Source organism: Neofelis nebulosa, chromosome 3 (assembly GCF_028018385.1).
Source record: "Neofelis nebulosa isolate mNeoNeb1 chromosome 3, mNeoNeb1.pri, whole genome shotgun sequence".
NCBI lineage: Eukaryota > Metazoa > Chordata > Mammalia > Carnivora > Felidae > Neofelis > Neofelis nebulosa.
The window spans coordinates 36185708-36751644 of NC_080784.1; the positions used below are offsets into that span (position 1 = coordinate 36185708).

Below are 565937 nucleotides of genomic sequence, written 5' to 3' on the forward strand. Positions count from 1 at the left end.
CCTTCCCTCAACCCATCCACCTCCTTCTCCTTTGCTATTCACTGGAGAGCTCAGACCTCTCAGCCAAAAGACCAAAGCTCTAGCTTTGGCCCCAGCGTCGCCTTTCTCTCTGTGTTAACCATATCAGACCAAGAGATGTGAGATATGACCAAGTCAGTCTCATAACCTGGCCAGGCCTCTGTTCTCCCATCTGTAGAATGGGGTTAATACCCCTATTCTACATGGCTGTTGAGAGGTCTGCTGCAACGTAAAATTATGAAAGAGAGCTATCCTGTCCCAGAAGCCTGAAGAAGAGTGTTGAGGAACACTTTTCTCCTTCTACAGGTGAATATTCCAGGCAGATATTCTAGGCAGAGCTGGGAGCCAGGTCTAAACTAAAGTCACTCTTCTTACTAAGTCAGATGAGGAAACTATATAGGTTCAGATGGGTCAGAGGTGACAAGCCCAGAAATGATCCCTGCCGCACTGTTAGAAACCGTACCTTCTGGGTCTGAAATCTTCCTCCAATGAGAATGCATATCATCAAACAGCTGTACATCTCTGGGACTCCTATATGGTAATCCTGCACTGCACCAGGAGTACCATGGTGCATGGTACCATGGTACCAGTCCATGGCTCCTGATCTTGACTTTGATATTTGGACAAAGCTATATGATGTTTGCAAAGCCATAGTCCCCTTCTGGGTCTTAAAGTCCCCATCAGAAAAGTGAGTGGTGCTAGGGGCGAATCCATATGGCTCTTCAAGCTTGGATGGGACCTTGGGACCTGGGACCTTGGAGGTCCCAGGACCCTGTGCACACAAGACCCACCCCTCCACCTCATAGCTGGGGGATGAACCCCAGCCCAGCAGGGGCAGGACAAGGAAAAGGCCTCTGTTCTTGTCCTCCTGGGCCCAAACTTGATCCTACCTGCCACTGCTCAGAAGCTCTGACCTCTTTCCATCCCTACTGGCTTCCTGGCCTAAGCCAAATATGTATAAGATGCCATTTAGTGAGGTCCCCTGGTCTGGGACCTGTGGCCTGTGGTGCATGGATCAGCCCAGGGTCCATGGACTGGAAGGCGCCAGAGGGTGGCTGGCTCCTGAACAGAGCCACTGCCCTGGGGAGGGAACTGCGGGATTGTGGAGAACTCAGAGTTCTGCCTTTAGGCCTCCACCCTGGGAATTCTTACTTCTAGGCATCCTCTCTTTTGGGATATTAGCCCCCAAGAGCCTCTGCCTCTCCTACAGGGCCCTCATCTCAGGAGAGGCCTCCCAAGATGTCCTGAAACATCATTCATTCCTCCCATCCCCAAAATCCAAGCGCGCTTCCTCCCATCCTCCTCCCAAGCAGGCTGCCCGGAACCACCGGCCCCTCCCTGCCAGCTGCCTTCTCTCCTTTATCTTGAGCATCACCCATTTATTCCATCCCTCCCCGCATTGGAGCGTCTGCTGGGTTACCCAACCACCTCTAGGTCAAGCCTGTGTCGGATGGGTTGAGTCATTACCTCCATCTCCTCCCCAACCCTTCCAGGTCCCAGGGCTTGGTCTGGTTTAGCAAGCTGGGAGGGAAGGCTTCATCCCTTCCATGTGGGGAGCCTCCAAGGCCCCCACAGGCCTCTTGGGACCAGGATTTTCCTGGTATTTGGCCTGACTTTGTCTTCCCTGGAACAGTGCCTGGTGGGCACTCCTATGTCCTCAGCACTATAGTCCCCCCCATCACCAACTACACCACCCAACAGATGCCCTGAGTTTGCTTCCCGCCCATCTCTCCACCCCAGCTCCTTCTCTGGCTAGTCATGGAAACTTGGACTCCGCGACTAACCTCTCTGGGCCTCGGCTGACACTTCCATAAGATGGGAATAGTAACACTGCTCCCGCCTCAGACGGGACACCGGGCCAGCTGCCTTCCTGAGGCCTCCTTCCAGTTTTCTTAGGTCTGCTCACCCTCAGCTCTTTCTCGCCCTTGCTCTAGAACACCTCATCTGCCACCACATGGGATTCTTAGTTCACCATGCCCCTCTTCCCCGTGTACCAGCTGTCCTCGGCTCCTAACTCTCTCCCGTCCCCATCCTCCTACTTTCGGGCCTCTGCGGGCTGTCCTGTAAAGGTCTGCAAACAAGTCCAACAAAGCCCCTGAGAAAAAGCTCCTAGAGAGTCAGGTCACCGCTTCCCTCTGCACCCTTCCCACATTAACCAGGAAACCTAGAGGATACAGAGCGCAGCCCAGTTTCCCCCTGGGGACAGGAAGGCACAGCCTTCTGGTGCCAGTGGGGCCCTGGGCAGTCCCCTCTGGGTGCAGCCCAGCTTGCACAGCCCCCCATCTGTGTGTGTGCCCCCTACACAAACACACACAGCCCCCGCTCAATTCTCCCACAGCCCAGGCTCCCCAGCTTCCCCTCCCCCTCTCTGTTCTCTTTCTGTGCTATGCTCCTGGAACACACCCTCCCGGCCCACCAATCCTACACAAGCCACTGTGCCTTACAAGCCTCAGCTCCAGAATTTCCCAGCTCTCCACTTGCCCAGCCTGCCTTTGTGGGAAGGGTCTCTGTGGTCTGCTCCCTAAGCCTCTCACCCCTTTCCCCTCCCTAGGAGGAAAAGCAGCCCAGGCAGCCCCTTCCCAGCATCTGGTGAGGGGACAAGAAGGAGGAAGCACTGTCGGTTCTTTTCCCTGAGACTCCTAGATTTTGCACCAAAATGCAGGGTGTGCTCCTGTTTGCATTTTTTTTTTTGTTTCCTTTCTGAAAATAACCATGAAACTATCATTTCCTCCCACTGCCTTTTCCCTATCTTATTTGGATGAGCAGAGTTGCTGGGAGAGGTGGTTTGGAGCCACTGGCGGTCTCCTTCTCTGACCCGGGTCCGGAGAACTCACAGGTGGCTTTCAAGCAGGTGCTGCCAGAGGGGCGCCAGGTCCCACGGTGGGGAGGGCAGGAGCGCAGACACTGGGCACCGTGGATCCCTGTGAGTGTCTCAGGCAGAGACCTCCGGGACACCAGCTTTTTGCCCTGCCTGGTCCCGGAGTTGGCAAATACCAGGAACAACTCTGCCCTGGATTCCCCTCAGCTATAGCTTCTGGGTGTGGGGGAGGGACCAGCAGCTCAGCCCCCTCCCTTGGCTGACTGGAGGGGAAATCACAGTGGTTGCAGACTCTCAAAGTGGGGGAGGGGGGTCAACACAGGAGAATCTATCCTTAAACAAGAAGGAAAACGGTATGCACGGCTGGGGGTATATTTCTCTTTGTCCATTTTGTTTCCATCCAGCGCCTCCTCCCATTCAGCCATTCGAAGCGTTCAGGCTGAATGCCTCCAAGAAGCAAGCCTCTAAAGATGCCAGATCCAGGTTGGGGTGGTGGATCAGAGAGGCCCGCAAAGCAACCTGCCGCTCATTGCACCTGAGTGCCTTGAGGCCCAGCCCGCTCCCCATGGCTACCTCCCCCAGCCTGTGCTGTGGAGGCACGGGCCCCACAGGTCTCAAGCCTCCCTAACACCTCAGATATGTGGCAGTGGGGAGAGCAGTTAGAAATGAAGGGGCGAGAAGCCAGGGCTCCTTGCCCTGACTACTTTCGCAAGGCACCCCATCCCAAGGGCTCAGGGCCGCCCCGCCCCCCAGGGTTCCAGTCTCCAAAGTCCACTGCTGCTTGCCTTTGTTACTGCTTGAAGACTGCCCTGAGGGAAGGGCCCTGGGGTCCTGGGGGGTGGGGGTGGGGGTGGTTACAATGTCCTCCAAGGCAGGGGAAGAGGTTGGAAGAGGGGCTAATGCCTGGGCAGCACCGAGACCTTGGCCTGGCCAAGGCAGGGGGAGTCTGTGCCCCCCGAGCCCCCGCACGCTCCACACCCTCCCTTAGCCTCTCTTCCTGGGCACTGCGAGCCTTCTTTAAGAATTCTTTCCTGATCGGTCCAGAGATAGAGCAGGCTAGGACTGGAGGTACACTGGCCTGACTTCAGTGGCACCGCTGGTTCCTCTTGCAGGGCAATGAGACCCTTTCTACATGACCCTTCTTGCTGGGCACCACCTTCTCACTGCACATGTACCCTCTGAAAGGCTAGAGTAGTAGTGTCTGCCCCATCCACTGACCAGCTTCTCTGGGTTGGCCTGCTACAGTGAAGACCCCATCTCTTTCTTTGAGTGTCCTCGACTGCCCAAAAGGCAGAACCCCTGATGTGATGCCCTCTCTACCCCCATGGTCCTTCCAAACACATCCTCCCCATGCACCCCTTTGGTCCTGCCCGATCTTCTCCAGCAGGACCCTTCTCCTCCCCCCTCTTCACTCCCTGTGCCAGGCTGAGCTGCTGGGCTATTTGGGGCTTTGGCTGGCCCCGCAGTGTAATCAGTGCCCAGGGATAATTGCCACCTGCCCTGCCGGTGTCTGGGGGCTGTCTCGGCCACAGCAGCAGGGGGCGGACACTGGGCAGCCAGGCCTGGAGCAAGGTCAGGCTAGGGCAGTCCTCCCCACTCCCTAGATCTGCTCTCACCGCATGTGGGATCTGCAAGGATTCCCTAGGCAAGCCATGCTCTCCTGGGGGCTGTGCTCACCTGGAGCACCCTGTGGCTTTGGCCCAGGGTGGAGGGCTATCCCAGCCAGGGGACAAAAGTCCTAAGGCTACTGTATCACCCACAATCAGCTCAAAGCCTGTCTTCCCTGTACTGGTCTGATATCATTGGGCACCCCTTCTGGCTGCAAGCCGACCTCTGGGCGGTACCACAGCCGGAGTACGGGCTTTGCAGCAAGAAGGACTTCTGTTTGACCATCCCAGGCTCTCCTGTGACCAAGACCAACAAGTTCATTGTCCTTCTTTGGGGAGACAGCAAGGGTTAATGAGATGGTATGTGAGTGAGTCTCCTATAAATGCCAGCTCCCCCCACTGACCCCCCACTTTGCTACTTTCTTTTCTACTCCAAGGCAGTTTACATAACTTGATTTTTAAACACCTGTCATTGTCACTTGGCCAACTCTACGACCTTGGGCAATTCGTTCAGCCTTGGTTTCCTCATCTATAAAAAGGATCCTCAGAGGAGCTGCCTCATCAAGTTACTATGAAGAATACATTATCTTAGGGCGCCTGGCTAGCTCAGTCGGTAAAGCGTGGTGACTCTTGATCTTGGTGTTGTGAGTTTGAGACCCACATTGGGTATGGAGATTCTCTAAAATAAAATCTTAAAAAAAAAAAAAGAATATATTATTGAATACATGTCACATGCTTCACCCAGCACCAGTAACACTCCACAATGATGTGTTATTATTATGGAGAACTGCAAAGAGCAGAGAATGGGGGTGGGGAACATGAGGAAGCCAACTTTGCCACACTCGGAAAAGACATGCCAGGGCTGATGGGACAACTCACACAGCAATCCCAGTGCCTGGACATCCTCCACAGGAGTGAGAGGGACCTCCCTCGGGACTTCTCCTTCTTGCAACCCTGTCTGCTCTGAGGTGATGCCATATAAGCTCCTCGCGGTCATAGAACACCCAGCACCAGGGGACATTTTGGTTTTTCAAGAGAATCAGCAACAGCAAAATCAAGATGAAGTAGCTTTGATCTTGGGAAACGTAGAAATAAAATTGTTTCTTCTCCTTTACTAATATAATCCAAAGGTTATCTGTCCTCACCTTTGGGACTCTTTACATGGATATCCATGAGTGGCTGGCCAGTTGAAGGGCCATTCAGACAAATTCCTTCTTCCCAGGTGGGGAGAATGGGCCAAAGGGCTGAGCCAAAAGAACAGGATTCGCAGGGCCGTCCTGTCCCTCATACAGCCCAGCTTCAACACTCCCTGCCTTAGTGCCTTCCCCAGAGAGATGCAGAGCTCCCATCCCTGGCAGCCAGGACAACAGGACAGACTGGGAGAGCGCTTTGGCTCCTCTGCCCCATCGGCACCAAGGCAGGAGCAAAGAAGGCCATGCAAGGTGCCCGATACTGCCGCCTTGAGGATGGAGAGGAAGGGAGAATGCTGGAGTATGGGGCATGGAAAATGGGACTGTCCCCACCTGCAGGAACTGCTCAACCCCAGGCCGAGCTCTGAGGCCCCAGCCCTAGGCAGCAACTGTCTAGCCCCACCACAGCCTGGGCCCCAGCCCTGTGTCACAGCCATCGTGGGCTCCCTCATCCTCCTCAGCCACCAATGCCCCACCTCAGGGGCTATGTCTCCAGTGACTTCCCTCTGTCTTCCCCCTTCCAGGTGTACCCTGGACCCACCTGGAGGAACAGCCACCTGGAGCCAACTCAGACCCCGGGGAGCATGGGCTCAATGCTCCCCCTGCCAGTTCCTTCTAGTGGGTGCCTCCTACTACAGGTGAAGCCATCAGGGGGCTGCCCTGGGAATGATGCCTGGGACACGTGTTGTCCAGGGGCACTGTTTCCCCTGCTGGGTGCACTCTTTCTCACTCATGTCTCCTCCTTGGCTTCTGTGAGCTAATCAGGGAGAAGGAGGGGGAGGAGGGGGATGCTGCTCGCCTTCCCCGTTATCTGCAGCAATCCACGGTGACTAATGCTCCCAGTTGGTAAAAAGGCAGTGTAATCAAAACACTTTTTTTTTTAGTCCTTAAAGTTAGTCATTCTCCCAGAGTGGAGGAAAAAAAAAAGCCCACAGCAGGCACCATGAAATGCAAGCTGAGAGGCTCACGCTGCGGGTGGAACTAAAGCATTGGCCATGGGAGCTCCCTGTGGGTCTGAGGCTCGGGCTTTCTTCCTCCTGGCCCTTGGATAGCCTTCCTGCACACCCTCCTTTGTCCTTGCTTTCCTCGACATCTGGGCTGTCTGATCCCTGAAGGACTTCCGTGCCAAGTCAGGATCTGCCCTCTGCTCTCACTCACCCTGCCAGGTGCTGCCACCTGCTGGTCCTCAGCTTGCCAAGCTGGAGGAAGCATATAAAAGCGCCCAGGATGAGGCCGAGCACCAGTCCCTTGTTAGGTGCCTGGTCTCCTGCGAGCCTGCCCTCCAGCCCCAACCCCACCATTCCATTTGTGTTTCTCCTATCTGCAGGCGTCTGCTGCTCCCTCCCACTTGGCCTTGACAGAACTATAGGTTGTCAGAAGTGGTAGGAACTTGAGGAATCACCAGTGACAGGTGATGTACCACCGCGGGGAAGAGCATAAGGCTCAGGGCCAGGTTGCTCGGGTCAGAATTCCATTTCCCTACTTACCAGCTGTGCTCTGTGTTGATCACAGTAATAGTACCTACTTCATAGGGTTGTTGTAAACAACTAAAACAGAACCACTCACTCACATCGTGAGAGCTCAATTATTAGCTTATAATAAAAACAATAACAACAACAACAAAATAATAAAGTAGAATGCACCTCCTTAGTCACCCAAAGCAGACATTGCTAATCAATCACAGAACTTCCCCGCCAATGGCAGACTCCCCAGAAGCTTCAGTATGGCACTCCAGGCAGCCAGTAACCAGCAATTGGAGCTGGCAAGTGGGATGGCACCCATTTGCCATCCCAGATCTAACCTGGACTCTTTATATTACAGTCAAGAAAGATGAGATGCCCCCCCAAGGGGGGAAGAGACTCCCTCAAGCTACGTGGAGACAGAGCCAGGGTCAAGACAGTTATTCCTGGTCCTGACTGCTTAGCTAGCGCAGCCTCTGACTTGCCACTTTACCATGACCTTTGAGCCATTGAGGTGTGCTTCCCACCACTGGAAACTCTTACCCTCATAGCTTCCATCTATGGAACATCATATGTTTCCATCTATATGAAAACATATAGAAACCTGAGGGTCTCAGTCATTAATTTATGCTGCAGGAGCCTCCTGGGCACCGAAGACTTTGGGGCTGCAAGGGGGCTCAGCCCACCAATTTAGCCCCTTACCAGTCAGCCCCTTGAGTCTCAGCCCTTATGTTGTGATGAAACCCCTAACGGCCCGGCTCCAGTTCTGGAATCCTTGCTCTTAGCTAATTAGAGGCTGGCGTGGTGAGATAATCAGAGAGTCAGGCCTAGACCTCTGTGTGCGGAGGGCATATACGACAAGCCCAGAGAGGAGGGTCAGTGGGGGCGGGGGGGGGGGGGTGCTGCTTACCAATTTCTGAGTGAAATGCTCCAAGAAGTAAGGGGTGTGGTGGCACAGCTGGTTCTCTGGCTGCTTTCCCTCTGGTGCACAACTTTGTCTGCCCAGGCAGATCTTTGCCACCTGAATACTCTTTGAACTTCAGGCTCAGACTCTGGGGGAGGAAGCCGTGTTCACCAGGCTTGCAGCCAGAAGCATCCACTTCTACCCAAGATCCTCCACTCTCAGCTTCCACACAGACACTGAATTTGCTCCTTTTCCACCCCTCCCCTGAAGGGGCAGGATCAGCCTGCGTGGTGCCGCTCTTTGGTTCTGAAGAAGGACATAGCTCCCACCCTTGGGTCTGGAGACCCTGCAGCTGAGTTTTCTAGGGCAGTGGGAGGTGTTTGTGCTTCCTGCTGTTCAGCTGCCCAGGGATCAATGCCACATGGCAAGTCATGCTCATGGAGGGAAGCTTGTGGGTCCACAGGGCAGCAGGGGACCTGGCCATCCATCCTCAGCGTGGCACACCTCATTCAGGCTGAGCAAATGAGCCACAGATGAGAAGTCAGAGCAGGGGCACTTTCCAGACAGACTCCTAGGAGGCCAGCATCCTTTCCAGTACCCTCCGAGGTCCTGCAGGCCACATTAAATAGCAGGGATTGGAGGTAAGCAACCCTAGCTTGGCCACAAGCTGAATCCTTCCCTTCCAGAAGATTCATGTTTGGCTTCCTCCCAAGATGTCACTGATTCCTCAGAGCTGCTCACTTCTCTCAGCTTGCTTCTCTGTGCAGGCCCCACCCCACAGGCTTTCCCCATTTTCCTATTTCCTGAGGGCTTCTTCAGTCAACAAGACAGTCAACTTAAAACCTCAGAGTGTTGGCAACTTAGGTGATATCCAACCACTCATCTTCTAGACAAGGGGGTCAAGGCCCAGAGAGAGGATGTGATTTCCTGAGGTCAGTCCTAGTGTCAAAGACGGAACTAGAACCCAGGGCTCCTTCAGACTCTTAATCCAGAACTCATCATTCTTGTCCCATAGGATGTGTCTCCTACCCACAGCCTTGAAACAGACTTCCTTGGGACATGGTGGTTGCCTAGGCTAATACTTTTAGAAATTATTTAACACTCTGGGACAATAACTAAGGGATACAGAGTGTGGGGAAAGGAAGAAGCAGGTGGGAGAGCCATCTGCAGGTGTTAGAATGTCAGATGGTTCCTAAACCACAGCATCCACCACACCTTGTACACAGCAGCAGGGACTGTCCCTCCCCTTGCCCACTCTGTGCCCTGGCTGCCTTTTGGTGACTTCCCCTCATCTTTATTCTTCAAGCCTTCTCTATGCTCATTTTGGCCTGATTCCTGAGGAAGAACATGGTGATGAAGCCGATCTGTGTAACACACTTGGCTGGAAAACCTCTGTTGAGTCAAACTCTAGACCCTCAAAGATGGAAAGAGGAAACACAAATGAGAGACTGTCTCTTGTGGATGATCCTCTGAGCCCCCTACTCCTCCTGACCTGGGAAGTCAGGACAAGTAACACATGTCTTCTCTTCAATGACTTAGCTGCTCTCCAAATGACCCTAAAACACTTAAGATCCATTTGAAGGAAGAGAATTCTCAGAGAGAAGGCCCTTGTGGGCCCAGCAGTTAACCTGTACAGGCCTCACTGCCTGCTCCTCTCTTCTAACGCAGAGAGGTTCTTAGGGGTGAGGAGGCCAACATGGCCCTGGACCCCAGGCAGCTTCTGAGGCACTAAGGACCTGAATTCTGACTTTGGGAGACCCAAAGTGAGCCGTTTACCTGGAACTCAGTCCCCTTCTCAGCTAAGACGGGTTTGCTCTGCCTGGACCCTCTCCAGCCCTCATCTAGGATTAACCTACCTAGCCTGATTAGCCTTCAGGACTTGAATTACACATTGGTGTCTCCTAGAAGCCTTCACTAAAACCCATGGGCAGCTTGCAGGAGCCCCTTATAGGCAGCCACAGTGCCCTGTCCTTTTCCAACCTATGTTATTACTTAGTTGCCAGTTACTTCTCTCTCTAGGTAAGTAGCTCTGGGAGAGAATAAGGGCAGGATCCTTACTTCTTTTTCATGGTTGTATCTTTTAGGTTAACACAGTGCCTGGCACATTGCAGGAGCTCAGTGAATATTTGTTAAATGACCAAGTAAAAAGAATGGGACCATTCACATCATCTGGGTTCTGTAGAGGGGAGCAGAGGGAAAGACTGGGAGACATGGAGCAATCCTTACTCTTTTTTTCTCTTTTGTTGGTTAAAGCTACAGAACATTTCCAACCTGAAAAGCACCTGTTTATATTCAGAGCCCTATGCCATCTCACAGAAGGGAATAGATCCATTTGTTTCTTTGTTTGTAACAGGTAAGGCATGTGCAGGGTACAAAATTTCAAAGATATTAAAGACCATACAGTGAATGTAAGTCTCCCCAGACTTCAGATGACCCCATGGCTCCTTCTCCCATCAACAAATACTGCTACTGTCTCTGGATTAGAAATCTCTTTACAGACAGAAAAACTGAGGCAATAACAAGGTTAAGAGTCACGTGTAGTAAGCGAATGAGAATTTTACAAGCCAGTGTCTCAGGCAGAAAACGCACCCGGGGGTTCCCACGCCGCCGGCACAGGCTGAACCCCAAGCCCCATGAGGCAATACCCCAGATCGCGGGCCGGGGCAAGTGCGCGGGACGCCCGCCGCCGCGGAAGGGTTAACTCCCCGAGCCCCGCCCACCCCCGCCTCTTCCGGGCACAGTGGGCGGGGTTCACGTCACTTCCTGGAGACTGGCTGAATCCGGAAGTGATCCCTTAGGACCCTGTAGCGGCCGAGGACCCCGGCAGCAGGGCCAGGTTCAGGACCATGAGCTGGTGAGTGAGGCCGGGACAGCACAGCCGCTGGAGCCCCAGGCCCGCCGTGCGCCTTGCCCGCGCCCACCTGAGTCCCTTCGCCCCCGCTGCCTGCCTTGCCCACACGGACCCTCCACCCAGGGTCGTTCGAGGGCCCTTCCTCCGGTGCTTTCCCGGAGGCTCCGTCTGTCGGCAGGACTCACCGGGATATGGGGCGGGGGATCTCCCTGGCCTGGAATCCTGCGTCTGTTTCCTGACTCTTTCTCTTCCAAGCTCGTCCCGTCTTTTCCCAGCTGCTTGAAGTGAGGAACTTTCCTGTCTCCTCCTCTTGTAAATATCCGCTGAGGTGGAGTAAATGCCTTCTTTCTCCCTGTGGGCATCTTTTCACCGCTCCGCGGCCCCAGAGCTGTAGCCCTCACTGGCAGTCTGGGCCCAGTTCACTGATCAAAAAGCCACTCGCTTTCAGATGACTAGCCTTTGCACCACTTGACAGTCTTCAAAGGACAAAACTTGCTTCTCTTTTGGAAAGGTCCAGAATTGAACACCCACACCCACACTCCCAGTGTGGGATTGGACTAGTTTTAATCATTTCCAGGGCCATTACCCACTCACTGCTTTCTCTTGAAAATAGCGGTTGGTAAGCTTAAACATTATGGGGACTAGCAGGCCATGAGAAAAGACGCTAGGAGTCTCAGAGATGTAGAGTCACGACTCCAGAGTTGGAAGGTACGTTGCTATATGTGCTAGGTTCATGGTAGATACTTCATAATATTTAATGGTTGATTTATTTTGTAAGACTCAGTTTGCCCAAAGGGCCTTACCTTCAGGCCCAAGGACCTGCATATCCATAATGCGAAACCTCAGAGGATCCAGCCGTAGTAGTTTGCTTGTCTGAATACATTGACCCCACCCCCCCGGGGATGTACAAGATGAATCAAACCTTTTGGAATCCAAGATCCATTAGCATCGGGAACATGTTTGCCACTCTGTCCTCATAGTCTAGCTGTTTCTTTTCACAAAGTAAATGTGTGATAACTAGTCATGAATGAATGAAGATAGTAGAGTATCCTTCAGGAAGGCTCTTAACGGGCTCACATTTGACCATTAGTGGAGACTAAGCTCTGGCGACAAGCAGCTAATGTCAGTCAGTGTTCAGGACAATTCTGTAATACAAAATTTAAACCATTTCTGTCCCCTCCTCCCTCCTGTTTCTTAGACAAAGATTGACGGACAAACGTTAGACAGTTGGTGCCTGCACACGAGGGCAGCCTGGAGCAGTGCCCTAATAAGCCCCAGTAGGAACTGCTCCTTTTCCCTCCACCTCAGCTCCAGGAGGCCGATACGGGGCTAGAGCCTTGAAAGTTAGCTAACTTTCCCATCTTGTTATAACCTAGTTAACGATGAGCAAAGTGGCAATCCTTCAGTTCCCTTTCCTAGAGGAATTACTTCCTTAAAATGTCAGCCTGGGTCTCCCAGCCTGTGATACAGATGCCCTCTTGCCTGCTGCACCTTGAACCGTTGGAGTTCTCTTGCTTAATTTTTCAAGGTAAGAAAGCAGGAAGTTCAGATGTTTTATATTGCTTACATTGGCATTTACACATTTAAAAATAAATTGACCTTTTCTTCACAAATCAGGAGGAGAACAGAGCCCAGACCAGAGTAGAATATTCTCTTGGTGATCTGAGGCATGCTGTTCCCACCCATCTTGAAGAAGCTTTTTTCTGAAAAAGTGGTAGCCTATTTCCTGAGGTCTGTTAGGCTGCAGAGAATTGAAATTGACAACTAACTGTTCAGCAAAAGCTGCGATTTTTATCCTGTAGAATTAACTTATTAGTACATGTGCAGCTTGGCACCTCTTTGGACTGAGGGTCAGAACCAAAAGGGCGGCTTTGTCCCTCAAAGCTGAGATTCCTTTTTCTTCTTCTTTAGAGGGCGACTACGTCATCTCTTACGTGGACCCTGACCCTATCTCCCTGAGAGGGGAACAGCACCGGCGCCTGGGCACACAATCACACTCAGTTCCTGGCTCAATGGCTGGCAAAGGGACCAGGGCTGGGTCCTTCTGATTCACTCCTGGAGTGGTTTTCCTGCTCCCAGAATGAATCCATCCATTCATCCAAGACTGAATTCTCAGTGGGGGAAGAGACCAGAGTGACGTAGAGCCATCATGGGAGGCTGATGCCCAAGGTCGAGTTCACCAAGCACATGGGGTATGCCAAGCCATCATTGAATAAGGCCTAGGGGCACTCAGCCCCTGGTCCCCAGAGGGTAACCATTGTTCTGGGCTAGGCCAGGCTTTCAAAATGTCACAGTGAGAAATGTCCAATATTGATGCCCTTTGCACACTGTGGATTTTGCATGAAGAGTAAGAGGTCTTTGTTCCCCGCTTCCTCTGTGCATGCAGCCCGCCCACCCCGTTTGTTTTGTGGGTACCTGCTGCCTTCCTGTTCATCTACCCATGCATTCACCCACTGACCACCCACGTGTCTTTAAGCCAGGCTGTCCAGTGGTGTGCCCTGCGAGGAAGGAGGCATTTTATGTTCATATGTCAGATCACTGATTCACCATTTGGGCTTAAGTCAGGTGCTTCCCTCTCCTCTCCTTCTGCTGGTCTCCTCTCTCTTCTTATGTGTATGTGTCTTTATTATTGTATGGAGGGAGAATTCAACAGAATTAAGAAGAATCTGGCTTATTTACCTGGCTTCGCTGTCATCAGGGGTTATAGCCTTCCCTGGAACCACATGCCTTGATGCTCTTTGGGTTCAAGGTCAAGGAAAAAAGTAGTCCTGGAGGAAATCTTCCTATACTAGGGATCCAGAGGTTTGACTCAGAATGAAGGAAATTAGAGTCAGTGCAGATAAATGTGGCTGGGAGGTAGAGGGCTGAGTTCAGGTTCTGGTTCCCTCCTTCACAGTGTGGCCTGGTCAGGCATTTAACCTTCCTCGGTCTTGTTTTCTCCACCTCTGACATGGAATGGATAATCCAAGCTGACGCTGCCACCCAAGCCTGTTGTGAAAAAAATGGAGACTATGCAAATATGATTGTTTTCTGACTCTTCTGGGCTCTTCTACCTCTGTCTGCCCCTTAAATATTGGTATTCCTTGGGACCTGTCCCCCCCATGTTCTCACCCTATATGCCCTCCCCATCATCTTCAGGATAAAGGCCTGACTCTGGGCCGTAACTTATAAGGCCTTTCTGGATCTGGCTGTCCACGTTACTCCTGTGTCTCAGCTTTCCCCGGCCTCTCGTGCCTCTGCCCCTCTATATGCATTGTTCCTCTGCTGCAATGCCCTTTGCTCCCACCCCTCGCCGCCTCATCCACCAGGCCAAGGTGCACTCATTCTTCCAGAATAAGGGCAGGCTTTGCCTCTTCTGAGGGTCTCCCCTGAACAGCCCCCCACACCCCACTAAACTGAGCCGGGTCCCCTTGCTCTGACCCTCATTAGCATCTGGACTTGAATCGTTGGTTTACTTGTCAGTGACCCCCTAGTCTGCAAGTTACTGAGAAAGGGACTGTGGCTTGGTCATCACTATATCCCTAGTAGTATTCCCAGCAATCAGTGCATGTTTACTGAATGTATGAATGAGCACTTTTTTTTCCATTTCCTGGCTTGCCTCAGCTCAGGAAAAGTTTTCAGATAAAAATGTGCAGAACCTATAAGCCACTTCCTCAAATGAAGAGCCTCTAAGCGTGCTGTTGTTAAATCAAAGAGGGAAGAAGTGGCCTCAGCGCCTCCCTGAGGCTGTCTCTGATTGTTCTCTCCCCTCTCCTCTCCACCCCCTCCCCAAACTATCCACTTCCGAACTTGCATAGAACTCCTGTAGCACTTCCACATCCTTCCAGGGACCAAAAACATGTTCCTCTCCCACACAGACTCCATGGCGGCAGGATCTACAAGTTCTTCACGTTTGTGTATGCGCACTGTTTGCACATAGTAAGTACCTAGTCAGTAATTGTTAAATGAAGTTAATGGACTACAAAGGAAAGAAGGTAAACTGCTGGGTTAGTCTGAACCATCCATTCTGTTTCAAACATGTTCTCAGTGGAATCTCTTTTCCCTCTAGTATTACTCTTGCTATCATGCATTCGTATAGTGCTTTCACCTTTTCAAGTTACCTTCCCATCCATTATCTGATTTCGTCCCCACATCTACCCTTGGCAGTATGTAGTTCGGGTCTTATTATCTCCCTTTGACAAGTTATTAGAATTCACTCACGGAGTACCTGGGAGAGCTAGAACTAAAATCTGAGTATTCTCTGTGCTTGAAAAGTGGAAGACCATTCCCAAGCTGATTGGGTCCCAAAGGACGCTATTTTACTTTGCTGGTCTGTATGAACACTACCAGGTTGGTAGTGAATTACAGGAAGTTGTCAGTTTTCGCATGTAAAGTGAAGAGGAAGTCCTGTGTCCTGCAGACCTCCAGGTGTTCTGGACCATGTCAGCTTTGTGGTACTCTGAGGCCTCCCCGCCTTGGGTGGCCCTCCCACTCACTTCGGACAGGCCAGACTCCCCCCCAGGCTTTTTCTTCTATACAGAGCATGGTCATGCCCAGAAGGCAGGGACCCCCTGGAAGAGCCTGTGAGACCCTGTATTTGACGTTGCTTTGGGCACAAATGTAAAACATCTCACTCTTGTTCCAGCTGTTTGCAATGAGAGGGGAAGGGGCTCTTCCCAGATTTGGGAGTAGTTGGAAAGAGGCAAGTATCTTGAATCCCACAGCTTCTTCATCAAGGATGTTTTCTTCTGTGTTACACTCGACGTACATGTGTTGAAGTGGCTTTGGAGTTGGCAGTTAAGCTGTTGCTTCCCCAAACCCACTATTTTGGTAGCTAGTCCATTAAACAGGACCCAGTATAACATGTTGCACACAGATAATGCTCAATAAAATTTTTGTTGATTTAATGCTCATTGAACATTTATAATGTACTAGGGCCTGTGCTGATACTTAATACTGGTGGACAGTCAGAAGGCTGTAAGAATCGATACTTATCTTCAGCCAGTGTCTGGAAAGTGCCCGGGATTCATAGGAATGACAGCCAATAAATGTTGGTGTGGCATCGTCAAGAAAGATTTCAGAGGATGTGATTTGTTACAGTGGGGGGCGAGGGGTCCACATTAGAAGAATAGTGTGGAAAAGGTGTGTGGAGACGGAATGCATCAAGAGTATTTGGGGTGGATGGTCAGGAGACCAGCTTGGGTTTAGCAAGTAGTGATTTGGGTAGAGGCTTCGTTGATGGCAGTTGGGGCCCCACTGTCAGTACTCTGAGTGCCATGCTGAGGGACTGACATTGAGCTTAAGCTTTTGAAATTTGAAGGTTTTGAGCAAGGAAGTGGCATGGGGAAATCAGTGAGTTAATCAGATTAATTTGGCAACAGTCTGTACTTCAGGCCAGAGGAAGAATGGAGCCAGGGGGCTAACTTGGACAGTGGCTTCCAAAACTTTTTGACCACAACTTGCAGTTAGAAATACCTTTGAGGGGCTCCTGGGTGGCTCAGTCAGTTAAGCGTCAACTCTTGCTCAGGTCTTGATCTCAAGGTCGTGAATTCAAGCCCCTGTTAGGCTCTGCGCTGGGCATGAAGCCTTAAAAAAAAAAAAGGAGAAGAAAGGAAAGAAAAAAACCTTCATGATTGCAGCACACAAAAACATTTATACTTCAAATAAAAGTTTCACATGGTATATGTGTGATGCATTCCTATATTTTCTATTATGTTCTATTTCATTTTTAAAGAATGATGCATTTCAATTGATCCCATGTCTAATTTGGACCCGGTGTGTTGTGGGCAAACACACTGGAATAACATATAGCGGTTTACATGATTGATGAGTGATCCCATTTAGAAACACACTGATCTAGGTGTTTATTACAAATATTCAGGCTATAAGCTAATAGCTATGACTCCGTGTTATTGGTTTACTTAGTTGTTTTTCGTGGGTTATAATAAGAAATACGGAAGGGGCAACCATGAAGAGCACCAGCAATGTACTTTATAAGAACTTAATCCATAGATGTGAAAAACGTCATCGCTTTATAGAAAAGAAAACCCAAATGGACAAAAGCCTATACCAAGATGTTGGTTTCTTAGTAATCAGGGAAAAGCAGATTAAAGTAACAATGAGATGCCATTTCACAGCCATCTGGCTGGCAAAAATTTTAAAGTCTGGCAATGCCAAGTATCTAAGGATGAGAATCAGGGGGAGCTCCCATCCACTGACATCGGGTGCAGGGTGGCGTAGAGCGTGGAGGTAAAAATTGACACAATACAATCACTTTGGAGATTTCTACAGTCACCCAGAGAAACCTGAGCTCTCCTGCAGCAGGTGAGTGCAGGGGAGTATCAGTTGCTTCATTGTTTATAGATGTCCAGCCTATGTGTGCTGTCTTTACATAATGAAACACGTAGTCAAAATGAATGAAGTGCAGCTATATCTATCAACACGGACAAATCTCAGAAACAGAATGCTGGTCATAAAAAGTTAGTTTCAAAGTAATACATTCAATATTGTGCTATTTTTATAAAGTTCAGACCTATAAAACCATACTGTATTGTGCTCACGGATTTAAACAAATGTAGTGAAAGGGTGAGAATAATACATACTAAATTCAGGGTCGTGGTGACCGCTAAGGTCATGAGGAGAGACAAGGAAATGGAATCAGACTGTAACACTCAGGGAGCATCAACAGTATCTGAGCTGTTACGTTGCTTAAAGAATAAGATTTGAAGCAAGTGTGGCTCAGTATTGGAAACGCGGTAACAGTAGATAAATACAGGAGTATTTATTATGTATTCTAACTTTCTGAGTGTTGGCAATATTTTATAATACTCTCTGTTAACTTTTGTCATGCCTAGCCTGACTGCCATCACGACTAGAGCTGACCTCACCGCTCATAGCAAGGGAATTATTGCCTCCTACGGCCGGTAGGTGAGGATGTCCCAAGACAGTGGGCCTAGGAGCGAGTTTCCGAGTTTCCATCTCAGCCGCCCTCCTCCTCCTCCTCCTCCTCCTCCTCCTCCTCCTCCTCCTCCTCCGTTCTGCTTCCAAACCTTCAGCAGATAAGAGAAAAGGTAGACTGAAAGCTCTTTGTACAATCCTTCGTTGGTAAGAGACAGAAGTGAACATGAGATTAGAGCTCGTGCCTCAGAAGCTAAACAACTGGCCCGGCACTTCGCAGTCTGTGGGCATCTGAGCCACCGTGGCCCCATCAGCATGGAAAGCAGGCCCCTGAGGCTTGTCTCCGGCTTGTGGATTAAGCAGGAGAAGACTTTCACCTCGCAATGCCTTCTGTTTCCCTTTTATAACATGGGAGAACCCATTTTCTAAAGAGCTACAAAATAAACAAACAACCTCCCTCCCTGAATTGCCTTCTTTCCTCCCTTTTCTTGACCTTTAGATGCTCCATCAGCCTCCAGACTTCTGTCACAGATCCTTTTACTACTTGGGAGAAAGTCCCCATTCATTGTTGGCAAATGGATTCACTTGGGGGGCCTGGCAGTGGCTGATTGCCCCCCAAACAGAAAAGAATTGTTTCAGGTTTCCTAACCATACTTACCTCTGTGTAACTGAGTGTGAGCCACTCCCTCAGGCCTCAGTTTGATCTTCATCATCAAAATATCACCACCACTGCCTTTACTGCCAGTACTTACAGGCTGCTGACCTACGACAGGATCTGTTTTGAGCACTAAACTCATTTGGCCTTCACGGCGACCCCACATGATAGCTATGTTATTGTCCCAGTCTGTAGACAGGGAAACTGAGAGACAGAAAGTTTAGGTAACTTGTCCGAAGCCTCACAGCTGGCGGCTGGCAGAGCAAGGACTTAAAGCCAAGCAGTGTGGCTCCAGAGCGCGCCCCCCTATCCAGCGCACTGTCTCTTGTGAGGAGTACAGGAGTGGACCGCTTTAGATGAGCGAATGTTTCTGAAGTACCCAGCCCAAACCAGCAATAGTAGATGCTCCATAAATGGTCACTTTAATTGCGTGATTTCTGTGATCTCACGTTCTGTGAGATCACACTGACCATTCTGTGATTCATTCTGTCTAAACTTCTCAGAGGTCAGCGTGGGGAACAGTGGAGAAGAAGGGATCACAGCTGAGCTGGGGGACTGTTCTAGTCCAAGTGACAAGTCAGCCAAGTCACAGAGTCATGCCTTTTATTTTTAAACACACACATACCTCCTCGGACTGGTGGCGAGTAGGGTAGTGTGTGTGGCTCTGGTTTTAGATGTGGCTAATTTTGAGGAAGGACTGCGGTGGGGGGTGAGAGGGGGCGCTGTGGTCAGAGGTGCTGGAAATGGGTATTTTGCAGCTCAGTTCATTTCCCCTTGTGATGGGGTCTCTCACGTCCTTGCTCAGGCTGAACTTCGTGTGGCCGGTTGGCATCATGGCCAGCTGGCCCTGCAGAGGGGATGACACCCAGCAAGCAGCTGTTCTGCCGGAGCCGGCTGCCTCTCCAGAAGTCCTGTCCGGGCCCCCGGCTCTCTGTTCTCTCTCCCAGTGTCAAGGTGGCGATAGCCTTGGTGGGGCCTCAGACCAGGGAAGGCAGTGACCCAAGGACAGGGTAACAGAAGGGCCGGGACGGGGGAGGGGCTTGTCCTTCCAGCCTTCAGAAGCTGCTGCCTCTCGCCCACCTTCCTGCTCTTGCCGAGACAGTGACTCAGGCCCAGACCACTCCCCGGGGAGCCAGGATTTCAGCCACTATCAGCTGCCGCCTACTCTTTGCTCAGCCCTCCCTCCGTTCTCACCTCCCTCACCTCCTCCCTGCCCCCAAAACTGTGATCCATCAGAAAGTGTGGGGTGGCATAGACTGAATCGTTTCAGGGTTCTTGCCACCCCCAAGCCAGGCCGAGGCTTATTCACATTCAGCAGAAATGAATTCCAGAGGCCAAGGTGAAGACCAGGGAAGAATGTGTAGGTTTCAGCTTCTTTCCACTCATCTTTGTAATGGAAGCAGAGGACTCTCCAAAGAAGGCGGGGCTAAGGGATCTGCTGGGGTGACCAGGGGATCCCCACCCAACTGCCATCTGGGCCTGCCTCTTGTCTCAGCCTCTGCAGCAGAGGGGGTGGGGAAGCAAAAGATTGAGAAACCTAGCAAATTGAAAATGCAAAAGAGCTGTTTTTGTAAATAGACATTACACAAGAGCAGGAGCTTTTTTGGAAAGGTTTTACTGAGACAGACAGAATTAGCCAACTGGCATCGTGCTGCTAATAGAGATATTTACTGTTTGAAAAAGTGTATTTGTAGCTTTGGAGAACATCCTGTTGACTTTTCTTTATTGTGAAAGTAAATCTTTCCCCCTTTCCCTCTGTATACATAGAACTTTTTTTCTGTTTTGAGGTGGGGCATGTTGGAGGTTGGAGGAGAGTACGCTTGAGAGAACTGCTCTCTGCATTTTGTTGCTCAGACCAAAATTTCCCTGCTCCTGCCCTCCGGTGCTCATATTTACAGAATGGCAAGTAGAACCAAGTAAGGAATCCTACTCCAGAGGCCGGGAGCTCAGAGCCCTCTTGATTTCTTCCAGGGCAGAAACATCCTGTGGGGAGCAGGCCCTGTCTTCTCTCCGGACCTCTGCTTACCCACCCCATGCCAAGGGGAGAGCCTAAGGAAAGCTGTGAGGAGGAGGGGAACTGAGGTCCCGAGGCCCAGTGAGCCTTCCCGGGCCCTGGAGGACTGTCAGCCTCGATCCACCACCCCAGTTGGGCCGAGGAGCCACTGCGATGCTGTTGCTCTTGCCACACGCCTTCCAGAGCAGCTGTCTGTCCCGAAGAAGTCCCTAGAGCCACAGGGGGAGATCAGGGAGGCAGTGGCAAGAAGAGGCAGAAGAGCTGCTTGAAGGGTGGCTGTTTTGCTCTTTCTACTCGCTTTCCCGTCGCCACCTTTGACTGCTTCAGTGGTGGTGGGACACCTGCCCCAGTTTTCTGGCCCTTTCTCCGACAGAGGGGAGCATATCGACCATTTGGCAGCCTTGGAATAAGCCCAGGAGACTCTTCTCCCTTCATATTTCCTCTTAAGCTCTTTGAAATGTTGGTTTCCCTAAACCCACACTCTGATAACATCACCTGGCTTTACTGTGGACGCCAAAGGCCACCTCCGTTTCCTCGGTCTCCACGAGTACACTTTCCCCTTTCTAGCTTTTGTTTGAGTTGGATAAGGACTGGGAGACCCAAAGACAGTGATGTTACCTTTATTTGTTCTTTCTAAAGCCTTATCTGAGAGTAACTTTTTTCAGGAAACTTAAATTAGAGTATGGTATTATATGGGGCCCTTGGGGCCATGTACTTGTTTATTTGTTGAATCATTTATCCAGTGTTTACTGTGTGCGCAAAACTAGACCATGAGCTCCATGAGATCATAGAATGAGTTCATCTTGTTCATCCTGATATTGCTAGAACCTAGCAGAGTTCTAGGCATAAAGGAGGCCCTCGATAAATATTTACCGAACATCCATTCAACGAAAGGTTGAAAATAACACTTTACCTTGTACGGTACTTACGGGAGTTGCAAAGAACCGTAACATTCAGTCCCTGCACTTGAGGGGCTTATGTGGCATAATCAGAAAGCAAGATGCATACACAGCAAAGCTAGTTAACCTAACCCTTTACCAAGCAGAGTTTTCTTCAGTAAGGAAGCAGTGGCTCAGTCTTAGGAAATACATTCGCACAGTTCATCACAGTACTGGGTCAAAGAGAGCAAACTGGTCATCTAAATGTATGCTGAAAAAGGCACTGTGATATAATTTAAAAATCCAATCTTTGTGTCTTTTAGGAAACTAGGAACAAAAAGATATTTCCTTGCTATTAGAAGTCTTTCTGAATGGAACCAGTAGCCTTCTTCCTATTTAATAGTGAAAGATCAGATTCGAACCATTCTTACTAAAGTCAGAAACATTTTTCTCCAATTTCTGGCCAATGCTATAACACACAAGACAAGAAGTGGGTATGAAACATTGAGAAAGAAAAGGGAAATTTTATCATTATTTTCAAGTGATATGACTTGGCTATTTAGAAAATCTAATTCTGGGGGTTTTTTCCTACCTGAGTTTCTCAGGCTGTATAGCTTAAGTATATAGGTGTGATGAATGGTTTCAGGGTAAATATTTAATACCCAATGGCTTTCCTGTGTACCAGGACAATAAAATGAGAAAGAGAATTCCATTTGCAGTACAACCAAAAATTAAAAATCTCGTGGAATGTACCTAAGACCTGTGTAGGGCTAAAAATTTCACATGTAAGTGTTACTTTGGGATCTTGGTATTAAACAAAATAAAAGTAGAGAACCTATATGGAAAAACTCTTAAGACTAAAAGACCTAATAAAAAGACTTGAATAAATGGAAAGAAATGTTATGGCCCTGAATGAGCAAATGTAGTATTTGTAAATATGTAAGATCTTCAGAAGTTAATCTATAAATATAATGCATTTTCAGTAATAAGTATCTTGATTTTGGAGGGGGGAGCACCACCTATGATTTTGAGGTTCATCTTAAAAAGTAACACAGGGGAGGGGCGCCTGGATGGCTCTGTCGGTTGAGCTTCCGACTTCGGCTCAGGTCACGATCTCATGGTTTGTAAGTTTGAGCCCCGCGTCGGGCCCTGTGACAGCTCAGAGCCTGGAGCCTGCTTCGGATTCTGTGTCCCACTCTCTCTGCCCCTCCCCCACTTGTGTTCTGTTTCTCTCTGTCTCTCAAAAATAAATAAATAAATGTAAAAAAAAGTTAAAAAAAAAAAAAAAAAAGTAACACAGGGGCACCTGGGTGGCTCAGGAGGTTGAGCATCCAACTCTTGATTTTGGCTTAGGTCATGATCTTGCAGTTTATGAGATTGAGCCCCATGTCGGGCTCTGCACAGAGCCCTCTTGGGATTCTGTGTCTCCCTCTCTCTCCGCCCCTCCCCCCCAAATAAATAAACTTATAAATAAATATTAAGACAAATTAAAATAGCCAGTAAATTACCTGAAAATGAAATGTAATGAGAAGAGATCTGTTTGTCTAGAAATTAAGAGCTGTTATAACCCTAAATAATTAAATCTGTGTTACTGGCCAAAGAGTAGACAGGTCTGTGGTATGGAATAGAAGTATTTAACCCTAATAAAATGATTTTTCAAAGATAGTTTATTTTTTAGATTATGTTAAAATAACTAAACAACTGGCTGGCCAACATTCAAACTCTAAATGGAGTGATGATTTAAATATAAAAAATAAACCACTAAAATTCATATGAAAATGCAAGGGACACAGAGTAGCCAAAACAGTCTTGACCAAGTTGGAAAGCTCAATGCTTCTCAATCTTGAAACTTACAACAAAAGTCCAATAATTAGGACATTGTGGTACTAGCATAGACACGTAGATCAATGGCATAGAATTAAGAGTCCAGAAATAAACCTTTACATTTACGGTCAGTTGATTTTTTTTTTACAAAGATGCCAGGACAGTTCAATGGGGAAGGAATAGTCCTTTCGACAGCGTCAGGACAACTGGATATCCACATGCGAAAGAATAAAGCAGGACCCTTACTTCACACCAAATACAAAAATTAACTCAAAATTGATCAAAGACCCAAATGTAAAAGCTAAAACTATGAAATCATAAAAGGAAAACATAGGGATAAGTCTTCATGACCTTGAATTTGGCAGAGAATTCTTAGATGTAATACCAAAAGCACAAACAACAAAAAAATGGATTAGACTTCTTCAAAACCTAAAATGTTTGTGCTTCAAAGCATACCATTAAAAGAGTGAAAAAAAAAACCTCAAAAGTGAGAGAAAATATTTGCAAATCATATATCAGATTAGGCACTTGTACCCTAAATAAAGAACTCTTACAGCTCAACAATAAAAGAAGATGGGGCGCCTGGGTGGATTAGTCAGTTAAGTGTCCGACTTCGGCCCAGGTCAGGATCTAATGGTTCATGGGTTCAAGCCCCACATCAGGCTCTCTGCTGACAGCTCAGAGCCTGCAGCCTGCTTCAGATTCTTCCTCTCTCTCTCTGCCCCTCTCCCGCTCATGGTCTGTCTCTCAAAAATAAGCAAACATTAAAAAAATAATAATAATAAATTTTTAAAAAGACAACCCATTTTTAAAATAGGCAAAGGGTTTGAATAGATGTTTCTCCAAAGAAGACCTACAAATGACTGCTAAGCATATGAAAAGATGTTCAACATCATTAGTCGTTACAGAAATGCCAATCACACCACAGTGAAATAGCCCCCAGAGTGGCTAAGATAAAAAAGACAATGACAAGTGTTGGTGAGGATGTGGAGGAATTGGAAACTCCATACACTACTGTGGAAATGTAAAATGCGCAGCCACTTTGGAAAAGTCTGGCAGCTCCTCAGGAGGGTAAACGGGTAAACGTGGACTTACCATATGGCCCAGCAGTTTCACTCCGAGGTATATACCCAAGAACAATGAAAACATATGTCCACACAAAAATATGTACACAAATGTTCATAGCAGCAGCATTCATAATGGGCAAAAAGTAGAAACAACCCAAGTGACCACCGCTCAATGAACGGATAAATGGATAAGTGGATGTGTGGCTAAATGTCGTGTATCCCTGCAATGGACTATTATTCTGTGATAAAAGAGGGATGAAGGACTGATACATGCCCAAACATGGATCATCCTGGAAAACATTTTGCTGATTGAAAGAAGCCAACACAAAAAGCTACTTATTGTATAATTCCATTGATATGAAATGTCCAGAATAGGCAAATCCGTAGAGATAGTACATTACTGGTTTGCCTGTGGGCTGGAAGGAGAGGAGAAAACGGGGCATGATGCTAATAGATACAGGGTTTCTTTAGGGGTGATGAAAATGTCTTTGAAATTAGATCATGGTGATTGTTGCACAACTCTCTGAATATACCAAAAACAACCAAATTGTACACTTGATGAACGTTATGGTGTGTGGATTATACCTCAATAAAGCTCTTATTTAAAAATTAATAAACCAGCTTCGAAGCAAAGATGACAGATTGAATACGTACATGTAATTTATCTCCCTCACAAATCCCACAAAAAAAGCACAATAAAGTGATTTTTTTTTTTTTTTAAGGCATAGATCTACAAATTCAGGGAGGATAGAGACATCAACAACATTTGGGAATTGGAATGCAGTTGCATGCAGTAACTGACTTAGTTCCAGGAAAGCCAGATCCCAAACTGGCATTTAGGAAAACCACAAGCCATCATGACTTACATCACAGAATCCTCAAAGGGTCAGTAATCGGTGGCACTGGGTACTTCCAGAAGTGGGGTGAAGCCGAGCGCTCGGATCAGAAGAACTGGTTGACAGCTGTTTCTGAGTAAGTTTAGAGCCCTGCCATCTCCTCTCCAACTTCGGTGTCCCTGGGAGACTGTCCCTGCCTCACCCTAGCAAAAGAATGAAGGGGCCCCACCCCTTGGAGAGTATGAGACAGGGAGTTCCTATACTAGGCACACAAAGGTGGATTTACTGTGTAAAAACTATTTAATAAAATATAAGCTTCAGGGCCCCTTGCTGGCATGGACCTTGTCCAAGACCCAGAAGGAACCTTAGCTGTGTGTTCACATGATCCTGTGTTTTTGCAAACATCAACAATGTGTTTATACTGCATTCAGTTAAGAAAACGTCTGCCTTCACTTCCTCCTTTTGCTACTTGATACTACCCCTCATGTCAGGCAGCTTTGGAGTAGCCTAGGCCTTTTAGGATGCGACTGGAGGGTTGAATTGGAAATATGCTGTTTTAGCTGCAGTTTGTAGACATTTTTTGAAAACTTTGATAAAACCGTGAGAAATTTCAGGTTTCTGAATTGGAAATATACAGAGGGCACCTCTTTTGGTGATCTTTAAATGTATTTAAAAACTAAGGGAAAGGGGTGCCTGGCTGGTTCAGTCAGTAGAACATGCGACTTGATCTCGGGGTTATGAATTCAAATCCCACATTGGATGTAGAGCTTAATTAAAAAAAAAAAAAAAAAGTTGTATGTCTTTCACAGTGTTATATAGATCCATTGTATCTCAATAAAGCTGGGAAAGAAAATTTTAAAGAAGAAAAAAACTAAGGGAAAAGTTGGGTAAAAAATAACAACACAAAACAAAAGTGACACAGGTGAGCAGTTAAATCAGGAGATATTATTCTGAAATCAAAGTGCAACAAAACATTTTCAAATTATACTCAAACCTAGTCATTCATTAAGAGAATGAGATCAGGGGTTTGCCTGGGTGGCTCAGTCGGTTAAGCATCTGACTTCAGCTCAGGTCATGATCTCGCAGCCCGTGAATTCAAGCGCCGCATCAGGTTCTGTGCTAACAGCTCAGAGCCTGGAGCCTGCTTCGGATTCTGTGTCTCCCTCCCTCTCCGCCCCTCCCTCATTTGCACTCTGTCCCTCTTTGTCTCTCAAAAATAAATAAACGTTTAAAAAAAATTTTTTAAGAATATTTCTTAAAAAAGAATGAGATCAGTTTTAAAGAGGAGCGATGGTTTGATAATCTAGTTAATAAAGAGGCGCAAATCATTAGAACACATTGATAAAACAATTTAAAGTTCTTAACACGAAAGATAACGAAGATGACAAAACTCATGATGGGCCCTCCTCCAGCGACATCAGGAACAGAGAAGCTGGTTACCCCCATTAATTCAGAGAGTGGTTAAGAGTAGTCATTATACAAGAAACCTTGAAATGTGTCCTGAAATCTTATAGTTTATTTATGAAGGAAACGAGATTTTCCTAAGTTTTACAGCAACATTTTTATTATATTTATATATTACTGGTAAGCTGGAAAAAAAAGCTTTTCTGAACTGTCAATGATAGAAAACAAGTTTCAGTCAACCATACTAGAGGAAAGGCTGAATTACCTTTCTTTTCTCTACGAAAATGATGTTACCCACTCGGTGTCACATGAAGAGGCAATCATAGACTACACAGCCAAAAAATGCAGGGAAATGAATACAGAGGTGTGTCAGGCAGACGATTAATAAAAATTTTAGGTTATTCTTGATTTTTTGATTTCATGTTATTTGTCAGCTTTTATAACTTGTAATTTATTATGTTCTTTTCTCTGTCTAAATAAACACTTTCATGCCGATTTTAATATTTTTTAATGTTTTTAAAAGATTTTATTTTTAAGTAATCTCTACATACAGCCTGGGGCCCAAACTCACAACCCTGAGATCAGGAGTCCCACGCTCCACAAACTGAGCCATCTAGGGGCCCCATCCAATTTTGATATTTGTAAATTCATTTTCCTTTTCTTTAAAAGGCATACAAAATCATATAAGCTTCGGGCCCACAAAACACAGATCCACTGTAAGCCCAGCTGAGGGCAGGACTGCCATCCTGAAGGCAGGAGGGTGAAGTGAAGAAATGCGTGGGGAGTGCCGAGACAACCCTTCCCCTCCCCCATGGCACCTGCACGCATGGCATGTGCTCGAGTGACCTCTTCTACTCACTGAGCTCTCGGAACAACTCTGCTGGGCCTTTACTCCCATGGCGAGAGACTGAAAAATTCTCTAGGAAACCTTACCTGCCCGGGAGTACAGATACTGACATCAGGAGCTCCCCACAACACTGCTCAGCCAGGTCACTGCACACAGTACGCAGACAATATCTGAGCGCTCACAGCTTCTGATCAGCTGTCTTGTCTCCAGTCCCGTATGTGAGCAGACACCCAAGATTACCACACTCCCAAGGGGAGTGTTTAGTGTGAAAAATGGAGGCAAAAGCAGAAAACAACTTGAGGGGAAACTGAGACTGAAGGAAGGCAGAAGAAACTTTTTGTAAATCTGTCATTATTAAGATCATCGAGAGAGATGGGGCGCCTGAGTGGCTCAGTCGGTTGAGCGTCCGACTTTGGCTCAGGTCATGATCTCGCGGTCTGTGAGTTCGAACCCCGAGTCAGGCTCTGTGCTGACAGCTCAGAGCCTGGAGCCTGCTTTGGATTCTGTGTCTCCCTCGCTCTCTGCCCCTCCCCCGCTCATGCCCTGTGTCTCTCTGTCTCTCAAAAATAAACATTAAAAAAGAATTTTTTTAAAGATCATCAGAGAGAGAAGCCATCCATGAAATTAAACAAGATACCATAAAAAAAAGGACATCCTGAAAAGTAAAAAGACCTCTCAGAAATTAAAAATATGATAGCAGAAATGAAAAACTTTACAAGTATTAGAAGATACGAAATGTTGAAAAATAAAGAAACTGGAGAAGCAACCAAGGTGGGTCAGCACTGGAATTACAAGAATTTCAGAAATAAATGGGGCACCTGGGTGGCTCAGTTGGTTAAGCATCCAAGTTCGGCTCAGATCATGATCTCATTGTTCGTGGGTTCCAGCCCCGCACTGGGCTCTGTGCTGACAGCTCGGAGCCTGGAGCCTGCTTCAGATTCTGTTCCTCTCTCTCTCTCTCTCTGTTCCTCCCATGCTTGCTCTCTCTCTCTCTCCTTCAAAATAAATAAACTTTAAAAATTAAAAAAAAATGAATTTCAGAAATGAGAAACAGAGAAAATGGGGGAAGACATGAGCCACAACAAAGTTTTTTTAAGCCCAGAACGAAAGATTACAAATTGCCAAATTGAAAGAATTTGGTGCGTATCCCAGCACAGTGAGTGCAATTAGACCCACGAGGTACATCACTGTGAAAGTTTATACCACCAGGGACAAACATGATTCAAGAAGCTTGCCTGAAGAATGGGTAGGTTGCCTACAAAGGACAGAAATCGGAGTGCTTTAGACTTCACCACAATAGCACTGGGAAATGAGAAGCCAGGGAAGCAAAGTCTGTGAGATTCTGAAAGAAATGAAGTCCAACCTACATTCTATACCCAGTCAGACTAACTGGTGTGAGTCAGAGCAAAGAGGTTTTGGTTATGCAAAGTCTCAAAAGGTGATCTCACACACACTTTTACTCTGCCCAAACAAGGAGTAAACCAGCAAAGAGGAAGACCCGGATTCCAGGTGTCAGAATTCCTATAGGAGGCAGGAGAAGGGCGAGCCTGGGCCTCCGGCTCTACGCCAGGGGCCAAGGCGACCGGTCCTGACCGGAGCAGCTTGGAGGCTGCCTCGGACACCGCTTCAAGAAGTGAATACCTGACACGAGTGAATGTATTAAGAGTAAATTTAGACAGTAAATACATAGAAAATTCACGTGAAAGAAAAAATGACAATTTTGGGAGCAAAAGCATGCAGTGTTATTAGTTACGTATTGCTGTGTAACAAATTCCCCCACAACTTAGCGTCTCCAAACAACAGTACCAGTTTCTACAGGTCAGGAATTTGGGAGTGGCCTAGATGCGAGGCTTGGCTCAGAACTCTGCAGCTTCTGAAGGTTTGGCTGAGGCTGAAAAATCTGCTGGCTGCCACATGCAGGAAGGACAAGAAATCACATTATTCTCCCAACAGTTTACTTATTGATCTGACCAAATCACGTAACTGTATCCAGAAGAAGAGGAGATTCGGATGTGCCTTTGTGTAACGGGTAGAAGCCTGCAAGAGCTTGGTCAGTTGGTTGGTTTCGTTAAATCTTCCCCTTGCAAAAGAAAAAGTCAGCAGCTAGTGCCTAAAACCTAACCAGAGATAGAAATAGACGCATTTTTATTTAGAGATGCAAAGGTACGTGCCAAAACACCCAGCAGAGTCGAAAAGTGCTTGTCTTGGGCAAGTGAGATTAGGGCAGGGGGAGGGAGGGTAGGACCTCATGTTTCACTTAACAAACCTTGTTGTCCTATTAAACCATGCACACGTGTAACTTTGATAAAAGCAAACTCAGATTAATTGCACAAAAGGGAAAGGCAAACGCTAAGCCAGAAAAAAAATCCTGATAAACAGGCCAAAGGGCTAGTGGTAAAATGTAAACCATTTCAATCTTTTAAAAAATGTAAACTGTCTCAATCTGCCTCCAGGGCAATTTGGCAAATGTATCAAAGCCTTAGACATGTATATATCCTTTGACCCAGCAATTCCAATTCTAAGAACTTATCCTATGTGACTAATCCTTGATGTACACAAAGATTTAGCTATTAGTGTTTTTAATAATAGAAGAAAAATTGGAAACAGTTGAAATGATCATTAGTAAGTGATGTGGATCACAAAAATAAAATAGGGATATATAATGAAATACTAGGTAGCTCTTAACAGGGCAGGCTGATGACAACCACATCTTGGCATATAGAAGCCTTTATGATATGTTTAGGTTTTTTAAGTTATATAAATATGCATATGTACACATGTCCATGTATTTACACACAGATTCAGGGTGTTACTGTGTGTGTGTGTGTGTGTGTGTGTGTGTGTGTGTGTGTGTTTCCATGTTTTCCAAGTGTTTGACACTGATCAGGTGCTATTTTTGTAGTCAAGGAAAAAAACAAGGGATTTTTTTTTTAGTTTATTTGAAAAATATGGAAAGTGCAAAGAAGAAAACAGTAATCACACTCTTACCACCCAGAATTAACCACTATTAACATTTGGCATATTTGCTTCAGATTTTTTTCTTTCTGCAAACTTTTAAAATATAATTAACACCAAAACATTAGCCTTGGTTATCTTTAGATATGAGACCGTGTGCTGTTTTGGTTTTTTCCTTCTTCTCCTTCCCTTTCTCCCTCTCTCTTTCTCTCTCTCTCTGTCTCTGACTTTGCTGTATTTCCCAAGTTTTCTCTGATGAGTATGTTTTACTTTTTAAATGGGTAAACTTCAATTAATATAAAAGGTAGGCTATTTTTCAATGCCAAATGAAGTCTTAGACATTTAGAAGAAGGTAAGCAAGGTTTTGGACTTGAGAACAGCTTTGATCAAGCTGGGAGAAGGGAAGGCATTCCATGTGGGTGTAATGGCCATGTGTCCCAGTTGCCCTGGACAGTCCAGGTTCTTTACCTGTTGTCTCAAAGACATTATCAGTGACGTTTTGCACTCAGCCAACATGATACCTGGAACCTATCATTTGTTCAGACGGAGCCGGGTCAGCACAAGCCTCCTTCCTCCCGATAATGCTGCCCTCCTCATTCCTTGCATTTCCAGTCTTTTCAGGAATAGTGAGCCCCTTTGAAATTCCACAGTATCTTAAGGTTAGGTATTTTGATGAGATGATTTTCCTTAGTTCCTTCAAATAAACATAACAAATTCATGGCAAAGAATAGCAGAGAGAAAAGTGGATTGTTTACTCCTGGTTCAGTCGTGAACCAGCAGGATGACCCTGGGCTAGTCACTGGACCTTTCCAGATTGGTTTTCTCATCTACAAAATGAGAGGGTTGAACTGGAACAATTTCTATGGTAACTTGCAATTCTAAAAATACTGTGATTCCAAATTAAGATTTAGAGAGGCTGTGGCACCACAAATAATGGCATCTAAGTTCTTCATTTCTTTATAGCTAGTCTGTAGTACTAGACTCCAAGTTAGAATCATTGTGAAGACCACTCTGAGAATTCTGTAGAATTTCACCCTGCCCCGTGTTCCTGGAACAGAGATTCAGTTTAGAATTCAAGTTTCCATCTCCTCTGTTTTAGAGTTTAAGAAATAGCTCCAGGGGCGCCTGGGCGGCTCGGTCAGTTAAGTGCTGACTTTGGCTCAGGTCACGATCTCACAGTTCACGAGTTCAAGTCCCACGTCAGGCTCTGTGCTGACAGCTCAGAGCCTGGAGCCTGCTCGGGATTCTGTGTCTCCCTCTCTCTCTCTGCCCCTCCCTGCTCACGTTCGTCTCTCTCTCTCCCTCCCTCTCTCTCTCTCTCTCTCTCAAAAATAAACATTAAAAGAATTTAAAAAAGAAAGAAAGAAAGAAAAGAAAGAAGAAAGAAAGAAAGAAAGAAAGAAAGAAAGAAAGAAAGAAAGAAAGAAAGAAAGAAAGAAAGAAAGAAAGAAAAAGCTCCAGAGAGACCGTGATTTGTTCGCATCACAAAACTAGTCAAAGGCAGAGATCAGTTTTCTGATTCCTGGTCCAAAGCTTATTATCCCACAACATGCTTCGTGCAGGCTCAATCTTCTCTCAATGCCACCAGGACCTCATTTGCACTGTCACCAAAATAGTCCTTGAGGGCAGTTGTTCACTGTCCAAAACCATTGTGTCAGTCAACTCCAATCCCTGATTTGGGAAAAAGTAACTGGGGACACGAGGAGGGGACTATGGAGCTCAGCTCCCTTAACCTCTGTTCTTTAGATTTGAGGAGGGGAAAGAGCAATTTCTCCCTTTCTCTTCTTTTCAGTTTCAGAGCTTACCTTTCCCCTGGTAATTATATAGCCACTGATTATTTGTTTACAGAAGCCACGTGAATCAGCCAGCCCCCAAAGGGTTAATGCTCCCAAATTACCGGGCTGGGTTAACAATAAACAGGATGTCCTCCAGAAATTAAATTTAAACCACTGTGACTCAGGCTGGCCCATCCTCTCGACCGGATCGTTGTCTGGGGTTATTATCGGTGGTTAATTATACCATTGGGTTTAGCAACAGTGTTGGTCAGTTTGGGCCAAGAGAAAGCAGGCTTGGGCAGAAGGGGGTGCGGAGGGAAGGGGCGGGTGCAGCGGTGGAAGCTGGAAGCGGGAGGTTTGAAAGGGAGGGACTGCAGCGTCCTGAGCACTGAGAGAAGAGTGGGAGTGGAGTCGTGCCCTGGGGACTCTCCTGCTGACTCCCTGTGCCCTGAGCTGATCCCAGGGGTGCTTCACTCACTGCTACCTTGGGGGCTCTGGGGAGCCTCTGTGCTGTGCACAGAGTTGCACTGTGTGCAATGCACTGTGTTTGCTCCTAGCGGGACCACGCTTCTCAGAATTGTAGAATCAGAATGTTTCATGCCTCAAGGAAGCTTCTGAATTATCCAGTCTAACCCTGTCCTTTCACAGAGTGGGCAATGAATCCCAGGGCAGTCGTTACCTGCCAGGGGGCAGCCCGCTCCTCAGAGCGGGAGACGGTGGGGGGCAGTGGAGGGGGGGCCTAGATTTAGAGGCTAGATTCTTGACCCTCCTTCTGTTATGCCAAACTGCCTTTCATTTCTAAGTGGAGAACCTGAGGTGCAGAGGGCAGACCTGGGCTAGATTCAGGTCCCTCTTTGAGTTAGCCACGTTTCACGTTGTCAGTTCTCACCAGAAATAACCCAGCCTGGCTGGGCCTTAATGCCCTGTAGTGTATCCTCTGTCTCCAGCCACGTAACAAGTCCTCTATAGAGAAGTAGCGAAGCACCTAATACAGACGATAAGTGGTTCTCATGGTGTTTTTAAACGCTTGTTTTCAAGGATGATAGCTGCCCCAGCGAGCCTGTAATTCTGACTTTGCAGCTCCTCAGGGCACAGATTTACAATGACTATCTGTCGTGTGGTATCTCCCCTTCCCTGCCCTCACCTTTGCAACGTGTTTCAACACCTGGCTACTAGTAGGAAAGATGCTCTGGGGCAGAAGGTGGTGCCCAGGACCTCCATCCGACACTGTTCATGGGAAGGTCACCCTCCAGAGCCCAGCCTGGCTGCCAACGGCCCTAGATCCACAGGGCATGTGGTTCGAGTGCCAGGAGCAGACCACTGGCTCTCGTTACCCTTGAAGTCAAGTGGCCTTGACTTCATCAGTTCTTTTCAGCTACATCCTTCCCCGTTTCTCCTAAAATCCCTCTTTGTCTCTTTCTCTCCTAGGATTCCTTTCAAGATTGGGCAGCCTAAGAAACAGATTGTCCCTAAAACAGTGAGTAACCCGATTCTTTCATTCTGAGACTCCGTCTGTCTCACATGGTCTTTGCAGAGAACCAGAGGTTTGATTCAGCACATCGTGGGGCTGGGGAAGGCAGAACCCGGGCTGCCTCATTCCCAGCCGTGTCGCTCTGGAACCTCACTTAGACTGGGGCTTGCGGAGGCCTCCTGGCCTGGGACATCTTCCTTCTGCAAATCAGGCTGGCTCGTCCCCACCCTGGGGCAGGTGGAGGAGGTGGGTGACAGGTGGGTGACAGCCCATCTCTGCAGTCTGGCGTGGCACTCTGCACTCTCCTGAGTGGGCTCCTGAAACCTAGGCCCCTGCCAAGGACATGTCCCAGGCCTTTATCTCCAGCCATCTCAGGCTGTGTGAAGACCAGGAAGCTTCTCCAGGAGGCTCCAGGTCCCTTTCTCTCCACTGCCAAAGGAATTCTTAGCCAGGACCCAGAGTCAGGAGGGCATGATTGAATCCTACCTCCTTGAGAACCCACGATTTTTATCTCTATTTTATCTCCAGAATGGGAGAGGAATCACAGATTTTTAGAAAGTTTAGAGCTGGAAGCCCTTACAGATCATCTAGTCCAACCTGATTTTCCTTACGAGAAAACCAAGGCCCACGAAGCCACCATGACTTTCTAAGGTTGTAAAAAACCTAACACTAGGGCAGCTGGGTGGCTCAATCAGTTAAGCATCCAACTCTCAAGCAGAGCTGCTTGAGCTGCTCTCTCCCTCTTCCCCTCCCCCACTCATGAGTGCTCTTAAAACAAAACAAAAAAAATTTTTTTTTTTTTTTTTTAAAACCCTAATACTGACAGAGCCAAAATTGGAACCCAAGTCGGAGTCTCTGTTCAATGCACATTCCACTGCTCTATGCTGCTTCACTCAGGCTGTGAAGGTCTGCTGAGGTTTGGGAATTCTAGTAAAGAATGGCCTCTTGAACTCCCTCACCCCCAAATCTAATCAGGCTGTTGGTTTCACCGTGGGAACCCATAACTGTACAGTATCTCTCATTGTGACAGTTCCAGCAACTGTCAGCCTGCTGGAGCCCCTGACGGTTCTCCTTGTCTTAATAACCTCGGCCCTCCTTGGCTCAGAACTCAGGACTACAGGAAAGCTCCTGCTTCATTTTGGCAGGAAGGGAAGTTCAGCACACATCTGACCAATGGCTCAGTCTTTGGAAAATCCAAAGGCAGGCCACTTAAAAGGAAATGGGCTGCGTTTCTCTTTCAAGTGAAGGCAGGCCGAGGACAGACTGAGAGTTTACCTCCCATGCAGAGGCTGACCATCTGTGGAGGCTCTCAGCTGAAGCGCAAAGAATCTGGGCGTGCAAATGTTGGGCTCTAGCCGGCTACAGGAAGTGGGAAGGTGTGGCTTTGTGTCTCCAGAGTTTAATCCAGGGCAGATCTGAAAGGGAAGTGGTTTTGAGAAGGGTCTTTTATTCCCAGCGCTCACTACCAAAAAACAAACAGGCAAACAGAAAACCCTCCCAACACCCTTACCTCTATAGAGATAGCCGTTGTTCTCTACAGAAAAGTATAGGTTAGAATTCAGTTTCTAGCTTCTTTGCCAGTTTGTTGACGGAAAGATCTCTGGGTCTTTTAATCTGAGGAGTGGCAAGGACTCCCCAGAAGAGGGACAAATGGACAATCCCAGCACCTATGGACGGCCCTACAGACAAGCCCACAGATGGGCCCGTGGCTTCCCTCTTCCCCTCCTCATGTCAGTCTTGTTTGGGATGGAACTGTGGTCCTCTGACTTCTGGAATCTGCTCCCCCAGTCAGACTGGGCACCAAGTAGTGATTAAGAAGCCAGATGTGGTAGGTTTCCTGCCTGGATTCCCACTGGCTCCGCCACATGCTGTATGTGACCTTGAGCAAGGCCCTTTACTGTCTCTGAGCGTTGGTTTCCTCCTTCGTAAGTGAGGATCTTAGTACCTATGCCACTGATATAGTATGAGTCTTGCGTACATGAGGTTATGTGTATGAACCACTTAACACAGTGTCTAGCACATGATGAGCCCTCAATAAATATTAACTACCTTGTGGGAAGATAGTTGATTTGACTCTTTAGAAACCACCGAGGACTCAGCCTGTTCCAAGCAGCCGGATCCCCTACTACAAGGAAATGGTAGGCCGGGCCTTTGATCTCTCACAAGGAATCAAAGCCGACTTAGGCTTTGGAAGAGAGTTACTTGCTCCCTCAACTCCCCAGAGGCACCGAAGTATAGGGAGTGAGAGCCTGCCTCTTCAATCTCGTTCTCTGCCGCACAAGCCCCTCCAGGCCCCCATCATAGGCCGAGCCCGGGCAGCCGTCTCAGCGCCTCCGGCAGCTGCCCCCAGACAGTGGTGACGCGCTACCGTTCTTGCCCAGGCACCGTCAGAGGCGCAGATGTGGCTGCCTGCTGCCTGGAAGTCATGGCGCCCCCGTCATGGGAAGAAACGCTCACGTTATCTTCAGGGAGTTTCAGGAGGTTTTTGGCTCAAGGTACCCAACTGTCAGACACAAAGAAAGCATTGTGTGTTTGCTCTCACTGTTCTTCTGCACCCAGGTTATTAACACGAATTCCATTGTTGTCAAGGCTCTGGCGAGGGAATGGCATGTTCTCTGCAGGGGCTGGCCACTGGATGGAGGTGGAGGGACAAAAGCTTGCCCACCTCCCAGTCCGAACTCTCCGCACCCTCTGCTTACACCCCTCCTGCCCCACCACTCCCATAAGGTAGCCGGAGCATCTTGGCATGGCAAAAAGCAGCCGCTTCCCCGTCCGTAACCTTCGAGGAGGGAAGAGCTCTTGGAAGCAGGGGTCACCCTGGGTCTCGCACACGAAGGAAAGCACACTCTTAGACTCCGAGCTAGGCAGGCATGCCACAGCATCAGGGCAGGGGAGCATCCTGCCACACGGAGCCCCCACTTGAGGACAATCTCCACTTGCAAAGTGGAGAGCCTCTCAGCCTCACTTGATCATGTGGTAACACATGATCCACCAAAGGGAGGCTGCTTTCCGCCCCTAGCACCCCTCCAAGAGGGGGCTTCCGAGATCACCCAGTGTGCCCTCTGCCTCAGCCAGCTCTGATCCGACACGGCTTAGCTCCGGGGCTAGAGCCGGAGCCCTGCCTGCCGGTCTCCTTCTTCACTTCACCCCGAGTGTCCGTTTGGGTGAGACCTCAGCCCACTCATTCATTTAACGAATACGGACTCCTGCTCCATGCCAGCCTGACCCTAGGCGCGGGGGGTAGAGCGCTGAGCAGCACAGTCTCACCCCTCCACCTTGAGCCTTTGCAAATGCCCAGAGCAGCGGGCCGTCTGGTGCTCATTCCCCCTTCGCTAACCTCGCCGCCCGGCCCGGCCCGCCCTGACCCGCTGACAGCCGTGCACATGTGTTTGCACTTGCATTGTTGACTGGGGGCTAATCGCCTTTTTGGCAAAAGCATCAAGCATTCAGAGATGTTCAGATCTTCCGTGTTTGGCTGTTTCCCTCAGAATGGAGATACCTTGCACTAGGACTCCAGTGTGTCTCCTTATTCCCTTATCCATTATCCGAGGGGCCAGAATCCTGGTGGTGTTGCCTCGGATCTTTCCCCAAGGGAGGAGAGCGATCTTGAGAGCAACCCACACCTGGCTGCCAGAGGCAGAAGGGGGACACGTTCATGAACATCTCAGGCTCTCACGTGGCCGTGAGCAGCAGCAGAAGGATCGAGCTCCACCCCGACATACTTCTCAGCTGCCGGGGTAAGACCTCAAGCGGCTCCCCAACCAGAATGTTCCAGCCCAGTTGGAAACCCGCAGTCGCTCGCTCTCTGTGCAAGTCCAAGCATTCCCAGCCAGGGGGACCAGGTGCTCTCTGACATCCCACACACGCACCGGCACACTTGGGGATTGCAAAAGAGAGCGCCAGGAGCCAAGGCCGGAGCTCTCTGCGCCCGCCTCCCTCTGGGAGCACCCACTGCATGTTCTTCATCTTTAGAAAAGCTGGACTCTGACCAGGACATCCTTGACTTCGTCTTTTTGGAAAAGAATACTTTTAATATGTAAAGACTCTGCTTAGCCGTCACATCCTACAAAATAAGAGGGGTGATATGTCCAGTTAAGGGAGGCCCAGGTGTAACCCCCAGGCACAGGATCCTGGCTTAGCCCAATCAGCGTTCATCCCAGCTATCAACTGACCCCGTGCCTTGCCAAAGGGCCACAGACCAGTCTGCACCCCCAGACTTCTCTGGGCACCCCCAGCACCCCAGTGCATGGGAGAAGAACAAGGAAACCCTATCCACAGGCCAGGCACCGAGCTCTGTGCTCTACACAGACTGTTCGGTGATCCTCTAAACAAGCCAACAAGACGGACGCTGCTACCCCGTTTCCTTGGCAGCCATTGAAAATCTTCCCAGGGGAAGGCCGAATGGAGTTATCCCATTCTTCTAGAAAAGTACGTGAGACTCAAAATGTTAGGTAGTATTTTTAATACTGCACAGCTGGTATCAGAGTCCATCTGTCATCCGTCTCTGCTCATTCCTGTCCACCACCTTCCTCGATGGTGTTGGTGGAGAAAGGGCTGGACCGTCCCAGCGCGGGCTTGCTGGGCCCGGGCGAGGCCTCGCTACCCCAGAACAAATCTCCCGCCTGCATCGCACCAGACACTCTTCCGGCCTTTGGCTGAGACTTTGATTCCTGCCCAGCTACACATCCCCTGGGACAGGTAGCACTTTAAGCTTTTTTCAGGAACATACGCTTTAGTGGGAGCGAAGTTTGAGCTTCCTCTTAAGAGCAGCTTTTGATGGATCATAGGAAGGTGATGATGAAAACATTGCATTCCTGGATGGAAAAACAGGGGGTCTGTTGAAAAGAGGGCAAAGACTGTAGGGTGGGGGAAACCGATGGTGAATTTTACTTCACGACTTTGTGTCAGACCCCAGGTGCTGGGGTCAGAAAGTAAAAGGAAAGACCCTGTGTTCCTGCTTCTAAATTTTACATTTCAGTTGAGGAACCTGAGGTGTGTCCATGCAAGGGCGACATGTGGTTGTGCCCCGGGACCTTAGCTAAGTAGGTTCTCCATGCCATTCTCTAGCCCCCGTCCTCCACGGGGCTATCCATGGTTTAGGTTAGAGGTGTATTTGTTTTATCTCCCCTGCCAGGACCCACATCTGTTTATTCACCAGAGCATCTCTCTCACCTGACAGATTGCGTTGCACTTAATAGGTGCTCAATAAATGTTTGTGAGGTTATTAAATGTCATTTTAAAAAGGGAGCCGGTGCTGAACTAGGAGTCTGAATTCTAGCCTTGGTTTGCCTCTGACTAGCCCTGCGTCCTTATTAAATCACTCCCCGTCTCTGGGCTTCGTCCTCTGTGTTTGTAACATGAAATAGTCGGCCTGAATAATGTTTTGCTGTTCTGTGACTGTGTTGAGTTTACCTAAATGCACATGAGTGTGGGGTCCGTGGGCTTTCAGAATGCTCCTTCATGGGGCACTGTGACGGAAGGGTGCGCTGGCAAAGAACAATGGGGCCTTGACACTTTCCACAGCTTTGGGCTCTGTGACCTTCAGCCTGCTGTGAGAGTGAGGACCAGGGTTTAGGGCTCTCACTGAAAGGCATCTCGGGGAGCAGCCAAGAAGGCACCTTTCTTGGGTCGTGGCTTTAATTCATCAGCAAATACCTTTTCCCCTTTTTGGTAGAATGCTTGTTAAGAGCACAGGCCTTGGAGCCAGGCTGCCTATGTCCAGATCCTAGCCCTGCCACTCACTAGTCGTGTGAGCTAGTGCAGCATACATCCCCTCTGTCCTAGGGAGCTCCTTGGTGCAGTGAGGGCCACAAGTACACCTGCCTCTGCAGTTGTGGGGGAGAAGCCGTTCACAGAAGCATGCAGCAAGCACCCCGTGAATGTTAGCTGCTCTTAATTGAGCACCTCAGCCCAGAGGCTCAGCACGCTGGCCAGGGAGCTCTTGCTGCCTCTGCAGAAGGGAACTAGGACAGGCCTCGGTCCCCTCCTCTCGGCTCTCAGGTGTCATATCCCTCACAGGCCACTCTCCTGAGAGGCCATTGCCAGGGCCCTGTTTGACGGATGGAGAAATTCAGGCACTGGACGTGCAAGTGACTTTCTTGACTTCACCTGACATGCAGGTGGCAGAATTGGGATCAGGACTTACACCCATCTGATGTCAGTCTTGCTGGCATCGGGGAAATCTGGTTACTTATCAAGAATTTTAAGAGAGCCTTGCCGGTCAGTAGCAATAGTATTTGTGCTCGGTACATTCCAGCACACAGAGCGTGCAGACAGGACATTTCTTGGTCCACCCTGAACCTCACAGTTGGTAAGCCCTGTGAGGAAACCAGGGCCAGGAGTAGGAGGGGACCCGCCTGCTTCCCCCCCTGCGAGTCTCAGTCACATTCACATTCCAAGCACCTCACCTGCCTCGAGATGGGAGGGTGAGGAGAGAGGGAACGCAGCCCAGCGCCTGGCTCCCTGTGGTAGAGGAACAGAGCCACAATCCGCTGCTACTTGCCTGGCTGGCCCATCTGGGAGGGGAGTCTTGTGCCCTAAATCAAACACTTAATTAATTTGGGAACACAGGGATACTGTGTCGTTAACGATCTGCTGGAGCTTGTATGAACTGGACCGTGTTGTTTTCTGCAGCTGGGGGGAGGGTGGAGAGGGAGTTTCAGTAGGCTGGCAGATTTTTTCCAGCGTGTTGTCATTTCTCCGATGATTGAGTTGTCTCTTTGGTTACAGGTGGAGAGAGATTTTGAAAGGGAGTATGGAAAACTCCAGCAGTGAGTGTCAAAGCCCAGAAGGATGGAGGCTGGGGGGAGGGGGGGGGGGGCGAGGGGGGGAAGGGCAGGAGCCTTCCACCAGGTCTCAGTTCTCGCACTGCCCCTTCCGGCACCTCCATCAGTGGGCTGCTCAGCTGTCCCGTAAGTGCCGCGGGAGCAGAGGGCAGCTCAGTTCACAGCCTGCCAGAAATTCTCCCCCAGCTGATGGCTATGTGACAGTCGTTAACTCATAGCCTTTGGGTGCTTGGCCTCATGCAGAGCCAGTAGCAGCCCTTCAGTTGGTGGGAAAACTCCCCATGGAGCAGGGGCCCCCTCTCCTGGCAGGCCTTCCAGGGCATCAGGCTGGGCTTCACTCAGGTAGATGGGAAGGAAGGGGGCTGAAGCAAGCTGACGATGCCAGGTGCCTAAGCCTGTGCCCCTGCCTTGCAGGCTGGAGGAGCAGACCAGGAGGCTGCAGAAGGACATGAAGAAGGGCACCGATGCTGATCTGGGTAGGTGGCATAGCCCAGAGCTGGGCCGGGCCTGGCCGGGTCACGGGTGGACCTGTGCCCCTCCGTCACGTCAGGGCTGGCTCCTGTGGTCTGTGCACAGATGCTCATGTCACCGCTCATCCAGAGGACATGGGTGGGTCTGAACACGACTGTCCCTGGCATCTCCAGACTACGTGTGCAGCGAGCCAAGGGTCTGATTACGGAGCCCATCTGTTATTTGTTTTGTGGATAGTTCCAGGTTCCCTGGGTGGCATCTTTATCGTTCGCCACTGCCTTTCCAGTACAGGAGGAGCTGTGACCTATTGCTTCCTTTCTTTGGTACTTCTCCAGACAGACTGCACTGTCAGAGCACAGATGAAGGGAAGGTTGCGTTTTCAGAGTGGGCAGCTTTGGAAGCTGTGGAACGTCAGGGATCCATGAAGTGGAGAGCATGGTTTTCCCCACAAGAAATCAAAATAAATGGGGGACCCCTGGGGCCCAGGGTTCCTGGCCTCTTCCGCCCCCAGTCAGAACTAGAATCTGGGCAGAGAAAGCCCTCCTGAAGCAGTCACAGTCAGTGCATCAGGGTCACCGGAAGGCCCGCCACGAGGCAGATTGTCCAGCCCACCCCCAGGCAGTGCTGAGGCAGCTGGCCCGGGGACCTCATTTTGAGAACCACTGCCCCAGACAATTGAGGGAAATCAACTGCCTGGACAAGATCTAAAATCCCATTCTGTGTTCCCAAACAAGATCATCTGTGCACCGCCAGTCCCTGTTAGGTCTTTGTCAACCCTTATATTTTGAGGTGGCATCAGGGTTCCAGAGACCCACGTGGAGTTGGAGACCCACATTCTCTTTAAGGTTCAAAGACCACCAGCCTCCCAATTGGTGCTGGGCTGGCCACACCCTCCCAGTCCCTGAGAATGGAGGCTCTATGACCCTGCCCTGCGGCACTCACTCACTCACATAGGCCAGTGAGGACTCCCAGTGGGATTCCACACTGTTAATTGACTTCAGATGGTTCTAACAAAGACAGAGGCAGAGGCCTGAAGTGTGAGGCTTTAGGAAAGAAAAGGAAAATTGGGAAGGAAGTCTCCCCTGCCCTACCTTTTCAGGATTTTTTTCCTCAAATATTAAAAAGTAGTGGAAGAAATTTTTCAAAAACGTTTCCAGTTTTGTCCCAAGTTTCTATCCTTTAATTATACTGTGTGTGACCATTTCATGATCCAGTCCAGTTACACATGATGTTTGCTCCTAAGCCTACAAAGTCACTGCACAGATTTGAAAGAGAGTTCTTAGCTCCACTGCCTCAACATTTCTGGGAAGTATATATTTCCAGGCTTCTCCCATACGGTGCCTGTTTGCTGGGTGACTGCAGCAGGCTACCAGATTAGAGGGAGGCCCAGGACAGGGCGCTGTGTGAGCCAGTCATCCACTGTGGGCTTCTCTGCTGGCATGTGGAGGAGCCTGAGTGGAGAGGGACCCGCTAGGTTTCCATTTCTCCCACCGGAAACAGAGAAGTAGGCCCTTGGGGCCAAGGAGTAGGCACGTGGGGCCAACGCGCTCCTCACATGGCAAGGCAGGGGCACATCTCTGGTTAACTGGAGTGGACCTCATTTCATTGATTCAAAGACATTGTTTCGCTTTTAACGTCTCAGAAATCAACACACCGTAACATAATTCGCAGCATAGTTTTTCTTTCTCAATGGCTATACATTAATGGTGTGTTACCATCTTAAATTCAGTGGCATAAAGTAGTGAGGAATACATTCAAAAACGTTTCTCCTGAAACCCTTAAACTGGTACAGACACTATGGAGCAAGCATGCCCCTTCTCCAGTCTCTCTGCCTGCCCCTCTAGAATTTTTTTGTTGGTTTGTTTGCAAATAATGGAGACCCGAAAACTTGTATGGGACTGAGAACCCCAAAGCTGCCAATAGATCTCCATCCTGCCTTGGAGCTGCCCTCTGATTTCCAGGCTCCCCATATCCCCATATCCTCTGTCAAACATGGTGTAGAAACATGTGAACAAGACTACAGCAGGGCAGTGGCCTCCATCTGTGGGGAAATGGTACCACAGAAGACCTTTAACAACATAAGCAGATACCCCAGCAGAGCCTTGTGGGGCCTGCCCACAGCTGTCTCCAGGCGGATCACCAGGAGAGGAGTGGGCGGCGAGGCGGGTGCCCAGGGTCTAGTCCTGGCTCAGCACTTACGGGTGTTTGACCTTGAGGGAGTTATAACCTCTTTGGAGCCTCACCCTCCTCATCTGTAAAACGGAGCCAAAATACACTACCTGAAATGTCTCGTGCGTTGTATGAGCCCTGGATAAAATAGTGGGGGCACGGGAACCCTGCAGAGGCAGGATGGAAACCTGTTAGCAGCTTTGGAGTTTTTGGTCTAAAGTACAAGTCTCTCAGTCTCCATTACGTGCAAACAAAAGTCTACAGGGGCAGGAAGAGACTGGGAAGGGGCCGTGCTTGCTCGGTAGGGTCTGTACCAGCTCCAGAGGCTCAGGGGAAAACAAGTTTCTGAGTGTATGTCATTGAAACCAGGGGTTGCCTGGCCACACCAAATCTGGCCTCATTTTGTCAATAAAGGGGCATTGGAACAAAGCCACACCCATTCTTTAGGTACTGTCTGTGGCAGAGTTGAGTAGTTGCAGCAGAAACCATGCAGCCCACACAGCCTGCCATCTTGATTTCTAGCCTTTATGGTATGTTTGCCAGCCCCGGTGGGGCACACTCTTACTCTCGTCCGTGAGAGGTTCCCAAACCAAGCTTCATGCCCAAACCACCTGGAGAGTTTTTTTAAGATACATGTTTCTGGATTACAGACTTACTGAGATAGACTCTTTAGAGCTAGAAAATAGGTATTTTTTACAGCTTCCCGCCCAAAGGATTCTGTTAAAACCCAGAGTTTGGGAAATGAAGTCATTGCCAAAGGTAAAGGTGCTCCGAAGAACTACCCAGAGCAGTCTCAGATGGTCAGGAGCAAACACCATCCAGTAAGGACCGCTGACTTTCGGCTTGTGGTACTCTGTAGCTTTTCTGGCCTATGGCCGGGATGGCGGTCAGGGTATGGCCGCTGGACTGAAGAAGGACAGGGTCCTGAGGACAAGACCTTGAAGCCTGTCCCTTCATAGGTTCACCGAGCTTTGACTTCTTACAGCCTTATCCAAATCTGCTGTGAAGATATCCTTGGACTTGCTCTCCAATCCCCTCTGCGAGCAAGACCAGGACTTCCTGAACATGGTGACAGCCCTGGACACAGCCATGAAGCGGATGGACGCCTTCAACCAGGAGAAGGTAGCTGGGGTCTTGCTCTCCCCCTTCCCGTGGCTTCTGCCTGGGTGGAGCGCCCGTGCAGAGTCCTCCCAGGGCTCGGTCTTCCGACGCCCTCAGTGCTCTGACGCCCGTGTGTCACGAGCCCCGTGAGCTCGTTCCTGGACCTGCTTCAGCACCCTGTGCTGCCCGTGACTCCCACGAGCTCGTATCGCTCACTGTGAGACCCCGAGGGAGGCAGGGCAGCTCTGCTCACCCGGAGCCCCTCACACATTCTGTAGCTGCCCACCCAGCCTGCCCCCTGAGCATGGCTGTCAAAAGCCTGCAGACGGTGCTGGCGGGAGGAGAACAGACCTGGAACAAGAACAGTACTCCCTGGTGCCCTCGACGTCCTGGCCATCATCGTCCTCTCCGCCTCGCTCCAGCTGCGGAGTCAGGGGTGCCCCCCACCCCATCTCGACCCCACCCAGGGCTCTCAGGACAGCCCTGACTGTCCCCTTTCTCAGGAACGTAGATCCCCCCCTTTTAGGAAGAGTCCGGCTTCCCCTTGGTCTTGATTCACTGGGTCTTTCTTTCAACAGGTGAACCAGATCCAAAAGACCGTGATTGAACCCTTAAAAAAGTGAGTAGTGGTCATCTGGGGACCACGGGCCTGAGGGAACTAGGCTGGGGGCGCTTATTGGAAAGGCAGGTCAACTGGCCGACTGGGGACCGAATATCATTTCCAGCAGCCTAGAACCCCAGACTCCCAGGGAGCTGACTGGAAAGTCAACGGGGACGCTGGCGATGTGATCTGTGGCCCCAGAGCACCCGCCCTGCCCAGTGCACTCAGTGACTTGTGGTCTGCCCCAGCAGACAGCCTCTAGTCAGTGGTCACTTTGCCATCTTTCCCTCTGTTCCCGACTGAGAGCCAGAGGTCTCAGAGCTTGCTGAATGAAGCGAGCAGAGCGCTTGGCCAGCCCTCAGCGGGGATGAGCAAGGCCTTTCATCTCCCCGCCGCACCGGGAGAGCAGCTGCCTGCGGCGCCCGGCTTCGGAGATGTGGGGGTGGCTGCACATGGGGAAGGGCGCAGCAGCAGGGTCCTGCCTGGGAAGGTCCCCAAACTCGTGACCTGACAGGGTCAGAAATTCTTCTGCGAGGCTCATCTTCTCTCAGGCAGGCTCTGGGCAGCGATCAGACAGGCCTATCCCCCGGTCCCCTGAGGTGGTGGGCTGGTGGGGGGGGGGGGGGGCGGGGGGGGCGGGGACAGGCAGGAGCATTGCCTTGAAGCTCCAGATCACTTCTTCTGCCCCCCTAGCCTCTCCCAAACTGACTCTGACCTAGAAAGGCTCCCGCTCCAGCCCGGCAGCTGCACTTTATTACCTCTTCTGTGGTGGTCCCTGGCAGCTGCCTCACCAGGCCTGGGTAATGAGGCTCTGCTAATTACCATTAGGCCTGGATCGGGGCCCGGAGGGAGATGAAGAGAGCAGGTTTTGGTCCTCTAGCCCCTGGCTTTGAGGTTACTGAGCTCTTCACTCCCTGTTCAGGTCCAAGGGGTGGGGTTAGGGAAAGCTCTTTCTGAGCCAGGCTGTCTGGAGGCTCGGCCCACCCTCCTTCCCTGGGCCCCTTCCCCTACCCCCTGCTCAGGCCCAGGTTGCAGGGCCACGCGAGGAACTGGGTGCCGAGGAGGCTGGTGGCTCAGGAGGGAGGTGGCAGCAGGGGCTCCGTGGCTGGTGGCTTTCTGACCGGGTCCCCAGGACCGAGCGTTCGCAGTTGGGTGGGAAGGACCACGGGCAGAGCAGACCCTGCCCCTGGCGTTCCAGGAGCTGCCACAGAGACACCCATGGCTGGCAGAGCTAGGCAGGGGACACCAGCTCAGAGAGCTAGGGGACTGACTCCAACCTCGATTTCACAACCAAGGAGGCGGCCTTGAAATCTGATGCCTGGCTTCTAGAGCCAAATGGAGAGAAATCCCGGCTGCTTCCCACCGCCCCAGCAGCCCACCACCTGCCAGGAAGGTGGGTGAGTGGCACAGGAGGCGGGCACCATCTCCGCAGCAGATCCGCTGACCTCTGCCTGAGCCCCCCGGGCCTGCCTGCCTACCCGGCCGGCTTCTCCATCCCGTAACCGACATGCGATCTCCCCCAAACCACATAAAACCGGCACTGCCTGTTGCCGCCTCTTGCCAGGAGAGAAGCTCCCAGGGACCCCAGTACCGGAAACAGGAAACTGCAGCTTTCCTGTCCTCTGATGAAGAACATCACCACATGGCCACCCTGCCGCCCCCAGCCTCCCCCCAGGGGGCTCGGCCTCTAATCCCCCAGTCTCTGGGCTGTGTTCACATGGTCGGATGGGGATGCTTTCAATTTCCCTTTCCTGGTGGGTGGAAGATCCCGGCTGTGTGGGCACAGATTGAGGAATGGCAGGCATTCCCCACCAGGGCCGGCTGCTCCCAGCCTACCTCCCAGCCGGCCTCTTTCTCCCTCCCCCTTTCCCTCCTCCCTCTCACTGCCTCCTCACCCCACTGCTTACCCAGGGGAGGCAGTTTGGTTGAACCTTAGGACAGTCACCTGGGCAGAGCTTCAGCGAGGGTGTGGTGTAGGCCCAGCCCTGTTCTGCTTTCTCTGGAGGGCGGACACAACACAGATTTTAGGAGCTTGTGACCCAGTGTTGAAGCCATAATGGCGCTCTCAGGAAGAAAGACCAGGATGGTCCATAAATGCCGAGGGGGTGCTTTGCAGCGGAGTGGGCAAAGTGCTGGGCGGGCAGTCCCAGCTGGCCCCCAGCCAGCCCATGACCCTGGCCAGCGCCCTGCTCCTCCAAATCTGTTTCCCCATCTGTGGAAGGGGAGGCCTGAACCCAACCCCTGCAATGGCATTTAGTTGTCGTTTCTGTGCCTTTGATCCCAGCCCTGGGAATCAACCCCAGCTGACAACTGAGGGCGAGCAAAGAGACGAGTGCTCTGGGGTCAGAGGGCATCCGGAACTGCTCAGCCACCAGCATGGTGGTTGTCCCGCCTGGCACCCACAGAATGCATCCCTGGTGCTGCCCTCTTTCCTAATAGGAGAAAACCCTCCGCCTGTTGCTTCCTGCCCCATTCTTGTCCGTGCCCACTCCTCCCAGGCCGCCAGCAGCATGGACAGCAGAGGCCCAGGCACTGGGGCCACCTAAGCAGGCCACTTCTAATGAGAGAATGAGGGTGGCCACTTGTGGCCTCTAGTCTGGTTGGGGTCAAGAGGGTGGTGGTGGTGGTGGTGGTTTCTCAGGCTCTGTTGCACCTGCTTCCTTGAGTCACAGGCCTCTCAGCTGCTGGTCACACTCCTCCCAGGAGGGGAGAGGGGCTTGCCTAGCAACTGAGATCCCCTCAGAGCTGCCGCCTGAGGCACAAACAGTGAGGCTGGTCCCTGCCCCTGGTCTTATCTGTTCAGACCTACCCGGGATAGGGGGCCTTTGTCCTGAAGGTACTACTCCCCACACCCAGTTCACACAGCAGCAAGGAGGCTCCTCTGCTGGCAGATCAGTCATTCAAGTATCGATTTGATGACTGATTTGTCTAAGGGCATGTCTTACCCACTTCTAGCCTTTCCAGTTAGGTAGTGAGCCCATTAGGTCACCCAGTCAGTTAGAAGGACTCATTTTAGTGTCCTTTCTTAGGGATAAGGCTTTTGTTTGACCAGAACCTACTGCCTGTATCTATAGCCTTGGCTGGGGAATTCAGTGCTTTAGTCAAATTTATGCTCTCTGTTCTCTGGCAAAAATCTTCATTACTCTTATGTCACGGGCACTCGTGATTTGTTGGGGCTTTTAAAAACCAAATTCATGATCATGCTTCTTTGAGAGGCAGACTTGGAAAATTGTTCTTCCTGTGGCATGTGAACTGCCTGAAGATGGCCCAGGAGCTGACGGGCACCTCCGGCCCCAGCACTGTGGAAGGGGAGGTCCCCACAGCATGTTGTCCCGGCCGCTCCTAGAGAAACCCAGTCTTCTGGCCCCGAGTGCCCCCTCTGTGCCTCTCAACCCCGAATAACCACTGTGCCACCATTTTCCTCAGTTGCGGGGCCCGACCTGCAGGGTAGATGCCTCCTGCCGCCTCCTGCCCTGCAGGCTTTGCTCGCCCCATCTCTTCCCGTCCAGTTCCAGAAAACCTGCTTGCAGGCTTGCCTTGCCTTCTCCAACACTCTAATCAAGGGAAATACAGCGTCCCTGCCTGGGATGCAGTCCTGCCCGGTGTCTGTCTCAAGACCTCATTGCTCTTCCCAGTCAAAGATGATAGTCATCACAAAGATGATGCCCACAGGGGCCAGAAGTGTCCGCTGCCACTCTTTGTGAGTGGCCCACTCCTCAGCATTTCCCTGTGGTCCTTTTTAGTCCCGGTGGGGCAACAACATGTCCTTGAGTCATTTTCCACAAACATCTGGTTCAACGGTTCAGCCATTTCAGTGGCAGAACCAGAGGGTTCCTGCTTTTCTCACGGTCAGCTGATAGAAATAGGCCAAGGCTAGGTTTCGACTGCAGTTGTCACTGCTAGTGCCACCATGAGGTGGCAGGGAGGTGCCAGAGAACTGGGATGCTTGAGCTCTCTGCTGGACAGTCACTATCCTGGTTGTGACCCTGGACAAGTCATGTCATCTCTCTGGCCTCAATTTCATTGATTGTGTTAAAGGAAGATGTTGGACAGATTATTCCCAAGAGTCTTCAGCTCTCCCATGCTCTGTGACAGGTCTCTGTCATGTGCGGGGTCATATGAGATGGGTGGGGAAGGGGCAGTGGCCATGCCAGTGGCTTCCTTGCATTCCTGCCCCTGTGGCTCACTCTGATCAGTAGAGTGACCCTTAGTCCTACTTCCTTCCTGTGGCCTTACCCCGGACGGCATTCTCAGCAGTGGGTGCTCCCCAGGGGCCACGGCCTCATCTGTCTTACCCACGTGAAATCCCCAAGACCTAGAACAGGGTCTGGCACTTAGTAGGCACTCAGTATGTATTTTTGAATGGACGCCGAGCTGCTGGGCTGCGGCTCCAAGAACAGCCTGTATCCGACTGTGCGGCAGGTTTAGCAGTGTCTTCCCGAGCCTCAACATGGCGGTGAAGCGGCGGGAGCAGGCCTTGCAGGACTACAGAAGATTGCAGGCCAAGGTGGAGAAGTACGAGGAGAAGGAGAAGACGGGGCCAGTGCTGGCCAAACTCCACCAGGTACTAAGAAGGGAGAGGGGGGTGTGGACAACGGGCCCCGTGGGTGACGTGTGGCAAGTTCCTCCTTCACCTGGGGACCAGCTTTGGGGGCTAGGAGACCAAGACACCAGATGTGATCCCCACCCCACCCCCGCCCCCAACGTACACATCGTGCCCCCAGCACACACTCTGGATAAGCTGCCAAGAGCTGTGACACCCAGTGTCTTGTCCCTCAGGCCCGAGAAGAGCTTCGGCCTGTGCGGGACGACTTTGAGGCCAAGAACAAGCAGCTCCTGGATGAGATGCCGCGGTTCTACAACAGCCGCCTGGACTACTTCCAGCCCAGCTTCGAGTCCCTGATCCGAGCGCAGGTGAGGCGGCTCCCCACCGTGCCCCAAAGGACGGCAAATGCTTGCTCCCCTGGGAGATGGTCCTGGGCTCTGTAGACACCCTCGCGCCCGTGCCCGCTTCCCAACTGGGAGGGTGGCTTAGCCGTTCTCCGCCAAGTCAGCAGTGCTGCCACCCTGCCCCCGGCACTGCGTCTGCGTCTGACTCTGAGCATTTGCTGGACTTACCGCCTGGGCTCCTCCGTTGCTCTTTGGTGAATCACAGTCCCAGGATGAGACCCCTTTTTGTCGAATGGCTTTTCCCTCAAGTTCTCTCTCTCCTCTCATTGTACCACCAGTGGCAAGAAGAGAGCCACCCTCTCAACACCTCACTTTGACGGGCAGGTTCTTCTTGCCTGGTGTGCTCAGGTCCAGCACAGAGGCCTGCAGGGCAAAGGCCCACACCCCTGCTTCCCCGATCTAGTTGTTCCTCCTCGCTAGGCAGGAGACCACAGGCTCTCTTGACTTCTAGCAACCCTTGGAGGGTTCCCTACATCCTGGGGAGGGCCATGCTCAAGGCCTCTGCCTGGGTGCCAGGCCACAGGGCACCTTCCAGTGGAAAGGCAGGCCGGCCTGTGGCCAGGTGTGCATGGAGGTGCCCGGGGTAGCACCGGTGCCGGGCAACTGGAGGGTGGGAAGCAGGCTAAGGCCTCCCACCACTCGAGGGTTTGAGGACACAATGTCCAGCTGCGTGTAGCTCCTGCGTAGCAACCCCCCCGACCCCCAGCCCTGGCCATTCTTTAAACTGTTAGCCGGGATTGTTCTCCCCATTGTAAAAGAGAGGAGGTTAAGGTGCCAAACCAAGAGGTCTCTGCCATGTGGGGCCCCCGCATCAGCCTCCTGCAGGCACTCAGCATCCTACCACCTTTCCCACCGTTCCCCAGCCGGTGACAAAGCTAAAGGCACGGCCCCCTCCTGCCCACTTCGGTGCTTGGCCTGGGTGTCTGGCGCCCTCTAGTGGACACACTCATTCCTTGCAGTCAACAAGGTGACGAAGCTGAAAGGCCTCAGGGCACCCAAGGAAAAGCCCGATCCTTACCTGCCCAGCCTATCAGCCTTTGGAGAACACCAAAACCCATGAGGCTGCATACCTGTGCTCAGAACCCCGAGCAGGGTTGATGTTGGAGCTGGAACTCAGTGACCATGTTTTTGGCCGCTAGGGAGAAATGAGGCAGAGCACCAACATGCACAAGTGAAGGGGGACGGGGGGGGGGGGGGGGGGGGGGGGGGGGGTTCCACACCTGCCTCCAGAGCATTCTCCTGGAGACGAGGACTTCCTTCCAGAGGCTCAGCCTAGTCTGTGGAGGAATGTGTTTAAGGAGACCCGTGCTTTCCCTCCCTGTGCCACCACCACCCCTGCTCCCGGCCCCCTGCATGCTACCCTGCCCCCTCCATTCTGTCGCTCACGGGAGGAAGCTCCAGGGTGCCCAGACCTGAGGTTAGGGGCTAGGGATGCCCCGTAGCCGGGCAGCGGGGTGGATAGGGAAGGGACTGTTTACTGCCTCCTCAGCACCAGCCTCCCCCTCCCGAGGCTGTCGCTGCCATTAGTCACTGGAGAAGTGAGCATTCCTAGTGACTCAGCCTGCGCAGTGCGGCTCTGGGGCGGGGAGTGGGGGTAGGGCAGGCCATCCCCTGCCCTCTCCCGGCCCTGGTCTACGCGCTGTCCCCTCAGGGGACAGCAGCATTTGGAGACCCTCATTTAGCTCCCCTCAGCCCAGTGGAAATCTAGCTGTGGGGGTATGACAGACCCCTCCTCAGAAGCAGCTGAGCCATGGCCCTGCCACCAAACCTGCCACTCGGCCTGGCCTTCCCAGTGACAGCACTCCACTGTCTAGAGTGGAAGCAGTGTCTGAATAGAGTTTTGAGTAGTGTGGATCACTTTCACGGAAGTGTTTGCCTTTGGTCATGGAGGTGGAGACGAGGCAGTGGCCCCTGGTCTGAGCAGCCCTCAGCCATCGGAGAGTTGCTGAGGGGTCTCCCCTGTCCTCAGCACACCCCCACCCCACTGCCACAGGCCTCTCCCATCAGCCCCGGTGCCTACACACATAGGGACACGGAAACGAGCTGGTCTGCGAGCCCTGCTTTCCAGCCAAACAGCCGCAGCGTGCTTAATGGTGGGACAGGTTGGGAAGGAACACGCGGCTGGGGGGCAGGGGGGTCACCTTTCTCACCTTTACCTCTAAGACTCTCAGGGTTCTGGGGGCCAGCCACGCCCCTTCCCCATGGACAAAGGTCTAGCTTCTTGAAGCACCTGGGGTCAGTGCCTGACTCCCTGGCTTCCCTTAGGACTCGAGGAGGGTCCTGCCAGTGCCCTCAGCCAGCCTCAGGCTGCACTGTCCTATATCTCCCGGCACAGGCCCCAACGCCCCTCAGATGCCTGGAGGGCTCCAAAGTCAGAACCCCCGCCTCCATCCATCTCACCAAGGCCCCCTTGCCCCCCCCCTCCTCTGCCATCCTGGCAGCAGCAGTGGACGTTCCTGAAGGGCTGGGGTCTGTGGCTTCAGTTTCCCTACTTGCCCTGCAGTTTCAGGAGATGGGCTGAGAGGAAGGGCAGTGATGGAGGGAAGAGTGGAAGCCAGCCCCCTCCACCCAGCCTGAGCGCTCTGCTTAAGAGAACAAGCAGCATGTGGGCCTCTGGGACGCGCCCAGGGGGTGCAATGCTGAGGGGCCTTTGTACCCCAGGAGCCCAGCACCTGCCAACCTCCTTCTCCATCCCTGCCTCCAGGTTGGGTACTACTCTGAAATGCAGAAGATCTTCGGAGACCTGACCCAGCAGCTCGACCAGCCTGGCCACACTGATGAGCAGCGGGAGAGGGAGAATGAGGCCAGACTGAGTGAGCTCAGAGCCCTCTCCATTGTGGCTGATGACTGAGTCCCCGCCACCGTTTCAGACTCCTGGGATACAAGTCAACCTTTCTGGTCTTAGCCCTTGTTAAGCTTAGGCTCAGGCGACAGCCAGCAAAAGGCTCTCCCCCGAGAGAAGTATGGGGACAGCAGTGGCCCCTGTTCTACCTCACCAGACCTCTGCAGTGAGCCTGGCACCAGGAGCCCCAAGCAGGCTGCTGCCTCCCCACCCATAGCAAGAACCCAGACAGGTAAGCAGCACAGAAAAACTCCAAGGGCTTTGTTTCCAAAAGAACCGTCCAAAGGGCAGCCTGGCCTAGGACCTGAGCAAGCTTCCAGCCTTCAAAGGCACAGGCTCTGTCCGCTCACCTGAGGTCTTAGCCTTGCCTGCACGGTTGTGATCTCACCTACCTCCAAAGAAAGACCCATCCTTGGGAGTCCACCCACCCTCGTTGCCTTTCCCCTTCAGACTCTTCTTTTCTGGGAGAGGCCCAAGACACTGCCTCTCCTCTAGCCCAGACTCCCAGCATGATAAAACCTGGTTTCACCCACTTCTATCCCTTAGGTCAAGTGCAGAGAAGAACCCCAAGCCTTGTAGGTTCCCTAGGAAACCAGACTCAGCTCATGTAAATAGGCTGTCAACCAACAAAATGTCACAGCCTGATTCACAGGCCTCAAAGCAAGAACAGTGGGTTTGTCTCACCTGAATATTTGGAAATTTTATTTTTTCAAGTAAAGTTTTCAATAAAATTGCCAGCTGTTACTGTGCTGTAACTGAGGAGAGAAGAGAGCCACCCCAGGTTTGTGTCAGGGTGGTGCTGCCCTCTGCTGAGCTGACAGCACCCCTGTGGCATAGTGTCTCTTGACCAGCAGGGGGCAGGACCCAGAGCACCCTGGGGCTTGTCTTCCTGCCACCTGGCATCACCTTCTGGAGATGCTGCACCCCCCATCCAGCAGAGGCTAAGCTGAGGACTAGGAGGAAGGGGGCAGCACAGGGAGACCTAGAAGAGGAAGAAGGTAAGAGCTATGGAGGACACTTAGCTTGTTTTTGACTTTGGTTTATTTAAAAAACAAAAAGCCAAAAAAAAAAAAAAAAAAAAAACCAACTTTATATACAAAGTCAAACTGAAACCACGGATTATGGAAAGAGGCGAGACTTCTGGGGAACAGGGAAAAAGGCTGGGCCAGAGCCAATACCACATTCTGAACACGGGGAGGTGCTGGTTTCTTCTGGCAAGTCCAGGGTGGCTGGAGCACAGTGCTCTCTGGCAGACACAGCCCAACACCAAGAGTTCGCCAGCACAGACTCCCATTTCTGCGATGGCCAAGGAAGACCCTTCCCCTAGGAACCTGCTCCTGTACCTGGCAGGACTTGTGCCATCCAGAGGAAGGGCTCTTACCCCCTGCCAGAGTCCACGTCTGTTTCCTCAGTTTATTGGCATCAGACCTTATGACATACTCGAAAGCCTTTTCCTCCCCTGTCTTATTCTAAACTGGAAGAGGACAGGAGAAAAGTCAGCACAAGACTAAAGGGCCCCAGGAAAAATCCCAAGGTGGGGGGCAAAATGACATTCGAGGGGTGCAGAAGGTGTTGGATTTAGTTGTTAAGTGGAACCAGGGTTCCTCACGCATCCGTCCCACATAGCACAGACCCCACCCTGATGGCCTGAGCTCCTCTACGGAGGCTGAGCATAGGGGTCAGCCACCCCTGCCTGTGGCTCCCAGGTCCTGCTCCAGCTTCTTTCTGGAACCAAAAGGGCTCGAACGTCAGCAGGCTCCATCGCTGACCTCACGGGAGGACAGCTCCTGCACCAGGCCCCTCAGTTGTTAGGTGCCGGCTCCTCCTTCTCTACCCAGCTGTCCGCCTAGAACGAGAATCAGGACTCAGGACTCGAGAGGAAGGGCCAAGATGGGAGGACAGCAGCACTTCCTCCCGGGAGACCAGGCTGCAGCTGCTACCAACCGATTCCCCAAGAAACCAGTAGGTGGAGAAGGCAAGGCGAGGCAAAGCCCGGCAAGGGCAGGAGGACCAATGTGCGTGCTGGCTGGCTGTCACCTGTCACCCCAACCAAGCCTCCCGAATGACGAATGACCGTCGGCCGGCTCTGCCCTTAGAGGCTCACCTTTTCCACCATCCGCTGCATCTCCAGCTGCAGGGGGGTCAGGCGCCTCCGGAACTCCTGGAGCAGTCGCTGCAGCTGGTTCTTCTGCCGCTCGGCTGTCCGCGCCGTCTCCTCGGCCTCGGCCAGCCGGCTCCGCAGCTCCTGCATTTCCGCCGCCAGTGTCTTGTTGGTTACTTCAGTGGCTGAGAAGCGGTTATGGCTCTCCTCTGGGGGGGAAACGGCAGAAAGACCGCTGCTAAGCTAAGCACTGCCGCACAGGGCAACAGGCCCGAAGCGTAAGGAGGGACCCCTCTTAATCTCCACACCCACGGCTGCATGTCCTATGCGTGCCGGGTCCCTGCGACTTCGGGCCACTCACCCAGCTTCAGTTCCAGTGTGTGAATCTTGTTCTCCAGGTAGAGCCGTCCACTGTCCTGCTGCTCTGCGCGCTGCAACAGGTTCCCCACATTGATCAGGCTGCCGTTGTGGGACACCAGGCCTTTGTGTTCTGTGGGGGCGGCGCCCGGCTTTGCGCTTTTCCCAGAAGGAGGTAGCAGATCCAGGTTTCCTAGAAGGGGCCGAGAAAGAGATAGAAGGAAGAGTTCTCAGGAGAAAGCAGTGTGCCCCGCCCATCCTCCACAGAAGGCTACAGGCACCAGGACGCACCAAAGAGCACCTCCTCAGGAAGCCCACCGTCTGTGCCCTCCTGGCGGCTGTACTGAAGGCTCCGGTACTGGCAAATGTTCTGGGTCACCACCCTGCTGACCAGCTGTTTGGCCTGCAGAAAACATACGCCCCAGACACCCACTGATGAGAAGACGCGAGCCCTTGCCCCCGTTGTATGCAAGCGCCTAGAACTAGAGCTCTCTGAGCCACCCACAGGAGTCCAGTGTCTGCATGTAACGTTAGGGGAGGCCGTCTTGGAAAGGGCGGAGAGGATGTGAGAGAAGGCACCTGCTCTGCACTGAGCCGGAGCCCAAGGGTAAGCAGGATCCTCTCCAAGTCTCGCCGGTGCAAGTAGCCACACCAGTTGGCGTCAAAGAAGACAAAAGCAAGGAGACAGTCCAAAGGGAGCACGGCAGAGGGGTCCAGCTCCTTGGGCTGCAAGAGAAACGAGGATGGACAAGATTTACAAAGAGTTCTTTCAGTGGCTAAAGCACCTAGGACGTAGCTGACCTAATGACACCGGGGCACCCTTCCGCCTGGAGACAGGCCCCCAGGCTACTTTTACACACAGAGGAAGTGAGTGCGCTCCTAGATCAGATACCTCACTCAGATTCACCCAGATGGAGATACTGAAGTGCCCTCGATCCTATGAACACCCCACTCCATGAGCCAAGAACCACATTCTGGTTTTTGTCAACCGGAATCAAATGGTAAAAGTTTCCCTCTCCCAGGAGTGAGTCAGAGACCTCGCTAATAAGCCTCACGGACTCTTGGGGGATGGAAGAGAGGCCTCACCATGTCCTGAAGAGAAGAGAACTCCATCTCCGATTGGTTTGAGGCAACCGACCGGACCTCAGAATCCTCCAGCTTGGCTCCTGCTGCAGAAAGCCTGAGATAAGCTTGGAGCAGGGACCACACGGGCCCAAATCCCACAGCCGTAACAGGAAAGCAGTCCAGCCACAGAGCCAGGAGGCCACTGTGTGGTGCCCGCACGTACCAAACTCCTCCTCTCCGTCGTCCCTCAGGAGCAGTAGTTCCGGATCAAGCGCCATCTCACAGAGGTCCTCGGATGCCTCACCCCGGGGTTTCTCTTCTTCCTCTCCCCCAGAAGATGGAGGTTTGGGCAAAAGCCCATCTTCCTTCTAGAAACAGACCCGGACGAGAACAGTCATCTCTAACTGCTAACAATCAGAACAGCCAACATTTGAGCATCAACCGTGTTCAGGCACTGTGGCAAGGGGTTTGTACACACGCTCCCATTTACTGCACTTCATTACATGGGGTTCAGAGCACACCAGGGCGGCTCCAGGGCACCCGGAGTTTTCTTTGGGAGTCAGTCACGGTCTCGTAAGAAATTATATGTGTACTTGATGGCATCAGGCAAGAAACAGACCTATGTGCTTTAGAAAGGGCTAAGAAGATGCGGCGCTCTAGTTAACCATCAAGCAGCCCAAACACCCGTCCTCCCCACAGCATTAGTAACTGAGGCTTCTGTGCCACCCTGGCAGGTCAACCATGCCGCCAGGCCCGCCTCCCCTCTCCTCAGCACACCACCTCCTAGCTGCACAGCCAGGTGGGAGGGCGAGGTGCCCTGCTCCCAAGGACATGCCAGGTGGCAAGGCACACACGGGCAGCGAGAGGAGCGGTGAGAGGAGCCCCGTGAGGCCCCCCAGCAGCGCCTGGTATGGCGCAGCACTACTGTGTGCAGCCCCAGTGCCCGTGCAGGGCAGCAGAGGTACTCACCGGTGGGGCGTCTGACTCGGCAGCTGTGCCCTCACTCTGTACCTCATCCTTGGACTCCTTGGCAGCCTCTTCCTTGACTGCTTCTTCTTCCTTAGCTGCCTCCTCTTTCTCAGGTTCAGGTGGGGCCACAACCTTTTCAGGAAGGCTCAGCAGCATCTTATAAATCCTATAGCCAAAATCCCTCTGCAGCATCTCCAGAAACAGTTCAGCCAACACCATCACCTGGTAGGAGAGTCAGCAGAGGTCCACGAGCATCAGGAAAAGGGGAATGTTCAAGCCCTTGCCGTCCCAGATACCCTACTGCACGGCCCCCCCAGACTCCTACACTTACTTCAAAAGAGATCCTTTCTTTTGGCCTCCGGTCTTCCACAATACTGTGGAGGGACAGGTTTACACAGCCAGGGCGTGCCATGACAGCAGGTTCTAGGGGGGGTGGAGGGGCCTCTGGGAGATCGGTGTCCACTTCCTGCTGTGCGGTGGCCTCTGGGTTCTCTGCATTCTGTTTAGAGGCGTCTGCTGCTTGCTCTGATACATCAGCTGCCTGTTCCGTTGGCTCTGCTTCCTGTGACAAAAGCCAAGAGCGGTGACCACCTGGGCCCAGGGGTCAGGGCATCTACCCTGCCCCCTTATTTGTAAGGCTCAGTCTTACCACGGACACCTCTTGGGGTGGGGGAGCTGCCTCTGCAGCTTTCTGCTGGCACAGGGCCTCCCACTCTTCCAAAGTAGGCATGATGGTCCAGACGTCTGGCAGGTACACCACCACAGTCTGGAGCCGCCTCGGTGGGCCCGGCTGCAGGTACTGAAACTCAGCAAAGCGCCACCTGCTCACAGCAAAAGGAAGAAGGAAGAACTGACCCATGACCTTCACAAGCAAGTGCTTCAGTCAACACTTAATGAGCACATACTGCATACGAAGCTTTGAAAATACAAAAACAAAAGAGACCAAGTCCTCAAGAAATGGTTCATCAATGGAGAGACACAAATAAGGAGACAATTACTATCCAAGGTGCTACAAGCAACAAGGACCACTAATATGGCAGAGGGATCACATCTGACGAGCCTTGGAGGGTCAGCTGGCCCTCAACACACATACACATTCCTAGTCATGCTCATGACCAAGGTGACCGTCACTGAGGGCCAGAGGGAGGAATGAGGTAGGACTAGGACACAGAAGAGAGCTAACAAGTCAGAAAGGCACAGGAACTTGACCTCCTGAACAGTCTCCCCAATACAGAGGGCCAGCCACAGACAAGCCTGGGGCAGCCACTCACCACTTTGTGCAGGTGCTCAAGTCAATGCCGGTCTGGGCTTGCGCACAGCGGATAGCGGTGCGGACTAGCACCTGCGGGTCGCCCTTGGGGTCGAGGCCGTCCAGAGAGGGAGACCATTCACCCCCAACCAGCACCGCCTCTTCTTCTTTCCGGCCCAGCAAAAACTGCAAAAATGGATCCGAGATTAAAAACACAAAACAAAAACAAAAACCCAATTACCTGGATCTCCCGTGAGGCAGCCTACACCCCTGAGAGTGAAAGCAGCAGGATGTGGTGAAGAATCCCCCACACAGGGTGGGAAGCAGGGAGGGGTGGATCTCTCTACCCATGAACGTGAACCAGCCATGTAACTTTTTCTGACAAGAAGATCCTGAGCCATACGGTCCTGGTGAAGTGAGTGGTAGTGGTATTTCAGTTCTGAGACTGCTGGTTTCTACAAGTTCACGAAAAGGAGCCAAGCTGCCGAAAACCTGACAGGGCCTGGACATTATCAATGACTGCATCCTGCCTCATGGACACCAGCTCTTACCTTAATCTGCTTCAAAGGATGTTCTGGTGTCTCCCTTGGCTCAGCCATGTCATCCACAAAGAGCATGCAACAACGATACAATTCCTCCAGTCCCGGGGAAGAGAGCAGCAGTACCTGTGCAGGGGCGGCGTGAAGGACACACTCGAGAGCTTTCTCAGCCTCCGACAATGGGACAAAGCGGCAGGACCTCAGCCCACTTACCTTGGAACTATAAGCGGGATCGCTGTCTGCAGGGATGGGCTCAGCACCAGTGTCTGGAGCTGGCTCCTTCTCAGAAGATACCTGGATACGGCTTGGATGATGGAGGGAAAAGGGCTGGCTCAGAGGAAAGGCTGACAGCCAGCTCAGACACACAGCCAGAAAATCTGAGGGAACCAGGAGGCTGCGGTAGCGGCGCTGGAGTTCTAAGAAGTCACAGGTGGGGCTGCAGGAAGAAAGCAAAGATCCAGACTGGGCAAGGCTAAATTATTTTTAAAAATGGAACCATATCATGAGTTTAGGCCCCACGTCAGGCTCCATGCGGACAGTGTGGAGCCTGCTTAGGATTCTCTCTCTCCCTCTCTCTGCACCTCTCCTGCTCTCTTTCAGAATAAATAAATAAACCAAAAAAATAAAAAATAAAAAATAAAAAATGGAACTATAAAAGACTTGGAGGGGAAAGGGCAAAATATTTTCTAACCTGGGAAAGAAGACGTCTCTGAAAAGAAAAAGATGGAGATTTGACCACTAAAATGCTTCAACCTCTAATTACAAAAGAAAGTCGAACTGGAGAAGAAAAAACAGAAAAACATTTACAATCCATGACAGCTAAGGCTCAACTGTCTTGATATGAGGAGCCCACAAATGACTAACAGAAAGTTGACAAGTCTGAGAAAACTGACATCAACAGATACTTAACAAAAAAGAAAAGAGACTTAACAGCCTGTGAAACCATGCTCTATCTCACTTAAAATTAAAGAAATGCAAATCAGAGGATCACTTTTCACCTATGAGACTGACAAAGATCCAAACGTTTGACAAGGTACACCGGCTACAGCAGGAGGAAACAAGTACCTCATGCCCCGCTGGCGAGAACGTAGATCGACACAGCCTCTTGGACAGAACTGGCAATGTACGTCCAAGTTTAAAATCAGACCTTTGAGCCAGCTACTCCAGTTCTAGGAACTGATCTCAACAGAATACTTGTGCCTGTTCACACAGATGTTTGTAGAAGAATGTTTACTACAACAATTAAAAAGTGAAAATGGAGAACTGGCTAAAAAAAGTGTCTGTCCATTCAGTGGAGTATTGTGTAGTTGCTGAAAAGAATGCAACCCCAACCTAATAAATGTTAACATGGAAGAAATTCCAAGATGTATTAAGTGAAAAAGCAAAATACCAAACAGTACATACAAGAAGCTTCTATATACATTCAAAAAGACACATTGTGTGTGGCAAATTGTTCGCAGTCACATTTGGACTGATGTGAGGAGGCTCTACATGCAGCCCTGATGCAGGGCTGATGCAGGGACCGCACTGTCTTGTGAGGCAGGTGGCTCAGCATGGAGCACAGGAGAGGTCCTGCCTGGCCCCGTGGACAGGAAGCGGTGATGCCAGGTAGAGTGGGAACAGCCCTCTTTCCCTTCCACCTTGAGCAGTAGCCAGGAGGCCACCACCCCACCTCAGCTTGGGCTTAAGTGAACTTTGCCACTGGGGCAGTGGCTGGAGCCCTGCCTCTCCACCGCTGGATGGAATCTGGAATCGCTCATCTACCTCTGTCAGTGAGTTGCTAAGTGAGATAGGTAGGCTTGCAGGCCAGAGTCCTCATACACCGTACAGCACTTGAAAAAGGATTGAGAGGTTCCCTGGAAAACGAGTCCCAGGGCTCTTACGATCTGTAGTTTCTACTTGAATTAGAACTAGTATTGGGTACCCGAATTTGAATTGGTAAGCCTTAACGATAACCTGGCAGAAGTATTTCTGGTGATCAAATCACAGAAGTTCTATCAGGGAACCCATGTAAGTGGTGCTACGCTGGTCCAAATTTGAGACTTAGAAATTAAAAAACTGTCACATTAAAAAAACAAAAAGGTCCCAAGCACATGACCCCATATACACACAGTCTCTTGCATAGACTGTATTTCATTTACACAAGAAACTGTTACCAGCTGTGAGCCTCAGCCCCCACCCCAGCCTTGCCACTCACCTGTCCACAGTATAGGGAGTGAGATGGACCCGGTAAGGAGGCAGGTCATGCCGTGGTTTCTTAGCACCCCAAGGCTCTCCACCAGCCCGCTGTTTGCGTTTCTTGGAGTCATAGTCATCGCTGGAAGTTGGCCCGTCACCGGAAGGAAGAAACCACACTGTTACATTAAGATTCAATACACACTGGCCTGACAAGGAAACAGTCTGAATCCCCAACATCAAGGAAATGGATAAAGAAGCCATGCCAACAGCCTATGACACATAGCTATGAAGTTATTAAAATGAGTATTTAAATATTTCTAATAGCAGAAAACCACCCATGATAAGCAAAGACTAGTACACAGTAATATGTATACAGTAGTGCCTCAACTGTGCAAAATAACCTTTTAAAAACTGAAAAGAAATAAAGTGTTGGGGCACCTGGCTGGCTCAGTCCATGGAGCATATGACTCTTGATCTCAGTGTTGTAAGTTTGAGCCCCACATTGAATATAGAGATTACTTAAAAAGAAAAATCTTAAAAAAAAAAAAGTATTAACGATAAATGCCTCTGGTAAAACTTGTAATTTTATTTTTTATATTTTCTGAACTTTAAAAATTACAGTGAACATATAATTTTTTGAAACGAGCAAAGATTTTAACTGATTTCTAACATGAGACACATATATGCTACCATGCAAAGGGTTCTATAAAGCAAGTTTTATTAAGAGACCGTTCTTGTAACAAACCCTTAACAATACACGTTAAAGTCAGAAAAACACTCAAACCCTTTGGTCCAGTAATTCCACTCTTGAAAATTTATCCCAAGGAAGTTAATTCAAAAGAAAAAGAGGTTATAAACAGTGGAAAAAATTCAAACCAAGAGTAAGAAAACCATATTCACATCCAGCAACACCTGAACTTTTATAGTAAACAAATACAATAATCATACAGCCGTTAAAACAATCGTGAGGATTAAACTGCAATATGGAAAAAATGTTTAATCACCTTAATCATAATGTATAAAAATAATTTGGACTCTAGGGCACCTGGGTGGCTCAGTTGGTTAAGCATCTGACTCTTGATTTCGGCTCAGGTCATATCATGGTTGCAAGACCAAGACCTGAATGGGGCTCTGCACTGACAGCATGGAGCCTGCTTGGGATTCTCTCAATCTCTCTCTCTCTCTCTCTCTCTCTCTCTCTCTCTGTCTGTCTGCCCTGCCCCCACACTCACGCATGTGCATGTGTGCTTACTCGCGCTCTCAAAAAAAATACGTAAAAGATAGTAATGTGGGCTCTAAAATTAAAACTTTTTAATTTTTTAATTAGAGTCATAAAAAGTATGTTTCCCTATAAAGACCAGAAAAGGACATAGGGAAAAAAGCAGCCGTAAATAATTTCTCTTTTCAAAATTATTTTCTAAAGGTGTTTAAGAATGATTATTACCTTTAAAGGCAAAGAGGAAATGACTCATTTTTATACTATTTTGGCTTTATATAATAGCATGTACTACTTTATACACTTCTATGATATAATACTTATTATAGTATCACTATGTTATGGATTCAATAAATAAAAATAGAAGAGGGGTGCCTGGATGGTTCAGTTGGTTAAGCATCTGATTCTTGATTTTGGCTCAGGTAGTGATCTCATGGTTGTGAGATCTGGCTCCTGCTTAAGACTCTCTTTCCTCTGCCCCTCCCCACCTCTAAAAAAAAAATAGAAGAGAAAAACCTTTAGACCATTAAAAAAAATGCCAGTTTGATGAGGGGAAAACAAACTCCTGTGTTTCTAGAGAAGTAAAATCAACTCTCAGGTCTTCCTGCCCAGGTAACTGGGCTGCCTGCAGTCTATTTGCCAGAAGGCCTCTGCTCTTCCCCTCAGACCTGCCTGCATTGTTTCCCTTGTCATTATGGCCCTGAGCATCGAAGTTCATTACATTTAACACAGAGGGTTTTTTTCTTTTCTCTATCTGCCTGGCTCATTTCCCTGCTCATTAGCATCTCCATCCAAAAGCTGCCTTCTAATCTCGCCTTTACAGAATGTCAGCTTCCACATTTCTAACACAGTAATTCTGACAGCTCTCTCCAGCTCACCCACGACTGGAGTGAACTCTTTGGGAAATGCTGTCCACCCCTAGTGAAACCGGACATCCCACTGAATCCTGGAATCAATGGCCAGTTTTCTCTCCTTACTGTGAATCGTCAGGAACACATTGGAAAGCAGTACCAGTGAGAGACATCTCTGTAACCTCAGCAGGATACTGAGATGGCATATCCCGCTGGACACACCTGTCCAAAAAACCTCAGTAGTTCAGTACTGGCAGTCCAACGGAGACACTGTTACCTCCATCCCAGAACCTGAAATTTAAAATAAAACTTGGCTTCCAGCCAAAATGCTAACACAGCCTGACTCCTTTGTAAACTGCTGTTGTCCCAGAGTGACCGAACTCCTACTGCCCCCTTTCCTACTTTGCAAATTCTCTGCACTGACTAGTGGTGTTATCTCCCTGCCAGTGGTAATGTCTCCTTTCTCTAGAAACCATGACACAGAAGCATTATGGCAAAAGTAATACCAACAGGCCGTACACAGGGCTTAGCATGTCCAGGACAATCAAATGCATATGACTGTACAGAAAGACTGAATTTGAACCTAAAGCAAAAAGTCAATAGCAGCCATTGATTTCCACCCAAGCTACATTATCCCTGAGGGCACTTGCTGGGATTTGGTAATAAAGCCTTTAATAAACTCACAGAATGTGACAGGTAGAAACTCCTTGGAAACTGAAGACCAGGAAAATGCACAGGGACAAGGAAGGGGTGCAGGTGTATGCAAAATATATACCAGTCACTTGAGAACAGGACAAAGTGTTTCATGTAGTGGGGACATGGTAGAGAACCATCCTCCTAGTTACAAATCATAATGACCTAGCCCAAGGGAACCACCACTAGCTTCAGCAGACTACACCCTCTGCCTAAACTTTTTCCCTGAGTTATTCCATGCTCCTTTTAAGAGTTCACATTGGAGTTCATTCTCAGCCCTCATCATGTAATAAATAACCTACTGGCATCTGGAGATCTTCCTTATCAGTAGAGTTCTCATTTCAAAAAAGAACCTGAATATGAGAGACCTTTCTGGAGTGACAGAAATGTTTTATATCTTAACTGGGGTGAGGGTTACACGGGATTTCCCATTTGTCAAAACTGGTTGAGATTTGTGCATTTCAACCTATATAAAATTTGCCATAAAACATTTTTTTAATTAAAAAAAGGTATAAGGCAGGGAATAGATGGACGTACAGATGAAAAAGAATGGAAAATATTGATACTTGTTGAGGCTGGATGGTGGGTATATGAGGGTTCATCATCTTTTTGTTTGTTTTACCTATATTTACAATTTTCCATAATAAAAAATTAAAATGAGGACCAACAGGAGAACTAAAACCAGTCTTAAGCAAACCAGTCCAGAGCTTAAGGATAAAAGCGAAACCTTTTAGAGAGAGAGTAAGGCGGAATAAGGACACAGGAGCTAGAGGGAATAGGCAGCATGCTCTCGCAGTCCCTGTAGCTCACGGATGACAGAAGATGGCCTAGGACACCTCCAAAGTCCCAGAGTCACTATGCCGGCTGCAGAGGGGCCATGAATCTATCTGCATGTTCAAGGCACAGGCCTGGGCTTCAGGGCAGAGTGCAACATACACATTCTAACACTACACTGATGCGTAGCACATATAAACAAACACGCTTTATATCAGCAAATAAAACCTACGCCACGATGTTATGTTTTCTGGACAATTCTCATTTTCTTGATAGTTTTGATTTTTTGACACCTCAATCTTAAGGACTAAAAATAAAAGAAAATTATGTATTTTAAAAATTCAATATGGTATTTTGAAAGCTGAACTACATCAAATCCCTGCTTGCTGAACCAGTTTATATAGTTCTAATATTTGCAGATACATCTCAATGCATCAGCCTGTTTCAGGGTAAAGGGCCTCACTAGAAAGAGACATCTAGCTGCAGAAAGAAAATGTTAGCGTCAACAGGTGGCAAAGAAAGAGACACTGTTACTAGGGGCAAATAAAATATCTTCCCTGCTTAATCATTCTCTTACCTTCGGCCCTGATCCAATCGTCCATGAGGGCCCCGAGCAGGAAATCTGTTCAGGTGGCTCAGATGAAGTGTGTGGGATGTTTGGAAGAGACTCAGAGCTGCAGAGAAGAAATGGGTGGTGACTCAAAAACCCTAAATATCTGCCCAGCTTCCCTGTCCCTTTCTTCCAGTGACAGAAGTACCCACTTCCATTCTGAGAGCAAACCTGAGAGTTACAGGCCCATTCAACCAGAGTACCCTATAAAGCCAAATCCCAACATCCACACCACTGGTACTCACGCTTCTGAGGAAAGAGCGGGGGAATCCGGTGAGGCTGGAAGATCAGCTGGGGCTGAGCTCCCAGAATCCCTTGCTTCTGGCCCAGGGCTGCCACATGTAGAAGAGGAGGTGCCGGGGATTTCAGCAGGGGCTGCAGAACAATAACCAGGAAAGTCAGGGCATCCCATGGTTGATCTGCTCACCACCTCGGAAAGATGCAGCCCCACCTCTTGACAAAAGTAAGGTTCTCGCCCAGCTTTCAGGGCACAGGGGCTTCCCTCCCTCCCCTTTCCGACGCACATGCCGAGGAAAGATGGATACCTGGTTGGAGAGCGTTTGCACCTTGACAGCATTCCAGGGCACTGCCTGGCCTGGGTTGTATGCAGCCTTCACCAGCACCTTCTCACCCAGCTGGGGCAGCCGGCCCTTCACCACACTGCCAGCACACAAGCCAGGAGACCCAGTCAGGAGAGAGACCCTGGCCAAGCCACCTTGACTGCCCCTATGAGGCCCTTCCCATCAAGATTTCTCACACCTTGCATAAAAACAGCAAAGCAATGGCTTCAGAGGGGTCCCACCAGCATGGTGACAGAACTGAACTGAATAAGCATTTCCAGAAGGGGACTAACCTCAAGCCTACCTTAGCTGAAAAAAGACCTCTTCATCCACCACCCCAAAGTAGTCATGCAAGCTGGTAACAATGCCAGTGAAGACCCGCTGCTTCTCCCCACCCTGTAAGAGAATAGTGCAGTTTGAAAGTCACAGAGAGCATCTGTCCACACTCTGCCATTAGCATCTCCTCTCCAGCCAAACCGCACCGGGCTCAGCAGAGTATCGCATCAAGGTTCGCGTGAAGGAGGCACGCGTGCGCAATAGTTATAATCTACTGTGGAGGAACGGGGGGAGATCACGCTGATTCTAAGGTCACCAACTGCTTCTAGGATTTCCAGTTTTCTAATTCCCAGAAGCAGCCTAAAGATTTCCCTAGAGCCAGGACTTAGGACTCCCCAGTCAGAGGTGTCTAGTCACCTCCATCCTGGCTCAGGCCGGGAGTGTCAGGAAGGATGAACATAGCAATGCAAGAATGAAAGCACCAGGCACCCATGCATGCTGTGGTAGTCTTGAGTGTTGAAACTCACTAGAAAAAATGCCCAACCTACCTGAAGGTGCCTGGCATTTTGGGACAGGTCTGTGGCCACAGGAGGAGTGAGCAAACCAGGAGGAGGACCCAGAAGAGATGTTGAAGCTGCGCCTATGTGGACAGAGAAGCAACCTCCAGGAAGTGCGCCTACCATTTTGAGCACTGGAGTCAGCTCAAAGATACGGGAGGCCCAAAGAGCAAAGTGGCTCTAACCAACTCCTCCACAGGGCTTCACTGGCCACCACTGAGCTCATCTCCTAGTTTCCTATGAAACGCTGGCAACCAATCACACTCCACCAAGGAAACCCCAAAAGCCACATTTTAAAAGACTATCTCCAAAGCACGAACTACTACCCAGTTTGAAGCCGAGCAGGAATAAAGGTGATCACCTGAGAAGTTGCGTCCCCCTGGAAGCGGGTTGATCCGCTGGCGCTTAAACTGGGACATTGGGAATGCTGTCCTCTTTCAGAGTCTTAGAAAAAACCTTTAATTGAAAAAGCAGTGTTAACAGCTTAGAGGGAAATTTTCCACCGACCCCTCCTCCCGCCCCCCACAAAAGTAACTGAGATCTTAATAAAGGTGAGGTGGGTACTGAAAATGAATGGAGATGGAGAGAACATAAAGAGGGGCAGGAAATGAAAAAATTACATTGTTCCAGTTTGCCTTCACAATAACTTAGTGGTGGGTGATACTGTCAAGCTATCTGAAAGAAAAGGAAACTGAAGCTCAAAGAGATTAAGAGACTTGCCCAGGGCCACACAGAACCAGCTGGTGACAAAACTGAGACTCGCACCCAGGTCTCCAACAACTTAACGCTCCTCTCGCTATGCCACACCACCCGCAGATGCTTGGGGAGAGTGGGGGGATTGGAAAGAGCCCCAGGGGCATTCATTCATTCAAATACATCCGCCAAAACGCTCCACGCAAGGCCCGGAAAAATGGAGGAGGCTGGTGCTGGAGAGAAGGTGTGGGCCCTCTCCCCGGAAGCCCGGCCCGTTGTTCCCCGGACGGGCTGGTAGGAAGGTAGCCCTGTGGCTCGGCCGAACGCGAATCCGGCAGCGCGCCCGCCCGCGCTCCTGCTCCCGTGCTCCCTGGGCCTCCGCTCCCGCCTCAGCAGCCGCCGGCACCGGGCCTCCCGGGCCGGGCCGCGGCGGGGCCACCGTGGGAGGACGAAGGCGCGCGGTTTCTCCTCCTCCCGCCCGCCCCCAGGGCCGAGGCCGTTGCCAGGGAGACGGGACTTGCAGCCCGAAGGGGGGCTCGGCCCCTTCCGCGCCCCGTGCATCTTTGCTGCCCGGCCCTCGCAGCCCCTCGGCCGGGGGAGGGGCGAAGGGGCAGAGGGGCGGCGGGGGGCCCCCCAACCCACCTGCGGGCCAGGGCCGCGACACCGGGGGGACAAAGACACCCGGAACCACCACAGCCGCTGCTGCCGCCACCACCGGAAGCGCCTCTCCGGAAGCGCGACCACTGGTCGGAAGCTACCACTCTCCCGGATATGGTCCCTCCCTCCTCTCCACCGACTTCTCCCTTCCCCCACGCCGGCCTGCCATCCCGCTCCAACTGTGGAACGGAACTGCACCTTCCCCGATCGGATGCGCGTGAGGAAGCTGGGCCTCCGCGGTGTCCTCGCTTAAGTGTCCCATTAGAAAAGCAGGCTTTAGAGCATTGGTTCCTTGTCCAAAGACAGCAGGAGCTGGACCCCCAAGTGGAAGAGAGCACCTATCACCCCACATCTGGCCTCATTCTGGCAGACCCCAGGGCTGCAGCCGCAAGAGAACCAGCCCCTCCTGAGTAAAGGAGGAGACGCCAGGTTTAAGCCAGTGACCTTATCCCTAGCCCTGTCCTTCCATTGATCACACACACACACACACACACACACACACACACACACACACAGACACCCTCCTCTCCTGCCCTCTGAATATCTACAGGAGACTAAACTTTTGCTCTTTCTCAATTAGCAAACATATAGGAACCTGCCAGACTGTAGTAAAGAGACCACCACAACATTTTGGTAGACATTTATAATGTTCTCAGAAAGATTTCCTTTAGGAGTGCCTGAGTGTCTCAGTTAAGCATCCGACTCTTGATCAGGTCATGGTTTCATGGTTTGTGGGCTGGAGCCCCACGTCAGGCTCTGCTTGGGATTCTCTCTCTCCTCTCTCTCTTTCTCTGCCCCTCACCCTGCGTGCACGTGCACTCTTGCACTCTCTGAGAGTGTTTCTTTAAAAAAAAGGAAATATTTCCTTTAGTCCTCCCAGGGCTGGAAGATTAGGTCAGGAATTAGTGCCCTAATTCCCAGGAAACCTGAGACTTCAGTAAAGTGACCTGCTATAAGTCTTGCTGCTAATCACTGGCCGTTTTAGTCTCCATTAGCAACCCCAGTCCTCCCTTATCCTCTGGCCTTCCCATCATCCCTCCAGCTTGGCCTCCTTCCAACACCCATACCCTCCCCCTTCCTGTTCACAAAGCACTCTGAGACAGTTTCATCTCGTTTTATCTTCATTAATAAGACTGTGAGGTAGGTAGGGCAGGTATCATTAGACCATTTGGGAGATTAAGTAGGAAGCTATGAGTGTAGAGTCAAAAGCTAGAATGAGTCTCTGGTTTCAACTCTGATGTGTTAAGGTTATTAGGGACCAAAGCAGCTAAAGGCAGACCTTGAAGCTTACTCTGCTATTCTCCATGTTGTCCCTGACCTTTCTATTCCAGGTTCCGTCTTCAGGGGCTCTGCTCCACAGGCAAGACTCAATGCAGAGGAACCCAAGATAGCACCCTTCTCTGTCTTAGGGCTGCCCACGAGGGTGTGAGGAGGAAAGCAAGATTCCAAATCAGTAACTCTCCACTGAGGAATGAAGGTGGCCATCCTTTACCTCACCCAGACCAACCCTTTGAATGCATGATTCAGAAGACATGGTTGGATCCAGCCAGTTCACAACAGTGACAGACATGCAGAGATACACGTATCACTTTGCATAAATACACATCTGTGACATGCTAGGCCCCAGTAGATCACCAGGCCAAACATGCTCCATGGACTCCTGATAAATAAGTTAGTTCACATTGTCTAGGCCCAGGGATTTCTGGCAACCAGCAAGGCGCCCAGGGGCTGCCACACCCTGGGGCCACTCAGGGAACCAGGGCTCCTCTGCCAGGCTGCCCAGAGGAGAAAGGTCCAGCCTTCTCCTCAGAGAGAAGGGTGAGCATCAGCAGCTTTTCCTGGCAGTGCCCAGAAACAGTAACAGGGCAAAGGGCGAGGAAGATGACTGCACTGCACACCCCTCCACCCAAGGTCATGTCCCTGCGCCAGGAATTCTCAGCATACAGAAAGGTTTTTGGCTCGTTGCTTCTTAACCACAAATGATGGCATAAAGGTCTTCCGGAGGGGCTGGAATGGAGGTCTTTCAGGGACACCCCTTGACTCAATCCTGTGAAAAAGGAAAGGAAGCATTAGGCTAGGAGGAGGAAACAAGGTAACAATGGCCCCAGAGTTGATGGAGCATTGCTTATCTGCCGTGGGGAGCCTGGGGATGTTGACGTAGAGCTTCTTATCGCCACAGAATTATTCAGCATTATCCCCCATCATCTCCTGTGGGATCCTCTGTGTCCCAACCTTGCTCTCCCAGCAAATCCAGGAGGTGGCCTAAGGTTCAGCTGTGAGGGGTGAAGGCTTTTGCTGGGCTTGCGTGAGGGAGACTCCCCATATGCTGGTCCTGGCTCCTCACTGACTTGCATGCATGTAGATTCAGAAAGCGACTTCCTTCCCCAGCCCAGTCCCCATCCTCTTCATCTGTAAATGGGACACTTTAACTACTTTCTGTTTCTTCCACCACCCTCGCCAAGACTATCTACACCTCTCAGATTTCAAAGGGACAAAAAAAAAAAAAAAAAAAAAAAACCCACAATTGGCACTACAGTCTCAGCTTCTGGCTTCATCAGGTTCCTTCCTTTGCCCTAACCTGGGCTGGGCCGCAGGACTCACCTTGGGGCAGGGCCATCAGGAGGGGCAGGGGACTCAGAGTGTTTCGAGCTTCTCCAACGGATCCGGTTGAGCAGGACCTTGACCTTGTTCCAGTGGGAGAGATCCCGCTGAGCAGAGCGTGAGGGGATCACCACAGAGTTCCTCCCCACAACATACCCCTGCCTGAGCTCCCAGAGATAGCAGTCGCCACAGCCAGGACTGCTCCAATCAGGAATTCTGTCATTTTCCCAGAGTTTCTGGCTTTCAGGGTATCTACAAACCCAAACACCCCCTACCCCCGACTCCATCCTGTATCACCTCCTCCACACATACCCATCACCTACCTTGTGTCCCTGGGAGGATGGAAAGATATGAGCTGGCTCTGCTGAAGCCTCTAAAAGCCTGGGAGGGTTGGCACCAGGAACCCCTACCTTTAGGGGTGAAGCTGTGTTGGCCCCTTCAGAAAGAAAATCCCATTACCCAGGGCCAGAAACAAAAAGCCACCCATCAAAACCAGGACTGAGGAGGTCCGCCCGGGGTGGGGGGCCCTGGGTTGGCAAGACACACAGGGAAACACAATGGCACCTCACCTGTCTCCTGGGTCTGGCTGAGCAGTTCCTGTACCTCACTGCCTGGGGCACAAGAAGGTGGAGGCGAAGGGTCCCGGGCTGGTGGCGGTGGCGGTGGCCGCTGCTGCTGCTCCCCCCACTCCCCCTCCACCGCTTCAGGATCCTGTGCGCAGGAGAGACGGGTACTCAAGACCTGACTAGATGGCTGAGCCTGTTCTGAAGGCAGCCCTGCTTGCAGGGCTCCCAGCCCTCCTCTGCTTCCCCCACTCACCTGCCCGACCTGCAGCTCACTCGCCCCTGGGGGCCTCTGGGTCTGCAGCTGCAAGTAGAGCTGCTGGAGCCTTGCCATTTGCTCCAGCACTAGGCACAGGTGTTCCAGATAGCGGAGACCCTGCCCTGGGAGACAGGCCCAGGCCTTAGGCCCCAGGCCCCCCACCTGTGGGACAGAGTGAGGCAAGGAAGACTTCTGAACTCAACCAGACTCCCATCCTAGGCAGCCAGCAGATGGGAACAGAGGGGCCAGGGAGAGGAGGCACACACCCCTAGCTGGCTTCCCAGTGCCCGGCCAGGCAGGCTGCCAGGCAGGCTGCCAGGCCGTCCCCCATACTGCTCACCTCCACACAGCTGGGAGTGGGCTGAGGCAACAAGCTGAGACACAACCCATCAATTAGAGGCAAGGAATGCCCCACCCCAAGAGAGCTCCAAGGAGAAGAAGTCAGGGAGGACCCACCAGCCACCAACCCACCCCTCCATGTAAAAAGACCGTTTCCACCGCACTCTTCACCCAGCCTGAGAGTTGACACTCACCACCTCTGCTCCTTCCAGACCTGCCTCTAGGTCAGTTTCTGCCTCAGCGGCCTCCTGTTCCCCTGCTCCAAAAGGGGGCATTTCACATTCAGGCTTGATAGGTGGCTTCAGGGAGTAGTGGTGTTGTGACATGCCGACAGGGGAAGTCGGGAGCTGGAGGGACCGCTCCAGCACCTGCTCCAGCTTACGGTTGGCCAGGAGCCGGCTCAGGTGGGCAGGAGGCTCCATGGCAGCAAGGGCCCGGGGATCAGGGCTCCCTGCGGGCTCAAAGTCCAGAGAGTCCTGAGGAAGACCTGGTGAGGTGGCCAGGGGGCTGTCCCCAACCACCATCTCCACTCCAGAGTCCCGAGAAGCCAGTTTGAGAAGTGGCTCTTGCCTCCTGACACCTCTCAGCTGGCCATCCCCTTTCCAGGAGTCCAGGGAGCAACCTTGAACAGCGTCCGGGATCCTTCGGTAGGTGCTGCTGACTCCAGGTACTACACAGCTGCGTGCCAGGTCCTCGCCAACCCCATCTGCAAGGACAGTCAGTATCAGGCTGGGCAGGCTGCCCTGAACGCCCCCAGCATTCCTGGAAGCTGGCAAAATTCCCAGGGGAGGAGTGTCCTGGGCCAGAGGTGAAGGGAGGGGCCGGGACTGGACAGCCACGGCCCCGCCCAGATATCTCCCCATCCCTGGCTGGGAGAAGGTAGGACAAGATCCCTTCACAAATAGTCTTTGTTAAGGATCACAGACCCAGGATATGGGCAAAGCCTTGCAGGTCCTATTTATAAGCTCCTTATATGGCCACCCTCCTTTAAGGGAGTAGCTGCTTTCTTCTGGGGAGCCCTTGTGCTCTGGAGCCTAGGGTCAGCCTAAGACCTCCAGGTCATGAATGGGGAGCCCCAGTCTCTTCAACTGCTCCCCACCGGGCAGCATGGCTACGACCTCCACCCCCACCCTCCAGCTTTCAGAGAGCCGGGAAAGGGCACAAAGCAGGAAGCCTGGGGTCCAAACTAGCATCAGGATGCAAGATGAAGTCTCTCCTGGAGCTCCTGGGGGAGAGTAATAAAATAACAACAGCTACAACCATTGCGGGCTTCTGTTCTTTTAAATGGGAAATAGTGAAGATTTTGCGGAGAGTTGGGGGGGGGGGGAACACACCCAACTGGAATTAGGAGGGGGTAGGAGGAGAAGCAGCGGCAGGGGTTACCCACGCGCTGGGTCCCCAACTGTAATAATGATGCACAAACTACGGCTGGAGAGGATGGGGGGCCGCCCACGTCTCACCGCCGGCCACGCAGGAGACCTGGGTGCCAGGCCAGGCCCCTCTGGCCAAGGAGGTCAGCCAGGAAGTCTACCTCGGGAACGGGTCCGCCGCCGCCGCTGGGGGGGAGCTTTCGGACCTGCCGGCCGGGGCAAGGGCTGGGCCGAGAATGATCCAGATGGGGAATTAGAGGGAAGTGGAGCCCGAAGGGAGTGGGATGGAAGGTGGTGGCTGATTTAACGCCCAAACCCAGAGAGTCTCCAGAGTGCGAGGCGCCATCACTCAGCCCGTCCGAAGGGAGGCGGCGAGGACGGGCGCCTCCGGCGGGGTGTGCGGGCTGGGGCAGGGGACACAGACCCGGGCCCGGGTGCGGGAGTCGGCTCCAGGGCAGGAGGCCCGGGCCGGCCTGGGGGTGGGCGACTCACCCCGGCCGCCGAGCGGCTCCACGGCGAAGACGCGCCGCCGGCCCAGCATGGCCCAGTTCCCGGCCCCGACGCGGCGCCCCGGCCGCGGCCGCTGCAGCCGCCCCGCGATCCCGGCCCACGTCCCCCAGCCGCGGTCGGGCGGGCGGCTTAGCACGCGCGTCCGGCCCCGGCTGGGCGCGGCCCCCGGACACTCCTCGCGGGGGCGAGGGGAAGGGGCGGGCAGGGGGGAGGGGCGCGCAGGTGTGCGGGCGGCTGGGGGTGGGCGCGCCGAGTGGGGCCGTGGGGGGCAGGGGCGGGGGCTGGGAGCCGGGTAGCGCGGAGCGCGGGGGGGAGCCGGGAAAAGGCCTGGGTCCCCGGTCCTTCGGGCCCCGGGCAGTCCCACGCTCCCGCCCCGGCCGGGGAACGGAGGCCCCCGCCTGGGGACGCCGTCTGGCTCGAGGTGCGGGGTTACCGGGCACCCCCCACCCGCGGTTCACATGCTGGTCTGTCTTCCTGCCGCCGAAACGAAGCTGGGAATGGGGGTGGAGGGTCGGTAGGGACTGGACAGCCGCGCGGAAGGAAATGGAGTCCCACGTGCTGGCTGCACGCTTGTCCCTGCACTCCCTGCTGTGTGCCTGGGGCACGTCACTCGGCCACTCGGAAACCTGACGCGATAGAAGGGGGAAATGATTCCTGTCCACGTGGAAATCCTTTCCAACAACTGCAGAGCGCCTTGTTACTAGATCTGATCCCCTCCTCTTCCCGTACCTCTCCCGCACCCGAGCACCCTAAAGCTGGGGTCTGGTACGGGGGGGGGGGGGGGGGGGGGGAGGGGGGACTTCACGATCTAGGGAAGTGAGCCAGGCGAACAGGGAAGCAGCCTGGAGGCGGTGGAAGTGTGAATACTTCCCTGTCCCCCAACCCCAACCCTCTTTTGGCCCTTGGGATTCCACCAGCCCCCCACCCTTAAAGGCTCCCAGCCTGCTTTCAAGCTGGTAGCCTAGGGAGCTGCCGAAGGTGACACAGCCTGGTGACCAGAGTGCTGCTGGCCTCTAAGAAAACCTCATCCTCCTGAGGAAGGGGACAGGGCTGGAAAAATCCCAGCAGGACCCAAATCCCCTGGAGGCAGATAGAGACTGGTGGACGTGCAAACTTGCACCTGAGCCTCTGGAGGAGGGGCTGGAACCAGAGCCCTTGGGAGGAAGCAGCTGTTAACTGGGAGGGAGAAAACAGTCTGCCCACCCCTTCTGCTCCATGCTCCTTCATACCCTTCCTCAAATACCTTACACAGGAACCTTCTCCAGAGAGCCACAAACTGTAAGGTTCCGACTGTAGAAGATGGGGAAACTGAGGCCTATATAACCAGGTCTGAGAAAGAATGAGAGCCAAGTGCCTGAATTACCTGACATCTCTTAACACCTTGATTTTCAGGCCAAGCCCTTCTCTGCTAGCCACAGGTCGTCTGGGTGGCCTCCTCCTAACCCTGTCCTCCTAGACAGCACCCCCACCCCATTCCTCTTTCCCAGATACAGACAGGGAAATGAACGCAGGGCCTGGCAGGAACTGCTTCATGCAGGTCCCACAGGATGTGTGGCACCAAACCCGGCAGGCAGTGTCATACCCCACCCCAGCCCTCCCTGGGTCGGGGAGTTGGAGGGCTGGCCTATCAGGTGGCTTCCTTCCTCCAAAGTGAGAGGGTAGGGAGGGAACCTTTGTCGGATCTCGCCCTGAATTTGGAGAATGTGGGGCCAGATTCCAAGCGGTCTCCCTGGTGACTCTGGGGCAAGAATGCATCTGGAACAGGAAGCCCAGCCAGCAGGAATGTGGTGTCTCAGCACAAGGCTTTGTGTGGGCTCAAAAGAACCCCCACCCCCACAACACACACCCAAGCACACTCCCTTCCGGGTGGTGGGCTCCTGCACTGCCTGACCCCCATGTAGATGTGCCTGAGCCCTCATGTGATGGGGATCCCTTGCTGGGGGCCACACCCTTCCCTCCCATCTGCCTTCTGCGGCCCTGACTGGAGCAGCCGTGTGCCCAGAGCACAGCCACACCCTCGCTGCCCACCTGATGGGTGAGCAGCTGCCCTGAGTTCCTGAGATGCATGGTGGCTGAGCAGAGTCATTCCCTAGGCTGAGGCCAGGGATGCCCAGCTGCCCCTCCACCTCCATGGGGAAGTCCCAGCTTCAGGAAGCACATTTCCTGCAAGCTCAGCACTGAGCTATGCCCTGTGGGAGGAAGGGCAAAGCCAAGAAGGCAGAGGGCAGCTCCTGCCAGAGCAGAGATGGCTGGGAGCCATGGTGACCTCCCTGTGGCCTGGAAGGCAGCCTCTGGTGATGGAGAGGCAAGAGCCCCCACCCCACACCAGAAATTCAGAATTCAGACCCCAGGTTCCTTCCCCAGCATGCACACCCCCTTACCAAGTAGGAGTCCTCGGACCAGTCACTTTCCTCCCTGTCCGCAGTTTCTTCATTTACAGAACAAGGAATACCTACCTCTGTAGGTGGGTGATTAAAGCACTCAAAAAGTTTGTGCTGTTAGAATTATCTACCTTTGTGGGGCGCCTGGGTGTCTCAGTCAGTTAAGCATCCAACTTCAGCTCAGGTCATGATCTCACAGCTCGTGAGTTCGAGCCCTGAGTCGGGCTCTGTGCTGACAGCTGGGAGCCTGGAGCCTGCTTCGGATTCTGTGTCTCCCTCTCTCTCTGCCCCTCTCCCACTCATGCTCTCTCTCTCTCTCTTTCAAAAATAAATAAACATGAAAAAATTATTTTAAAAAAAGAATTATCTACCTTTGTAACTTAGGAACTGTCACCTTCCCATCTCTAACTGAAGGTGGCTATCTTAGATGCTCTCCCTGGGAAACTCTAACTTGAATCTGTTATCATTTCTGAGGTTATTCCCCAAAATGCCAAAAAAGTAGAGGGTACAGTACTGGATAAATTGCAGTCATATAATTAGGTGGTCTCTCAGGGAGCCCAGGGGGTTCAGTCAGTTGAGCATCCGACTTTAGTTCAGGTCATGATCTCACGGTTTGTGAGTTCCAGCCCTGCATCAGGCTCGCTGCTGTCAAGACAGAACCCACTCTGTCCCCCTCTCTCTGCCCTCCCCCACCTGCACTCTCTCTCTTTCTCTCTCAAAAATAAAGGTTAAAAAAATTAGGTGGTCTCTCCCCCCACCCTCACTGGGACACAGGGGGTGGGTGCTCACAGCTGGCTTGGGGTGGGGTTGAGGGCAGGGGTAAAAGATCAAAGACAGACCCCAAACTTCTTTGACAAATGGGTTTGACTAATAACTCCCATCTCCCAAAGAAGTTTGCCCCCAAGCTCGAGCTGGCTGTGTAGCCGCAAAGCACTCTGAAACCCTCCGGCCCCTGGGAGGAGAGCTGCCTGCCACAACTAAAGAGGTGGATTTCAGCCTGAACCCGTCCAGCCTTCGAAAGGCATTCAACAACTCCCAGGCATACCCATTTCACAAGGGTCTTCATTCCCTACTTCTTCTCCTCTACTCCTCAGAACACCGCTGGCCCACCATGTTCATATTCCAACCCACCCTTTCCAACCTGTCACTTCCCTGCTTAAAATTTTCAAAATGTTCCCTGAGCCTCAAGGTGAAGTCAAACCATTTCTTCTGGCATTCAAGTCTCCCATCTCCCTTTCCAGTCTTCTCTTGGTACCTCCTTCAGCCGCTGCCCTAAACTGAGCATTCCACCTGCACTCACCCCTGGCAGTGGATGTTTGTCTCCTCCACCTGCCCAAGTCCTGTTTGTCCTTATACACAGATGGTCTCTGCTCTGTACTCACAGGGCATAGGGCATGCCTGAATGTGCCACATCCGCTCTTAGCACTCATTGCCATGTAGTATTATTTAATTCATGCCAGCTCAGTGGCTGCCACTTGACTATTACCTTCAGGAGTAGATTTCTGTATTCTCACTGTGCCAGGACCCAACTGTTTACAGAGGGGTGAATTCCCCTTTTGCAGGCATTCTCCCCGGCCATGGGCTACATCTGACACTGGGTGGCGTCAAGGAGACTATCCCATTGCCGACCAAAGTTCTGGCCCCACCCACTCCTGAACCACAGAAAGCCTTGATCTTTTCTATGAAAATAAAGGCAGCCATCCAGGCAAAAGGTGAGACAGTTAAATCAAGGTGTAAATTATATCAACAGGTGCCTGAGGAGCCAACACCAACAGTCCACCGAGATTCCTTCCCAAAAGAACCAGACAGCACAAACACCCTCTGGAGCCCAGCTTTGATCTTTTCTGTGAAAATAAAGCTGAGGCTGTGGCCCATTCCTCAGGCTAACTGGGGAACGGGGTGGGTCTGGAGCACCCATGCACCTTTGTGAAATGTCTCTGAGATGGGGGTGGTGGGTGAATCAAGCCTAAAATCTGGTAGGGGACCACTGCCCCCTGTGTCAACTCAAACATACCTGAGGGCAGGCACACCTAACACTAGTCACCCATTATTTTTGTTTCTGGGTTTTTTGTTTGTTTGTTTGTTTGTTTGTTTTTCAAATCAACTACCACTGAAGCCAGCAGGGTCTCCCAGGGAAGGGACACACAGAGCAAGCCTGGCTTGGATGTGAGGACCTTTGGGGGGTAGGTCCTTCAGGGTGGGGCTCCTCTGGTGTATGCTTCCCAGGCAAGACTAACCTGCAGCCCAGTTCAAGGTTATTGCTGGTGATTATCTTTCTCAAGTGCATGCAGACAGCCTTGGGGGAGTGCAAAAGATACTCTACATGTTGCCCCCTCTCCTGCCCACCCGGCTCATCTGGGTAGGTCAGCTGGGCTGGCAGCATTCACCCCAAGTAGAGTGAGGGGCACCGAGTGCCAGCCCAGCCAGTGCTGGTGGAGCATGAGACTGTCACTGAGCCAGGCCTGGATAGCATGGACATCCGGGCCTGCCTCCTGTTTGCTGCCCGCCCTCCGGCATTCCTCCTCTTCTCCAGGCTCCGGATGAGAAATTCATTCCTCTAAAGTACCAGAGATTATCCCAGTAAAACTGGCATCTTTATAAAAGAGTCCAGGAGGGGCACCTGGCGAGCTCAGTTGATGGAGCACGCAACTCTTAATCGTGGGGTTGTAAGTTCAAGCCCCACACAGGGTGCAGAGATTACTTAAAAATAAAATCTTTAGGGGCGCCTGGGTGGCTCAGTTGGTTAAGCGTCCAGTTTTGGCTCAGGTCATGATCTCATGGTCCGTGGGTTCAAGCCCTGTGTCGGGCTCTGTGCTGACAGCTCAGAGCCTGGAGCCTGTTTCAGATTCTGTGTCTCCCTCTTTCTCTGACCCTCCCCTGTTCATGCTCTCTCTCTGTCTCAAAAATAAATAAATGTTAAAAAAAATTTTTAAAAATAAAAATAAATAAATAAATAAAATCTTTAGAGGCACCTGGGTGGCTCAGTTGGTTAAGCATCTGACTCTTGGTTTCGGCTCAGGTCATGATCTCACAGTTGGTGGGATCGAGTCCTGCATCGGGCTCTGCCAGTGCAGACCCTACTTGGGGATTCTCTGTCTCCCTCTCTCTGTCTGTCTGCGCCCTTTCCACTCATGCTGTCTCTGTCTCTGTCTCTTTTAAAATAAATAAACTTAGGGGCGCCTGGGTGGCGCAGTCGGTTAAGCGTCCGACTTCAGCCAGGTCACGATCTCGCGGTCCGTGAGTTTGAGCCCCGCGTCAGGCTCTGGGCTGATGGCTCGGAGCCTGGAGCCTGTTTCCGATTCTGTGTGTCTCCCTCTCTCTCTGCCCCTCCCCCGTTCATGCTCTGTCTCTCTCTGTCCCAAAAATAAATAAAAAATGTTTAAATAAATAAATAAGTAAATAAAATAAAATAAAATAAAATAAAATAAAATAAATAAACTTAGGGGCGCCTGGGTGGCTCAGTCGGTTGGGCGGCCGACTTCGGCTCAGGTCATGATCTCACAGCCCGTGAGTTCGAGCCCCGCGTCGGGCTCTGTGCTGACAGCTCAGAGCCTGGAGCCTGTTTCGGATTCTGTGTCTCCCTCCCTCTGACCCTCCCCCATTCATGCTCTGTCTCTCTCTGTCTCAAAAATAAATAAACGTTAAAAAAATTTTTTTTTAAATAAATAAAATAAAATAAATAAACTTAAATAAATAAATAAATGAATGAATAAATAAATAAATAAATAATGTAAGCCTCTTCATTAGAGGGTGTCATGTGGTGAAGCACCTGGTAAGGTTTGGTAAGGTTTGGGGATGTGGGGAATAAAGGGGAAAAATTGTGTCAATAAAAACTCTTTACCCAGTGGTAGACAGAGTTCATCCCCAGGGGCAGAGGCAGAGAAGAAGAGGAAAGAGCTACTTTGTTTCATCCATATATGTATATTTATAGAGTTCATATGCCGAAAACTTCACAGAGTGAATACCTTTAACCTCTGACCTATCCCTCTCTTTCTACATATTTATCTCTGTATCCCAACCTGCTTAATCCCTGTTGCACAAAGGTATCCAATGCAGTGCCCACCTCACACTCTGGTGCACAGCCTGTTCTACAGGAGGAAATGAGTGTCTAGCAGAGGCCTGGGATGGTGAGGCTGTCCTCATCCACAGCCCATCACAGGTCCCAGGCTCTAGCCTCACCCAGCCTGGAGGCAGGGGCCCCACCACCAACCACCACCCTTCCATGCCAACTTGCTGTTGGCATGGTCCTGGTGCACAGGTGCCTACGCGGTCTAGGGCAGGTTGAGAACCTAGCCGGGTACTCAGGCGTGGGAGCTGAGGGCGGGGGGCGAGGAGTAGCGCTGGCGGGCATGCTTCTCGCAGTACAGCTCGTCTCCGACCCAAAAGTGCCCACGCATCTTCAGGTTCAGCCCACAGTCCGCACAGGTGTAGCAGCCTGGGTGGCGGTACCGCCCCTCCTGGATGCGCACAGCCTGGTTCCTGCAGGGGCAATGCAGAAGGGAGAACCATTAGCCTGGGCGAGAGTGGGGGGTGGGGGAAGGCAGGGTGATAGCATGATGCTGCCATTCTCATTCCCGGGGAGCCTAGTTCCTGGCCACTTCCAGGCCCACAGTCAGGACCTGGAAAGATCCCCAAATCTCAGACCCTGGACTCCCCAAGCCTTCCTTCAGGAATCTCACTTCAATAACCCCCAACCACCACCTCCGGGACTTCTAATTTTTAAAAAAAGGGGGGCACCTGGGTGGCTCAGTTGGTTGGGCATCCCACTTTGGCTCAGGTCACGATCTTGTGGTTCATGAGTTTGAGCCCCATGTTGGGCTCTGTGCTGACAGCTCAGGGCCTGGAGCCTGCTTCAGATTCTGTGTCTCCCTCTCTCTCTGCCCCTCCCCCTCTAACCCTCTCTCTTTCTCTTCCTCTCTCTCTCAAAAATAAATAAACATTAAAAAATATTTTTTTAAAGCTGTTTCTCCTTTACACATAGGCAAATAAACTCGTCCTGAATTTTCTGGGTTGTTAATGGAGCAGTGGTCCTCTGGGTGTGGTCCCAGGTACCGGGACCATAGCACTACATCACCTGAGGACAAGTTGGAAATGCAAATGCTGGGGCCAGAGACCTCCTGAAGAGGGAACTCTGGGGTACAGGCCAGCAGTCCCTCTAACAAGTCCTCAGGGACTGTGCAGCTGCTCTTTGAGAACCACCACATACAACACTTCCCTTGTGTCTGCACGGCAGGCAAGCATAGTATCCCATTCTGGAGCTGAGACGGTAAAGCCTGCAGAGGCTAAGGGATTTACCTAAGGTGAGTCATCTGACCGTCATCATGGCATGTAAGAAATTTATGGCGGAGCGGGTGGACTTTCAGCACTTTTCCAGAGAATGTGGCTGCATTACAATGCCACCCTGTGAGGAAAAATGAACCTACCTCCGGAAAAGTCATCCCTTTCCAAAGGGGGTGAGGAAGGGGCAAGAGCAAAATTTTCCAGGAGGCGGCACTGCATCTAGAGGCAGATCTCCAGAGGCCTTGAGATTGTTGCAGAGAAATCAGAAGCATCATTTCTTACTCCTCCCAGGAGGGAGGAAGAAATCAGGGAGAAGGGGATGCGGCAGGAAGAAGCCAGCAAGACATTTTAAGAAGGCTTAAAATAACCAACATAGCCCATCACAGGTCTGCTGTGGAAACACCCCTCCAGGGTCCCTGACTGGTGTTGACTGCTCCGGGGGGCATCCCGTGCCCTGCCCCGCCCCACACCTCCCTGTCAGGGTGTGCCTGCCTCCCAGGCTGTAGACACTCACACAATGCTGGTGCTGCACTTCTCACACGTGTGGAGCTTGGGCGGGGTGGCCAGGGCCCTGGAGGTGGGCAGGGAGGACTGGGGGCTCAGCGAGCTGGGCAGGAAGGCAGGTGTGCCACCTGGGAGGGGTGGGGGCAGACACATCAGAGCTCATCCACCGGTCGCGGCACCCGGGCTGTGTTTACCCACTCACACTCCGCTAGCACGGTTCCCAGGAGACTCCTAAAAGGTGCGCTTCTATGCAGACCCCTGAAGTAACACTGGGTGTGAAGGTGAGTGGGTAATGGAGGAAGGGAGTGATCATGGCAGTTCCCTGGCTGAGGCTGAGTTGGCCCAAAAGCTAGGGCAACCTGAGGAGTGTCTGCGCGGTGCCTCCCACGTCCTGCCAAGCAGGCACGGTGATATTGATTAAAAGATGCTGATGATAGATAGTAACAGCGCCACAACACCGTTATAAAGTTTTCAAAGGGTTCTTATGGGCACAGTTGCATGTGAGCCTTGGAACAACATGAAGATGAAGCACAGATGTTACTGGGCGGGTACGTTGCCTGTTTGCAGCCAAGGGCTCCGGGACTCCAGCGGCGAAGCCACTGACCGTCTGCACTCCCCTCACCCCGGGGCCTCTCCCGGGGCCTGCCAAGGCCTCCGGGTCATGATGCACAAGGTCTGCTCCAAACCGCTTCACCCTGACCCCAGTGAACACCCCCGGAGCTAAGTGTCAGAGTTGGAGCCAGCCACCAGATACTGTGCTGGTGAGGCTGCTGATCCCGTAGTCCTGAACGTACCATCCTCTGCCTTCCGGAAGCCACTGCCCAGGCCAGGCTTTCTCCTCTCTCCCCTGGACTAGGCCGGTGCCCCCACCCCCCCAACACACACAGTACAACTGCAGCACTGACCACACCTCAGGCGCTGGGCGGGCCTGCCTGTCTGCCCTCAGCCTCCACACCCTGCACATCACTGGCCCATCAGACAGGCACAGTGGATGTCTGTCGAGCAAACAACTGAATGGCTGGCAAGAGCCCATATCTCTTGTGCACTTCAGCATCTGATGCACTGCCTGGCGTCATTTAACCAGCCCTTCTAGGTGAGGGCACTCCTCAGCCTGGCACGCGAGGCCAGGACTTAACCTCTGAGACCACCCTCCATGCTGCCAGGCCCCCCTGTTCTCTCTCGCTCCCACACCAAAGCCCTCCAGCTGCCAACCACTGCATGCCACGGTGCTCTCTGCCACCATCTTGAGGCCCTTTGTTAAAATCTTGATCTTTCTTCAAGGGTCAAGTCAAATCCATCTTCCTCTACGAAGCCCACCCTGGAGACCCAGCCCCCACAGAGCCCACCACCCCCCTTTCCCATTCCCCCTTGGCACTTTCCTGACCCCAGCCAGCACCTCTGGGTCCACCCCTACAACCCCCACCAGACTGAAAGCTCCTTTAGTGCAGGGACTCCCTTGGAGCCTATTCCTATGATGAGCACTTAGGAAATATTTGTTCTGTATCATGTCCAGTCAGGGTCCAGGGGTATCCTGCAGGAATCTCCTTCCTGCACCCAAGCCCCCAAGGGGCTCACCTCTCTCTTCAGCCTCCAGAGCCTCCTGCAAGAGCCGAAAGGAGCTGGACTGTCGGGGGGCCACCCGCCCCTCACGATTTTCCTGCAGCATCTTGTAGACTTCTGAATCCTCCTCCAGAAGGCGGCTTCCCCCCTCTGAGTCCACACTGCAGGGACAGGAGCAGCCAGGAGTGAGGGTTCCTTCCCGGGTATGAGGACCAGCAAGAAGGCAGGGAAAGAGTGTCCGGGGGAAGGCATTCTGAGGGAATTCAGAGGATTCAGAGGAAAGCCAAATGGGCTTAAAGTGGCCGGGGACCTCCCCCTGCCCAAATCCCTCTCTGGAAAGCCAATCTGTCTCCTGCCCCTCCCAGGCCCTCCAGGATTCCACCCCACCCTCCGGAATCCACCGGGTACCTGAGTCTGGAACTGGAGGAGTGGGGACCCGGGGAAGGCGGCAGCACCAGCACAGCCGAGTCACCAGCCGCGGCGCGGGTGAGGCTGGCCTGTGGGACAGAGAGGCACCAGGGGAGGAGTCAGTGGCTGGAGCCTTTGGCCCGCACACCCGTCTGGGCTGCCGAGCCAAGCCCGGCTGTTCCCCAGGCCCGACACCAGAGGGCCCCCAGCTCTTGCTGACCAACAGGCCCTCAGGCGGCAAGGGCCCAATACACCAAATCCTACCCTCGGGGCACTAGGGAGTGTTCTGCTCATTCCCAGAAGGGGAGAGAGGCCAGCACCCAACTATGGAGGTGTGAAGTTTCTGCAAGCAGATTGGGCAAGGGGCAGAACAAGCAGAGAGGAAGAAAGCAGATGCTTTTGCAGTGAGAAGAAAACACAAAGGGATGGAGTGAAGAGCCCGAGGACCCGTCTTGGAGTCAGGGATGGGGCAGCACAAGGGACTTCTCTCCTACGCACACTTCCTCCCCTAAGAGGACCCCAGGGTCTGGGCTGACCAACCTCTTCTGGCTGCCCTGGGAGGTCTAATTCTGCCCCGTGGAGCCTTAGGGGCCAGGCCCATTCTGGATCCACACCCCAGCAGCAGCTCCCCCTCCCCAGGTGTGTGCTATCCATCTTGGGCTCTTTTCACTTGCCATCTACCTGGAAATCTTGCCTTCAACCTCATTGTTGCTCTGCTTTCTGGCATGTACCTCTGCACCCTCCCCTACTACCCTGCCCCCTCTCCACGGCCATCCCCCACAGAAAGGGGAACCCCAGAGACAAAAAGACAGGCCACCGTGCACTAGCTGAGGGCACATTTCCCTGGAAAGCCTACTTTCTTCCATTTTAAAATTCAAAATCAAGGACAAGTTATGGGGTCAAATGACAAAACTGCATGGATTTTAAAGCTAAAAACAGAAACTGCAGAGTTTTGAGAAGAAAGCCCCAGACCCTCACTCCCCCAGCCGTCTTCCCCGAGTCTACATTCCTCCTACACTTGGTGGCCTGCGGTCAACTGACAGACGGTAAGATAATTTCCTCAGGAAGGACAGTCAGCACCAGTTACTTAAGAACGACATCCCATCTCGCTGTCCTGAGCCAGCATGTGCCCTGCACAGGGGCAGCAGCTCGCAGGGAGAAATCTGCCCAGGCTCCCTTTGTAAGCCCAGTTCTCATGCCAGCCAGAGGGGTGCTGTCTTCACATCTGCTCAGCAAGGCATGTACCTACCCAGAGGTGGCAACTTCCAGTTTCCAGAAGGGTACTATGGAGGCTGGTGGTGTCCTGTGCCTTGGACTGAGCGCAGCCTCAGCCAACTCGAAAGCCAGCAGCAAAATCATGGCCACAGCAGACACCTCATCTATAGTCACCTCTAACCCCCTTCTTCCTTCCAGACCACTGTGCCCTGAGAGAGAGGAGCCCAACTCCCTTACTGGAGAAAGTTCTTCCCTCCCTCCCTCCTAGTCAGCCAGGGATACCTGCCTTCACAAAAGGAACCTTTCATCTCCAAGTCCAGAAATGCTGTCCACCTGCCCAACAAGAGCTCATCTGTGGCCAACACCCCTCAACATGTGTTCTGGGGAACACAGGATGTTAATAAGTGAGTGGCAGGTTGGGGCGGGGGGATTCCAGGAGAAATTCTATAGTTAAACAAGTTTAGACAACTAATAAAATTAAATCTATTTATCACGGGACTTCTTAGAATCTTTAAAGGTGCTAAAAGTACACAGTGACTCCCAAGAGGGAAGTGTGGGACCCCGACACTCCCACACCATCTGACCACAGCCTGACTGACAGACCAGAATGCAAACTTCATTGGATTAGGAATATCTGTTTATCCACCAACGCATCCCCAGAGCCTGGGAAGGGTGCCTGACACAAAGCAACTGCTCAATAAAAATTTGTTGAAGGAATGATCATGGTCCTTGGGGCCAAAGAAGGGAACCTGGTGCATGGGGACTGCTTATCCAAGGTTAGTTAGATGGTAGAGGTGGGACTAACCCAAGTCTCCCTGCCACGCGGCCCAGGGCTCCTGTTTACACCACATGGGTGGTCCTCAAATCTTTGGATGCATCAGATCCCTGAAGGCTCCTTAAAACACAGACTGGTCCCCCTGTCCACACTCTCACCCCTGCATCTGATTCAGTAAGTCCAGGCTGAGGCCTGGAAATTTGCATTTCTAACAGGTTCCAAGGTGTTGCTGCTGCTTTGGGACACACTCCCTGTACCACCAGCATCTCCCCTTTGCCCAAGTTTGGGACACCACAAGGAAGAAGGCCAAGATGGATGGGCCCTCTCCAGCCACGCCCTGGGCCAAGCACATTCCCAACTGGTCTCAGCCCAAAGATCTCCCAGAGAAGCCCCCCCCTCACCGGGCCCAAACACGCCAGGTCTTGCTTACAAACTGCTTTCCCGTCTCCCTGGCTTATCATTCTCTAATCTAAACCCTACCCGGTCCTACCTCTGACGTCCAGCAAAATTCCTGACAAAGCCTTCTCAGGCCACCCAGCCCACATTCATCTCTCCCCTCCCAGAATGCCTCCTGCTTTTATAATTAAGACCACACTGTTTAGTACTTAATTGTTCCAAAGCTGCTTTACATGTTTGTCTTATCTCCCCAACTACATTTTAAATTCTTTAAAGACAGGGATCTTATTGAATGCATTTCTATGCCCACATTGCCTGGCAGGCCACCTGGTGGGCCCATAGCAGGCCACTGGAGAGCCCCTACTGTGCAGCCCCCAGTGAAGCCCACTCCTTCCTTCTCCAGAGCCCCCAGTTTCTAATTCCCTCCCCCAGCCATCTCCAAAGACTCTGCTTTCTGGAATGCAGAATCAACCGGAGGTAGGATTCCAGCAGCTGGGCCTCATCCCTTTCACCCCAAAGGCTGGACATGCCCCCCACCAACTCTGCCCCCAGCAGCTGTGGCCCAGGACTGTTGGCCGACTCAGTCCCTCACTTCCTCACCACCCCTGCCCTTAGAGAGGAGAAATGCTAAGGGAGGTGGGGGGGGGGGGAAGGCTGTCACTAGTGCACAGTGGGATCTGGCAGGGGGGCATCCAGGGTAGAAGAGCAGGGAGAGGGGCAGACAGAGAGTAAGCCAAGTGCTACATGAAGCAGAACCACAGTCCCATTGGTGGTTCTCTGGCCTGAGTCAGACAAGGAGGAAGGGGGATGGGGTGATGGGAGTTGGGGGCAGGCATGGGGCTTGGAATGGGGAGGAATGTGTTCAAGAGATGCAGCCAGAGCCAGAGGGAACCATCCCAACAACAGCAGCAAAACTATTTCAGCCCTGGCCCAAGAGAAACACTCAGGAAGGGAGGAAGCTAGCAGAAGGGGGGAGGCGGCAAATGGGAGTACAAGAGGTAGAAGGCCACCTGGGACTGGCAAGGCAGGGCCCCAGGCACAGGAAGTGTGGCCTACCACCAGACACAGTGGCCTTCTGGCTCAGGAGAGGGGCATGCTTGTTGCTAAGAGATGAGGCGCTGGTTGCCCAGGTGGGACCTGCCATCTGCAGCCCAATGTGTGCCACTGGCAACCAGCCAGGACGGGAGGATCTATCCTCCCCACTAGGTATTCTTACCGGTCGACTTCTGGGGCGGCCCCCGTAGGAAAAGCGGTCAGCAGCAGCCAATCCCGGGGAATGTGCCAGGCTCTGGAAACTGAAATGGGGGAAATGGATGGTGTGCGCGCTGGGCATCCCACCCAGCCTGCCTCAGGGAAGAGGAGGGTGCCCTCAAACTCCCCTAAACCCAGTTACTCAGCCTGAGAGGCCTGGTCCAGACCCTGTGGCCACGGTGCTCACCCCCTGGGCTCACCTGCGGCTGACAACAGTCTCTCCAGGGAGGGCCTGCGGGCTGGTGGGGGGCAGGGCAGAGAACGGGCTGCCGGGCTGGGGGCTGGAAAAGACTGGGCTGGAGCAGGAAGACCTCAGGGAGGACTGGCTGTCAGTGTGCGTCCTCACGGAGCCCTGTGGAAAGAAGGACTGAGAAGGGGGTACCCGTCCCCTACCAGCCCTGCCCCTCAGGTCTCCCCTCATTTTGGGGTGCTGGAGTTCCCCGCAGAAGGCACCATCCTACCTGGAAGCGAGTCGCCAGCCCTTCCACAGAGCTTTCCCCATTGGTCTGCTGGGGGGAAGCAGCCCGAGACCTGAGGAGAGGGTAGGGGGGGAGGCAAGTCACAGGGGTCCTGGCACCCCACTAACGGGATAAGGGCCACAGATTGCAGCTGTTCCCACAAGATTCTCAAGACTAGTACAAGGTTCAAAACATTTGGACATCAGGCTGTCAAATTTCAACTTTGCCAAATTGAAAACAAACAACTATTGTTAACAACTACCATCATTTCTCAAAGGAATGGAAGGTTTAGCATCAGTATGTAGAATTTCAGCGAAAAGTTCAATAAATTCAATTTTAGTAAAAACTCCTCCTATTATCTCTTGTCTTTTTTTTCTTTTCTGTTTTTTAGAGTTTACTTATTTATTTATTTTGAGAGGGAGGGTGCAGGCAGGGGAGGGGCAGAGAGAGGCGGGAGAGTCCCAAGCAGGATCCATAGGCACTATCAGCTTGGAGCCTGAAGTGAGGCCCCATTCTGGGCCTTCACACGGGGCTCAGACTCATGAACTGTGAGATCCTGACCTGAGCCAAAATCAAGAATCAGACACGTAACTGACTGAGCCACCCCGGTGCCCTTTTTTTTTTTTTTTTTTGAAGTAATCTCTGTGCCCAATGTAGGGTGGGGCTCAAACTTACAACCCTGAGATGAAAAGTCACATGCTCCACTGACCGAGCCAGCCCAGAGGCCTTTTTCTTTTCCTTCCTTCCTTCCTTCCTTCCTTCCTTCCTTCCTTCCTTCCTTCCTTCCTTCCTTCCTTCCTTCCTTCCTTCTTTTCTTTCTTTCTTTCTTTCTTTCTTTCTTTCTTTCTTTCTTTCCTTTTTTTTTTTTTTAATTTCATACAGACTTTGTCACTGGTCAGCATCAGCTTGTAGATCAACTTTGGGGAAGATTGCTGATTTCACATAAATAATTCTTTATCTTTCACCCATAGAAAAACTGAAGCCTAGAGAAGGAAAGTGAGTTTCCTAAAGCCCAACAATGGCTGGGCCAGCTGCTCACTCTCCTCTACCCAGCCAGAGGCTATTCCCCACCAGCTTTGCTGCTGATGGCTGGAATATCTTGGGGAGGATCAGTCCTGGTCCCTTCTTCTTCTTCTTTTTTTTTTTTTAATTAATTTATTCTTGAGTGAGAGAGAGAGAGAGAGAGAGAGAGAGAGAGAGAGAGGGAGGGAGCATGTGTGCTGCATGAGGGAGGTCAAAGAGAGAGGAAGAGAGAGAGAATCCCAAGCAGGCTCCACACTGTCAGTAGAGAGCCTGATGTAGGGCTTGAACTCACCAACTGTGACATCATGATCTGAACCAAAATCAAGAGTCAGATGCTTAACCAACTGAGGCACCCAGGTGCTCCATGGTCCCTTCTAAACATTTCTCCGTGAAACAAAGGGTGGAGCCAGCCCCCCTTCCTGCAGGACCTGGAGAGCCAGGGCAACAAGTAGGCCCAGCTTTCCACCAATCACCAAGGCAGCCAGCAAGAGAAGAACCCCAGGAGACCCCCTCCAAAGCCCTTCCCACTGGAGCCTTGAACAGGAGAACATTGGAGGGCTGGTACCAGCTGAGGGTGGAGAAAGAGCCTGCCCTGTCCCAATCCCACTATACCGTTCCTGGTTGTCTGGCCACTTCTAGAGAGGTCAACAAGAACCTCAGTCACCACACACACCAGCCTCAGCCTCCCCAGGGAGGGGTGTGGGATCAGAGTGAAGAGAGCTTGGGCCTTGGCTCCAGTCCAGAGCACTGCTTCCTGCCACAGAGCTCTGGGTGCTCAAGAGGCTTCCTGAGGTGGGGAAGACTAGGAGGGTTTAGGAGCAGGCCGGGCAAGGGAAAGAAGAGGCAGAGAGTCTTGACCTGCCCAACATGGAGCTGGAGGCTTGGAGGGACTCAGCCAGGCCCACTCCCTGATGGGACTGGATCCCTCTAAGAGGGACCTGAGAGGAAATGGTGGTGTCAGCAGCTCCCTGTCCCTCCCCCACCCGACTCTGCAGTCTCTTGTAGATTTTGGTCCCCTTCCCAGCTGCCATGAGGTACTACTCTCCACCCTCCTCGTCTGGGTCCCACTCCTGCAAACACTCATGAGTCTGAGTGGCATGAGGGAGTCACTAAAGGGGCCGGGACATCATGGGAGCCAGCTTCTACAGCACTGTGGGATGGTAGAGGTGAAGAGAGGGCATGGAGCCAGGGCCCAGAGAGAGCCCAGTGGGGAAGGGGGGGGGGGAGCAGAGAGGCAGGAGGTATCTGACTCAAGTTCAAGGCCCGCCCAGAGGGTTCTCCTGGCTGGGGGATCTTCCAGCATTCCTTCCCTGTGACTCACTATGATGCCCCACCCCAGGGAGCCACCTGTTCCCCTCCCCAACCCAGGCTTCTGGACTGAAAACCCAAGCCCAGGAATCTGCCTTCACCAACACAGCCTGGAGAGGCAAAGGGGAAGGACAGAGGGGTTCTTTGGGGAATGAGCCTCCAAACTCCTCAACCTACTCCCCAGGACATGAACAAAGGCCATCCCCTCTTGGAGGCAGGGGCCCAGGAGACCCAGCCTAAGGCACACCTTTCCCCTCTTCAACCCACTTCATGCCCACACCCTGTGCCCTGCACACTTGGGAACCAGTCAAACCCGGGCATCCAGGTGGCTGATGCCAGCCTGCCCTGCCCATGGCTACATGCCCAGCTAGGTACAGGGACACCCCTCAGCCCACTCTGCTGCAGGTCCAGAGCCCGGACCGTCTAAAGATGAGCCAAAAGGGCCCAGGAAGGCCGGGCTGGGGCTAAGAACAGGGGGTGAGGGCAGCCACTGTGCAGCGGGCTGGCCGAGGGGAGGAGAATGCTGGCAGGCCCAGCAGAGGTGGAGGGCCTACCGGTCTAGCTGCAGCCTCAGGGGTGAGGGGCTCTGGCGGATCTTGCTCTGGGCCTCAGCATGAAGCATACCCTCAGCACTCTCCCCGTTGATGGCCACAATAATGTCTCCAGGCCGGAGGTCAGCAGCCTCAGCCTTGCTCCTCTCAGTTACCTGGAGGGGATGAGAAGCAAGTGGTCTGAGGCACCCCTGCTCAGACAGTGATGACATTCATGTAGGGATGGAGGAGAGGGGATTTCTCTCTGTCCTGCCCAAGAAACACAGAACCTGGTTTGAACCAGACTGGCCTGTGTCCCCCTTTGTCTCTCTGCACAGCAGTGTCTGCCCAGCTTATCAGCTAATCCCCTCCAAAAGCTGGAGTGGAACCCCACCCCCCACCCCAGCACTGACACTCTAACAGGGGCCTCCAGAAGAAATGGCAGAGTTTCAGGGACTGTGCTTGGAAATACTTTTGGATAGAGAGCCCTGCCCGTGCAAATCACACCATGCAGGTGGCTGCCTGCACACAGGCCTTCTGCATGAATGCTCCCTGGCCTGGGCCTGGGTCAAGAGGAAACTGCCAAGAACTTGGGGCTCCTGTTCTCATAACCTCCCAAAATGGCTGCCAGCAGGTATGGGGTTGGTGAGCAAGGAGAAAAGAGCAGGCCCTGTACTTGGACCAGCTCCCTTTCACTCCCTAGTAGTCTGCTCCTGAAGTGGTCACCACATCCCCACGGCAACAGGGCCCAGGAGCCTGGTCCTCCCCAGGCTAACACTCCCAGAAGCAGGCCTTCTGGCTCCAGAATTAAAAAAGAAAGGTGCCTGTGGGGACCAGGTAGACAGGGTAGACCCTAACTTTGGGGGTACCACCTTAGCTCCTGGAATTAGCCCTTACCTTGGTCACCATGATAGGCGTGTGGAAATCCCTGCCCCCAGTGATCCGGAAGCCCCAGGGCCCTGGCCCCACCACATCCACTGTTAGGGCCATATCTGAGGAAGAAGGGATGGAGACACTGTAAGGTGATGGAAGAGGTAAAAGAGAGGGGATGACAGGTCCAGGGAGCAGCCAGTCAGGGGCTGGGCGGGTGAAGGGGAGGGTAGAGGAAGTGACTAACTCCCTCCCCCTCCCCCAGTTTCACTTCCCCCGCCCTGGGAAGCCGTGACTCTGAGTTCCCCCTTCACCGCCACCATCTTCAGCAAAGCAACTCCCTAAAGGCAGGCTGTTAGGGTGCCTCACAGGGGCTTTTGCCGGAGAACAGGCGGCAGGGGCTAGCAGGTGGTAGGAGATGTCATGGTTTCCTGCCTCTCCCTCTCCCCCTCCCCCACCACAAGGTTAAGTCCCACCAGTGCTGGCTTCCGGTCCCCAAAACTGACTGCACAAGGTACTTCCTCCCCACTCTGGGGGAGGGCAGCACTCTGGGAACAGGAGTGATAGCGAACAAGGGGGTGATGCCACCACAGACTCTTCAAGTAGTTGGCTGGATGGGGACTGGCCCAAGGTCTTCAGGGGGGCCTCCTGGCTGCCTGCCTGGCCCCTGGCGATGTGGTCCAGATAGGCAAGACTGGGCTTCCCACCTCCTCCAGGGGCCTGCTGCCCTCTGAACAGCCCCGGCCAGGAGGACGGGCTCATCTGCCAAGTTGGGCACACCCACCCCCTGGCAATGGCCAGCAGGTTGAGCTGATTGATGCTGCCTGCTAGCTGGGGCCACAGGCCTCCCATCCACTGCCCCCTCCGCTGGGCAGGGGAGTGTCCTTGCACACCAAGCCCTTGTAGGATTTCCTGAGCCTCTAGTTATGGAGCTGGGAGCCAACCCAGGCAGGAAGCTGCAATGCCAGCCTGAGCCACCACCCTGCCCAGCACCCACCCTGGGGCTGCCCCTGGGGAGGCCCAGTGACTGCAAGTGCTGCCAATCAACATCAAAGACACTAGGGCCACTTCCCGTGTTTAGGAACCTGGGCAGAGGACGCCCAAGCAAGAGGAGCTGTCTGCCCTCTCCCCGGTCCTTGGCTTCCCCTTTTGCTCCGGACTAGCCCCTGTCCCTGCCTAGGTACCCAGGTTGGCGCTGGCGGTTCATAGACGCTTTGGAGTCTCAGACCTTTGAGCCTGCCTGTGGACTCCGCGCCCGGGGCCCCGGGGAGGTGCCCAGCCCGTCGGCCCGGCTCTCCCAGTTCTGGCACCTTCTGTGCTCCGAGGCCAAAGTACCCACGGGCCGGGGGCTGGAGGAGGAGCGCCCGGGACCAGGAAAGCCCAGCACGCGGGGCGCACCAGCCTCTAGGGAGGCTGCAGGCCGTGGGCGGAGGAAAGAGCCGAGGCGCTGAGAGCTGCGCAGAGGGGACGCGGCGCGCAGAGCTGCGAGGTCCCCGGAGCCGGGAAGCTCGTCGGCCGTGCGGACGGTGCGCAGGTGGGCGCGCTCACCTGGCTCCCGCTCACCTGGCTCGCTCTCACTCGTCGGGCTGGGAGGCCAGGCCCGGTAGGGAAGGGAGGGGAAGGAGGGAAGGTGTGGAGACACCGCCGCTCCCGCTGCCGCCGCTGCCGCCGTCTGCCCGACTCTGGGGAGAGCCCGCCCGGGGCTCCAGGACCTGCCTCCGCCCATGTGATCCCGGAGCCGCCCCTGCCGCCGCCCCTGGCCGGGGAGGACGCCTCCTCCGCGCAGCCCAGCCCCGGCGCTGCCACCTGGCCCGCGCCCCGCGGGGGGGGGGGGGGGGGTGCGGGTGGGGGGAGGGTCTCTCCCTAGAGGCCCCTGAAGGCTGCGGTCGTCGTCCCCGAGGTGCCCTTCTCCTCCCGACTGCCCCCTGAGGGTGCCGCGGAGGCGTTCCGGTGACGGGTCGCGAGCCCCACTTCACAAACAGCTGGGACTGGCGCCCCTCCCGAAACTCCCCCAGGCCGGTCGCGCCCACCCGCCTTCGAAGGGCCCCTCGAGCACCCCCACACCCGGGGCGGGGGCGGGGCTGGGCCGGCTGGGTCTGTCTGCGGTCCGTCTGGCATCGCCGCCCACTCCGGGCTCCGACACAGGCGCGGGTGCAGCCCCGACACCCACAGATCCCCAGCCGCGGCCGCCCCTCCGACCTCTTCAACTCCGTTCCCCAACGGCCGGCGCCCCGGCTAGTCGGTGGCGCAGACTGCTGGGGTTTTCGGGCTGCTCGGAGCTTCCCTGTATGAGATACTTCTCAAGCCTGCTCCGCTCAGGGAGACCTTCCAGGCCCAAGAGATGGAGAGGCTGCTGGCTGGAGGGCGCTGGGCACTCTCCCGGGCTGATGCTCTTTCCGTTCCTAGCTGCCCTCCCCTCACGCTCTCTGCTGCCCCGCCTGGGGTGGGCCAGCCCCAACAGTCACCACTGGCCCTCGCTGCCCATGTGGCCAGCCCTCTGCCAACCACCTGGAACCCAGGCTCTAGGGCTCTGGAGAGGACAGCCGAAGAAAGGCCCCAGGCACCAGCTCAGTACCATCTGGCAAATGGTTCCCCAGAGCCATACCTGGCAACCCTCACCCTGGAGACCTCGGGGCCCACCAGAGCTGGCTCTGGCATCTCCCACCGGCCTCCGGTCTGCACTGTCTCTGCCAGGCTGGTTTGTTTTCAGGGAAGCACACCTGTGGGCACAGCTGTAACTTGCCTGCTTCAGGTATGAGTCATTCCCTCCAGGTTCCCTCTGCAAGGAGTGCCCTCACCATCCCTCTCGCCAACCTATGCCCTGTGTCTCGTCCTCCTTGCACTCACAAACCCGGAGACTCTGGGTCTCCCTCCCACAGCCTCTGTCCTCTGTGTGCTTAAGCCACTCTCCCACCAACCAGTCCTGGGCCTCCTGGAATGGCCACTTTGCCTGGTACATCCGCTCTACCTCCCCGACTAAGCTGGAAGCCCTTGAGGGAGCAGGAAGCTGCAGGACAGGCAAGCACAGCCTTGGGGTCACACAGACCTAGCCTCAAATGCATGATCTGCTTCTTATTGTGGGACTTTGGGTAATTTCCTCAGTTTCCCCACAGGTAAAGTGAGCATAATGCATACTTTAGCCTCCTGTTGCGTAGACTGTCCTCTCATATAAAGCTGCTGGCGTGCAGATTCCTCTTAGGGCAGGGTGGGGGGATTGGTTCACTGCTCCATTCCCAGAGCCTAGTACAGTGCCTGGCACACAGTAGGCACTCAATAAATGTTGAATGAATATTGTTTGAAATGATTGAATGGATTAATTTCCCTTCCTTCACCCCCAATTTGTGGCAGGGCCTCTGTTTTACACTTCTTTGTGCTCCTGACTTTGCACAGGTCTCTAGAAACATCTACAGGTTAATCTACAGGATTTCTGCTCTGTGGGCCATGCAGTCACAAAACTCATGACAAAGACAAAGTCGTCCAACCCAGGGACAAGATCCTGTGGAACAGAAGGGAGTACTGTCCTGCTCTAAGCAACTCTGTGGCCCTGGGCAAATCTATCAGCTCACCTCTCTAATGGCATGAGCATCCCCAGTGGCCTACAGCCCTTTCTGACTCTGACCCCACAGGTCCCCCTCACCCCTCAGGCCTGTGATCCTCCAGTGACCTCCTGCCTCACACCAGGTCAAGGCACAGAAGTAGTCATTGTACAGGCAGGTCTGTCGTGGCAGGCAGCCCAGGGGCGTAGGGTTGGCTTGCTGGGGAGGTTTCAGGGATCTATCAAAGAGGGTGTAGATTTGGTTTCTGCCCCAGGGAAAGGAAGTCACAACCCTGCTATCTTTGATGAGGGCATCAGGGAATGTGGAGAAGCTGGGACAGGGGATGAGGAACGGGCCAGTGGGTTCCTGGAGAATAATCATTTGCACAAGATGGGCTGGACCTACCAACTTAGAAGCAGATCACGGTGAGGACCAGGGTGGACAGAACAGATGGTGTGCACGTAGGTCTTGTTCTTCCAGCTGCTGTTTAACCAGTATTGGGGCCCAGGCCACACCCAGGCTATGGCCCTGTCATTCACAGGTCTCCCCCACCCCCATCCCGGCAGAGCAAGGCACCAGCACCTCTTCCCACCCACAGGCCTGGAAGACAGGATTGCCAGGAAGTATATAAAGGAGGCCCAACCTGGGGCGGCCCCAGGGAAGTCCTTGGCCTCCTGCATGACCTTTCTTCTCTGGGACAAGGACTGCCTGGGCATTTGATACACTTTGTGCAGACAGGTGGCAAGAGTCATTGGACCTGACTTCACATTCGTGTGGCCCAGACAACTTAACTTCTCAGCCTCGCTCTCTCGTCCTATAAAACAGAATCATATACCTATCATTGAGACGCTTATGTCAGAGAACACACGTGTAGCACCTCATGCCCTGCTCAACTCCCAGCAGCTGCCAAGGACTGGAGTTTTCTTTCTTGGCAGAGCAGCCGGCCCAGACGGTGCCACTGCTGTCGCCTAGCAGGATCCACCAGACCCCAGGACTCTGAAACCTTGGGCGAGAAGAGTTGCTTCGGGTAAGCTGTGCCCCACCACTCCCAGCTTCCCGCAATTGATTGCTCAAAAACCCAAGCTCAAAGAAGAAAGTAAACAAACACACGAGAGCTTTGGTGTGGAACTGGAGCACACAGAAGGAAAACATTAGGAGCAGAAGAACTAGAAATGTCATCTAGTCCAGCAACCCCATGGCCACTCCGGAATCAAAACAGCCTGCACACAAGGCCACATTCAGCTCCCATCTCTGGTTTCTCCCCACAATCAGGCCTTGCCCTGGGCCCTGTGACGTGAGTTCTCTCTCAGCATTGCTTGTCAGACTGCTGTCTGGTCCTGGGGGCTGCCCCATTCTGCCTGAGACCCCGGGGGCTGAGATCTTTAGAGACAATGATGGTGCTTTTCCAGCCTCCCCTTTCACACACACACTCAACATCCCACCTGGTTCCCAGCACAGCTGACAGCAGAGAGAATTCCCACAACGCTAAGCAGGAGGAGCCCTCTCCTGCCCAGAAGGAAAAGGACTGGCAAGGTCCCTGGTATCCAGATTTATTTGACATTCTCTTTCAGAGGGGACTTGGGGGTTGGAGGAGCTGGGGAGGCTGGAGGGCAGCACACATCAGTCTTCTGGGAAAACACCTGGAATAGGCCAGTCCTCTGAGGCCCAGCCCTTCCTGGGCACTACAGCAGCAGGATGGCCCACACAGCCCAAGCCCAGGGCTTGGCAGCCTTTGGGAAGAGGGTGCCTTCAGGCAAGACCTCTTACCAGGCCTTGGGCACTAAGGAGGTGCTGTGTCCCTCTCCCACCTCACTCCCAATCCCAGCTGGAGGCAGGAAGGCAAAGGGGGCAGCAGGTAAGCTGGACTGAAAGAGGAGGAATCTCCTCCAGGCAGAGGCGGCCTTTGGTCTCTGTTAGGTTAGGAAGCTGGTCCTTGTTAGAAGAACCCCATGGGGGTGAAGCTGGGAGCTGGTCCCTGTTAGAGGAAATGCCATAGCAGGGCGGGGTGGGGGGCTCCAGGGTCTGGTCTCAATAAGGCCTGGAAACAGTCTCCACTTCAAAGCAGACCTCTATATTTGGGGAGTGTGGTAGGGGAGGAAATAAAAAGGCTGTTGGAGGAATGTTTGTGAGTTGTGGGTGGGAAGCAGTCCAGGGGGCTTCGAGGGGGCTCCAAAGAATGGCTGCTGGAGTTGTCTGCAGATGCCAGCAGCTCAGGTCTTGGGGAAGGGAGGGAGGGGGGATCTTTTCTCCCTCCTGTAAGTGCTACCGCTCCCCACCCCATCCTGGCTTGGCTCTGAGTTGCCACGGAGACCACCACTCAAACCGGAGCTACATAATTTCCAGGGAATGTCCCAAATTTCTGGGTCCTCCGGGAGACACCTGAAAGAGAAAAAGAGAAAAGGCATTCCCTAAACTTCTTTATTTAGTAGGAATGTGGGGGTGTGGGACCTTCTCCCTACTGGCAGCCCGCGGAACTGCATGTGGAGTCCCTGTCCCAGGGACGAAGGATTTGCTTTCCTCATTTCTGCCCCCTAGCGGGCAGTTGGGCAAAGCTACACTTCCTAAATTCAATGACTCGGAGTTTGAGTACTCTACAGTGTATAACTTTGCACACAGCACTGAATTACCCAGCCTTCCTCAGGAAAGTAAGCAGGAGGATGAATTCAGACCTTAAATCTGAGGTTTAGCAGACCTTAAATATGGAGGAAACTCACTGTTCTCACCTTTATTTTTAAAAACAATTTTAAAAAGTTTTTTAATGTTTATTTTTTGAGAGAGAGAGAGAGAGAGAGAGAGAGAGAGAGAGAGAGTGCAAGCGGGGTAAGGACAGTGAGAGAGTGAGACACAGAATCGAAACCAGGCTCCAGGCTCTGATATGTCAACACAGAGCCTGATGCGGGGCTCGAACTCAAAGACCACGAGATCATGACCTGAGCCGAAGTCAGACGCTTAACCGATTGAGCCACCCAGGTGCCCCTAAAAACAAACTTTTTAATGTTTCTTTATTTTTGAGAGAGAGAGAGAGAGAGAGAGAGAGAGAGAGTGACAGAGAGACAAAGTGTGAGTGGGGAGGGGCAGAGAAAGAGGGAGACACAGAATCAGAGGCAGGCTCCAGGCTCCGAGCTGTCAGCACAGAGCCTGATGCGGGGCTGGAACCCACAAACCATGAGATCATGACCTGAGCCTAAGCTGGATGCTTAACCAACCGAGCCATTCAGATGCCCCACCTTCAATTTATTTTTTTAAATGTTTATTTATTTATTTATTTTGGGAGAGACAGAACCCCAAGCAGCCTCCACACCCAGTGTAGAGCTGGACGTGGGCCTCCATGTCACCACCATCAATGACCTGAGCCAGAATTGAGTCAGACACTTAACCCATCGAGCCACCTAGGCGTCCTTCACCTTCACCTTACAGATGGGACAGACAGGCAAGGCCTAAAGAGAAGGCCGAGTGAATTCCCCAAAAGCACTTAGGGGTAGAGGTGGGAGTAAAATCCAGGCCTTGGGTCTGCTACAACCCCAAAGAAACCCATGTTCTGGGGGTGGAAAAGGGGGAATGCTAGAAGACACAGGAATATAAAATGAAAATAAAGTCCTGAACCTTCCCCTGCTAGCAGGCTGGCATCTTGACTTCCTTATGAGCAGCCTATGCTCACCCTGTCCCCAGGCCTTGCCGATACTGTTCCCCTACCTGGGATGCCTCCCCTAATCCTTCCCCTGCCCTTCAAGGCCTAGCTCCCCAACTTCCTCCAGGAAGCCTTCCCTGTCCAAAATGATAACCACTAGCCACATGTAGCTACCGAGCTCTTGGACTGTACTAGCGTGACTAAGATACTGAACTTTCCAAGTCTTTCCTCTAAAAGCACTGTGGCTTATACCACAAAAGTGGTGCTTTTTCTTCTTGTGTACATTTGCAAAGCTTTATTAGTAGTAAAGAAAAATAATTCAAAAGCAGGGGCACCTGGGTGGCTCAGTCGGTTAAGCATCCAACTCTTGATTTCAGCTCAGGTCATGATCTCACAGTTTGTGAGTTCAAGCCCCGCATCGGGCTCTGTGCTGTCAGTGTGGAGCCTGCTTGGGATTCTCTCTCTCCCACTCTCTCTGCCCCTCCCCTGCGCTCTCTGACTGTCTCAAAATAAATAAATAAACTAAGTAAGTAAATCCAGCAAAAGCAGAAGTGTACAGAGGAAAATGAGGATGTGCCCCCCAAGCCCACCCCTCTGAGGCAAGCACTGTTAACACGTTAGTGCTCCGTGATCGCTGGTGTGTCAGAAACTTGGTCAGCAATGAGGTGCTAGGATTCAAATGAGAAACGGTGGGTTGCCAGGTCAAGAGACTGCCCCTGGGGCCACCAAGCAGTCTTGCCACCCTTTAGGCTCGGCAGCCTGCTGTGGGAGGGGGCTCTGGCTGCTCGCTACTCTCTGAAAACGGCCCCTTCCTCTGAAGCTGAGGCCTGTATGGCCCTGCCCACTTGGAGGAAACAGGCTGTGTGAAGCCTGCTGGGTTGGTCACCTTGAACCAGGCCAAGGCCAACTTGAGGCTTCCTGCTTTAGTCCTTTGCCTGAGCTGCCCTAGGACCAGCCCTAAGGGCCGGGATCTTTCTCTACTCCCTCTTGTGGGCAGGGGAGCCAGCTGCTAACTGGGGGTGGGGGTGGGTATATTTGGATGTGAGACTTGGTCCTTTCCATCAGAGACAGGTGTGTGGTGGGAAGGACCAGGGCTGTGAGGGTCAGGAACGCTGCTGTCTTGAGTCCATGCTGACTTCATCAGTGACCCTAGGCTTGTCGGTCAGACTGCAAATCTTTGCTGAATCGACACTGGCAGGCCGACAGCCCACTAAATCTTCCCAGGGACCCCAAGATACCCACTCTGACCTGTCCCTTGGGTCATCCCCCAGTACCCTGAGATATTCCCCAGCTATCCTGCCCAGAACTCACAGATATCCCCTTCTGGTCTGCCCCTTAGCCCATCTCCCTGGGACCCTGAAATACCCCTTCCAACCTGCCACCCCCCAGCCCACCTGCCAGGCCCACATACCCACAAACCAGCCATCATCACACTGCTGCATGACGTCCACCCGATCCCCCTCCCGCAGCTCCAGCTCATCCTCATTCTGGGGCCGGTACTGGTACATCGCCCGATACCTGTGGGAGACAGCATCATGGCAACAACTAGAGTCTGGCTCCTGCCTCAGATCAGGCCCAGAGAGTCTAACTCAAGTGTTGCCATGTCCTCTGAGTTTTCCAGACAATCCCATTGGCCCCTGGCCCAGCTTCTAGAATGGCAACTCTGTCTGGCTTCAGTGCATCCTTTCCCAGGCCTGCACCCTGTGCTCCAAGCCCTAACTACCCCAACCCCTCCTCCTCCGAGCTCCCAGTGCCTTCAGGTCTGTTCTACCAGTTCCCACACTTCACACATACACGCACTGACCTCAGGGCTGGAAACACAGTAAGGAGACTGAGGCCAAGGGGCAGAGTGTGGGAAACTTGCTTTAAGGACAAAGGGCTAGCAGAGACAGGTCAGGACCACCACAGACAAGTGGCCCCCCCAGCAAATCATCCATCGGTGCCAAAGGCAGGAGTTTACCAAATCTATCTTAGTGGGAAAAGGGCAAGCTATGGTGTGGGGGGGGGGGTCACTGTGCTCAGCACTGCCTGCAAGCAACACTCCACCCCTGACCAAGCACCCCCAGATGGTACTCACGGGGTCCAGTGTATCTGAGTGGTGTTGGGGGAGGTCCCCAGGTCCACGGGATGGCTGGAGCCTCCAGGATGGGACAGAGCTGACCCAGGGGTGCCTAAACCCTGGGGATCCACAGGAGGAAAGGCAGGTACATGCAGGCATGAGGGAGGGGAAGTGCAGCAGGCCCTCCCACTTTACCTCCTGCCCCCATCTCATCCTCTGAACCCCCACGGCAGAGAGGTCTGTCTGAGCATTGCACTTCACAGGGGCTGGGAAGCTGAGGCCCAGCTAGGGTAGGTGGCCGATTCTAAACACCAGCACAAAGCCAGGCATGGGACGTGCCTCATGCTCACATAGGTTTCCTGAGTGAATGGATGAGCACAGGAGTGAGCGTACCTGTTTGTGGACTATGTCAGTGTAAGAACCAATGATAACTTTTCCCCATCAGCTACTATAAGCTTTTAGTTCAAACCGACCCGAGTACCCTCTCCAGTGGGAATTATTATCCCCATTCCACAGCGGAGAAAACCTAAATCCAGAGACTGTATGTCATCTGCCTAAGGTCAGACGCAAGGGAATGGCAGACCTCTGACTCCCACATGACCCTGTCCTAGAAACTGATACAGGCCAATCACAAGAGTGGAGTCTATATGGTCAGGAGGTCGGGGCTGGCTTTGGGGTCACACCTAAAACTAGCTGGCTGCCCCATGCCTTCCTGGGCTGCAGCGCAAGAGCCAGAACCAACTTGAGAGGTCTGTGGTCTACAAGGCCAGGGTGGCTCTGCCGTGCAAGGTTCTGCCCAGCTATTCCACTGATCTGTCCTGGGGCAGACTAGGAAGGAATCCAAAGGATTCTGTCAAAGGAATGGAGGAAATAGTGTGGGAAGCAGGGATCAGCTCTCTAAGCTGAGGCAGGTCACCTTACCTGGCCCTGGGCTCTGGGCTCCTGGGTGGGGAAGGAGAAGCCAGTACGGCGGGGGGAGGTCTGGCTCCCCCAGTCAGGATCGACTGGGCTGTGTGGTGCTAATGGGGAGCTGGAGTGCCGGGCCAGACGGGCAGTGGTCAGACGGGGAGATGCAGGGAGCTGGGGGCCATCGTCACAGATCCGGACCCGGGGATCACGGCACACCTGCACGTAGCTGGCAGGGAAGATGCCCTGGCGCGCTGTGCCGGAGATGCGCCCCTCGTACCAGTTCTCATTAACCTTGCGGATCAGGCAGATGCGCTCCCCCTGGGGGTGCAGAAAAGCATCAGCATCTGCAAGGCCCTCCTGGGCACCATGCCCCTGCGGGTGCCCACGGGGGCTGTCTCATTTAAACCTAATGCCTTGCACAGAGCAAGTTCAGAGCAGGTCAGCAGGTTGTGCAGTCACGTCACTAGAAGGTGGTGGAATCAGGAGCCAAGCCCCGGCTGCCTGGGCTCTTCCCACAACATGCCGCACTGGGCACGGATCAAGTCCTGCCTCTTTGGGAAGCCTATGTGACATGTACCCCTCTGACTCCAAAGCACCCTCTCCCCGGAATTCCAGTCACAGGGGAACCTGGTGGCTCTGCCAATTTCAAGTTGTGTGGCCTCGGACAAGTTACTGTGCCTCTCTGAGCCTAGTTTCCTCACATGTTAAGTGGGGATAGCAATCGTGTTGCTGTGAGGAGCAAGAGAGATCAGTGGCCGACCGGTAAGAAGCACTGGACAGCCATCAGTCGCCACTGCCGTGACACGGTCCTGTCCCTGCCTCTTCACTGGGTGATCTATCATCAGTGCATCAAAAAACAAACTCCCAGGGACAGCCAGTGTGTCCTCAAGCCCACATGCTGACTGACATTAGGCAGGGCTGCCCTGGGGAGGATGGTCTCCAGCCCTCTCCCGCCCCCCACCTCTCACTACCCAGCCAGCTCCTTCCCTCTCTCTCCCTGGGGCTAGCTCTTCTGGAGGACCTTCACTAGGGGCATTCACGGTCTCTGCCCCCAAAATCAACCAAAGCGAGACCAGCTCCCCGCTTTCTAGGACTTTTTCAAACTTCCTTATGATCTATAGTAAAAATTAACATTCTAATAACAACCCAGTACGCACACACCCACATAAGTACATATGTAAGTGCCTAAAACTTTGATAAAATACCCTTTCTACATGCAAGGCATTATAAGATTTCCATTCTGTTCTTATAAAAATGCTGATTATGATCCTCACAGCCTACCAACCTGCAACTGAAAAAAGCACAACTACTCTAGAAGTTTCAAACTTTTAAACAATGGGCTAAATTAGGGGGAAAATATGCAAAGAGATTAGGAAAATTTTTAAATACTGGGAGAAGATGGGTACATTTGACTCCTTAAAAAAATGTTTTAACTACACATATTTACCCATGTCCTCACCGGCCCCTGACCGCCCCCCCCCCCTTCCTGCCTGGCCGCACCTTGCGGAAGGACAGCTCCACCTCCAGATCCCCCTTGAAAGTGTACTGGGCCACTGCTTCTCCATACTCCAGCACCTGGTAGGTTGGAGGCTTGATGGGCTTAGGGATCTCATCTGCAGGCAGCACCTAGAGGAAGAAAGGTTAAGCCTGGGCAACAACTGGGCAGACCTGAGGCTCCCGGGAGGGTGAGGTAACAAAGAGAAGATGGTATCGGTGAGATGTGCCCCAGAAGCCAGCAAGGATACAGACAGCAGACACAAGCTTTGGGGTGGCCAGGGTGAGCACAGCCAAGGGGTGGTTAGTCCCAGAAGGCTACTGGAGGAAGAATTTCCCCTGTGGTATGTGGAGTAGGCAGTGGAAGAACAAAGATGGAAGTCAGTCCTAAGAGACAGTTTAAATTAGAGTACAGAAGTAAATGAAGAGTTCTAAAAAGCAGGGAACATCTTGCAACCTGATCTAAAAGTGAGGATCTAACACCACTGCCGATACCAAGTATCCTTCTTCCCTGTCCCTTCTACCCCACCAGGTGCCTAGAATCCCCACATTCCCTTTGCTTCACCCTATTCATAAAAAAAATCAAGAAGCTAGTAAACTATTTCATACTAATATGTAAATGACTAATAACACGGGATACTGCGTATATTTGGTGGAGTTTCAGAATCACAGAGACTGTTCTGAAAGTAAGGGAGGCCTACTGATTCTTATCAAATCAAGAGCCCAAATTAAACAATAACCCAATCCATGGGTCAAAGAGGAAGTCACAAAGGAAATGAGAAAATACTTTGAGTTGAATTAAAAAAAAGCAAAACATCAAAACCTGTGGAGCATAGTTAAATCAGTGCTTACAGAGAAATTTATATCATTAAATACTCAAGGAAAATAAAGTTTTATTTATTCAAGTAAATTCTACTCCCAATGTGAAGCTCAAACTCACAACCCCAAGATCAAGAGTCGCATGCTCTACCCACTGAGCCAGTCAGGCACCTCTGGATCTTGTACTTAACCACTTGTCTCTGAACCTTACAAGCGCATCTGTAAAGTGGGGATGACTGATCTCTTCTCAGGTTAATGAGAGAACAAGGAAGGTACTACAGATGAAGAAAGTGATGCATGTATATGTGATGTGATTAGAAAGCTGTCACACACTACATGCCCTTGCCAGTTGCCCTCGGGATCCTTCCCAAAGACAGCTTGAGAGAGCTGCTGAATGGTGAAAGTCTGGGCACAAGAATGGGGTCACTTGGTTCTCCTCCATGGGCTGCGCTCTACCTTTAGTCCTCATTTAAGAAACATGTCCTGAGTACAGGCAAAGTACTGGGTGCGGCCCTGGGGGGGCCAAGGGCATGAATGAGGCTGACCAGGCCCCTGCCCCTGGAGTTCACAGTTTTACCTATCAGGAAGCCTGTGAGATGTGTGGGAAGCAGTCAGCTCCAGAGAAGGGCTGTGGAGGGGTCAGTGCGTCTGCACTCTAAGTCTCTGCAACCCATCCGCCCTCCAGGCCGCACTCCTGCTTGCTCTCCTGCTTACGTCCACATAATTGGCAGGGAAGATGCCCAGTCTACCATGGTGCTCCCCTTCCAGCCAGTTCTTGTCCACCTCCTTGTGGATGTAGACAATGTCACCCTTCTTCAGAGTCAGCTCCCTGCAGGCCAGAGTAAGGACATCCAGCAAAGTGAGGCCCTCCCAATCCTCCTTCCCTTCAGACCCTGTCTAATGCACCCAGAGTCTCACCCACCTCTGGGGAGGCCCCGGCAGCCCTGTCCTCCCCTCCTCCCATAGGGTGCAGAGACAGTCCCGGGGGTGGGGAGGAGAGAGAAGGGCACTTACTTGGGGGACTGTGCCTGGAAGTCAAACTTGAGTCTGGCGGCCTTCCTCTGGGCAGGAGGAGAGGACAGAGGGAGTCACCTCAGTCAAGCAGGCGGCGGGTCTGAAACAGCCATCACGGGGACCCACCCCAGACCCCCTCGCACCCTGACCCTAGTGCTTTCACCCCTCCTTACCTTCTTCTCTTCCTTCCTGGCTGGGCTGCCCCCTCGTTCAGAGGCACTAGGGTCTGTGGAGAAGCGCTACCTCAGCTTGGGAACGCCACGTCTGGGGGGGCGGAGTTGGGATGGTGTTCCGCTCCCCCACCCCATGACAGGGACCAGTGGAAGCAGGGGGCTCTATGAACGTCCTGCCTCCCCACCCAACCCCCCCACCCCCCCACCCCCCCACCGCCCCTCACCCCCAGCCCAGGCACCAGCATAACTGGTGCGTGGTGGCCGGCGTCTGGGTGAGAAAAAGAGCTGGTCCTTACCCCGGGCCGAGGTAGGGTAGACAAAGTCCCTGCGACCTAGGAAGGGGCTTGTTCCATCCGCCATTCTGTGGTGGCTCAGGGGCCGGGAGGAACCCTGGTAAAGTGCATTCGGGTAACTGGAGCTCCAGGCGGAGGCCGGGCTGCGCGGGACACAGCGAGTGAGCCACCTGTCCGGGGCCTCACACCCTACGCCGCTCACCCCTGCCCTCCCAAATGTCTCCCCGCATCTCCCGCCGCCTCCTCCCAAGGCGTCTCCCACGTCCCGGGCTCTGAACAGGATGTCCTACTTCCCCAGCGGTCGCGGCCGGGAAAGGGTGCGGCCTGGGGCCGCAGGAGGGCGCGTGGGAAGCGCGAGGCTCCCTCGGCCTCGCTCCGCCGCTGGCCGCGGCCACCCAGTCCTCGGACGGGGACAGGTTTCCCTCCGCGGCCACTGGCCAACCTCCCAGGCCCCTCCTCCCGCGCCCTCCGCGGGGCTCGCCCCCCTTCCCAGCGCGGCCGCCCCCTCCCCGCGCCACGTCCCCGGCGCCCCGCCGGGCCACTCACCGCGCTGGAGGCCGCGGCTCCCGGCACCGTCGGGGCACTTGGGAACTCTGTGCGGGGAGACCGGGCGCGGTCAGGGCCCGGGACGCCGGGGCCCCGCGGCAGCCGAGGCCGCCGCCTCCGGAAAAGTTTGCGGCTCGGAAGGGCGGGAGGGGTGGGAAGGGGCAGGAGGGACGCGGGGTCCTAGAGTCGCCCGCGCAGGCGGGAGGGCCGGGAACCCGGGAGGAGCCGACGAGCCGGGGGAGGAACCGTGGGGTGGCGGAAGAGGGGAGGCCGGCCCAGGAAACTGGGGCCGGGTAAGGGTTGGGGTCCCTGCGGGCCGAGGTCCTGGGGGGTGGGGGGGTGCGGGGCGGGGCGAGGCCGGGGCGGGGAGCCCCCGGCACTAGGACGTCAGGCTGACGTGGAGTCGGCCTGGAAGGGTTCTTAGGGGTCATTTGGAAAAGTCAACGCCCTGCATTTTATAAAGGAGAGAGCAGACAGGGATGAAGTCCGTCCAAGGTCGCGCTGGAGGCAACACCTCTGGTCTGCCTGCCCCTCCCACCCACGCTCAGCTGCTGCGGGCTCAGGGTCCCAGGAGGGGACTGGGAGGCCGGTACCTTGGGGGATGGCTGCCGGGTCTCAATTGACCGAAGGTCCTTGTCCAGCTCCGCGCTCAGCTTGGCCAGCTCTCTCTCCAGCAGGACCTGGGGGCGGGTTATGGGGAGAGACTTGGGCAGTAACGGGGGTGGGGAGAGGGAGGAAGGGGCGGGAGCGCGGGGTGGTGGAGGACACAGTGCGGGAGCGCTGATCGAAGGTCAGATGTGAGAAACCCAATGGGCAGCTGGACAAAGCACGCAGTGCTTGGGTAAAGGGCAGGCTCCTTGCCTGTGGGCCTGCCCAGAGCTGTCTCAGGGTATCAGGATGGCCTTTCCACAGCTTCTCACTGGCCCCTCCCATCTGACCGGGCTCGCCCATCCCTACTCCCATGATAGTACCTTAGTACTTCCTGATAGTGTCTGTTGTCTTGTTACTTCCCTGCTCCAGAGCCTATAAGGCTCCCTATTTCCTCTCTGATCAAGTCTTCTGTGCTTTCCACAGCCTGTACTCCACCTGCTCTCCCTCCTGCTGCCCCTCCAGCCTTTGCCTCTGTGTCTCCCCACACTGAGTGCTCTCTCTCTGGCTCAACAAGCTCTCCCAAATCTTGAGAGCCCAGCTCCACCTCCAAGAACACTTCCTGACAAGTCCACACTGACCACTCCCTTCTCTGGTCCTGCTTTGGTCAATAGACATTTATTCAACACATATTTGAGTGTATACTGTATGCCAGGTACTGTCCCAGGTGCTGGGCGTACAGAGGTCAACTCTATGGGACTGGAGAGGGTCAGAGCTTTGGGTCTCTGGCCTTTGCCCACGGTCACTGGGGCCAATACCACCCAGGAGTCTCCCTCATTTATCCCCCAACATAGCTGTCACTCTCCTTCACCAGCCTATCCTGCAGCACTCACCTCAATGGGCTGGGAGGGCTTCTCAACAGGGTCATCCACTAGCGGTTTCTTGGGCTAAGGGTGGGAAAGGTAAGTCAGAGGGGGTGAATCCCCTTTCCAAAATGCACTAGCTAAGGAGTATGACCACTCTCAGAGGGCCAGGAGGACACTCACCTTCTGCCCACTCTCTAGTTCTTGCAGAAATTGGTTCCAAGAATCTTCCGTCCAGACATTTTCCACTTTCTCTTGGCGTCTGAGCACCTGCATGGAAGTTGGTGGGCATGTGCCAGGAGACTGTCCAGGCTCAAAAAGTAGGCTTGTAGGCCACTGCCTCACCCCTGTGCCTGCCAGTGCCCTCCTAAGGATTCTGGGCTTTCATGGCTGCACAGGACAGGCCCCAAACTGAAAGGGCATTATCTATACTCTTTCGGCAGAGGGGACTGGCCAAAGGGCACAGCATTGGGGGTAGTGTGGGGAGGATGCTGGGAAGGCTACCTGATGTGGGGTCTGGTGTAGGGAGGATGCTCCAGGATTACAGTTGAAGGTGCTTCTAGAAGACTCTTCAAAGGGGTCCCAACTTCTTCTAAAGACAGGGGAGGACATCTCTTCAGTTTCCTTTTAGGGAGACTGAGGCATACGTGAAAACACAGCCCTGCACATACACACATCACCCCTCACTACTGGCTCCAGCCTGCGAAAGCAGTGTTACATAGTGGAAAGTTACGAGCTCTGAGTTCAAATGCCAGCTCTACCACTTAGCTGTGACCTTTTGGCAAGTTACAGGGCTCTCAGAGCCTCAGATGCGATACCTATGAGTAGGATTCCCACCTTCATGAGGGTGTGGTGAAGCTATGGCTAGACCTTTCCTACTGACCTTGGTGAAATACTCTACATTCGTGTTCAGTCTGGCCCCATGGCTGTGGCTATGTATGTCTGTGCAGCTTTGATGAGGCTGGTCTTTCTGGCTGTCACAGCTGAGCGGTCTTACACACATGCCTGAGTGTGGGACCATATCCTAGTCCAAGGAAAACCCAGGGCAGGGGAAAGAGCCTGTGGCCCTGACTCAGGAGCCTGGGTAAGCTATTTCTCTTCCCTCAGCCTCAGTCCCTTAAGGGTTCTGGATTCAGTGATGTCATCTGTGAAAACACTCCAGCCACCAAAGCTCCACACGGTCACATTTGCCCTAGTTCCCCTCCAGGGCTCCTTTCTTGGCTGGCTTAAATGTTCCAGCCTCTGTTGAGTTTGAATGTTTCCACCAAGTGGATTCACTGTACCAAGCTTATCAAATGATGGAATGTCTGACCGGAAGGTGAGGATTTATTGGCTGTATGACTCTATTCTCTATTTTAGAAATAATGATATTAGTAATAACAGTGGTAATGAGAATAGAATACACCATTCCTAATTTAAGGGAGCTCTAGTCATATTTAATCCTGTATATTAGTGATATTTGTGGAGACTTGCTATGTGCCTTTATACTCACAACCACCTTGTGGTCCCCACTCAACAGATGGCTGAGATTGGTTAAGGTGCCCAAGGTCACATGGCTAGTGGCAGCACAGCAGCTTGAATCCAAACTCTGGGTTCAAATCTTGAGCTCTTAGCCTCTATCTTACTGATGACACCAAGAGCCACAGGCCAGTTATGGCCACGCTAATGAGGGTAATCCCTTCCTATAAAGGAATAAGAAACCCATTGATTTCACTGTGAGCAGAGCTCCTGATTCTCAAGGTCTGGCTGAGCCCCTCCAGGACCCTGGCAGCCTGGGCTGGGCTTGTGTGGTTTGTGCAGAACAAAGGAACTACATCCTTCACTTGTGTGGAAGGGTACCTCTCTCATCCTCATCTCCCCCGACTTGGGAGGAAACTTGGGATCCTCTGCGCCCCTTGTTTTCTCTAAGGCTGTGGAGTGAATGGCCACAGGTCCACACCCAGCCTGTGGGCCACTCCACTCTCCACCCCATGTGACCGGTGGATCTTTGGTGTGATGAGTTCCTGCTACCAACCACAAAAGAATCACAGGCATTCCTGACCAGGAGTGGGTGCAGAGTCCACCCCTGCCCGCCATTCCCCTTTGGCCCTGGCTGCGAGGAGGGTATCTGGAGTGGTAGGGACCCTAAGGAGGAGCAGAGCTGTGGGGTAGGGCGGAGGGAGGGGGGCACAGAGAGGCTGCACCGGCCATGGCCACCAGGGGGTGCCAGTCCCCACAAGGAAGCTAGCACCCCTCTGCAGCACTTGGGCCCCTTTCCTAGGATGGCTCACCCACTCAGAGAAGAGGCCTGGCCTGGCCTGGCAGCCGGTCTTTGCTGGGGCGCTGGATGCCTTGAGTCTGCAGAGGCCGCACAGGAGGAAGCCACTGAGGGTGGGAGAAGACAGGCCAGGGGAAGTGAGAGCTGAGCTTGAGGATACCTGGGTGACCACTGAAGGCTCTGGCACCCACGCTCACACATGCTGGTGGGTGGCTTGTGGGAACAGGGTTGGGCTTTGCACCAAGGGCTTCACACTCTTTACTAAATCTCCACAACTCTGGGGTAGGCAGTGTCCCCATTTTACAGATGATGAGAGAGAAGCCCAGAGAAATCAGAGCCAGGGCTAAGATGTCGACTGGACAGCGAAGCTGAGGTTTTTCATCGCCACCTACCAGGGGATTTGGAGCTCACTGAAAAAGGGCTATAGGAACTTCTCAAGTTGAAGGAAGCCAACGGGGGAGCCTCAAAGCCAGGCACGGCTTACGAGATGGGCAAATGCAGGCACTGAGTTGGGGCGGGCCACCCGCATCCCCTCACCTTTGGGTGATTCCTCAAAGGTCCAGTCCAGCTGCAGGTCTGCAGGAGCAGAAAGGACCAGATCAGGGATGGGGCCGCAAGTGAGGACACCGAGCCCTGTGAGGCTCCCTCAGCTGCTCCCAGCCATCCTCCTGCTAGAGCAGGGGACAAGAGGCTGAGTCAGGGCCTGAAGAATGTCCCGAGGGAGGGAAGGAATTAGGAGGGCAGTTCTCTGGAGGGCTTGAAATGCCTCTGGCAGACATCGGGCCTGAGTGAGCCAACCCAGGCAGCGGACTTGCCCAAACCCTCCTGTTCCTCCCTCCCCACGTTCCCACACACACCCTTTCCCTGACCTTTGTAAACCTGCCCTCACCATGTCAGGTTGGGGAAATTCCACCTCCCCTTCTCCCTCTTTCCCTTTCTGCACCCCCTTCTGGATGCCTGTCCTTCCCCCTTTGCCCAGACCTACTCCTCATGGAGCTCATGACTTTCCGGGGCCTCCTAGGAAAAGCTGCTGACCAGCCAACCCACTTGATCCCTTTGGCATGTAGACGTGCCACAACAGCACTTGTCTTAAATGCAAACCAAAGTGCCTCTCCCCAGATCCCATACGTCCTCCAGCTCCTAGACTGTTTGGCTTTCCTTTGCAAGAAACAGCTGTGCCATCACTAACTCACTGTCTCCAATGCCCCTTTTTGGTAAGCAGATTTCAGCTCCAACAGATTGCCCCCAACTGCTCTTATGAAAGACCCCAGTGACCTCCATGTTAACCAAATCAAAATGGTCAGTGTGCCTGGGTGGCTCAGTCAGTTAAGCCTCCAACTCTTGTTTTCTTTCAGCTCAGGTCACGATCTCACAGTTGGTGAGTTCCAGCCCGCATCAGGCTCCACTCTGACAGCGTGGAGCCTGCTTGGGATTCTTTCTCTCCTTCTCCGTCTCTGCCCCTCCCCTGCTCGCTCTCTCTCTCTCAAAAACAAACTTTAAAAATATTTTTTAAAATGGTCAATCTGTCACAGTGGATCATTCCTCCTGGAAAGTTCTTTTTCACTTGGGCTTCCCTGCTGTACCTTCTTTGTCTGCTTGTCTGATTCCCGCTCATCTCTCAAATCTCTGAACATCCAAGTGCCTGGGGACTCAGTCCTTGGGCCTCTGTCTATCTCCCCAGGTGATCCTGTCTAGTCTTCTGGCTTAAAAAAAAAAAAAAAAATACTGTCTATTGCAGGAATTCACATTGGAATTAGTTGGGGGGCTTTAAATCAAAATATCTTTGAGTGAATCCCAGGTATTTCCATCTGTAGCTTAGGCCTCACCCCTGAACTGCCGACTTGCATATCAACTGCCTGCTTGACACCCCCAAGCAGATGGACCTCATCTAAAACTGAACACCCCTTAGACTGTACCTGTCTCACTTCCCTGTACTTATAAGAGGGGCGCTCTTTGACTTGCTCAGGTTTCAAGTCATCCGTGACGTCTCTCCTTCATGCCACATCCAATCCATCAGCAAATCCCCATGACTCTGTCTCCACAATCCCACAAGTCCCACTGCTACTGCCCTGGTCTGAGACACTGTCCGTCTCTAACCTGGATTAAAGCCAGGCCCCCTAAGTGGTTCACCGCATCCTGCATCCTCGTCTCCTCCCCACCTGGCAGCCGGGCCTCCAGAGTCTCCTCCGCACCCGGCAGCCGGGGCCAGCCTCCAGAGCAGGTCACTCTTCTGCTCAGAACCTCCCAGCGGCTCCTCAGCTCTTACGGAGTAAAAGCCAAAGTCTGATAATGGCCCTAAAGGCCCACTGTGACCAGATCCCATCACTCTGCCTCTGTCTCCCACCAGTGCCCCTCTCACCCCAGCCCAGCCTCTCCTTGCTGCTCCAGAAAGGCCCGCTTCTGCCTCTGGGTCTCTGCCACTCCCCCTGCTGCCAGGCTCCTCTCCTGGATCTGCAGGGCTGACTCCTTTCCTCCCTCAGCTCTGCTCAGATGCCACCACCTATCAGGGCCTTCCCTGACCAGCCCGCACTGGGCACTGACCTCTTTTTTTCTCCCTCGCCCTTACCACAATCTGCCATATTAAATATTTATCTGTTCATTCTGTGTCTCCCTCTGTCTTCAGCTTCACTGCAGCAGCGACATTCTTTTTTATTCCCTGTTTTATCTTCAGCACCCAGAATAGTGCTCAGCACACAGTAAGTGCTCAATAGGTGACCGGGGGGCCGATGTGACAAATGAGTGACTGCATGGCTTCCTAGAACTCTCAGAGGATACCAGGGACAGTGTCTGGACATTGTCCCCCCTCCCCGCCCAAGGACAGAGAAGACTTTGGAGGCTCCAAACCCTTTGGCCTGTTTTAGGGACCGCTCACCACAGAGCCTGGGGTGGTGGAGACCTCCCTGAGGAGGTACGTTCCCTTTTCTGCCCATCCCTCCCCCTGCCTCAGGGGTGGAGCCCAATCAGGCAGAGAGAGGGCCCTAGAAGCGTGTCTCACCTGGCATTTTCCGGTGAATCTGCTGGAACATTCTTCGGTACCAGTCCCTGGGGCTGTCAACACTCTGGGGTCAGAAAAGACAAAGTCAGACCACCCTCTTGATATGAAGCCACAGGAGTTTTTCCACACTGGTCATTTCTCTGGCCACCCTTGAAGCCCCAGTGGGGGGGCTGTTGTGATATGTCTAATAACAGTAACTTCATGTAGCACATTACATATGAACAAGGTATAGGGAAGGATCTCCCTCAGTGATGGTCCCGAGGCTGTGAGATTTGGGGTGGTTTCTGTTTTCCCTCTTTGCTTTTCTATATTTCTGGTATTTCTACAACAAACATATATTTGCACACAATGAAAAATAAATGCAATAACACAGGGGTGGATTGTCATTTCATGGCCCCTGCCTCACCGGAGGCTGAAAACAGCTGTGGGAGGCATGTTACCAACTTCAGTTCCGGGTGGAGAACTGAAGGCAGGTGGCCGGCTCAAGACAGGCATGCAGTGGAAGAAAGGCAGGCTCCTCAGAGCCTGGGCCCTGGATCCTTCCATGCCTGCCACCGTGTGAGGCCTTCTCACTCAGAGGACTCTCGCTAGCTCATTCAGCCCAGTCCTTCACTCCTCGGCTGTGCTAGGCCCCGTGGCTATGAACAGAGGGGATCCCTGCCTCGCTCAGCCCTTACAGCAGGAACTCTGCTCCTCTGAGAACCTGGGGGCATTCTGGATCCCATTTCCCCCCACAGACCACTTGTGCAACTCAGACACACAAGAGCACCTGTAATTTTATGTGGCTTATGACCCCCCAAAACCCATCATGGCTGAGCCCTGCTTTAGTCTGAATTGGTTTGGGTGCATTCTTTGTGGCTCCCACTTTAATTCACAGAAGTGGAGATCAGCGCGGGTCCCTAGGCCCCATCTGTCAGCGGCCTCCAGCCCTGGACTCACAGATCGGGGGGCAATAGGCATGCCGCTCTCATCCACAGGCCCGATTCCTTCATACTTGATCCAGCGCTTGTCCCGACGCTTGTTGTCCTTGGTCCATGTGGCTGACCAGTTGTGGGGGTGCTGGGAGGCAGGGGTCTTCTGGCTCCCAGGGGGCTGGCTCCCAGGACCTGGCCAGGTCTGATACCAGGCAGGGTCTGTGGGAGTGTGCAGTAGAGCATTAGCAAAGGGCAGGGGCCCCACCTGGACTTGTTTGTCCCTTTGCTCTTCAGAACACTGATCCTGTGGGTGCAAAAAATTTAAACATCTCCTTGTTTGTTTGGACTGATGGCTTGGACCCTACAAACTTCCCCATCCCCAGCAAGACCACAGGCCTTTGTTTATTTTTTAAGTTCGAGTGAATGAAAGTGGATTTTTCCCGAGAAATCTGTGCCCAAGTCCACCCTATCCTTTCCTCGGGCTGCCCTAAAAGTCTTCAGAATGAGGGCTGCGAACCATTACTGGCAGAGAATGCTGGGGACGGTCCCAGCTGGGAAGGCAGCAGGGTGCGGCAGAAAAGGGGTGGAGGGGACAAAGAATTCAGATGCCAGCTTGCCACCTACTGGCTGTGTGACCTGGGGCACAGCAAGCAACCTCTCAGTGACTCAGTTTCCACTTCTGTAAAACAAGGGTAATCATGGCAAAAATCCAGGGAGACCCAGTGTGTGTGACCGTGCCGAGCACAGTGCCTGACACACACTCACAAGCCTCTTTTTTTCTTTTAATGTTTGTTTTTATTTTCGAGAGAGACACAGAATGCGAGTGGGGCAGGGGCAGAGAGAGAGGGAGACACAGAATCCGAAGCGGGCTCCGGGCTCCAAGCTGTCAGCACAAAGCCCGACGCGGGGCTCGAACTCATGAGCTGCGAGATCATGACCTGAGCCAAAATCGGACGCCTAACCGACTGAGCCACCCAGGCGCCCCTCAAGGCTCTTGATAAGGGACAGAAACTCATTCGCCAGATGTGGCTACGACTCAACAGTGGCTACCATCCTCAACTTCCCCGGAACCTCAGCCCCCACGTCACCAGTGTAGCAGCAGAAGGTCTTCAGGCCTGGAAGGACCAGGGTTTGAATCTCGGTTCGGCCTCTGCAACTGAACATCCCTGAGACTCAGGTTCTTATTAGGAAGATGCCGATAATTGTAGCTTACCTTCCCAGGACTTCAAGGGATTAAATGAAATAAGGCTTGTGAATGTGTCTTTTCAGTGTCCTATAAGCTCTAAGTGTTCAACAATTATTTGTCAAATGAATAAACTACTTAACACAGAGCCTGCCTCAAGAGGATGCTCAATGAAGGAGGTCTCCCTCCTCAGGGGCCTTCAGGGTAGACCTGCACCCAGAAGGTCCCAGGATCTTCTGGACCCCATGGCCCAGACTCTGGTGACTGGTAGGAGCCTAGGAGCTGACGGGCTCTCAGAGCTGCGTCTCCAAACTTCCGTTTGGCTGGTGAGTACAGACTGGAGCAGCCCCTAGGCTCTGCTGTGGGGTTTGGCCCCCACACCTTCGGCAGACAACATATGCTCATGTTCCTCCACACTTCCATCCCAAATCCAAGCTATTCCATTGTCTGCTAGAGCTCCCCCAGCCTCCCAAGACTGTGTCCCCTGCATACTTCCTTCCCCTGGCACTGGGGTACAGGATGAGGGGAAGAGATGCGTCGGTCTGCTCTCCCACAGCACATTTTACACTCACAGGACACCAGTGCTCACACAGAGAAGGGCAGCTAGCTGAGCTTGGAGGCCCAGGACCTTGAGAGTCCTGCCATTGCCCTCCTGACCCTCCTGCCCATCACAGGGTGGTACCAGGTCAAAGGCCCGCGAAGCTCTGATCCCCCCACCCCCAACATGGGGATCTTGGAGCAGACCCACCTGGGTGCCGGGAAGCATCTCTCCTGGAAGGTGAGTACCCATTGCACACGGTCCTGGGAGCAGGGTCATGAAACTGGAAATTAAGGGTGTTGGAGCCACCATTCCGGATCACAGGCACCTGTGGGGAGGGGCCAGGAGCAGCAGCTCAGGCCCAAAGTTTCCGCAGAAGGGCGGGAACCATGGACAAGGTTTACCCCATGGTGAGCGCTGGAGGGTCAGCCTAACCCCTTTGTAGGTAGCCAGCAAAGCTCTCTAGAGCTATCTTCTGCCCCTTCCTTCCCTTTAATCCTCCTGCTCCCCCACCTGTCCTTTGAAGTCCCCATCAACTCTGGGCCCACAGTAACCCTCTCTTCACTGTCACTCACCCATACCCCCTGAGAGGATGACCCTATGTGAGCCCGGAGATTGCCAGGGATGAAGTCGTCCAGGCTGAGCCCAGCGGGGAGGCTGCAGGGTGGAGCCTGCATGCTTGGATCAAGGTTGGAGGGCTCCTGGTGTGCCAGCTGCTCCTCTGTGTGCCCTCTGTGGGGAAGGAAGGAGGAAGGGAAAGCCCTGCTGGGCTTGGGCTGCCCATGCCCTCTGGGCTCAACCTTGGGGTGGGGGGTTGGAGGGGACAGCTGTGGGAGGGGGTCAGGCCAGCTGGGTGGGAGTTGAGGACCCAGGAAACAGGCCTCTGCGGGCGATCGCCTGCAGGCTGCCCGTGCCTGCTCTCAGAGGCACAATGGGCTGCTTGTTAGGCCCGGGGCAGGAGCTCCGGGTGGGAGTGGGGGAGGGGGAAGTCAGGCAGGGAGGAGGGGAGGTTGGCCAGGAGCAGACCCGCTGGACAAAGCCTTGGGCACACGGGCCTGCTGGCCAGCCCCTCTGGGGCTCTCACTGCACAGTGCAGCCCGCTCCCCCAGAGGGAAGGATGAGGGAACTGGGGCAGCTGGCAGAGGAGGGCCTGGGCACTCAGGACTTTGTTTCAGTTCCCTCTGTCTCCTCCAGTCCCTCTGTGAGCATCGACTTGCCAGCAGGCACAACAGGTTACTTGGGCTGTGGGAGAGGCCCTGAACAACAGCAAGGCCACCGGCCCACTGCCCAACGGGGCCAAGGTTATGGGAGGGGGAGAGTGTGGGGGCCTTTCCAGGCAGCAGGAACCACTCCTTCTAGACTCAAAGGACTATCCGCTCCCTTCTTTGGCCTTCTTCCCTGGAACTGAAGCCTCAGAGGGCTCAGGGTGCTGGTGAGGGGTGGGATGGAAAGCAAAGCCGTGGATAAGAACAAAGTGGGGGGTGCTTATGATGGAGAGGTGGTGTTGAGTTCCCCCCACCCCCATACACCATTTTCTTTTACATCTCCAGGCTGCTTTTTTTTTTTTTTAAGATTTTATTTTATTTTTTTTAAAGTAATCTCTACATCCAACATGGGGTTTAAAATCACAGCCCCAAGATCAAGAGTCGCATGCTCTACCAGCTAAACCAGCCAGGTGCCCCTATCCTCTAGGCTGTTTTGTTTTAACATTTATTCATTTTGAGAGACAGAGCATGAGCAGGGGAGGGGCAGAGAGAGAGGGAGACACGACACGGGATCTGAAGCAGGCTCCAGCTGTCAGCACAGAGCCCAACGCGGGACACGAACTCACGAACCGCGAGATCATGACCTGAGCTGAAGCTGGAGTCTTAACCGATTGAGCCATCCAGGTGCCCCTATGCTGTTTTTTGAACAAGTCAAGGAACCTTGACTGATTCCTCCTTTTCTGTCCACATTTAGGGACACGAATCCCTCCTAGGAAAAGTGGAAGATTAAGTAAGGGTGGGGGGAAGTAGCAAAGTCCAAAGATTTAGCCAAGAAACAGGTACCTGATTTCTCGACTCTTCCCTCCACCCTCAGTTCTGCTTGCTGCTGGCTCAACCCCACAGACAGCTGGCATGCTTTAGGGAGAGGCTGAGGATACAGAGAGCTGGGCACACCTGACTGGCCAGCCTAGTTCTTCTGCCTCATGCAAAGGCTTGGCCAGGAGAAGGGGACTCCAGGCACCCAGGAGATGAAGGTGGTCAGGCTGCCCAACAGGGCTGTCCCTCCTCACATGTGCTGTTGGACTGGACCAGAGCTGGGCCAACCTCCACTGCCGGGGCTGGACCCATTCTGGCCTGTGTGTTCGAGTTAGGCCTGTGTGTGCCTGTGGAGCTTGGGAGCTCATGAGAAGGGCCAGGGGGCCTTGTGAGGTGCTGTGTTTGTGTGTGGTGGAATGTAAGTGCAGAGCTGTGATTGTGAAGTGTGGGAGGTACCGTGGGGGTGGGACACATGTGAGCATGGGGGGGTGGGGTGGGTACAGAAGGATGTAAGCTGAAGGGTAGCTGTGGGGGGGTGAGCAGCGGGGGTTCATAGGGGTAGCACAAGGTCTACAGAGACTAGAGGGGATGAAGATACAATAGGGGGCTGTGATTACATCCTGTGCCCTGTTCCTGCTCGGGCCACAGGGGCTGGAGGGTACCGACAAGGCTGGTGGCAGGTCCCTGTCTCTGTTCTGAGTGGGGATTTCTTCTAGCATTTGAAAGACCTACTGGGGACAGTGCTCTTCCTTGCCCATCCCTGGCTGTGGGGGGAGTGAGGGCTGAGGCTGGAGGAGGGGCAGCTCCCCAGCTGGATCCAATTAGGACTCCTACCAAAAGCAAAACATGCAGACACACCCCAGCTCCCGCTGTTCTCCCTCCCCTTGAGGGGGAAATTGAGGCAGGGGAGAGTAGGAGATCCAGAGGCCTGGGGCAGGCTGGGTCCTAGCAGCAGCCCCTCCCTTCCCAGCTGACTGCTTGAAACCAAGATGCGAGGTCAGCATCTGCAGTCCCAGCCATCAGCTGACCCAGGCCTCCTTCCCCCTCCTGCCGTCCCACCCTGCTGTGCTCAAAGAGAACTGCCCTCTGGTAGGATGGGGAGGACAGGAGGTCGCCCCTTCCCTGCACCCAGTTTTTCAGGGGTTGCTGATCCTTGGTGGTGTAGCAAGCCACTTCCCAACACTGTTGCCTGTGGCAGGTATCCTCTAGAGATAGGCAGCTGTGGGTGGGGAAGAGTGGGCTGAGTTTTTTCTCTCAGTGGCTGTGCCAGCAGAAACTAAGAGCGACCTCTCATATGGAGATGGGGGCACGGAGGCACTGGTCCTGCACCTGGCAGAGGACAGAGAGGGTGCCAGGAAACCTCTGGGGTCCTCCCAGAATTCTGGCAGTCCTTCACCCCAAGGGCTGCAAGAGGTGAAGTAGCTCCCTGTTTGTAGTTGACAGACTCCTTTGCACCTCCAAGTACGGACCTGACCTTGGGGGCTTGGCCCTAGGCGTTTTTCCAGGTATTTCCCAGATACAAGTCCACGTGGACAAGGGCAAGTTTTCTCGAATTTCGCCTTTTCTACATTGAGGAGGGACTTCTTCACCTCTGTCCACCCCAGAGTTGGGGACGAGACTCTAGGGGGAGGGGGACGCTGCCTTGCCTTCGGGTTGGGCACGGGTCCCTCCCCGCCTGCGGGGCCCCCGCCTCCTCGGCGCCCCCTCCCCTTAGCAGCACCTACCTTTCCCAGCAAGCAGGTGGCGCGGACCGAGGAAGCCCGGGAGGGCAGGAGCATCTCTGCCCGGCTCCTGCCTGGTGCGGCCGCGGCGGGCTCTCGAGGAGGGAGGGCAGGGAGAAGTCCGGGCTGTGCCACCCGCCCTCGTGACCGGGTCAGGACCGGCTCCGCGAGGCAGGGCGCGGGAGGAGGAAGAGGGGGATCGACCGGGCCGAGGGCACGCGCAGGGAGGGAGGACCGCGACAAGCGCGCGGGCGGGCGGCGCGGTCTGTCTCCCTCCAATCTGGGCCTCTCCAGCCTGCGGGGCGGGGGCTCCGGCCGGCCGGGGCGTGCGAGTGCCCTCCGTCGGGGCGCGCCGCGGGGACGCTGTGGCCCCCTGCCGAGGGGGCCGGGCCGGCCGCGGGCGGCGCCGGGAGGGGCCGCTGAGGGTCCCTGGGGAGCCCGCTCTGGTTTCCCAGCTGCCTTCCTCGGCCCCCACCGCAGGGCTGGCATCGGGCCGGGGGGGCGGGGGTGGGTGGGGGTTGGCGAGCGCCACTCAGAGTTTCCAGCGACATTTCCAGCGTGTGGGAAGGCAGCCCTGAACGGCGGAGCCAGGACAGAGGGCAGGAATGATTAAAGGTCCCGGGTCAAGCCAGCAACTGATACCGAGCCAGCAGCCCCGGAGACAGGACCGAGATGCAGACAGGCTGGGGCCGAGATAAGGGCACCCCAACAAGTGGAGTAGCTCAGCGGACCGAGTTACGGTCCCGCCGCCTCCCTCCCTACTTGGGGAGACAGACTTTGTGATTTCGTAAGCGCGTGTCCGGGCGTGTGCAAACAAACACACGCACACAGGCGCGCGTGCACCAGCAAATGGGCGGATGCTCACACACGTGCAAGCACCGCCGAGGGCGGTGGCGGGAGGAAATCGGCCTTAGGGAGCGGCCCCCTGTGCGCGCCGCGCCCCTGAAGAGGATGAGGGCGGGGTCCCTTTGGCGGGGATGGGGTTACCAGGGTCTTGGTGTTCCCATACACCGTATTTGTTTTGATTTTGCTGCTTTTCCGCTGTTCCCGAGGCTCTGACACCAGTCCCAAGAGCCCGCGCCCATTGGCTCCCAACCCCTCTGGCCATCCCTTCTTTCCCCTCTCCCACAAGCCTCTGTGTCCCCACAGAGGGCGTAGATTTTACTGCTAATGGAAAGACTGGAGTACTTCTTAGCCCTTAGCTTGTCTCTAGGACCCCAAGCCCCAAAAACAACCAAACAGCAAGTAGTTATTGGGCAATTTCAGATCCATTTTGGGAGTAATCAGTGATAAATTATAAAAATAAGAAAATATTTATGTGTACCTATGGGTGTAAGATTGGTGCCCTGGGGCCACCATGCACTTTAGAGTGTTTTCCAAGCACATCGTTCCACTCCAATTTGAGAAGGGAGAGAGAATGGAGAAAGATGAAAAAAAAAAATTTAGTCCCACCATTATTGATGCTATTAGCTTTATCTTTTCTCAATTCAGTTAAAAGCGCTATCCCAGTGTGATGAACCAGCTTGAAACAATATTGCATGTGAAAGAGGAAGGAGGGATGTTTAGGTTGTGGAGAAGCTTGAGAGACAGGCATGCTGCTAGTTTCCAGTGTTTGCCGGACTGCTGTGGGGAAACAGACGGGCTGCACTAGCAGAAGTGAGACCCTTGGGTGCATACCTGGAAGCACGCCCAAGGTTTCCAAAGAACTTTTAGAATGATTACAGGGGTTCCAAGCCTACTTATTATGGGGCATCTTTATAAAAGCAATTGCTGCACCCAGCAGGGAGCTGAACGGGGTCACCTTTAAGGCCCCTTCCAACAATCCAAGGTTCTCCAGGAAAGCTGAGGGGAGGGAGGGGATGGATAGCCCCGCCCACAGAAGACAGCTGCAGAAAGGAGCATAGGCCTTCTGGGACTTCGTGAGGACAAGCAGCAGGGCATTTTCCTGCCCCTAAAGCCTGGATACTTGCTTACCCACCCTGGGCAGCATCCTCTTGTCTCCCTCAGGGATAAAATATGTGCCCATTTCCCTTGTCACCAGTCTTTTCCCACCTGTCAGAATCCTTGCGACTAAGAAGGGCCACATCTCATTCATGTTCTTCCTTGTTCTCCAAAGATGGTGAAGCTGAAGATCTTCCAATTCCAGGAATCCTGGCCATACCCTCTCTCACCAGCAGCGAGCGTCTCTTATTCTCTAGGGCTCTGACCTGGACTCCAAGATAAATATTTAATGTAGACGGTGCAGCTGAGCTGACAAAGAAAGGTCCTCACTTCCTGTTTCTCACAAAGGGAGGTAGCCGCCAGGGGCAAGGAGCTGGGGACTGGCTACCAGTTTCATCTCTATGGGAATAGGGAGTCCAGTAAACAGCTTTGTAGGAGGAGGCCGGGTAGGTCCCACTGGAGACCTGAGCCTTTCTCCCCAGTTGCTCTGACTTCTACCTGTCTACTTAGGCCCAGACTCTACTGGGCTTATCACCTCTCTCAGATCAGAACCTGCTCTGCCCTTGATCCAGTAGAAATTTCTCTCCTTCTGAGCCTTAGGCCATGTGCCTAGACCAAGGAGGAGCTAGAATAGGATCCCTGCAGGTTCCCTGGTGGCCATCCAGCCTCATGGCAAGGAGGATGAGAGATTGGTGGGGGCACAGAGCATAAGGAACCTTGACTGATTCCTCCTTTCCTGCCCACATTTAGGGACAAGAATCCCTCCTAGAAAAAGTGGAAGATTAAGGGTTGGGGGGGGGGGGAGCAGGAAGTAGCAAAGTCCAAAGATTTAGCCAAGAAACAGGTATCTGATTTCTCGACTCTTCCCTCCACCCTCAGTTCTACTTGCTGCTGGCCCAACCCCACAGACAGCTGGCATGCTTTAGGGAGAGGCTAAGGATGGAGAAGGCTGTCCCAGGTGACAGGCTGTTGTCAACAACGAAAAAATTCTTTTCATCCCAATACACTGTCTCCTCTGGTGACTCCCTTATCTAACAGGGACCTCCCTCCCTGTGACTCTTCCCAGTCTCTGGCACTGCCTTCTGTCAGGGGGCTGCCTCTGCCTTCTCAGAGTCACCTGAGCCATAGTAAACACAGTTACATAACTACTCTGTTTTTCCTAGCTATCTGATCCTGGTCGGGAGTATGCCCCACCCCCACCTGATCCTCCAGCCTGCCACCTTTTGTTCTGTGAATTATCCCATGACACTCATGTCAACAGAGATCTGTCCATGCCCACCACCCTGATTAGCCAAGAGACTCCCAATAGATCTGGCTCTTCACATGCAGCCTCAGGAGAAGAAGGTGGCTCTTCATACAGGAATATGGGTCACTCTGAAAACCAACCTGTGTCACCAAGAGGAAGGATGAGTGGAAAGAGCCCTTAAGTAGCTTTTTATTGTAAGTAAGTGAGCAGAGAGTTCAGTTTTAGTTCTCAAGTGAGGAAAAAGAAGCCAGGGATCCCAGAAGACATACACCTGAAATCCCGTTTCTTGAGGAGTTTTCTTATCTAGTACTGGGACTCTGGCATTTGAATGTGGCACTCAGATCCACCCTTCAGCAGCTAAGTGGCTTCCTGGCCCGGTGCCTCAGTCCTTCCACATTAGGCAAAGGAAGGGCATCTGCTATTCCTTCTCTTCTCCTCCACACGGATAAACTCTAGTATATTCTTTGGTTAGGCTTTGAGCAAATTTATTTGTACTCTCAGAAGAGTGTTCTCTTCCTGCCAGGGGAACAAAGCCAGCAGAGCAGAGCGGAGTGAAAAAATACCCACCACGGGTCAAATATGATCAGTGCTGGGGTCCGGCGGCTGGGGCAAGTGAGTGGACCTTCACGGGGATGGAGGAGGTGGCTTCCAGGCCTGCCTTGCACAGATCTCCCCCTAGCACACACAGGATGGAACAGGTGACACCTATTCAGGGTCCTCTGAGTCAGTCCCATTTCAGCCCGAAGGCTGTGAGAGAACTCAGCCCTTTGTCCAACTGTCTAGTCTATATTCAAGGAAGCCTTTACACTGACATCACATCAGAGACTGTTCTCTCTCCCTCCTTTTATAGATGAGTGAACAAGTGTCACGTGCAGATGTGGTGCCTTTGAGAAGAGCTGAGCTGGAGGGACCTCTTTTAGTTCTCAGGAAAGAAAGAGCAAGCAAATGGCTGTCAGCTCTTTAGAAAGCAGGTTTTATAAGGGATGGATAAATAAATGATGACCTCAGAGGGAAAACCCAGCCAAGTTAACTCAGCCACAAAGAAGGGCACACAGACCAGGAGCTGGAAAAGTAGGTCTGCATCAACCTTCTCTCCTAGTGCAGGTAAACTGAGATGAGGAAGACAAGACAGTTGATATGTTGATCAGAGCACAACTTTATGGTGTCCACTGGCCTTCAAAGTAGGACTTTGTCTTCCCACTCCTTGATTCTATGATGAACCTTCCCCTGAACTGCACCAACATTAAAAAGCCCAATTTCCCACTGTTATGAATCTACTAGATCAACATTAGTTTCTTCCTAAAACCTGCAAGTCACAATAGAAAAACCAGAAAGACCATGTAATTACATAAAGCAGGCAGTCAAGTAGGGGTTGAGTCTCCATGTAGTGGGAGGTAAACATGAGTTTGCATTTTAGCTCTTAATTTCCAGTATTTTAAATAATTTTTTTCACAACTCTGGAAATAAGGGCAAACACTGCCTCATTTTACTCAATGTTTAGCTGCGGTATAAGGACATTGCTAAGTCAGGATGCTATTGGGGAATAACGAAGATCCCAAAATGCATACCCAGCTTATTAGAAATCTGGGCTTGTTTTTAGGCCTGTAAACTGCACTGTGGCCCCTGATGTGGCCGTACTTTTGGTAAAACTGCGTTACTTAGGCCTGGCAGGGCCTCGATTTAGACTTTCTGCCTCTACTGCCAGAACTGATAAAATTCCTTCAGATAACGTTTTCCTCTGCAAGGGCCCTGGGTGCTTGCCCTACCCTCAATCCTCCATTTATTTTCCCTTCTGAGTCCATAGCACCTCAGGGTAGTTCTACTTTCAAAGGAATCAAAAGGCTGGTCTTACACTTCCTTTTCTTGTTAGTTCAGCTCCACATTCAACGCCTCTCTGGCTCCTTTGACTTTTCCCGAGATGGAACTCATGCCTGTTATTATTAGGATCATATGCAGAGTTATTAAATTGCTACAATAAAAAGTATTTTTAATATCTTTTTAAAGACTATACATTTTCTGGGATGTCTTTCTTCCTTTTCTACAAGTAGTGGCCTCTGCCAGAGAAGCAGCAGAAGGAGCTGGAACTTGAGTTAGTGGTGGGCAGAGTGCTGGGAAGGAGGCTGGGGCAAGGCAGTGGATTCTGAGTGGGAGAGCACCCTGCAGCCACCAAAGCCTGTCTAAAACTAAAGGAAGGGCTGAAGAGGGTGAAGGAAAGAGGTCTTTTTTTATTGTGATGAGATTCCTTTATCAGAGACCAGACCAGACATCAAACACCAGGCCTTCCCTTGACTTCTGGAATTATTAGGCTTTGAGCAAATGGATAAGAGCCAAATATAAGTGCCTCTAACAGGAAATAAAGGAAATAAAGACACAGGAAGCCAATAAAGTTATCATTTAATTTTAACAGTGCTTTTTTTTTTTTAAAGATGACTTCCAATTTACAATAAAATTTGAACAAATTAATTTCTTGATCACAAAAAAGACTTGTTCACTTCTGCCAATAAATAACATTTTCACCATTTTCTTAAACATAACTGAAAGCAAGAAAAAGCAAGTAATCTCTCAGCACAAGCACATAATCTATCATTCAGAAGAGCCTTTAAAAAAATGACCATCACCAGCTACTCTTATGTCTGACCACCTCAGGAAGCGAAACCAGGATCCTTTCTTAGAAAATGCCTGCTGGGGCGCCTGGGTGGCGCAGTCGGTTAAGCGTCCGGCTTCAGCCAGGTCACGATCTCGCGGTCCGTGAGTTCGAGCCCCGCGTCAGGCTCTGGGCCGATGGCTCGGAGCCTGGAGCCTGTTTCCGATTCTGTGTCTCCCTCTCTCTCTGCCCCTCCCCCGTTCATGCTCTGTCTCTCTCTGTCCCAAAAATAAATAAAAAATGTTGAAAAAAAAAAATTAAAAAAAAAAAAAAAAAAAAAAAAAAGAAAATGCCTGCTGACATTTCTATTAGGAAAAAACAATATTGGTCACAGTGCACTGAGAAAGGAAAAGGTGCTCATGATGGCATCTTCAAAAAGGTTCTCTGACAGACCAAAAAAATGTGTCTTTACTGCTGCAAATCAAAATCTGTGGTAGGCCTCCTTATTACATGCACTTCCACTTTAACATGCAAAACAAAACACAACAAGTTATTTGGAGATAGCTACGTCAAGGAAGTGAAGGGAATCTGGGCAAGAACTTACAGGAAGGCAATGTGCATGGCCCTACTTTAGAGCTGCTCAGAGGGACAGTCCACATCCATGTCCTTGCTTCTTGATCTTAAGCCACCTTGACTTGTCATGAGGGTGTAGAAGAGGAGAACATGCATAACCCTGTCTCAGACAAAGGTGTTATTTAGCCAGTCTGGCCAAGGTTGCTGGGGCATGAGGCCAAGGCCTCCCAGGAGGGAATATCCTCTCCAGTGTAACCTTTACCTTTGTGACTGCATAGATGAAGGCAGCTAACCCTGGCCCCATTCACTCTGGCTGGCTAGACATAGGCAGGGCAGGTCACAAGTCTCAGAGTAACACAGGTTACCTCTTTCACACCCTGTCAATGGCACAAAGCTTTACTGTTAACGCAATTCTCTGTACAACTCAAGAATAACAACCCTGTTTTTCGACTACACAGCTTTCTTCCCCTACATACACATCTGCTCTCTCTTCAGGCTTTCCTATGAGCATTTGATCACAGCAGTGCCGAAGAGGGGCTGTGGCAACACTGCTTTGGAACTACCCTCCAGGTCATCCAGACCCTCCTCCAGCTCCAAGGCCTCCAGCTCTTGTTGGGGGCCCCCAGGCTGCCCTTTACTCCCTCTTATAGCAGACTTCAGGAAAGCTGTGGACCAGGTGCCAGACAAGGTGGTATCTATCCATCATTATAACCACAAATGATTTAGGAAATTGGAGCCTCATGCCCACAACTGGGGCTTTGGGTTCACCTTTCCCCTGAAATCATTTCTGCCTACATATGAAAAACTGAATAATGCTCTGAAAAAAAACTTGGGTTCCACTGTTACTATAACAACTATAATAAATAGTGGGGATTCTAGAATGATATCTTAACAAGTCTTTATGGGTTCAGGAATACTTTTCAATAGAAAAACTGGAGGAAAAAAACTGGTAATACAAAGAAAAACTATAAATTAGTCAACCTGGGGCAAGCTCTTCCTAATTATTTTAACTTAAACGGTTAATTCTCAAGAACTTCAATTTTATATTTATAGATAAAGTATGGTCAAAAATTCTGGAGATCAGCTACAATATGTACATAAAACAAAGGAGGGTGGAGGGAAGTGATTTTAGCCTTGCTCCTTCAGAGAGGCTGGAGAAGACCCACGAGTAACGACCATGAGCAGTAAGCCCAGCTGTGTGCCATGTAAGCATGGTTTGTAATGTTCTTACAAAGGGCAGTTGCTTCAAACTTTGTTTTAAAATTACTTAGAAGAGGATCTGTGAGACAATGACAAGGCTGAAAGGGTCCCAAAGTTACCTAATTTTAAAAACTCCCACCCTTGCTCCTTAATAATATTAAATAATAATATTCTGTTGACAAAACAAATAAAAGGATTTTTCTTTTCCTATTTTGAACAGTATCAGGAAGTCATACCTAAGTTATTAGGATAAGAAATCAACTCTTTGTTATTGACAGGAACTTGTTTCATTGAACCGCAACTATTGTGTAGAAACAGAAAAGGCAATATAAATGTAGATAAAATTTACCAATGTTCCTGGAAGGCCTGATTTTCTATCTCTAGGCAAGAAGCCAGATCAAGCCCATCAGAGAGTGACAAGCAATTTTCACTCTGCTGGGCAATATCTAGTCACAAAAGGCCAGCAGACCAGCAATGTCAGACCCATAACCACGTGTTTGCCTTGAGGTTTTAAAAGAAACTGAGGCGGCGTTTGTTTTAGTATTCCATTAAACACACACACCCCTTGGCTTATGGGGGGGGGGGTTGCTCTTAAATATTCAGAACACAGAGATTTAAAAAGGATGTATGTTCTAAACTTGTGTTAGATGAGTTTTTAAATTTTTATTTAAAAAAAAGGTCACCTGATCGATTTGAAATTTCATATGATGCAGACGTAAACACAAATGGAAAAACTGGTCCTTGGGAAGTGTCATTTTAAAAATGATATTTCAGTAAAGTATATAAAAGAGTCCTCCAACATGCCTAGGGAACTGATGTAAGAAGTGTTGTTTTTTTTCCCCAGATAAAAGAAGTTGAAGAAAATAAGGTCCCTAAGGACCTTAAAGTAAAAGAGAACAAGAGAAAAGTATTTTTAGTATCTTTAGAACCCGCAGGGGTATGATTTACTATAATAGAAGAGGCTTTGAAAATGGGAATACTGCAGAGCTCTGACAGCAGTGAAAATGTTTGTTTGAAATGATGGCCTTAAGGCAAACCCAGAATAGGCAGCCAGCCATCTTGGGAGCTACTGTTTAGATGAAAACATTCGAAAATATGTTAAAACCCTCCAATGAAGTCTAAAGTGAAGAACAAGTCCTGTTACCACAATATATATATCCATATATATATACTTCCCCAAGGCACATGCCTTCTAAACCATCTTGAGTCACAGGTGTAAATACATATAAAGTATAGACTGACAGTCTCACTTTCAGAAGCTGTGTGTATTACACAGAGACACGTTTACCACACAACTTTCTCCATTGCTGAAACACACACCCCAGCTTTCTACAGAACATAAGAAATACCTTTATCTTTAGAATTCAACAAAATTTGAATTTTCAAACCTAACTTCCTTGTTGCTTTATTTTCAACTCACTCTGATTTTCCTGAATCATGACTTCTTACCCCTCTGGCTGATCCCTCAACAGCTCCCAGGGTACCTGTAAAATACATCCTCCCCCCCGCCCCCCATCTTTTTTTTTTTTTTTTTTTTTTAAGTATAGTCGATACACGTTACATCTCAGGTGTACAACTCAGTGATTTGTCAAGTTGATACATTATGCTATGTTTACCACAACTGTAGCTACCATGTGTCCTGTTACATCGTTATTATAGTATCCCTGATGGTATTCTTTATGCTGTGCCTTCTATTCTCATGATTTACTCATTCTATAACTGGAGGCCTGTATCTCCCCCTCACCCATTTTGCACCCCCTCACCCGCCGTGCCCTCTGGCAACCCTCAATTTGTTCTCTGTATGTATAGGTCTTTTGCCATCCTCTATCAAGGAAACTTGCTTTACTGTAAACCTTGTTTTTGAGAAGATAATGAAGACATTTCTAAATAATCATCCTTTTTACTAGTACAGTATCTTTTGCTTGTAAGGATTTGTAGTAACTATTTCACTACTTACTTGCTGACTGAAGCCCTTAAGAGTGGTTTCTACCTGTGGATTATATATGTATAACAATAGCCTCAGCTAGAAGAAAAGGAGAAAGGGGTAAGGGATTCCCTCCCATCCATCAACTGTCATGTGGAGTGACCTTCTTATTAGGTGAGATTTCCAAAACAGTGTCCCTTCTAGAGTGGGACTGGGGTGGGGGGGGGAGGAGTACGAGGCTATGCAGATGATGAATTCCCTCTTTGAATATAAAGAAATGACCATCGGTAAAGGAAACTATTCAAGACTTTGTCTCCCTCCTTTCACAGGTTTTACTCACAACCTAGTAAGAGGTCTTTTATCTCCTTCCCCCATATCCTTCCTATCTTTTTTTTATTAACAGAGTAATCCATGCCACCAGATCCCAAGCCTCAACATGCTTTCTCTCTCATAAATTGGGAACTGTTATTAGCAAAAGGTATAGGGAAACATAGATAGATGGGCTAAATCCTCATTCTTCTAGTGAAATTGTGGGTTTTTCTTTGAAAAAGGTTTCTGGTGTCCTTTAAGCTTACAACATCAAGTACTACTGTCTGAGATGCTTGCTTCAATGCTGGACTCCTACATGCCAAATGATATTAAGAACTGTGTAAATATGCACTTTGGTGTAGTATTGCCCAGACATGGACATTCACTGCAAAGCTGACAAATGAGCATTACGACATGGTACCTGTCACCAGGCTAAACCAAAAATGGGAGCCCAAGGATAACCAAAATTTCTTTCACTCAATGGTTGTTGAGAAGACTATTCAAACACTGTATCTGAACACTTGTTTTTGTTGATGGAGATTGACATACAGTTCAACCTAATGTGTGTGTAAGGTGGAGAAACATCCCAGTAACTGATACAGAAAATAGGAAATCCTCACTTGTCCAGTGTCCTTTAGCAAGACTCCCAATTCATAAGGGGATCATTCTACCCTAGTCAGTTTCCTTTACCCCAGTTGGTTTTTAAAATGCTGACACAGGAATATAAGGACAATGGGGAGAACACACGCAATAGCTGATACAATCGCACAGAAGGACACAAATACCTCTTATTTTTGAAAGTTCTACGGAGGACATTTATAAAATATTTAGAAACGTAGCTTCCTTTGCAGTTGGGTAAATTACCTGGGCTTCAAAAATGAAAGCAAAAGGATTTGGGATAAGAAACCTCCAAAATTCTAAGGGAAGTTTAAACCAACCATGCCCATGGTTGGAAGAACAGGTTTTGAATAATTCTAAGAAAATCTCTCATTGCTTTTTATTTTGTCTTACTAGAACATATTAAAAGGAATTGAGAGTCCAGAAGAAAGTAGGTTATATGGAAAACATTCTCCTTGGCCCTCAAAATCACTGGGTTTGGGTTATTCACTGAGAAGTTTGCCTATAATCAAGTTTTCCATAAGAAGAGTAGTTTTAGCCAGTGAAATCCAGGCCATCTTCTTCAACAGTACCCTGTAGAAAGGGAAAAGAAAAAACCCTCTTATGTTTGAAAAACTATTATTAGTCTGAAATGAAAGCTATCACCTTCCAAAAGAACAGGAGAAAAGCCTGGCTAGTTCAAGTCAGAAGCCCAGTGTGGAGGTTTCCAAGGCCCTTTTATTAGGGGAAGGTCCCCTGTGTAGCACAAGACTTCACATATGTATCAGACAATCAGATCAGTTCCTAAAAATTAGGAAGAAAAGGGAAAAACAAAACAGATGCACTTTTTATATATATTAAACATAAATTAAAAACAATTTATAAAATGGTCACCTTTCTTACAGCATAAATGCAAAGTGTATATGAATGCACCTCCAGGTTTAAGTTGTTAAAGTTGTTTTTGTTTTGTTTTCCAATAATAAATAAATAAAATTTGTTCTTAAGTTTTCGATCCACCTGTGCCACAGCAGGGCTCTGTGTCATTGTTGGCTCTTCTCCCCCTGTCGCTCCTGTGTGCAGCGCTGGGCTGTGCCGGCAGTCTCACTGGCCCGTCAGGGTACTGGCTGTCTTTTCGGGGTGGCATCCGTTCGTTAATTCGGTCCAGTCCTCGGGCTTCTTCAAAACTCCGGATCCTGTGCTGAAGCGAAAACCCTCTGATGGCTACAGGAAAACAGGAAAGGGAGGAGCTCAGTTAGACAGCAAAGCAACAAGCTTAAAGCATGCTAGCACACAGCAACCTCCATAGAGAGTACCATACAGGGTTGGAGCAGACGTCTGGTGAAGGTAAACAGGCAATATTTGATCTGAATCAGACTTGTCTGAAGCTACTGCTTCCTTAAGGCTCAGAGGGCAGCTGACACTGTGGAAGTACTTTTCACAGAAGCTCTCTGTAATTAATCATGGCAGAAGCACGCCTGACAAATGGCTAAGAGGTTCATTCCCAACCGTAACACATTTGAGAGTTTCTTATGGGCCTAAAACATGCTGAGTGTCAGAAAAAAAGGCAATGCTAGAATAACAGAACACGTTAAACAGAGTAGTTAACTTTAGCACAAACACCATATTGGCCACAAAAAAAGTACCAATAAGAGCTCATCTTTCTGTTTAGAAGGACAGCTTTTTGTCTTGCACAACCAGGAGCTGAATGTAAGTTAAAAGCCATCTGAAAAAGAGCTTCTGGAGATCTTTCTAATTGAATTTTTGTATCACCAAGGGAAGGCCTTCCCATTTTCAATCACCTTACTTAACAGAACAATTAAATTTATAACACATGTTTATCAATTCCAATGATTTTCACCATCAGATTCATAGATGATTTGTTACTTGAAACTTGTTTTCTTAGAAACAAAGATAATTTAGCCTGACTGCCTTAGTGCAACCTCAGAAATGAATTAAACTAAATCCCTGTCTACTTTTGACTCTGTTCTTGATGTCCTTTAGAATCATTAGAAAAAGAAGCTGACCTGTTTGAGTCTCTAGTAATCAAATAGAAATCACTTCCACATGGAGGGGCTACTGGATTAAACCACTTGATCCCTCATGACCACTTGCTTAAGCTTCAGCCATTGCATTAAAATTGATGGAGCCCAAGGGCACCTGGGTGGCTCAGTTGGTTAAGTGTCTGATTCTTGATTTCAGCTCAGGTCGTGATCTCAAGGTTCATGAGATCGAGCCCTGTATCAGGCTCTGTGCTGTCCGTGCAGAGCTTACTTGGAATTCTCTCTCTCCTCTTTCTCTGCCCCTCCCCACCTCTCTCAAAAATAAACATTTTACAAAAATAAAAAACAAAAACTGATAGAGCCCAGAGAGGACTTCAGCTGTGGAGAAAGTCATTTAAATGAACACCAATACAGGACACTGAGGAAACACTTTATGAGCATGCCTAGAAATACTTAATTCTTTTCTCACTGTTACAGTTCTGGCGATGCAATAATTGAAGATTTCAAATGTTGACACAGCTCTTTAAAACTAGTAGACAGACACATGATCACATCTAACACAGGAATATGGCCATACCTTCCCGGGCCTCTACCGCTTCTACTGTGGCTGTAAGAGGCAGGAGCAGTGGCATGCAAAAATGAAGACAGAAAAAGAGTGAGTAAACCAACAGCATTGCTGCCAGCACAGACATCCCAGGCTCCCACCTCAGCCTATTCCCATTCATAACAAAAGTCAACTAGAGAAGCGAGGATTGCTGCGAGAAACTAAATTGCGGGGAAATGTGAGGCGGGGAGAGGGTCTATTATTTTTAACATTTCAGGTGGCATGGGAACCTTTTAAACTAATGGCATCCATAGCTAAGACAATGGGTCAGTCAAGCTGACTACAAACAACCAAGAGTTATGTTGCTTTACTTATTTTAAATAGCCAACTGCTAATTTACGTCTTGACATTCACGTATCAAAATAGCTTGAGTCAAATAATTTAACATTACAACTGTTCTTTAGTTTCTAACAGCTCAGATGGTATTAAATGAGCTGTTGCTGGGACCTATTCAAAACAGTTATTTAAAACTACTTCCTGCTCTTTAGCAATTTATGTGGGGTCCAACTGTCCTTTTTAATTACTTAATAAAAAAATGAATGGCCTTTGAATAACAGACTAGCATTTGGAAGGGAAAGGAACGTGGGTTATAAGTGAGCGATTATTTCTTGTCCCAGGGGTGGAGTACTAAGCTGGCAAAGGGATAAAACTACTCAATCCTGGATACAAATTCACCTGCCATCTGGGATTAGAGATACAGCAGAAGCTGACATTTCCAACCCATACGGCTTCCATTTACTGTGCTTCTATTTGCTGTGCAGGAGGGCAGGCCAATTACTAAGGCCTTCTCCTTCGGTGATGGAAAAGGAAGCAATTTAAAAATTAGTGCCAACAGGTAAGTTTCCTAGTATCATCTTTTTAAAACAGTAAAAACTCGAATATATGAAAAGGTCACAGGTTGTAGCAAGAAAGATCCTACTAGAAGAACCCTCTCAGTTCCTCCAGTACCAATTTTTAAAAAGAAGTCAGGAAAGAATAATGAACAGTAACAGTTTGCTGTCCTGAAGTTTTACGTGTCAATAAGAGAGGAGAAACTGGAAGAACTGACAGTTAACTTCCTATCACAATGTGAAAAATGGAAACTTGGAATCAATTTATCAAGTGCTTAAATATGTCAACCATTTGTAGGCCTGTGGTAAAGCAATGTCACACCCTCCCTAATCTCCTCAAATAGAATAAACTTTCACAAGAAAACGATAGTGCCTTCAAACAGTATATCACTGGTGTTATTACAAAGCTGACGAACAAAGTGCAGCCTGAAACTGTATACAGATTGTTGTTCTAATTGGAGTTTAAAAGCTATGTGGTAAAATATGTACTAGTGTTGCACTGTTTTGGGTCCTCCTAGAACTGCTTTTTGCATTGGGTATTTAGATACCAGCCTGCATTAAAGGACATTATAAGAATAGTCCCATAAAACTGAGAAACTGGTTTATTTTATTTATTTATATTTATATATATTTTTCTTATTTTATTATATTTATTGAAATTTTCTTTGTTTAAATATCTTTCTTTACTGAAATATAATTCATACACCATAAAATTCACTTGCTTAAAGTGTACAATTTGATATAGAGTTGTACAACCAACAGGACAGTCTGTGGTCAGAACATTTTCATCACCCCAAAAAGAAACCTATTTACCTCCCGCCTCCCTTCCCCTGATCCTAGAGTCAACCAATAATCTACTTTCTGCCTCTACAGATTTGCCTGTTCTGGACATTTCATATAAATGGAATCACACAATATGTGACTTTAGTGACTGGCTTCTTTCATTCAGTCTAATATTTTTAAGGTTTATTTATGTTGAAACCTGCACCAGTATTTCATTCCTTTTTATGACTGAATAGTATTCTATTCTGTGGCTATCCACCTCATCAGGTGATGGGCATCTGGGCTGTTTCCACTTATTGGCTCTAATGAAAAATGCTGCTTTGGGGCACCTGGGCGGCTCAGTCAATTGAGCATCTGACTTTGGCTCAGGTCACGATCTCATGGTTCATGAGTTCAAGCCCCACATAGGGCTCACTGCTGTCAGTGCGGAGCCTGCTTTGGATTCTGTGTCCCCCTCTCTCTGCCTTTCCCCCACTTGTACTCTCTCCCAAAAATAAATAAAACATTTTAAAATTAAAAAAAAAGAAAAGAAAAATGCTGCTATGAACATTTGTGTACAAGTCTTTGTGTGAATATGTTTTGATTTCTCTGAGGTATTTAACTACAAGTGAAACAGATGCTCATAAGGTCAACTGTATGTTTAATCATCCAAAGAACTCCCAGATTGGTTTCCAAAGTACCACATCATTTCACATTTCCACCAGCAGCATATAAGGGTCCCAATTTCTCCACATCCTCACCAACACTTGTTATTATTCTAGTGGGTGTAGTGGCATCTAATTGTGGTTTTGATCTGTATTTCCTTAATGTCTAATGATGTTGAACAACTTTTCACATGCTTATTGGCCATTTGTATGTCTTTGGAAAAATGTCTACTCAACTTTTTTACCCATTTTTTAATTAAGTTGTCTTTTTTTTTTTTTAGGGTTAATCCTCTCTTTTTTAAAATTTTATTGTTTTAAATTTACATCCAAATTAGCATATAGTGCAACGATTTCAGGAGTAGATTCCTTAATGCCCCTTACCCATTTAGCCCACCCCCCACCACAACCCCCCCAGTAACCCTCTGTTTGTTCTCCATATTTATGAATCTCTTCTGTTTTGTCCCCCTCCCTGTTTTTATATTATTTTTGTTTCCCTTCCCTTATGTTCATCTGTTTCGTCTCTTAAAGTCCTCATATGAATGAAGTCATACGATATTTGTCTTTCTCTGACTAATTTCGCTTAGCATAATACCCTCCAGTTCCATCCACATAGTTGCAAATGGCAAGATTTCTTTCTTTTTGATTGCCGAGTAATACTCCATTGTATATATACACCACATCTTCTTTATCCATTCATCCATCGATGGACATTGGGCTTTTTCTATACTTTGGCTATTGTTGATAGTGCTGGTATAAACATGGGGGTGCATGTTGAAACAGCACGCCTGTATCCCTTGGATAAATACCTAGTAGTGAATTGTTGGGTCATAGGGTAGTTCTATTTTTAGTTTTTTGAGGAACTTCCATACTGTTTTCCAGAATGGCTGCACCAGCTTGCATTCCCACCAACAATGCCAAAGAGATCCTCTTTCTCTGAATCCTCGCCAACATCTGTTGTTGCCTGAGTTGTCTTTTTATTTTTCAATTATAAGAGTTCTTTAAATTCTTTAGATACCAGTCCCTTATCAAATGCATGATTGTTAATATTGTCACTCATTCTATGGCTTGTCTTTTTACTTTCTTGATGATGGCTCAGTTTGCTGCACAAATGTTAATTCTGATGCAGTCCAATTTATACCTAATCTGTTTTTTTTATTTTATGGTCTTTGTGAATCTGTTCAGTTCTTGGCACTCCTCTTTATTTTGGTATTAGGAAGCTTGTAGTAAAAGTTGTGGCTATTGGCTTATTTTGTTTTGTTTTCCTTTGTGCTCCAAATTCCCAGCTTCTTTACTTTACTTTACTTCCCTGTATTATGTGTGTATTGTAACTTACTCAAATCCCTCGTGGAACAAGGTAAGATGTAAGTGAATGCGTGCTATAAGGCCATATGGGATATTGTTGGTTGAAAGGTCTCCAAGTAAAGTTACAGGAACAATAGGGTAGAGGAGAGCGGAGAATGGGTGATGGGCACTGAGGAGGGCACTTGTTGGGATGAGCACTGAGTGTTGGATGCAAGCGATGAATCATGGGAATCTACCCTTCAAACCAGGAGCACACTGTACACACTGCATGTTAGCCAACTTGACAATAAATTATATTAAAAAATAAAACAAAATCATGTAAATAATTTTTTAAAAAGTTACAAGAACAATAAAAGGTCTTTTTTAGCTAATGTTCCAGTTTGCCAATGAACCTACAGAACTGAGACTCTGATGGGAAAATGACAAAATAAGCTCAGTTCCTGTCAATCAGTGAGAGAGATAAGGAAGTCTAAAAAGCTGGCTCCACCTTCAGTTCTGTTCTTATACATTCCTGAAGATGTCTATCAATGAAAAACCTTATGTGATTAAAACACTAATATTCCAATTAGGAATGAAGAAAACAATATACTTGGGACTGAGAACAGAAGGCAGATCAAAGATTATAAACAAACAAATCTCCAAACAACACATCTATAAAATTCTCTTCATTATTCATCTTTGATTTTCTCTTTCAAGGTCCAGATTAAAACAACAACTTTGTGGATCAGCAAGTTTCCAAAACTTTTCAAGAAAGGCTGTAGAAGACACTCCCTTCTTCTTCACCCATGGTGTTTCCAACTAATTCCAACCTACCAAAACTGCTCTCAGAGTAGCTCACATGACTAATTACCAAAGTAACAGTGGGAAGTATTTCCTCACAAGAAACTGCACATTTATTTGAGAGAAAAAATTCAATCTAAAATAGTTTACTGATCCTTTTTATGAAACTAAACAAATTAAGAAAATTAGTTATATACTTCCAAGGAGAAAATGTTTATTTCCTCCTTCTAAATAGCTGAACTCTAACATTCCAGTATTTAATTTGAAAGAGAAGGAGAAAATCAATCCTATAAAAAGAAAGGGGAAAAAAGGGCTTGTTCCTAGTAATCAACATCAGTGGACTTTCCACAAAATGGAAAGGATTCCTGTAAGTAATGGGATGACAAGAAAAAAAAACTCAAATAGAAACAATTCAACAAAATAAGGGGGCAAAAAGCAGTGAAACTCTAAGTTGCTAATGCTTCGACTCCAGTTTTTGTGCCTAGAATTAATTGTCTTGCTTGACCAGATCTATGTCTATTCTGACAAATATCGATCTTTTCATTCCAGGGTTCCATAAAGCCCTCTCCTTACAAGCCAGCACCCACACAATTTTTAGAACAGACACTCTGTTTGGATAGGTGACATGGCAGTGGAGTAGAATATGGCTTGTAGGCAGAGGCAAACTCCCTCTCTGAGACATTCTAACACCCAAAATTAAGGTATAAAATATACATTAGGTGAGGCATATCACGTGCACGAATCTGAAGTGAACAGCTCTATACGTTTTTATGTATGAATACACTTGTGTAACTACTACCCAGAGAGTGATACAGAATACCCCCACTACTCCAGAAGTCCCTTCTGCTCCTTCGGGGTCAATTAGTCTCCCACCAGAGGAAGTGCCATTCTATTCCGACTTCTATTACCATTTGGCTAGTTTGCCTATTCTTGAACATTCTGTAAACCAGACAGTCTGTGCCATTTTGTGCCTAGCTTTTTGAGTTTACCATAATGTCTGTGAGGTTCAACCCTGTTTTTGCATGTATTCGTAATGTGATTTTTCATTGCTATGTAGTATTCCATTGTATAAATAGAACACATTTATCTATTCTACTATTGCTGAACATTTGGGTTGTTTCCCGTTTGGGGCTATTATGAATAAAGCCACAGTGAACATTCTTATGCCTATCCTTTGGAGGACATACGCACTGATTCTCTTCAATATATACCAGGTCTTATTGCTGGGTTGCAGGGTAAGACATATGTTTTTGCTTTACTGCCCAACAGTTTTCCAAAGTGGCTGAACCAATTTCCAAGTACACCAACAATGTATCTAGTTCTCTTGTCCATAAATTCACCAATACTTGGTGTTATTAGACTTTTAATTTTAGCCATTCTGGTGAATATGTAGTGGCATCTCACTGCGATTTTAATATCTATTTCCCAGATAACTTTATTAAGCATCTTTTCATATGCTCATTGGCCATTTTGATACCCTCTTTTGTGAAGTGCCTGTTAATATCTTTTGACATTAAAAACATTAGTTGTGTGGGGCGCCTGGGTGGCTCAGTCAGTTAAGCGTCTGACTTCGGCTCAGGTCATGATCTCACGGTTTGTGAGTTCAAGCCTGGAGCCTGCTTTGAATTCTGTGTTTCCCTCTCTCTCTGCCCGTCCCCCGCTTGCACTCTGCCTCTGTTGTTCTCTCTCAAAAATAAACATTAAAAAAAATTACAGGGGCGTCTGGTGGGTCAGTCAGTTAAGCAGCCGACTTCAGCTCAGGTCATGATCTCGCGGTCTGTGAGTTCGAGCCCCGCGTCGGGCTCTGTGCTGACAGCTCAGAGCCTGGAGCCTGTCTCAGATTCTGTGTCTCCCTCTCTCTGACCCTCCCCCGTTCATGCTCTGTCTCTCTGTGTCTCAAAAATAAATAAACATTTAAAAAAAAATTTTTTTTTTAATTAAAAAAAATTACAAAACAAAACATTAGTTGTGTTTTTCTTATTGAGTTTGTAGTTCTTTATATATTCTGAATTCAAGCCCTTTGTCAGACATACACATTGCAAAAAATCTTTTCTCAGTTAATGGCTTGCCTTTTCCCTTTCTTAATCATATATTTCTGTAAATAGAAATTCTTAAGTTTTTTTTTTTTTTTTTTAGAAATTCTTAGTTTTATGGAATTTAGTTGATTTTTTTTCTTTTAAGGTTAGCACTTTTTGTGTCCTATATAAGGACTTTTTATCTACCCCAATACTCTCTGTCCTTTCTTCCGGGAGTTTTATTGTTTTTATTTTTTATATTTAAGTTATAATTCATTTTGAATTAATTTTCATATGTAAAGAAAAGAGTCAAGATTCACTTTTCCCCCAAATGGATGTCCAATTGCTCCAGTATCATTTCTTCAAAGAAGCCCTAATTTTAGATTTTATGTTGACTGCTGGGTAATGGGAGCACATCTTCCATGAAAGCAGTATTTCTCAGACTCACCTGTCTCAATAGTCTGCTTTCCTCCTGAGAGGACACCTAGAGGGAGTGTCCCTGTAGGCGTCAGGCCCTTGAGAGTCAGCACACTCTCACTCTCTTCCCTGCAAAGGAAGGTGAAAATCCTGCATTAATGCCAGGGTGTCCACCACTCAGCAGTTCAAAGATACTAGAAGGAAGTTAAGAAAGGATGCACAGAGATGGAGGACAGGTTCTCCTTCTTCCTACCCCTTCCCTGACCCAAAGAAACCGATGTTTTATGAAAATATTCCAATTTTAAACCACCAGCCAGTTCTTGCTTCTCAATTAGAGGTAGTTAATAGGCAGCTGCTGTTCTATTGTTTCCCATATATCATACCATTTAATCCTCCTAATAACTGTATAAGGCAGGTCTTGTTATTGTCACTCTATTATAGACAAGGAAACTGAGGCTCCAAACCATTCAGCTAAGAAGAGGTAGAGCCAGGATGTGAACAAGCAATCTGGATCCAAGAATTCACACTAAATCACTCCATTCACTATACCTAAGCTTGTACCAAATGAATGTTTGTCAAAACATTTCTGGTCACTTTAGTAGATAGGTCAGATTCAATCTGCACTCCACTTTGAAGACCTATCCAATCGTACTACACTTTAATTCTAAAAAAAACTGTTCTGAAATCAACTTCTAATTGTCTCTCAAAATACTTTTATCCCATACTGTAATGACAGATTTATCCTCACCGCAGAATTGAAAAGACCCGTGCCATCTTCCCAATGGCTCTGATTTTATTCTTGATGATCTCCTTTCGAACTGTAGTGCCTCCTTAAAGAATACAAAGAATAAGTAAGTTAAAAGAATGTGTTAACAAGGTTAGTTTTAAAATATGCAGGATGAAGTATCTTTCTAACTTAAAGAAATTATTGTTTTAAAAAAAGAAATCAAGGCCTAAGTTTGTTTAAACAAACAAAAATCCCAGGAAGTTCTAAGGAGCAAGAGAGAAAACAACCCAGAAGAAGGGGGAAAAAGATGGAAGTAAAAATGGAGGGGTCACAACAAAGACAGACTGGATGGATCTATGAAAGGTAGGAACTTATTTGTGGTTCTGAAATGTAGAACACAGCAAAGAATGAAATATACACATAGACAAAGACAGTTGCTACAGCAAAGATCTCTTTTGCAAATGCTGTGGGCCACCTTAGGATGCAGGGTTTGGCCTGCCAAATGGCAAGTGATGATTCAAGCAGTTGTCTTCTGCATATATACAGCTAGCTCTCCTGAACTTAGTGAGGGCTACTTTCATTCTATAATCCTCACTTACTCACAGACTGGTGAGTTATTGCCTACCATAGACAACTGTGTGGTACAAATCATGATGATGGGTAAGGTCTTTATAAAGCAACATCAAAAAAAGTTACCACGACATTTTATGGCCTTTTCCCATCTATGATTCAGGAAACAGCTCACGTATGAGAAGCCAAAGTCCAGGCATGCACCAGGTGACCACATTCAAAAGTCAGAAAGAGAAACATGGTCTCTCCTTCCTCACCCCTCCAGCTCTCAATATCCTGCAGAATTATATGGCAGGTCCAGAGAAAACACTCACATTAAAACAGAAAGGGAGGATGGAGAGCCTGTCTGAAATTACTCAACTACAACTAAAAAGATCCAATAAAATTAATAGACTGTATGTGACAGACAGCGAGTAGTAAGCTCTTAGCACATTTTAGTCGGATACCTTTCCGATAGCTTGAAATGTAGTGATCTTCAGGGAGAAGAGACACCAAGAAACAAGGAGATGAAGATAGAAATATGAGAAGAGAAATTTAAGTTTACATGGAAGAGAGAAAAAAAATCAAAGTGAAATGCAATGAGAGAAGCAGGCTACTATCTTTATCAGCTCAGAAGAGACATCCTTGGTATCATGATAGAACATTAAATTACAAACTTCTTGTCAGCAGTTTTCCATTTCTTAAAGTTTATAGTTTTACATTATTTCACATCTGTTTTTATCTAACATATCCCATCCCCACAAATCATGAAAATAAAATTAGACAAAGAAAAAGATATTACTTAGGAAACAAAACGATGCTGAAAACAAGGAACAAAAAACAAAGGACAGAATGAACAGCCTACAAATCTCGTAATAAGAGCAAGATGTTTTTGTTTAACGGATTCACTATCTTCCTATACCTTTTTGGAGATATTACAGGTTTTCCTTTTTTAAGTTTTATATTTTCTTGAGAATCTCAAGCTCATTCACATTGTTTTTTGCTGTCTGTATTGTTGTTTGACTGACTCCAAGACTTTCCTGAGGTGGATGGTAATCCTTGGTGTCGGCTCCTGATTAGGAATGAGGGCCTAAAAGGCTCTCAGAGTTGCCAGGTAGACTGCAGACTTGGAGCTTTACAGGTTGTGATCAGGGTGAACTTTTGTTAGGGAATTCTCTTTATCAGTATGGAGGATGCACATGGCTGCTTAATTCACTGGTTTGGGGCCAGGTAATGATGCCCTCAGCTGTATTCCTAGCCCAGAAATTCTTTGGTTACACTTTTTTTAGAGATTAGCCTCCAGACCTGGAGGAGAGGCAACTGCCCAGTGGCAATTAAGATTTTAACTGCCTTTGAAACAGCTTCTACCCAGTCTTTTTTTTTTTTTTTTTTAGCTCAGTGCCCATCCCCTTACTCCCCCTAACCCAGTCCCCAATTCTAGAAACTGGTACTACCAATTCCTTTGCTTTTTGAGGATTCTGTGCTATAATTCAGCATTCCACATTACTTTAGCTTTCTTGAATTAGCTAAGTGAGGAACACAAATTATTCGTGTTTCCCAGCTTCTAAAAATTCCTATAAAAATCTCCACATTTTTCTAGGTTTATCACTTTTTTATTGTGAGGTATGATAAACATACAGAAAAGTGCACAAAACAAATGTAAAATGTCTCTCTCTTCCCAAAGAAAATCACTCTCTTGACCTTTATTGAAATCACTTTCATGCTGTTCTTTATAGTTTTACCATGTAAGCGTGTGGGTATCCACAAACACTATGGTTTTCATTGTGTTTTAACTTTGTGTATTTGGAACAATCAAATATGTATTTCTGTGTCTGGCTTCTTTTGCTCAACATTATGTTTGTAAGACTGATCCATGGTTTGCCCATTGTAGTTCATGGTCATTATTGTATACAATTCCACCATATGAATATGCCACAATTTTCCTTTTTACTATCAGTGGTTATTTGGTCTAATTCCAATTTTTGGCTATTGTGAATTCAACTGCTATGAATATTCCTATGCGTTTCTCTTTACTGCTATTTCTGTTAAGTACATTCCTAGAATTAGAACGATCAGTTACAGGGTATGTATATGTTCAACTTTGGATAAGTTAGATATTATCTACTAAAGTGGACGTACGAAGTTATATTTCAGTGTATGAGCATTCCTGCTGCTACACGTCCAGGCCAGCACTTGGTGTCATCTTTAATTCATCTTTAATTTTAGCCAATCTGGTGGGTGTATAGAATCAGCCAGTGTGGTTTTAATTTGCATTTTCACAATCACTAATGTGGATGAATATCTTTTTATATCTTCACAGACCATTTTGATATTCTCTTTTGTGAAGTACTTATTCAAGTCTCATCTAACTGACCTGGAGTTCTTCATATATTCTTCAAGTGAGCTCTTTGTTGATTGTGTTGCAAATACCCTCTCCCACTTTGTACCTTGACTTTTCACACTCTTAAAAGGGTCTTTTGATAAATATAAATTCTTACTTTTAATGTAGTCCAACTTATCAATAGTTTCCATATGGTAAGTGTTTTCTGTGACCTGTATTTAAGAAATTGTCCTCTTCCCGCAAGGTCATGAAGATATTTTGTATTATAAATACTAGAGGCTTTATTTTTTTGCCTTTCATATATGAATTATTAAAAAAAATTTTTTTATGTTCATTTATTTTTGACAGAGAGACAGAGCATGAGTGGGGGAGAGGTAGAGAGAGAGGGAGATACAGAATCTGAAACAGGCTCCAGGCTCTGGGCTGTCAGCACAGAGCCCGATGCGGGGCTCGAACTCACAGACTGCGAGATCATGACCTGCACTGAAGTCGGACGCTCAACCGACTGAGCCACCCAGGTGCCCCTCATATATGAGTGTATTAATCTGTCTGGGATTTATTTTGTGTTTGAAATATGATATGGGTCAGGTTTAATTTTTTTCTCAGATATCCCCAAAACACTTATTAAAAATACCATCATTTCCCCACTACTCTGCAGGACCACCTCTGGTGTAAATCAAGTGTCCACAAATGCTGTGATGTTTCTGGATTCTCTATTCTGTTTCAGTGCCCATCTGTCCTTGCACTAATAATCCTAAATGCTCTAGCTTTGCAGTAAACCTTGATCTTCTTCAAGACTTAAACTATTTCCACACTAATTTTAGAACCTATCCTCAGCATTTTCATACAAATTTTAGAATCTATCCTCAGTATTTCCATATAAATTTTACAGTCAAATGGTCTGTTAATAGTTGACTTTGTACTGAATCCACAGATCAATTTGGGAATAACATATCTTTACAATATTGAGTTTTCCAAAACTCAATGTACATTTTATTTCTTTCCATTTATTTAGATCTCCTTTAATTTCTCTAATAATGTTTTATAGTTTGTTGCTTAGAGGTATCACACACCACTTGTCAGATTTATTGTTAGGGAGGATATTGTAAATGGCACCTTTAAAATTTCATTTTGCTTGTTGCTGGTAATGGAAACACAAATGATTTTTGCTTATTAACTTTGTATCCAGCAGCTACATGCCCTTGTTGATTTTAACAATCTATAAATTCCTTTGAATTTTCTCTATACACAGTCAAATCACCTATAAATAATGATAGCTTTGTTTCTCTCTTTCTAATCTTTATACCCTATGTTGCTTTTTCTTGCCTTATTATACTGGGTATAACTTCTTTTTCTTTTTTTTTTTAAACGTTTATTTATTTTTGAGATAGAGAGAGACAGAGCATGAATGGGGGAGGGTCAGAGATAGAGGGAGACACAGAATCTGAAACAGGCTCCAGGCTCTGAGCTGTCAGCACAGAGCCTGACACGGGGCTCGAACTCGCGGACCGCGAGATAATGACCTGAGCTGAAGTCGGACGCTCAACCGACTGAGCCACCCAGGCGCCCCTACTGGGTATAACTTCTAATGCGGTATTATATGGAGGTATTAATAACTGACATCCTTACCTGTTCCCAATCACCAAGAAGAACTTTCAACATCTTGCCATATGATGTTTGCAATAGGCTTTTATAAATATGTTAAAGAATTCCTCTCCAAGCCTAGATTAATGGATCTATTGCAAAAGAAGGATGAATCTTACCTAAAGCTATCTCTACATCTATGGTTTTTAATGCAGTGAATTATACTGATTTTTTAAATAAAATTTTTATTTTAGAATAGTTTTAGACATTCAGCAAAGTAGTGAAGACTCTATGGAGTTCACATACACCCCTCTCGCAATTTCCACTAGTATTAAGATTTTACATTAGTAATACTGATTAAATTTTTAATGTTAAATCTTCCAACTTGGTTGGGAGGCAGAATTCTTTTATGTATATTGCTAGTTTCAATTTGATGATGTTTTGTTTAGGATTAATGTCCTTTCACATTTTAGGATCACAGTTATACTAACCTCACTAAATTATAGGGGAGCATTTCTTCTTTTTATTCTCAGGAAGAATTTGTTTAAGATTAATGTTGTTTCTTTCTTAAATGTTTGGTAAATCTGTTGGTGAAGTTATCTTCACCTGGAATTTTCTTCATAAAATTTTTTTTAAATTACAGATCCTGTTTCTTGGTAGGACTGTAATTATTAAGATTTTCTATATGGTGTCAGTTTGGGTAAGTTACGTTTTTCAGGAATCCGTCCATTTCATCTAAGTTTTAAAATTCACTGGTATAAATTTATTCTCATTATTTTTTTTTAAATGTTTATTTATTTTTGATGGGGGTATGGCACAGAGAGAGAGGGAGACACAGAATCTAAAACAGGCTCTAGGCTCTGAGCTGTCAGCGCAGACCCTGACAAGGAGCTCGAACCTATGAACTGGGAGATCATGACCTGAGCCGAAGTCAGATGCCTAACCCACTGAGCCATCCAGGCACCCCTATTCTCATTATTTTCTTAATGTCTATAGGGTCCGATGTCTCCATTTTGTTTACTTGGTAAGTCTTACCAGGGATTTATCAATTTTATTAAGTCTCTTTTAAGAGCACAATTTGGTTATTACTGCTTTTCTGTATCTTTTTTCCTATTTTGTAACAATATTCTTTTTATTTCATGACATCTATTTTCTTTAGGCGTAAAGTGCTATCTACCCTTTGTCAACTTGTTGAGATAGATGCTGATTTTCTGCCTTTCTCCTTTTCCAAATATGTATTTAAAGCTATAAATTTTCCTCTAAGCATGGCTTTAGATACATCCAATTTTTGTTTCCCCCCCCCAAGTTTAAATTGGTTTGAGTTTAAGCACTGATTTTATACTACAAATGTAGTATAAGATGAACTAAATTTACAACTTAATTTGTTCATGGAAGATGCCTTAAAAAAACATTGCAACTAAGACGTATGCAAGATTTTATATGCATTTTGGAAGAACTCACACAGAAGCAGCTGATTAGTCATTAAGCTTGACCACTTTTGCATCTTTTGGTCAGTTCACCACAGTCATGACAGAGGAGAGTCACTCGGACCTTGCTGTACACACTGAACCATTCTGGGTGATGATTCATCTTCTCTGCTTCAAGGGCAACTCAGGACATGAAGCCAAATGCCTGATTAAAATTTTTGAAGGAGGGGCACCTGGGTGGCTCAGTCAGTTAAGCGTCCAACTCTTGATTTTGGCTCAGGTCATGATTCCACGGTTCTTGAATTTGAGCCCCGTGTGGGGCTCTCTCTGTTAGAGGTGTGGAGCCTACTTGGGATTCTCTGTCTTCCTCTCTCTGCTCCTCCCCCTCACACATGCTCTCTTTAAACAAACAAACAAACAAACAAACAAACAAACAAACAAACTTAAAAATAAAAATTTTAAAGAATTCTTTGTAGATGGCATCTCTTTCACTTAATTCTGACCATCCTGTTAACTTTAAGGTCAAGTATAACTTACTTCCTCTCTTCTGCTGTCAACCAGTTAGCATCTGCTGACATGGCCACAAGGTTTAGGCTCCAGTCCCAAACCCAGGCCTGCCTGGTGTGCTGCCTGTCCTCAAGTTTTAATATGTACTACTTTTCATAGTCATTCAGCTCAAAATACTTTCAAATTTTCAACGTCATCTGCTATTTGATTCATTGGTTATCAAGTGTGTTTGTGTGTGTGTGTGTGTGTGTGTGTGTGTGTGTGTGTATACTTAAAAAAATTTTTTTCCCAATGTTTATTTATTTTTGAGAGACAGAGAGAGACAGAGCACAAGCAGGGGAGGGGGAGACAGAGAGGGAGACATAGAATCCAAAGCAGGTTCCAGACTCCGCACTGTCACCACAGAGCCCAACATGGGGCTCGAACTCACAAGCCATGTGATCAAGACCTGAGCCAAACTTGGACGCTTAACTGACTGAGCCACCCAGGCGCCCTGTATACATTTTTTTTTTTTTTTAAGTAAGCTCTAGGCCCAACATGAGGCTTGAACTCATGATGCTGAGATCAAGAGCCGCATGTTCTGTCAACTGAGCCAGCCAGGAGCCCCTATCATGTATATTCTTTTTTTTTTTTTAATTTTTTTTTCAACGTTTTTTTATTTATTTTTGGGACAGAGAGAGACAGAGCATGAACGGGGGAGGGGCAGAGAGAGAGGGAGACACAGAATCGGAAACAGGCTCCAGGCTCCGAGCCATCAGCCCAGAGCCTGACGCGGGGCTCGAACTCACAGACCGCAAGATCGTGACCTGGCTGAAGTCGGACGCCTAACCGACTGCGCCACCCAGGCGCCCCTATCATGTATATTCTTAAATCTCCCAATATTATGAGGGTGCTCTAGATTGTCTTTTTGTTACTGATTTATATATTAACTGCATGTGGTCAAAGAACATAGTCATTATGATTTTAATCCTTTGATGTCTGAAACTTGCTTTTAGCTCTGTAAATTTTTGTAAATGTTATGTGTATTTGAAAAGAAGGTGTATTCAGCACCTGTTGGATGCAGTGTTCTTTATGTCGGTCAAGTTCATTAATTACATTGTTCTAATTTTCTACGATCTTCCTAATTTTGTCTGTCTGCTTATTCCATCAATTACTGAGAGGTATGTGTTAAATTCTCCTACTACCCACTGTGAATATTTTTATTTCTCATTATACTTCTGTTATTTTTCATTTTATATATTATGAAGCCGTATTATTTAATTGTATATACATTTAAAATTGTTACATCTTATTTTTTAGATTCTACTTCATGTAATATTACCTCTATCTGTAACAACTTTTCTTTGGTTAGTACTTGCATGATATTATTTATTCTTCTCCTTTTACTTATAAACTTTCTGTATCCTTATGCTGTGAACTTGTCTCTTATAAAACATAAAGTCTGGGGTGTGGCTCAGTCAGTTAAGTGTCCAACTCGTGATTTCAGCTCAGGTCATGATTTCATGGTCATGGGATCAAGCCCCTCAGTGGGATTCTCCTGGGATTCTCTCTCTCCCTTCTCTCTCTGTCCCTCCCCTGCTCGAGCACATGCCCTCTCTCTCAAAATAAATAAATAAAGTTAAAAAACAAACATAAAATTTAAAAAATCCTACTTGATAATTTGTCTTTTATCCATTTACATTTAATAAAATTTCTGAAACATTTACCATGATAATTTATTCTATTTATCTTACTGTTATATGTACCTTTCCTCCCTTCTTGCATTCTTCTGGATTATTTTTCTATTGTTCCACTTTTTCTAAAACTTGAAAGTTACATACTTTTTTTTTCTAATGTTTATTTTTGAGAAAAAGAGAGAAAGTGGGGGAGGGGCAGAGAGAGAGGGAGGCAGACAATCTGAAGCAGGCTCCAGGCTCTGAGCTGTCAGCACAGAGACTGACGTGGGACTTGAACTCACGAACTGCAAGATCATGACCTGAGCTTAAGTCAGATGCTTAACCAGCTGAGCCACCCAGGTGCCCCTTGAAAGTTACATACTTAAAAAAACTCTCTTTTCTTGAAAGTTACTCTAAATTGTAACACCCATTTCTTACCAAAGTATGACATGTTTTGTTTTGTTTTGTTTTAGAAGTTTATTTATTTATTTACTTGGTAATCTCTACACCGAACTTGGGGCTTGAATTTACAACCCCAAGTTTTTTTGTCATCCAAAGTACTTTTACTATGATGCGTTTAAGATGTTATTGTTATTTTTTAAATTCATTCTGCTTTGGTTTACAGAGCTTCTTCGACCTATAGCTTAATGTCTTGACAAATTTAGAAAATTTTTATCCATTCTCTCTTCAAATAGTGATTCTGTCCCTGACTCTATCTCTTCTTTGGGACTCTAAACACACAGATGATATGCCTGTTCACTGTATCCTCTGTCTCTTAGGCTTTCTTTTTGGTATTTTATTTTTTCTTTTCATGATTCATTCATTCTAGATTGTTTTTTTCTGACTTCTTACCTAGTTCATTTATTCTCAGTTTAAGCTTTATTGAATCTGTTAATTCATCTGTCCAGAGTTTTAAATTTTATTTTACTTTTCCTTCCTAGCATTTTCTTTTGGTACTTGATCAACTCTGCTACATCTCCTTTTATAATTCACAATTCTTTGCCAAAATTTTCAACCTAGTTTTTTTTTTTTAAGTTTATTTACTTATTTTGAGAGAGAAAGAAAGCACAGGTTGAGGAGGGGGAGAGGAAGAGAGAGAGAGAGAGAGAGAGAGAGAGAGAGAGAGAGAGAGAGAGAGAGAATGAGAATATCCCAACTAAGCTCTGCACTGTCAGTGCAGAGCCTGATGCAGGGGTCAAAATCACAAACTGTGAGATTGTGACCTGAGCTGAAGTCTGATGCTTGACCAGGTGCCCCTTCAACCTAGTTTTTTATGATCTTGAATACAGTAATCATTGTTTTGGTTTTGTTTTTAGCACAGTTACTTTATTTTAAATGTTTTTTATTTTATTTACTTTTGAGAGAGAGAGAGCGAGCAAGCAGGAGAGGTGCAGGGAGTTTGGGGACAGAGGATCCAAAGCAGGCTTCTCACTGACAGCAGACAGCCCAATGTGGGACTTGAACCCAAGAACCATGAGATCATGACCTGAGCCTAAGTCGGACACTCAACCGACAGAGCCACCCAGGAGCCCCTAGCATAGCTATTTTAAAGTTCAGTCTGATAAAGCCAATGTCTGGAGAATCTGGCATCTGTTTTTATTTTTTGCTGTTTCTGCTGGTTCTCATTCATGTTGTTCTATCTCCTCATATGCTTAGTTATTTTGGTTGTGAGCCACGTATTATATTTGAAAGGCTATTTGTAGGAATTTAAGGCCCTACATGATGTTATCTTAGCCTAGAGAGGTTTGCTTTTGCCAGGTGCCTGCAGCTACTTTATTTAAATTTCATGGATTGAAATGATTTGAAGGTAAACTGTAGTCCCTTTGAGGGCTGTTCTATTTCCAGTTCACCCTTACCTTTACTTACATGGATGCGACCTTCTGGGATCCCAAACCAATGAGGAGAAACTTACCAGCACTCACATCATCCTTAGCAAGCCATGAGCCCTAACTTTTTAGCTTCTATCAAGAGGGCTGCTCAACCTCTTACCCTCTCTTTTGAAATTCATTATCTCCAGGAGACAAATAGTCCCAAATGTTGGTTTTACCTCTCTGGATTTATGCCTTTTTCCAGATCTCAACTTGGTAATTATTTTACTTTGTTAGCTTTCTGAATGCCTTTAAAGCAAATTTTACAATCCTGTGTGTAGCTTTTGCAGTGATCTTAAGTCAGGGTTGATTTACACTATCTAGACTGATATTACTAAAGTGGAAATCCTTAATTTATATCACTTAAATAAAACCAAAATTGTATTGTGGTTTTAGTGTGGTTTCAGGAAGGAGTGGAATTAGAGGTGTGTTCAATTCACCATTATAACCTAGATGGTTATTCTTTGTTTCCTTTTAGAAAAAAAATTAAAAAGCATGTATCAGCTGATATCTTTACACCCTGTAAAAAATGAGAATGACAGGATTCTATTCATTCACTTTTGCACTTAACAGAATATCTAATAAATTTTCCATATTAGCACTGATAGCCTTACTCCATTCTTTTTTTAATAGTTGCCCTTCATATCACTGAATCTAACTCAACAAATATTTACTTTACCATGCTCACTGCACTACACTTGGCTTAGGGCTATACTGGTAAGCCCTAAAACCAAAAACCAATTGTGTCCCAGCATTCAGGGAATTGACAGTTGAGTGGGAGTAAAATATATTAATCTTACAATAATATAAATAAACGCAAAATTACAACTCTATCAAATGCTAAGGAGAGGTACAGGTTGATATGAGACAGCATGACAGGGGTATTGGATCTAGTCAGGGAGGTCAGAAATGTCTTCCATGAGGATGTTACAATAAGCTGAATAAGAGCTGACTAGAAGAGAATGGGACAAAGGAGGTTTGCATGAAGAAAATAATATTCTATGTAGAGAATCAATCATATGGATATATCATAATTGAATTACCCACCTCTCCACTGAGGGACATTTAGATTGCTTTGAATCTGTTGCTATTATAACAATTCTTTAATATATATATTTGCAATTTTGTAATATATATATATTTGCAATCCTTTTATATATATATATATATATATATATATATATATATATATGCAATTTTTGGCATAATTTTATAAGCATACCTTTATGATCATCAAGAATCCTTTCTTAATACATATAATAGAGTTCACAATAACTTCCATGTCCACTTAAATTTGAGTATAAATTCTACTAGATCTATTTCTTCCTCTTCCTCCAACTTAAATTCTTTATTTCGTTTTAATTTTCCTTGTCTGTACTCTTCCCTCACAAAGAATTGGTTCCTTCTAGTGATCTCTTATCTTACATAAAGTTACTCACAAGCTATGCTCCATCTGCTCCTCACCTTCACTGTGGAATCTAAAACATAAATATGTTTAAGACTCTATCTGCCCAAAGTAGGCTAGGCTTTCCCCGACGTAGATAATTTATCCTAACAGTTGAGTGAATCACTTTAGCACACAGCTTGGAAAACGAGACAGCCAGAGTTTTGAACTCAGGTACCACCATCTTTCCAAAATCTTCTGCATTCTCAGATAAGTTGGGACCTAACTTTAAAATCAACCCTCGGGGCGCCTGCGTGGCTCAGTCAGTTAAGCGTCCGGGTTGAGCGTCCAACTTCGGCTCAGGTCATGATCTCGCGGTTTGTGAGTTCGAGCCCCACGATGGGCTCTGTGCTGACAGCTCAGAGCCTGGAGCCTGCTTTAGATTCTGTGTCTCCCTCTCTCTGCCCCTACCCTGCTCACATTCTGTCTCTGTCTCTCTCAAAATAAATAAACATTAACAAATATATATTTAAAATCAAACCCCCCACAACACCCTAGGAAAAAAATACGTGGCTACAGATATAACAAAATGTTACTACATAAAGATCCCTCACACCCACAGGCCAATAAGAAAAGCAAAAAACAAAAAATGTGCACATAACCCAGTAGGAAAATGGGCAAAAGGTATGCATTGACAAATTCACAAAAGAAAAACATATATGGTCAACAAATACAACAAAAAATGTTCATTAGTCATCATAAAAATACAAATTAAAATATAAAAAGCACCAGATTATAAAAACTATAATTGGAGAGAGCACTATGAACTATGCATCACACACAAAAAATATAACCTAGTACAACCTTTCTAGAGGTTATCTGTATCTGATTTAAATTATGATTTCTAGAAATTTATCCTATGAAAATAATCAAGAAAATGTTATTCTCAACATCCTAATATTGCTTCCTTTCTTTCATACCATATATCAACATCTGACTTGCACTTATCTATTGTTTCTCTTTCTTCCACTAGAATATAAGTTTATTGTATGCAAGGACCCAAACAGTACTTGCCATATATTAGGCATGTGATGAATAGTGGTTGTTGACAGAATGTATAAAGATTTATCTTTGAGAATTTTCCAAACTGTGGGGTTTTAAAACAAAAATGTTGGAAAAATCCAACATCCAACAGCAGGGGACTGATTAAAACAAAAATTTATCAACAAGGACAACTATATAACTGTTAAAAATTAGTCTACAAAAAAACTATAGGGGCACCTGGGTGGCTCAGTTGGTTATGCATCTTGACTCTTGATTTTAGCTCGGGTCATGATCTCATGGTTTGTGAGTTCAAGCCCCACATTGGGCTCTCTGAATGTCCAATGCAAAGCCTGCTTAGGATTCTCTCTCTCCCCTCTTTCTGTCCCTCCCCTGCTTGCACTGTCTCTCTCTCTCTCTCAAAATAAATAACTATAAATGTTTGTGATACGATTATATGACCTCATTTTTGTTAAAAAGAAAAAATGGGAAAATATATGCAAAGATAAAAGACAGGTAACACAATATCACATCAAGATGTGAACAGTGGATATCTATGAGATGGCAGGATTATAGGTAACTTTTTTGTTCTTACTTACGGTTTCCTGTATTTTTCAAATTTAATTTTTCTGGAACGAACATAATTCTTTTTTAATAAGTCAAAAAAATTATTCAAAACGAACTAAAACCAAAACCAAACTTCTTCATTTCTAGTTCAAATGAGAAAAAGGCAAGTTTACCTTCAATTTCATCTTCGGAAATCAATTCATCATCAGAGCATATGTTGAGAACGTTAACCAGCATCTCTGTGACTATACAATAAGACAAAATAACCCAAAATTTATACAATTATTAAGGTACTTTCTCTATAATGATGTGGCTGTCTAAACATACATGTTAAATAAACATAGACAAAAATGATTTGTCATTATGCTACTAAGAGTATTCATAAAGAGTAGCATTAAATCTAGACCTTCGGGTTTATATAGAATTTGGGGAAATTACTTGCTTTGATGAAAGTTCGGTCTTGATGATTCTATTGCATTAATTACTTGATTTCATGAGACTGCTGTCCAGAACCTCTTCCTCACTGATATGTACATGAAAAGATTTCTTCCCATTTTACAAAGAAGTTAAGCCACCATGTCTATGTCCAACAGACTTATTTTATATTTGCATAGCTTATTTGTATAGGTGCACAAATGAAATTCTAAGGACAGTATTTTCTTTTTAAATATCTTTACCACTGAAGAAATCCCTGAAGGAATGGTGTAGTGACTTATGCTATTTTAACATCTTGATCACAGTAGGATAGCTATTTTAAGTTGATATTTACAATAAGAAGAATAAAGTCGACTAGAACTTTAACTTAAAAACCAAGTACCATTTAAAAACCTTTGTAGAGAACAAAGAAAATTCGAAAATACTTCTTATAACTTTAAGAAAAACATTTCTGAACCATCAGGAGACTCATGCAAATATAAAAGTGTACTCCATCACTAATTAAGACAACTGATAGCCCAGATGCTTTAGTTCCTTACCTTTTTCCCCAACAAAAGGCAAAGACCACGTGAAAACATCCATAAAGTTTGGAAGCCAGTAGGGGTGTGGAGAACAGTTAAACTGCCTGATATTCATGACATTGTTTTCATATTTTAACACAGCAGCTAAAAAGGAAAAAGCAAGAGAATCTGGCACAGAGGAACATGACACAGCAACTGGCATGCTTCATACAGCTGCATACCTACTAAACAGAATTCAGGAACTTACTCTCCATTTGTAAATTCAGGCCTCGGTATTTAAGAGCAGATGGAAAATCTTAAAGCATTTTATACACCTCATTCTTTTAAGAATTACCCCAAGGAACAAAGTTATCTGAAGATCCCATATAATAAAAGTACAAAAGAAACTGAGCTCTGAAACTTCAAAGGGCCACTGCACAGTAACCATGTATAGAAATCTCAGGTTCCACATTAGAAAAATGTTGTCATAATTTCCATTTATAGGCCAAATGGTTACAATTACAGCTCTCTTTTGAAGGCAAACATTTTTCATTAAATGAACACAGCCTATTTTGCTAGTCATTATCCAGAGCCAAAGATTTTATAAACTCTGGGAGTTTATAGCATAGCAATTATCAATTCACAGTGGGGGATACAGATGGTAAACTTAGAGCAATTTACAAGGCTCAAAAGTAGATTAAATAATCTACATATATAAAGAGGATTAAAACAGCCATCTCCCCTGTACACAGCCAGTATATTGCTAGCACTGTATAAATGTTTAAATTAACCAGTTTATTTATTTGTACACATACTTTGGTACCAAACTAATTTTCTTTATATTTTAAAAGTTTTGAAATCCAATTTCTTGGACTTCACCATGAGCAAAAGCACTGTGATGTTGTTTGCATTATTCTCTTTACTCTTATTGTGATCATAAATAGAATCGGGTATGAAGTACTCCAGAAATGAGATACAGGTCATTCCCTGGTTCCCATTTCTTTGCTTCTTAAATGATTGCCTAGTGTGCTACAAATGTAAGTTACTGGCTGTCTAAAATGTACATCATGAAGAAAATACATGAAAGTAAGATTGCCTGCTCTTAAAAACCTGCCACTAGATACAATGTTTTCATGTATATGTATTTTATTATGCACATATTTTACTCAATAATTCCCTCAATCTACACAGGAAAAAAGAGGTGAAAGGTGGGTCTTTACAGTGGATAATTATAAATGAAAGGATAAAAAAAATTGTTTTTGTGTACGTTTCCAGTGGAAACAAAAAAATAGGAATAGAAATCTTCAAAAATTATGACTTAAGGATCTTTCACATAATCATTGGAACTAAGAATTACTTGTTGGTACCAATATGCAAGAAAGAAAAGCAACAGAAGAAGAGAGAGAAAAAGAAAAGGGGAAGTGAATTGTCTTGCAAGACAAGTGGTCTTGTCTTTCAAGAAAAGAAGTTACTTCTGTGGAGAGTAATTGAGTACAAGCAGACATTGGTTCAGATGCCACATTTTCTTTTTCCTAAAAAAAAAATTTGAGAAAAAGCAAGGAAAATAAGAATGTTTCAAGATAAAGTTACCAGTTATATCAAAGTCAACAGAAAATTCCAGTAAACTGGACTGTGACTTTAAAAGTTTGCTAAAGGAATAATCAAGATCAATACCAGGTTAGAATGGGCCAAAAATGAGCTGGTGTTCAGTGAGTCAATAAAATGACTGCTGTTTGGGGTGGCACGTTTTAGTTGAGCACACCAATAAATCCACCGTGCAGTCAAGAGACACACTTACCAGCTGAGGTCTAAAAAGGGAGAAGGGACAGTCTTCATCACAAATATGAGGACTATAGCCACTAAGTGTCCTTGAAGAAGTTACCAACACAAGCAACACACACCATTCACAATGGAAGAAACAAGAAAAAAACTGAGTCTCTAATATATTGGGCATATTAGGAAGAAGGAAATAAGAAACAATGGAGTTAGGGAGAAGCTGAGTGTTGTGGCTAGGTAGCTAAGACTCAGAAAAGAATGACGGGATGTAAAGAACTATATGGCTGGGGGAGAACTTAAGCCAAAGAAGTGTTTTTAAAAATGAATAGGAAGCCACTGAAGGACACACTGAGATGACTGATTCAAATCAGATTGAAATGAGATGTGCCATTCCATAGTTTCCCTTTACACAGGCTCAGGTTATGTAGTGAGTATACTGTGGACTGCTTTTAAACTTGACTCCCCACCTGCATATACAAGGTATGACTATAAAGTAATGAGACTTAAGAAACCACCAACTACAAACACACCAGACCTTATATATGAGATGAGTGTGGTCCTTTGACATAGTCATACGAGGCACAACTGTAAAATGTTATAGTATTACAGCAATGTAGAGTTTCATGGATGCTTTTTAATATTTATTTTTATTATTCCAACTTATCTTCAACAACCCTATATGGCAGGTATTTTAAAGATACACTGAGGCTCAGAGAAGTTAAATATCTTATTAATGTGAAATTAAGTGTCATGTTTACTGTGGACTGAAAAGTGAAGCAGGGCTAGACTAGATCTTCTGACTCAGCTTATTAGTGCTCTTTTCAATACACCTTGCTGCCTTACCATATATTTAATCCAAAGATGCTGCCATTACTCAAAACATTTTTGGAACTCCTCTTGTGGAATTGCCTCCAGACCCATTTTATAAGCAACACAAGAAAAACCAGTCTCATTACCCTATAATCATACCTTGTTTCTGACCCCAAATGGTACCATCTAGCTTGATCACTCACCTTATTCACCAGTCTTGACTCCGAATAACTTTTGGCTGTTCCAAAAATCAAATCCACCCTCAAAGGACGAAGGTTTCCCATCACTGAGGATAACAAAAGAATGTGTCGCAGATTCTGAAGGCAATGCCAAAAGAGGAGTTCCAAAAACGTTTTGAACAATGGCAGCATTGTTGGAATAAGCGTGTAGCTTCCCAAGGTAACTACTGTGAAGGGACAATACTCACTTGGATATATACGTTCTGGCATGTTTGTATTAAAGTTCTATTATTTTATAGTCATACTTTATAAACAACAAAATAGTTACAGAGGATGTTACAGAGGATATTACAGAGGAAGTCTGCCCTGCTACAAAACTTACAAACTATGAATCTTAAAAAATTAAAAAAAAAAAAAAAAAAAAAAGAAAGAAAGAAAAAGAAGATTTCAGGGCACCTGGCTGGCTCAGTCAATAGAGCATGTGACTCTCAATCTCAAGGTCATGAGTTCAAGGCCCACATTGGGCATACTTAAAAAGAAAAAATTTCAATAGGATAAAGTCTTAGAATGAGAACTTCTGGATTGAAGGCATATTTACATTTAATCCTCTTTTTTAATATGGGAAATTGAGGTTTAGAAAAATTACATGACAGACCTAAAGTTACTACTAGTTTCTGGCAGGGATTGGACTAAAATGATTTTTCTTAATTTTTTATGGTATTCACTCTGCCTGTACCATTCCTCAAGAAAACCAAAAACAGCTTAATAATGTACAAACATTAAAACACCAAACAGTGACATTTTATTGAGGTACTGTTACAAATAAATTCACCAAAACTAGTAATTTATGGTGACTATTCTAACTTGAACCTGAAGTAATTTATTTGTCTTATATTTTGATTCAGGAGTACAAATCAAACCTATTATTTATTTACAGAGCCCAATACTCCTTAGGAAATGAAAACCAAGCAGTAGCCTAAATTCTAAGTTTCTTGGCCTTTGTTTCAACTAAGACCTCTTTTCTTTTTATTTAAAATTTACATATGTTTTAAAACCACACACACATATGTTAAACTAGAGCTCACATTTACTCACAAATTCAAACTCAAATATCGCTGGACTCTTTTACCTTTATTGTTATAGACATCTAGGTAATTGGGGGCAGAGAAAATTGTAATGAGTGATGGAAAGCCTGTTGTTTGGCTCTTCCTGTACATTCGATACCTGGAAGAGAAATAACAGTCCGTCTGTCTTAATAATAAAGGCAAAAACTCCACAGTGATATCTGGTACAGTATAAATCTAACTTACCCAGCATCTTGGGCTTCATGGGCTCTTATTATTGATAACAAATTATTGTTCTGCAAAAATTCACAAACTGCAGGGTAACTGGAATAGAAAATTAGAAAATATAAATCCAGAACTAAAACAACTGTTTTTTAATAGGAGGAAGGGGAAAAGTCAAGATGACATTAGTTGAATTTGTTTCAAAAAGGCAGGTTTTTGACATACCACTGGACTTTTATTGTTTGTCTGATTGTTCGTTTATTTGAGAGACAGAGAGAGAGAGCAAGCAGGGGAGGGGCAGAGAGAGAGGGAGACAGAATCTGAAGCAGGTTCCAAGCTCTGAGCTGTCAGCACAGAGCCTGGCGCAGGGCTCAAACCCACAAACCTCAAGATTATGACCTGAACTGAAGTTGGATGCTTAACCGACTGAGCCACCCAGGCACCCCACCACTGAACCTTTATTTATGGCTTAGCAATCATCACTGTTTTTCTACTTCATGAATATAACTCATTCCAGATCAAATATACAGGTAACAGATAACCTTATGACAGAAAAAAAGCTCCCTTACTTTTAACTGTTTTTGTCTTAATCCATAATAATACAAAACCAAAACTTTTCTTTGTGTCTTGATATAAAAAAAAGTACCAGGGAGAGAGGAGAGAGAGAGAGAGAGAGAGAGAGAGAGAGAGAGAGAGAGAGAGAGAATGTGTGGTGTGAGAGAAAGAGAGACAGAGAAAGATTATTAGTTGCTAAAAATTGAATATACAATTTTCAAACTGTCAAATGGTTTGAAAAGTTAAAGAATCTACTAACGGCTTCACAGGTAATATCTATGCCAAATTAATATTATACAGGAATATTTTAGGAGTAAATACAAATATTACACCCAACCGTATTCTAATGAAAGGTCTGATATTTACATCTGCTCCTAACATTCTCTTTCAGTAATATTATCTTTCTACATTTAGAAATACCTGATAGGAAGAACTGGAAAATACCAAATTATCCTGGAATTATCCAAGTGTTAATTATTTACCTTATCATTATTTATTTTGAGAGAGAGAGAGAGAGAGAGAGAGAGAGCGCGCACTAGCATGGGAAGGGCAGAGAGAGAGGAGGAGAGACAGAATCCCAAGCAGGCTCAGCATTGGCAGTACAGAACCTAGTGCAAGGCCTGAACCCACAAACTGTGAGATCATGACCAAGAATCATGAGCTGAGACCAAGAGTTGGATGCTTAACCCACTGAGCCACTCAGGTGCCCCAATTATTTACTTTATGTTGAAATCTTTGTTTCTTATCATGCTCATTAGAAAATATTAACTTTTAAAATAGATTGTACATTCATTTGGTATAAAATTGAAAGATACAAATGATTATACAATGAAATACCTCCCTTCTCTCGTTTTTTTAAAATTTATTTATTTATTTTTAGTAATCTCTACACCCAACATGTGGCTCAAACTCTCAACCCCAAGATCAACTGAGCCAGCTAGGCACCCCAAATGCCTTCCTTCTTCCTACATCTAGCTTCCAGCTACCCTAGAAACAACCAATGTTCCTAGTTTCTTTGAGTACTCTTTAAAAGATGTTCTACAGGCATGCCTTGGAGATATAGTTGGTTCTGTTCCATACCACCACAACAAAGCAAATATCAAAATAAAGTGAGTCAAATGAATTTTTTTGTTTCCCAGTGCATGAAAAAGTTACGTTTACACTATATTGTAGTCTATTGAGTGTGCAATAACATTATGTCTAAAAAACAATGTACATATCTTAATTTAAAAATATTGCCAAAAAATACTAACCATAATCTGAGATTTCAGTGGTTTTAATCACTGATCACAGATCACCATAACAAATATAATAACAATTTAAAAAGTTTGAAATATAGGGAGAATTACCAAAATGTACACAGGGACATGACATGAGCAAATGCTTTTGGAAAAATAACACCAAGAGACCTGCTCAACACAGGATTGCCCCAACCTTCAATGTGTAAAAAAACTCAGTATCTATGAAGTACAATATAGCAAAGTGCAATAAAACGAAGTATGCCAGGATTTTATATCAGTGTACAAAGGTTTTTTTTTTTTTTTTTCTTTTTTTAAAAATAGCTTCACTGTATAGTCTGGCACATTCCATTGTCTGAATGTACCACAAGGTATTTAACTAGTCTTCTATTGAACATCTAGATTGTTTTAAATCTTTTATCATAAATAATACAGCAGTGAGGGGCGCCTGGGTGGCTCAGTTGGTTAAGTGTCTGGCTTAAGTGTCAAAATTAACAGCATGGAGCTTGCCTGGGATTCTCTCTCTCTGTCCCTCCTCTACTCATGCTCTTTCAAAATAAATAAACATTTAAAAAGATAATAATACAGCAATGAATAACCTTGAACCATTGACCCCTGAATAATGTAGGGAGTGCTAACTCCCTGCACAGTCAAAAATCTGTGTAACTTTTTATAACTGTGTAACCGTATAACCTTTTTTCACATGTATTACTCTTTTGAAGTAGGCGCCATGCCCAATGTGGGGCCTGAACTCACAACCCTGAGATCAAGAGTTGCAGGCTTACTGAGCCAGCAAGGCACCCCTCATGTATATAAGTTTTGACTCCGCCAAAATTTAATTACTGGCCTGCTGACCAGAAGTATTACCCGTAACATTCAACTGACAGATATTCTGTATGTTTTATGTATCATATACTGTATTCTTATACTAAAATAAGCTGGAGAAAATAAAATGTTCTTAAGAAAATCATAAGGAAGGGGGTGCCTGGGTGCCTCCGCCAGTTGAATATTTGACTTTGGCTCAAGTCATGATCTCATGGTCCATGAGTTCGAGCCCCATGTCAGGCTCTGTGCTGACAGCTCAGAGCCTGAAGCCTGCTTCAGATTCTGTGTCTCCCTCTCTCTCTGCCCCTCCCCCACTCACACTGTCTCTGTCTCTCAAAAAATGAATAAACATTAAAAAAAAATTTTTTTAAATCATAAAGGAGAAAAAATACTTTTATAGTGCTGTATTATATTTATATAAAGAATCCATGTTGGGGCGCCTGGGTGGCTCAGTTGGTTAAGCATCTGACTCTTGATTTCAGCTCAGGTCATAATCTCATGGCTCTCACGATCTCTGTGATGACAGTGTAGAACCTGCTTGGGATTCTCTCTCTCTCCCTTTCTCTCTGCCTCTCACCCACCCTCTCTCTCTTAAAATAAATAACTAAACTTAAAAAAAAATCCATGTATAAGTGGACCTGCATAGTTTAAATGCATCGTGTTCAAGGGTCAGCTGTACATACATTTTACACATTTGCACATTTATGTAGTTGATTCTTGTTATTTGCAGTAGCTATGTTCTATAAAGTTGTTGCAAAAACGGAATTAGTCAAAACTGAACCACTGCTCCTAGAGAAAATACACAGTTAGGGTCCTGGAGCCTCTGGTCACATTTTCATTAATCAATCAATACATAACCTTGTTTTATGTGTGTTTCTGTTTAAGGACATCTTATTTAATACATACTGTTGATTCATTAACATGGAACTCATGGACAACAATGTCACAAATCATTCCTGAATTAGGTTTATATAACATACACGTATTTTCTCTGCAAGGCACATCACAGCCTTCTTACACATAGAAATACCAGATAGCACTTAAGCACTATGCTTGGGGGCCATTTTACACAGCAAAATTGCCAACAAAAAATGTGAAAAATGTTGCACTAAATGGATCACAGAAAGAATGGTATAATGATAGTCTTGTAGTATGAAAGCTGGAAAAAGAAGGCAGAGCAGCTCCTTGTTAGCCTCAGTTAGGAACACACATGGGGTGACTCGAATTTTGCATTACTCTGCATGTGTGCATGTCTGTGAATGACCACGAAAGTGTTTAAGTGGTGACCTTGCAGTTACAAGTAATTCTTAGCAAGTAGGCAAATTTACAGCTCAGAATTCATAAATAACGAGGATTGACTTATGGCTATAGGATTACATTTTAGAAGGAGAACTCCTGGTTCAAAGGCCCTGGGTGGACATTTATAATTGAGAGATATTATCAAGCTGATCTCCAAGGAGACTGTACCAGTTTATACTGTACAAACAATAACAATAAAAAAATAAATGATGCTCTTTATTTTAAGCAATGTAAAGAGAAGTAAAAAAAAATTTTTTTAATGTTTATATTTGAGAGAGAGACAGAGACAGAGACAGAGAGACAGAGCACGAGTTGTGGAGGGGCAGAGAGAGACGGAGATACAGAATCTGAAGCAGGCTCCAGGCTCTGAGCTGGGAGCACAGAGCCCGATGTGGGGCTCAAACTCATGAACCACGAGATCATGACCTGAGCTGAAGTTGGACACTTAACCAACTGAGCCACCCACGTGCCCCAAGAGAAGTAAAACTTAAACGATTCAAAAAGGAATAAAACAAGGTTGCTTAGAAAAATGTTAAAACTATGGCAATTTTGAAGTTCTTTACTTTTTGTATGTGGATTTCACTTCATGAATATATTATCTTAGGCAATTAACAGATTTTTTAGGGGACTACATTTATGCATCACTTGTCACAGTAAAATATTGGAACTAAAAATATTTAGACTTCAAACCTCCCTCTACCTCCCTATTTTTGAACGGCAGAACACAATAAAAGCTCATGTGAGATTTAAGACAACAGCCAACTTCCAGGAAATGTCCTGGGCTTAGTTCACAATGTCCTGTTCTTTTTATATCTTTGCCTATAGCAGTGGTTCCAAAAGTTGGAGACCTTTTAAAAAATAACAGGATTTTCCTGTCTCAGACCTACTCAATCAGAATCTCTGGGGGAAGAGTCAACAAACCCTTATTTTTAAAAAAGCTTATCAATGATGTTTGGGAACAAATAATCAAGATTATCTAGAGTCTGAAAATAACATTTAAGCACTGCAAGATACTCTGTTCAATCATGTTCAGTATATTATACTTAAGTATCATGAGGGTATTCATATATGAGGGCATAATGCCAATTAAGATATAAAACACAAAACAAACAAGAGTTTTCTGCCTTCTGTTAATTAAAAAATTAAACAGAAGGTCCGATACTATACAAATTAAAGATATAAAATACTTAAAAATAATTTGATGAAACATATTGCAATTGCCTTTCTTAATTTTATAACTTTGAGGATTAGCTTACCTGTAAAAATAAGAGCACCCTCGGACAGTGTTGTGGGTATAGTGCTCCAAGGTCTTTTCACTGCCATAATCCTCTGAGGGATCAGACCAAAGCAGGTCACACACTGGCCCAAAGGCTGGAGGTTCTTTAAACCTGTCTAACTAGAAGACACACAAGAGCCAAAAGAAGAAAAATCATGAAAGCAAAAGACCTTTTGGAAACTGGTATGCATCAAAAACCCAAAAGCCAAAAACCTCCCACCCACAAGAATGTATTAGGGGAAAAAGCAGCAAGCACCTTAAAGAACCGTTCCTTTAGGAAGAATACAAACACTTAACAAATTTGGATATACAATTTTTATTATTTTCTTGAAATAAATTTTTATAAATATCTCTGTCATCTAAGAAAAGGACTGCTTTACATCCTAATATTAAAAGCAGTAGTCATTTAATTCGAATGTGAAATCAACCACTATAGAGATATACTATTATTGAGAAAGGCTATGGAAAGTCTTCATTTCAACTGCCTAGGTAAGCTAAGGTTATCATCAGAGGAGCAAAGGTTTTACAATGGTTCTGTTCATTTTTTACCTCATCCTAATGGAGATTTCTAGTTTTATTTTGTAAAGGACTTTCATCCTTTCCATTCTATGCAGTGGAGGCATTTCAATGCAAGTTATCAATTTAAAGCCTTTAGTCACTGCTGCTTTGGTTAGCAGCATAAAAACCAAGACAGAATGAGTAACTAAAATAGCTGAGGACTTCTACTAAGTGAAAGGAGAGTGTTTTTTTTAATACAGTTGGTTCAGAATTGCGAAACTCAAGACTTACAATGTAAAAGAGAAATTCTGGTTATTTTAAAGATGATAAGGCAGCAGAGATGTAGGCACACACTCTTACCCTGAGTAAAGTGACTTTAATTCAGAGAAAAGTTTTATAAACAGAAAAATCTTTACTTTCAGTACTTACATAGACAGGTAAAAGAATACAAAGGTAGAGAAAAGAAGATGGTAATGTAGAACAACAGAAGTGAAAAAAGATTGATCATCTTTTTTTGAAGTCCTGAAAATAATAATCACCAACTCACGCAAGTATAGCAACTTAAACTCTATCATTTAAAATGTCAATGTCGACAAATTTCAGAGCTGGAAGTCCTCAGACCATCCATTCTAACTTCCTTATTTCCCAGAGAAGAAAATGTGACTAAGACTTAAGGGATTTGGTCAAGATTGCACAATTGACTACAGGACAGGGATTAGAATCCTGATTTCCTTCCTTTCGTATTGCTACACAATTTATTTAAAGTCTCAGGACTGTACCCAAAATATGTTATGTTTCTACTTGGTAAAAGTACAGATTCATTAAAATTTACAGAAATTTTCTGGGATAGCAAAATATTATCAGTAGTTATCTCCCAATAATGAGATTGTAGGTGATTTCCAGTTTCTTACTTTTGATTATCAGTATTTAAAAATTTTCAGACGGAGGCATATTAGCTGACTGCAAAAAAACAAAAAACCAAAAAAACTGAACTAAAGATATATATACTCCATGAGACTAATGAAAGATTACTTACTTTCCTAATGTCATCTAAACTAGTAATTTCAGGTGACATCCCTCCATGTACACACAGAAACTGCTGGTTTAAGAGGGCAGCAAGAGGAAGACAGTCAAATGTCTCCATACACGCATCATACACCTGTTCAGAATATTTGATTCGACCTATCAAAAAAGGAAAAACAGTCAAAGGAAGAAAAGCTAAAATTTACCATTATAGGACAGAAAATTATGAAGCTACTTCAAAGCCATTTATTTCAGGCAAATTTGAAATCACAGTCATCTTTATAAAAATACTCTTGAGAAGTTGTGGATAAAAGGTAAAAAAAATCTCCTTAAAGACAAGTGTGACCTTGGATTAACTTTCTATCTCTTTTGCCCTGGAAACCTGATAAGGTGAATGTCAGGTGTGTTACTAGGCAACATTGCTTACGGTAAAAATCACTCAATTACCTGGTGGGAAGCTATAGCTTTGAACTTCTGAGTGGGATGACTCAAGGTATGTCCCTAGGGGACCCTGGAATCTATACCAATAAAGCTTCTATGGGAGATATTAGCAGTTGTACTATATGAGGCTTCTAACCCATGGTGGCTCCCTGATCTGCACAATGTGGATGTTGTTTTCCTGCACCTGAGCTGTGACTTGGAGGGGGATGGGGAAGGAAGAAGTGAAAGGCAGAAAACCTTTGGACTGCTATACCCACTCCTATGAGGACTACTCCACTGAAAAGGGATGCCTAGCCCTGCCCCTTCCTGGACTGTATCCTCCTAAGTAGATGAATGCCAGTATGGCCCCTGGCAGTCCTGTAAGCCTGAATATTTTGTTGGGTCTAAAAAGACTCCTTGGGGGTACTGAAGACATGCAAGTGGAAACTGATGTTTTAAGAGTAATCAATAACAGGGGAGCCTGGGTGGCTCAGTTGATTGGGTGTCTGCGACACTGGCCTAGGTCATGATCTCGCCATTCCCAAGTTCGAGCCCAGCATCGGGTTCTGTGCTGACAGCTCAGAGCCTGGAGCCTGCTTTGGATTCTGTGTCTCCATTCTCTTTCTGCCCCTCTCCCACTCATGTTCTGTCTCTTTCTCTCTCAAAAATAAACATTAAATTAAAAAAAAAAGAGTAATCAATAAAATATCAATAATCTTTGCTCATGATTTTTAAAGTCTTTAAGTAAATTTTGTCCTGATTCTATTTTATGTAAAAATGCTCATCTTAATGAATTGTATTTTGATGTGGTTGTCATGTTGGGGCTAAAGAACAAGGAAATAATCCAGTGAGCAGAGGGTACGGTCTCCACAATTATCCAGAAAGAATCCATCATGAACTAACAGGTGAGAAACTGAAAGATGGCTTTAGTTTAAAAAGAAAGGGAGTATTTTCTTCTTCTTTGGCCTTGGATTTCAGAGTCAAGTCATGCTTGGAAGGGCATGTTGGTAAAGAAGGCCAAAGATCATGCAGGCAGGCAGCCCTACAGAACTGAGCTCCTTCTCTTCCAAGATTCTGTGAAGATGAAACAGAGCCTACAGGACCTAGAGCTACAAAGCTACAGCAAGCGAGTTAAGATTATGCAGTTGATAATTATTTGTGTATTTCCTTCTTGTATTTAAGTATCAGCGCCTGGTTGTGGCAAGCCATGGGAGAATAAAGTGAAGGGTAATGGTCTAAATTTGGGCCAGAGTACAATGCATGGTTGACAGACATGTCTGGAGAGACATTCTTAAAGGGAAGGTATAAACCAAGAGACCATATCTGAGGTTATAAAGCTTTCTATCCTTGAATGTGAAGATTTTCTCTTTATTGTCAAGATTTGAGGGAGTTTGTGGGTTCCTTTAAAAACTTTCAGAGCATTCTCTATTACCATGACAGCAGTTCAGATCATCTATTTCACAACATATGCTAACTCTATTATGACAACCAAGTTAATAGGAGCCAGATCTTAGGCATCTTTACATCTCCTTATAATTACATCCTTATATTCTTTTTATTTGAACACTATTAAATTTTGGCTATTATGAAAGTAGATTCATATTGGCCATAAAGTCTACGTAAGAAAAAAAATCAAACAAAAAATCCTTTCATTTGTGGCCAGTGATTGACTTTTTCTCCTGAAAATCCTTGTAGCCAGAGTTCCCTCTGTTGTCAATGTCAATAAGAAATTCCCTTGTAAGGGGGAGCCTGCGTGGCTCAGTCAGTTGAGTGACTGACTCTTGATTTCAGCTCCGGTCATGATCTCGCAGTTTGTGGGATCAAGCCCCGCACTGGCCTCTGCGGTGACAGCACGGAGCCTGCTTGAGCTTCTCCCTCTCTTCTCTCTGACCCTCCCCTTACTCCTGCGAGCACGTGTGCTCTCTCTCTCTCAAAATAAATAAACTTAAAAAAAAAGAAAAGAAAAGAAAAGAAATTCCTCTGTAAGAGTCTTAAGCTTGCATATAGGCAGGGATTTTTTTAAATTGAAGTACAGCTGACATGCAATGTCATATTAGTTTCCGATGTACAACAGGGTGATTCAACAATTCTACACATTATGCAATGTTCACCATGATAAGAGTAGTTGTCATCTTCATCATATAGTTATTACAATATTATTGACTATATGCTCTATGCTATACTTTTCATCCTTGTGACTTATTTATTTCCTAACTGGAAGTTTGTATCTCTTAATCACCTTAACCCATTTGGTCCATTCTCCCATTTGTTTCCCCTCTGGCTACAGATTTGTTCTATGTAATGAGTCTGTTTGTTTCTGTTTTGTTTTTCAGATTCCACATATAAGTGAAATCATGGTATTTGTCTTTCTCTGTCTGATTCTCTGATTCATTTCACTTAATATAATATCCTCTAAGTCCATCTATGTTGTAACAAATGGCAAGATTTCATTCTTTTTTTTACGGCTGAGTAATATTCCTGTGTGTGTGTGTGTGTGTGTGTGTGTGTCTGTCTGTCTGTCTGTCTGTCTTCTTTATATATTTATCTATCAAGGGACACTTGTGTTGCTTCCATATCTTGACTACTGTAAATAATGCTACAATAAACATAGGGGTGCATTTATCTTTCTTTTTTGTTTTTTTTAATTTTTTTTTAACGTTTATTTTTATTTTTGAGACAGAGAGACAGAGCGTGAAGAGGGGAGGGGCAGAGAGAGAGGGAGACACAGAATCTGAAACAGGCTCCAGGCTCTTAGCTGTCAGCACAGAGCCCGACGCGGGGCTCGAACTCACAGACCGTGAGATCATGACCTGAGCCGAAGTCGGACGCTTAACTGACCGAGCCACCCAGGCGCCCCTGCATTTATCTTTCAAATTAGTGTTTGTGTTTTCCTTGGGTAAGTATCTAAGTGATAGAATTATTGGATCGTATGATACTTTTATTTTTAATTTTTTAAGGAAACTCCATAGTGTTTTCCATACTGGCTGCACCGATTTACACTCCCATCAACAGAATCCAAGGGTTCCCTTATCTCCCCACCTTTGCCAACACGTGCTATTTCTTGTCTTTTTGATACTAGCCATTCTGACTAGTGTGAGGTGATATAGCTCATTGTGGTTTTGATTTGCATTTCCCTGATGATTAGCGATATTGAGCATCTTTCATGTGTCTGTTGGCTGTATGTAGGTCTTCTTTGGAGAAACCTCTATGAATGCCTCAAAAGAATTCCTTAGCTTACTTCCAAAAGAATACCAAATCTAGAGAAAGATGGCAAGCAATACAGTATCTTAACTCCATTTTGTACATTAAAACAGGAGGTTACACAAGAAACAAGTGTTGGTGAGGATGTGAAGAAAAAGTAACCTTTGTGCACTGGTGGTGGAAATGCAAACTGGTGCAGCCACTGTGGAACACAATATGGAGGGTCTTCAAAAAATTAAAAATTGAACTACTCCATGATCCAGTTTTCGCACCACTGGGTATTTACCCAAAGAATACAGAAACACTAATTTGAAAGGATATATTCACTCTTACATTTACTGCAGCATTATTTACAATAGCCAAACTATGGAAGCAGCCCAAGTGTCCATTAACAGATGGATAAAGATGTAATACACACACACACACACACACACACACACACACACACACACACACACAGAGGAATATTATTCAGCCATAAAAATAAGGAAATCTTGCCATTTGCAATGACATGGATGGAGCTAGAGAGTATAATGCTAAGTAAAATAAGTCAGTCAGAGAAAGAAATATATGATTTCATTTATATGGAATTTAAGAAAAAAAAGAAAAAAGAGAGAGAGACAGAGAGAAAAACAAACCAAGAAACTGACTCTTAACTATAAAGAACAAACTGACGGTTTCCAGAGGGGAGGTAGATAGGGGGATGGGTGAAACAGATAAAGGGATTATGACTTATCAGGACTCCTGGTGGCTCAGTTGGTTGGATGTCTGACTTCTGCTCAGGTTATGATCTCATGGCAAATAGGTTTAAACCCCACGTAGGGCTGTGTGTTGATAGCTCAGAGCCTGGAGCCTGCTTCAGATTCTGTGTCTCCCTGTGTCTCTGCCCCTCCCCGACTCGGGCTCTGTCTCTCTCTCCCTCTCTCAAAAATAAACAAACATTAAAAAAATTTTAAAAAAGAGTACACTTATGATGAGTACTGAGTAATGTATAGAATTGTTGAATCACTATATTGTACACATGAAACTAAGATAATGCTACATGTTAACTATACTGAAATTAAAATTAAAAAATTTGATAAAATTTTTTCAAAAACCCAGGAGATGATGAATCAAATTAAGCAAAAAGGAGTTAATGCTGTATTAACACATGACCAAAATAGTTTACAAGATGCTATTTTCTTTAAAAAAACTTTTTTTAAGTTTATTCATTTTTTTTTCTGAGAGCGTGCACACAAGCAGCAGGGAAGGGCAGAGAGAAGGGGAGACACAGAATCTGAAGCAGGCTCTAGGCTGTCAGCACAGAGCCCAATGCGGGGCTCAAACACACAAACCCACGAGATCATGATTTGAGCCAAAGTCAGACTGAGCCACCCAAGTGCCCCAAAATGTTATTTTCTTAAAGTATATGAATAGGTATATAAATACCAACATATTTGTTTTCTGAGGGGTTAGACTGAAGATGATATCTATATATTTTGTTTACTTCGTTTATCTGTATTTTCTCCAATGAATATACAACTTTCATAGTAACATTTATTATTACATTACCTTTATTATTGAAATTTGTTGAAGGCTCACAATTCATCTGTGCCATCAGGGAGCTATGTGTTCTACACAGCATGGTGGTCAAGAAAATGGAGTTTGGAACCTGACTGCCCTGATCTGAACCTTGGCTTACTAGCTGTGGTACTCAGCACAAATTACTTCATGCCTTGTGCTTTGATTTCCTCATCTATAAATGGGCATAATAACAATACATATCTATGTTACAAGACTGCTGTGAAGATTAAATGAATTCATATATGTAAAATGCTTTGATAATGTCTGGCACACAGCAGATACTATGTAAGTGTTAACTAATAAAATTATTTTATCTTCACAGAAACCCTATGAAACGAGTGCTATTAGTATCGTCCTTAAAAAACTGAAGGAACTGGGCCTACTTGCCCAAAGTTGCAAGCTAGTAAGTGGCAGGACTGGAAATTGAACCTACTTATGCTCTTAATACCATGTGATACTCCTCCCAATCATTATCTGAAATGAAATATCTACTAGGAGAATTTAAATAGCCAAATACGTAATTCCCAAACATTAAATTAGTTGACTCAGTGTTTTATTTTCATGACAAATTTTAAGCTACATCTCATAAAACAATCATTTCTATAATAAAGGAAAAATGCACCTCAGTCACAGGGATCACACAGATGATACAAGTTCTAACTAGTATCAATAATATAACATTCACAAAACAAAATTTCAACAATATTCTCTAAAGTGATTTTGAGGGGCTCCTGGCTGGCTCAGTTGGTGGAGCATGTGACTCTTTATCTCAGGGTTGTGAGTTCGAGCCCCACTTAAAAAAATAAAATCTTAAAAAAATTTAAAAAGAAGTAATTTTGAGAGTCAGCACTATTTGTAAGAAACCATGACCTGGTCTAGCCACTGATTATACACTTGTCTTCATTTTCATTTGCTTTCATTATTTAAAAAAAAAAATTACATTTACATGGTTCAAAAGCAAAAGTCACAAAAGATTATATGGTGTCTCATACTCCTACTCCTCCTACCCACTCCCTGAAGGCAACTAGTGTTACTAGTTTTCTGGGTGTCTTTACAAAGATACTGTATGCAAACACACAAGATGTGTACATTTACTCTCTTTTCAACATCCTTTTGCTTTTTACATAAATGGAAGCATATGTACACTGCTTTGCACTCACTTTTTGTACTTAAAATATTTTGGAGAACATCTTTATACGGAGAGCTTTGTAATTATTTCTTTTATATCTACAGAGAATTTCACTTTAAGGATATACCACAATCTAACCACACCTATCTCTTACTACTATAAATAATACTGTAATTAACGACAAACAATATTTGTTTATTAAAAAAGAAAAAACTTGTCCAAAATATAAACTGTCATAACAATACGGTTTTCTTTTTAATGTTTATTTAATTTTTGAGGGACAGCACAAGTGGGAGAGGGGAAGAGAGAGAGGTAGAGAGAGTCCCAAGCAGGCTCACACTGTCAGCGCAGAGCCTAATGCTGTGCTTGAACTCACTAACCCCAAGGTCATGACTTGAGCCAAAATCAAGAGTCAGACACTTAACTGACTAAGCCACCAAGGCACCCCTATTTTTTGTAAATATTTATTTATTTTAAGAGAGAGCACAAGTGGGAGAAGGGCAGGGAGAGAGAAAAGAATCCCAAGCAAGCTCCACGCTGCCAGCACATAGCCCCATGTGGGGCTCGATCCCAGGAACTGAGGTAAAATCAAAAGTCAGTCACCCAACTGACTGAGCCACCCAGGTACCCTGAGAGGAATATTTAAAGACCCCTGCAATATAAAGCAATTCAAAAATTGATGTAAGAGTGGCACCTGGGAGGCTCAGTCGGTTAAGCATTCGACTACAGCTCAGGTCATGATCTCGTGGTTCGTGAGTTCAAGCCCCATGTTGGGCTCTGTGCTGAAAGCTTGGAGCCTGGAGCCTGCTTCGGATTCTGTGTCTCCCTTTCTCTCTGCCCCTCTCCCACTTGCACTCTGTCTCTCTCTCTCAAAAATAAATAAACAAAAAAAAATTTTTTTTAAAGAATTGATGTAAGGAAAAAACAACTCCTCCCTTACAAAATATTCTAACTCCCTTAGAAATACTCTCACGACTATAGCTGCACAATCTGGAACTAAGCATCACTTAGCAGTAATTATAAGGTGCTAATTCTAAAAGCCATGGTGGCCCTTTACGAGAGATCAGCTTATCACTGAAAATATCCATGCAAAGCAGTACACATGCTCCTTGCTTATAAGAACAAAATTTGAAATTATATTCGTGTATTTGTTCCAAGATTTATTCACATTTCAGATGTAGCATTAGAATGAAACAGGAGTATGTCTGTAGATAAGAGAAGAAAAGAAACCTGGTTTAAAGCATGTGAAAAGCAAATAAAAACCGAAGATAAGAAATTCTGTAAAAAATGAGAACACTTAAAATGTTTCCCAAACCTATTGTTCCAGCTTCTAAAAATAGTCTGAACCAATTTATACTAGTCAAAAAAAGAATTCTGATAAAACAGAGGAAGAACTGGATAAAATGTTGCCTAAAAAACCCTAAACCTTAATTCAGAACAGAGGCATCCTGAGGGAGCTTTCTTATTACTTATCTATTGCTAAATACTAATCATTCTAGGGCCTTTGTCAACTGCTTGATATGCATTATTTAATTTTCCCAGGTAAAGAAAGAGAAGTGTAATGAGTAATATCCCCATATTTGGCTTAGAAAAATAATACAAAATAGTTGCAATTTTTCAACTATTTGGTGAAGTGGTTCTCAAATGAAAAATAGTAGATATTTTCCAAACCTCTGGAGCAGGTGTGCTAAACTGCTGCATGCAGGACAATTATCTGGGGTCTTTAAAAAGCCTCTTAAATGCTTGGCACCCATCCAGGTGGATTTTAAGTTACCAGTTTAAAAGTTTATTACAGTAGTAGTACATGGTGGTGATGAAGCACAACTCCAGCAGCACCACAGGAAGATACAAAATCAAAAATACAAGTCCTGCTGACTCAACTCCCCACAGATAATCACTGCTATCAATTTCTTCTGCTCTCTCTATATATATATATTCCTCGTGTGTGTGTGTGTGTGTTTGTGTGTGTGTGTGTGTGTGTGTCTGTGTGTGTATGCCCCTACACATTATGTATTTTTAATTTACAAAGGAGCACATCTAGGCCCATGGTGATCTTTCAATAGCTGCCTAGTATTCCATTTTTTAAAACATATTATCACTTATTTAAGCAGTCCCTTACTGATATTCAAATTCTCTCTCTCTCAAGGGCGCCTGGGTGGCTCAGTTGGCTAAGCGTCCAACTCTTGGTTTCCGCTCAGGTCATGATCTCACAGTCAGTGAGATCAAGCCCACATCTGGCTCTGTGCTGACAGTACCAAGCCTGCTTAGGATTCTCTGTCTCCCTCTCTCTCTGTCCCTCCCCCACTCACATGCATATGTGTGTATGCATGCGCGCTCTCTCTCTCTCTCTCTCAAAATAAATATTTAAAAATAAATAAGCTTGGGGCGCCTGGGTGGCTCAGTCGGTTAAGCGTCCGACTTAGGCTCAGGTCATGATCTCACGGTCCGTGAGTTCGAGCCCCGCGTCGGGCTCTGGGCTGATGGCTCAGAGCCTGGAGCCTGCTTCCGATTCTGTGTGTCCCTCTCTCTCTGCCCCTCCCCCGTTCATGCTCTGTCTCTCTCTGTCTCAAAAATAAATAAACGTTAAAAAAAAAAAAAAATTAAAAATAAATAAGCCTGGGGCGCCTGGGTGGCTCAGTCGGTTAAGCATCTGACTTTTGGCTGTGGCTCAGGTCATGATCTCACAGTTTAAGGTTCAAGCCCCACATCAGGCCCTGCACTGACAGTGTGGAGCCTGCTTGGGATATTCTCTCTCTCTCTCTCTCTCTCTCTCTCTCTCTCTCCCTCTCTCTGCTCCTCCCCCATGCTCTCTCTCTCAAAATAAACTTTAAAAATAAATAAACAGCTAAATTTGTGGTAATTTGTTATATAGCATTAAAAAACCTATACAATCCAAAAAAAACCAAAACCAAAAACAAAACACCTATATAATCTGCATGATAAATTCCTAGAAGCCAAATTGCTGGGTCAAAAATTTTTACAGAAACTCCAAAACTGCTGTTCAAATACTTTATAGCAATTTAAACATTCACCAAGAGATCTAACTTTAAAAAAAAATTTCCTGGTTATTACCTACTGATTTGAACTGTTTATTCTAATAAGTCCCAAGGGCTGGAATGATCTGTAGGGCAAAAGCCCACTTGTAGCTGACTGTTCTGTCAGAGGAATTTTTTTTTTTAAGTGTTCATTCTCTAAACTTTTTTGTAATAAGAATGACCTTTCCTTTCAGGATCTACTAGGAGAAAGGCCATCATTACAACTGTCAACTTCAGTGTAGGAAGCTATGGTAACAAGAGTTAATATGAGCATATGAAACACTACCAAGTTGTATTAATTAAAGGGATTTTGGGGCCAAGGATTGGATAAACTCTTGAGTCTCAGAAAACAAATTTAAAAGTTTTTTTTTTTTAAGTTTATTTATTTATTTTGAGAGAGAGAGAGAGAGAGTACACAGGAGGGGCAGAGAGGGAGAGAGAAAGAGAATGCCAAGCAGACTCTGCACAGCGACTGAGTGGAGTCTGATGTGGGGCTCAAACGCATGAACTATGAGATCATGACCTGAGCTGAAATCAAGAGTCGCTCATTTAACCGAGTGAGTCACCCAGGATCAGTTTTTTTCAACTTTGAATATTTTGGGGGGAATAAAACTTTAAATATTTTATAATAGATTCCTCCAAGATAATCATTGGAATAGGACACAAAGTGAAATCTGATCAAACCATCAGTTACATGACATTAAAACATTTGTATATATTTATTATTATTTGAGGAAAGAAGCAGATTTTAGAGCCAGACAATATCCAAGAATTTAGTTCAGCTTCCTTATTTTATACAGAATATACTAAATTTTAGGAATGAGAAAAGGTAAAATTTTGTGGTTTTTATTTCAGTATTTTCTTTTCACCTTATATAAAAATATAAAACTTCATTAAAATATAAACTGATATATAATCTTTTTGGAGGGCTATTTAGAGTATGTATCAAAAAGTCTTTTAAAATGTTCATGCTCTCTGACTTAGTAATTCTCTTCTGAGAATTTGTGCTAAGATACAAATCCTAGATGATCATTCATTTAACAAATTAATTCAACCACTATTTTTATTTTTATTTATTTATTTTTTTAACGTTTTTTTATTTATTTTTGAGACAGAGAGAGACAGAGCATGAACGGGGGAGGGGCAGAGAGAGAGGGAGACACAGAATCGGAAGCAGGCTCCAGGCTCTGAGCCATCAGCCCAGAGCCCGATGCGGGGCTCAAACTCACGGACCGCGAGATCGTAACCTGAGCCGAAGTCGGACGCCAACCAACTGAGCCACCCAGGCGCCCCACAACCACTATTTTTAAACATCTCCAATGAGTTATTAGATACTATTCTGGAAAAATAACAGTGGATAAAACATGTCATCATGGAATTTAACTTACGGCAGGATAGAAAAACAACAAACAAATAAATATATTTTTTAAATATAAATTTAATTTTTTTAAAGAATACTAAATAAAAAAGTTTTAAATGATTATTCATTTTTGAGAGAGAGAGAGAGACAGAGAGAGAGAGAGAGACAGAGAGACAGAGTGCAAGAGAGGGAGGGATAGAGAGAGAGGGAGACACAGAATCCGAAGCAGGCTCCAGGCTCTGAGCTGTCAGCACCTAGCTCAACGTAGGGCTCGAACTCGTGAACCACAAGATCATGACCTGAGCTGAAGTCAGACACTTAACCAACTAAGCCACCGAGATGCCCCTTGAATATAAATTTTATATAAAAATATATATATATAAATTTCAGGCGTTGATGGATACCATTAAAAAAAAGACAAGGTATGAGAGTAAAATGATGAGATCTTTAACTTAGAAAAAGGAACCAGGGAAGAAAGTCTCTGAGGAGATGACAAGAATGAAGTAAGGATGTAGGTCTTATATATAAACAGATAGCTATCTGGGAAGACAAGAAACAATAAGCACAAATGCCCTGGGGCAAGTTCTCTCAAGCCCAATTTAGTTACCATCACACTGAATGTTAAGAGTCAACTGTGAGTGCTGGTCAAAGAAATGTGCCAGTTTTTTTGTTTTTTTTTTTTTCAAATGGTTTAGCAATGGTTTGCCTTTCAAAAAAATTCTACCTTAATAATAAGCTTTTTTTACTAGTACAGTATGATTTATAGTTGGAAACAACAGAAATGTCATACAGCTGTTACTAAATTGGCTACATATATGATAGTGCATTAATAAGATGAAATACTTTAAAAATATTATAATAACATTTTAAAATCATGTTCAAAGATATTTAATGGTACTTAATGATTTAATTAGAAAAAGTTATTATAGGGGCGCCTGGGTGGCTCAGTCAGTTAAGCGTCCGACTTCAGCTCAGGTCACGATCTCACGGTCCGTGGGTTCGAGCCCCGCGTCGGGCTCTGGGCTGATGGCTCAGAGCCTGGAGCCTGCTTCCGATTCTGTGTCTCCCTCTCTCTCTGCCCCTCCCCCGTTCATGCTCTGTCTCTCTCTGTCTCAAAAATAAATAAACTTAAAAAAAAAAAAAATTTAGAAAAAGTTATTATATAAAATGTAAAGAACAATTTATTAAACAGTACATTTAATAGTCTAATTTTTTTGAAAATATGTATAGATACATATGTATTTCAACTATTTCATGATAGGTTTTTATATATGCAGAAAAGAAGACTATATCTCAAATAGTGAGATAATAGTTATTATTTTTAAGTGGCGTGACTGTGGACAACTTTTATCTTCTTTGGACTTTTCTATGTTTTCCAAATATCCCAAATGTATTACATTACATAATAGGGAGAAACCACAAAAGATATTTTCAAAATACATGTCTTAAAAGGTAGAATCTTGGTTCTTATCAGAAAATAAACAACAGAAACCATTTGGGTTCCATTAGTTTCTTTATTTGGTTTCTGTGCGATTCATTTTGGGACTGACAAAAGGGTAACTAAAAATGTTATGGGGCGCCTGGCTAGCTCAGTCGGTAGAACATGGGATTTTCGATCTCACAGTTGTGAGTTCAAGCCTGTGAGGGGTAGAGTTTACTTAAAACAAACAAACAAAAAGGTTCTGGAAAAGTGATCATACTTACATTCCTGTTTGAAGGTGAAATATTCTGTAAGATGCCTGCACTCATGATTTCCTCGAAGCAGAAACACTGTTTTGGGATGATTAATCTTTAAACTCCACAAAAACAGCACACACTATAAAAAGACAAACATAAGGATAAATTTTTATTTGTGACCATGACAACGCACAAAGACAATTTACGTGAATTCAAATGACTTAAATGACTTGTTGTAATGGCATATCTAATTGTCATTCCCAAACTGAAACATGAAACCTTCCAGCTTTTTGAAAGGAACAAGCTGTTGCCCTAGACTCCAACAGAGCATAGAGTAGACTTCATAGACACCTTTCCTTAATTTCTATTTCCACGGTTTTTCCAAGTATCTAGAGCTGTGTGACAAATCCACCCCCATATAAATAAATAAATATATATATATATCCCCATATATAAATATATATATACATATATCTTAAAATCTGTATTTTATTTAATGAGGAAACGCCAGAGAAATTTCCACTAAATAAGGAACTAGACAAGGATATCCACTATCTCTGCTACTATTCAACACTATATTAGAGGTATTGGCTAATTGAATTAGACAAGAGAAATCAATTAAAAGCTTAAGAATGGGTAAAGAAAAAAATAAAACAACTCTATTTGAAGATGATATTATAGTATACCTGAAAAACTCCAGAAAAATCAATGATTAAACTAATTCAAAAAATAAAAGAATTCAGTAATAAGGCAGGATATAAAATTAATATCCACAAACAATAAATGGGACACATGGTGGAGAAAACTCCATTTGCAATACCAGCAAAAAAGACTAAACACACAGGAATAAATTTAGTAAGAAATGTGCAAAACTAATACCAAGAAAAATTTAAAAATCTCCTGGAAGACACAAAAGTAGGCAAGAACAAATGAAAAAACATTCCTTGTTGGATAGGATGATTCAGCATCAGTTCTTCCTAATTTATAAAACCACTGCAATTCCAATACCAACAAGTTATTTTATGGAGTTAGATAAGTTGATAATAAAATTTCTGTGGAAAAATAAACATGCACGAACAGCCAGGAAAAAACAAAAAACAAAAACAAAAAACACTGAAAAAGAGAAATATAATGGGGAGAGGGGCCTAGCCCTACTGGATATTAAAAGATACTGTAAAGCTTCTATAATTGGGAGCACCTGCGTGGCTCAGTTGGTTGAGCATCTGATTTCGGCTCAGGTCATGATCTCGAGGTTCAGTTCCTGAGTTTGGGCCCCAGCATCTGGCTCTCTATTGTCATTATGGACCGGACTTCAGATCTTCCCTCCCTCTTTCTCTCTGCCCCTCCCCCTCTCCTGCTTGTTTCTCTCTCTCAAAACTAAAGATTTAAAAAAAATTTTTTTCATTTTATTTATTTGAGAGAGAGAGAGAGAGAGAGAGAGAGAACACGAGTTGGGGAGAGGGGCTGAGGGAGAGAGAGAAAATCCCAAGCAGGCTCCATGCTCAGCACAGAGCCCACAGCAGAGCTCGATCCCACGACCCTAGTATCTTGACCTGAGCCGAAATCAAGAGTCAGACGCTCAACCAAGTGAGCCACCCCCGTGCCCCTAAAATAAATAAACATTTTTTTTAAATCTTAAAAAAACAAAACAAAACAAAACAGTAGTACTGGCACATATAGAAATAAATATACCAGTGGAATAAAACAGTCCAGAAATTAATCCAAGTACATACAATATTGGTATATAATAAAAGTAGCATCCTAAGTCACAGGGGGTAATGATGGACTTCTCAAAAAATGCCTCTGGGACAACTGGTGGCATTTAAAAAAAAAAATAGATCTATATTTCTCACATAATACATAATGAATGACAAATGGATAAGGGAGATAAATGTATCAAAAAACAAATATATCAAAATGAAGTCATACAAGCTCTGGAAGAAAAAGTGCTGAGTTCTTTATCCTTTAGTGTAGGGGAAAACTTTATCACTAATGACAAAAAACCAAATGCTTCTCGGCCTTTTGGCTAAGAGAAAGTGTACTAATGACGAAAAACCAGAGGCAAAAAACGGATAAATTTGACTATCTACAAATAAAAATAATTTGCACAGTAAAAAAAAATATGGCGAAAACTGATAAAACAACATATTCATTTAACTTTTGACCACTTCTAGAAGCATACCCTAAAGATACACTTCCAACAATAAGAAAATACATATGCACAAAGTTGCAGTGTTGCTTATAATAGCAAAATTTTAGAAACAAACTAAATAACTATACATAGGATGTAAGGCTGAGCAAACACAATAAAGTACCATGAAGCTGAAAGAAAGAAAGAAAGAAAGAAAGAAAGAAAGAAAGAAAGAAAGAAAGAGAGAGAGAGAGAGAGAGAGAGAAAGAAAGAAAGAAAGAAAGAAAGAAAGAAAGAAAGAAAGAGAAAGAAAGAAAAGAAAGAAAGAAAGAAAGAAAGAAAGAAAGAAAGAAAGAAAGAAAGAAAGAAAGAAAGAGAGAAAAAAGAAAGAAAAGAAAGAGAGAGAGATCTCTATAAATAGATTTGGAGCAATTTCCAAAATATACTGTGAAGTGAAAAAAAGCAAAGTACAAAAAAGTATGCTACTGTTTCTGTAATAAAGAAAGGATATAAGAGATCCACATGTATTTACTCATTTGTGCAGAAGAAATACAGGAAGTATAAATCAGAAACTAGAGATATCAGTTACCTACAAAGGGCACAGAGGAAAGGGGTGGAAAGAAGGGAGCACTGAGAACACTTTAAGGGGGATGAGCAGGGTACAACACTTCTCAAAGCATACCTTTTTGGATAGCTTTGATTTTCTACAACAACAGTAATGTTCTACATGTGCCTCCGCAAAACAGGTAATCAACCAGCATGTGAAAGAAACCCAAAATAGAATGCAAACAAGTAATAAACCTATTGTATTATAAACAAAAAACAAAGCAACAAAGGAGGGTATGGGGAAAAAAGAACCCAAGTAACTTTGGAAAACAGCATTTTGACTGCATACTGCAAGGTAAAGACACAAAGAAACATACACAAATACTGTATCTCTAGTTAGTGAATCTGTTTTCAAAGCATGATTTGGCTGCTATATACCTACTTTGTGAGTATACTAGAATTGAACAGACAAGTGAATATATTATAAATCATGAGAGTAGGAAAGAGGTAAGGTTAGGCTGAATCTTGTGAATTTGAACTGAAATCAAAACTCACTTTTCTAAGGGTATATACAGATAGATAAAGAAACAGATAAAAATGTGGGTATATGTGCAGCTTAGTATGCTTATATGTATTTCCTAGCTCCTGATGAAAGGGACTAGAACCTCAAAATCACTATATGTATTGATTTGGGGACTACAAATAAATTTTAGCAGGGAGGCATGTATGCAAAAACGGAATCTGCAAATAATGAAGAGCAATCATATATACTAATAATGAAGTATACATATTGATGAAGTTTTGGGGTGATGGTGGGGTGGTCTGGAGCCAACAGCCAAGAAATTCTTGAGGACGTCTTTGGTGCAAAAAGGTGATTTTATTAAAGCATGGGGACAGGACCCATGGGGCAGAAGAGCTGCACTGTGGTTGTGATGGGTTACTGATTATATGATTATATACCCTCAAGTTGGGAGGGGGTCAGGTATAGAGTAAGTACCTAAGGTATTGTGGAAGCAAGGTTTCCAGGACCTTGAGAGGCCAGCTGTTGCTAGGGAAATGCCATTTATTACCGTTTAGTAAAACCGTAGTCATGAGACCTTTCAGATGTATGGGGGGTGGGCATTAAGCTTGGAGTATGATGGCCAGCATATATCTTGGGGCACTTGAGATAAAGGAAGTAGATTTACAGGATCCTGGAGGTTGAGATAAGGTTAAACTAAGATTCTCTTTTGCCCCTAGCAAAAATGTCATCCTTGAGGCAGCTGGGATCCTAGAGGGAGGTCACTCTGCTGGTTTCAAGGACTTGTCAATGGGCTGCAGGCAGCATGGAATTTAATTTTTCATTTGCCTTTGCTTCCCACATTACCATGGCAAGCCCTTTAACCCCTTTCCTTTGTTCTTGGGTAGCCAGGAGTGTCCACAGAATATCACGCCTACTCCACCTGAGGTGGGAGAGGGGGTGCTTTAGCCTGCATTTTGCCCTCAGCTTGCCACACACTCCCTCATTACATATCTCAGTCTCAAAACACACGCAACACGGGGCGCCTGGGTGGCGCAGTCGGTTAAGCCTCCGACTTCAGCCAGGTCACGATCTCGCGGTCCGTGAGTTCGAGCCCCGCGTCAGGCTCTGGGCTGATGGCTCGGAGCCTGGAGCCTGTTTCCGATTCTGTGTCTCCCTCTCTCTCTGCCCCTCCCCCGTTCATGCTCTGTCTCTCTCTGTCCCAAAAATAAATAAAAAAAAAAAAAAAAAAAAAAAAAAACACACGCAACAACTGACAGGACTATGGTAAGAATCAGTAATAACTGCAGTTGGCTCTTCTGAAACACCCAAAAAGTAACTCCTAGTTCAAGCAGACAAAAGTAATGAACGTCACAGGGAACAATTCAACAGAGAATGCATTAAGTTTCAAGTATACACAAGACAGTCATAAAGGGGTGGTTGGCTAGCATAGTTGGTAAAGCATGTAACTCTTGATCTTGGGGTCATGAGTTCAAGCCCCATTTGGGTGCAGAGATACTTAAAAAAAAAAAAAAAAAAGATAGTCACAAAAATCTACTAGGTATCTCATCACAAATAGAGTCCCCATAAATTCCAAAGAATGAATATGTCCAGGTTATGTTCTCTAAATAATTACACTAATAAAATCAATAACAAAATGTTAACTTTATGAAAAAAATCTTGCATGACTAGAAACAAAAAACATACTACTTCATTGTGTTAAGGTTAAAGAGAATCTTAAAATATAAACTACTGAATGATAATAGAAACAATACGGGTCAAAATCTGAAGGACCCAGATAGAGCAGCACTTAAAGGGCAAATGTACACTGATAAGTACATTTATTTTTTAAAAATAGATATGGAAATATGCTGGTAAATGCTTAACCTATATCTTAAAGGTCATATAAGAAACTCTTAACAGTGATTATAAGAGTGGAATGGCTAACATGTAAGGAGATGCTTAATTTCATCAGTAATTGGAAAAATATTACTTGAAACATAAAATACTATTTTATACCCATCATTTTTGTAAATATAGAAAATGAGATAAAACCAAATTCTGGAAAGAGGGCTATAAGGAAGTATGAACTCTTAGCTGCTACAGGCAGGCGTATAGATTAGTACAGCTATTCTGAAGAGGAATCTGTGATGGTCAGTTCAAGTATGGAAGGTATATACCCTTTTCTCTGTCAATCCCACTCTTGTACATAAGCCACAGAGAAACTAAAACATGGTACCATCAGTAGATTTATATTTTTATGAATATTCATAACAGTAATGTTCATAGAAAAAAGAAACTGGAGGCAACCTAGGTGTCCACCATTGAGAATAAAGAACTAAAATGTCATAGATGTATACTATGGAATACTCTACAGCAAGCAGAAAGCAACGACTGAGAGACAGCAACTTGGATAGATCTTAAAAACATCATGATAGATAAAAACTCAAATCAACAGAAACAGGGCCATAGCGTGGTCACATTCATCTCAAGTGTAGTGCATTAGCATCACATGGGAACTTGTTAGAGACAGAGATTTTCAGACTCCAGGAATTCTGGGGTGGGGCCCAGCAATCTGTTTTTGAACAGGTGCTCGAGGAAATTATGATGTATGCTTGAGTTTGAGGACACTGAACACTACCATATTTATGTAAAATTAAAATACTTTTATCCACCAAAACCTTACATATTATAAAATTAGCGTAATGTATTGTATGTCTTCTGAGGCATATACCAAATATAACAGAAACATATATAATGGCAAGAGGGGGAAAATATTGATAGAGATCATAGATAAGAAAAAAACAAAACAGAGAGGGACTTTGCAATGACTAGTAATAAATGTGTCATGATCTGAACAGCTTGATGAATTTAACTGAGATTTTCCCACCTCCCCAAAAAAAGGTTTCAAAATTCTAAATCCAGATGCTTCCCAAAATGCTTAATTTAAATCACCAATGTCTCTTGCCCATGCTTACAGGATTAGATTCCTAACTGGCCTCCCTGTACCCACTCTTAGGCTTCCACAGTTTACCACAAACCAGCCAGAGTGACTGTTTCAAAACATACATGTGAATATGTCACTCCCACCTCAAAACAATCTCCAATGGCTTCCTTTCGCATTCAGGATAAAACCCAAACTCCTTACTATGGTTTCCAAGGCCTGATATCATCTAACCCTTGCCTATCCCTCTGACACATCTCCCCCCCTACTCATTTTTCCATCTAGCCAAACTGGCCTTGTTACTATTCCTGGACTGCATTAGGCGTGCTCCAGCCTCAGAGCTTTAATACTTGATGTGTCCTCTGCTGGAATGTACTCACCCCTCCCCCACCTCCCATCAGGTAAGCAGGGCTCACTCCCTCAGGTCATTCAAGTTTCTCTTCAGATGTTACCTCCTCAGATAAGCCTTCCCTAATCTCCATCTAAATTAGCTATCCTTGTGGGCTCTTTTAGTCCCTTACCCTGATTTGATTTTCATAACACTAAACAAATACACAATGCTGCCCCTTTCACTAGAAAACACAGTAAAAGACTTGGCTTTGTTTGTTCACACCCATCCCCAAAATTTAACAGTGTTTCCCAACAGAGGTAATACTGACTATGTGAAAAGCATGATCCTTTGTTGTTTAGGAGTTTCTGCATATTGCAGGATGTTTGTTTCCCTGGACCCAGCCCATTAAATGCCAGTAGGACCAGGACATCTCAGTGAATCAAGACAGTTGATTATCCAATTCTTGATTTCGGCTCAGGTCAAGATCTCATGGTTCATGAAATCAACCCCCACGTTGGGCTCTGCACTTAGCATGGAGCCTGCTTAAGATTCTCCCTCTGCCTCTCTCTCTCTCTCTCTCTCTCTCTCTCTCTCTCTCTCTCTCTCTCTCAAAAAAAAAAAAAAATCTCCTTTAGCCCTTTCTCTTATTGAAGAATCAATTAAAAGAAACTAAAATTTAGCTTGCCCTACCTCAGAGTAAGTAGTTTATAATAGGTACAAATGAAGAAGGGATGTCAAAAAGCTCAGAAGTAAGTGAAACTTTACTATTTTGTTTTGTCAATGAGATTTGGATCAGTCCCTAAATGCCAAAACTCCTTAGTATTTGTACTAATCAAAGCCTGCATTGATTCAGGAAAGACATATGCTTGCTCTGGGCATGAAAAAAATCATCTTGCCTTGATTATTTCACACAGGCTCAAGGAAAACAATTATTAAGTATAGAAAGAAAATATAAATACAGTGAATAAAGTTCTGTGAAAACAATGAGGCAATATGTATCAAAAGTCTTTAAAATGTTCATAGTCTGGGGCACCTCAGTGGTTCAGTCCATTAAGTGTCTGACTCTCAGCTCTGGCTCATGATCTGTCATGGGATACAGCCTCATGTCCGGCTCTGCCCTGACAGCGAGGAGCCTGCCTGGGATTCTCTCTCTCCTTTTCTATCCCTCCCCCACTTGCTTGTGCACTCGCGTGCTCTCTTCCTCTCTCTCACAAAATAAATAAACTTAAAAAAAATAGGATGTTCATAGTCTTTCATCCACTTCTTTTACTTATAAGAATCTAACCTAAGTAAATATCAGAAATGTTATTAATTCAGAAAGGTATTAACTGTAGCAATATGCAGAAGTAACTAGAAAACATCCACTTACAGTACAAGTGATAAATATCCAATTAACAATTGTTTAAGCCATAAAGACATTAAGTATCTCATGAAACAAGAAATCTGGAGGTAAGATGTCCAGATTTAGTGTACCAGCTTAATGCTGTCACCAAGAAACCATGTCCTCTTTCCCTCTATGATCTGTAATTCACAGGTCTGCTTTTCATCCTTAGCACCTCCTCATGATCACAAAATGGCTGCCATAGTGTACCCACCCACATTTGATATGATGTAGTTAAACAGGGGTTCAGAAACTTTCACCTTGCTCGTCTTTTCATCTGGAAACGAAGTGTTTCAAAGTGTGTGTCAGCACGCATGCGCACGCGCGCACACACTCACACACCTAAAAAGCACCCAGCAGAGTTCCCTTTATATATTACCGGGCAAAACAGAATCCCATGTTTATCCCTAGACCAATCACTGGTGACAAGGAATGGGTTTATATGACTAGCTCAGACCAACCAATTCATTCCCTGGGGCTGGGTTAAGGGCTTCCCCAAAGTGAAATCAAAGGTTTTCTCTGAAACCCCAATCTCACTTATCTGAAAAAAAATAGAATTTTGATAGTAAGGAAGGAGAGAAAAGATAGGCAGCAAGCAGTATCAACAAACCAAACATCCAAAAATAAAGAATAGTGAAGTAAATTCTGATATTTTTACCATTAACCACAGAGAAAAGTGTTTTCAATACAATGCTGAGTGGGGGAAAAAAAGACTACAAAAGGAAAAGTCCAAAATGATTTCAATTTTCTTTAAAAAAGGATAAATACAAATGTAAAAGAAGAAAAAGGACTGCAAGAAAATACAAGATGTTGGGGCACCTAGCTGCCTGAGTCAGTGGAGCATGCAACTCTTGGTCCAGCGGTTGGGAGTTACAGCCCCACATTGGGTGTAGAGATTACTTTTAAAAAATAATTTAAAATCTTAAAGAAAAAAAAAAAAGAAACTATAAGATATTAACAGTGATTATATGTGATTTATACAAGTTTTTGTTTTCTTAGAGTCTACATTTCCCAATTTTTCTACAAAAATGAACTATTTACAACAACAAAAATGTAATAAGGACTCCATTGCCTTATTTTCATCCATTTGACAAAAACAACATACTTGTGCTTATCAAGGACACTGATAAAAAAAAAAAACAAAACTGTGATCAAGTATATACCTATATCATGCTGGACTAAGCTGTAGCCTACAGAAGTTTATAACCTTGGTAGTTTATAAGTAGGTGACTTCCAACTAACACTATATACACCCTGAATTTTAGTTTTAAAACTGGTATAAAATAGCATTGTCACTTTAATGTTTTGATCCATTTACCTCTTAAGCTATTCCAGAAAAATCCTTTAAGTTAGTCAAAAGTCAAATAACAGGATAAAGCCAAATACAAACTATGATTTATTAACATTCATTCATTGAGCAAATATTGATTGAGTGCCAATTATGTGTCAGGTACCATGCTAGTATGCTAGGTCTTAATATGAAGAATATTGCAGAAAATTAAACAAGCACTTTTATACAGTATTGAAAAATCTAGTTACAAGTGCATCTTTTCTAACAGACTGTCAGCTCCTATAGAAAGCATTAATCTTAAAAACAAACAAATAAAAATAGAAAGCATAAATCTTATTCATTATTTTATCCTCAGAGCCTGCCATAAAGTTGGCAATCAGGAAACATTTGTTGATGAATGAGGAAAAAATATGTAACAGAAAATATTCTGAATATAGTATGTGTGTACAAAAATCATTATGGAGTTTTTCAGTGTGTGCTTTATACTGAATGTATTAATGCATTGAAACTATTTGTAAATATGTCAGTTAACAACAACGAGAAGATGATTTGGCATAATATTATCTTTTTAAGAAGTTGTTTCATTAAATATAATGACTAATTAAAAATTCAGTAAGTTCTGTATTCTTCTCTTCAGCCTCTAAAACCTCTTCATGCTGGGGCGCCTGGTGACTCCATCAGTTAAGCATCCAACTTTGGCTCAGGTCCATGATCTCACGGTTTGTGAGTTCCAGCCGTGGAACTCTGGGTGAGCTTGAGCCCAGCTCTGGGCTCCGTACTCTCTCTCCCTCTCTCTCTGCAACTCGTGGAATTCTCTCTGCCCCTCGCTCACTGGCTCTCTCTTCTCTCAAAAATAGATACATAGATAGATAGATAAAACCTCTTCATGCTAATCAATACCCAAAGAAGTAAACATTCGATGTGTCTTTCAAACATCCACATTTTTGATTGTCTCTTGAAACATGATGTGAATAGGAATTAGAAAGCTTTTCCTTTTTAGACTATGTTTGCTTCCCTTTTTATTTTATTTATTTATTGAACTACAGTTGACATACAATATTAGCTTTTGGTGTACAACATAGTGATTCAACAATCCTATATATTATGCAATGCTCACCACAATAAGGATAGTTATCACCTGTCACCATATGAAGTTATTACAGTATTTTGACTATATTCCCTGTGATGTACATTTCATCCACGACTTATTTATTTTATAACTGGAAGTCTGTACCTCTTAATCCCCTCTACCTATATCCTGACTTCCTACTCCCCTCTCCTCTGGCAACCACCAGTTTGTTCTTGGTGTTTATAAATAAGTCTGCTTCTGTTTTGTGTGTTCACTTGTTTTGTTTTATAGATTCCTTACCTGAGTGAAATCATAAGTATCTGTCTTTCTTGGACTTATTTCTCTTAGCATAATATCCTCTAGGTCCATCCATGTTGTTGCAAATGGCAACATTTCATTCTCTTTTATGTCTGAGTAATTTTCTATTATATTATATCCATTATATATATTTATTACATCTTATTTATTCATCTATCAATGGACAATTTTTTAATTAAAAAATTTTTTAATGTTTATTTTTGAGAGAGAGAGAGACAGAGCATGAGCAGGGGAGAGGCAGAGAGGGAGACACAGAATCCAAAGCAGGCTCCAGGCTGTTGGCACAGAGCCTGACTCAGGGCTCAAACTCATGAACCGTGAGGTCATGACCTGAGCTGAAGTCAGACAATTAACTGAGCGACCCAGGTGTCCCTACCAATGGACACTTAGGATACTTGGAATAGAGAAGCATTTCAATGATACAGTCTGCAGGTATCATCTCCACTCATCCCAGGTACCTACTTGGAGACCTTGGGAATTTACTGAGCAGCGGGGCAAGAAGATAATTTTCTTAGCTTCTACCATTAACCTTTGTCCTCACAGATGACACTAAATTAATTTGGGGCACTGGCACATAACTCTGAACTTCTCTGATTCATCAATTTAGACACATCTATTTAACTAAAGAGTTTCTGCCAGCTTTAGAATAACCACTGCTTCTTTAAGCACTAGGTGAGAGAGTTGACTTGGATTTAGGAGTGATGCTGCACAAATAAACTTTTAACCACTAGAAACACACTAAATACACTGAGACCGTCACAATATGAGGGAGAGGCAGGACTAAAGACTACAAGAACAGCAAGCGGACTCAATTTCTCATCTCATGCTTATTCTTGGGCACATTATAAATTCAATTACCTGTACTATTTCAAAAGTTACTTGCCTTTTATTTGCCAAGCATGTACAGCTAAATCAATTGATATTAAATATGAATATGGTTCCACTGTACTCAAGTCTTTGCATGATGTTCTAAAATAGTTTTATTTTTTATACACAACAGCTTATACTTTAATTCCAATCATTTTTTCTCTTCATTCAGTTTTCAAAATACATGAAAGTAAATTTTGAGTTTCCATTAACTTCATTAATTTTAATCATTTTTTTTATTCAATGAACATTTATTAAGTGCTTACTATGCATAACAGTATCAAAAATTATTCCTACAGTAAACTAAGTGCCTGGTGGTTTAGCATTGGAAGTTAATCTAAGAGTAAATTACAGCCCACCAGCTTGTGGTTTTAGAATTAGTGTCTGGTAATCCAAACCCTGTTTAGGGTGAATAGCAATTTATGCCATTTATATACAGCCTGTACACTATCTTCAAAGAGGAAAGGTTGGTAAACATTTGACTTACCTGCAAAGCTGGGTTTAATATAGCCCCTTCTATATGTCTACCACATATAGAAGCTACAAGAAGGAATAGAACTTTCTTACACCAATGAAAACATTTTTCTAACACCTTAATTACTAAAAGTAACAAGGTTTATAAGTTCTGCCAGTGTTCTCATTTTAATTTCTTCTACCGAAGAACAGGAAGCAAAGTTCTAAAAAAAGGTAATGAAAGTTCCCACGTATCCAATTTAATTTTTACCTCTATACTGAAATAGCCTCTGTCCACATAGTCACCCAGAAAGAGGTAGCGTGTGTTAGTAGGTGATCCTCCAACTTCGAACAACTTCATCAAGTCAAAGAATTGTCCATGAATGTCACCACACACTAGGAAAAAAAAGGGCATAAGGTGAGGTGAAAAATGATGTCTTAGAAGAGAAAGGGCAGTACATCAATAAGATCACAGTTTAACTTTTAACTGAAATCACTTTAGCTTTTGACTGGACTGTTCTATAATTGTAGTCAATCTATCAATACTGAATAGTCCCATAGGAAATATGAGATATTTTAAGTTGTATTTCTTCAATAAACAACAAACAATCCTAAGACTACCTCATAATTCCTAGAAAAATTATCACACATTTTAGTTGGTTATTTGTAATAATTTTTCAAATAAGCTCAAATCTAAGTGCCACCCAAATATTTCTCATACCTGTGATTGGAGAATCTAGTTCTATCATAGTCTTCTCTTGTCTCAGGATAGCAGCCCCATCATTGATTATCTTTAAGGCTACTTCCTCTTCCAGTCGCCCTTCCTTCACCAAATGGTTTCTTAAGACATCAATTTTAGGTTTCCCATTCTCAAATACTTCCTTCAAAGTAAGCCGTTGGGTTGGAGGAAAGGGGACAGCTAGAAAGAGAGAAAAAGTAATTCAAAATACTTAAATGCATAGAGAACTGTGAACCCATTTTTTTTAATGTAACAAATTAAACCTAATACATCACATGATTTCAAATCCACAGCAACAGAACCATGTGGGGGAAAAAAATCTAAGATACTATATGTTACAGAAGATCGATTCTAATTTTTAAAAAGGCCACAAAGTCAAAGTCAGTGTGTGGATGTATGAATTATACTGTTTTACATATAAACGTCAAAGACTTGAAGCCGATTCAGAAAATAAACTAAAAAATAGGGGCGCCTGGGTGGCTCAGTCGGTTAAGCATCCGACTTCAGCTTAGGTCACGATCTCACGGTCTGTGAGTTCGAGCCCCGCATCGGGCTCTGGGCTAATGGCTCAGAGCCTGGAGCCTGCTTCCCATTCTGTGTCTCCCTCTCTCTCTGCCCCTCCCCCATTCATGCTCTGTCTCTCTCTGTCTCAAAAATAAATAAATGTTACAAAAAAAATTTTTTTAAAAAACAAAATAAACTAAAAAATAAAGTACTAGATGATATGAGTTATCTTTTACTTATAGAAAAAGTATTAAAACTGAAACTGTGGTTAAAGAAAATGAAAGGAAAGAAATTTCAACACTAAAGGGTATTCATTTTTCCAAAGAACTGGCCTAATGGAATTGTGTTTTAAAAGTCTGACTTCAGCTCCTGATCGGGGCAATCATAGATGTATACTTTATTATTAAAAGGTAGCTGCTTAATGGGAATGCAAGCTGGTGCAGCCATTCTGGAAAACAGTACAGAGGTTCCTCAAAAAAACTAAAAATAGAACTACCCTATGACCCAGCAATTGAACTACTAGGCATTTATCCAAAGGATACAGGGTGCTGTTTCAAAGGGACACATGCACCCCCATGTTTATAGCAGCACCATCAACAATAGCCTAAGTATGGAAAGAGCCCAAATGTCCATCGATGGATGAATGGATAAAGAAGAAGTGATATATATATACACAATGGAGTATTACTCGGCAATCAAAAAGAATGAAATCTTGCAATTTGCAACTACATGGATGGAACTGGAGGGTATTCTGCTAAGCAAAATTAGTCAGTCAGAGAAAGACAAATATCATATGACTTCACTCATGTGAGGAATTTAAGATACAAAACAGATGAACATAAGGGAAGGGAAGCAAAAATAATATAAAAACAGGGAGGGGGACAAAACAGAAGAGACTCATAAATATGGAGAACAAACTGAGGGTTACTGGAGGGATTGTGAGAGGGGGGATGGGCTAAATGGGTAAGGGGCACTAAGGAATCTATTCCTGAAATCATTGTTGCACTATATGCTAATTTGATGTAAATTTTAAAAAATAAAATCAAAAATAAATAAATAAATATTAACATATTTTTTTAAAAAGGTAGTTGCTTAAAATATTACTGATAATAAGCAAACACTAACTGGATGGAGCTATTTCTGAGAATTACTTGCTATAGTAACACAGCATAAACTTGAGAAGAATAGATAAAGAAGGTCTAGTTGTGTTTTCTAATCTGAAAATGCTAAAAACTAATTTCAGTTTATGCTGGGTATAAAGTTAATCTAATATGGTGAATTACCAACTTTAACAGAAAAAACCTTTGACATTTTAAACTTGACCATCATTTCATTTACCTACTCTACTGTATAATGTATTCTAATTCTCTATGATCTAATATCCACAAGCCTATAAATCATACATTTAAACAAGGGGTTCATTTTAATTTGTGATTTATGCCTGATGGTTCCACTTCTACTTTTATGAAAGTGTTATTAAGAACCAAGTTAAGGGAAGCAAAAATAATATAAAAACAGAGAGGGGGACAAAACATAAGAGACTCTTAAATATAGAGAACAAACAGAGGGTTGCTGGATGGGTTGTGGGAGGCGGGATGGGCTAAATGGGTAAGGGGCATTAAGGAATCTACTCCTGAAATCATTATTGCACCATATGCTAACTTAGATGTAAATTATTAAAAATAAATTATAGAAAGAAAAAAACATTAAAAAAAGAAGATACATGAACAGTCAATAAGTCAATAAAAGAGCTTTAACATCCCTAATCATCAGGGAAATGCAGATTAAAACCACAATGAGATACCATTTCATACCAAGTAGAATGATTATAAGAAAAACACAAAAACAGAACAGAAAATAAAAAGTATTGGAAAGGATGTGAATAAATTGGAAACAAACAAAAACAAAAAAAACCCAAGTTGGGGCACTTGGGTGGCTCAGTCAGTTAAAGCGTTCAACTTTGGCTCAGGTCATGATCTCACAGTTCCTGAGTCCAAGCCCACCTACATTGGGCTCTGTGCTGACAGGGCAGAGAGAGCCTACTTGAGATCTTCTTCTGTCTCCCTCTCTCTCTCTCTGCCCCTCCCTCACATGCATATTCTCTCTCTCTCTCTCTCTCTCTCTCTTTCTCTCTCTCTCTCAAAAATGAACATTTAAAAAAACCTAGAAAAAAAAAAAAAGAACCAAGTTGAGGGGTGCCTGGGTGGCTCAGTCAGTTAAGCAACTGACTCTTAATCTCAGCTCAGGTCATGATCTCACAGTTCATGAGTTTGAGCCCACATTGGGATCTGCGCTGATGGGGCAGAGCCTGCTTGGGATTCTGTCTCTCCCTCTCTCTGACCCTTCCCTGTTTGTGCTTTCTCTCTCTCTTTCAAAAGAAATAAATAAACTTGAAAAAAAAAAAAAAAGAACCAAGTTGAGGGCACCTGGCTGGCCGAGTCTGTGGAGTGTGTGGTTCTTGATCTCAGGGTTTTGAGTTGAAGCCCCACGCTGGGTGTAGAGGTTACTTAAAAATAAAATCTCTAGGGGTGCCTAGGTGGCTCAGTTGGTTAAGTGTCTGACTTTGGCTCAGGGCATGATCTCACAGCTCATGGGTTCAAGCCTGAAGCCTATTTAGGATTCTGTGTCTGCCTCTCTCTCTCAAAAATAAGTATTAAGCCATCCATTGATGAATGGATAAAGAAATTGTGGTTTATATACACAACGGAATACTACGTGGCAATGAGAAAGAATGAAATATGGCCTTTTGTAGCAACGTGGATGAAACTGGAGAGTGTTACGCTAAGTGAAATAAGTCATACAGAGAAAGACAGATACCAAGTGTTTTCACTCTTATTTGGATCCTGAGAAACTTAACAGAAGACCATGGGGGAGGGGAAGGAAAAAAAAAAGTTAGGGCGAGAGCCAAACCATAAGAGACTCTTAAAAAAACTGAGAACAAACTGAGGGTTGATGCAGGGTGGGAGGAAGGGGAGGGTGGGTGATGGGTACTGAGGAGGGCACCTGTTGGGATGAGCACTGGGTGTGGTATGGAAACCAATTTGACAATAAATTTCATATTAAAAAATCACAATCAATCAATCAAATAAGTTCAAATTAAAAAAAAATAAACATTAAGAAAAAAATGTTTAATAAAAATTAAAAAATAAAACCTCTCAAAAAAAAGAGAGAGAACTAACTTGAGGGGTGCCTGGCTGGCTCAGTCACAGGAGCATGCAACTCTTGATTTTAGGGTTGTGAGTTTGAACCCCACATTGAGATTACTTAAATAATAAAAAACTTAAAAAGAAAAAAAAAACAAGTTGAAATCTACAGGCACTATAAAAATTTTAGACTTGAGGAGCGCCTGGGAGACTCAGTCGGTTGAGCATCCGACTTCTGTTCAGGTCATGATCTCACGGTCTGTGAGTTTGAGCCCCATGTCGGGCTCTGTGCTGACAGATGAGAGCCTGGAGCCTGCTTCGGATTCTGTGTCTCCCTCTCTCTCTGCCCCTCCCCTGCTCATGCTCTGTCTCTGTCTGTCTCAAAAATAAATAAAAACATTTAAAAAAATTTTTTTTAATTTTTAGACTTGAAAATTCAATGTAAGTTTCATCATGCTCCTAGCTACAACTTGACTAATTTAGGCAATTCAAAACTTATTGAAAAAATGTAGCTATCCAAACAGCAAATATTACTTTGAAAGAGAGGACCACATATATCCCAGTTTAATCAGGACAGTCCTAGATTTCCACTGCTGTCCTAGCATAACTGTTAATAGCACCCCCTTTTACTCTCACAAGTATTCCAATCTGAAAGATAAATCAGTTTAATTTGTGTTAATTTGTATAAGATATTATGATGAATCTTTTATTTATTTATCTGGTGAGTCTTTAAGACAGAGTGAAAGGTTAAGTCCTAAACAAACTTACTTAAATTTTTACTAAAATGTAATGGCAATATGGTTGTGTTTAACAACAAAAATCCTTTATAGTTTAGAGATTCTTACTGAAATATTTTCAGATGAAATTATATGCTATTTGGAATCTGCTTCACAACAGTGGGAGGACAGGGAATAAGCAGGGGTACAGATGAAAAAAAAAACTGGTAAGGAGTCAATAATAACTAGTGAGGCTGGATGATGTTTACTTAGAAGTTCATAATACTATTCACTCTACTGTTCTAATATGGTTGAAATACTTATCATAAAGGTGGAAAAGTTGCCCAAACTAAGAGTAAATCTTTTTTTTTAAGTGTATTTATTTTCAGGGAGAGCAAAAGAGAATTCGTATATGCATGCAGGCATGAGCGGGAGAAGGGCAAAGAGAAAGGGAGAGACAGAATCCATAGTCAGCATAAGGCCCGACTCTGAGCTTGATCCCATGAGCCATGGGATCATGATTTGAGCCTAAATCAAGAGTCAGACACTTAACTGACTGAGCCATCCACGTGCCCCTAAGAGTGGAAGTCTTAGAGAAACTTTCTTTAGAGAAACTTACATGAGGTTCAGTCAAGAGATATACTTAATCGCTTGTTTGTGACTTCAGAGAACCCTCAGTCCTATGAAATCTTGATCCAGAAAAACAAATGGAAGATACCACATTTAATCATTCCCCTTTTCATACCTAGTTTACCTCTTTTTCAGTTTTCAAACTCTTACTCTCAATTTCTAGCTAGCCAATCTGCCCTTCCCCATTTTGAAATGAACCCCATAAGAAGCCAGCTTGTTTTTAATCCCCACTTTGTAAATAATTGAAATTGGTTAACAAACTAAAAATAAAATGAAATAATACAAAATCAAATATATTGGAATTGACAAAAAAGGTATTATTATATATAGAGGTAGTTCCAGAGACAAGAGATCCACAAAATATTACTTGACTTCTACCAGTAGTATTATACCTACTAATAAAAATAATTTTCCTCCATTATTGTTGCAATCAGGTAACAGTTTACAAAATAGGAAACCATTTTTCTTATGTATCATATAAGTTATGAAAGAGATAAGCAACCTAAAGAACTTCCGAGAAAAAAAGTTAGAAAGATATTTTTTCTTTCTTTCAAAGTCTCTAGTTGCAATTTACTTAAAACAAGTAAACAAGTCACCTAATTAAATGAAAGCAAAAGCAAGGTTGAAAGGGATCAAGGGGATTATGCCCAGCTAAGAGAAATGGGACACACCTGATCCAGGAACACTAAGAGGAATTAAGATTGGCTTGAGACAACATACATAACAGAAAGTTCCAGAAGAATCCTAAGTTTTTAGGTAAGGGCAAATAAATTCAATTTCCTTCAAATCAAAAGAAAAGAATCTTCAACTTTAAAGGAGTGGGTCCTATCCCCTCTCAAGTTACTCCTAGCTATGTTTAGAAGCCCTAAATTACAACTTCCTTCCTTTATTAGATAGTTGTATACACAATATAGTTGAGGTTGATTCATAGAAGAATGGGAACAGCCACCATCCTGAGAAGACTAAAGGGAATCTAGCTAAGTTTGGTCATGATAGGAAATAGCAGGAATTTCCAATTAAATTTTAAAACCCCATTTTTAAGGGCTTCTGGCTGGCTCAGTCGGTTAAGCGTCTGACTCTTGATCTCGGCTCAGGTCATGATCTCATGCATGGTTCATGAGACTGAGTTGGGCTCCTAGTGACAGTGCAGAATCTGCTTGGGATTCTCCCTCTCCCTCTGCCCCTCCTCCACTCATGCTCACTCTCTCTCTCTCTCTCAAAGTAAATAAACTTAAAAATAAAATTAGTTCTCGAGTGAAATTTTAAAACTCTATTTTTATTTTTTTTTAATGTTTATTTATTTTTGAGAGAGAGAGACAGAGAGAGGGAGAGACAGAGTGCGAGTGGGGAGAGGGGCAGAGAGAGAGGGAGACACAGAATCCAAAGCAGGCTTCAGGCTCTGAGCTGTTAGCACAGAGCCTGACTCAGGTCTCGAACTTACAAACTGAAATCAGAAGCTTAACCAACTGAGCCACCCAGGCACCCCTGAAGTAAGCGTTTTTAAATGAAAGAACCAAAATGTCACTAGTGTCAGCGCTCAAGTTACTTACTGCTTTACTGGTTATATCATATCCTAATTTGGGGGGGGAGAGCAGTCCCTTCATCTTTAATATAGGTCTGTTGTTTTATAAACTACAACCCTTACCAATGAGAAAGGAGACTTAACAGAGGGTTGAAGGGTCTCAAAACACCACTACACAGTTAAAAAAAAAAATGTGAACCGAAACATCACTTATCCAGAAATGTAATAATTCATGGGTAATAAAACTACAGTATTTTTCTTTTTTTTGAAGAGTAGAGGAGGTACTTGTTATTCAAAGATGACTGGTATTAAGAAAGGCCACTTAAAGTGTATCCACATAAAATAAACATACACAGTAAACTGTGGGGGAAAACAATTTGGCATTTTATCTTTAAATATGAAACTAAGAATTATGAAAATGTTTCATTTCATAATACAATTTACAGCATGATCATAGAGTTGTTTTTACAAATACAACCAAGGATTTCATCATAAAACTTCTAAAAAATGATTAGCCTAAATTCTCCTTTGACTCTTAAATCCAACAGCCTATTTAATATCTGCTTGGAGGTTTAATAAGCATTTAAAATTTAACATGTCATGGAAACAACATAAAAGTGGACTGATGGATGAATGATAAAGAACTTGTGATACACACACACACACACACACACACACACCCGAATATTATTCAGCCATAAAATATGAGGAAGTCCTACTATTTGTGACAACATGTACGGACCTTGAAGGATTTTGCTAAGTGAAATAAATCAGACAGAGAAAGACAAATACTGTATGATCTCACTTATATGTGGATTCAAATCAAAACAAAACTCACAGAAAAAAAGAACATACTTGTGGTTGCCAGAGGTAGTGGTTGGGGCAAGGGAGGTGAAAATGGAGGACTATAATCAAAAGATAAAAAACTTCCTGTATAAGGTAAAAAAGTACTAGGGATATAATGTACAACATGATAACCACAGCTAATACTGCTATATGATAGAACAGTTGTTGAGTAAATCCTAAGAGTTCTAATCACAAGGAGAATTTTTTTTCCTTTTTTTTCTTTTTATTGTATGTATATGAAAAGATGGGTGTTAGCCAAACTTACTGTGGTAATCATTTCAAAATACAGTGAAAACTTGGTTTATGAGCATAATTTGTTTCAAAAACATGCTTGTAATCCAAAGCACTCGTATATCAAAGCAAATTTCAAAAACCATTGGCCCAGTTGTGATCATGTGATATTGAGTGTCACGTACTACTCATTATGCAAGACACTGCTACTTTATCAAGTTAAAATTTATTAGAAATGTTTACTCGCTTTGTAGAACACTCACAGAACAAGTTACTCAAAATCCAATGTTTTACTGTATATCTAAATCAAACCATCATGCTATATGCTTTAAAGTTATACACTGATGTATGCCAATTATTTTTCAATAAAACTAGAAAAAAATAATATGTCTAAAATTAAACTTATTATTTCCCAGACTGCCTCTAATCTTTTCCATCTAAATATATGGAAACATCGCTAAACCCAGGTGCTTAGGCCAAAAACCTGTGGGATCTTCCCTTAATCCTGACTTCCCCAGTTCTCCCCAAATTCCAATTTATCAGCAAGACTAGCTCTTTTTTTTTTTTTAATGTTTATTTTTGGAAGAGCACAAGCAGGGGAGGGGCTGTGAGAGGGGGGACAGAGGATCCGAAGTAGGCTCTGGAATGACAGCAGTGAGCCCAATGTGGGGCTTGAACTCTCAAACCGTTAAGATCATGACCTGGGCTGAAGTCAGACACAACCAACTGAGCCACCCAGGTGCCTCTCTTTTTTTTCCTTTTTTAAAGTAAGCTCTGTGCCCAACATGCAGTTTGAACTCATTACCCTGAGATCAAGAGTCACATGCCACACCGGGGTGGCTCAGTCAGTTAAGCACCCGACTTAGGCTCAGGTCATGATCTAGTGGTTTGTGGGTTCAAATCCCTCATGGGGCTCTGTGCTGACAGCTCGGAGCCTGGAGCCTGCTTCAGATTCTGTGTCTGTGTTGCCCTCTCTCTCTGCCCCTCCCATCTTGTTTGCTCTCTCTCTCTCTCAAAAATAAATAAATGTTTAAAAACAATTTTTAAAAAGTCACATGCCCTACCTGATCTCTACCAACTGAGCCAGCCAGGCACCCCTAGCTGATTCTACCTTTAAAATATACTTTAAATTCAAAAAGTCTCCAGCTAGCCCTCATTTATGTTGGGAGTACAGTGTAGGCAGGAGTTCCAAGCAGATGCAGTCACACTGAGTTTCTGTCTTTTGAAAGTGGGGGGAGGTTTTCCAAGGTGTATATTTTTTTGAGGCAGCAGTTTTAATTGCTTTGAATAAATATTCCCTAATAAAATAAACTCTGGATTCAATAATTTTTAACACATCCATCACTACTACCTTAGTCTAGCTATGACTGTGTCTTCCAGATTACTGCAACAGTTTCTAACTCGTCTCTTTTTCCACTCCTCTATTCTTGGCCTTTTACAGCAACTGAAATGACCTTTCTCCCCCAGCTTCGTTGACACAATTAACATGTAACAATGTGTAAGTTTAAGATATACAGCCTGTTGATTTGTGGTAAGAATGTTTAAGGGGCGCCTGGGTGGCTCAGTCTGTTAAGCGTCTGACTCTTGCTTTTGGCCCAGGTCATGATCTTGTGGTTTATGGGATCAAGCCCCACATCGGGCTCTCTGCTGACAGCTCAGAGCCTTCCTGGGATTCTCTCTCTCTCAAAAAAATAAACATAAAAAATAATTTTTAAAAATTCATCCAGTGGCATGTTTAAAAAATAAGAAGAGGGGCGGCACCTAGGTGGCTCAGTTGGTTAAGCATCCAACTTTGGCTTAGATCACAATCTCACAGTTCATGAGTTTGAGCCCTACTTGTGCTCTCTCTCTTGCTCTCTCTCAAAAATAAATGAACATTAAAAAATTTTTTTAATAATAATAAGAAAAAAAATAAATGGCTGTCCTATATTTTCCAAGCTATTACCAAATGAGAATATTTATTCACTTATTACAGGGAAAACATTAAAGTAGATATATTCCTAAATGTTTCAAAATAATTTAGGGTGCTATATTAGAAGTTGCATAAACTAAATATTTTCTGATTAGCCAGTTGTTAAAAAATAATCAAGATTTTTTCCTTCTAAATAAACAGAAGGGATAAAAATGCAAAAATAAACTATCCATGTAAAGTATACATTTTTTAAATACTTGATTCAAAATAAAATGGCAAGTTCCCAGTTTAAAATGAAGCTATCATGGTACTAAAGATTTTCAAGTCTAGCTTTTATCTACTTTGAACCCTAGACTCAGAAGTCCAGGTTGATTTCAAGATTATGCAACTCTGAGATCAAACTTCTCCTCGTGTGCACAACAACTTCCATTTCAGTTCCTTCCCAGTCCCAGAAAGGTGTTTCTGGAATGATTTTTTTCATCCCATTGTTAAAACAGAAACTCTCTTGACATGGTTGATGACCACATCCAAATTACATTTTGGACACTCTGCAAGGAAAATTACATAACAAAATATCTGTCTTTCCCTCCCCTCTCTCCTCAAAAGCAGAAGCACAGTAAGTAATAAACTATTTTCACTGCCAAGTAACTCAAGTAATGATTTTCCGTATTATTTAAAAACTCACATAGCAAGACGGGAGCCTGGGTGGCTCAGTTGGTTGAGCCTCTAGCTCTTGGTTTCGCCTCAGGTCATGATCACATGGCTGGTGACTGCAATGACAGTGTGGAGCCTGCTTGGGATTCTCTCTCTCCCTCTGTTTCTGCCCTCCCCCTGCTTGTTCTCTCTGTCTTAAATAAGTAAGTAAGTAAGTAAGTAAGTAAGTAAGTAAGTAAGTAAGTAAATAATCACATAGCCAAGAGAGCCCAGTCTAGGGGCACCTGGGTAGCTAAGTCAGTTGAGTATTGGACTCTTGATTTTGGCTCAGGTCACGATCCCAGGAACATGAGATCAAACCTGAGTTGGGCTCTATGTAAAGCCTGCTTAAGATTCTCTCTCTCCCTCTGCCCCGGCTTGCAGGTGCTCACTCTCTCTCTAAAAGAAAAAAAAAAAAAAAAAGCCCAGTCTGTCAGTGTTTCAGCGAAAGACACTGCACTGAGAACTGATATCAGTCAGTACCTTCAGCTGAGACATTCTGGCATGATAGTCAGTATAAGAAACCAGGAGAAGAGGTGAGAGGGGGCACATAGTGCTCTGTTTTACTAAGTCTGGAATGTTCTTTTGAGAAATTTTTTCAAAGCGTTTTTTTCTCCTAAACTGCTGCCCCCACAGGGATGCCAGAACCAGGGGAATCTTGTCCCAAGGAGCAAGAGGGAAGAGCCAATGGAAACACTGATGTCCCTGGCCCATTGATAATAATAATAAACAAGGTACAGTGAAAACTCAGCTGTCAGGGACCCTTAGGGAGTGAATCAATTTGAGCAATGGAGTTTTTTGTGTGTTCTTTTACTATTTCATTAAATACTGAATTATGAACCTATATCAATACAAATATATACAACAAATATATACAACTACAAGCATATATAAAATTTTAAAAATAAAAAACACATTTATGAATCTAAAACAAACTTATACAGAATTAATGAAGTTATTTTAATGGTTAGGACAAAAAAAAAATGACCAGGCAGTAAGTAATATGTCAAATGCCTCTTATTTAAAATCTACAAGTGTTCCAGTGTTAGTTAACTCTATTTAAAAATAAATCCATACAGGGGAGCCTGGGTGGCTCTGTTAAGTGTCTGACTCAATTCCAGCTCAGCTCATGATTTCATAGTGCATGAGAAATAAAAACATTTTTAAAAATTAAAAAAAAAAAATCCATACAATAGGATCTAATCTGTGACCAAGGAATGCATTAGAACAGGCACTAAGGAAATACACCCAAGTATTAGTGCTGGGTAACAAGATTCTAAATTATTTTATTTTTCTTATTACTTTCTTATTTTTTTTAACTTTCTCCAATGACTGACTTTTATTTTTTTTAATGTTTATTTATTTATTTTGAGAGAGAGAGTACACACCCAGGGGAGGGGCAGAGAGGGAGAGAGAGAATCCCATGCAGAGCCTGACCTGGGACTTGATCCCATGAGCCATGAGATCATGACCTGAGCCAAAATCAAGAGCTGGATGCTTAACTGACTGAGCCACCCAGACGCCCCTGTATTACTTTTATAATCAGAAAAAAACATATACTTAGGAAGTCAGTATATGTAATTATTTCATATATACATGATTATAATAATATTCTTTTAATTGAACAACAAAAACTGGAAGAAAATGATAAAACTATAAGGAAGAGTGTTTGGACTACAGGTGATTTTTGTTATTTTTCTATCTGCTTTGCCCTACATTCGAGTTTTTCCAAGTTTTTATAAACTTTATTGAAAGAAAAGTAATAGACACTAAGGGGGAAAAAAAGCAATCCCATTGGCAATAACTTTCCTTCTGTTATTCAGTTTTACGAATAAGACTTTTCTCATATCAGCAGAGCTGTATCCCAAGCTGACTCTTACCAGTAAAATTCAAAAATTCAACCTCAAATTTAAGTTACACCTATAAACCACCAAGAGTTACTAAAATGACCCAGAGGCTTATGCTTAAAATGTTAAAAAGACATTATGGTAGGCTGGAGGTAGGCTCCCCAAGATTCATGGCCCATGATATACACACATCGCATCCCAGTTATTCCAGCAAACAGTGATGTAGGTACTGCTGTGAAGGAAGTCTACACACATAATTTAAGTCCCAGGGGTGCCTGGGGGGGCTCAGTTGGTTAAGCGACCGATTTTTGGCATCAGCTTGGGTCATGATTTCACCGTTCATGAGATTAAGCCCTGCATCGGGTTCTGTGCTGGCAATGCAGAGCCTGCTTGGGATTCTCTCTCTCCTCACTTCTCTCTGCGCTCCCCCCCCATTCTCTTTCTCTCTCTCAAAATAAATAAACATTTTTTTTAAAAGTCCCAAATCAGGGGCCCCTGGGTGGCTCAGTCGGTTAAGCGTCCGACTTGGTCTCGCAGTTCTTGAGTTTGAGCTCCCTGTTGGGCTCTGTGCTGATGGCTCAGAGCCTGGAGCCTGCTTCAGATTATGTGTCTCTCTCTCTCTCTGCCCCTCCCCCACTCATGCTCTGTCCCTCTCTCTCTCTCTCTCAAAAATAAATAAACATTAAAAAACAAAATTTAAAAGTTCCAAATCAGCTGACCTTTAAATGAGGTTATCTAGATGGGCCTGGCCTAATCATATGAGACCTTTAAATCTGGATCTAGAGGTCAGATATGTAGGATTTCAGAGATTTGAAGCACAAGAGGGATTTCATGTGCACGTTCTGCATTGTTGGCTTTAATAGAGAGGGCCATTTAGCAAGGAATGCAGGTGGTCTCTGGGAGTTGGGAGTGACCCCTAGTTGACAGACAGCAAAATTAGGGACTTCATTCCTACCACCACAAGAATTGCCAACGACCTCAATGAGCTTAAAAGCAGATTCTTCCCCAGAAGCTCCACATGAAAACTCAGCCTGGCGGGCACTTTGACTTCAGCCTTTGAGACCCTGAGCAGAGAAATCCATGTCATGATTGGACTCTGACCCACAGAACTTTGAGCTAAAAATTGGCCATTGAGTCTGTGGTAATTTGTTACACAACAATAGAAAACTAATGCAGAGGCACCTGGGTGGCTTAGCTGGTTAAGCATCTGACTTCAGCTCAGGTCATGATCTCCCAGCGTGGGTTCAAGTCCCGCATCAGGTTCTGTGCTGATAGCTTGGAGCCTGGATCCTGCTTGAGATTCTGTCTCCCTCTCTTTCTGCCCCTCTCCCACTTTCTCTTTCTCTCTCTCAAAAATAAATAAATATTAAAAAATAAAAAAGAAAGAAAACTAATGCAGAATTCTTTCAAAATTATTTTCTATGTCCCTTCAACAATTATAAACACAGTTTTAAATACACAAGAAACTAACATGGGCTGTCTCTTAGAACTGAAAACAGAAGCCACACCTTATAACTGTACTGTGACTCATAAAACAGATAAACTGAACAGAACTAAACCACAACATGCAACACAGACTATCTATGCTCAAACTTTTTATTTTTCCATTTTTCTCCTTATCTATTTCATCCATTCCCCCTACCTATCTCCTCTCTGGCAACCACCAGTTTGTTCTCTGTATTTGAGTCTGTTTTTTTGTTTGTTCATTTGTTATATTTTTTGAACTTCACATACAAGTAAAATCACATGGTATTTGTCTTTCACTGTCCAACTTACTTCACTTAGCCTAACACCCTCTACGTCCATCCATATTGCCTCAAATGGCAAGGTCTCTTTTCTTTTTTATGGCCAAGTAATATTCCACTCTATGTACATATATATATGTATATAGACATACACACACACATATACACACACCCCACATCTTCTTTATCCATTCATCTATTGAGGGACACCCAGGCTTAGACTGCTTACATATCCTAACTAATGTAAATAATGCCGCAATAAACATAGGGACGGGTATATCTTTCTGAATTGTTTTCACTTTTTGGGGTAAATGCCCAGTAGTGGAATTATTGGACCACGTGGTATTTCTATTTTTAACTTTTTGAGGAACCTCTGTACTGTCTTCCATAGTGGTTATATCAATTTATATTCCCACCAACAGCGCACAGGGTTCTCTTTTCTCCACATCCTCACCAACACTTGTTATTTCCTATGTTTTTGATTTTAGCCATTCTGACAGGTGTAAGGTAATACCTCATTGTGGTTTTGATTTGCATTTCCCGGATGATCAGTGATGTTGAGCATTTTTTCATGTGTCTGTTGGCCATCTATATGTCTACTTTGGGAAAATGTCTATTCAAGTCTTCTCCACTTTTCTTAATCAGATTTTCTTTTTTTGTATTGAGTTCAAACTCCTTTTAACACCAGATCCTTCAAATCCATATGTTCCAAGATAAGACCTCACACAAACTAATTTAATAGTAACTGCACAACACTACATCTGATCTTACACTAGAACTTCACAAGTTCTACCAACTCATCTATTACACAAATTCTATCTAATCCTTGCTCAGATTACAAACTTCCACCCTAAAATCTAACAACAGTCCCTAATCTAACAACAGTCTCAATGAGCAGCCTTTCTTAACTGTCCTCCCATTTTGAGAAGATCCCAAGTTCCTCCAGTTCTCTCTGCTTGTTGCAGCAGGTTAAATAAACCTAACTTTTTTTTTCTTAACTACAAATAAATCCTGGATGATCTTTGGTAGGTGGTTTATGGGTGTCCTACTATTTAACAATTGGCATTTCCAAGATTCAGCCGACCTCCTTTTCCTGGGGAGATGTATGACTCTCTGCCACAGTGTGCACCTATGTGACCACTGATTTCTACCTGCTCAAGGCCATCCTGCCTGTGACAGTGAGGTATCTGAGCCTCAGTAATTTTGTTGAGCACTTCAGGATTGAGGTGATAGTTGGGTCCTCTGACTTTAAGTCTTATCGATTATACTGTTCATGAGTGAAGTTTGGCTTCTACCTAATTAACAGCATTCCTATCATCTGCCTACTTGCTCAGTATCTTTTTTTAAGTAGGTTCTATGCCCAACATGGGACTTAAACTCACAACCCCAATATCAAGAGTCACATATTCTACTGCCTGAGCCAGGCAGGCACCCCTTTTTCAGTATCTTGAGTGTCATGCATCTGTAAGACGAACTCCACAGCATAGGACAGACATAGGCCTAATATGTATATCTTCCAGCCAGCTCCAAAAGCTGACAAGTCCAGGAGGTCTTATCAGACCAGTGTCTTTACATAAACTTTGTACTGGGTCACATTTCCTAAAACTTCTTAAGGACTTCCTTAGTCCTTATAATCTTGAGATATGTTTTGCTTAGTTCTGTCTGCCTGGAGCTGAGGTTCTGCTAAGTCCTCAAATGATGACAGCCAATCTTTGGTTCATGTCTTCTGGAGACAGGTGGTTGCAAAAGCCCCATCCTCACCAATTACCATAGGTCACATAAGAATCTTCTCAGTCTAAATCCACGCCTACTCTGTGCTTTCTCTATCTACTTCTTTCCTGTTTTCAGATTATGAATATAACTCAACAATAATTTCACGAAGGAAAAATTCTGAATTACAAATGTCTTCTTGGGGAAATTTTGACATGAACAAGATTGTTTGAGAGGCACCTCGAAAGAAAAAAGGAACCAGAACTCTGATATCCAACGGTTTGCATTCTTTAAATGCAATTCAAATTCTAAAACTGCCTCCCTGAAAGAATTCCCAAACCCCAGGGTAAAAAGCAGAAAGTTTACTGAAAAAAAAATCAGCCTTGCGTAGGCCTCCCAAATCAATTAGTCCATACTTTGATGTGCCTACAAGATGCAAAACCTGGAAAAGGCTAGTTGGCATCACCCTAGAAAGAATTTCAAGATTAATCCTTAAGAAACAATTAAAAGCCCTTAAAAAATTTAACTCTCTGGGAAGCTATGAGATTACTCAGTGAGAGCAATTCCTAACAACTCCAGAGTTTCCTTCTCACTTTAATATTGTCTTGCAGTTACAGTGATTTTGGAGGAATAAAAAAAAATGTGTGTGAAGACAAGGGAATATGAATGCATAGTATCAGAAATGCTTTTGTTTATCTAGAAATAAAAAGGATAACTTTGTCTTAAATAAGTAACGTATGATTTACCACAAAAAAGAAATGGTAGTTATGTGGTGTTATATGTCATTAGCTAATCCTATGGTGGTAATCATTTTCCAAAATATATAGCTGTATCAAATCGACACATTGCATACCTTAAAATTATGCATGTTATATGTCAATTGTATCTCCATAAAGCTGGAAAAAAAGAGAAATTTCTGGTTGTACCAAGATGTGAAAGAATCTAGTGAGAAACAAATTTGACAATACACTGTAAGGGAAGAAGGTCTAAGAATAAGTACACTTTATTTGTCTGGGTTTGTAATAGTTACAAAAAAAAGAATTTGAAGGAAGAAATATATTAAAATTTTTGACAAAATTGGTCAAATATGAGAGGTTTATCATAAAAAAATAAAACCTGGGGCGCCTGGGTGGCGCAGTCGGTTAAGCGGCCGACTTCAGCCAGGTCACGATCTCGCGGTCTGTGAGTTCGAGCCCCGCGTCGGGCTCTGTGCTGACAGCTCAGAGCCTGGAGCCTGTTTCCAAATCTGTGTCTCCCTTTCTCTCTGCCCCTCCCCCGTTCATGCTCTGTGTCTCTCTGTCCCAAAAATAAATAAAAAACGTTGAAAAAAAAAATTAAAAAAAAATAAATAAATAAAACCTTATAAATACTTTTAATGTAGCTTCTTCATGAATAATAGACTAAATCTAGAATTTAATTTTCATTTTGTTAAAAAAGAAAAATTAGGGGTTCCTGGGTGGCTCAGTCAGTTAAGGGTCCAACTCTTGGGTTTCAGCTCAGGTCACGATCCCACAGTTCATGCGTTACAGCAATGTTCAGCTCTGTGCTGATGGCAAAGAGCCTGCTTGAGATTCTCTCCCTCGCGCTGTCTCTGCCCCTTCCTCTCCTCTCCCAAAAATAAATGAATAAACATTAAAAAATATAATAAATAAATAGCTTTGCTTTGTTAAAAAAAAAAAAAAAAGCAAATGTTTTGTGCCCAGATAAAACATCCCTTACATCATCAAAATATTCTGTTAACTCTCTCTGCTTTTTGAAATAGTCTAGTCATAAATCTTTTTTTTTTTTAAGTTCCTTACTTTTAGGGAAAAGTTAACTGTCATTTATCGCTGTTTTTGAAGATACTGCCTGGGGGCACCTGGTTGGCTCAGTCGGTAGAGCAGGAGACTTGATCCTGGGGGCTTGAGTTTGAGCCCCACATCAGAGGTAGAGATTACTTTTAAAAAATTAAAAAATAAAATAAATTAAAAAACTGCCTATAACTGTTTCTTTGGATAGTCATGACTTACATTTTGTCAAATGAAAATTCTCTTTGATTTTCTTCTTCTCCAAATTCAGAATAATAAAACTGTTAAGATGCTTCTGACACCTATGACATCTTTGGGTTTATGCTAAATGATCATTAGGCAACATAAAGATTTGGTCCTTCATCTTATTAAAAATGTTTTTAAAGGATTACAGAAATTATTAGCTTTGTTTGGCATTCTCCAATTTTTAATTAACTCAAAACTATTATGAGAGCTTTTTTGCTTTATTAAAATTGGGTTAAAAGAAAAAAAACACCTGATAAAGAGTTCAACCTTCCTAAGTTAATCATGTGTGAGTAAAATATGCTTCAATGTTTGTGTATCTTTCAGGTTAAAGGAAACAAACCTTCATATACAAAGACTGACACAACAGCTGTCTACACAGATTGTATCTCTAGGCTTAAATAAGTTTGTACTGGTGAAATTCATGATACATTTTATAGGGTAAATAAAAGGCCTGGAGATTTGGCATAGCACATTCTTACTTTCAGGATAATCAGTGACTAACTCCTTATAAAACTGATTATGGGGGCACCCAGGTGGCTCAGTTAGTTAAGTGTCTAACTCTTGGTTTCAGCTCAGGTCATGATCTCATAGTTGGTGAGATCGAGCCCTATGTCAGGCTCTATGCTGACACTGTGGAGCCTGCTTGGGATTCCCTCTCTCCCTCTCCCTCTCTGTCTCTGCCCCTCTCCTGCTTATGCACTTGCTCTCTCTTTCTCTCTCTCAAAATAAATAAACATTAAAAAAAAAAAAACCTGATTACATACATCAGTATAAGATTCTGGTTAACAATGCTGGTTAATATAATAAGTTAACTAAAGCCTATAGCTCAATATCCACAAGTGGTTTCTGCTTTTTCCTTACATTCACCTAAAGTTGCCATCTATAATCTAAGATCAAGTATTGAACTGTGTGGAGATATATCGAAAGAACTTCTATAAAGGTATGCATCATGCACTTACAACTATTGATGCTGCAGAGAATGAATTACATGTACTGCTGACATCATTGCTACAGACAGACCTTGTGGCTGAATCTGGGTTTTCAGAACTGTTTTGATCCAAAAGAAGACAACAATGTGAATAGACCACCTATTTCCAAGATCATCAGAACACAACCTCTCAGATGCCCAGAAGCCACTGATTACCATGTACTTTGCATGATTTTGTCCTTTATCCTCATGGCTATTTTCTTCTCTGCCGGTTCAAGATTACAGACTGTCAGGCACCTGGGTGGCTCAGTAGGTTAAGCGTCCAGCTTTGGCTCAAGTCATGATCTTGCAGTTCATGAGTTCAAGCCCTGCATCGGGCTCTCTGCTATCAGCACAGAGCCCACTTCAGATCCTCTGTCTTCCTCCCTCTCTGCACCCCGCCCCCCCGCTTGCTCTCTCTCTCAAAAAAATAAAATATTAAAAAAAAAAAAAAAAAAGAGGGCCGCTTGGGTGGCTCAGTCGGTTGGGCGTCTGACTTAGGCTTGGGTCATGATCTGACAGTTCGTGGGTTTGAGCACTGCATTGGACTCTGCACTGACAGCTCAGAGCCTGGAGCCTGCTTCAGATTCTGTGTCTCCCCTCTCTGTCTGCCCCTCCCCTGCTCACAATCTCTCTGTCTCTCAAAACTGAATAAACATTTTTTAAAAAGAAAGAAAAAGAAAAGATTCCAGACTGTCAACAAACACCCTGTCCTTTATTCTTAGTACTACCAACACCTTTATCCTTGACAATCACTTTCACATAAAGGATGAATTCTTCAGACACTGGTAAGGCAAATAATCCACATTCAAAATTAAAGGAGAAAAATTTACTTGGTTACTAAAGGAAGATCCAAATAGATAATGGTACATATAGGACATTATTTCAAACTTTAATAGTAACTCGTTTGAGGTTTTGTTTGTTGCAGAAACCATGTATGTGTGATTTCCAGGGTCTTAAATGCTACAGTCAGATATTATCATGCCAGATGATTTAATACATGATCATCTAAGAAACAGAACAGGGTTGTGGTGTTTACAGAGGTCAAAATTCCTACCATCAAAAGCTTGATAAACATTCACAACCTACCTAACAATGATATAGATCTTGACTGATCACTTCCCCTAAAGGTTAAATCCTCCAGCTTAGAAAAAAATGATCAAAAGCAGAGACTAAGAATTGAAAGAGAAACCACAAAGTGCTCACAAACACTCTGAAAAACACCATGACTTATAAAACAGATAAACTGAACCAAACCAAACCACAATGTGCATCACATACTATCCAAGCTCAGATTTCTTTAAACATTAGCTCATTATGTTCCAATACCATAGTCAAAGTGATCTAGCTATAACTTCTCAGGGACTCTTGTGTACTAAAGATAAAACCATTGCCTATCCCAGCAACTCACCTAAATTACAGATTTTAGCCAATCCCTGCTGAAACTAATTTCCACCCTAAAATCACTTTATAACTAACCTCAGCTCCTAAGACCCTGTGTATCTTCTTTGCTAACTGCCTCCTTCTGAGATGCCCCACAGTTATTCTGGTGTGTGTCATTCCTTGCTGTAGCAAACTAAATACATGTGAACTTATTTTTTTTTTTTTAATTTTTTTTTTCAACGTTTTTTATTTATTTTTGGGACAGAGAGAGACAGAGCATGAACGGGGGAGGGGCAGAGAGAGAGAGGGAGACACAGAATCGGAAACAGGCTCCAGGCTCCGAGCCATCAGCCCAGAGCCTGACGCGGGGCTCGAACTCACGGACCGCGAGATCGTGACCTGGCTGAAGTCGGACGCTTAACCGACTGCGCCACCCAGGCGCCAATGTGAACTTATTTTTGATTACAGATATGTTCCTGGTGGTCGTTGGCCGTGGGCTTTAACATTCCCAAGGCAGGCAACTGGTGGCCCAGAATTGGGAATAGGAAGAAGACTTTTTGCTGTATACCTTTTTATTATTATTATTATTATTATTTTTTTTTTTTTTTTTTTTTTTTTGAGAGAGAGAGCAAGAGACAGAACAAGAGACAGGGCCTCCAAAGCAGGCTCCAGAATCTGAGCTGTCCACATACAGCCTGACCCAGGGCTTGAACTCACAAACCATGAACTCATGACCTGAGCCAAAGTTGGACACTTAACTGACTGAACCACCCAGGCGCCCTTGCTATATACCTTTAAAATTTTTTATACCATGTTATTATATTATTTATTTAAAAGAATAAAATGAGAATCTACAAATATATATAACTCTTATCATAAATGAGTCAACCAACAGTTACACTACCAATATACAATCAGTAACAACTCATCCAGGAATCATAGTATTGCTGGCTGTCAGCAGACAGGAAAACTCACTACCTGTTTCTATAAGGCTAAGAGGGATTACAGAACATTAACAGATCATCAATATATCATCAATAGATCTTTATGTCAAAATTCAAAATCTCAGGGCACCTAGGTGGGTCAGTAGGTTGAGCGACTGACTCTTTTTTTAAAAAAATTTTTTAATGTTTATTTATTATTGACAGACAGAGAGCAGACGAAGGGTAGAGAGAGGGGGGAGACACAGAATCTGAAGTAGGCTCCAGGCTCTGAGCTGTCAGCACAGAGCCTGACGTGGGGCTCGAACTCACAGACTGTGAGATCGTGCCCTGAGCCGAAGTCGGTCGCCTAACCAACTGAGCCATCCAGGCACCCCGAGCGACTGACCCTTGATTTCACCTTAGGTCATGATTTCGGGGTTTGTGAGATCAAGCCCAGCCTGGTCAGGCTCTACTCTGTCAGCACAGAGCTTGTTTGGGATTCTCTCTCTCCCTCTCTCTCTGCCCCTCCCCCACTCTCTATTGCACTCTCACTCTCTCAAAATAAATAAAATTTATTTTTTATTAAAGATTTTAAGTTTATTTACTTATTTTGAGAGAGTGAGAAAATGTGAGAGAGAGCAAACAGGGGAGGGGCAGAGAGGGAGGGAGGGAGGGAGACAGAGAATCCCAAGCAGGCTCCATAGAGTCAGTGCAGAGCCTGACTTGGGGCTTGGCTTGACACAGGGCTCAATCCCTTGGACCAGAAGATCATGACCTGAGCCAAAACCAAGAGTCAGACACTTAACTGACTGAGACACTCAGGTGTCCCAGCAAATTTTTCTTATAAAATGTTCAACAGCATAATGAATACCCATGTAGTATCAATTATCAACCTTCAAACTACTCTTTGAAGATTTCTTTAAATCAAAGATACTACATTATAACTCAATGCAAAAGAATTTTTTAAGACTAAAGAGCACAAAAAACAGTAACTACCACAAGACAAAAACAAATCTCTTAGAATGTCAAAGATAACCATTTAAAATTTTGGTATATATCTTAACATTTTAAATATTTAAATATATTGTTTCATAAACAGTTACACTATACAATCTTATTATAATCTGTCTTTTGTTAAATTTTGTAGTAAACTACTAAAATCTTCTCATAACAACAAATGTTCTTCTATAATTTTCAGACTGTATCATGGAGATAACATAATTCACCTAACTAATCTGCTTTATTAAACATTGCAGATTTTTTTTTATTTTCTTTGCTCTTATGAATAATGTAGCAACAAGTATCTTTGTTCATACATTATAAGCTCACGTGTTTATCAGCCATTTAAATGTACTCATTTATAAATTATCTATAAACATTGTATCCTTTGCTCATTTTTCTTTTTCTCTTTTTGTGATTTGCAGGGAAGTATAAAAGATCACTAAAAACACACCCACATATTAAAGCTAGCAATAAAGGGCAGATATTTTTTTCCCTATTTAAAAGGCATTTCAACTCTAAGCAATGTTTATTTTTTAAGTAATCTTTGAACCCAATGGGGGACTTGAACTCACGACTCCAAGATTGAGAGCTGCATTGTTTTTCCAAATGAGCTGGCCAGATGCCTCAATTCCGGGCAAATTTTTATTTTACTTATGTTTTTAACATTTTATTTGCAGGCAATCTTTACACCCCATGTGGGTTCTGTGCTGAGAGGAGAGAACCTGACGTGGGGCTCGAACTCATAAGTCACAAATCATGACCCGAGTCAAAAATCGGGCATTTAACCAACTGAGCTACCCAGATGCCCCTACACTGAATGATTTTCAAACCAATTTTGCATTTCTGGGATATACCCTACTTGCTAATGATGTGTTACTCTTATAATTCATACATTCAATTTGCTTAAAAAAAAAAAAAGTACATTCAATTTGCTAAAAAATATCCGATGCTAAATTATTTATATTGTGCTAAACTGCTAAAACTATAGTATCCACAAAGCCTTTTCAATATAGGTTTTAGATTTCAATTTTCTTAACTGGATTTGCAATAATAATAATGACCATGATGTTTACTGTTTGTGTGCTAACTACACAACAGGCATTATGCTATGTGCTTTATATATACTCTCATTTAACCTAATAACACTCTATGAAGTATTATTTTCTCTTTTTGACAGGTGTGGCAACCAAGGCTTAGGAAGTTAGAAAATTTGTCTAAGACCTCACAACTAGCAACTAGAGGAGGTGGACCTTGATCCCATGTCAGCGGAGTCCAGAGCCTAAGTAAGCTCTTCTCCCTCTTTCGCTACACTGCTTTACCAAATAATCTCTAATACTTTTTCTTAATGTACAAATCAACATGATATAACATGGGAAGGAATGAAAATAAGCCAAGTGGCCACTAAAGTGTAAGTCCAAATGAGAACTATGTAGGCATAACACACAACAAATACACAAAACATACTCTCATGGAAAAAAAAGATTTTACACAATTCTAGATAAATTAGCTACAACTGCCTCTTTTATATTAAAAAAAAAAATCCCACACAACAAAGTGAGTGACAGTAAAGTGATTATTAGTGGTCATCTTGAATCCACCCTAATTCTCAGACAAATATACAAAATCATTCAAAAACTTCAGAACTTCCAATGTTGTTAGTAACAACTTCACACCAGAATTGCATAAGGAGTACTAAGAATCTGTGGCTCTATTATAAAAGAGGAGATTTAAAAAAAAATTACTAAATTTACCTTTCTAGTGTCAACTTCAATATGTGAAGTCTACACATGCTAAGATTGCACTGTTCTTCATAATAATGAAGCATTTTATACTCTTATCATTCTACCTACTATTGCTATTTGTTTTTAAAGTAGCTAACTTAGAAGAATTCACTATCTCTCTTCCTAATAATTGGAGCTAGGAAAGATTGGATACAATCACCAAATCTTTCCTGTTTCTTTATGAAACTCTGGCATTTTACCTTCATCTGCAATTTACAATTCAAGTCTAATTATCCAGTGTCATCCTTATAAAAGCTGAAAGACTGTATGATAGTAAAAAACAAAACATTCAATAACTGAATAGATCTAAGTTTCTATAGCTAGCCTTCCTGGAAGTGGATAATAATATCTGCTAAAGTCTAAAGTTCTGAAATCTATAGGATACAGAGAGCTGGAAGGATTCATTAATTAAAATTCAAAAATACTAGGGAAGTAGTTATATTCTGAGTTAAATAATTCAATATTTATCTGGCACCTATTACATGCTCACATTGTGTAAGTCATTTATAGATTACACAGTTTTAACACATAGCAGCACTTTATGGTCTACTTTTTTTCTTTTTTTAAGATTTTATTTTTGGGGCACCTGGGTGGCTCAGTCAGTTAAGCATCTGACTTCAGCTCAGGTCATGATCTTACAGTTTGTGGGTCCGAGCCCCACATCAGGCTCTGTGCTGACAGCTCAGAGCATGGAACCTACTTTGGATTCTGTGTGTGTGTGTGTGTGTGTGTGTGTGTGTGTGTGTGTGTGTCTGCCCCTTCCCCACTAGCTCTCTCTCTCTCTCTCTCAAAAATAAATAAACATTAAAAATTTTTTTAAAAGATTTTATTTTTAAGTAATCTCTGCACTTTTAAGTGATTATTTTTAAGTAATCAACGTGGGGCTTGAACTCACAACTCTGAGATCAGGAGTAGCCTGCTGCACCGACTGAGCCAGTCAGGTGTCCCATGTTCTATTTAAGTAGGCAAAAGAGTTCACATAAAACAAGATTTAATATGAACACAAAACAGTTAAACAATACATTGTATGGTACAGGCTCTTAGCATGGAAGAATATAAAGAGATGTCAGCTGTAGCTACAGAAATCAAGGAAGGACATCAGAAACTTGAGACTTGAGCTGGATCTTCTCAAAGTTCCAAAGCCACTTCCACACTTTTTAGGTATTTGTTATAGCAGCACTTGACTCTTGGCACCAAAATAAAAGGTATACTAAAAGAGAGAAAGGAAGAAATGACGACATACATCTAATATACTGCATGTATGGATTTTTAAAAATCTTTTTAAGTGTATTTATTTATTTTGAGAGAGAGAGAGGGAGAGAGTGTGCGTGAGCAGGAGCAGAGAGAGACAGAATCCCAAGCAGGATCTATACTATCAGTGCATAGTTCAATGTGGGGCTTGAACTCACAAACTGTGAGACCATGACCTGAGTAGAAATCAAGAGTCAGATGCTTAACCCACTCAGGCACTGAGGTGCCCCTGTATGGATATTTTTAATGAAATATTTCAAAAATAATTTTACATAAAATGGTATAGGAAATAATAATTCAAATGTTGCTACCTACCCATATACCTAACATGTAGATTTAAAGTATTAAGTTTGCCATATCTGTTTCAAATATTTTTAAGAGCTAAAATGTTGCTTGGGGCGCCTGGGTACCTCAGTCAGTTAAGTGTCCGACTTCGGCTCAGGTCATGATCTCACGGTTTGTGGGGTCAAGCCTCACGTCAGCCTCTGTGCTGACGGCTCAGAGCCTGGAGCCTGCTTCAGATTCTGTGTCTCCCTTTCTCTCTGCCCCTCCCCTGCTCACCCTCTGTATCTCTCTCTCTCTCTCTCTCTCTCTCAAAAATAAACATTAAAAAAATTTCTTTTAAAAAAAGAACTAATAAAATGTTGCAGATATAACTGAGCAACCTTCATCCGATTCCTTCCTCTCCAGAGGTTATTACTACATTTAAGTAGTTGTATATCCTTCCCACATGTATATAATTTGTTATATCTATACACAACACAGTATATTTTAAATTTTATATAAACGGTATCATACTGTACATCCTTTTGTAACTCACATTTTTTTTTTTTTTGGAACTTACATTTTTATACTCGACACTGCTTTCTAGACTTATCTAGAATGGGGCCACAGAAGCCATTTTTCTGCATTTTTTTAAAGCTCCAGAGCTGATTCTGATTAGTTGAGGACCATCATTCTAAGCCTATATATATTCATCCAAGAAATTTTTAGTGCTCTCAAATTGCTAACATATTATTTTTTTTTAAGTAAGCTCTATGCCCAACATGGTGCTTGAACTCAAGATCCTGAGATCAAGAGTCAAATGCTCTGGGGAACCAGGCTGGCTCAGTCAGTAGAGCATGTGACTCTTGATCTCAGGGATATAGGTTTCAGTCCCATGTTGGGTGTAGAGATTACTTAAAAATAAAATCTTAAAGAAAAAAAAAGTCACATGCTCTACTGACAGCCAGCCAGGTATCCCTGCTGATACATTTTAACCTAGCTTTTTACCATGATTCAGTTGTTGTTAGATTACCTGTATTTCAATAAAATTTTTTTTACAGTGCTTCCAACTCAGAATCAAAAACCCTAATCCAACCAAGCGTACACATGATTTAAAACAAACAAGGGTGCTTGGCTGGCTCAGTCAGAAGAGCATGTGACTCTTGATCTTGAGGTTGTGAGTTTGAGTCCCATGTTGGGTGCACAAATTTCTTAAAATAAACGAAATTTTTATTTTTTTATTTTTTATTTTTTTTTCAACGTTTTTTATTTATTTTTGGGACAGAGAGAGACAGAGCATGAACGGGGGAGGGGCAGAGAGAGAGGGAGACACAGAATCGGAAACAGGCTCCAGGCTCCGAGCCATCAGCCCAGAGCCTGACGCGGGGCTCGAACTCACGGACCGCGAGATCGTGACCTGGCTGAAGTCGGACGCTTAACCGACTGCGCCACCCAGGCGCCCCCGAAATTTTTATTTTTTAATTTGTATTTATCTATGTATTTATTTTTGAGAGTGTGAGCAGGGGAGGGGCACAAAGAAAAGGAAAGAGAAAATCCCAAGCAGGTTCCATGTTGTCAGCGCAGAGCCCCACAGGGAGCTCAATCCCAAAAACCATAAGATTACGACCTGAGCCAAGATCAGGCTGGACACTTAACCTATTTAATTGGACACTTAACCTACTGAGCCACCCAGGTGCCCCATAAATAAAACTTTTAAAGAACATAATAAACAAACAATATTGAGTTTCTTGAAGAGGATGAGTGTGGCTACAAAGAGGCAGTAACACAGGAGTCTTGTGGTGAGTTACACTGATCATGGTGGTAGTTATGCAAGTCTACGCAAGTAAAATTGCATACAGCTACACATACATGCATGCGTGCACAGGTACATGCATAACTGGTGAAACCTGAATAAACTCTATGAATTGTGCCAATGTCAATTTCTCGGTTTGGTACAGTGCTGTGGTAGTGTGGGATGTTGACACTGTGGAGGACAGAGACCTACAGGAGGATGCGTAGGACCTCTCTCTGTACATTCTCTGCAACATCCTATGAATCTATAATCTAAAAACAAAAACCTCACAAAATTTTTAAACTAAGTTTCTAAAGCACACTGAAGAAATTCTGCAGCCTCTTCACAGGCAAAATCAGTTCAATATCCTGCTACAATATAGATCTACTACATAAATGATATTTTTAGGTAAATATACCTAATATCAGGTGCAGAGCTGCATACAAGAGAAAGAAAACATTGATGATGACCACTTTAATCCAGCAGCAACTATAAAATATAAACCTTAAAAGCTATTGGCCTATAAGCTTTATTTTTTTTTTTTCAACGTTTTTTATTTATTTTTGGGACAGAGAGAGACAAAGCATGAACGGGGGAGGGGCAGAGAGAGAGGGAGACACAGAATCCGAAACAGGCTCCAGGCTCCGAGCTGTCAGCACAGAGCCCGACGCGGGGCTCGAACTCACGGACCGCGAGATCGTGACCTGGCTGAAGTCGGCCGCTTAACCGACTGCGCCACCCAGGCGCCCCTATAAGCTTTATTTTTAGATTATTGTGTGGTCTTAACCCCCATGGGACACCAGGATTTACCCAAATAGCTATCTCTGTTCACTACAAATAACCCTGCTTTCATTCCTATTTTAAGCCAGCAAACCTGCCCTACTTTTGCAGATTTAGTTCCTAATCTACTCACCTGCTTTTCCAATCATGAAACAGTTAAACACCACTGAAAAGGTTATGTTAAGTATTATTACCGAAAGTCATATGTAGCTTTCAGATCCTTTCATTACCTACTAGAACAAGTAGTTTTATTTCAATGATCTGACATAGCTCTTTGAGATCATTCCCTCTATTCTCTGATAGTCCCAGAGCACACTTTCAAAATATTAGGAACTAGCCCTCCCAGAACCAATTAAGTAATAATCACTATCAATGATAATCTGATAGAAACAGTAAGGTTATAGTGACATTCATAGTTTTTAATAAAACAGCATGCAATAGTCAAAAATAACTAGCTTCCTTTTATGGATAAATCTACCAATTACCTTTATTACTCTGTCCATTCACTGAAACTCTTATTTTATTTATGGTTTTTTCTTTTAATGTTATTTAGTTTTTTGTTTTATCCTATGTTATTTTTAAACCTCCACAAACCCTTAGGTCACAAGAACACAACGTACCTATGGATACACACAAAAAACCACAAATTGAGTCTTACTTCTTTAGGCTACTGATCAATGTCCAAAGTTTAAACTTGAAAGGATTGTCAATTTGTAGAGTGAGGAAGCAAAGATTTCATATCAGATATAGTCTACCATTTATTTAAAAAAAAAATTTTTTTTTCAACATCTTTTATTTATTTTTGGGACAGAGAGAGACAGAGCATGAACGGGGGAGGGGCAGAGAGAGAGGGAGACACAGAATCAGAAACAGGCTCCAGGCTCCGAGCCATCGGCCCAGAGCCCGACGCGGGGCTCAAACTCACGGACCGCGAGATCGTGACCTGGCTGAAGTCGGACGCTTAACCGACTGCGCCACTCAGGCGCCCCTATAGTCTACCATTTAGATGTCTGCTCTCCATGGTGGTATTAGTCCTAGGAAGCTCCATACTTCTAACCTCTGTCACGCTTTTGGGAAGCTATTATATGCTGAGTGTTTTTCAAGACTGTATTTAAGCTTAAGAGAGAAATGTGTTTCTTGTGGTAGGAATTCATCAAATATGTTTATAAATTTATGATTTATGAAATTCTACCTATACTATAGAAGGAAATTTCCTTATTTTTTTTTACTATATGTTTATTTTTGAGAGGCGGGGAGAGAGCACAAGCAAGGGAGGGGCAGAGAGAGAAGGGGACAGAGGATCCGAAGCAGGATCTGCACTGAAAGCCTGATGCGGGGCTAGAACTCATGAACCCTGAGATTATGATCCAAGACAAAGGCACAAGCTTAATTACTGAGCCACCCAGATGCCCCAAAGGAAATTTCCTTATCAAGCATTTTAGGTTTAAATCCTTTCAAAAGTCCTAAGGAGACTACAGTTGGAAAACATAAAATACAACACTCTTAAATATTCATTTCACATATGCCACTTAAAGTCAAACAGATCTGCTATCAAATCTCACTAAGATTCAAGATTAACTCCTTTAATAAAGAACAGCTAACATTTATTAAGCACCCACTAGAGGTACTATGCTTTACATACAATAGGGGAGGGGCAGAGAGGGAGACACAGAATCAATCCAAAGCAAGCTCCAGGCTCTGAGCGGTCAGCACAGAGCCCGACGTGGGGCTCAAACTCAAGAACTGCGAGATCATGACCTGAGTCAAAGTCACTCAACTGACTGAGCCACCCAAGCGCCCCCTGTTATCACTCATTTTAAACTCAAAGCAAGGAAGGGCACCTGGGTGGCTCAGTCAGCTAGGCATCTGACTCTTGATTTTGGTTCAGGTCATGATCTCAAGGTTCATGAGTTTGAGTCCCACATCGGGGCTCCACTCTAACACTGCAGAGAATGCTGGGGATTCTCTCTCTCTCTTTCTCTCCCTGCCCCTTCCTCTGCTCGCTCTGCCTCTCAAAATAAATAAACTTAAAAAAAAATAGTAATAGAGGCACCTGGGTGGCCCAGTCAGTTAAGCGTCAGACTTCAGCTCAGGTCATGATCTCACAGTTCATGGGTTCGAGCCCCGCGTTGGGCTCTGTACTGACAGTTCAGAGCCTGGAGCCTGCTTCAGATTCTGTGTCTCCCTCTCTCTCTGCCCCTCCCCTGCTCATTCTGTCTCTCTCTCTCTCTCTCTCTCTCTCTCAAAAATAAATAAACATTTTAAAAATTCTTTTTAAAAATAATAAACTTCAAGCAAGGAAAATAAATAAAAAAGTATCAGAGCTAGTAATTAGCAGAGACTGTGCCCTTTTCTACACTATCTTCCATAAAATAAGCTTCTTAAGCTTTCACTTACTTAAACATTTACTAAGCATTGACGTGCTAGGCACTGTATCCAGCATTAATAATGCACAGTTCTTGCCCTTGAAGAGAATAGTTTAATGTAAATAAATAACAAAAATATTTAGAGAAATTTGAAAAGCAATGAGACTGTTCATAGGAGCAATATCTAACCCTTCATATATATATATTTATATATATATATTTATATATATATTTATATATATATATTTATATATATATTTATATATATATATTTATATATATATAAATATATATATATTTATATATATATTTATATATATATATTTATATATATATAAATATATATATATTTATATATATATTTATATATATATATTTATATATACATATATGTACACATACATATATGAACCCAAAGCAGGGCTCAAACTCAATAACTTGCGAGATCATGACCTGAGCCAAAATCAAGAGTCAGACGCAGGGCACCTGGGTGGCTCAGTTGGTTGAGTGACCCACTTCCACTCAGGTCATGATCTCCTGGTTCATGAGTTCCAGCATCACATTGGGCTTGCTGCTGTCAGGCTGTCAGCGCAGAGCCTGCTTCAGATCCTCTGTCCCCCTCTCTCTGTCCCTCCCCTGCTTGCGCTCTCCCCAGAAATAAATAAATATTAAAAAAAAAAAAAAGAGTCAGATACTTAACAAACTGAGCCACCCAGGGGCCCCAGTATCTAATCCTTCTAATGATGATGATAGCAGTTAACATACATTGAGCACTTACTAGGCTCCTATCACTGTTTGTGGAGTTTATTTAATCCTTACAACTATCCTGTAAAGTGGGTTATATTATCCCTTTTCTTCAAATAGAGAAACTGAGGAAAAACAAGATTAAGTGACTGGTCCAAGGTCATACTGCTACTAAAAGACGCAGCATTTGAATCCAAGTATGTCTGACTTCCAAGCCCGTGTTCTAAAAACCATTATTCTAGACAGCCTCTTAGTAAAAGAGAAAACGCTTCTCAGATGTCCTCTTAGCTAAATCTTGAAAGAGAAATAGGAGCTGGTCAAGTTGGGGCACAAGAGTCTATATAAAAATAATACAAAGAACCCATTCACAGATATAAAATTTCATGGCATTCTAGGGACCACAAGCAGTAGTAAAGTTTGGGAACAGGGGTATGAAATGAGAGGAGAAAGTAACACACAGTTTAGCAAGAGGGGAACTATAGATCAACAGAGTTTAGAGTTCATTCTGTGGGCAGAACAGGCTCATGAAGGATTTCAAGCATAAGAATAATCCTTTACATTATCTACAGATCATGATGGCAATATAGACATTAGATTAATTAGCCCTAGCACAAGGCTACTGCAATGGTATAAACAAGAAGTCAGAGAGGGAGATGAAGTAGAAGGCTATGTGCAAACCAAAAGTCCATAGAACTGAGTCTGGAAGAACTGGATGTGAAGTGCAAGGGACAGGACAGGGTCTGGCCTGACTCCCAGGCTTGTCATCTGAGCCAGTGACTAAATGGGTAAGTGGTGTGATTAACAGGGATGGGGAAATACACTTAGAAAATCCTTTCTATCTCCTCTGCTTATTAGTGCTTTTGAATATTTGTTTTATCCCTATGCCACCTTTTCCCACTTTTTTCATAATCTCTTCAATAAAATTAAAACAGGTCTCACTTTCCGCAATTTCTATTTGTACAATGTTTCAATTGTCTATAATTCTTTTAATTTTTTTAATGCTTTATTTACTTTTGAGAGAGAGACAGAGTACAAGTGGGAAAGGGACAGAGAGAGAGGGGGACACACAGAATCCGAAGCAGGCTCCAGGCTCTGAGCTGTCAGCACAGAGCCCAGCCCAGGGCTCGAACTCACAAACCGTGAGATCATGACCTGAGCCGAAGTCGGGCACTCAACTGACTGAGCCCCCAGGTGCCCCTCAATTACCTATAATTCTGAGTTACATTTATAAGCCAATTAAGCTTTGGGTTTTTAAAAACATATAGCCATCAAAATAATCTTGCTATTCCCTTAATAGAATCACCATCAATTGCCCTAGCAGTTTTCAGCTATCTCTCTTCCTCTTTTTTGTTTTACCTCTTTCAATTCTTTGAGGTTTCTAGTTTTACCCACCCTGTCTACTCCTTAATCAAATACACTTTGTTTTTCTCCATCCTCATTTCTGCGTGTTTTTCCAAACCCTATGTAACTGCAACAACCTCTTGTTCTGCTAAAGAAGTTACCTCTACTTCACATCAGGTATAATATACTTTAAAATTTTCTTCTTTTAAGCTTTCCCTAAGACACTACTGAATCCTTAAATATGATGGTAGCCTTTCCGAAGCCTTTCTCTCCCCAACTTTGTATTTTGAAAAACTGAAATCCTATAAGAAAGTAAAAGATTAGGGGTACCTGGCTGGCTCAGTGGGTGGAGTGTGCAACTCTTGATTTTTTGTGAGTTGTGAGTTCAAGGCCACGCTGGATGTAGAGATTACTTAAAAATAAAATCTTGGGGCGCCTGGATGGCGTTTGAGACCCATGTCGGGCTCTGCGCTGGGGGCACAGAACCTGCTTGGGATTCTTTGTCTGCTTGGGACTTTCAGTCTCCCTCTCCCTCTGCCCCACCCCCTGTTCAAACTCAGGCTTTCTCCCTCTCTCTCAAAACAAATAAGTAAAAGCTTTTTAAAAATTTAATTAACACCTTTAAAAAAAAAGTAAAAGAATAGTTAAATGAATACACATTTGCTCCTTACCTTTTCAACATGGTAAACATTTTGCTACTTTTACTCTCTCTCAACAAATACATAATTTTTTTTCTGAACCATTTGAAAGCAAATTGCTGACATCATGACATTTCAACATAAATACTACATCAGGTATTGGCTAAGAATAAGAACATTCTCCTTTATAAGCACAATAGCATTATCATCAGATCCAGACATTTAACACTGACATGTTATTATCTATTATATACTCCATATTCAAATTTCCTCAGTTGTCTCCAAAATGGCCTGTACAGCTTTTTATTTTCCCAATCCAGGCTTGGCAATATACCTGTCATTTCTCTTTCATTTTCTTTCATCTATAATAGTCTCTCTGCCTTTTATATTTTTTATCACCTTGTCATTTTCGAAGAGTTCAGACCAGTTGTTTTAGAGAAATCCCACAAACTGGATTTGTCTGATTGTTTATTATAACTTGATCCAGATTAAACATTTTTAGCAAGGATTATATAGGTAATTGTTGAATAAATTCTTGAATTGTCTCCCAGTATTTATTTCATTTGTTTCAGTCTGTTGGGCTAACACTGTCTAGACTGCACAAAATCTCATGAATTGTTCACATTCAATAAATCTAATAATGATCATAGAAAATGCACATTGCCTTGGCCAGCTTATACAGCGTATCTTTCTGTCACCAGGCTAGAGATCTAGTTACCAAGTTGTACGTTTTTCTAATAATAAAGACTCAAGAAACAAATTTCTTGATAAAAATCTAGTTTGTATCAAATAAATAAAACTAAAAGTACTCTGTGCATGTATCTGAATAATTAGGTAGATTATAAAAATACCTAAGTCAGATACCACCAAGGATGAGCTGAAATTTTTACATCTCAGTTTTGCAATTTAAAATGCGGCTAAGGGGCACCTGAGTGGCTCAGTAGGCTAAGTGTCTGACTTTGGCTCAGGTCATGATCTCGCTGTATGTGAATTTGAGCCCCACATCAGGCTCTGCACTGGTAATGCAGAGCCTGCTTGGGATTCTCTCTCCCTCTTTCTCTCTGCCCCTTCCCCACATGTGCTTGCTCTCTCTCTCAAAATAAACTTAAAAAAAATAATAAAATGCAGCTAAAATTTAACATGAAAACTTTAAAACAGAGTATAATAGTCTATTAATGATTGCACCAAAGGATGATAATGATTACCAGACACCCCTTTATTTCCATTAGTCCTTCCAATTAAGTAGCAGCAAAGCTCCAAAATGACAACAAATACCAAGAATTAGCTGAACAATTTTGTCTCTCATAGATATGTCTAAAAATTATTTTTTTCCCCAAAATGTTACTTTAATGGTAAGGTATTTTATTACCAAATACCACTTCAGAAAGGTTTTCAATTAATTCTTTAATTCATCTTAACTACTGAATCCTTAGCATTTTTCACTCAAATGATCCAAAAACTTTATTTATTTATTTATTTATTTATTTATTTATTTATTTATTTGAGAGAAAGACAGAGCGGGAGCAGAGGAGGGGCAGAGAGAGAAGGAGACAGAATCCAAAGCAGGCTCCAAGCTCCGAGCTGTCAGCACAGTCCAACGCAGGGCTCAAACTCACAAACCACAAGATAATGACCTGAGCTGAAGTCGGATGCTTAACCAACTGAGCCACCCAGATGCCCCAATGTTTATTTTTGAGAGAGAGCGCACACAGGCACGAACAGGGGAGGGGCAGAGAGAGGGGGTGGACAGAGAATCCAAAGCAGGTTCCATGCTGACAGCAGGGAGCCCGATGCAGGGCTTGAACTCATGAACCACGAGATCACAACCTGAGCTGACGTCCAACGCTTAACCAACTGAGATAACCAGGTGCCCCCCAAAACATTAAAGTTTTATTTTTTTATTTTGAGAGTGGGAAAGGAGCAGAGAAAGAGGAAGAGAGAGAATGCCAAGGAGAGAGAGAGGGAGAGAGAGAATCCCAGGTGTCCCCAAAAACATTTTTTTAACTTTACTAAAAGTGGTAATATGTTGCTTTATAGAAGAAAGCTTTATTACCACATGTGTTATAAATAAAGCTTTAATCACAACCATTAACATACAGGTAAGAAAGAACACCTTATTCCTGCTCAAAAAAGATTTAAGTGTTTACATTAAGATGTCCTTTCCAAGGTTTGAGACTTCCACTGAGAGGTATGAAACTCAAATAGCATAGATTTCCAGTGTTTAAATGTTGTGGTGGCTTGTTAATTACAATGGTAAACTAAGTATAACTTAAATGGTGTTGACAAATTCAACAGATATGTACTATATGACTTGACCACATTAAATATTTATACTTAAAAATGTTTCTTCTAGGTTGGCACTGTATCAAATGATTGAAAATACAAAGGACCAAAATATGAATACAAGCACTTTCAAACCGTTTTCATATTGGTTGAGATCATCATGAGTATTTAGGTAAAATTATAATATTTGTGTTAAAATAATATGAAACATTTGCCAAGTACAAGCTTTAATATATGTGATCCATTCTTCTTTGAATTCAAAATACATTAGCAGATAGAAATACATGAAAAGTATTAAGAGAACTTGTTTCTGCAGGGAAGGAATATGACACCTTTGTTTTCTTCCCTTTCTGCCTTTCAAATGTTATAATAAGCAGGATTGAGCTTACATTGAAAAGAAAAAAACTTGGCGGGCGCCTGGGTGACTCAGTTAAGCATCCGACTCTTGATTCTGGCTCAGGGCATGATTTCACAGTTCAGAGATCAAGCCTCTTGTCGGGCTCTGTGCTGACAGTATGGAGCCTGCTTAGGATTCTGTCTCCCTCTCTGCCCCTCCCCTGCTCACCCATGTGCACATGATCTCTGTCTTTCAAAATAAGTAAATAAACTTAAAAAGAAAAACAAAAACAAAAAAACCTTAGTAAATCCATTCTCCTAATAAAAAAAAAAAAAAAAAAAAAAAAAAAGGCAAGAGAAGACAAAGAGATGTGGAAATAAATGAGGAATAGGTACCAGAAACTGAAACAGGGTTCAGGGTATACCTGAGAAAACAGCAATTTCTGTCCATACTATTCTTAAAATCCTGTAAGAAAACCATAGCCACACTATTCCAATTGGCAGGATATTAAAGAACCAGTAGCCTCCAGTGTGTGCTACCAAGGACATAATTCTTTCTGTGAATATACAATATACTTGAATTCCAAATGAATGGGAGCAATATATCAGCATCTTATTGAAAATAAGTCAGACTTTTCTGTAAAACACCATTTGGCCACCAACAATGGATTCTCCACATCTGTCATGTAATTCCTGGTGAAATTTCCTTGCTGCTTCTGAAAAGATTCAGCCCAGGGGAAAAAACTGTTTTTATAACAATCACTGTCAAAGAAAAAAATTCCCTCAAACAGAAAAGAAACTTGGAAACCAGAAGGAAAAAAAAAATCAAGCTGAAAGATTTTCACAATTCAGTCATTTGAGTTTCTGAGGTTTTCTGCTCTCGATACCAGTCACCAAGAGTGATACCCCAATGCATATGGACTATTCTAAAGACACTCAGAACTGTTACTTTAAAAATTAAAAAAAAGGGGTGCCTGGGTGGCTCAGTTGGTTAGGCGTCCAACTTTGGCTCAGGTCACGATCTCACGGTTTGTGGGTTCGGGTCCCACGTCAGACTCTGTGCTAACAGTTCAGAGCCTGAGCCTCCTTTGGATTCTGCATCTCCCTCTCTCTCTGCTCCTCCCCAACTCACGCTCTTTGCCTCTCTCTCAAAAATGAATAAACATTGGGGCACCTGGGTGGCTCAGTCGGTTGAGCGTCCGACTCTGGCTCAGGTCATGACCTCACAGTTCATGAGTTCGAGCCCCGCATTGGGCTCTATGCTGACAGCTCAGAGCCTGGAGTCTGCTTCAGATTCTGTGTCTCCCTCTCTCGCTGTGCCCTTCCCTCATTCATGCTCTGTCTCTCTTTCTCTCAAGAGTAAATAAAACATTAAAAAAAATTTAGATCCAGACACCTTCAACTGCTAGGGAAGAAATCAGCTGCCAAGAAAGTACTAGGCAGAACTGTACTGGTCTCTCTTCACTTTCTTTCACATGGGACTCCACCCAGACAGATACCCTCTAAACTGTAAGAGAGAATGGGGCACCTGCCTGGCTCAGTCAGTACAGCATGGGACTTTTGATCACGGTGTTGCAAGTTTGAGCCCCACATTGGGTATAGAGATTATTTGAAAATAAAACCTTAAAAAAATAAAATAAAGTAATAAATTATAGAAGAGATATTTTCAGTTTTCTAACTTATAATTTCATGTACTTTCTAATTCTGGTGTTTTTCAAATGTTAACGATTTCTCTACCTACCACTTCTGTAGAAACTGATTTATTATCAAACTACTATCATGTTTCATAACACTACCTTGTCTTTATTTATTTATTTTGAGAGAGCGAGAGAGCGTGCAAGCGAGCAGAGGAAGGGCAGAGAGAGAGAGGGCAGAGAGAATCCCAAGCAGGCTCCACTCAATCAGCGCAGAGCCTGACACGGGGCTTGAACTGGCAGTCTGTGAGATCACGACCTGCAGCGAAACCAAGAGTCAGACGCTTAAGCTACTGAGCCACCCAGGGGACCCCATAATACTACCTTGTCTTAAGCTTTTCATGTCAGTTATATCATTTGCATGGCTCAGATGCCTGACGAAGAAGGTATCATTAACCCTACTATGCAGATCAGATTGTAGAAAAAAGAGAGAGAGAGAAAGTTTCAAGGTTACAAGTAAGTTCCAGAGACAGTAAAATCTAGGTTTTTCTGATGATCAGCCTAGTCCTTCATTTTAGGAAAGTTGCTTTTCAAAGGACACTTAAAATACTAATCACTCCCTCCTACCTACCCACTCTTCTCCAAGATTTGTTCAAACAAAACAATTAAGTAGACTTTTAAGTTAACAGGAAATGACAGAACCAAAAATAACTCTGGTGTGGTCTCACCTCTGAAAAAGATTTCCAGCTGTGAATAACTGCAGACAACTCTGGCCAGGCAGGATAACATCCTATCAGGATTTAGTACCCAGTACAATGGATCTTAGCTATATTATACATACAGTGACACCTTACTTTCTTAGAACAAACCTCAACTATTTCAAACTCTGGAAAACCCAGAAAAAAAGCAACATAAGTCACGGAGAAGCCAAAATTGCTGTGGTCAAGTTCTTACACTAAAGTGTTTGGTTGTTGTTTTTTTTTAATGTTTATTTATTTATTTTGAGAGAGAGAGAGAGAGAGAGAGAGAGCGAGCCAGGAAGTGTCACAGAGAGAAGGAGAGAGACAGAATCCCAAGCAGAGCTCCAAGCTCACCTCGGAGTGCTACAAGGGGCTCGATCTCACCACCTCAGAAGAGTCAGCTGCTTAAAGACTGAGCCACCCAGGTGCCCCACACTAAAGTTTTTATATACAAGATAAATCCATACATTTCTAAGGCGTTGAAATCACTATATTTCATTTATTTAAGACTAATCTTATAAGTATACAACATGCATTAATTTATAAGTTCGCCAAAAACCAAACTTAAATGATACAGACTATGAGGGTGTTTTCTTAACTATGAGCATGCCTAGCACTAAGACAGCACCTGCCTTTTAACTATGTTTTATTTTACTTTACTTTTATATTTTAAGGGTCTAAGAGGGTTATTTTAGCATCTCTTTTATATCTTATGATGGCCATTACATGCAACAATGGCGATCAGAATTTGATAATACCTGAAGGTTTGAGGACTGCCACTAAGCTTCGCTCAGATCCTATTTATTCTGACTTGACACACAATTCTGGTTTATCTGGTTTCCCTGCCTACTTCAGCTTAGAAACAGCAGATTAGAAGGGCATATTTTGACAGATAGAAAACAGTCTTGGAGGAGATAAACTAAAAACAGACAAAAGCATTAAATGGTATAGCAGTAAGGAGTCATTTTGGTACAGGAAGAAACTGCCAACACCCTTATACGGCAGAATGCACCAGCCATGTTAAAAGCACAGGACAGAAATTAATGTACACAACTGACCTTGATTCATCAAAAAAGGTTATGTTTAGTATATTCTTTATCTTAAGAGAAGATTTATACTTTTTATGGGTTATATGCTATATAAACTGACATTAAAATGGTCAAAATATTTAACAGTTAAAGGGCTGTCAGTTATATGAACAATTCACTTAGATCCTTAATAAAACCAAACAAACTGACAAATCTCAAAAACCCATTACCTTTACTAAACATTATGTAGTGTATGTTTATGATCATCACTTATGCTCCTGGCTTTTTAGAGGGGAAAAAACTAAGTTACACACTAGAATTATGTAGTGTAGAAAATCAACATTTATGATGATTCATGTGTTGGGGGGGGGGGGAATCTAAGTTAAACGCTAAAATTCTCCCCCTTCACTGAACATTCAAGAGACTTTTCCACTTAAAAAATATATGCATTCTTGTCACCAATCTTAGTTTCCTTTCTCCTTCTAATTATCAAAATGAAAAAATAAGCGCATTTTAATAGTTTTCCCCTCTTACAGCTAACCCCTTTATCCAGAAGCCACTAACAGGGCTTGTCGAGGTATACGCCCTTCTTATAAAATCGTGCTATCAAACCGATTGTTAAAACTCGGGCGAGAAGAGTTGTAGTTAAGTGTTAACGCTAAACAAAAGTGCATAAATTAGTGGTTATGTTTAAACCAGTATTCTTAGTTTAAGAATAGAAACAACAATGTAAAATCGCACAAGTATTAGTAAGGAACAGTTTAGTTTTGGTTAGACCTCTGAATCAGAGAACATCCTTCTCCAAGTCTTTGGCCAAAAAATAAAACACCAACATCATGTCAAGAGATCTGTGAATCCCTTTCACACATTCCCAAATGGATTTATTTGTATTTATTTCACCACACTGTTTCTTTTAGTAACAACAGTGACTTGTGATGATCTCTAGAAAGTGGGCCAAAAGGTACGCGTAAATGTCCTTTAAAAAAGGTGGGGGAGGGGCGAGATAATCAGATCCTAAAGACGGGGAGCGGAGCGGCAGAAGATCTGACTTGGAAGAATCTGCTAAAGTCCCTGCCCACGCCACTCTAGATGGCTTCACCAGATAGAAGACGAGAAAAAAGGATTTGTTTCTTTTTTAAAAAGATGGGGATCCTGGCCCTTTGGGGTGGTGGCAGAAGAAATCCCCACCCCACCTGCAAGTCCAGCTCGACCGGAGATAAATCAGAAATCTCCAGCAAACTACGGATCAAGGCGCAACAGAAAATGCCCGGGGCCCCGCGGGGAGGGGATCCCCCTCCTCTGTCCCATAGCCCCTCCAGGTCCTCCTCCTCCCGTACGGAAGCAGCCTGGGTCGCCGCCGCCCTCCCTCCTCGGCTCTCCCCCTCCGTTCTCCCGCCACCGCCCGGCCGAGGGCCGTTTCCCGCGGGTGGACGAGGAGGGCCCAGCCCGCCCAGCACCTTTGATGACGCGTTCGGTGGTGGAGAGGTGGAAGTTCCTCCCAGACATGGTCCCCTCAGCCTCCTCCCGGCGCCAGGCGACCGCCGGACGTGCACCTCCGCCTTCGGGTCCAGCAGTCTCAGCTCCCCGGGACCAGTCAGCCCGCCGTGACCCGGCCCCGGCCCCTCCGGGAGGCTCAGGCACCAGAAAGAGGTGGCCGCGGCAGCCTGGCCTCAGAACCCCACCGACAAGATGCTAGCCCACTGGCCGCTCCCTCCTGAGGCGCCGAATCCCGAGCACACCGGGCTAAGGGAGGCAACCGGGGCGGCCGCGGCTGCTCGCAGCCCGGGCCCGCGTGCGCGCGCGCGCCGCCGCCGCACGCCGCGCTCCCAACTTCCCGGCGGCCCGTGCGCGCGCGCCGCCGCTTTGCCGAAGCCCAACGCGTGGTCCCGCTGCCCTGGCCGAGGCGGCCACCTGACTTCCCGACCCCCCCCCCCCTCCCCGGTCGTTGCCGACCCCACTCCTGAGGCCCGAGGGCTCCGCGGGCGCTCTCCGCGCTCGCGTGCTTCCTTTCTCCCCTCCTGCTTCCAACGGTCCGTCTTCCCTTCTCCTCAGCCTGCCCTCCCCGCAGCTGGCTCCATCTGGGCTGCCTGCCGCTGCCCGGACCTGCAGCACCTAACACCAGCCCCCGGGTCCTGCACGGAAAGCCGCAGCGAAGCAGCAGCCATCTTGTGCCCCGGCCGCAGCTACCCAGCAGCAGCTCGGTGGAGGTGCGAACCTCACCCTGGGCCCACCTTGCCGAGAGCCCTTGTCTTCCCAGACCTTCCCCACGGGAGGCCTCCCTCTTTTTCTTCTGGTCTTCCGCCCACTCTGTGGGAGTCCCTAACAATTTGACCACGCTCCTTCCCATAGGTTATCCTCCCCCGATTCATCAAACCCATTTAAGACCTGATTTCAGTTTTCACATTTGTTGAGTGCAGTTAGTATTGTAAGAAGTACGTTCGTGTCCATGGCAGTTCCAGTCCAGGACGGGGGGGGGGGGAGAGACACTCAGATTCCAAGTGGCCTAAGACCCTACGAGGCTCGGTGGCCTCCTCACTTCCTTGCCACCTTCTAACAGAAGGGAGGGCAGCCGCTCCAGGGAGCCCCTGAGCCAGACCTCCACCGTGCAAGGAACTGACCTTATAATTATGCTCTGCGTGTCCCCTACTCTGCTAGAAGCAACACCTCTTCCCCTTTGACACAGTGACACAGTACCTGTTTGCCCCGCTCATGCTTACTGTGGAACACGATGGGCAAGTCTCTAGAGTCTTAATAATCTAGCGCATCTCTGGGTTAAAAACCGACCTTTTCTTTCCTTACATTGTAAGTCTAGAGTAGAAACTATGACTGCCTTCCCTCACTGAGTATAGCTTCCAGCAAAGTCAAAAATATTTTGAGTTTAGCAATGATAATGCGATATTGAAACCGAGATACAAGAAACAGAGTCAAACCGTCTTAACAGTTATAATGGTGGCCAATAAGTCATTTGTGGTTATACACATTTAAGTTAAATAGAATTAAAAATTTGAATATTCAGTTCCTCAAGTGCATTTCAAGCGCTCAATAACTCTGTGGCTAGTGGCTACCCTATTGGACATGGTAGCATAGTACATTTCCATCATAGCACAAAGTCTTTCTGGACGGCCTCTAACTAAAAGATTATAAGGGTTAAAGCCTAAATCTCCATTAATATAGATTTATGTATTGGGAGGAGATCTGGGGGTATACATTGGAGGCATCCCTTGAATTATGCCTGGCAGTTTTGACCTAAGGCCATTCATAGCAACCCCAACAAGGTAGGAGCACTTTGGAAGCTGGATTTAATTTAGTACTGTTTTCTTGGGTCTTGACTTAAGGCTTTCACCCAAGAGAATTGTTCAGATACCCTGAGGAAGTTCTTCATTTAAGAAGTAATGAGTGGGGCCCCTTGGTGGCTCAGGTAGTTAGGCGTCCAACTCTTGGTTTCAGCTCAGATCATTTTTTTTTAATTTTTATTTTTTTAAAGCTATCTTTTTAATTGTTAAAAAATGTTTATTTTTTAGAGAGAGAGAGAGAGCACAAGCAGGGAAGGGGCAGAGAGAGAATACTAAACAGCTCTGTCCTGTTAGTGCAGAGCCTGATTTGGGGCTCAAACTCACCAACACTGAGATCATGTCCTGAACCAAAATCAAAAATTGGATACTTAACCAACTGAGCCACCCAGGCACTCCTCCACTCAGGTTATGATCTCATGGTTCATGGGTTCAAGCCCTGTGTCGGGCTCTATACTGACAGCAATGGAGCCTGCTTGTGATTCTCTCTCCCTCTCTCTCTGCCCCTTCACCGCACACTCTCTCTCTCTCTCAAAATAAATAAACAAAAACCTTAAGAAAAAAAAAAGTTGGAGCGCCTGAGTGGCTCAGTCGGTTAAGTGTGTGACTTAGCTCAGGTCATGATCTCATGGTTTGTGGGTTTGAGCCCTCCATCAGGCTCCATGCTGATGGTGTGGAGCCTGCTTGGGATTCTCTCTCTCTCCCCCCCCTCTGTCCACCCCTCCCCTACTTGTGCTTTCTCTTTCTCTCAAAATAAATAAACTTTTAAAAAATCATTTAAAAAAAAGTCATGAGAACACCACACTTCTATCAAACAGAGCAAATCTTTAAAGTTCAAAACTAAAGTGGTGCCTGCAGCATAGTAGAGGCTAAAATTCATCTGAAGAACATAGCTAAAAAACAAAAAATGGTAAGAAAACATTGCAAACCAATGTGAAGAGATGGATTTTTCAATAATAATAATAGTAGTAGTGGAAAAGTTACCATTTGGATCTCAAGTTGGAGCCACTCCATAATATTAAAATAAAGTGAATCTTGTTTAAAGAGTTACGTCGAAGGGCACCTGAACGGCTCAGTTGGCTAACTCTTGGTTTATGGCTCAGGTCCTGATCTCACAGCCCCATGCGGGACTCTGCACTAAGGTGGAGCCAGCTTGGGATTCTCTCTCTCTGCCCTCTCCCCCTGCTTGTGCGCTCTCTCTCTCTACCTCTCTCTCTCAAAAACAGATAAACATTTTTTAAAAAGAAAGAATCTTAAAAAAAAAAAGTTACATGCAAAAGTAAAAGAAAAAAACCTGGAAGAAAATGAAGTTATCCTACTTGGTTGATTGGCGTAACTCCAGAGCTAATAGATGTCAACAGATGCTGATGCTCCCTCCCCCCATTTATCAGATCAAAAACAACTTAGTTAATTCAGATAAGGACTTTCTAAGCTCAAAAGTACTGAAAGGAATCACAAAGGAATATTACGTTTGACTACTTGAAAAAGATAAACACAATTAAAAGGCACAAAAGCAGGAAGATATTTGCATCTCGGAAGTCAAGATAAAGAACTTTCACTATTCAAAAGAAGAACTCTACAAGTATGGGTAAAGGCCATAAGCAAAGAGTTTATAAAAGAATAAACATTAAAAATGTTCAACTTCAGAAGAAATTAAAAAAATCAATTTAAAACAAGATGCCATTTTTCACATAGCAAATAGGAAAACATTTTGAAAAGGTGATACTGTTAGCAGAATTACAGATTAGCACAACTTCTCTAGAAAGGGATTTGTCAGTATCAATAAAGAAGAGATTACATATGGTCAATGAAAAGATTCTGTCAACATCATTTGTCATCAAAAAAATGTAAACTAGGCCATATTGAGATACCACTTCACTAGCCTACTAGAGTAATTGAAACTAAAGATTCTCAATACTGGGGTGTCTGGCTGGCTCAGTCGGTAGACCATGTGACTTTTGATCTCAAGGTCATGAATTAAAGCCCTTTAAAAATAAACAAATAAAATACAGCAGTTTTTTTTTTTTTTTAAACTTTTTATTTAAGTAATCTCTACACCCGGCATGGTGCTTGAACTCATGACCCCAAGATCAAGCATCGCATACTTTTCAGACTGAGCCAGCCAGGTGCCCCACCAAAAAAAGATTCTCAGTGCCAAGTGTTGGGCAAGGGTGAGAGCAACTGCAACTTTCCCACGTTACTGATGGGAAAGTAAAATGCTATACCTACTTTGGAAAACCGTTGGAAAGTTTCTTATAAAGTTAAATATACACCTACTCTATGACTCAGTAATTCTGTTCTTAGGTGTTTTACCTGACAGCAGTGATTATTCAAACAATGAAATACTACTCAGCTAATAAAATAAAGAATTACTGGTACATACAACAATATGGATGAATCTCAAAAACATTGTGGGGAACAAAAGAAGCGAGATACAAAATAAGACATACTATATTATTTCATTTGCATAGGAAAATGGTTAAACGAAATATGATATCGGATGGAACATTATGTTTTAAGAAAAACCAACATATTTAAAAAATTTGGGGGGAGTGCCTGGGTGGCTCAGTCGGTGACTTCGGCTCAGGTCATGATCTGGCGGTTCATGAGTTCAAGCCCCGCATTGGCCTCTGTGCTGATAGCTCGGAGCCTGGAGCCTGTTTCAGATCTTGTGTCTCCCTCTCTCTCTGAGCCTCCTCCACTCACTCTCTCTCTCAAAAATAAACATTAAAAAAAATGAAAAAAAAATTTTTTTTGTTATCTGTACATTGCATGTGGGACTCGTACTCACAACCCCAGGATCAAGAATGGCATGCTCCTCTGACGGAGCCAGCCAGGCACCCCCAAAAAACAGCGTATTTTAGACTACAAAGATATTTGATATGAGAAAGGCCTCAGGAAATAATAGAATATAATAATGTACAGTATGGACCCCCTTTGTGAACAAACAAGCAAATGTATGCATAAAAAGGCTAGAAGGAAATATTTGTTCGTTCAATAAACATTAATCAAATGCCAACTATGCCTGCTGGCCCTATGCCTGGCGGTAGGATACAGTGATGAACTAAAATTGACACAGTTCAAACCCTCACGGAGCATTATCTGTTGTGGAAAAGAATGTTAATAGTAGCCATCTCTGGGTAGTGTGACTTAGGAGAAGGGTGGCTTAGGAAAAACAAATGGACAATAATTTCTGTATTTTACAAATTGTCGGGGCGCCTGGGTGGCTCAGTTGGTTAAACATTCGACTTCAGCTCAGGTCACGATCTCACGGTCCGTGAGTTCGAGCCCCGCGTCGGGCTCTGGGCTGATGGCTCAGAGCCTGGAGCCTGCTTCTGATTCTGTGCCTCCCTCTCTCTCTGACCCTCCCCCCCGTTCATGCTCTGTCTCTCTCTGTCTCAAAAATAAATGTTAAAAAAAAATTAAAAAAAAACAAATTGTCTATGCTGAGGAAGTATTACTTTATAACTAGGTGAAAATAAAGAGCTCTTTTCTTTCAAAGACCTATTGTCCTGGCCTATTTCCAGTAGTGTTACATACTCATTTGGGGGATTTTCTGACAGATTTCTCTGATCAGAGCCACTCAATGAAAATATGAAAAGAAAACTCTAAGCTCCTTCCCAAATAATTTTTTTAAATAAATGAGATTCAAACTTATTGGTAGTGGTGATGCTTTTTTTTAGTCATGACATTAAGAGTTTCCAGCAACAATCGAATGTTCTATTTCATTCAGTTTGTACACCCATTCACCTGGCCAGGGTATGTGGTGTTTTTATCTAACTAGCAAGTCTGGTTCTCTTTCTTTTTGCTTTCTGCATTGGTTATGATTGACTATTAGAAATCACCAAGACCCAGGGCCCCTGGGTGGGTGGCTCAGTTGGTTAAGCATCTAACTTCAGCCCAGGTCATGATCTCACAGTTTGTGGGTTTGAGCCCCACATCCAGCTCTGTGCTGACAGCTCAGAGCCTGGAGCCTGCCTCGAATTCTGTGTCTCCCTCTCTCTCTGTTCATCATCTGTTCATGCTCTGTTTCTCTCTCTCTCCTTCAAAAATAAAAACATTAAAAAAATTTTTTTTAGAAATCACCAAGATCCATGTGTAATTGGCATTTCTACTAATCTCTTCAAATCTAGGTTTCCATTTTACAGAGCTTGCGAGATTTGGTGTATTTCCTTATGAAACTCCCAAGGCACTTCATAAATCTTAATTAATGACCAGCCCTTCTGAGAAATAATTATTAATTAATGCTTTCAATTTAACAAATGTACAGGGAATCCTAGTTTCCATTGTTGTATAAAAGTAACCTGGTTTCAGTTTTGATTTATATGAAGCCATTAAATATTAAACTTCTGTGTTAAATGCAGGTAAGAGAACTATAGAATTTTTTTTAAATTAGAGTAAAATGAAGGTTTCTAAAATGGCTACACAGGGGTGCCTAAGTGGCTCCGTCAGTTGAGTGTCCAAATTCAGCTCAGGTCATGATCTCTTAGTTCATGGTTTCGGGCCCTGCATGAGGCTCTGTGCTGACAGCTCGGAGCCTGGAGCCTGCTTCAGATTCTCTACCTCTCTCTCTGCCCCTCCTCCACTCATGCTCTGTCTCTCTCTTTCTCTCAAAAATAAATAAACATTAAAAAATATTTTAAAATGTCTACACAGAAAAGGTCTTTTATGGTGTATACTTCCTAAATTTATATGAAAAGCACTGCATAATTTTTTTAAAGCAGTCTCTATGCCCAATGGGGGCTCAACCTGAGATCAAAAATTGCATGCTCTACCTACTGAGCCAGCCAGGCACCCCAGTTAGTAATACATATGGTATAGACATCATATACTGTATTATATTTAATTCATATCTTCCTGAGTATGCTTAGTTTCGATTAAATTACCTTGGTGTGGAAACTCCACAGTCTTGATGTCTAAAAAAATTAGTGAATCAAAAAATATATATATTTATATATTTTGTAATGGAAAAAACACAGTCCAAAGCAACATCCTACTAATTATGATAGCCTGATATCAAATTAGGAACCCCTCTAGACAGTTGTAAGTAAAATCTCATGAAAGTTCTGCTGACTGTGTAATGTGTAATATGTATTCACAGGTTGATATTCAGCCCATTTTGGGGGGCAGTATGCAAACATCTTAGCAGTGGTCTTCCTGGACCAAGGTCTCCCTTCCTGGACCAAGGTCTCCCTTCCTGGACCAAGGTCTCCCTTGGTCTTCTTGGGAGACTCCAACACTGTGAGAACTGTGATGTGACAAGGAGCCCCAAAGCTGCCATCATTCCCTATTACTTTTGTTTACATCATTACAAAGCAGGAGATAATGGTGATAGTCATTATTGGCTACATAATACAATCGTCTAGGAGAGCAGAATTTAATACCTCTCTCACATCTGGGCCCCACAAGGGAAATGGCACTGACATTCATCAAGTCACTTGTGCCAGAAATGTAGAATGGGCGGGCTGTTGGAGGAGGAGGCAAGATCCCTCACAGGACATATCCTGTCAACTGATGCCCTCTACAGTCCATTTTGCCACACAACAAATCTTCCCAAACTGAAAACATAAATCTGATTTATGTCATTCCTCTGCCTGAAACCCTCAAGTGCCTCTTCCTTTCTCCAAAGTGGCCTGTCTCTTTGAACTCAGCTCCAACCTCATTCCCTATGGCTGCTGAAGTTCAAACATGGTGGCCTTGTTTATACTGTATATACTAGATTTATACAAACTGGCCTCACACAGACCAAGCTCCTTTCTGTCCCAGAGCTGTTGCATTTGCCATCTCTTTTGCTTAGAACATTCTCACAAAGCTGCCTCTTCATTGTTTATGGCCAGCTCAAATGTCTCCTCTGATTATGGCTAGCTCTAATGCCCCTCCTCTGATCACTGTGCTAACTAAAGCTAGGGCACCCCCACCACTCTCTTACCTCATTACCCCAATTTACCTGTAGCACTTGTTTCTTTGGGTCTACCCTCACTCCTTAAGGGAAGCGCCTTCTTCTGTCTGTTCACTGGCACTGCCATTGTCATTGCTGTGTCTGGCATGAAGTTGGAGCTCAGTAATTTGTTGAATGGGCGGATATCTTACTCTTGTCTGGAGCAGAAGTTCTTTTTTATTTTTTTAAGCTTATTTATTTTGAGGGAGAGAGACACAGAGCAAGCGGGGGAGGAGCAGAGAGAGGGAGAGACAGAATCCCAAGCAGGTTCTGTGCTGTCAGCATAAAACCTGATGTAGGGCTTGAACTCACAAACTGTGAGATCATGACCTGAGCCAAGATCAAGAGTCAGACGCTTAACCGACTGAGCCGCTCAGGCACCCCTGTAGCAGAAGGTCTTAACCTGTGGTGCAAGGCTTTCAAATCATTCCTTCCCAACTGTAAATGAAATTAAGGGTTTGAGTACATTTGCAAGTGCTTTTGGGAGTGTGTGAGAGAAATGTTGGAAAACCTTTATTTTTCAGATTCTCAGAGGAATCCAAACAGCAAAATGTTAATTACCACTGGTATAGAGTTATAATTTATAAAGCACTTTCTCATACGTTTAGTTCTCATTCCATCTATGGAGATAGATAGGATAGAAATGGTAGTTTCTACTTGACAGATAAAGGCATTGAGGTGCAGTTCACATAGCTGGTCAATAACAGAATGACAAATCCATTTTTTTGGCCTAAACATCTTGTGCTCTTTCACATGAAGACAAAGACAGAATCCAGAATCCTGGGCTAGTAGTTTTGCATTCATTCTTGCTCATCTTCATTGGCTTTAAAAAGCACCAAACCTAACACACTTTTTTAAACACTTCCTTATTTAAACTAGCATATGAGGCTGCATTAAAATTTTCAATGAAAAATTATTACCATCAGCTAGCTCAAGGCAGTTTTCAGGGAAAATTTTAATGTATGAACCAAGGAATGCAAAATAGTTTTCTGCTAGGCTAAGTAGAGCATAATTAGGAAAATCAGTTTGCAAGAATAAATACAACAACCCTTAAAATCAAATGAAAACAATGTTGAGATCTCTAATGTTTCAATTTTATCTACTCTTTTAGTTATGATACACAATTGAACCATCTATCTTGAAAAATCAGTTTAATCTAATTTTTTTTAAATCAGTTATTCCAGGGGCACCTGGCTGGCTCTATCCATAGAGCATGTGACTCTAATCTCAGGGTTGTGAGTTCAAGCCCCATTTTGGGTGTGGAGCCTACTGGAAAAAAAAAATCAGTTTTTCTAGAAAAAAGGCAAACCTGAGTTAAAAATTTTTTCAACGTTAATTCATTTTTGAGAGACAGAGAGACAGAACACAAGCCGGGGAGGGGCAGAGAGAGAGGGAGACACAGAATCTGAAGCAGGCTCCAGGCTCCGAGCTGTCAGCACAGAGCTTGATGCAGGGCTCGAACCCACAAACTGTGAGATCACGACCTGAGCCGAAGTCAGACACTCAACCAACTGAGCCGCCCAGGTGCCCCAGGAAAATCTGAATTTAATCTCTTTTCTGCTCACACAATTTTCAAGAGAAGGGGTGGGGATGTGGAAACTACATTATTTGGAGAATTAATACAAAATGTTTATGTGAATTTAGCAGCCTGAGAGAGTTCTTCTCAGGGGCCACATCTCTACGATACAACCAGCCACTGGCTTCAAAAGAGCTTGTTTTATTAACCTCAAGAAGTTATAGAAAAACATGCCACTTGAAAGAATTTCCTATTCTGGGAAGATACACTAGATCAAAGAGACTTTTTTCCCTCCTCTCTAGCATCTGTAATTAAAGACCTAAACCTTTATTTTAAGCAACAATAACAAGAAGTCTTTATTGAATTAGTTGTTTCCCTTAAAACCCACAGGGTTAACATCATGTTTGGCAGGAATTTTCATTTAACCGGCTTGGGTGTCATTCTTAGGTTTTGTTGCATTTTAAACTGTTAGTCAAGCAGAACACATGTTCTTCCCCTGGGCCCTGCCCCGCTCTGTGTCCAGTCTCTGCTTTCCGGGCAGCCTGAGCACAGCCAGGACTCAAGCAGGACACCCCCATCTTCCATGTTGGCAGCCATGGAAGGGAGAAGACCAAATCTGCCAGCTAGCAGCAGCAGCAGCATCGTGGTAGCAGACAACCACCACCAAAGTATCCAGATTTTCTCTGGTGAAGGCCAGTTCTGGGAAGATGTGCTCTGGGATTTGAGAGCATCACCTGGGCAGCTTCAGTGCCTTCTAGCTGTGGCAGTGGACACCAAGGGAGATGGTAGTGTGGCTGTGACAACCACTGGGGCAGCGTCTTCGTTTAAGACAAAGATCAGAGCTGGCTCACAGGCCCCCCGGAGTGGCCACCGCATTGTGGCCGACAAGTTCTGTCTTTACCTCCCAGCCCAATGGCACTTTGTAGGGCCCCATCTTGTAAACAGGAATGCAGTTGTAGTGAAGCATTTCCAGTCATTCAGTGGGGGTGTACAGTGCCAGTGGAGAGTTCCTTTTCAAGTTTGGCTCCCGTGGGAGTAGCTGTGGACCCCAGAGGGATTGTGGCTGATCCAAGTATTCGACAGCTCCTTCCGCTCCTAGATCAACAAGACTGCGGAACCAGTGCAGGGGCCATCGGGATAGGCACTGGCCACATGGTGGTGGCTTTGGCTGATAATCACTGATTTAAGACCTAGTAGCTACATCGGGGTCCTGCCTGGTTCCAAGGGATAGAGGTAGGGGGGTCAGTCAAGAGGGTCTGGCCAGGAGGTGGGCCAGACCCGGCAGCACTGAATGTGGGCTGCACCATGTGTCCGGTGCCTTCCCTTTCCCGCCTCCCAACACCAGGGTTGCACTGTTGTATTCTATTCTTGCTTCGGTGACAGAGTGGGCCTGGACTGTGGTCCAAGGATGTGTGCAGAGCTTTACCACCCTACCCACCCCGTCCCCTCAATCCGCATCCTTTTCCCCAGCCTGGGGCCAGAACAGCCTCTTACTCTCTGGTTGTCTCCCTACCACCCTATACACACTGACAGAGGCAGCAGTACCCCACTTCTCATATTAAATGTGCACACACAGAAAACCAAATGCAGGGCAATATGTATTTTAAGAGCACACCTCACAGTTAGAATTACTTCATCAAAAGAGGTCTTGTCAGGGGCTCCAAAAGGAATTGCCTGATGGCTTTCTAGGATGTGTATAGTATTTGTAAAAACCCTTATGGATTATTGCCTGAGTTTATTCTTAGTGTTCCAAAACAACTATAAACAAACCACAGAGAAAAAAATCCAGAGCCCAGTGGAAGAAAGAACTACTTCTTGGCTTGTGATTGCCAGAGTCAGAACACTTTTGGGTTATTCCTTAACTGTAATTGATGCTACCATCACGGAATCCCACCTACTGCCAGGGTCAAGGATTGCTGTTATACAGGGCGGATAGTCTCTGTTAACTTCCTTCCTCCATTTAAAACAAACCGTGAGTGGGGGCACCTGGGTGGCTTATTTGCTAAGCATCCAACTCTTGATTTCTGCTTAGGTCATGATCTCACAGTTAGTTCATGAGATCAAGCCCCACGTCAAGCTCTATGCTGACAGGGCAGAGCCTGCTTGGGATTCTTTCTCTCCTCCCTCTCAAAAATTATTTAAATAAACATTACAAAAATTCTAGGTTGAAAATAAATAAAAATAAACCATGATGGGTTCCTGGCTGGGCCCGGTCAGTAGAGAATGAAACTCCTGATCTTGAGGATGTGAGTTCAAGTTCCACGTTGGGTGTGGAGCTTACTCAAACAATTACAAAACAAAAAAACAACCACGAATGGGCATATGACAAGAAGGGGCTGTAGTGTTGGTAAGAAAAATGATTTTTTTTGACCAGCAGTTCTAAACATACTTAGCCAAAGGCCGATAAGGACCTATGAATCTTTTCCAACCACTAATATTTTTTGCTGTAAATGGAATGTTAATCCATTTTATTCCCGAAGGATGAAAGGGATTCACTTCTGCTGGTATTTGAACCTATCATTCGTCATAAGTTTAGGTATTTCACACTAAAGCATTAAGAATAAAAAAAAAAAAATCTTAAAAAAAAAGAATAAAAAATCTTTAAAACAGATGAGCACTGGGGGATCTGGCTGGCTGGAGCATATGACTCTTGATCTCGGGATTGTAGGCTTGAGCCCCATGTTGGGTGTAAAGATTACTTAAAAACGCTTTGTCCACATTTGGTGTCTCTATTATTTCTTAAAGGGGGCTTTGCTCAGATCACATCTCGGCATCACTGCATGATAAAGAGTGTGCTTCTAGAAGCAAGGCAATAGAAAAGCATTTACCTCCCACCAAAAATGTCCCAAATGGCCTAGCTGGTTAAGAACATTACAAAGAATGGTCTAATATCTAACTTTTAACCTCCTGAAGGACTTGTTTACTCTGCTTAGCTCTGTTCCACCTGGGTCACAAATTCATCTCTCAAACTTGTTTCTAAATGAAGGAGGACCAAGGGTACCTGGTTGGCTCAGTTGTTACAGCAACTCTTGATCTTGGGGTCATGAGTTTGAGCCCCACATTGGGCATGGATATTACTTTTAAAAGTAAAAGCTCAAAAATGTTAAGGAAAAAAAAGGAGGGGGAACCTGGGTGGCTCAGCCAGTTAAGCATCTGACTCAGGCTCAGAGTAGGCTCAGGTCCTAATCTCAGTTCACGAGTTCGAGCCCTACATAGGACTCTGTGCTGATAGCTCAGAGCCTGGAGCCTGCTTCTGATTCTGTGTCTCCCTCTTTCTCTACCCCTCTCCTGCTTGTGTGGTCTGTCTCTCTCAAAAATAAATTAAAGCATTAAAAAAAATTAAGAAAAAAAAATGAGTAATAAGAAGACATAAGCAAAACCAACACCAAAGACAGAAAAACACCAATGGAATAGCTGCTGGTGGAAAAAGATTGTTTTCACAGACCTTTGAGACATTTCATTTTTTTTCCCCATTCATTCCTCCTATGTGGCAGGTGCTGAAATCACAAGAAACCAGATATAGCCTCCACCCAGTAGGAACTTGGTGTCTGAAGACAGATTACAGCACAAGCCCACTGACTGGGATATGTACAAGGAGGCACCAATACCAACCCAGGAAAGCTTTCCACAGGAGGCATACAAGCTGAAGAGTGGAGTGAATGTCATTTTGAAGAACTCTGGCAGATGGCAGCCCCATAGAGTAGCTGGTTAATGCAACTTAGAAGACCAGTATGAGCTACATAATTTTTGAGTTTTAAATAATGGAAGGGTTGAGCAATAGGCATTTGGGATTTTCTAGTGTGGTAATAAGGTCACATCAATTCTTATACCTTACTGCTCATTTTTGTTGTGGAAGAAAAACAACAGCCCTGCCCCTATGACTAAACTGGAGTGAGAACAGGTTTAAACTTTTAGGTCCCATGACAGGATTTTTCCCTGTTAAGACGTATAGGAGGTGTGGTCTAAATGAACCAAGCATACTCTATGAGTTTCAAATCGTAGAATTACACATGGGGAAACAGCATTGACAGAAAGTTCTTCTTAGGAAACACAACAGTTCTTCTATCATGCAACAGCAGTCAAGTCATAGGCTCCATAGAAGATAAATTAAAAATTATTTTTTAAGATTTTAAGTAATCTCTACATCCAACATGGGGCTCAGACCTACAACCCCAGATCAAGAGTTGCATACTCTATTGACTGAGCCAGCCAGGTACCCCCGCTAAATCATTTTAAAGTGAGCAGGTTATATCTAAGCTTCCTCCTTAAAATCTCCCCTCCAAATGTAAGGCGGGGCAGTAAAACAAAGCTTTAGAAATCAGTGAGACACCATTGCCACCTTGTGTCCCTCAGCCTCCATTACACCCACATTCCTTTAAAAAATCACACTTGGGATTCAGCAGTATAGAATATAGCTTTATTTATAGAATCTTACAAATAAAACATTTACAGTCCACATAAGTTATTTTCTTTTCTAATTTATCTCATAACACCTGAGTTACTTAAAAAAATACTGTGATGGAACTGCAGAACTGTAAAAGGAAATATGAATAAAAACCTCACCTCTCTTTTGCAAAAATCAGACAGTTTTTAGTCTTTTAAGCAGATTTCCACAATACTACCATCTCTTTGGAAGAGGACTTACCAAAAACAAGTCTTAGGATACCCAAACAGAGATGCATTCTCTTTTAAACCCAGGTGAAGGACCAAACGAGGGAAAGCCCCAAGCTGACACTAGACACAAAAGACACTGAACACCTCAGGGGGCAAGGACAGAAGGCAACCCGCACTCCAGGGCAAGAGTAAGAAGCAGCACAACCCTGCTCCTGGGTCACTGCTCCCGCATGGGACATGTGCTTTCCTTGCTGATGTTAGGAGCTGGTCATCTGGGGAAAGACGCTGAAGAGGACAATGCTGGGGGCAAACAAGACCTCACAACTTGCTACTCCTCAGACTTCTAATATGTACAAATGCTTAAAACAGCAAATCTAGCACTTAAAAGTCAAAAAGGAATCGCCACAAACTTCTACGCCTGAGGCAACTCTGCTGCCAATGGCAACATTTGCTCGCTTGTACTAGCTTGTACTATCCAAGCGCCTCCACCCCTGAGTTCCAGCCAGCACTGGCCTCTGGGCCAACTATAGTTTAAAGAGAATTTCCCTTTGAGGCAGCGGTCTATAAAAGGAAAGTTCTTAAGTTAATATGGATGTGCACGAAAAGGGAAAGCACCCTACTACTTCGTGTTTTATTTTTTAATTTGTTAAAGATTACATTTTCAAGCTCTTCTCCTAAAACTAGAAACCCACTAACTCTAACTTAGTATTTTACTCCAAGAATAACGGTATTTGTAAGGAATGGCAGATCTACAGGGAATGCTAAAATTATACATTTCATCTATCAATGTGAATCAGGGAAAGAAAAATCTTGTAAAGTCTTAAAGTTTGAGTGTTATTTGCTACTAGCTCCTGAAAGCAATGTCAGACACTGAGGAAAATAAAACAGAAGACAAAGAACCGTTTTAAAACAGTAACAACAATAATAAAAATAATGATAATATAAAAGTTAGATTCCAACATTCAAGGAATTGGTTCTTTGGTAAAATTGGACCATTAATCCTATCAGGAGTCAGTCCTGATATTTACTCTAGAATCTTGAGAACTCAAGTTTTCCTTCTTATTCTTCAGCCCATTCTCAAATCTATCAAAGTCAACAGCAAGAGAAGGAGACAAACTTATAAAGCATCACCAGCAATTTTCCCACGCATACTCTTTTTCAAGACTATTCCTGGTTTGAGGGCCATTTCCCAAGAAGAAAAAAAAAAACAAAATAGATGCTGCTTTTAATTACTGTATAGTGGAAAGTCTTCCTGTGTAAGAACAGAAAAACTCACAGGTGTTGGCCACGACCAGCACTCGTCGGTCATGCACACAAATCAGTCAGTGAACAAACACAGCCCCTGGGCTGCAACTGTGGGCACCACTAAGAAAGGCTTCTGGAGAGACTGGCTCCCCAAAGTGGCTAAAGAATCTCACATTATCAATATGATAATAATAAATCAATTCACCTAGTGAACCTGGAGATGAGCTCCCCTTGAAGCCAGAGTTTTGAGGAGAGGGCTCCACAGTGCTTGAGGCTGGCCTACAGTCTCTCGGACAAGTCTAAAAATCCATCTTCTGAAGAGGGTTAGAGCAATTAATATTCAGTTCGGTACAGGACCCGCCCTTTCTTGTTCGGGTTGAGGAAGGAAGGGGAACCCAGGCCATGCCGCTAACACGTACTCTCAGCGTCATCAGGAAGCCCCTATTCTGCAAGCATCTGCAGTGCCCCACCCAAGTTCTGGACCTTCCATCTCAGAATTCTATTGCTCATACTTTTATTTATGTAATTAGCAGATCCTAAATTGTGCCCACACCGATTCCATTGCTGATCACCTTTGTCTAAGAAGCCAATAAGCTGCACTCCGTAAGTGCACAAGTAAACTTGCCACTTTGCAGCGGAAGTGTTGACCAGGGGAGGGAAATTTGTGCAGTCTCCCCTCTAATACAAGATTGTAAATGTGCTCCAAATGTGCTTCTAGGGAGGCAGCTAAAGTCTCTCAGAAGATGGGAGAGGGGAAGGGGAGGTGGAAATGACAGTGAAACCAATGGATTTCTTGCAGGTCTCCATTCTCCACCTTCCATTCTGTCAGTGTCATTGTGAAAGAAGGGGACGTCCAGGCAATAGAACCCGCACAGCAGCTCACCAGCAGCGAGCCCTAGCTCACCCATACAGCTGTGAAGCGCCAGCTGCAGCCACAAAATCAACATCGCAACCCAGTGGGAACAAGTGACTGCCACAATAGGACACACACTGTCAGTTCTCCTCGTCCCCCCCCCCCCCGCCCCCCCTCGACTTCCGGATGATCCTTGCCTCCTCTTGCCCTACACATGTGTTCTAACTTTCAGGTCTTTTTGAGAAAACAGGCAACTGAACAGACCTTGAAAAAATAGGAGGGATTCTTGTCTCCTATACCTTTTCTGTAAAAACAGGTGAATTTATTCCAAAATGGGACATCTTGAGGTCTAGGACACACATTTAGATTCACAGGCCCTTAAACTACAGATTCACCTCCTGGTATTTCTAACCAAGTCATGAGCACTGGCTATATTTTTGCATTGTAGGGCAAGGATTAAAAAATTTCTCAGTGCTGGTTCAAAGAGAAAGAGGCCAGGGTAACCAGGGAAAAAAGTTAGGCTTGTCTGCTAAGTAAGCTGCATTCAGGTTCCAGGGTCACTCTGAGAAAGGGGGAGGAAAGGCAGAGAGGCACTATCTAGAGACTGGTTACCAGGGCAGCTTATTCCTAGGATTGAGCATGTTTAAAAACAGCTGACATCTGAATGCGGGAATACAGTCCGTGTCACAGTTTTTAATACAATTGCCTCTTCTGAGGTGCGTCGTGGTTGCCGAGTCCTTGGGCCAGGGATTGGGCAGCCAAGGGCCAACTTCCAATCCCAGAGGCTCCTGGCAGGGCCCTACCCAATCTGGATCTGCCCTGAATACATAGTGAGGACCAGCATGATGGTGAAACCAGTCAGGAGGCCCAGGTTCTGGATGACAAAGGGGATCAAGATGCTGCCATTTCTTTCATCCTCCTGGCAGACCTCATTCATCTCAGGGAACTGAGAAAGAGGAGAAAAACAAGAGAGCTGCAGTTTTTCTCAACCTGGTACGTCCAGGACGACTCAGCAAGAGATAGTATACCGAATCATCGTTATGATACGTATCCTAAAAATATTTGTTAGAATATTAACACAACAATTGCCATATGATTATAACTTAATATATGTTATCTACCATTATATAATATACAATTATTACATAGAGACTATGTAGTTAAGATATATGACTATTAGCAGCAATAGCCTTCACAGCGTTTGCCCACGGTGGCTACCACTACTTTTCAACTATTGAGGTAAAACAGTATTATACATGCATGTAGCCCTGGAAAGGTTTAGATGCTGGCTAAAAAATTACTGCTTTGATAAAAATAAATTTTTTTGCTGTGGACTTTAAAAACATTTGAGAAGATCTTTTTGTTACCAAAATGCTGCCGCCACCTCTTTGGGAAATTGAGCACCTGTGGAAGGAACCAGAGCTTGGGGCTGTAACACTCCTAGGACTCAAGGGCCCCGCTGCTGGCCAGTAAGGCAGGGGACAGAGAGCGGACCTTCTCATTCAAGCAATCCAGAAAAATGTCTTAACCGTGGGGGGGTGGGGAGCTCACCACAAGAGAGGAGAGAATCTAAAATGCTTCCAGGGAGTGAGAATGGGTCATGGTGGTCAGCACTCTTATCACTGCAACAAAAGTAGTATTTTCGAGGGACATGGAAAATAATTCATGCAAAATATGACCTCAAAGAACAGGTCATGCCAACAAACAAGAAATCAACCTTGTTATGCAAAATATAATGAATAATGAAATACCAATCAGGTATTTCATTAGCCAACTCAAAGCCACTTAAAGGGGCTACACCAAACATCAGCGGGTACCATTATAATGCATGCTTTCAGGCACCGCTGACACTGGCAACACTCATTAAGAAGTGTTGAGTTGGGTTCAAGCATCTTCTTTAATAACATATGCTGGTAAGTTTTTTTGTCCTTTAAAAGCTAATGTCCTCCAAATGAGTGTGCTTCAATCCTGAGGCAAAGTAATGACATGTTTTTCATCTTATCAAGAAAATAATGGACTATTTTAAGTTTTTATTCTACTCTTATATGCTGGACCACATTTATACACAGCATGAGGTAAGTCAGGTTCTTTACAAATGGTATTTTGATAGATACTGTATTATGTCTGTGACATATGTGTGCCCACTCTTTTAAGGACAATGTTATATTATATTCATTTGGATAAAATGTGATTTGACAACTGATTTAAATAAAATACTTGCTTCACTTAAAAAAATAAGTAAAATCTAATGTCCTCTTAAAAAGCATTGAACTGGGGCGCCTGGGTGGCTCAGTCGGTTAAGCGGCCGACTTCGGCTCAGGTCATGATCTCGCGGTCCGTGAGTTCGAGCCCCGCGTCGGGCTCTGTGCTGACAGCTCAGAGCCTGGAGCCTGTTTCAGACTTCTGTGTCTCCCTCTCTCTGACCTTCCCCCGTTCATGCTCTGTCTCTCTCTGTTTCAAAAATAAATAAACGTTTAAAAAAATTTAAAAAAAAAAAAAAAAAAAAAAAAAGCTTTGAACTATATGCCTTAAATAGGTGACCTGTGTGGTATATGAATGATTCCTCAATTAAGCTATTATGAACAAACTAATTCATGTCCTCTTAGCTGCCTCCCCTCCAAAGAATAACCTAGTGCAATTCTGCCTACATGGCATGAACTATGGAAGACTTACCATATCAGCCAGAGCAATATACAAAAACATTCCTCCAGCCAGTGCAAAGATCCAGTTGGCAGAGAAGTGGCTGCCAGCCAGGATGCCAAAGGCCAGACCCACGTAACAGCAGCAGGCAGAAAGGAAGTTGAAGAAGAGAGCCTGCTGGATACTCATCCCAGCATTCAGCAGGATGACAAAGTCTCCTAAGGAGGGATAACAAGAGGGAACGTGTGTGGAAGAGTTACACCAGGTCACGGACAGAGAGCACAGTGAGGACAGACTGCTTGAACTATACATAACATCTGGGTGAAAATCAAGACGGCCTCAGACCTGAGAGCGCAGGGACAAGTCTAAGGCACCCCTCCTCTTCACCTCTTCACATCTAGGAGTGGTCTCCATTTGCAAAACTTAGCCGCATACTTTCAGCCTAGAGGCTGAAAATAATGCACAGGATTTTCAACATAGCCAACCAACTAGCAGTTGCTAGCAATTGCTCTTTTGCTTGATGGTGAAGTAGAAGTTTTTTCCTCACAACTATACTGAATGATGTTTTTAGGAAACAAAATGGAGACTGAGAGAAGTTAAGTAATTTGCCCAACGTTACAAGCCAGTAAATTGGCAAAGGTAGAACTTGACCTTGAGTCCCTGAGCCTCCAAAGTCTAGGTCTTTTATACTCTTGCTCTGCTAAAACTAACCCCCTAACTCCAGGTTCATCTACTTCTTCCACCCACCAGACCTCTAACAGACATCTCAGCCTCTGGGAGACTAATAGGATGAGGGGTGCCTGGGTGGCTCAGTCAGTTAAGCGCCCCTCTTCGGCTCAGGTCATGATCTCATGGTTCATGAGTTCAAGCCCCACGTCAGGCTCTGTGCTGACAGCTCAGACCCTGGAGCCTGCTTTGAATTCTGTGTCTCTCTCTCTGCCCCTTCTTCGCTCACGCTCTGTCTCTCTCAAAAATAAATGAAAAATCTATGAGATAAGTATTATTATTAACCCCATTATAGAGGTGAGGAAATAGCACAGGATATGGACTGGGAAGGGAAACAAACATCCCAGTAAAAATCTTCATCATTTTCAATGATCAATTTTCAATTATGAATTCAACTGGTAAGAATTGGTGGTTAGATTTTACATAGCACAGAGAATGTGTTAAGCAGTTACAACAAGCATTCTGAAGTTGGGGGCGGGGGCAGTGGGACACATGAAGGGTGCTGCAGGGGACGCCAGCAGTGCAGGCACACTCACCTAGCTCGTGTGGGAACTCCTCGCACAGGATGGCCACCGAGGTACTGATGCCTTGGAAAACAGACACGGTGAAGGAGGCACCAATAGCCAGGCCATCGATGAAATTGTGGAGGCCGTCGCTCAGGGTGATCATCCAGGCCAGAGTGCCAATATCAGAGTAGCGGACACCTTTCAGCCAGTAACAGGCACTCTGGGAAGCCTGCAGGTCCTACAATAAAGCCCATCCCCACGGCCCCAGGTCAAAGGATGAATGATGGACCTTCAAGGTAGGCCCGAATCATCAAGGCCATTACTGGTTAAAGGCCAACAGCAGATGGCCCACTGACCTGGACAGAGAGTGAGCCCACGATGACCTTCTCGTCCATCATGGGGGCCTTCCCATCCAGCTCACTGCTGCAGTGCTGAGGAATCATATGGTCCAGATCCCCGTTCTGCAGCTTCTCGGTCACCCCCTCCTCCTGGTCCTTCTTGGAAGGAAGCGTCTCAGAGGCATAATGGCTATGTCCATGATGATGCTGGAGGAACCATGGGGAAGGGTCAGCACGACACTCACCAAAACCACAAAGCTTCTTGAGCACTGGTAGGTGCTCCCAGCACTGGGAAGACCTCATTCCCACCATCAGAGAAAACATAAGCAGGCAATGCACACAGAAACCAAGGGAAAGCTGTTATAGAAAGCTGAACTAAGGTGAATGTAAGGGCTTAGTGTAGGGCAGAAATCAAAACAGTGACCTCATGGCCATCACTTGGTCCAACGAGGTGGTATTGCTAGTGAGGTTTAGAGCTCCTCCGTAGCACTGGATAATGTTATTCCATTCGGCAACTGATCACTGTGTGCCAGGCACCAAAGATACCTTTTTGGAACTATACCGCAACAATCATTCCTCTGTTCTCTGTGGTGGTACTTTCTATGTAATGACTATGTACCGAGCCCCTCCTTCACCTCCTAGAGTACAAAAGGTATATTAAAAAAACAACAATCTAGAATAAAATGAGGGGATACACCACTGCCTAGCAAAAGGCACGCAGGGCCAGATCTGGCTTCTGGTCTGTCCTCAGCCTTTGCTAATATCCTCGTGAGGGGAGATGGGAGATCTATTCCTGAAATCTGTCGGTTATAATCCACTCTTGGGGGAAGAGGGGGGACAGCAGGTAAGCTCACTGCATTGGTGACACCACTACCAAGACATACAGACATTTCTCAGATGGATGCTTTCCCTACAAGCACTTTTCCCTTTACTAACAATTAGGCCTCACCTCATTTTTCTGCTTAAGAAGCATCTTCAAGATCTTCTCTGTGAAAAAGAAAAGATAAAAGCCCCCAAACACCACCGCAGACTTGGAGACATAATAATCTTCCAGAGGGTTGAAACCAAAAGCCTGTGGACCCAGGAAAACAAAATGAGTTTAAGAAAATAAAAAAATCTCCACGGGTCCCCTCTCATCTCTTAACCACTTCCTTGATTCTAGGAAAGGAAAGAGACGTACTCTTTGTGATAGCTCTGCCGCCTTACCCCTTCCTGCCCTTCCAGCAAAATCGAGCCCTTGACTTTCCTTCATGCCATATCACCAGGGCCTGTTAGGGTCTCTCTAGCTCATTTTCTGATGCAAAAGATCAGTCCCCTTTAGAATTATACTCCCAAGAACAGCCTTGGATATGGTTTTCTACTTTTAATTAGGACTCTGTCTTCATTTTTCCTTTGCTACAAGGGCAGAACCTGCCTGCAAATTCCATACTTAAGGAGACACTTATGTTTATTTCCATTCCTTATCTAATGTTCCCAGTTGATCTGCCTGTAAACACAAAGAGAAATGGTGTAATTATACTTTCTAAAATGGGAAATCCATTCCCCAGTTAAATAGTAAGAATTGTGGCATCTTCTTGACCGCAGACCTTCCAGTGACCACAAAGCCAAAAAAGCAGACTGTGTCACTGCACATGTCAATTTTGGGGTTTTTGTTTTGGGTTATTTCTGGAAACTTCAGTTATCAAGGGGGGCAAAAAAGAATCCATTGGGAAAACCACTGGAGTAGGAATCAGGAGAATCCCACTCTCAGTGATATTCCTGACTTGTGGTGGGGCCTTGGGTAACTGTCCGGTGACTTGCTCCTTCCATTTTCTGACAGGAAGCAAGCCTCTCAAATAAACCAGCCTTCTCATGAATAGGTCAAAGATAAAAGTGACCATAAGCACCGGGAACGCTGGGCTGCTTAAAAGATGTTCCTCCTTTCTGTTTTAAAGGGACAAAATCCATCTCTACTCACTTGTGTAGTTTTCTAAGAGACATAAAGGTCAAGTTCTAGTATGTCAAGAAACAACACACACAGGCCCAATTTCCAGGAGAGGCAAATCATCTTAAGGAAGAGTGGAGTGAAAACTGTCCATTGACAGTTCTCTGCAGGAAGCCATGAAGAATGGCAGAGTACAAAAGCATGGCTTTAGCAGTTCTAACACCTGGCCTCTAGGATACGTTTTCTTGTTCTCTATTAAATGGGTGAAACCCTACTTCTCTAGACATCAGCTGATCTAAGAAGTCAACTAGGAAAACACAAACCCACATCATGGAAAACATAAGGTACTATCAGAATGTGGCATCGTCTCTGTGCTTCAACTCTGGCTCGGCCCAGGCCTGTCAGACCACCTACAAGGAGACACCTCCTGCATATACTCATTAGCGGGTCTACTGCAGAGATTACACCAAATCAGATGAAGCTTCTCCAAGGCTGCCTGCCAAACATTACAAAGACTAAGCTCCTCCTGTTCTGTGGAGATTTTCCCACTAACCTTGGCAAAGGGGCAAAGGTGCCATCAATGTATGTGAAACCAGGCCATTTTATTTAGATTAACTTTGTCCCAAAACAACCTACTGCGGAGAACGCATCGTTTTATTGAGATCTAGGGATCCTGTCGGTTTTTCTGTGTGTGTGCCTGCAGCCTCAAATCGGGAGCCATCAAGTGATCTAACTGCACTACACCTTTTCACCCAGCAGTCAGAGAGCATGAACCAGGCACCAGGCACCAGGCACTTTACAAATACTAACTCATGTAGCCCTCACAATGCCAACGTGGGATCAGTCCTATCATTTCCCCCATTTTGCATATGAGGAAACAGAAGCACAGAGAAGTTCAATGACTTGCCCAAGGTCACAGAACTTGTAGAAGGGTAGAGCTGGGATTCCTACCCAGCTCCCAAACCTATGCTATGCTGCCTCCTAACTCATGAGTCCATCTCAACTTCACTTTCCACAAGGAAGGGACCTCCTTCCTGTGCCTTGTATAGAAGTGGAGGGTGCTCCCGCTGTGCCCCGCGGTCCCCCCCAGAGACTGGCATGCTCCTGTGTGAGAAAGCCCTGGCTTGCCATACCTCGGGGATGAGCTGGAAGAGGGCGTTGGAGTAGAGGGTTCCAATCGCCAGAGCTATGAAGTAGAGCAGCAGCCTCTTGTAAAAAGTCTTCTTCATGAAGGGCACCACGCTGGCCCCCATGAGGGAGCAGAGGGAGATGACGGTCACACAGAGGAGACCGTATCCCCACACTGCCGTTGGGGGAGAGCCAGCCCCACCCAGGACAGGGAGAAGGGCAAACGCCCCATTTCACAGCGACCACCATTTAGGGAAAACATGGGGTGGAAAGGACGGGGAGGCAACAAGGAAGGTTTTGGTGGATATTAACAAGGAAACAAAAAAGGAAAAATCAGAGAGACAAGTAGGGAGGGAGAGAGAAATAGAAAATTTGTTAGTGATTCAAGTCTGATGAAATTTCCTTCAATCAGTTCAGAAGAAATGAAGAGGAATTCAAGGTGGCCTTGGAACCCGTGGCTCCCACCCCAGCTGCTGCCTTTGGTGGCCCAAGTGACACCTGGAGGTGCACCTGCCAGCTGGTGTGGCTGCAGGGCGGGGCACTGCCTCCTCACACAGCTGAGGTGTGCTCAGGCCTATCCACAGGCTGCCCATGGCAGACTTTGGACTCAGAGGGCTCTCTTCAATAGGAAACAAGATCAAGGAGACAAAGAGATCTCATTGTGCTGGCTGCCATGTTTGCTTTTCACATGTGGCTTATACCATATAGGCACACGCACTTCCACCTGGACTTGGTCTGGTTTTGCAAGATAAAACAAAGTCAGACGTGCAGGGCAGATGGATGGAGAACCAGTAAAACCCAATGCCCGTATAACTTAGTTTCTTAACTTCTCAGGTTTGTTTGTCTCAAGTCTGTTTCCATTTGCTCTGAGAGAACTCCAGCATGGAGGACAGAGTTCCAAGATCACCTTGTCACAAAAAATATCTCCTCTATCATTTCCCAGTGTCACACACTCCAGGTAGGACAAAACTGAGCCAGGATGAGGCACTCCCCTGGGAGCCCCAGGGGCGGAGCATGTACAATTATTGTTTTCCATTTAATAAGCAACAAGGCATTTCATTTTGAATCTTTAAAAAATTAATAAATTCAGTTTCTGGAGCTGAAAAAAAATAAAATAAAAGCCCAAGATGAGGTCTCCCCTTGAAGCACTTGTTAGATTCATGTGGAGTTTTGAGATAACATGGAGATGGTTACTCTTAAACCAGATTTCTTCTCTCACTTAGAAGGAACAGGCAAGGCCTGGGCTTTGCGTTTGGCATCTATTCTGGTGAGAGTCTTTTGATTGGCAAAGGCTGGGCAGCCAGTGACATGGGCTCTTTATGAAAGGCAGCTGCCACCAATCCCCAAGGGGGTCCCCACACAATCACCCCTACTGCATGTGCACAGCCCTGCCTGAGCTGACAGAGTGGGCAGACTATCAACTTGGGTTTTTTTGTTTTTTTTTTTTTTAGCTCCTCAGTGGTCACAATTAAAAAGCAAAATTAACAAATATTTCAAACAGTCAAGTAAGGGCACCAGGAAGTCAGTCCTATCCCAGGAAAAAGTCAAGATGCAAGGTATGAAGGCCTGAGTGCCCCTTTCGTTTATCTTGGAATTTTAATTTGTTTTCGTTAAATAGTTTTTGTTCTGTTTGGCTCTCTATGCTACGAATTATGGCCTACTTGGGGTGGGGCGGAAGGATCCCTCACTTTTTAGGCCAATTCTATTGACCAGTTGGTAACCTCTTTTCCTTCCACCTCATTCCAGATGGGTGATCCCTTGGTGGCCACACCTGAACACTGTCAGGGCCTCTACTTAAGGCACGTACAGAGTACCAGGACTTGGACAGTGACCACCAGCTGCAGTGTTCCTCCTGAGCCCTGCAAACGGGGCAGTGGAGACGCAGGGACTGGGAAAGGGAGGCTGAGAGATCTCCAACAGGGAGGGCACATGCGGAGAGCCTTGCATCTGACATCACCTGAAGAGGCCACAGGCCAACCTGGGTGCCCCAGGAGGGAGAGAAGTCCCTTGAGATCCAGAGTCAGAAGTCATTTGTGTTCCCTGATATGAGGGAGAAGTGAATGTTCCAGGTGGCAGTTGTCAGGAGCCTCGGGACACAGGGTGGGGGCAGGGCCATTAGGTAGGGGCTCAGCTGCAGGGCCCCCAGGGAAAGAGGACGCGCAAGTTTCTGTTCTACTGCACCTCTGGGATGAGCTGGAAGAGCGCGTTAGAGAGCAGCGTTCCAATGGACAGGGCGATGAAGTAAGTGAGCACACGGCTGAAAAATGCTTTCTCCGTGCACGGCAGGACGAGGACTCCCAGCAGAGAGGCCAGGTTAATCAGTGAAACACTGAGGAAGCCAAAGCCCCACACTGTGGAGGAACAAGAACAGACGAGGGCCTCCATTACTGAGGGTGGGGGTGCTCTTGCTGCCTGGGGTGGCCCATTCTCAATCCAGCTACCATCAGGGCAGACAGAGAGCACCAACCCGTCAGTACATTAACGGTTGAGTCCATCTCTTGCTGGGTGCTGTGGAGAAGCCTGAAAACAACCCAGCAAAGTCGCTATCCAAAGAAGCTTACCTTTTAGATGGAGAAGCAAGTGAAAACAGTGAAGTCCAAAAAACCATAGGAGTGAAATGATGATAGCAGGAAACAACAAAGGCAGCATATGCTAGGTACCAAGGGGTGGGCAGCGCACATCAGTGCGACAGGATTTCAGAAGGGCAACCCAGGCCCGCGGGAGTCACAGACACTCACAGACCATGGTGAGTCCACTGTGGCTGGAGCAGAGGTACTGGGCAGGGTGGGGGAAAGGATAAAGTGGGCTGGGGGCAGCTAAACTGGAAACAAAACAAAACAAAAACAAACAACAACAAAAAAACCCCCAGGCCATTAGTCCCTTGTAGTTTAATAAAAACAAAAATGAAAAAAATAGCCAAAAAAACCCCACCAGGCTGGTCCAAAATCCCAACACTGAACATTGAGCAGCCGGTCTGACAACATGCTGGAGCAGTCTGGGGAATGCAGAAGGTATCAGTGTAATCATTACTCTGATTCACTTCCCTCGTGGTGATGAGCTGCTCACTTGTGAGACCTTCCGTGAGTGGCACCATCTATTAGCCCAGGGATCCACGTGACATGAGCACGGCCCCAGGCCCCTGCCTTCCTGTCCCAGCTCACCTTCAATTGCGCTTGGCTTCCCCTCTTCTGTCTGCTCATCCTCCTCGTTCTCCTGGTTCTCAGAGGAGCAGGCTCGGGAATCCAGCTGCTGGAGGATGGTAGGGCAGAACTCCTGGAACTCCCTCCTTCCAATCCGTGACTGGTTGCTGAAGTTGTGGGCAGCAAAGAGGTCTCCAGAACTAAAACACTGAGACAAAGTGGGAGGGGCAGGGAGCCTCTCAGAACCCAAAGTCACGCCTCACCCCTTGTAGCAACCGACAGCCTTCCACAAGGAGAAAATGGAGATGGAACCCTTCCAGATCTTGGGGAATCTGTAGACTAATCTCTAGGAACGAGAGCAAGGTAGTCCCTAAACTTGAAAACCTGACAGGTAATCTCAGAGATCAGCCATGCAGTGAAAGTCACACACTTTACACACACCCATTCATACAGGGCTGCCCAGAAGGTCTGGGAACAACTGAATTCCAATCTTTGTGACCAGGGTGTGGTTTGTGGAAAACATGATCTATTTGGTATTCATTCAGATACCAAATCTGGCTGCACATCACAATAGCCTGAGGAGCTGTTATATTAAAATGCAGATTCCAGATACTTCTCCAGAGCTGTTATTGAGCACTGGCATCTAAAGAAGAACATCAGTCCCCAAGACCCTATACGTGGTGTCCCCAGTCTGAAGAACGTGTTGACAGAGATTAGTGGAGGAAGGAAGGAAAATCTAAAGATGCAGTGTACCTTGGAGCAAGTATGGGCTGGCCAGAGGACATGAACGCTCAGTCCCCTTGGGAGGTGTTAGGTTAGTACTCTCACATACCGTTCCTGTGAAACACTGCAGTTTTACTTCTAATTATACTTTATATACTTACACATCAGTCTTTATCTGAGGCGGTTTTACATGGATCCGTCCTAACAGCCCTCTGGGTGTGGTGACAAGTGAGAGCTTCTGGGCCTACAAAGCTGAGGGCTGGACTCTGGTGACCCCAAGCTACTGCTGCCGTGCCAAGGGGCCCTCTGGGGTCAGTCTGCAAGAGCCTGTCAGGGCAGCCTTCTCCCCAGCTCAGACATTACCGCGTGCCTGTGGTTCTGCAACCAGGCTGCCTGGCCCCCTGGCTACGTGGCCTCTCCAAACTGTTCTCCTTCAGGCTGAAGACCCCGGATGCCTAACCCACGAACCTCCCTCGGTTCCTCTAGCATACACTCCCCTCCCTCTCTCCTTTCTCAACTCTATGAAGACTATCCAGCCCACAGAATTTAACACTTCATGTTATTATCAGATGACTCTGTTCTCAGTTGGTTAAGCTCCCCATCGTGACAGCAAACTCTTCAACATGACTCATTTTTCTCTTTCTCACAGTCCTCAGCACAGGGAACAAAGCAGATATATAAAGACACTGCTGGCTGACTTACATTTGGCTGCCACAAATAGCCTCAGACTAGGATTAGCAAAGATGATATGGAAGAAAGAACAAAGAACCTGGGTCCCAGTCCTGAGCTCTCCAGGAGTCACCGTGAGACCCTCAGTATTGCTTTTTAAACAATGAAGACTTTCCACCTGCACCTGAGGTAGTGTGAGGTTCACCTGGGATTGCAGGCAAAGGGCCTTGTAAACTGAAGGCCCTATGAGAAATGCTACCTGTCAGGGAGCTCCGGCTTGCCAGCGGTTCCAGGTGATCCCAGTGCAGCTGCAAGGAAGTTTGTGGAAGGCCGAGATCCCCCACTGACAGCTCCCTCCGGTAAGGGCTTCAAAACAGCCATTTGGGAGGGCAGGAGGTGCTGCTGGGGACTCAGACTCACTGACCCAGACAACGGGAGGAAGAAGAGTTGGCCCCTCTGCTCTGCCATCAAGGCTCACCTGCTCCAAGCTGCTTGGGCTCCCCATGCCTAACCAGACTGTGACCCTAGGAGGGCAGACAGTGCTCAGCAACACTTGGAGCCTTACCGTCGAGAGGTTCCTCTGTCCCTGCAAAGGTTGGGTGACATTGTCCCGGCCCACTCCCACATCCAGGTGGTTGAGCAGGGCCTTCAGCTCCTGCAGGGTAAGGCTGTTCCCCTCCCCATATCGATGCAGGAGGTCCTGTAGGAAAGAGGCTGCGCTGATGGCTGGTGTCCCCGTGGACATAGCATGAGCTTCAGGAACAGCAGCACTCCATAAGCTGAGCAGGATCAGCAGGAAGCAGTCAGGGAAGGCTGGGTGTAGCAGCTTCATGGTGGCAAATAAGCCTGTAAGAAGGAAAAGCAGGTGAGTGAGAGGCTCCAGAAACCGACACTCTCCTCTGGCTTCCCCACCAGACATGGCAGCCTCACTCCAGACAGCCTTCCCTTCCCCTCTAACTCTTTACCCTTCCCTAATACCTCTACCAAGCTTTTGAGAAAAACACTTCTCTTCAAAGCATGGAATAAAAAAATAATAAAAGGACAAATTCAACAGGTTTGACTAAACTTAAAAATACACAGTAAAAAAACTACTTGATTATGCTTAAAAAGTTTTTATCTTCTAGAGATTCAGAAATAATCGTGGATTAAAGGATATCTTACCTGGAACTTGCTTCAAAATAACAAAGGAGGGAGTATTTGCATTGGGAACATAGATGAGACACAATCAGGCATCAGGCATGAGTTAATAACTCATGAAACTGCTCAATTAGGTGAATGGGAATTTATTATACTATTCTACTTTTTTTTTTTTTTTAAGTAGGCTCTATGCCCAATGTGGGGCTTGAACTCACAACCCTGAGATCAAGAGTTGCATGCTCTACCAACTGAGCCAGTCAGGAGCCCCTATACTATTCTACTTTTGTACATTGGAAATTTCTCCAAAATAAAAAGTTAAATTATAAATAAATAAATAAATAAATAAATAAATAAATAAATAAATAACAGGGCGCCTGGGTGGCTCAGTCAGCTAAGCGTGCAACTTTGGCTCGGGTCATGATCTCAAGGTTCATGAGTCCGAGCCCTGCATGGATCTCTCTGCTGTCAGCACTGAGCTCACTTAGGATCCTCTCTCTCCCCCTCTGCCTGTCCCTAACTTGTTCTCTCTCTTTCTCAACAACAAACAAACAAACAAAACCTACAACTAAAAGAGGGGGGAAAAATAGGCCAGGGGAATAAATACACCATCAAACATGACAAAGGTTTACCTATACTGCCTAAATTAGAGAACATGAAAAAATACTGAGATTCTCTCGTTTGTTAAGAATAGAAACTTAAGGGGGTAGAGGGATGGGCAAAACAGGTGAAAGGGATGAAGAGGTACAAACTTCCAGCTATAAAATAAATAAGACACAGGGATGAAAGGTACAGCTTGAGGAACATAGTCAATAATTCTGTAATAAATTGGTATAGTAACAGATGGTGACTACACTTACCTTGGTGAGCAATGTGTAACGCATATACATATTGAGTCAATATGTTCCATACCCAAAACCAATATATTGTATGTCAACAACAGTTCAATAAAAAAAGAACACAAGTTTAAAAGATGGACAGTGCTATATTGCTGCTTATTAAAATAGCAAAACAGATTTACAAAAGACACACCTGAATGTTAGTGGGGTTAAACAATAGAGTAAGATATGGCTGGTGGCTATATAAATCATGAGACTCGAAAAGTTATATGATAATAAAAGCATTTCAATCCTTTGAATTATTAAGTCTACCTTTGGAATTTATACTAATAGAAGCAATCCAAAAATACAAAGGCTGTAGGCAGAAAATTATGATCAAGCAAATTATATCCATTTCATTGAATAGTATGCAGCTATAAAAACGAAACCATGAGTTTCATGTAAAGCAAACAAGTAGAACAATTATGTAACAAAAGTAGGAAGTGAGAAGGAACAGGGAAACGTATGCCTAAAGTAGCAGGGCTGATGATTTTCTTTCATTAATCACTTCCTCAGTATAGTTATAATTTAATTAGTGAAATAAACAAATACCAGGTAGGGAAAATGAGCCTCCTATTTAATCCAGACCCGGGAACCCCATCACTACAGGTGTTTCCATACCTCCCAGGCTCCCAGGGCCCTGGCACTCTTCTCACTGGATCACTCCACCTCAGGGCCTTTGCTTGTGGCAGAGGAGCTAGAGCAGAGTGGTTAAGAGTAGGCTTGTTTGGTTTGCATCCTGGTTCTGCCACTTGTTTACAAAGTGTGCGATCTTGGGCAAGATATTTAAACATTCTAGAGTCACTTGCAGTAGTGATGCAGGGGTGCCTACCTGGCCCAGTCAGTGGTGTGTATGACTCTTGATCTTGGGGTTGTGAGCTCGAGCCCACATTGAGTGTAGAGATTACTTAAATAAAACTTAAAAAGAGGAGTGATGCAGCTTACCCTGGCCTTTTGTGTCAGAAAGACCTGGCTTGAATTTCTGCTGGCCAGATTAGTGACCTTGGGCAAGTTACTTAGGTTCTACCTGTTTTCTCATCTATAAAATGGGTACGTACCTCACTGGGTTACTGTGAAAATTTAATGACATGAGCTATAGCAAGTCACCAAGTGCCTGACCTACATACAAAAAGCACTCAATCAAATGTTGTGATTTGATTATAATTAATCCACTTTGACTCCCTCCCAGCCCAGATACTGAGCTGCTAATGGAACTACTGGGAATATCCCTATGGCTAACTTTATTCCAGGCCTGTAGCACACACACCCCACGGGTCTCCCCATCAAATATACCAGGGGACATTCCAGGCTTTAGCTGCCACACATGGGGCATGCACAGCATCTGGAGACAGAAAAATATCTCTCTTCAAAGGAATGTACTTTGAGTCACACAAAGGGATGGATTAGCCACCAGCAAAAATAGGAGTAAAGTGTTACTTTGAGACTAACAACTCTCAAATCTACACTGAGAACCAGAGGTTAAGTTACAGTCAGCAGGAGGGATCTTAGGCTGAAATGGCTAAAATCCACTGTACAAAGAAAACCGTCCTCTACCTGGCCACACTATAATCTGAGGCATGTGTTGTACTATCAGAGCGATGGAGAGGAGGGCCACGTGGATTTATTTGTCAAAGGAGGGCAAAGAGATGATGAGGTCAGCAGCTGGTGTCACCAGCACCAACGCCGCTAAGCCCGTGACAGTTATGGATTCCTTGAAGAGAAGCTGGGATACTTATCTTCCCCTAATAGATGAGGAAACCTGGTTTCAGAGATTAGGAAACATGATCCATAGGCAACAAGTCAAGCAGATTAAATTTTTCATGAACTGAAGCCAGTCTGAATGATGGGAAAGTCAGCGTACTCTGAACCACTTCACCACTGTATGGAGACATAAAATACGCACCCTGGGTCCCCAAGGAGGTCCGCAAAATCCTGCAGGTCTCTAGGCAGCTCTTCCCAATTTTATTTGTTTACTTATTTAAGTAAATTAAGTAATCTCTGCATCCAACGTGGAGCTCGACCTTACAACCCAGAGATCAAGAGTCGCATGCGCTACTGACTGAGCCAGCCAGACACCCTAGCTCTTCCCAATTTCTATCAGTGCCAACAAGCACCCCAAGTCCAGGCATAGCATGCGCTGAAGACCTGTGCAAGGGACCCCACAGGTACATGTTAGAGGCTAGCCTGTGTTACAGGGTGCCTTCTTTCTGTACAATCACTTCAACAAAACAACGGTCCCCACTTGAGCTATATTTCTCAAATTTATCTGCAGCAACTCCAAAACATCCAGAACAAACAAACAAAATCACTTCAAGTGTGAGACAGCCCACATAACTTGAAAAGCTTTGCCTGTCTGGGCATTCATGTCAAAGTAAGCATTTACAAAGAGTATCTGTTCTCCGTTAACTCCGCGGCCCCTTGGCCCCTCGGTGTGGCTGGGAGAGCCTCCTGAAATGTACAGGCAGAACCTCCTGCCTGACCCAACACTCAAGACATGACCCACTCCCCTAAGAGTCTAAAAACAACTAGGAGGGCAGTTCAGAAGTCCTGGTCCAGGGATCCTGGCATTGCTAAAGACACTTCAAATTCAAGTGACCCTGGCCTTTTGGCAGACACAAAAGGGGAGCTTTCTGTTCCAATGGAGATTTTTTTCGTTAGCTGATAGTTATTCTTAGGGGAAAAAAAGAATTTATAGAAGATTGTCTGGAGGAAAAAAAGGAGAGAGGAAGAGAACACATACAGCTCTTGATGCAGCTGTAGGGTGAAGCTAGGCAGGGGTCCTCACCACATGGGCCCAGCTGTGGGAGGAAGCCCGGGTCTATTAAGGCTGTGGAAATGGGCAGGCCCCTGGGTGGACTCCCCCCAGTCCCAGGGAGCCAAGCCAGCTGCCCTCAAGGACACCTTCCAGGAGTAGTAAGAAGAGTGAACAGGGCAGGGCATGAAAACAAGCTGGAAAGAGACAAAGGCTCGAATGTGCTCTTGGCTCAGAGGACCAGGCCCTCCCACTAAAGACAAGTTGGAGTCTCTCCACTCCTTTGTTCACCTGGCTTGGGTTCAAAGAAGTAAATTATTTTAGTGCCTTTAGGTCTGCCTCCAAGGCGCCAGAGCCAATCCTCCTAGGGGGAAATAAAAATCCTAAAAGAAAGTCAGCAAGAGATGCTTGCTCTCAGACCTTCTGTGAAACTTTAGGTTTCCTCACCATCTTGGAGGCTCCTGAATTAGGATTCCACTTGCCTGCCATCCCTTCACTGGATCCAGAAGTATCTCATCCTAAAAATGGCACTTCTGTCCCGTGGACATAGTTTAACTATCGTACTTAACAGGCTGCTGGTTATCTATGCCCATTTACTAGGAGCAAAAACATTTACTTCTAGCTAGAGTGTCAAAGCAGCGACTGATTATGACGCTTGGTGCAGAGGTTGGACATTGGGACCCAACAGGCCTGGGAGTGCCAGATCTTCAAACATCCACTCCCTTCCCCGACTACCAGCTGGCCAAAGAGACCACCATTCTCACTCACTCTTGGAGCCTTCTGGGTTGAGGAATGAAACACGAAGACTGAATGCTCCAGAGACAAACATGGGCAAGGAACAACTGTTTCCAAGGGCACTGGTAAGCCACAGGAAATGGGTGAACAATGTTGTCTGTAAACCCACCTACTTGTGCCTATTCTGTGCCCCTCAAGGCATGGGCTATGTGGGAGCACAACAAATTATAAAGCTAGAACTCTTAAGCTGAGGTCTTACCTGCAGGTCGAAGGGTAGCAATCAGAGGAAGGGCAGCCTCAACTAGGTTTTTACAAAAAGCACTTTACTTAAAATTGAGAAAAGGTTGATTGTCTATACAAAAGAAAGACAGAAAGACACTGACCATGGGGGTTGAAGGGGTGGAAGAGGAGGTGTGGGTGGAGGGAAGGGGAAACTATAACCCTGGCCTTAATGAATCACCTTAAGCTTTCCCCTCAATTGTTTTCTCCCCCACCTAAAATCCAAAGGATGTCAAAAGAGGTGTCTAGTTCTCTTATGTTCCTCTTGGGAACAGACAGCAAGGACACTAAGGTACCTATGACCTCAGTACACATTCAGGGCTCCAGGCCTGTGACTAGCTACAAGGCCCCAACTAGCTACAAGGCCATTCCCCACCCCTCGAGGGTTCTTTCCTGGTCGACAAGTTCACTTCTGTAGAACACCTTCAAATAGATTGGTCTTTCTCCAGTCTCTACCCCCACCCCATTCTAAGGCTGTGACCTGTCAGCCCAGTAGGAATGTCTCCCCAGGAGACACTCCCCACTAATGGTTAACTATTGCAGATGGGTCCAGGTGACCCAAGGGGGCAACATTCCTGAGCCTCCGTTAGGAGACGTGCAAAACCCTGAAACTTGCAGACAAAAGACAAAGCCAGGGGGAGGGGAAGAGGAGGGGGAGGTCTTGAGGAATCAAATCCTCCCTCCCTCCCCGGCGTTCAGTCTTAGTGGGTCCAAGTACCAAAGAAGTGTACTTCTAGCTTTGGCAACAGAAGGACCACTGGACCTGGTATGAGAAGGCCAGTTTGCAGCAACTCCAAGCAACGCACTGAGCTCACTAGATCTGTTTCCTTAGTTCAGAAAGAGGAAAATAAACATGCAGAGTTTTGAGTATTAATATAAAGTATGTTGAAACATTATATGAAAATAAAGACTTCTGAGTTAAGATGGAGAAATGAAATTGGCATCACAATTTTCCTTCCCCTGATCATTGATATTTGAGTACCAAGGGGCACCTGGGTAGCTCAGTCAGTTAAGCATATTCTTGATTTAGGCTCAAGTCACGATCCCAGGGTCATGGGATGGAGCCCCATTGTCGGGCACCATGCTGAGTGTGGAGTCTGCTTGAGATTCTCTCTCTAGCCCTTTGCATGCTCTTTTTCTCTAAAATTTAAAAAAGAGGGGTGTCTGGGTGGCTCAGTCGGTTAAGCGGCCAACTTCGGCTCAGGTCATGATCTTGCGGTCCATGAGTTCGAGCCCTGTGTCGGGCTCTGTGCTGACAGCTCAGAGCCTGGAGCCTGGAGCCTGTTTCAGATTCTGTGTCTCCCTCTCTCTCTCTGACACTCCCCCGTTCATGCTCTGTCTCTTCCTGTCTCAAAAATAAATAAGCGTTAAAAAATAAATAAATAAATAAACTTTGAAAAAAAAATTTTTTTTAAATAAATAAAATTTAAAAAAGAAAATTTTTTTGAGTAAAAAATCAGAAAAAAAAAAAAAAAGACACCAACAGCAACCAAACACAGAGATGGGCATAATCTGATCAGTAACTTCAAAACCAGAGGCAAGTTAAGAAATGCAGGAGGGGGGCGCCTGGGTGGCTCAGTCGGTTAAGCATCCGACTTCAGCTCAGGTCACCATCTCGCGGTCCATGAGTTCGAGCCCCGCGTCGGGCTCTGGGCTGATGGCTCAGAGCCTGGAGCCTGCTTTCGATTCTGTGTCTCCCTCTCTCTCTGCCCCTCCACCGTTCATGCTCTGTCTCTCTCTGTCTCAAAAATAAATAAACGTTAAAAAAAAAATTAAAAAAAAAAAGAAATGCAGGAGGCACCATCCATGGCTTCTCTCCTAGGCCTGGCCCAGCCCTCACAGCCACAGCAAGGACAGAGGAGCCAGAATTCTCACTGACCTCTCCCAAATCTGCAGGCAAACAGCTGCCAAATCTTTTTTCTCTTCAATTAAGGAGTAGTGGGAAAAGTTGCTGGGAAACAAACAGGTGACACTGGAACAAGAACAATGAGCGACTCTCCTGGAGGGAAATCAGGGCCCCAAGGCCACATACTGAACTGGGGAAGTGATCCAATTCCCAGTGAGTATTCCTCCCCTTCCAACAGACCTGAACGCACCTCCTATATACGTGGCCGCCCACGCCATGGGGGCTGCTACCAAAACCCAGAATCTGGGGCAGATCCAGCTCCCCCACCGCAGCTCCTCTCCACTCGCTACAGGCCACAGAAAACAGGTCATGAATACCCGGCCCTCAACCCTGCTGTCGTTGTGGTGGAGGGGCAAGTCAGCCTCAACGTAGTGGGAAGAAAGTCTTGTTTTAGAACCGACAGAACCCAACAGCACTAGCATGAACACGATGAGAATAGCAGGCGAACCATGCAAAAGACAAAGATGTCGACCCAAAGTAAAACATTAACTCCAGAGAAAGCAATTCCTCACAACTGCTTCACACTGCAGAATAAGTTAATTAGAACATTAATGCAATAAAACCAGAGCTCAAAGGTGAAATTAGGGGCGCCTGGGTGGCTCAGTCGCTTAAGCCTCCGACTTCGGCTCAGGTCATGATCTCAGTTTGTGAGTTCGAGCCCTGCATCGGGCTCTGTGCTGACAGCTCAGAGCCTGGAGCCTGCTTCGGATTCTGTGTCTCCCTCTCTCTCTTCCCGTCCCCTGCTCACACTGTCTCTCTCTGTCTTTCAAAAAAGGAATAAATGTTAAAAAAAAAAAAAATTTTAAAAGATGAAATTATAAAACAAAGTGACATCAAAGGGGATGCAGGCTTACTAAAAAAAAAAAGAACAAAACATCACTAAAGAGCCAATAAATAAATTATCATGAACAGAGATGTTCAAATAGAAATACTGACAAAAGAAGGTCTGAAATAACCACAGTGAATGTAGAAGGAAAAGACAGATTAAAACATGTAATGAGGGTGGTTCAGTTGATTGAGCGCCCAACTCTTGATTTTGGCTCAGGTCATGATTTCACAGTTCGTGGGATCAAGCCCCATGTCGGGCTCTTCGCTGACAGTGTGAGGCCTGCTTAGGATTCTCTCTCTCCCTCTCTCTCTACCCCTATCCTCCACTTTCATTCTTCCTCTTAAAAAAAAAAAGTTGGGGCGCCTGGGTGGCTCAGTCTGTTAAGCATCCAACTTCGGCTCTGGTCATGATCTCACAGTCTTCGAGTTTGAGCCCACATCAGGCTCTGTGTTGACAGCTCAGAGCCTGGAGTCTGCTTTGGATTCTGTGTCTCCCTCTTCCTCTGCCCCTTCCCTGCTTGCACTCTTCTCTCAAAAGAAAAAAAGAAAAAAGAAAAAAGCAATGAGGAGCACCTGTCTGGCTCAGTTGGTAGAGCACATTGACTCTTGGTTTCAGGATGTGAGTTCAAGCCCCACAACTTAAAAATCTGACGCAGAATGCTGAACTTAAAAAAGACATTTTTGGGGAAGCTGGGTGGCTCGGTCCGTTAAGCATCTGACTCTTGGTTTTGGCTCAGCTCGTGATTTCATGGTTTGTGAGTTTGAGTCCCATGTCAGGTTCTGCACTGACAGCATGGAGAATGCTTGGGGATCCTCTCTCTCCCACTCTCTCTGCCCCTTCTGTGCACTCGTTCTCAAAATAAATAAACAAACTTTAAAAAAAAAAGACATTTTCAGGCATCTCAAAGAAAAATTTCCCCCAAAATATTTTACTACAAAAATTGATACATATTAAAACTTCTCTTAAGTGGCAGAAAATTCAGACAGCCTTCATCTTCACCAGAGCAACCTTCAGTATCAGAAGAAAAGGCAACAATGTTTACATCATTGAGAGACACTGTGAAGGAGAAACCCACATACATTGTTCCCAGCCAAGATGTCACACAAATCTATAAGGACAACAGGCAGAAATTTTCAAGCACGAAAGATGTCAGAGGCTATAGTCTCCTTCCCAGAGTGAAAAAACAGGAGAATGAAATTAGCTAATAAAAATAAAGGTCACAGGAATGCAGAAACCATGATAATGCACTGATGGTAAACATTAAAGCCCTTCAAAAAAAGAAATGAAGATTTGAGTGTCTGACTCTTGACTTTGGCTCAGGTCATGATCTCACGGTTCATCATATCGGCCCCAAGTCAGGCTCTGTGCTGACGACTCAAAGCCTGCTTGGGATTCTCTCTCCCTCTCTCTCTGCCCCTCCCCTGCTCAAAATATTCTCCCCTAAAAACAAACAAACACACACACACACACACACACACACACACACACACACACACAAACACACACACACGGGATTATGGCTACAGGACAGAATCTAAATGCTACAGAAATGGACAAATTCACTAATAACAATACAATCAAAAGATGAGGGGCACCTGTGTGGCTCAGTCGGCTAAGCATCTGGCTCTTAGGCTCAGGTCATGATCTCACAGTTCGTGAGTTCAAGCCCTGCATAGGGCTCTCTGCTGTTAGAGTGGAGCCTACGGTGGATCCTCTGTCCCCACCCTGTCTCTGCCCCTCCCCCATTTGCACTCTGTCTCTCAAAAATAAATAAAACATTAAAAAAAAAAAAAGATGAGAGGGGTACTGGGTGGCTCAGTTGGGTAAGCAACCAACTCTTTTTTTTTTTTTTTAAAGTTTATTTATTTACTAGTGAGACAGCGCAAGTAGAGGAGGGGCAGAGAGAGAGAATCCTGCTTGGGATTCTCTCTCTCTCCTTCTCTCTCTGTCCCTGCCCCACTCTTGTTCTCTCTCAAAATAAATAAACTTAAAAAAAAAGTGCAAATGCTAATGTCCTCATCTTTCATAGCAGAGTCAATAAATACTATCTAAAATGGGTAGTTAGAGGGGAGCTTGACTTTGGCTTGGGTCATGATCTCATGGTCTGTGAGTTCCAGCCCTGCTGTCACCACAGAGCCTGCTTTGGATCTTCTGTCTCCCTCTCTCTCTGCCCCTCCCCTGCTCATGCACTCTCAAAAATAAATAAAACATTAAAAAATATAAAAATAAAATGGGTAATTATAGATATGACTCACAAAGTTTTTTAAAACCTCTTTCATGAAATAATCTCTTGGCAAAAAACATTTCTTTAAAGCTTAATAATTCCTTTAATTTTGCTAGTTTCCTTTTCTTCTGTTATATTCAGGGAAACTTTAAATACTTTTTTACAGGATTATTTATTTCTATATGCATGTATCCATGAGTATGCCTGGAGGGTTATCCAGAATAGTATTCATTTAATAGTAGTGATGACTATTTGAATGGTGGGATTTGGAGTATTTGCCTTTTTTTTTTTTTTTTTTACTTCAACTCATTGATGGGAGGTGGGGGTATGGCAATACAAGAAAACATGGGTGGTTATTTTTATAGTCATGGGGTTAGGGAGAACTTTGTAAGTATGGCACAAAACATACAACTTGTAAAAGCAATGATCAATACATCAGACTACAAACACTGCCCAGTGTTCTATAAATAATGAGCATACTCCCAGTGTTCATGGTCAAACTAATAACGATACACTGGTCTGTTTAAGTACCAACAGACCCACTTAGAAAACCAGTCGTCTCACAGAGTGGTCCTCAGGTAAATACCACCCTACTGGCTCTCTGGAGTTCAAAGAATTTTGAGAAAAACTACCCAGTCTGCGGCCCTCCCCACCCACCAGATGAACACCATCCAAGAAGCCACTCTCCTCCAGGGCAAGCTGAAGCCCCTTCCCAAGTACAGGGCAAACATTGTAGCCAGCAGGCGGCCTCACCCAAGAGGCCCAGGACTCAAAGGGCCCGTTCTTCTGCCCAGTTCGGCCTTCTGCTTTTTTAGCTCTCTTACAAACCCTAAAAGGACGTCTTCTCTTCTCTCAGCTCCCACTACCAGATCCTTAGCCTCAAGCTTTGGCTCAACCAAGGCCACCCAGCATGGGAGATTTCCAAAAACAATGCAGAAGGTCTGGGGGCAAGGAGGAGGGTGGTGTTACCAGGAGGCAGTGCCTTTTTACTTAACCCAGGAAACCCCATCACTGGGAGGGGCAGGATGAGAAAACACGCACAAAAAAGTGGGGACACAGAAGCAGGGAACAAAATTAGAACCAGCAGCTTGCTGCTCCCTGTCGGGTAATATTTACTGAGCCCCCACTGTGTGTGTCATTGCCTGTGGGAGGGAGACTGGGAAGGGCAGAGCCTGGTGTCGGGCCCAGTACAGACAGCTGGAGGTGGGGGAAAGGGGTGGGGGTGGGGTGGCTGGCGGCTGATTTAGCCACCTGCTGAGCCCTGAGTGAAGGAAATGACTGCCAGGTCCAGACGGCTGGACTAGTAGGGGAGAGAGGGAGTGCATTTGCCAGGCTCCACCGTTCAGCAGAGAAGTCTTCCAAAACTAACTAACTGAGTCACACAGCCTGGGGAATAGTGGCCAGCTGGGGCTTCCCCACCAGAGGCCAGGGCAAGAGTCACCGCTGTTCTGATCATTCATCCATCACCACTTCCCAGACACTCAGTTGCAAAATTCTGACCTGTTGTCCCTTAAGTCCACTCCTGTTTGTCAGGCCATGTGGCTCAGGAAACATGGTGCTCACGTCCACCACTTACGTCACCTGCTTGAAGCAAAACTCTCTGACTTGTTATTTGAGGTCAAATAAATAAGAAAAATATATCATCTAGTGGCCAAATCATCAGACAACATGACAAGTTGGGCAGAACTGGGTTCAAATTTGGGGCCTGCCACAGGGACACTTACCGTGTGTCCCCAGCACAATTAAGCTATGAAATGTCCCACCTCGCAGGGCACTTTGGTAAATGAGAGAGCTTAAGGGTCACAGCTTTAGGTCTGTTCCTTCTGTTCCGTCCCCGGAGCTCTCAGGCCAATCCCTTCACCCAGAGCTGACTCCTGCCTATTCTCAGAAGGCAGCTCAATTATCTCTTCTTCCAGGAAGCCGTCTTGGACCAGACTTTGGGGACTCTTTTCCAACTACTCTGGACTCCCCATTATCTGGTCTCCCAGGGATCCTTCCCAACAGATTTTTGTTCCTTGAAGGCAAGGAGGGCCCTCCCTTTAGCCCTCCCCAGAACACAGTGCCTAGACCAGTGCTGGGCAAACAAGGAAGAAGCAGAGGATTTCTGCTAGAAGGCATGAAGTCATCACTCCTACACCCAGATAGGAACAGTGAACTCAGTGCTTCCTTCCAGAGACATCCTGTCGCCCCCACCTGGGGCCTACAGACACTATCTGAAGTCAGTGGCCAACACCACTCACTCTCTTCCAGACTAAACAATCCCCATTCCTTCAATTTCAGTTATATTCATTGAACTAAAAGCTACCTACACCCATCAGACTCAAAAACTGAGTGCAAGAGTTAACTTATTCAAGACATATTCATTGCATGCTGGCTTCATACGAGGAATAACGCTCAGTACTGGGGATGCCTAGTACCTGTCTTCACAGAGCAGGGAAAGCAAACAATTCAACTTGTAAGAACAATGATGAAAAGGTTTACCTGTTGTTCAGGGTTCAGTTAGGCTAATTAAGCAGAAAGGGATTTTGTGTACCATATTAAATGGCTTAGAGAATCATGGGAAGAGCTGGAGAAACACTGCCGATGGAGGAGCTCCTCCCCCAATCGCAGTACAGAGATGGCTGCTGCCATCGTGTAGCTAAGGCATCAAGAAGCTGCCTGCTCCAGAATTATGTCACCCCTGCCACCGTCTAACACCCACAAAATGGACATCCTGGGGTCCATCCTGAGGAAGAGGAAAGCCATACACGTAAGACTGGAGTGCAGCTAACCGGCAAGTCCAAGTCACAATGGCAATTTTAGTGCGAGGATGCCTGGCAAGTTTTTGATTCTCCACTTTCAGTGGGTTGGACCATAATTTATTATCCAAAGTAGTGGGCTTGATAGTGAAAGGAGGCGCCATTAATAAACACATGGGGAGAACAGAAATAAACCGCAGACCACGGATGTCTGGTGAAGAAGCCAGTGCACACTACCTCATCATGGATCATGACAAGGAGGGGTACAGGAGGCTGTGGAGAACACAGCAGGACAGTCAAACCTAGTGTCAGAGATCGGAGGAAGCCTGCAAAGACATATTACTGTAGCAGAGACATGAAGGACATGTAAAAGCAGGTCAGGTAAAAGTAAAGGGAATGGGGGTGAGGTGGAATGTTCCAGAATGTAGCTGAGTTTGGAAAGACTCAGTTAACATAGTGCATGTAAGGACTTCAGAGTCCCGTGGGGCCAAGGCAGGGGCAGGCCATAGGCCACGTTAAGGTGTCTGGACCTCATTTTCAGTAGAGACGTGATCAGATTTGTGGCTTTAGTTTATCAGCCTGGTTGCAGTGTGGAGAAGGGGCTTGAGGTGGTTAAGAACCGAAGTTCGGGGACCAGGAGGTTCTCTGGTGGCCAGCTGAGAGAACACAGCACTCAGTTTGGTCTAAAGAGCCAGGCTTCTTTCTCCCTGTTTCAACACAGCCTGGGGTGCTTCCTCTGCCACTGCAGCCACTGGCCTCAGTTTTCCATTAAAGAAGTGAATAGGCTCCTCTCTAGCCGCTACTAGGGGAGGAATAAGCCACAACATTGTCCTCATAACCAAAGTATCAGAGTGAGTTCGAGAAGACCAACCCACCTACCGCCATCATTTCCTAAATCACGCTGAGACAAGTCTGCTTAACTGTCCTGCTGTCATATGAGGGCCCTTTGTAAATGCTAACTCCAAACTCCCTGGCAGCAATGCTGTGGGCAGAACTGGCCACCAACGGCTCTGACAAGAAGTCTCTTATGCTGTCTTCTTCCCGAAATGGGTTAGGAATTATCCTCTGAGCCTCAGGCTCCCTCTGGTAGGTGAGGTGGGCTCTTCTCAGACAGTGAGCCTTTATAAGACCCTGAGCTACAGCCAGCAGAGGCATGCTGGGTTTCCCTGGCGCAGTGAAGCTCTCTCTATAGAAGCCAGGCCCTGGGCAGCTCCACAGCTCGGTCTGCAGGAGCCTATCTTTGCCCTGAGGCCAGCTGCTCCACCCACCCCTCCCCTCCAATGTCCTGCTGCACCACTACTTCCCCCTTCACAACCCTTCCATCCTCAAGCCCGCTCAAGCCCCCCACTCCTCCTCAAAGACTCTGGACCTTGCCAATCTCTACAGCTCAGATGCTGAACTGTGTGTGATTTTTCCAGAAAAGTGGCTCTCAAAGTGTAGTCTCTGGACCAGCAGCATCACCATTAGCTGGGGAAATGTGTTGGAAATGTAAATTCTTAGCCTCACCCAAACTTGCTAAATCAGAAACCCTGGGGTGGGGCCCAGCAATCTAGTTTAAGAAACTCTTCAGGTGATCTCGATGCATCCTAACATCTGAGGACCACTGCTCTCAGAGCAAGATCTAGAGCTTTCGTTAGAGTTCCAGAGTTCTTCACCAAAGAGGGCAACCCCTTCCTGCCCAGCTACTGCTCCTGCACATGACCAGAGGCCCCAATAGACAGGCATAGGCTCCATCTGGGGCCTTAGATTTCTCAGTGACCATCAAAGTAATTCGTTCTCAGCAGAGTAATAAATGAGCCTTATTCTCATGAGAAAGGGGAAAAGAAAGAAAAAGCCCATATTTCCAAATCGGGGAAAGTGGCAGGAAAGGGAAGGGCACTGAGTAATTACATTCCTGAATCGTAATTCCTCCATTTTCCCTCCCACTGTCCAAACTGACCACATGGCTCATCACTGGCCCAAGGTTACTGGCAGTCACCATCTGATTACTGAAGCAAAAGGCTTTACCACATCCTCTGCTTCCTCACTGTGGGCCTCGCCATGTGACCAGAATGTCCCTCTTTCTACCATTCCTGAAGAGAAACCAGTGCCACCCACAGCTTCATGCTATCTGCTTACACACTCCGTCCCTCCCCCCCCTCCCCTCCCCAGCCCCATGCCACCTTACCTGCTGCTATAATGCTAACTTTGGGCACTCTCCTCTACCCTACAGCAAACTCGGAGCTCAGTCCCTCCACCTGTAGTTAAGGCTCCGTGCAACTAGGCTCTATCTTTTCACCATAACCTGCCTCTACTCTCTGGCCTGGACCCTGGGTTCCACCCGGAATCTTGCCTCTGCCCCACTTTACCCCAGCACCTCCTGTCTCTACAACCCACAGGCTAGGAAGTCTGATTAACTTGTTAGAAATGCCTGTCAGAAAGTCTGCATGTGTTTCCAGCACTTTCTCCACAAGGTTATGAGGGCCTGGATGTGTTTTGTTTGTTTGTTTGTTTGTTTGTTTTTTTAAAAAAAGAAGGCTGACCTGCAGGCCAAAGCTCCTTCCCTGACCCCAAACCCTCCCCAGCACAGGCCCTACCACCCCAGTAAACACCCTTGCCTTCCTCTGGCTCCCAACAACCCCGTCTTGATGGTATCCTCTCCTAGAAGGGCCAGGCTGGTTTTAATGTTTTAGGCTAACTTCCTAGGTCTTTCATAACAGTCCTGGGTTGCTAGGACCTAGAGAAGTACTTGCTGCATGAATATGTAAATATTCATTTGAACTTGCATATGGTATGCAGATATACCCCCACCTTTTCTAGAGATTACAGAATGGCTGGGATAGACTTCACTGCCCGCTTACAGCCAAGGAGACAAGGGCAGGAGTAGACGACTATCTTCCCAAAGCCCCCTCTGTAAAGAAGCAAAGGAGAGCATGAGGATCTGACCCTTTTCCCTCCAGATGGTCCCTTCTCCGCCAGAGCTCTAGAGAGGCTGTCAAGAGCACAAACAGATGGATTCCAGAGCAAAGGCAACCAGGTTTCTGGCTCCTATCACACTCAGATACAGACCAGGGCCAACAAAAGACCCAAAGGGTACAGCTCCCCTTCCCCAGGTTAAAATATCCTCAAGGCTGTGGGTATGGCAGCAGTCTGGGCATTGTGGTACAGAAGTGACTTCCTATTTCCACTTGCCCTTCCACTCCCCTACCTCCTATAACTGCTTGCCTATTAAAAAGGGATCAACATTCTGACCAGACTTAAAGGCTTACTCCTCTCTCGCCAACCCCAACCCCAACCCCAACCCCAATGCCAAGGGGCAATCAGACTGCCTCCTGGAAAGGGTTTCTGATTTTAGCTTGCAATTCAGACATGCTGTAGTTTGGGTAACTTTCCACCCCAAACAGAGAGAAAAAAGAGAGTAATTCTTAGGGCTGTATTGTTCACAATAACAAAAGCCTTGGAGGCAACCCCAAAAGCCTATCAGCAGGAGTGGATGAATAAACTAACCAATTCTCACAATGGAAGAATAGTAAACAAAAGTGAGTCAGCTACTGCTACATTAACACTGAGTGTACATTACAAGATGTTAATAACAACTGCCTTGTGAATACCACTCATTCTTCAAGATCTCTCCCCTCCAGGAAGATTTGGAAGGACTGTCTGAAACTGAAGACACTACACTGTAAACTCCCTGAGGACAAGAGCCCATTCCAGTTTTCCTTGTAAAGCCGATGGGGCACAGGGAATTTGAGTGGAGGAAATGTTGAAAGGCTGGTTGAAATGAAACCTCTTAGCCAGCCTTCCAGATTCCACTGAGCACCTACCCCCATGCTGTCAGTCCTTTCTTTTTTAAGTACACACATGTAAAGTGCCCAAATCTTAAGTGGATAGCTCAATGAAAGAAGTCATCCTTTTAAAGTAAAAATCTGATCACAGCACTTTCTTTGCTTTAAACCCTCTGATGGCTCTCCAGTACAAATGGAATAAAACCTAAACTGTCCTCTGGCCCTTGCCAACCCCACTGACATTTTTGAGGCCTCTCATTCACTAGGATCCAGCCACCCCAGCCTTCTTTCTGTCCCTTTAACGTAGCATATGCATTCTGAGCTCAGGGCCTTTGCACTTGCTGTTTCCTCTGCTTAGAGTGCTTTCCCCCTAGATTTTCATAGGCCTCAGTTCAAATGTCACCTCTACAAAGTGGATGGCAAGGTGACTCAAAAGGAAAAAAAGTCCACTTTCAGTCATTCAGAATCCCAACACACATTTTCAGTTTCTTCCTAGCGTATGTCACTATCTATAAAATAGTCTTCTTTCTCTGGTTTTGATTACATATTTATTTTCTGTCTCTTACTACTACAGTGTAAGCTCTACAGTGGTGCAGATTCCAGGTCTATGACCCTCCCAGAGGGTGGAGGAATGAGTGGCTGGCACTAAGTCAGCCCCCAAAAAATACCTGCTGAATGAAAGTGTTAATTTCCCAGCTGCCAACAGTTTAGAATCGTATTTGGTCTCTATCCACAGTTGAACTATTAACAACCTTAGGGACTGGGCCCCTTCTCCTGTTGCTTAAGTAGAGATGAAGACCCCTAGAGAGCCAGAGAAGTTTGTCTGGAGCTGGAATAAAAAACATAAGGCAGAGAAACTGAAGAGAAACATCAACTGTAGTGGGGGACCCAAGAGGAAGGTGGTGGGGGAGAAACAGGCACAGGCAGGCAGCCACCCTTCCCTCCAACTCCGTAGACAAACGTGCGACGATGGGCAACCATCTGATAATCCTGCCGAAAATAACATGATAACTTTTCCCCCATGGCAGGGGAAGAAAAGGACCTAAGGAAACTCCACAAGTACAGGCTGTTTCTAGAATTTCTCAGCTGCTGATGGAAACTGTGAGTCTCAACCTAGTTGCACATAACCTCTAAATGTGCCAACTGCACACATCCTGAAATGCAGGGGGAGGGGCTCATGAGTGGCTGCCAAGAGGGAGTGGTGTGAGAATAGTCAAGGTCACAAGCATAATCTGGCCGGCAGGGCTGTGCACACACCACAGTTTGGCCGTGGTCAAGGCCTCAGCCATGGGAGGCATCCCCACAGTGTCTGCAAGATGTGGGGGTGGCTGAAGAGAGAGGTGCAGGGCCTGGGACACAATCTCTGTTCCTAGGGCTGGTCAGGTTACTCCAGAAGCCACTTTGGCTAGTGGCCCAAGTCTGGAGGAGTGGGTGACTTTGTACTTTTTGCACCTTTCTGGGAAAGGTGATGACAACAGTCGTGGCTTGCTGCCCCTGGAAACTAACCAGGGGCCTAGTATCCTGAGAACTTGCCTGGCCTCTCATATGGAACATCTCCAACATTGGAGAAAAATGGTCAGCACTGAAACATATACTTGCCAATCAATGTCACCTGGGCCTGGGATGGCAGAGCACAGACACATGCCATTGTGAGCAGGGGGAAAGAAAGAGGCAGCAAAGGATTTCAGGGCCTAACGCCTCTGGCTCATCCCCTGGAAGAAAAGCAGAGCCAGCTTCCCCAGGCCAACATGGTTCCACCTCGCCCCAGGCCTCACGTTCTCTGTGCTCTAAGAAAACTGGAGTCCACAGGGCTGGCTGGGAGCCGTCTAGTTTCCAGGAAAGGATGAGAGTGCCCTGCCCCCCATGATTTACAGGGCTTTCTTGACTAGCAGGACACAAACATACCCCAACCCCTTTCCTCACAAACCAACCTTTCAGGCTTCCGATAAAAAAGAGAAAAAAACAGCTGTTGGGTCTGTCTTCCCCTTCCTCCCTTTGGGAGGACAGCTCAGTAATCCTGGGGCAGGGGAGGTGGTGGTGGAGAAAGGCCTTCAGGTAAGCTAACTGCCTCCTCCCTCAACCTCCATCTGGCAGCAGGGCACACGGGAGAGGCCCTAAGATGTAAAGAGGGTCTTCGCAGAAGGAAAGTAATCAGTGAGATCCAGGAGCAAGTTGTTCCCCAGAGTGGCAGTCAGCAAATATTTATTAAGAACTTACTACGTAACATGCTAAACCACCCTTCTGAAGGTTTAACTAATTTAATACTTCCAATATCTGTGTACAAGAATGCCTATTTCCTAAGATACTCACCAATATTGACTATTAAAATAGTATTCTAGGGGCACCTGGGTGGCTCAGTCGGCTAAGCGTCCAACTTAGGCTCAGGTCATGATCTCGTGGTTTGTGGGTTTGAGCCCCACATCGGGCTCTGTGCTGACAGCTTGGAGCCTGGGACCTGCTTCAGATTCTGTGTCTCCCTCTCTCTCTGCACCCCCCTGCTCATGCTCTGTCTCTCTCTCAAAAATAAATAAAACATTTTAAAAATTTTTAAAAGATAGAGTCAAAGTAAATATATCACACATATCCTTTAAGGTTTCTGCTTTAGGTAGTATGCTTGGAAAAATCCTTCCCCGCTCTGAAATTATAGAAATATATACCTGTATTTTCCTGATTTATTATTATTATATTTTTTATGTTTATTTTTATTTTTGACAGAGTTCAAGCAGGGAAGAGGCAGACAGAGGGGGACAGAGGATCTGAAGCAGGCTCCGCCCTGACAGCAGTGCAGTAATGTGGGGCTCGAACTCAGGAACCATGAGATCATGACCTGAGGTGAAGCCAGACGCTCAACCAGGTACCCCATGTATTTTCTTGCAGTTAAAAAATTTCAATCTGTCCTCTAGAATTTGATTTGTCACGTGTAAGAAAGAAAATTTAACTTAAAATACCCAATTATCCAATATAACAGTCTATTCTGTTTATAAACCTCAACCATAGAGTCTATAAAAGATAAAAGAACAGCAATAAAGTCAAATACAGGTGGCTGTTGTAGCTAATAAAACATGGGTGCCATCTCCTTCCCTTCCTCCTTCCTGCTCAAGGGGACAGGCTGGCAAGCGAAAACAAGAACAAAGTCCTACCTGCAAAAGGATGGCGAGCAGAAATATACACAGAGGAGAGCCTGGGACTCCCAGGCAGCACCAAGCAGGAACATGGACCTCCCACAGATAATTGCCAGATGCTTTATATGTTATCTGCTAAACCAGCATGGATTGGACTCTGTCATTTGCATCTAAACACCCCTGTAACTTACCCACAATCCTTTCTTCCTTAATTTTACAGTAAGAATTGCTAAGATTTATTGTTGTCTACTAGGCACCATGGCTAAGCAATTTGTTCTCATGCTCATTTAATCTTCTCAACAAACTTAGTTACGATAGAGCCTACAGGACTTCCCTAACTATAAAAGGACCAAGGGCAGCTTTTCAGAGTAGGAAAAGACACTGCATGAAACTCCCTATTTTGGAAACATAGAATATTTGCTCAAAATCAGACTGCAACTAGTAAGAAACAATGTCATTATTTGCTAAATTCCTACACGTATTGAGGTCTGGTTTTGGATGTTTCTATTTTGTTCCATTTACCTATCCTGTCCCAATGTCACCAAAAAAACTTTTTTTCTGGTAAAGCAAGTCTAACTCCACTACTTTCTTCATTTTTTATTTCTTAAAAGATTTTATTTTATTTTGAGAGGGGGTAGGGGAAAGGGAGAGAATAAGAGGGAGAAAGGGAGGGGTGCCTGGGTGGCTCACTCGGTTAAAGGTCCGACTTTGGCTCAGGTCACGATCTTGTGCTTTGTGAGTTCGAGCCCTGCGTTGGGCTCTGTGCTGACAGCTCAGAGCCTGGAGCCTGCTTCAGATTCTGTGTCTCCTCCTCTCTCTGCCTCTCACATGATCATGCTCTGTTTCTCTCTGTTTCTCAATAATAAATGTTTTTAAAAAAATTTTTTTTTTTTTTAAAAAGAGGGAGAAAGTGAGAGAAGGAGCCTAGCATAGAGCTTTGATGCAGGGGTCCATCTCACTACTGTGAGATCATGACTTGAGCTGATATCAAGAGTTGGACACTCAACTGACTGAGCCACCCAGTGCCCCTAAAGATTTTATTTTTAAGTAATCTCTACACCCAATGTGGGTCTCGAACTTATAGCCCCAAGATCAAGAGTTGCAGTCAGCCAGGTGCCCCACTATTTTCTTTCAGTTGTTTTTGGCTATTCTCATACATTCATTCTTTCAGAAAAAAACTTTTAAGTCATCTTGTCTAGTCCCAATACTTCCCTTTGGGAATTCGTCCTATGGAAATCATTTTGAAAGGGGGTACTAGGCTTTAAGGACTGTCTACCTTCGGTTCAGGTCATGATCCCGTGGCTCAGCTTGTAAACTTGAGACCCGCATCAGCATCAGGCTGTCTGCTGACCCTGCAGAGCTCACTTCAGATCTTCTGTCCACCCCACCCCTTACCCCTCCACTGCTTGCGTTCTCTCTCTCTCTCAAAAATTACTTAATCATTTTTTAAAAATAAAATAAATAAGTACACGATAGAAGGGGACTACTAGAGTAAGGTACCGCAATCCATATAACAAAATGTTTATAGTTTGAGCACAGAGGTTAGGAGTTTCAGTTCTGGGTGAGACAGACTTCAGTGTCAATCTTGAATCTGCTTTTACTGGCTTCAGGGCTTGGGTCAAGTCAGAAATTCAAGACTTATTTTCCTTATACAGAAAAACAAAGCCTACTGACAGTCCCTCCTGAGAAGCAGGTAAGAGAAGTAAATGAGGGGCACCTGGGTGGCTCACTAGGCTAAGTGAGTCTTGATTTCAGCTCAGGTCATGGTCTCATGGTTCTTGAGTTTGAGCCCTGCATCGGGTTCTGCCCTGACAGTGGAACCTGCTTGGGATTCTCCGATTCCCTCTCTCTCTGCCCCTCCCCACTCATGCTCTCTCTCAAAATAAACATTAAAAAAAAAAAAAAAAGAAAGAAAGTAAATGAGACACTGAATATAAATACATTGCCCAATCCACAGTAACTGTTCGATAAATGCTAGCTATTTGGGGAAAGATTAACATGGAAAGATGTTCATGATATGTTAAGTGGAAAAAAATAAACAGAGCCTATAAAACTATAGGCACAGACATTCCTTAAAATGTATACATTCACAGAAAAAAACTAAAAATGCATAATTGTTATCTCTTGATGGTGGCTTTAATGGTAACTTCTGTTACCTTTTTATTCATCTGCATTTTCTACAGTGAACATGTATTACTTTAACAAGAAAGTTAACTTTAAGAGTCCAGTTAGGAAATGGGAAAGGCTTAATGATGACCAGGTGGGAAGGTTTTTCCCTCCCCTTTTTAAAGATCTTCACTTAAGAGTGTGGAGATAGATTGCAGTCCTCCTCTGCCCTGGGCTGGACTACATCTGTGCCTGGTTCCCTAACCTGGCAGCCCCAGTGAGCAGGGCTTCAACCTCAGTTCTCTGGGATCAGAACTTCTTGGGTGAGATCCAGGTACCTGTACATCTAGTTCTGAGAGATCATTTCAGGACTGCCGGACTAGACGCAGACTAGTTTTAACATTCTGTGATTTATCTCAACTCTTTGAAGTCAGACCCCCTCCTCTGCCAAATGGGTCCCACAATCTCTGCCTTGTCTATCCTACAGGGAAACTAGCACTCAGTGAGAGCTCCTTGCAAAGGCAAGTTGTTGGGATTGCAAAGTGTCTGGATTCCAAGCATGAAAAGCCTCTTAGGGCAGCTTTATAACTTATACTTGGTGGGGTGCCTGGGTGGCTCAGTTGGTTGAGTGTCTGACTTTGGCTCGGGTCATGATCTTGAGGTCCATGAGTTCATGCCCCATGTGGGGTTCTGTGCTGACAGCTCAGAGCCTAGAACCTGCTTCAGATTCTGTGTCCCCCTCTCTGCCCCTCCCCTCCTCACACTCTGTCTCCCTCTCAAAAAAAAAAAAAAATTTTTTTTTTAAATTTATATAATTTACACTTGGTTTCCAGATCTGTGTCAATATGATGGGAGCAGGCAGGCTGAGGCCAGGCCCTTGCCTCAGTATCAAGGCCTGCTTTCTGTCTTGATTTTAAAAAGAAACCTCCCTTTTCTTTTGCAGCTCTGTGAATGACAGTCTACAAAGGACATTTCCCCCCATTGTGAGTGTAGTGGGTTGAATACTATCCCCCAAAATCCTTATCTACCCAAAACTTCAGAATGTGACTTTATTTGGAAATAGGGTCTTTGCAGATATAATTAGTTAAGGATCTTGAGATTAAATCATCCTGTATTTAGGGTGGGCTCTAAATCCAATGACTGGTATCTTTACAAGATAAAAGAGGGAGATTTGGACAGAGGGACACAGTGGAAGGAGATCTGAAGATGAAGGCAGAGACTGGAGTGAGCCAAGGAACAGCTGGAGCCAACAAAAGCTGGAAGAGGCGAGGAAAGATGGCCCCCCAAGCCTCTGGGGGAAGTGTGGTACTGCTGACACCTTGATTTCAAACTTCTGGCCTCCAGAACTGGGAGAGGGTACATTTCTGTTGTTTCAAGCCACCCAGCTTGTGATAATTTGCTAGAGCAGCCATTGGAGACTAATATTTTGGTGCTAGAATTAAGGCCTCATCACTTTTATCTGGGGTTCTCTTGGGCTGGCAGACAGAATTCTAAGATGACCCCCAGGAACCCTCACCCTTGGTGTGCGGGCACAACCTACAAACAGGAGATACCACTCCCGTTATTATGTTACATAATCTGGCGAAAGGGATTTTGCTGGTGTCAGCTAACCAAATTCATTGATCTGAAGACAGAGAAATTGTCGGGGCACCTGGGTGGCTCAGTTGGTTAAGCATCCAATTTTGACTCCAGTCATGAGTTGCGATTCATGAGTTTGAGCCCCTCATAGGGCTCTCTCCTCTCAACACAGAACCCACTTTGGATCCTCTGTCTCCCTCTCTCTGCCCCTCCCCCACTCATGCTCAAAATAAAATAAAATAAACAAACATTAAGAGAAACTAAAGAAAAAAAAAAAACACAGAAATTACCTTATATGACCAGAACTAATTAGGTGAGCCCTTGAAGGAGATAGGCTCATCCTGGCAAAAGGGATTTGAGGCATAAGGAGTCACCTTGGGAGAAAGTAATCTTGCCAGTGCAGAAGTCTAGCAGACACCAGTTTCACCAAGTGATCCAGGAAAACATCACCAGTAATAAGACATACTGGCATCATGAATGCTTTGATAGGATGCTCTGAAAAGGATGCAACATCATTTTTGTGATGTTCTTGCCCCAAATGCACAACCCCATTCTAAGAAGAAAAGACACAGGAACTGTTACACACTAGAGGAGATTAAGGAGAAGTAACAACTAAATGCAACGTGGGATCCTGGAACAAAAAAAGGGCATTAGTGAAAATACTGGTAAAATTCAAATAAGGCCTGCAGGTTAGTTAATAAGATTTGCCAATGTTAAAAACTTTTTTTTTTTTTTTTGCCAATGTTGATTTCCTGTTCTTGATAAAAGCACTATAGGATGAGGGATAGAAGGAACTGTTACATTTTTTGCTACTTTAAATCTAAAATTAATTCAAAATAAAAAGTTTAAGAGGAAATGGTCACCTAGGTTATTATAGAGCCATAATGCAGACCCAATGCTTAAGGAGAAATTTTGATGCTAAGGTTAGGATCCCTGCAATTGTATCATGAAAAAACAATTATAAGGAAATGTGCAATACGTTAACAAAGGTTGTCTCAGGGTGGCAGGATTACAATTCTTTTTCTCCAATACTTCTTTATACTAAGCATGCATTACTTTTTTTATTTTTTTTAATGTTTTATTTATTATAAGAGAGCACAAGCAGGGGAGGGGCAGAGAGAGGGGGGCGACAGAGGATCCAAAGCAGGCTCTGCGTTGATAGCTGGGAGCCCAATGTGGGGCTTGAATTCACTAACTGTGGGATCCTGACCTGAGCCAAAGTTGGACGCTCAACCGAATGAGCCACCCAGGTGCCCCAAGCATGCATTACTTTTGATAATCAGAAAAAAATAAAATTTTCTTTCTTTTTTTTTAATGTTTGTTTTTGAGAGAGAGGGTGCCAGCAGGGGAGGGGCAGAGAGAGGGGCAGGGCAGAGGATACAAAGCAGGCACTGACAGCAGTGAGCCGAATGCGGGGCTCAACCTCAAACCAAGAACCGCAAGATCGTGACCTGAGTCGAAGTCAGACGCTCAACCCACTGGGCCACCCAGCCGCCCCCAAAATAAAATTTTAAAAAATACCAAACAGTTGCTTGGGGATGCTGTGGTAGAGGCTTTTAAGGTAGAGAGGGCTGTGTTAAGATGGGATAAAAAGGTGTTCCCTGCCTCTGGAGGGCTAGAAGGAGGCAGGAGGTAGCAGTGGACTGGTGCAAAGGATATAGATTTGGGGCCACAGAGTTGTTCTAGGTAAGTGCAGTCTGAACCCCAAGAGAGAGGGCGGGCTGCTGAAACAGAGCAGTAAGTCTTTGACATGGTAACAGCTAAGTGTTCTGGGAGAGTATCAGTACCTTAGAGCCCAGAGCCCTCTAAAACCCCTGTATCCAACCTAAATTTCCAGCCATGCCTGTCACCTGCTCTTCCCTCTATCAGCCCCTGCCCTAAAATGATCACCCCCTGCCTCAGGATAATACATCTTTCTGCCATTATTCACACAGCCCTTCTCTCTAGGACTCCTCTTCCTGTTCTCCTTTCTCCATAACTTTCAAAACGTGGCTTAATTCCACCTCCAGGAAGCCTTCCCAGACCACTCCTGCCCTAATCACTTCACCTTCTCCCAGCCTGCTTAAGTAGCTCACCTGTTCCACTCAAGGTCGCTTAACAAACCCACAAGATATCACATAAACTTCCACATGTTCTTGGAGCATCTCCACATGGGTTTACAAGCATCTTCAGAACAGAGACAGTGTTTTGCCTGTCTTCCCCGAGTGGAAGCTCTTGGCTGAGCTCCACTGGCTTGTCCCCCTCCCCCACCCATCCTTCAGCTAACTGCCCCTCTGCTGCCACCAGTCACAGTCACATTTACCAAGTCAGCTGTGCCTATGCCCAAGCCTCTTCATGCTGGTTCCATTTGTTTTTGTGGTTATAACTGAACTGAACAGCAACTGAAATGTAAGTGCAGAAAGGAAAAGGTTTGATTTCTATGAAAATTAAGTGATCTAGAACAGCAATTCTGAAATTCTGGTCTTTGAGGACAACCTGGGGTCCCTGAGACCGTTTCAGGAGGGCTGTCAGGTAAAAACTATTTTTATTATAATAATATTAAAATGTTGAAAGCCTTTTCATGCTCATGTTTCAGAGGCTAAATGAAGTGTGGTGAATATAGTGGTCTTGAGTTTTGTAGAGATTTCCAAGGTAAAAGTTTAGGGTATAAACATGTGTGTTTTCAGAGATTAACTCAGTTTGTTCTCAGGACTTCAACTGAATATTTACCAGCAAACTTACATTAGACTTATTATAATCTATCTCATCATGTAATAAATCACTATTTTGAAATCCTGCAGATCAGCAAAAAATGTAAAAGCAATGCCATTCTGTTCTCTCCTTTTTTAATGTTGGAGAACATTTTCATTAAAATATGCTTTTAATGTTAACATGTAATGACCTTATATTATTTTAAATGAAAACTTTATTTTTTTTAAATGAAAAATTTTTTAATTTGCTTTAATTTTTAAAACAGTAAATATCAATAGATTTGGCACATACACAAAAGACAATAATATTAAAGAATCCTAGATCAAAAAGTCTGAGAACTGCTCATCTAGAAAGACAGGTTACAAATGAGGGGAAAAAAGACTAAGTTAGGTGAGTGTATTCAAAAAGTAGATTTCTGCATGTGGAGTGATATGTAACATCTTTTCACTTCTTTAAGAAAAACTAATAAACGGATATATATATCCAGCAACCTCGCTTCTGAGAATTTCTTCTAGTCATAATTACACTTGTAGGAAATGCCATTTGAACAAAGTTATTCACTGCAGCCTCGGACATAACAGCAAAATAGACAAAATAATGGAAACAACCCAACCCAAGTTCTGGGCTGGGGAGAGAGAGAGAAAGGTGACTCACGTATCTTGGTTAAAAAATTATCTCACTTCCATATCCTGAATATTGTGCAGGTGTAATAAAAGAATGACCCAAGGGTTCTATGTGCCCATATGGAAAGATCCTATACAGTTGCTAGGTGAAACAAGCAAGGTGCTAAACAACATGTCTAAAGTTCTAACTTGAACCAACTGTAAGAAAAAGGGGGCAGGGGTACAATGTTTCACTGCCTGCCCGGTATGTTGTGTGTACATGTATTGTTGGTTTTTTAACCTTTTGATTTTTGAACTATGTGAACATATAGACTAGTGAAAAAAATTTAATAAAAGGAAACGTGAAACTGCAGGTGATATGTGTAGGTGTGATTTTTATATACAATTTGCAAGTTTAATTAGAGTACCTAGAAACCCAAAGAAAAGGCCTCTCAGCCCTAAATCAGTTTTGGCGAATAAAGAAAAATAGATGCATATGTTTTTAAAGTAAAATGAATTGTTTAAAACATGGATTGTTTTGGGGCGCCTGGGTGGCTTGGTCGGTTAAGTGTCCGACTTCGGCTCAGGTCATGATCTCACGGTCCGTGAGTTCGAGCCCCACATCGGGCTCTGTGCTGACAGCTCAGAGCCTGGAGCCTGTTTCAGATTCTGTGTCTCCCTCTCTCTCTGCCCCTCCCCTGTGCATGCTCTGTCTCTCTCTGTCTCAAAAATAAATAAACGTTAAAAATAAATAAATAAATAAATAAATAAAACATGGATTGTTTTAAAACTCCCTACTTTAAGCTGACTTTTTAAAACTACTGAGTGCCTTGACTAAGAGCCCCTAGGGACCCAATGGTAACAAATTCAAGACTGTCACCTTGTTCCATCAAACCCCAGCACTCTCCTGGAGGAAGGTAGTTAGGAGGCCTGAGAACACAGTCAGATCTGGACTTTCCAAGGCAGGGAATGTGGTTTCCCACAGCTGGGCATGCCAAGCTCTCTCCAGGCTGATTCTGTGGCCACTCTCCCTCCTACCCTTGTGGGGGTCCCAGAGAACCCACAGGGAGTTCTGTCTCTGGATGTCAGCTGGGCCCAGTAAGGGGATGTCTCTGGGAGCCTTGGTGACCACAGTAAGGGTAGGTGTCAGAGACCCTGCGGTGAGGCTGCCCTGCTGGCTCCCCTGGAGTGCACAAGGCCCCTGGCTGGCAGCAGACTCTGGACTCCTTATCTGCTGGCGTGCCGCCAATCTGCCAGCCTCGAGGTCAGAAAAGTCCCACTGTAGACATCTAGTGAGTCCTGACTGGGGCCACAGTGGCATGACCCTTCCACACCCCATCCTCGCATGTCTCAAGGCATTCTGGAAAGAGAAGCAGGACTCCTCCAGAAGAAGATGACTGTGCTGTGATTTCTATCTACAAAAGCAAAGGACCTTCCTTCCCCCTAAATAAGCACCAGAGATAACTGGCTCCTTTCCTCTTCATGTTTTTAAGGAAAAGACTAGAATCATCAGCAATTTCATCATTACACTTAGGAATAAAAACAGAACCTGTCTTTGGTCTTCTCCATCAAGCTTCTTGGTCACTAGCAAGCAATGTGACTTGGGAATACCAATTAACCTCTCTAGACCTAGTTTCTTTAGTTGTAAAACAAAGAGACTAGACTGGAAGATTCCCAAAGTCCCTGCAGTTCAACATCCTATTGTCTGTAGTTCTGCAAAATGCCTAAGCATTACTTTCTTCAGGCATCCACTGCAAATAGTTTGCATTATTTTAGCACAGTAGGGAGAAGGAAGTCCCAATTCCCAGACATATACAATCTATTCACAGCACTACCATTTAGATCCCAAGATCCTGTGAATATTGTACACGGATTCAGGTTCCTCTGGAATAAAGTGGGTTTGAGCAGGTAGGGAAAAAGGAAGACTGAGCAGGGTTTGAAAAGAGAACGAGCCCAGTGACTGATATATACCCAGTACCCAGACCCCCAACTCAATGTTAGTCCTTCCAGCCTATTATCAGCGCAGAAAAGGAATACTTCTATTACCTGAAGAAATCAGAGTAGCTCCCAAAACTAAAGGTGGAAAAAAAAAATCTCTTTTCCTTTTGCCCAGTGATTCTGTGGGACAATCTCCGGCAGGGCACAGAAAAGTGGCCTACTCAGAAAGGCAGGGAAATTGCATCCATGTTCCTAAGGAGGAGATGAATCAACACTAAGTCTGAGCTCATACCACTCCTACAACCCAACCTACCTAAAAGCTTCTGGGACCCTAAATAATCCACCCCATCCCACACAGATGATGATAATGATGACTGTGATGATGACAAACCTCTACCATGTCCCAGGCACAATCACAACATGCTTCACGGCAGGGAGAACAGGCTCACAGAGGTTAGGAAACCTGCTGGAGAGTGACAGAGCCAGGATTTGAACAGATTCATCTAGCTCAAAAGTCCAGAATTTTCCTACCACCTCCTACCATCTTTAGCAGAGTGCTGTCTTCTCTGAACTTAACGGGAACACAACAGCGTGGCCTCTCTTGCGTTGCTACCTTATTCTTCGTGTCTGGATGTTCTCTCTCCCCATCAAGAGTCTACAGGAGCCAGGCCTCATCCCCTCTTTGCACTTGGCAGTGGCTACTCCAAGGGCTGAGCACAGACCAGGCCCTGTGTACTGGCTAACCAGAGGGGTGAGGATGCATCTGAGAGTCATAGAACCTGCAGTTCTTATTCTTCTTGCCTAAATGACAAAGCCAATAATTCCGGTTGGTGCCCTTTAGTCATACTTAGGGACCAATGGAAGAAGGAGTACCACTAGTCTATCTCCTAGCTATCACATGATATATGAAAATTCACCTCTGAGCCTCCAACAAGAAATGGAATATTAGTTTTTAATTCCACCCTATAAAAGTCACAATTCTGGACATTCTTTCTCTTGCTTCATCATCAAGATCCTCTCAGTTTCTCTAGCTCTTGTTTAAGACTTAAGGATTAATCACAGATGTTTTGGATAAAAGATCTATTCTGACCTTAGCACTTACCCCTTCCCAAGGTCATAGGGCAAGTTAGAGGCAGAGCTAGGACAGAGACCAGGGTAGCCAGGCCAGTCTCCAGTACGTACTACCACCACCACTTCCCAGCAGCCTACCCACGTGGCCTGGGGTTTCCAGGGAAAAATGACTCTAAAGACAAATCCAAACCCAGGGTAAGTCCAGGAAGAAAAGTCGGGTGCAAAGTTGCTCCTGCCCCTATGTTCCTTATGCCCCAGGTGAGCACTCTGCCCTCATCAAATCATGCGTCCTATTGGACACCCAGGCCCTGGCAGACACTAGAGCCTCAAAACCGAAGCCACAGCCCCGAGCTGGGAAATTTTTCTTTTACTTTAACTGAACTTCAGAATCATATCCTGAAACTGCTTGGATGGCTATTTTGTCCCATTGCCCTAACCCACCAAGAGAGGGCAGCCTGAACCATAGCTCCCAACTTGGTCGGTAGGACCAAAAATAGATTTAAAAAAAAAAAACAAAACCGTGCCCATGGCTAAAGCCAGCTCAGGGTTTATCAGAGTGGCTCCAGTGCCATTCTCCAGCTCCTGCTACTAGTCGGCCGGAAAATCCGCGGCATTTTTTTTTCTCCAGCTGGTAGGTGATCTGGCCAGGGTAGGAACACAGTTCCCAGAAAGCAAAGTCCGGAGGCCAGTGTCCCATCGGAGCTGCCCCAAGAACTGCCCACCAGATTTGCCCATCTACTCCCTCTGCTTTTTCTGTCCTCCTATCTGCGGGTTTCAGGAAGCCTCTCGGCTTTTTAGTGCGGCTGTCTACGTGCCGAACACCGTTCTCTATCTAGCTCCCACATCCCGCGATCTCCAGTCGAAAGAAGTGCAGCTGCGAACCCCCTCCCCTCACCACAAAGTATCCCCCATCGGGGCACCCCAGCCAGGTGTCGCCTCCATCCAGCGTCCGGGCCCATGTGCTGATCCTCCCGGGCGCCTCCCTGCTCTAACCCGAGGCTTCGGAATCCGGAGACGGGCTCTCGGTCCTCGGCGCCGCCAGGCCCCCACTCCCACCCCCACCCCCACCCGGTGACCCCAAGCGCTGGAGGCGCGCCGCTTGTCGGCGCGATGCCGCACTGTTGGGCACTGCGCGGTCCCGCCGGTACGCACGCTCTCCGCCCTCACCTGAAGCTCAGGCTGACGCCACCGGGGCCCCGCGCAACCTCACAAGCCTGGCCCTCCGGCGGCCCGCAGCGGCAACGGCAGCGGCAGCGGCAGCGGCAGCTCTGTCGGTGCGTCCGCGCGGGTAGCCCGCGTGCCCTCGCCCCCCTGCCTGCGTCCGTCCCCGCCACGACGCGCATGCCCCGCTATATAGCCTGCGCGTCAGCGACAGGGCCCACCCCCGTCCCTGGGCCCCGCCCCACCCTCGCCCCACCCTGCTCTCCCCAGGGCCTGCCACGTGGGGCCCCGGCCCACGATAGGGCGACGTGCGCGAGCTGTCAGCCCGCCGCCCGCTCCACTCGGCCCAGCGCCGGCACCTCGCCGGCCCAGGCGGAGACCTAGCTCTCCGGGATCCTAGTCGGACCAGCTTCATCTTGTAACCGTTCTGCGAATTCCATTCTTCATTCACTTAAGCCCACAGACTGACTCCTCCTTCCTCTGGAAACTCCCATTTAGACCTTTCCCTCTCCACGTGGGAACCTCTTACAACCTGGCCTCCATCCCTTAGCAGTAAGACTGCTACTCACCTAATATGTATGTCTATATTTTAACACTTTTGATTAATGTAAAAAGCTTCTCAACCTCCAACTCAATTCTGAAATGTGCCCTAAAAGGGGACGCCCCATAGACGATGTTTCTTCTCCATATTTCAACCAGCCAAAAGAACAAAAATTAAAATAATTTCCTGTTCAAGTTCCAAGTAAACCACACTATACTCACTTTCCAATTAAATGTCGCACAACACCCCCCCCCCCCAATAATCAGGCTCTTTAAGGGAACCACATTTCTGAATCCCAGTCAGGGAGAAATGTTAATTTGGGGGTGAGGCGTGTCCTAGGAGTCTCCTCCGTTGTGGGATAGTCCTATTGAGATGGATATCAAGCCTCGGAAATGGAAATTTCTTGAGAAAATAAGCCACCCATTAAACGCCCATTGTTCTATTCTGGTGGACATCACGATTATTTCCTCTACAGCTAAGCCAGCTGCCACCTGGGTCTAGGGGACCCACAGGAAAGGTCTTCTAGCAGAACTGTAGCCAGTTGGTATCCAGGTACCAGTTGTAGCTCAATGTCTGGTGCCTAGCTGGCACTTAGTGTCTCTGTAAATTTGCACAGGGAAGGGGCCCCGTATCCCATGCTGCAAATTCTGGAGAGAAGAACCCTCAGGCTGGCAGTGCAGACAATCCCTGGAGCATGTAGCAGGGAGAATCCAGAGTTCAGTGGCAGCTTGTTCCTAAGGACTGGGTAGAGAGGGAAAAAGAAAGCCTTGAAACAAAGCCAGAGGAGGCCAGATTGTTTATGCCACTCGTGAAGAGACTAGCCCGGCCCTGGTTGTTCTAAAATTGAATTATTCTCATCCTGCAATTACAGTCAGTGCTCCAGTTGGGTAAGGGGTGGGGTGATAGTCCTCTCATTTTCCAAGTGATTTCAAAGTAATGGTATCTCTTGCAGAATTTCCCTCAGAGCCCCTTCATCTTTGTAATAACCCTTTATACTTGTCCTTCTTGGTTAAACTCAGAGTATTTTTCAGACATTATGTCATCCATTGGGACTTAATCCCATCTCCAATGGGCTGTCAGAAATGGTCCAGTCTATACCATTCCTTCCTTTTCTTAAAGTACTGGAAAGGGAATGAGCAGCTGATCCAGAGATTAAATCAAACAAGAATGCTTCTAACACATACAGCTCTGAAAAGTTTTTAAGGCTATAAATGCATATTACACAGGGGTGTTAATCTTTTCTTAAACCTGAGGTCCAAAAATAATCCCATGGCTTTTCCAGGCAAGGTGTCAGCACTACACACAGGGAAACAAGGCAAGAAGCCTCCTGTCAGACAGGACAAGACACCCCACCACAGGGCCTACGACAGCATTTCACTTGTTTGCAACCAGACTGAAGGGTAGAGTTGCCAAAGTCCACCAAAACTGATAAGCTATCAGTAATCCATTAGGGGAATACAATTAATTATTAACATAGCTTAAAATCAAAAGGTTTTAACTCTTCACATCCAGCCCCACACAAAATTCTTCAGGTGAACCGTAAGTCTCTCCTTGTTGCTGAGTACTACTCAATTTTTTATGCCTGGTGCCATGCTTGGGCCCACAATTCTATATTTCTCTCTGCATAATATGCCTTTTTCCTCTCATAAGCCACATTTCCACTCATTAAAATTCTAACTTTTCAAAGCTACTTCCCTTCAGAAAGCTTCTTGATTCTTCTGTGGCACATTTTACCTATCCTTTCAAACTCTTTTGACTGTAACCCACACTAAAAAATATTTTACACGGCAACTCCAGTATAAATAACATTATAGCAAACAAATGTTTTCCAGAATTTCCCTAATACAATAATACCTTGGTTTGTGAGCATAATTAGCTCACAAATTCCGGAAACATGCTTGTAATCCAAAGCACTTGTATATCAAAGTGAATTTCCACACAAGAAATAATGGAAACTCAGATGATTTGTTCCACAACCCAAAAATATTCACGTAAAAATGATTACAATAATATAATACAAAATAATAAAGAAAATACAAAATATAAAGAAAAATAAACAAATTAACCCACACTTACCTTGAAAACCTTTGCGGCTGATGTGAGGGTTATTGTGTAGGACAACTTTCTCTATCACTAACTGAATCACTGCTATCTATTGGCTCAATGGAATCTTCTTTTCAAGCAACTTTAACAAGGCACTTATCCAATGACACTTGCTTTTGCCTCCTTTTGAGGATTTCGTGGAAATGTGACATTGCATTGTCGTTAAACAGTTTCATCACTCACACTGCTACAGACTTATTCAGGTGGTGTTTTTCTACAAAATTTTGCAGTTTCCCACATTTTACACACCTCCCTAATATCATTTGAAGTGAGTGATTCATCCACCTTTTCCCCCTCCTCCTCTGAAGAAGAAATGCCGATGTAGACTTACAAAATCTTGCAATTTTGGCCACTCACAAACTTCCTTCGTACTTCTCAGTGATTTCCTACTTCCACCATAATCATCTCCTTCCTCTTACTGCCTTTCTTTTCAACATTTTTCTGCACGGGGGCCATTGTATACCCTTGCACGGATGTTGACTACAGTACAGTATTAATAAACTCTTGTCATATCCTATATTTAATATAACTGGCAATAAGGCAGCAGAGGAAAGGGTCTATATCTGCAGGCAGCCTGACCTAGAATGAAGCCAAGCATTCTTAAGCTTACTCTTGTATGGAAAAGCAAAGGACTGTCCATAGGTGCTCTGAAGTGACAAAGATACACTAGTGCCAGTTGTGGGCACCTTCCAATGTTCTGAAAACTCACTGATTTCTGCCAAACACTGCGGCCTGAGACAGCATCAGAGTATGGAAGACAATCACCCACAATTCCGCAGCGAGAGACAGAGAAGAACCATTTTCTCAGTTTTGATCATGTGACATTTGGCATCACATACTGCTCATATTGCAAGACATTACTTTTTATCAAGTTAAAATTTATTAGAAATGTTTGCTCATCTTGCAGAACACTCACAGAATTACCTGCAATCTAAGGTTTCACTGTACATGCAATGTACTGATATTTTATATTTTACTTCAATTTCAAGTTTATTTAGAGAGAGAGAGAGCGAGAGTGTGTGTGCACATGTGTGTGTGCAAGCAGAGGAGGGGCAGAGAGAGAGGGAGAGAGAGGGAGAGAGAGAGAATCCCAAGCAGGCTCCACACTGTCAGCGAAGAGCCAGACTCAGGGCTTGAACCCATGAACCCTGAGACCATGACCTGAGCTGAAATCAAGAGTTAGACATTTAACCAACTGAGCAGGTGCCCTTGCCTCAATTTTTTTTTAAAGTGATAACAAGCCCACTAAATTGATTTCAGGACCCAATATTGGGTTATGATGCATAGAATTAAAATATTTTATATGGTTCAGGCCTGGCTGGCTCAGTCTGTAGAACATGCAACTTCTTAATCTCAGGGTTGTGAGTTTAAGCCTCATATTGGGTATGGAGCCTATTTTTAAAAAACAAAAAAACCCACCACATTTTATGGTTTATGGTACTTGCATTTCCCCCTTATTTCAGTTTTATTTCTAACTTAATTTGACCTTAAACTGTCTGGATTATCAAAGATTTCTGCATCTCCTAACATAACATCTTGCATGTAAGAAATTCTCAGCATTTGATGGATGAATGAATAGGCCAGCTCACTAAAAGTTTGAAGTTGGATGATATTTAAGGGAACTAAGCACAAAAACCTGACATTTTCTTGACTATTTCCCTTTTGACAAGGTACCACAGCTACCAGCCAAAAGATATGCAGATTACCCATAGCTGAAGCCAATGAAACAGCCTTGGGGAAGAAGCCAGAGAAATAAAACCCCAGCTATGAGTGTGTATAAAATGGGATGGGGACTCAGAAAACAAAAATTCGCTCTGTGGTTTCTGTTGACAAGGTAGGCAACTTGATCAGCAGGGTGGGCCAAAGATCCCCTTTCTACTCCTCAGCTCTCAGAACAGTTGAAAGAGACTGGAGAGAGAAACCAATGACCAGGTAAGACAGTTTCAAGGGGAAAAATGAGTTTTCCATGTTAATTAAAAAAAAAATTTTTTTTTAATGTTTATTTACTTTTGAGGGAAGGAGAGAGAGAGGAGGGGGGAAAGAGACAGAGAGGGAGAGAACAAGTGGAGGTGGGGCAGAGGCAGATGGAGACACAGAAACCAAAGCAGGTTGCAGGCTCTGAGCTGTCAGCACAGAGTCCCACGCGGGGCTTCAACTCACAGGGCTCCAACTCATGGGGCGTGAGATCGTGACCTGAGCTGAAGCTGGACATTCAACTGACTGAGCCACTCAGGCGTTCCAAGTTTTTCATGTTTTTGAATGTTTTAATGAATTTAAGAGGATCAGAGGAAATGTAAGTTTCTGGTTTACCCAAAATCATGTCAGAGCACCAGCACTCCACACTCTGTCAGCCAAAAGAGCTAGAATCCTTTCAGCCTCAGTCATTTCTGTTCTCATCTAATGCTTTCAGCAGACAAAAAAAAAAAAAAAAAAAAAAAGCCAAATGGTAAAAATAACACTTGATTAAGTAACAACTATAGGAATTTTCCCATTTCGTCTAAAATAACTTAGTTTGTTGGCATACAATTGTTCATAGTATTCCCTTATAATCCTTTTTATTTCTGTCAGGTCAGTAATCCCCTATCTTTCATTCCTGATTTTAGTAATTTGAGTCTTTTCTTTCTTTGCCAAACTAGCTAGAGGTTTGCCCGCTTTTTAAATATTTTCAAAATTGATTTTGTTGATTTTCTCTCGTTTTTCTATTCTTTCATTAATTTCTGCTCTGATCTTTATTAGAAAATATCATTGTTTTTGCCCTGTCCCTTGCATCAATGTTTAGCTGGGAAAAGAATTCTAAGTTGATGCTGCATTTTTATTATTCCTTTTGTGTTAAGCATCTATTGTTGAATGATGACAGTCTGCTGCTAGTTTGATGAACTTCATGAGCAATGTCTTTCACCTCTTAACTGTTGCTAAGATTCTGTCTTTAGGGTTCTATAGTTTCACTACAGTACATCTAGAAGTGAATGTGCTTTTCTTTATCCTCAGTTTCTCCAAGTAGAGGATTGATATTTGTCTTGAATTCTGGAAAATCCTACCTTTTCATATTGTGTCACTCATTCTCCAAGCTGCAAGAGCTCCTATCAGACAAACATCAACTTTCTCATTTTCTTTTTTTCCTCCTCCGGTCACTTTTCTTGCATAGTTCCCATTTATACCTCTTTGGGCTGCAATTCAATTGACTTTGCACTTGTTTCTGCAGGGCTCAGCGTCTCTCACCAGTCTGAGCCAATCTTCGTGGTAATTTTTCAGCTTGTGATCCTTCCACATGCTCCTAATATAAATTCAGCCTGCACATACCTACATGTGGCCCAAGCTTTGAGATCTCTCACGAATGCCTTTTTACCCTGGAGTTCCTTGCTGCTGATGGTTGGCAGGGACCCTTGACTCCCCTTCTAGATTCCAGCTCTCTTCATCCAAGAGATTTCAGTCCTGCGATCCTGTACCTCATACGGTGTGAGACCGTATCTTCTATCCTTAACTGGAACAAGAATCCTGGGGGCTCCTGCTCCTGCATTTTTGTCTGTATCCCTGGGAGCTGTGTTGGAATCAGCTATTACCATTCTGGCTTCCCTTTCTTTCTTGTACCTTGATATTTTCTTTCCTTTTTCCTTTCCCATTCCCCATTCCATTTCCCCCCAAATTCAGCTACCTAACCGAAGGAAAAAATCTTTTTTTCTATTTTGGCCAACATTTGTCAGTATGGTCAGTTCAGTCTGCCATGTTGCCAGAGGTCTCCCTAGTTCACTCACATAAAAAAAATATTTTATTTTTTAGAGCAATTTAAGGTTCACACAAACTGAGTGGAAAGTAGAGATTTCCCATGTACACACAGCTTCCCCCACTACCAATATCCCCTACCAGAATGACCCATGTGTCACAACTGATGAACCTACATTGACACATCATAATCATCCAAAGTCCATAATTTATATCAGGGTTGATGCTTAATGTTTCACATTCTACAGGTTGGATGAATATATAATGACATCTATCCATCATTACAATATCATACAGAAATGTCCTTGCCCTAAAAACCTTCTGAGCTCTGCCTGTTCATCCCTCTCTCTCCCCAACCCTGATCTTTTCACTGTCTCCATGGTTTTTCCCTTCACCAGAATATTTGAAATCACACAGTATATACCTTTTCAGATTGGCTTTTCAGTTAGTAATAAACATTTAGGTTTCTTCCATGTCTTTTTGTGGCATGATTTTTTTTTTCTGCTGAATAATATTCCATTATCTGGATGTACCACATTTTATTTATCCTTTCACCCACTGAAGGACATCTTGGTTGCTTCCAAGTTTTGGCAGTTAACAGACAGAGCTGCTATAAACATCTGCATGCAGGTTTTTGTGTGGACATAAGTTTTCAACACATTTGAGCAAATAGCAAATACCAAGGAGTGTGACTGACTGCCAGAGAATATGGTAAGAGTAGGTTTAGTTTTTGAGGAGTCTGGCTAAAGGGTTATCAATTTTGTCTTTTCAGAGAAAGATCCTGAATTCATTGATTTTTTTTTTTTTTTTTTAGTTTCTATTTCATTTATTTTTGCTCTAATCTTTATTATTTCCTTCCTTCTACTGGTTTTCGGTTTTGTTTTCTAGTCCTTTAGGTGTGAAGTTCGGTCGTTAATTTGAATTTTTGTTTCTTGAGGTTGGCCTATATTGCTATAATCTTCTCTTAGAACACCTTTTGCTGCATCCCAAAGATTTTGTGTTGCTGTGTTTTCATTTGTCTCTCCGTGCATTTTTTAATTTTCTCATTGATTTCTTCTTTGACCAATTCATTGTTTAGTAGCATGTTATTTACCTCCATGTATTTGTGTCTTTTCCAGATTTTTTTCTTGTGGTTGATTGCTAATTTCAGACCATGGTCAGAAAAGATGCACGGCAGGACTTCATCTTCTCGAATTTGTTAAGATTTGTTTTGTGGCCTACCATGTAATCTGTTCTGGATAATGTTCCATGTGCACTTGAAAAGAATGTGTTATTCTGCTGGAATGTTCTGAATATAGCTGTTAGGTCCACCTGGTCCAATGTGTCATTCAAAGCCACCGTTCCCTTCTTGATTTTATGTTTGGGTGATCTATCCATTGATCTAAGTGGGGTATTAAAGTCCCCTGCTACCATTATATTACTATCAATTACTTTCTTTATGTTAGTTATTAGTTACTTTATGTATTTGGGTGCTCCCACCTTGGGTGTATATTTACAATTTTTATATCTTCATGATGGATTGTTCCCTTTATGATCATATAGTGTCCATTTATTTTTTAGTTTTTTTAACATTTATTTTTGATAGAAAGAGACAGAATGAGCAGGGGAGGGACAGAGAAAGAGGGAGACACAGAATCCGAAGCAGGCTCCAGGCTGTGAGCTGTCAGCACAGAGCCTCACGTGGGGCTTGAACCCACGAACCCTGAGATCATAACCTGAGCTGAAGTTAGTTGCTCAACTGACTGAGCCACCCAGGCGCCCCATATCGTGTCCATTTTTGTTTAAAAACATTTTTTAACTGGAACAAAGCACACATAACCTTTGCTACTTTAACCATTTTATTATTTTAAGTAATCTCTACCCCCAATGTGGAGCTCGAACTCACAAGATCAAGAGCATGCTCCACCAACTGAGTCAACCAGGCAGCCCCTTGACTTTTATTAGTCTTTCTTTTAAAGTCTATTTTGTTTGATGACAAGTAGTGTTATGCCAGCTTTCTTTTCACTTCCATTTGCATGATAAATGCTTCTCCATCTCTTCACTTTCAGCCTGCAGGTGTCTTTAGGTCTGAAGTTAAGTCTCTTCTAGGCAGCATATACACGGATCTTGCTTTTTTATACATTCATTCAGCGTTACCTCTTTTGGAGTGTATATAAAAAAACTGCCAAACTGTCTTCCTAAGTGGTTGTACCATTTTGCATTCCTACCAGCAATGAACAGAAGTTCCATATCCTTGTCAACATTTGATTTTGTCAGTGTTCTGGATTTTGGCCATTCTACTGGGTGTGTATCTTGTTTTAATTTGTAATTCTGTACTGACATGTGATGCTCAGCATCTTTTCATATACTTATTTGCCAAGTGTGTATCTTTTTTTTTTTTTTTTAAGTTTTTAATGTTTATTTTTGAGAGAGAGACAAAGTATGAGTGGGGGAGGGGCAGAGAGGGAGACACAGAATCGGAAGAAGGCTCCAGACTCTGAGTTGTCAGCACAGAGCCTGACGACGGGCTCGAACCCATGAACTGTGAGATCATGACCCGAGCCGAAGTCAGATTCTAAACCAACTGGGCCACCTAGGCGCCCCTACCAAGTATATATCTTTTTTTTTTTTCCTTTTTTTCCTTTTTATTTATTTATTTATTTATTTATTTATTTATTGGGGGACAGAGAGAGACAGAGCATGAACGGGGGAGGGGCAGAGAGAGAGGGAGACACAGAATCGGAAACAGGCTCCAGGCTCCGAGCCATCAGCCCAGAGCCTGATGCAGGGCTTGAACTCACGGACCGCCAGATCGTGACCTGGCTGAAGTCGGACGCTTAACCGACTGCGCCACCCAGGCGCCCCCCAAGTATATATCTTTAATGAGAAGTCTGATCATGTCTTTTGCCCAATTTTTAATCTGGCTGTTTGTTTTCTTCCTATTAAGAGTTCTTTGTATATTTTGGATAAGTCTTTTACCAATATTTTTGGCAAATACTTTCTCCTAGTCTATGGGTCATTTTCTCATTCTCTTGATTTTCCTCATTTTTTATTTTTTTTTTTTATTTTTTTTTTTCAACGTTTTTTATTTATTTTTGGGACAGAGAGAGACAGAGCATGAACGGGGGAGGGGCAGAGAGAGAGGGAGACACAGAATCGGAAACAGGCTCCAGGCTCCGAGCCATCAGCCCAGAGCCTGACGCGGGGCTCGAACTCACGGACCGCGAGATCGTGACCTGGCTGAAGTCGGACGCTTAACCGACTGCGCCACCCAGGCGCCCCTTCCTCATTTTTTAAAGAAACAAAATAAATCCAGACAGGAAAACTAAGAAACTCAGATAAAGCTAGGTATGGAGCCACAAAGTGAAAGTAGGGTCTTCTCCAATAATCTCAAATCACTGAGAAATTTCAGGCACAAATTTTGTTTTCAATGTAGAAAGACATTTAAAAAACTTCTTCCTTTTTCACATCATTCAACAAAATGTTGCCCAATGAAAAGGGCCCTATAACATTGTACAGAAATTAGGTTCTGTCTAGGGGTGGCTAGATGGTTCAGTCCGTAGAGCATGTGACTCTTGATCTGGGGTCATGAGTTCAAGTCCTATGTTGGGCAAAGAGCCTACTTTTTAAAAAATTGGTTCTCTTGAGAATAAGTTCAAGAAGCACTGCACCATTTCAGAATGGAGTTTCTAAATAAACTGAAAGAGATGTAGTAGTGAAGCAAGCAACCAGTGTGCTTTGGGAAGGTATTTTTAAGGGGGTACAGACACACTGTAAAGTATATGGAAAGAAGGGCAAGCATTAGAATAAGGGGAGAGAAGAGGCCACTCTTGGAGCTTTCACATAGGCTAACAGAAACTGTCTGATGGGAAAACAGATTTGAAAAACAACACATACACACACACCCCTCAATTGTCCCAGAAGTAAGACTATTAGTCTTATTTTCCAAGAAATCTTACTACCAGATCACAGTGAAATTACCTAATATTACTGAAGCTGCACCTTGCTTGCTGAGTAATAAATCAGTAATTCTAACAAATGCTATACAGCTCTACAAAGGAAAAGAACTATATCAATATATCAACAGCACTATTTCAAACACAACTACATGTTTATACAAATTTGTTTTTATTTATTTCCCACCCCACAGCCCAATCATTGCACATTAAGACTGAAAAAAATGGCAAGAGAACAGAAATAAAAAGTGAAGAAATTTTGTATTATATTCAAGCATTTGTCTTTTCTGATTATGTAAGAGAAAATGAGTATTAGGAAATCCAACTTCAAAAGAGAAATTCAAAATGCTTCCACAGAGAATCAGAAAGCTGATCTGTTGAGACGGAGACCAGTGGTCCAATTTGTTTGATTCAGTGGGTTTTAAATTCCAGGCTTTAGCCTTGCCCTATGTCCCACACTCTAAATGAAACTAGGAGTGCACTAGCAACACTCATTCAAAGTTCCTCAACCTCTGTGGGGCACTGCAACAAACTGAAAACTTGCTTGCTTTTATTCTTCTAAGGAGTTTTAAGCTGAAGTTTCTCTTCTCAGACACTATTATATAAAATGGGAGTTTCTGCTTTGTCCCCTCCCTGCCATCACACCAAAAAATAAATAAATAAATACAAATTTGAAATGGGTAAATAAAATTGGCGTTTAAAACCAGTTAAAGCAAGTTAAAACTGAATTAACCCTGAAGGGGTCAGAGGATTTTAAAACAGGGAAAAATAAACACAAAAAAACCCCACAGGCATATGACAATTTTCTAAGCTGAAATGTCTGGACTCTGGCAGGAGTGTCATGTTTTCCAAAGCTGACTTTTGGAAATCTTAAGCTGGATTCAGAAAAATTCCTAACAATATGAGCCAACAGCCAGGAATAGGTTATTGAGCAAGGAAAATGAGTGATTCCATTTACAAACACATCAACGAAAAGAAGGCCACACATCCAGGAAAAAGGTTTAAGAAAGACTCACTCCATCATGAATCTTCCTAGCTGTTGAATTTCACCGTGTTCTGATTCTTAATTTAAAAGCTGAAACTTTATTAAAGATCAATAACAAAGAGCCAATGTGTGTGGGGGGTGGGCGGGGGAGGTGGTGTAGGAAGAAATCAACATGGTACACTGTAAAGCAACTAAAATATACAGAAAAAAACTTCATCTGGCCTTTCTCAGGAGGCCAAGGAATGGCTAAATGCCCCTTTCAAAGCTTCAAAGCCAACTCAAGACACAGGTGTCATAAACTCAATTCCCAGACAAGATTAGGTCAGTAGGACTTGACTACGCCACCAGCTGGTTTTACTACGTGCGTTTCACACTTACCAGCAATCACAATATCTAGAAAAACTTTGCCTCACAGGTGTTTTTACTACCTTTCTCAGTTGCCCAAATAAAGTAACTCTCTACTTCAAGAAACTCGGAATGACTTCATTCATTATCACCTCTGGCACAGAAATAGGAAGTGCTTAGTAAGCATAACTTACAAGGTGTAACTGCTGTTTCTGCAGGTTTCCACAGCTCATGTTGGCTATGGGGGCTTTTAGAGGTTCCCTTGTATTCACCCCCTCCATATATACAGGACGTGTACTGCCACCACTTGCTCTACAAAGGCAACAAGGAAATTTCCAGCTGATATTTAGAAATGGAACTTACTTCTTGGTGATATCAGGTATAAAAGGGAAAAAAAAGAAAAAAGAAATCTTATTCTACCAGGTTGGTTAAAAAAAAAAAAAAAAACCCCACAACAACCCACCACCAACACAAAAACCCCTTGGGTCCCTCTTGATCCTGCCTGAGTTGCAGCTGAGTTCAGAAGTCTAATCTCCCTAAGCACCCATATCCTGGCTGCCCAGTCACAGGAAGAACAGGTTTTCGCACAGCTGGATGGCTGGTTCATGATGCAAGATCTGTCCTGACAGAAAAGCTAGCTTGTGGGCATACTTGCAGGGAGCTGGGACTCTGATGGTGCCAGGCCAGTTCCAGTACATGTGGCACAGCTTGAAAGTCAACCTGTAGGCCAAGAAGAAAATAGGATCCAAATCACTCTCCACCTTTAATTTTGGGACATGATTAAGTACTAATGGGTGTATGACACACACCATGCTTTCCAGAAAACTGGGGAACTAAGAAATACATGATGCAACTTTTGAGAATCATTACTTTTAAGTGGAATTATTTAATTTCATTTCTATTTGTAAGTAAGAGGACATGGATAAATTCCCTCACTTTAGGTACCCTCATTTTTAGACTGAAACAAGGAAAACAACAGTTTTGTGGGTTTTTTTGTTTTTTTTTGTTTTTTGCCTCAAGAATAGGCTGAAGAATGCGTTAAGTACCCCAGCAAAGTACTGAAATAATCTGAGCCCGATGACATTGGGTCTCAAAACTGGCTGTGTGTTGTAATTATCCAGAGTAGTTTTTTTTCTTAAAAGAATTATTTTTTAAAAAAATGTTTGGAGCACTTGGGTGGCTCAGTTGGTTGAGCTTCTGACTTCGATTCATGGGTTTGAGCCCCATGTCAGGCTCTGCTCTGACAGTGCAAGCCTGCTTGGGATGCTCTCTCTCCTCTCTCTGCCTCTCCCCAACTCATACTTTCTCTTTCTTAAAAATAAATAAATAAGGGGCCCCTGGATGGCTCAGTCAGTGGAGCATCTGACTTCAGCTCAGGCCATGATCTACAACTCGTGGGTTTGAGCTCCACATTGAGCTCTGTGCTGACAGCTCAGGGTCTACAGCCTGCTTTGGATTCTGTGTCTCCCTCTCTCTCTCTTCCTCCCCCCGCCCCTACACTCTGTCTCTCTCTCTCTCTCTCTTAAAAATAAATAAACATTAGAAAATTGAAAAATTGTTTTAAGTAAAATAAAATTTTAAAAATGTTTATCTATTTTGAGAGAGAGAGAAAGAGTGTGTGCAAGCACATGCAAGCGAGCAGAGGAGGGCCAAAGAGAGAGAATCCCAAGCAGCCTCCCTGGTGTCAGCACAGAGCGGATGTGGGGCTTGATTTCATGAACTATGAGATCATGACCTAAGCAGAAATCAAAATTCAGACTCTTAACCAGCTGAGCCACCCAAGCACCCCCAGAGCAGTTCTTTTTTTTTTAATTTTTTTTAACGTTTATTTATTTTTGAGACCGAGAGAGACAGAGCATGAACGGGGGAGGGTCAGAGAGAGGGAGACACAGAATCTGAAACAGGCTCCAGGCTCTGAGCTGTCAGCACAGAGCCCGACGTGGGGCTCGAACTCACAGACCGCGAGATCATGACCTGAGCCAAAGTTGGCCGCTTAACCGACTGAGCCACCCAGGCGCCCCCAGAGCAGTTCTTAAAATACGAATGCCTAAGAATGCTTGGGGTAAAGCCTGGGCATCAGCTTTACCAATGTTTTGTTTTAAGCTCTTCAAGTAATTTTAAAGTGCACAGGAATTACCAATCACTCTTCAAAAAAAATACCATTATGAAAGACATGAAAAAAATTAAAGGGTAAATATTCCAGTCAGGTGGCGTGGCAGTGACCCCATCTTAGCTAGTTGGCCATGATTAATTATGAGAAAGAGTAAGTTATTGGTCAGCTCACCTCTGCATGTGATCAGGACTCAGGTTTGCAGTGTTGAGAACACAGACATAATGGGTAGGAATGCCACAACCCTGCCGTACGTGATGGGCAAGAAGGTAGAAGTCCACCCTAGGAAGGAAAAAGTACAAAGGAATGATACGGTCAGATTTGGCCAAAGAGAGCTGAAAAAGATCTTGGTGATCATTTTGCCTCCTTCACCTAAGGCTCAGAGAGGTCAAATGACTGGATCAAGGATACACACAGACCAAACCATATTACAGCTCAGGAGTGTGTGACTCTTCATCTCAGAGTTGTAAGTTTGAGTCCCACGTTGAGTGTAAAATTACTTAAAATTGTTAAAAAAAAAAAAAAAAAAAAAGGGAATGGTAGCAGAAACTACCAAATCTGTGTGCAGGAAGTTAAAAGTATACATAATCTTAGGAAAAGAATGTGCGTTCAATATTTTATACTTAAGAGGTAAAAGATTTATTGTTGGTTTGTTCTTCAGTTGTTTTGAAAATATTTTATGACCATAAAATCTCTGGGGATTCCATTCCATATCTCTCTAGTCAACCTCCCCATTCCAATACCCAAGGAACAAATAACCCCTCCAACCTATTCTTGCTGAAATATAATGTTTTCCCCACTTACCACTCACAGCTTGTTATGGTATGATCTACCACAGTCCCAGGGGAGGGAGTCACAAAGTGCTCGGTAGCAGCCAGGTACAAATTGGTACTGATTTTCTTCTGAACTACAAATACTACCATCTTGGGCTGATAATTCTCAAAAGCTTCAAAACACTTCTGTAGCTGAGGAATCTCATAGTTGGCAACTGTCTTTAGTTGGCCATCAGACACTCCGTCACGGTATACCACAATCTTCTCTGGGAGACAGTGGTTCACCTGAAACGACACCCTCCTGAGGTGAACTATGGAGTCTGGGGTTGATGACCGCAGGCAGTATGAAGCTCACTCAGCACACAGCTTGGCAATCTGGCAGTAGGTCCCTCTGACAGCTGGGCCCAAAGCCACCATGTCAGAAGGGAAGGGAGGAAAAGCTTCTAGTCATTTCTAGACTTCCTCAGGGTAGTAAAACAGACCTGGTACAGCAAAAGTGTTATAAACTATGAAAGTAAAATAAGCCAGTGATGAGTCACATGTAAGGCCCATACTCAAAAAATATGAACAAAGTTGAAAGAAATGGTAGGAAAATTATGGGATGAATCAACCTTCCTTTGACTTGTATTTCACATGAATTACCATTTAGGCAAAGAACAAGGTAAGTGTTAGAGAAATTCTAACATAGGACTGCACAACCCACAGATCCATCTTCTTCACATTTTTATGTACAAGCAACATCTAAAGTTGCTAACAAGTGAAAGGATCCCTTACAAAATTTTATCCTACAATCAGGTATAATGTGAAACATTTTTACTAAATAATTAAAATTAGCATACAGTTATGGTAAATTATCCATGGATCCAAATCAAATTTGGATGCTGGATATTCAATCAGTTTGAAGAATAATGCTTTTCCCATTTAGAGAATATAATTATGTTCTAGCTGTGTTTGATTTCAATAGTTCAAGAGAATAAGCTGTTCTTTTTTTTTTCGGGAGAGAGAGAGAGAGAGGGAGAGAGAGCGAGAGAGAAAGAGAGAGAGAATGCTCATGTACACAGGCAGGGGAAGTGCAGAGGGAGAAGGGGAGAGAGAATCTTAAGTAGGCTCCACACCCAGCCCTGAGCCTGACACATGATTCTATTTCACAACCATGAAATCATGATCTGAGCTGAAATCAAGAGTCAGATGGTTAACCAACTGAACCACCTAGGTGCCCCTAAGCTGTTCTAACTTTAAACTAGAAGTTCCCTGAAAAGTGCTTTAGTTTAGTCCACAGTCCGTAAGTGGTAGTTTGATTCTAATCAAGTCGTATAGGTTATTCACAATTCCCCTCAGAAACCTAAATTATTACTGAATTAAATATATATACACTATACATTCTTTATACATTTATTCTTTTTAAGTTTCAATTCAAAGAATCCTATTTTTTTAAAATGTTCTATTTATTTTTGAGAGACAGAGAGAGAGAGAGGAAGAAAGAGTGTTGAGTGGGAGAGGGGCAAAGAAAGAGGGGGACAAAGGATCCAAAGTGGACTCTGTGTTGACAGCAGAAAGCCTGACGTAGGGCTCAAACTCACAAACCATGAGATCATGACCGAGCCAAAGTTGGATGCTTAACCTACTGAAACACCCAGGCGCCCCAAGCATCCTTTTTTTTAAAAAAAAAAATGGTTACTTGGGGCGCCTGGGTGGCTCGGTTGTTAAGTGTCCAACTTTGGTTCAGGTCATGATCTCACAGCTAGTAGGTTCCAGCCCCGTGTCAGGCTCTGTGCTGACAGCTTCAGATTTTGTGTCTCCATCTCCCTCTGGCCCTCCCCTGCTCACACTCTGTCTCTCAAAAATAAATAAACATTAAACAAAAATTTTTTAAATGTTTATTTTTGAGAGAGAGAAAAAGTGGGGAAGAGTCAGGAAAAGGGAGAAAGAGTATCCCAAAAATCTGCGCTTACAGCGCAGAGCTGGACACAGGGCTTGATCTCACAACCATAAGATCATGACCTGAACTGAAATCAAGAGTCAGACACTTAATTGACTGAGCCACCCAGGTGCCCCCAAAGAACCCTTTTTAAAAAAATGTTTATTTTAGTACGTATTTTGAGAGAAAGAAAGAGAGAGAGAAAGAGCGTGCACATGCAAGTGGCAAAGGGGCAGAGAGAAGGAGAGAGAGAATTCCAAGCAGGCTCTAGGCTGTCAGCACGGAGCCCAATGCAGGGCTCGATCCCATGAACCATGAGATCATGACCTGAGCTGAAATCAAGAGTCAGAACCTCAAACGACTTGAGCCAACTAGATGCCCCTCAAAGAATCCTTTTTAAAAATAATCCCCTAGAATCTTGCTTAAGTTAAAGCTCAGAATTTCAAATATTTTTATAAATGTGCCTTTTTTTGAGACACCTCAAGTATTACATTTACAAATGTGTAATTCACCTCACAGTCCCAAACTGTAATTATTGCTCTTGTTTGTATGACTTTTCTGTTTTTGTGTTGTCTTTGGCTGTCCAGAATCTATTCTATCATTTTTGGTAAGAACGTTTAGTTTCCTTCTCCCCTCAACAGGATAAGTCTGCTGGAACTATTAATTGAGGTGCCTTCCCCTAATCCAGGATATCTCAACACTCATGATCTATGGAGCTAGATTATTCTGTTTTGGGGGGCTGACAATGTTTAGAAGTATTCCTGGCCTCTACCCACTAGATGCCAGTAGCAATCGCCCCCCACTAAAAATGCCTCTGGACATTGCCCACTGGGAGGACATAACTGCCACCAGCTGAGGACCACTGCACTAATCAAAGGACATAAAGATGACCCAAGTTATGCCAACATAATGCACCTCCTTGCTTTCAATCTTGAGCAGATAATGAAAATCACTTGGAGTATGGTCCCTCTGTGGTGGTGTCTCTTTAGGTCCCTGCTTCTGGAACTCCAGGAGCTACCCTGACTCCTGTCCATTTCCCAGTTTGATGTTAAGCCTTCTCACCAATCATCTGAGACTCTCCATGATTTTACCAATTAATTCTCACTTTGCTAAAGCTAACACATTTCTATGACTTCTCAAAGACCCCTTACTGATACACTATGTTAAAAGGTAGACACCAGGGGTACTTAGATCAGGAAGAAACCGTCATTTCAGAGAAGGAAACAGAGTGGCAGTCCAATGGATCTGGGGTCAGGAGACCTGGGACTGAGTATGATTCTGCTGTTCCTTGGCTATGATCTCAGAACACTGTTTCCTCAGTTGAAAAATGGAGATAAACCACCACCTTGCCTTCTTGTCAGAGTTGTTAAGGGGGATAAAGTAAAAAATATACACAGTTGACTCTTGAACAACATGAGTTTAAACTGTGTGGGTCCACTTATATGTGAATTTTTTCAATATAGTACATTACTGTAAATGCATTTTCTCTTTTGTATGATTTTCTTAATATTTTTTTCTCTTATTTTATTGTAAGAATGCAGCATATAATGCCTTTAGCATACAAAATATGTGTTTCATCTACTGTTTATGTTATTGGTAAGGCTTCTGGTCAACAGCAGGCTATTAGTAGTTACGTTTTTGAGAAGTCAAAAGGTATACAGTTTTTTGACTGCATGGGGGGTAAGGACTCCTAGTCCTTGCATTGTTCAACAGCCAACTGCCTATATTTTTAAAAGTTGTTCAGAATGCACTAGATTAAGGAAATACAGATATTCCAAAGCATCGAGAAGTAACATAACGAGATAAATGGAGTGAAAAATAGAATCAAATTCATCTGAAGTATTCACTGACATCACCTCTTTCTTTAAAATTTGCTAAGCAACCACTCAGTGTGAGATACTATACTTGGCCCTATAATATAAGCTGCCAGTAGAAGTGAAAGATGATTCCTGTTATTAAGGAGCTTAAAAATCTAGTAATAGTCAACAATGGTAACTCTTCTAGGTCATCTAATCCATACTCTTTTATTTCATAAATGGTTAAGATTAGGGTCTAGACAAGGGTCAGGATATAAGACAAATCACAATATTGAAACATAAATGTTAACTGTGTATTATTAAACCACTTCAGTACAAGAGTAATAAATTAATAATAAATTAATGAGTACCTTGAAAGCAGGACTGTGCCTGTTTGACTTGTATTGCTAGCACTGAGTACGATGGCAAGGATCAAGTAGAAAATAAATATCTGCTGAAAGTTTGAGATGTTCTTTTAGGCATGGCTCCATTCGTTCATAAAATAAACACTTAATGCCACTACATACAAGCAATTGTGTTAGTCTCACAAAATTAAAAAATTACTTTGATACAATCCAAATGTTCATGGAACTCAAATTAGAACTGGAGAGACAGACACATAAAGTAAATGTTTGCAATAAATTACAAATAACATAATAAAGATAACATTTGTTGTCTGCAGGGAAAAGTCAACATTATGCCTCAGGAAAAGGTGTAATGAAAGAATCAGCAGATAATTCAGGTAGCAAAGAAGGGTAAAAGGTTTCCAGGCATAACACAAGCAAAGGCCTAGATTGTGGCTGGACAAGGGGTAAGAAAACAACTAGAGACCACTATATTATCAGTCATACATTTGAAAACTACTCTGGCGACCATCTACAAAACAGATCAAAGATGATTAAGAATGAGTATTAGGACCAGATCACTTCCAGTTGAGGATGTCAAATGAGAACACTGAAACCCTTCACTCTTATGGTAACACCACAAAAATCAAAATAATATAAAAATCACACTTACATATGGGACTATCAAAGACCAGTGGAAGCAAGAAAGCCTCGATGAACTTGAACAGAGAGGAGCCTTCAAAAAGGAGCAGTGAATTTCTGAAGCATCCATGAGACAAATGACAAGAGTGAATGTGGGTAGCAGGAAGAGGCGGCCTGAGGTTGCAGAAATTTTACCAAGAACAGACAAGACTGACAGGATTCTGGGGAGATGGCAGAGGAGGAAGAAAAGGACATTCTCTCCCCACCTAGATAACAAATGTACTAGCAGCATCTGTCTGATGTGAATAATTTTGGAACTCTGGAGTTTGTTGAAGGCTTGCAATTTCCCAGGGAAGATGTGGACAGTGAACTGCGGTTAATTTCCACTCTTGGTACAAAAGCTGTCCTATACCTATGCTCACCCACACTGCAGGGTCCTGTCCTACAAACACTGGGATCTGTTCTCTGAGTGCTGCTTCTGATCACAGAAGTGCAGACAAAGAGGCTGGCAGCCATTCTTGTTGCATCTAACTCTCTAGCTGAAGTGACTTGCAGGGTATTTAATGGGCAAGTGCCATCCTCCCCTGACCCTTCATTTTTCTCTTTATCCTTTTTTGGAAGTCAGACATTAAAGACTGGAACACTCAAAAACAACTGCATAAATGTCAAAAATCAGAAAGTGACAATGCATGCTCAGATAAAAGCTCAATACACTGAAAGACCTTAAGTTCCAGCACAATCATAACCTACACCAGTCAAGAAATAAAAAGTAACAAACAGAGCAAAGGCCTGAAGAAGGCGGCCAATCTGATTTCCAAAGTTACCACATTATTAGATTCAAATGTCGTTTGCAACAAAAGTCATAGGGCAAAGAAAGAAACAGGGAAGTATGGACCAAAGGAAAACATTAAATCAATAGAAATGTCAGTGACGAAAACCTCATGGCAGTTACACTGACCAAAGACCTTAAAACAATGGTCTTAAAGGGGTGCCTAGGTGGCTCAGTCAATTAAGTGCCTGACTTTGGCTCAGGTCATGATCTCATGATTTGTGAGTTCGAGACCTGCATTGGGCTCTGTGCTGACAGCTCAAAGCCTGGAGCCTGCTTTGAATTCTGTGTCTCCCTCTCTCTCTGCTCCTCCCCTGCTCACACACTGTCTCTATCTCTCTCAAAAATAAACATTAAAATCGTAAAAACAAAACTAAAAAACTATGGTCTTAAAGATGCTCAAAGAACCAAAGGGGGTGTGGACAAAATAAACAATGTTTGGAAAAAGTGAAGTATTAATAAAGAGAAAACCTAAAAAGTAAACAAAAATAACTACCAGAGCTGAAAAGTACCATAACTGCAACTTCACTGGATGGATTCAAATACAGATCTGAGCAGGTAGAAGAACGAACCAGCAAACTGAAGATTGTATAATGGAAATTATTGTTCACAAATAAAAAAGACTGAAGAAAAGAGAACAGTGCCTAAAGGACTTGGAGGACACAATCTAGCAGACCAATATTTGCATCTTGGGACTCCCATGAAGAAAAGAGAAAAGGGGTAGAGAGAATATCTGAAGAAATAATGGCTGAAAACTTCCTAAATCTGATCAAACACATGAATATAAACAGTCAAGCTCAATGAACTGCAAGTGATATGAATTCAAAGAGAACCACACTGATACACACAATTAAATTTTCAAAAGCAGAAGATAAAAGGAATCATGAAAACAAGATAGAAGAAAATCATTGCACGCAGAAAAGATTATCAGCAGACTGCCCATCAGAAACTCTAGAGACCAGAATGTAGTGGGTTGATATATTCAAAGTGCTAAAAGAGAAAAACTGCCACTCAAAACTTATACCAGCAAATTATTTCTTTGTCAAAAATAAGAAAGAAATTAAGACATTCCCAGATAAAAGCTCAGAGAGTTTCTTGCCAAGAGACATACCATGCAAGAAATGGTCAAGGGAGTCCTGTAGGATGAAATAAAAGATGAGTCGACAGTAATGTGTAGCCATAGAGAGAAATAAAGATTTCAATAAAGGTGACATATCATTGTATTATCGTAACAGTGGTTTGTACTACATTTAAAAATTTTCTACATGATTTATGACTCAAGTAAATTTAAAGAAAAAAAAAGCATTAGTCTAAGACCGAATATTATTTAACTTTGGTTTATAACTCCAAATCTTGTCTTTTTTACAAAATTTAAAGACAAATGTATTTAAAAGGATTATCAGTCTATATATGAAGGCACAAAATATATAAAGGTATATAATTTTATGACATCAACATCTAAAGAGGTAGAGATAGACCTGTAAAGGAGCAATGTTTCTATATGTTACTGAAGTTAAACTACTATACATTCAAATCAGAGTGTTTTAACTTCAGGATATTAAATGTAATCCTCACAGTAACCTCATACAAAATAGCTATTGAACACACACAAAAGGAAATGAGAGTCCCCAACAAAATTAACCCAAGGAGGTCCACACCAAGACACATAATAATTGAAATGGCAAAAAGCAGTGGTAAAGAGAATTTTATTTTATTAAAAGAAATTTTTTTAATGTTTTATTTTTGAGAGAGACAGATAGAGGATGAGTGGGGAGGGGCAGAGAGAGAGGGAGACACAGAATCTGAAGCAGGCTCCAGGCTCCGAGCTGTCAGCACAGAGCCTGATGCAGGGCTCGAACCCACAAACTGTGAGATCATGACCTGAGCCGAAGTCGGACACTCAACCAACCGAGCCACCCAGGTGTCCCTAAAGAGAGAATTTTAAAAGCAACAAGAAGGACGCCTGGGTGGCTCAATTGGTTGAGTGTTCAATTCTTGATTTCAGCTTAGGTCACGATCCCAGGGACGTGAGGTTAAGCCTCACGTCAGGCTCCACGCTGACAGTGGAGCCCAGTTAAGATTCTCTCACTCTCCCTCTGCTCCTTTTCCCCACTCATGTGCTCTCTAAAACAAAACAAAACAAAACAAAACAAAACAAAACAAAACAAAACAAGACAAAATAAAATAAAATAAAATAAAATAAAATAAAATAAAATAAAATAAAAGAAAGTAAAAGAAAAAAAAGAAGCAAGAGAAAACAGTTACATATAAGGGGAACCTCAAAAGCCTATCAGCTGATTTTTCAGCAGAAACTTTGGAAGGCAGAAAGGAATGGCATGATATATTCAAAGTAATGAAAGTACAAAATCTGCATCTACGAATACTCTACCTAGCAAGGTTATTAATTCAGAATAGAAGGAGAGATAAAGAGTATTCCAAACAAAACTTAAAGAAGTTCATCACCATTAAATCAGCCTTACAAGAACATTACAGGAAATTATTTGAGTGAAAAAAGGCCATTATAGAAGAAAATTAGGATCACAAAAGCAGTAAAATAAATTCTATCTATAAAAATCAGTCAAGGGAATCACAAAATAAAAGGATATAAAGTAGAACATCATATACATACACCATGGGGTGGGGAAATAAAAATTTAGTGCTTTTAGAATGGGTTCAAACTTAAGTGACCCATAAGATGGTATATATGAACCTAAGGGTAACCACACATCAAAAACCTGTAACAGATACACAAAAAATAAAGGAAATGGAATACAGGCCATCAAACCACAAGGCAAAAGAGCAAGAGAAGAAAGGAATAGAGAAGAACTATAAAAACAACCATAAAACAACAAATGTTAATAAATATATACCTGTCAATAATTAATTTAAATTTAAATGGACTAAATGCTCTAATAAAAAGACATAGGGTTATTGAATGGATAAAAAAGCAAGATCCATCTATAGGTTGCCTACAAGAGAAATCACTTCAGATATAAAGACACAAAGATTGAAAATGAAGGGATGGAGGGGTGCATGGGTGGCTCAGTCAGTTAAGTGTCCAACACTTGGTTTCAGCTCAGGTCATGGATCTCATGCTTTATGGGACTGAGCCCCATGTCGGCCTCCATGCTGACAGCACAGAGCCTGCTTGGGATTCTCTCTCTCTCTCTCTCTCTCTCTCTCTCTGCCCCTCCCCTCCTTGCATTCTCTCTCTCTCAAAATAAATAAACGTTACAAAATAACCCCCACAAATGGATGGAGAAACATTTATCATGAAATAGAAGTGAAAAAAAAGCCAGGGAAGTAATATCTGTATTAGACAAAATAGACAAAGGAGGACACTACATAATGATAAAGGCAACAATCCAACAAGAGGACATAACAATTATAAATATTTATCCACCCAACAAAAAAGCACCTAAATATATAAAGTAACTATTAACAGACAAGGAAAAAAATTGACAGTAATACAGTAATAGAAGGGAACTGGAAAGACATTCCATGTTTATGGATTAGAAGAACAAATATTGTTAAAATGTCTGTATTACCCAAAGCAATCTACACATTGAACGCAATTGCTATGAAAATACCAGCAGCATTTTTCACAGAGCTGGAGCAAACAATCCTAAAATTTGTACGGAACCACAGAAGACCCTGAACAACCAAAGCAACCTTGAAAAAGAAAAGCAAGCTGGAGGCAACACAATTCTGGACTTCAAGTTCTATTACAAAGCAGTAATCAAAACAGTATAGTACTAGCACAGATGTAAGACACATATATCAATAGAACATAATAGAAAACCCAGAAATAAACCCATAACTATATGACCAATTAATCTTCAACAAAGCAGGAAAGGAAAAGGACAGTCTCTTTAACAAATGGTGTTGGGAAAACTGGACAGCAACATACAAAAGAAAGATACTAGACCTGTCTTAATCATACATAAAAATAAATTTGGAACGGATTAAAGACCTCAATGTGAGACCTGAAAACTTCAAAGTCCTTGGAAAAGAGAGAGCAAAGGCAGTAATGTCTCTGACATCAGCCATAGCAACATTCTTCTCGATATGTCTCCTGAGGCAAGGGAAACAAAAGCAAAAATAAAGCATTGGAACTAATCAAAATAAAAAACAAAAAGTAAGAAGAGGCCAGGCAAGCTACTGGCAACTGTGGGTTCAGGAAGGACAGGCTGACATCTGGAAGACCCCTCTAAACAATAATCACTTGCTCGAGTTAGCACTCTGCCCCAATCTCTTCCCAATTCTGCTAAGAAAAGAGAAGTGAAGGTGGAACTGAAAAGCAGAAAGAACCCATACCACATATTCTACAGCTGCCTGCAACTTTTCATTCCAATGGCAATACGTTGGCTCTTCCCCCTCTAAGGTCAAATACTAGTCAAGAACACTCTAGCCCTACGTAGTCCTAGCCACAGCCAGAATCACATCAGCAGCAACAAGGGTTGATCAGAGCGGAGTTCCAGCTTCTTAAGCTCAGGCAAAGTAACTGATGAACTGAATATCTGCTGATTACTCATCACGAGTGATAAAGCTGAGGTGGCTTGGTTTTGATTTTCACACTTGAGCAGAAGTAAACACTGGCATTCAGACTCACATACTAGGTTTCAATGACCCCTGAGACACTGAACTAGAGAGGCCAAGTAGGTAGTTGGAGGTAAGAGTAGGAGTTCAGATGAACAGTATAGGCTAGTGTGTTCTCTGGGGTCCCATCTTTCTCTACTCAGAAGTCCTTGAAACATTCTAGGGAGTCCATAAAGTCAAAAATATGTTGCTGCTGCTGCTGCTACTACTACTACATTATCTGCCATTTTCTCTGTAATTCTCTCATAAATATATACTAGAATTTTCCAGAGAGTAAATGATATGTGACATCACAACAGATTAAATGTAGATTATTTACTTGTGGGGTGCCTGGGTGGCTCAGTTGGTTGACTGTTCCACTTCAGGTCAGGTAATGATTTTCTGTCTGTGAATTCAAGCCCCACATTGGGCTCGCTGCTGTCAGCACAGAGCCTAATTCTGGTCTTCTGTCCCCCTCTCTGTGCCCTTCCCCTGTGCTCTCTCAAAAACAAACATAAAAAAAAAAAAAAGAGTATTTACTTGCATTTTGTTAACCCAAATATTAAAGGCTTTTGCAAAAATGCAAAGCAATGGCTCTCTTCTCACTAAACATTTTGGAAATAGTTATCTTTAATTAAAAATGTTATATTATTGGGGCGCCTGGGTCACTCAGTCGGTCGAGCCTCCAACTTCGGCTCAGGTCATGATATCATGGTTCATGAGTTGGAGCCCCACATCAGGCTCGCAGCTGTCTGTGTGGAGCTCACTTTGGATCCTCTGTTCCCCTCTCTCTTTGCCCCTCCCCTGCTCATTCTCTCTCAAAAATGAATAAACATTTAAAAAATGTTATATTATTGGGGCACCTGTATGGCACAGTCAGTAGAGTATACAACTCTTGAACTCAGGGTTATGGTTCTAGCCCCATGTTGGGCATAATGCTTACTTAAAAAATATGTAAAATAAAAACAAAAATACACTGAGTTTACAGTTTTTCTTATTTTTATGATATAATTGATACAGAACATTCATTTCAGGTGTACAACATAATTATTTCATATTTATATATACTGCAACATCATCACTAAAATCAATCTACTTAACATTCATCACCACATAAAACAATTTTTTTTCTTGTGATGAGAACTTTTAAGATCTAGTCTGTTAGCAACTTTCAAATATACAACATGTGATATTTATTAACTATAGTCATAATGCTGTTCTTTACATCTCTTTGACTTTTATCATTTTATAACTTCTACCTTTCAACTTTTTCCAACCGTTTTGTCCACTCTCCTTGCTCCCCACCTCTGCAACTACCAATCTGCTCTCTATGAACTTAGGTATTTTATTTTTTTGTTTTTTAAGATGACACACATAAATAAAGTCATATGGTATTTTTCTTCCTCGGACTTATTTCACTTAGCATAATGCCCTGAAGGTCTATCCATGCTGTTGCAAATGGCAAGATTTCATTCTTTAAAAAAAAAATTTTTTTTAACGTTTATTATTGAGCGAGAGAGAGAGACAGACAGACAGACAGAGCATGAGCAGGGGAGGGGCAGAGAGGGGGAGACACAGAATCCGAAGAAGGCTGCAGGCTCTGAGGTGTCAGCAGAGGGCTCAAACTCACAAACTATGAGACCAAGACCTGAGCTGAAGTCAGTTGCTCGACCGAGCCACCCAGGCGCCCCTAAAAAAAAATTTTTTTAATCTTTATTTACTTTTGAGAGACAGAGCCTGAGTGGGGGAGGGGTGGGAGGGGGAACGACAAGAATCTGAAGCAGGCTCCAGGCTCTGAGCTATCAGTACAGAGCCTGACACGGGACTCGAACTCATGAACCATGAGATCGGTACCTGAGCCGAAGTCGGACACTCAACCAATTGAGCTACCCAGCTGCCCCAAGATTTCATTCTTTTTTAATGGCTAAGTAATATTCCATGGTGACATATATACCACAATTTCTTTATTCATCCACTAATGGATAATGACGTTGTTTCCATATCTTGGCTACTGCAAATGATGCTGCATATACCACTTTAAGTTAGTGTTTTCATTTTCTTCAGATAAATACCCAGAAGGGGAATTGCTGAATCATATGGTAGTCCTATTTTTAATTTTTTTGAGGAACCTCCATACTGTTTTCCATAGAGACTGCATCAATTTACATTCCCACTAACAGTGCACAAGTGTTCCCTTTTCTCCACAACCTTGCCAGTATTTCTTATTGGTTTTTAAGCTTATGTATTTATTTTGAGGAGGAGAGGGGCAATGAGAAAGGGAGAGAGAATCCCAAGCAGTCTCTGTGCTGACAGTGATATAATTAACATAGTGCTCTAAATTAAATAATGAGTCACTTAACCGACTGAGCCACCCAGGTGCCTTCAATGTTTTATATTTTTAAATTTAATTTAAAATAACAGTAAGAGGGGCATCTTGGTGGCTCAGTCAGTTAAGTGTCTGACTCTTGACTTCAGCTCAGGTCATGATCACATGGTTCACGAGATCAAGGCCCATGTGGGGCTCTGCGCTGAGCATGTAGCCTGTTGGGATTCTCTGTCTCCCTCTCTCTCAAAAATAAAATAAACTTAAAAAATAGTTAAAAAAAATAAAAGTTCCTCAGTTTTCACTCTGAAGAAGGTAATTATTGATAGACATATACCATATAAACAAAAACTCATGAATTTTGAAGAATGTAAAAGGTTCCTTAGACAAAAAATTTGAGAATGGCTGGATCAGAAATATAAATCTAAATATAGATATTAAATAAAGCCATGATAAGTTTAAAGCTTGCCTGCAATGCTTCAGGTGGTGGACCAGGAATACTGAGGAAACCTTACAACTGAAAAGCTGGACCAAGTATATAAACATTCAGGGGAAGGCCTTAGATCCAGGTAGCATCAGTGAGAGAATGGGGGCCTAAGGAAATAAACCAGGCTTCTGTATCTGTTCTTCCCCTGGCAACAGTTGCTGGTTTTATGATTCCACAAAAGTGCCTAAAAGTGGCTAGAAGGTTTGGAGGTGTTTTCTTTTTTTGAACAGCTTTATTTCGTTCTAATTTGCTATACCATAAGCTCACCCCTTTTAAGGTATAAAATTCAAAGGATTTTATGTTTATAGAATTTTGCAATCTTCACCACTAATTTTAGAACACATTGATGCCTCAACAGGTAATCTCACACATATTAACAGTCACTCCACATTGCCCCCCACCCCTCTTGGAACACATCAGTGTACTTTTTTTTTTTTTTTTTTTTTTGGATTGGCCTATTCTGGACAGAATCATAGAACATGTGGTCTTTTGTAACTAAATAATTTCACTTAGCATGTTTTCACAGTTCATCCATACTGTAGTATATATCTGTCCTTAACTTCTTTGTGTTGCTAAATAAATTCCATTGTGGGATAGACCAGATTTTGTTTGCCAGTTCATCTGTTCATGGACAGTTTGGATTATTTCCATTTGCAGCTATTATGAATAGTACTATATGAACATTTGTGTACAGGTGTTTATGTGGACATATGTTTTCAATTCTCTGAGGTATATACCTAGGAGAATTGCTGAGTCATACAGTAACTCTATGTTTACCATCCCGAAGAACTGCCAAACTGTTTTCCAAAGTAGCTCCACCCATCAGCAATGTATGAGGATTCTAATACCTCCAAATCCTCAACAACACAGTATCTTTTAAAACTGTAGCCACTGTAGTGTGAGGTGGTATCTCACTGTACGTTGAGATTATTTTTAGACCACTTTTGAGTTCACACAAAAATTGAGGTGACGATACAGAATTCCACATACTCCCTCCCCTACCTACAGTTTTCCCCCACTACCATATTACGTTAAGATGGTATCTTTGTTACAATTAATGAGCAAATATTGACACATTGTTATTAAGTCAAGTCCATAATTTATATTAGGGTTCATTTTTTGTGTTGTATGTTCTTTAGGCTTCAACAAATGCATAATGCCATGTGTCCATCATTGCAGTATCATATATAATAGTTTCACAGCCCTGCATATTCCTTGTGTTCCCCCTATTTATGCTTCCCTTCCTTATACTCCTATACCTCTGGCAACCATTGATCTTTACTATCTCCATTGTTTTGTCTTTTCCAGAATGTGCTAGAGTTGGAATCATGCAGTATGTAGTCTTTACAGGTTGGCTTTTTTTCACTTTGTAATATGCATTTCAAGTTCTACCACATCTCATAATGAATTGATAGCTCACTTCTTTTTATTGCTGAGTAACATTTCATTGTCTGGTGGTACTGCAGTTTATTTTTCCATTTACCTGAGGGACATCTTGGTTGCTTCTAAGCTTCAGCAATTATGGATAATACTGCAATGAATACCTTTGTGAAAGTTTTTGCACTGACATAAATTTTCAACTCATTTGGGTAAATACTAAGAAGTGCTACTGCTGGATCTTACAGTAAGAGGTATCTTTTTGTTAAGTAGGTTCCACTCCCAACATGGGGCTTGAACTCACAACCATGATATCAAGGAGTTGCATGTTCTACCAAGTGAGCCAGCAAGGCACTTCAGGAGTATTTTTAATAGAGTTTTGAAATAAAACTGCCAAATTGTCTTCCACTGTATCTATACCATTTTGCATTCCTACCAGCAATAATGAATGAGAGTTCTTGTTTCTTCACATCCTCATTGACATTTGGCATTGTCAGTGTTTTGGATTTTGGCCATTCTAATGGGAGTGTAGTGTAGTGTTATCTCATTGTTTTAATTTACAATTCCCAATGTTATATTGAGTATTATATTGAGTGTGTGTGTGTGTGTGTATGTGTGTGTATATATATGTCTGTGTGTGTGTGTGTGTGTGTATATATATATATATATATATATACACACACATACACTTATTTGACATTTTTATAACTTTTTTGGTGAGGTATGTGTTCAAGTCTTTTGCCCATCTTTTTTTCCCTAATGTCTGTTTTGAGAGAGACAGAACAAGTGGGTGACAAGCAGAAAGAGAGGGGGAGGGAGAAGGAGAGGGACAGGGAGGGGGAGGGGGGAGAGGGAGAGAGACAGAAAGGGGGGGGGAGGGGAAGGGAGAGAGGGAATCTTAAGCAGACTCCACACTATCAACACAGAGCCCAATGCAGGGCTCGAACTCACAAGGTGCAAGATCATGACCTGAGCCAAAACCAAGAGTCAGATGCTTAACCAGCAGAGCCACCCAGCTGCCCCCAAGTGTTTTGGCCATCTTTTAATTAGACTGTCCTAAGTTTTAGGAGTTCTTTATATTTTAGATAATAATCCTTTATCAGATAGGTGGGTTTTTTGCAAATAGTTTCTCCCAGTCTATAGCTTCTATTTTCTTAGTGTCTTTCACAGAAAAGCTTTTATTCTTTTTTTTTTTTTAGTTATTTATTTTGAGAGAAAGAGCAAAATCAGGGAAGGGGTACAGAGAGAGAGAGAGAGAGAGAGAGAGAGAGAGAGAGAGAATATCCCAAGCAGGCTCTGCACTGTCAGTGCAGAGCTGTATGCAGGGCTTGAACTCACAAATTGAGAGATCATGACCTGAGCTGGCATCAAGTCAGACAACCGACTGAGCCACTCAGCCACCCCTAATCTTTTAAAAAAGTTTTGTTTATTTAAGTGATCTCTAGACCCAACATGGGGGACGGGGCTTAAACTCATGACCCTGAGATCAAGAGTCACATGCTTTTCTGAGCCAGCCAGGCACCCCGGGGAAGTTTTTAATCGTAATTAAGTCCAATTTATCCTTTCTTTTATGGATTGTACTTTTGTATCTAAAAAAGTCATCACCAAAACCCAAGGTCGCCTAGATTTTTTTCCCTATGGTAACCTGCTATATCTCCAGTTGGTTGTTGTTGTTGTTGTTTTTTTTTAAGATTTTATTTTTAGTAATCTCTACGTCCAGCATGGGGCTTGAACTTACAAGCCTGAGATCAAGAGTTGCATTCCGTATTGACTGAGCCAGCCAGGCACTTCTCCTATGTCACCTTTTAGAAGTTTTAACATTTTGCATTTTAAATGTAAGTTTGTGGTACATTTTAAGTTAATTTTGGTAAAAGGTATGCATTTAGGTTTTGTGTGTGTGTTTTGTAGGCAGACAGTTGTTCCAGCATCATTTTTTGAAAAGACTATCATTTTGGGGTGCCTGGCTGGCTCAATTGGTGGGGTATGTGACTGTTAAATCTCAGGATGGTGAGTTCGAGCCCCATGTTGGGTATAGAGATTACTTAAAAATAAAATCTTAAAAAAAAAATGTTTTTTAAAAGCAAAGACCAGGGCTGCCTGGGTGGCTTAGGTCAGGATCTCACAGTTCATGAGTTCCAGCCCTGTGTCAAGCTCTGTGCTGACCGCTCAGAGCCTGGAGCCTGCGTTGGATCCTGTGTCTCCCCCTCTCTCTGCCCCTCCCAGCTCATACTCTGTCTCTCTCAAAAAGAAAATAAACATAAAATAAAATAAAAAAAGACCACACTTTTTCCATTAGTGTCTATGCTCCTTTATCAAAGATCACTGGACTCTATTTGTAGAAGTCTATTTCTGGGCTCTCTATTCTGTTTCATTGACATCTATTTTTCTGGTCAAGACCACACCACCTGGATTACTATAGCTTTATAGTAACTCTTTAAGTTGAGCAATGTCAGTCCTCCAACTTTGTTCTTCAGTATTGTGCTGGCTATCCTGTGTCCTCTGCCTTTACGTGTAAACTGTATACTTTGTAGATAACCACAAAATAACTTGCTGAGATTTTTACTGGAATTGCATTGGCTCTACAGATCAAGTTGGGAAGAACTGACATATTAATGGTAGTCTTCTTATCAATGAACATGAAATATCTCTCCATTTATTCTTTTTTTATCACAGTTTTATAGATTTTATCATGTAGATCTTATACCAACTTTGTTAGATTTATACTTTAATTATTTAATTTTTTGGTGCCAATAAAAATAGCATTTTTAAAATTCAAATTCCGGGGCGCCTGGGTGGCGCAGTCGGTTAAGTGTCCAACTTCAGCCAGGTCACGATCTCGCGGTCCGTGAGTTCGAGCCCCGCGTCGGGCTCTGGGCTGATGGCTCGGAGCCTGGAGCCTGTTTCCGATTCTGTGTCTCCCTCTCTCTCTGCCCCTCCCCCGTTCATGCTCTCTCTCTGTCCCAAAAATAAATAAAAAACGTTGAAAAAAAAAATTAAAAAAAAACAATTCAAATTCCAGTTGCTCACTACTGGTAAATAGGAAAAAAACTGACTTTTATATATTAGCCTGGTATCCTGCAACCTTATAATTCTTGTTCATTCCAGGTTTTTTAGTTGTTAATTCTGTGAGGTTTTCTACATAGACAGTCTATCTGCAGTTTTCTTTCTTCCTTCACAATATTTATATATTTTATTTCCTTTTCTTGTATTTTTGCATTAGTTAGAACTTCTAGTATGATGTGAATAGGAAAGGTGAGAGGGGAAATACATGTTCCCAATCTTAGGGGAAAGTATATACTGTTTCATAATTAATAATAATATTAGCAGTAGGGTTTCTGCAGATGTTCTATATTAAGTTTATGAAGTCCTCCTATTGCTAGTTTTCTGGGAGTTTTTTTGTTGTTGTAATTTTTTTTTTAAACATTCTTAAGGTTTTTTTTTTGTGTTTTTTTTTTTTTTTGAGAGAGAGAGAGAGAGAGAGAGAAAGTGGGGGAGGACAGAGAGGGAGACAGAATCGAGAGAGAGAGACAGACAGACGGAGAGGGAGACAGCATCCCAAGCGGGCTCTGCACTCCACACTGCCAGCACAGAGCCTGATGTGGGTCTCAACCCCATGAAATCACGAGATCATGACCCGAGCCAAAGTCAAAGGGTTGGACGCTTAACCGACTGAATCACCCAGGCATCCCTGTTGTTGTTTTAATGTTTATTTTTAAATATTTTTGAGAGTGTACATGAGCAGAAGAGGGGTAGAGAGAGAAAGAGGTCTTCCTCACAGATTTACTATTATAAAACATACTTCCGTGTCTTTATTAACAATTGTTATCTTAAAGTCTATTCTGTCTGGTGTTAGTACAGCCACTCCATCTCTCTTTTGGTTATTATTTGTATGGTATATATTCTTGTTCTATCCTTTACTTTCAATCCACTGTGTCTTTGAAACTAAAATATGTCTCTTGCAGAAAGCATAACCATGTATTTTTCACTTAATCCATTTTCTAATTTTTTTCTTCTAATTTCTATCTTTTGAATGGAATGTTTAGTCCATTTACAATTAGGGTAATTACTAATAGGGGAAGATTTACATGTGCCATTTCACTGTTTTCCACATGCTTTGTAACTTTTTTGTCCCTCTGTTCTTCAACAACTGCCTTATATTTTCTATTAAACAGACACTTTCTAGTTACCATTTTAACTCCCTTTTTTTATATTTTTCAGAGTGCTTTTCATAGAGTTTTCCCTGGAGATTACAATTAACATATTCACTTGGAACAGTATCATCTAGTTGACTAATATAAAATTAATTCCAGCAATATTAAAAACTTTGCTTGAAAAAATAAAAATAAAAAAAACCTCTTGCTTGTATGACTCCATTCCCTCCTCTCTCCTTTGTGCCTTTATTGTCAGACAAATTGCATCTTAATACACTGTATGCACATCCACTCACATTTATTGCTTTATGCAGTTGTCTCTCAAAAATGGAGTAGAAAAAAAGTGACAAAAATACATTTTTGCTCTCTTTTATATTTATCTGTATGGTTATCATATCTGGTGCTACTGAGTTTTTCATGTGGACACAAGTTACTGTCTAGTGTTATTTCCACATGAAGGACTCCTTTTAGTATTTCTTGTAGGACAGGTCTACCCGTGCCAAATTCTCCCAGTTTTTATCTGGAAATGTCTTTATCTAAAAAAAAACTGACATAAATCACATACCATGAAATTCCCCATTTCAAAGTGTATAACTCAGTGGTTTTTAATATGCTCACCAAGCTATGCAGTTACCAACATTAATCCCACATTTTCATCACTCCCCACCCCCCAAAACCCTGTACTCATTAGTAATTACTCCCCACTCTCACCCACATCCTCATTCTCTGGAAACCAGTCATCTCTTTTTCTGTCTCTATGGATTTGCCTATTCTGGACAGTTCATTGAAATGGAAGAATATAAAATGCAGCTTTTTTACATCAAGCTTCTTTCACTGAGCTTAATATTGTCAGGGTATCTCTCATTTTTAAACAGTTTTTCCTGGATATAGAATTCTTATTCAACCTTTTTCTTTCATTATTTTGAATATGTCATCTCACTTCCTCTTGATCTCCATGATTTCTGATGAAAGATCAGGTCTTAATCTTACTGAAGATGCCTTGAATATAGTAAGTGGCTTTCTCTTGGTGCTTTCACGATTCATGCTCTTTCAGCAATTTTAGTGTGATGTGTCAAGGTGTGGATATCTTTGAGTTTTTACTACTTAGTATTCATTGGGCTTCTTGGATAAGTTTGCTACTGGTTTTCATCAAATGTGAGAATTTGGGGCTATTATTCTTTCCAATATTCTTTCTTCTCCATTCTCTCTGTTCTCCTTCTGAGAATCACATTATGTTTATGCTGGTATGATTAGTGGTGTCCCAAGAGATCTCTGAGTCATTTTCTTCATTCTTTTTTTCTTCATTTTCCCCACACTGGATAATCTCAATTGACCTGTCTTCAAGATTGTTGGTTATTTCTTCTGCCTAGTCAAATCTGATATTAAACTCCTCCAGTGAAATTTTCATTTATTGTATTTTACAACTCCAGAATTTCTGTATGGTTTTGAAAAATTTTTTAAACATCTTTTTATTCAGATATAATTCACATACCATACACCCCACCAATTTAATGTGTAAAATTTACTGACTTTTAGTATATTCATAGATATGTACAATATTACATCAGAAACATTACCACCCTAACCACCGTTTCATCCTCTCTCCCCACCTCAGGCCTAAGCAACCACTGGTATACCTTTTGTCTCTGGTATCTCTCTCTCCTGAACATTTAAAAAAAATTTTTTTTAAGTTTATTTATTTATTTGGAGAGAGACAGCATGAGTGGGGAGGGGCAGACAGGGAGACAGAGAATCCCAAGCAGGCTCCATACTGCCAGCACAGAACCCGATGTGGGGCTTGATCTCACGAACCATGACATGATGACCTGAGCTGAAACCAAGAGTTTCAGTTTGGAAGTTTCAGCTTGGAAGCTTAACCAACTGAACCCCCCAGGTACCCCCTGAACACCTGAATAAATGGAATCTGTGGTCTTCTGTTCACTGAAATGACTGGCTTCTTTAATGTGGTATAACATTTTCAAGATTCAAGAAATGCATGCTATTTGGCTCACCTGTTCCACATTTTCCCTCTCTTCCTTTTTTTAAGTTTTTAAAAAATTATTATGCTTTCTCTTATTTTGATATTTATATACTTTTATTATACTTTTCGTGGCTAACCTGGAAATCACAACATAGATCCTTAATGAATCTAGTGTAATATAAATTAGTATATTAAACAATTCAAGCAACTAAAAGCAACGGAATTTCATTTACTTCCTCCTGATGTATGCACTATTGTCATTAATTTGAAATTTTTTTTTTTTAACGTTTATTTATTTTTGAGACAGAGACAGACAGAGCATGAACAGGGGAGGGGCAGAGAGAGAGGGAGACACAGAATCTGAAACAGGCTCCAGGCTCTGCGCTGTCAGCACAGAGCCCGACGCGGGGCTCGAACTCACGGATCATGAGATCATAACCTGAGCCGAAGTCGGCTGCTTAACCGACTGAGCGACCCAGGCGCCCCTAATTTGAAATTTAAACACACACATGAATATATATCAGGATATATATTATCAGGATAGTATATTATCTTAGATGGTATGTATTCATTCAAATTTATCCCATTTTTACCACTTTTATTCTTAAAACCATTTCTAAGCTGCTCTCTAGGATAATTTTCCTTCCAGGTAAAGAATGCCATTTAGTATCTTCCTTCAATACAAGCTTGCCAGTGACAAAAAGTCTCAATTTTTTTATTTGTCATGGAATGTCTTTATTTCACTTTATTAAAAATTAGTTTTAGTGAATACTAGATTCTATGATAGCAATTTTTTTTTTAAGATTTTATTCTTTTTTCAATAATGTCTATATCCATTATGGGTCCTGAACTCACGACCCCAAGATCAGAGTTGCATGCTCTACTGACTGAACCAGCCAGGCACCCCTGGCAGTTATTTTCTTTAAGCACTGTATAGCTATTAATTTTATTATCTTGTGGCTTACACTTTTCCTTTTGACAAGTTAGCTTTTAGTCCATTTGTTGCTCTTTTAAAGTAATCTTTCTTTTATTTTCCTTTCACTGTTCTTAACACACGTGTGTGTGTGTGTGTGTGTGTGTGTGTTTGTCTTTCAAGACTTTTATTACAATGTGCCTAGTATAATTTTGTTTTTATACATCCTACTTGGGATTTTGTGGGTATCTTGTATCTGTGCTTTGTTATTTTCTATCATACTCTTGGAATATTCTTTATCATTGTCTTTTCAGGTATTTCTTCTGTTGTATACCCTCTTTAACTTCCCTCTGGGCCACTTATGCATATATTATATTTTAACCCTTTATCTCCCATCCCTTTGTATCTCAATGTTTCAGTTTGATATTTTTCTTATCTTTCAGTTGACTTTTTTTTTTTTTTTTTGGTTTATTTTTGAAAGAGAGAGAGACAGAGACAGAAGAGAGAGAGTTCATGTGCATGTGCGCACAAACCGCTAAGGGGCAGAGAGAGAGGGAGACAGAGGATCTGAAGCGGGCATTGCACTGACAGCAGAGAGCCTGATATGGGGCCTGAACTCAGCAACCGTGAGATCATGACCTGAGCCAAAGTCAGACGCTTAACCAACTGAGCCACCCAGGCACCCCATCTTTCAGTTGACTTTTTACTGCCTCGATTAAGTCTAAACTACTGTCACCCATTTTTATACAAGGAACAGACTCTAATCAAATATGACTAGTAGTGCTTTTATAAGAATATATTAGGGGGGGTGCCTGGGTGGCTCAGTTGATTAAGCATCTGACTCTTTTTTTTTTTTTTTTTTTTTTTTTTTTTTTTTTTTTTTAAGCATCTGACTCTTGATTTCAGCTCATGCCATGATCTCATGGTTTGTGGGACTGATCCTTGCATCGGGCTCATGCTGACAGTGCAGAGCCTGCTTGGGATTCTCTCCCTCTCTCTTAGTGCCTCTCCCACTTGTGCACACATGTGCTCTCTCTCTCTCTCTCTCAAAATAAATAAATAAACTAAAAAAAAAAAGGAAGATATCAGGACACAGATCCTGATATACACAGGATGAAGACAGTCATCTATAAGACAAAAAGAGAAACCTCAGAAGAATCCAGCCCTTCCAAGAAACAGTAAAATATGGCCCATTCACATGAAAAAAAAAGTAGTCAATAGAAACTGCCTGGGATAAATCCAGATGGCTTTACTGGACAAGGGCAAGGACTTAAACCAGTATTTTATTTTATTTATTTATTTTTTACAATGTATTATTCTTTTTAATGTTTATTTTTGAGAGAGAGAGAGAGACAGAGAGCGAATGGGGGAGGGGCAGAGAGAGAGGGAGACACAGAATCTGAAGCAGGCTCCAGGCTCTGAGCTGTCAGCACAGAGCCCGATGCAGGGCTCGAACTCATGATCTGCAAGATGATGACTGAGCCGGAGTCAGACGCTTAAATGACTGAGCCACCCAGGCGTCCCCAAACCAGTATTTTAAATACTGTCCAGGGGTGCCTGGGTAGCTCAACTGACTGGGTGGCTCAGTCACTTAAGCATATGGTTAAGCATGTGACTTGGGCTCAAGTCATGATTTCACAGTTTGTGGATTCGAGCCTGGCGTCAGGCTCTGTGCTGACAGCTCAGAGCCTGGAGCCTGCTTCAGATTCTGTGTCTCCCTCACTCTCTGCCCCTCCCCCATTCGCACTGTCTCTGTCTCTCAAAAATGAATAAATGTTAAAAAATTTTTTTTTAAATACTGTTCAAAGAACTAAAGGAAACCAGATCTAAAATCTTTAAAGAAAGTATAGGAAGTGTCTCACCAAAAAGATCACCAATGAAGAGAAAGAAGTTACAAGCAAGAACCAAATAGAAATTCTGGAGTTAAATGGGGCACCTGGGTGGCTCAGTCAAGTGAGTTAAGTATCTGACTTCAGCTCAGGTCACGGTCTCATGGCTCATGAGTTCAAGCCCTGCGATGGGCTCTGTGATGACAGCCTGGAGCCTGCTTCAGATTCTCTGTCTCCCTCTCTCTCTGCCTCCCACCCCTGGTTTGTAATCTGTCTGTCTCTCTCTCTCTCAAAAATAAACATTAAAAAAATTTTAAAAAAAATCTGGAGGTAAAAAGTGTAATAACTGAAAGGGAAAATTCCACCAGAGGGGCTTGACAGCAATTTGACTAGGCATAAGAAATAACCACTGAAGCAGGAGATAGGTCAATTGAGATTATCCAGTATGATAAAGAAGAAGGGAAAAGAAGAAAAATGCACACAGCCTCTGAAACAATGTGATGTCATCAAATATACCAAATACAAATAACTGTAGTCTCAGTAGGAGAGGTGAGAGAGAAAGGGTCAAAAAGGATATCTGAAGAAACAGTGGACCCGAAATTACCAAACTTGATGAAAAATTTAACTGAACATCCAAGAAGCCTACAGAATACAAATTAGGATAAACTCAAATTTGATCTTCAACATCAGCTATTCTCTAGGTCTCCAGCCTGCTGACCCACTCTGAAGTTTTTGGACTTGCCAGCCTCCATAAATTATGTAAGCCTTAACGTAAACAAATCTCCTATACACACACACACACATACACACACACTACTGATTCTGTTTCTCTGGAGAACCATAATATAGAATTAGCACACAAAAACAGGAGAAGAATAGAATCACATAAGAACAAAGTTTTTATGTACTACCGAAATCAATTTGGTATTAATCTGAACAAGATTGTTAAAAATTAATATGCAAAAAAAGCATCTGATAAAACCCAACATGCTTTCAACATAAAAATGCTCATCAAATTATGAACAAAAGGAAACTTCCTTAACATGATAAAACAAGTTTACGGAAAACTCGCAGTTAACATATACTTAATACTGAAACACTTAAAATTATTCCCTAGTAAGTTCAAATTTATAGATTCAAAGCAATCTATAAATTCAGTGCAATCCTTATCAAAATTCCAATGGCTTTTTTTTTTCAGAGATGGAAATTTCATATGAAATTCTAAGGGGCACTGAACAGCTAAAACAATATTGAAAAAAGAAAACCTGGAAGACTCACACTTTCCAATTTCAAAACTACCTAAAAAATAAAAAACAGGGGTGCCTGGGTGGCTCATTCAGTTGAATGAGCTCAAGTCATGATTTTGAGGTTTGTGAGTTTGAGCCCACATCAGGCTCTGTGCTGACAGTTCAGAGCCTGGAGCCTGCTTTGGATTCTGTGTCTCCCCCCCTCTCTCTCTCTGCCTCTCCACTGCTTGGACTCTTTCTCTCTCAAAAATAAAAATAAACATTAAAAAAATAAGATCTATCAACATTATAAAAAATAATAAATAAAAATAAAAAAACAGTAATCAAAACAGTCTTGTACTGACAAGAATGATATTTAGACCAACAGAATTTAGAGTTCAGAGATAAACTCTATGAAATGAACATCTATGCCCAAATGATTTTTTAAAAATGTTTATTTTGAGAGAGAGTGAGAGCATGCACACACACAAGCAGGGGAGGCACAGGCAGAGAGCGGGAGAGAGAGAATCCCAAGCAAGCTATGTCAGTGCAGAGCCTGACAAGGGGCTTGATCGTACAAACTGCATGATCATAACCTAAGCCAAAATCAAGAGTCTGACACTGAACTGAGCCACCCAGGCACCCCTATGCCCAGCTGATTTTTTAAATTTTTTAAAAAGTTTATTTAAAAATTTTTTAAATTTATTTATTTTGAGAGAGAGTGAGCAGGCCAACAGGCAGATCCAGAGGGAGAGAATCCCAAGCAGGCCCCACGCTGTCAGCACAGAGCCCAACACAGGGCTTGATCTCATGAGCCATGAGATCATGACCTGAGCCAAAATGAAGTTGGACACTGAACCAACTGAGCCACCCAGATGCCCCCCAACCGAACAAGGATGCCAAAACCATTTAAACAAGGATGCCAAAACCATCTATGGAGAAGGAATACAGACTCTTCAACAAGTGGTGCTGGGATAAGCGGATAACCACATGTCAAAGAATAAAGATGGATCCCTACCTCACTCCATATACAAAATATAACTCAAAATGGATCAATGACCTAAATACAGGAGGTAATACTCAAAATTGTTACATGAAAACATAGGGATAAATGTTCATGACCTCAGATTTGGCAACAGATTCTTAGATTTGACACCAAAAGCAAAAAAAGAAAAAGAAAAATACAAAAATTAGACTTTATAAAGACTAAAAATTTTTATGCATCAAATTAACATTATCAAGAAAGTGAAGACATCCTATAGGATGGGACAAAATATTTGCAAATCACTTATCAAATAAGCATTCTGTATCCAAAATATGTAAAAAAAAAAAACTCTTTACAAGTCAACAACAAAAAGACAAATAGCTCAATTAAAAAATGGGGAAAAGATCTGAAAAGACTTCTTCAAAGAAGATATACAAATGGACAATAAGCACATGAAACGATGTTCAACATCACTGGTTATTAAGGAAATGCAAGTTAAAACCACAGTGAGATACCACTTCACAATGGTTATAGTTAAAAATGGAAAACAAAGTATTGGCAAGGATGCAGAGAAATTGAGACCCCTATACATTGCTGGTAGGAAAGAAAATGCTGTAACCACTGCAGAAAAGTTTGCTGGTTCCTCAAAAAGTTGAATACAGAATTACCTTATGGCCCATCAATTTTACTCCTAGGTATCTACCCAAAAGAAATGCAAATATGTACTCAAGCAAATACATAATCAAGCATGTTACAGCAGTATTCTAAATAGTCAAAAAGGTGAGAACAAGTCCAAATGTCCATCAATAATGAATAAACCAACTGTGGAATAAATATGCAATGGAATATTATTCATCCATACAAAAAAACAAAACTTGCATGAGCTACAACTACATGAGCTACAACTTGCATGAGCCTTAAAAACACACTGAAGCAATAAGACAGACACAAAATGCCATGCATTTTACAATTACTTCTATATAACCCAAAATCAATAAATGAGAGACAGAAAAGGACAGTAGACATAATCAGTAAGTAGGGGGGAGAGTAAATGGGGAATCATTATCTTGAGGATCAAAAAGAGGTTGGAACTAACAAGCAGTTATTTTGGTGTGCTTGTTTGTCTGAGGTGACACCTGGATCCATGAAATGACATTGGGGGCTACGGCAATGCAGAAATGGGTTGAATCTCGATATTTCTCTTACACCCTCAGAAGTGCAAAATGCCAACAGGAATTCTTCTGACAAGAGGAGATACAGAGAATGCAGATGGTTCTGGGGTAGATTCCCTGAGCGGAAGGCCTTGCACATAGTTGGCAAGTTACACGGACCCTGGTAGCTCCAGGAGGCAACAAACAGTTCTTGACATAAACAGACATCTATTGCTGACTGGGCTATGCATACCTGCTGGTAGATATAAATGTTCAAAATACTAAACAAAAGGACTGAAACAGAAGATACTGCACCAATTTGGACTGCCAACTCACATTTCCTCAGACCAAGGAACATATTTTCACCCTCAGAGTAACAGTTTGGTAGAGAATAGAATGGACAATTGAAACGTTTTTTGTCTAACACCAAAGGGATAAAGTCGAGAAAGGCTGATTTGCATACTTTCAAGAGTGTGTACTAACATTCAACATGAACAGGGCCCAGAAAATGTCCCTCCCCTTCCCTGGGGGATCTAGAGAAGAGGGAGTGGAGAAGAATGCTAGTATAACAATATTTTGTTTTCCCCATAAGATCTCAATATTCTTTTTTCCTACTGGTTCTCAGACCAGAGCTGAAACTGCAGGTGTTAGAACTGGGATGAACTGTGTATTCGTTCACTAGGTCTACCATAACAAAGTACCACACTAACTGAGTGGCTTCAACAACACAAATGCATTGTTTCACAGGGCTAGAGGACAGGAGTCTAACATCAGGGTGCTGGCAGGGTTGACTCCTTCTGAGGGCTATAAGGGACAATCTGTTCTACGACCTCCCTCCTAGCCTCTGGTGGCCTTAAGTGTTCCTTGGCTTGTAGATGGTGATCTTTGTCTTCACATTGTCTTTTGTCTACATGTATCCACCCCTGTGTTCAAATCTCCTTTCATTAAGACCACAGTCATATTGGATTGGGGCCCACTCTAATGACCTCATCTTAACTCCATCTCATCTGCAAAGGTCCTATTTCCAAACACATTCACTAGTACTGGGTGGTGGTTAGAACTTCAGTATCTTTGTTGTGGGTAGGAGGAGATACAATTCAGCCTATAACAATCCCTAAGCAAAAAACTATAATCAGGGATGCCTGGGTGGCTCAGTCGGTTGGGCAGGCTATTTCAGCTCAGGTCATAATCTCATTGTTTGTGGGTTCGAGCCCCGTGTCAAGTTCTGTGCTGACAGCTCAGAGCCTAGAGCCTGCTTCGGATCCTGTGTCTCCCTTACTCTCTTTGTGCCCCTCCCCAGCTTGTGCTCTGTCTCTCTGTCTGAAAAATGAATAAATGTTAAAGAAAAAAAACTGTAGTCGTATATATTTTTTATAACTATATTTTTAAACCTTTATGATAAAATTCCTAAGGGCCTCATGAGATGGACTGTGCTTTGATCCCCTCTAGCAAAATGGAGGTTCACAGGAAATACAGCTAAACTGCATTTAGCTAGGGGCGCTTAGGTGGCTCAGTCAGTTGGGAGCCTGACTCAGTTCAGGTCAAGATCTCACTGTCCATGAGTCCGATCTCCGCATCAGGCTCTGTGCTGATGGCCTAGAGCCTGTTTTGGATTGTGTGTCTCCCTCTCTCTGCCCTTCCCCCACTCACAGTCTGTCTCTCTCAAAAGTAAATAAACATTAAAAAGAAAACCTTTATAAACTGTATTTAGCTAGAGGTCAGAGAGTTCACTAATTCTGAACCTGTGTAACCCTTCCCTATTAATGAGAATGGATTGAGGGGGAAGCACCTGCCATGCTAGCACTGCTGTCAGCAATCTACACCAGCACAGTGGCCAAACCTAACACTGGTTCCAAAGGCAGAAATGTTAGGGTAGAACTGGAAAGATGAAAGAATGGGAGCTGAGGATAAAAGAATAAATCAATCGTTATGCAATATTGTATTTGTATCTCAAATAGGCTTAGAGTAACAGATGATCCTATTGTGTGTTAGCTCAAGTATACCAGCAACCTGAAAGGGTGAAGCCATGTTGCTGAGACTACTTTTGCTTTTATAACCTGACAATGTCAAATGGAAGTCTGGAAATGTAACTGGCATAGTTCTGGGAGACATTTTGGTCATGTAATATGATGAAAAACTAGACTAATTATTCATGCCTGAGTGGGACTCTAGCAACATGCCACTATCTTTTGACTCATATTTCAGATTATATTTACTACCATATCACAATGTGATGTGACACTAACCTCACTGGTAAGATTCAGTTATATTACTTAAACAAATCTTATGATAATCCTGATATTGATAATCAAATATATTGGGAAATTGGGTTAATGCTTCTTCAGGATATAAAACTGATGGAACAAATGGCCTGAGAAAGAACTAGATTGGTTAACAAACCACCAGCTACTTTCTATGGCAAAGAGTTCTGTACAAATTTATTGTGTACAAACAGTGGCAAATCGGGGGGGGGGGGGAAGGCAATTAAATTAGAACAAAAATATGAAAATGTATGTAACAACTTTAAAAAGAGCAGATTAGTTGTTTCTTTAAATCTATCCTTACTCCACACTGGCTCCTCCAATTATAAGGCATATTCATAATGATATACTGGACAAATGGAATGCAGTGAACGTGATACTGCATAACTTTCAAGGCTAAGGTATAAAAGCAACATGACTTCCACGTGACTCTCAGTTTCTTGGAAAGCGTACATCTTGAACCCTGCCACCACAATGTGAGGAAGCCCAAACTAGCTCATGTGGAAAGACCACATGAAGAGGCACCAGAGCCCACTGCATCCTGTCCAACTTCTTGACTTAAACGTTATAAATGCCCACTGCATGCTACTAAGTTTTATGGTAAATCTGTTACACAGCCATCAATAACCAAGCAGTGCTCAAGTAATTTACAACCCGGAGAAATAAGGATGCAAATAACTAATATAAGGCAGGATATAACATCACTACACAGAATATAAACAAAGGGCCTTGGAAGAGGAAGGAACATAAAGAAATAAGTCTCTTTACGGGAAAGAGCAGTGGGGAGAAATGGAAAAGCCTTCACAGAAGTAATCTTTGAGCTAGGCCTTAACAGACAGAACTTGAAGGAAAACCATAGCATCAACAACAAGGAAAAGGAAGGTGTGGGGAGGGAGTTAAGATGGCAGAGAAATAGGGGAACCAGGATTTTCCTTGTCCCTCAAACACAGCTGTATTGAGGTCATTATCACTTGGAACACCCAGGAAATTGATCTGTGGAGTGGCAGAAGGATCTCCACAGTTGGAGGGAGACAGCTTGGCAGGATCAAGGCTTCCCCTCACCTTTCCTTTTGTTTCCCAGGGTTACTTCAACAAACGAATCAAAGCATACCTGGTTGAAGGTCTAAACACCCCACTACTACAATCAAGGAAGAGCTCTACAGAGGACTGACTAGTGGGATAAAGCAGCCAAACCACAACAGAGTGCATGCAACACACGCCTAAAACACTTGCTGAAGTGCCAGGCTTTAGACAGTGTTATGATTCCTTCTTAATATAATACTCTCAGGTGCAGGACACATAACAAGCTTTTAAAACATGCAAAAGACAGAAACTTAGCCAAAATGATAAAACAGAGGAATTTTCCCCAAAAGAATGTTCAACAAGAAATCACAGCCAGAGAATTGCCAAAACAGATATAAACAATATATGTGAACAAGAATTTAGAGTAATGGTCATAAGACTAATACTTGGGCTTTAAAAAAGCACAGAAGACACCAGAGAAACTCTTGCCTGCAGAGATCAAAGACCTAAGAACTAGTCAGGATGAATTTAAAAATGCTATCACTGAGATGCAAAGTAAACTAGTAAACTAGTTACAGTGACTAGGCAAGGATGGAAGAAGCAGAGGAGAGAATTGGTGAAACAGAAGATAAAATTATGGAAAATAATGAATCTGAAAAAAAGAGAGAGAGGAAAGTACTAGATCATGAACTACGTGATTCCATGAAATTAAACAAAATCTGTATCATAGGAGTAATAGAAGAGGAAAAGCAAAAGAAAGGAGAAGATTTATTTGAACAAATTATAGCTGAGAATTTCCTTAATCTGGGGAAGGAAACAGGCATCCAAGTCCAAGAGGCAAAGATAACTCCCTTCAAAACCAACAAAACAGGTCAGTACCATGACATATCATAATGAAACTGGCAAAATACAAAGATAAAAAGAGAATTCTGAAAGCAGCTAGGGACAAAAGGTCCTTAGCCTACAAGGGTAGACACATAAGGTTAGTAGCAGAACTGTCCACTGAAACTTGGCAGGCCAGAAGAGAGTGGCAGGAAATATTCAGTGTGTTGAATAAGAAAAATATGCAGCCAAGAATCCTTTATCCACCAAAGCTGTCATTCAGAATAGAAGGAGAGAGAAAGACTTTCCCAGACAAACAAAAACTAAAGGAGTTTGTGACCACTAAACCAGCCCTGCAAAAGATCCTACGGAGACTATGTGAGTGGAAAGACCATCAAAGCAAACATGAAACCTACAGATAACAGAATGGTACTAAATTAATATCTTTAAATTATGATTCTGAATGCAAATGGACTAAATAAAAAGGCACAGGGTATCAGACTGGATAAAAAGACAAGATCCATGCTGTCTACAAGAGACTCATTTTATTTAATATTTAGTTTTGAGAGAGAGAGCTACAGAGCACACGCATGCATGCTGGGGAGGGGCAGAGAGAGGGAGACACAGAATTGGAAGCAGGCTTCAAACTCTGGAGCTGTCAGCACACAGTCTAATGCATGGCCTGAACTCACAGACTGCAAGATCATGACCTGAGCCAAAGTTGGACACTTAACTGACTGAACCACCCAGGCACCCCTAAGAGACTCATTTAAAAAAAAATTTTTTTTTTTTACATTTTATTTATTTTTGATAGAGACAGAGCACAAGCAGGGGAGGGGCAGAGAGAGACGGAGACACAGAATCTGAAGCAGACTCCAGGCTCCAAGCTGTCAGCACCGAGCCCGACGCGGGGCTCAAACCCACAAACTGCAAGATCATGACCTGAGCCGAAGTTGGACACTCAACCGACCGAGCCACCCAGGCACCCCTCTGAGAGACTCATTTTAGACCTGAGGACACCTGCAGACTGAAAGTGAGGGGATAGAAAACCATCTATCATGCTAATGGACATCAAAAGAAAGCTGAAGTGGCCATACTTGTATCAGACAAACTAGATTTTAAAGACTGTAACAAGAAATGAAGAAGGGCATTATATCATAATTAAGGGATCTATCCATCAAGAGGAGCTAACAATTGTAAATATTTATGCCCCCGACATGAAAGCACCCAAATATATAAATCAATTAATCACAAAGAAACTTATTGATAATAATACCATAATTGTAGCAGACTTTAATCTTTATTTTTTTGAGAGACAGACAGAGTGTGAGCAGGGGAGGAGCAGAGAGAGAGGAAGACACAGAATCCGAAGCAGGCTCCAGGCTCTGAGCTGTCAGCACAGAGCCCAACGCGGGGCTCGAAACTCACGGACTGCAAGATCATGACCTGAGCTGAAGTCAGATGCTCAACCGATTGAGCCACCCAGGCGCCCCTAGCAGACTTTAATACTTCATTTACAACAATGGACAGATCATCTAGGCAGAAAATCAATAAGGAACCAAGAGCTCTGAATGACACACTAGACCAGATAGACTTAACAGATATATTCAGAACACTTTACCCTAAAGCAGCAGAATACACATTCTTCTTTAGTGTGCACATGGAACATTCTCCAAATAGATGATATTTTGGGTCATGACACAGCCCTCAACAGGTACAAAAAGACTGAGATCATACCATGAGTATTTTCAGATCATATTATGAAATTTGAAATCAACCACAAGAAAAAATTTGGAAAGCCCCCGAAATACATGGAGGTTAAAGAACATCCTACTAAACAATGAATGGGTTAACCAGGAACTTAAAGAAGACATAAAAAAAAAAAAAAAAAATACATGGAAGCAAGTGAAAATGAAAACATGACAGTCCAAACCCTGTGGGATGTAGCAAAGGCAGCCCTAATAGGAAAACAATGCAATTTAGGCCTATCTTAAGAAAGGTCCCAAATACACAACCTAACCTTACACCTAAAGAAGCCAGAAAAGGAGCAGCAAATAAAGCCCAAATCCAGCAGAAAAGGGGAAATAATAGAAATTAGAGCAGAAATAAATGTTACAGAATCCAAAAAAATAAAAAAAACAGAAACAGTAGAACAGATCAATGTTCTTAGTTATCAAACTAAGAACTGGCTTTTGGAAAAAATAAACAAAATTGATAACCCCTAGCCATACTTCTCAAAAAGAAAGGACCCAAACAGATAAAATCACAAATGAAAGACGAGAGATCACAACGAACATCACAGAAATACAAACAATTATAAGAGAACTATAAAAATCATATGCCAACAAACTGGACAATCTGGAAGAAATGGACAAATTCCCAGACACACACACACACACACACACACACACACACACACACACAACCAAAACTCAAACGGGAAGAAATAGAAAATCTGAACAGACCCATAGCCAGCAAAGAATTTGAATCGTTTATCAAAAAAAATCTCCCAAGAAATAAGAGTCTTGGGCCAGATGGCTTCCCAGGGGAATTCTACCAGACATTTAAAGCAGAGTTAATACCTATTCTTCTCAAACTATTCCAAAAAATAGAAATGGAAGGAAAGCTTCCAAACTCATTCTATGAAACCAGCACTACCTTGATTTCAAAACCAGAGACCCCACTAAAAAGGAGAATTACATGCCAATATCCCTGATGAACCTTGATTCAAAAAAACTCAACAAGATACTACCAAATCGAATTCAACAGTATATTAAAAGAATTATTCACCACGATCAAGTGGGATTCATTCCTGGGCACAAGACTGGTTCAATATTCGCAAATCAATCAACATGATACAGCACATTAGAAGAAAGGATAGGAACCATATGATCCTGTCAGTAGATGCAGAAAAAGCATTTGACAAAGTACAGCATCCTTTCTTGATAAAAACCCTCAAGAAAGTCGGGATAGAAGGAACATACCTTAACATCATAAAAGCCATATATGAAGGCCCACAGCTAATATCCTCAATGGGGAAAAACTGAGAGCTTTCCCCCTCAGGTCAGGAACACAATAGGGATGTCCACTCTCACCATTGTTGTTTTACATAGTGTTGGAAGTCCTAGCCTCAGCAATCAGACAACAAAACGAAATAAAAGGCATCCAAATTGGCAAAGAAGTCAAACTTTCACTCTTCGCAGATGACATGACACTACATGGAAAAACCTGAAGGATTCCACCAAAAACTACTAGAGCTGATGCATGAATTCAGCAAAGTCGTGGGATATAAAATCAATATACAGAAATCAGTTGCATTTCTATACATCAATAATGAAGCAACAGAAAGAGGTATCAAGGAATCAGTCCCATTTACAATTGCACCCAAAACCATAAAACACCTATGAATAAACCTAAGCAAAGAGGTAAATGATCTGTACACTGAAAACTATAGAAAGCTTATGAAAGAAAATGAAGAAGACAAAGAAATGGTAAAATATTTCATGTTCATGGATTGGAAGAACAAATACAGTTAAAATGTCAATACTACCCAAAGCAACCTACATATTCAGTGCAATCCTTATCAAAATAACATAAGCATTCTTCACAAAACTAGAACAAAGAATCCTAAAATTTGTATGGAACCACGAAAGACCCCAAAGAGCCAAAGTAATGCTGAAAAAGAAAACCAAAGCTGGAGGCATCACAATCCTGGACTTTAACCCATAAAAACAAACACATAGACCAATGGACTAGAATAGAGAACCCAGAAATGGACAAATAAATGGCCAACTAATCCTTGACAAAGCAGGAAAGAATATTCAATGGAAAAAAGACAGTCTCTTTAGCAAATGGTGCTGGGAGAACTGGACAGCAACATGCCGAAGAATGAAACTGGACCACTTTCTTACACCATACACAAAAATAAATTCAAAATGGATGAAAGACCTAAATGTAAGACAGGAAACCATCAAAATCCTACAGGAGAACGCAGGCAGCAACCTCTTTGACCTAGGCCACAGCAACTTCTTACTCAACATGTCTCTGGAGGCAAGGGAAATAAAAGCAAAAATGAACTATTCAGAACTCATCAAGATAAAAAGCTTCTGCACAGCAAAGGAAACAATCAACAAAACTAAAAGGCAACCAACAGAATGGGAGAAGATATTTGCAAATGACATATTAGATAAAGGGTTAATAGCCAAAGTCTATAAAGAATTTACCCAACTCAACGCCCAAAAAAACAAACAATCCAGTAAAGAAATGGGGAGAAGACATGAAGAGGCGCTTTTCCAAAAAAGACATCCAGATGGCAGACACATGAAAAGATGCTCACCATCACTCATCATCAGGGAAATACAAGTCAAAACCACAATAAGATATACCACCTCACACCTGTCAGGAGGGCTAAAATTAACAACTCAGGAAACAACAGATGTTGGCAAGAATGTAGAGAAAGAAGAACCCTTTTGCACTCTGGTGGGAATGCAAACTGGTACAGCTACTCTGAAAACAGTATGGAGGTTCCTCAAAAAATTAAAAATAGAACTACCCTACGACTCCGCAATTGCACTACTAGGCATTTATCCAAAGTATACAGGAGTGCTGATTCAAAGGGACACATGCACCCCAATGTTTATAGCAGTGCTATTAACAATAGTCAAATTATGGAAAGAACACAAATATCTGTCAATTGATGAATGGATTAAGAAAATGTGGTGTATATATACAGTGGAATATTACCCAGAGATTAAAAAGGCTGAATTCTTGCCATCTGCAACAATGTGGCTAGCACTGGAGGGTATTATGGGCTAAGTGAAATAAGTCAGTCAGAGAAAGACAGATATCATGATTTCACTCATATGTGGAATTTGAAAAACTCAACACATGAACATAGGGAAAGTGAAGAAAAAATAAGATAAAAACAGAGGAGACAAACCATAAGAGACTCTTAAGTACACAGAACAAACTGAGGGTTGCTGGTGGCGATGGAGTAGAGGTTAAATGGGTGACAAGCATTAAGGAGGGCACTTTTCAGGATGAGCACTGGGTGTCCTTATGTAAGAGATGAAATCACTGGGTTCTACTCCTGAAGCCAAGACTACACTGTATGTTAACTAACTTGAATATAAATTTTAAAAAAAAGGAAAAGGAAAAAAAAAATGAAGGTGTTAGAACTTGGTGACAAAGTAGTGTATCTATCATACAGGTCTCCTTAGAGACAGAATTCAACTTTTTTTTTTTTTCCTTATCTCTAACACTGAAAAACATCAAACTGTTTGAAGGACAGTGTAGGGAACATTAATCTAAAAGGAAACAAGGTGGAGTTCTAGTGACTGACTGTAATCATATGAAATTATTAAATTTCTTGCTGTTAATCTCCATGCAAAGGGCTAACTCTGACCCTAAGAAATGAAAGCCACTTATCAACGCTTCCTTTGATGTACTGGCCAAGGCAAAACCCAGTATTTTGCTTGCTCATTGTGCCAGACCCAATATCAGTTTAATGACAGCAATTCTCTATGGTTAGCATTCCTGGGAGTTCTAGGGGTGATTATAGGGAGGCATTTGTCTTGAACCAAAATGAAAAGTGCCTAATAATAGTCATAAAAAGCTGAGTAAATTCAAAAGCTTTAATTGCTGAAATTTACCCTCACTTCCCTGATAAGGGCATGAGATTATATCTATAGGCATCAGGCTTATTACAATCTGGGGAAATAATCATTACTTACCCAGCAAAATCAAAGCATTTATCTCTTTATGCTGCTCTGTACAAGTAGAAGCCTGAAACCAGTCCCTTTGAGCTGCCTGTTCAGCAATGACTAACTTTTCAGTCTGTTTAGGAGATTCACCTCCAATATGGGATCCCTCCCACTAAATCAGACTTCCTCTTAAAGTGGTCAGATAGGTAGTCCTTAAAAACAACTCTAGAATTTCTGTTCCCCTTACCTCATAAAACTTTTTTAAGGAGCCCACCAGGCATAGCTTCAGGCTATCCACAATCTCCTGATGAGGCATCTGGAACACCACTCGTGAATACCATTTTGTGAGTGTGCTGTGGAGGAGGTAGTAAAGAGAGACAGAGAGATGAACACACACTCACAGAGGAAGGCTCACAGTCTGAATGTCAGCACAGAGGCGCCTCTATGCACCGATACGGTATCTAGTAAATGCATTTATGTTACAGATAAAAACATACGTTAATATGAGAAAAGATATATATGTAAGTCATACACAGAATGTAAAAATATAGGCATAATTGTGGTATTTGATACAAAACTGCTTCCAACTGAAAAAATTTCAGATATCCACCAACAGAGGACTAGTTAAATAGTGTTCTGGCATACAATAAATTCCATGCAGCACTTAAAAAGAATTGGTTGAGATTCTTTGTATTGATATGTGAAAATATCTGCAATATACAATTTAAGTACATAAAACAATAGCATACATAGCAATATGCCATTTTGTAAACATACGTGCACCACCTACACATGTTACTATGCACATAAGTGAGAATTTGAAAAGTATATATACTTCAAACCTTTGGTGGTGGTCAATAAAAGATGGTCCACGAGGAACCTTCACTTTCTAAATTTCTGCAGGTATCTGCATGAACAGGTCTTGTTTTTAATCAGAACAAACAAAAAAATCCCTCATTCCTAGGGGGAAAAAACACCAAGACAGAGCCCCCATTCTGAAGAAGACCAGACCACATTTGAGGCAACAAACTTACAGACCTGACAAGCTTGCTAAACAGGCTGCATAAACTAATAGAAAGATAAAGGAGAAAATAAAGTATTCTTTTCTAAAGTATACTTTTACTACAATACAAAATATTCAAAAAGTATTTGCTAGATTTACAATAAGATTAGGCATCAAAATGAGGTAACCAAACAAAATGGAACTGAGTAGACTTACAGATTGATGCTTGCAACAAAGCCAACCACGGAGCGCATGCCTCGGTTGGGGTCATGGTAAACATCCATCCCAATCACCATTAATTGTTTCTGGGTTAGAAAACAAAAAACAAACCAGAAAAACCAAGCAATCCATCACCCCATCTTCAGTTATTATCTGAACCCCAAAAGCAACATATGAAAATGAATTCTGGAGGAAGAAAGAGACTGTAATCAACTTGACATTTTTTTAAACACTATGAATAAGTCAGAGATGTAGAACAAGGATCAGCATGCTTTTCCTGTAAAGGACCGTACAGTAAATAACACTGGGCTTTGTGAGCCACAGTCTCTGTAGGAACTGCTCAATTTTGTCTGTCATTACAACAGAAGAGCAGCCACAGTTAGTCTGTAAAGAAGTATAGCTATATTCCAATAAAACTGCATTTAAGGACAATGAAAATGGAATGTCATATAATTTTCATGTGTCAGAAAATATCAGTCTTATTTTTATTGGTTTCAACTAAGGTTATAGAAACCATTCTCAGGACGTGGGCTACACAAAAGCAGGCCATGAACCATTTAGACCACTAAGCATGGAGAATAAGGATAACTCTATGAGGAAAACTAGGAAAATAGCTAGGTAGGAGTCTCTGGAGAGCTAAATTGAATGAAGAAAACATCTCAGCATCACTCACCAGAGGAATATCCACTCCCCAGAGCTCACCACCCAATTTACAATTAATCTGAAGTAAAATTTTCTGGGCCACACTCCGAAGCCTGGTTGGCTGACCAATGGTTCGAACATTGATGACCTATAATAAAGGGGTGTGGAGAAAGGGGACACTATAAGCCTGTCAGACGATATAAACAAGCCTGAAGTAAACACCACATTTGTTTAAGAAACCCCAGTTAGCAGGCAATACACTATGCATGACTAGCTCTAATTCTAGGATCTCTATGTAGGCATGCACGCGCACACACAACACACATCAAAACAAAAAGACAACCAAAACCCAAAAACTTTCAAAAGGATCTCACACAGAATAAATTAAACAAACAAACAAACAAACCTACTTAGGATTAACAGCTTTCCCCTTTCAGAGTGAAGCCTATACTCTCAGAACCCAGTCATGTGAAACCACCCAGCAGCTCACTCTCTGAACCAGCAAGAGTACTCATTTGTGGATATGAAGGCAGTATTTATTTACAAAGAGCCTCTGCTTTTCACCAGGTTACTCTAATAAGGGGAACTTTCCACCAGAAAGGTTACACATGATGGCTTCTAATAGTAACTTCAGTTTTTGAACATCTGTACCCCTCTTTTCAAAACCTCAAGGGAGGTTATAGAGTTTCCATGTATGCCTCCTGCCTAGCTCTCCACTCACCTGTGAGGGCACAGGAGCCTGCACACAGCACAGCTTTTTAATAGCCCCATAGAGGTCGTCACGTGTTCCCATGATGATGCAAACAACCATCTGTATCTTCCTCTTGAAGAGATAAAGTACATATAAGTCAGGCTTTGGAAGTCGCAGGGGACCTTGATGGGACTCCAGCTGTGGGCAGTCTAAGAGCCTGTGAAGTCATAGGACCTTTAAGGCAAAAGGGACTGAAACAAAGAGGGTAGACACTCCAACCCCGAACAGGTCCTTGAACCTTTGCTGGATTCAGGGCTTCTTTGCAGAAATACGGGATAGAATACCATAAATTATCTAGAGGTGGCCCTGACTACCTGAGTTCTTCCTTAGGAAAATTAAGATGCCTGAACAAGGCAGGCTTGAAAGTTTGCAAAGATTACTTTTTAGTTGCTGCTTTCAATTCCCTAGAATGCTTTTACCACTCTCTTCAGTAAACCAAGCACCTTATTACATTCATACCACAAAACTGAGCAAACATGGAATGCAATACCACAAGAAAAGATTCAGAGCCAAGCACAAAGAAATGAAGCTATTGCCAAATCTGTAAGTGGCTTTTCCTAACTTCCTGGTTAGGAGAGAGAATGATATTGCCAGCAGCATATCTCATATAAACATCTGTGATCCCTCACCATTTAAGAGATCCAACACTGGAAACAGAGGATCTTTCAGCATAAATAAAGAAAAGTAGCACGGAAGGGAAATGAAAGTGCCAATCCTTTATGCCAGAAACAGCTATTAATGGTAAATCAATAATATATTATTCCAAATCAAGATTAGTGTTAGATTAAGACTTCTCAGAGAACACACGCTCCAGCAATCACATCAAAGAACTTCTGAAGTCACGTAGAACACAGGCTGCACACTGGGAGCCTATGGGTTGGATCTATCAAACACATGTAGCTTTTTAGTCCCTGCAATGAGTTACATGTTGTTTTTTTTTAATTAACATTTAAACATATGGAGGGGCACACACATACAAATCCAGATTTTTTGCTTCTACTGAAAAACAAATAAATAAAAAATTAATTTGATAATGCTGGGCTTTTATCTGCAGTCATGGGGTTGATTACTCTCTTAAGTTCACTATAGTCCCCTCCTAGCCCACTACACTTGTGTTTCTCATCTGGCTCCTGCAGACATGTGTGGGATAATAAATAAATAATAATAATAAATTAATGAGTAAATAATAATAAAAAATAATAAAACAGCATGCCCTAAAGATGACAAAGAGACAGTAAGACCAAGATGAGTTAAGTTTGGTAAACATGAATGAAACTTCTATCCATGCTGCATGAAAACTGTTGGCAGTACACTCTTCTAAAGAGGACATGAACAAGTCTGAGATGGGGGAGTTGATGCACTACACTGGGCAATTCTGCTGAAAGCAGAGCAGAATTATCAATGATCAGGCTCAGGGGGTAGCCATGGCAGAGTACAACTAGCATGGGGAACCAGAAGGAAATTACAAAGACAGAATATGAGGGTGCTGCTCTGGGTGATAACCCAGAGTTGGGGATCAGAGAGATCCCAGAAAAATCTAACTCCAGTACTGATCTCACAACAATGGACTCTTCAAGTCAAAGACTAATTACTTCCCAAAACATTTGCTCTGCTTTTGTTCCTTAAGCTTCTTCCTCCGTTTTGTGTGCAAACAGGTAAGAACCGCAGGCTTGAACTACTGAGTTATGAGTGCTATGACCTGCTCAGCTGCAGCGCTCACAATCAGCTATCAGGACCGAGCTGATGGCCCAGGTGCCAGGTTCATCACCAGAGCAATTCAAATCTTAAGCCAGACCAGACCATGACAGTGCAGTACTGAATTGTGCAAAATGGCACTGGGCCCAAAAAGTTGCTTTCTGAGCACAACATGTTCTATACAGATAACGAACTAAAGTTAAGTCAGCTATTCTCTCCGTCAATTACGTGAAAAAAGAACACCAGAGTGAGAGAGACTACTGCCAACATAGAATGAGAGAATCAATTAACCAAAGGGCATGAAGACTACTTGGTATAGTATTTCATGTGTACATGAGTAAGACACAGATTTCTGGGCATCATAAACAGCAGACTGATAAGCAAGATAATTTAAAATCAAGTATGCAATGATTTTAAAACAAGCATTCTACTCATATACTCAAATTAGTTTATTACCTCAACTCCTAGCATGGATTGAATGGTTCTGACATAGGTCTCAATTCGATCATCCTTTAGTTCAACCCAGGCTGGTGGGCTGAGGCGCATACCAATGGGGCCAGCTATCTTTTCCAACATATTAACCAGTTCTCGGGCCTGATCCATTGCTCTCTTTGGGTAAAACAGTGCCCAGAAATGCATGGGGACCTAGGAATAACCACAAGCTATTTTTAGCACTTCCCACAACTTAAACACTCCAAACTCACACCCAGGAGATATTAGTCTAGAGAAGAAACTGCTTTTAATTCTCTTTTGCTTGAGTCCTTTTTGATCTAATTCCTATAACTAACATAGTTGTGGGTGATAAGTAAACTGTGGCATACTCCCACAGTGGAACACTGTACACTTGTAAGTACACTTTTCCTTTAAATATATTTCAATAAAAAGTTTTAGAAACAGATGTACTTTATGCATGGCCAAAGAGACCACATTAGGCAAAAACATTTAAAAATACTGATACACAATTTTGTTCTTCAGTTCTCTTGGTGGGAGACTGTTTTAATTACTTCTTTCATGGATAAAAAACATCTTCAAGGAACTCCCAGGGAAAATCCAGGAAGATAAAGGAAAATAAATGGAAGACTGGGTACTAGGCCTGCACTATATGAATTACCATAGCAATCTATTTCCTTTTCCTAACTCTATGGCCAACCAAAGTGCTTCCCTCTAACAACTCATCAATTTGCTCTATTTGAAGGACCCCTGTTTAGCAGATAATTCAGGATGGGAATTCAGTTGGTACTCTCCCTCAAAAAGAAGACACTGAATCATTCCTGCTTTCTAATTTCCGTATTTTTAGTAATACTGGTCCTCTCTTCACCACCTTAAAAGTCACTTACAGTCAAGATGGAAAGGTCTCTGGTTACTTCCTTAATCCAGTTTAGTTCCTGAGATGTGATAAATGAAGTATTTCTTAAGTTAATTCTTTCCATTGGCAGAACACGTCCTTCAATCTATAACAGAAAACAAAGTACACATGACATGAGTCATTTGCAAACACTAATTTAGGAAAAAACACTGACGCTGTTCTCTCTTGGGCCTTGTCAACTCCACTGTATAGACCTGTTCCTGGTATAACGCCTGAGAATGGCACAAAAATGAAACTGCTAGCAATGAGTCCAGGTCAATAAAACCCTGGACAAATACAGGTAAAATTTTTATAGGCAAGGCTTTTTAATTATTGAAGTTTCCAACATGGTCTCCCAAAACAAGGATTAGAAAGCATTATCTCTTTAGAAATAGACAATGCATATAAAACAACTATAATTTCAAGATAAATAGGAATATAATCTTTAAAAATATTTTAAGGGACAAATTGCAAGTAGAAAATTAAAAGTAAAATTTCTTTTTTTAAAAAGAGTTCTTTTAAAGTTTATTTTGAGAGAGAGAGAGAGAGAGAGAGCACGCGCACATATGTGCAGGGCAGAAAGAGAGGGAGACAGAATCCCATGCAGGCTCCACACTGTCAGCGCAGAGCCTGATGTGGGGCTTGAACTCACAAACTATGAGATCATGACTTGAGCCAAAACTAGACACTTAACCAACTGAGCCATCCAGGTGCCGAAAAGTAAAATTTCTCAATAAGGCTGAACATAAACTATACCTACTATTATACTCTAAAAAGAAAAGCAGGCAGGAAAAGACATAAATATAATGAAAGAACAAATTAAAGTTAGGAATAAGTCAATCAGATCTAAATATCCAAACACAGGAAAATAATTTAGTTGATATAACAGCATAATGAACTATTTTGCAAACACTGAAATCACTTTTCTATAATTTATTTTTTATAATCTACATCCAAGTTAGTTAGCACATGGTGCAACAATGATTACAGGAGTAGATTCCTTAACTCCCTTACCCATTTAGCCCATCCCTCCTCCCAAAACCCCTCCAGCAACCCTCTGTTTGTTCTCTATATTTAAGAGTCTCTTCTGTTTTGTCCCCCTCCCTGTTTTTATATTATTTTTGCTTCCCTTCCCTTATGTTCATCTGTTCTGTGTCTTAAAGTCCTCACATGAGTGAAATCATGTATTTGTCTATGACTAACCTTGCTTAGCATAATACCCTGTAGTTCCATCCACGTAGCTGCAAATGGCAAGATTTCATTCTTTTTGATTGCCAAGTAATACTCCATTGTGTGTGTGTGTGTGTGTGTGTGTGTATATGTATATACATATATATATGTACACCATTGTGTATACAATGTGTGTGTGTGTGTGTATATATATATATATACCACATCTTCTTTATCCATTCATCCATCGATGGACATTTGGGCTCTTTCCATACTTTGGCTGTTGCTGATAGTGCTGCTATAAACATTGGGGTGCATGTGTCCCTTCGAAACAGCATACCTGTATCCCTTGGATAAATACCTAGTAGGGCAATTGCTGAGTAGTAGGGTAGTTCTATTTTTAATTTTTTGAGGAACCTTCATACTGTTTTCCAGACTGGCGGCACCAGTCTGCAGCCCCTTTGTAACAACATGTAATATGATCCTGTTTTTACAAAAAAATAAATAGTAATGTATGCATCATAAAAATTGAGTCTGGGGCGCCCACATGGCTCAGTCAGTTAAGCATCTGACTTTGGCTCAGGTCATGATCTCAAGGTTCATAAGTTCAAGCCCTGCATTGGGCTCTGTACTGGCAGTGCAGAGCCTACTTAGGATTCTCTCTCTCCCTCTCTCTGCTGCACCCCCACTGCTTGCGCTCTCTCTCAAACTAAAAAAAAAAAAAAAAATCAAATGCATCTACACTTAGTGGTGATTATCTCTGGGGATGTATAATTACAGAGGATTTTTACTTTCTATGATCTCTACCATTTGCTTATTAAAAAATAACAGAGGCAGGGCTCCTGAGTGGCTCAATCGGTTGAGCATCTGACTTTGGCACAGGATCTCACAATCCGTGGGTTTGAGCCCTACATTGGGCTCAGAGCCTGGAGCCTGCTTCGGATTCTGTCTCTCCATCTCTCTCTGTCTCTCCCCTGCTTGCACTCTGTCTCTCTCTCCCAAAAATAAATAAACATTTAAAAAATTTTAATACAAAAACGTAATAACAGGGGCGCCTGGGTGGCTCAGTCAGTTAAGCATCTGACTCCGGCTCAGGTCATGGTCTCACAGTTCGTGAGTTCAAGCCCCGCATCAGGCTCTGTGCTGATAGCTCAGAGCGGAGCCAGCCTCAGATTCTGTGTCTCCCTCTCTCTATGCCCCTCCCCTGCTTACACTCTCTCTCTCTCTCCCAAAAATAAAAAACATAAAAAATTTAAAAAATATATATCTACTTATTCCATCTATAATCAAAAGAAATTTCAATGATTTAATTACCATTATCAAAATCTAACATAAATAACAATGCCCATATTAGTAAGAGTGTAAGGAATCAAACTCATGATATGAAAGTAAAAACTTGAACCTTAAACCTTGAAACTTGAGCCTAGAAGGCAACTGGCAATATACAACAAAAGCACTAAAAACATAAGTGTCCCCTGACCTAATAATTCCACTTCCATAAATTTGACTATGAAAATAAACATGTAAAAAGATTCAGTTACAAGGCTCTTCATTGAATAACTATTTCTAACAGAAAAATACTAAATTCAATTTGAATGTAAAAGAAAAGGAAATTGTTAATAAACTATCTGGCAGCCATTAAAATGTTCAGAAAAATATTAAATGACATGGAAAAACTGAGGGGAAAAAAGGAAACTATATGAATACATGCTATGTGTGAGTGTGCGTAAGCATGTAAGCATGCACAGACACACACACAAATCCAAAGAAGGTCATGTACCAAAATGTTAAGAGCAGTTACCCTGATACAGCAAGATGAACTTTTTTCTTCTTTGGTTTATGTTTTCTAGGTCTTCAAATTGACACTTAATAACATGAAAACATGTTCAGGATATGATATTAAATGAAAAAGAAGATGTAAAACCATACACAATATAATCACAACTTTGTAAGAAAAACATTTATTCTTACAGAAAAATGTGTAGGGAAAGGAAATACACCAAAGTATATTTTATGTTATTTTGTTATGTTATGTTATGTTATGTTATGTTATGTTATGTTATGTTATGTTATTTATTTATTTATTTATTTTTTGAGAGAGAACATGTGTGAACAGAGGAGGGGCAGAGAGAGAGAGAGAGGGAGAGAAAGAGAATCTTAAGTAGGATCCACGCTCAGCTCAGTACAGGGCCCGACACAAGGCTTGATGATCCCACAACTTCGAGATCATGACCTGAGCCGAAATAAAGAGCTGGACACTTAACCAACTGAGCTACCCAGGTGCCCCTGAAGTTATCTTTTATAAATATCTAAAATAAGTCACCGAGATATCATCTTTGGATGATGAAATTACTTATGTTTTTATTTCTCTATGTTTTCTAAAATTTCAAATTTTCCTTATTCACTATCCATTACTTTTATTAAAACAGAGAAAAAGAAATTAAAAAAAAATTTTTTTAACATTTCTTTATTTTTGAGAGAGAGAAGAGTGTGAGCAGAGGAGGGGCAGAGAGAAAGGGAGACACAGAATCTGAAGCAGGCTCCATCCAGGCTCCAAGCTGTTAGCACAGAGCCCGATGTGGGGCTCGAACTGTGAGATCATGACCTGAGCTGAAGTTGGACGCTTAACTGATTAAGCCACCCAGGCACCCCGAGAAAAAGAAATTTTTAACAAGGAGCCAATTCAAAATGCAAAAGAATTACAGAAAAGACAGAATTAATTATTTTGGTATAATCTCAAAAGCAGGTGAAAAATAATAACAGCTAATGTTTACTGAGCACCTGCTATGTGTCACATATTATACGAAAGATGGTATCATTTAAATTTTTATAATTCAATCATTATCGTCATTTTATAAAGAAACTACAATATGCTATGCAACTTGTTCAAAGTAATTAAGATGGCAAGTGGTAGAGCTGAGATTCAAAGCCAAATAAAATTTTTTTTTAATGTTTATTTTTGACAGAGAGAGAGAGACAGAGGGGGGAGCTGCAGAGAGAGAGGGAGACACAGAAGCCAAAGCAGGCTCCAGGCTCTGAGCTGTCAGCACAGAGCCTGACGTGGGACTTGAACCCACGAACCCTGAGATCATGACCCGAGACAAAGTTGGATGCCCAACCGACTGAGCCACCCAGGCGCCCCCAGATTCAAAGACAAATAAGCAGATACTGAAGGCCAAGGACTCTACCATCTCATGCTGCCTCTGTCCTACGGATCACACTGCATAAAATACAACATAGCAGATTCCAGCAAACCGCAGGTAGAAAGGGCTGTAAGAAAATTCGATTGTGTAAGACTAAGACTCTCTATGCCTACAGAAAGCATGACAATAGTATATTCAAAGAATCACAAGTTACTTCTTGGAGAAGAAAAAAAAAAAAAAAAAAAAGGACATACAGAACGTTAAGAATTATTTGGGTTAGGGGCGCCTGGGTGGCGCAGTCGGTTAAGCGTCCGACTTCAGCCAGGTCACGATCTCGCGGTCCGTGAGTTCGAGCCCCGCGTCAGGCTCTGGGCTGACGGCTCGGAGCCTGGAGCCTGTTTCCGATTCTGTGTCTCCCTCTCTCTCTGCCCCTCCCCCGTTCATGCTCTGTCTCTCTCTGTCCCAAAAATAAATAAAAAATGTTGAAAAAAAAAAAAAAAAAAAAAAAAAAAAAAAAAAAAAAGAATTATTTGGGTTGGAAACCTGAAAATGAGGTAAATTCTAAGTCAATATTCCTTGTGCCATCTGCCTGACTAAAAATTAACACCTCGGAGCCCTGGGAAATATAGAAGAAAAATTCTGTAAGAGCTAGTAGCAAATTAAGATAAGGAAATTCAAATATTATGACTAGGACCCAAAAAAAGTATAATAATAAAGCAAAACTCCAAAATAAAGATAAGGTAGGGAGCTATCAGCCAGTTTCATTCATTAAGCTCTTAAAATTGCTGGTCAATGCTGGTTCCTACTCCACTACATCTTCCAGTTCACCTTATGTACATCCTTCTGGAGACAGAGTCCCCAGCGTGCCAATTCATTGCTAGCTGTCTCATTCTTCGAAATTCTCTGCAGCAAGCATTCCAAAGCATTATGGTGCTGTTTGGGGCTCAGGTTGATCTGCTGGGTTAAATCCTAAATAGAATTAAGACAGAGATAATGTTATAAGTATTACTTTCTCCAACATGAAGTTAAACCCCAATGTGTCTAAAACATTTCCAAAAGAAAACCTCTTTCCCATTGAAATCTGTAGAATTTTCAAATACCTCCAAGGATTTTAATAAACATCTGTCAGAAATGTGAATGAGGTCTACAGTTAAAACTTTAACCATAAAAGAATTTGAAATGTTATTGTTTCTTTCTCCCATATGACCTTATCTCTTTCTCAAAGCCAGGTTCTGAATTTAAAATTCCTAAGAAAGTCTATGAAACAGGAGCAAAGGGGGCTTGATTATACCTATTTAATATTTCGGAAAAATATGGGGGAAAGCGTTCTGTACCCAGCACAGAGTCAAACATAACAGAATGGAAAATCACATCCAGTCTTAATCTTCATGTCATACTACAGAGCACTATATTTAACGTCACCATAAGACACTTTTTGTCCAATGTTTCAACAATAGGTGCTTTCTAAATGTTATTGTTGAATAAATATCTATCTAGAAGGTGTATATGAAGACTATCACATAAGTGAATTCTTTATTTTTCTGAGACCAAAGAACAGTACAGTTGTTCCCTGCGAGGCAGTCATTAGCACCAGTCAACGTGGCTACACAGATAGCTCTGTGATCATAAAATCATTAGGTGACTGAGCCTTGTAAGGAAGGAGCCTTGACCTATGTAAGAAACAGAGAAGGAACAAAAGTAAACATGAAAGAAATCTCTTACAAGAATGTTAAGCTTCACTTCAGGCTCTTGACGATGTTACTGAAAATAGTCTGTGGCATTGGAGACAGGAATGGATCCAAGGGTAACACAGACAAGGGCTGAAAAAGTGAGGCAGCACAGTAGTTCAAGTGTGGAAAGTCCCAAGCGCTGCAGACAGAGTGGAGGCAAAGCACTCTGACTCTGGATTCATGCTGCTGCGCACGTCTCTGCTTCTCAGCTATTTCCTACGGGGGCTGAGCCTGACACCTCCTGGACACTCCAAGACCCAAAGATAAACTTTTATCCTTTCACGTCAGCCTCTGACTTGTGGATTGCCTTTTGCTACATTATCTCCTCCACTCCTTCAAATAGACCGAAGGCTTGTAGCAATGCTAGAAAAACTCAGTGCTCTCAAAAAACCTTATGATCATATGACTAGCTTACAGTCATCTATTTGATTGGTTAGGGTTAAAACAGAGATACTTGTTTCCTTTTACCTTATAATCCAATCATTCCATTGTTCTAACACTCTTCAAAAGGGAAATCTGATCAGCTTTTTCAAAGCGTGTGGGAAGGGACATTGGATCATGTTTTATAGAAAGGAGAACTGGAGGCTGGAAGAACAGACCTACCCAGGTGATGCCACAAACCTGCCCAGGTCTAGCTCAAGCTGCTATCAAAAAGGACTTCCATTCAACATGGGCAGTTCTCACCTTCATGGCTCTGAAGTCCTTCTTCATCTTCTCAGGGATTCCAGTCATGAATGAAAGCTCGGGCAGCAGCAGGATTTCGCCTTTCAGCAGCTTTGAAGAGAGAATGGAAAGCAAAAATAAGGAAGTAGAAGATTGTCTTGTTCCTGTGACCTGACAGACATGCCATGCTCATGGCTGGGCCTGCAGGGACATAACTGGCACACTAGGGAACATAAAACCCCAAAGAAGAGGGCAATGAAACACTGCAAGTATTTTACCCTTTTCCCTTCAGTCACAATACTTTGAGCCTGTTGTATTAGGTAAAGGGGAAAAAAAATATTTTTTAATGTTTGTTTATTTTTGATACAGAGAGAGACAGAGTACAACCAAGGGAGGGGCAGAGAGAGAGGGAGACATAGAATCCGAAGCAGGTTCCAGGCTCCAAGCTGTCAGCACAGAGCCCCATGCTTGAACCCAAGCTTGAACCCATGAACCATGAGATCATGACTTGAGCCAAAGTCAGAACCCTAACCAACTGAGCCACCCAGGCACCCTGGTAAAGGGGAAAATACTGATATGGTAAAAAAGAAAGGAAGAACTAGAAGAAAACAATCTGTCCCTCTTGGGCCTCCATACAAGCTAAGGTGATACCTCCATCTCATCTAACCCATTGATCTTCAGCTTTCTCACCTAAGACCGAGGAATCAGTATCAAGGCACTTTCCCCTGGCCCCTAGCCCTGTTTGTTAAATGTCTACAACTTCCCTAATGGATGCAGTGCTCTAATCTTTAGCAGCAAATTCTTTCTTCCTTAACCTAACTTGCTCATATGGATACTTAGCTCCTCACTACGGGGACTTCAAAAGCAAGTCCTAGCCGTGCACAGCATTCCCCAACCACATTGTAACTCTGCTCCAGGGTCCCCAGCACCATGGATGAAGATGAAGAACTTAAGCTGGAAGTACAAATCTGACACTCCCCACTCACCATCCCTTGGTTATTCTGTCTCTCACTGGGCCTGTGGATCAGCAGTGGCTGGTCCTCTTCCTTAATTGTGATCCCATAGTTTTTGCTAGAGCAGGGCAGAGGCAGGAAAACATTTCAGAAACAGCATCACTACTCTTTTTTTCAACGTTTTTTTTTTTTTTTTTTTTTTTTTTTTTATTTTTGGGACAGAGAGAGACAGAGCATGAACGGGGGAGGGGCAGAGAGAGAGGGAGACACAGAATCGGAAACAGGCTCCAGGCTCTGAGCCATCAGCCCAGAGCCCGACGCGGGGCCCGAACTCACGGACCGCGAGATCGTGACCTGGCTGAAGTCGGACGCTCAACCGACTGCGCCACCCAGGCGCCCCATCACTACTCTTAACAGCAACACAGTCTGACTCTCCTAACTAGCACTGAGGCACACAATTTGCATAATACCCTTGTCAAGAATCCACTAGAAACTCATCATAGCGTATTTATAGCTGGAAAAGGCAGGCTCAAGTTAACACTGCAATTAAATGGAGGAGAAATTGTCTAATAGCCCAGGGAAAAATTTGCTTAAAACTGTATCAGGTTGAAGGCTTGGGCAACTGGAAAGGCAAAATGATAGTCAAATGATTAATGACTCGAATTTCATCTCTCCAACCAGACTTCTAAACCAGCAAAAGAAATATAATTCAAAGCCCTGGCATTAATTTATAAAGTAACTTCCAAATGCACTAAAAGAAATGAAATTGTAAGGGTAGCATATTCAAATCAAATCCCACAAACAAACTCATTCAACCTTAGGTGTATTACCAATCCAATTATTTTAAAAGTGTCCTGCTGTTTGCTACTATGGAACTCAATATCCTGCAATAGAATGGTAGATTACATTCCACACCCTCCCAAAGGCACAAGCCCAGTCAGTCTCTTCTTTCCACCTGTAGTATTCCAAGAATGTGATCTCCTTCCCATCAGACATTGTGAAGCTATCTTTTGGTGTCTTATTCCAATCCACATCATCAATGCGATAGGTACGATTGTTGTATCGGGTTATAACAATATTGCCAACCAGAAGCTTAGTGCACTCATCCTGGAAGTTTTCTTTGTTCTGCTGATACATGGCATGCCTTTGGAAAGAGACAAAAGACTGGTCATCATATTTGTACATGCAGAGCACAATGAAAAGGATAGGGGATGCAAGTAAGTACCTCAGGGATATGATCACAGCTATATAGCAACTGGAGCCGGAAGGCTCCAGTTGTCTCTTTAAAGAGATAGGACTCTCTCTCTTGGGGCGCCTGGGTGGCGCAGTCGGTTGAGCGTCCGACTTCAGCCAGGTCACGATCTCGCGGTCCGTGAGTTCGAGCCCCGCGTCGGGCTCTGAGCTGATGGCTCAGAGCCTGGAGCCTGTTTCCGATTCTGTGTCTCCCTCTCTCTCTCTGCCCCTCCCCCGTTCATGCTCTGTCTCTCTCTGTCCCAAAAATAAATAAAAAACGTTGAAAAAAAATTTTAAAAAAAAAGAGATAGGACTCTCATCTCTTTTCTTTTTAACATTACCAAAAAAATCAAAATCAATAAAAAATAGTGAAAAGGTAAAAGTCAAAAACAGCAACTACAAATTAGTAAAATTCATAGTTTGCCTTCAAAAAGGGTATTTATTCAAACAAATCAAACAAAATAATTATTTTGTATCATCATTATTAGGATAGTCTACAGTGGAACAACAAAACATTCTTTCAACTATGTTTGCCCTTTTGAGCTAATGGAAAGGATTACAAATACCTATCATTATACAGCACTGGTGAAGATGCTGAAGATGCAGATGAGCAGACTCACCATAGGCAAATGTACCCTCAAGGTAACCTCTAAACAATGCCGTGAACAAGCCAACACAGGTAACTCGCAGGAAGCATGTGTGAATATGCCCAGGGAGTCCAGGAAAGTTTACAGAGGCAGCTGATACTTGAAGAAGCAATCTGCCAAGCAGAAATGCCAGGGGGCAGAGGAACGAGTGACACTCCAGGCAGAGGCAGCAGTATGCAGGGGACAAGCAGGGATCTGGGGATGGTGAGGACAAGGAGGTGGAACAGGGACAGAAGATGGTAAGCACAGGCTGAAGATAGGCAGGGACCAGATGTGAATGTCCTTGTAAGTCAAGGATCGGAGCTTGGACTTTGTTCTGTGGGTCAGTGTCACCCAGGGTATATTCTTCAGAAACACGGATCCCTTGAGAAGTTGTGAGAAGTGTGGAAAAGGTTGTACAATCAAAAAAGTTGAGTCCATTCTGCATATTATAAGCCCTGCTTAGAGATTCACTGCATAGATTAGCATATCAGGCTACTAAAGAAACGTACTTAGCTTGATTTACCTCCAATGTATTTAACCAGATTCCTCCCACCTTTTTCCTTTTTACCTCACAGAATGAACATTCAGTTCATTACCACTCTGGATAATTAGTGTCCTGCAGAACTCTCCCTAAGAAAGACTATAGTAAGTGATGAAAATCAGACACCTGAAGCAGTTCAACATTGATGACAGACCCAGGGCCAAAATGCCTGGGTTCAAATCTTGTGTCTTACACTTACTAGCCTATGAAACTTTTGAGCGAGTTACTGCTCTTTGTGCCTTGGTTTCCTCATGTGAAAGTGGGTCAGTGAAAGAACCTAACTCATAGTGTTGTTGAGAGAACACAATGACTTTATATAAATGAAGCGTTGAGAATAGTGCCTAGCACAGATAATAGAACTGTGTTAAGTGCTTGCAAATATCATCTCCATCATTGCCATTAGTGCTTGATACATGCCGGATGCAGTGTGTGTGTGTGTGTGTGTGTGTGTGTGTGTGTGTGTGGCCTTATTCTGTATGCTAGGTTAAATACAGAGGAGAGATGGCTACAAACACAGTTCGCTATACATATGTAGCTGTGGAAATCAAAAGTAACCACTAGTATAGAATCTATATTCAAACACTTTTTAAGCTGTAATTTATTTTCAAAATCTTCCATGACAGTTTTTAGTATTCTCTCACCAAAGCCCATTCCCCTAATCATTGTCTTTGCATTAGAAAAGGTACGTGGAAGATGTGGAAGAGGGAGGCCCAATCAAGAAAAAGCTAAAAATGGACTGAGGAAGGCAGGAGATAAAGAATATAGACCTATATCTTGTTACTCCAATATTCAACATTGAAAAGTAGATAAAAATCAATGATTTTTAACTGTACTATTTTACTCTGACTTCTCTACTGAGATTAAAATAAAAAATAAAAAATCATGCTGAAAAGAAAGCAGACCAAATAACAAAAAAAACAAAAAATGAGTCTATGCCATATAATTCTACTTACAATTTCTAGAAAATTCTAGAAAATGCAAACTTATCTCTAGTGGCAGAAACCAGATCAGTGCTTGCTGCCCATGGTGGGTAGAGAGAGGTCTGAAACAGACATGAGTAAATTTTGAGTGGGAAATGGATATGTTCATGATCTTCACTGCGATGTTTCATAGGTATATAAGTATAGTAAAACTCATCAAATTGTATACTTTAAATGTATAAGGTTGATTGTGTCCACTGTGCCCTACTAAATCTGAAAAAAGAAAAAACAGAATAGAATAAGATCCAAATGAGACTGGAATATACATTAGGATTGAGTGTCCAGTGATCACTAGTGGCATTTCAAGTTAGTGAGGGGAAATATATCATTAAAAAATGGATAAGAACACTTGCTAATCATTTACAAAATAAATTCTTATTAAGTTAATGTTAATGTGTAAGAAATTAAGTAATAAAAGTAGATGATAACATAAACATTCATATCCTCCTGGAAATTAAAAAGAAATCATCACAAACTTTGGAAAAGATAATTTTGTAGCCACAGTAACCAGTAGCCATAAAATCCAGTTTAAAAAAATTTTTTTTAAGTTTTATTTATTTTGGGATAGATAGAGAGAGAGAGAGTGGCAGAGGGGGAGAGAGAGAGGGAGAAAAAGAAAATCCCAAGCAGGCTCCGCACTGTCAAAGCAGAGCCTGACGTGGGGCTTGAACTCAAGAACCCTGAGATCATGACCTGAGCAGAAGTCGGATGCTTAACGTATTGAGTCACCCAGGTGCCCCTAAAAACACTTTTTTAAATGTTTATTTATTTTGGGGGGGGGGGGTAAATAGGGGAGGGGCAGAGAGAGAGAATCCCAAGCAGGCTCTGCACTATCAGCACGAACATGAACCGTGAGATCACGACCTGAGCTTAAGTCAGACAGATGCTCCACCGACTGAGCTATCCAGGCACCCCCATAAGATCCAGTTTTAATACATCTGTATCAAGTCACCTCTTGCAAGCTATCTAACCAATGTCAACCCCTTGTTTCTATACATTGAGGAACGCCTTAATCCAATAAGCATCCCACAGAGTACTAATCAATCAACAATAGACTGCCTGAGCAACCACTTTCTACTGCTTGCCCCTCTGCAAGACTGCCGTCCTGAACTCCATACCTCTCCAATACTCTATGTAAGGTCAGCAGTCTTTTACTGCAATAAGCAGGAACTCAGCCTTTTCTTTATTTCAGATAAAACAGAAGTCTCATCATTCTTTGGCAATTCTGAAGGTTTCACAAAGGTAACTATGGAAGCTCTTCCTCAGCAACACTCCAGGAGTTTCAGACCAACAGATGCACTCACTGGGCCTTTTGTGCTTAACTCTATTTGTCCACCAGATCTGCTGCAGTGAGTCAATCCCAACAACAAGCTGAGCTCTGACTAGTTTCATTAGGCTTTGGTTGCCTAATGACCTTTCAAGGTTAGAAGTCATTGTTTGGCAATCCCTATCAAAATAATGCCAGCATTCTTCACAGAACTAGAACAAACAATCCTAAAATTTGTATGGAATCAGAAAAGCCCATGAATAGCCAAAATAATCCTGAAAAAGAAAACCAAGCCTGGAGGCATCACAATTCCGGACTTTAACCTATATTACAAAGTTATAATCATCAAGATAGTATGGTATTGGTACAAAAACAGACACGTAGACCAATGGAAAAGAATAAAGAACCCAGAAATGGACCCACAAATATACGGCCAACTAATCCTTGACAAAGCAAGAAAGAATATCCAGTGGAATAAAGACAGCCTCTTCAGCAAATTGTGCTGGGAAAACTGGACAGCGACATGCAAAAGAATGAACCTCGACCACTTTCTTGCACCACACACACACACACACAAAACTCAAAATGTAGGAAAGACCTAACTATAAGACAGGAAGCCATCAAAATCCTAGAGAAGAAAGCAGACAAAACCTCTTTGACCTAGGCCACAGCAACTCCTTACTCAACATGTCTCTGGAGGCAAGGGAAACAAAAGCAAAAGTGAACTACTGGGACTGCATCAAAATAAAAAGCTTTCGCACTGCAAAGGAAACAATCAGCAAAACTAAAAGGCAACTGATGGAATGAGAGAAGATATTTGCAAATGACATACATGATAAAAGGTTAGTATCCTCTAAAAAGAATTTATCAAACTCAACACCCAAAAAACAAGTAATCCAGTGAAGAAATGGGCAAAAGACATGAAAGACACTTTTCCAAAGAAGACATCCAGATGGCCAATTGACACATGAAAAAATGCTCAACATCACTCATCATCAGGGAAATGCAAATCAAAACCACAATGAGATACCACCTCACACCAGTCAGAATGGCTAAAATTAACAACTCGGGCGACAACAGATGTTGGCAAAGATGCGGGGAAAGAGGAACCCTTTTGCACTCTAGTGGGAATGCAAACTGTTACAGCCACTCTGGAAAACAGTATGGAGGTTCCTCAAAAGATTAAAAATAAAACTACCCTATGACCAGCAATTGCACTACTAGGTATTTCTCCAAAGGATACAAGTGTGCTGTTTTGAAGGGGTACGTGCACTGTTTATAGCAGCGCTATTGACAATAATCAAAGTATGGAAAAAGCCCAAATGTCTATCAACTAATGAATGGATAAAGAAGATTGTGATACACACACACACACGCGCACATACATACAATGGAGTACTATTCAGCAATCAAAAAGAATGAAGTCTTGCCATTTGCCAATAATGTGGAGGGAACTGGAGTGTATTATGCTAAGCGAAATTAGTCAGAGAAAGACAAATATCATATGACTTAACTCATGTGGAATTTAAAATAATGAACATAAAGGAAAGGAAGCAAAAATAATATAAAAATAGGAAGGCGGGTGCCTGGGTGGCTCAGTTGGTTAAGCGTCAGACTTCAGGTCAGGTAATGATCTTCCAGTCTGTGTGTTGGAGCCCCGCGTCAGGCTCTGTGCTGACACACAGCTCAGAACCTGGAGCCTGCTTTGGATTCTGTCTCTCCTTCTCTCTCTGCCCCTCCCCCGCTCGCATTCTGTCTCTCAAAAATAAATATTTAAAAAAAAAACACAGAAGGGGACAAAACATAAGAGACTCTTAAATACAGAGAACAAACTAAGGGTTGTTGGGGGGGGTGGTTCTGGGTGGGGGGGATGGGCTAAATGGACAAGGAGTATTAAGGAGGACACTTGCTGGGATGAGCAATGAGTATTTTACGTAGGAGATGAATCACTGGATTCTACTCCTGAAATCATTATTGCACTATATGCTAACTAACTTGGATGCAAATTAAAAAAGAAAAAAAAAGTCATTGTTTGGACCCAAGTCTTTGTTTTGAAAATTATTTTTGCCATTAACTCGATTATTCTCCATTTGCTTACTTTGCTTTTGCTGTTATTTGTCTAGATGCATAAAGTCTTCTTTCATATGTTTTTGTTTTGCCCTAGATTTCCTTGTCTCTGTTAAATGTATGAGGGTGTTCTATAAAGAATGCATGGAGGCATAAACCAGATAAAGCCTGGTTCAGAGACACTTCAGAGACATCATACTTGAAGGTCCATTAATCCAGCAACCAATTTGTAAAAAAGCAAGTGGTCAAACGTTAGTTAGGAAGGCACTTCTTGTCTTGGCAATTTGTGAAAGAAGCTCACTGTGTTTATTTAGTTCAAATTCCAGGGTCAATGATAGTTGGATCACTGATCTCATGGCCCTTTCTATCTGTGCTTGGAACCTGAAATATGGTTCACAAACACACATCCTTAGACAACTTTAGTGCTTCTCTTTCTTGTTTGTCATTAAGTTTGCCTATGTCAAAGGTCTCAAACTCTGCCTGGAAGAATTTCTCCTTCCAATATAAAGGTATACCATAGTTGTTCTGATTCTGGCACTTTCCTTGATAAATGTAAAAAAAATTTTGAGTTAAAATTACAATGTCAAAAGCGCACACAGAACATTCTCCAATATATACCATATGCTAGATCATAGAACAACTTCAATAAATATAAAAGGATAGAAATACAATTCTGTTGTCTGACCACAACAGAATGAAATTAGAAATCAAAAACAGAAGAAATTCAGAAAACTCACATATATATGGAAATTAAACAACACACTCCCCTAAATAATCAATGGATCAAACAAGAAATCATAAAGGAAATTAGAAAATATTTTGAACTAGATATAAACGAAGACACAACATACCAAAATGTACAGGATACAGCTAAAGCATTACTTAGAGGGAAATTTATAGCTGTAAAAGCCTATATTAAAAAGAAAAAATATCCCAAATAAACTAACCTTCCACCTCAAGACACTGGAAAGAGAAGAGCAAACTACACCTTAAGTATGCAAAAGGAAGGAAATAAGAGTGGGAGTTAATGAAATAGAGAACAGAAAATAAAGAAAATCAACAAAACCAAATACTGGTTTTCTGAAAAGGTCAACAACATTGACAAACTTTTAGGTAGACTACCTGTGAAAAAAGGAGACTTGGATTTCTAAAACCTGGAATTCAAGAGCGGACATCACAACTGGCTCATAGAAATAAAAAGAATTGTAAGGGAACACTTTGAACAGCAACATGCTAACAAATTAGATCACCTAAATAAAATGAACAAACTCCTAGAAAGACACAAATTACCAAAACTGAGCCAAAAATAAACAGAAAATCTGATAAATATCTAACATGTACAGAAATTGAATTAGTAATTTAAAAACTGCACACAAAGAAAAACCAAAGCCCAGATGGCTTCTCTGTTGACTTTCTACCAAGCATTCAAAAGAAAATGAATTCTAATCCTTCACAAACTCTTTCAAAAAACAGAAGAGGAAGGGACTACTTCCCAACTCTTCCTATAAGGCCGGTATTACCGAGATATCAAAATCAGACAAAGGCCTCACAAGAAAGATACAGATATTGTTTAGGAATACAGACAAAAATCCTCAACGAAATACAAGCAAACTAAATCTAGCAACATATAGAAAAAAATCATATACCATGAGCAAGTAAGATGTATCCCATGAATGCAAGGTTGATTTAATATCCAAAGATCAATTAAAAAAGGATTTTTTAAATAAAATTTATTTATTCTGAGCAAGAGAGCAAGCAGGGGAGAGGCAGAGAAAGGGGAAAGGAAGGAGAGGGAGAGAGAGAAAGAGTGAGAGAGAGAAGTCCAAGCAGGTTCTGCACTGTCAACACAGAGCCTGACGTGGGACTTGAACCCACGAACTGTGAGGTCATGACCTAAGCCGAAATCTAGAGTTGGACATTTAACCGACTGAGCCACCCAGGCGCCCTAAAAACAGGATGTTTTTTAAAAAACAATCATCTCGGGGTGCCTGGGTGGCTCAGTCGGTTGAGCGTCTGACTTTGGCTCAGGTCATGATCTTGCGGTGAGTTCGAGCCCCGCATTGGGCTCTGTGCTGACAGCGCAGAGCCTGGAGCCTGCTTCTGATTCTGTGTCTCCCTCTCTCTCTGTCCCCTCCCCTGCGCATGCTCCGTCTCTCTCTCTCTCTCTGTATCAAAAATAAATAAACATTAAAAAAAAAATTAAAAAAAAATGATCATCTCAATAGAAAAAGCAATTGACAAAACCCAAGAGCCTTTCATGATAAAAACACTTCATAAACTAGGAATAAAATGGAACTTCCTCAATCTGAAAAAGGGCTTCTAAAAAAGCTCACAGAGGGGTGCCTGGGTGGCTCAGTCGGTTAAGAGTCCAACTTCGGCTCAGGTCATGATCTCACAGTTTACGGGTTCGAGCCCCGCATCAGCTCGGAGCCTGGAGCCTGCTTTGGATTCTGTGTCTCCCTCCCTCTCTCTGCCCCTCCCCTGCTCACTCTCCCTCCGTCTCTCAGAATAAATGAACACTGAAGGAAAAAAAACAACCTCACAGATAACATACTTAATGGTGAAAGAGTAGAAAAGAAACTGACTGAGCACTACTTTCAAAATATATTCAGGGTGCACCTGGGTGGCTCAGTTAGTTAAGCTTCCAACTTTGGCTCCAGTCATGATCTCCCAGTTCATGGGTTCAAGCCCTGCATGGGGCTCTCCACTGGCAGTGTGGAGTCTGTTTGTAATTCTCTCCCTCCCTCTCTCTCTCTCTCTCTCCCCCCTCCCTCCCTCTCCCCCACTCACACTCTTGCTCTCAAAAATAAATAAACTTAAGTTTTAACACACACACGAAACCAGGAGCCAACCACTTCTCACCACCTCCACTGCTGCCATCTTCATGTCGCCACTGAGACTCCTGATTGGCCACCCCACTTCTATCCCTACCCTTTTAAAAGTCTCTCCTCCACGCAGCAATGGGAGGGATCGTTTTACAACTCAAGCCATATCATGTCACTCCAGCCACAAGTCCTGCACTTCACTCAAAGTAAAAGATAAAATCCTTACAGTAGTCTTTAAAGCCCTATACTGTCATTTCCTCCATCTTCTCCTTCCTCCCATCACTTTTTTACTTGCTCTGCTCTAGCCACCCTGGGTTTCCTGCCACTCTCTGAATGAGCCAGGCATATTTCTGTCTTTTAAAGGCCTTTATCCTAGCTGTCTCTCTGACAACAAGTCCTTTTGACCATATATTCACCTGGCTAAATCCCTCATCTCCTGCAAGTATTGGCACAAAGAAACTTGACCACTCTATTTAAAATTACAGCTCTCCAACCTACCCCATCCCACCCCTGGTACTCCCATCTCTCCTACCCTGTGTTCTTTTTCTTCCTTCCAAAGCTCTCAACACTTCCAGTACGCTATACAATTCACTTACCTGACTACAATGTAAACTCCATGAGAAGAGGGATCTTTGTTATGTTAACTGATATATCTCAAGGCTCTGGTATGTAATTGGAGCTCAAATGCATATTGAATGAATCAATCAATTTATCAGATAAGCAAAGATTTATAAGCCTGATAACACCCAGTAGTTGTACACAGATGGTGAAAAAAATGAACTAACGTCTTCTAGAGGGTAATTTGTCAACGTACATTTAAGTATTTTTATTATAGAAATATTTATCAAGTTTCTATAATGTTCAGCCCTTTCATTAAGTGACTCCACTTCTAAGTACATAGCCTTAAAGACTCCGCGATGAACGCAGATTTAATCTATAAGATGAGATTTCGTGAAGCCATTACAAATTGTACGCATCTATATTTACTATAGTAAATGATTCACTACAGCAGCACATTTAAACAAAATCCAGGGTGTCAGTGTTTTTTTTTTTTTAACTTTTTCTTAACGTTTATTTTTGAGAGAGGGAGAGAAAGAGAGCGCGCATGCACACACGAGTGGGGAATGGGCAGAGACAGTGAGCGATACAGAATACAAAGCAGGCTCCAGGCTCTGAGCTTTCAGCACAGAGCTGGAAGCAGAGCTTGAACTCGTGAGCCATGAGATCACGACCTGAGCCAAAGTCACATGCTTAACGCTTAACCGACTGAGCCACCCAGGTACCTCAGGGTGTGAATGTTTTAAACCAAGCCTTCTTAACCAGAGCATTAAATACAATTCCTCCTCAAAGTACAGCAAGTAATACCTACCTCAGTAAGACTTATCAATAGAGCACATATATTCAGTACCCTTAATCAGTTCTACAATTTAAAACCCAAAGAGAACAATGGCCAATCTGTATTTGTTACCAGCTATTATTAAACTTTTCAGAAAATTATTAGCTTGTTAAAAGTTGATCCCAACATTCACTCACATGACATCCAGCACTGAATCATTCCGAATGACCTTATGGGAGACATCAGCTAGCAGAAAAAGACCTCCATCTGTTCTTCGGATACTAGCTGCATAGCCTGGCCAGATCTGCAACCTGAAGGGACAGATGAGTTTTATCTTAGGGTTCTAAAAGGGCCACAGATACTTCCCTGCCCCACTTGAAACAAGTGAGTAAATACCATCCGCCTCCCTAATAACAATGGAAAAAGCACCACGAATCAAATTAAATCAACATCATTGTGAACTTACTAAAAAAACTAAATTGTGGAACAGATTTAACTGATAAATTGTATTCACAATCATAAAATAGAGATTTCTGTACTAAATATGGTAATCACAATGAAAAATTTCTTTCCAGAACATTCAAAAGTAAGGAAGAGAAAGAAAAACACCACTGACCTGTGCTGCTGTAGAACCATAGCACTTGTAGGGTCATAAAAGTTTCTCCCTACAAGCTTCATATCTAGAAGTTTCATTACCCTGAAATAAAGAGGAAAAATGGGTCTTCCAGAGAAGAATGAAAAAAAATTAAGCTCTATTACTCTTAGTTATATTTTCCTTTTGAAGCCTGAAATGCCAAAAACGTTGGTGTCCTTTGCACAATATAGCTTTTATGCTGAGAACACCCTTGCCAAACGAAAAAGAAAAATTATCAAAGCATTTATCCTGGAGTACATACAACTGACAACAGCTTGTCTTAGTTACTAGGTAACCAAAAACTGAGTTGATTTCCCAAGTTCCATTTACATTATTTTTCACAATTAACTAAAAAGAATGCAAGAGAGTCAATTTCTGTTTGTAAAGATCACTCTGGCATAGGAAGTTATGTTTGTCCTGGTAGTTCAGCTTATTAGTTAGAAATCAGGTTCTGTGTTTCATTTAAAAAGAGGTGGTGCAGGAATAAGTTTTATGAAAATTTGGATCTTATAAAAAGTTAAAAACATGAACTGTATCCAAAAATTCAAGGGACCTAGAAAAAATTCTTCCAGCAAAAATTTTTGTGCACTACCACTTTGAATAGCCCTGTCAGTAACACCATTAAATTACGCAATATAAACATCTACTTTTAAAGTTCCTGAATGATTCCAAGGAACCCATCCTGCTACTGACCTTCATTATACCCAAAAATGGCTAATCACTTGACATAATTTTTGAGTAAGTTAGCCTCAGTACCATCCATTTATTTATTAAATGTTTCCAAACTCATCCCTATAGGAACTGTGGTATATAATACCATCCAAGCTTCTTGAAGAGCACTGTTACAAACACAAGACTGTGATTAAAGAAAATAAGCTGTTTTCTCACCGACGGAAAACAACATTGTAGAAGGGAATGCACAAGTCAGAACAGGGCTCCAGGATCTTTGTCAATTGAATCTTAATGCTGATCTCTGCATCATCAGTTTTCCTTTGACTTTTTAACTCAAGGACCTAACAAATAAATATATGCAAGTAAAAAAAAAAAAAAAATGACAAAAATACCAAGCCCTAATCTAATCAAATGTGTTCTAGAAAACACTAAAATATCTTAACTATATTTTCCACTTTCCCCTCACCTTGCTGTCCACACTGAACAAAATCATAGCATGACAACAAAGATTTAAGAAAGGATTTGGTAAGAGAAATGTAATGGAGAACTGACTAGCAATAGATCCCTTTCCATCTGAAATCTTAAACCATTTCCTATCACTGAGTTCACAGGCTTCAAACCACTCCTCTTATTTAAGAAGGGACTTCTTGGAGAACTCAGATGAAAAAGTGGCTTAGTTTGACATTTCGTTGTTATGGAGAAGTCTGTCTTCCCTCTAAGAATAGGAAAGAACAACTCAAACGTCAGGATGTCTATGACTTCCTACCACTCAAAACACCAGAACTCTCTTAGGTTTCATTCCAAAATACATTTCCTATTTGGTCTCACTTGTTTCTGAAGTTTAATAGGCAGATAGAGAATGGATCCATCAAAAGCAGTAACGTTGCCGGTGACAGCTTGATGGTCCTTCAGCATGCCAAACCTCATGCTTTTGCACTCCACATTGGGGCTAGAAAACAAAAAGGATTTTACTTCAATTTGCTCAAATGGCAGCCTTTACTAAATAGGTTTGTTAAGAACCAGTCACTTGTAACTACTGCTCCATCTAGTGGTCGTATGAAAAATTCAAATACAGTTTACCTGACTACAAAAGGAACTTCAACCCAAGAATACCTGCCCACAGAAAAAACAACCCACTACCCAAAGACAACTGCCTTAGCATGTCAGCATATGTTCTTCCAGATTTTAGACAAGACAGAAAACTTTTTCATTAAAGGACCTGATAGCAAATATTTTAGGTTTTACCGGCCACATGGTCTCTGGTATAGCTGCTCAACTTGACCAACACGTACCCAAACACCACAAATGGTATGTACACCAATGAGCCTGATTATGTTCCAGTAAAACTTTATTATAAAATAGATGGTGGGGCGGCGCCTGGGTGGCTTGGTCGGTTAAGCGTCTGACTTCGGCTCAGGTCATCATCTCACAGTCCGTGAGTTCGAGCCCCGCATCGGGCTCTGTGCTGACAGCTCAGAGCCTGGAGCCTGTTTCAGATTCTGTGTCTCCCTCTCTCTCTGCCCCTCCCCTGTTCATGCTGTCTCTCTCTGTCTCAAAAATAAATAAACGTTAAAAAAAATTAAAAAAAAAAAAAAAAAAAAACAGATGGTGGGCCAGATTTGCCCTGCAGGCCAGTCATAGTTTGCCAATCCCTGCTCTAGAACCTACAGAGATACACACTTTAAAAAGAACTTTTTAAAAACATGATTTTATGGGGTGCCTGGGTGGCTCAGTCAGTTGAGCACGTGACTCCTGATTTCCGCTCAGGTCATGAACCTGGGGTCATGGGATCCAGCCCCAAGTCTGGCTCCGCACTGAGCGTGAAACCTGCCTGGGATTCTCTCTCTCTTTCTGCCCCTCTCCCCCACTTGCACTCCAAAATTAACAAAAATAAATAAATAATAAAAAGATTTTACTCTTTTTTTTCACTTGTGGCAATTTCTACACTTTATTGATTCATTGTCACAAATCTTACAGCTTTGAAAAGCTCCAGTAGCTACTTTGGTACAATGACTGTCCCATTTCATCTCAGTAACACACCATCTCTTCTCTAACTGCAAAATTTAAACAAATCTAAGGCTTAAAAGGGTGAAGTATGTTCAAGTACATGATGAAAGACTAAAAAATTGGGGGCTCCTGGATGGCTCAGTCAGTTAAACGTCCAACTTCGGCTCAGGTCATGATCTCACAATTCGTGAGTTCAAGACCTGCACTGGGCTCTGTGTTGACAGCTTGGTGCCTGGAGCCTGCTTCAGATTCTGTGTCTCCCTCCCTCTCTGCCCTTCTGCTGCTTGTGCTCTTTCTCTGTCTCTCAAAAAGAAATAAATGTTAAGGGGCGCCTGGGTGGCTCAGTAGGTTGAGCGACCGACTTCAGCTTAGGTCATGATCTCACAGCTCATGAGTTCGAGCCCTGCGTCGGGCTCTGTGCTGTGCTGACAGCTAAGAGCCTGGAGCCTGGAGCCTGCTTCGGATTCTGTGTCTCCCTCTCTCTCTGCCCCTAACCCACTCGTATTCTGTCTCTGTCTCTCTCAAAAAGAAAATAAACATTAAGAAAAAATTTCAAGAAAAAAAAAGAAACGTTAAGTTTTTTAAATAAAAATAAAAACGTCAAGTGGTAATCGAACATAGCTGTCCCCAAAACTAAACACGCACATGCTAACATCACATTTCAAAAAGCTTCTCTAAAAAAAATTCATATACATGAAAGGCACTATGTCCTGAACACAGCACTTAAAATTGTCTTTCTGGACTCCCTTCACGTAATACAAGGAAGCCACAGGATGACCACTCCACTATAATACATCTTCTGAGTATCCTCTTCATGGCCTGGCATCCTCTTCATATTGCAGCTTCAAAGGTCCAGATCTACAATCTTAAAATTTATAAAATCCATGTCTTTTTCACTGTCAGTCAATGCAGAGACCTGTGAGGACTCATACTCCTTTCTGCATCATGAACATTTGTCAATCCATTTCCACAGAAAGGGTTCTTTCCTCTTGTTAATGCTCATTCCTTTCCCTTACATTCCAGAGCAGGGACTACCCTCCCTTCTCAGGGGTTCAATTTTACCCTCTTTTTTTAGTTCCTTCTCTTCATCTGTAACATGCTCAGCTTTAAAGCAATCATCCTGGTACTCTCTTTAATTATCATTCCATTTCTCATTCCTCTTACATACTTTTTAAATAAATGGCCAATTTAGTGGCTGTTTCCCATGGCCTATGCTCTCCTTGTTTTTTTTGTTTTTTTTTTAAGTTTTATTTAGTTTGTTTAGAGAGAGAAAGAGAACAAGTTGGGGAAGGGCAGAGAGAGAAGGACAGAAGATTTGAAGCAGGCTCTGTGCTAAAAGCAAAGAGCCCGACTGGGGGCTTGAACTCACAAACTGTGAGATCATGACCTGAGCTGAAGTCGGATGCTTAACCAACTGAGCCACCCAGGTGCCCCTCCTTGGTTCTTTTAGTCTAGTTTTTTCTCCATAACTCTAACAAAGCTACTAGGAAATCAACAAGGGTGCTCTTGAAAGTAAATTCAGTTAACTTTTTTTCCTGTGGCCAAAGTCAACCACCTACTCCTCATTCAAAGGAGCCCTTCCTTGGGGCACCTGGGTGGCTCAGTCGGTTAAGCGGCTGACTTCAGCTCGGGTCATGATCTCGCGGTCCGTGAGTTCGAGCCCCGCGTCGGGTTCTGTGCTGATAGCTCAGAGCCTGGAGCCTGCTTCGGATTCTGTGCCTCCCTCTCTCTGACCCTCCCCCATTCATGCTCTCAGTCTCAAAAATAAACGTTAAAAAAAAAAAAAAATTTCAAAGGAGCCCGTCCTTTGGTCTTTATAATCTATCTTCAGGGTATTTCCTCCTAACTGTTCCTTTCTTCTCTCTTACACTCCACGTATTCCTCTTGTACCAATTAGCAGCTGTGCTTCAAAAATTCAGTCTTCCGTTTTCCTATTTTCTCCCCAAAGATACTCCAAAACACTCATTTTCACAATTCCAGCAATAACCTCCAGCTAATAAGTTTCCTGAGATTTTAAAAGAGAACACAAACTAAAATGAATTCTTAATTTTTAAGAATGAGAAACCCTGAAGTTACGGACATAATATTAAAGTTATTCTCTCTGATTTTCTCACTTTTAGATTTAAATGTCTATTCATTTTTGAGAGAGAGAGTGTAAGTGGGGGAGGGGCAGAGAGAAAGGGGACAGAGGATCTGAAGCGGGCTCTGCGCTGACAGCAGCAAGCCCCATATGGGACTTAAACCCACGAACAGTGAGATTATAACCTGAGCCAAAGTCGGACACTCAAGTGACTGAGCCACCCAGGCACCCCTCACTCTCAGATTTTGTCGTAGACTGTCACTGGAGAGCCATCATGGTAGGAGACTTATTGCAAGGAGGATCTGCGTTTTGTGAGATGTGGGTCTCACGCCACTGGGGGAGAGGGGTCTCTCCTTAAGACAAGGAATACAAAATAATAGATACAAAATAAGTTAAAAGATTATGGAAGGGGTCTATGCAAGTAAAAGGCCCTGCACTTAAGCTTCATTAACTTCACAGAAAATCCACCTTACAGGCGCATAAAATGGTAAAACAAAAATAATAAAATCTGAAGTGGTAACATAGCTGAATATAAATAATGTTAACCTTAAATTTAATGCAAAGACCAGAGTTTGTGCATTATTGTAGGCAGAAGTTCATTATGAAATACGCAGAAAAATACTCAGTTTTTCCAGGAAAACTATTTCATTAATGCTAAGAAGTGAATACAGAGAAAAAAAGCTGTGAATACCTGAAAGTCACATGATATTGATAGACTGCTTCATTATGACACTGTATTTTGATAAGATTCAATCCCAAAGATTGAGGTGTACCTTTTGATCCTTGCTTCACAAAAAGCTCTCTGAAAAATAAACAAAAGCATGCATATATACCCAAAACAAAAGTGCAAACCCATACCACAAGAAAATAAATAAAAAGAAATAAAAAAACATTGAGGGAAGTAATATTTTACACTTAGCTTCCACAAGACACACAAAAGCAAGCTTTGAAGGCTAGAAGCTAAATTCTTAGCAATCTCTAATTAGAGAGGCAGGTTCACCTTCTTTGCTCCAGTAATATAAATGGAATAATCTAGGCCAGATAACTAAGAACACAAAAATTAGTTCCACTAAGATAAACTGCTGCAATATCTTTCCTAGATGACTTCCTTATCTTCAATGTGACAAAGAACTGCTGTGTCTGAATTGAGAAGAGAATGAAAAATCACTTGAATCACTCTCTGGTACATGCTATCTATACCATCAACCCATTTTACTTCGTTAGGAATTGTCCCACCTCTTGTCATTCCCCCCACTGGCAAAAAAAAAAAAAACAAGAAACACAACAAACAACCCTCCAGTAGCTACCACCCACAAAGGAGCTTAGATACAACAGAAAACAGTGTTTACAATATTATGAGAAGGCCTCTCCCCACATCAATGCCAAGCAGAGAAGGCAGTGCTCCGGACTTACTTTCCCTTGTGTTCTACAGTCCCAAGTAGAGGGTGACCCAGAGAGTGTGGTGAGGATGGGGGCAGAGGTGGTGATGACGACAGCTGGGCAGGATCCCGAGAAGTCAAGCTGAGAGTAGCAGGAGCCTTGTATACTCCTCTGCCTATACCACCAGCTGCTCTTCCCAAAGGGAATAAAGACATATCCGAATTCCCTCTTCCAAGCATTCTGAAACATTGAAAAGAGAACAAATCAGGATTTTCTGGACCGTCTAAAACCCATCTAAATGATTCCTCCAAGTCTACATTCTTTTCCTGGAGGAGTCAGCAACAGGGACCCAACCTTGGGATTCTCTCCAGATCCAATACACCTACATGACTCATTTCGCTAATTTCTATTAATACTGACTCTCAGGGCCAACTTTCATGGCACAACTAAGGTGGAAGTTAGAATCAGCCAGGTTAAAGAACCACACAATCAGGTTAACTTAACAGAGCAAATGGAGTTGTAAACTGCTCAGTGGAGAACTACTTTTTACCCTTTTCTAATGACTGATTACATCAGTGGCTCCTAATTATTCTTGCAAAATATCCATTCTTTAATATAAAACCATGCATTGTTTATAAGATAATACAACCCTTTTCAGAGTTTCTCTCTGGATTTACAGAGCTATTTCATCTGAATTTGACACTTACCTGAGAAGGCAACTTTACCTACCTATTCCAACCAACACAGGCCTCTGCCATCTTGTTATCCCCAGCTGCCAGCACTGAAGGATCCGGAAAAGTGGGATGGGGTTCTTCTTTGTCCTTGCGTACCATACTGGTAGACAAGCCTCGACCTAAAATGCCTCTACCTGAATGGAAGGGCCAAAACCCAACTATAACTGTGAGCTGACGATGTTTTAAAGTACAATTATTTTCCTGAAGATAAACTGTATGAATTTAAGAACAAAGCAACCATACAAACATACCACCACATTTTTTTTCAAATTAGTTTTTCACATACCTAATGGAGGCATTTCCCGTTTCAGAGGGGTCCGAGACACTGTTTCAAGGCCCAGTCCTCGGAACATGGAGACCAAATCCACACATTCCTATGAAAAGAGTAGAGTTATTCTAAGATATATTTCAAAAGTTATTCTAAGATGCAGAATGTATTTCATTTCTAAAATGAAATAACAGTGTTATTTCAATGACTGGAAGTGATGCACATTCTGTAATGCACATAGTGAAGTGTTTAAGAAGATGTAATAAAAATCATCTTTGAATTCTATACATGTTACAACCATAAAGGAAAAAATGCTTTATAAAAAAATTATAGGTATATTTAATAAACCCTTTAAAAAATAAAACAGTTATTTATTTATTTTGCAGGAGAGTGAACACGCATGGTGGGGGGAGGGGAGGGATGGGAGTGGGAGAGAGAATCCCAAGCAGACTCCATGCTCAGTATGGAGGCCAATTCAGGGTTGATCCAATGACTTTGAGATCATGACTTGAGCCAAAAATCCAGAGTCAGATGCTTAAGGGACTGAGCCACCCAGGCACCCCAATAAACACTTTTAATAAACACTTATAACTACATGTGACTATATATGACATTTATAACTATGTCATATTAGACTGTCAAGTATATATACAGCTATAGCCCATGATTTGATGTATAGAGTAACAGAGTGCAATTCTTCTAGTTTATTTCCTATACACCCAAGGTAAGAGAAAACACATATACTAGTTAATATATTTTCAGAAAAACTGGATCACTTAAAAGTATCTGAAGTTTGTGGGTTTTTTTTTAACAACCTCTAACAAAACTTGCTGTTTTCTTGCGGCAGTTTTGAAAGTTTACTGCTGTTACACCTGTTAGAGCTGCCACTTATAGACTCAAGCAAGTCATCTGAGTAAAAATACAACATAACGTCATCAATTTTTCTTCCTACAGAATATTACATTTGACACTGTCAACTCTTAAAATTGTCATAACTGTTTATTAGCTTCTTCCTATATGTGCTAACTCCTTATTCTTTGAGATTTTTAAAATACAAATACCACTCTTAAAATTACTGTATAATTAAAAGATTAAGAATGCATATACATGCAAGAGTACACACATTAAAAGCAATGGCTGAAGATCTTTTTATTTAAGATTTGGGCAAGGAGCCTTCTGGAAAAACTTTCTTAACAATTATTACCTCAGAAGCAGGAGTGTCTGCTCATATCACAGAGCCCAACCCAGCATGAAAATCTAAACACTTAGAAAAGAACAACAAGCTATCATCTTTAAACTTGTCATTTGTGTGTATGCATTTATATGTAGAGATGCTAGGGAACTAAAGCATTTACCCAACTCTATTTAGCATTCTTTATGAGGCACTTTTTCTAAACTCTTGCAACTTTAGGATTTGAAACAGATGCCCGGCATGCAATTACTTGTTAAAGAAAAACCAACCCAACCCAACCAATCAACCAAAAAACCCCAACCATTTTTTTTTCATACAGGGCTTCAGTTTTCTAAGCACTCTGAAATCTCTTATTTCTTCTGATGATAAGCTGTATGCTGCTACCTCTGCATCCAGACACGGTCTTACCCTTTGTGCTGGCCCACTCCGTGGGCTTGGTTCCCCTGGCTTCCCAAATACATGGCCTCTGCCTGTAGATCCTGCCCTGCCCAGCGCTGAGTCCAAAGGTTTAGGAGCTTGTGGCCAAGAGCCAGGCATCCGTACACACTGAGATGGGTTCACAGAAGAGCCCCTGAAGGGTGGTTGGACAGGATCCATTGAACGGCTGCAGAGGACACTGGTGTCGATCCTATTCTGATAAATTACCTGCCAATATTTCATTTTATAAAGATTAAAGATTCCCAATTGTTTTCCTTTCCCTTCAAGACAAATTCACAAAGCATTAAAAACATAGTTGGGTTTTTTTTGTTTTAGAGAGAGAGTGCATGCACACAAAAGCCAGGGGTGGGGGAGGAAAGAGGGAGAATTTTAAGCAGGCTCCACGCTCAGTGAGGAGCCCAACGCAGCTCAATCCCACGATGCTGGGATCATGACCAGAGCTGAAATCAAGAGTCAAACTCTCAACTGACGGAGCCACCTAGATGCCCCCGAAATATAGTTTCTTTAGGTCAGACCAGTAATACAACCAGCCTCCTTCCTATATCATGTTCACTTCAAAAGTTCTATTTAGCCCAGAATATTTTGAATATTCTCCATCAGCAAGCCCTTAAAAGCCAAGCTCTCCTCAAAGGTACTTGTATTTTCTACCCAAACAGCCTCTCAGAGAACCCAGTCCTGCGAGTTAACTACCTATTGCACAAGGAAGCACTTTTTATGTATGGACAGGATTTTGGTTTATGAGCAAATTCACAGTTAACATAATCATACCACAAAATTATTCTGTCAGTAAATATTTACGGGTTTTGCTTTGTTTTTGGCCTCTCTTTTCTCTACTAGACTCGTAATTTTTTTCCCAGTCTACTTTCACATAAACTATTCCATCTCCCCCTTGATCTCCATAGTTGCTTCTCTGAATCTTTATCCAATTCTTCTCTATAAAACTCTTCTTTCAAACTCTACCAGAACTGAAGTCTCTAGGATGCGGACTCTTCTGCTTTGAGCTTGCAATATCTGTTGAGTCTCACGGGTGACATTTAACACTCTTTTCTCACCCAGGTAACCAGGGATAAGACTCTTCCTGGCTCCTCAAATCTCAGGACCATCAGGCCTCTTCAAAATCACTTTGTAACCTATAGAAGTCAGGACTCCTTCTTTAAAGAGCTTCCTTCATTGCCCTGACTCACCGCTGATCCCTTAACTGACAAGGAAACCTCTTAACTTTTGCAAACTTGCCTTAAGTATTAGCTACAAAAAATCAGGCCATCCGCATACAGAAAAGACTGACAGAATTCCTAAGTCAATACTACAGATGGTTATAGTTCAGGATCTGGGAAGAAACAAACAAACAAAAACCACAAAACAAAAAAACAAACTTTTAATTTTTAAACTATAAATGTAAAACTAAAATGGCAGGATATGCCTCCCTTCCTTAAAGGCTACAATAGTACTCCCCTTTAATTGTTTAAACTCCTTTTCAGTTGCCCTGGCCTCCTTGCTCACATCTTCCCAACAGCACCCAAAGAATCAGTTGTCTAACCAGCACACACTGAGAGGCGCTATAATACCTACCAATTACAGGATTTCTGGAATCCTCCTCTTTCTCAGCCCTTCCCTCATCTCCATCATCACTTCTAGGGATTCAGGCTCCTCCTACAGTATGCCCTCCCTCAGTATGGACTTTTCTCCTTTGATTAGTGAGCAGAGAGCCGGTTGGTTAGAAGGCGCGATAGGGACGGGCCCCAGGTCAGGCCTACCTTCCCGACCTCTCCAGGTGGGAGCTCTGGGCTGGGGAACTATGACTTGGGGCCTAACCAGAAGGGAGGCCTGTGAAGGCGAATCCTACTCTCCCACCCCAGAACAAAGTCCTATTCCCAAAACCAATAGCTCTGTCGGGGTTCCCACTCTCCGTTTCCGTCTAAGTAACTTTCACGCTCTCCTCTGGCCACAAGCTTCCCACCTTTTCCAGTCCTGCGTTCCTCCTATACACCCAGCCTCAAATAACGACTTCCCGCCCCCGCCCTGGCCCCGGCCCAGGCCCCACCGGGGACCCACAGCCCCTCCCGCCTGGGGTTGGGGGGTGGAGGGCGGAGAGTCCGCAGTCGGCCGAAAGGAACCCTCCCCGCCCCCACTCGCCACCTGGAGCTTGAGCGAAAGCCCACCTGGCCTGCATCGGGAGCAGCTGCGCCTCCCTGGCCTTCCAAACCTGCGTCCCGTCCGCTCACCAATCTCCAGCCGTCGCCCCGCTCTGCTGGCCTCCAGGAGAACCCGGTGCTCAACGCCCCCGACACGCCGAAAGGCCCACATGCTCCAGACCAATTTCTGATCTTCTCGCGAGGCCTCAAGGGCTGAACCCATTGGCCAAACGACGTGCCACTCACATGATGCAGTCTTCTCATTGGCTCGTCTCAGAAAAGAACCTCTCCCTTTCTAGCAGCTTCGTTCTACAGAAGGTTCATCCCCAAAGAAGCGCTAGAAATGGGGGTCCGGAAGTTAGGGGTAAACCTAATTAAATGTGTTTTTTCTAAGCTCTAGACTCCGTTCTGTGGGCAACTCCTGTTAAAAAAATTTGTCCATAATGTAAGTGACTTGTCCCATCCTTCTCAGTTAGAGGATATAGGAATATAGGTGGTGAATAAAGGGTAAACTTGAGTTTACATTCAAACTCAAGGTCACCTGATTATGTGATCTCTGTGCCTCGCTTTCTTTATATATAAGATAGAAATAAAAACATCCATTCACAGGGTTGTATGGAAATACATCATTAATGAGATGATGTATATAAATTACTTACCACAAGATTGCCTGCAATAAATGTTGCTTACTATTATTATTTATGGATGTTTGAATCTGTTAGCCAAGAAAAGCTTTCTCCAAAGTATATAAAAGTATTGGTGGTTAATTTTGCAATTACAGAATATTTTCACCCAAAAAAATAAAGATTTCTCCCCCACTCCAAATACTTTGGCAAATAACTACCCTTACCTAAACCCAGCTTTTCCAAGGTGGATGGGTTTAAGCTTCAAGAAACCTTGGCTGATGCTGCTGAGACATGCAAATACTCTGCATGAAATAGCACTAGAGAAGGCTTTTCCAAACCTCAGATATTTCATACCTTGTTTTAATCCACACATTCAAGGAATCTCCTCTTTTTCTCAAATCAGAATAGAGTTTGAAAATTATTGGAGCAGGAGGATGTACAAAGCAGGGATCTATCTGCAAGATACCCCTTTACTGTTTGTAGATATTATTTGTTTAACGTTGTAACGTTGTAAGTTCTTCTACCCTACTACCTTCCTGCCTTGCAATGTTAAAATGTTATGTTCTAATAACATATATAGTAGGCAGAATTTTGTTGCCCATGCAAACATTTAGTAGCAAGTGCACTCAAAAACAGTAATAAAAACTGTTTTGTAACCTTGGTAAAGTCCCAACTACCTGTCCTTCTGGGTACTTTCATCAAACTTCGCATGGAAGATTTATTCCATACCCAGGAAACAATATTTTAGGGGAAGGATTCAGCAGATCTTCACAACAACAATTCTCAGGTAATGTTCTGAAGCTGTCAGTTTGGGAACCTAAACCAAGAGCACCATTACTAAGGGTAATGGTAATATGTATTACAAAGGGCATATTTAGGGTTCCTTGTCATGCAAGAGTAGGTGGCCTCTGTACAGTGTTTCTAGCCAATCCATACATTATGAATACTACTTATTTCACCAAAGAAAAATCCATATAGTCTCAGTGTTGAGTGGACATAAAGATGGTTGAAGCTCTCTAAAGTGTGGACATCTGCTTAGAATCTTTCAAAAGCTAATCAACCTTTCCTGGAGTTTATACTCCCCATCAGGGTACTTCACTTGTTAATTAACCATACGTAGGATATCAATTAAAAATAGCACGCATACATCATACTGTCTTAAGTATTTAAAATTAAATTATCAATGATATTTTCATAAAACCAAATTCCATCTACTTAGCCCTGCCAGGCTCTAAAGCTCAGGATGAAGATGACCCTATAACTACCTGCAATCTGATTTTCCCAGGCAATCATGACTTCAAATACTCTGGCCTTTTGTCCTCATAACTACTTCCATTCTGACCACATTTCCAGAGCATTTTTGTTCACAAAATATAGTCACCACAGCCACAGCATTGTCAAGGGCAGAAAATTACATTGCCTGTTGGGCCTAGAAACTACAGGGAGGATTTACTTGGAAGTAGACCTATGTCTGTAGTACCTCTGGGTTTCAGGTATAAGTAAATACAGATCCTCCCAGGAGAAATACAGCTTCATCCTGGCCTCAAATGTCCCATTAAAAAAGTGTCAGTAAATATGAACTCACAAGAAAAATAGATACATACAAAACACATTTAGGGTCAATAAAATGAGTGAACAGTTCTTTTGTTATTTGCAATTTAAATCTAAAACACATATAAACACACACACACACACACACACACACACGGCTCAATAAGAAGACAAAACAATCCAATAAAAAAGCAGGGGTCAAGTGATTTCAACTGATCTTTCACCAAAGATGATATACAAATGGCTAGTAAGCACATGCAAAATATGCTCAATATCATTAGTCACTAGGGAACTGCAAACAAAAACCACAATGAGATATCATTTCACACCCACCAGAATGCTTATAATAAATAAGACAGATAATACCTGTGATGCTTAATTTTATTAATCAGTTTGACTAGGCCATCTCTGGGTTGCCTAAAGATTTGGTCAAACATTTTGTGTTTTGGATGGGATTAACATTGGAACTGAGAGACTGAATAAAGCAGACTGCCCTCTCTAGTGTAAGTGGGCCTCATCCAATCAGGAGAAGGCCTAATTAGGACAAGAAGTCTGACCCTTTCTGGAAGAAAAGAATTCCTCCTACCTCACTGCTTTTGAACTGGGACATCCGCTTTTTCCTGCCTTCAGACTCAGACTAAAACACTGACTGTTTCTGGGTCTTGAGCCTGTCAGCTCTCAGACTGAAACAGCACCGTATATGTACCCTAATGGTTCTGTTTTTCTGGAGAGCCCTGACTAATAATAGATTTTGGAACCATGAAGTGGGGTGCTGTTGTGACAAATACATAAAAGTTTGTAAGTGTTTTTGGAACTGGGTGGTTAGTATAGACGGGAAGAGTTTTGAGGTGCATGCTAGAAAAAGCCTAGATTGCCCTGAAGAAAGCGTTGGTAGAAGCACGGATGTTAATGGTGCTTCTGGTGAGATCTGGGACTGAAATGAGGACCATGTTATTGGAAACTGGAGGAAAGGTAATCCTTGTTATAAAGTGGCAAAGAACTGGGCTGAATTGTGCTCTAGTGTTTTGTAGAAGGTGGAACTCATAAGCAATGAACTTGGATATTTTGCTAAGGAGATTTCTAAACAAAATGTTGAAAGTGAGACCTGGCTTCTCCTTCCTGTTTCTAGTAAAATGTGAGAGGAGAGAGAGAAATTGAAGGAAAGATTGGGGCACCTGGGTGGCTCAGTCAGTTGGGTGTCTGATTTCAGTTCAGGTCATAATCTCACTGCTTGTGAGTTCAAGCCCCAAGTAGGTCTCTGAGCTGACAGCTCAGAGCCTGGAGCTTGCTTTGCATTCTGTGTTCCTCTCTTGCTTTGCCCCTTCCCTGCTCATTCTCTCTCTCTTTCTCTCTCTCTCTCTCTTTCTCAAGAGTAAATATACATTAAAAAAATTTTTTTAATTGAATGAAAGATTAAGCAAAAAGGAACTAGAACTTGATGATTTGGAAAGTTCTCAGCCTACCCATATTGCAAAAATGGGAAAGCTTGCTCTGGAGAGAACACCAAGGGTGTGGCTAGACAATCCAGTCCATTAGGAGATTATCTAAGATTAACTATAGAGTTAATCAGCTATCTCAGCAGAAACTGGGAGTAAAGATGGGATTATAACCAGCAGAGACACTGCCAGTTTGAACCAAAAGGAACAGAGCCTGGATGAAAGAAAGGAAGGCTTTTGGACTTCTGGGACTCTAGAAGACAGGACAATACAGCTATTCAGTCTGCTTTATCCTTTAAGGCGAGGAAAGAATAACCCCAAAGGTGACTCAGAGATGTCAGGGCTGGGACTCACCCCAATCTGGGAGGGAAAACTGTTTCTTCTTTACAGGTTCACAGCTGGAGAGGACAATTACCTCAGGATGAATCAAACTTGATTTAGATGATATCCAGATGAGACTTTGGACTGGGAGTTAACACTGGAATGGGTTAAAAGTTTAGGGGATGGGGTGCATACTGGGATGGGATGAATGTGTTTTGCATGTGATAACGACATGCATTTTGGGAAACCATAGGGCAGGAAGTCATGGACTGAATCTTGTCATCCCTAAATTCATACGTTGAAGCCTGACCTCCACTGTCACTGCATTTAGAGACAGGGCCTCTACGAAGATAATTAAGGTTAAATGAAGTCATGAGGGTAGGGGTCCTGCTCTGATAGGATTAAGAAGAGGAAGGGACACCAGAGATCTCTGTTTCTCTCCATGTGAGCAAAGAGGAAAGGCCCTGTGAGGACACAGCAAGAAGGTGGCTGTCTACAAGCCAGGAAGAGGGCTCTCGCCGCAAACCAAATTTGCCAGCACCTTGATCATGGACTTCTAAGCCTCCAGAATTGTAAGAAATAAATGTCTGTTGTTTAAGCACCACCGTCACCACCCTCATATTCTGTGGCATTTTGTTATGGCAGCTGTAGCTGACTAATACAGTAATAAATATCAACAAGAATGTGCAAGTGTATGTGCCTGACATTAAGCTTTTGATTGCTGAGGTGCGCATTTCAAAGACCTCCATCTCAAATACACGTGTTGCCAGCTAAACAACTAGATAAGGAGCCAGGCTGCCTTTATCCATGAAGTTCTTTAGAAAGTCTTCTGGAAGTCTGACTTATTGAGGGCCCCTATTTTTCCCTCCCCACATCCTGATTCCTGCTCTTATGTTTTAAATTCACCAGATAAAGAGTAAACCCACACAATGCCAGCACCCCACCTTTGATCCTAATAAAGGTGGAAGTTCAGGTCCCCCCCCACCCCATACACACACACCTTGTCTCTCTCCTTTCTTTCTCTCCCCTTGACCTTGCTATGTGGCCCTCAGGCATTTTGTATACCCTCCAGGACTTGTGAGTAATAAACAATAAACTTTGTGTTTTGTTTTGTTTTGTTTCAAAGTTCCCTGATGGTTGTTGCTGAGATGGGTCTTATAATGATAAGAACCACAAGGGTGGGTCCAGCCACAACATCAGCTCCAGTCAGGGAAATGTCTGTGGGGGCCTGCCACAAGTAGAACAGTGAATGCCAGGTGAGTACCCCCCCGCATTCCTAGCTGACAGCATCACTATCAAGAGGCTCATGTAGCAAAACCAGAATCCTCATACATGGCTGCTGGGAATGTAAATTGGTGCAACCACTTTGGAAAACATTTGGCAGTTTCTCAGAAAGTTAAACAAAAAATTTCACTTGAACCAAAAATGTCACTTGTTGGTAACTACCTAAGAGAAATGAAAACATATGTCCACCCAATGCATGCACGAGAGTGTTCATAGCAGCATTACTGATTAAAGCCAGAGCATAAAAACAACCTATCATCAACTGGCGAATGGACAAAATGTGGTACATCAAAACAATGAATAAATGTAGCAATAAAAAGGAACAAACTATGCCAGATGCCATGGATAAACCTCAAAAACGTTATGTTTAGTGAATTAAGCCAGACACAAGAGACCACATATTGTATGATTCCATTTACATTAAAAGTTTAAAAAAGACAAATGTGTAGAGACAGAATGTCGTCTAGCAGCTGCCCGAGGCTGGGAGCAGGAATGAGGAGGAGTTATTAATGGACCTAAAGGATCTTACTAAGATGATGAAAATGCTCTAAAATTGATTTATGGTGATGTCTTTACTACTCAATAAATTTACCAAAAATTATTGAATTTCATACTTGACTAGGGTAAATTTTTGATATGTAACATAGACCTTAATAAAGCTTTTTAAAAAAACACACATTAAGAAGTAAGCAGAAACTACAATGAACAGACTAAGACCCACAAATATCTCAAAATAAGAATCACTAGACACAATATAAATAAATCTGTAAGATGTTTCAAGAAATGAAAGTGGCAATTAAAATCACGAGTCAAGAGCAAAGTCTATCAAAGTTGACTAAGCAGACTTGAAAAATAACCAAAATGGAACTTCTAAAGATGAAGACTATAAAAGTTGAAATTAAATATTTAGGAGAAAAATTACACAAGGGGGTAGACATGGCTGAGGGGGGCCATCATGAATTATAAGAATAATCTGCAGTAATTACCCAAAATGTGGCACTGATGGAAAAGCTGAAAGAGATGTTGAGATACATGGAGAACAAAGTTAGAACAGAGTTTGAGAAGGAGATAATAAGGAGAAAAGAGGAAAAACAATATTTAAAGAGTTAACGGCTGAGAATTCTTCAGAATTGATGAAAGATGTAAATCTTAAATTTTTTTTAAGTTTATTTATTTATTTTTGAGAGTGAGTGAGAGAGCAAGCGAGAGAGAGCACAAGGTGGGAAAGGCAGAGAGAGGGAGACACCGAATCTGAAGCAGGCTTCAGGTTCTGTGCTGACACCTCAGAGCTTGACACGGGGCTCGAACCCACAAACCTGAAGACCATGACCTGAGCTGAAGTCAGACGCTTAACTGACTGAGCCACCCAGGCACCTCTGAAGATACAAATCTTAAGAATCAGAAAGCCCAGTGAATCTCAAAAGAAAAGTAAGAAGAAATCTACACTTAGCACATCATACTACACACATACGTCACATTGTGTGGCAGAATATCAAAACCAAAGAAAAGATCTAAGAAAAAACACATTCCCTACAAATGAAAGAAAATGGGCTCAACAGAAAAAGCCTGGAAGACAGTGGTATAATATATCCACAGGCCTGAAAAGTTAAGAGGGGAAAAAAAACATGACAAAACACTGTCAACCTAGAAATTGCATATCTAATGAAATTTTCTTTCCAGAACAAGAGTGTAATAAAACATTCTGAGACAAACACGAAGAGAGATTTACTTCCAACAAACCCTCTCTAACAAATTCTAAACACTAAAATGAAGAAAAATGAACCCAAAAGAAAAATCTGAGATGAAAAAAGGAGTCATAAGGAAAGCAGTTGTCTGAATCAAGTAATAATAATAATGTCTGATAGGTGGGTAGCTTAACAGGAATTCCTCAGAAGGCAGAGCCTGAGATAAAAGTTTAAGTGCAAGGATTTTATTGGTGTATGTGATCCTAGGGAACAAGAATAAGGGACAGAGGAAATTGTAGGGCAGAAGAGTTCATTCAAGGATACATGATTAATTTGGCCACTGCTACAACGGTCTGGTTGCTCCATCCCTCGGGACCATTTAAGAAACTATATGAAGTACCTATCAAGACTACCCATCTTGGGGTGCCTTGGAGGCTCAGTCAGTTAAGCATCCAACTCTTGATTTGGGCTCAGATCATGATCTCCGGGTCGTGGGATTGAGCCTCACGCCGGGCTCTGCACTGAGCATGGAGCCTGCTTAAGATTCTCTCTCTCTCTCTCTCTCTCTGGGGCGCTTGGGTGGCTCAGTCAGTTGAGCGACCGACTTCAGCTCAGGTCATGATCTCACAGTTGTGAGTTCGAGCCCCACGTCGGGCTCTGTGCTGACAGTTCAGAGCCTGGAGCCTGCTTCTGATTCTGTGTCTCCCTCTCTCTCTGCCCCTCCTCCACTCATGCTCTGTCTCTCTCTGTCTCAGAAATAAACATTAAAAAGATTCTCTCTCTCTTTCAGGAAGGGATTGATAGGTGTGGCCAACTGAGGTGCCTGGGTGGCTCAGTCGGTTAAGCATCTGACTCTTGATTTCCATTCAGGTCATGATCTCACATTTTGTGGGTTCAAGTCCCTCGTTGGGCTGTGCACTGACAGTGCAGAGCCTGCTTGGGATTCTCTCCCTCTCTGCCCTTCCCCCACTCATGTGCACTGTCTGTCTCTCAAAATAAACTTAAAAAAATAGGTGTGGCAAAGGAAATATTCAAATTAGTGAAAGTGTTTTGTAGAAGAGTGTAGTATTAGATACATAATATTATTCATTTGTTAAACTCATGGAACTGTACAACACCGAGAGTGATGCTGATGTAAACTATGGCTCGGTTAATGATAATGTACCAATATTAATTCATCAATTGTATGGAACTGGAGAGTGTTATGCTAAGTGAAATAAGCCATACAGAGAAAGACAGATACCATATGGTTTCACTGTTATGTGGATCCTGAGAAACTTAACAGAAACCCATGGGGGAGGGGAAGGAAGGAAAAAAAAAAGAGGTTAGAGTGGAAGAGAGCCAAAGCATAAGAGACTCTTTTTTTTTTTTTTTTTTTTAAATTTTTTTAACGTTTATTTATTTTTGAGACAGAGACAAAGCATGAATGGGGGGAGGGTCAGAGACAGAGGGAGACACAGAATCTGAAGCAGGCTCCAGGCTCTGAGCTGTCAGCACAGAGCCCGACACGGGGCTCGAACTCACGAACCGTGAGATCATGACCTGAGCCAGAGTCAGACGCTTAACTGACTGAGCCACCCAGGTGCCCCAGCATAAGAGACTCTTAAAAACTGAGAACAAACTGAGGGTTGATGGGGGGTGGGGGGCGGGTGGGTGATGGGTATTGAGGAGGGCACCTTTTGGGATGAGCACTGGGTGTTGTATGGAAACCAATTTGACAATAAACTTCATATATTGAAAAAAAATTCATCAATTGTAATAAATGTACTGCACTAATGCACAATGATGCTAATAGGGGAAGTGAGGGGGGAGTTGAGGAGGATAGGTTATGTAAAAAATCTTTATACTTCCTGCTTAATTCTTTTGTAAAACTAAAAAAACTCTAAAAATAAAAAAAAATTTTTTTTAATTTAAAAAAGATTCTCTCTCTCTCTCCCAGGGGTGCCTGGGAGGCTTAGTCAGTTGAGTGTCCGACTTTGCCTCAGGTTATGGTCTCCTGGTTCATGAGTTCAAGCCCCACATTGGGCTTGCTGCTGTCAGCCTGTCAGTGCAGAGCCCACTTGGGAATCCTCTGTTCCCCTCTCTCTGCTCCTCCTCCACTTGTGCTCTCTCAAAAATAAATAAACATTAAAAAAAAAAAAAAGATTCTCTCTATCTCAGGGTGCCTAGGTGGCTCAGTCAGTTAAGCACTGACTCTTGATTTCAGCTCAGGTCATGATCTCACAGTTTGTGAGTTTGAGCCCCCCATCGGGCTGTCCCCTTCACTCTGCCCCTCACCCACTTGTATTCTCTTTTTCTCAAAATAAACATTTTTAAAAAATGCCCCCCATCTCTCTCTCTCCCACTCTCTCTCTTCCTCTGCCCCTCCTGGGATTCTCTCTGTCTCTCTGCCCCTTGCTCACTTTCGCCCCCTACCCTCAAAAAAAAAAAAAAAAAAAAAGACTATTCATCCTGGGGGGAGGGGACGCTACCTAGGAGAGTAAGGGGGATGCATGTATCCATTGATTCTCTCCTTTCCCTTGGTCAAAGGCTCACCTCAAGGAGCGTTAACCCCTCATACCTTCTAGGTGCACCATGCCAGGTGAGAGAGAGCATGTCCCTATGCTCTTCCATGCTTTGGCATCATCCCCTTCTCAGGGGAGAAGGCAGGGGATGGACAGGGCAAGCTTGAGGCTAGGCATTATCAGATTGTAATTGTGTAGACCTGGTGAGTGCCCACAGAGAACTGTTCACTACAGAGCTGGCTGTATAAGGAGAAGTAAGGCCAAGAGGATTTGTAATGAGACATAAGAGGTGTCCAATACAGTGAAGTTAAAAAAAAAAAAAAAAGGGAGAGCCAGGAGGTTGAGAAAAATAATAGGTAAGAGGGAGGTAACTAGAATTAAAGCATTATGAAGTTCTGGAGGAGAGTATAATAATTAACTTTACACTCTATAAGTATGCATATTAAAACTTTAAAAAAATATTGTTTATTGAAGTATAATTAACATACAATTTAAAATTTTTAATTAAAAATTGAGGTGTAATTGACATAAAACATTATATTAGTTTCAGGTGCACAGTATAATGATTTGATATTTGTACACATTGTGAAATGATCACACAATAAGTCTAGTTAACATTCGTTACCTTACGTAATCACAAAAAATCATTTATTTTCTTGTGATGAGAACTTTTAAGGTTTACTTTTAGCAACTTTCTTTCTTTGTTTTGAGAGAGAGAGAGAGAGTACATGCAAGCAGAGGAGGGACAGCTGGAGAGGGAGAGAGAGAATCTCAAGCAGGCTGCACACCCAGCGTAGAGCCTGATGCTGGGCTTGATCTCATAACCGTGAGATCATGATCTGAGCTGAAGAAATCGAGAGTCCCACACTTAACCAACTGAGCCACCCAGGCACCTCCCCTACTTTTTTAAGTAGGCTTCACACCCAGCATGGAGCCCAAGTCAGGGCTTGAACTCACGATTGTGAGATCAAGACCTGGGCTGAGATCAAGAGTTGGATGTTTAACCAACTGAACCACCCAGGTGGCTTCCTCTCTTAACGACTTTCAAATATGCAGTACATATTATTAACTATAGTCAGCATGCTATGCATTACATCCCATGACTTATTTATTTTATAATTGGAAATTTGTACATTTTAACACCCGTCATCCTTCTCTCCCACCCCCCCACCCCCATCGCCACCTTTGGCAATCACCAGTCTGTTCTCTGTATCTATCAGCCTGTTTGTATTTTAGATTCCACATATAAGTGAGATCATATGGTATTTGTCTTTCTCTGACTTATTTCACTTAGCATAATACCCTCCAATTCCATCCATGTCATCATAAATGGCAGGATTTCCTTCTTTTTTACAGCTGAATTATATATATATGTATATATACAGAAATTCCAAATATATATATATATATATATATATATATATATATATATATATATATACACACACACACACACATATATTTGGAATTTGGAATTTCTGGATCACATGGATCATGTGGTAGTCCTATTTTAAGAATTGTTGAAACAAGTAAAATGCATATATTTCCAATCAGTAGGAGGAAAAATGAGAAAAAACTCAATCCAAACAAAAAGGCAAGAAAGAAAAATAAATCATAGAAAAAATCTGGACAAAGAGAAAGCACAAATTAAATGGTAGAAATAAATCCAACAGTGTTAGTAATTACAATACAAATGGACTGAACTTTCCAAGTAAAAGACAAAGATTATTGGGCTAGATTTAAAAAACAAAATCCAGGGGCCGCCTGGCTGGCTCGGTCAGTTAAGCATCCAACTTTGGCTCAGATCATGATCTTGCAGTTCATGAGTTTGAGTCCCACGTTGGGCTCTGTGCTGACAGCTCAGTAAACATAAAATAAAAAACAAAATCCAAAAAATAAAAAATAAAAAACAAGGTCCAATGATATGGTGTTTAATAAATATTAAGTAGAGATAGACATAAAATATAATAATAGAGGAAGGCTGAAAGTCAAATGCTTTAAAAAAAGAAAAGAAAAAAAAGAAGCTGATGCTACTGTATCAATTTCAGACAAAATAACCTTAAAGCAAAAGTATTATTAGACAAAAAGTGGGTCAATTAATGTCAGAGGATTCAAGGACAATTCCAAATTTCTATGCATCTAATAACATAGCATCAAAATATGTAAAACGAAAACTGATGAAAACAAAGAGAAATAGAAAAACCCGCCAACAAACTGGAAGTTGACAACATGCATCTCAGTAATTGACTGATCAAGTAAACCAAAAAAACCAGTAAGGTTAGAGAAGACTTGAATAGCACAGATCACAGGCTTTATTGGTTTTGTTTATGTGCTTGTTGTTTAACAAATATTCATATGGAGTTTATTATGTAGCAAGTGCTATTCTATTTCTGTTCTAATGTTTATTTATTTTGGGGGCACCTGGGTGGCTCAGTTGGTTGGGTGTCTGACTTTGGCTCAGGTCATGATCTCCTGGTCCGTGGGTTCGAGCCCCACATCAGGCTCTACGCTGACAGCTCAGAGCCTGGAGCCTGCTTCAGATTTTCTGTGTGTCCTTCTCTCTCTGTCCCTCCCCCACTTGCACTCTGTCTCTCTGTCTCAAAAATAAACAAACATTAAAATTTTTTTTTAAATGTTTATTTTTGAGAAAGTCAGTAAGAGAAAGGGGTAAGGGCAAAGAGAGGGGATACAGAGAGGGGATACAGAGATACAGAGATCTCACAAACTGTGAGATCATGACCTGAGCTGAAGTCGGACACTTAACCAACTGAGCCACCCAGGTGCCCTGCAAGTGCTAGTCTAAAGAAGTTTTGTCAAGAATTGGAAAGAAAGGGCTCTGGTCTGAGTACCTTCCAGAGTCAAGGTGGTGTCATTAATCACATCAGCTAAATTCAAGGACAAATTTTATAGCATTTTTTCTAATAGGACAACTCCCATCATGAAGATAACTCCCCACGTAGTGCCACACAAATAACAAGCTAATTATCTCCCAGTAATAAAAGACAGGCTCATTTTGAAGAGGTCTCTACAGTTGTCTAAAAGCCACATGATCTACTAGTCATGTTCTCATGGTCTCTTATTACTCACCCCAAAGTACATACAAGTCACTATGATTTGGGGATACAGGCAAGTTAATGCCTGGCTTCCATGTATCAAAAGTATTCATGGTGCTTCTGGAAAAAAAAAAAAGCATGGTTTATAATTGTTGGGTCCCCCTAGTAGGACCCTACATCAGTCAGGGGTACAGGCTGACAGTATCTCCAATGTGACCTCCCAGCAGGATTGTAATCCTTAGGGTTCATAGTGTTGTTCAAAGAATTGAGTCTAATCCTTGTTTTTGGAGGGACTGCTAGAAGGCAGTCAGTTCACCCTCCTCTACCTGTCCACACCACCAGCCAAGTGGCATTCATCAATCCATCCAATGGAATGACTGATCAATGGCTGCAGGAATGATGGTGAAATCCAGAGGTGCTGATGGGTGTTTCATGTGGAAGGGGAAGAAGCTAGGACCGGTGCCTGCTCTTTCCCATAGACCCTAGCTAAGATTAAAGAGAAAGGTGATCAAATGGAGGTCAGAGCTATCTTGCAGAGGAAGGCCGACTCAGCAGTCAGTTCAATGTCAAGGGCTTGTGACAGGTGGAGAGAAGCAAGGTGCTTTCCTTTGCGGGGAAGTTCCAGAGGCAGTTCTGACAGACAAAGATCATTAAGGTCTCACCCTCTCCCATGCCTTCTCAGGGACTGAAGTGGTCTTTCCCTGGCAAGTAATTCATTATTCTCTCTCCACTGTTTCCCATTCCAGTAACTGTAAACTTACTATTTGTCACACCAAGACCATTTGTCCAGAACGATCAGGTACAAGAGGGACAAGGGTAATTTTATAAAATTTAATTGGTTGTGTTCCTAGTGCTGGGTAATTTATTTCACAGCAACTCAGGACAAAAGAAACACCTAACAATCCCATTATTAGCTTGTGAGGTCCCAGTATCTTAACACATATTTATGTTGTCATAGCTTGTAACCATTTGAAAAAATAATACATGTAAATTGGAAGAAAAATAATACTTTAATTCTATTTTTAAGTAACCATAATTATTTGCTAATGGGATGTTCTGAGTGCTGTACAAGTTCTCAGACCTTGGAGTCAGATTGGACACCACCATATCCATTGCTTGTTCCACACTGATATTCACACAGTACCTGCTTTTTAATCACAGCAACAGCAGGAAACCCAACTTTGCAAAGATATGACATTATTAAAAGGATAATACTCTAATGCTGGAGCCATGATCTACCTTGTACTAGCAGTTCACAGTCTCCTACAGATGTCGAGGGTGCTTCTCTTGAACATTTAAAATAGTCTGTGGTGTCCCATGGGCTTACTGCTGCAGCACCCTGGAGAGCCTCCTGATACAGTTTGGGAACTGTGGGTCTAACACAAAATCACTTACTTTTAGGCACAAAATTCTTGGGGGAGGGATTCAGATTGTCACATTTAATATTCCTTACTAGTTAACAAACTAGTTAATGTTAACAAACCGTATAACAAGTTAATATTTTAAAAACTTAATCAGCATTAAATTTGAATCCCCAAGGCCCCCTTTTAGCTGGGCAGCCACCAGAGGGTGAAGCTACCAGGTCTTCCAGGGTTGCCTTCAAGAGGAAGAAACATCACATGCATAAGAGAATCTCAAATTCTCAAAGTAGACCTATGTAACACCCCACCAGTGGTTAAGAAGAAACGATTGCTTTCTAAAACAGTCAAATTTAGTGACCACACTGCCTAACTAACATGCCTGAATCAGGAGGGGGTGATGGAGGTAGGGTCAGAAATCGTTTTGAGTTGATTTTTGAAGAATCCACTCCAATGCTCAACAATCGCAGATGCCTGTGGATGGTGGATGGTACAGAAGGCCCATCAATAAATACCTTGAGTGGCTTGAGCGCTCGCTGCGATCAAAGGTACATCATGGTCAGACTGCAAATGTCTGGAAAGCCAGAAATATAACAAATACCAATTTCAAGTGTTACAATGGTCTAGCCAGAGTCAACTGATTGGACTCAGCACTGCAGCAACATTGCAACCTAAAAAAATTACCAACAGTGGTAAGCTACCACCGGTAGCCCCAGGAAGGGGGTCAAGTGTTCGATGGTCTCAACTGTCTCACCCTGTGCAATGGGCGTTCCTCACGGAGAGACAAACAGTTCAACTTTTATTATGAGTCACAGGCCTGGCATACAGTAATAGCTGGTGCATCTGAGTCCTTTACTCAGTGCCCAGTTTACGCTGGTGGGTATGCTGTGTGTCTGATTTAATGATGGGTCTACACAGCAAAGGTGACTGGGTGGTGCAGGCTCAACCTGCAGCTTGACTCCAGTCGGTCTCAAAGAATGGACCCTCACCATGGGCACTTACATGAATGATCCAAAAATTTCCATCATCAGCCGTGATTTATTTCCATGGTTCATGGCCCCAAAGAGGGAAGTCTTTAATCTGCCAGTCTGTAGTTTTCCAAGTGGCAGACCAAACAGGTAGGCCAGTGTTAACAGCCCAAGAGTCGGTAAAAATGTAACAATGTTCATCAAGGAGTACTGGCTGGAGTTGTGAGGACAGCTTTGATTTCTGCCCTCTGAGAGGAGTGACCACATCTGTTTTCCATTCCACGTAGCTGGCACCGGTGCCGACCAGCCACAGCAGTCCAGTGGACATCATGGGTTTCAGCATAGCCAAACCATCAGTGAACCACGCCCAGGCATTTAGGGGAGCCTCTGTGGATTGAGAGCCCCACTGAGCAAATGGCTTTGCTTTAGCTATGGAGTGGAAGATAACATTTCCCCCAAAGGGATAGATGCCTTTTCTTCATGTAAAGCTGAAAATGCCATTGAGGCCAGGCAGCTGCAGACTTAAATACACCATTTCCATCACAACAGTGAGACTTGTCGGGCCCTTTCCCAAGTTATTAGTTGTCACAAGGCCGCCATCGGTGTGTGTTCTAGCACCTTCAGGTGCTCAGCTTTGACAAGAACTGCTTTTCAAAAGAGGTATACATCTTAGCCACATTAGGGAGGAAACCCCTCACCTCCACCCCCAACAAGGGGTGCCTCATGGTGAAGGCAGCCTCCTTGGAAAATGATCAATCAGGAAAATGATCATTTAGAGAGATTTTTAGCTCAAAGGGGCCTTAAGGTTATGATGTCCCGCCAAATACTAGCAGTTCCCTGATTCAGCATTCCGGACTGGTCTAATCCCTTTGGGGCACTTATGCGCATTCACAGTACATTCATGGAAAACACCAGTGCCAGTTACACACTCAGCAGTGAAAGCCATGAGAACAGTACACGGAACTGGTCCAAAGCCCTGCCTACAAGGTCAATGAGATCCTTTCTTCTCTCTGGAAAAGTGAGGAACATTCTTCCCTTGGGAGGAAGAAAGGAAACTTGAAAAGTCCTTTTTTGCACTTGCTCAGGAATATGGTTATCAATTCTTTAGCACACACTTACAACCTACATAATGATAGTCATCCCTTCATTGTTTCAACAAACATTCATTTGGTGCCTATTATGTGCAAGGAACTATTTCAAGTTCTGGGGATACACTAATGAACAAAACAGTCTCTACTGTCACATAGCTTATGTTCTAGAGGGAATATCAAACAAACAAAAAAATAATATGTCAGATGGCGGTAAATGTTATGGAAAAAAGAAAAGCAGGAAAAGGGGCATAAGGAGTATCTGAGATGGGACTTCACTAATTTATGCAGCACAACCAGGTTATGTTGCCTCAAAGACCGGAAGGAATGAGAAAACAAGATGTGAAGATGTCCAGGAAAGTGGGTTCTAGGTGGGGTTGGGGGGGGGGGGGTGGGTGGTAATAATGCAAAGACCCTAAAGCTGGAGCCTGCCTGCTCTGTTTCAAAAGTGGCAAGGCCTGTGCGGCTGGAGTTGAGTGACCCAGGAGGGTAGGACACGAGGTCATGAAGGACATGTGAGGGTCCCTTGAGGTCTTGGTAGATTGAACAGACTTGGCTTTTACTCTGAATGAGGTGGAAAGTGGCAGGATATGGCACATTTTACCAGGATCTCTCTGGCTGTGTGTTGAGAACAGACTGGGGCAGGGGGGCAGTATAGAGGCAGGAGGATTGTTTAGGAGGCAATCATGAAATCCCAGAAGAGAGGATGCTAGATTGGAAGTGTGGTGAGAAGTGGTAACATTCTGGAGAAATTCTTTTTAATTATGATTTTGAAAAATATAACCACAACACTATTATCACGGCTTAAAAAATAACAACTATTGATATTATCAAGTATCTAGTTGACATATAGACATACCAGATTACCTCATGAATTATTTTTACATGTGTGAGAAATGTCAGTGATAAAGCTGGATATTAGTTAAAGCAGTGAAAACACAGTTATTCAGTAACTACTGACAACAGGGAAAAGAGCTGAGCTCCATTCTGATTTATGAAGAGGCAACTTGGCATTTTAAAGGGAGAATGAAGGCAAAGGGGCAAAACAGGGCCTCATGCTGAAAATTACAAAGGGTTGGTCACTGTCAATGTGATTAGGCCAGCAGTATCTGTTAGCTGGCAATTATGGAAGTTAGGAATCTATCCTCCCAGAGACTGGGAGACAGAAGCCCTCTTCTTCCTGATTATATTTCAAAGGAAGGCCTTCAGGTCCTTGGGACAGAGTTGGGAGTTAGAGAAGATATACATACATCTCAAAGGGACAGAGGAAGAATTCACAGTTGTAAGCCCTTTTTAGTGAGTGCTCTAAAAAGAGATGGGGCTGACGTCAGGTGTTAGCTGGAGCAAACAGCAGTTTTTGTTGTTGTTGTTTTTTGTTTTGACAGCGCTGAGCTTTTCCAAACAGGAACTCAAAAGGCGCTGGGTTGTCTCAGGGATGAGGCCTTGAGATGTTACATGCCAAGTTAAAATTTGGTCAAGACTCTTAGGGCAGGGGTTTGAAGGGAGTGTTCATGCTGAGAGTCTTCTGCAGTTCTCAGAATCCGTATCAGTTAAGGATTGTAACTGATTGACAGTTGTCTTAAATTTCTTTTAATCTATAGGGTCCTCCTTCATTTCTCTCTTTTTTCCCTTACAGTTTGTTGAAGAAATGGAGTCCTGTAGACACAATCAAGATTTTGCAGACTGGACTCTCTTGGGTGATTTTAATGTTTTTTGGGTCCCTGTATTTCCCCAAATTTGGTAGTTAGGGTTGAGTTGCCTAGTAGACATTCAAGAAGAAATGGGAGAGTGGCCAGTTGGATATAGGGCCGGGGGACAGGAGAGATCCAACTGGTGATAATAATTAAAAGTCCTAGACATAGTTCAAACCATGATCCTGGCTGTGATTGCTGAGGGGATGAGAGGACAGGAGAAACCCTCTAAGGCCTGAACCCTGGGCACTCCCATGTTTAGAGGTGGGGAGATGGTGAGGAGGGACTAGGAAGGGTGAGGAGCACATGCAACATGAGACAAGAAGGAACAGTTAGGGCAGTGACTCCAAAGCCAAGAAAAGAAGGTACATAAAGAAGGAAGGAGTGCTCAACTGTGTTAAATGTGGTAACAGATTCAGTCAAGTAAGGATTGCAAATTTACTATAAAGTTTGGTAAAGACGTCACTGGTGACTTTGAGAAGAGCTGATTGTTATGGGTTCAAGAGGGAATGGATGAGAGCAAGTGGAGACAAGTAAAGACAACTCTTTCAAGAAGTTTTACTGAAAAGGAAAGCAGAGGAAAAAGGTTAACTGGAGGCCAACACAACCTTGAAGGAAAATTTGTTGTTTTCAAGATGGATCCGTAAGAGCCTATTTGTATCCTGTGAAACTGGTCTCTGTTTTTTTTAAAATTTTTTTAATGCTTATTTATTTTTGAGAGAGACAGAGTATGAGCGGGAAAGGGGCAGTGAGAGGGAGACACAGAATCTAAAGCAGGCTCCAGGCTCTGAGCTGTCAGCACAGAGCCAGACATGGGGCTCGAACTCACGAACCACGAGATCATGACCTGAGCTGAAGTCAGACGCTTAACCAACTGAGCCACCCAGGTGCCCCGAAACTGATCTAATAGAAGAGGAAATTGGGGTATTGTGTAGGGGGGGTTGCTGGAGCAATACCCTTGGAATAGGCACGAGGAGACGGAATTGAGTGCCCCAGTGAAGGGTATGGTCTCAGGGAGGAGCAAGACAGTTCATCCATAGTAACAGGAGGTGAGGCTGTAGACCCCGACACAGATGCAAACAGATCCATAGATGCTGTAGAGGGAACACGTGTTCTGAGTGCTTCTATTTTTTTAGTGCAGTAAGAGGCAGGGTCATCAGCTAAGAGTGAGAAGGGGAGAGGTACTGGAGGTTTGAGGACACAGGAATAGGGATTCACTGGTCCTCTCTGGGGAGTGAGGAAAGTTAAGTGGACAAGGAAAGTTGGTCTAAAAGTGAGATCATCAGCTTGGCTGGGTGTTTCTCCAGCCAAGTTTCAGCCCTCAGGGGAAATGCAGAGTAGGTAGAGCTTTCCATTTACCTAAAAGTGGGATTTTGTCCAATGAATAAGACAGGAGAGAGGGGCAAGGGCACTGAGAGTGTATGCAAGGAAGTGGTTATAACAACCACGCATGATATCTACACAGACAATTGAGGGTTTGCTTATGCAAGTGATGTGCCTTCGCAGTTCTTCTCTGTCACAATTGGGACCAGCAGTTGTTCAGTTATTCTTAAAGTAAGTTAAATAGATGTGACAGAGGCTGTTTGTCTTTCCTCAATATCCTGTTTCTTTCATGATCATGAACCTTAACTTTTAGGAGTGTATATGCTCATTCAAGACAAAGACCACATTTCTCAGCCTCCTTCAAGGCCAGGGGTGACTATGTCTCTACTTTCTGGACAAAGGTATATCATCATCAATATCATGACACAGCTCCCAGGAACCTCCCTAAAAGAACTGATACACACCCTGTCATCTGGCAAGGGGTGGGGGGTATGAACTTTTCATTCGTCTGGCTGCCTAGAATGGGGATGCAATGGCTAGAGCTCTGGTCTTCACCTGAGAACATGAGGATGAGGTCCACACCCTAGACACCATAGGGAGATAAGCTGGAGGAACCCTAGGCCGTTGGGACTTTGTGGAGCTGAGCTGCCATACCAGCTCAGACTGTGCATCTTTACAGTTTTATAAGTGAGAAATATAATTTTGTTTAAACTACTGTTTTGGGGGGGCTCTGTTTCTCATAGCTGATCTAATCTTAACTGATATTTTGGGCAACATTTTTAATGAAAGAAGCATAGCTATTTTAAATATTTTAACATGACACTTATACATCTATCTTGCCTACGCTTAATTCAACAGCACTTTTTATGGACTCACCTTTATTAAGTCTTCCCACAGCAGTTACCTTAGTTTAGAAATAAGAATTTTGTGTTAATGCTTATATTTCATCAGTTTATGTAAAACTTACACATTTACCTTATTTTCATCAGAAACACTTTCTCTTAGCCCTCATACTTTATTAGTTTATACAACATTTAACTGAATTACGTAATTACAACAGTGAACACAGCTGGCAAAAATGAGCTGAGTAAAACATGACTTTGGGGAGCATATAATCAATTGTGGGAGCAGTGTATTCTTCCCACATTAACCCTCTCTGATGTTTGATGGAGGGAGAGAAAGAACATTAGTTATCTATCCAGACAGCCAGTTGACTACAGGTCAGATCTGCTACTTGGCATCTTTTAACATTTATATAGTTGTTTTTTTTTTTTTTTTTTTTTTTTTAAGTAGGCTTCATGCCCAGCATGGAGCCCAACACAGGGCTTGAACTCACAACCCTGAGATCAAGACCTGAGCTGAGATCAAGAGTCAGATGCCCAACCAACTGAGCCACCCAGGCACCTCCTACATTTATACAGTTTAACACAGAATCTTGACTATGCATTCAACTTTACAAGTGTGCGACCTCCTCTTATACACTGCTAATGGGCATGTGAATGGATAGGAGTACTCTGGAGGTATTGATCAAAGCCTTAAAAATGTTATAGAATTGGCTCAGCAAAGCCATTTTTAATAAAGGATCCTAAGAAAATAATTGAGGCATTTGCAAAAGAATTCCTGTGGTTATCTTGCCCTGTGGAAAGGTTTAAGAGCCATGCTCAGTACAGCTGAGTTTTAAGTACTAAATTTAAGTATAAATAATTTAGTAAATTTAAGTATAAAACTAGTACAGCTAGTTTTAAGTACTAACTGCGTTTTCATTTGGAATATACTGTGTTAAAGGAATGAATCAGTGAGAACTTTAACTTTGGATGGCAGCATGACATGGTCACAGAAAGCTTTTATTAAAATTTTGGGTCCTTGGGGCACCTGGGTTACTCAGTCAGTTAGGCATCCGACTTTGGCTCAGGTCATGAGCTCGTGGTTCATGGGTTTGAGCCCCGCACTGGGCTCTGTGCTGGCAGCTCAAGAGACCTGCGGTCTCTTTCTCTATATTTATTTATTTAAATATAAATTTAAAAACTTAAATAAATTTTTTTTTTAATTTTGGATCCTGAAGCCAACTGTGGTAAATGCAGCTTACCAGCACTCAAGTGCCACCTGATTATCCGGGGTTAGAAAGGGAATACCACATTTCCCCAAATCTCTTGTGCTGGGGTTCTGGATGTGAATTAGATTCTACCAATTGAGATGTTAAAGGGGGAAGTGAAAGCCATCTTCACACTGCTTTGGCTGTTTTCTGATGCCAAAGCTGTGGAGTCTGATTCTTCTGTTTCTTTCACACCTAACATCTACTCTATCAGCAGACTAAGCTGGCTCTACCTTTGAAAGAACTATCTACAGTCCAAGTATTTACAGGCACATCCGCTATTCCCACCTTGGTCCACACCACAACCATCTGCTGCCTGGATGACTGGAGCAGTCTATGAATTGGTGTCACTGCTTCTACCTTTGCCTCAACACAGCAGCTGAAGTGAGCCTTTTAAAACTTAGACAACACTTGCCACAGTGAACCATTTCACTTACAATAAAACCAAACTCCTTACAGTGGCCTAAAGCCCTGGCTGACCTAGACTGCACACCCCACAACTCCTCTTCCACTGGTCTCCCGTGGTTTCAGCTCTAGCCAGCCTCCTTTACTGTTGCTGATTCTAGCTGTCCTCACTCCCTGATCCTGTCAGTTCACATCCTCAAACGACACTTTCTCAACTTCCTATAACGTGTTGAGCTGCCACCTGTAGATTCCCCTTACCATTTAAAAAAAATTTCTAAGCACTTGTCACCTTCCAAATACCATGCAACATACTTACTTATGCTTGTTGTCTGTCTCCCTCACCAAAATGAAAGTTCCAGCAGGACAGAGTTCTTTCTGTTTCACACTGATGTATCCTAAGCTACAACTGTATCTAGCACCCCAGAGGCACTCCATCTGTGTGGGTTTTTTTCTGCAGGTGTTTCAGGGTCCAGTCTTTCTCTCTGTGGCTCTTCAGAGGTGATTGAGACTGGGGATTTCGTGATCACTGGAATGTAGCATGCAGTGTGTTCTGTAACTCAACTGCTCTATGGCCAGATTCTCCACCCTCCTGACTATGGTGGAGGCTGTAGCTCCTCTGGTGGTCCCTTCTCTGGCGTTCTGATTCCTAGAGGCCCAACCTATTACTCCTCCAGCTTTCCAATGAGTCTATAAACACTTATTTTCCTGTATTAAACTTTTCTGCTTAGAATAATTGGAATGGTTTATACAATAAATTCAAAATGGGCAAAAGACCTAAATCTGAGACAGGAAACCATCAAAATCCTAGAGAAGAACACAGGCAGCAACCTCTTTGACCTTGGCTGAAGCAATTTCTTACTGGACACATCACCAGAGGCAAGGGAAACAAAAGCAAAAATGAACTGTTGGGACTTCATCAAAAGAAAAAGCTTCTGCACAGCAAAGGAAACAATCAACAAAACTAAAAGGTAGGCTACAGAATGGGAGAAGATATTTGCAAATGACATATCTGATAAAGGGTTAGTATCCAAAATCTATAAAGAACTTAGCAAACTCAACACCCAAAAAACAAATAATCCAGTTAAGAAATGGGCAGAACACATGAACAGACACTCTTCCAAAGAAGACATCCGGATGGCCAACAGACACACGAAAAGATGTTCAACATCACTCATCATCAGGAAAATACAAATCAAAACCAAGATGAGATACCATCTCACACTGGTCAGAATGGCTAAAATTAACAACAAAAGAAACAACAGGTGTTGGTGAGGATACAGAAAAAGGAGAATTCTCTTACACTGTTGGTGGGAATGTAAATTGGTGCAGCCACTCTGAATAACAGTATGGAGGTTCCTCATAAAGTTAAAAATAGAACTACTCTACAATCCAGCAATTGCACTACTACTAGATATTCACCCAAAGGATACAAAAATACAGAGGGGTACATGCACCCTGATGTTTATCTACAGCATTATCTACAATAGCCAAAAGAGAGCCCAAATATCCATCGACTGATGAATGGATAAAGAAAACGTGGTGTAAATATGCAATGGAATGTTACTCAGCCATCAAAAAGAATGAAAACTTGTCATCTGCAATGGCATAGATGGAGCTAGAGTACATTATGCTAAGTGAAATAAATCAGAGAAAGACAAATACCATATGATTTCACTCACACGTGGAATCTAAGAAAGAAAACAGATGAACATAAGGGCGGAGGGGGGGAAGAAAGAGGGAAACAAACCACAAGACTCCTACAGATAGAGAACAAACCAAGAGTTGATAGAGGGAAGTGGGTAGAGGATGAACTAGATGGGTGATGGGTATTAAAGAGGGCACTTGTTATGATGAGCACTGGGTGTTGTATGGAAGTGATGAATCACTGAATCCTACTCTTGAAACTAATATTGTATTGGAGGTTAACCAAAAATTGGAAAAAAAGAATAATTGGAATGGTTTTTATTTTTCCACTGAACCCTGAAAAACACACAAGATACAGTTGTCAGACCAATGATGATCAGGACTACATTTTTTTCTGACTAGATCTTAGATGTAAATGAGACAAATAGAAGAAAGCCCAACCCCTGCTTCAGTTCGTGTGGAGCTGGACCCATGACTGCTCTAATACAAAGGAAAGAAATGCTTCAGAAAAGTGAAGTCATTAAGTTGGCCACACAGGGAGTTACTAGAGTTGGCATTCTCTCTCCATTTTTTCTGAGGATAACCCTGAGACCCAGCTGCACTCCAGTCCCTATCCTCTATTGGAGAACTTTGGCAGCTGAACCATGTCCAAGAGGAGCTGTTAATACCACATCTGTCATTAGCTACAGCCATCTGAAGAGGGCAAAAGCCCAAACCATGACTGTCTTGCACTAGGATGGCGGTGGAAGCACTGGATGAACAGGCAATTGTGCATAATACCTTAGAATTAAGGCTCTTTTCCTTTGAAGAGCCAAGTGTTAAGTGATCAGTTCAACTGGACCATAGGGGTAGTCTAGGATTAAAAGATCCTGTCTTTAATTCGTTCAGCTAGCTCAGGCATATCTTTTTTTTTTTTAATGTTTATTTATTTTTGAGAGAGAGAGAGAAAGCACGAGCAGGGGAGGGGCAGAGAAAGAGGGGACACAGGATCTGAAGTGGGTTCCACGCTGACAGCAGAGAACCATGAACTCACAAACCATGAGACCATGATCTGAGCGAAGTCGGACACTTAACTGACGGAGCCTCCCAGGCTCCCCTACCTCAGACGTATCTTAAGTAAAAGATGTTCATTAACGAAGAACTATATATACTTTCAAGCAAGATAATGCACATAAGACAGTATAATGTTTATATCATCATCCAGAATATACACAATTTTAGAGTCTGAAAGAGCGTGTACTAAAATGTTAAGTGGTTTATTTAGAAGAAAAGGTAATTAAACATTTAAAAAATTCTACCTAGATATACTTCAACTCTATCATTGCTGCTTTTTCCCTACTAACAAAACTCTGTCTCAGGTAACAGGATGCCAAAGGCCAGGAGACAAACTGATCTACCCATCCCTCTTGGTCAGTGCCCCATCCTAGGGTAGTTATGTGGCCCAGCTGTCAGAGACACAGGGGCAAGTCTCTTTGGGCCTCTGAAGGAACTTCCTCCCTAAGAGCACAATGAGGAGAAAGTTCCTTTACTGCTGTTTACTTTGCTTCTTGCTGTGTCTTTGGACAGTTATTTGAAGAAATGACATTGTGTAGCAGCCACTTTGCAGTACTGAGGCTAGCAAAACCAAAGGATCTGAGAAAAATCTTGATAACGTTTTGGCTGCCACCCAAGTCTGGAGCCATTTATCTCTAGACTTCTCCTTCCAGGTGATAACATCCTTATTGCTTATGTCACTGTCCGCCCAGTTTCCTGTCACACTTGTGCCAATCTCATTCTGCAAGAAACACTTTTCTGTCTGGCAACAAATAAATGCTTTATGGTGCTCGCTTCAGCAGCACATATACAAATAAACGCTTTATGTTCACTCTAATTGAAAAACAACCCTATTAAAAGTCTACTATGACCTCATTTTTATAGAAAGCGAGTAAAACTGAACTTAGGAAGGGTAACCAATTTTCCCCAAAGTTACTGGTGGAATTGAATTAAAACCCAACCCTGACTCTAAAGCCTACCCTGTGTCACTTACAGTTAAAAAATGAAAAAGTCTATAGCTCTCTCTTTTAGAATCGTAACAAAATGCCTACACGCAGATGCAGATAGTAATAAATTTGCATGCATTTGCACTCACACCTATGAACTTGACTCTAGGCTTTTTACTCTCCTTATTTGCATGTATTTGTTGTTAGAAATGTATACTTCAAAGGCTTGGTCAAGAAAGTAGACTTGGGGGGGCGCCTGGGTGGCTTAGTCGGTTAAATGTCTGACTTTGGCTCAGGTCATGACCTCACAGTTCATGGGTTCAAGCCCCATGTTGGGCTTTGTGCTGACAGCTCAGAGCCTGGAGCCTGCTTGGGATTTTGTGTCTCCCTCTCTCTCCTTCCCCGGCTAGCGCTCTCTCAAAAATAAATAAACATTAAAAAAAATTTTTTTTAAAAGAAAGTAGACCTGGCGTGCCTGGGTGGCTCAGTTGGTTGAGCATCCCACTCTTGATTTCGGCTCAGGTCATGATCCCAGGGTCATGGGATTGGGCCTGTGTCGGGCTCTGCACTGAGTGTGGAGTCTGCTTGGGATTCTCCCTCTCTCCCTGCCCCTCTCCTTCACTTGCACATGCTCTCTAAAATTAAAAAAACAGACTTGCTTCACCTTTTTCCACACTTTCACTGATGACCTCCAATCTGTACACCAGGGATATAGAGACAGGTCACGGGGACTCTGATGCAGGATCATAATATTCAATCCCTAAGATACTTGAAATGAATAATGCGAGAGTGGTACACACTCTTCCTCAAGCTTTCTTAGAAGTCAAAGAGCTAAAGACTGCAAGATACCAAACAGCTAAGGAGGCAGGGCCTTTGAGTTAGCCCAAAAAAGCAGAAGATTTTTTGAACCAAAGAAACAGAAGAGAAACAGAATTACAAGAGGCCCACTGGCAGTGCATTAGCTATCTAAAAGACAGCACTGAAGCCCAGAGAACAAAAACTCAGCGTTAGACAAAACAGAACTTTCATGGTATATGCCTCCACAGAAGACTTCTGTCCCTTATAATGAAGACACCAGAGCAACACTACCAACAGAGCTCATGTGACCTCTTAGCTACAGAAGGGGCAATGTTCAATCACCCCTCATACCTGCTGGCTAGGCAGTTTGAGGGGCTCAGGACAGGAAAACCCCAGCTGTCATGAATAAAAAACAGACTTGAGGGACAGAAAGGTGAGACCAAAGGAAGGTATATCCATCCAAAACCTCTGGGACCACCTAAAAGTCAGGAGGAGGCACTCTTATGAGCCTGTGTGGTCCATCGCTGTTCCAGAGGTGGTTGGCTAAGCTCCCAACTTGGGACCATGATGTCACCCAAGGGTAACTGTAGGGTGCTGGAAGGAGTCTCTGACTTTACCTCTGGTATAGCCTATAGCTAGCACCTCACTACAGTGAACAGGGAGCTGTGACATCAGCATCTAACAACCACAGACACTGCTGCGAGCAGCCTTCCCTAATCCCAAAGATGTCTCCTACCACTGAACCAGGGAAAAAACCCAGCCTGTGGACAAGGGAAGAGAAGCTGCTCCTCCAGAAACTACACACTGGAAGGATCAAGAGTGTAATGACCTGGTACAAGAAACAAGATCACAGACCCATGAACTCAAAGGCCATTGTGGCCAGCTGGGATTGAGATGCAGATCTGGTGACGGTAGGACAGGAGGTAGAAGGGGGCCTCTCAAATTCAAAGCTTTGAAGTGGGAGGTCATCTGTCAAGTGTCAAAGAGGCGGCTCTTCAATAAATCCTAATTTCTGTCTTATCAGAGGTTGTTCTTCAGCAGTATTTGAGTGTGGTTATAATTCTGAGTGGTCACAGGATTCTGTTGGGAAATATTTAAATGGAAGTCAAAAGAGTACTGCTACTTATTGGAGGAGTTGGGGGGGATAGGGGAGAGGAGTTGAGGGATAGAAGGAAGGAGTCCCGGGACCATGATGTCACCCAAAGGCAAGTGTAGAGAGCTGGGAGGAGTCTCCGACTTCACCTCTGGTAGAACCTTTGGCTTGCAACTCACCACAGTGAACAGGCAGCACTTAACTGCTCAGGAGAAAATGAGCAGAGAAGGGCCTCAACCTATACCGTGAGAGCCTCAGGGCCCAGGGGGGGATGGAAGGTGCAGCAAGAAGGCAGAGATACAGCAGCTCTATTCACTTCTCTCAAGAGATTCTTGAAACCTCTATTTTGTTTGAAAACAGACTCAGGCAAAGGGAAGGAAACTAACATTTATTGAGTGCCTACTGTGTATATCTGGCCTTGTGCAAGGAATTTTCATTTACAACATTCCATTTAATCCTCACACCAACCCTGTGAGGTAGGTATTATCCTCATTTTTGTCCTATGAGGAGTATGAGGCTCAGAAAGGTTAGGTAGTTTGTCCAAGGTCACACAGCTAGTAACTGATGGAACTGGGACTGCACACTGAGTCCCAGACTCAAAAATTCCCTGCTCTCTCTCCAACACTGTTTCTTGGGAAGGAGGAGGGAGCAAAAGCAGCAGCAGTCTTTACGCTTCCTACCCTGAGAACAAGACAGTCAGCAAGAGAAGGAGACTGGGCTTTCCCACAGACCCTCCCCTCTCTACCAGGGGAGGGTGCAGTCATTTGAAGAGATAAGACATAAATACAAAAATAAATAGAAGGGACAAGCCCCCCAGCAGCGAGGATGTGCAGGATCCATGCTGTGGGAAGGCCACTGTGCCATTCACAGCTGCTGTGGGAGGGAGCCACGTGGGCCCTATGGGGAAAACTGGGACAATGGCCGCCAAAGGCTGGAGTGGGTGGGCTAAACAGGCCCCTTCTGGGTCGCACAGATTTGAGAACAAAACGTCTGGAGCAGGCAGCAGCCGTGGGCACAGTCACCATCATCCTCCATCTGCTCATTTTACCGGTGTTTGTGATCCAAGAGGGACTCAAAATCGGGGGAACATACAAGTTTGTGCTTTATGTGTCCCAGGACTGTCATCTCACCCGTCCTACTGTCTCCAAGGCCCACGGACACCAGCTCCTGCCAACCAACAGAGACAGTGAGGAGAAACAAACCAAACAGCTCATTACTCAGTCCTATGATTCTCATGTGATAATCCCCAACCCCTACAGGCTCTCACCTGCAGAAAGGAGCAGGTGGTTCCCATCGTTACATCTAGAGTCACCTTGCCCAGGAGGAGCTGCACCTTCCCTGACTTGCGGATGAGCAGCTTGCCAACCTGACCCTCTGTCAGGTCAGCCAGGGTACAAGCATTCTCTGCCAGCCTGGCTTCCTGTGGAGAGAATCAGGAGATGGACACTGGGTAAGGAGCCGCTTCCTCCATCCTTCATGGATGAAACCTTTTCTTTTTTTTTTTTTTTTTATTTAAAAAAAAAAAATTTTTTTTAACGTTTATTTATTTTTGAGACAGAGAGAGACAGAGCACGAACGGGGGAGGAGCAGAGAGAGAGGGAGACACAGAATCAGAAGCAGGCTCCAGGCTCTGAGCCATCAGCCCAGAGCCCGACGCGGGGCTCGAACTCACGGACTGTGAGATCATGACCTGAGCTGAAGTCGGACGCTTAACCAACTGAGCCACCCAGGCGCCCCTGGATGAAACCTTTTCTAAAGGAAGGCAGCAGCAGCAAAGGTTAGAATGAGCTCCTCAAGAAGGCCTTTTCCCAAGGCTGCCTGTTGTTGGCTGAACGACAAAACTCAAAGCAAACAGATGAACGAATGGACAAAATATTCATAATTGCTGACATTTTCTCATTCGTACATGTTTAAAATATTTCATTGTAAAAAGTAAACACGTGTAATTGGGGTTGAAGTACAAAGCCCCAAGCCCCTCATGGGTAGAAAGAACAAATGTGTATTATTTTGGCATTTCAGCTTGGGTGGCACACTTTTGCTTCCCCAACAGGTTGCTGTTTCCCTTCCTGGTCCCCCCGCATTTTCACAGAACTCACTCCTGAGCATACCCGGTCTTTCTCCTGCTTTATAACCACCATCTGTCCATCCTCGCTCTGCACTTCGGTCTTGATAGGCTTGATGTCCTGGGTAGGCGGCTGACCAGGGAGTGTGTCTGGCAGCTGAAGAAACAGCAGCTCTTCATCCTGGGTGAGGCTCAGCTCCCTGAGCAGCTCTGCCACAGATACGTCCTTTGGAAGGCTCGGGGTCTTTCTGGCTGTTCTGGGAGGAACCTTCATCTTGGCCTCCTCCTCCTCATCCCGGGGCTCCTCTTTCACTGCCCAAGATAACAAATGGAAGAGCTATCAAGTGGCCACTCTCTACGTCCTCTCATTGTACCCATCCCTTCATCCTCATCTGCTTCACTGTCACTCAACTAGGAAGCTGGAGGGTTATGGTTATGAAGAAGGACCCAGGAGTTGTAGGACTTACCTAAAAAGGATTATCTGAGGCTGACCCACAGATCCATGGCAGCATGAACCCTCTGCGAGTGAGAACCCTCTCTGTAAGGTCATGTATTTTACAGCTAGAACGTGGGGGAGGGGGATCTGCTTATTAGTCTGGGAGGTTCATTCCTAAGGAGGATTCAGGTGAGGGGGGGCATCCACAGGAAAGGAGATGAGACGTTAATGGACACAGAGTACCTCTCACAGCAGGTACATCCACCTCCATGTCCTCTTCCTTGGGGCCACCCAGCCAAGGCTTAACATCTGGTTCTTCATTCTCTTCCTTGAAAAGCCATCCTGAGTGAGCCAGCGGCAGCTGAACAGGCATGTTTCGAGTGTCATTCCTCAGCCCAGGGTCATCGATGAACTACCAGAGAAGAGACAGGGGGTCACGTGGTCTGGCTAGCATACACACAGGTGGACTGCAGCCCACCTCAGCCTTTTCTAACTGAAGATTCCTCCTGCTCACAGGCTTCCAGGACATCAGAGAGTTCTGCCACCAAGCTCGGCCCCCCAGAAGCCCATTCCTCCCAGTCTGCCGGTACCTACATCATCCTTCTCCAGCATGCGCAGGATCTGTTTCGTTTCTTCATCTGTCTCCCTCTTCTCTTTTTTGATGTTGATGATATGAGAGGGCCCCATGTCTGACACATCCACTGTCTTATCCCAGTTCCCTGCAGGAAATCACTCAGTTCACCAAGGGTACAGAAGAGGCCAACAGCAAGGAAAACTAAACTAGGAGCAAGGTAATTTTACTGCCCTTGCCCTTCTCTCAGGCAGTCTGAACTGAAATCCACTGATTCCTTCCTCCCGGAACCCCAGCAGCTTGGTACCCTTTTTCTTCATCATTTCAGCTGGGCCCTGCTCAAAGATGGAGTGGGACTGGATCACTTCTGGGCGGCCCCGCCCCCGTCCATGCCCCTCTCGCTGCCGGTCTCTATCCCTGTCACGCTTCTCCTTCTTGATGGTTACTTCTTCCTTGGGCCTAGAAAAGAAAATGGATTAAGGAGAACCACTCATTCACTCCCCCTCAAAGAATTGGTCTTACTTCCTCACACCACCCTGCTCCTCCACCTGAGTGGATAAGTAGAGAGCCAGTAACTGTATCAGAAACAGAACCCAATCCTAAGTTTAGCTAGTATCTTTTCTACTTGATGGGGCAGCGCCCTTTCAGTTTGCTTTGCTTTACCTTCTTGCTTGAGAAGAACTGTATTAGAATTATAACTCAAACGTTGAATTACAGAGACTGCCCCCAATGTGGACCTTTTACAATTGCCTGAAAGCAAAAGGTTGTAATACAAAAGAACATAAGTGAAAACCTGATACATCTTTGTCTAAACTAATGGCTCTCAACTCCAGCTGTAAAAAAATAATCACTGTTGCATTGCAAAAAAGTTAAATCACCATTTCTTGAAATGGATTTCTAGGCATCAGTATTTTTTTAGAACTTGCACATTAGAATCACCTGGAGCCAGGGTTGAAAATCACTAGTGAAAAAAACTAAATATGCACATTTAGATGTCTGAGCCACATACCTAGTTATTTCCCAAAAGACCGAAATTCAGAGCAAGTAAATAAGTGGAAAGTTTTTAGAAGGCCCAGCTACTTACTCTTCCTTGATTTTCCGACTGATGATATTTGGGGTGAAGGTTTTCTGAAAGTAAAATATGGGAGTCACTGATTTGGTAAGTTCTGATCCCAAAGTACAGAGAAAAATGACAACTCTCAAAGGCATCTTGTATGGACCAAGACTACCACTCTACATTCCACACTGTTGCCAGTGATTTACAGAGACATACATGTACTTAAGAGGGAAGAACAGCATGTCATGATAACAGTGGGCTTACGGAACAGTATACCAAAAACCATTAAGCTAGCAGCCTCAGCTTCTGCCCTCTGAAAAGAGAGCCCTCGGGATTTCTAAAACTTATTTATCTAATCTCACTTCTTGTCCTCAAACAGCTATAGAAACCATTGAGTATCACAGGAAAGAGGTCTAGCAGCAAGGCTCAAGTAGGAAGTAGGCCAGCACTCACAAACGGATGATAGCCTTAGACTGCCACCAGCATTTCCCAATGCAAACAAGTCTTCAAAAACTGGCTGCTTTATGCTTGTTATCCACCCCACCCCCCAATTTCAGGGGTATCCCTACATCTACAATCATAAACACAACAGAAAAGGTCACAGAGCCTCTTATGCTGTGCCTAGGATTCATTACACTCTAGATAAAAGTTTGCCCCTTAGGATCCACGGCCAATTCGGAACTCTAAAACTGCAGGCAAAATTTATGCCTGCTGGCTTCCATGGTTTCTTAAAGGTGTCTAAAACATATAAAAAAGGTAAATAAACAATGCTCAAGTTGCTTGGGAACTAGTTAGGATTTTCGGCCCTTCAGCCATCTCTGAGAAACACGTCAACATCTTGTACCCTGTATCTAGACTTAAAGGTAGGGCAGGCTCCCTAGAATTTGTTGGCCAAAGTCTGGGGACAAGATTTGTTAGGCCCAAAGCCACGCCTGGCACAAGGCAGGCCCTACGTGAACATCGGCAGAACCCCAGGTCCTGGAATTCAAGGTAGTTGGGTTTCTTTAGAAAGGTGCCATCGGGTACCTTCTTAACTCCTCCGAGGGTGAGGTCCCTGGAGCGGATGGAGGGAAGACGACCTGGGGTAAGTGGAGGGGCCGGCCTGCGCCCGATAAGCCCCCGGGCCCCAGAGAGGAGGGGTCGGGGCCCTCCCGGACCACTCGGCTCGCCTGCGGCGTTTCCTTGCGACATGTTGCCTGGGAGAAGAGGATGAAAGGGGCAGCAAAGTCACTCGAGGGGGCGGACACGCGGACCCTGGGCGGAACCCTGCCCACGTGGCCACCCGCCCCCCAGTCAGTGCGTCCCTCCCTTTCCACGTGGCAAGACTCCCCGGACCACCCACTTAGAGAGCTTGGCTAGCCCTCTGCCCAGGACCCGGGTCAGGCACGAGGCTGAGACGCACCCCAGCGCCCCCGAGCTGTGGCTCCATACCAGGCGCGTCCCGACTTCACCTCCGACGCGGCCCGCAGCCGGCCCTGAGTCTCTCCGCCCGGCGGAAGTCTGCGTGGCAGGGTCCGGGCGCCGCCATCTTGCCGCGGGGCGGAAGTGAGGTCGGTGGGCGGGGCCGGGCCACAGTATTTATCCGGCGGCGCCTCGCTCCCCTCCGCCTTCTCTTCCCGGTTCTTCCCGGAGTCGGGAAAAGCTGGGTTGAGAGGGCGAAAAAGGAAGAGGGGTGTAGGTTACCCTGTGGTGCCGCGTTCGGGAGTCTTGGCCAGCGGCGAGTGGGTAGACGCGTCCAGCTCGGGGTCCGGGGGTCTTGGCACGGCACGACCCAATATGGGGATTTGCCGTGGCGGAGCCTCTGGGAGCAGTGGGGTCGCGGCTCCGGACAGGGCGAGGGGCCGAGAGCGAGATCCGGACTCAGAGTTGAGGATCCCTGGGTCCGGCCGAGTTGCGGCTGCGGGCTCGATGATGACCTTGGAGTGGTCATTGTACTCTGGGCTCCGGCCTCGCCCTCGCTTGGGGGGTGTCCCTTCCCTGGATTCCTGGTGGGGTCCTGTAGTTGGGGCTGTGGGCGCAGCGCTAGTGCTGCGGACTCTTGTTCCAAGCCCGGAACCTGAAAAACGAAGGTTGATCGACTGGGAGGCAAGAATTTAAAGAACTTTTATGATGATTCCAGCATTTGTAATTTAATATAAAAAAGATGCCTTTACTGTTCTTCTCCCCACCCCCAAACCATGTAAAAATCACTTAATACTGCAGAAAGTTTGAGGGAAGGAAAACATTTCTGTTACAATTCCACATAGAATACTACTTTTAAAACTTCTGTAAAATATTACAATCCCTTTCATAGAGCTGTCATATTGTACTACAATTTTGAATCCTTCCTTTTGAAATAACATTTCTTTGTTGCTGCATCAAATAACTGATGTAATTCTCAATGGCTATGTCATGATTTGCCTATTTTCCTATTTGGACGCTTAGGTTGCCCCCCACCCCCACCCCCGTAAATAATGCTGTGGTGAACATCTGGTGCATCTAATGTTTTTTCTTCTTTTGGATTATATTCGTAGGACTACCTTTTTTTTTTTTTTTTTTTAATGTTTATTTACTTATTTTAAGAGGAAGAGAGCTGAAGCAGGGGAGAGGCAGAGGGAGAGGGAGAAAGAGAGAATCCCAGTCAGGCCCTGTGCTGTCAGCACACAGCTGGAGATCAGGACCTGAGCTGAAATCAAGAGTCCTATGCTTAACCAATTGAGCCACCCAGGCACCCCTCCATAGGACAACTTTTCAGACTTGTGATAACTGGCCAAAAGAAGATGTACTCTTTTTTTAAAAAAAATAAATTGAGATAGTAGGTATACATGTGGTTTTAAGAAATAATAACAGAGGTCTCAAGTTTCCCCCAATAGAAACATACCGCAAAACTATAGTATAATATCACAACCAGAATATTGACATTGATACAGTGGAAATATAAGACATTTCCATCCCTCCAAGGAGCCTTTTTGTTGCCTTTTTATAGCCACACCTCCCTCCTTCTGCCCACACTAATCTTTTCTTCACTTTTATACTTTTGTTATTTCAAAAGTAGAACTCATTCAAAAATGGAATCATACGGTATGTGACTTCTGGGGATGGCTTTTTTCACTCAGCATAATTCCCTGGAGATTACCCAAATTGTTGCATGTATCACTAGTTCGTTCCTTTCTATTGCTGAGTATATATGGTTTGTTTAACCATTTGCTCTTTTTAAAAAAGTTTTTTAATTTTTTTTTTATTCTTGAGAGACAGAACATGAGTGGGGGAGGGGCAGAGAGAGAGGGAGACAGAATCTGAAGCAGGCTCTAGGCTCTTGAGTTGTCAGCACAGAGCCTGACACAGGACTCAAACCCACTAACTGTGAGATCATGACCTGAGCTGAAGTCAGACACTTAAACGACTGAGTCACCCAGGTGCCCCTAACTATTTGCTCTTTGAAAGACATCTGGGTTGCTTCTGGGTTTTGGCTATTACAAATAAAGCTGCTGTGAACGCATATGTACAAGTTTTTGTATAAACATAAATTTTCAAAAACAATAACAACAACAACACACACACACACACACATTAAGGGGCACCTGGGTGGCTCAGCCAATTGAGCATCAGACTTCAGCTCAGGTCACGACCTCATGGGTTCAAACCCTACATCAGGCTCACTGCTGTCAGCACAGAGCTGACTTCGGATCCTCTGTCCTCTCTTTCTCTGCCCCTTCCCTGCTCATGCTTTCTCCCTCAAAAAATAAATAAGTAGGTAAATAAATAAAAATTTTCATTTCTCTGAGATAAATGCCCATGAGTGCAATTGTTTGGTTGAATGGTAGCATATGCTTAGTTTTATAAGAAACTGCCAAATTATTTCCACAATGGCTATACCATTTTGAACATTGTACATTTTATAGTTCTTCATCTGTATTGCTGAATTGTTTTCAAAGAGGGTCATGCTGGGGCACCTGGGTGGCTCAGTCGGTTGAGCGTCCAACTTCAGCTCAGGTCATGATCTCCGGTCTGTGAGTTCGAGCCCCGTGTCGGGCTCCATGCTGACAGCTCAGAGCCTGGAGCCTGCTTTGGATTCTGTGTCTCCCTCTCTCTCTGACCCTCCCCCGTTCATGCTCTGTCTCTCTCTGTCTCAAAAATAAATATAAATGTTAAAAAAAATTTTTTTTAAAAAGGGTCATGCTAATATGCATTACCACTAGGAATGTAGAGTACATAAAATATATAATGTTTTGCCACATACTTTTAAAAAAATGCTTTATTTGTTTTTTGAGAGAGAGAGCACGAACAGAGGTAGAGGCACAGAAAGAGTGGGACATAGGATCCAAAGCGGGCTCTGCGATAACAGGCTGACAGCAGTGAACCTGATGCAGAGCTCGAACTCATGAACCATGAGCCTGAGCCTAAGTCGGATGCTCAATTGACTGAGCCACCCGGGAGCCTTTTGAGTATGGGCTCTTAAGATTTTAAACTTTTTTGCCAATTTCTCAATATGTTAATATTAAATTAATATTTTTTAGGTCAGTTTCTAACCAGACTTTTTTCAACTTCTTTTCTCCATATTGGTTTTATGATAACTAAACCCAACCAAAGGAAGACTCTTCCTGTCTCCTATAGAGCTATACACAGTAGCCCTTACCTTCTGACTAGAGCACTAGATGAAGTTGCTTTGATTTCTCTGGGCTCTGAGGTCAGAGACATTTTAGTATCTCCTAGGTATTTTGTTTCTTGTTTTGTTTTTTACAAAGATACTTATTCATTGCAGAAAATTTGGAAAATTTTAACAAGCACCCAGAAGAAAATGAAAGTCATCTGTTATACACTTCAAGTATTAAAACAAGTATTTATTACTTGTAGTAATTAAACAAAGTTGTTTTTCTATGCATGTAGATTTTTTAAATGTTTTTATTATTTTATATTAGAGAGAGAAAAAGTGAGAGTGGGGGAGGAGCAGAGAGAGGGAGAGAGAGGATCTAAAGTGGCTCTGTGCTGACAGCAGAGAGCCCAACGTGGGGCTTAAACCCACAAACTGTGAGGTCATGACCTGAGCCCAAGTTGGATGCCAAACCGATCAAGCCACCCAGACGCCCCTATGCATGTAGATTTTTTTAAATTGAGGTGTTTTACACATGGTTCTAAAAGCTGCTTTTTTTCCATCTTAACAATATATTATAAACATTTTTTGAGTTACTGAATATTCTTCTAAATTGTAATATTTTTTATTTTAGAGAGCGAGGGAGAGAGAAAGAGAGCCAGTGCACGTGGGGGAGAGGGGCAGAGGGAGAAAGGGAGAAAGAGAGAAAGAGAGGGAGACAGACTCTCAAGCAGGTTCCACATCCAATGCAGAGCCCGACACGGGGCTTAATCCACGACCCTGGGATCATGATCTGAGCTGGAACCAAGAGTTGGATGCTCAATGGACTGAGCCACCTAGCGCCCCTACCTTATAGTTTTTAATAGCTAAATAGTACTCCACATTGTTATCTTGCACCATAATTTAACCAGTTTCCTTCCTGCAATGCTGATTGGATTTCCACAAAATTTTTCACCCCAACAGGACAAGAGAAGAAAGCCTTCTATCTTTAATATTTTGGGGCTTGCTTCCTAACAACAATTACTGTAATTTCCCATTAAGAATATTCTCCAGTGTTCCCTCTAATTAGACTAATATACTTTTGGCACCATTCTCCTTTCTTTATTTACTCTAACACCTCCCTCTCCATTTTCTTTCAAAGAGTGTACATTCTTTTATCTAGCCTCAAAAGAAACTTGTAAATCGTTACCAGCTGAACCCCATGTCATTGCATCTGTGGTTCTAGCGATCTTATTAATAACATTTTATTTCTACCTATTTCATAGTAAAGGCAATAATCTCATTCTTGTCTGATAACTTAATGAAATTAATAAACTCAAGAGCAAATACAGTTTTTTTGGTCTAATGCAGAATTCAGAAGGTATAAACATTCTGTCAAAAGCCTATTTCTATGAATTCTCGGTGGGCATTGGAAATACTAAATGAATAAGAAACTGTTTTGGATGTGTGTCTGTAGAATAAAAGGAATGTGTGGTATGAAGATGCTATCCAAGTTCAAGCCATTGCATGTTCTCTATGAGTAATTTACCCTAATTTGTTTGCATCATTTTGCAGACCATTATTTGCTGGTTCGTCCTCAGGTCTTTGACCTCTGTGAATTGGAGAGCTCAGGATTCAGTCCTCAGACCCCGTCCCTTTTTTCTCTATACTTACTCTTTTGGCAATGGTTCAGTTTCTCAGCTTCAACCCCTGTGATAAATGCTGATGACTCCCCACTGCTTATCTCAGCATGGACCTCTCTGAACTCCAGATGTGCATCTCTGCCTAGCCCACCCTTCCACCTGCATATCTGCGAGCCATCTCAAACCTGTGTCCACACCCAAACTTTTTAAGGTTTATTTATTATTATTTTTTTAATGTTGATTTATTTTTGACAGAAAGAGGCAGAACACAAGTGAAGGAGGGGCAGAGAGAGAGGCAGACACAATCCAAAGCTCTAGTATCTGAGCTATCAGCATGGAGCCAGATGCTGGGCTTGAACCCACAAACCGTGAGATCGTGACCTGAGCTGATGTCGGATGCTCAGCCAGCTGAGCCACCCAGGTGCCCCTAAATTTTATTTTTATTTAAGTAATATTTACACCCAACATGGGGCTTGAACTCATGACTCCAAGATCAAGAGTCCCATGCTCTACCAACTGAGCCAGCCAGGTGCCCCTCACACCCAAACTTTTGATGTTCCTCAACTACATAGAACGATGTTTTAATGTTTATTTATTTTTGAGGGAGAGAGAGAGAGAGAGAGAGGTGTAGGGGCAGAGGCGGGGGGGGGGGGCAGGAAGGGAGACACAGAATCTGAAACAGGCTCCAGGCTCTGAGCTGTCAGCACAGAGCCTGACACAGGGCTCGGACTCAGGAACCACGAGGTCATGACCTGGGCCAAAGACAGCCGCTTAACCAACTGAGCCACCCAGGTGCCCCTCCTCCTCAAACTACTTTAAAGTGTTCCCCATCTCCATACATGGCAACTTCCATCCCTCTAGCAGTTCAAGTAAAAAATTTTGCAATTATTCTTCACTCCTCTCTCTCGTGTGACACATCTAGTATGTCAGCTTTTCCAGATCTATCCTGAATCTTACCACTTCTTACCACCTTCACTGACATCCCACCCTGGGCCTGGCCATCATTTTTTTTTTTTTTTTTTTTTTTGCTGTGATTATTTAAAACAAATTTTTTTATGTTTGTTTATTTTTGAGAGAGAGGCAGAGGGGCAGAGAGAGAGGGAGACAGAGGATCTGAAGCAGGCTCTACAGGAGAGTCAATGCAGGCTCATACTCATGAGCTGTGAGATCATGGCCTGAACCAAAGTCAAACTGCTTAACCAACTGAGCCACCCAGATGCCTCTGCTGTCACCATTTTAATAACTTCCTAACTGGCCTCCCTGTTTTCACCTGGGCCCCCTCCATCTAGTCTCAATGTAGCATAATTAACATATTTCACATCAGGTCACATCTCTGCTCTAAACTTCCCAGCGGCTTCCCATTTCAGAGTAAAAACCAAAGAATTTAAACTGGCCTACACAGCCCTACGTAATCTATCCCTCTACCCACCATCTCTCTGTCCTTAACTCCTACCACACGCCCCCCGCTCACTCTGCTCTAGTTGCACTGGTCCCCTTGCTGTATCTGAAACAATCTGGTGTGTTTCCTCTTCTGGGCTTCTGCACCTGCTACCTGGAATGCCCTTTCCCCACATAATTCTGCATAGCTCCCCTCCTCTCTTCAGTCAGGTTTTTTATCCCAGAGTCACTTTTTCAAGGAAACCTTCTCTGATAGCATTATTAAATATTGTAACCTCCCCCACGACATTCTCTTTCCCTATTTACGGACTTCTTTTTCTCTATAGCACTATATTTTCTCTAATATATTTAATATATTTTCTCTAATAGACTGTAGAGTTTGTCTGTCCGTCTTCCCCCCCCCACCAGAAAGTAAGCCCCATGAGAGCAGAGATTTTTCCCCTTCTTCCACTACAGTATACTAATTGCCAGAAACAGTGTCTCACACAGAGTAAGCACCCAATAAATTAAAAAAAAATTTTTAATGTTTTATTTACTTTTGAGGGAGAGAGAGAGAGAGAGAATGAGCAGGAGAGGGGCGGAGAGAGGGAGACACAGAATCCATGAAGCAGGCTCCAGGCTCTGAACTGTCAGCGCAGAGCCCGATGTGGGGCTTGAACCCGTGAACCACGAGGTCATGACCTGAGCAGGAGTCAGATCTTAACCGACTGAGCCACCCAGGCACCCCCAATAAATTTTTGTTAAATGAATGAATGAATTCCAGTTTGTGTTGAGACCAAGTAGCAAATCCAGATGTGCGCTGGAGAAATAAGGGTGGATTGTTTTCTGGTGGATTGTATCAGTGATTTAACTTTAGCACCATTGATGTAAGAGCTATCTTTGCATTGTGTGTCTGTATGTCTTCTCTATAGGTTCTCTGTATGCAAGTCGCTTCATAGAGTAAGTAGGTAAGCAGCAAATAGTGAGTGGAGGGAAGCCTTTGCAGCATGGCAGCGGTTTCTGTACACACTATGTCAAGACTTGTCCCTGGTATCTTGCCAGGAAGTGCCCAATGGTATTCCATAGCTTCTACATTGTGCTTGTCCTCTCGGATGTAACTCAGTGGTTATTCCAGGACCATGGATTCATCATATTAGTCTTTTCACTTCTTATTTTGGTTGTGATTCTTTCTTCATTGCTTGTGGTCTTTTGTCCCTTGAAGTCCCTTTTGCCCCTCCAACATTTCATTAGTGTCTCTCCTGTAGCTTTTTCAGTGTCCTTAAATATAATTCAGCATTTTCCCAGTCTTAAAATTATAAAGTCTTTAAGTAAAAAACAGCTAAAGAACTTTAAACGTTCAATGTAGTGAAGATTGTAAGAGGTCTAAACATAATTTCAAAACAATAAAGTAAATAAGCACTGAGAAATCCACACAGTTCTTATAAATAGTCACTGCCCACTCCTGTCATTGCCAACACATGTCAATGAACAAAGTTGTTTTTATGAGCTGTCTGGATGTGTTTGCATTCATTGGCCCTGAGATCTCCACACTTAGTTCAACCATGGGGAAATACACGTAAACATTTTCAGTCTTTAAAATGCACAAATAATATTAAGACTTAAATCTTTTTTCCTTACAGCCTCTATCTATTGCCTCAGACTCTATTTGCTCTGTGTCCTACCATGAACAACCCAGCCTTTGCAGCCAGACCTGAATTTGAATCTAGTTTTACTTCTTATGAACTGAGTCTCATTTCCCACCACCAACCACTTCGAGACTGAAAGATCCACCTCTCAAGGTTGTTGTGAGAATCCCGTGCCTAGGGTCTTGGTACTTAAATGCTTTTGTTATCATTGGAATCATACTTTAGATATACTATTAAATATGGAAACTTCCAAGCATGCACAAAAATGCCGAGAATAGTTTATTGGACCTCCAAGGACCCAGCTTCAACAATTATCTACCCATGCCAATCTTGTTTCATCTGTCCGTCCCGTGTCCCCCTTCCCCCTGATTATTTTGAAATAGATCACAGATATCATGTCATTCATCTGTAAATATTATAGTAGGTATCTCTGAAGGACACATTCTTTTTAAAAATAACCATAAAATCTTATTATCAGAATATCATTCCTAAAAACTATCAAATACCCCCTTAGTATTCAAATTGCCCGATTGTCACATGGGGTTTGTTTTTGAACAGTTTAAGTCAGTAGCCAAATAAGGTCCATACCCTTTAATATTTTATTGGAAATATAATTAAGGTATGGGAAGAGTTTTGCCATAAGAATGTGCATTGTAGGGGCACCCGGGTGGCTCAGTCGGCTAAGCGACTGACTTCGGCTCAGGTCATGATTTCACGGTTTGTGGGCTCAAGCCCCATGCTGGGCTCTGTGCTGACAGCTCAGAGCCTGGAGCCTGCTTCGGATTCTGTGTCTCCCTCTCCTCTTCGTGCTCTCTTTCTCAAAAATAAATAAATGTTAAAAAAAATTTTTTTAATAAAAAGAAGAATGCGCATTGTAGTGTTGTTTAGAATGGAGAAAAATAAAATAATCATAGAAGAATAGGGGATTGGCTCCAAAAAAAGGGTATGTGACCTGACAATAGAACATACACAGCAGTTTAAAACAATACTGTAGAAAGACTATGTATTGAACAGAAAAGGTATTGGTGAGTGAAAAAAGCAGGTTATAAAACAGTATTTACGCTTTCTATTTTTGTTAATAAAATATATATCTCATATGCCTATTTCGAATGGTGGGGGAATGAATGATTTTAATTCTCTCCTAAATTTTAGAATTAAAATTTCTCATCATTCTATAGTGATCATGTATTACTTGTGTAATAAAAAGTTGTTAAAAATAAAAATGCAGCAAAAGCGCATTTTGGTGGTTGTTTGGTTTCATACAGAGTTACTTATATTTGGCTTGTTAAGCTTCATTCTTACCATGTGTTTTCTCATGTGATCTGCAGAGAAGTCCTCAGAGGCAAGAAGAAGCAGAAGCCCTGAGAGGCTTTGTGCCTCCACCTGATGCTAGCACATAGCTCCACAAAAGCGCATTCATACGGCTGTTGTTCATGCTTGGGACACATGATCTCACGTGGTCTCCACATGCCATCCCAGGAAGGTGGGAGGCAGAGGTGTGCTGGGACTCATCTTCCTTTTAAGGGGAGAACCGAGTCACAGAGAACATGACTTTTCCTCACACCGCCTCTCAGGTTAGCTGTAGGGTCAGGTTTTGGTCCAGATGTTTGGTGCTGGCCATAACCATGAGATTACGTTTTGCATCTCTTCGGGATTGCAACATTTCAGTGTAGGTGTGCAAGAGGCGGGACCTACCTCTGTTTGGCGAAGGGAGTGCTTAATCCTGTCTCAGTGTAACACACTGCACTGCATTCTGTGGTTCAGGATCTGACCCAACTTGCTCAAATTCTCCACACCCATTTAGGGAAGGATTGGCTTCTGCTTGTCTTTGCTTTCTGTGCAATATTCACATTCTGTCCACTGTCACCTTCTCTAACCTTTACTGCCTGCTGATGTCCGCAGCCCCCGGGTCCTGTGCACTCAGCTCATGTCTTCTGTGGCACTCTGAAGCCTGCACGGTCTGTCTGCTGCCCCTGCACCAAGCCCTCCCCACCCCCACCATGCTCCTGCTTCCATGGTCCCTTCTTGGCCATGCTCCACCTGTATTCAAGCTGGTTCGGACTTCTTCTCTGAATCCTTATCTGTACCTTGCAATTTAGTTGTATATTTCTTGTTCTCTATGTCCACCCTTTTCCCCCTAAAAGACTGTGGGCTCCTTGCAGGTAGACATTGTCAATAATGATGACAATGATAACAGTTCTGATAGGTGACTGGGCCCTTCTGGTGTACAGGCCCACAGCTTAGTGATTTACATAATTTCTCACTCAGTGATGGCAGTGTTTATAATGTCACTTGACAGATGAAGAAATCAAAGCTCTGAGAGATTGAGTAACTAGTCCAAGATCACTCAGCTAGAAAGTGAGAGAACAAGAATTTTAATTGTGTCTGTTTAATTGTAAAGCCCATGCTTTTCCACACTGCACTCTCTTTGTCACTGTTGGTTGCTTGATTCAAATTTCCTTGAGTGTTCTTCACAGTGGCATCCCTGGAGTTTTCCTTTGGTGGTAGCAAAGCCTCCTGTCAATAAGAGAGCAGATAGTACTCTCCCTGGCCCAGATGGTTGGCTGGGATGAGAATATTCCAGGCTCTCTGTGTGTTCTTCCCACCCCATTTCTTGCCTCTGCACACCCTTCACTGCCCAACAACTCCTCTCTCTTGTCCCTTTCCCCAGGGACACCTAAGCAGCCAGAGGACTCTCCCTAGACAACTGGGAATCCCTGGGACTGCAGGTCTAATGCGTTTTGATAGAGTTGGTAAAAAAAAAAAAAAAAAAAAAAATAGAGCCATGGATCAGCCTAAGTCCCTGAGGAGAGAATCCAGACTGAAGACAAACCAACCTCCCCTACACCGCCCCCACATCCCCCATCTGGACCCTTTCCCTTCAAGGCTCCCCTTCCCTTCCCCCAATCAGAATCCCTGTTTAGGGGCTCCCAAGCCTTTGAGCACAGCTCCACCCCTCTCCCAGCACCTAAAGTTTGGGGGCTGCATTCAAGTGAGAGATTTCCAAGTAGGGGTGTGTTAGAGGGACTTCTTCTGAGGGCAGCTTGTCCTGGAAAAACAAGGAAAAGAGTGGCAGCCACCGCTGCTATCTCTGAGGACATCACCGTAGCTTCCCAGGAGACCCTCTGCCCTTTCCCCTCCCACACCAGCCCAGGAGAGCGAGCGAGCAGAGCGATCAGGGACCGAGCTTGCTTATCGTCACCTGACGCTGGGCAGCCACTGATCCCATTGGTGGAGCCAGATTCAGTCTGGCTCTCTCGTTCTTTCTCGCCTTCTCTGCCTCTCTCTCTCTCCTCCACGCTGCTTTGATTTCGCTCTTGCCTCTCCTTGCGCTCGGCTGGGAACATCGCCTCTCTGGGGGCAGCAGCAGTGCGCTGCAGAGCCGGCAGGAGCTGCCTGCCGGGGCATGGAAGAAGCCTCTTTGACAGCCTTGAGAGGAGCGAGAGGAGAGCGAGCGCGCCTCTGTCTGTGACCCAGGCGTCGCCGCTGCCCCTCTCCCTGGGGAGCACATCCACACAGAGGTCTCTCCCTTCCCTCCCTTCCAGGTCTTCCTCTGCAGAGCCCAGTGGAGCCAGGTGAGTGCCCTTTCTCCCCAGAGCATCCTGCTGTCAATTCTGAGAGGGACTCAGGTGGCAAGGGGCTAGGAGGTGGGGGCACCAGGGGCCTGCCACTGCCCACGGTACCCACCTGGATTGCCATCACCAACGACCTTGTCCCCTGTTCCCCTGTTCCCCAGGGCCTTGGCAAAGAGGTTAACCCCCGGATCCAGTCCCCGGGGCACCACAGTCAGTCACCCCGTGACCATTCTGCTGCAGTCAGCGATGCCAACAGGGACAGTGGGGTGGGGAGAGACTTCCCTCTGGCTTGTGGGTGGCTTTTCTGGATGGGCATGGGCAAGGGGTATCCGTGTGCATGGCATGTATGCATGCTTGCGAGGAGCCTGGAGGTTTGCTTGCGTAGATCGTTCTGTATGTACACGCCTGTGCTCATGTGTGGGTCTCCACTGCTGTGTGGCATGTTTAGGAACATACGTTTCTTGTACATGTGAGGTACGTGTGTGGGGGGGGGGTCACTTATCTGAGTAGCCTTTGGGTTATGTGGGCGGGGGCAGTGTGAGGCAGTATATTTATGGGGTGGACATATCATTTGTCATGTGTGTGGGAGTACATGTTGAGGGAGGGAATGCGTGCAACCAAAGCATTTCTATGTGGGGAGGGGCGACTCCAGAGCAGAAAGGGATAGGTAGGTGGAGAGTGTGGGCAGAAGCCACTGGCTGTGGGCAGCGCCTTATAGGTGTGCAAACCTGTTGGCACGGGAAGGATCAGGGCTGGCAGAGTGTGGCTAGAGACAAACCACATTTCCATAGTTGGGGTCTTTGAGCCTAGGGAAGACTTGAGAGAGAATATCAGAATATGGGCAGAGGTTGACGTGCGTGTGAATACACATGTGTGTGCAAGCAGGCATATGGGTTGTATGCCTTCTGTGGAGGTAGGACGCGCCTGTGGCTTTCTCTTCCCCCCAAATATAGCTTGTGAGAATGTATGCCTGTATATGTGTGTGCGTGAGCCTATGAACTTGAACATGTGTGGGTCTGTGTGGAGGTGACAGCTTGTAGAGGGGAAACTGTGGGACATTCTTAGAATGTGGAACGTGGCGGAGGCACCCGAGTGCGTAGGTGAGTGAGTGGGACCAAGAATGTCCGAGGAGGTGTGTGCAGCCCGTGTGCGGCAGGTGTGGGCAGGCACATTCAGTGTATGTGTGCGTGTGTGTATACGTGGGCACGCACACATGTGCCTACCTGTGTGTGGGTGTGTAAATGCTTGTCTTGGCAGTGTGGGTGTTTCTCAGGTCCTGTCTCAACCTGTCCCTCACACCCTGACCTTCCCCAGTCACTTGGACTTGGAGAACTGGGGCTCACACCCACCCTCGGTCCACCCTGCTTTGCTGTTCTCCCGAGTGTCACTCACGACCACTCTCTCAAACTAGCATGGAGGAGTAATCTCAGCTTTTCTAGAACTGTAGAAAGAAAGGATGAGCCAGGTTCTGGAGATGCACCACCCCCCCTTGCAAAGATGGCTGCCCCGTCTCTGGAGGAGACTCTGAAGAGAGGAGTATTGAGGAATAGGTGTCCACATGTGGGGTAGGCATAGACTGAATCCCCTGTGGATGGGAGGTGGTGGCTCAGGCCCTTTCTAGCATGGGATTGTGTCTGTGTTGGTGTGTTGTGTTGGTGCGTGTGTGTGTGTGTGTGTGTGTATGTGGGTGCATGTGGGTGCATGCGTGTGTCTCCCTGGGGAGCTTCTCACAGGGAGCCCAGAGGATAGCAACTCCCCACGTCTCCACATCTGTCCCCATGAATTGCAAACTGGTTTATTATCATCCAGTTGTTTACCAATCCTATTCTGTTTTATTTTGGGGTGGACCTGGTAGCACCCCCATGCTTGTTTACCGTAGGATTCTCTGTGCACAAGCCACCGGCATTTGGCTGGACTTCACAACAGGCAGGCTCACGCTTTAGGGTAAGAAGCTCAAATGAAACAAGGGCTCAGGGGACACCCTGGAATAGGTAAAAGCCATCACCCATATCCTTCACCCTGTGCCTGCCACTCAGGCAGCCCACGGATGAATTTAGAGGTATCAGGCTCCACGACAGGCTTAATTGACAGGAGAGTGTGGGTTGGATCTTTTGGAAGCTATAAATAGAAGTACCTGCTTTCGAAGGCACAAGGTACCCTTACCCTTAGCACCTGGGCAAAGAGAAGAGAAGACGCAGAAGGGGAGAAAAGGAAACCACATTCCAGAAAGCTGAGGTGTGCTTGGACGGGGCTTGAGAAAGAACCAGGAAAGCCTGAGCTTCACTGGGCACTAAGCAAATGCCCGGGAGCAAGTCCAACCCACATTCATGTTCTTGTCCCAGAGACAGTCTCTCCCCACTCCCTCTCCCTTCCCCACCCTGTTTCCCAGACCTCATGAGCCAGGCCACAGTCAAGGACAGGGTCAGATCTTCCTAGCAAAAGCACAGGTGAGTGACAGTGCTATGGTCCTTTCATACCTGGAAGAGCAGCCGGGGTAGAAAAAGCAAAGGTGAGAGAAGAGGAAGATGAGAGAAAATGCAGTTACTTGAAAGGGAAGGATAGAAGGAAGAAAAATAAGTAGCAATAAAACCATGTGCACCTATGCATATACACATGCCACACATGTCACACACACACGCACATGCACACACGAGGGGACACAACCTTGGCTTAATGATAAAGAGTTTGAGCTCTGGAGTCAGATGTGAATTCCAATCATTTTCTAGGCTGTGTGACCTTTGGCATCTTGGTACCTCCCCACCTCAGTTAACCCATCTGTAAAATGGGGATGGGGCCCCTGAGTGGCTCAGTCAGTTAAGCATCCGACTCTTTATCTCAGGGGCTTGAGTTCAAGCCCCACATTGGGCTCCGTGCTGGGCATGAAGCCTACTTTAGAAACAAATAAAATAAAATGGGGGGCAATAAGAGTACCTGCTTATTGTGAGGTTTGCACGATATGATGCTTATGCAGTTATTATTACCACACAGATGCCTGAGGAAAATGTCAAAGGTAAAACCAATTATTTAAACAAGTCAAGCAACAGAAGACCAGCTGAAAGGAGAGAGTGATAGTTGAAAAGTTATGGGTGAAAGAAGAGCTGTGTCCCACGCTGCCCCCTCCAGCCACCAGTGTATCCAAGGGCATCTCCGTGGCACTTGTCCTCCTAGCCCTGCATCTTGGTGACCCTCCCTGAGTCACCCCTAGAGACGAGGGCGGCCCAAGCCGGAGCGACCTGTCACCCTTGGCCTCTCGGCTGCCAGTGCCCTCTGCCCGCCTCAACCCTCACACCAGTCTCCTCCGTGGGTGCTTCCTGTCTCTCCTACGCCTTGCACAGCTCTCTCCACCCCCACCCCCTTTCTCTTTTCACGCCTGCTGGCTGAGAGCCCCCCTCCTTGGTTCCATCTGCTGCAAATCTGTCCTGCCTGGCGTCTGCAGCATTCCCACTGCCTTTGCCACCTGTCAGGTGCGTCTGCTCAGCAGACCCCTCTGAGGAGAGCCAAGAACCCCCCAGGGGGGACACCCCATCCCACCTTTGGTCTTATCCCTCCACCATGCAATCTTCCCATCAGATTGGATGAGGCAGGTGTAATCAGTGGATTATCCCCAAGGTTCCAATTTGCAAGAGATGCTGGGAGCAAGACATTCCAGAAAATTCGGTGGCAGGGAGAAAGCTGCTAATTCTTCCTCTCCCATCAGTCCCCAAAGGAGCCAAGCCACAGGGGAGCATGGAGCTGCTGTCCACGCCCCACAGCATCGAGGTCAACAACATCACCTGTGACTCCTTCCGCATCTCCTGGGCCATGGAGAACAGTGACCTGGAGAGGGTCACCCATTACTTCATTGACCTTAACAAGAAGGAGAATAAGAACTCCAACAAGTTCAAGCACCGGGTGAGTGGAGGGTGTGCAGAGGGCCTCTTGTTTACACCCCTCCTTAAAGGGAGCAGGGTGATGGAATGCTTGTGGGTGATCGTCGGGAGTCAGAGAAGCCTGGTTCAGATTACCCTGTGTAATCTTAGGAAAGTTCTTTAGCCTCTCTGAGCCCAAGTTCCTTCACTGGTAAAAAGGGAATAACAATGCCAGCCCCCGCAGGCTTGTGAGAGGCTTTGGTGAGGTAATGTTTGCGTGGTGTCTGGCTTGGGGCCTAGCCACCATGGACACCATTATCGGCATCATGACTGGGCTTCAGACGGATCAGGAAAACCTGGGCGGGGGGGGGGGGGGGGTGCGGGGGTGCGGGGCACAGACATCACACCTGGGGCTGGTGTCTCAGGATCCAACAAAGCCCCCGACTCAGGAAGCAGCTTTGTTGTTGACTGTGTGGGCCACTCGGACCATGGGCAGGGGTGGGGCCCTTTGCTTGGTCCTCAAGGACGCCTCTTAGGCCCCTGTGATCCTCTCTGGCCCTGGCCCTCTGGCTTACTAGTGTGGCTGGGTTTAAGAAAGAAACATGAAAGAGTCCTCCGCTGGCTGGAGTGTCCTTTCCCTGGGTCAGAGCAGTGTGGGGGTGGGCGGGAGGAAGGCTCCCACCTTCTCAAGCTGGCAGAGATGAAGGGGGAAGAGTGAGGTGGGAAGGAGCTGGTTCCCACGACGACCGTATCATGTGGGTTACTCACCCTCTCTCTCTTTGGAACTGGCTCTCCCGATCTGGGTGTCTTTTGGCAGGCCAGTTGCCACGGTGACGTGAATGTTCAACACCACCCCCTTAACCCTCCCCCCCCAAAGAATAAGGATATTTTCCCTTCCTCCCTGGCTCTCAGCATTTGCCGTTGCCGTGGAGACGGCACTGCAGTGTGCAGAGCTCTCGAAGTCTCCCTCGAAAACGGAGGTCTCACCGCCCTCAACTTTTCGGCCTCCACCCCAGTGGCCTTTCTCCCTAGTTCCCAAGAGAGTGGGTGTCAGGGGACATTGATGAGGGGTGGAGGCTGGGGGCTATCAATATGGCCTTCCCAATGGCCACTGCTTACTTCCTCAGGAAAATGGTGGCCAGGGCACCAAGCCATTGAATCTTGGAGACTTTGGCCCTCCTCAGGTGGCCCAGGTGCCATCTGGGGAGTGTGAGGTCTGGCAGAATGCCAAGATTGGACGTGACTCCCAGTTTGACTCTTGGCTCTCCGTCTGTATCCCATTTCTCAGGATGTCCCCACCAAGCTTGTGGCCAAGGCCGTGCCACTGCCCATGACAGTGAGAGGCCACTGGTTCCTGAGCCCCCGCACAGAGTACAGCGTGGCCGTGCAGACCGCCGTAAAGCAGAGTGATGGAGAGTACCTGGTGTCCGGCTGGAGCGAGACAGTCGAGTTCTGCACTGGGGGTGAGGCCCTGCTGTCCTGCCGCTTTAGCACATCTGGCTTAGTTGTGATCTTACCTCAGCACACACTTAGGAACACCTGCTGTATACAGGCTCTATGCTCAGGCTGTCAGGGAGATACTCATGGATGAGCCTCGCCCCTGCCCGCAACAAACCTGCAGTCTGACACAGGAGGCAGATGTGAGCCCTGCTAATCATGTTGACAATACCATTCCCGTACAGGCATGGAGTTACTTTTCTGGCTTGGGGCAAGCATGTTTTTCTGAACTGTAGTAAAATGCACACCAACACAAAATTTCCCATTTTAACCATTGTTAAATGTATAGCTCAGTAGTATTAAGTACGTTCACACTGGTGTGCCACTGACCTCCAGAACTATTTCAACTTCCCAAACCGAAACTCTAACCCCATTAAACAGCAGCTCTCCCTTCCCTCCTCACTCCAGTCCCTGGCAACCACCATTCCACTTTCTGGGTCTGTAAATTTGACTACTGTTGGTACTTCACGTGAGGGGAATCACAGTATTTGTCCTTCTGCAACTGGCTTATTTTGCTCAGCATAATGTCCCCAAGATTCATCCACGTTGAGCATAGGTCAAAACGTCCTTCCTCTACAAGGCTGAACAATTGTATGTGCGGACTACACATTGTTCATCCATCATCGGTAGATGGATACTCAGTAGGTCATCACATTTGCTTGTCTTGAGGCTCCACTTAGCCTGGAAAATGACCCCTGTTCAGTGGTCCTGCAAACCTCTTAGCAGAATTCAGTTGGCAAATTCCAGCATGAATAAACACCAGGCTTATGTGTACTTGGTCGTGGATGACCCACGATCTGCCCCACAATATTCCATTCCTTTGGTGTCCACAGTGAGAATTGCTCCAGATCTCTCTCTGTCACAAGGAAGGGGCAGGGAACATTCTTAGCCCCGGGCCTCTGAAGCTGCTGGTTCCATCCTCTGCCAAGGCCTATGCCCCAAGTCTCCTTGACATGCCATTCTCTTTTGAGTGGTGCTTTTTCTTAGCTCGGCTGCAAAACCCCACTCTCTGGAGGTGCTCCCACTCCTTGTGGGGAAAGCCTCTGGGTTTACCCCAGAACTCCACACGTAGTGGAAGTTTAATTCAAACTGGGGAGTTGGGGATGGCTGCAGTCCAGTCCACACTACTCTTGCCAAACCCAGCACCCTGGCCAGGGCTACATCAGCAAGGAGGAAAGGGCACCTTTTTCTAATTTGTACAAAGGCTCTGTCTTGGCTAGCAGCCGCCCTGCCTGGGCCCCAGGGCCCCAGACTCTGATCCTGGCCCTGGGAGGTGTCCAATCTTACCATCCTGTTTCCAGCCTTCCCTGCTTCTCCTGGGGTGCAGATGCACTCACTGCCTCAGACCCTGGTCCGGCTAACTATTCACTTCAGTGCTCTGTGATCTCCTCATGAGCCCCCACCTGTAATTTCCACTGGCTTCCACAGCCTTCTGCCTGCTGGGTTTGAGTTCTCCCTAGAGGACCTCAAATTCTCCCCTCTCAATCCTTCCTTTGCTTGCTGGTCCTCTTCACATGAGGATAGCTAGTGATTACAGCTCCTGGGGTCCCCAGTGTGATTGTCTAACTGGGCAGCCCCTGCCCCTTTCTGACTCAGAGCCCTGAGCCTCTGGCAGCGAGGGTGCAGAGGTGCACCCAGCTGTCCATGTTCCCAGCTGGGCCACCTGGCCTGTTCCTATGTGGTCCAAGGTGCTGTAACTCTTTGGTATCCCCTGTTGCTCTGAGGACAGTTGTGGGCTGGCGTTCAATGTGCACAGTGGGTGAGTGTGGGAGGCTGTGATGCTCAGTCTGGCCCTGGGCTTACCAGCCTGGACTCTTGCAGACTATGCCAAGGAACACCTGGCCCAGCTGCAGGAGAAGGCCGAACAGATCGCAGGCCGCATGCTCCGCTTCTCTGTCTTCTACCGCAACCACCACAAGGAGTACTTCCAGCATGCCAGGTATGGCATGGCCCCTAACAGGGCCTGGGTCTCTCCTTCCTCCCCTGGCTCTGCTTTGCCCACACAGCCCTGGCTGTCTGACATCACCCCCACCTTGTCATTGCCAGACCAGAGTCCCCATGGCATCTTATCACAGGCTGGCTCTGGGGGGGGGGGGGGGTGGCTGGCTGTTTGGGATTGGGCTCCAAGGAAGGAGAGGACTCTCCTTGGGATGGGGCTGCCTGGGGGAACCATGCTAACTGGCCTGGGTGAACGAGATCTCGGGTTTGTTCCTCCTTTGGGACAGTTCCTTTCACTGGGTTCTAATGCCAAGGGTCAGCCATCTCTCCAGTTCAAGCCCTGGGTCCCTGGGGGAGGTGGTGAGGGTAGCACAGAGTGACAGGTTTCCATGCACGAAGGGTCATTGTTTTCAAACTGTGTGCTGGATAGCCTGGAGGCTCCAGGAAGCTATCTCAGGGCACTTTGGTGGGGGGGGGGGAGGGGGGTACTGACAGGTTGTTGAAGAAATCAGGCTGAGTCTTGGTGGGCCCCACACCTATCATTCAGCTGGAGCATCTTCAATTTTATTGCCTATGGACCGCCTATGTATAATTTCCTTCGGGGAAGAAAGAGAGGGGCTCTGTAGTCCAGAAATATTCGATCCAATTGATGATCTGGTCCAACCCATTCAGCCTACAGATGGAGAGCCTGAAGCCCAGAAAGCCAGTAAGTCACTAGTTACTTGAGACTTCCAGGACCAGGCAAGGGTGAGGCTGGGTCTGGGGCTGCCCATCCTCCCCAGGCCTGCTGACACTGCTCCAAGACATTGTCCTTCTAAGGCTGGACTAGGGCAAGCTGCTACTCTTACTGTCTTTGTCATTGTATTCAGCTGGGGTGGGGCGTTCTGACCCTACCCCAGGGCAGCAGGGAACAAGGGAGATCTTTGGTGTTTGTACTAAAGAAGAGAGGCAGTGAGGTGTGTGGTGAGCTCACTGGCCCAGTTTGAGCTCCTCTTTCAGCAAGTAAGAAAGAGTCAGAAAGCACCCATATGTACTAAGATATAAAGGTGAATAAAGGCAGAGTGCCCCCTCTTGAAAACCTCAGAGGCTATCGGGGGGACAGTACAGACAGATGGAATGTAATGAGTGTGTGTGTGATTGTTCAGTAAAATTCAGTGTCTGCACATAGTTTTGCTGAATACAAATGCCTGATGCTCCTGGAAGATTTTGAGAGCAGGGCATACCTATGCTGGGCCTTGATGGATGATCAGGAATTTGCCAGGGTAGGTGAAAGGAGGTGGGAAAGGCAGTCCAGGCAGAGGGAAGAGCACTGCAAAGGCACAAAGGCAGGAAAGTTGGGGTTCACATGTGGCTGGAGGATCTTACCTATGGATGTGGGGGTGTTGGGAGGTGGGGTTAGAAAGGCCAGATCATGATAGCCCTGCTTTTCATGAAAGCCTCATTAAAGGGTTTTAAACTGGGGAGTGGTAGGTTCAGACATCTCCTCTGCGAAGGAGTGGGCTGCATCAGCTCATCTCCAGGGCTCTCCCTGCTCTCACATTCTGGAATGTTCTATTTGTGACTGATGGAGGCGGCAGCGGGTGGGAGAGCAGGGTGCTGCGCTGGCTCCCTTCTCAACCACACACAGCAGCCAAGCCTCAGCCCAGCTAACCAGCGGCATTTTCTCTTCCCTTTGGCATTTTCCCCCGGGGGTGGTTAGGACCCACTGCGGGAACATGCTGCAGCCCTACCTGAAGGACAACAGCGGCAGCCATGGCTCTCCAACCAGTGGCATGCTCCACGGCGTCTTCTTCAGCTGCAACACAGAGTTCAACACAGGCCAGCCGCCTCAGGACTCCCCCTACGGCCGCTGGCGCTTCCAGATCCCTGCCCAGCGCCTTTTCAACCCCAGCACCAACCTCTACTTTGCAGACTTCTACTGTATGTACACAGCTTACCACTACGCCATCCTGGTGCTGGCCCCCAAGGGCTCCCTGGGGGACCGCTTCTGCCGTGACCGCCTGCCCCTCCTGGACATTGCCTGCAACAAGTTCCTGACCTGCAGCGTGGAGGATGGGGAGCTGATCTTCCGCCATGCCCAGGACCTCATCCTGGAGATCATCTATACCGAGCCTGTCGACCTGTCCCTGGGCACCTTGGGGGAGATCAGCGGGCACCAGCTCATGAGCCTGTCCACTGCTGACGCCAAGAAAGACCCCAGCTGCAAAACCTGCAACATCAGCGTGGGCCGCTAGGGACTCCTGGGGAGGTGGGGGGCTAGAGAGAGATGACAGGCAGGGTGGCGATGGGTGGCCTAGGTTCAGGGAGCTGGCTTTCTCTCCCTTGCCCCCCCCCCCGCCCCGCTCCCTCCACGCCACGGCCTCCCCCTTCCCCACCCCGCAGGCGTTAGAGGCAACAGAGGGCGGTCCCCTTGGTGGGCGTGGCCTATTCAACGTCTGGTGGACTTGGAAAGGCTTCTTAGCCGCGGTAGGTTGGTGGAAGGAGGGTAGATCTCTGGAGATTTCCCCATTCCCGGTTTCCCCGTCCTGCTGTTTCTTGCTTCATTCCGGCCTCCACTTAACGGAGACTCTCAGCCTGGGGGCTTTCGCTGAGCCAAAGCCCACGAGTTGCTTGCCCGCCCCCAAAGGCACAGCAGAGAGATGCGGGGTGCTCCTTTTTAGCCCCGCCCACCCCACTCAGGGCCAACCACAGAATGCCCCTCCCCGCTCTGCTGGGCCGGGGACCTCCCACTTCAGGCCTGGCCCTTTCCCTCTATACATAGTCTCTTGCACCGCTCTGCCCCCCAGCTGCTCCTTGACTCCCAGCACCCTCTTCCTGCATGGGGAGAGCTGTCCCTTCCTTTCTCCACCTGCCCTCTAGAAAGAGCCCTCTTTTTCCTCTCGGCTTTGGGGGCTCCGGGCTGTTGGGACTTTTCCTTTCTTACCTGGAGATGATAAATACCCCAGCATACCTTCTCTCTTGCTCAGAGCACTGAGGTCTGGTTCCCCCAATGGCAGCCACTGGGGTTGAGGAGGGGGAAAGAGACCCCTGAGACCCAGAGGTACCCCTTTTAGGCCAGGACTGGGCGGCCTCACGCTCCGAGGGGACCCAGTGTGGAACTAGAATTGAGGGCTTTCCCTAAGAGCCCTGGCACCCTGCCTGACTGTGCGCTTTGCTCGCTCTCTTTGCCACGGTTCCGTGACTGCCCTGTGCCTGTGTGTGACCTGGACTGTGGCTTCCCTGCCACCGCACCTCACACCCCACCCACTGGCACTGTCTGCTCCCCACTGCGAGCCTGTTGGCAAAGAGCTCCTTCCCTGGGGAGTTCTTGATGAAGTCTTCCTGGGCTTCCCAGCGTTTTTGCCAGTTTCCTACTTTTGTATGGGTCATGAGGGTGGTGAGGGTGAACCCCTGAGATAGGCGGACCAGGTCGGGGGGGGGGGGTGCTGGGTAGAGGTGTGGATGAAGGCAGCTAGCTGTTTGGGGGATGACGGAGGTGATGTCAGGCAGAGGACAACAGCCCCCACAGTGAGAGCCGGATTTCTGTGATGAAGTACAGAAGGGGCCAGCAGGCCAACAAGGCCATATCTCAGTAAGGGCACAGGTGGGACAGCTGGTTGCCTCTTGTGTAGCCACGGGGAGTGGTGTGGTCAGCTGTCTCTGTGGCACAAAACAGGTCTGGGGGCCCTGGGAGATGCATGGAGGAGAGGACATGGGCCCCCAGGCCTTTTCCGCCTCTGCTGACAGCATTGCTGTGGGGGTGGCCCACTGCTCTCCCCTGGCCCTGTGTCTGCCCTGAGCTGGGGGCACACCCGCCTGTGTTGTGCTTGCATCAATAAACCACCATGGCCTGAGAGCCCCGACTCTCTTTGGGCTCTGGGAGGGGTAGTTCTGACTAGGCAAGTTGCACAAGCACAGAGGAACTCAAATGGGGATGCCCCCCAGGACAAGACATCTGGAACTGTCTCCAAGGGTGTTCCAAATCTTGCTGTGGGAGGCAGAGCTCAGAGAGCAGAGCAAAATCTCTAGCTTGGAAGGGACTTTGAAGGTCTTTTGGTACTTATGACCTTGCACTTTGCAGAAGGGGAAACTGAGGCTTCTTAGAGGAGAACCTATAGCAATCTGGAGACCTAACCAAGGTCCTCTTTTTGGAGCCCTTCCCAGTGCAGCAGCCTGACACTGCATCAACCCCAGATGCTACTGAATTTCCCTCCCCCAGAGCCCAAATGTCCCCTCCCCAGCAGGGCTCCTCATTTGCAGATCTGAGTCACCTCTGCGTCTATTATTATGGACTTATTAAAATGATCCTCTGCTGGAGTATGAAAGCTCCAGAAAAATTAGAGTCACCTCGCTGACACTTGCCTGGGCTCAGGGCCAAATGAACATGTGTCATCCAGAGCTTGGGGCATAGCCTCCTTGGGCTAGGGGAAAGCTGAAGGGCAAACGACCACTTCCTGAGGGCCTATTATGGGCCAGGCATCTGGCCAGGTGCTTTCACACACATCAGCTTCACAATGGCCCTGTACTGTAGTATTCCCACTTAACAGATAAAGAAACTGAGGCACAAAGAAGTTAAAAGGATTGCCAGGTAGGCGACAGTGCCTGGGTTTGATTCAGAGGCTGGAATCTTCCCATTGCACTGTCCTGTCCTCCCTCATGTATGCCAGGGACCACCTGGGCTGTAAGACATGGGCAGGCCCATCTGAATATGTGGCCCTCTCAAGGGTCTCCTCCACATCTCTTCTGGCTGACCAAGGCTGCGCCTCCATCCTGAATAACACCAGGGGGGGCTGTGGAGTCACAAATGCCAAGGAGCCTTCTTTTAAAGGAGTAGTGGGCAGCACTGGTGTCCAGAATTCCATGGATGGGGAGTGACCTCCAGGATCCATCCTTCCACCTCTGGTCAGGACACCCCCACCCCACCCCAGAGGGGTTTTTGGAATCCTCCCAGAGGAGCAGGCTTTAGTCTTCCTTTTGTGAGCCCTCTGGGTTTCTTAGGAAAAGATGGACTCCCAGTGTCCTCTTAGTGGGGGTGAAGGCGGCAAACTGAGGTGGGGGTGGGGGTGGAGCCACATGCAGGTTTCTCCAGAGAGCCTGCTTCTCCTTCCTCTCTCCAGATGGCTGCTCTCTGGCATACTGCCAGCCCTGTGCTGCTCAAGGCGCTTGTCAGAGCTGGGTCAGGGCACTCGCTGGAATCTGCCCTGGGGTCCCTTCTGGCCTGTGTTTCTCTAATCTGACCTGGTGGAGGAAAAAGAGGTCTACATGAGAGTGGGTGCACACGCAAACACACAGAAACACCACCTCCCTGTGCTGGGTTTAGAAGACACGCTTGGCTGCCACGGAGAGCCACAAGGTGAGGGACTACCCTGGGCTGTGGCTGCCACTGTCCAGCCAAGGGATTCCAAGTTAGCCCCGCTCCAGTACAGGCAGGGAGGGAAAATGAGGCAGAGGCCACCAAGGGGTGTCTCCAGGTTACAAGTGGGGCATAGCACAAACACATAGACTCAACACATACACATGGACACACACATTCATGCCTCCAACTCCCTGTTTCGGTCTCCTCTGCCTATTCCTTCCCTTCTGGGCTAGCAACGTTCTTTTAATCTTGAATGGATGACAGTTCTCCCAAGGTAGTGGGAGGGGAGGTGCCAGTTCTGAGGACCCTCACAGTTTTGTATGGTTTTGGTGTGCGTCTCTTCTCTGTGTTAGGAAAAGAAGTGGCTGGGGTCCCAAGGAAAGGGATGAGGAGGGACCATTCCCCCAAATGGAGGGAGGCCTTCAGGAAGCTGAGCTGAGGTGATTGGCCGTAAAACAGCTTGGCCACAGCATCTGGAGGAGATTGGAACCAGATGTTCCTGGGATGGGGGAGGGGAGGGTGTGGGGCTGGGAGGAGGCTGGAGCAGGAGAAGCAGGCTGGTCAGCAGGAGGCTGGGTTGGGGGGGAGTGGGGAGGGCCTCGTGGCTCTCTGGGGAAGACAGCTGGCTGCCCTATCCCCACTCCCCAAATCAGACACTGCTATTTTTGCAAACTGGAGCAGCAAATCTTTTCACAGATTCTAGAATCAGCCTGTGTGTAGGGACAGTCAAGCACAGGGTGTGACTTGGGAGGTGCCCAGAAAGGCTACCAGCTAGCCAGAAATGTCTCCTGCTGCCCCACAAGCCCCGCCTTGCTGCGGGCTAAGTGTTGCCTTCTCTGGCAGGAGTACATCTGCCCTAAGCTCCTAATGCTTGACTGGAAACTAGTGTATCCAGAAGTTTCCTTTTTGCATAGAAAGAGTAGTCCAGGAACTGGAAAATTGTCTGGCAGAGGAAAGGAAAAGAAGGTCCATTTATGGAGAGCCTCCTATTTGCCAGGATCTCTTCAAAGGTTATCTCATTCCTTCCTTGAAACCCTGTGAAGTGTTGTCATTCCATGTGTCTAGATGAAGAAACTGAGGCTCAGAGAGGTTAAATGACTCACCCAGGGGCACACAGCCACCAAATGGTAGCACTGATGTTCAAAACCGGCTATGTTTGCATGCAAGTTTGTGACCTTTTCATGACAGAGAAGCATATAGGGTTAGGGTTGGGGGAGGGGGAAGGGAAAAAGAGGAAAGAAACAGTGAAGCAGAGGTACAGGGCACGTGACTTTCCTTCCACTATAGTTGAGCCAAACTTGGCCCTAGACATCCACCCCCCCACCCCCCATGAGGAACCCTGCTCTCTGGCTGCTTGGAGACTAGACAGACCCTGAGTCTTCTTGTCTGTCTCAGCAGTGGCAGGAAGGAGGGGGGTTGCTGGGGAGGATGACAGGCTTGGGGGGTAGAGGCCCAGGGAGGAAATAATTGACCAGCACCACTGGGCAAACCATGGCAGATTCAGGTCTCCTGGATCAGCATCTCCTAATTCTTTTGTCCTGTCCTCTGAAGGCTACAAGGGTGCTCCTGGAAGGACAAGTCTGAAGCTTCAGGTGCTTATCTCAACCTAGAAGTCAGGCAGATCCATCCCAGCTCTTCCACTACTGGCCATGTACTCAGGACCAAGGGGGCCCTCAGGGGGCCCTCTGGGGCTTGGAGACAGTTGTGGGAGCAGGAGTACCTTCCCGTGACATGGAGTCAACTGAGCTGATGGTAGCCACACTGGAGTTGGTCTAGTCTAGAACCCTGAAGCTGGCAGAAGGTGAGGGTGGGCAAAGCATTGAGAGTGCATGAATTAAGTTCTGGAATATATATTAATGGCCTGCACCCAGGTCCTGAGCAGCCTCTACCACTGGGAGGCAGCCTCTGAAGATAAGCCCAGAGAAGGCAGGGAAGGCCCATCAGCATGATTCCTAAGTCGTTAGAGGGATCTGGATCTATGGTGGTGATGGAGTCTTGGGACAGGCGTCTGGGGTGGCTGTATGAGTCAATCCTGAGCTGCCTCTGGCTGTGGCATTGCTGTTCACAGAGCCCTTGTTCGGGGTGGAAGACTGGGTACTCGCTTTGGGCTGCAGGCCACTCTCCACAGTCCGGAGGGGTTCTGAGCCTGGTTCCTTCTGGGCATGTGACTCGTGAACTGGGAGTAGAGTCCTCTGAGCTTCAGAGGGCCCTGGAGGGCTGGTGAGGAGAGCTGTGACCACCAACTACAAATTCTGCCAAGTGGGAATGGCAAAGTGTCTGGGTGAGATGCCCAGGCAGCTCCAATGGTTTGCGGGCCTTTCCATTCTACTCATGGTCCTCCAGGCTGTCCTGAGCACCGAGGTCAGAGGAGGTGGAGGCGGGGAGGGGTGGTTATGATGTCACAGCCTGTGACCTCACTGGAGCAATAGGCAGGAACCCCTCGGGCCATCCCCCCTCCCTTGCAGGACCTCAAGGCCTCATCTGCTCTCAGGACGGAAAGAGAGGGCTGCAGCCTGACGGTGGGAGCAGGCTGGCTTCCTGGAAGGAGAGGGTCCTGCATACACATCAGATGCCAGCAATGTATCTGGTTTCCACTACTGCTTTCTGCTTCAAGGGCCCATCTGGGGTGTACCATACCATAATGCTGCCTAGGGGTAGGTCCCCTCCCACAGTCCAGAGAGCATAAGGCACAACATGTGCTTCTGCAATAGGGCGGAGCTTGAGGCCAGTAAAAGACCTACAGACCCACTGAAGGATCTCAGGGAGCCCTGGGGGTTGGAGCAGCATGCCTGGCTCTCTCTGAAATGTGGGAGGGGCCAGCCCAGGCATAAGAACATGGGTCCTCTCTCTTTCTTTCCCTTTGAGATCCATGTAGAGTAAAGGGAGAGAGAGGCTCCTCTGAATGGAAGGGGCAGGGATGTGGCTTCTCTCCTCCTGGTCTCTGGGAAACAGGTCTGTGCCTCACTGCTGTCTGGGGAGGGAGGGGGCAGTGGCAGGAAGGAGGAGGCCAGACAAGACACAGCCTTGGGAGAGGGGGCCAGAGCTGGAATGTTTGCTCAGTGGCTGCCTAGTGTCTGGCTCTTGTCTCCATGAGAAGAGAAGGACCTGCAGGGGGCCAGCACTGGGTGTTTGACCTTCAGGAAGGCAGAGTTTCAGGGCCAGTTAGTAGATCTGTTCAGGCTGATGCCAGTTTTCTGGCTTCTGGTGAGCTCTCCTGGGACACCCTCCAGCCCACCCACCCCTTCCCCAGTCAGAGACAGAAGACATGGATGGACACCAGCTGGACAGACACATGCCTATCCCCTTTTACTTACCTCCCCCCACTCCCGCCCCCAAACAGCCTCTTTACAGAATGTTCCACTCCTCTCGTTGTGTGGGAGGGCTATGAGCAGTGCGTGTATATGCGGTACGCCTGCAGGCTGAAGTGTGCTAGGAGGCTGTGTTTGTGTGTGCCTGAGTGTGAAATCACACCCTCAGGGGTCCTGGAATCGAGGGAAGGAAGTGCAGCCAGCAGGGCCAGGTGTCCTGGCTGTGGGCTGGTCTCAGACACAGCAAGCCTGCACATCTGGAATGAGATGCACCGCACCTCCCCCCCGCCCCCCCGCCCCATGTCCCAGACAGCATCTGGCACGAGATACTGGCTGTAACACTTTCAGTTTATTGGCTGGTGTGCCCTGGTGTGGCTGACCAGCCGCTGGGCCTGAGAGAAGCCCCGTCTTGTTTCCCCACCCCCTCTTCTGCAGCCCCTCACGGTGCATCCTGTGGTATGGAAACTCACACCCCAGGAAGTGGGGAAATAGGGGCTCAAAAAACCATGTCGAGGTTGGAGAAGGGGTGGGAAATGTACATTACAATGAAGCTATGCCACCGGCTATACACAATACGGTGCACTTAGAGAGGGCAGGGAAGATGGGAGGGTCTGCTGACAGACGCTCTCCCCCCCAGGCCAGGCCCCCAGAGAGGAATGGCCACTTCAAGTGTCTCCGTGAAAGCTCTGGCTCCCTGGCCCTGGCCCCTTGTTCTGGTGGGGGCAAGGAGGAAGGGATCACGGGGAAGGGGCTCACGAAGCAGTCCCATTCCCCCACCTCCTGAGGACAGCCTCACCTGGACCACCGGCCTGCAGGTCCTGGCGCCTGGGGGACAGGGACAGGGTGCCCACCTCCTGCCCACCTCCCACTGTCCAGTCCAGGTGACTGAGGGCAGCAGGCCTCCCGTCCCCGCCCCCGTGTGAGGCAGTGGTCATTTCCTGCTGTGCAGTGTGTCCTGGAACTTGGTGCTGGTGAACCGCAGGTGGAAGCCTTTTTTGGTGATGGTGTCATCTGAGTGGAATTTCACCAGGACAGAATCTCCGGCGGAGTACACCTCCTCAGGAGGCTGACAGAGGAAAAGGATGGGCATGAGGCTGAGGCTGCTGTTTTTCCTCCCCAGGATCCCCCGCTCTAAGGAAGGTGGGCGGCTCCCAGACACTCACCAGATTCCCCCAGCCCCTTGAAGCAGGGGAAGACTATTGATATAGCAAGAGTTTAAGGGGACGCCTGGAGGAGGGGAAGAAAAGCAGGGGATAGAGGAGCTTGCCTTAAGTTCAGAGTCACACTTCATACCCAGAGCTGCTATTAACGCTGCTATTAACAAGTTAGTTGTGAAGTCTCAGGCAAGGCACTGTCCCGCTCTGGGCCTCACTTCCCTCAAGGTCAAGCGGGAGTAAATGCTCCCTGCTCTCCAAGCTCAGAAGGGCTGATGGGGGTTGTGGGAGGGAGCAAATGAGAGTGTGGTTGTGAATGGGTTTTGCAAAGGGAGTGGGTTCTCTGAGAGGCTACCTTCTCACTTTCTCAGCTGCCTCTCGGAGAAGACAGAATAGCTGGGTGCTCCAGACATAGCTGTGGCCATTCCCCTTCCATCCTCCCCCAGTTCTGGCCATGGTTGGCTCTAGGCGATGCCCCTGCCTAGCTCCTGCAAGCCCCTCCTTACCTCTGTGTACAGGCTCTCAGAGTGAGAGCCGCCCACAGAGCCTCAGCACATGGATGCCCTGGCTCTCAGGGCACAGAAAGCATCGTTTCCGAGAACCTTGGGGACATTTCCAGCAACCCTGCCAGGAAGCCCTGACAGGATTGGGTTCCTTCCCCAGGTTCCCTCCCGTTGGCTCCAGCCTGGTGGAAGTGTCTGGAAGAAGCCACCTGGGGACACCCAATTTGGTGTGTGGCTCACTGGAATGTGCCAGATCAAGGGAGTTACAAAGGGCAAAATGGGGAGGGGGTGCCGGCTTGGTGACCAGGGGATTCCAGAGTGGTGAGCTAGGCAGGGGAGGGGCCTATGTGCTCTGCTCCTGCCCTGCCCCCCACCTCCCTGCCCTGTCCCAGACCCTGTGAAGCAGAAGCTCTGTCCTAAGGGCACATTCAGCAGGCTAATGCTGGGCCCAGCAGATGCTGCTGCAGCTCCAGGAAGGAAGTTTAACACTTCCTAAGGTGCCCAGGTTACACTGGAGCATAGCCATGAGAGAGCTGAGGGACCAGGGAGGTGAGGGGCGGGAGGGCGTGTGTGTTTGTGTGCGTGTGTGTGCGCACGCATGCACGGGTGTGTAATGGAGAGGAGAAGACAGTGTTCTCCGAAAGGGGAAAGGATTCACAAAAACAGAAAGAAGCCACAGCTCTGAGAGGAACATAAATCTACCTTTGTCATTTTCCTGTGGCTTCAATTAAAATCAAGCAAACTTTTGCCCACTGCCTCTGAAGGTGCCATTTTATGGACCAAGAAGCAATGCTCAGTGTCTGCTTGGACAGTAGCACCAAGGGCTTTGGGACCAGCTGGCCTCCCACCAAGAAGGGAAACTGGCAGTGGAAGAGATGAGGGTGTTTTTATGGCTCAGCCAGATGACTGGTTAGCACAGTTCGGCTCAGGTCCTAGGTCCCTGGCTCTTGCTTCAACCTCTGCCCCCGACCCTGGGCCCTGGTAAGCTGCTTTGGGACTGGAACAAGGGCTGGGGGGGGGGGGGTGGTAGAAGGAACTCCATCCACCTCCCCGGATGCAAGCTACCCTGTAAGTCCAAACAAACTGGTGCTGAGCAGTCTTGGGTCAGGGCAGGGCCTGTCCCAGAGGATGCAGAAACCACAGTGTTGGGCAAAAAAGGACAGAGTTTCCTGGGTGGGGATGGCCTAGGGCAGGGCGGGCCTCTGTGAGCAGCCACCCACCAGGCAGGGTCTCCTAGCTCCTGCAAAGGGCCAGGCATGTGCTAGCACCCATACCGGCACCCCACACCTGCAGAGGCAAGGGCACTGGGCAGGGTGCGGGGTCTCACCCCTGAGCCGCAGTAGCGCCCCAGTCTGGGGGCTGTGCTGTCATAGCCATCGAAGAGCTCCATGTAGTCGTAGCCACAGTCTGTCTCCTCCTCCACCTCGAAGGTCTGGAACACCAGCTCCACGCCATATCCTTCCTCTGCCACGATGACCCATTCGCAGTCCACCCCCCCAGGGTAGTTGTTGTCACCAAACTGCGCATGGGAGTAAAGATCCTTCGTCTTCACCTCTGCCCGAACCTGGCCTCCACACTCTGTGGGGGAGGAGCAACAGGATTGGCCACCACTCCCCGAGGATGGCCAGGGACAAGGTACCGCGCCTCACTGTGCTGAACCCTCATGGCTCGATGGAGAGAGGGCCACATGGCTAGGGGCGAGTGGCTTCGGACCTGCCTGGGACGTGGCCCAGAACAAGTGCTCTGCTGCTCTACTTCTGGATAGATGCCCACAGAGGACCAGGGACACACTGGGCTGTTAGGCAACTCTGAGCTGAGGCACTGGGGAGGGCATGCTTGTCAAAAGAGCACATTGCTAATTTGCTCCAGCTGATGGCTGTCATGGAAGAATGTGGGCCCTGCGTTGCCAGGGCTTCCATTCTTAAGAGAGAAGAACCACATCTGGATTTTCTGCGAAAACTCTTGATTTTTCAATGTTGGCTCACATTTTTAAAAAACACACTGTGGGCCAAACAGAGCGGAACTGAGGGCCAGATAGAGTTCTGGGCTTCCAGTCTGTGACCCTCTGCTGGGAGGGCCAAATGAGAGCATGCAGGACAGGGTCCTCAGCGTCCATCCTCCTCTGGAAGCCCTCTGGCCTCTAAGAAATCTGGTGCTTATGTCTCCCTGGAGGGGTGAAGAGGGGGTGGGATAGGGCCTGAGCTACAAGGAAGGATAAGAGGCTCTGGACCCAGCAGTCCTGGGGACTCCCAACAGGTGGCTCAAGACCCACAAGGAGCCTGTGAAGCCCCCATCTGACACCTGATGTTCCAGGCCTCCCAAGCCTGGGCTCCAGGCTTTCTCTACTGCTGCACTGTTTCCACTTCACTACTGTCCTGTCTTTACATACCAATTGCTCAGGCCAAACGAAGTGACCTGCGGTCACCTGTACACACCCAGAGCTGTCCTGGGATTGTGGCTGTGCCTGGGCTCCTCCCCCTGCTGGAATGACCCCACCAACTCCTGCCCAGAGCTAGAGCTTATCATGTTTTGTCTCATGCTATAACTATCTGTGCGCGTCCCACCTCACCTCTGGACCGCGAGTTCCTGGTGTGCAGGGGTGAAGGGTTCATGCCTGATTCACCTCCATAAGCCCCTCTGAGTCTTGCATACAGCCAGAGCTCAGTAAATGGTTGTTAGATAAATGGACAAACGATCGCTAAGTAGCCCCTCAAGGCCTGAGATGTTTGTCTGCTTCATTTTTGTGACCTGCACTTAGAGCACTGCTTCATCATACATGTTATGTGTTAATAAATATCTCTAGACGAGTGACTTTTGGGTTTGGAATGTGGGTGGGCTGCCACACAGTCAGGCGTCCTACCGCTGGGGACTGTGGGGCTTCCCTCCCCATCCCTGGATTCCCCACCCACTGGCGTCACTGCCCTCTGTTTTCCGGCAACTTAGCGGCCCCTAATCGGGACCTCTCCCACTCTCCCTTTAGTGCTCACTCTCTGCTCCCCTGCCCGGCCCTCAGAACACAGTCTCTGTCTACCCAGGCCATAGCTCTGTCCATCTGTCCCTTCATACACTCTTTCTCATCCCCCTGTGAAACTCCAGAGCCTGGGCCTGCCTGTGAGAGCAGGATCAGCAGAGGCTCGCAGAACAAGACAGCGTGAGGACATTGGGCTAGCCTGAGATGGCCTCACCTGTGGAGTGGGATGCCTGGAAGCCCTTCCTCTGGACGGAGTTGTCGGAGTAGAAGCGCAGGAACATGCGGCTGCCCGTGGCCAGGACAGGCTCAGGCTTCTTGCTCCCACAGAAGCGGCCCAGGACGGGGGCCTTGGCGTCACGGCCATCATACACCTCCAGGTGGTCATAGGCACACTCAGGCTGGGACTCGATATCCATCTCCACGAAGGTCTAGAGGGCACGAGGGAGGACAGCAAGTTCAGAATGCGTCTGGGGGGGGCAGCAGGTGGCCCCAAATCTAGGCCTCCAGACCCCAGCTGATGGAGACCAGGGAAGCAGCCCCTGCCAGGGGCACTGCTGGTAGCAGTGAGGGAGGACCTGGGAATGGGTAATGGCAGGCACACCCCCAATATGTACTGGGACCGGGCCTCTGTCCAGACCAGACTTGGGGCTCATGAGGATCCTCACAGGGATGACAGCCCTGTGGGCTCAGCCAGGCCACTAGCCTGCAGTCTGCATGGCTCTGGTCAGGACCTCTGAATTACCCAGAACTTTGGAACTGATAGGAAACAGGTGGTAGCCCGATGGCATGGAAGAGCAGGGGTCCCCATGCAGGCTGGGGTGTGGGTACCTTACCAGCTTGACCCGGTGGCCAGGGGTGCTAGAGATAGCCCAGGTGCACTCCTTCTTGCTGGGATATTTGTCAGGCCAGTTGGGGCTGGTGATGGTGCCGCTGGTGGATGTCACCTTGTGGTCACAGCCGGCTGTGGGGAAGTGAGGGTAAAGGGATCAGCAAGAACCTCGGTGCTCCAATGTCCCCTGTGAGGAAAGGAACAAAGCCCTTCCCTCCTGCCCTCCTTGCTTCTTTCTCTTGTCCCCCACCTACAAACTGATGGAAGGCTTACATTACTTCTTTTCTGTTCGGTTACCCATGGCCGGGGAAATCTAGCTGCTTGCCTCCAAGCGAGGTCTGCCTGGCAGCATCCATGAAAGCCGCCCTCACAGGCACTCCCGTGCAGATCCCTGGACCTTTGAGGCCTCTGGCCACACGCCCTCTGCCCTCCATGATGTTGTCATCCTCTGGTATCCTGCCACACTTCCACATTCACAGAAGACTTTGGCACCTGACTCAGTTCTATACCCATTCCTGCTGCCATTCCAGGTGATGTCAGCCAACACTCTAGCCTCTCTGTTCCTGATCTTCTCAGCTCTATTGGCACTTATCTTCTTCCTCTCAAGCCGGGCTTGCTCATGACTTTACTCTAGGCCTTGCCATCACCTACCATTTCCTGATGCTACAAACACATCACCTCTCTGTGACCACTTCCTGTTCTTCCAGGATGCTCAGGCCCTCACTATCCTTTCAACACTTCTTCAGCTTTAGAGAGACTTCCAGGGTCTTGATCCTTCTATTTTCTCCCAATATTTCCTCCTTGGTTGACTTAACTTGCTTCCCTATCTGGCTGGACTATATGGCTGATCACCCCGGCTGCTCATCAACATACTGTCCTTCTACTGTGTCCTCTCGGAAAACCCCATCTGACTCAACCACTGGGAACCGAAACCACTTGATACTCTTGGATCTGTCCTTCACCACCTCCACCCCTTACCTCCTCAACAACGGCTCCAAATCTTCAGCCCTCTCCACTCCCATCCCTTCCCTCTCAGAAGATCACCTCACCTCCTGCCTCCCTGAAAAAAATCAGGGCCTCAGACATGAACAACTTCAGCTTCCCAGCCCCTCCCTGCAAACTCACCTTCCTCCTTCCTCGTCTCCAAAAAGGAGTCCCAGGTCCACCTGGGTACCTTTGCACCACAAATTATCCACCCTCACTCTCTGTGCCATCTCTGCCAGCCTGTGGACCCTCCTATGCTTTGCCCCATCCTAAAGTAACTCTCCCACGGCCCTACATTCCCCTCTAGCTCCCACCCATCCTTTCTCCTTTTCTTCTCAGTTGTTCTTCAAGAAAACTTGCTATCACCCCATTCTCACTGTTTATGGCTCTTTGATCCATTGCAATCTGCCTTCCCACCTCTGAGAGTGTGGCCTCACAAACGAATTTAAAAGCTGATGTTCATGATTTATTATCATCCAATCTGACAGGTTTCTTGGGGAAAAACAGGCGGCCAGTGCACTGTGGGCTGGGGAGGAGAAAGGGATGGATAGGTGCCTATGGTCAGTGGCTCACAGGATGAATACACAGCCATGAGGCCCAGAGAGCAGTGTGCAGGCTGCCCAGAGGCCCTGTGGAGGCAGGTAGAGCTGCTGGCTCTCCACAGTGGACCTATGGGCTGTGTCCATCATCCTTCTGTGGTTCTCCAAGGCCACATTCGCTGCTCTCCCCCATTTATACACAGGTCTTTGGGGCCCTCTAACTTCTCTGTGTGTGCCCACTTCTCCCCCGGCTAGACTGCAATCTTCCTGGGGGCAGAGGGACTCCCTTCTTTTTTTTTTTTTTTTTTTTTAGTGAGCCCTATGCCCAATGTGGGGCTCAAACTCACGACCCTGAGATCAAGAGTTGCATGCTCTACCAACGGAGCCAACCAGGCACCCCAGAGGAACTCCCCTCTTGAGGTCCCTGCAGAACTTTGCACAACCTCTGCAAGGAGGAGTCAGGAAATACTGATTTGTAATTCGCCTATCATTTGAGTGAGGAATCATGAGTGCTTCTAAAATGACTCAGCTATGTACAGGTCGTCCACCCTAGAAGTGTAAAACCTCTCACAGCTATCTTGTTAATGTTGATGTACTCTTTTTCACACAGTGCACACAGAGAGAGAATGCACTTTGGACAACCACAGAATAAGGTCTCCTCCAGCTAAAAGACGTGGAGGCCCTATGAATCAGGAACTTCGTATGCGGGGAGACCGAAGTAATCGGGTTGGAAGCTCTTTAGTGTCCGTTGGGTCACTGCTGAGTGCTTCAATTCTGTTTATTTTATCCAGGAGTTTATTTGTTTATACCTTGGTTGTCCACCTAAGAACAGTGAGAAGAGGCATTTGCCAGGCACTGTGCTAAGTGTTCAAGCAAGATCTGTAAACTTTAGTATGCTGCAAGGCAGTTACCATTGTTAATCATCTCATGGGTGAGGAACTGGAAGCTCAGAGAGGTGCAGTGATTCACCCAAAGTCACACAGACATTCAGTGGCAGAGCCAGGTCTGTGTTGTGCTGCTGGGATAGTATGTCCCCAGCAGGCAGGGGACACAACGGCATTCGGGACTTGGAACAGGCCAGTGTTGTAGCATGTCCAAAGAGCTATCAGATGATGCTGGTGATGATATGAGCGCTGTTTTCAAACATCTGCAGGGCTTTAGTGTCTGGGAGGCAGTGACCCTGTTCTGAATGTCCCCAGGGGTCAGCAGTGTGACCAATAACGGCTGACATACGACTGTGCTTGCTTTGAGCTCAGCACTGCTTGGAGCACTTCAGAGAGCCCTGTGCCCTGATGAGGTAGGTCTATTGTGACCTACGTGTCACACAGGAACAAACAGAAGTGCTCAAGGGTGCGCAGCTGGCTAAGCAGTGGGGCTGGGCCAGGCAGCCTGGCTCCAGCCTGTGCTCTCGACCTCTGTGCCATCTCGACTCTCTGCCACAGGAAGGTTGTTATGAAGACAAGGACTTGCCCATGGATTTTAAGAAGCACTAAGATCAGTCTGAAAATGGAGCCTGGGGATGAGTGTGAGCCCCTCCTCTCCTAACATGCACAAGGAGACATGGAAGCATGTGTGGCTTGGATATTTTGAGGACGGAAGAATCTGTGGACCAGGTGGGAGGCAAAACAAGGTAATCTCAGAGACCACTCGTGACCTTGAGTCTACACCAGGCCGGATGGAGATGGCACCCGTGTCCTCGTGTCCCCAGCCTCCAGTCCTTCGGGCCTGCTGGCCCTGCCCTAGGGGCTCTGGGCGCTGCGCTGGCAGCGCTTACCTTCCTTGCAGTCGTGTTTGTTGTCATGTAGGACGAAGCCACTGCGACACTGGCACTCATAGCTGCCGAAGGTGTTGACGCAGTCTTGCTGGCAGCCGCCGTTATCCTTGGAGCACTCGTCCTTGTCTGCAGGGGAGCAAACAAGGCGGGCCCGGGTCTGTGCAGGGCTGAGGTCGGGGTGGTCACCCCAGGGGAAGCGGGAGGCTGGCTGGGTTTCCTCCCCCCGGGGGGGCCAAGGCCACGGTGGGGTCCAGGGCAGTGCATCCAGCAGAGCCAGCTGAGTGGCCCAGCTGTGGGGAGAGAAAGTAGAAGTGGGGTGGAGGGAGGGCTGGGGGCTGGAGCTGACCAACATGGGCACCCTCTACCATTACCTGCTTACTGGACAGACGGACAAGTGGAAAAACAGACACACGGACAAGCAGACTGCAAGAGAAAGGAGCAGGACGCAGGGGTCCCTCTTTTACTTCACAACAGGAAATGTCACAGACACCATCAAAATGGGAGGGAGTGGGGGCAGGGAAGGTCCCCTGTCCATGGGAGGGGGGGACAAGGGGAGAGGAGAGCACCAGTTCTGTCCGGCCAGAAGGAGGCAGGCCGGAATGGCAGAGCGGAGGTGGGGGGTGGTCGGGCACTGAAGCCCCCATCCCATTCCGTCCAAGGTGAGGTTCCTGAGTAACAAAGGGTCCGGGAGGCCTGGCAGGCCTCACTGGGGGGTCCGGTTTCTTTTCTGCACTCGGAATTTGAGCTGGTGGGGGCGTCCCCGAGGGGGCTGCAGAGCGGGCCTCTTTTCTGAAACGAGAGAGAGAAGGAGAAAAGGGACCAAGGGGTGGGGGTGGAGGGCAGGGACCAGGGAGGGAGAGCAGTGAAAACCAACCCGGGGCCTCAGAGGCAGATTCACAGGGCAATGCGGGAAGGCGGCGGGACACACATGCAGGACGGCCATGTCCGGCGCAGCCAGGTCAAAGAGGAAGAGCAAGTGGGAAGAGGCACAGCGACAGAGACAGATAGGAAGAGAGCCTGTGGCAGGAAGAAGGCCTGGAGGGGTAGGCACGAGGCCCGCACATATGGAGGGAGAGAAACAGAGTCTCTGGTAGAGGGGAGCAGCCCACGGAAAGGGTGGGCCCGGCTGGGAGCTCCGAGCTCTCACTCTGGCTGCTGCAGCTACAGGCTGTGTTTAGACACACACACCCACACCAGCATGCCCACAGACACGGGATCCCTCGGGGATGTACTGCGGTCCCACTGGGGCAGCACAGACACTGACCCACAGGTACACCACACTCACGCGCAGGACCCACAGGCAGACATAGAGACCGCATGCACACATACCACTGGCCAGCCATCCACCTGTGTGCACGTGTACATAAGGGACACACACTACTTCCTCCCACATGTGTGTGAGGAAGCGTGTGCACAGATGCATAGGCAGGCACTTAGGGGCCAGTACGCGGGTATAAAGACACAAAAACACAGAGACCACAGGCTCTTCAGCAGACCTGTGGACGCAAGTGTGCTCACACATGCAGCTGCTCAAGTTCGGGTCAACCCACACACACACTCTCCCATGAGCACACACACACAGAGACACAGGCTACAGGCATGTGTTTGTCACTCCCACACATGCTCCAGTCTGTCTGCGGTCACTCTGGGGACTGTGTGCTTGGCACAGAGGCAGGTGTTCAGGGAAGGTGTGTAGATCGAACGGACATCCAGATTTCCAGAGGGGAATCGCGAGGTAGAAAGATGCCCGCTGGCATTCAAATGGGCAGGTGGGGTCTGTGACAAAGGTGACCTTGTTCCTGGTCTCCATCAGTAGTGGAGGGGCCTGAGCACTGGCTTCCGGAAGGCCCGGCTTCTCCACTTCATTCTCAGGTGGGCCAGACCCCTTAAGGCCCGCAGGAACTCAAGGTCAAGAGGTGGGATCCCCAAGTCCCTCCCCAGGGCTCCTTCTCAGTTACAGCCTCACAGGGGATCCTCACTGAGGGCCCTGTGGAAGCTGCCAGCCCTGCAGGAAGGTGGGGGTGAGGGGCACCCTACAGCCCAGGAACTCGCCTGTGACTACACTAGGAACTTTAGGGGCCCCATCTTACAAATGGAGCAAAGATTTGCCTGAAATGTTTTGAACCCCACACCTTCCCTATATGTGCACCCTAAATACCTAGTACAGTGCCTGGCACATAGGAGGGGTAAAAGAAATACCTGCCCAGTAAACGAACGAGTGCGTGGGCAAGTGGGTGGCTGAATGGATGAGTGACAGAAAAGTGAGTCCTGAGGAAGGCCTGCTGTAGCGTCCCAGGGCAGGGCTCTGGCATGGGGGTTGGGGAGTGGGAGTGGCAGCCTCACAGCCTCACCTCAGAGGAGCCGAGGAGCCAGGGAGCAGGTTGCAGGAGGGGCAGGAGCGGGGAGGGTGGACATGGTCCGGACAAGGAGACGGCACTCACCCTCCAGTGCCAAATGCCCCGGAAGGTGGCTGGGGTCAGACTGAAGGTCTTCAGGCTCTTTCTTCTCCTTCTTGGCTTAGGGTCTCCTCGCTGGGTGTCCCAAAAGTCCAAAGAGCCCCCCTCCTGGGGGGCCAGAGTCAGATGCCCCATGCCCTGAGGGCTGAACGAACCTTGATGCCCACTGGTGAGGGTCCTCTGCAGGTTTCTTAGGCAGCAGGGCATTGCACGTGTGTGTGTGTGTGTGTGTGTGTGTGTGTGTGTGTGTGGCTGTGCACGTGTGTGTGTGCATCTCTGTGTGGGTCTGAGGGGGCAGGTGGCCCAGTGTCAGGCCAGGGCAGGGCAGTACCCAGGGGTGGAGAGACCTGGGCTCTAGCCTGACAGATGTGTCGGTCCCCCTCCCGCCTCTGAGAGTCAAGTAACAGAAGGGCAGAAAGAGACGAGAGTAAGCAGGTAATGGTTTCCCCAGGGCTGAGCCCACCCCTGAGTAGGTGTTACATCCCCTTGGCCCTCTGGTGAGCACCCTGTAGGAGTTCCAGGTGGGCATAGGGAAGAAAAGGATTCGCATTGCAAGGGGAGGGGGTCTCAGCAAGCAGTGGGGCAGGGGCTGTGGGGCACTTTAAGCAGAGCAGGATGGCTGGCAGTGACAAGCAGGGAACCAGTGCACAGGGGCAGTGCATGGCATCCAGGTGGGGCAGGCAGGGGTGCAGGGATGCAACATAGGGGGCTTGAGGATGCAGGACCCTGGGCAAAGGGGGGAAAAGGAAGGCAGTGTGGACTAGGCCATGGGCTTCCTGCCTTCCTGCTACCCCATGCCCGGCCCACCAGGCCAGCTGAAGATCAGGATCCCTGGGCCACTCCCATATAAAACCAGCTGCTTCAGCCACTCCCTCCACCTCCCACTCCCCAACTCAAGTTCATGGAGTTCCCACCCCACACTATCAACGTCCCAAGTCAAAGTGTGCCTCTGAAAGACCACCAGCCTTGCCCCAGGATGAAGGACTGAGGGAAGACTAAGGCAGGGGGCAGGTCTCCTGGGACCCCTGGAGGCCCAACTCAGAGAGGTTGACTGCATTTTAGGCCTCCCAAGAATGGGTCCATCAAAGGGGCTTGATCACAAGCCTTATACGGGGCAGCTCTCAATAAACATATGCTGGTTGGATCTGAGTCCCCCACCTATGGGCTGAGGGTGAGTGGGAAGGCTTTGGTGTTGATGAGAGGGAGGCTCCTCATCTTTTCTGAAGGCCTCGGCATGAACCCATTTGGCATGTGGGTCTGATTAGAGATGTGGCCGCTGCCAGATAATCTGTCCCACACACTCCAAGGCAAACACCCTCCTCCTCTGCATGCACCCTGCGTTCTCTGGCCATGCTGAACTCCCTGTTTCCAGGGCCTGCCCTCTCTGGGGCCTCGGCATGATGGCTCCTGAAAGGAAAGCCCTCTCCTTTCATTTCTTCATGCCTATGTACTGCCCATCCTCAGGCTGGTTCCCATACAGTAATGGGGTTCAGGAACAGAGGGGTTGGCCTGGTGGTGGTAGGCTAATGGGGGGAGCAGGGGACAGACCCTGCTGGCCTGGTAACAGAGAGGGCTAGAAAGTGCAGGGGTAGTGTGGCAGGGAGGAGGGGTGGTGGGCTCACAGCTGGGTAGTCCGGGTTACCTGAGAAGAAGTGGGCCTTGAAGCCCTTTTTGGAGACGGTGTTGTCAGACTTGAACTCCACACGCATGTTGTTGTACTGGGAGGTGATGACCTCGGGCTTCTCGGAGCCACAGAACTTGCCATGTAGCTTGGAGTCAGCCGTGAGCCCACTGCGTACTTCCACGAAGTCATACTTGCACACCTGCAGGGCAGTGCAGCTCTAGGCCTGCCTCCTCCAGGAAGCCTCTCCTGACCACCCCCCACCTGGGAAGGCTCCCTTTTGTCCTTTTGTCTTTAGTCACCCATCTTACATAATCTAACAACTCAAAAAGGTGCCAAGCCACCCCCACAGGATCCTCTTGCGCTCCCCACACAAGCCCTGACTGAGTCTTGCCTTGCTCCACATTCCCCTGTGCACTCCCTGACCTTCAAGCCCTCCTCCCCGACCCTCCCCTGCTTCCTGGAATTGGGAGCAGTCTCTCCTCCTCTACATTCTTTGGGTATTTCATATGGAAGGAAGCAGGCACTGAGCCGAGCTCCCACGCCTCAGACCTTCCTGAGTCTCCTCAGCTCTGGTGGGCACTTACGTCATTGCCTTCCGTCTCGAAGAAGTCGAACTGCAGGGAGATGCGGTACTGGGTAGGGGCCACCAATTGCCAGATGCAGTTTTTGTTAGGGGGGTACTCCTTGGGCCAGCCTGGGCTGGTGATGGATCCATTGAGCTTGGTAAGGAATCCACCACAGGCAGCTGTGGGGACAACGGAGGTAGCATCAGCCACCAGGAGTCCCCACTTTAGGTAAGGGCCAGGGGTAAGGGTGCATTAAGGAGAAGAGGGGCATGTGTGGATGCCCTGCAGTCCTGGGGCTTGCGTCTGGTCTCTCAAGGATGGGAGGGAAGCAGGCAGGGTGAGGGGTGTACCTTCAGAGTATGAGGAATGGGGGAGTCATATGCATGAACACTCTACTTTCTCAGGGCCTCTGCTAAGAAGGAGGCGGGGAATGAAGGGCTCAGGGAAGGCTGGGCCGGTGGGCAGTGAGGACTGGAGGCAGGGAGAGGAAGGTGGGTAGAGAAAAGACACACAGCAAACCCAGGCTGAGCTGCAGGCAGTTGGCAGGGAATGCTCTCACCTCAGGGGCAGGTATAGGGAGAGGCTGAAAAATCATTGCCTGTCTGAAAACAGTGGTTTCCAAACTGGGGATCATGACCTTCAGGAGGATGATGAAATCAATCAGCAGGTCATGATCAGCATTTTAAGTGAATAAAAATGGAAAAAAAAAAATACCAGAGTGCATCACACCTGGTAAGTGTGTTCAGGGGGCTGCAGGGCTGCCATATAAAATGTATTCCTTGTTGGTGATGAGTGAAGAAAGTGCTAGGGAATCTGGGCTTTCCCAGGAAGGGGTGTGTCCAAGGGCTTAAGAGATCTGGGCTAGAGGGTCTGGGCCCTGGGGCTGTGTTGGAGGCACTCACCCTCACAGCGGCGCTTGTCCGGGGCCAGCTCATACCCAGGGTCACAGCTGCACTTGTAGCTGCCCAAGGTGTTGAGGCACCGCTGCTCGCAGCCCCCGCGGTTGGGCCGTGAGCACTCGTCCACCTCTGCCAATTGGGAAGAAAGGGTGTCAGTGACTGCCAGGCCAGGGCCTGCCTCCTGTGCTCTGCTTGAGAGTCAAGTCCAGTGTCCCTCAGGCTTCCTGTGACCACCTCCAGCCCCACTGCAGGGGACAGGAGTCAGCTGTGGACCACTCAGCTTTGAGGCTGTGGCCCTCCCTACCTCAGCCAGCCCCCCAGCTCGGTCCCTAGGGGTTCCTACTCCTGAGAGCCCCAAAGGGACAGGTAGTAACCTGAAGGAGGGGACAGGTAGACCCCACAGAGCCTTTCTTTGACCACAATGGCTGGGCTGGTGACCACCACCATTTATTGGTGCCTCTTGTGTGTCATTCCCCAGCCTTTCTTCATTTATCCTTCAATCCTGACATGACCAGTGATGGAGGGACTGTTACTATCCCCATTTTACAGATGAGGAAATGAGGTTCAGGCAGATTACCTGTCCACAATCACACCGGTAAAAGAAATCCACGCTGCCTTGCTTCCTCCCTAAGCTTCTATGGCACTTCCTGCCTCTATGCCTCACTGGCATTTCTTCTACACAAACTTTTGGACTTTAAGGCAACTCCTGAACTACTATTTCAATTCATAGTTGAGCACCTACCACGTGTCAGCTACTTTTACATATGTGTGTCATTTACTCAATGAGATATGCAGTTTCTCAGTGCAGTTGACCTCTTCTCCCCAGTTAGGCCATAAATTCAAGCACAGGGTACCATGGTCTATGCATCCCTCATAGAATCTCTGTGTAGAATAGGTGAATAAAGAAGACATGAAGTCACCACAGCAATATTCACAATAGCCAAGATGTAGAAACAGCCTAAATGGTCACCAACAGATGAGGATAAAGAAAATGTGCTACAGGATTTAGAAGAATTAATATTGTTAAAATGTCCATACTACCCACAGAAAACTATAGATCCAAAGTAATTCTGACCAAAATACCATTTTGCACAGAACTATAACACATAATCCTAAAATGTGTATGGAACCACAAAAGATTCCAAGCGGCCAAAGCAATCTTGAGAAAGAACAAAGCTGAGGGGCATGCTCCCATATTCCAAACTGTAGTGCAAAGCTATAATCAAAAACAAATAAATCAAAATGGTATGGTACCGGTACAAAAACAGACAAATAGATCAGTGGAAGAGAATAGAGAGTCCAGAAAAAAAACTCATGATTATATGTTCAATTATTTTATGACAAAGGAAGCAACAATATACAATGGGGAAAAGACAGCCTCTTTAATGAATGGACAGATCAGACAGCTACATGCAAAAGAATGCAACTGGACCACTTACTTACATTTTACACAAAAAGAAACTCAAAATGGGTTAAAGACTTAAATATTAGACCTGAAACCATGAAACTCCTAGAAGAAAACCAAGGCAGTAAGCTCTTTGGCATTGGTATTAATAATATTTTCTTTGGATCTGTCTCTTCAGGCAAAGACAACAAAAGCAAAATAAACAAATGGGACTACGTCAAACTAAAAAGCTTTTGCACAGTGAAGGAAACCATCAACAAAACAAAAAGTCAACTTAATGGGAGAAGATATTCACAAATGTTATATGAAATAAGTGGTTGACATCCAAAATATATAAAGAACTCATAAAACTCAATATAAAACAACGACTATTGATTAAAAATGGGCAGAGGACCTGAATAGACGTTTCTCTAAAGAAGATATACAGATGGCCAACAGACACATGAAAAGATGCTCAATATCACTCATCATCAGAGAAAATGCAAATCAAAACCACATTGAGATATCACTTCACACCTGTCAGAATGGAGAGTATCAAAAAGTTAAGAATAACAAGTGTTGGTGGAAGATGTGGAGAAAATAGAACCTTCTGCATGTTGGTGGGAATGTAAATTGGTTCAGCCACTCTGGGAAACAGTATGGAGATTCCTCAAAAAATTAAAAACAGAACTACAATATGATCTAGCAGTTCCACTTTTGGGCATTTATCTGAAGAAAATGAAAACACCAATCTGAAGAGATATATACAGCCCCATGTTCACTGAAGCATTATTTACAACAGCCAAGATATGGAAGCAATTAAAGTGCCCATCAATAGATGAATGGATAAATTAGATGTGGTATATACATACAGTGGAATATTACTCAGCCACAGAAAAGAATGAAATCTTACCATTTGTGACACCATGATGGACCCAGAAGGTATGAGGCTAAGTGAAATAAGCTAGACAAAGATAAATACTGTATGATTTCACTTACATGTTGAATCTAAAAACAAAACAAATGAACAAACAAAACAAAACAGAAACAGACTCATAGATATGGAGAACAAACTGATGGGTGCCAGAGGAGAGGGGGTGGAGGGATGAACAAGATAGGTGAAGGGAATTAAGATGTGCAGTTTTCCAGTTATAAAAAAAAAAAAAGCAAGATGTGGAGATGTAATATACAGCATAGGTAATATAAGTCAACAAGATTGTAACAACTTTGTAAGGTGATGGATGGTAACTAGACTCACCGTGGTGACCATTTTATAATGTACATAAACATTGAATCGCTATGTTGTACCCTTGAAACTAACAGGATATTGTGTGTCGATTACTCTTCACTTTAAAAAATGTGTTATATACACACAGTGGAACAAAAATGGATGAATCTTATGAACATTATGTTCAGTAAAAAAGCTAGTTACAGAAAGACAAATACTGCAGGATTCCACTTATACGAGCTATCTAAAATAGATTCAATAAATGAATGAATGAACGGATGAATGAGTGGATGAATGAATGAATGATGGCTGCCAGGGGTTGGGGGCTGGGGGAAACGTGGAGCTGCTAATCAAATAGGCATAAAGTGGCAGTCAAGCAAGATGAATAAGCCTTGGAGATCTGCTGTAGAGCACCGTGCCTTCGGCCAGCAACATGGTATAGTACACTTACAAATGCATCCAGAGGACAGATCTCAAGCCACGTGTTTTTACCACAACAAAACACAATTTTAAAAATTAAAAGAAGGAATGGAGGAGATGGATTGGCCATGGGGATGGGCCGGGTGGGGAATGGGGAAGGAGCACCTTTGAAAAAGTTGACAGCAAAGCCAGCTTTGTTAATGGATCCGTCAGAGACGAATTTGAGCCAGAGGCGACTGGAAGTGCTCTTGATGTCATCCGGCTTCTCGTAGCCACAGTAGCGCCCGATGAGGGTGCTGCTCTCACTGTGCCCATCACGCACCTCCAGGTAGTCGTAGGCACAGCTGTCATGGCGCTCGATCTGAGGGTCAGGGGCTGGATCAGCTGGAGCAGCTCTGGTGGCCAGGGCCCAACACCAGGAAACCCACAGCAGTTGGGACAGCAGGGTCTCCGACCTACCTCAAAGGACTGGAAGGTGAGGCCCACGTGGAAGCCCTCAGACACCTGGATCCGCCAGATGCAGACTTTGCTGGGCCGGTAATCATCAGGGTAATTGGGTGACTGGATGTGGCCATTGTCCTTCTTCACATCTCCCCCACAGATGGCTTTGGGGACACAGGGTGAGGTCAGTTAGAATGCTCTGCTCAGCTCAAGAGCCCCTCTCTCCCCTCCTTCAGTCCTTCCTATGTACCCCTCCCCCAGCTTCTTAGTACCCCCAGGCCTGGCCAATCCCACTGGGGTCTCTGCTTCCTCCCTCATGCTCCCCTGACCTTGCCCTTAGTGTGCCAGGAGTGAGCGTTTTGATCCCCAGGGACCACACCCAATCCTCCCTCGTCACTCTTCTTCCGTACCTTCATAGACGGCAAAGAAGCCCTTCCCGACCCAGTTGCTGCTGCTGCGGAACTCGACCCAGAGACGGCTGTCGGTGGAGACAATAGGCTCGGGGAGTTTGCCCCCGCAGAAGCGGCCTGCGCAGACAGTGTGGACAGAGGGCAGTGAGGCCTGAAGTGGGTCCCTCTCCCCTCCCTGCTCCAGGGCTGTCCCTCCAGGGAGCCTGTCCCACCACTCTAGAGGCTCAGGGGCTCAGGGGCTCAGGGGCTCTGGCCTTGGTCTGCACTTGGCACACAATCTCAAGGCCCTCCAGTTGGCCTGAAACTAGTCTAAGGTCTAGTGTGGTCTTGAAGGGCCAGAGAGTACTAACTTCTACAGGATTTTATGCACTTGAGGAATAGAATATGAGTTCTGGGAGGAAAGGGGACTTCGCACAATATCAAACTGTATCTGTGTTTTAGTTACCTTTTTTGAAAAGTAGGCTTCACGCCCAGCACGGAGCCCAATGCGGGGCTTGAACTCATGACCCTATTAAGACCTGAGCTGAGATCAAGAGTCAAACACTTAACCAATTGAGCCACCCAGCAGCCCTATTTACTTTTTTCAAAGAGCATATTATCATTACTTTTCTTATTTGACCTTCATGCAAACAAGTAATAACCAAGAACGAACTCAGCTTTCTTTGTACATTTAGAATGTTTTCATTTGACCAAACGCAAGAGATGGCAGAGGACCCCAAATAAATCCTAGAATCTAGGGACTGGGTCAGAAAATGTCCCCTTTGAAATAAAACCTGACAGGAATCTGTGTAAGCAGATGAGGCTGGCCATTTGTAGAATTCATTGTAGTGGAGAACCAAGTAGGGATGGTTTGTGTGTTCTGAGTAAGATTGGGTGTTTCCCAACCTTCAGCAAGGGACAGAGGGTGCTGACCCAGGAATGTAAGTTATGAAAAAGAAACTGTAATCTTGGAAATGCTAACATGTCTTCAGGAGGAAGTGTTGTAATGACAGCTGCTTTGGGTGACTAATAAGAAATATTCAAATATCAGAAACTGGGGGGAAAAGAGATGGTTCGTAATGGTTTGTCATCCTGCTTCAGACACAGGCTGTGGAGCAAAGACTCTAGTGACAATGAGTAGTCCCGGGCTATTTAGGGTTATGTCCAGATTGGAGGAGAATTCACACAGCTCCTCAGGCTTGACGCAAAAGCTTCTTTTGGCCCTAACTCCATGTCCATTAAAATAACTTCTGTCCTGTGGTTCTGACTACACATCCCCCACTTACTCACCACCCCCCACCACCAAGGGACAAAGTATCCTGTGCAAACAAGTCTGTGCCAGGTAGGTAGCCCTCTGTGGTGTGCCAGGATGCACTGTGGGTACCCTTAAGCCAGACCTTACAGATAGAGAAAACAGAGCCTCTGAAATTGCCCAGATGAGGAGAGCCTGGAACTGTGGAGACGTGCCTGTCTGTCTCCCTCTGTCAACTTATATGACACCCCTGACCCACACACTGAGAGTCACCTCTGAGGGAGGCCCAGAAGCCTATACCAAAGACCCTAAGGTCCAGACTAGGGAAGGGATTTGCCCAAAGTTATACACTTGGTGATGGAGTTATCAGGCACTGACTCTATCAGGAGTCCTGATTCCCACACCAGATCACCCTTGGCCAAGCTATGGGTTTCAGGGGAGGATGAAGAGAATATGAGTAGGTGTAGGAAGGAAGTAGCCACATCAAACTGAAAAGCTTTTGCACAGTGAGGGAAATGGTCAACAAAACGAACAAGCAATTTACTGAATGGGAGACGATGTTTGCAAATCATACATTGGGTAAGGGATTTCTATCCAAACTATATGTAAAGAATTTACACAACTTAATATCAAAAAACCAAACAACCCAATTAAAAAACGGGCAGAGGACTTGAGTAGACATTTCTCCAAAGAAGACATACAGATGGCCAACAGACACATGAAAAGATCCTCAACATCACTCATCAGGAAATGAAAATCAAAACTACAATGAGATATCACCTCACACCTATCAGAATGGCTAGTATCAAGAAGACAAGTTAAAAAAAAAAGGTAGGGGGCACCAGGGTGGTTCAGTCAGTTGAGCATCCAGCTCTTGATTTCAGCTCAGGTCATGATTCCAGGGTTATGGGATCAAGTCCCGCATCAGGCTTCATGCTGAGTGTGGAGCTTGCTTAAATAAGACCACTGACAACAGGTTTGAGGAAGTGGTGATAAGGGAACCCTTGTACACTGTTGATAGGAATGCAAACTGGTGCAGCCACTCTAGAAAACAGTATGGATATTCCTCAAAAATTAAAAATAGAACTACCGGGGCGCATGGGTGGCTCAGTCGGTTAAGCGTCAAACTCTCTCTCTTTTTTTAATGTTTATTTATTTTTGAGAGAGAGAGAGAGAGGATGAGAGAGAGAGAGAGAGAGAGAGAGAGAAAGAGGGAGAGAGAGTAGGGGAAGGGCAGAGATGGGGAGACAGAATCTGAAGGAGGCTCCAGGCTCTGAGCTGTCAGCACAGAGCCTGACATGGGGCTCAAACCCACAAACCATGAGATCACAGCCTGAGCCAATGTTGGACACTTAACTGACTGAGCCACCCAGGTGCCCCCAAGTGTCGGACTCTTGATTTTGTCTTGGGTCATGACCTCATTCATGGTTTGTGAGATCAAGCCGTGCATAAGGCTCTGCGCTAACAGTGTGGCTCCTGCTTGGGATTCTCTCTCTCCATCATTCTCTGCCCTGCCCTCCGCTCAAAATAAATAAATCAACTTTAAAAAAATCTAAAAAAATATAACTACCTTATGATCCAACAATTCCACTTTTGGGTATTTATCAAAAGAAAACGAAAACACCAATTCAAAGAGATATATGCAATCTCATGTTCATTGCAATATTATTTACAACAGCCAGGTGATGGAAGCAACCGAAGTGTCCCTTAGTAGATGAATAGATTGAATAAGATGTGGGATATCCATATCACTCAGCCATAGAAAAGAATGAGATTTTGCCATTCGTGACACCACGGATGGACCTAGAGGGTATGATGCTAAGTGAAACAAAGAAAAATACCATATGATTTCACTTATATGTGGGATCCAAAAACAATACAGATGAACAAACAAAGCAAAACAGAAACAGACTCATAGATACAGAGAACAAATTGATGGGTGCCAGAGGGGAGGTGGTGGGAGGTAGACAAAATAGGTGAAAGAGATTAAGAGACACAAGCTTCCAGTTGTACACTTGATCTTAGCCAGAAGGCCGAGAAGTGATACAAGCTTCTAGTTATAAAATAAATCAGGCATGGGGATGTGATGCACGGCATGGAGACTATAAGCAATAATATTGTAATAATGTTGTATGGTGGCAGATGGTAACTACCCTTATCATAGGGATCATTTAGTAATACATGAAAATATTCAATCACTGTGATGTATACCTGAAACTAAGAGGGTATTACATGTTAATTAGACCTCAATTCACACAAAAAAGAAGGCTCCACAGAGGAGGCACGGGGCGGGCTAGTGCCTTACCTCGGAGGGGTGCTTTCCTCCAGAAGCCGTCTCGGACTTCCACGTAGTCATACCAGCACAGGCGGCTGCGATACAGGTCCATGGACGTGAAGTTCAGAATGATCTAGGGGAAATGGGAAGAGGAAGAGGGTTACACAGCTCCCCACCAGCCTGGCCTGCCGGCCCCATGACCACTGCCTGCCTCACTCTGCATAAATAGTGAAGGGGCTCAGAAAAGGAGCTCCTGGTGCAGAGACGGCACTCCTCTCCCCAGCTGTCTGCCAATGACGGCCAGCTTTCTCAGATAACTCAGTCATCACTTAACATACATGGCCTTGCTGAATATCTGTATAAGACCAGAGGTCTCATTTTACTGATCCCCTTAGTGAGGAGACACTGGTTTGGGTTAAACAAACCCATCTCTCCTCCTGGTCGACTTAAATAACACCAATCACAGCACCATTAGAGGGATGAGGTATCAGTGATAGGAAGGGCCCAGGGTGGCATGTGGGTACCAGGGGCTCTGAAATGGAAATGAAGGGTCCAGAGAGGAGAGGCAGAGAGACGGGCTGAGTCACCCATCATCACATATTCATTGAATGTTGATTCCAGGCAAGGGCTCATGCTAGCTGCTGAGGGGAATACCAGATCTGAATCCTTCCTGTGAGTGGGTTTAACGTCCATCCCTGTCAAGGGGCTTAGGATTTAGAAGGATAAGAAATACACATGATTTAGAAGGATAAGAAATCCACATGAAAAGCTCACTGAGTAAAAAAACTCAGACTCCACACACATGGGCCTGGGTTGGAACGTCACCTCTGCATTTCTTGCTGGGAGTCCTTGGGTAAATCACCCAACCTCTCTGACCTCAGCTGCCACGAGCATGAAATGAGGAAAGAGCACCTCACCCTGAAGTAGCACCTCGTAGGTACAGCCACCGCCCTAAGTGCCTCCTGTTCATGAACTCATTTCAGCCTTTGAACTCATCAAATGGTCATGTAATACTGGAGGAACGTTTGACACCTTGGTAAATACCAACTCTCCCCAGCCGGTGGGCATATTAACAGTAGACAGGTACACTTTCCAAGACGGAAATTGCTTTAGTAGTTTCCAGAATGTGCCCCCAAAGCCTCTTTTGTATCTAGAGTCCAACAAGCAGGAACAGTTCATGGTGACCTGAGAGGTGTATACAGTGGACACAAATGGCCCAGGAACCCACCTGTTAGGTCTAGCTGGCTTCTCTGCTGGAGGAAAAGGGGACAAGGTGTATCTCTCCTCTGGCTCACTGCAGTTAGAGGCAGTCAGAGTGGAGGTGAGAATGAAAAAGATCCCAAAGCAGGCACTGGCAACTGTGGTCTGTAGCCTGTGTCAGTGCTGTGACGGTCAATGGTCAGAGAATGTGTCAGTGCTATGACGGTCGATGGTCAGAGAATAACTCTGGCTCTCGGTCACTCCCTGACACCGACCCCTTTAGAATTCTTGGTGATTTCAATAGCCACCTAGATGACCCTTCCCATTTCTAAGCCTCTCCATTCCCTGACTTCCTCTCTCCACCTCTTCTAGGCCACACATGGCATGACATGCCCTAGACCCTGTTATCATCAATAACAGTGCATCCCCCATAAGCTCAAGTTCAAGCACCCCACTGTCCATCCACGTGCCCCAATCTCTCCTCGTTCACTTGCTCCATACACCTAGTCCAACAATCCTTCCAGTTCACCATGACCTTCCACCTTCTGAGCCTATGGGGTTTTCCCACCCTTTATCTCCACGTACTCACATCAGTCCTTGCCTGGCTTGGAATCCATAGCCCATCCTGCCTCTTTTCTTTTGATTTGTACATGAGTTGAAATGTGTTTGTGTTTGGGGAAACATTTATGAATTGTGGCACTCTGGGATGAAATCGAGCAAGACCAGGTTTTGAAAAGTGCACCCTATTACTCTTGATGATTATTATTAGTCATCATTGAGTGTTATTATTGTTATTATAAAGATACAAGTCCTGGTATTTTGAAAAACTGAAGTTGAAAATCTGTTCTGGCTCTTGCTCTGGAGACAGACAGTGTGCCTGGATCAATGACCAAAGTAGGACATAGATGAAGTGGCAAAGGCCTGGGGCAGTCACCTCACTTCAAAGCAAATCCATGGTCCATCTTTATCATCACCTCCTTGTATAGGACCTCAACTCTCTTTTTCCTCTTTTCTCCTCATTGTATTCACTGGAAAACCACACCCCTGCTTAAATCCAACTTTCCACCTACTCTGTGCCTGTTCCCAGGAGGCTGAAGTCATGGTTAGAGGAAATACAACCATGTTGCTTGTCTCACTTGAAATTTGAGACCACTGACCTCCACTGCGTCTTTAGCGCTGCCAGGCACACCTTTCACATTCTCCTCCTCTCTCCTCAAACCATCTGTACCCCTTCTTGAACTCTCAGTCCTGGCCCTACCATTATCTTTTTCCAAGATTAGTTCAATAGTTACTGCTCTTGATCTTGCCTCCCAGCAGAGCAGAGCTTTCATGATGTAATTGGATCATATCTCCCCACTGCTCAAAATCCTTTAATGCATGTTACTCAGAGTAAAATCCAAAGTCCTTACTTACCATGTCCTCTATGGCCATTTATAATCTAGCCCCCTGCTATCTCTCTGACCCCATCGCCTACCACTTTCCTCCTTGCTTACTTGGCTCTGGCCACATGGACCCTACTGGTCCTCAAACACACCAAGCCTGCTCCTGCCTCGGGGCCTTTGCACTTGCTGGCTAGAAGCTCTTCCCAGCTACCTGCCTGATGTGTTCCCTCACTTCCTATCCATTTCTACTCCAACTCACCTGATGTGAATGAGGCCTTCTCTGACCATCCCACATGTTACAGTAACCCCCACCTCACTCCTTTATCTCCTATTGCTGATTTCCTTCATAACACTTATTACCATCTGACCTATCACATTTACTTTTTATTTGCTTGTCTGTCTCCCCCTTACCCCTACTCTGCCAAAATGTAAACCTTATGAGGACAGGAATTTTATTTAACTCGATATGGAATCTTTGGTGTGTGGCATGTAGTAGTTGCTTAATAAATGTTTCTTGGATAGAATTTTTCTTTTAGGAATCTATTTTATAGATACACTTTCCCAAGTATACAAAGATCTCAGGTTTGAGATATTTACTGTAGCGTTTTTGGTAATGATAAAAACTTGGAAAAAACTTAAATGAAACATCAGAGAAATGGGGATGACAGCATGTTAAGCAACCATCAAAATGTCTGAGGTAGAACTTGATGCGCTAACATGGAACAATGACCATGATTTCCTGCTGAGTGAAAGGCAAGTTACATAAGACCACATATCCATACACACATGCACGCACACATACTTAGAAGAGTCTGGAAGGACATACCAAGTGTTACCAATGTTTGGTCGCCTCTGGGGAGTGGGATTTGGAGGAGGACCCAGGGCAGAATATTCACTCTTTACCATATGAATTCCTATACTTTTCAAAATACTTATCTCTATATCCGACAAACAACAAAAACATCTTTAAGGAGTTGCTGGATGGACGAAGGAATGCAGAGGGCTGAGTGAGGGCAGTCTGGCCCCTAAACTCACATCCTTCACCACTATTCCATGTGGCCTCCAATCAGTTTTGCTCAGCAGCTGACAAGAACAGCAGCAACTTTCCCTTCGCCCTCGGAAACTACGCTGGCTCTGTCCAGGGAGGATGGCTTCACACCCTCCTGAAGAACCACGCCCACAGGCAGAAGCCCAAAGGACCCACCCAAGACCTCCTATGGGGCAGGAGGAAGCAGTGATCACCTCGCTCAGGAAGAAGAGACCTGTGCTGGCAGTTAAAGGCATCCTCCAGGAGGGCACACCATGGCTATATTGAGACCAGAGATGTCTAATTAAGAGTTGTAATGGCTTCTGTCATGTGGAAACAGCTGTGCTCTGGTGGCAGGGGCACTGCCCTTTGCCAAAGAAAACCTGGCCACCTCTACCACTTCCTGGCTGGTGATGATGGGCCCGTGGCTTGACTTCTTTGTGCCTTGGTGTCTTTGTCTAAAAAACAGCAGTAATCATAAAGAGCTGGGGGATTCAATGAGAAACAGGGTGCAGAGTGTCCACAAGTGGACCCTGCAAATGGGAAGTACCCCCCACATTTGTTGGATGCTCTCAGGGAGCAATTGGGACGATATGTTGACCCCCGGGGACTCACAGTCTGGCTTCAGTCTGACTTTGCTGTATGACCTTAGGCTCATCATTGAACACCTTTGTGCCTCCATTTCCATATCTATAAGATGGTAATGGTAATAGTACCAACCTCATAGGACTTAGAGAATTAAACCAATATATGGAAAGTTTATAACATTGACACACGTATGTGTCACACATGCAATATACATACATGCCACACATATATAGTACTGTGTATGCCACTCAAAAAAAGTTAATTTCACTGTTGGAGTTGAGTTTGCTTAAGATTTTGAAATTTGAAATGGTTCATCCCAGAATCTGGAAGTAGAAGGAGGCAAAAGGGGGACCTAGGAAGTCGACCAGGGATTACCGATTTAATAGATTAAGACTATAGAATGACATTGGGCACCTGGGTGGCTCAGCCAATTGAGCATCTGACTCTTGGTTTCAGCTCAGGTTATGATCTCACAGTTTTGTGGGGTCATGCCCCTTGAGCTGTCAGCCCAGAGTCTGCTTGGGGTTCTCTCTCTTCCTCTCTCCCTCTCGCCCCTCCACTGCATGCATGCATGCACATGTGCTCTTTCTCTATGTAAAAAAAAAAAAAGAAAAGAAAAAGAAAAAGGCTACAGAATGACAGTAGCAGCCAACATTGATGGAATTCCTGCCATGTGCCAGGCACAGCACTGAGCACTTTACGTGCATTAACTTGTCTAATCCTTGTATCAACCACATGAGGGAGGCACAACCATCAGACCCACTTTACAAATGGGGAAACAAAGGAACAGAGTGGTTAAGCAACTTCCCCAAGATCATGCATCTAGCAAATAGCACGGCTGGGAGTCAAACCCAGGCACTCGGGTCTTAAACTTAAACCCTTAAACTTTTATTCCATGTGGCCTCCCCAGGCCTGCCAGTCAATTTTGCTTAACAGCTGCATGAAGAATGAGGGTCAACTTTCCCTTCACCCTCAGAGCCCCACACCCTTCAGCACCAGGAAGCAGGGACTTAAGGGAGGGGTCATAGCTGCCCAACTGGAGGACTGGAGGTGGGGTTGGGGAAGGCATTACAGATGAGCGGAATTTGGAACTTGAAGAATAAGCAAGATATCACAAGGCAGGGATGGGAATGAGGGTGGACACTGCCAAAGCCAAAAGACATTTTAAGTTCTTATCTTTTTGGCTCGGCTGCAACAATGGACCATGATCTCCTGAAACCACTTTCCTGCTCCTAAGGGGCGGGCTTTGTCGCTTGGGAAACACTCTTAAGTCTTCTTTGGAGCAGCTGCTAATGACGTACAGTGGAGACATGGGGGTCCTACAAGAAGCCTTCCAAAGTGGCTCTTTCTTGTTTGATATATCCCTGCCTTGCATAAAATTTCTGTATCACTCAAACTTCTGGCAATAAGCAGAGAACTAGAAGGCAAGTGAAAACAACCTCTCAGCACAAAAGAAACATCAAAGTCCACCCACGAATGCAAGCGAGTTTATTTAAGGTTGACTGTTGAAAGAGCGTAGACTTTGGAGTTGGACAGTCCTGGAACTAAATGCTGGTTCCACCATGACTGCCTGTGTAAACGTGGGCAGATTTACTGATGCCCTCTGAGCCTCGACTCCCTCATCTACACAGAAGGGACGAGAACACCTGCACCACAAAACTGATGTGGGGAATAATGAGGTCATACATACAAGATGCCTAATACTTTGCCTGAAACGTAATGGGTAAACAGCAAAGAATGGTCACTATTATTTCATGACGCTATCCTCCCTGGCTCCCCAGCCTCTGCAGACCCTTAGAGGGTTCCTGTCCCCCAGGGTTCCATCTTTGACTCAATGACAGCTCTACAATTTGATCCAGAACTGTGAGTGAATTTTACTTTTTCTATTTCTGCAGCTACGCACTGAAAAGTTTGAAATATTTCTCTGTAGCCTACTTCTCTCCCTGGAGCTCCAGGCAGGCCTCTGAAAAAGGATGGGGAGTCTCTTGGGTGTTGTGGAGGGAGCATGCCTAAGGCACAGAGAGGCTCCTGGGGCAAGTCCATTTGTCTACTAGAGACTAGGGCCAGCCCATGCCAGCCTGGAACCACAGGGAAAGAAGCTGATCCTGACCAAGGTTGGCATATCCCTGCTGGCTGAGCAAACTTCTTGAACAGGAAAAAAAAGCAACGCTCTACCCTACTCTGTGTTCCTCAGGGGCTGGGGACTCTCTCATGCATCTCTCTGTCCCCAATGCCAGGTGTGTAGTGAACACACAGGTCTCTGGAAGGGCACTTTAGCAATTGTTGATGTGGGACAGGGTTTAGAATTCACAGTATTGCAATCATGGACTTTTGTGTCATAATCTTTGGGCAAGTTACTTAATTTTTCCAAGTTTGTTCTCTCATATGCAGAATGGGGACAACATTAGCACCCGGCCTAGAATGTTGTTGTGTTAATTATAAGACATAACACATAAAGAATTTAACACATGCCTGGCCAATCATGTGCTCAATAATTTTAGTTGTTTTTATTGTTATTTGCTGTGAGATTTCCAAAAGCGGAAGTTGTGGAGACCTTTGGCAGAGAGATAAAGGAAGCCAGAGAATGGTCAGAACAAGACAGCAAAAAGGAGAGCAATTTTTAAATTAGATTCAGAACAAGAAAAAGAACAAGGAAGGGATGGGTTCACTTAAAAAAAATTTTTTTTTAATGTTCATTTTTGATAGACAGAGAGAGACAGAGCATGAGCAGGGGAGGAGCAGAGAGCGAGGGAGACATAGAATCCAATCTGAAGCAGGCTCCAGGCTCTGAGCTGTCAGCACAGAGACCGATGCAGGGCTCGAACCCACGAACTGTGAGATCATGACCTGAGCCAAAGTCGGATGCTTAACTGACTGAGCCACCTGGGGTGGGTTCACTTTTGAGGGAGGGTGACAGTATGTTAACTGAGAGAGATGACGGAATTACTCAACCCTCAATAAAAGACTACCACAAATGAGAATGATCTTCAAATTGCAAACAGTAAAACAAGCATAGTTTGGAAAGGGAATAGAAACTCATTCATATTGGAGGGGAGTCAGTGAGCACCTCTTTAAATTAGCTGTTGCCTCTAGGCTCAAAAATGACATCAGAGGACATTCAAATAACTTACAGATGTGATCAGTGTCTGTAATCTTGAAAACTCAGAACAAAAGCTTTGCCAGTTTCCAAAAGGGGTGTGTGTGTGTGTGTGTGTGCGCGCGTGCGCGTGTGTGTTGGAAGAGGGGTTTGGAGTGAATCCTGGGAATCACAACCCACTAAGTTGAATGTCAATCCCCAAATAAACAGATAGCCTGTCACCATTTAGAAAAGAGACACTTGATTATTATGAGCTGGTTCAGGTTCACTTAAAACAAAGCACATCAGACAAATGTCATTTCCTTTTTAAAAGGTGTTTCACCAACTGGTGGAACAGTGGCTTTGATTTGGTAAGGCAATCCATCTATATATTCAGCATTTATGAGCTGTTTCCTATGCCAGGAATATAAAGGTGACAAATTCATGGTTGGAGAAGCTCACTTCGCAGTCAACAAGGTGATGACTCATGGCTGGATGGTAGTGTAGCAAGTGGTATCATAGCCAGTGGAATAAATCTGCCCAAAGTCTGCAGATGAACAGTGTCAGCTCAGAGAGGGAACTTGGCTCTGCTTTGATTCATGTCATGTTCAATGTTTCAATCAAAGACCAGTTTCAGAAGACCCAGAAAAGACATGCTTATCAAATGAGCTCAGGACAGAGTAAGAGAGATGGCACCCGCTGAATGGTGGAATTCAGATTCCAAATGGTCTTGAGAGCTGTTGGAATGAACAATGTGACCAGTAATAAAATCTAGTCAAGCTCAAGACTGCACGAGTATATTAAGTACCATGTTCCAATCAAGAGGAATAGAGTCTTAAAGTTGACTATTGGGAACAATAAAAATGCACGGAAGGACACTGAAGGTAAAGGGGTGAGTGAGAGGTCCAGATACCACAGGAAAACCCTGTGGATAGATCTGAGAAGACCTTGGAAAAGTGCCTCTTGAGTAGTAAGTCAGCCCCTCCTCAAGGTAGTGCTCCATCGTTCTTGTGCAGTGAATGGGTCTACGTTTCCCAGGTAGGTCATTCACAGCCACAATCAACTATGCTCTCTTACTCTGGGGTCCTGGCAGAGGAGGGGACGCTCAGTTACCTTCTCTCCAGGTGTGACTGAGATACGCCATACGCAGTGCATGTGGGCGGAGTAGCCATTGGGGTACTCAGGGGAAGAGAAGTTGCCTGTGCTGTCTTGTAGGGTCTCTCCACAAGCTGTCAGAGAAAGGAAATGACTGAACTGCTGGCTGCAGATGCTCAATTCCCCCAACCTCCTGGCTTCCCACGCCCTGAACTCTGGCATCACTCAGGGGAGAGAAGAACGGCTAAGCAGAGGAAGGAGTCTGGGGTGGTCCTGTCCCTTTAAGATCCACTCCGTGCTCTTTACACATAAGCCCACACCATTGGACCTATTTGGCCTAGTGCTGCAGGATGCCCTGCTGTCCAGGCAACATGGCTTCCAGAGTTAAGGTCAAGCTCCTTTGGTGGGCCTCACTCTACCTCCGTCCCTGATAATTGCTCTGCTAGTCCCCTTTACTGCTCCTACTGCCCTATTCTCCCAGACCCTCCGAAGGTACATGGCTCGGTATCTCACCTGATCCCAGCCCCAGTTTGGTTCCTTAACTTGAACACTGCCCCTGCCTGGGTACCTCCACCCCTACCACCAGGCAGCCGCTGGCCTTCTCTAAGACTTACAGCCTTAACGTCCTCAGCCCCAGGTCCTGGCCTCCGCCTGCTTCAGGCTCTGCCCTCCACCCTTCCCTGGTCCATCCCTCCCTGCCCTGACCTGGGCACTTGTAGAGCTTGCGGGCCTGGGCGATGTCCCCCTTGCTGAGCCGGGTCCTTTGGCCAATGGGAGGTTTCACCCCATTGACCTCGTACTTGGGAACAATGGTGTCCAGGAAGATGCCCCTGAGGAGGAAAAGCCCGATCTGGGTGAGAGTCTGATGGAGGGAGGGGTGGTGTGCCTCTGTGTACCCAAGGTCACGACCCTGCCAGAGCCCAGACATTCCTCAGTAGGGTCAGGGACGGGTGGAGATTGCTCACCCTGTCATTATGCTGCCCACTGACCAGCAGCCACCCTGCTCCGTGGCAGCCACACTGCTGGAGCCTGGGGGAGCCCCAGGAATATGCTGGGAGGTCAGGGACATAGGCTCCACATGCCCTGGGAACCTAGTGGTGTTCTGGCTCAGTCTAGGTCCAACCCCCAGCCTCAGGAGAGCTTGGGACCCCTAGCGACCATGTCTCCAGCCTCACCAAGCCTCTGCTTTTGTGGCCCCTCGTGCTCGTTCGGCTGTGACTGAACTTCTCCCAGGACTACCAAGGCCAGTGCTTCATTTTGCTGGCACGGACTGCTTTTGATAGGTTCCACCGTGGTCAGACCACACAACTCCAGATCCATCCATGTCTCCTGTCCCCCCTGCCCAGTTCCTGCCTGCTAAGTCCTGGGTGTTTCCATCTGGGAGGAGCAGGACGAAGGGAAACAGGCGGCCCTCTGCCTCCCCAGGGTCCCTGACTCACACCCAGCTGGGTGGAACTCAGCAGGGGGTGGGGTGGGATGTGGTGGGAAATGTCCAGGGGAGGTCTGTGGCTGTGGGGGGCAGGATGACCTCACCACCCTTCCTTGGTCTCTGTTCCCTCAGGTCTGGAGGCAGGGAGACTGAGGAGGGGCACTGTGCGTGGGACAGAGCAGGACTGCAGACAGAGGATAAGGAAAGAGCCAGGCATGGGAAAGGCCAGGCTTGGAAGGGGAGCCTGTCAAGGAGTAGGGAGGGGCTGTTTCCCACACTCTGCTAAGGAGAAGCTGCCGGTGCAGAGGCTGGGCCACTACCTCTGGGGGTTCCGGTCATGATTTCGGGGAATGTGGGCCCCCAGGAGGAGTGTGTGCACTTGTAAGCAGAGGAAAGGGCTAGTTCAGGGCAGTAGCCAGCCTTTGTGCAAATTAGCCGGTTCCAAAAAGGCAAACTGATTACAAAGGATGCCCCCAATTAGAAAAATGTGTCCTCTTTTGGCTGACAGATGAGGGAAAAGCTCAGCTCCCTTGGCTGATACAGTTCTGAGCCACAGCATATACATATGTGTCAGGCAAAATGGCTGGACTTCAGCCTCCTGAGCCAGGTATCCCAGGGGTCCACAGTACTAGGCTTCGTGGGTCCAGGCCCTGCCATGGACCCACAATAGAAGAGGACAGCAGGGCAGGCAGCATCCATGGGTCCTCTGCTCGGGAGCTGGGGCCACCAGAAGCCCACTCTCACCCTTGGTGACTGCCCCAGCAGGGCAGCCCAGTGCAAAGTGAGAGGCCCAAAGAGAACGGCCTACAGAAGGCAGGATTAGGCTGCCCCAGAGGAGGCCAGGCCCCATCTCTCACCTGGAGAACGTGTTCCGGGCATAGTGCATGATACTGTCAAAATCATAGGTCTCCCCTAGGGACTCTACTTCCTGGAGCTCCATCTTCAAGAAGTTATACTCCTGCCCTGCGAAGACCAGGAAAAAGGTGTGGAGGGTGGGAGGGGTGGGTCTGTGTGCCACACAGTGCCACTTTTTCAGGGTGGGGAGTGGGGCCCCTCAGGTACTCGAGAGGTGCCCCCCTACCTGAGGGTCCAGGGAGCAGCCAAGGGAAGTCTGGGGGGGTAGGGGCAGGTCTCTAGAAGAGTCGGTCCAGCAGAGGGGCAGGGTCAACGAGGACTGGCTGGAGGGAAGGCTCAGAGAGTATGGGAAGGAAGCACCCATCTCTAGAACCACAGGGAGATGAAAGCAGGGAAGAGCAGAGGAGGCCTGGGGAGGGAGGAAGGAAGCAGGAAGGGAGGGGAGAGGGGGTAGCCAGGAGAAACAAGAGAAAAAAAAAAACCCTTAGAGGGGAGAACAGGCAGAGGGCAGAAGACTGGGCAAAAGTGAAGAGAAAGGCTGAGGTGGCATGGGGGATGGGACAACTCCCCCCCTCCCCCCTCCCCCCTCCCCCCTCCCCCCAAGGCCAGCTGGGCTCTGGGCTGCTCTGGATGGCCCGCGTGTCCAGGACCAGGACCTCTCCCAGCCCCCCAAACAGCTCCACAACTGATCTTCCGTCTCTGAGCTGCTACTGGCAGGAAGCAGATGCCTCAGGGGCAGGGTCTGGACCAACCTGGGCCCTGGGCAAGGGCTGCCACAACACTGAGCTGACCACAAGCTATGGCTCCAGGAAGCAGCTCCCACTCCTACTAGAGGCCCTGGAGTGGTTGGGGGGGGGGGGGGGCAGGTGTGGCACACAGCTAGGCACTCAGGCCAAGGTGCGTACCTGGCTGGATGTTTTCACGCACGATAGAGACATGGCGGTCCCGGTCTGGCCGCGTGTGCTCATGCCAGAAGCCAATGACGTGGCCCAGCTCATGGACAACAATGCCGAACTTGTCACAGTTCTTGCCGATGGAGATGGCCTGTGGGCCTCCACCGCGGCGACCCACGTAGGAGCAGCACCTGGAGGGCGGGGCCAGCTCAGGGGGGCGGTCCCGAGCTGGGGGAGTGCATCCACTCAGGGGCCGGGCGAGGCTGCCAGGAGGGTGAGGGAGTGAGGTACAGGGGAGGGGCCTGAGCGTGGGATGCCCAGGCTGTGTTCAGGGGTCATAGCCACACCAGGGGGCAGCTCCTGGGAAGATGCCCGATGGCAGGAGTGGGGACAGATGATGTAGGATCATGCCCAGATGGGGCAGCAGTAGTGCCCAGAGCAGAATGTGGACTGGGGTGATGGCCGAGGGTGCAGTGCCCAGGGGCCCCTGCTCACCCGCAGGGTCGATAGGTGAATACAATATAGCTGTCCTCATCAGTGCGCTCCAGGAAGGTGACACAGGTATGCTTCTCCCAGTGCCTCATGGCTTGCCGGAAGACTGCCCTCTGACTGCCTGCCAGGATGAAGGGGGCCAGGCTGCCACAGTGTCCAGGTGGGCCAACCTCAACCCACTGCCAGAATGTCAGCCTCTTGTTGGACAGATAGGCAGAGGACACCACTCATACCACTACACATAACAAGGCTGCCCCAAGGCTAGGCCCCGATGCAGGCTGCTCCCTCGGCCCCACAACATCATGCTCACCAGTGAAGTTTCCCCCAATGACAAAGGGGATGACCCCATCAGGCCACACACGCTCTGGTCTGGATGTGGCTGCCCGCCGGCTCCGGGACCTGCCTCTCCATCTCTCACGGTTTCTCCTCTGTGGCTGCCCACTGGTGCTCTGGCAGTTGGGGGTAGAAGAGTTTCCTGGTGTTGGGAGAGGAAGACACTGGTAGCAAGTGAAGGAATAGGAGTACGGGGAAACAAATTATACTCTATCCGCATTTTGGGGGGATTCCATATCTGTCCACTCACTAAAATTTATTTGTAACCCCCAAACCAATAACCTTAGCTCTTTCACGGTCAATCACTGACACGCACAGGACAGTGAAAAACATGAGTCACCCCCATACCCAACAGAGGTTGAACAAGGTGACACTTTGCCTTCTTGATTCAGCTCTCAGAATGTAAATAAGCATCTTTTTCATAGTCTGTTTAGTGCCACATTTGTTTTTGTATGTGGGGACTTTTTATTGGTGATTTTGCTGTTTAAAATGACCCCCTTCTGCCCTGATAGTACAGAGGCACCAGACCACTGTCCAGCGTTCCTAAGTCCAAAAAGGATCTGATGTGCCCTATGGAGAAAATACACGTGTGTTAAATATGCTTTGTCGAGCCCCTAAGTTACAGTCCTGTTGGCTATAGCTCAAAGTTAATGCATCTACTGTGTGTTAAATAAGGGGTCTTTAAACAGAAACATACATAAGACAGGGTTACATACTGATCAGTTGGTGAGAATGTTGTGACAAGAGGCTTGCAGGGACCTAACCCTGTATTTCTCCTAGGAGTGATGACTGACTCAGTATTTGTTAATTCGGTGTTCACAGTGACTTTATAGAACAAGGTTATTCCATAACTCTATTCATAACTACCACAGATAGCAAGAATGGACTAAAACTGAAAAAGAGAACAATGGTGTACTAATTTCCTAGGAACTATAGGGGACTTGAGACCAGGAAATGTTGACTTCTCATCTAATAAAACTTCCTCCTTGTGGAGCATATAGAGCTTGACGTCTTTAAGTGTTCCCAAATATATGTTCTCATTTGACACAGTAGCTCTCTGGGATGCACTGTGCAAGTGTCACTGTGTATTATTCGACAGATAAGGAAACTAAAGCCAAAGATTTGCCCAAAGTCACCTAGTGAGTTAGTGGCAGGCCCACATGCTCCAGTTCCTCCATTTTGCTTGAACCGTGTCTGCTGGTCCCCTCTCAGGCCAAGTAAGCCTTGCTAGTCATCAGGCCACTATGTTCCCCTCCAATGCCAGCTCCTCTCTGGGAAGTATGACCTTTACTCCATGGCTGCCCATGCCAAGATCCTCTCTCATGCTGGACAGGACAACCACCAGAGTGTGTGCAGAATGAGCTCTGGATGAGAATCCCTATCCTTTGTCAATGGGAGGGCTCCCTGTGGGCAGCACCATGTTCCTGAGCAGTGACAAAGCTGGACAGAACTAAACCAGCCCAGGCACTCATTCTTCCTATTCTCTTACCCATTCATAAGTGCCAGGTGGGTTGCTAGGTGCTTGGGCCACACCTAGGGATAAGAAGGACCCATCCCTGACCTTGAAGAGCTTTGAGTCCAGCTGGGGAGATAGACATATAAAAAAAATCATTGAAACATGGTTCCATGAGTGAGATACTAATACTGTAAACAGAGAGCAGACAGAGCACAGAAAATGGATGGATAACCATGCCTGGGGGATGATCAGAGAAGATTTCATCAGAGAAGCTCTTGAGATGGGCTTTGAAGGAAGTATAAAAGCTTGCAAAGTGGGAACATGAGGAGAAGCTGGGAGGGATTGGAGTGTTGAGCAAAGAGCATCAGATTTGGAGTGAGAAGGCTTGGGTTCCTGTCCCAGCACTGCCACTGACCAGCTATGTGATCTTGAATGAGTCACGTTATCTCCATGAGTCTTAGTTTCTGGATCTGCAATGCGGGACTTGTCCTACATCTACCTTTGAAGGTGGTTAGGGAAAAGTTAGGTAATGCTGGTGAAAGTACTTTGTAAACTGTAAGCAAAAAGAATGTCAGTTCTTTGCTCCTGGGTATGTTTATACTTGCTGCTCCTCTGGGGAAGGGACAAAGATATCCCAAGGGAAGACAAGCCATTATGCTGGGTTCAAGCTCATAGCCTCTGTCCTGAGAGCGCCTGGTTGGGAAACAGGGAGGTTGCTTGTTTCTCTAATTCTGGAACCCATTTCTGGGACATAGAAGGGCCCGCCTGTACCCAGAGTACCTGTAGTTTTGATGGAAGACCTGTGGGTTGCACGCTGCCTGAGGTCCTCAGCCTGCTGCACCTGGAAGGCCCTCAGGTCCTCCTCATCCAGGGCGATGTCCCCAAGGAAGGCAGCTAGAGAGAAAAGATGAGGCCTGGGAAGTTAATCCTCCTACCCAGCACTGACAGTTCCAACCCCATGGGTACCACCCCTACTCCCATAGCAACATCTGTCTTCAAATGCCTTCTGAGGAAGGGGGTCATAGGGGACTGGATTTGAGGATCCCGGGGGAGACTCGTGCTCACTTCTAAGTTGGGAATTTAGCAAAGCTGATACACGCTCCCTACCAGAGGAAGACATGATCATGTCACTTTTCCCATCGCTCTGTGGCAAATATTTAGTAAGCCAGGTACCACTTGAGTTATTAGCAAGATAGCAGAGGTTCCTGCTTGGAATACCTGGGTGACTCAGTCGGTTAAGCATCTGACTCTTGATTCGGGTCAGGTCGTGACCTCATGATGGTCGTGAGATCGAGCCCCGAACTGACAACAAGGAGCCTGCTTGCGATTCTCTCTTTCTCTCTTTCTGCCCCTCCCCTGCTTGTGTTCTCTCCCTCTCTTCTTCTTCTCTCTCTCTCTCTTTCTTTCTCTCTCAAAATAAATAAAAAAACTTAAAAAAAAAAAGAGGTCTCTGCTCACATAGAGCTAACCTTCAACAATACATAACTAAATAAACACTGAACTCAAGAATTCCAGACAGTGATGAATGCTATGAAGAAAACAGAAGGGGGTGAGATGATAGAGCATCTAGTCTGTGGGCCCATAACCTTGGCACTGCTCTGAGCCTATGGTATTCACTCAACAAATGCCGTTTCAATTAAATTGAGGGGAGGCCGTGAACAAAAATTGGAGCAGATAGGCCTATTAGGGAAACCAGGACACTTAATGGGAGCTGCCCAGCTAGAAGGAAAAAGTTTAACGGTTCTCAAGCGATTCCTATTCTGAGTCTCAGGGTCTCCTCTCTGGAGGAAGAAAGGCCTGGGGGAATAGAGCCCCCTGAATAGGCATTTTGATTTCTGGACCTGGGGAGAGATGTTTCTGGAGAGATGAGCTAAACAATCTGCCTGCCTTTCGAGAAGCTGGGAGCAAGAGGAAGCTGAGTACTCTGGAAGGAGCTCAGAGGCGAGCTTCATGCTGAGCTGGGCTGGGGAGGCGGGAGGGTGAGCTGGATGGAGGTGGGGCACAGAGCAGCTTCCCTGAAGCTCCACCCATGGCAACATCTGCTTCTCATCCTGAGTGCTACACAGGCCTGGCGGCAGCATTACACAAATTATTTTAACCTTGAGGCCTTGCACACAGGTTTCTCCTCCCCAGATGGCCCGCTGGGTGGACACACACACACACTTCATCACACAGAGAATCAGCCACATGGGTTAGGGATCCTACAGACATTTGGTGACATCCACAGCCATGCCCTCAAACACAGAGCTATGTGAGTCACAGAGATGCCCCCTCCCCCAGCAGCGCCCACACCACCCTTGTAGGTAGAAGGCACTCCAGAACATTTATTCGAGTGAAATGTCACATCAGTAGTCTTTAGGCCTGCAAACACATGCCCGTAGATATGTACTCTGATGGGACCTTCACCTGGATCAACAGAACGTGGGAGTCCCTCTAGCAGTTATCTAGGCCAGCCTTCCATTTTACAGATATGAAAACTGAGGCTCAGAAGGGAAATGGTCTCCCACACTGCTAGTCATCGGAGAGGCTGGATTCATAACCCAGGCCTGCTGATTCCTAGTCTGGCATTCACTGCACTCAAGTTCATTACCTCTGTGGAGCCATATACACAAAGATAGACACTCACTCAGACACACACATCCACACACAAAAATACAGTCATAAACCACGTGTTCTAAAAAAACACACACGCACAAGCTCCAACACACACAAACTAACTGCAAGCTCCAAACCCATGAAGCCAATAATGGTAGCAATAATGACACCTCATGTTAATGTTGAAATCGATGTTGTGCTTCCTAGTTGACAAAGTGCTTTCTCATTAATGGATTCACTTAATCCTGGCCCACTCGGCACGTGCCCGTTAAGCCACACTCCATCTCTGCATTTGCCTGGGCGTGTACAATTACAAATTGCTGGAGAGAGAACCGAGTGGCTAGATTCCAGCCCACCTCCCCGACTTTAGTGATTAGAACACTTGGGCTTAAGAAAGGAAATGAGTTGCCCAAGGTCACCAGCTGGTAACTGGCCCAGAATCTCTTCCACCACACGAGCAATATTCTTTTCTGTAAAATGTCGCCCTTGGTGGCCTTGGCTCAGGAACTGGTGGGACAGCAACAGAAGATATTTCTTAGCTGACATGCAAAGATCATAGGATCAGAGGGACACTCCAAGGAGGCAGTGATGGCTTCCTGCACACCAACATTCAGACAGGTACACTCATGCCACATGAATAACCCCACACCTTTGCACAGACACGAGTACCTCCAGGCTCACATGCCCGTGGGCATTATCATATACACATGTGGCTGGATATTTAGACTCGTCTCTGCACACAGCAGCAAAAAGCAAAGTCTTTGTAGTTAGACCTGTCTTTGAATCCTAGCTTGGCTAATATTAGCTGACATGTCATATAAGCTCTACTAAACCTCAATTTTCTCCTACATAAAAAGAAGCTAACAATGGAATCTGTCTCCTAGAATTACTGCATGAAATAAGGCATGTAAATAAAGCACCTAGCACAGAGTGTGGAGCACAGTAAGTACCCACTAAATGACTACTGTTAATATTACTCCAATAACAGCCCCATAAGCTCATAATCTGCTCTCTACTTTCCAAGGGCACATTGGTTCACCCACATTGGCCTCCCAGCTGAGGGAAGCCCTGGAGTGCTCAGAAGTAGAACCTCGAATTCCAAGTACAGAGGCCACAGAACTGTGCTGGCCTGTGAAACCAGGACAGTGGGGGAAGGGAGCAGGGAGCAGGGCAAGTGGAAGGCGGGAAGGCCCTAGGCTGGCCGCAGAGCTCTTCTGCAGAGCCGGAGTCCTGTGGTGGGGATGTCATGACTGAAGAATGTGTGGGAACAGAGTGGGGGTGGGGAGACACAGGGTGGGCAGGAGAGCCTTCTGGCCAGGAGCTGAGCCTGAAGGCCCTGCCCATTTGGGATTCCCTCATGGGGAAGCTAGGGAATCTGGATGCTGGAAAGTCCAGGACACCTCCCCCCTAACCCTTACCCGGAAGGAAGCCCTGAGGTCAGGGTCAGAGTAGTAGTTGTTTTCAACACAGGATCAAAAGTTTGTTTTGTTTTCCGGCTGTAAACCAGCCAGGAGCAATCGTGGCTGCTCCACTGCCAGGCTGGGAGCAGGAGAGGAAAAAGAGTGAGGTGGACTTCATATGCCCATCCTGTAGGTAGGCTTCTTGACTCCAGAGTCTCCTCCCCACAGGGTGTTGCAAGGCATCCCCTTCTGGGGAGAGGGAGAGGACCCTCACTGGTGTGATGGAGCCCCAATGCCATGTGTACCGGGTGTACGCATGTCCTATCACATAAATGCAAGCTTCTAGCTGGGGAGAACATACTTAATCACAGCTGTATGCTTAGATACAGGTGAGTATTTGCATGCATCCTTACATGTACTCAGGAGTACCCATATGCACAGTTGAAGAGACTTGCTCATAAAGCAGAGGTGCACCCATAAATGTTCCCAGACACCACCCTTACTACTTCCCTGTGTAAGCCGTAGTGTGTTCAAACATACAAATAATTGCATGTGCACATTCCACAGGCCATACCCCCAAAAGGAGAAGGGTGACCTTAAAAATGGATGGGGGGTGCAGACAGAGAGAAAGAGACAGAGAGATTAACTGATTCCTCTGGATACCCTTAGGAAGTCCTTAGTGGCCTGAGTGACACATTCTACTCTCTCCCTGTCCTCCCCTAATATCTTCTCCCCAGATCTCTAGAGAAACTAAAATTCTTGAGAGCTCCTTCTTCTGGGGAGTCCCATGGTTCCCCTCCATCTGGAGCCCAGGGAGACTGTCTTTTCCTCCTCCCTTGGGGCACCTAAAAGAGAAGGTGACTCAGGGAGCAGGGTCATAGGTGGGTGGGTGACTCATTCAGAGTGTCTGGAGGGGGAATGTGGTCTGGCAAGAGAAGGGATTGCTTCTCAACTTCCGGAGCTTGTGACCTACTCCTCTAAGGCCCCTTGAAGTCCAAATCTGGGCCACAAGGCCCTGGGCTGAGGATAGTGATGAGGGTTGGTAAGCTACCCCCATACCTCACCTCCTAAAAGCAAACCTCTGGGATGCAAGTTGAGGTAAAAGGAAGGTCCTCACTGGTTCAAGGGTAGTCCCCATGTGTTTCTCTGCTTATGGGAGCAACTATGTCCCAATTCCTGCCTCCTGGGTCTCTCCCAGAGTCCTGAGGGTCATGGCCAAGTCTCCTGGGGCACCAAACAGAGCTGGGAATCTCAGGGAAGGACCCCCCCCTCCACCTTGATGGTTTGGCATCCTAACATACAAGAAGTCAGGGCTGACTTGCAATCTCCCTGGGCAAGGGGGAGAGAATGAGAGAGACAGAGAGACAGAGTTCATATTTGCATTTGACAGCCTGCACACCAGAGTGCAAGCTTGGTGGGACCAGCAATCAGCACACACATAGACCAATTTGGCTTCCCACCTATTGTTCTGGTGTTGCCCAGAAGATCCAGGAAACTCTCCAGGGTATCAAGGGTCTTAATTTTTCCTTACTTCCCTCAATTTTGCCCTAACTCTGACAGTAACTGCAAGAGGTAATCTCATATGAAGGGGCCTGGTTATCCTGAAAAGATCACAGGTGAGCCAGGGGAGTGAACAGGGCTTTCATTCTTGGTTCTCTGTGTGCAAGGAGGAGAAAAGGAGAGAGATGGAGAGGGTCAAGGGAGAAGAGGGAAGCAGACATATCAGGTGCATCCAAAGGAGGTAAAGCCAGGTACACCTACCACCAGAGCTCAGAGAGGGCAAGAGGACACAGCAACATAGAGAAAAGAGCCTAGGGACCTAAGGCTTGATGGTGTCAGTGTGGGGCCTTAGGGAGTCAGGGCAAAGGTACGCAAGGCTGCACTAGTCACACCCAAGAGGGAAACCTGATCTGACGCTAAATCTTGGCCTTGTCAGGCTTTCGGGCCCTCTCGGCCACCCCCCAGGCCTGGCCCAGCTCCCCACCAGCCTCACTTCACCCTGGTGCAGAGCTTTCTCCAGAGCCCTTGTTTGAAGTTCCAACTCAGCCAGCCCCACCCTAGCATGAAATCCGAGACTGGGGATAGAGCCCTCAGCCTCCTGCTGCCTCTTCCAAAAACCACTCCAATTCCAACCAGGAGTGAAATACATCAGAGTGACTTCCTACCCATTCTTTAAGGCCTTGCCTCCTGCATGAGGACCCCCTCCCCAACCTTCCCAGCCTGCTGTGATCACTGTTTCTCTGCCACCGTCACCACTGGGACTGCAGAGGGACAAGAGGCTCCTTGAGCCTTTAAGTCCTTTCCTTCCAAGGTGGCACATAACGCATTGTGGTTTGTGCTGTTGTTTACACGTCTTATGCGCCTACTGGACTGGAAGCTCACTGAGGGCAAGGGCCATGTCTTACACTTTTCTGTATCTCCCACAACATCAAGCCCAGGGCCAGGCACATATTAGCATTCAGTACATGTAGACCAGTAGAATAAACAAGTAATACAAGGACAGAGACAGGGAGAACACTTCCTTTTCCTGAAAACCAAGCCCATTCCTCAGAAAAAATAATGAAACGAGAGTGTGAGGCACAGAACACAGGGGAGTAGGCAGCAAACATTTATTAAGTGCTTACTGTGTGTTAATCTCTAATAAGTGTTTTATATATGTTCTCATATTTAATCCTTACCACCAACTCTACAGAGAGACGTATTATCAGTTCCATTTTACAGGTGAGAAAAGCCAAGTTCAGAGATGATAATTAACATCCGCCAGCCAGTAGAGCTAATGAGCTGTGGGTCCAGGATTGACAGCTTAGGTCGGCCTGCCTTCAAAGGCCAAGCTCTATCTGCTTAGCCTCATGCCCACCCCAAGCCCAGGGAGAAAGATGATGGCTAATGTCTGGGTCACCCATAATCCAGAGGGGGGTGGAGAAGAAGGGCTGAGAGATTTGGCTTCTGCTCCTCCCACTGGAAGAAGGGTCTCCTACTTTGCCGCTTACTGTGATCCATTCACCCAAAGTGGGGAGCCCAGGGTTAGGACTAGAGTGACCCAACCTCTTATGCCACATACAGGCACTCCTAGAACCTTAGGGACTGTGCCACTGCCCCTGGCCCTGGCTATTTGGAGACAGGCTGAAATCAGAGGCAGGAAGTTGAGGAAAGGTTCTGACATCTTATGCCCAGTGTGTTCTCTTGTCCCAGGCAGCCTGTTCAGGGTCATCTGATTAGGCAAACGGCCTGTGTGCCTGGCCATCTGGTCACTCCAGGGGCAGGACCCCTCTGGGCCCAGCAGGAGTGAAGGGGTTACTTGGGGTCTTCATGGACAAAGAACACACACACGCAAACACACACTCCAGGGCCCTGACCTCAGCTAATTAGCCTCCAGTGTCTGTGGACTGAGAGAGCTGATATACAGTATTTGAGTTCTCTGTGTTTTTCTCCTTTCCACCCTAACTTGGCCTTGTTAGGTCTCTCTGGCACATAAGGGCAGAGGTAATTCCCCCTCCCTGGCTGGCTTCTCTAACTTTGACAGCTGTCTCCTCTGTCCCAGAAGGTTGCTGTGTTTGGTGGGGTGACACATAGGATACCCAGGGAGCATGATTTCAGAGGATCCCTTGAAAGACTTTCTTCTTTCTCTTGGCTGGGTGGGGGCCTCAGGAGACTTGCTGCTCAGAGATGCAGGCCTCCCGCACCCCCTGGGCAGACAGATGTGCAGCCTGGGGGCAGCCCAGACAGGCTGGAAAACACCAATGTCCTGAAGCTTGAGATGGGGGAGAAGGGAAAAGTGCACGCGGACACACACACACACACACACACACACACACACAGACACACACACACGGGAGTTTGGCCAGAAAAGTTTCCTGCAGGAGGAAAAGCCTCCTTGGCCGCAGGTTTCTCCCTGGACCCAAAGAGCTTTCCCCAGGAATCCTCTGGGAAGAGGAGGCAGCGGCAGCAGCTTCCACAAATAGCAGCAAAACTTCAGTCCTAAAAGTCCCCCAAACTTCCCCCTCCCTCTCTCCCTCTTTCTTTTGTTCCCCACTGCATTGCCAACCAGGCAGCTCCCGGCTTCCCACACTGGACTGTCCTCCCCCAACCCCAAACCCTAAGCAGCCCGCGCCTCCCCGCCGGGCCTGCCCGCTCCCCGGCCCCGGCGCCCCTGCGGGTCGGCGGGGTGGGGGGCGCCTACCCGCCTTGCAGGGGTCTTTGTAGTTGACGGGCTCCGAGTCCTCCTCCTCCCCCAGGTCATAGGTGTAGTCGGCCAAGTCCAGTGGCCCGCCCGGGCGCGCGAGCAGCAGCAGCCAGAGCAGCAGCGGCAGCGGCAGGCGGGCCACGCCGGGCATGCTGGAGGGCGCGGCGGCGGCTGTGGCGGCGGGTGCGGTGGCGGCGGCGGGTCGCGCCCGGACGCGGGAGCCGGCGAGAGGGGAAGCGGAGGACTGGCGGCGAGGGGAGGGCGCTCCCCTCCGCTCGCCCGCGCGCTCCCTCCCCGCGCTACCCACCCCCCCCCCCCCTCGCGCGTCTCTACCTCTCCCCCTTCCCTGTCCTCGCCCCCCTCCTTCCTGTCTCCCGCCCCCTCTCCTGCGCGGCTCCTCGGCTCTCTTCCTGAGCCTCCAGCCTTCTCCGCTCCTTTCCCTTCTTTCCCTCTTTCCTTCTCTCCTCCCTCCCTCCCCCTCCCCCCTTTTTAGGGAAATGAGCTCGCTGGAGGGCGGGTTTTCGCCTGGAGCTCGGCCTCCCTCGGGTCCCGGACAGCGCACTGCCGGATCGGGCCGCGCGCCAGCCGGGGGCGGGGACCGCGGAGAGCCGGCCCGCCCCGGGAGGGGGCTCGGCCGCCCGGGGCGCGGGGCGGCGAGGCCGGGGAGGGGGCGCCGGGCCCCGGGGTGCCCGGCCGACGGCCGCTCCCGCGAGGTGCCCTCTAGTGGCGGCTGGTCCCGTGGGCGCCGGGCCCGAGCCCCGTCCCGGGCAGCGGGACACGCTGTCAGGTCTCTCCCGGGCTTCAGCTCGCCTCTGCCCCCTCGGTCTCTGACTGCGTTTCTCCGCCCGCCTCTCTTGGTCTCTGCCTTTTTCCGACCCTAGCTCTCTCCCATCGCGGTCCCTGTCTCTCTAGTTCAGTCTTTCGGTGTCTGGCTGTCTCTGTCTCTCTCCCTCCCTCGGGAGACACCACTGGGGGGCGCCTCAAGCCCGTGGATTGCCTAGTCCCCTCGCCACTGCCCCCCGCCCCCGCATCACTCCTGGATGAAGTGGGAAGGGGAAACCCCCATTGCTTCCCCAAGGTCCTACCCTTCCCCTGACCCACCCACCAAGAGCGGGAGCGAGAGGGTGTGGGAGATAGAAAAGGCTCACCCTTCGTTTTTCAATCGGGTTGCTTTATTCTTTCATGGTAGTAGCCCCCTGGCCCCAGGAGCATCTCCGCTGCCCGTTCCCCCCTCTCCCCACAGCTCCCATTTCTCCAGCACCAGTCCCTGTGGTGTGGGCAGGAGCAGCTTCCTGCGTCTCTGCAAAAGACCCTTTGCTCATGGATCTTTCCTGTCCATTTGGGGTGTCCACAGGCCCTGAGAAGCAAAGAAACACTGTTTATTATGAGAGGGAGAGAGACTGGGGGGAGGTATCTATGAACCTTCCCTCCCCTGAGCTCCCTAGATGACCTGACTTCAGTGGATCCTCCCTGTTGCTTGGTCAGCTGACATGGGGAGGTGGCCCAAGCCTTCCTGGGCCACAGCTGCTCAGTGCCCTGGCAGTCACACCTGCTCACCTGAGGGGTTCTAGATGTAGTAGAGGGGCACCTCGCCACACAGGGTGCTCACAGTGGTGCCCAGGAAGTCCAGGTCCACAGAGGATGCTGAGCCAGCATCACGGACCTCCTCCTGGCCCAGCTTAGAGGTAGACACTGCAGGCTTGACCTGGAAAGAGCACCTGATTTTGAGCCTGGGAACTGAGTTTTTGTTCCACCTGTGGCCCTTATTGTGGGACCTCAGGCATGTGAGACCATCTCTCTGAGCCTCCTAAAAGCCTTGGTTTCCTTACCAGTAAAGAGGGGGCTGTGCTGGAGTCAGAAGCCCCCAAGTGGTGAGGCTCAGCTGAGGCCAGCAGCTTGGCATCAGGGCGGGGCTGGGGAATAGGAGGGAAGGTGTGACACAGGTGAGTCTGGAGAGGGGCACTCACCTGGCAGCCCACAAGGAGCAGCGCTCTACAGGTGACAAATAGCTGTCATCTCAAATGCTCCTCCGAGCAGCCCTGGGAGGGGGACAACTTATTCCTCCTCACTCACACACCCACCTGGAAGTTCCGGAACTTTCTGGTGAGAGCCTCAAGACTTGGGATGTTCTCTGGAGCCATCTTCATGATGTAGCAACAGGTTCCTGGGGCTGGCTTATAGGCAATCAGGAGCTGAGGACAGAAACCCCAGGGTTCATTCAGAAAGGCCCTGCCTTACTCACTCCCTAACCCTGATCCTGGGCTATCTCCCTCTAGGTTAGGCACCGAAGGCAGTCATATTGGAATCTGGGGATCAGCCTGGGCAAGCAAAAGAGCTAGGGGCTGCGGAGAGATGGATATGCATGAAATGGCACAGCTGGGTGGGTCTAGCAAAGTCTCGTCATTGGCCCCCCGTCCCCAGCATCAGGCGGTCCAGGTATACCCACCCGCTGGTAGTCATACACTACAATGCCAGTGGAGCCAATGGAGAAGGTGGCAGTGGTACCCACACGCTCACTCAGGGCCAGGCGCTGCTGGGCTTCTGGTCCCCCAATGCTCATCTCTAGGACCTGGGGGAGGGCATAGGATGGACTGACATTTCTCTTTCCCCACTCATCCCTTTGGCACCCATGTCCACTCTCAGCCCTCTTTACTCAAATGCAATCCCTTCTTCCCTGATAGCTCAGAGAGCTTGGAAGGAACAGGCTGCCATACCAGCAACAGGCCTGGTGCAAAAACCCAAGCCCGATTTGCCACCAGGTGCTTCTGTCCTTTATTGAGGCACCCTTGCCTCCTCCCCTCTGGTTCCCTTGGACCATTCATTGTCTACCCAGCCCATTCAGCCACTCTGTTTGGCATGTCCTGTGTCCACTGCCCACTCCATCCCAGGCCTGCTCACCATCTCGGTGTGTTTCTGGCTCATGTGAAGACCCATTAGCAGGGCCCCTACAATCACCACGACCACAAGGACTACCACCACGACGATGAGGAGGAGGCGTTTGAGGTTCACAGGGCAGCAGGGGATGCTGAACCGGCCCCGGGGAGCTGCTGAGTAGTCCTGACATGGTGAGGCAGGCAGGGAGATAGGTGTGAGATCATGAAGTTGGCCCTTCTTCTCCCTGCACAAGCTGGATACCCTCCCACAGCTGGACACCAATGCTATGGACATGCAGAAGAGGGTGAGATCAGAGAAGGCTTCTTGGAAGAGGTGGCCTGGATTCCAACAGAAATGCTTAGATGTGAAGTCTACCATGAAGAGACCCAAGAGAGTCTGCTTTGCTAGTCTCATCTGCTGTTTCCTCCAGAGCCCTGGCACCCCGGCCATGCCCAGTCCCTCTCTGTTCCCCCAAATAATCCACGATCTCTCACACCTCCCCGCCTTTACACATACTACCCCCTTCTTCCTACAATGTCTGCCTCTTCCACCTAGTGAGCTCCTACCTATTTTTCCAGAGCCAGTTCAAATGTCATTTTCTCTACAAAGCTTCCTGTGACTTCCCAAATAGTGGCTGCTTACACAGCGCTCTCTATAGCCCTTTCTACTGACCACTGTGGTGGCTCTCAGCCCCTCACATTGGAATTATTGGCTGCCACATCTGTCTCCCCGAAGGACTGTGCCTTGGTGGTTGGTGTCCCTGCCCTAACTTAGCACAGTCACGGGTTAGTTAAATGAATGAATTTGGATGAGGAAACAGTCTCAGAGAGGTTGGATGAAGCAGGGCCCAGCTCACACACACGTATACACACACGGTCACACTCACCGGCGGGCTCTCAATCAAAACCTCCTTGCTGCCCACATCCATCTTGCTGCAGATGCCTTCCCCTCTCATCCCCTAAGTGTGACTAGCATCTTATATGTGCTAGTAGGGAGAGGGGACAGAGGTGAAGGATCCAGGCCCCTTCTGCCAGCCAAGCCCTTGACCTTGAAGCCTGTTTGTTCCTGGCCCTCCAGAACTGATGTCCGGAGAAGCCAGCTGCAAGAGTGCCTAAGGGCTCTTGGCCGTGGCACATGAGTCCTCTTGGCCCCGGCAAGAGCGAAGCTGGGCACACTGAGCAAATTTGCCCTTGGGTAATCTGCGCCTCTCACTGTGGGTGTCTTCCTGGCATTGGCCGCCTTTCTTGCTGGCACCTGCCCCTGCAGTCTTGTGGCTTTCCCTGTTCTTCCGCCAGCTTGAACCTCTCAGGCAGCCAGGGGTCTAACCCAATGGGGAGTCCACCACATTTCCCAACAGAATTTCTCTCATGCATAGGGATGAGCTCCAGGAACAGGAGTGAGGAGGCAGTGCCTATGGACCCAGAAAGGCAATGCTGAAGGCAGGTTGTGCTTTGGCATCCCTTGTGGGGGTCCATATATGGCCATTTCTCTGAGAACCTCACGTTTTCAATTCAAGTATGCCACCTGCCTGGCCCCTTCCAGCACATCTGCTACCTAACCTCAGACTTGCCCCTGGTCATTCTTTTCCTAATTCTGAAAACTCTGTCCCCTCTGGCTATAAATTCATACCCACTAATGTGTGGTTTCTTCCTTCTTTGCTTTGGGCTTGTTTGTAAACTGAAGGCCATCCCCCCCCCCCCCCACCGCTTTTACTTTCATTTCCATTTATTCTATGCTGAATTTATCCCCCGGTCATATACTGTTGTTTCTCCAGTTTCTTCTGGGATATCTTTCTCATCTGTGCAACCTCATCTGGTTTGGCAACAATCTGCTCTGTTTCAGTAAGGATTATTTCAGTGTGGCAAGGAGAGCTCATGCTGGGATTAATCTCACCATGAACCCTCTAAATTTAGTGGCTCATTTTGGGGGCTTTGTTCACCTGGATGTGCTCGATGACCAGAGAATGTACCTCTAAACCCTTAAGTTCAGCATTACTCTCTACATGTTCAAGCAAGTGCAGTAAAAATCCAGCACTCCTTTTAGGCCACTGACCCTGTGCGCAGCCCCACAATTTGGCCTGGACACACCTATCAGCTCCACCATTATGATGATGGAATGGCACACATTGCTTCTATAAAGTGACATCCTTCAGATACCTGGTGGCTTTTCAGATAGATATGCCCTTAATGACCTGGGAAGTTTCATGAGTGTTCTTAAAATGAATGTGAAGATTTGAACCTCTTGATTTGAGTGATTTTGTGGGTTTTCTGCATCAAGTGAATAGTAACCATTTTCAGAGATCAAGTTGAGGGCTTTTGATAGCAGATTCCACACCTGACAGTTCTTTCTTATACCTCAGCAGCCTTGCACAGGGATGGGTGTGGTGACTGATGGGGTCCCAATCCCCTCTTCCTTGAATCTCATCTGCTTGGTGCTGCCTATGACCCTATTCCTCTGTGTTCCTCTTTTTATACCCTCGGATCCTAAATTTGCCTTGGGAATGCTACTCATTCCAGTATAATCCACTTTCTGGACCTTCTATTTCTCCCTTCTGTCCCTTTACCTCCTTCCTCAAAGCCACTTCTTTTGCTTTGTTGTACTAAACCAAATCTACTAATGGCTGCATCCTTTCTCTTGGGTTCCCCTCCACTTGCCAGGCCAGGTGGTCTCTATAGTCAGTGCCTTTACCTTGGAACTTCCATAAGTGTGTAAGTCAGAGCCCCACTCTCACTCCTCTAGGCCTAACTCCCTTGTCCTCCTGACACTTTACCTCCAACACTTCACCCCAGTTCCTGTCCCTGCCCTGGGGGCTCCCTCCACACCTTGGCCCTACCATTCAGTCATGAGCTGACCCCCAGCTCTCCAGCACTGGCAGGTTGCCCTTCCCCACAAGGACCCTCTCTCCAGCTGGAGGGCCTTCAGCCTCCAGGTTGCACAACAGCATGGCATCTGAGCTGAGAGTGCCTGAGAAGCTCAGGGAAGGAGAGAGGGAAGGGAAGGGTGTTTGCTCCCACCATCCTCCAATAGCCCCAACTACCCCTTTAAGTATTTGCCAAAACCTCTCACAGCAAGTGTCCTAGGAGGAGTGAAGGAGGGAGGGGTCCAGGAAGGAGGGGGAAGCATCCTCCTCTCAACTGTGTGTAGCCTCTACTGTGTGTAGCCTCTACTGTGTGTAGCCTCAACTGTGTGTAGCCTCAACTGTGTGTAGGCTGGCTGTGTGCAGGTGCCAGATGTAGGAGACAGCTGCCTGCAGTGCCCACCCCTGCCCGCCCCTGGTTGTCCAGGCAACGCTGGGATTGATTGGCTGACTCACATGCACTGGGCCTAAGCCAGGTGGGCAGGAGGCCAGCAGGAGAGCCAAGGAGGACTGCAAGCATCTCGGGGTCCCTGTGGGCATCTCAGGGGGCCGCATGGTCCAGCTGTGGAGCTTGTTCTGAGCAGGCGCTGTGTGTAGGGCTTGCCGTCATCAGCTGGTGCGGGGAAAGGAATCTCTGTTGGAAAGAAGCCTCTGCTCTCTCAGGTCCTCAGTCTCCCCTGCAGGCTGCCCTTGGGCTGTAATTCTCACAAGTTTTATGGTCCCCCCCCACACACACACACTTGTTTTTGCCTGTTCAGCAATTGGGGAAAGAACGTTGCCCTCAAATTTCATAAGGGGAGTCCAGATGCTAGCACTGAGACTTCTGGAACTGACCCAGTAGAGGTCTTGCGGTCCTTGTCTTCCTTCTCAGGAAGCGAGGAGGGACCTTTAGCTGAGCACGCATAGCTATCACCTCAGCCCCAACAAGAGCCCTCTGTTGTAGACTTCTCATGTCTTGGTCTTTACTGAGGCCATTTTTCTTCCCTGGAAATCCCACCCTTGATGCCTCTCCACCTCTCTGAGAGCCACCCACCCTAAAAGGCCAGACAAGAGCCAATCGCACCTGCTCTGTGACCACACCACTCCAGGCAGTGTCCCATCCCTCCTCCAAAATCTCCCAGTCTCCTGCTGCTCTTTAACCTGCCACTTAGCATCCACTGCTGTGCTCCTCAGCTATGTGGGTGCTTATTGTTGCCCTATGTTCCCTGGGACTGGCCCTGAGACCATGCTCCCCCGAGGATTCTGTGTACCTGTTGCAGGGCAAGGAGCATGCACACAGCCAACATGGAATTATATTCAGTGGTATAGCCAAACACCAAGTGGCTCTTGGCCAACAGTCGATAGTTTGCTCCTTCAGTATGTGGACATTGCAATGCTTCACTGACAGCTCTGGGACCCTGAAAGAGTCATTCTGCCTTTCTAGGCTTTAGTGTGGACAACTGTGAAATGGCACCAGTCTGCCCATTCTGTCTCCCTCTCCAAGCTCTTGTGAGGATCCAATGACATCATCAAGCTGATCTTCATGATTATCATCATCTACTTCGCTGACCCCCCCCGCCCAAGACATCTCTTCTCATTAGCTGACAGTAGGACCCAGACTCCCTCTTTTTGTCTGTCTCCAGGTTAAACCCCTCTGGGAGAACCTTGGGTGATGTAAGCCCTATGGTAGCCACTCCTTTTATGTGTGCCTCCTCTTTTCTTCCTTCCAGCTCTTCAGCTGCAGGGGTTAGGACAAGATTCACTCTGCCCTTTGTGTGCTGGGCAGAGCCGTGCCAGGGACCAGTGGGGACGGTTGCCCAGCTGCCCCAGCCACGTACCCCACCCCCCATTGCTTGTATTCCCACAAGCTGGCATGGGAGGGCAGCACGGGCAGCTGGATGGGCATTGGCAAGTGAGCATCAAAGGGAAGGGACATCCCTGGTTGAGAGAATATGGACATAAGCTCCTACCAGAGAGGCCCCCACTGGCAGAGGCTGCGGACAGCTGGGGACACATCTTAAACCCAGTGATCTTGATCTCAGTTTCCTGGCTTGATGTGGAAAGAATACCAGACTGAGAGCCCAGCCAACCTGACCAAGTCTCCCCTTGTCCTGTACCTGTGAACTTTTGGTACAGTCAGTCCCCATGAGGACCCCCAGGGAGGTATAGAGCAGCGGTTCTCAAACATTTTGAGAACATCCTTCTTTTTCTTCTTTTTTTTAAAGTTTATTTGATTTTGAGAGAGAGAGAGAGAGAGAGAGAGAGAGAGAGTGAAAGCGTGTGTGTGAGCTGGGGAGGGGCAGAGAGAGAGGGAGACAGAATCCTAAGCAAGATCCTGACAGTGCAGAGCCCTATGCAGATCATGACCTGAGTTGCAATCAAAAGTCAGACACTTAACCAACTGAGCCACCTAGATGCCCTGGACCCCTTAAAATTCTTAAAAAATACTGAGGGCCCCAAAGAGTTTTTGTTTATGTTATTTTTAAATGTTAGTTAATTAATGAAAATTGCGATAAACTCATTCTATGTTTTAACATAAATAACATAATTTTTAAATAAATTTATTTTACAAAGCAAAAGAAATTAGTAGCAAGAATGTTGTTGCCTTGGATTTCTGTAAATCTCTTTATTTTTTTTTAATGTTTATTTATCTTTGAGACAGAGAGAGAGAGAGAGCATGAACAGGGGAGTGTCAGAGAAAGAGGGAGACACAGAATCTGAAACAGGCTCCAGGCTCTGAGCTGTCAGCACAGAGCCAACGCAGGGCTCGAACCCACAGACCGCGAGATCATGACCTGAGCTGAAGTCAGACGCTTAACCGACTGAGCCACCCAGGCACCCCTCTGTAAATCTCTTTAATTTCTGGCTTAAAAAAATTTTTTTAGTGTTTATTATTTTTGAACGAGAGTGAGACAGAGAACAAGCAGGGGCGGGGCAGAGAGAGAGGGAAACACAGAATCTGAAGCAGATTCCAGGCTCTGAGCTGTCAGCACAGAGCCCAACATGGGACTCAAACTCATGAGATGTGAGATAATGACCTGAGCTAAAGTTGGATGCTCAGTCGACTGAGCCACCCAGGCACCCCTAATTTCTGGCTTAATAGAAGATATATTGTGTAGCCTTTGGAAAATTCCAGGATACTTTTGTGAAAGCATGAAAGTGAAAAGGTAAAATTATGTTCTAACATTATTAGGACAATCGTTTTGACCTCAGCGACTCCCTGGAAGGTTCTCAAGGCCCCCTGGACTCCCTGGACCACACTTTGAAGACTCCTGGTGTAGAAGTATGACTGTGAACTTTGGCATTGGGCACTGTGGGTTGAAATCCTGGTTCTGTCGCTTTCTTCAGGTACTATCAGCCTCACTCCTCTTATCTGTAAAAGGGGGCTTACTATCATCCTCAAAAGGTTGGAAGGATTACATGCCTAGAGGGCACACCACACAGTGGATGTGACATCTACTGTGGAAAGCTTGGCTGCTTTCCTCCAAGTTTGGGCCTCAGTTTCCTCATTTGTGACAAAGAGATGGACTGGAAAACATCCAAAGCTCTTCCCAGCTTCAACAGTCTGTGGTTGGGTAGTGAGATATGTTCCAGAATTCCACACACTCCCAGTCCAACTCAGTGACAAACATTTCCCTTTTCCCACAGAGACACACAGGCACATTCTGTTCACTGGCTCTTGGAAACAAAAGAACACAGATGCACATACATGGCGCTTATGACACACCCATGAACTCTTGTTTAGAGGATGTGTCCCCTAAGGGCCAGGACAGATATACAGGCACACAGAGCACGTGGACCCACAATGCAGAAATGTCCGCAGCAGGGAGTTTGTGCCCGTTCCCGTGCAGAGGCAGGTGTGTGCGCGTGCACAGTCATGCCATCATAGGATGCACATGTATACCTCGCACACCTGCGCTCACGACAGACCCTCTGGGTGCCAGACACACAAGCAGATGGCCCCAGAGACCGCTGGTAATGCATACAGCGGCCAGAGCCGCAACCACTTCTTTCTTTGGCTACTCCCACCCCGGGACTCCCCGCGCCGTCCCCCCACCCCCCACCCCCGCTCCCCGCCCCCCTCGGCCTTGCGCGCGCCCCCGCCGCAGTCCGCGCCCGCCCCCGCCGGTCAGCCCTCGCTCGGCTCCGGGCCCGCGCAGCTCTCCCAGCCGGCTCGCGAGAACGAGCAGGGGAGGGGACGGAGCCCGCGGCCGAGGGCTGGAGGACTCGACTCTCCGCAGCGGGCAGCCGGGCCCCTAGCTGCGGCAGCGGCTGCTGGCGGCGGTGGCCGGGAGGTGCCAGCCCGCGCTGGGTGGCGGAGAGCCGCGGGGCGGGGGCTGCGGCCGGTGACCCGAGGGAGAGCTTGCTTGCAGTCAGCATGGCGGGGCTGTGGGCCAGGCGGGGCTCCGGGCTCCGGCTGCTGGCGCTGTCCACGCTCGGCTTCTGCCTGATGCTGCAAGTCAGTGCCAAGAGGCCCCCCAAGACGCCCCCCTGCCCGCCTAGCTGCTCCTGCACCAGGGACACCGCCTTCTGCGTGGACTCTAAGGCAGTGCCCAGGAACCTGCCCTCCGAGGTCATCTCTCTGTGAGTGCCCTGGCTTCCGAGGTGGGGGAGCGGAGAGAGGGAGGAAGGCAAGAGCCTCTCTGGGAGTGGATGGGAAAACCCTTGCTCCCCGTCTACAAAGCGTGGGGAGCAGGAATACTCCAGGGGTCCTCAGGACTGGAGATTCAAGGCATCCTCCAGGTAGGGAGTTCTGTAGTCATGCAGGCTCAGCAGCCATGGCTGGGGAAAACAGGAGTTTATGGCCAAGAATGAATCATCACCACTGACAGCATCAATGAGACCTACTGTGTGCGGGGCTCTGAACATGGGGGAGGGGTTGTTTACAAGAGCATGTGGGCTCCTGCCTGTGATGTCACACCAAGGGCAGAAAGGCTTTTTGTGGAGGGAGGGAGGGTGGAATCAGGGGGAGGGATAGAAGTGGGATATACCCACACAGTGCCCTGTCTGGGGACAGACGCCTGCCACTGGTCTCCCATCCACTCTGGCACTGGGCCAGCCAGCCCGTCACTTGCAGTTAAGTGGCCTCAGGAAATAGATGAGCTGTGTGGTCCTTGAAAGCAGGGTGCTAATCCCCACCGCCATCCCAGTACCCCATCCCTCCACAGCACCCAGCACACTGTGGGTGTTTGGATGATCTTGAGGGTGTGGGTGATGGAACCTTCTTTTGGCTGAAGGGGAAGCTGAGCCTGGGGCCACTGGTGCTGAGGGAGGCAGTAGGGGAGGATAGTGAGACAGAAGGCAATGAGTTTATGAGGAGAAGAGAAAGATAGCCCTAGGTGGGTGGCCCAGGCTGGTGAAATGAGTGGTTTCCAGGGCAAGTGTGCACAGAACAATTGCCCTGTTCACCTTGTGAACCCCGCCCCTCCCACCCCCACCCCCCCAGTCCCTGCAAAGTCCCCACAGTACTGACTCATGTGTCCCCTGCAGGACGCTGGTGAATGCTGCCTTCTCGGAGATCCAGGATGGAGCGTTTTCCCACCTGCCACTGCTGCAGTTCCTGTATGGACAGGGCCTTGAGGAAGGGCTGGTAGGGGGTGGGGCAGTGGAAGGGGGCAGACCCTGGACTGAGGGGAGGAGAGCAGGTGAAGATAGCCATTGGAGATTAAGATGCAGGTGTCCCTTACTTTTACTGGATGGGATAGCCACAAAAGGTGCAGCAGCATAGAGTCAGGAAGGGTGAAGGGAGCCGCAGTGGGGAGAAAGAAGGTGGGGGTTGCATGCAAAAGCCAAGAGTGGATATTTAGGGCCCAATTAGGAATGGACTTGCCTCCTCTGGAGACCCAAAAGAACTGGGGTCAGTAACTTGGGCTGGTGCCATAGGATGGACACTGCAGGGAGAAGGGTCATCATAGAGACCGCTGACACCAGGATTTGAAGGAAGAGTTGGGGGTTGAAAGGGAGGGAGGAGAGGGTGTGGAATTGTAATAGGGAATGTTTCTGTTTGGAGAGTCAATTGCAGGAAAGGGTGCTTGTGAGTTACCCCAACTCCTTTTCACTGTGGGTTATCCTCAAACTCACCACCAGTCTGAAAGGGACAGAGTGAGCTGGGGTGAGGGTAGGAGGCAGAGAGTGGTGATGGAGACAGGAATGATGCAGTGGGAAGGACCCAGCTTGACCAGAGAGATCTGCCCCTGGCTGTTTCTACCCTTGAAGAAGATTCTGGGACTAGAACAGGCTCCTGGCTAGTCTTGCTGCTGGGCTTCTCTGGGGCTCCCGGCTGGGGCTGGGGTCCCAAGGTGGGGTGGCAGGACAGCCAGTCTGTGAGGAATCCCCAGGGTGAGGCAACAGGCTGGGGGCTGGCACAGCGGGCACAGGCTTGGAAGCTCTAATTCTCCCTCTGTCTCTCCAGGTTACTCAACTCCAACAAGTTTACTCTGATTGGAGACAATGCCTTCACAGGACTGTCGCACCTGCAGTACCTGTGTGTGGCAAGGAACCGGGAAATGGGAACTAGAAGGGAGGAGGGAGCTGGGACCTGGGTGGACTGAGAGGGGAGGGTAAATGAGGAAGGCCAGGGGAAGATGGAGGGAGTGGAGAGCCCTTGGATCCTCTGACCACAGGACCCGAGCAGAGGGTCATTTCATCCATCCCTCTGCCTAAACCATCCTGCCTGGATGCCCTGTCACCACAGGCTTAATGTCTCCAGAATCAGAATGGAAGCCTGGCTTAGGACCATGGGCAGGAATCTAGATGGAGCAGAGGGAAATAGCTGGTTGGGGGTCTGGGATGCTGAGTGGCATCTAAGACAAGTTCTCATTTTCTCCAGCTTCATTGAGAACAATGACATCTGGGCACTATCCAAGTTTACCTTCAGAGGACTCAAGTCTTTGACACACCTGTGAGTACATCATGTACATAAGCACACCAGACCAAAGCCCTTCACCTCCTGTGGCCTATGGCCTTAGCCACAATCTTCAGGTGACTCAGGGTCTCTCTTGCAGATCGCTGGCCAACAATAATCTGCAGACACTGCCTAGAGACATCTTTCGGCCCTTGGACATCCTGAGTGACTTGTAAGGCTGAGCCCTACTTCTTTTAACAATGCCACAGAGGGGCGCATCCCTGGAGGGAGCGGTGTGGGAGCCAGAATTGGGAAGATCATAAGGTCTTGAGAGGCTGGGAGGGCTTGGGTTTGGAGATGCCTCCCGGAAGGCTGTGTTCATGCACACGAGACACCATGTGTATATGTTTTTTTTTAAGTTTATTTATTTATTTTGAGGGGGGGAGGGGCAGAGAGAGAGGGAGAGAGAAAATCCCAAGTAGGTTCCATGATGTCAGTGGGTCTGAATCCCATGAACCATGAGACCACGACCTGAGCCGAAACCAAGAGTCAGGTGCTTAACCCACTGAGCCATCCACGTGCCCCCAAACACGTGCTTTTTAAATCTATGTTTGATTTGAACCTTCACTGAAGTCCTAGAGCATAGCCACAATCAATCAGTACTTACACAAGAAGAAAACCAACCCAGGATTGTGGAAGGTCTGGAGGAACTGAGATGTAACATAGTTGTGCAGGTTCTACACTGCTAAAGGCCCCTGATCTAGGAGGCAAGTAGGGACTAAAACTCAGCTCCCACTCCACTGGCCAAGCATGTCTCCACAGGGGTGTACCTACCCCCAGGGGAACCTTTCTCTAATCTGTGCAAAGATGCCATGTGAAAAGCCAGCAGTGGCCTTGATTATACCTACTTCTAAAAACCTAGAGAGCCTGGGTGGGCAGAACAGCTGGGAGCCTGTTCCTTTCTATATTCCCTCCGTCACCCTCATGATCCAGGGACCTGCGGGGCAACTCACTCAACTGTGACTGCAAAGTGAAGTGGTTGGTGGAGTGGCTGGTGCATACCAACACCACGGTGGCTCCCATCTATTGCGCCAGCCCGCCCCGCTTCCAAGAGCACAAGGTGCAGGATTTGCCGCTGCGGGAGTTCGACTGCATCACCACAGGTAGGAGATGCCCCCAGCAGACCTCCCCAGGGCAGCCCCACAGGCACTGCCAGAACCACCCCCAACATTGGCCTTGCAATCCAGCAACCTTATCACCCAACAAGCTCTTACCCTTCTTCACCCCACCCCTCACTTCTTGACCCTGCAGATTTTGTGCTGTACCAGACCCTGCCCTTCCCAGCAGTATCAGCCGAGCCCTTCCTTTACTCCAGTGACCTCTATTTGGCTCTGGCCCAGCCAGGTGCCAGCGCTTGCACCGTCCTCAAGTGGGACTATGTTGAACGGCAGCTTCGAGATTATGATAGAATCCCAGGTACCTGCCCCAGTCTGGCTGTGCTGGCCCCACTTTAAGGGGTTGGGGTGGGGATGGGCTTCATTGTTCCTCTCCAGTGGGTTCCTATAGGTAGAGAGATAGATGAGACATGGTCTCTGCCCATAATAACTTTCCAGTCTTTGGGGGAGAGGCCAACATATACACAGATAACATTCATGTAATAGATGGGTGTGAGGAGGGAGATATGTACATGATGCTCTGGGACCGCAAAGGAGAGCTGTACCCTGGACAATCAAGGAAGGCTTCCTAGTGGAGCAGACACCTGAGCTGAGTCTTGAAGGTGAGGGTGAAGGACAAGTCAGAGGTGATGCCTAAGAGCCTGGCTTAAGTAACTGGGTGGGGCCTGTAAACCAAGGAGGAGATGGGAGTGGCTAGTGAGCTCAGTTTGGGATCCACTGAATTTGAGCTGAATCTAGAAGGCTGAGGGATACCTAGCTCAGAGAAAAAATGCAGAAAGTATATTCTGGCAGAGAGAACAACATGAGCAAATTCAAGAAGGAGTGCAACAGCTTAGTGTATGAATGTGTACATGTGTAAACCATAAGCAGCTCATTTGACTGCACCATATGGTTCAAAGTGGAGAGAGGCAGATGAAACCCAAAAGACATGAGGACCAGGTCATGGACAGGTTTTGAGCAGAGTGTGTGAACCAATCCAACCTGTATTTTAGAACACTCTCTCTGTATGCGGCATGGAGAGTGGCTTGGCATGGGCCAAGTCATGTGGGCACACTATTAGAGGGATCTGCTGGAACCTGGACTGGGGCAATAGTAGTGGGGTGGAGAGATAGATTTAGAAAGGAGGAGCGAACTGACACAAGATGAAACAGAAAATTTAAATTGCCCTGTATCTCTAAAAGAACTTAAAGTCCTTATTAAAACAAAAGCAAAACAAAACAAAAACTTCCCCGAAAAGAAGACTCCAGGGCCAGATGGTCTCCCTGATAAATTCTATAACACATTTATGGAAAGAAAATAACAGCAATCCTACACAAACTATATTAGAAAGCAGAAGGGAGGATTGACAGGACTCAGGACTAATTAGTTGTGGGTGAGTGAGAGACAGGGAGGTGTTGGGGATAGCTTTAGGTTTCTGGTAGGGGGGGACTGGGTGAAGCCACAAACTGAAGCTGAGAACACAGAGGGAGAAGAGGACCAGGTTTGGGGGCACATATCTGCTCAGTAATGGCCAGCTGGAGTTTGAGGTGCTTTTGGGTGTGTGGGCAGGGAGGCTCTGAGCTGCAGCTTGGGTGCTGGGGGAATCATCAGTATCTACACAGGTGCACCAAGGCTGTGGAAGGGATTCAGGGGTGACTGCCAGAGCCTGGGGCTCAGCATGAGCTTTCTTGGGGAGAGAGGAGGGGGGGAGGAGGATGGGTGAAGCAGGAGGAGGAAGGAAGAGAGGAGAGGAAAGGAGAAGGGAGGGGAGGGGAGGGGAGAAGGAGAGGGGAGAGGTGGAGAGGAGATGACTGGGGACACCAAGATAGGTAAAGAGTGTGGCCCCATGTGCTTTGGGTGCCTGAGAAGGGGTCAGATCTGTCTGGTTGTTGACAAATACATTTGTGTGGACGTCCTCATACATTAAGGCCCTTTCAAAAGTAGGAGTTCTTAGGAGAATGCATTTTCATACACAACTATCCAAACATCAAGCTGTCATTTTGTATACCTTGGCTGTATCACCAGGCTGTGGATAGGCACAGACTCTTCCTCCTTCCCCTTCCTGGCATCTGGCCAGTCAGGTAGCTTTGGGCAAGTCACTTAGACTCTGAGCCTGCTTCTGGGCAAAATAATAGATTCCACTTCGGAGTGATTAATTGAGGAACTGTGTTCACACTTAGCACAGTGACTTCACACAATAAAAGTTCAATAATGACATTATGGATAAACAACGGGTCAATAGCTAGGGATACCTATTTTGTGCTTAGTGTCAGCTTATATTTAAACTCTGGGAGCAAGGGCGGAGGGAGCATGATGCTGAGACAGATTATTAGCTGTGAAAAGTGGGTGGGCATCAGGGGGAGGGATGCTCTAGGGGAGAGACTTAGTTCTGGCCCGGGGCTGGAGGGAACTGACCCCCTTTGCCGAGGGCATGGCGTGGGCTGGGGGCCCGCGGCTGCCTGACACTGCCTCCACCATGCTTCCCTCCACCCTGGCAGCCCCCTCTGCAGTGCACTGCAAGCCAATGGTGGTAGACAGCCAGCTGTATGTGGTTGTGGCCCAGCTGTTCGGTGGATCTTACATTTACCACTGGGACCCCAACACCACACGCTTCACCAAGCTGCAGGATATCGACCCACAGCGTGTGCGCAAGCCCAACGACCTGGAGGCTTTCCGCATTGACGGCGACTGGTACTTTGCCGTGGCCGACAGCTCCAAGGCGGGTGCCACCAGCCTCTACCGCTGGCACCAGAATGGCTTCTACTCCCACCAGGCCCTGCATGCCTGGCACCGTGACACTGACCTGGAGTTTGTAGATGGCGAGGGCAAGCCACGGTTGATTGTGTCTAGTAGCTCCCAGGCACCTGTCATCTATCAGTGGAGCCGCACCCAGAAGCAGTTTGTGGCCCAGGGTGAGGTGACCCAGGTGCCTGATGCCCAGGCTGTGAAACACTTCCGTGCTGGGCGCGACAGCTACCTGTGTCTCAGCCGCTACATCGGTGACTCCAAGATCCTGCGCTGGGAGGGCACCCGTTTCTCTGAAGTGCAGGCCCTGCCCTCCAGGGGCTCGCTGGCCATGCAGCCCTTCCTCGTCGGTGGCCGCCGCTACCTGGCACTGGGCAGCGACTTCTCCTTCACGCAGATCTACCAGTGGGATGAGGGGCGCCAAAAGTTTGTGCGGTTCCAGGAGCTGGCTGTGCAGGCCCCTCGGGCCTTCTGCTACATGCCTGCTGGGGATGCTCAGCTGCTCCTGGCCCCTAGCTTCAAGGGACAGACGCTCGTGTACCGACACATAGTGGTGGATCTCAGTGCCTAGAGGGGTGCCGAGGCCTCTGTGTTCCTCGGGCAGCCACTCGAGGCTGAACAGAAGTCTCTGTGTGAGCAGCATGTGTGCCCATGTGAAGACACATGTAGCCAACCTGTGTACATGCCCTCACATACACCCTCCGCACCCCCCATGAGCATGGGCCACACTGTGGACTGGCCCAGGAGAGCCACTTGTCATAGTTGTAATCAGCATGAAGACTTGTATATGCAACAGGCAACCCAGCAACCCTGTGCCCTCTCATATGTGGACACTTGTCTGCCCCACACCCTACCTAAAGGCCCCCCCTTGGTCTGCTGCTTTCCCCGTGCTCCGGCCCCAGGGAAGGAGTACGGGAAGGAAGGGCAGGGCCACCCCCCTCTTGTTTTTCAGCTTATTCTTCCTACTCCCCAGTTTCTCCTGTTGGTGCTCCAGGTGTCTGTTTACCTACTTGTGCTCTGCCCTGCAGCCCACAGCCACATCCTTCACACTGCTGGGCTCACTCACCCATGCTGTACTTCTGCATGCACACGTGGACACATGCACACACACCTGCTGACACTCCCATTTCTGTGTGCACACATGCAGGTTCAGTGCTGCCTAAAGAGGCTCTCTTTCATCACCTTGTCTCTCTTCTTGGAGAAGACACACAGTACCCACCCTCCTCTGCTCATCCCTGGTGGTGTCAGCCTCTGGACACCAGCTTGATCTCCTGGGGGCAAAGCCCCTCTGCCCAAAGCAATAACAACAGCAGACCCTGACTTCTTTTTTTTTTTTTTTTTTTTTTACGTTTATTTATTTTTGGGACAGAGAGAGGCAGAGCATGAACGGGGGAGGGGCTGAGAGAGAGGGAGACACAGAATCGGAAGCAGGTTCCAGGCTCCGAGCCGTCAGCCCAGAGCCCGACGCGGGGCTCGAACTCACGGACTGCGAGATGGTAACCTGAGTTGAAGTCGGACGCTTAACCGACTGAGCCACCCAGGCGCCCCAGACCCTAACTTCTTCTTAGGGCTCTCTGTTCTTACTGGAGTTTCCTGCTCTGATCCTGAATGCCGCTCACCTGTGGACAGGAGACCACCCAGATAAAAGCCTTCCAGCTTTTCTTTACTATAGCTGCCGAAGCCTCAGACCACCCTGTCGTTCAGCCCCACCTTTGGGACTGGACCTTGAGCTGTGTAGGCTCCTTTAGGTGGGTCCAAGAGCTGGCCGAGCCAGGGACTCTGCAAACATGAGCCAACTGGGTGGGTGCCAAGAGTAGAGCAGGGATAGAGAGCATCTTGGGGGATCCTGGGACCTCTCTAGTCCACAGAGACAGGCCCCAGGTGCATTGCCTTCTAAAGCAAGCTGAGTGGTGGAGGGGGTGAGGGTCCTGTGGGAGTAGCACCTGGGAGTCAAGCTTCTGCTGCCCTCTGCTGTATGCTGGGAATAGGTAGTTCTGAGCTGGAGGCCAGTGGAGAAGACACAGGGTGGGGAAACCTCCCTGTGCCCAAGCTGTGTGAGGGCGTACTGGTGGCAAGATGCCCAGGGGCACTTGGGGGCAATGTTACGACTCACTGCTGCAAATAAAAATTTCCTACCCCATTGCTGGCTCTCAGGTGTCCAGTGGCTTTGGTGGTAGCTGTTTCACTGAGAACAGAGCCAGGGCTGTGCTCTCTGTCCCTGCTATTCACGGAGGTGGGGGGGGGGGGGGCAGCATTAGCGTTCAGACTCCCTTCTTCCATGTTCTCTTTCCTCAGAGGAGCAAGTGGGCACCCCAAGGTCAGCTGGTCCTGGAGTCAGGAGTTCATGGTGATGATACTCAGGTGCAGAGAAAGTGTAACTAGTCTCTACCACCTGTGGCTGACTCATGACCCAGCTGTTTCTTCCTGGAGATCACAGTCTTGGGGCCCACTGAGATTGGAGTCTGTCCCTCTGTTAGGTCAACTCCAACCAACATAGCCAAAGACAAGCTCAGCAGTCCCTCTCCTCTCCTCTCCTCTCCCCTTCCCCCATTGCTGCCAGCCCTTGCCCTATGTGTGAGATTTCAAGCAAGTTGACTGATTTCCCTGGCCTTTGGTTTCTCCTTCTGTAAAGTAGATAATAAAACGTACACTGTCAGTTCTTGATTCTGCCACTTACTAGCAGGGGTGGCCTCAACCCTGTTACTTAGCCTATTTGTATCTCAGTTTTCTCATCTATGAAAGGTGGATAATCGAGATACATACCTGACAGGGTTAGTGTGAAATGTAAATGCATTAAATATACAATACATTAATATATGAAAGACCCTTGGAATAGTGTGTCTGTCACAGAATTATGATTTGTATTGGTCTTTAGGACCATATGAGATACAGAGGTGGCTCAGAGAAGAGTGCTTGGTGGGAGAGAAGGTTGATCTTTGGGGAGAACTGCCGTCTGTGGCTGAGGGTTCCTTAGCCGTCAGTCTCAGAGCCCCTGTGCCTTATGTCTCACCTGTAGCCTCAGATGACCAGCCAAGCCTGCCCCTGAAGAGTCCTCAAAGTGGAGTCTCCTAGGTGACATGTCTGGGTTTCCACCTCTTCAAACCACATTCATGTGTTCTTGGCTTAGCAGGTGCCCCTCAGGCCCCACAGCCATACTGTCCTGGGAATTCCTGTTCTGCTTTTTCAAATGGGCAATGGACCCTCATATTGTGCCAGGGAGAAGTTGCCAGGGAAAGTGGGTTGAGTCTCTCAGACACGTTGGCACTCTGTTGCCCAGTAGGAAGATAAACATCATTCTGTCACTTCCCCCCAGGACTCCTTCTAGGGGTGGGAGACACTTCTCTCCCCGAATGCCCAGCTTTCTTCTCTCCCCGAATGCCTGCCTGGTCACCTGCCCTGGGGGTGCATCTGTGTGTCCAGAGAGTTGCTCAGCAACCCAGTGTAGCTGGGTGACTGTGTCAACATCTCATGACCAAAGGCCGTGAGAGGCAGAGTCCACTCACTCTGCCAAAGCCAAGAAGGATGATACCTCTCAGCTGCCAGCCACACGCCCCTCCATGCTGAGTCCTGCTCTCAGGAGCAAATCTCTGATGTCCCTTAGATTTCCTAAGCACAGTCATCAGGACCAGGAGTCTCCATGTGAGAGATCTTCCCAGCTGGGTAGCCTTCAAATAGGTACAGGGGAGGTCTTTGCCAGCAAGTAGGGGTAGATGCTGAGGTCAGGTCAGGTGACTCTGGAAGGCAGCTGGGAAGGAGGTGGTTCTGTAGCAGGTACCAAAGGACCCAAGGCACACATGCACACAGTCAGCCTAGTACCCTTTCCTCCAGAGAAATGGGTGTCCCTTCCCTCTTCCGCAACCTCCTTGTTCCTTCTAAGCTGGCCCCCTATTAAGTCAGTCACATCCTTCTGCTCCAAGGACACAAGGATGTGTCTCCTTGATGAACCTCAACTTTCACCTCGATCACAATGTCTGTGCCTAGAGATAGATGGTGGGATCCTAGCCTGTGGTGTCTCTTGTTCTTCCAACATAGGGTGGGAGCAAGGCCCAAGGTGAGGGGGTGGTTAGATGGGAAGAGCAGGCCTCAGGGGAGTTTCTCCTGTGGGTCAGTTTCACTGCTAGCTCTCACACCCAGCAACACCAATAAAATTGATGATAGTAATTAAAAGAACATAATTACCACGAGTTTATTTATTCCCAGGAAGCCTCCTTTCCCTGGTCCCAGTCATTACCTATTCCATCCTTTCCATAGGTGGTGGGTGTTAACTATAGCTCCAATAAAAAGTAATAACTGCCAAAGTTGCCCACCTCCATGGCTCTGGGGAACTCTGCTGTCTCCTTCACATCAGCCCTATGAAGCAGAGGGGAGGTGGCATAGGGTCTAGGTGGGGGAGGCAAGGTCCCCATTGCCCGAGGGAGGAATGGAGTGCTAGGCAAAAGAGGTACAAGGAGTGCAATCCTATATACAAAGTTCTAGAGGCAACAACTTTTGCTTTCTCTTTTGAGCTCCCACCTTCTTCCCCATATGCACCTCCCCCCAGAGGAGCTTCTGAGTTCCCTCTCCCCTTCCAGGTTGGAGCTCAGAAGACTTGATAAGCCAAGCATTATCATCCAGCAATAAATACCACCAGGTGAAGTTACTTTTCATTCCAGAGGGAATGTATTTCCTAAATGGTAAAAAAGGAATCTTTGTAAAGGTCAAGACCCTGCATACAAAAACTTGCTACAAAGTGGCAATTGTTGATATGATTAAGCTCTTAGGGATATTTGTGTTCTTGACTCCCAGGAATAGGTGGAATTTCAAATTTCTGGTGAAGAAGGCATGGGGAGTACGGCTGCTCAGGGCTCTGCGGAGAATCTCTTAAATCATCATGGTCAGCCCACCCAGATATGTGGGCTCTGGAGCGGTAACTCTGAGAGACATCAACTCCTGAAGCCCACTCTTCAGGGTGAATCTCATGGGGATGTTGAGCCCCTCAGATCCCCTCTCCCTACTTCCTCCCGCTTTCGCTCTAGGTCAACTCATTGTCTTTGAGGCACTCACGCATCTCCTGGCCCAGTGGTGCAAGACCTGGATTTGTCCAGGCCTAGCCTCCTTCTGAGTGTGCGTGAGCCTGGAAGCGGGGTCCTGCATCCATCCCATGCCCTTTCTCATTTTACAGAAAGGAAAGACAAGGCAAAAGGAGGAAGCCGGTTTTCTGAGAAAACTCTGGAATCCAAAGTTCCTTCTTTTCCTCCTCCCCACCTTTTTGTCGCTCTTTCCCACCCTCTAATCTTTGCAATCAGGGCTGCTACTCAACCTATGGACCCCATCCACAAGTAGGAGGTGCATCGCCCCTTTAAGGGGCAGGCCCCTGGCCTCCCTGACCTCGTCCCGCCCCCTCCGGGGCCGCACTGCGCCTGCGCCGAGCGCCGGAGACCTGGGGTTGGGCAGAACCCAGTTCCGTGCAACTTTCAAGTGAGTTGCAAACTCCGCCCCGAGGCCGGAGCCGGTGGCCCAGCGCACTGAGACCTCGGGGACCCGAACGAACGAAGGCCTTGACCGCAACCCGCTGCCTGGGACGCAGCAGCGCCGCGGGGAGAGTCGAACAGCTGGTTCTCCGCAGCAGGAAGTGCGGGTGGGAGCCGTAACTGCTCCGGCAGCGCGGCGAGGCGGCAGAGCGCGCCCGCCCTTACCGGCTCCCTGGTCGGTTTCTCCGAGCCCCGGCCTCCTCGCCTCAGCCCACGGGTCTCCCCATTCTTCAGGCTCCCCGCACTGCAGATTTAGGGGCGGCCGGCTCCGCCTCTGCCAAGGGGCAGCCGGAGCGCCCCTCTGGTTCTCGCCCTTCCGCTAATTACCCCATCCCAGCCCTGCGTGAGCGTCCCTCTAGGCATCTTGTAGGGGTTCTCCCTTCGTCCTGAGGCTGCGGGATGGTGTCCTGGATGATCTGTCGCCTGGTGGTGTGAGTATGGCCGCTTTCATACCCCCTCTACCTCCAGGTGCCAGGCCGCCCTTGAGGTGGAAGATGGGAACATCTGGTGGGAAAGGGGCTTTTAGTGCCCGCAAGGGTTAACGGACCTTCGGGCCTACCGCGTGGCATCGGGCACCCGTGCTTGTACTCTACCCCCAAAGCCTTCTTGGCTCATGGCGACCGCCCTCTCCCCCGCCCCCCGCAGTCACATACACTGTAGACAGGAGTGTGGGGCAGAGGACCTCACACCAGCCTGCAGCCCCTTGTCAAACAAGGTGTTGTGGCACGTTGTGGGCGGAGATTTCAGGTGCCTGCTTCCTTTCTGAGCAGTCACATGACTCACCACCCTGGCCTCAGCCTCCCCACTCTGTCCTACCTTTCAGTACTCCAGCACCTGGCTCCAAGATCCCTGTCTGCAGCCTGGCAGTGCCAGGTCTGGTGGCCCTGATTGCGTGTCCATGGGAGGAGACAGCCTGGCCCTCTCACCAGCTCAGAAGCCTGCTTCCCACCTGCTGTGTGTGCTCCCGCTCAATAATGCACCCATAGGCCACTGGTGCAGGCTTGGGCAGGCTTGGACTGTTTGTAAACAGCAGGGTGGGGAGGTGGCCTCCAGGGCACTGACTCAGGCACAGGTTGTGCAAGCCAAGCAAGAAGAACAGGGTAGGCCCTTGCTACTTCACACCTTTCAGGGAAGTGGCCACCTGGTGGGGGGGGGGGGGGGGAGGGCATGATGCCCCTCATACTCCCCCTCTGTTTTCTAGGCTGGTGTTTGGGATGCTGTACCCAGCTTATGCTTCCTACAAGGCTGTGAAGACCAAGAACATACGTGAATATGTGAGTGTGGCTGTGGACAGGAGAGCTTGGTTCAGGTTGGATGGGATGACAGTCAACCTTGGGGGATATGGTAGGCCTTGGCAAGGTGGGGACGGTCTGACCTCGCCTCCCCTTCCTCCAGGAGCATAAGCAGGTGCGTGTAGAGTGGGTGTGGTTGGAGGGCAGGCTATGGGGGTGCCTGTGCAGAATCTTGTGGGTGAAGCTTCTTGGGGGTGGGTACAGGAATGAGTGGCAGTTTCTCAGAGGCACCTCTCTAGGGCCAGCCAGGTGCCAGGAGAATGCAGTAGGACAGGCTCTCTGGAATCTCTGGGTCAGCCTGGGACAGGGGAGTTGGCTCTGCAGCCTCAGCTGTTGGCCTCTGACACCCACCCCCCCACCCCCAGGTGCGGTGGATGATGTACTGGATAGTCTTTGCACTGTTCATGGCAGTGGAAACCTTCACAGACATCTTTATTTCCTGGTATGCATGCAGGGGGTCTGTGGGCTGTGGGGAGATGATGGCCCACTCTTGGCCCAGCTCCCTGGCTGACCTTACTCCCACTGTGCTCTGACAGGTTTCCTTTCTACTATGAGATCAAGATGGCCTTTGTGCTATGGCTGCTCTCACCTTACACCAAAGGGGCCAGCCTGCTTTACCGAAAGTTTGTCCACCCATCCTTATCCCGTCATGAGAAGGTACCTTGGGGGGAGCCAGGGAGGGAAACATAGGGGTGGGTGTGAAGGAAAGAGCCTTGGACTCGGGGTTCAGGACGCTGGGTGAAACCTGGGTTCTAATCTGAGTCCTGCTGCCCTTCAGCTGTGGGACCTTGATAGAACCTAGCCTTCTTCCTCTTCTGTGATAATCAAATGGGGGCACAAGTGAATGAGCATTTGAAGGTGTGAAACACCAGCTGGAAGTTGTGTTGGGGATGGTGGGAGGAGGCTGAGCATGGTCATTCACTGAAGCATGGGAATGTCTGCTCTTGGTGTGGTTGGTTGCTAGTGCACTGTAGGCAGGGATGGGCAGGGAGGCATGGCACGCACTGGCTTCTCTGGGGCTGCAGAGGAGGAGTGACTTCAGTCTTCAGGTGTCCACCTGAGCTCTCTCCCCTTCCCGGCCCCTACAGGAGATTGACACCTGCATCGTGCAGGCCAAGGAGCGCAGCTATGAGACGATGCTCAGCTTTGGGAAACGGGGCCTCAACATTGCTGCTTCGGCTGCTGTACAGGCTGCCACCAAGGTAACTTGGGCCCCAGCCCTCCAGCAGTCCTCCCAACCTCGTGCCTTTTGGGCGAGTCCAGCTCTCTATCAGGGAGCTGAGAGAGAGCAGCTGACCATGCCAGGGAACAGGATGAGAGGTGACAGGTGGGGTGTTGGCAGGAGTGTGGAGCGGGAAGTTGACTTCCTTGGCTGGGACAGTGACTGAGTGGTTGCTCCTGCTCTCTGGGCCTGTTTCCTGTTGGTGCCACAAAGGCACGGGGCTAGAAGGTCACTGGGTTGCTTTTAGTTCTGAGGCCTATGCCCCAGTGATTACCCACCAGTCAGCCCTTGATTTTCCTGAGTAGCTGCCCCGACTCAGACCCCTTCCTACTAGGATCCCCTGCCCCATTCCTCCAGGTGATATAGTGGTTCCCCATCATTTGCAGAGTCAGGGTGCACTGGCTGGAAGGCTGCGGAGCTTCTCCATGCAGGACCTGCGCTCCATCCCTGATGCCCCTGCCCCTGCCTACCAGGATCCCCTCTACCTAGAGGACCAGGTACCTCGCCGCAGGCCGCCCATCGGTAAGTGGACAGAGAGATCCAGAGCTGTTCCGGAAGGAATGCCTCTTCCATGCAAACTGTGGCTTCCCTAAGTGTTAGAAGAAGGTCTATCTTGGCCCTGGGCCTTCAGACTATGGAAATGCCCAGCTTTGCCTCCCTGGCCTCCCTCTCCTCTACACAGGGTATAGGGCAGGGGGCCTGCAGGACAGCGACACTGAGGATGAGTGTTGGTCAGATACAGAGGCAGTCTCCCAGCCACCTGCCCGGCCCCGAGAGAAGCCCCTGAGCCGCAGCCAGAGCCTGCGTGTGGTCAAGAGGAAGCCACCCATGCGGGAGGTCAGTGGCAAGGAAGGCACAAGGGAGGTGGGCTGTCCAGGTACTTAGCCTACACCTCTCAGGTTGTGCCTGCCCTCTCCCCACAGGGCACCTCGCGCTCACTGAAGGTTCGGACGAGGAAAAAGACCATTTCCTCAGACATGAACAGCTAGGGTCTTCAGAGCCTGGCTCAGTCTTACCTCTTGCCTTGTGGAGCACCAGGTGCTATTTGGAGGGGACCTCTGGCTGCATGTCTGACCTACCTGCACCAGCTGCTCAGGCTCTGCCCCCTTTGCTCCTGCTGCTGGCTAAGGGCTGGGTGCTGCCCAGGCCATGCACAGGACTATACCTGTAATGTACCAAAGCAGGCTGGGCCCAGGATTCTATTTATTGTCTTTCTCATCCTTCTACCTTCCCGGTGTGTGGGACCAGCACCCTTCTCAAACCTCTGCAAATGAAACCAAAAGTCCACCCAGCTGTGTTCATTCCTTTCTATCCTTCAAAGTACTTGACAGTCTCCTCCAAGGCCTGTGTGTGTGTGTGTGTGTGTGTGTGTGTGTGTCCTGGTTGTATGTTTTATGTTGGTGAATGAGGTCAGGTTTATGCAAGTTTTGGTAAATAAATACATAAAAGTGGTCTGTTTGTCCTGGTTTGTACTCCTGGTCCTCATAGCACATATTATTAAACAGCCTTCTACAGGCCAGTCCAGGTCTAGGATGGAGGCTCAAGGGACAGACAGACTGCCAGAGGGGCCCAGTCTAATGGGGGAGGTAGCCATTGACATATAGTTGTAATGGGTCAAGTACTGTCACAGGAAATTCTTGGAGACCTCTGAGAACATAGATGGGGGACAGAGGGAGTAGGTGAACAGCCCTAAGAGGGGTCAGAGTCTAAGAAAACTGCAATCAGGAGATGGGGTTAGATCTTGATGGGAAGTAGAAGCCAGTGGGAACAGAGGTGTGGAGGGAGCTTGGGCAGCACAATAATCCCATGGGGACTAGCTGGAGCTGTAAACAGACAAGGCCAGGGGAGGCCAACTTCCTCCATGGGCCTGAGGTGGTCTCTAGGCAGCTCTGGGGACATTGAGTTCCTGTAAACACCCAGGATAATGCAGAGAACATTGCACCTCTTTGGAGTGGCCGTGAGAGGGCAGCAGTTGCCAAGGTCTGGGCTGCCCCTAGCTTCCAGGTCAAGGAGGGCGGGGTTGGGAGGCTGGCCAGAGCCCTGCCCTACAGGGGCCTGGCCGCTGGCTGGCTGACTGGCTGGCTGGCTGGCTGGCTAGCTGGCTGGAGAGACGATGCAGAATTCTGGCCTGGCCTCCAATGGCTCTTTCTGCTGTTCCTTCCTGTTGTTTGTGGTCATTGGTCCTGTCTGCCCCCTTCACGGAGTCTCCCCTGTCCTGAGACCCAGGCTTTTTGCCAGAGCTCGCTCTACTCCATCCCCTCCTCTAATCCCTGGGGCAGTCAGTGCTGGCTTTGCCCTCTCTTGCTCCTGCTCCTAGGTACTGGTCTCACTGCGGTGTCCCAGGGCTGCTCCCCTTGCCCACCCCATGCCTGTTCTTCCTTCCCACTTTTGATTAAGCAAAGAGGTGGGTGGGAAGAAGGGAAATGGTGTGGTAACCCGGAGTGACCTGAGGAGTGTGGATTAACTCTTGGTGTGGGGATTATCCGGGTTTTATTTGGGGAAGGCACTTAATCGGTCGGGGTGGTTTAGCTCCTCACGTATTGGTGTTCAATGACTTCCTATGTAGGCATTCCCTTGCATCATGGTGTTGCCTCATTTCTTCATTTCTTCATTCAGAAAGTCTGTTGAGCATCTATCGGGTACCAGGCGTGTTTCCAAATACTCAGAATGCAGTCTAGGAATGGCTAGCACCTAGAATGTGACTCCCCAGCAGGTGCTGCTCTAAGCCCCTAACACATTCACTTGATCTTCATGACAATCTCCTGAGGTAGGTACTATTATTATGACATCCATTTTACAAATAGGAAAACAAGGCACTGAGAGGGCAAGTGATTTGCCTGAGGTTACACAGCTAATAAGTGGCAGAATTAGGCTATGAACCAGGCAGTCTGGCTCCAGAGTCAGTCCGCTTAACCACTGTGCAGGACTAAAGTAAATGAGGCAAGAAGAAGGAGGTAAGTGTGTAGCAAACATGTAGCTGTGTGTGTAGTTGTGTGCCTGTCCTTGTGCTGTCCATTTTATAGGGATGATCTCCTTGAATCCTCCTGACGAGCCTGAAGGGAGGGGTTAGATCCATTTCACAGATGAAAAAACAGAGACTTGGAGAAGTGAAGCAACTTGTCCCCAGTCATGGCTGCCTGTGGGTGGTGTCCCTGTTTCCTGAGGCAAGCTTGCCCAGAAGTTGCTGCGGTAGACGTGGAATGGCAGGATCCACACTCCCGAACTGGGGGAAGCAAACAGGAATGTGTGGTGAACCGGCAAATGACACAAAAACTCCGAGGAAGGGGAAGGCCTGAAGTTAAAGGGTGTTGAGGGAGCTTTCATGGGAGCTGGAGCTTCACCTGCCCTCATTCCTAGAATGCGCTTTGAGTGGGGAGCAGGGTCTTTTGGGCCCCTAGGCTGAAATGGTGACACTTTCTCAGGCCCAAGATCTCCACCTCCACCCCCCTCCCCGCCAGCCTCTTTGCTAGCTTGGCTGCTCTGCAGCTCCTGCCTTTTCTGACTCCAGAGCACTCAAGTTCATCTGTGCATCCACATCAGCCTCCAGGCCTTTGCTCCAGCTGTATGACTCTCCTGCCCTCTGAACAGTCTTTCTTTCCTGGCCCCCCATAGCCTTCCTTAGAGACCTGCTTTCTCCCAGAAGCCTTCCCTGACTTGCCAACTCCTCTTCAAGCTACTAAAGCTCCTGATCTCTGGCTGGCTCACCAGTCTTGGGCTCACAGTGGGCTGCGTGGGTGTGCCAGTCCCCAGCTGGCCTCCCTTAAACCTGATTTGCTTTGTAATCCCCACCTCATCCAACCGGACTGCCTCATACCTCCATGCTGTTCCCCCTGACATGATCTTCCCCCCTCTACTCAACTCTCTGTCCTCCTCCTATGTGCCCTTGGAACCTCACTCAGACACCACCTATCCCAGGAAGCCCTCTGTGAGCACGCCCCCCTGCCTCCTTAGAGTTGATTGGTCATCCAGACCACACCATAGCTATTCTTACACGAACCTCTCTGTTTTTGCCTTGAGCACATCCTATTTTCTCCCCCAATTCATTGTGACTTCATAAAGAACAGACTTGCAACTTATTCACTTTTGTATCCAGCCTGGAATAAGTGGTGGTTAAGCCAAAGTGAAATGTCGTCGTATGTGTGGAAATGTCGTCGTATGTGTGTGGCTCAGTGAAGGCCCACTTATTCTCTGATTTGTGAGCTCCAGCATCACTTCCTCCGTGAAGCTTCCCCCCACTTCCCCAGGGTGGGACTAAGAGCACCTCGTACTCATTTGTTAATATGCCGACTCCAACAGTCACCCCACAGTGCCCAGCACAGGGCCTGACATGTAAGAGGCCCCAGTGAATGTTTGCTGGTAAAAGAACAAAGGCACTAAGTGAGTATAAGCTCCTTGAGGGCAGGGATGGCCTGTGCTTTCATCTTTGTGCACTGTACCTCCTTGTGCCCATCACAGAACTTTGAAAATGCCAGGGTGTCTACAACACCTTTTGCCAAATCACTGCTGCTGCAGTTATACGGGTTCCAAGACATCCTGAGGCCAGAGGGGAAGGGGTAAAGAGAATTCCAAGTTCTGGGGCATTTCTGGCCAAGCATACGTGTGATCCTGAGACTAGAGCCTTGGGTGTGGGCTAGGCTTCCCTCAGAGCCTGCCCTGTCCCTCTGACAATCACTGAGACGTCTGCCTTCTTCGACACTGCCTCCCTCTGCATGGGGGGCCTGGCCCTAGGGCCCCCTAAGCTCTGGCCTGCCCATAGCCCTCAACCTCCTATTATCCACTAGTATGCCCAGGTAGGATCAAGGCTGGACTTCTGCTGCAATTGACTTAGGGCACAGATGTGCTGGGCTCCATGCTGGGCACCCAGTAGGGAGATGAGACAACCTAGGCCAGCCCCCTTGCAAGAACATACCTCTGCTTGGCCCCGGTACTAGTCCCACTCGGTTTGTGCCCAAGGCTTACTCTCCGGCTTCTCAGTCCACCTTGCCTGCTCGAGGGTCTCCTCCATTGCCTCCCAGTTGCCAGGTGCGTGTGGTCCTGAATTCCTGGCCTCCTCTTTCCTGCCTCTGCACTGCCCCACCTTCTTTTGGACCTTAGACGGCTCCCCCTCTCCCTGCCTCTTCAGCCCCTCTCAGCCTGTGGCCCTTTCATGTCCTGGTCCCCCTTCCTGCCTCTGGCCTCCAGGTGCACTTGGCCCCTTGCTGTAGTCTTACCGCCACTCTTGGGCTGCAGATAGTTAACCTCTTGTTTCAACACGGCCCTGGCCCAAGCTGAGTTGGGGAGTCTGGGCTGGCACTGCCCCACCCATAAGGGGGTTGACAAGAGCACCCAGGCTCTCGCCCCTTGTCCCTGATAAACATCAGGGATAATGGCTGGGTAGGGGGCAGAAATGCCGGCAGGAGGATGATGCCTGCTGCTCAGGAAACCCTGGGGGCCAGAGCCTGGTTGCTAGGCAGAAGGTCTTGAGCCTGGGGCAGAATGAGGTAGCTTTCTCTACTAGGGTGGTTAGATGCAGGGAGGGGAGGGTGGGGGAGGGAGGATGGGGCACTGGGGAGGTGTGGGCTGAGAAGAGGAATTAGGTCAGGGATGTGGGTGGGTGGGCATGAGGGGAGGGGGCATCTACTGTAGAGCTTCCTCCTGGCTCCAAAAGCATTTCCACACTTCCCTTCCTCTCTCCCCCTCACCCCAGGTCCTGGGAGAATTCTCCCCGGTATTCCCCCTCCCCCATGCCCCCCGGTCCAGGCTTTGCCACAAGGGTGGGGGGCAGAGTGGGGGGAGGCCAGCCTCAGCTGTCTGAAGGATGGAGGGGCTGGGGAAGTAGGGCTAGGTGCCCAGACGGCCGCGTGTGTGGGAGGGGATGTCCTCAGATGCCCTCCACCCGGCAGTCCCCGCTCTGACGTGGGTGCCCCCCCCTCTCCCCGCCCGGATTAGTGGCAGCTTGGCCTGACTCTCCGGGGCTCCTTCCCCCGCCCCCGCCTGCTGCCCTCCCCTGGGCAGGGGGCTGTTCCACCCGAGGGGCACTGTGCTTGCCCAGGTAAGGGGCTCTGGGGACAGCGTGAGGGCAGCTGGCTCGTGAGTGCTGCTGTGCTTGTCAGCATGAATGTGTGTATCAGAGTGTGTGTGTGTGTGTGTGTATGTGTGTGTGTGCTCTTGAGGGCTCTATGTGAGCCTGGGGTGGGCCAGTACGCATCTGGGGGTGCTGGTCAGCTTGCCTTTGTCCACGAATTCAGCATTGTGTCCCCACGTGTGTGGCTTTCCTTCTGTGTTTGTGTCTTTTGTGTGTCTCCTTAGATCTGCTCCGTCCTCAGGCACAGAATAGCCGGCTATAAGGGCTCTGTGGGCCGGTGGCATGGGCTGTGAAGCAAGATGGGGAGCTGGGTGAGGGTGGAAAGGGCCTTCTCCCCGCACCTCCCTATAACCCCCTCGGCATTTCAGGAACCTATTCTGAGAGTCCTGTTCTAGTCCAGAGACTGTGACCTAACAAGGCAGACAAGGCAACTGGGGGTGAGGTGGGGGGAGTTGTCTGTCATACTCCCCTGGGATAGTCCCCATCTCCTTTGGGATGACAGTGACAGGCCCTCAGCACCCAGGACAACCCAGAGTCCCACCCTGCCCTTCCCAGCCTCTTCTAGGCCCTAAGCTGAAGGGCCCAGACTTCTCCCCCCTAGACTCTCTGACAAGCTTTGGCTGCCAGAGGACACAGATGGGGGACCACAGGCACACCCCAGCCCCCCATCTGCATCGTGGAGCCAGCCTGGGGGAGGGTCTGGGGCTTGGGATCTTGGCCTTGCAGTCTGCATTAGACCCTCCATGATCATATTCCTGGGCACACTCAGGTCCAGGCCACCCCTCAGGGGAGCTGGGGGAGGAAGGGAGTGTTAATAACTTAGTCATGTAAACAACCCCTACCAGCCTGCCCTGCCACAGAAGCGGCCTCTGGGGGGAGGTGGAGGGGCTGAGTGAATCTATGCCAACATGACCCAAGTCCTGCCCAGTGCCCCTTCAGGGCTCCTCTTCTTAGGCCCCCTCCTCTTCTCCCCATCTGGGAAAAGGATTCCTGCCTTTGTCTCTTGGGAGGAAGGCTTGCTCCCAGCTCTTCATGGCTCCCCTCTCCAGGGATGTTAGTGTGACTTCGAACCAGGCTAGAGGCATCTGAGAGCTCATCCCTTGGTTGGGATGGGGGTGGGTGGGGTGGTGCTGCCTCTGTCCTAGGCCGGGTGAAGGCAGGCCAAGGACGGCTTCCATAGGGTGGCAGGGGAGCTGTGGGGTGAGAGGTGGGGGGGCCTGAGGGGAAGGGAAGCGCCCGTTGGGCGTGTGGGTTTCTATGTGTGTCTGAATCTGTCTGTGTGTGTTTGAATCTGTCTGTTTGTGTCTGTGCTCTGGAACCACCCCCGCAGAGGAGCCGGGATGCTTCCTCGGGTGGAGGGTGCCCTGCTTTCCCATTTCCTCTCCTCCTCTCTGCTCCCTCCCAGGAGCCACTCCCATGGGCTGCTCTCCAGTGCTGGGCCTGGAAGCACTAGGAACTGGGATAGGGCAGACCCCCAGAACACCAGGCTGGAGCAGGTGTTGGGGCTCATGTGGTCCCACCTCCTCTCTGGACACTTGGTGAAACCTAGGCCCATAGAGCAGGGACAAACCAGAGCCTAGGTCTCCCGGAACTGCTAAGGCAGGACACGGGGGCCTGCTACTGGGACTTGGAAGGGGGCTTTAGTCAAGAATGGTGAAGAGCAGCTTGGCCAGGTGAGGATGAGGCAGGGCAGACCTGGGCCGCGGGGGGTGTACCCATGTGCCAGAGCTGAAGGACCACAAGCAAGTGGTCCAGCAGGCACAGGGTCGGCTGGCGTGGGTCAGGAGCCCATCACTGACCCGTGAGAACCCGACTGCCCCTGCCAGCTCTGGCACTGCCCCCTCCGAGCCGCCCCGCCCTAGCACCCCGGGGGGCACCCCGCCCCACCATGGCCTGGTCCGGCCCCTCCCGCCCTTTGCTCCAGTTCCCGGGCTTGGCACCTATAGTGGGGGTGCTGCCCGCCTGCCAGGCTCCGGGGCCGGGCCCACGGGAGGGTGGGGCGGCTGGGAAGCTGGCACGCTGCCCCGGGGGAGCCTCTCTCGGCAGGCGCCCGGGTGCCGCGGGGGGGAGGGGGGAACAAAGGGCTCATTCTCCCCGTGCGCAGCCGGTGGCATCGCCGGGGCGTTGGCGGAAGCCCCCAGGGCCCGGGAGGGGGCAGGCCCAGGCGGGGCCGCCGAATCACGGGCTCCTGTTTCCCGCAGGGTGCTGGAGGAGGAAACCGGCGGAGCAGCTTCCCCACTCTCAGTTGCGCGTCTGGCGATGGCGATGAGAGGTCTTGCTGCGCTGTCCGCCGCGCTCTCCCTCCATTAGCCGCGCTGCGCCGTGCTGCGCCCTCTCTGGTGCCTCTCTCCTGGGACCCGGGATCGGGCCCCCCTTCCAGGCACGACCCCCTCCCCCGGCCCTTCGGCCTTTCCCCTGACTCGGCCGTTTCCGTCCCGGGGCGCACGTTCCCCCCGGCCCGGCTCCCACTCTCCCTCCGGGGGCACCCGCTCCCTAGCCCCGGCCCGGTCCTCCCCGCGGCGCAGCACGGAGTCTCGGCGTCCCATGGCGCAACCCACGGCCTCGGCCCAGAAGCTGGTGCGGCCAATCCGCGCCGTGTGCCGCATCCTGCAAATCCCGGAATCCGACCCCTCCAACCTGCGGCCCTAGAGCGCCCCCGCCGCCCCGGGGGAAAGAGAACGCGAGCGCGCTGAGCAGAGAGCGGGAGAACGCGTCCTCGCTCGCCGGCCGGGAGGCCCCGGAGCCGGCCCATGGGGAGCGGGCGCCCGGCGCCGGCCACGACGACCGCCGCCGCCGCCCGCGCCGCGCCCGGCCTGCGAAGCCCAGGTAAGGGCCGAGAGGGGGCGCCAGGGGCGGGCCTTCAGGGGATACTCGTAGCGGGGCATTTCTGAGGCAAGCTTGGGCTGCACGCAGCGAGTGAGTTCCCTGTGCTTCTCCAGTGTGCTTCTCCGGGCTAGGCCACAGATCTAAAAGTTAGGATGCCAGACAGGGCTGGACTGCGACGGAGCGGTGGCCCCAGAAAACCCGAGCGACCTCTGCCAAGGCTCTCTGGGCTCCCTCACCTTTCTCCTGGGGGTTCATCCAGCCGGCAGAGGGGGCCGTGCTGGGAGAGCGCTGCGGCTCTGGTGCCACCTGTCATCCTGGTCCTTTGCATGCACGTTCAATTTTCCCTCCTTTGCCTCTCTCTGGGGCCCAGCCCGCTTTCCCCGCCTCCTTCCCTCCCCCTGCCAGGCTGCAGTTACCAGCGGCCGCCAGCGGCCCTGGCACTGCCTGCTGGACTGGAGCGGCTTGACCCATCCCAGCTGAGTCCTCTTAATCCCCCTCTTCAGTGCTGGCTCACTCCTTCCCTTGGGGGCGGTGGTGAAGATCCCAGCCCCCAGCAGTTGCCCGGGGACTCTGCTTCAGAAGCCAAGAAACTGTACAGAGCTGGGAAGAGACACACTAGGGGCTGCCCAAGTGTAGGGAAAGATACCAGCCAGCAGCCCTGCCTGGCAGCTCTCCCCAGTGACTCTGGCCTGCCCTGCCTTCACTTCCCACCCCTATAAGCTTGAGTAGGGCTGAGGGGTGGGTAGGCAAGCAGTACCCCCAGATCCACAGTCTGCAATGTGGGAAGAAGCCTCTGAGACTCCCAATTTCCAAGCCCTATTTTGCACAAGGGCACACTGACGTCCAGAGGAGTGATATGACTTGCCCAAGGTCATGCAGCAGGTGCTGAGTCAGGGGGCCAGGATCTTCTTGTCCCCTTGTGCAGCACCTCCCACCGAGCTCATCTTTTGGGTTCTTCCCCCTTGCCCTTCCCAATGGCTCGTGACCAGGGTCCAGGCTCAGCAATGCAAGGACATGTTATCCTAGAAATGGCAGTCTTTGCTGAGGGGCTCTGGCCCAGGTGGGTTGTCAAGTCCTAGGTATTTGGGCAAAGGGGTGACCTCCCCACACTTGAGCATCCCACCCAGGCAGGTCCTTCGAGTCGCATGTGGGCAGGCAGTGTGGAGTCTAGCTGTGGGTTGGCACTTGCCTTACTGGTTTGAGCTGCCTTGGTGCTGCCAGGGCGGTGCCTGCTCTGTAGCAGGTGGTAGGGTGCTTGGGGCACGTGCCTGAGAAATTCATGCTTTGTCGGTTATGCTCCAGGGATCCCCTCTTGGAGAGCCCCATGAGGGCTGGAGAGTAATGGAGAGTACGCCCAGCTTCCTGAAGGACGCCCCAGCCTGGGAGAAGATAGCCCCTGAGAATGGCATTGTGGGACAGGAGTCGGATACCCTGCCTCGAGATGGCCTGCGTCGTGGGGCACTGTGCCTGGGAGAGTCTGCCCCCTTCTGGAGGGGTGTCCTAAGCACCCCAGACTCTTGGCGTCCCCCTGGCTTTCCCCAGAGCCCCAAGGACATGCTCCCACTGGTGGAGGGAGAAGACCCCCGCAATGGGGAGAGGAAGGCCAGCTGGCTGGGCAGCAAAGAGGGTCTGCACTGGAAGGAGGCAATGCTTAACCACCCACTGGCACTCTGTGGCTCCACGTGCCCGCCTCGCTATGGCCCCCTGATTCCTGAGCATAATGGTGGCCATCCCAAGAGTGACCCTGTGGCCTTCCGGCCCTTGCACTGCCCCTTCCTGCTGGAGACCAAGATCCTGGAGCAAGCTCCCTTCTGGATGCCCACCTGCTTGCCACCCTACCTAGTGTCCAGCCTGCCCCCAGAGCGTCCGTGTGACTGGCCCCTGGCCCCACACCCCTGGGTGTACTCAGGGGGACAGCCCAAAGTGCCCTCTGCCTTTGGCTTAGGCAGCAAGGTGAGTGATGGAGCAGAGAAGGTACCTGAGGCTCAGGCCACACGAGGTAGCTCAGTGATCCCTGAGCAGCCCTGCCAGGGCCACACAACTCTGCTCTTCCATTCTGATGACAAGATAAGACAGCACCCAAGTAGTCAGCTCAGAGTCAACCCCAAGCAATTCTTCTTCTGAGCAATTCCATCTCACAAAGCCTTCCTTGCCTTTGGGCCATTTCAGGGTTGACTCACCCATTGTCCACCCAGAACAAATCCCTGGGAACTGGGATCTCAGAATGTGTGGTCTCATCCTGGGGTTGTGGGGCAGACGAGGCTGTCTGTCTGGGAGTGGGACATGAGGGTGCCCCATGGCCTGTGTCTACGGCACCTCCCCCTGCCCCAGGCAACCCACCCACATGCCTAGGAATAAGATTTAAAATATTTTAAGACCAGTATGGTACTGGTCATCAAACAATCTCAATAGATTCTGGAGGCCCTTTGGGGGTGGCAAGCACTAACTTTTTTTAGTTGCTGGATTTGTGCGGAGGTCTGAGAAATCCTGGGGGAAGGATCTGGGGTGGCCAGGGCAGTGGGGAGGCACTTAGGGAGCAGTGCCTATAAACCAGGCTTGAGTTCTTCAGTGTTTTCACAACCCTTGAGGCCACACAGGCGCACACCTGCTGGTTGTCGGTTCTGCTCGTCCTTTGAAGCACTGGGGATCAAAGTCAGCACTAGCTCCATCCCTTCTCCTCTCTTTAGGGCTTTTACCACAAGGATCCAAGTGTTCTCAGGCTGGCAAAGGAGCCATTGGCAACTGTGGAACCTGGGTTGCTGGGCTTAGCCCCTGGTGGGCGTCTCCAGAGAACTGGGGAAGTGGAACGTCCTTCATTCCATCAGAGAGACGGAGAGGCAGGAGTCAGCAGGCATCAGAATCTTTGCCCATTTCTCCTGGGACATCCAGATGCTGTTCCCCGGAACCCCTGGCCCACTTGTCCCCCAGGCCTGGTTCATACTCTTGGCAACGTCTGGGCTGTACCAGGGGGTGGGAGCCTTGGGTGCCAGCTGGGGCCATCAGCCACGCTGAGGTGCCCCTCTCCTGGGCTTCCTACCACGCAGGTGGGCTGTTGTTCGTCTCACCCACCTGCTAGAGATAGAGATCTTGGCCCTTGTGGGAAGTGCCAGGAGGGCCTGGAGGGGGGCACCATTGGGCCCAGTGAATCCAACGAGGAAGCAAACAAGACCTCTGGTCCCAGGGCCTGCCCACCCAGCCATCATACCAAGCTGAAGAAGACATGGCTCACACGACACTCAGAGCAGTTCAGGTGTCCAGGTGGCTGCCCTGGCGATGAGGAGAACCCATCTGCCCACCTGCAGGCCCTCAAGAGGGCAAGCAGCCCTGAGGTCCAGGGGGCAGGTGGCAGCCCAGCTGCCAAGCGCCCACCCAACCCTTTCCCAGGCAGTGCGGGGCAGGGGGCCAGAGATTGGCAGATGCTCAACTCATCCTTTGGGAACAAAGTGGAGGCAGAACAGCATGATGACCACAGAGGTAAGTGTGCACGGGGCCCTGCTTGGGAGGGGGCAGCTGGGACTGGGGCTTTGTGGGGAAGTGGGGTCATTAGAGGTGTTTATGAGTGGATTGCACAAGTTGTCTGGTTTCCCACCGAAATGTGATAGTTCCCTGGGAGTTCATTAGCATCTACAGGCCAGAGCCTTCTAGAAAGTGGCTTCTTCTTCCCATCTGCCTCCTCCCAAGCTATGATGTGTTGGTGGCAATATAACAACATGGTTCAGAGCATGGGCTCTGGAGTCAGAGTGCCTGGGTCCTGACTTTGCTGACTGGTGCTATGTGACCTTGGGCTAGTTACTGCACCTCTCTGGGCCTCAGTTTGTTCATCTATAAGGTGGGGATAAAGACGGCATCTACCTCATAAAGGCTGCAGCAAAGATGAAATGATATCATTCACATAAAGGGCTTTGAAGAATTCCTGGCACTTTATTGAGTAAGGACTCAGTAAACATTTGTCTTCGTTTTTGTTTTTTTTTTTTAATTATTTTTTTAATGTTTATTTTGAAAAGAGAGAGAGAGAGAGTGTGAACCAGGGAAGGGCAGAGAGAGAGGGAGACACAGAATCCAAAGCAGGCTTCAGGCCCTGAGCTGTCAGCACAGAGCCCAATGCAAGGCTCGAACTCACAAGCCGAAGATCATGGCCTGAGCTTAAGTTGGAGGCTTAACCGACTGAGCCACCCAGGCGCCCTGCTAAACATTTGTCTTTGTGATTACTTGTGCCACTTAACCCTGTCTGGCAGATTATCCCTCCTGAAGGACCCCTTGTCCTGCCCCAGGAATAAACAACTACTCCCTTGGGCAATGGGATCATGGAAACTCAATTTGGACTCTGCCAGTATTAGGACTTTGGGCACATCCTGAACCCCTCTGTCATGCTGTGCTCTTCATGGAGGGAGCCGGCACTGATGGCCCATCACCTCAGTCTTGACCTCCAGGACTGCTGGACCTGGATCCCAACTCTCAATGGCCTTGCCTAAGCACCCCTGCACCTGGCGTGGGTCTGTCCACACTCTCGCAGGCCTCTGCCTGGGCTGGGAAGCAGTTGGCCCCCTCTCCCTTCTTGGGTTACTGCACCTGTGGCCTATGTTGAAACCCTCAGGCCTTCTCACCTTCCGGCGCCCTCCGTCCCATGCCGGGATTGTCTCCTCAGGCTGACACGACGCCAGAGGTATTGCTAAGCCCACGGCGCAGCAATCCAAAAGTCTACACTGACTGAGGGACGCCTGGCTGGCTCAGTCGGTAAAGCACGTGACTCTTGATCTCAGGGTTGTGAGTTCAAGCCCCACACTGGGGCAGAGCTTACTTTAAAAAAAAAAAAAGATATAACAAAGTCCACACTGACTGGATCTTGAACTTGGGGCAGGATAATCATCCCACCTGCTCCAACCTTGGGCCCAGCACAGTAGACCCCTCCTCTCAGCCATCTGCCCGTGTCATTCTCAGACTCCCTGCCCAGCCTTTTTTGGTGAAGTTTCTGGCTGCCTGGTTCACTTTCACTAGCTCCAAATCAGGCTTAGTAGACTAGGGCCTAGGGGCTGGGCTGGCTCTGTATGTGGGTGGGCTGAGTGCTAAGGCACGGCCCAGGGTTCACATAAGCCCAGCAAGTCCCTGACCAGCTTCATTGTCTCCTCAGGACCCCAAGATGGTAGGGCCAGCAGCCTCCAGGACCCAGGGCTTCAGGATACACCTTGTTCGGCTCCTCTGGCATGCGTGGCTCAGTGCCAAAGCTGTACCCATGCAGCTGGAGAGGTGGGAGGGCCGGCCTGCCACTCCCGGCAAGTGCTGAGGTGAGCCTGTTGCCCCGGTGTGCCCCCAGCATCTTCCCAGTGGGGGCTCCCTCCTTACCTTCCTGTGCCCTGTCTTCAGATTGCCTCCGGAAGGGGAGCAGCATCAGGAGGAAGACTTAGCAGTCAGCTCTGAGGGAGGAGGGTCTGGCCCTGAGGCCCAGCTCAGCAAGGGCCTTGCCAAGCATCTGCTAAGTGGTTTGGGGGATCGACTATGCCGTCTGCTGCGGAGGGAGCGTGAAGCCCTGGCCTGGGCGCAGCGGGAAGGTGAGCAGGACCCGTGGGGCAGCCAGAAGCCCGAGAGGGCTGGATCCTGCGGTCACTGTGCTTTTACAAGGAGCAGGAGGTCTGCAGAGTGTGGGCCCCTTCCTCCCCTTAACGCTGTCTGTCCTGATAACGGCTCAAGGAGAGCTCCTGCACTGCTTTGCCCTTATTCTTAGCTTAGGCTTCTAGTTAACGTGAGTTCTGAAGTTTCTGGCCTGGGTGAGGGATGTTGGGAGGGTGTGAAACCCGGTCCAGTCCAGCTGCCTAAGAGCTTCTGGGTTTGTTGGGGGAACAAGACTGAGAGCCAGGTATATGTATGAACTCTGGAAGGTGAGGGCCCTCCCTGCGTTTCGAGGCTAATGGGCCCTAAGAAAGCTAGTAGTAGGGTCTGGGCTGATGTGAAGAGACCGGTGGGGAGCCAGACATTCCGTGGGTCCCCCTGGCTTCAGGCTCTCCCTCCTGCTCCCTCTCACAACACTGCACGTGCATTTGAAAATGTGTGCACACACCTGCAACAAGGTCACAAGCTGGCTCCCTCCTGTCCCAGAAAGTTCAGCTCCCTCCCCCTTTCCTCAGCCCATCTAGGCTGCCACTCCCTCAGCCTGGATTCCCAGCACTCCACATCAGCCAGCAGCCTGTCCTCCTCGGCTCACCCCAGCTTGCCCAGCCCCTCAGGCCTTGGCACTTTCTGTTCCTTCTGTCTGGAATGGCCTTCTCCTCCCTTTCTCCCTGATGAATGAACACTTACTCATCACTCTAGGGGCGCATTTTGTGAAGCTGCCCCCACCATCCCTACCCTCGTCTTTCTATCCCTTTCTCTTACTCCAGCGCCCACCCCGTGGTGCCGCCGTGGTCATTGCCCCGTCTATGGGCCCATCTCCCCTCTTGGAATGTGAGCACTAGGAGGGCATCTCTGAGCCCTGACCAGCTCTGAGTCCCCAGCGCTCAGCCCCACACAGGACAAGGTGTCTGTTGCATGAGTAAATGAGCGTGTGCTCACTGGCGTCCTTCCACCTACTGCGGAGGGCTTAGTCAGAAACCCCAGGCCAGGGAAGGAGTGGCCGCCTAAGGTTTCCTCTTCTGGTGTACAGAGTCTCCTGCAAGAACGCCACGTCCGGAGGGAGGGAGGTGGGTGAAGGAATGTGTTGGAAATGGTGTGGATTGGTAATTCAGGACTGACGGGGGAATCCTTGGGGCAGGAATTGGGGAGGTGAGGCCTGCACTCTCCCTGGGAGGGTTTTCTGGAGATGTGCTGTGGGGAGTTTCTTTACAGAGGCTGTCGAGTAGGTGGGGTTGTCTGCAAGGGGCCTGTCTCCCTTCCAGGGTGGCCCCACAGTGGAAGCTGCTCCTGCTCTTCTCCATCCCTGCCTGGAGGTCCTCAAAAGGGACCTATGGCTTGAGCCTCCTCTGACCCTGTTCTCTCCCGTGGTAAGCAGGCCAGGGGCCAACCAGGACAGAGGACAACCCAGGCATTCCACTCTGCTGCAGCAGCTGCCATCGTGGACTCTTCAACACCCACTGGAAATGCCCCCACTGCAGCCACCGGCTGTGTGTGGCCTGTGGTCGCATGGCAGGTGCTAGGAGGGCCAGGGACAAAGCAGGTAGGAAAGGAGCTGGGGGCTGAGGGTGGGAGGGCAGAGACGGGGCCTCCAAGGGCTGCTCTAAGGTGTGTGGCCATTTCTTGGCTGCCTCTCCCCAAGAAAGCCTCCCTCCCCAGCCCCAGCCTCAGCCACCGTGGCTCAATGCCCCTTAGAGCAGACTTTTCCCTCTCCCCAGATCAGAGGGCCACGCCTGTGTCCTTGCCCACCCTTAAGAGAAGTCGAGTGCCTACTCTATGCCTCCCAATTTGCTCAGCTTGCATCTTTTTAAACCTTACAACATTGTGAGGTGGGTATTATTGCCTCAACTTTCCAGATAAGAAAAACTCAGAGAGGTTAAGTGACTTGTTCAAGGTCACACAGCTAGTAAGTGTTAGGTCCAGGATGCAGACTCACGTCTTCTAATCCCAAGTCTTACTCTTTTCATGGTTCTCAGCTTTTTCTCCCTTGGCTCCACTCAGTCACCTGAGGACTTAAAATTTCCCAGTGTTCCAATAGAGATAGCCAAAAGGAGGTGCAGGGTCAGAAATGTTTCAGAACACCATATTCTATGTGATCATCTTGGAGTCTGGCAATGCATATCAGCATTTTAAAGGCTCTGCATTCTGCAAGCAAAGGATCCTATGTCACTCTTGAACCCAAGTTTCCTAGAAAGCCCATGTTTTATGGATTGTCAAGCCCCTTGATTTAGATATCATGCCCTTGTCCTTCTTCCCTGTCTTTAAGCTGTGGTTACTTTGGTTTCCTGACCTGCACCTTCTCTCTTCCTACCCACAGGCTCTCAGGAGCAGTCCACAGAGGAGTGTCCTCAAGAGGCTGGGCACAGTGCCTGTTCCCTGATGCTCACCCAGTTCATCTCCAGCCAAGGTAAGCCATCTTGGAGAAATGGGGTGTGCAGAGGGCGGGTCCTGGGGAGAGCAGCTTTCTGTGTGGATGTGCCTCAGCCTAATCCCATGCCCTCTTGCTTGGTGAGGCCAAGCAGGACAGGGACAGCCTCCTGTCCACACTCACCACCAAACTCTATCTCCCTTCCCCACTCACAGCTCTGGCAGAATTGACCACCGCCATGCACCAGGTTTGGGTCAAGTTTGACATCCGGGGGCACTGCCCCTGCCAAGCTGATGCCCGGGTGTGGGCCGCTGGGGATGGGGGCCAGCAGGTAAGAAGCAGGGCATGGGACAGGTGCCAGCACTAGCTGGTTGGTCCCAGGATTGGGCAGTGTGTTTGGAAGTTACTGACCTTGGCAGGGTTTGGCCCGTATCTTTTGATGGGACTGAAGGATATGGAAGCTGGGTAAAATCAAGCTACTTCTCACCTTCCTCTGGGGATTGGGATCCATGGATTGAGCTCTAGCACCTGTCCCACCTCCCTCGCTCCTGCTCAGAGCTCCTATCCACCTTGTGCGTGTTACAGCTTAGCGTTTGCTGGCGGGTCCTGTCTCTCCACTCAGCAGGCATGGACTCCTGAAGGTGGAGTTTGGACCCACCTTCCCTGTGTGCCTTGCGCTTAACACATAGCAGGCACTCAGTATGCATTTTACAAACTTTTTATAAAGTTCATGCTTTTATTATAAAAATCATTCATTCAAGAAATGGCTTATTGAATGCATTTCGTGTGCCAGACAGTGTTACATACCCATGATGAAAACTACAAGCAAGTAATAGGAAGAAAACAACAGTAGCCCTATAAAGCCACCCTTATCATTGTGACATATTACTTTCCAGGCACTTGCCTGTATATTCAGTCTGTTTTTGTGTATCTTAGATCAGACTGTGTGTGGCATTCTGTAAGCAACTGTTTCCCACCTAATGTTATATCACATAATATTTTGCTCCTTGTAAACACAATTTTAGGATTTATAAGAGTCTGTTAATACTTGTGGGTTGGGTTGGACTGAGCTGTGTTTGCCATTTTTAAATCTCTGGTTGGATTGGGGGGGTTGGTGGATGGGTTTAACAGAAGGAGCCGACAGAGAAAACTCCCCCAATTCCACAATCTTCTTGCAACGGGGATACTGACAGAACCAAGGACATCAAGGAAGGTGAGCAGCCCCCCTGGCCCTCGCTCACACTGTGCATGGGGAGGCTGGGCCAGGGCTGGCATCCCCAGGACAGATCGGAATTGCTTTAGCCAGCGCACCCCTCCCCCCCGCCCTGCCCCCAATAATCTTCCTCACTTTTCTCAAGTCATTCCAGATGAAATAAATCTAAATACAATCTAGGACAAGTCTCCCCACCCCTGTCCAGTCAGAACCCCACTGTGAGCCCCTCCTTTGGAGAGGCAGCGGGAGACAGACTTGGCCAAGAGATGAGGGCAGACCCTATGGGCAGTGGAGCCTCGAAGGGAAGGGGAAGCCTCTCACCTTTTTCCTCCCTGCCAGAGACCCCCGACTCCACGGAGACCCCAGCAGAGGACCGTGCCAGCCGAGGGCCCCTGCCTTGTCCCTCTCTCTGTGAACTGCTGGCTTCCACTGCTGTCAAACTCTGCCTGGGGCACGAGAGGATACACATGGCCTTTGCCCCAGTCACTCCTGCCCTGCCCAGCGTGAGCGAGGGCACAGAGGGAGGCCTGGGGGCCCGGGGACAGAGGCTGGGCTGGCCCTCCCTGTGGGGTAAGGCAGGTCCTGAGCTGTTCTGCTCCTCCATCCCTCCCTTCACACAGGACGACCGCATCACCAACATCCTGGACAGCATCATCGCACAGGTGGTAGAACGGAAGATCCAGGAGAAAGCCCTGGGGCCGGGGCTGCGGGCTGGGCCAGGCCTGCGCAAAGGCCTGGGCCTACCCCTCTCGCCAGTGCGGCCACGGCTGCCTCCTCCCGGAGCTTTGCTGTGGCTGCAGGAGCCCAGACCTCAGCGAGGCTTCCACCTCTTCCAGGAGCACTGGAGGCAGGGCCAGGTGAGGCTCCTCACCTCCCAGCTCCCCATTCTCATGGCCTTGGTCACCCTCAGGGCCTCAGGGTCACCATCAGGTAGACCTGGTCCATCACACAGAAGGGGCAGCGGGGTTGGTCCCCACACTGGTTTGGTGTCCCTCACAACATGCTCTGGCCTGGCCAAGTTGGGTGCCTGTCCATTCTCCCTACATCCCTCTTCCTTTCCTCCCTACAGCCCGTGTTGGTGTCAGGGATTCAGAGGACACTGCAAGGCAACCTGTGGGAGACGGAAGCTCTTGGAGCACTTGGAGGCCAAGTGCAGGCACTGACCCCCCTTGGACCTCCCCAGCCCATAAGCCTCCACAGTGCAACGTTCTGGGAGGGATTCTCCAGGCCTGAAAGTAAGTGTCCCTGATGTGGGGTATGGGGAGCTGGGAGACTGAGCCAGGGGGCAGCGAAGTCCCATGGTGACCCTGGGGGGCAGCTGAAAGCAGAGCCCAGGGCAGAAACTAGACTGTCTTGCTGCCAGGGGGCCGGGGTCCTCTGGACAAGGAGGTTCCTCCCCCGGCAAATGGCATGTCTCCTCCTCTAGTTCGCCCAAAGTCAGATGAGGGCTCCGTCCTCCTGCTGCACAGAGCTCTGGGGGATGAGGACACCAGCAGGTGTGTATAGTACCAAGGGCTGGCCCCACCTGCCGAGGCTCTGCCCAGCCCCTTGCTGTCACTTCTCCTTCTTCACCCCCCACCTCAGTGTTCCCTGCTTGCCTCTGGGAGTGACCCCACTAGTGGTGGGCTTTGAGGGGATCTGGGTGCCTGGGTTGAACCTGCTGGGTATGACCCTGCCCCCTTCAGGATGGAGAACCTGGCTGCCAGCCTGCCACTCCCAGAGTACTGTGCCCACCATGGGAAACTCAACCTGGCTTCCTACCTCCCACCTGGTCCTGCCCTGCGTCCACTGGAGCCCCAGCTGTGGGCAGCATATGGTGAGTGCTACTCCACCCTGCCCAGCCCCTGAGCCCATTCCTGTTACCTCTGGGCCCATGTGTGTCTGTGCCAAAGTCCTGGAGCCCGTGCCCAGCTGTCCCTTTTCTGCCTCCATCAGGTGTGAGCCCACACCGTGGGCACCTGGGAACCAAGAACCTCTGTGTGGAGGTGGCTGACCTGGTCAGTGTCCTGGTACGTGCTGAGGCCCCACTGCCTACCTGGCACCGGGCACAGAAAGGTGGGTTCTGGGCCAGAAGCAGGGGTGGGGACAATCTGCAGATTTCAGCGTGCTGTTTCTGCCTACCCTGGGCCCTCCTGAGCTGTTTTTCTTCCACAGACATCCTCTCAGGCCTGGATGGGGAGGGGCTCTGGTCTCCAGGCAGCCAGGTCAGCACCGTGTGGCACGTGTTCCGGGCACAGGATGCCCAACGCATCCGCCGCTTTCTCCAGATGGTGAGGAAGGAGCTGGGAGCCCTCCTCTTCCCCTGCGCTGCCCTCATGCTCCCTGGGAGTGGGGGTTCCCAGCCCAGGAAGCCCTCCCTGTTGTGTGTGTCCCATGTGCTCACTCTCCCTGCCCCCTAGGTGAGCTGGACAGCCTTGACTCCCACAGACAGGTACAGAGAAGGCAGACTGGGACCTTATGAGTTGTGTGCTGGGGCACGCAGAGAGCAGGGGCTGAGGAGGGACCTCATGATGAAATGAGAGCAGGAGCCATCACAGGCTAGGCACTGTGTAAGAGCCTTGGGTACATTATCTCGGTTAGTCGTCATAACCACCCTGTGTGGCAGGCACTGCTGCTTTCCCATTTCGCAGATGAGGAAACTGAGGCTGAGTGGTAGAGTGGAGACCTGAGCTTATGGCTATTCCCACCTCAGGTCACTACACTGCTCCTCCTGGGAGCAGGCAGCATCCCCTGCATAGGCTGGGGGTGGAGGGGAGCCTGGCAGAGGGCAAAGGGAAGCCCATCTGAGATGTCCTCCTGCTTCTCCCCTGTCCATTATCTACACCTTATGAGGAGGTGCTCTTTGGGGTGCTAGCACTTGAAGGCTGAGGGAGACAGCATGGTAGGTAGAGGGACAGACTGGACAGGATGAGGAGCAGGGAAGGAGAAGATGAGCAGGGGGCAGGAAGCTCCAGGGGGTGGAAGACGGTGGAAGGCTAGTGTTAAGGGTAGGACAGGCACAGCAGTTCCAAAGGCCAGCTGAACTCTGATTGTCCTGGGAAAAAGACGTCCACCAAGTGTCACCCCTGCTAAGGCACACACATACTTATACACAGACATGCAGGTGTTAAACTTGCTGTCCACCACCACCCTCCTGCCCACAGGCATATGTATCTGCAGACACATCGACAAACACACACAGATCTGTAGATGTACACACAGATGCTAGAACACACAGAGGGAGCAGACAGAAGCACACCTTCATACATAGACAGCCTCATCTAGTCTGGGTGTGGTGCCTCTAGGCAGTCTCATATGGCCAAACCTGATGATTCATGGAGAAGGTTTGAGGGGCATATTCTCACTGGGTGGCCTGGGAAACACTGATCGAACTCCAGGATGCACTCAGAGGGCAAAAGAGCCTGGGCACCTGCCTGGGGCTACCTAGGGTCCAGCCTAACACACCAGCCTCCCCTTTCCCCATGGCCCAGTCTTGGAAGCCTGAGTCCTAAGTCCAGGGACAATTGCTGAGGTCCTACTGAAGGGGTGGATTTGTCCAGCAGCCAGTTGGGGCACGATGCTGGCATTTACCCCTACGGCTATTCCCTGGGCATCTACTTCTCTGTCCCCCGTGAATCCCTGTTTGCCCAAGGAGTTCCCCACTCTGGTTGGGCTGATGAAGGCCACCCCTCCCCATAGCCACGCCTGCTCCAGAGGCCTCAGCCCAGCAGGCAAGGCTGTACTTCCACTGGGCATCAGAACTTCTGTGTGGCCTTTGTTGCATCTAGGATCTTAGAAGAATCTGATAAATGCTTTAGATCATCTCATCTCAAGGATATACAGCTATCTAGTCACCTACAACTTAGCACACAATTCAGGACGTTCACAGGACTCCAAGTCAAGATCTCCTCATGTAGACAGTTTATGAGCTGGGATTATGCAGGGTATCTTTCTGGGTTTTCGAGAAAGGGGCCCAGGACCAGGGACACAGAGGCTACTGAAGGCATCTAGCCCCACGAAAGGTGGGGGTTTAGACTCCCAGCCTCAGAGCCTTAAACCTTTCCTCTAAGCTGTTTCCAGCCAAATCTCTGTTCTGCCAACCTGAGCAGCCCTAGCTTCTCACCACTCGGCCCCTTCTCTCGCTCCTATGACCTCCCCTCCTTGCCCCACAAGACTTGACCCCTTCAGCTCTTGGCCTTTGCGCCCTGACCTTTGGGAAGTCTGTGCCCCATCTGGCAGCCCTGTCCTTGTTTCCCCACCTTCCTCATTCTGCCTTCTCTTCTTTGAGGTGTGCCCGGCCGGAGCAGGCAACCTGGAGCCTGGCACCCCGGGCAGCTGCTACCTGGACGCAGGCCTGCGGCGGCGCCTACGGGAGGAGTGGGGCGTGAGCTGCTGGACCCTGCTGCAGGCCCCTGGAGAGGCCGTGCTGGTGCCTGCGGGGGCTCCCCACCAGGTGCTTCCCCAGCAAGCCAGGGGCTCTTCAGAGAGCTCACACTATGCGAAGCGCCAAGAGCAGACACCACAGTGATACAGCGTTCCCCGGCCTGCTCTATCTTTGCCCCTCCCGATGCCCTGAGAGCTAGGCAGGGCAGGAAGTCACGCCCCATTGTAAGGAAGAGGAGAAGCTGAGTGGTCTTGAAGTCATCTAGCCCAACTGAGCTTCTTGTCCTCGGTTCCCCACCCTGCCTGTGCCACCTCTGGCATCCCCTGGGCATGGTTTTGGCCTTGCCCTTTGAGGTGCCTGGTGCTGGATCCAGGGCTTCTGCTCTCGGAGAGCTGGGTGGGGGTCATTATGGGAAGTAGACCTCAGGGACAAGAGGGGCAAGGGGAGGATGTGTGACCCCGAGTCTCCACTGACCCTCTGCCTACCTCCTGTCTGGCACAGGTACAGGGCCTAGTAAGCACAGTGAGTGTCACTCAGCACTTCCTGTCCCCGGAGACCTCTGCCCTCTCTGCTCAGCTCTGCCACCAGGGACCCAGCCTGCCCCCTGATCACCGCCTGCTTTATGCCCAGGTGAGTGTGACACTGGCCAGGAGGGCAGTTGGGGTGGCATAGCATATCTACTCTGTGCCAAGCAAGCAGCCAGCCTGGGCCTAGGAAGGGCATCCTCAGTGGGAAGAGCCCAGGAATGTGACTGTAAACACCTTGTCCTCTCTTTTTCTCCTAGATGGACTGGGCTGTGTTCCAAGCAGTGAAGGTGGCTGTGGGAACATTACAGGAGGCTAAATAGGGGTATCCCCAGTGTCTGGGGTAGGTTGGGGGGCAAATACTCAGTCCAGGCACAGCTTCAGCAGATAATGATGCTGGGAGACTTGGGGACTTTTGGTCAATCCCTCAAGCACCACTCTGGGCACAGACAGGGCACCCTGTTCCCCGCTCCAACCTAGGCCCTACAGCCAGCAACCACAGTGCCGTCGAAGCTCACACCTGCCCTTCGCAGGCTGGCACCTGCTGTCCCTGCATCCCTTGCCATGGTACCAGGCCCACACTGGGGGTGAATGACTCCCTTCAACCCTTGCCCCCTGAACCCAGGAGGCAAACAGCCCTTCCCTGGGACACCTCGGGAATCATTCTGGCTTAAGCAACACCTTCTTCTGCTGCCTCATCCCCTGCTGTCCCACCCGTGCCCGTGCTCCGCTTACACCACCTGCATCTTCACTGGGCTCCCGGGTGGCCCTTCACACTGCAGGCATGCTGGACAAGGGGCCACTGAAATCCTGTCCTCTCGCCAGAGAACAGTGAGGTGTGGGGAGAGGGTGGCATCAGGACACTGCCCAGCCTTGGCCGGAGGGAATGATATGGGTGATGCCCTGTTCCTGCTCCCTCTTCTCACCTCCCTCCTTCATGATTTCCATTAAAGTCTGTTGTTCTGTGAATGCCACTGGAGTGGTTGGCCCTGCTCCTGCAGGCCACATGGACTGGGGAGGGGTGGGGAGATAAGGAAGTGGAGTGGGGCAGGGGTGGGGGTGATGACAGGGACCTCAAACACCCCTGCCTACTCTTCTTCCTGGGGCCTGGATCCTTTTCCCACTGAGGAGCAGATGGAACGTTCCAGGGGTCTGCCCCTGAGGATGCTCCTGACAGCGGACGGTGGGCAAGGCACCCTGGGGTGCAGCAGCATGGCAGCTTTCCTGTGAGCACTGGCTGCAGAGATCTAGAGCCCCAACCCGCGGGCAAACTTCAGGCTACCCCAGCTCTCCTGTCTGCCCTGACCTGGAGCACTGGGAGTGCGGCCCAGGAGAGCCCTTGCCTAGCCGTCTGCCCTCGGTGCCCGTGGCTGGCCCCAGGCCCGCTACCCGGGGACTGGCTTGCTGCCTGAGAGACAGTTGACAGGCCCCTCCCCGCCCCCAGGGCCCTCCGGGGTGGCTCAGCCCGCTCCGCTGCCCTTGTACATCTTAGCGCCAGCATACTCCAGCTCTTGTTATACCTAATTGTTCCTGCGGTGGTTCGGGGAGTGGGTTTTTTTGTTTTTTATGAAATAAAATTTTTTATTATAAATTTAATATACTTTCAGAACATTTAGAAAATAGGAAAAAGTCACTTGTAAGCTCATCTCCACTCACCCCGACCCAACCACTGTTAGCATTATTGGTGTATTTCCTTGTATTTTCTCTAAGGGTTTCATACATGATTGAATTGATGCGTTTTGTACTTGATTTTTCCTTTTAACACTGTGTTGTGGTCACTTTCTGTGTTGCTATGCAACCTTCATTTTAAATAGCTGCTTATATTCCCTTATGTGGCTTTGCTGTGGTTTACATAACCATCCTGCACCTAAAAAATTAGGTTTCTTCATTGTTTGCAAAGCAAGGTTATTTTCATTTTATCATGGGATAGAGAGAAAAGAAAAAATGGAAGCAATCCTACACTTTACTCTGCCACTGTTTTCATTTAATTGATCTCATTTAATCCCTTATCATGGTTTTGAGGTAGATATTATTTATTTATATTTTACAGAAGAGGAAAGAGGCAGGCTGGGGTTGAGTCACCCAAGGTCACGCAGCAATTTTAGTGGCAGGATTGGGATTTGAACCAAGCTTCCGGACTTGAGCCTCGTTTACATTAGTCTCGGCCCTTAATGGACTTTGCAGATGAGCTTGCTGTTCTGTCCTCCTTCCAACACACACACTTTACAGTTGATCATGTTCCAAGTGGCACTGCACGACCATCCCTACTTACACTTCACCTTATATAGCTGTGTCCTAATGTCACCCTAGAACCCCAAACATGGGGTCCTTCCTGCGGGAAGACAGAGATAGCCTAGTCACCAGGCCTCTCTTTTCTGCACACCTCTCTGCTGCCTCCATCTCATGGCAGGTCACAGCACCCTCGAGGGCATATTGGATCTGACTCTTGCAAACAGCAGGTGGACCAAATGTTCTAGGACTGGCCCTGGGCATGAAGCCAGTCCAGGTGGGTACTGACCCTGAGATGTCTGGGGACACTTGGTGGCACTGTTCCTCATGGAGGCTCAGCTGGCTCACCCCAGTCCAGCACTGCCCTTGGGGTCTCTGCTTCTCCCAGCATCCCCACTGTCCACTGTCTACTCCAGCCCCTCTCACTCGCCCAGATAACACAGAAGCACAACCCTCAGCGCCGGAAGTGACGTCAGCATGTAGATAAGCAGTGCCGCCTTTTTTTTCTTATAAAGTACCTTTTCAGAGTTTTTATTTTGAAATGATTTTAGATTTACACTCAAGTCACAAAGATAGTACAGGGAGTTCCTGATTACCCTGCATCCAGCTTTGTCCCATGTTAACATCTTACACAAACATGGCACAGTGATCAAAACCAAGAAATCATTATTGACACACTAAACATTTTTAAAAATATTTATTTATTTTTGAGAGACAGAGGGAGACAGAGTGTGAGTAGGGATGGGGCAGAGAAGATACAGAGTCCAAAGCAGGCTCCAGGCTCTGAGCTGTCAGCACAGAGCCCAACACAGGGTTTGAACCCACAAACCCTAAGATCATGACCTGAGCTGAAAAATGCTCAACCGACTGAGCCACCCAGGCGCCCCTATTGATACAACACTATTAACTAAGCAACAGACTTTTGGGATTTCACCAGTTTTCCACTAATGTCCTTTTTCTGTTTCAGGATCCACCTATGCCTGCATGATACAGATGGCCTAGAGGGGAGATGTGGCTCTCCCAAGGTCATTCAGCCAGTTAGTGGCAGAGCACAGGCTGAGCCAAACCTCCCCCTCCCTGTATACCTTGGGCTGCTGCCCTCCTCACACTCCTACTTTGCAGAGGGACAGCATTTGTTGCTCTGTAAAGGCCTCCAGAATCACAGACACCCTTGCCCCACCCTGCCTGCCCATCCCTGGCCCTGTTTCCAAGATTGCCTACACTGCCTTCCTGTACATGTGCTCACACGCGCATGTGTGTCCACGTGCTCTGAAATGACTGCCTCAGGCTTTGCTCCCATGGATGCTGGGAGTCCTGTACTCTGTGATCTACCAGTTTGGCCACACTTGTCCATCATGCTGGGCAGCACCCCCCCCCCGTTCCCCCCCCCACCCCCCACCAGTGCTCTGCTCTCTCTGGGAATGGAGGATACAGAGCAAACTTTAACAAAGAACTTTATTTCTGGTTCTGGAGGCTTCTCCCTCAGCCCCCCTTCCTCCCTCAGCTTTTCTTGTCAGTCTTAGGGCCTCTGCTTAGTCTGGTGTGTTCTGTCTTCCACCCAATGCCTTGAGAAAGTCTACTTTCTGTTGTCCCCCTCTGCACTCCCAGAAGGGCTGGGTACAGTGCCTGGAGAGCCCTCTGCCTGTGCAGCCCTTCTCAGTTTACAAGGGGCTTTCCTGTTGCCTCGTGTGTTCCTCACCACAGGGGTGATTAGGTCCACTTAACAGGGGAGGAGTGTTTTTCCCAGTGATAATGGGGGAGTGGAGCTGTGGTTTCTTGCAGTCTGCTCTTCCAGGCGGCCTGGTGTTTATCTTAGGCTGCCTCTGAGGCTCTCATAGCCCTGCCAGACATGACCTCATTCTCTCTCAAATCATCCCTGGGAGGCAGAAAGGAGTCTGGGACCAATGCAGTCCCCACTTCACAGATGTGAAAACTGACCTGCAGACACACACACACACACACATACAGCAAATACGTTGACAAGTTGCTTTTCAGTCCTAGGGGCCTGACGCAGTCCCGTGAGTTCCGTTGTTTGGGAATGGAGAGATCTTGGATAGGGCTGGGGGCAGCAGTGTTTGCCAAGTACTTCAAAAGACTGTGGGCCTGGCAGGGACATCCCACCTTCAAATGCAGGGCCCTGTCTCCAGGGAACCTGCAGTCAGTTCCCTGGGAGAGAAAGGCCTAACGAGGCCAATCTGGTGTGACTGGAATTCCTGAGGGTATAGTTCTGTGGCGGTCCTGTAGGCATATTTCATGACAGTGGGCCTTTGTGTGGCAGCAACAAGAGCTGTGGCCAGGAGGACCCACCCTGAGGCTGCCTGGTCATGGTGACCCACACTGGATAGTCTATAGAGCTCCTCCCGTGACATCTCACCTTCCCAACAACCCTGTGAAAGAAGAGCTACTATGAATCTACTGTTCAGATGAGGAAACTGAGGCCCACGATTTATCCAGGGGCACATAGCCAGCCAGTGAGCATCTGCTTCCAAGTCCAATGCTTTGCTCCACCAAGCTCCCAAAAGGAAAGTGTGCAAAGCCAGCAGGCAGGGAAAGGGGAGACCCAACTGAGGACAAGAAGCCCAAAGTTGGCTGGCTTCACAGTTTCACTCCAGTTGGCCCTGTCCTACTGTCCTGAGAGTAGGTTAAGGGAAGCTCTGAGGAGGAAAGGTCAGTCTGGGAGAGAAGTAAGAACTCGCCAAGACAACCCACACCCTGCTCTCATCGCGCCAGGCCACCAGGCTGTGTGAGCTGGGAGGGGGGGGGGGGGGACAAAGATGAAGGAACAGGACCTGGTCCCCACCCTCCACAGGGCTTTCAGTCTGCAGTGGAGAGGGCCCTAAAACTGTGTGGGAAATGCAGTGCGCAGGCCGCCAGGACATCGATGAAGGCTGGACTGGCTGATTCCAGACCTTCTTTCTATCCCGTCCCCTCCTCCCATCTCCAGCCACACCTTGACCATCTCAGCCCTGCTCCCTCCTTCCTCTGAGCACCTGTCACACCTCTTGACCAAGCCAATCATTTGGCACTTGGCTTATAACCCTCAGATGACTTTTTATTATATGTTTATGTCCACCTTCCCAAGGTCAGAATCTCCTCCAAGGCGGGAGCTACTCTTCCTCCTGCGACAGTGACATGAGGTACATTTTTAGTGAAGAAAGAAGGTTATTTGGGAAGTGATCAATTTGGGCAATACCATGGTATGTGTATAACCACAGCTGCACAGTATAGGTCCAAGCCACAGCCCCGGGCCTCAGTGATGTCATCGGCTTGCTGTGACGTCATCGTCGCTGGCCACTGTGGCGCTCCTCTGCAGCCTGCAGGCACGATGACGTCACCGTCCGAACTCGCCCAGACAAGTGCTTGCTGGAGGAATTAGCGAAGCTGGCAGCTAGAAATGCCGGAGAGAGGCCGGGGCGGGGAGGGGGGGGGGGCGGGAGGTAACTGAGAGGCAGAGGTCAGTGCACTGCGCACACCACTCAGACCTGGCTCCTAGACCCCTTACGGACTGGCCCCGCCCCCTCAGTCACTGACGCGAGCCAGCCAATCCGGGCAGCCCGCGGTGACGCGTAGCCTATCAGCGGACAGGGCTCGCCGGGCGCTTCCGCGTTCGCGAGCGCGCCTGGTCCGAGTCGGCAGGGGGAGGGGGCGAGGGCGACTGACTGGGATCTCACCCGCGTCCCACCCCACCCGGCGCGACCCACCTGCGGGGGCCCGTCCGCTGCCTCCCAGGGGACCCGATGGCCTCGGAGGGTCTGGCCGGGGCGCTGGCGGCGGTGTTGGGGGGCCAGGGGCTGAGTGTGCACAGCTGTGACTCGGCACCGGCCGAGGAGCCGCCGGCGCCGGTGCGGCTGCGGAAGAACGTCTGCTACGTGGTGCTGGCCGTGTTCCTCAACGAGCAGGTGAGCGTCCGCCGGGCCCAGCGCCCGGCCCTCTGGAGCACGCAGCCAGCCCCGGTGGGGACAGAGGACCTACCGACAAGAGCCACCGCTTCTTAGTGCGTGGTGCTTCCCAGTTTTGCAAAGCACTGACACTCACACTTACATCTGAGTTTTATGCGGCCCAGCCCCGAGACTGTACCTATATACAGAAGAGGGATCTGAGGCCCAGGAACCTGTTTATTTCCTCCCGCTAGGCCTCATTGTCTTGAGAGGAGGGCTGCCTTCTTTCCCCAGAATCTAGCATAGTGCCCGCTTCGGAGTGGGCTCAGATCTGTCCAGTGCTTCAGAGACCTCTGGGTCCCATGGACAGTAATGGCACAACCTGCACTTATACTCAGACTTTCTGCCCCACCGTGTGATGTTCTTTTGTGCTGATCCCTGTACAAGTTGCTGCAACAACAGCTAGAAGGGGCCAGGGCTGTAGGTAGGAGTTGATGGGGTGGGGCCTGGGAGTGTGTTTCAAAGCCTAGGCCCCAGTGTGAGGCCCCTCCATGAGGGGAGGGGGGATGTCTACAATGCATCTACAGACAGGAGTCAGTGCAGGATACATGGCAAGCCTCACTGTGGGGCCTAATCCCCAGCCCCTGAAACAGCTCCCAGGAATCTTAGCCCCTTTCTGAAATGGAAGTCTGAAAGCAAAGAGGGATACATTGCACAGCGAGACAGCTGCAGCCCCCAAGCACACAAGGACCAGTCAACAATTTGAGGTATCCACCAGTAAGGGAGTGTTGGGTGACTCTGTTTGAGCTAGGATCTAACCCCAGGGCAAGGGAAGGTTCCCAGCCCAGCTGTGGTGGGGGTGAGGATCCTCTCTCTCCCCTCAGGATGAGGTGCTACTGATCCAGGAGGCCAAGAAAGAGTGCCGTGGGTCCTGGTACCTACCCGCGGGGAGAATGGAGCCTGGGGAGACCATCGTTGAGGCACTGCAGCGGGAGGTGAAGGAGGAGGCTGGGCTGCACTGTGAGCCTCTGACGTTGCTGTCTGTGGAGGAGCGGGGCCCCTCCTGGATCCGCTTTGTGTTCCTCGCTCAAGCCACAGGTATGGCCCACCTGGTGGCAGTGTTTGGCAGGGGGCAGTTGACACCTTTCCCCCAACTTGTCCTCTGGTGAGATGAGCCCCTTATTCTGACTGGTACAAGCCTGGCATGTCCAGATTCCAGCCTGAAGATTTGACCCCCAGCCCCCACAGCCCCATGACCCTGGGTCAGGGCTAGAATGCCTGGGTGGCCATTTACTCCGCCAGGCCCAGCATTTCTCTCAACAGAGACCCTTTCCTCCACCCCATCCTCGACATCCCTGCAGGTGGAATTCTCAAGACTCCCAAGGAGGCAGATGCAGAGTCCCTGCAGGCTGGCTGGTACCCTCGGACCTCCCTGCCCACTCCGCTGCGAGCCCAGGACATTCTGCACCTGGTGGAGTTAGCTGCCCAGTACCGCCAGCAAGCCAGGCACCCTCTTATTCTGCCCCAGGAGCTTCCCTGCAGTCTGGTCTGCCAGCGGCTTGTGGCCACCTATACCAGCGTCCAGACAGTGTGGGTGCTGGTGGGCACAGTGGGGATGCCTCACTTGCCCATCACTGCCTGTGGCTTCACTCCCATGGAGCAGAGGGGTGGCATCAAGATGGCCATCCTGCGGCTGCTACAGGAGTGTCTGACCCTTCACCACTTGGCAGTAGAGACCAAGGGGTTGCTTGGACTGCAGCACCTGGGCAAAGACCATGCAGATGGCATCTGCTTGAACGTGCTGGTGACTGTGGCTTTTCGGAACCCAGGTATGCAGAGGGAGCCCCCAAAGGTTCGGGGTGAGAACTTTTTTTGGTGGAAGGTGATGGAGGAAGACCTACAAAGCCAACTCTTACAGAGGCTTCGGGAATCCTCTGTCGTCCCAGTCAACAGATAGGAAGGTGCCATCTCTGTGCAAGGAGCTGGGTGACGGTGCTCCCCCCACCGTGGCTTTGCTTTCCTCTGGGGGAAGCAGGAGGTTGGCAGTCAGGGATCTGGTGGTGTTGGGAGCAGGCACTTCTCCTGGTTGTCAGGGGAATTTCTTTCTCCATGGAGCTGGTCCCTACATCGCACCGAAAGGACAGTGCCTTTAACCCAACAAGGATTCCAGAGCTCAAGGACCTAATTGCCCCATGGGTACAATGAGGGCCCTCCTCCCTTGGGATGGATGTGAGAACCTTCTGAACCTGAGATGGCTACTCGTCATCATGAACCTACTTGTCATTTTCCATGCTTGCCTCAGGAAAGGCCTACATCTCATTCTCAGGCACTGAGAACATGGACTGGGGGAGGTCATTCCAAGGGAGTGGGACCTTGCTGAGTAAATACATGGTACTTACTTCGCTTTCCTGCCTAAATGTCTCTGTGGAGAGGGAGTGAACAGGAAGAGGGGAGCACATCAAAAAAGAAGCTCCTCCCCTTGTCCCACCACCGCCCCCCACGTCTTCCCAGACAGCAGGCCTGTGTACCCCACTTGCAGGACTGGGGCAGGCCGACTTCCTGCCACCCACTCTAGCGTCTGTGGCCCAGTGGGGTTCTCTTTCTCTTGTCTGCCATGGTGCGAGGTGTCCACATCCCCTCCAAGGTTTGAGCTGTGAGAACACCAGAAACTCCAGGGGGACAAGGAGTTGTGAAAGCTGGGCCTGCCTCTCAGCAGAGTTTCATCTCTTTGGGCTTCCCTGTTCCCTCCCTGCATCACTCTGCCTACCTCTAGGCTCCTGCCTCTGCCATTCTACAACTCCGGACCAAGCCAGACCAAAACCTTTTATTCATTTCCCTTCAGTTCAGAAGAATCTTGATTAAAAAAAAAAAAAAAAAATTTTTTTTTTTTTAAAGAACTTTACTAAAATTTAAGGAAAAAAAACCACAGGAAGTGAACAAAGAAAATATATCGTGCTACTCAATGGACGTAATACAGATTTCTGGTTCTGAGCAAGGACACACTTGATGAGGCTTCCCTTCTGAGGTAACTCCATTCTGACACTGAAGACCCAGGATAACCTCCAAGGCCCCCTTCCCATCCCCTCCCCCTGCCATCTTATCTTTCTAGCGTTAGGCTGTGGTAGGAATCCTTTTGTCCCCTCTGAGGACAAACATCTCCCACATGATGGAACCAAACCCTTTCACTCTGGTTCACTTCTCTCAGGGTCTGAGGGACCCACCAGTCTATATCCATGTCGAAGGGCAAACTTTGCTCCCACTTTATTTAGCCTATAGTAGTTTTCAACCCTGGGTGCCCATTAGAATCACCTGGAGAGCTGATTCTGCTGGGCCGCCCCCCAGAGACACGGCTTTCACTGGTATTGTAAAAAGCAAACCAAGTGATTCTGACATGCACTGAGGTGAGAGCCGCTCAGCAGCCCTCTCCAAGTTTCCAACTTGCTCTCTCCCGGAGTTCTCTCAGCTACCCCTCCTGAGTGCACCCCCACACGCATACATTTAGGGACCAAGTTTTTAAAATATGAAGTCCACTAAAGCATTCATACAACTCCCAACATACAAACCTCAAAATGAGACTTGCATACAGATGCTTCAGACGGCCCATTCTTTCCTGGAGTCTCCGAGGCTAGCTGGCTCTCGGCTGTAGGTAAGCTGAGCAGAAATAGTGTGGCTTGGCCAAGAGAGAGCCTGGTTCCTGGCAGGCGCAGAGGAACATGAGATTTGCGCTGCCAGAGCCTGTCTCTATTTACCACCCGCCCCCCAGCACACTGCCCCCCTCCGCTCTAGTGCTGGAAAAGGAATTTGTCATTCTCAGGGAGGAAGATGGGCCTGAATGAGCAGCGGAGGCCTGCGCAGGAGGACACGAACGGTGGAGATCGGGGCAGCTGTGCCCACGCAACCAAACCATTGATTGCTGTGTTGTCTGCGGGGACGCAGTGCGAATGCTGAGGGGGATGGAGGAGGGGAGGATCTGTGACTCCCGGATGCTCAAATGTTTTCTGACTTGAAGAGGTCAGACCCAACTTGCCCCGTGAGCTCTGCTCCCCTGTCCCACGCCAACACCCACGTGTGCACACACACATGCACGCACATGCACGGTGTCCTTCAGAGCGGCAGTTAAGTCCTCCCCAGCTTGGAGGAATGCAGGAGAGGGAGAGGTCACTGAGTTCCTCCTCTTTCATGTCACCTCCTGGCAACCTGCGGCCGGCTTCTAGAAGCGGCATAGGCAGGAAAAGGAAGCGAAAGGGGCTCTGGCCTGCTCCTCCTTGCCCAGGAGCGAAGCCAGCAACTGCAGTCCTGCTGTGAGGTAATGCCTGGCGCCGCCTGTGTGTTCCTGCAGGTTGAGACAGATTCGGGCCGGGTGGGGTGGCAGCCCCAGCTGTGAAGGGCATGTAGGGAGAACAACACTACAACTGGCTGCCTGTGCCCCAGCACCTCCCCGCTAGGCCTTGGGGGCTTGGGGTCAGGTGGGCATCCTGGCCTCATCTCTCCCCTTGGCTCCCTTGCTCCCCTGGAAGAGTATTCCGTCAAGAACTCTGTGGGCTGGGTGAGATGTGGAGGGCCAGGCCTGGCCTCCCCGGGTCTCTGATCCCCTCTGCCCAGGTGTTGAGGACCTGCCGAGACGGGTTCAGAGGCGCCAGAGAGAAACCAGCTGGAGCCAGAGCCTGGCACCCAGCCCCCCACTTCCCAAGCCCTCTCCTGCCCTGGCTGCAGTTGCACCAAGGCTCTCATTAGCAGCTGCCCCCGCCTGGGCGCGGAGCATGCTTTGGGCGTTTGCCATGAGGTGGTTGGGAATTTTGCAACAGCCTCCAAAAGGGCCGGGAAGGGAGAATGGGCTTCTCTGCCATCCACTGCCCCTTCACCACAGGTTAAGTCAAGAAGGCAGGAGAAAAAATGTCAAGTCTCAGCAGCATCTGTGGTACCTAGCAAGACAGAGACAGGGCTCCCACGCCCCCATCTCTCTGGCCTACAGTTCTGACCAGCCTGAGAGCCATCACTCACTCCCTCTGTGCCCCTGGAATTGAGCCACAGGTTTTGGCCCTGGCCACAAATCGTCCGTAGAGACAGGTGATAGGTACGGAACACATGAGGGTTTGGGTCTGGGTGCTCAGCTGGCAATTACCCAGCTCTCCTGAGAAAGCCGCGAGGACACCATGCTGTCTGGGAGGCCATCTCTTTTGCTCCTTGGCTTCTGGTACCTTGGAGACCCACTCCCTGAACCCAGTCTGGTGTGACCGACAGGCCACGGTCTTCTTGAGTTAACCTGGGAGTGGAAGCCCAGGCCTCCTCAGAGGCAGAGGCACCTGGGATGTAGAGGTGGAACCAAGCTCCCACCCTGGGAGGCGGGAGGTGGCAGCCATGCCAGGTGCGAGGCAGCTCTTGGGCAGAGGTGAGGACAGGAGTCCCCCATCTGGTCCTGCTCTTGGCTCAGACGTGCCCTTCCTGGGGTGGGGACAGGTGCAGGTGAGGACTGTGCGGGGGGAACTTGACAAAAGCGATGGCAGCCAGCTCCTTGCAGAATTCCTCAAGAACCACCACGCCCTGGAGGAGAGTCTGGTGGTCCAGCCTGAGGGAGACAGCATGGGAGTCATAGCTGGGAGGCAGCAGGAGTGTACCCAGGATGACAACCCAGTGTCCATGAGGTACATCCCAATGGCAGACACCTCTGAGGGAAGATGGAGTTCGGCAACGGGCCCTCTTTGCCCCCTGGCCTGTGCTCCTCCCACTTCCCTTGAGCACTCTGCCCTCCCACCCCAGGGTCCATCCTTGGGCACCACTTCCCTCGGTTACTTACTGCTCTCCGGGGACCTGACCCATCAGCTGCTTGCGTACCAGGAGCAGTTTGCCTGGGAACTGAGGTACTCTCTGAATTCTCTGCATCAAGTCCCCGATCACCTACAGCAGGAATGAGACAGGACTGAGGGGGGCAGTGGTGACGCTCATGCAGGGTCCCCTGGCTCTGCACTACCGTGGCGGGGGAGGGGCTGTGTGCCTGTGCCTTCCCCTGGCGCTGGCCAGGGTTCCCACTCCTGTAGCCCCCCACCCCCTGTCCCATTGCCCTCCCTTCCTACACCACCAGCGACACACGCCCTTCGGCTCCAGCATCCTTACCCTGACAAGCACAGAGAACAGACTCCTGCACCCAGGGGCCAGGTTGATGTAGGGATCCAGGAGATACTCATGGATAAGGGGGTGGGGGAAGAGGGCAAGCCGGGACAGGACTGAGGTCACTTGCAGGTTCAGGCTGTATGGCTGTAGGGAACACAGTGGACAAGCTGAGGGTTGGCAGGGGGCAGTGAGCATTTTTGCACTCCCCCAGCCAGGCGCCTGGCCAGTGTGAACGTGTGCGGGGGTGGGAGTCTCACGTGATGTGTGTGTGTCATGGATTCCCTGGGGCTGAGGGCCAGAACATGTTAGGGCGTGTGGAGCAGAGGCAAGATGGGGCTTCCCGCCTGGAGAACGGAGAGGGGTGGGGTTGGGGGAAGGAGAGTATGGAGCTGAAGAACCAAAGAGGGCTCAACCCCCAGGGTCAGGCCACTCTCCTGAAGGACTCCAGAGGCAAACTGCCTCGAGTTTTCCTGTGGGCCCTCACCTTGTAACCTTGTAGCCAGGGCCCAGTCCTGTTGACTACCTGTTCCAAAATCCGGGACATGCGGTCAAACAGCATTCGGAGGAAGTGACCCTCAAAGAAAGGCCGTTCAGGCTCATGGGGGTCCAGGGGTGTGGGACCGAGGGGCCAGCCCCAAGGGGCGACTCGGGAGCTGCACTCCTGGAACTGAAACAGAAGTGAGAGTTGAGGAGGTGAGCCCAGTGGTCAGGAGGCACCCACAGGCAGAGGAAGCCATGTGGGAAGGATACACTCGAGGTTCTTGGCTGGAGCAGGGAAGAGAGAGAGATCACAGAGGGAGAAGGTGGAATTGATCAATACCACGGCTTTGAGGGATGAGAAGTGGATGTTGGCAGAAGCTTCAACACTTACCAGTCCATAAGCATCGTGAACGTATGTGTCATATCCAGTCTCCTCTAGGAAAGCTGAGGTCTTGGCTTCCTCGGGAACCAGGCAGAGGAAACTGAGAGACAGGACCCTAGGTGTGGAGGAGCTCCGGCTGGGCTGCTCTGTCTTTCCCTTCCCCCTCTCCAGCCCTGAGGGAACACTCCCTCCTGGGCTGCCCCTCATCGGGGCTATGGCCAAAGATAGAACAAACAAACCTCAAGTGACTTGGATTTCCTGACCAGCTCCCTACCTGTTGACGATCTCGGTCACTGCTGTTTTGCCATCTGAGTTGGTGGCAGGAGCTGGGGGAGGCTTTGCAGAGGGCTGAAAGCTGGAGTTGAGGAAGCCGTCCGTGAAGTAGGGGTCTTCCTCCAGATCTCTGTGGCCAGGGCAGATGAGTTGTACCAAGGAATAAATGAATAAGTGTGGGGGTACTGAGGGCCGTAGTGGGTCCTGGGCAGCCTGAGGCTTCCCAGAGGAACAAGGTTTCACTTACAGGGTGTCCTCGTAGCTCTCGGGCTCAGGTGAGCCTCGGGCCACATAATGGCGGCCCTCGAGGTTGCAGAGGACCAGGCTGCGGAGGACCTGCTCGTGTGGCTTCTGGAGCAGCTCCTCAAACAGCCGCAGCGTGGTGATGCTGATCTGGGTAAGAAAGGGTCAGCAGGCGTACCTAGGAATTGCTCACTCGGATAAGAAAGATCAGACAGCAGGGTTTGGGGGGAGTGGGTGGCTGCTGGTCTAGGAGCCAGAAGTCTGCCGTCCTGGTTCTGTTACTAATTTGATGCGTGCTATCGGGTAAGCCAACTGGCTTTTCTGTGTCTCAGTTTCCATGTTTGCAAAACGGAATATCGGCCTCACCTAGCTCAGAGTAGATGTAAGCCTCAAACAAGCCAAATGAATATGAAATAGGTCTGGAAAATATAAAGTCACATGGCAAGTATGCGATCACAGAAAACTATGTGACAAAAGCAGTCTGGCCGCCATGACCATGTCACTGTTGGGGGCACAGGTAGGAGTTTCAATGCCTCAAGGTAAGCTAACGACAGTGGGAAGAAGCATGCAGGAAATCCCTTGGGCAGGGGTTGATGGGAGGCAGTAGGATACACCCCCTCCTGCCCCACCTCACCTCATCAGAGAGGTGATCGCAGTGCCCGATGAGGTGAGCGCACAGAGTGCGGGGGCCATCTTCGGGGGCTGCGGGCTGCGGGTCTACACCCAGGAGGAAAGCCACAGCCTCTCGCAGCAGCGCAGGGGAGCGGAGCTGGCGCAGCATGGCCGTGAGCAAGGCGGTGGAGGTCAGCACACTCTGCTCAGAACTGCAGGGAGACAGGGGCACCTGGTGGCTTAGTCAGTTAGCGTCTGGACAACTGGACAACTGTCAGTGCAGAGCCTGCTTGGGATTCTCTCTCCCTCTCTCTCTCTGTCCCTCTCCTGCTCGCTCGTACTCCCTCTCTTTCAAAAGAAATAAATAAACTTGGAAAAAAAAATAAAAAAAACTACAGGGAAAGAGCACTGAGCCAGGCCTGGGGGCTGAAAGCCAGGCAGGGGACGTAAGACCAAAGAGGCAGCTAGGAGTGAATGAATGTGGTGCTGACAGAACCCCTTCCTGGTTTCCTTACATCTTGGCTTATATTTCTCGCTCCCTAGCCCTCCTGAGGTCCTAGAGTCCAGGAGCGGGAGGACTTTGTCAGCCCATGTGTGTCAGGGGGCCGAACCTGGCAAACATGAACCATGGAGCCCACAGACCCATGTGACTCTGGCCAAGGAGGTCCCTGGCCTTAGGGACAGGAAAAGGTTTGGTGGGGAGGGGCAGCTGGATCCAGACCATGGCCATGCCCAAAGGGACTGGACATAAACTTACACATGCAGGAGGTGGGGCTGCAGAATCTCCATGAATAATTTCTCAGCTACAGCCTTTGCCAAGGCATCTGCAACCACCTAGGTGCCAAAGAGCATGTATTAAACACATTTTACCCCACGAGTGCTTTCCACTGAGAAACAACTGTGTCCTTGCAGTGTCTAACATAACAGGCAGACCTAGGGCCCTGGTTCCTGAGAGACCTACTTGTTCCTCAAGGTGGATGCAGTGAAGAGAGTGGGGTGAACCGCGGGGCACCCCCACAGAGAGCCCTGTTGATGTCCGCCCCTGCTCACCACGTGTGCCTCTGTGATGAGGTGGTCGCAGTAATCAAACCAGCCCAAAAAGGCAGCCAAGGCCTCCTTGCCAGGGAAGGAAGCCTCATCAGACGGGGCACTGGGCAACCTGAAGGGGGAAGCAAGAAAGGAGCTGGGAGGCCTGCCTCAGGTACCTTCTGGAATCTGGGCCCCTTCTCCCTGCAACCACTGTTGCTGGGAGAGCAGGTACAGAAGCAAAAGTAGTGTTTTCCTCAAGGGAAAGCTGGGATGGGCTGGGATGGGCTATACCCTCAGGAAGAGGGTGGCCAGCAGGGGTCCCCATCCCTCCTGGGAAATCAGAGGAGTGGCTACCAGAGGACAGGGAGGGCTGCTAGCCACTGAAGATGTAGCCCTGCTTTCCCTGGCCAAGTGCCTACCTCCAGCTGATGCCCTCTAAAGCGGCAATGTCTGCGGGGTCCAGGAAGGTGGGCATCGACTGGTACAGCTGGCAGAGGTGCTCGACGATGGCAGGGCAGCAAGGGCTGCTGTGTACCAGGTAGGTGGCAGCTGCCTGTGAAGCCACACTTACCAGGAGCAGCAGGTTCTCCTGGGCCTTCAGAGCGACCCGACCTTTCTAGGGGTAGGGGTACAACTTCAGGGACATACATCTGAGCCCCCAGATCCCCTCCCAGCGGTTCACCCTCCCCACCCCTCTCCACTCTGTGTGCAGCTAGCACCTTGCTCTTGCACAACCCGATCAGAGAGGTGATCAGGTTGCTTTCCCCAACTCCTCCATCTGGCTCCTCTGTCTCAGCAGGCAGCTGGGCGGTCAAGGCCTGGGCCTTACAGGGACTCATGTCAGGAGACTTGCTGTGGGGGTGGTCCTTGTCTTGGATGCTGGCTGCCTCTCTAGGCAGGGTGATGGGTTCTTTGGATGACTTCTTCCTACTGACAATCTTTTTACCCTGCAAAGAAAGAAGGTTGCATGAGGCCAGCTCATGGTACAGACCATTCCCCATGATGCCCCCTTGGGAATACAGGCTGCACACTGGCTGGCAGGGCCTTGCGTGGAGCTAGAGAGGAAGCCGCCTAGGTGCCTGAGTACCTGCTCCATCCTCTACTTCCTCAGAAGGGCCACAGGGGTCTGCCCTGGGGTCTGGGCCCTCCCGCTTCTGTTCCCCACAGAGGTGCTCACTTCCAGGATGTAGGTGAGCAGGGCTGGATCCTGTTGGATCTTGGAGCAGAGAACGGTGGTGAACTGCACCTCCTCCTTTTCTGTTTGGGATCCAGGAACTGTCCCACCAAGTCGGAGAAGCTTCTAGAAGGGAGGCAAGATAGAAACAGAAGGGAATGGGGTAGCAGGGAAGAGAAGGGCTTGACCCTCAGACACCCCTTAGTTTCTTGGTCCCTCACCTGCACAGGCCTGTGGACGTTGAGGTAATGCAGGAGGGGGTGCTGCACCTGGGCCAGAACCTTGCTGAAGAACTGGAACACCTGCTGTCGCATGCCTGGGGGGTACTGGGGGTCAAGGAACAGAGTGCCCATCAGAAGATGAAGCCATGACCATCACCTGGAGTGCTCCTCCCCCATGGGCCATAGCACAATCCTCCCTTCTGTCACTGCTCAGAGGGCGCCTTTTCTGCAAGCCTCCTTCCTTCACTTCCTGGAGATACTACAGGTTTGCTTCCAGAGCACTACAATCAAGTGAGTATTGCAATAGGTGAATATCGCGATAAAGCAAGTCAAATTAACTTTTTGGTTTCCTGATGAACATAAAAGCTGTGTCTACACTATACTATGGTTTATTAAGTGTGAAATTGCATTATATCTAAAAAGCAATGTACATGATCTTAACTTAAAAATACTTTATTGCTAAAAAATGCTAACCATCATCCACACTTCCAGCGAGTCATAATCTTTTTGCCGGTGGAGGGTCTTGTCCCTATGTTGGTGGCTGCCGACTGATCAGGGCGGTGGTTGCTGAAGGTCGGGGTGGCTGCGGCAATTCCTGAAAATAATACAATGAAATTTGCCGTGTTGATCGAGTCTTCCGATTTCCCTGCAGCCCGCGATGCTGTTTCATAGCACTTTACTCACAACAAAACTTCTTTCAAAATTGGAGTCAAGCCTCTCAAACCCTGCCGCTGCTCTATCGACTGAGTTTATGTCATGTTCTGACCCCTCTGTTGTCATTTCAAGCATCTTCACAGCATCTCCACCAGGAGTAGCTCCCACCTCAAGAAACCATAGTCTTTGCTCATCCAGAAGGAGCAACTCCTCATCCGTTCAAGTCTGCTCACGAGACGGCGGCAATTCAGTGCCATATCCAGGCTCCTCTTCCAGTCCCGGTTCTCTCGCTGTTCCCCCTGACACACACCCACAGACACCTCCGCCACCACAGTCCGGAAGCCCTCACGGTCCTCCATGGGGGCTGCGATCAAATTCTTCCAAACTTCTGTTCATGTTGCTATTTTGACCCCTTCCCGTGAGTCACGAATGATCTTAATGGCACCTAGAATGGTGACTCCTTTCCAGAAGGTTTCAATTTACTTTGCCCAGATCCATCAGAGGAATCCCTGTCTGCGGCAGCCATAGCCTTACAACATGCATTTCTTAAATAATAAGACTTGAAAGTTGAAATGACTCCTTGACCCATGGGCTGCAGAATGGATGCTGTGTGAGCAAGCACAGAAACCACATTCACCTCGTCGTCCATCTCCATCAGCGCTCACGGGTGACCCGTGCACTGTCAGCGAGCAGTGGACTTAAAACACTCAGTGAGCAGAAGTGTGGTCATTCAGGCTTTGTTGTTCCATGTACAGAGCACAGGCAGAGTGGATGGATTTAGCATCATCCTTATGGGCCCTCGGCCTTCCAGAATAGTAAATGAGCCCTGGCTTCCCTTGAAGTCACCAGCTGCCTGTCCTTTGAAGCTTCGAAGCCAGGCATTGACTTTGCCTCTGTAACTGTGAAAGTCCTAGGTGGCATCTTCTTCCAACAGAGGCTGCTTCACTACGTTGTAAACCTGTGGTTCAGTGTCGCCGTCCTCATGAATTATCTGAGCCGGATCTTCTGGAGAACCCGCGGCAGCTTCCACATCAGCTCCTGCTGCTTCGCCTTGCACCTTGATGTCACGGAGACAGCTTCTGTCCTCAGACCTCGTCAACCAACCTCTGCCAGCCTCAGACTTTTCTCCTGCAGCTTCCTCACCTCTCTCAGCCTTCACGGAATTGAAGAGAGTCAGGGCGTGCTGGATTAGGCTTTGGTTTAACAGGATGTTGTGGCTAGTTTGATCTTCTATGCAGGCCACCCGCATTTTCTCAGTAACAACAACAGGGCTGCTTCGCTTTCTTATCATTCGTGTGTTCACCGGAAAGCACTTTTAATTTCCTTCAAGAACTTTTCCTTCCCATTCACAACCTGGCTAACTGCTCAGTGCGAGAGGCCCAGCTTTTGGTCTATCTCAGCTTTCAACGTGCCTTCTTCACTAAGCTTAATCATTTCTAACTTTTGATTTAGAAACATGCAACTCTTATTTCGCTTGAATACATAGAGGCCATTATAGGGTTATTAATTGGCCGACTTTCAATATTGTTGTGTTTCAGGGAATAGGGAGGCCCAAGGCGAGGGAGAGAGATGGGGAGTGGCTGGTAGGTGGAGCAGTCTTACATGGGCACTGTCTGTGGTGCCCCCAATTATAATACCAACATCAAAGATCACTGATCCCAGATCGCCATAACAGATATAATAACGAAGTTTCAAATATTATAAGAATTACCAAAATGTGACACAGAGACACAAAATGAACAAATGCTGTTGGAAAAATGGTGCCAATAGACTTTCTCAACGCAGCACTGCCATAATCCTTCAACTTGTAAAACATGCAGTATTTGTGAAGCACAGTCAAGTGCAGTGCAATAAAACGAAGTCTGCCTGTATGAAACTGGCCTCCCCTGCACTGCCAATTCCCCGTCCCGCTTTATTTTTCTGCATGACCTTGTCATTGTTGAATATACCGCATGCAGGCTCCTCTTATTATCCACCACTCTCTGACTAGAATTTTTGTCTGTTTTAATCACTGCTGTGTCCCCAGCACCTAGGACCCTGCCTTGCACATGGCTGGTTCTTAGTACATCTTCACTGAATGAATGCTGACAGTAATGGGAGCATTTCCTCAACCTAGGTGATGGGAGGACAGGTGGAAGAGCCTGGAACACAGGGGCTCCAGTTTGGGTGGAAGGTTCCAGGGGCACCCCAGGGTCCTGCCCACCTCAGCCTTGCCCAGCGTGCACAGGGTCTCCAGGATTTTGTGCTGCAGCAGGTATTCCAGACAGGGCCCTGCCTCGCCAGCTGCTGTCTGCTGCCTCTCCTCGTAGACCAGGATGTCCAACATCTGCCTCAGCCGCCAGGGAATATCTGTTTTCTTGGCGGGGGTGTTTTCATCTAATAGAGATTCAGGAAACAAAGGTGGGGGGGGGAAGAGGGGCACTCTGTGTTGAGGGGGTCAAGCCCACAGTCCCCCCGGAAACACTGGGGGGGGGGCGGAGGGTAAACCTGGAGTAAGGCCAGGTTAACAGTTTGCTTCAAAGACCAAAGGAAATGGAAGTTAGCACTTGGTGCCTCTATATTTACCAAGACAAAAGATCTTTTAGGGGCACCTGGGTGGCTCAGTTGCTTAAGGGTCTGACTTTGGTTTTGGCTCAGGTCATGATCTCACAGTTCATAGGTTCAAGCCCCACGTCGGGCTCTGCGCTGACAGTGTGGAGCCTGCTTGGGATCCTCTCTCTGCCCCTCCCCTGCTCACTTGCTCATTCTTTCTCTCTCTTAAAATAAATAAAATAAACATTAAAAAAATTACAAAAAAGTGGCATCATTTTTCCTCCAAACTCTGGGACATACAGAAGGGTACACTACCCAGGCTGCAGGCCAGCTCTGGGCCAAAGTGACAAGCCATGGGCTTAGGGGTCTCTGTCACATAATGTAGAAGCTGTCTTCTAGCAGCTTCCTGAGAGGTAACCTCCTGTCCTCTTTATACTCACAGGAGACAGTACTCTATTTTTTACAAGGCAGAAAAAAGTCCATGCACGACCACAGGTTTGGAGGCAAAGCTGCTTCACTGTGCGAAGGTCTTGGTGGAGAAGCTGGGGCTTTTGTAGTCAGAGTCTCAGATGGAGTGTTCTTGTAAAACTAGTTTTGGTGCTTTGGGACTGGCCTTGGAGCACCCCCTAGCTTTTCTCAAAAGCATTGGCTTTTGAGCAACTTGGCTCACCTCCCCCACATCTGCACCTCTGGTCTAGGTACTGCTCAGGAAATGAATGGATGGGGTCAGATGAAACCTCAGGTGGACCTGAGTCAGTTCTGGATCTTTTCCCACTGTCCTGATAGATTGGGGCTCTCTGTCAAGAGATGTTCAGTCTAAAAGGTACAGACTTCCAGTTAAAAAATAAGTAAGTCCTGGGAATGTTAAGTACAGCATGGTGACTAGAGTTAATGTACTGTATATTTGAAAACTGCTAAGAGTAGATCTTAAAAGTTCTCATCACAAGAAAAAAAAATTGGTAACTATATAGGGTGATGGATATTAACTAGACTTATTGTGATGATAATTTCACAACATATCCATACATTGAATCAGTATGTTGTATATCTGAGTTATATGATATGTTACATCAATTATATCTCAATAAAAAAGGGTCTTCAGTTTAATTTTTTTAATAGCTAATGACATTTCTGATTCCTTTTAAAAATATTTATTTATTTTGGGGGAGAGCGCAAGCAGGGGAGGGGCAGAGACGGGGACAGAGGATCTGATGCTGGCTCTGTGCTGACAGGCTGATAGCAGCAAGCCCGATGTAGGGCTTGAACCCACAAACTGCAAGATCACAACCTGAGCTGAAGTCAGATGTGCAAATGACTGAGCCACACAGATGCCCCTCTGATTCTTTTTTTTCTAATGTTTATTTATTTTGAGAGAGAGAGCAGGGGAGGGGCAGAGAGAAAGAGAGGGAGAGAGAGCAAGAGAGAGAGCGAGTGAGGGGGGGGGAGGGAGGAAGAGAGAATCCCAAGCAGGCTCTGCGCTGTCAGCACAGAGCCCAATGTGGGGCTCAATCTCAGGAACCATGAGATCATGACATGATCCGAAATCACGAGTCAGACACTCAACCGACTAAGCCACCCAGGTGCCCCAAAAGATCTTCAGTTTAAAGCAGTTGTTCTCAACTGGGGGCGATTTTGCCCCCAGGAACATTTGGCAATTTTTGGAGACATTTATGGTTATCACAATGGGTAGAAGGTGCTACTGGTGTCCAGTGGGTAGAGGCCAGAGCTGCTGCTAAACACGCACCCCCAAAAGCTCCCCCCTACAACAAAGAATGATTAAGTCCAATGTCAACAGTGCCAAGATTCAGAAACGTGATTTAAAAGGACCTTTAGGGGTCCCTCAGAGTGTTCAAAGACTGCTTTTTAATTTCTTGGGCTGGCTCAGGCTGGAAATAAAGTCTTTAGGAAAGATGTAGACTGGAATCAAACCCTAGTCTGAACCAGGAGGTAGAAAGCCAGGGATGCAGGACAGGGTTACCTGGCCACCAGTGTGTATCTGCCAATACCAACATATTGACTACAGAGCAGCCAATCAGATTCCGCCCCTCAGAAAGCCATCCTGATGGGCCCAGATTACCCGAGGCTCTGGCTCTCAGCTAGGGGAGAAGGACACAGGCACGTTACATGCCTGGACTTCAGTTCTCCTCCTACCCTAGATTTCTATAAGGGAAATGCCCTCTAAGTCAGCTCAGGGAAAAGAGGAACAGGTACTTGGGGACTACAGGCCTGGACGTCTGCAGAGCTGGAAGCTAGGGGCAAGTGGGGCTCAACCTCTGCCTTGAAGTGTCAGGCCAGTGAGACGCCCAACTTCCTAGTCCCTACTCCCACTTCACTCGGCTCCTCTCCCAAAAGGTCAGGGTGGGGCCAGCCCCCAGTCTGAACTCCTCGGCAGCAGTTGTCACCTTATCCAGGACACCTGCATCTCTGCCTTGCGTGGTGACCCTGCCTACACCTTCCTCCCCACTCCCTGTAGGAGTCCCCCATCCAACGGGAAGCAGGCCCCACCTGTGCTTTCAATGTAGTAGTGCGTGATGCCCTTCCAGTGCTCCACGAAGGCCTCCAGCAGGTCAAGGCTGGGCTCCCGCTGTGGAGAGAGCAGAGACACAGCCTAAGTAGCCACCACAGTGATCACGGGCTCCGCTGCCACCATCACCCATCAGAACAGATGTTCTACCATTTACCAAGTGTTGGGTCAGTGCTAGGCCCTGGAGGAAGCACAGTGATCCAGGTTCTCAAAGGGAACAATAACACATTTTCCCCAGGACAATCTCTTTGCACCTCTCCTGGACCCCCTCTGTCCTGGAAATGCTGTACTCCTGCTACATGTCATGATTCCACAGTCCCTGTCCTGGAAGAACTAAGAATGTTGGTGGGGGAAACAGACACAGAAACAGATCCTCTCAAGACAGTTACACTACAATAGAAAGACATAGAGGAAAACAGTGAAGCGTCCCCAAAATAACAAAATAAAAATGATACACTTGGAAAACATGGCAGAGACAAAGCTTTTAGGTCCCTCTCAATTTGAGAGTCTGCAAAAATCTGTGTTCAAGGCCACTGAAAGGCTTCGTTCAACCAGATGGGTAATGTTAGCATAATATTAATAAAGTGCCTTACTTACAACATGCTTGCATCTTTTATCCAAGGCTGAGAACTGCTGGAGGAGTTAGGGGTGCACAGCCTGAAGCCCCAGGGAATTCTATTCCCATTGTGAGCAAGCCCCAAACCTCTCCCTTTTCCAGAAGTGATCTCTCCATCTCTACACTGACAGTAGCTTTGAATTGATAACTACTTTCTCTGAAAACTCCAAAAAAGAGTATTTGTTCCCTTTTCTTGCGGAGTAAATGACTACAGGAGAAAAATGCACAAATAATCCCTTACCACAGATGCTCATTTCTACCTCTCCATCTCTGCTCAGGCCACTCCTTTACCCCGGAAGCCCTGCATCCCCCTCAGCTTGCCTAGATCCTAACAGTCACCAGTGAGGTCCGGCTAAGGGCCACCAGCTCCAGAAAGGCCTTGCCAGAGTTCTTGGACACATCTTTCTCTAACCTCACACTTTACTACATCATAGAACTGACAGTCTACTCCTTATTTATTCAGTATCTTTTGAGTGCCCACTGTGTACAAGACGCTATGCTAGACGCTACAAGCAATATAAGGATGTTGAAGAGGGGCGCCTGGGTGGCTCGGCTGGTTAAGCGTCCGACTTCAGCTCAGGTCATGATCTCAGGGTCCGGGAGTTCGAGCCCCATGTCAGGCTCTGTGCTGACAGCTCAGAGCCTGGAGCCTGTTTCGGATTCTGTGTCTCCCTCTCTCTCTGCCCCTCCCCTGTTCATGCTCTGTCTCTCTCTGTCTCAAAAATAAATAAACGTTAAAAAAAAAAAAAAATTAAAAAAAAAAAAAAAAAAGGATGTTGAAGACCCAGTGCCAGGGAGAAGAGAATATAAAACTACCCTGAATAACTCAGCTACAGGAAGTTGTGTGAGGACACAGGAGAGATGGAACATGATCTCTGGGAAAAGAGCACTGGAACAGAGAAGGCTTTACTGAGGTTACCCTTGAACTAAAACTTGAAGAACAGGGTCCGAGTTCAACAGTTCGAGATGAAGGAAAGACATTTCCTGCAGAAGGAACTCTGCACAGAGTTTCTGGGACGAGGATGGGTTGATGAGTGTATGTGTCCCTGTACATCAAGCCACCAAGTCAGGATTGTTTTTTGCAGGCAGTGGGGGGCAGTCAACGACATCTTCTGAGCAGTGTTCCAGGCAGGGTCATCTGGCAGTTTTGTGTAGGAGATGAAGGCAGGAAGAATGGTTGGAAGGCCATTAAGATAGGAGAAAGAAGCAGTAACACTGAATCAGAGGCCCTGAAACGCTCCCAGACAACCTTGTCTTCTTTCAAAGTTAGCTGTGGGGGGCATGACTCTTACTGGAGTGGCACCTCCAGTAAGTCATTCCAAACACACTTTCCACATGAATTGACTGCATCTTACCACGTCCTGTGTGAAACTATTATTGCTGGATTAGTGCTCACCTCTTCTACCAGACTGTGAGCTCCCTGAGGGCTCAGGTTCTGTGTTTTCTACCTCTGCCTGCTCCTAAAGGGCTCTGCACATAGTGACTACTCATTCATATGTACTAAATAGCTCAGCAAACTCCTTAACACCTCCTTTCCATAGTTTCTTGTCTCTTGGAAAGCCCCCTGCTCCTTGACCAGCACTATAATTATCTCACTTTTCTGTGATGGGCTCTCATCTAGTCTCAAAATTCATTGATAGTTTCCTAAAACCTTGAGCTGGACTTACATTAGAAAAGAACAATTGGGTAAGAGGAGAACCCAGAGAACACAGACTGTTAGCAAACTGTAACGGACTGTCACAAAACAGACTGTTGGAAGAAAGCAAGGGAATCTACTATTAGTTATCATAACTCCAAAGGAACTATACCACATGATGATCTTTACTATCTTCGTTAATGATAACAAAGATGTTTTTTTAAAAGAACCATAAGGATTGCTATTCTGTTTTGTCAGAAGAGGGCAGGAAGGAGCACTCTCCCTCCTTATAACAAGGAGTCAAGCAACTTGCTGGGGTCCTAGCCTGGTGACCCAGCCAGCGGAAGGGCTATGCCCTGATCTGGGGGGTAGAGAGCAAAAGAGGGGCTCCTATCTCTCCTGACAGCTATACTGGGTCAGCCAAACTTCTCCAGAATTGTCTATATATTGTATACTCAGGAGCAGAAGATCACTTGCCTAAAAATATCTCCCTTGACCACCAGTACCCCCTCCAGCCACTGACGCAGAAATTCCCTCATTGGAAGCATTAGAAATTCACTTCTCAAAACTAAGGCTCTCTCTGGCCCACCTACCCATGCTGTCCATGGAACTTTCCCTGACAGGTATGAAGTAGTTTGTCACATCACTTTCTTTTCTTTTCTTTTTTTTTTTTATTTATTTTTTTTTAATTTTTTTTTTATTTAAAAAAAATTTTTTTTCAACATTTATTTATTTTTGGGACAGAGAGAGACAGAGCATGAACGGGGGAGGGGCAGAGAGAGAGGGAGACACAGAATCGGAAACAGGCTCCAGGCTCTGAGCCATCAGCCCAGAGCCTGACGCGGGGCTCGAACTCACGGACTGCGAGATCGTGACCTGGCTGAAGTCGGACGCCCAACCGACTGCGCCACCCAGGCACCCCGTCACATCACTTTCTAAGATGACAGCTGTCTTGATAGGAGACGAGGAGGAGCAGAAGAAGAGATCATTTTAGAACCCCTCCCAAGGGGGGCTTCCCTGGAAGCACCTGGACATCGGGAAGGGCAGGGCTGGGGACAGGAGGAGGAGAGGCAGGAGGAGAAGCTTTTCACTTTCTTCACAAATCTCATTAAGGCTGAGCCTGTTCCCATGTACAATAAGCTCTATTTGGGGGGGGGGGGGTGCGTTGAAGAGAAAGGAGGTGAAACACAAGTCTGTTTCTCCAGAGCAACTCTGATACAATATACTAAACCGATCAATTAGAGGAGGACTTCTACTTTGAGACAAAAGAACTGTTAACTCTACAGACAGATTCTTGGCAGGGTTGCTTTAAACAGAAGGCCTCTGGCCTACCCTATCCACACTGCACTTTTATCTCACTGAATGAAGTGAACCCGCCTGTGACCAGCCTTCAACTCCCAACAGAAAATGGCAAAAACACAAACTCTTCCTCACATGGCTGCCCGAAGGCCCCACCAGGCAGGCCTCTTCTGACTCAAGGTCAACTTGGCTCGGCTGGTGTGGTGCGGCTAGTGTGGTGGGAGATAACATTCTGTATACAGCCCCTGGGCCCTGCTGTTTCCTGGGCCAGGCACCCACCCACCTCTGGGTTGTGTATACACGGTTAGGGCTTGGGCCATCTGGGCCGGAACTTCTCAAGTGGAGGCTGAGAGACACGCGCCTGACTAAGGTCCTGGGGTTGTCTGGAGGCTCAGAAGGAGGGCAAGGGACGTCTATTTTTCAAGCCCAGGTGACCAGGAAGGGAGGAGCGTGGGCCGAGGAGGAAGGCGAACAGCCTGGGGAGGGGACTTCGGGGAAGAAACTCTTGGGTGACAAGGGAGCCCTCTGGCACAGAAGAGTTGGGGAACTGGGAGCGAACTGGGAACGGGGAGCAGGAAAAAGAGACAGGAAGCCATTTGGGGAGAAGGGTTAGGGGCTGGGGCGATACGGAGACGGGCTGGAAGTCGGTGCGATCGGGAAAGAAGCCACGCGAAGCAGGAGTGCTGTGCGGGGGGCGGGGAGGGGGGCGCGACGGGGGAGAGAGGAGGCCGGGGAAAGGGCGCCGCGGCATGGGTGGGGGTCCATTCCCCGAGGCGGGCCCGCGTCCTCCGCCCGCCCGCCGGATCCTCCCCCGGTCCCGCGCCCGCCCTTCCGGCCTAGGCCCCGCGCGCCCCGGCCTCCCCCGCCTCACCGCCCCCACGGCCTCCTGCAGCAGCGCTCCGAGCCGGCTCAGCATGTTGGCGGCCCGGCCCGGCCCGGCTCGGCTCGGCTCCCGGGCGGCGGCGGGCGGCGGCGGCGGCGGCAGCGGCGGCGGAGCTCACAGGCGGAGCGCGGCCCGGGAGGCGCGACGAGGAGGCGGGGCCCTGCCTGGCCCGCCCCGCCTCGGCCCGCCGGGGCAACCGCTGCCCACCGCCCCAGCCCCGGCCCGGCCTGGCCCGGCCCGGCCCGGCGTGGTCGGGAAGGAGGCCGGGCGCCGACGTGTTTCGCCCGTGGAGAGCCAGGGGGGACGCTGAAGCCCGGCGTCGCAGCGGAGGGGCGCCTTCAAGTGCTGCCAGGGCTCCCTGGGGAGCCAGATGGCAGCGAGAAGGGCGAGTGGGACCGGGAGGTTTCTTCCTCCCGAGGAAGAGAGGCTTGAGAACGTCTGTGGATCCTGTAAGTCTCTAGATGCCCCTGCCCCCGCCCTCTGCCCAACACAGTAGCCACTGGCCGCATGAGGCTGTGGAGCCCTGAAACAAACGCGCTAGGCCTGATTGAGATGTGCCGAAGGTCAAGTACACCTCGGATTCTTAAGACTTAGTACACGAAGAAAATGTAAAATAGCTCACTGATGATGTTTGATGTTGATTACCTGTTGAAATCGTAATATATTAGATATATTGGGTTAAACGGACTAGATTATTAAAATTAATTTTACTTGTTGCTTGTTCCTTTAAGTGGATACACCACTGGTGCAGAGGTTCTGCAGAGGAAGGGACAACTGGCCCGGTTGCCCTTCTATTCTAGCAGCACCAAGGAAAGAAACAGAAGATGGGTCTCCCATGTTGAGGCGCCCCCTACCAGGGCAAGGTGAGCCCAAGAATTACACAGGCAGAACCCTCAACAAGAGCAGGGTTTCCTGGAACGTCTGGAGCAGCAACTCTTGACAGTTTAAAGCCCATTTTCCCTACCACCTACACCTCCAACCCTCAGGAATGGAAAGATCTTTCTGAGAAGAGGGCTGATATCTGTTCAAAATGTATTTCTGCTGACCACTGACATCTGATGAGAGGGTGAGGGGTAGCCTCTATCACAAAGCTGTAGGACCTAGAGCTGGGGGGAGGGGGTCTTGGGGCTTCACCGCACTAGCGCTGCCTTTTGGGCTCCATTTACCAGTCAGGCTGAGGCCCAGAAGACAACGACCTGTCCAGAGATGGCTCTGTACCCTGGAGTGGAGCCTGGAGTCCAGGCTAAGTCACGAGGGATTGGGGGGGGGGGGGGGGCAGGGTTCTGCCCAGCCCATCCAGAGCTGGCATTTGGATCTCAGTTCTCTGACAACTGCTTGGGAAAAAGGAACCTTTTAAAATAGTCCATCTGCAAATGGGCCCCTGTGAGGAGCCCTATGGGAAATGAGAGGAAGCTTTCAGGACAGAATGTGTAAGAACAAAGGGAAGAAACAAGCCTGTTGTGTACAGAGAGGCCACCTGGAGAGCTGGAGACCTGAGTCCAGTCCTGCACTGTGTTTTTCTGGGCCAGCTTCCTCATAGGTAAGGGAAGCAGCTGAATGGATTAAATCAGCTTTCCCCAAGAAACTCTGGGATATAGTGAAAGTGCATCAGGAATTCATAACCTTTCATTTGGCTTCACTTTAAAAATTTTGTCCTAGAACTTCTAATAAATGTTAGCGGAAACATGTGTTATATGCCAAAAGTGTTGGAGCCCACTGATGTACAGTTGACCCTTGAATAACATGGGTTTGAACCGTACAGGTCTGCTTATACATGCATTTTTTTAGATACAGTGCAACACTCTGTAATTTCTCATCCTTAAGATTTTTTCTTTTTAAAAAAAAATTTAAAAGGTTTTTTATGTGTGTTTTTGTTTTTTGTTTTAATGTTTATTATTATTTTTGAGAGAGAGAGAGCACACGTGGGGGAGAGGAAGAGAGAGAGAGGGAGACACACTATCCAAAGCAGGCTCCAGCCTCTGAGCTGTCAGCACAGAACCCAATGTGGGGCTCCAACTCAGGAACCGTGAGATCATGACCTGAGCCGAAGTCGGACACTTAACTGACTGAGCCACCCAGGTGCCCTTATTTTTTTGGTGTGTGTGTGTGTTTGTAATCTCTGCACCCAATGTGGGGCTAAAACTCACAATCCCAAGATCAACAGTTGCATGCTCTTTTGACCAAGCCAGCCAAGTACTCCTCTCCCTTGTGATTTTCTTAATATTTTCTTTTCTCTAGCTTACTTTACTCTGAGGATACAGTATATAGTGCATATAACATACAAAACATGTGTTCATTAACTGTTTTATGTTAGTAAGCCTTCTGGTCAACAGGCTATTAGCAGTTAGATTTGGGGGCAGTAAGAAGTTGTATGTGGATCTTCGACTACATGGAGGAGTCAGCACCCCTAACCTGCATGCTGTTCAAGGGTCCACTGTAGTTAAAGTCTGACAGATTAGTTCACTGGGGAGAAGACCTTTGAATAAAGCCTTCCCTCCTGTCAGTTTAAATGAGGGTGGAAGGCTATTGGAGGGTGAATAGTTTTAAATGTGCAAGTCACTTAAGCCCTGATTCAAGAAGAGGGGGCATGGATACTGCCACTCGATGGGAGGAATGAGAATGGATTTGTGTGCATTTTTAAACCACCACAATTTTGTAACTACTTATCTGTATGAATCAGGATTTTCCTGATACTATACAGCCAAATGCAACAAAAACGGGCAACTGTCATATACAAATCTCAAAAATTTTTATTCATCAGAGCTTCTTTGTTCTCACTCATTTTTATAATTAACTATAAAATTCTATTTATAAATGTATTCCAATTACTAATAATAAGATGTAATTTTTACTTTTTTAGTGTTTTTATTTAATTTTGAGAGAGTGTGAGCAGGGGAGGGGCAGAGAGAGAGGGGAAAAGAGGATCCGAAGCAGGCTCTGCACTGACAGCAGAGCATGATGCAGAGCTCGAACCCACGAACCGTGATACCATGACCTGAGCCAAAGCCAGACGCTTAACTAAGCCACCCAGGTGCCCCCAAGATACACTTTTTGAAAAAAGTTTTGCAAACCACTAAGTAATCATGAAGATTTTGTATCTGTTCATGTGCATGTGCATGTGCCTGCGTACATGTGTGTGTGTGTGTGTTGCAGGAAGAGGCACTGAGAGATTCTTCTAAGGTTTTGTTTTAGGGACCCACCTCCACTTCAGGTCTCCAAATCTCAGGAACTTAAAATCCTTTAGGTGTTAGCATGCAGTCTGCCCCACCAAAAGCATCTCCCAGTGAACTGTGATCAAACACTGCCTCAGCATCCCTTGGTGCTCAACACCCTGGGAGTTCCGTGGCCCTGAGGATGCTGGCCTTGTCACTGCTGAATCTCTAATGTTGGAACAGGGTAAGCCCTCCAGACATTGGTTGAACACCTAAAACTGGGTACTGGCGTTGGAGACTATTCTCTCTACGCCTCCTAGTCGGCCCTCCTTGCTACCCCTTGAGAGGGAACTACGTTGGGGAAAGTCCTGGGTTAACAGTGATGAAACCTGGATGTCTGTCTCCATTCTCCCCTCATTCACTTACATGTACCTTCAGGCTTCGGCTGAACTCTTCTACAATTTTCTCATTGCCTAAAAGGATTAAAATGATCTATGCTGTTACCTTGCAGGTTGTTGAAAGGATAAAACCATGTTGTAGACGTATGAGAGCTTCTACAGCTTAAAATAATTGTCTGCATTGGAGGGATTCTTATCCCCTTTGCTTTTGTTTCAGCCAAAGGGGATAGAAACTCGTCTCAGGGGTAGCAGACTGGAATCAGGTTCCAGCTCTTAGGTTCATACTCCAGCTCACCTAGTCCTTCTGAATGCGCGCCTCTTTATGCACCCACATCTGGGTTCTGTTCTGGCCAGGTGAGCCCAGCCCCTCCCTTCAAGCATCCACACCTGAAGTCCTTCTGATCTTCCAATCTTCACCTCTTCCACCCACCTCCACACTCCGGTTCCCTGTCTACCGGAGGGTAGACTGTCTCCGGTTCCCTGTCTCTGGTTCCCTGGCCACCGGAGGCCTTGCTAAGTCAACCAAGACCATGTGACCCACCTCCTCCCTCAGCCTCCACTTAACCAGCCGTCCGCTAGATCTCGCCCAGCATTTCTCCACTGATTGGTTTTCCCCGCCTGCTCTTCACAAGTCAGCTCACCGCCTACTCCTACACCATTGAACTCTGTGTGTTTGGCCTCCCCATTGAACGGTGAGTATCTTAGGCCCCAGAAGGTGCATTCACGTCAGGTGTTGATGAGCTTGACTGCCAAGGTGAGTATATAGGGCCTCAGCAGAGGACAGACAAGCTTTCCTCCCAGCTGGCTCCTATATCAGGCTCCACAGTGTGACTTTCTGCCCTTCCTCCACACCACCATCACACAGCCCAGAAGAGGAGGCAGACGGGACCCTGCTATGCTATCTCCTGCTTTTGAGGGCAGTGTGTGTGCTGTCCCCACCTCTTCCGACCCTACGTACTCCCCATTTGAACCCTCACTCCCATGGATTTCCTCATCCTGGTGTCACCTCTCCCTCCTTCCCAGATCTGGTGACTCAGAAAGAACAAATAGATTTGGGGGCCCAGTGCAACCTTTTAATTCCAAGCAGAGTCCCCCTCCCACAGCATTATCACACACACACACAGTGGAAAGGGATGCCAGAGTCTGGGCAGGTACCAAACCCAGCCCCAGGCAAAAATATATATATAATTATATACACATATGTTTCTGTAGAGAAGAAAAGCTGGGAGTGTGATTAAAGTAGGGCAGAGAGTTAGGAGAGAAAGCAGCTGGGGAGGTGCCCCAATAAATTACATTCTTTAGACAGCGTGGTGGGGGATGCGTGGGAATGGACGGGACCTGCTAGCCAGGACACTCAGCCTGGCCTCTTGATCCCATCCAAGGAGCCTGAAGGCCTGGGTTCTGCCCGGGACCTGGGTGCTAGAAGTCTAGCGGACTTTGCCTGCAGGTTGACGGCGGGCTGAGGTTCTGCAACATCTCCACTCTAAGCCAAGGCTTCTGGGGAAGCCACAGGGCTGGAGCAAGAGGCTCTGAAGCTTAGGGGTCACAAGGAGAGGACAAGGTGAGCTGGAGGGCAGGGTGGCCTCCTTGTTAGAGGCTGAGTTCAAGCCTGCTCCTGCTAAGAGTCAGAGAAGCCAGAGGCCCAGGTGTAGGGGAAGCTGTCCAAGGTGAGGTGAGGAGGCGTGCTTGGGTGCACACAGCATCCTGGGGCTCTCCCTGCCTGCCTGGCTGCTTCCCACCCTCACCTGCCTCCTAGCAGGTCCGAGGGTCCTACCCACCCATTTGGTCAAGACAGCCAACATGCCTGACCACTAATGCTGCCTCGTTTCTCCTCTCTTGTGGGGACCTTCATGTGGGGTTGGGGTGGGGAGAGGGTGCAAACATTAACTCTGTGTGTGCTGGAGTCCAGACTGGGTTTGCCCTGTGCAGTGAGGACCAGGGATGAGGGAAGGAGGCCCCCCCTAGCTCATTATGGGGAAGCAAGTTCATGTCCTACAACCCCAGCACTACAGAGGTCTTGGTTCCTCCTCACCTGGGGAATGGAGCCAACCCTACCTCCGCCCCACCTCCCTGCTCCCCCAAGGGATGATGCTTTGGGGTCTAGTGACCCCAGCTCCAGAGCCCTGAAGCAGCAGGGGACAGGGTCAGTCAAGGAGTGGGAGGGGTGGTCAGAAGAGAGAGGCCTTTTTCTTGAGTTCATTCCTCTTCCACAGGGCCAGCTTGCTAAACTCTTCAGGAGACATGGAAAATACTCTTGAGAAGTCCTCCGCAGACAGATGCCTCTGCAGAGGGGACACGCAGAGGCAGCTTAGGAATAGGGGCGCAGGGTGGGGCTGGCCAAATGACTAAGGGAGCACTCAAAGAGGCCCCCGGTTCTCCCCATCAGGCAGGGGAAGGCACCCCATTAGTGGCACCTAAGCCCACCCCACACATTTCCTCCGCATACCTCAAGCCTCATCCGATCCACACCTGGAGGCAGTTTGGTTCTCCCCTTATTGGTCACCACCAGCATTTCGTAGGGATAGATCTGGGCAGGGAGGGGAAGGGGCAGTCTTAGGCTCATAGAGTTTCCTGTCAGTGTAACCCTTCAATTCCCTGGGCCCCTTATCAGCCTGTAGGGGCCCTCAGGGCTCATGCCATTTTTGCCAGCCATGTCCCCCAACTTCCCTGCTGCCCCTCCCATCATCGACCCCTTAGTGCATTCACTTCCCTGGCTTCTCCCCCGGCTGGCTGGCCCACCCCCACTGTAGAGGCTTTTGTCCCCGGCCCACCACCCCTGACTCTGCCCCTGCCCCTCACCTTCTGCTCCAGCACACAGGGCAGGGAGTTCCCCCGGTCCATCCTCCCCCTCTGGCCCTCTCCGTTCTGGGGAGACCAAAGCCGCAGTGAGCCAGAGTGGGGCAGGGAGACCTCCCCAGCCTTACCCTGGGCTTCTCGAGTCCTTACCAGGCTTCTGTGGCCCCACACCCCCCTCCCCCAATGCTGCCTGTCACTCATCCATGGCTTCTGCTGCTCCATGTGTTCCCCTCCAGGAGGCACTCACCTGCAGGCCTGTGGGAGAGAAGAGTCATTGTCTGGAGGTAGCTCAAAGGTCAGCAGGCCTCCAAGCCTGCCAGCTCAGCCTCCCCAGCCTCCAGTCACAGCCCAGCCCACATCACAGACACAGAGCTGCCCTGGGGCCTGCTGAGGCCCCTTTCTTTCCCTGCTCGCCTGGTATTGGATGGCCCTGCCTCTCACCTGGGCTTCCAGTCTCACTCCCAGAGGGGCTGAAGTCTGTGGACTGTAGCTAGAAAGGACATGAAGGGATCAGAAGGAAGCTGGAGGATTCCACACTGTTCCCCCTCACTTTAAGGGTCTCCTGTGCCCTCAGGATGCCCAAGTAGCTCAGTCCCTCAGAGGTGCCCAAAGACACACTCTTCCCTGGCAGGCGGTGATCTCTGGTCTGGGACCTTACCCGGCTCAGAGTGGTCCTGCCATAGGCGGGGAGAGAAGATGATTTTGATGTTCCTGCATGCAGGGCTGGAAGAGAGCAAGAGGGCTGGTCGGTGCCTTTGGACAGCCATTCCTGAGAGGGCTGCCTCCCTGGCCTCCCCTGCCAGAGGCAGGGCCGTGAAGGGCAGACCTGGGGGGCCCGGGGAGCCCCTGTTGGCTTTTGGCTCTTGCCCGTTACCTTCAGCAAGCGGCACTGTGCTGGCAGCTCTGGGCTGTCTCTCTAAACAAACACACATCTGGACGAAATGCCCAAGTGTTAAAACTGATAGTTGGCCAGTGACAGTCAGATGATGAGGCTCACCGTCATAAGATGAAACTCTGGACTACAGAAATATATCTGAAATTTCATCAAAATGACGGACGGAATCATAATTTACAATTAGCAACGCTAGTAATCACATTTCAGATGTATGACGTTATCATACAGAAACGATCATTTCCTCAGCGCCATCAGCTGCTAGACTGTGGCAGCAGTATACTAGCACAGAAGTCCGTATACACCATGTTTGCGGGGCGCCTGGCCGCCTCAGTGGGTGGAGCATGCGACTCTCAACCTCAGGGTCATGAGTTCGAGCCCCATGCTGGGTGTAGAGATCACTTAAAAATATCTAGAGAGGGACTTCATGTGTGCACGATCAGATATCACTTTGAACTTACACATTTCATAGGATCATTAGGCGTTCTATCTCTACATATTGTTGGTTTTCAGTAACAGGTTTTCCTAAAGAGAACTTTGTACCTAAGATTCTTAGTTTGCCCAGATCTCAAAACTCTTTCATGTCCAAATGCTAGAAATCATTGGCAATCTATGGCAATCATTTTGATTAACATTTTTTTAAAGTGTATGTATTTATTTATGTAAGTAATCTTTACACCCAATGGGGGGCTTGAACTCACAACCCCAATATTAAGAGTCACATGCTCCTCTGACTGAGCCAGACATGTGCCCTGATAAACAATTTGTTTGAAGGTTCAGCCTTGACAGATTCAAAATTATAAGGAATTGTCTTCTTAAAACATTCTTTTAAGGGGCGCCTGGATGGCTCAGTGGGTTGAGCATCCGACTTCGGCTCAGGTCATGACCTCACAGTTTGTGAATTCAAGCTCCCATCAGGCTCTATGCTGACACCTCAGAGGCTGGAGCCTGCTTTGGACTCTGTGTCTCCCTCTCTCTGTCTCTCTCTATGCCCCTCCCCTGCTCACGCTCTGTGTCTCTGTCTCTCAAAAATAAAGAACCGTTAAAAAAATTTTTTTAAATACTTCTTACTTTTGTATAGGAAATTATCTGTTTCTACAATGATCATTCACTATTGAAGCATTTCATTTCTGTGATAAGTATACATTTATATTTCAAATGAATGATAGAATTTCAACCTACAAAGCATATCAGAATATTTTCACTTGGAATTATTTTTAGAATGCTCATTTACGTTTGAAAGTGACCATTTCAACACTACCATCAAGTCAGAATGACATGCCTGTTCACAATTCTGAAACTGTTGAGGCTGATTAGCTATGACAGTAACGTAAGCAGTCAAGCAGTCATGTGATCACTGGTCACATAGGAGTTCAGGGATGCCAAACATGATGGTGTGGTAGATATTTGGCCATTCAACTCTGCAAGGCCAAAATGGAAGTTAAAGAGCTAATTTTGACTGAATAGCAAATTCTGGTAGAACATGAAGATTGAATCCAACCTTTGGGACATCTCTCTATCTGCTTCTTTCTTCCGGCCTTCACTATTCTACATTCTCTAAAAAGGCCTTACTGTAACTCTTCCCAATCCTACTGAAATATCATCCTGGGGACCTTCAGTCACCCTGTGGATGTCCAAGCACATATGACCCTTACGGCTCCTTGAATCCCACCCCCTCTGTGGCCTTCAACTCAGCCCCATCAGGCAGCCCTTCCAAATGGCCACCCCCTAGGTCTTGTCCCCAACTGCTGCACATTTGAAGCCTGGGAATCCCACTTTGCAGCCACAGCACCTTTCTTGTTTGCGGCTTCCTTGCAGCCTCATTCCCAGCACATCTGTCCATCAGTCTCATGGGGACCTCCAGTGTCTTGATCCCCCTGCTCCCCGCTTCCCCTGGGACCTTTGACCCATGGTGGGGTATATAACCACTTTCACCACCACTCAGCAGTTCATCCAGCCCCTCATCCCTTGACACCTGCCTTATGAAACTCTAACCCTGGATCAGCCAGCTCCTCTTGCCTGCAGGCCACAGAGATAAGGCCCACACTGCGTGGATGATCATCACTACAGTCCGAAAGACTGGCAACGGTTCCCCTCCCCTGCAGCGTCTGGTCCTAACCTTTCCAATCTCACCCAGCCTCACCCTCTTTCCGCTCAGCAGACAACCTCAACTTCCCATGGGGCCTGCTCCCAGACCCGAGTCCCCAGCCCTCAGAGAAAGGGGCCTTTTAAGGCTCACCTCCCACATCCTGAGGCTGGGCCTCCTCCTGGGACCTCCAGCTGGACATTGCTAGGGGTCTTACCACTGAAGACTCAACTTGCCCTTCAAGCTTCCAACTCAGTAAGACCCGGCTTTCACCTACATGTACTTCAAGCCCAACATGTTCTAAACCAGTCCCTTCATCTTTCATCCAACCCCTTCTTCCCTCATCACATCAGTTCCAGGTATGTCCCCACCTAGCACCCAAGCCAAGACCCCCTGACTCGGCTCTCCTTTCCCACAGCCAGTCAACCACTTAGTCCAGTTGATTCCACCTCCTATATATTTCTCAAACCCACCGCCTCTCCTCTGAACCTATGTACAGTTTTAGTCCTTATCCAGACTATCGGGAAATGTGTAGAGTGTCTCCAAAGATGGCTTGCACATTTTCTTCCAGCCCGTGAGCCTCTGTACCACTGCCTTCATCAGGCAGTGGAATGCCTCTCCCCTCCCTTGAGTCTAGGCTGTCCCATGAGCTGCTCTGACCAATAGGATGCAGAGGAGTGATGCTGGGTGGCTCCTGAGGCTAGGCTTTTAGAGGCCTCATTGCTGCAGCTTGGGCTTTCTGCTCTCCCTCCCTCTGCTGCAGCCGCCCTGCTCTAGGGAAGTCCAGGCTAAACTCCAGTGATTTAGAGGGCTTAGTACCCAAAGCCCAGGCCACCCCCCCCACCCCCGTCTCTCTGGCTAATCCCTGCCACCCCAAGGCACACTCTGGGCTCTGTAACTGCAGGCTCCTGCAGGCCCTGTAAGGTGGCCAGGATGTTTCCTGTTCCTTGCCTTTGCTCGCACACTGTTCTGTGTCCACAATGCCCTTCTCCCCCACTCACTCTTTCTCTTCAAGACCTAGTTACCCTCCTCCCCGACCCTCCAGCCCCAGGCCCAGTCACGATCCTCTCGAAGCACTCACTGTGTGCCTCTCATGTCACCACAACACCTCCCCAAACTGCACTGACCGTAATTCTCATGTCAGCTTCCCCATGGACCAGGAGCTACTGAAGGACAGGACTATATTTTCGACTCTTTATAATCCCCAATGTCTAGCATATGTTGAACACACAATAAGTGTTTGATAAGTTAAACAAAATTTGCTAATTCTGCTTTAGTCTTATTCCACGACTGGCATTCTTGCCCTAAGGTGAACACGAGTGCCTTGAGCCAGTGACATGATCTTTTGTCCCTTACACCGCAGGAGCACAGAGCTGGGCATATGATAAACAAACTCAGACTCCGATTCTGGTCTCAAGGTCTGGCCAGGTGATTCGGAGCCCCCCCACCCCGTGGCACTCACAGGTATGAAAGGGTGTCCGGTCAGGCAGAGAGCGAGTTTTCCTCCGGATAGGCAGTGACTTTTCCATCTCTTCTTTCAAGATCATCTTTCCCAAGTTGGAAGTAACCTGGAGAAGGAGAAAGGAAGATGGGTCCAAGACTTCTACCCTCATTTCTCATCTCCAAAAGGTTCAGAGCTGGGTATCTGCAGGCAGGACTGGGGACTGGTTTCCGAGTGGCTCGGTGGTGCCCTGGAGCCTGTGGGGCCTGTCACTGTCTGATGCACTGCCACACTGGGTTTGGCCACCCTGGAGAGCAAGGAATCAGCGCAGCTCATCGTAACTGTATCCTAGTGGCTTCTGCATCCCAGAGCACAAGTCCGTGCCACCGTCAGTGACCTTTCCAGGACCCCCAACACCCTTTCTCCTGCTCTGGAGACCAGTGGCCTGCTCTCTCCTTGCTCCTCTTCCTGTGAACTTAGCCTACTGAAGCCTAGCACTGTGAGGGGGCACCCTTTTCTTTCCTTTTGACCCTAAATTAACTAGTGTTTCCCAAAAGCAGCACGAGGTCCTGGTGTCCATTCAGTAGCAGCAAGCTGAAGTCCTGGGAAGAAGGGGGGGTCCTCGTGTTCCTACAAGGATGTTCTTCAGGCATGACACTATTCAGAACAGAACAGCTAGTGAACCAGAACTTTTGTCCCCAAGAAGATATAGGCAGGGTGTCTGGGGGGTAGTGAGATGCTACCTTACTGAGTTCCTCTCTCTGACGCTCCCTGAGAGCCTTCATCTCTTCGCCAGAGTCGTCATCTTCCTCCTCTTCCTCTTCCTCTGCGCCCCTCCTCGATGCCTTCCGCTTCCTCCATTCTGTCTCTGGGGAACACAGGCAAAAGTAGCTCATCAATCAGCCATTCGCTCAACAAGCATTTGTCAGGTGCTGGCTTTGTGTGTGGCAACTGGGCTGCACCTTGAAGAGAACACTACAAATTATTTTGTAAAAAAATAAAATAAAGGTAACGTTTTCTAGCCTTGTGGTAAAGCTGAGTAGGCAATGCACACTCACATGACTTAAATTTACAGGGGACTAAGCCCTTGTCTTGCTCCTCTTTCTCTTTCCCAGAGCTCCTGTCACAGAGCTTGGGAGGCAGACTTCTGGTAAATGTCTGCTGAGTGGCCAAATGAAAGGAAAGTGAATGAAAGACTAACAAGCAGGGCCACACACACCAAGAGCCATTGGACCACAGGGAAGGGCGATGAGCTGAGAGGGCCATGAAGGACGTGGGGTGGGCGTGGGGAGAGGGTGGGTTCATGGAGCTTCAACAGCGGCTCTCGGGAGGCAGTATCCCAGGCCTCCCTTTCCCCTCTCCAACACAGTGTCCTACCCACGACGGCCAGCGACGGGGGGCATGGCCAATAGTCGGTTTCAATCTTGGCTGGCTGGTTGGGGTCAGGCGGCTGGGCTGCAGGGAACTTGGAGGACTCGATGATGAGGTCCTCGATGAGGTGCTTGCTCTGAGGGCTCCCTCCCATGGACTCTGCAGGTGAAGGTCAGGGTCAGTCCATACCCCCTGCCAGGCCACCTCGGCCTAGCCTAGCCCCTAACTCCCTCTCCTGTCCCCTTTCACACCTGTGAGACCATGGGTGTAAACACAACACACAGCAAAGAATACAGAGCAGAGGTTATATGCTGTTATGAACAGCTATTCTCCCACGGTCCCCTAGCCGGTGGCGCAAAGCGGCCCAGGTCAGTGAGGGGAACCCTCACCTCTCTGCTTGTAGATAGGTGGCTTCTTGTAGATGTTGGAATCTGGGCGGGTTGTCTCTGTGGACAGGGAGCAAGAGCAGATGAGAAGGAGGATATGCTGATGGTCGGTGAGACCAGGCCAATGAGGAGGCACAAATGGAATGGAAGAAGGCAGGAAAGTCCCTCAGGGGATTGGGACTTTTCCCACTTTTCTAGTTGGGTGGGAGGGAAGGCACCATCCGCCTGTGGTCCTGCCATCAGGGGTTCCAGCCAATTCCATAGTGAGCATATACCCCAGAGAGTGGGGGACGGACAGTAAAAAGCTTGGGTTCCTGCAGGAAAAAGAGGTCCCAGGGAAAGGGTGCAGCCACAATGACAGTAAAGCTTACCAGGATGGTGGAAATGGGGTAGGCTGGTCCGTGGGGTCCCAGTGGCTCTTGGGGCTGAAACCTGAGAGATGGTTCCAGGGGACCGGCTCTCTGCCCACACCTGCAGAACAGAAGTGTGGTTCACTGAAGCTCCCAGGTCTCCCACCCTACCCTCTCCAACCCAGAGAGACACTGCTTCACCTGACTCCACCATCTCTGTCCCCCCCACCCTAACGGCCCACAAGCCCCCAACCCCAGGGCAGAGGAAGGGTATCCAAGGACTCGACCTACTGATGATGTCTGACCCAGGGAGAAAGGGTTAAATGAGGTCCTGGGTCAGACAGACAGATGGACACAGAGCTGGTCAGCAACAGGATGAGGT

At 46.6% G+C, this 565937-nt stretch overlaps 19 protein-coding genes and 4 long non-coding RNA genes across 67 annotated transcripts in view; 9 read left to right on the plus strand and 14 right to left on the minus strand.

The window, feature by feature from the left end:
* Window positions 1–10739: 10739 nt before the first annotated feature.
* Window positions 10740–53113, plus strand: BIN3 (bridging integrator 3). Of its 2 annotated transcripts, none has more exons than XM_058720338.1 (9): window positions 10740–10851; window positions 33408–33456; window positions 40180–40220; window positions 40650–40711; window positions 43861–43997; window positions 44555–44595; window positions 49000–49141; window positions 49357–49491; window positions 52232–53113. In XM_058720338.1, the coding sequence occupies exons 1-9, from the start codon at window positions 10844–10846 to the stop codon at window positions 52376–52378; spliced, it is 762 nt and encodes a 253-aa protein (XP_058576321.1). In that variant the 5' UTR covers window positions 10740–10843; the 3' UTR covers window positions 52379–53113. The 2 variants fall into 2 exon arrangements, with proteins under 2 accessions (XP_058576321.1, XP_058576322.1); XM_058720339.1 differs by lacking the exon at window positions 10740–10851 and adding an exon at window positions 14742–14766.
* On the minus strand, window positions 15705–25268 carry LOC131506609 (uncharacterized). Its single transcript, XR_009259066.1, has 2 exons — window positions 25029–25268; window positions 15705–16413 (listed from the first exon to the last, which is right to left on the minus strand). It is a non-coding gene; the product is annotated as an uncharacterized LOC131506609 (long non-coding RNA).
* Window positions 53114–53403: 290 nt separating the features above from the next.
* Window positions 53404–67860, minus strand: CCAR2 (cell cycle and apoptosis regulator 2). 4 transcript variants are annotated; one of them, XM_058720337.1, is made up of 21 exons: window positions 67700–67860; window positions 66726–66820; window positions 66356–66447; window positions 65836–65927; window positions 65517–65631; window positions 65217–65346; window positions 64939–65035; window positions 60847–60966; window positions 58863–59085; window positions 58662–58775; window positions 58133–58296; window positions 57511–57682; window positions 57193–57423; window positions 56862–57083; window positions 56116–56260; window positions 55914–55993; window positions 55407–55553; window positions 55119–55230; window positions 54832–55020; window positions 54474–54679; window positions 53404–54215 (listed from the first exon to the last, which is right to left on the minus strand). In XM_058720337.1, exons 2-21 carry the CDS (start codon window positions 66781–66783, stop codon window positions 54171–54173), a joined length of 2754 nt encoding a protein of 917 aa, XP_058576320.1. In that variant the 5' UTR covers window positions 66784–66820; window positions 67700–67860; the 3' UTR covers window positions 53404–54170. The 4 variants fall into 4 exon arrangements, with proteins under 4 accessions (XP_058576320.1, XP_058576317.1, XP_058576319.1 ...); XM_058720334.1 differs by having other exon boundaries at window positions 55914–55996; window positions 67700–67859; XM_058720336.1 differs by lacking the exon at window positions 67700–67860 and adding an exon at window positions 67130–67213 and having other exon boundaries at window positions 55914–55996.
* Window positions 67861–68817: 957 nt separating this feature from the next.
* C3H8orf58 (chromosome 3 C8orf58 homolog) lies at window positions 68818–73607 on the minus strand. Of its 6 annotated transcripts, none has more exons than XM_058720342.1 (7): window positions 73339–73607; window positions 71671–72182; window positions 71135–71299; window positions 70885–71026; window positions 70639–70751; window positions 70316–70422; window positions 68818–69761 (listed from the first exon to the last, which is right to left on the minus strand). In XM_058720342.1, the coding sequence occupies exons 1-7, from the start codon at window positions 73385–73387 to the stop codon at window positions 69650–69652; spliced, it is 1200 nt and encodes a 399-aa protein (XP_058576325.1). In that variant the 5' UTR covers window positions 73388–73607; the 3' UTR covers window positions 68818–69649. The 6 variants fall into 6 exon arrangements, with proteins under 6 accessions (XP_058576325.1, XP_058576329.1, XP_058576328.1 ...); XM_058720346.1 differs by having other exon boundaries at window positions 70316–70398; window positions 73339–73603; XM_058720345.1 differs by lacking the exon at window positions 73339–73607 and adding an exon at window positions 72930–73301.
* A 6031-nt stretch (window positions 73608–79638) lies between these two features.
* PDLIM2 (PDZ and LIM domain 2) lies at window positions 79639–93010 on the minus strand. Of its 3 annotated transcripts, none has more exons than XM_058720370.1 (10): window positions 92879–93010; window positions 91343–91437; window positions 90470–90621; window positions 87588–87657; window positions 87327–87478; window positions 87092–87170; window positions 83490–83578; window positions 83097–83242; window positions 81532–81649; window positions 79639–80216 (listed from the first exon to the last, which is right to left on the minus strand). In XM_058720370.1, exons 2-10 carry the CDS (start codon window positions 91433–91435, stop codon window positions 80039–80041), a joined length of 1077 nt encoding a protein of 358 aa, XP_058576353.1. In that variant the 5' UTR covers window positions 91436–91437; window positions 92879–93010; the 3' UTR covers window positions 79639–80038. The 3 variants fall into 3 exon arrangements, 2 of the variants coding, with proteins under 2 accessions (XP_058576353.1, XP_058576352.1); XM_058720369.1 differs by having other exon boundaries at window positions 92864–92996; XR_009259068.1 differs by having other exon boundaries at window positions 80077–80216; window positions 83097–83334; window positions 92864–92996.
* Window positions 93011–96385: 3375 nt separating this feature from the next.
* SORBS3 (sorbin and SH3 domain containing 3) lies at window positions 96386–129482 on the minus strand. 9 transcript variants are annotated; one of them, XM_058720356.1, is made up of 22 exons: window positions 125242–129482; window positions 120919–121073; window positions 115700–115856; window positions 115335–115407; window positions 113429–113622; window positions 112490–112553; window positions 110032–110070; window positions 109508–109601; window positions 107742–107829; window positions 107421–107507; window positions 107268–107321; window positions 106380–106466; window positions 105787–105833; window positions 105244–105383; window positions 104948–105000; window positions 104775–104821; window positions 104475–104589; window positions 102948–103073; window positions 101460–101765; window positions 100557–100657; window positions 99891–99997; window positions 96386–97230 (listed from the first exon to the last, which is right to left on the minus strand). In XM_058720356.1, exons 3-22 carry the CDS (start codon window positions 115799–115801, stop codon window positions 97169–97171), a joined length of 1986 nt encoding a protein of 661 aa, XP_058576339.1. In that variant the 5' UTR covers window positions 115802–115856; window positions 120919–121073; window positions 125242–129482; the 3' UTR covers window positions 96386–97168. The 9 variants fall into 9 exon arrangements, with proteins under 9 accessions (XP_058576339.1, XP_058576337.1, XP_058576338.1 ...); XM_058720354.1 differs by having other exon boundaries at window positions 115335–115452; XM_058720355.1 differs by lacking the exons at window positions 120919–121073; window positions 125242–129482 and adding an exon at window positions 118870–118978 and having other exon boundaries at window positions 115335–115452.
* Window positions 129483–129623: 141 nt separating this feature from the next.
* PPP3CC (protein phosphatase 3 catalytic subunit gamma) lies at window positions 129624–229458 on the minus strand. Of its 6 annotated transcripts, none has more exons than XM_058720361.1 (16): window positions 229162–229456; window positions 188902–189099; window positions 188452–188576; window positions 176378–176489; window positions 163979–164124; window positions 162425–162564; window positions 157276–157353; window positions 157095–157189; window positions 153240–153365; window positions 152439–152510; window positions 140359–140385; window positions 139364–139445; window positions 138647–138744; window positions 131818–131847; window positions 130258–130461; window positions 129624–129834 (listed from the first exon to the last, which is right to left on the minus strand). In XM_058720361.1, exons 1-16 carry the CDS (start codon window positions 229208–229210, stop codon window positions 129824–129826), a joined length of 1593 nt encoding a protein of 530 aa, XP_058576344.1. In that variant the 5' UTR covers window positions 229211–229456; the 3' UTR covers window positions 129624–129823. The 6 variants fall into 6 exon arrangements, with proteins under 6 accessions (XP_058576344.1, XP_058576349.1, XP_058576343.1 ...); XM_058720366.1 differs by lacking the exon at window positions 129624–129834 and adding an exon at window positions 193902–193971 and having other exon boundaries at window positions 129939–130461; window positions 229162–229455; XM_058720360.1 differs by lacking the exon at window positions 129624–129834 and having other exon boundaries at window positions 129939–130461; window positions 229162–229455.
* Window positions 229459–242843: 13385 nt separating this feature from the next.
* On the minus strand, window positions 242844–288644 carry SLC39A14 (solute carrier family 39 member 14). 2 transcript variants are annotated; one of them, XM_058720368.1, is made up of 9 exons: window positions 288469–288644; window positions 257520–257800; window positions 255584–255770; window positions 252428–252597; window positions 250320–250442; window positions 249389–249577; window positions 249063–249270; window positions 247834–248018; window positions 242844–246106 (listed from the first exon to the last, which is right to left on the minus strand). In XM_058720368.1, the coding sequence occupies exons 2-9, from the start codon at window positions 257784–257786 to the stop codon at window positions 245960–245962; spliced, it is 1476 nt and encodes a 491-aa protein (XP_058576351.1). In that variant the 5' UTR covers window positions 257787–257800; window positions 288469–288644; the 3' UTR covers window positions 242844–245959. The 2 variants fall into 2 exon arrangements, with proteins under 2 accessions (XP_058576351.1, XP_058576350.1); XM_058720367.1 differs by lacking the exon at window positions 252428–252597 and adding an exon at window positions 254604–254773.
* Window positions 288645–298910: 10266 nt separating this feature from the next.
* Window positions 298911–376062, minus strand: PIWIL2 (piwi like RNA-mediated gene silencing 2). Of its 3 annotated transcripts, none has more exons than XM_058720348.1 (23): window positions 375132–376062; window positions 372880–373116; window positions 371298–371385; window positions 371007–371145; window positions 370311–370517; window positions 369589–369699; window positions 365639–365759; window positions 365027–365151; window positions 364121–364201; window positions 363702–363815; window positions 353582–353770; window positions 352660–352744; window positions 351695–351784; window positions 350109–350249; window positions 344960–345073; window positions 344079–344267; window positions 341898–341999; window positions 341208–341324; window positions 340532–340620; window positions 339587–339665; window positions 303006–303259; window positions 302376–302483; window positions 298911–300811 (listed from the first exon to the last, which is right to left on the minus strand). In XM_058720348.1, the coding sequence occupies exons 1-23, from the start codon at window positions 375303–375305 to the stop codon at window positions 300655–300657; spliced, it is 3111 nt and encodes a 1036-aa protein (XP_058576331.1). In that variant the 5' UTR covers window positions 375306–376062; the 3' UTR covers window positions 298911–300654. The 3 variants fall into 3 exon arrangements, with proteins under 3 accessions (XP_058576331.1, XP_058576330.1, XP_058576332.1); XM_058720347.1 differs by having other exon boundaries at window positions 339560–339665; window positions 375132–376061; XM_058720349.1 differs by having other exon boundaries at window positions 339560–339665; window positions 372880–373075; window positions 375069–375240.
* A 26249-nt stretch (window positions 376063–402311) lies between these two features.
* POLR3D (RNA polymerase III subunit D) lies at window positions 402312–407606 on the minus strand. Its single transcript, XM_058720371.1, has 9 exons — window positions 407469–407606; window positions 407093–407262; window positions 406094–406137; window positions 405317–405468; window positions 405033–405157; window positions 404682–404850; window positions 404049–404314; window positions 403208–403360; window positions 402312–403107 (listed from the first exon to the last, which is right to left on the minus strand). Exons 2-9 carry the CDS (start codon window positions 407255–407257, stop codon window positions 402985–402987), a joined length of 1197 nt encoding a protein of 398 aa, XP_058576354.1. The 5' UTR covers window positions 407258–407262; window positions 407469–407606; the 3' UTR covers window positions 402312–402984.
* A 10035-nt stretch (window positions 407607–417641) lies between these two features.
* Window positions 417642–418582, minus strand: LOC131506619 (uncharacterized). Its single transcript, XR_009259069.1, has 3 exons — window positions 418484–418582; window positions 418250–418330; window positions 417642–417798 (listed from the first exon to the last, which is right to left on the minus strand). It is a non-coding gene; the product is annotated as an uncharacterized LOC131506619 (long non-coding RNA).
* Window positions 418583–418605: 23 nt separating this feature from the next.
* On the plus strand, window positions 418606–428404 carry PHYHIP (phytanoyl-CoA 2-hydroxylase interacting protein). The gene is made up of 5 exons (XM_058720372.1): window positions 418606–418856; window positions 422554–422747; window positions 423993–424167; window positions 426023–426140; window positions 427839–428404. Exons 2-5 carry the CDS (start codon window positions 422583–422585, stop codon window positions 428371–428373), a joined length of 993 nt encoding a protein of 330 aa, XP_058576355.1. The 5' UTR covers window positions 418606–418856; window positions 422554–422582; the 3' UTR covers window positions 428374–428404.
* Window positions 428405–435112: 6708 nt separating this feature from the next.
* BMP1 (bone morphogenetic protein 1) lies at window positions 435113–478640 on the minus strand. Of its 3 annotated transcripts, XM_058720373.1 has the most exons (20): window positions 478472–478625; window positions 471077–471190; window positions 468818–468982; window positions 468511–468628; window positions 468028–468206; window positions 467125–467230; window positions 465544–465668; window positions 464857–464972; window positions 456501–456603; window positions 452965–453081; window positions 452573–452718; window positions 452279–452474; window positions 449085–449210; window positions 448201–448361; window positions 447635–447815; window positions 443537–443662; window positions 440244–440371; window positions 439625–439838; window positions 437767–438017; window positions 435113–435848 (listed from the first exon to the last, which is right to left on the minus strand). In XM_058720373.1, exons 1-20 carry the CDS (start codon window positions 478623–478625, stop codon window positions 435714–435716), a joined length of 2961 nt encoding a protein of 986 aa, XP_058576356.1. In that variant the 3' UTR covers window positions 435113–435713. The 3 variants fall into 3 exon arrangements, with proteins under 3 accessions (XP_058576356.1, XP_058576357.1, XP_058576358.1); XM_058720374.1 differs by lacking the exons at window positions 471077–471190; window positions 478472–478625 and having other exon boundaries at window positions 468028–468243; window positions 468818–468931; XM_058720375.1 differs by lacking the exons at window positions 435113–435848; window positions 437767–438017; window positions 439625–439838; window positions 440244–440371; window positions 443537–443662 and adding an exon at window positions 443961–444325 and having other exon boundaries at window positions 478472–478640.
* Window positions 443048–451330, plus strand: LOC131506622 (uncharacterized). The gene is made up of 2 exons (XR_009259070.1): window positions 443048–443392; window positions 450665–451330. It is a non-coding gene; the product is annotated as an uncharacterized LOC131506622 (long non-coding RNA).
* Window positions 478641–479624: 984 nt separating the features above from the next.
* SFTPC (surfactant protein C) lies at window positions 479625–482367 on the minus strand. 2 transcript variants are annotated; one of them, XM_058720377.1, is made up of 7 exons: window positions 482235–482367; window positions 481373–481531; window positions 480921–481043; window positions 480556–480666; window positions 480304–480387; window positions 480032–480179; window positions 479625–479831 (listed from the first exon to the last, which is right to left on the minus strand). In XM_058720377.1, exons 1-6 carry the CDS (start codon window positions 482301–482303, stop codon window positions 480042–480044), a joined length of 684 nt encoding a protein of 227 aa, XP_058576360.1. In that variant the 5' UTR covers window positions 482304–482367; the 3' UTR covers window positions 479625–479831; window positions 480032–480041. The 2 variants fall into 2 exon arrangements, with proteins under 2 accessions (XP_058576360.1, XP_058576361.1); XM_058720378.1 differs by lacking the exon at window positions 480304–480387 and having other exon boundaries at window positions 482235–482366.
* Window positions 482368–488313: 5946 nt separating this feature from the next.
* On the plus strand, window positions 488314–497067 carry LGI3 (leucine rich repeat LGI family member 3). Of its 2 annotated transcripts, XM_058720379.1 has the most exons (8): window positions 488321–488768; window positions 489675–489746; window positions 490597–490668; window positions 491014–491085; window positions 491189–491260; window positions 492022–492191; window positions 492340–492504; window positions 494681–497067. In XM_058720379.1, exons 1-8 carry the CDS (start codon window positions 488563–488565, stop codon window positions 495496–495498), a joined length of 1647 nt encoding a protein of 548 aa, XP_058576362.1. In that variant the 5' UTR covers window positions 488321–488562; the 3' UTR covers window positions 495499–497067. The 2 variants fall into 2 exon arrangements, with proteins under 2 accessions (XP_058576363.1, XP_058576362.1); XM_058720380.1 differs by lacking the exon at window positions 492340–492504 and having other exon boundaries at window positions 488314–488768.
* Window positions 497068–500332: 3265 nt separating this feature from the next.
* On the plus strand, window positions 500333–504087 carry REEP4 (receptor accessory protein 4). Of its 2 annotated transcripts, XM_058720381.1 has the most exons (8): window positions 500341–500868; window positions 501639–501711; window positions 502095–502171; window positions 502266–502386; window positions 502818–502931; window positions 503338–503473; window positions 503634–503788; window positions 503875–504087. In XM_058720381.1, the coding sequence occupies exons 1-8, from the start codon at window positions 500837–500839 to the stop codon at window positions 503938–503940; spliced, it is 774 nt and encodes a 257-aa protein (XP_058576364.1). In that variant the 5' UTR covers window positions 500341–500836; the 3' UTR covers window positions 503941–504087. The 2 variants fall into 2 exon arrangements, with proteins under 2 accessions (XP_058576365.1, XP_058576364.1); XM_058720382.1 differs by lacking the exons at window positions 503338–503473; window positions 503875–504087 and having other exon boundaries at window positions 500333–500868; window positions 503634–503738.
* Window positions 504088–507111: 3024 nt separating this feature from the next.
* HRURF (HR upstream open reading frame) lies at window positions 507112–511683 on the plus strand. Of its 2 annotated transcripts, none has more exons than XM_058720402.1 (2): window positions 507112–507328; window positions 511217–511683. In XM_058720402.1, exon 2 carries the CDS (start codon window positions 511560–511562, stop codon window positions 511662–511664), a length of 105 nt encoding a protein of 34 aa, XP_058576385.1. In that variant the 5' UTR covers window positions 507112–507328; window positions 511217–511559; the 3' UTR covers window positions 511665–511683. The 2 variants fall into 2 exon arrangements, with proteins under 2 accessions (XP_058576385.1, XP_058576384.1); XM_058720401.1 differs by lacking the exon at window positions 507112–507328 and adding an exon at window positions 508862–508982.
* A 45-nt stretch (window positions 511684–511728) lies between these two features.
* Window positions 511729–527506, plus strand: HR (HR lysine demethylase and nuclear receptor corepressor). Of its 2 annotated transcripts, none has more exons than XM_058720383.1 (19): window positions 511729–511841; window positions 513144–513794; window positions 514529–515315; window positions 516970–517123; window positions 517203–517387; window positions 518818–518985; window positions 519760–519849; window positions 520026–520141; window positions 520942–521023; window positions 521363–521526; window positions 521644–521880; window positions 522093–522258; window positions 522450–522519; window positions 522709–522839; window positions 522959–523078; window positions 523178–523293; window positions 525291–525455; window positions 525888–526016; window positions 526171–527506. In XM_058720383.1, exons 2-19 carry the CDS (start codon window positions 513183–513185, stop codon window positions 526231–526233), a joined length of 3555 nt encoding a protein of 1184 aa, XP_058576366.1. In that variant the 5' UTR covers window positions 511729–511841; window positions 513144–513182; the 3' UTR covers window positions 526234–527506. The 2 variants fall into 2 exon arrangements, with proteins under 2 accessions (XP_058576366.1, XP_058576368.1); XM_058720385.1 differs by having other exon boundaries at window positions 518821–518985.
* A 4191-nt stretch (window positions 527507–531697) lies between these two features.
* On the plus strand, window positions 531698–534421 carry NUDT18 (nudix hydrolase 18). The gene is made up of 3 exons (XM_058720395.1): window positions 531698–532038; window positions 532902–533115; window positions 533379–534421. The coding sequence occupies exons 1-3, from the start codon at window positions 531877–531879 to the stop codon at window positions 533972–533974; spliced, it is 972 nt and encodes a 323-aa protein (XP_058576378.1). The 5' UTR covers window positions 531698–531876; the 3' UTR covers window positions 533975–534421.
* A 2492-nt stretch (window positions 534422–536913) lies between these two features.
* On the minus strand, window positions 536914–552839 carry FHIP2B (FHF complex subunit HOOK interacting protein 2B). Of its 8 annotated transcripts, none has more exons than XM_058720389.1 (17): window positions 552672–552839; window positions 548231–548309; window positions 545397–545569; window positions 542540–542644; window positions 542322–542444; window positions 541864–542091; window positions 541564–541760; window positions 541166–541274; window positions 540873–540949; window positions 540138–540327; window positions 539508–539653; window positions 539262–539390; window positions 538997–539087; window positions 538649–538792; window positions 538129–538269; window positions 537812–537912; window positions 536914–537583 (listed from the first exon to the last, which is right to left on the minus strand). In XM_058720389.1, the coding sequence occupies exons 1-17, from the start codon at window positions 552714–552716 to the stop codon at window positions 537445–537447; spliced, it is 2217 nt and encodes a 738-aa protein (XP_058576372.1). In that variant the 5' UTR covers window positions 552717–552839; the 3' UTR covers window positions 536914–537444. The 8 variants fall into 8 exon arrangements, with proteins under 8 accessions (XP_058576372.1, XP_058576370.1, XP_058576371.1 ...); XM_058720387.1 differs by having other exon boundaries at window positions 538610–538792; XM_058720388.1 differs by having other exon boundaries at window positions 538997–539102.
* Window positions 552840–552867: 28 nt separating this feature from the next.
* On the plus strand, window positions 552868–554540 carry LOC131506632 (uncharacterized). The gene is made up of 2 exons (XR_009259072.1): window positions 552868–553132; window positions 553415–554540. It is a non-coding gene; the product is annotated as an uncharacterized LOC131506632 (long non-coding RNA).
* Window positions 554541–557284: 2744 nt separating this feature from the next.
* The window catches only part of DMTN (dematin actin binding protein), a 10709-nt gene continuing 2056 nt past the window's right edge, over window positions 557285–565937 (minus strand). For all 4 annotated transcript variants that reach the window (XM_058720405.1, XM_058720404.1, XM_058720407.1 and 1 more), the window contains 11 exons: window positions 565577–565676; window positions 565209–565265; window positions 564826–564978; window positions 564192–564316; window positions 563470–563575; window positions 559688–559752; window positions 559471–559519; window positions 559277–559284; window positions 559033–559098; window positions 558680–558760; window positions 557285–558515 (listed from right to left, as the gene is read on the minus strand). In XM_058720405.1, the coding sequence (XP_058576388.1) occupies window positions 558402–558515; window positions 558680–558760; window positions 559033–559098; window positions 559277–559284; window positions 559471–559519; window positions 559688–559752; window positions 563470–563575; window positions 564192–564316; window positions 564826–564978; window positions 565209–565265; window positions 565577–565676 (924 nt within the window). In that variant the 3' untranslated portion in view covers window positions 557285–558401. The remainder of the gene's footprint in view (window positions 558516–558679; window positions 558761–559032; window positions 559099–559276; window positions 559285–559470; window positions 559520–559687; window positions 559753–563469; window positions 563576–564191; window positions 564317–564825; window positions 564979–565208; window positions 565266–565576; window positions 565677–565937) is intronic.

Excerpts from the sequence above, each read along its gene's own strand:
- BIN3 (XM_058720338.1), top strand. Across the intron at positions 40,712-43,860 it reads GGGCACCGATGCTGATCTGG|CCTTATCCAAATCTGCTGTG; the intron begins GTAGGTGGCATA and ends GACTTCTTACAG. Across the intron at positions 49,492-52,231 it reads AGTCCCTGATCCGAGCGCAG|GTTGGGTACTACTCTGAAAT; the intron begins GTGAGGCGGCTC and ends CCCTGCCTCCAG.
- CCAR2 (XM_058720334.1), bottom strand. The coding sequence starts at position 66,783 with ATGTCCCAGTTTAAGCGCCAGCGGATCAACCCGCTTCCAGGGGGACGC. Across the intron at positions 65,632-65,835 it reads GAGGTCTTTTTTCAGCTAAG|TGTGGTGAAGGGCCGGCTGC; the intron begins GTAGGCTTGAGG and ends GTGTGCTGGCAG. Across the intron at positions 55,021-55,118 it reads TCCTGAGGAGGTGCTCTTTG|GAAACCTGGATCTGCTACCT; the intron begins GTGCGTCCTGGT and ends GGCCCCTTCTAG.
- C3H8orf58 (XM_058720340.1), bottom strand. The coding sequence starts at position 72,339 with ATGGGGAGATATCTGGGCGGGGCCGTGGCTGTCCAGTCCCGGCCCCTC. Across the intron at positions 71,027-71,134 it reads GTGAGCTGCAGGTCGGGCAG|GATCCTGAAGCGGTGGAGGG; the intron begins GTGAGTGGGGGA and ends TCCTGCGCACAG. Across the intron at positions 70,752-70,884 it reads CAGCCAGACCCAGGAGACAG|GGGCCAACACAGCTTCACCC; the intron begins GTGAGGTGCCAT and ends TTCTTTCTGAAG.
- PDLIM2 (XM_058720370.1), bottom strand. The coding sequence starts at position 91,435 with ATGGCCCTAACAGTGGATGTGGTGGGGCCAGGGCCCTGGGGCTTCCGG. Across the intron at positions 90,622-91,342 it reads CGCCTATCATGGTGACCAAG|GTAACTGAGAGGAGCAAGGC; the intron begins GTAAGGGCTAAT and ends CATCCCCTCCAG. Across the intron at positions 83,579-87,091 it reads GCCGCCCCAGAAGTCGACCG|GCCAGCCTCACCCGCGCCGC; the intron begins GTAAGAATACCT and ends TCTGTCCCACAG.
- SORBS3 (XM_058720350.1), bottom strand. The coding sequence starts at position 119,355 with ATGCCAGCCCTGCGGTGGGGGCCGAGGAAGGCAGCTGGGAAACCAGAG. Across the intron at positions 107,830-109,507 it reads CAGGCCTCTTCTCTGAGTGG|AAGAAGTTGGGACCCCTTTG; the intron begins GTGAGCCATCCT and ends CCCTGTCTTTAG. Across the intron at positions 104,590-104,774 it reads TTCCAGGCACAGTCCCCCAA|GGAGCTGACTCTGAAGAAGG; the intron begins GTAAGTGCCCTT and ends TCTGGCCTGCAG.
- PPP3CC (XM_058720360.1), bottom strand. The coding sequence starts at position 229,210 with ATGTCTGGGAGGAACTTCCACCTCTCCACCACCGAACGCGTCATCAAA. Across the intron at positions 157,354-162,424 it reads GGGTGCTCTTATTTTTACAG|TTACCCTGCAGTTTGTGAAT; the intron begins GTAAGCTAATCC and ends TTTCTATTCCAG. Across the intron at positions 153,366-157,094 it reads AGATGTCTATAACAATAAAG|CTGCTGTGTTAAAATATGAA; the intron begins GTAAAAGAGTCC and ends TTTCCTTTTTAG.
- SLC39A14 (XM_058720368.1), bottom strand. The coding sequence starts at position 257,786 with ATGAAGCTGCTACACCCAGCCTTCCCTGACTGCTTCCTGCTGATCCTG. Across the intron at positions 249,578-250,319 it reads TTCTTAAGCAGAAAAATGAG|CATCATCATGGACATAGCCA; the intron begins GTGAGGCCTAAT and ends TGGTTCCTCCAG. Across the intron at positions 246,107-247,833 it reads ATATTGCTCTGGCTGATATG|TTCCCTGAGATGAATGAGGT; the intron begins GTAAGTCTTCCA and ends CCTCTTTCTCAG.
- PIWIL2 (XM_058720347.1), bottom strand. The coding sequence starts at position 375,305 with ATGAGAAGACTGCATCATGTGAGTGGCACGTCGTTTGGCCAATGGGTT. Across the intron at positions 350,250-351,694 it reads AGGACTTCAGAGCCATGAAG|GATTTAACCCAGCAGATCAA; the intron begins GTGAGAACTGCC and ends AATTCTATTTAG. Across the intron at positions 303,260-339,559 it reads CCTTAAAAAAGTTTTATGAG|GTGAACCACTGTCTCCCAGA; the intron begins GTAAGGGGAACA and ends GTGTCGTTTCAG.
- POLR3D (XM_058720371.1), bottom strand. The coding sequence starts at position 407,257 with ATGTCGCAAGGAAACGCCGCAGGCGAGCCGAGTGGTCCGGGAGGGCCC. Across the intron at positions 406,138-407,092 it reads CCCTCGGAGGAGTTAAGAAG|AAAACCTTCACCCCAAATAT; the intron begins GTACCCGATGGC and ends TTTTACTTTCAG. Across the intron at positions 405,469-406,093 it reads AGTCGGAAAATCAAGGAAGA|GCCCAAGGAAGAAGTAACCA; the intron begins GTAAGTAGCTGG and ends TTTCTTTTCTAG.
- PHYHIP (XM_058720372.1), top strand. The coding sequence starts at position 422,583 with ATGGAGCTGCTGTCCACGCCCCACAGCATCGAGGTCAACAACATCACC. Across the intron at positions 422,748-423,992 it reads CCAACAAGTTCAAGCACCGG|GATGTCCCCACCAAGCTTGT; the intron begins GTGAGTGGAGGG and ends CCCATTTCTCAG. Across the intron at positions 424,168-426,022 it reads AGTCGAGTTCTGCACTGGGG|ACTATGCCAAGGAACACCTG; the intron begins GTGAGGCCCTGC and ends GGACTCTTGCAG.
- BMP1 (XM_058720373.1), bottom strand. The coding sequence starts at position 478,625 with ATGCCCGGCGTGGCCCGCCTGCCGCTGCCGCTGCTGCTCTGGCTGCTG. Across the intron at positions 468,983-471,076 it reads GTCTTCCATCAAAACTACAG|GAAACTCTTCTACCCCCAAC; the intron begins GTACTCTGGGTA and ends TCCCAACACCAG. Across the intron at positions 468,207-468,510 it reads TTCACCTATCGACCCTGCGG|GTGCTGCTCCTACGTGGGTC; the intron begins GTGAGCAGGGGC and ends CCCGCCCTCCAG.
- SFTPC (XM_058720377.1), bottom strand. The coding sequence starts at position 482,303 with ATGAGAGGGGAAGGCATCTGCAGCAAGATGGATGTGGGCAGCAAGGAG. Across the intron at positions 481,044-481,372 it reads GCCAGAAACACACCGAGATG|GTCCTAGAGATGAGCATTGG; the intron begins GTGAGCAGGCCT and ends GCCCTCCCCCAG. Across the intron at positions 480,667-480,920 it reads TAGTGTATGACTACCAGCGG|CTCCTGATTGCCTATAAGCC; the intron begins GTGGGTATACCT and ends TTCTGTCCTCAG.
- LGI3 (XM_058720379.1), top strand. The coding sequence starts at position 488,563 with ATGGCGGGGCTGTGGGCCAGGCGGGGCTCCGGGCTCCGGCTGCTGGCG. Across the intron at positions 489,747-490,596 it reads CTGCCACTGCTGCAGTTCCT|GTTACTCAACTCCAACAAGT; the intron begins GTATGGACAGGG and ends CTGTCTCTCCAG. Across the intron at positions 492,505-494,680 it reads AGATTATGATAGAATCCCAG|CCCCCTCTGCAGTGCACTGC; the intron begins GTACCTGCCCCA and ends CCACCCTGGCAG.
- REEP4 (XM_058720381.1), top strand. The coding sequence starts at position 500,837 with ATGGTGTCCTGGATGATCTGTCGCCTGGTGGT. Across the intron at positions 502,172-502,265 it reads ACAGACATCTTTATTTCCTG|GTTTCCTTTCTACTATGAGA; the intron begins GTATGCATGCAG and ends GTGCTCTGACAG. Across the intron at positions 502,932-503,337 it reads CTGTACAGGCTGCCACCAAG|AGTCAGGGTGCACTGGCTGG; the intron begins GTAACTTGGGCC and ends CATCATTTGCAG.
- HRURF (XM_058720402.1), top strand. The coding sequence starts at position 511,560 with ATGGCGCAACCCACGGCCTCGGCCCAGAAGCTGGTGCGGCCAATCCGC.
- HR (XM_058720383.1), top strand. The coding sequence starts at position 513,183 with ATGGAGAGTACGCCCAGCTTCCTGAAGGACGCCCCAGCCTGGGAGAAG. Across the intron at positions 523,079-523,177 it reads CTGGCACCGGGCACAGAAAG|ACATCCTCTCAGGCCTGGAT; the intron begins GTGGGTTCTGGG and ends TTTCTTCCACAG. Across the intron at positions 526,017-526,170 it reads ACCGCCTGCTTTATGCCCAG|ATGGACTGGGCTGTGTTCCA; the intron begins GTGAGTGTGACA and ends TTTTTCTCCTAG.
- NUDT18 (XM_058720395.1), top strand. The coding sequence starts at position 531,877 with ATGGCCTCGGAGGGTCTGGCCGGGGCGCTGGCGGCGGTGTTGGGGGGC. Across the intron at positions 532,039-532,901 it reads CCGTGTTCCTCAACGAGCAG|GATGAGGTGCTACTGATCCA; the intron begins GTGAGCGTCCGC and ends CTCTCCCCTCAG. Across the intron at positions 533,116-533,378 it reads GTTCCTCGCTCAAGCCACAG|GTGGAATTCTCAAGACTCCC; the intron begins GTATGGCCCACC and ends ACATCCCTGCAG.
- FHIP2B (XM_058720386.1), bottom strand. The coding sequence starts at position 552,716 with ATGCTGAGCCGGCTCGGAGCGCTGCTGCAGGAGGCCGTGGGGGCG. Across the intron at positions 539,391-539,507 it reads GAGAGCTACGAGGACACCCT|AGATCTGGAGGAAGACCCCT; the intron begins GTAAGTGAAACC and ends CCCTGGCCACAG. Across the intron at positions 538,793-538,996 it reads TTCACGATGCTTATGGACTG|TTCCAGGAGTGCAGCTCCCG; the intron begins GTAAGTGTTGAA and ends CTTCTGTTTCAG.